This window comes from Suillus plorans (genome assembly GCF_016647745.1).
Source record: "Suillus plorans strain S12 chromosome Unknown HD556scaffold_16, whole genome shotgun sequence".
NCBI lineage: Eukaryota > Fungi > Basidiomycota > Agaricomycetes > Boletales > Suillaceae > Suillus > Suillus plorans.
The window spans coordinates 123564-649779 of NW_024537400.1; the positions used below are offsets into that span (position 1 = coordinate 123564).

General features: G+C 47.6%; 158 protein-coding genes and 3 non-coding genes across 161 annotated transcripts; 93 read left to right on the forward strand and 68 right to left on the reverse strand.

The window, feature by feature from the left end:
- Positions 1-3634: 3634 nt before the first annotated feature.
- On the reverse strand, positions 3635-6178 carry HD556DRAFT_1356181 (uncharacterized protein). Its single transcript, XM_041302482.1, has 5 exons — positions 6079-6178; positions 5957-6020; positions 5894-5904; positions 5792-5820; positions 3635-3813 (listed from the first exon to the last, which is right to left on the reverse strand). Exons 1-5 carry the CDS (start codon positions 6090-6092, stop codon positions 3755-3757), a joined length of 177 nt encoding a protein of 58 aa, XP_041162447.1. The 5' UTR covers positions 6093-6178; the 3' UTR covers positions 3635-3754.
- A 536-nt stretch (positions 6179-6714) lies between these two features.
- HD556DRAFT_1535112 (uncharacterized protein) lies at positions 6715-7430 on the forward strand (the record flags this gene model as incomplete). The annotated part of the gene is made up of 4 exons (XM_041309589.1): positions 6715-6895; positions 6948-7036; positions 7091-7134; positions 7195-7430. The coding sequence occupies exons 1-4, from the start codon at positions 6746-6748 to the stop codon at positions 7428-7430; spliced, it is 519 nt and encodes a 172-aa protein (XP_041162448.1). The 5' UTR covers positions 6715-6745.
- A 4278-nt stretch (positions 7431-11708) lies between these two features.
- On the reverse strand, positions 11709-12269 carry HD556DRAFT_1306507 (uncharacterized protein; the record flags this gene model as incomplete). Its single annotated transcript, XM_041299920.1, has 1 exon — positions 11709-12269. The coding sequence occupies one exon, from the start codon at positions 12267-12269 to the stop codon at positions 11709-11711; it is 561 nt and encodes a 186-aa protein (XP_041162449.1).
- A 4320-nt stretch (positions 12270-16589) lies between these two features.
- On the reverse strand, positions 16590-18906 carry HD556DRAFT_1306508 (uncharacterized protein; the record flags this gene model as incomplete). Its single annotated transcript, XM_041299921.1, has 7 exons — positions 16590-16640; positions 16928-17574; positions 17632-17793; positions 18076-18122; positions 18253-18316; positions 18518-18542; positions 18565-18906. The coding sequence occupies 7 exons, from the start codon at positions 18904-18906 to the stop codon at positions 16590-16592; spliced, it is 1338 nt and encodes a 445-aa protein (XP_041162450.1).
- Positions 18907-19264: 358 nt separating this feature from the next.
- On the forward strand, positions 19265-20850 carry HD556DRAFT_1525954 (uncharacterized protein; the record flags this gene model as incomplete). Its single annotated transcript, XM_041309293.1, has 4 exons — positions 19265-19580; positions 19636-19839; positions 19887-20292; positions 20343-20850. The coding sequence occupies exons 1-4, from the start codon at positions 19454-19456 to the stop codon at positions 20848-20850; spliced, it is 1245 nt and encodes a 414-aa protein (XP_041162451.1). The 5' UTR covers positions 19265-19453.
- A 262-nt stretch (positions 20851-21112) lies between these two features.
- HD556DRAFT_251536 (NAD(P)-binding protein) lies at positions 21113-22815 on the reverse strand. Its single transcript, XM_041310028.1, has 6 exons — positions 22700-22815; positions 22368-22646; positions 21869-22313; positions 21802-21809; positions 21694-21752; positions 21113-21645 (listed from the first exon to the last, which is right to left on the reverse strand). Exons 2-6 carry the CDS (start codon positions 22390-22392, stop codon positions 21331-21333), a joined length of 852 nt encoding a protein of 283 aa, XP_041162452.1. The 5' UTR covers positions 22393-22646; positions 22700-22815; the 3' UTR covers positions 21113-21330.
- Positions 22816-23183: 368 nt separating this feature from the next.
- On the forward strand, positions 23184-25161 carry HD556DRAFT_1431094 (glycosyltransferase family 90 protein; the record flags this gene model as incomplete). Its single annotated transcript, XM_041304973.1, has 7 exons — positions 23184-23423; positions 23473-23610; positions 23664-23766; positions 23821-24358; positions 24408-24764; positions 24813-25021; positions 25085-25161. The coding sequence occupies 7 exons, from the start codon at positions 23184-23186 to the stop codon at positions 25159-25161; spliced, it is 1662 nt and encodes a 553-aa protein (XP_041162453.1).
- A 2938-nt stretch (positions 25162-28099) lies between these two features.
- Positions 28100-29675, forward strand: HD556DRAFT_1431095 (uncharacterized protein; the record flags this gene model as incomplete). The annotated part of the gene is made up of 3 exons (XM_041304974.1): positions 28100-28414; positions 28474-29178; positions 29229-29675. The coding sequence occupies 3 exons, from the start codon at positions 28100-28102 to the stop codon at positions 29673-29675; spliced, it is 1467 nt and encodes a 488-aa protein (XP_041162454.1).
- Positions 29676-29887: 212 nt separating this feature from the next.
- Positions 29888-32945, forward strand: HD556DRAFT_1356209 (Ndufs1, NADH-ubiquinone oxidoreductase 75kD subunit (775)). Its single transcript, XM_041302483.1, has 11 exons — positions 29888-30109; positions 30159-30242; positions 30302-30350; positions 30410-30427; positions 30486-30509; positions 30564-30611; positions 30666-30728; positions 30785-32012; positions 32065-32372; positions 32425-32664; positions 32721-32945. The coding sequence occupies exons 1-11, from the start codon at positions 30037-30039 to the stop codon at positions 32809-32811; spliced, it is 2226 nt and encodes a 741-aa protein (XP_041162455.1). The 5' UTR covers positions 29888-30036; the 3' UTR covers positions 32812-32945.
- Positions 32938-33879, forward strand: HD556DRAFT_251864 (HIT-like protein). Its single transcript, XM_041310029.1, has 4 exons — positions 32938-33171; positions 33221-33355; positions 33413-33474; positions 33534-33879. The coding sequence occupies exons 1-4, from the start codon at positions 33018-33020 to the stop codon at positions 33720-33722; spliced, it is 540 nt and encodes a 179-aa protein (XP_041162456.1). The 5' UTR covers positions 32938-33017; the 3' UTR covers positions 33723-33879.
- A 1392-nt stretch (positions 33880-35271) lies between these two features.
- HD556DRAFT_1465126 (uncharacterized protein) lies at positions 35272-36674 on the forward strand. The gene is made up of 7 exons (XM_041308338.1): positions 35272-35347; positions 35407-35525; positions 35578-35739; positions 35839-35914; positions 35963-36094; positions 36146-36330; positions 36387-36674. Exons 1-7 carry the CDS (start codon positions 35278-35280, stop codon positions 36630-36632), a joined length of 990 nt encoding a protein of 329 aa, XP_041162457.1. The 5' UTR covers positions 35272-35277; the 3' UTR covers positions 36633-36674.
- Positions 36675-38044: 1370 nt separating this feature from the next.
- On the forward strand, positions 38045-40518 carry HD556DRAFT_1465148 (uncharacterized protein; the record flags this gene model as incomplete). The annotated part of the gene is made up of 11 exons (XM_041308339.1): positions 38045-38131; positions 38186-38379; positions 38450-38513; positions 38580-38751; positions 38830-38958; positions 39012-39130; positions 39183-39344; positions 39406-39481; positions 39535-39672; positions 39720-39907; positions 39963-40518. The coding sequence occupies 11 exons, from the start codon at positions 38045-38047 to the stop codon at positions 40203-40205; spliced, it is 1572 nt and encodes a 523-aa protein (XP_041162458.1). The 3' UTR covers positions 40206-40518.
- Positions 40519-41242: 724 nt separating this feature from the next.
- HD556DRAFT_252115 (uncharacterized protein) lies at positions 41243-42920 on the forward strand. Its single transcript, XM_041310030.1, has 7 exons — positions 41243-41606; positions 41666-41784; positions 41838-41999; positions 42067-42142; positions 42195-42326; positions 42375-42559; positions 42616-42920. The coding sequence occupies exons 1-7, from the start codon at positions 41543-41545 to the stop codon at positions 42847-42849; spliced, it is 972 nt and encodes a 323-aa protein (XP_041162459.1). The 5' UTR covers positions 41243-41542; the 3' UTR covers positions 42850-42920.
- Positions 42921-44025: 1105 nt separating this feature from the next.
- Positions 44026-46622, reverse strand: HD556DRAFT_1356236 (uncharacterized protein). Its single transcript, XM_041302484.1, has 6 exons — positions 45444-46622; positions 45020-45310; positions 44778-44869; positions 44347-44536; positions 44100-44191; positions 44026-44047 (listed from the first exon to the last, which is right to left on the reverse strand). Exons 1-6 carry the CDS (start codon positions 46523-46525, stop codon positions 44034-44036), a joined length of 1761 nt encoding a protein of 586 aa, XP_041162460.1. The 5' UTR covers positions 46526-46622; the 3' UTR covers positions 44026-44033.
- A 2207-nt stretch (positions 46623-48829) lies between these two features.
- Positions 48830-50174, forward strand: HD556DRAFT_1233592 (uncharacterized protein; the record flags this gene model as incomplete). Its single annotated transcript, XM_041297608.1, has 7 exons — positions 48830-48899; positions 48966-49084; positions 49141-49302; positions 49370-49445; positions 49504-49632; positions 49681-49868; positions 49923-50174. The coding sequence occupies 7 exons, from the start codon at positions 48830-48832 to the stop codon at positions 50172-50174; spliced, it is 996 nt and encodes a 331-aa protein (XP_041162461.1).
- A 4362-nt stretch (positions 50175-54536) lies between these two features.
- Positions 54537-55257, forward strand: HD556DRAFT_1440910 (uncharacterized protein; the record flags this gene model as incomplete). The annotated part of the gene is made up of 4 exons (XM_041306188.1): positions 54537-54623; positions 54678-54871; positions 54942-55005; positions 55072-55257. 4 exons carry the CDS (start codon positions 54537-54539, stop codon positions 55255-55257), a joined length of 531 nt encoding a protein of 176 aa, XP_041162462.1.
- Positions 55258-57144: 1887 nt separating this feature from the next.
- HD556DRAFT_1233386 (uncharacterized protein) lies at positions 57145-58581 on the reverse strand (the record flags this gene model as incomplete). Its single annotated transcript, XM_041297589.1, has 4 exons — positions 57145-57628; positions 57751-57944; positions 57997-58193; positions 58263-58581. The coding sequence occupies 4 exons, from the start codon at positions 58579-58581 to the stop codon at positions 57145-57147; spliced, it is 1194 nt and encodes a 397-aa protein (XP_041162463.1).
- Positions 58582-59794: 1213 nt separating this feature from the next.
- On the forward strand, positions 59795-60626 carry HD556DRAFT_1440912 (uncharacterized protein; the record flags this gene model as incomplete). Its single annotated transcript, XM_041306189.1, has 4 exons — positions 59795-59886; positions 59938-59982; positions 60036-60047; positions 60098-60626. 4 exons carry the CDS (start codon positions 59795-59797, stop codon positions 60624-60626), a joined length of 678 nt encoding a protein of 225 aa, XP_041162464.1.
- Positions 60627-61483: 857 nt separating this feature from the next.
- On the reverse strand, positions 61484-61974 carry HD556DRAFT_1306520 (uncharacterized protein; the record flags this gene model as incomplete). Its single annotated transcript, XM_041299922.1, has 2 exons — positions 61484-61748; positions 61802-61974. 2 exons carry the CDS (start codon positions 61972-61974, stop codon positions 61484-61486), a joined length of 438 nt encoding a protein of 145 aa, XP_041162465.1.
- A 627-nt stretch (positions 61975-62601) lies between these two features.
- Positions 62602-65841, forward strand: HD556DRAFT_1267601 (uncharacterized protein; the record flags this gene model as incomplete). The annotated part of the gene is made up of 9 exons (XM_041299131.1): positions 62602-62792; positions 62840-63069; positions 63134-63339; positions 63388-63756; positions 63806-63966; positions 64015-64391; positions 64443-64665; positions 64720-65042; positions 65099-65841. 9 exons carry the CDS (start codon positions 62602-62604, stop codon positions 65839-65841), a joined length of 2823 nt encoding a protein of 940 aa, XP_041162466.1.
- Positions 65842-69908: 4067 nt separating this feature from the next.
- On the forward strand, positions 69909-71153 carry HD556DRAFT_1465183 (uncharacterized protein; the record flags this gene model as incomplete). Its single annotated transcript, XM_041308340.1, has 7 exons — positions 69909-70011; positions 70045-70163; positions 70214-70375; positions 70445-70520; positions 70579-70707; positions 70756-70943; positions 71001-71153. The coding sequence occupies 7 exons, from the start codon at positions 69909-69911 to the stop codon at positions 71151-71153; spliced, it is 930 nt and encodes a 309-aa protein (XP_041162467.1).
- A 2198-nt stretch (positions 71154-73351) lies between these two features.
- On the reverse strand, positions 73352-74736 carry HD556DRAFT_1233471 (uncharacterized protein; the record flags this gene model as incomplete). Its single annotated transcript, XM_041297597.1, has 7 exons — positions 73352-73525; positions 73653-73769; positions 73818-73956; positions 74004-74194; positions 74242-74350; positions 74399-74533; positions 74594-74736. The coding sequence occupies 7 exons, from the start codon at positions 74734-74736 to the stop codon at positions 73352-73354; spliced, it is 1008 nt and encodes a 335-aa protein (XP_041162468.1).
- A 1039-nt stretch (positions 74737-75775) lies between these two features.
- On the forward strand, positions 75776-76495 carry HD556DRAFT_1233474 (uncharacterized protein; the record flags this gene model as incomplete). Its single annotated transcript, XM_041297598.1, has 1 exon — positions 75776-76495. A coding segment is annotated over one exon (720 nt), but the record flags the coding sequence as incomplete, so codon positions are not given.
- A 559-nt stretch (positions 76496-77054) lies between these two features.
- Positions 77055-78715, reverse strand: HD556DRAFT_1440919 (uncharacterized protein; the record flags this gene model as incomplete). Its single annotated transcript, XM_041306190.1, has 4 exons — positions 77055-77723; positions 77775-78188; positions 78246-78455; positions 78509-78715. The coding sequence occupies 4 exons, from the start codon at positions 78713-78715 to the stop codon at positions 77055-77057; spliced, it is 1500 nt and encodes a 499-aa protein (XP_041162470.1).
- Positions 78716-78838: 123 nt separating this feature from the next.
- On the forward strand, positions 78839-79021 carry HD556DRAFT_1233624 (uncharacterized protein; the record flags this gene model as incomplete). Its single annotated transcript, XM_041297609.1, has 1 exon — positions 78839-79021. A coding segment is annotated over one exon (183 nt), but the record flags the coding sequence as incomplete, so codon positions are not given.
- A 1069-nt stretch (positions 79022-80090) lies between these two features.
- Positions 80091-80578, reverse strand: HD556DRAFT_1356253 (cytochrome P450; the record flags this gene model as incomplete). The annotated part of the gene is made up of 3 exons (XM_041302485.1): positions 80320-80578; positions 80296-80298; positions 80091-80259 (listed from the first exon to the last, which is right to left on the reverse strand). Coding segments are annotated over exons 1-3 (281 nt in total), but the record flags the coding sequence as incomplete, so codon positions are not given.
- A 126-nt stretch (positions 80579-80704) lies between these two features.
- On the reverse strand, positions 80705-81555 carry HD556DRAFT_1431100 (peptidase M24, structural domain-containing protein; the record flags this gene model as incomplete). The annotated part of the gene is made up of 7 exons (XM_041304975.1): positions 80705-80763; positions 80813-80927; positions 80975-80992; positions 81027-81080; positions 81136-81247; positions 81289-81367; positions 81423-81555. The coding sequence occupies 7 exons, from the start codon at positions 81553-81555 to the stop codon at positions 80705-80707; spliced, it is 570 nt and encodes a 189-aa protein (XP_041162473.1).
- Positions 81556-82083: 528 nt separating this feature from the next.
- Positions 82084-84566, forward strand: HD556DRAFT_1306526 (uncharacterized protein; the record flags this gene model as incomplete). Its single annotated transcript, XM_041299923.1, has 8 exons — positions 82084-82204; positions 82290-82405; positions 82945-83586; positions 83628-83645; positions 83722-83847; positions 83905-84128; positions 84286-84397; positions 84465-84566. The coding sequence occupies 8 exons, from the start codon at positions 82084-82086 to the stop codon at positions 84564-84566; spliced, it is 1461 nt and encodes a 486-aa protein (XP_041162474.1).
- Positions 84567-84876: 310 nt separating this feature from the next.
- Positions 84877-86151, forward strand: HD556DRAFT_1440922 (uncharacterized protein; the record flags this gene model as incomplete). Its single annotated transcript, XM_041306191.1, has 3 exons — positions 84877-85165; positions 85216-85508; positions 85558-86151. The coding sequence occupies 3 exons, from the start codon at positions 84877-84879 to the stop codon at positions 86149-86151; spliced, it is 1176 nt and encodes a 391-aa protein (XP_041162475.1).
- Positions 86152-86736: 585 nt separating this feature from the next.
- HD556DRAFT_1306528 (uncharacterized protein) lies at positions 86737-88181 on the forward strand (the record flags this gene model as incomplete). The annotated part of the gene is made up of 4 exons (XM_041299924.1): positions 86737-86814; positions 86838-87018; positions 87313-87677; positions 87741-88181. 4 exons carry the CDS (start codon positions 86737-86739, stop codon positions 88179-88181), a joined length of 1065 nt encoding a protein of 354 aa, XP_041162476.1.
- An 8236-nt stretch (positions 88182-96417) lies between these two features.
- Positions 96418-97488, forward strand: HD556DRAFT_1465190 (uncharacterized protein; the record flags this gene model as incomplete). Its single annotated transcript, XM_041308341.1, has 5 exons — positions 96418-96504; positions 96559-96752; positions 96823-96886; positions 96953-97134; positions 97203-97488. The coding sequence occupies 5 exons, from the start codon at positions 96418-96420 to the stop codon at positions 97486-97488; spliced, it is 813 nt and encodes a 270-aa protein (XP_041162477.1).
- A 6461-nt stretch (positions 97489-103949) lies between these two features.
- On the forward strand, positions 103950-113949 carry HD556DRAFT_1356257 (uncharacterized protein). The gene is made up of 44 exons (XM_041302486.1): positions 103950-104247; positions 104316-104384; positions 104445-104522; positions 104590-105093; positions 105155-105266; positions 105314-105506; positions 105560-105754; positions 105809-106007; positions 106055-106245; positions 106300-106554; positions 106606-106670; positions 106720-106836; positions 106888-107548; positions 107598-107837; positions 107899-108109; positions 108161-108357; positions 108409-109264; positions 109327-109495; positions 109551-109624; positions 109675-109809; positions 109865-109902; positions 109953-110045; positions 110099-110231; positions 110277-110301; positions 110362-110462; positions 110521-110993; positions 111042-111065; positions 111124-111202; positions 111253-111312; positions 111363-111436; positions 111491-111619; positions 111671-111788; positions 111848-111857; positions 111912-112020; positions 112076-112113; positions 112168-112479; positions 112526-112574; positions 112625-112641; positions 112694-112868; positions 112922-112939; positions 112992-113339; positions 113395-113484; positions 113539-113704; positions 113767-113949. The coding sequence occupies exons 1-44, from the start codon at positions 104137-104139 to the stop codon at positions 113848-113850; spliced, it is 7395 nt and encodes a 2464-aa protein (XP_041162478.1). The 5' UTR covers positions 103950-104136; the 3' UTR covers positions 113851-113949.
- A 1385-nt stretch (positions 113950-115334) lies between these two features.
- On the forward strand, positions 115335-116811 carry HD556DRAFT_252627 (uncharacterized protein). Its single transcript, XM_041310031.1, has 6 exons — positions 115335-115680; positions 115732-115842; positions 115899-116011; positions 116073-116135; positions 116188-116464; positions 116513-116811. The coding sequence occupies exons 1-6, from the start codon at positions 115626-115628 to the stop codon at positions 116524-116526; spliced, it is 633 nt and encodes a 210-aa protein (XP_041162479.1). The 5' UTR covers positions 115335-115625; the 3' UTR covers positions 116527-116811.
- Positions 116812-117730: 919 nt separating this feature from the next.
- Positions 117731-119508, reverse strand: HD556DRAFT_1233453 (major facilitator superfamily domain-containing protein; the record flags this gene model as incomplete). Its single annotated transcript, XM_041297594.1, has 7 exons — positions 117731-117987; positions 118040-118556; positions 118610-118769; positions 118821-118955; positions 119013-119173; positions 119227-119292; positions 119350-119508. The coding sequence occupies 7 exons, from the start codon at positions 119506-119508 to the stop codon at positions 117731-117733; spliced, it is 1455 nt and encodes a 484-aa protein (XP_041162480.1).
- A 585-nt stretch (positions 119509-120093) lies between these two features.
- On the reverse strand, positions 120094-122626 carry HD556DRAFT_1356293 (cytochrome P450). The gene is made up of 11 exons (XM_041302487.1): positions 122126-122626; positions 121748-122072; positions 121551-121699; positions 121383-121498; positions 121208-121330; positions 120967-121156; positions 120833-120911; positions 120656-120781; positions 120589-120599; positions 120398-120527; positions 120094-120344 (listed from the first exon to the last, which is right to left on the reverse strand). Exons 1-11 carry the CDS (start codon positions 122316-122318, stop codon positions 120269-120271), a joined length of 1518 nt encoding a protein of 505 aa, XP_041162481.1. The 5' UTR covers positions 122319-122626; the 3' UTR covers positions 120094-120268.
- A 757-nt stretch (positions 122627-123383) lies between these two features.
- HD556DRAFT_1356298 (surfeit locus protein 6-domain-containing protein) lies at positions 123384-125004 on the forward strand. The gene is made up of 5 exons (XM_041302488.1): positions 123384-123547; positions 123612-123701; positions 123762-124214; positions 124274-124626; positions 124678-125004. Exons 1-5 carry the CDS (start codon positions 123419-123421, stop codon positions 124874-124876), a joined length of 1224 nt encoding a protein of 407 aa, XP_041162482.1. The 5' UTR covers positions 123384-123418; the 3' UTR covers positions 124877-125004.
- Positions 125005-125327: 323 nt separating this feature from the next.
- Positions 125328-125613, forward strand: HD556DRAFT_1440932 (uncharacterized protein; the record flags this gene model as incomplete). Its single annotated transcript, XM_041306192.1, has 3 exons — positions 125328-125358; positions 125408-125504; positions 125556-125613. 3 exons carry the CDS (start codon positions 125328-125330, stop codon positions 125611-125613), a joined length of 186 nt encoding a protein of 61 aa, XP_041162483.1.
- On the forward strand, positions 125565-127010 carry HD556DRAFT_252896 (uncharacterized protein). Its single transcript, XM_041310032.1, has one exon. It carries the CDS (start codon positions 125897-125899, stop codon positions 126935-126937), a length of 1041 nt encoding a protein of 346 aa, XP_041162484.1. The 5' UTR covers positions 125565-125896; the 3' UTR covers positions 126938-127010.
- Positions 127011-136500: 9490 nt separating this feature from the next.
- HD556DRAFT_1306535 (uncharacterized protein) lies at positions 136501-137524 on the forward strand (the record flags this gene model as incomplete). Its single annotated transcript, XM_041299925.1, has 6 exons — positions 136501-136551; positions 136607-136719; positions 136771-136985; positions 137038-137117; positions 137174-137247; positions 137488-137524. 6 exons carry the CDS (start codon positions 136501-136503, stop codon positions 137522-137524), a joined length of 570 nt encoding a protein of 189 aa, XP_041162485.1.
- Positions 137525-137572: 48 nt separating this feature from the next.
- Positions 137573-139117, forward strand: HD556DRAFT_1356304 (uncharacterized protein). Its single transcript, XM_041302489.1, has 9 exons — positions 137573-137787; positions 137847-137943; positions 137995-138058; positions 138119-138211; positions 138267-138379; positions 138437-138645; positions 138700-138782; positions 138838-138920; positions 138983-139117. Exons 1-9 carry the CDS (start codon positions 137763-137765, stop codon positions 138999-139001), a joined length of 786 nt encoding a protein of 261 aa, XP_041162486.1. The 5' UTR covers positions 137573-137762; the 3' UTR covers positions 139002-139117.
- Positions 139118-139406: 289 nt separating this feature from the next.
- HD556DRAFT_1306537 (uncharacterized protein) lies at positions 139407-140219 on the reverse strand (the record flags this gene model as incomplete). The annotated part of the gene is made up of 4 exons (XM_041299926.1): positions 139407-139447; positions 139498-139552; positions 139613-140026; positions 140097-140219. 4 exons carry the CDS (start codon positions 140217-140219, stop codon positions 139407-139409), a joined length of 633 nt encoding a protein of 210 aa, XP_041162487.1.
- On the forward strand, positions 140053-142074 carry HD556DRAFT_252905 (uncharacterized protein). The gene is made up of 3 exons (XM_041310033.1): positions 140053-140521; positions 140595-141197; positions 141251-142074. Exons 1-3 carry the CDS (start codon positions 140419-140421, stop codon positions 141958-141960), a joined length of 1416 nt encoding a protein of 471 aa, XP_041162488.1. The 5' UTR covers positions 140053-140418; the 3' UTR covers positions 141961-142074.
- Positions 141979-143423, forward strand: HD556DRAFT_1356306 (uncharacterized protein). Its single transcript, XM_041302490.1, has 2 exons — positions 141979-142923; positions 142970-143423. The coding sequence occupies exons 1-2, from the start codon at positions 142245-142247 to the stop codon at positions 143080-143082; spliced, it is 792 nt and encodes a 263-aa protein (XP_041162489.1). The 5' UTR covers positions 141979-142244; the 3' UTR covers positions 143083-143423.
- Positions 143424-145102, forward strand: HD556DRAFT_1356311 (uncharacterized protein). Its single transcript, XM_041302491.1, has 10 exons — positions 143424-143519; positions 143578-143722; positions 143777-143873; positions 143931-143994; positions 144054-144146; positions 144206-144318; positions 144375-144580; positions 144636-144718; positions 144767-144849; positions 144911-145102. The coding sequence occupies exons 1-10, from the start codon at positions 143466-143468 to the stop codon at positions 144927-144929; spliced, it is 957 nt and encodes a 318-aa protein (XP_041162490.1). The 5' UTR covers positions 143424-143465; the 3' UTR covers positions 144930-145102.
- A 576-nt stretch (positions 145103-145678) lies between these two features.
- HD556DRAFT_1356320 (uncharacterized protein) lies at positions 145679-147846 on the reverse strand. The gene is made up of 14 exons (XM_041302492.1): positions 147798-147846; positions 147621-147741; positions 147428-147570; positions 147303-147378; positions 147142-147254; positions 146929-147087; positions 146803-146881; positions 146626-146754; positions 146473-146577; positions 146343-146425; positions 146274-146288; positions 146212-146220; positions 145848-146152; positions 145679-145797 (listed from the first exon to the last, which is right to left on the reverse strand). Exons 4-13 carry the CDS (start codon positions 147361-147363, stop codon positions 145868-145870), a joined length of 1038 nt encoding a protein of 345 aa, XP_041162491.1. The 5' UTR covers positions 147364-147378; positions 147428-147570; positions 147621-147741; positions 147798-147846; the 3' UTR covers positions 145679-145797; positions 145848-145867.
- A 1094-nt stretch (positions 147847-148940) lies between these two features.
- HD556DRAFT_1465284 (Phosphotyrosyl phosphatase activator) lies at positions 148941-150655 on the forward strand (the record flags this gene model as incomplete). Its single annotated transcript, XM_041308342.1, has 8 exons — positions 148941-149102; positions 149163-149291; positions 149349-149491; positions 149542-149613; positions 149660-149784; positions 149838-149938; positions 149992-150045; positions 150092-150655. 8 exons carry the CDS (start codon positions 148941-148943, stop codon positions 150377-150379), a joined length of 1074 nt encoding a protein of 357 aa, XP_041162492.1. The 3' UTR covers positions 150380-150655.
- An 8908-nt stretch (positions 150656-159563) lies between these two features.
- Positions 159564-159824, forward strand: HD556DRAFT_1217608 (uncharacterized protein; the record flags this gene model as incomplete). The annotated part of the gene is made up of 1 exon (XM_041296722.1): positions 159564-159824. A coding segment is annotated over one exon (261 nt), but the record flags the coding sequence as incomplete, so codon positions are not given.
- Positions 159825-159985: 161 nt separating this feature from the next.
- On the forward strand, positions 159986-161633 carry HD556DRAFT_1431106 (glycoside hydrolase family 71 protein; the record flags this gene model as incomplete). The annotated part of the gene is made up of 8 exons (XM_041304976.1): positions 159986-160081; positions 160112-160193; positions 160255-160630; positions 160683-160771; positions 160821-160946; positions 160998-161050; positions 161106-161222; positions 161283-161633. 8 exons carry the CDS (start codon positions 159986-159988, stop codon positions 161631-161633), a joined length of 1290 nt encoding a protein of 429 aa, XP_041162494.1.
- A 112-nt stretch (positions 161634-161745) lies between these two features.
- On the reverse strand, positions 161746-168460 carry HD556DRAFT_1356382 (glycosyltransferase family 2 protein). Its single transcript, XM_041302493.1, has 10 exons — positions 167947-168460; positions 165959-167885; positions 165025-165909; positions 163949-164977; positions 163741-163895; positions 163602-163686; positions 163076-163549; positions 162755-163024; positions 162647-162700; positions 161746-162596 (listed from the first exon to the last, which is right to left on the reverse strand). The coding sequence occupies exons 1-10, from the start codon at positions 168285-168287 to the stop codon at positions 162078-162080; spliced, it is 5739 nt and encodes a 1912-aa protein (XP_041162495.1). The 5' UTR covers positions 168288-168460; the 3' UTR covers positions 161746-162077.
- A 41-nt stretch (positions 168461-168501) lies between these two features.
- HD556DRAFT_1356385 (uncharacterized protein) lies at positions 168502-169770 on the reverse strand. The gene is made up of 2 exons (XM_041302494.1): positions 169340-169770; positions 168502-169287 (listed from the first exon to the last, which is right to left on the reverse strand). Exons 1-2 carry the CDS (start codon positions 169737-169739, stop codon positions 168698-168700), a joined length of 990 nt encoding a protein of 329 aa, XP_041162496.1. The 5' UTR covers positions 169740-169770; the 3' UTR covers positions 168502-168697.
- A 52-nt stretch (positions 169771-169822) lies between these two features.
- Positions 169823-169903, forward strand: HD556DRAFT_t47. The gene has a single exon. It is a non-coding gene; the product is annotated as a tRNA-Pro (tRNA).
- Positions 169904-170689: 786 nt separating this feature from the next.
- Positions 170690-172663, forward strand: HD556DRAFT_1233308 (cytochrome P450; the record flags this gene model as incomplete). Its single annotated transcript, XM_041297583.1, has 11 exons — positions 170690-170778; positions 170828-170924; positions 170985-171247; positions 171300-171549; positions 171605-171736; positions 171778-171880; positions 171935-172021; positions 172072-172106; positions 172164-172210; positions 172261-172383; positions 172441-172663. The coding sequence occupies 11 exons, from the start codon at positions 170690-170692 to the stop codon at positions 172661-172663; spliced, it is 1449 nt and encodes a 482-aa protein (XP_041162497.1).
- A 739-nt stretch (positions 172664-173402) lies between these two features.
- Positions 173403-174996, reverse strand: HD556DRAFT_1233529 (carbohydrate esterase family 8 protein; the record flags this gene model as incomplete). Its single annotated transcript, XM_041297603.1, has 10 exons — positions 173403-173536; positions 173588-173634; positions 173686-173779; positions 173840-173888; positions 173943-174057; positions 174109-174130; positions 174182-174338; positions 174391-174591; positions 174643-174733; positions 174782-174996. The coding sequence occupies 10 exons, from the start codon at positions 174994-174996 to the stop codon at positions 173403-173405; spliced, it is 1125 nt and encodes a 374-aa protein (XP_041162498.1).
- A 716-nt stretch (positions 174997-175712) lies between these two features.
- On the reverse strand, positions 175713-176837 carry HD556DRAFT_1431110 (ribosomal protein S5 domain 2-type protein; the record flags this gene model as incomplete). The annotated part of the gene is made up of 6 exons (XM_041304977.1): positions 175713-175896; positions 175949-176069; positions 176120-176262; positions 176328-176433; positions 176499-176618; positions 176672-176837. 6 exons carry the CDS (start codon positions 176835-176837, stop codon positions 175713-175715), a joined length of 840 nt encoding a protein of 279 aa, XP_041162499.1.
- Positions 176838-176888: 51 nt separating this feature from the next.
- HD556DRAFT_1289241 (P-loop containing nucleoside triphosphate hydrolase protein) lies at positions 176889-181933 on the reverse strand. Its single transcript, XM_041299369.1, has 4 exons — positions 181172-181933; positions 179925-181108; positions 178376-179865; positions 176889-178327 (listed from the first exon to the last, which is right to left on the reverse strand). Exons 1-4 carry the CDS (start codon positions 181780-181782, stop codon positions 177185-177187), a joined length of 4428 nt encoding a protein of 1475 aa, XP_041162500.1. The 5' UTR covers positions 181783-181933; the 3' UTR covers positions 176889-177184.
- A 1814-nt stretch (positions 181934-183747) lies between these two features.
- Positions 183748-185274, forward strand: HD556DRAFT_253714 (uncharacterized protein). The gene is made up of 2 exons (XM_041310034.1): positions 183748-183907; positions 183959-185274. The coding sequence occupies exon 2, from the start codon at positions 183998-184000 to the stop codon at positions 185231-185233; it is 1236 nt and encodes a 411-aa protein (XP_041162501.1). The 5' UTR covers positions 183748-183907; positions 183959-183997; the 3' UTR covers positions 185234-185274.
- A 2196-nt stretch (positions 185275-187470) lies between these two features.
- Positions 187471-188025, forward strand: HD556DRAFT_1233467 (uncharacterized protein; the record flags this gene model as incomplete). Its single annotated transcript, XM_041297596.1, has 3 exons — positions 187471-187521; positions 187586-187798; positions 187849-188025. Coding segments are annotated over 3 exons (441 nt in total), but the record flags the coding sequence as incomplete, so codon positions are not given.
- Positions 188026-188610: 585 nt separating this feature from the next.
- HD556DRAFT_1233558 (ribonuclease H-like domain-containing protein) lies at positions 188611-189758 on the forward strand (the record flags this gene model as incomplete). Its single annotated transcript, XM_041297607.1, has 6 exons — positions 188611-188649; positions 188698-188850; positions 188898-189026; positions 189078-189291; positions 189349-189437; positions 189492-189758. Coding segments are annotated over 6 exons (891 nt in total), but the record flags the coding sequence as incomplete, so codon positions are not given.
- A 5465-nt stretch (positions 189759-195223) lies between these two features.
- Positions 195224-195952, forward strand: HD556DRAFT_1440954 (uncharacterized protein; the record flags this gene model as incomplete). Its single annotated transcript, XM_041306193.1, has 1 exon — positions 195224-195952. The coding sequence occupies one exon, from the start codon at positions 195224-195226 to the stop codon at positions 195950-195952; it is 729 nt and encodes a 242-aa protein (XP_041162504.1).
- Positions 195953-197160: 1208 nt separating this feature from the next.
- HD556DRAFT_1440955 (uncharacterized protein) lies at positions 197161-198810 on the reverse strand (the record flags this gene model as incomplete). The annotated part of the gene is made up of 8 exons (XM_041306194.1): positions 197161-197281; positions 197333-197487; positions 197541-197732; positions 197780-197918; positions 197968-198158; positions 198212-198320; positions 198382-198522; positions 198584-198810. The coding sequence occupies 8 exons, from the start codon at positions 198808-198810 to the stop codon at positions 197161-197163; spliced, it is 1275 nt and encodes a 424-aa protein (XP_041162505.1).
- A 1293-nt stretch (positions 198811-200103) lies between these two features.
- On the forward strand, positions 200104-200836 carry HD556DRAFT_1465345 (Aldehyde/histidinol dehydrogenase; the record flags this gene model as incomplete). The annotated part of the gene is made up of 5 exons (XM_041308343.1): positions 200104-200157; positions 200405-200455; positions 200508-200664; positions 200711-200743; positions 200796-200836. 5 exons carry the CDS (start codon positions 200104-200106, stop codon positions 200834-200836), a joined length of 336 nt encoding a protein of 111 aa, XP_041162506.1.
- A 381-nt stretch (positions 200837-201217) lies between these two features.
- Positions 201218-202105, reverse strand: HD556DRAFT_1440957 (uncharacterized protein; the record flags this gene model as incomplete). The annotated part of the gene is made up of 5 exons (XM_041306195.1): positions 201218-201285; positions 201341-201565; positions 201622-201791; positions 201821-201884; positions 201934-202105. 5 exons carry the CDS (start codon positions 202103-202105, stop codon positions 201218-201220), a joined length of 699 nt encoding a protein of 232 aa, XP_041162507.1.
- Positions 202106-202453: 348 nt separating this feature from the next.
- Positions 202454-207219, forward strand: HD556DRAFT_1465350 (uncharacterized protein; the record flags this gene model as incomplete). Its single annotated transcript, XM_041308344.1, has 16 exons — positions 202454-202518; positions 202568-202713; positions 202764-202826; positions 202914-203181; positions 203319-203330; positions 203661-203683; positions 204153-204200; positions 204340-204762; positions 204859-205205; positions 205261-205454; positions 205505-205724; positions 206239-206307; positions 206381-206461; positions 206498-206720; positions 206772-206855; positions 207023-207219. The coding sequence occupies 16 exons, from the start codon at positions 202454-202456 to the stop codon at positions 207217-207219; spliced, it is 2463 nt and encodes an 820-aa protein (XP_041162508.1).
- Positions 207220-216318: 9099 nt separating this feature from the next.
- On the reverse strand, positions 216319-217901 carry HD556DRAFT_1233541 (uncharacterized protein; the record flags this gene model as incomplete). The annotated part of the gene is made up of 8 exons (XM_041297605.1): positions 216319-216439; positions 216493-216647; positions 216769-216897; positions 216943-217081; positions 217134-217324; positions 217375-217509; positions 217552-217672; positions 217726-217901. 8 exons carry the CDS (start codon positions 217899-217901, stop codon positions 216319-216321), a joined length of 1167 nt encoding a protein of 388 aa, XP_041162509.1.
- Positions 217902-219468: 1567 nt separating this feature from the next.
- HD556DRAFT_1233277 (uncharacterized protein) lies at positions 219469-219846 on the reverse strand (the record flags this gene model as incomplete). Its single annotated transcript, XM_041297582.1, has 1 exon — positions 219469-219846. A coding segment is annotated over one exon (378 nt), but the record flags the coding sequence as incomplete, so codon positions are not given.
- A 1446-nt stretch (positions 219847-221292) lies between these two features.
- Positions 221293-221786, forward strand: HD556DRAFT_253773 (uncharacterized protein). Its single transcript, XM_041310035.1, has 5 exons — positions 221293-221313; positions 221363-221395; positions 221445-221541; positions 221591-221619; positions 221675-221786. Exons 2-5 carry the CDS (start codon positions 221381-221383, stop codon positions 221738-221740), a joined length of 207 nt encoding a protein of 68 aa, XP_041162511.1. The 5' UTR covers positions 221293-221313; positions 221363-221380; the 3' UTR covers positions 221741-221786.
- A 139-nt stretch (positions 221787-221925) lies between these two features.
- Positions 221926-225650, reverse strand: HD556DRAFT_1306554 (uncharacterized protein; the record flags this gene model as incomplete). Its single annotated transcript, XM_041299927.1, has 13 exons — positions 221926-222027; positions 222122-222146; positions 222189-222517; positions 222595-222848; positions 222880-223667; positions 223794-223819; positions 223875-223995; positions 224066-224106; positions 224300-224350; positions 224401-224473; positions 224654-225182; positions 225268-225334; positions 225372-225650. The coding sequence occupies 13 exons, from the start codon at positions 225648-225650 to the stop codon at positions 221926-221928; spliced, it is 2685 nt and encodes an 894-aa protein (XP_041162512.1).
- A 6080-nt stretch (positions 225651-231730) lies between these two features.
- On the forward strand, positions 231731-232196 carry HD556DRAFT_1356414 (uncharacterized protein). Its single transcript, XM_041302495.1, has one exon. The coding sequence runs from the start codon at positions 231820-231822 to the stop codon at positions 232075-232077; it is 258 nt and encodes an 85-aa protein (XP_041162513.1). The 5' UTR covers positions 231731-231819; the 3' UTR covers positions 232078-232196.
- Positions 232197-232892: 696 nt separating this feature from the next.
- HD556DRAFT_253785 (uncharacterized protein) lies at positions 232893-234577 on the reverse strand. Its single transcript, XM_041310036.1, has 3 exons — positions 234351-234577; positions 233958-234296; positions 232893-233900 (listed from the first exon to the last, which is right to left on the reverse strand). The coding sequence occupies exons 1-3, from the start codon at positions 234519-234521 to the stop codon at positions 233070-233072; spliced, it is 1341 nt and encodes a 446-aa protein (XP_041162514.1). The 5' UTR covers positions 234522-234577; the 3' UTR covers positions 232893-233069.
- A 2252-nt stretch (positions 234578-236829) lies between these two features.
- Positions 236830-238327, forward strand: HD556DRAFT_1440969 (uncharacterized protein; the record flags this gene model as incomplete). Its single annotated transcript, XM_041306196.1, has 9 exons — positions 236830-236910; positions 236970-237042; positions 237094-237331; positions 237387-237454; positions 237505-237587; positions 237642-237692; positions 237745-237918; positions 237975-238166; positions 238223-238327. 9 exons carry the CDS (start codon positions 236830-236832, stop codon positions 238325-238327), a joined length of 1065 nt encoding a protein of 354 aa, XP_041162515.1.
- A 46-nt stretch (positions 238328-238373) lies between these two features.
- Positions 238374-240292, reverse strand: HD556DRAFT_1356437 (NAP-domain-containing protein). The gene is made up of 5 exons (XM_041302496.1): positions 239833-240292; positions 239278-239767; positions 239054-239229; positions 238875-238997; positions 238374-238822 (listed from the first exon to the last, which is right to left on the reverse strand). Exons 1-5 carry the CDS (start codon positions 240283-240285, stop codon positions 238718-238720), a joined length of 1347 nt encoding a protein of 448 aa, XP_041162516.1. The 5' UTR covers positions 240286-240292; the 3' UTR covers positions 238374-238717.
- Positions 240293-243074: 2782 nt separating this feature from the next.
- On the reverse strand, positions 243075-244505 carry HD556DRAFT_1356444 (Gpr1 family protein). Its single transcript, XM_041302497.1, has 4 exons — positions 244334-244505; positions 244108-244280; positions 243701-243854; positions 243075-243643 (listed from the first exon to the last, which is right to left on the reverse strand). Exons 1-4 carry the CDS (start codon positions 244432-244434, stop codon positions 243403-243405), a joined length of 669 nt encoding a protein of 222 aa, XP_041162517.1. The 5' UTR covers positions 244435-244505; the 3' UTR covers positions 243075-243402.
- Positions 244506-245692: 1187 nt separating this feature from the next.
- HD556DRAFT_253987 (auxin efflux carrier) lies at positions 245693-247935 on the reverse strand. Its single transcript, XM_041310037.1, has 8 exons — positions 247747-247935; positions 247599-247686; positions 247477-247549; positions 247286-247426; positions 247127-247230; positions 246194-247077; positions 246105-246138; positions 245693-246051 (listed from the first exon to the last, which is right to left on the reverse strand). The coding sequence occupies exons 1-8, from the start codon at positions 247803-247805 to the stop codon at positions 245917-245919; spliced, it is 1518 nt and encodes a 505-aa protein (XP_041162518.1). The 5' UTR covers positions 247806-247935; the 3' UTR covers positions 245693-245916.
- Positions 247936-249371: 1436 nt separating this feature from the next.
- On the forward strand, positions 249372-253107 carry HD556DRAFT_1465398 (uncharacterized protein; the record flags this gene model as incomplete). Its single annotated transcript, XM_041308345.1, has 14 exons — positions 249372-249611; positions 249670-249741; positions 249800-249874; positions 249934-250349; positions 250407-250625; positions 250676-250858; positions 250914-251110; positions 251163-251367; positions 251422-251582; positions 251652-251748; positions 251808-251987; positions 252041-252238; positions 252286-252612; positions 252676-253107. The coding sequence occupies exons 1-14, from the start codon at positions 249431-249433 to the stop codon at positions 253105-253107; spliced, it is 2943 nt and encodes a 980-aa protein (XP_041162519.1). The 5' UTR covers positions 249372-249430.
- Positions 253108-255000: 1893 nt separating this feature from the next.
- On the reverse strand, positions 255001-255483 carry HD556DRAFT_1306561 (uncharacterized protein; the record flags this gene model as incomplete). Its single annotated transcript, XM_041299928.1, has 1 exon — positions 255001-255483. One exon carries the CDS (start codon positions 255481-255483, stop codon positions 255001-255003), a length of 483 nt encoding a protein of 160 aa, XP_041162520.1.
- Positions 255484-256944: 1461 nt separating this feature from the next.
- Positions 256945-257686, forward strand: HD556DRAFT_1203583 (uncharacterized protein; the record flags this gene model as incomplete). The annotated part of the gene is made up of 3 exons (XM_041296421.1): positions 256945-257175; positions 257226-257354; positions 257408-257686. Coding segments are annotated over 3 exons (639 nt in total), but the record flags the coding sequence as incomplete, so codon positions are not given.
- Positions 257687-258301: 615 nt separating this feature from the next.
- HD556DRAFT_1440975 (uncharacterized protein) lies at positions 258302-258683 on the reverse strand (the record flags this gene model as incomplete). Its single annotated transcript, XM_041306197.1, has 2 exons — positions 258302-258495; positions 258563-258683. 2 exons carry the CDS (start codon positions 258681-258683, stop codon positions 258302-258304), a joined length of 315 nt encoding a protein of 104 aa, XP_041162522.1.
- A 231-nt stretch (positions 258684-258914) lies between these two features.
- HD556DRAFT_1233320 (uncharacterized protein) lies at positions 258915-259142 on the forward strand (the record flags this gene model as incomplete). The annotated part of the gene is made up of 1 exon (XM_041297585.1): positions 258915-259142. One exon carries the CDS (start codon positions 258915-258917, stop codon positions 259140-259142), a length of 228 nt encoding a protein of 75 aa, XP_041162523.1.
- Positions 259143-261319: 2177 nt separating this feature from the next.
- Positions 261320-263568, reverse strand: HD556DRAFT_1267663 (auxin efflux carrier). Its single transcript, XM_041299132.1, has 8 exons — positions 263354-263568; positions 263204-263291; positions 263081-263153; positions 262891-263031; positions 262732-262835; positions 261799-262682; positions 261710-261743; positions 261320-261656 (listed from the first exon to the last, which is right to left on the reverse strand). The coding sequence occupies exons 1-8, from the start codon at positions 263410-263412 to the stop codon at positions 261522-261524; spliced, it is 1518 nt and encodes a 505-aa protein (XP_041162524.1). The 5' UTR covers positions 263413-263568; the 3' UTR covers positions 261320-261521.
- A 4945-nt stretch (positions 263569-268513) lies between these two features.
- HD556DRAFT_1431118 (uncharacterized protein) lies at positions 268514-270886 on the reverse strand (the record flags this gene model as incomplete). The annotated part of the gene is made up of 10 exons (XM_041304978.1): positions 268514-268668; positions 268729-269068; positions 269120-269188; positions 269246-269345; positions 269395-269647; positions 269699-269798; positions 269856-269970; positions 270030-270176; positions 270252-270309; positions 270874-270886. 10 exons carry the CDS (start codon positions 270884-270886, stop codon positions 268514-268516), a joined length of 1350 nt encoding a protein of 449 aa, XP_041162525.1.
- Positions 270887-272062: 1176 nt separating this feature from the next.
- HD556DRAFT_1440979 (uncharacterized protein) lies at positions 272063-274305 on the forward strand (the record flags this gene model as incomplete). The annotated part of the gene is made up of 6 exons (XM_041306198.1): positions 272063-272410; positions 272478-272807; positions 272872-273157; positions 273210-273986; positions 274050-274096; positions 274168-274305. 6 exons carry the CDS (start codon positions 272063-272065, stop codon positions 274303-274305), a joined length of 1926 nt encoding a protein of 641 aa, XP_041162526.1.
- A 1329-nt stretch (positions 274306-275634) lies between these two features.
- Positions 275635-276445, reverse strand: HD556DRAFT_1356493 (uncharacterized protein). Its single transcript, XM_041302498.1, has 6 exons — positions 276390-276445; positions 276237-276325; positions 276066-276189; positions 275972-276012; positions 275889-275914; positions 275635-275822 (listed from the first exon to the last, which is right to left on the reverse strand). Exons 1-6 carry the CDS (start codon positions 276433-276435, stop codon positions 275681-275683), a joined length of 468 nt encoding a protein of 155 aa, XP_041162527.1. The 5' UTR covers positions 276436-276445; the 3' UTR covers positions 275635-275680.
- Positions 276446-277915: 1470 nt separating this feature from the next.
- HD556DRAFT_254911 (amino acid permease/ SLC12A domain-containing protein) lies at positions 277916-280513 on the reverse strand. Its single transcript, XM_041310038.1, has 13 exons — positions 280379-280513; positions 280206-280331; positions 280006-280152; positions 279832-279952; positions 279658-279780; positions 279592-279604; positions 279429-279542; positions 279348-279378; positions 279072-279291; positions 278807-279022; positions 278686-278761; positions 278304-278632; positions 277916-278243 (listed from the first exon to the last, which is right to left on the reverse strand). The coding sequence occupies exons 3-13, from the start codon at positions 280011-280013 to the stop codon at positions 278058-278060; spliced, it is 1437 nt and encodes a 478-aa protein (XP_041162528.1). The 5' UTR covers positions 280014-280152; positions 280206-280331; positions 280379-280513; the 3' UTR covers positions 277916-278057.
- Positions 280514-280534: 21 nt separating this feature from the next.
- HD556DRAFT_1356539 (Oxysterol-binding protein-domain-containing protein) lies at positions 280535-285088 on the forward strand. Its single transcript, XM_041302499.1, has 13 exons — positions 280535-280755; positions 280806-280856; positions 280908-281027; positions 281081-281305; positions 281359-281670; positions 281722-281859; positions 281912-283293; positions 283346-283373; positions 283426-283544; positions 283594-283716; positions 283767-283994; positions 284054-284740; positions 284801-285088. Exons 1-12 carry the CDS (start codon positions 280716-280718, stop codon positions 284714-284716), a joined length of 3429 nt encoding a protein of 1142 aa, XP_041162529.1. The 5' UTR covers positions 280535-280715; the 3' UTR covers positions 284717-284740; positions 284801-285088.
- Positions 285089-285243: 155 nt separating this feature from the next.
- On the reverse strand, positions 285244-285346 carry HD556DRAFT_t49. Its single transcript has one exon. It is a non-coding gene; the product is annotated as a tRNA-Met (tRNA).
- Positions 285347-285427: 81 nt separating this feature from the next.
- On the forward strand, positions 285428-286172 carry HD556DRAFT_255079 (cytidine deaminase-like protein). The gene is made up of 4 exons (XM_041310039.1): positions 285428-285731; positions 285795-285808; positions 285871-286051; positions 286112-286172. Exons 1-4 carry the CDS (start codon positions 285480-285482, stop codon positions 286142-286144), a joined length of 480 nt encoding a protein of 159 aa, XP_041162530.1. The 5' UTR covers positions 285428-285479; the 3' UTR covers positions 286145-286172.
- On the reverse strand, positions 286020-288245 carry HD556DRAFT_1465426 (Hsp70 protein-domain-containing protein; the record flags this gene model as incomplete). Its single annotated transcript, XM_041308346.1, has 4 exons — positions 286020-287790; positions 287844-287926; positions 287982-288062; positions 288123-288245. The coding sequence occupies 4 exons, from the start codon at positions 288243-288245 to the stop codon at positions 286200-286202; spliced, it is 1878 nt and encodes a 625-aa protein (XP_041162531.1). The 3' UTR covers positions 286020-286199.
- A 329-nt stretch (positions 288246-288574) lies between these two features.
- HD556DRAFT_1356547 (acyl-CoA N-acyltransferase) lies at positions 288575-290188 on the forward strand. The gene is given in 5 exon segments (XM_041302500.1): positions 288575-288632; positions 288652-289668; positions 289716-289815; positions 289870-290006; positions 290058-290188. The coding sequence occupies 4 exon segments, from the start codon at positions 288718-288720 to the stop codon at positions 290133-290135; spliced, it is 1266 nt and encodes a 421-aa protein (XP_041162532.1). The 5' UTR covers positions 288575-288632; positions 288652-288717; the 3' UTR covers positions 290136-290188.
- An 83-nt stretch (positions 290189-290271) lies between these two features.
- HD556DRAFT_1356550 (uncharacterized protein) lies at positions 290272-293689 on the forward strand. The gene is made up of 14 exons (XM_041302501.1): positions 290272-290441; positions 290494-290646; positions 290694-290840; positions 290897-291038; positions 291087-291275; positions 291327-291445; positions 291500-291609; positions 291663-291898; positions 291967-292167; positions 292214-292541; positions 292593-292678; positions 292733-292993; positions 293043-293173; positions 293222-293689. Exons 1-14 carry the CDS (start codon positions 290331-290333, stop codon positions 293567-293569), a joined length of 2562 nt encoding a protein of 853 aa, XP_041162533.1. The 5' UTR covers positions 290272-290330; the 3' UTR covers positions 293570-293689.
- A 563-nt stretch (positions 293690-294252) lies between these two features.
- On the reverse strand, positions 294253-296212 carry HD556DRAFT_1535152 (uncharacterized protein; the record flags this gene model as incomplete). The annotated part of the gene is given in 16 exon segments (XM_041309590.1): positions 294253-294438; positions 294458-294472; positions 294550-294590; positions 294638-294748; positions 294794-294862; positions 294909-294963; positions 295025-295101; positions 295154-295186; positions 295237-295270; positions 295320-295342; positions 295401-295497; positions 295543-295575; positions 295625-295644; positions 295707-295755; positions 295779-296071; positions 296137-296212. 15 exon segments carry the CDS (start codon positions 295821-295823, stop codon positions 294253-294255), a joined length of 888 nt encoding a protein of 295 aa, XP_041162534.1. The 5' UTR covers positions 295824-296071; positions 296137-296212.
- Positions 296213-297100: 888 nt separating this feature from the next.
- Positions 297101-298896, reverse strand: HD556DRAFT_255445 (uncharacterized protein). The gene is made up of 9 exons (XM_041310040.1): positions 298564-298896; positions 298428-298500; positions 298328-298377; positions 298236-298279; positions 298163-298182; positions 298062-298114; positions 297924-298006; positions 297514-297876; positions 297101-297463 (listed from the first exon to the last, which is right to left on the reverse strand). The coding sequence occupies exons 1-8, from the start codon at positions 298647-298649 to the stop codon at positions 297539-297541; spliced, it is 747 nt and encodes a 248-aa protein (XP_041162535.1). The 5' UTR covers positions 298650-298896; the 3' UTR covers positions 297101-297463; positions 297514-297538.
- Positions 298897-300101: 1205 nt separating this feature from the next.
- Positions 300102-303257, reverse strand: HD556DRAFT_255574 (uncharacterized protein). The gene is made up of 8 exons (XM_041310041.1): positions 303055-303257; positions 302834-302947; positions 302678-302785; positions 302480-302623; positions 302265-302427; positions 302062-302207; positions 301866-302010; positions 300102-301812 (listed from the first exon to the last, which is right to left on the reverse strand). The coding sequence occupies exons 1-8, from the start codon at positions 303250-303252 to the stop codon at positions 300182-300184; spliced, it is 2649 nt and encodes an 882-aa protein (XP_041162536.1). The 5' UTR covers positions 303253-303257; the 3' UTR covers positions 300102-300181.
- Positions 303258-304132: 875 nt separating this feature from the next.
- Positions 304133-305355, forward strand: HD556DRAFT_255606 (uncharacterized protein). The gene is made up of 4 exons (XM_041310042.1): positions 304133-304278; positions 304333-304633; positions 304711-305014; positions 305115-305355. The coding sequence occupies exons 2-3, from the start codon at positions 304340-304342 to the stop codon at positions 304951-304953; spliced, it is 537 nt and encodes a 178-aa protein (XP_041162537.1). The 5' UTR covers positions 304133-304278; positions 304333-304339; the 3' UTR covers positions 304954-305014; positions 305115-305355.
- Positions 305356-306147: 792 nt separating this feature from the next.
- HD556DRAFT_1440988 (uncharacterized protein) lies at positions 306148-310224 on the reverse strand (the record flags this gene model as incomplete). Its single annotated transcript, XM_041306199.1, has 9 exons — positions 306148-307799; positions 307853-307997; positions 308050-308227; positions 308299-308465; positions 308517-308660; positions 308715-308822; positions 308871-309026; positions 309085-309281; positions 309312-310224. The coding sequence occupies 9 exons, from the start codon at positions 310222-310224 to the stop codon at positions 306148-306150; spliced, it is 3660 nt and encodes a 1219-aa protein (XP_041162538.1).
- A 409-nt stretch (positions 310225-310633) lies between these two features.
- Positions 310634-313719, reverse strand: HD556DRAFT_1440989 (uncharacterized protein; the record flags this gene model as incomplete). The annotated part of the gene is made up of 5 exons (XM_041306200.1): positions 310634-311013; positions 311067-312816; positions 312862-313152; positions 313213-313585; positions 313658-313719. 5 exons carry the CDS (start codon positions 313717-313719, stop codon positions 310634-310636), a joined length of 2856 nt encoding a protein of 951 aa, XP_041162539.1.
- Positions 313720-313869: 150 nt separating this feature from the next.
- HD556DRAFT_1306576 (uncharacterized protein) lies at positions 313870-316849 on the forward strand (the record flags this gene model as incomplete). Its single annotated transcript, XM_041299929.1, has 8 exons — positions 313870-314076; positions 314260-314749; positions 315077-315117; positions 315168-315878; positions 315928-316216; positions 316264-316475; positions 316526-316670; positions 316695-316849. The coding sequence occupies 8 exons, from the start codon at positions 313870-313872 to the stop codon at positions 316847-316849; spliced, it is 2250 nt and encodes a 749-aa protein (XP_041162540.1).
- A 2228-nt stretch (positions 316850-319077) lies between these two features.
- HD556DRAFT_255668 (uncharacterized protein) lies at positions 319078-319560 on the forward strand. Its single transcript, XM_041310043.1, has 3 exons — positions 319078-319252; positions 319307-319315; positions 319377-319560. The coding sequence occupies exons 1-3, from the start codon at positions 319172-319174 to the stop codon at positions 319509-319511; spliced, it is 225 nt and encodes a 74-aa protein (XP_041162541.1). The 5' UTR covers positions 319078-319171; the 3' UTR covers positions 319512-319560.
- Positions 319561-321647: 2087 nt separating this feature from the next.
- On the forward strand, positions 321648-323497 carry HD556DRAFT_255703 (uncharacterized protein). The gene is made up of 4 exons (XM_041310044.1): positions 321648-321991; positions 322049-322479; positions 322534-322747; positions 322797-323497. The coding sequence occupies exons 1-4, from the start codon at positions 321896-321898 to the stop codon at positions 323475-323477; spliced, it is 1422 nt and encodes a 473-aa protein (XP_041162542.1). The 5' UTR covers positions 321648-321895; the 3' UTR covers positions 323478-323497.
- Positions 323498-326215: 2718 nt separating this feature from the next.
- On the reverse strand, positions 326216-326728 carry HD556DRAFT_1440993 (uncharacterized protein; the record flags this gene model as incomplete). The annotated part of the gene is made up of 4 exons (XM_041306201.1): positions 326216-326236; positions 326294-326350; positions 326424-326498; positions 326561-326728. The coding sequence occupies 4 exons, from the start codon at positions 326726-326728 to the stop codon at positions 326216-326218; spliced, it is 321 nt and encodes a 106-aa protein (XP_041162543.1).
- Positions 326729-327381: 653 nt separating this feature from the next.
- Positions 327382-328533, forward strand: HD556DRAFT_256185 (uncharacterized protein). The gene is made up of 4 exons (XM_041310045.1): positions 327382-327477; positions 327544-327768; positions 327829-328079; positions 328149-328533. Exons 2-4 carry the CDS (start codon positions 327559-327561, stop codon positions 328249-328251), a joined length of 564 nt encoding a protein of 187 aa, XP_041162544.1. The 5' UTR covers positions 327382-327477; positions 327544-327558; the 3' UTR covers positions 328252-328533.
- A 136-nt stretch (positions 328534-328669) lies between these two features.
- HD556DRAFT_1233418 (uncharacterized protein) lies at positions 328670-331263 on the reverse strand (the record flags this gene model as incomplete). Its single annotated transcript, XM_041297590.1, has 10 exons — positions 328670-328811; positions 328891-328918; positions 328980-329102; positions 329160-329253; positions 329315-329424; positions 329484-329569; positions 329626-330357; positions 330410-330555; positions 330605-330996; positions 331056-331263. The coding sequence occupies 10 exons, from the start codon at positions 331261-331263 to the stop codon at positions 328670-328672; spliced, it is 2061 nt and encodes a 686-aa protein (XP_041162545.1).
- A 700-nt stretch (positions 331264-331963) lies between these two features.
- Positions 331964-334139, forward strand: HD556DRAFT_1440995 (Bestrophin, RFP-TM, chloride channel-domain-containing protein; the record flags this gene model as incomplete). Its single annotated transcript, XM_041306202.1, has 12 exons — positions 331964-332184; positions 332241-332380; positions 332434-333077; positions 333131-333185; positions 333239-333320; positions 333368-333416; positions 333471-333527; positions 333616-333661; positions 333716-333724; positions 333795-333814; positions 333887-333917; positions 333967-334139. 12 exons carry the CDS (start codon positions 331964-331966, stop codon positions 334137-334139), a joined length of 1527 nt encoding a protein of 508 aa, XP_041162546.1.
- An 877-nt stretch (positions 334140-335016) lies between these two features.
- HD556DRAFT_t48 lies at positions 335017-335088 on the forward strand. The gene has a single exon. It is a non-coding gene; the product is annotated as a tRNA-Met (tRNA).
- A 459-nt stretch (positions 335089-335547) lies between these two features.
- Positions 335548-337845, forward strand: HD556DRAFT_1356786 (uncharacterized protein). The gene is made up of 6 exons (XM_041302502.1): positions 335548-335748; positions 335814-335919; positions 335976-336075; positions 336175-336481; positions 336535-336645; positions 336698-337845. The coding sequence occupies exons 1-6, from the start codon at positions 335695-335697 to the stop codon at positions 337475-337477; spliced, it is 1458 nt and encodes a 485-aa protein (XP_041162547.1). The 5' UTR covers positions 335548-335694; the 3' UTR covers positions 337478-337845.
- A 547-nt stretch (positions 337846-338392) lies between these two features.
- HD556DRAFT_1233516 (uncharacterized protein) lies at positions 338393-339151 on the reverse strand (the record flags this gene model as incomplete). Its single annotated transcript, XM_041297600.1, has 5 exons — positions 338393-338507; positions 338565-338781; positions 338834-338885; positions 338938-339010; positions 339063-339151. The coding sequence occupies 5 exons, from the start codon at positions 339149-339151 to the stop codon at positions 338393-338395; spliced, it is 546 nt and encodes a 181-aa protein (XP_041162548.1).
- Positions 339152-342354: 3203 nt separating this feature from the next.
- HD556DRAFT_1440998 (Alpha/Beta hydrolase protein) lies at positions 342355-343238 on the reverse strand (the record flags this gene model as incomplete). The annotated part of the gene is made up of 2 exons (XM_041306203.1): positions 342355-342579; positions 342639-343238. The coding sequence occupies 2 exons, from the start codon at positions 343236-343238 to the stop codon at positions 342355-342357; spliced, it is 825 nt and encodes a 274-aa protein (XP_041162549.1).
- A 1085-nt stretch (positions 343239-344323) lies between these two features.
- Positions 344324-344958, forward strand: HD556DRAFT_1356831 (uncharacterized protein). Its single transcript, XM_041302503.1, has 2 exons — positions 344324-344447; positions 344545-344958. The coding sequence occupies exon 2, from the start codon at positions 344655-344657 to the stop codon at positions 344877-344879; it is 225 nt and encodes a 74-aa protein (XP_041162550.1). The 5' UTR covers positions 344324-344447; positions 344545-344654; the 3' UTR covers positions 344880-344958.
- A 1286-nt stretch (positions 344959-346244) lies between these two features.
- HD556DRAFT_1306584 (Alpha/Beta hydrolase protein) lies at positions 346245-347151 on the reverse strand (the record flags this gene model as incomplete). The annotated part of the gene is made up of 3 exons (XM_041299930.1): positions 346245-346493; positions 346559-346965; positions 347025-347151. The coding sequence occupies 3 exons, from the start codon at positions 347149-347151 to the stop codon at positions 346245-346247; spliced, it is 783 nt and encodes a 260-aa protein (XP_041162551.1).
- Positions 347152-350570: 3419 nt separating this feature from the next.
- HD556DRAFT_1356859 (uncharacterized protein) lies at positions 350571-352319 on the reverse strand. The gene is made up of 4 exons (XM_041302504.1): positions 351672-352319; positions 351456-351560; positions 351250-351359; positions 350571-351190 (listed from the first exon to the last, which is right to left on the reverse strand). Exons 1-4 carry the CDS (start codon positions 351856-351858, stop codon positions 350732-350734), a joined length of 861 nt encoding a protein of 286 aa, XP_041162552.1. The 5' UTR covers positions 351859-352319; the 3' UTR covers positions 350571-350731.
- A 3462-nt stretch (positions 352320-355781) lies between these two features.
- HD556DRAFT_1356902 (uncharacterized protein) lies at positions 355782-356826 on the forward strand. Its single transcript, XM_041302505.1, has 3 exons — positions 355782-356409; positions 356466-356616; positions 356669-356826. Exons 1-2 carry the CDS (start codon positions 356199-356201, stop codon positions 356546-356548), a joined length of 294 nt encoding a protein of 97 aa, XP_041162553.1. The 5' UTR covers positions 355782-356198; the 3' UTR covers positions 356549-356616; positions 356669-356826.
- Positions 356827-359243: 2417 nt separating this feature from the next.
- On the reverse strand, positions 359244-362652 carry HD556DRAFT_1465559 (uncharacterized protein). The gene is made up of 10 exons (XM_041308347.1): positions 362437-362652; positions 362004-362375; positions 361768-361955; positions 361543-361708; positions 361344-361492; positions 360885-361293; positions 360668-360827; positions 360469-360607; positions 359766-360424; positions 359244-359714 (listed from the first exon to the last, which is right to left on the reverse strand). Exons 1-10 carry the CDS (start codon positions 362635-362637, stop codon positions 359389-359391), a joined length of 2769 nt encoding a protein of 922 aa, XP_041162554.1. The 5' UTR covers positions 362638-362652; the 3' UTR covers positions 359244-359388.
- Positions 362653-363435: 783 nt separating this feature from the next.
- HD556DRAFT_1441002 (uncharacterized protein) lies at positions 363436-363828 on the reverse strand (the record flags this gene model as incomplete). The annotated part of the gene is made up of 2 exons (XM_041306204.1): positions 363436-363565; positions 363617-363828. The coding sequence occupies 2 exons, from the start codon at positions 363826-363828 to the stop codon at positions 363436-363438; spliced, it is 342 nt and encodes a 113-aa protein (XP_041162555.1).
- A 1917-nt stretch (positions 363829-365745) lies between these two features.
- Positions 365746-366063, reverse strand: HD556DRAFT_1441004 (uncharacterized protein; the record flags this gene model as incomplete). The annotated part of the gene is made up of 2 exons (XM_041306205.1): positions 365746-365963; positions 366039-366063. 2 exons carry the CDS (start codon positions 366061-366063, stop codon positions 365746-365748), a joined length of 243 nt encoding a protein of 80 aa, XP_041162556.1.
- A 1593-nt stretch (positions 366064-367656) lies between these two features.
- HD556DRAFT_1306588 (uncharacterized protein) lies at positions 367657-370288 on the forward strand (the record flags this gene model as incomplete). The annotated part of the gene is made up of 9 exons (XM_041299931.1): positions 367657-367896; positions 367947-368320; positions 368371-368499; positions 368548-368654; positions 368713-368844; positions 368899-369011; positions 369064-369186; positions 369239-370212; positions 370267-370288. 9 exons carry the CDS (start codon positions 367657-367659, stop codon positions 370286-370288), a joined length of 2214 nt encoding a protein of 737 aa, XP_041162557.1.
- Positions 370289-372927: 2639 nt separating this feature from the next.
- On the reverse strand, positions 372928-373149 carry HD556DRAFT_1199391 (uncharacterized protein; the record flags this gene model as incomplete). Its single annotated transcript, XM_041296349.1, has 1 exon — positions 372928-373149. A coding segment is annotated over one exon (222 nt), but the record flags the coding sequence as incomplete, so codon positions are not given.
- A 4677-nt stretch (positions 373150-377826) lies between these two features.
- HD556DRAFT_1289309 (amino acid transporter) lies at positions 377827-380552 on the forward strand. Its single transcript, XM_041299370.1, has 13 exons — positions 377827-378327; positions 378380-378446; positions 378496-378528; positions 378581-378671; positions 378720-378821; positions 378871-378962; positions 379010-379072; positions 379125-379195; positions 379243-379279; positions 379330-379477; positions 379524-379836; positions 379892-380196; positions 380252-380552. Exons 1-12 carry the CDS (start codon positions 378271-378273, stop codon positions 380189-380191), a joined length of 1374 nt encoding a protein of 457 aa, XP_041162559.1. The 5' UTR covers positions 377827-378270; the 3' UTR covers positions 380192-380196; positions 380252-380552.
- Positions 380553-387829: 7277 nt separating this feature from the next.
- HD556DRAFT_1441010 (uncharacterized protein) lies at positions 387830-390476 on the reverse strand (the record flags this gene model as incomplete). The annotated part of the gene is made up of 7 exons (XM_041306206.1): positions 387830-388809; positions 388840-389026; positions 389195-389248; positions 389304-389531; positions 389585-390009; positions 390062-390278; positions 390327-390476. 7 exons carry the CDS (start codon positions 390474-390476, stop codon positions 387830-387832), a joined length of 2241 nt encoding a protein of 746 aa, XP_041162560.1.
- A 237-nt stretch (positions 390477-390713) lies between these two features.
- On the forward strand, positions 390714-391570 carry HD556DRAFT_1441011 (uncharacterized protein; the record flags this gene model as incomplete). The annotated part of the gene is made up of 5 exons (XM_041306207.1): positions 390714-390813; positions 390868-390945; positions 391000-391284; positions 391368-391508; positions 391557-391570. 5 exons carry the CDS (start codon positions 390714-390716, stop codon positions 391568-391570), a joined length of 618 nt encoding a protein of 205 aa, XP_041162561.1.
- Positions 391571-391831: 261 nt separating this feature from the next.
- On the reverse strand, positions 391832-393735 carry HD556DRAFT_1441012 (uncharacterized protein; the record flags this gene model as incomplete). The annotated part of the gene is made up of 3 exons (XM_041306208.1): positions 391832-393054; positions 393110-393465; positions 393518-393735. The coding sequence occupies 3 exons, from the start codon at positions 393733-393735 to the stop codon at positions 391832-391834; spliced, it is 1797 nt and encodes a 598-aa protein (XP_041162562.1).
- A 1994-nt stretch (positions 393736-395729) lies between these two features.
- HD556DRAFT_1220263 (uncharacterized protein) lies at positions 395730-396170 on the forward strand (the record flags this gene model as incomplete). The annotated part of the gene is made up of 1 exon (XM_041296782.1): positions 395730-396170. A coding segment is annotated over one exon (441 nt), but the record flags the coding sequence as incomplete, so codon positions are not given.
- Positions 396171-396786: 616 nt separating this feature from the next.
- HD556DRAFT_1306593 (uncharacterized protein) lies at positions 396787-397113 on the forward strand (the record flags this gene model as incomplete). The annotated part of the gene is made up of 1 exon (XM_041299932.1): positions 396787-397113. One exon carries the CDS (start codon positions 396787-396789, stop codon positions 397111-397113), a length of 327 nt encoding a protein of 108 aa, XP_041162564.1.
- A 158-nt stretch (positions 397114-397271) lies between these two features.
- Positions 397272-399050, reverse strand: HD556DRAFT_1306594 (uncharacterized protein; the record flags this gene model as incomplete). Its single annotated transcript, XM_041299933.1, has 5 exons — positions 397272-397892; positions 397945-398073; positions 398126-398368; positions 398420-398788; positions 398856-399050. The coding sequence occupies 5 exons, from the start codon at positions 399048-399050 to the stop codon at positions 397272-397274; spliced, it is 1557 nt and encodes a 518-aa protein (XP_041162565.1).
- A 2478-nt stretch (positions 399051-401528) lies between these two features.
- HD556DRAFT_1233350 (uncharacterized protein) lies at positions 401529-404665 on the reverse strand (the record flags this gene model as incomplete). Its single annotated transcript, XM_041297587.1, has 11 exons — positions 401529-401981; positions 402033-402362; positions 402431-402616; positions 402700-402879; positions 402937-403033; positions 403088-403245; positions 403303-403504; positions 403554-403750; positions 403806-403985; positions 404060-404278; positions 404336-404665. 11 exons carry the CDS (start codon positions 404663-404665, stop codon positions 401529-401531), a joined length of 2532 nt encoding a protein of 843 aa, XP_041162566.1.
- A 2237-nt stretch (positions 404666-406902) lies between these two features.
- Positions 406903-410201, reverse strand: HD556DRAFT_1441016 (uncharacterized protein; the record flags this gene model as incomplete). Its single annotated transcript, XM_041306209.1, has 8 exons — positions 406903-407336; positions 407386-407708; positions 407759-407964; positions 408115-408383; positions 408439-409374; positions 409434-409728; positions 409780-410087; positions 410138-410201. 8 exons carry the CDS (start codon positions 410199-410201, stop codon positions 406903-406905), a joined length of 2835 nt encoding a protein of 944 aa, XP_041162567.1.
- A 1457-nt stretch (positions 410202-411658) lies between these two features.
- On the reverse strand, positions 411659-412704 carry HD556DRAFT_1233442 (WD40-repeat-containing domain protein; the record flags this gene model as incomplete). The annotated part of the gene is made up of 4 exons (XM_041297592.1): positions 411659-411917; positions 411967-412026; positions 412077-412485; positions 412542-412704. The coding sequence occupies 4 exons, from the start codon at positions 412702-412704 to the stop codon at positions 411659-411661; spliced, it is 891 nt and encodes a 296-aa protein (XP_041162568.1).
- A 170-nt stretch (positions 412705-412874) lies between these two features.
- On the forward strand, positions 412875-413521 carry HD556DRAFT_1441018 (uncharacterized protein; the record flags this gene model as incomplete). The annotated part of the gene is made up of 2 exons (XM_041306210.1): positions 412875-413327; positions 413375-413521. The coding sequence occupies 2 exons, from the start codon at positions 412875-412877 to the stop codon at positions 413519-413521; spliced, it is 600 nt and encodes a 199-aa protein (XP_041162569.1).
- A 332-nt stretch (positions 413522-413853) lies between these two features.
- HD556DRAFT_1441019 (uncharacterized protein) lies at positions 413854-416130 on the forward strand (the record flags this gene model as incomplete). The annotated part of the gene is made up of 10 exons (XM_041306211.1): positions 413854-414039; positions 414091-414126; positions 414182-414292; positions 414340-414480; positions 414528-414716; positions 414762-414872; positions 414925-415167; positions 415217-415648; positions 415697-415798; positions 415858-416130. 10 exons carry the CDS (start codon positions 413854-413856, stop codon positions 416128-416130), a joined length of 1824 nt encoding a protein of 607 aa, XP_041162570.1.
- Positions 416131-416212: 82 nt separating this feature from the next.
- Positions 416213-417093, reverse strand: HD556DRAFT_1306599 (uncharacterized protein; the record flags this gene model as incomplete). The annotated part of the gene is made up of 4 exons (XM_041299934.1): positions 416213-416283; positions 416462-416624; positions 416674-416982; positions 417004-417093. The coding sequence occupies 4 exons, from the start codon at positions 417091-417093 to the stop codon at positions 416213-416215; spliced, it is 633 nt and encodes a 210-aa protein (XP_041162571.1).
- Positions 417094-417331: 238 nt separating this feature from the next.
- HD556DRAFT_1306600 (uncharacterized protein) lies at positions 417332-420056 on the forward strand (the record flags this gene model as incomplete). The annotated part of the gene is made up of 11 exons (XM_041299935.1): positions 417332-417335; positions 417398-417515; positions 417539-417629; positions 417793-417840; positions 417890-418042; positions 418223-418733; positions 418971-418984; positions 419204-419377; positions 419426-419579; positions 419884-419919; positions 419983-420056. The coding sequence occupies 11 exons, from the start codon at positions 417332-417334 to the stop codon at positions 420054-420056; spliced, it is 1377 nt and encodes a 458-aa protein (XP_041162572.1).
- A 2978-nt stretch (positions 420057-423034) lies between these two features.
- Positions 423035-426194, reverse strand: HD556DRAFT_1431134 (uncharacterized protein; the record flags this gene model as incomplete). The annotated part of the gene is made up of 8 exons (XM_041304979.1): positions 423035-423426; positions 423474-423872; positions 423931-424302; positions 424360-424573; positions 424706-425417; positions 425532-425683; positions 425732-425958; positions 426008-426194. 8 exons carry the CDS (start codon positions 426192-426194, stop codon positions 423035-423037), a joined length of 2655 nt encoding a protein of 884 aa, XP_041162573.1.
- A 1620-nt stretch (positions 426195-427814) lies between these two features.
- HD556DRAFT_1306602 (uncharacterized protein) lies at positions 427815-431357 on the reverse strand (the record flags this gene model as incomplete). The annotated part of the gene is made up of 11 exons (XM_041299936.1): positions 427815-428761; positions 428813-429793; positions 429845-429895; positions 430114-430152; positions 430206-430241; positions 430300-430334; positions 430394-430413; positions 430606-430619; positions 430754-430857; positions 431011-431112; positions 431293-431357. The coding sequence occupies 11 exons, from the start codon at positions 431355-431357 to the stop codon at positions 427815-427817; spliced, it is 2394 nt and encodes a 797-aa protein (XP_041162574.1).
- Positions 431358-432511: 1154 nt separating this feature from the next.
- On the forward strand, positions 432512-435919 carry HD556DRAFT_1441026 (uncharacterized protein; the record flags this gene model as incomplete). The annotated part of the gene is made up of 11 exons (XM_041306212.1): positions 432512-432851; positions 432902-433087; positions 433145-433321; positions 433382-433957; positions 434008-434168; positions 434221-434402; positions 434451-434587; positions 434642-434992; positions 435050-435453; positions 435501-435568; positions 435619-435919. The coding sequence occupies 11 exons, from the start codon at positions 432512-432514 to the stop codon at positions 435917-435919; spliced, it is 2883 nt and encodes a 960-aa protein (XP_041162575.1).
- Positions 435920-436949: 1030 nt separating this feature from the next.
- On the forward strand, positions 436950-437383 carry HD556DRAFT_1441027 (uncharacterized protein; the record flags this gene model as incomplete). The annotated part of the gene is made up of 2 exons (XM_041306213.1): positions 436950-437157; positions 437217-437383. 2 exons carry the CDS (start codon positions 436950-436952, stop codon positions 437381-437383), a joined length of 375 nt encoding a protein of 124 aa, XP_041162576.1.
- An 8895-nt stretch (positions 437384-446278) lies between these two features.
- HD556DRAFT_1441028 (uncharacterized protein) lies at positions 446279-447651 on the forward strand (the record flags this gene model as incomplete). Its single annotated transcript, XM_041306214.1, has 3 exons — positions 446279-446553; positions 446607-446920; positions 446969-447651. 3 exons carry the CDS (start codon positions 446279-446281, stop codon positions 447649-447651), a joined length of 1272 nt encoding a protein of 423 aa, XP_041162577.1.
- A 543-nt stretch (positions 447652-448194) lies between these two features.
- Positions 448195-449630, forward strand: HD556DRAFT_1441029 (uncharacterized protein; the record flags this gene model as incomplete). Its single annotated transcript, XM_041306215.1, has 3 exons — positions 448195-448584; positions 448642-449188; positions 449245-449630. 3 exons carry the CDS (start codon positions 448195-448197, stop codon positions 449628-449630), a joined length of 1323 nt encoding a protein of 440 aa, XP_041162578.1.
- Positions 449631-450562: 932 nt separating this feature from the next.
- On the forward strand, positions 450563-453115 carry HD556DRAFT_1441030 (uncharacterized protein; the record flags this gene model as incomplete). The annotated part of the gene is made up of 4 exons (XM_041306216.1): positions 450563-451033; positions 451085-452093; positions 452148-452296; positions 452348-453115. 4 exons carry the CDS (start codon positions 450563-450565, stop codon positions 453113-453115), a joined length of 2397 nt encoding a protein of 798 aa, XP_041162579.1.
- Positions 453116-453571: 456 nt separating this feature from the next.
- HD556DRAFT_1233385 (uncharacterized protein) lies at positions 453572-453733 on the forward strand (the record flags this gene model as incomplete). Its single annotated transcript, XM_041297588.1, has 1 exon — positions 453572-453733. A coding segment is annotated over one exon (162 nt), but the record flags the coding sequence as incomplete, so codon positions are not given.
- A 261-nt stretch (positions 453734-453994) lies between these two features.
- Positions 453995-454554, reverse strand: HD556DRAFT_1306605 (uncharacterized protein; the record flags this gene model as incomplete). The annotated part of the gene is made up of 4 exons (XM_041299937.1): positions 453995-454189; positions 454210-454407; positions 454453-454479; positions 454531-454554. The coding sequence occupies 4 exons, from the start codon at positions 454552-454554 to the stop codon at positions 453995-453997; spliced, it is 444 nt and encodes a 147-aa protein (XP_041162581.1).
- Positions 454555-455104: 550 nt separating this feature from the next.
- On the forward strand, positions 455105-458456 carry HD556DRAFT_1233444 (uncharacterized protein; the record flags this gene model as incomplete). Its single annotated transcript, XM_041297593.1, has 6 exons — positions 455105-455170; positions 455229-455731; positions 455797-455976; positions 457162-457397; positions 457446-458312; positions 458371-458456. Coding segments are annotated over 6 exons (1938 nt in total), but the record flags the coding sequence as incomplete, so codon positions are not given.
- Positions 458457-458757: 301 nt separating this feature from the next.
- On the forward strand, positions 458758-459359 carry HD556DRAFT_1441034 (uncharacterized protein; the record flags this gene model as incomplete). Its single annotated transcript, XM_041306217.1, has 2 exons — positions 458758-458964; positions 459021-459359. The coding sequence occupies 2 exons, from the start codon at positions 458758-458760 to the stop codon at positions 459357-459359; spliced, it is 546 nt and encodes a 181-aa protein (XP_041162583.1).
- Positions 459360-459857: 498 nt separating this feature from the next.
- HD556DRAFT_1441035 (uncharacterized protein) lies at positions 459858-460718 on the forward strand (the record flags this gene model as incomplete). Its single annotated transcript, XM_041306218.1, has 4 exons — positions 459858-460047; positions 460113-460300; positions 460365-460520; positions 460569-460718. The coding sequence occupies 4 exons, from the start codon at positions 459858-459860 to the stop codon at positions 460716-460718; spliced, it is 684 nt and encodes a 227-aa protein (XP_041162584.1).
- Positions 460719-460734: 16 nt separating this feature from the next.
- On the forward strand, positions 460735-461136 carry HD556DRAFT_1233309 (uncharacterized protein; the record flags this gene model as incomplete). The annotated part of the gene is made up of 1 exon (XM_041297584.1): positions 460735-461136. The coding sequence occupies one exon, from the start codon at positions 460735-460737 to the stop codon at positions 461134-461136; it is 402 nt and encodes a 133-aa protein (XP_041162585.1).
- Positions 461137-464033: 2897 nt separating this feature from the next.
- HD556DRAFT_1306608 (uncharacterized protein) lies at positions 464034-464686 on the reverse strand (the record flags this gene model as incomplete). The annotated part of the gene is made up of 4 exons (XM_041299938.1): positions 464034-464204; positions 464270-464497; positions 464531-464583; positions 464674-464686. 4 exons carry the CDS (start codon positions 464684-464686, stop codon positions 464034-464036), a joined length of 465 nt encoding a protein of 154 aa, XP_041162586.1.
- A 594-nt stretch (positions 464687-465280) lies between these two features.
- On the forward strand, positions 465281-466099 carry HD556DRAFT_1212875 (uncharacterized protein; the record flags this gene model as incomplete). The annotated part of the gene is made up of 1 exon (XM_041296602.1): positions 465281-466099. A coding segment is annotated over one exon (819 nt), but the record flags the coding sequence as incomplete, so codon positions are not given.
- Positions 466100-468068: 1969 nt separating this feature from the next.
- On the reverse strand, positions 468069-468831 carry HD556DRAFT_1441037 (uncharacterized protein; the record flags this gene model as incomplete). The annotated part of the gene is made up of 2 exons (XM_041306219.1): positions 468069-468309; positions 468359-468831. The coding sequence occupies 2 exons, from the start codon at positions 468829-468831 to the stop codon at positions 468069-468071; spliced, it is 714 nt and encodes a 237-aa protein (XP_041162588.1).
- Positions 468832-469144: 313 nt separating this feature from the next.
- Positions 469145-469866, reverse strand: HD556DRAFT_1306610 (uncharacterized protein; the record flags this gene model as incomplete). The annotated part of the gene is made up of 5 exons (XM_041299939.1): positions 469145-469197; positions 469261-469328; positions 469426-469483; positions 469533-469607; positions 469707-469866. The coding sequence occupies 5 exons, from the start codon at positions 469864-469866 to the stop codon at positions 469145-469147; spliced, it is 414 nt and encodes a 137-aa protein (XP_041162589.1).
- Positions 469867-476788: 6922 nt separating this feature from the next.
- HD556DRAFT_1356933 (uncharacterized protein) lies at positions 476789-477414 on the forward strand (the record flags this gene model as incomplete). Its single annotated transcript, XM_041302506.1, has 3 exons — positions 476789-476926; positions 476969-477110; positions 477374-477414. The coding sequence occupies exons 1-3, from the start codon at positions 476813-476815 to the stop codon at positions 477412-477414; spliced, it is 297 nt and encodes a 98-aa protein (XP_041162590.1). The 5' UTR covers positions 476789-476812.
- A 3205-nt stretch (positions 477415-480619) lies between these two features.
- HD556DRAFT_1535172 (uncharacterized protein) lies at positions 480620-482918 on the forward strand. The gene is made up of 16 exons (XM_041309591.1): positions 480620-480952; positions 481022-481124; positions 481175-481184; positions 481244-481263; positions 481314-481346; positions 481393-481489; positions 481549-481577; positions 481627-481660; positions 481718-481750; positions 481803-481879; positions 481941-481995; positions 482051-482119; positions 482169-482279; positions 482327-482367; positions 482419-482450; positions 482499-482918. The coding sequence occupies exons 1-16, from the start codon at positions 480948-480950 to the stop codon at positions 482677-482679; spliced, it is 930 nt and encodes a 309-aa protein (XP_041162591.1). The 5' UTR covers positions 480620-480947; the 3' UTR covers positions 482680-482918.
- A 3201-nt stretch (positions 482919-486119) lies between these two features.
- HD556DRAFT_1233525 (glycosyl transferase family 90-domain-containing protein) lies at positions 486120-488393 on the forward strand (the record flags this gene model as incomplete). Its single annotated transcript, XM_041297602.1, has 6 exons — positions 486120-486550; positions 486597-486976; positions 487027-487760; positions 487823-487908; positions 488032-488235; positions 488321-488393. 6 exons carry the CDS (start codon positions 486120-486122, stop codon positions 488391-488393), a joined length of 1908 nt encoding a protein of 635 aa, XP_041162592.1.
- A 2225-nt stretch (positions 488394-490618) lies between these two features.
- Positions 490619-491594, forward strand: HD556DRAFT_1306614 (uncharacterized protein; the record flags this gene model as incomplete). Its single annotated transcript, XM_041299940.1, has 4 exons — positions 490619-490669; positions 490762-490869; positions 491223-491299; positions 491330-491594. 4 exons carry the CDS (start codon positions 490619-490621, stop codon positions 491592-491594), a joined length of 501 nt encoding a protein of 166 aa, XP_041162593.1.
- A 3236-nt stretch (positions 491595-494830) lies between these two features.
- HD556DRAFT_1356996 (uncharacterized protein) lies at positions 494831-495336 on the forward strand (the record flags this gene model as incomplete). Its single annotated transcript, XM_041302507.1, has 2 exons — positions 494831-494945; positions 495004-495336. The coding sequence occupies 2 exons, from the start codon at positions 494834-494836 to the stop codon at positions 495261-495263; spliced, it is 372 nt and encodes a 123-aa protein (XP_041162594.1). The 3' UTR covers positions 495264-495336.
- A 1004-nt stretch (positions 495337-496340) lies between these two features.
- On the forward strand, positions 496341-496633 carry HD556DRAFT_1441042 (uncharacterized protein; the record flags this gene model as incomplete). Its single annotated transcript, XM_041306220.1, has 2 exons — positions 496341-496490; positions 496550-496633. The coding sequence occupies 2 exons, from the start codon at positions 496341-496343 to the stop codon at positions 496631-496633; spliced, it is 234 nt and encodes a 77-aa protein (XP_041162595.1).
- A 3942-nt stretch (positions 496634-500575) lies between these two features.
- Positions 500576-501160, forward strand: HD556DRAFT_1441043 (uncharacterized protein; the record flags this gene model as incomplete). The annotated part of the gene is made up of 1 exon (XM_041306221.1): positions 500576-501160. One exon carries the CDS (start codon positions 500576-500578, stop codon positions 501158-501160), a length of 585 nt encoding a protein of 194 aa, XP_041162596.1.
- Positions 501161-504038: 2878 nt separating this feature from the next.
- Positions 504039-504415, reverse strand: HD556DRAFT_1306615 (uncharacterized protein; the record flags this gene model as incomplete). The annotated part of the gene is made up of 2 exons (XM_041299941.1): positions 504039-504056; positions 504113-504415. 2 exons carry the CDS (start codon positions 504413-504415, stop codon positions 504039-504041), a joined length of 321 nt encoding a protein of 106 aa, XP_041162597.1.
- A 1750-nt stretch (positions 504416-506165) lies between these two features.
- On the reverse strand, positions 506166-507256 carry HD556DRAFT_1306616 (uncharacterized protein; the record flags this gene model as incomplete). The annotated part of the gene is made up of 5 exons (XM_041299942.1): positions 506166-506208; positions 506258-506421; positions 506587-506710; positions 506767-506997; positions 507168-507256. The coding sequence occupies 5 exons, from the start codon at positions 507254-507256 to the stop codon at positions 506166-506168; spliced, it is 651 nt and encodes a 216-aa protein (XP_041162598.1).
- Positions 507257-507972: 716 nt separating this feature from the next.
- HD556DRAFT_1441045 (uncharacterized protein) lies at positions 507973-508974 on the forward strand (the record flags this gene model as incomplete). Its single annotated transcript, XM_041306222.1, has 2 exons — positions 507973-508249; positions 508472-508974. 2 exons carry the CDS (start codon positions 507973-507975, stop codon positions 508972-508974), a joined length of 780 nt encoding a protein of 259 aa, XP_041162599.1.
- A 417-nt stretch (positions 508975-509391) lies between these two features.
- On the forward strand, positions 509392-510045 carry HD556DRAFT_1219269 (cytochrome P450; the record flags this gene model as incomplete). Its single annotated transcript, XM_041296762.1, has 5 exons — positions 509392-509511; positions 509558-509660; positions 509714-509787; positions 509879-509937; positions 509994-510045. Coding segments are annotated over 5 exons (408 nt in total), but the record flags the coding sequence as incomplete, so codon positions are not given.
- Positions 510046-512577: 2532 nt separating this feature from the next.
- Positions 512578-513168, forward strand: HD556DRAFT_1213382 (uncharacterized protein; the record flags this gene model as incomplete). Its single annotated transcript, XM_041296613.1, has 2 exons — positions 512578-512878; positions 512933-513168. Coding segments are annotated over 2 exons (537 nt in total), but the record flags the coding sequence as incomplete, so codon positions are not given.
- A 231-nt stretch (positions 513169-513399) lies between these two features.
- HD556DRAFT_1233538 (uncharacterized protein) lies at positions 513400-513708 on the forward strand (the record flags this gene model as incomplete). The annotated part of the gene is made up of 1 exon (XM_041297604.1): positions 513400-513708. The coding sequence occupies one exon, from the start codon at positions 513400-513402 to the stop codon at positions 513706-513708; it is 309 nt and encodes a 102-aa protein (XP_041162602.1).
- A 491-nt stretch (positions 513709-514199) lies between these two features.
- On the reverse strand, positions 514200-518240 carry HD556DRAFT_1431147 (uncharacterized protein; the record flags this gene model as incomplete). The annotated part of the gene is made up of 12 exons (XM_041304981.1): positions 514200-514244; positions 514409-514668; positions 514728-515084; positions 515148-515413; positions 515468-515606; positions 515896-516133; positions 516272-516293; positions 516346-516494; positions 516814-516973; positions 517023-517210; positions 517258-517740; positions 517890-518240. 12 exons carry the CDS (start codon positions 518238-518240, stop codon positions 514200-514202), a joined length of 2658 nt encoding a protein of 885 aa, XP_041162603.1.
- Positions 518241-520349: 2109 nt separating this feature from the next.
- On the forward strand, positions 520350-521227 carry HD556DRAFT_1465596 (uncharacterized protein; the record flags this gene model as incomplete). Its single annotated transcript, XM_041308348.1, has 3 exons — positions 520350-520429; positions 520479-520604; positions 520655-521227. The coding sequence occupies 3 exons, from the start codon at positions 520350-520352 to the stop codon at positions 521019-521021; spliced, it is 573 nt and encodes a 190-aa protein (XP_041162604.1). The 3' UTR covers positions 521022-521227.
- Positions 521228-526216: the final 4989 nt, after the last annotated feature.

Sequence of the window (526216 nt, forward strand, 5' to 3'; positions counted from 1 at the left end):
CATTCCTCTGAACGACTCATCTCTAGTTAATCGAACAGATGCACCAACACTAGATGGAGAACGAGCAGAGTCATCCGATGTGCATGCATCTACAGGATTTGCACCACCCGATGTGGATATAGATCATATTTTCGATCCGTTTACCAATCCGACGTGTGGGTTGATGATGACCTGGCGCTACACTGGAACTAATGACAAGTCCGATGCTGAAGTTAACCGACTATCTCACTTCCATCAGCACCCAGCCTTCAAATTGCAAGACCTGCTTGGCTTCAACTGCGCTCGTGAGTCCAAACTGATGGACAAATATCTACAAGATAAGACAAATCCACTGCGAGAAGAATTTGGCTGGTGTCAGTCAACAGTCAGAATACGCCTTCTGAAAGAATGACAGACATGGCCATCTGAGAAGGATGCACCAGAACTCGAGGTGCCAGGCATTTATCACCGCTCGATAATGTCAATCATCCGCTCAACGTTCGAGGATGACATTGCCAAGACATTCCACATGACTCCCTATTCCGAGTACTGGAAGGTCTCTGACACCAAAACAGTCCAAGTTTTCTCCGAAGCGTACTCCTCACCTGCCATGCTCGATGCCTATGCCGAGATCAATGCCTTTCCTCGTGAGCCAGATGACGACCTCGAACGTGTGCTGGCCCCTCTCATGATGTGGTCTGATGTGACCCATCTTGCCAGTTTCGGAGACGCCTCGCTATGGCCATTCTACCTGTACTTTGGCAACCAATCTAAGTACACCCGAGGAAAACCAACATCTTTTGCGTGTCACCACCTCGCCTACATTCCCTCGGTATGTTTTATCTTCATTACTGTTTATATGGCAGTTGAGTTATATATATTACAGCTCCCCAACAATCTTCAAGAAATATATGTTGACATATTTGACAAAGCCACAACGGACCAGGTCCACACATTCCTTAAGCGTGAACTCGTCCAAGCGATCTGGAAGCTGTTGCTTGATGGTGACTTTATGCACGCCTACGAGCATGGTGTAGTCATTCATTGTAGTGATGGAATCACACGGCGCGTTTTTCCTCAATTTTTTTCGTATTCTGCAGATTATCCTGAGAAGTGCGTCTAAGTTTTTCTTTAATTGTTGTGCTTAGTAGCTTATTGTACTACTAGGGTTCTTCTTGCAACCATCAAGTTTTTAGGCAACTGTCTATGCCCACGCTGCCTCGTCAAGAAAGCTAATGTCCCTGATATGGGCACCAAGCTTGATATGAAATGCCGAGAGACTAGGCAATGGGTGGATAATGAACGGCGCCGACGTCGTGTAGAAGATGCTCGCAAACTTATTTCTCAAACAGGTGCATCTGTTGATGGTGCTCGTGTCAAAGCGCTTCTCAATGCTGAATCTTATGTTCCTGTTCGTGTGAGTGTTTGTCTTTTCCGTGCATTCTCACATTGATACTCAATGAACCAACATAGAATGCATTTTCAGTTCAGCTCGCACCATTCGACTTCAATGTGTTCATGATGTTTGTGATTGATCTACTGCACAAGTTTGAACTTGGCGTTTGGAAGGCCATCTTTATTCACTTATTGCGCATTCTCCATGCTCAAGGTGGTACAGTGATTCAGGATCTAAATGAACGGTGAGTAATTACATTCATAGCCTTTTGCTAATCTAACATGTGATTGAAGCTACCGAATGATCCCCACTTTCAGCCGTGGCACTATTCAACGATTCCATACAAATGCTTCAGCTATGAAGCGACTAGCAGCTCGAGATTTTGAAGATCTTCTCCAGGTAATTCGATAGAATTGTTTGTGCGTTGTGCTTATGATATTATGTAGTGTGCTCTTCCAGTTTTCAAGGGTCTCCTACCAGGACTTCACAATTCAATGGTCTTGGACCTACTTTTTGATTTAGCAGTGTGGCATGCTTTTGCCAAGCTCCGCTTGCACACTGATGATACACTTTCGCTCTTCGACCATGCTACAGTTATTCTTGGAAAGACAGTCTGGAATTTTCAGAATAGTACATGTATGCACTACCATACTACTGAACTTCCCTAGGAGTACGCAACACGAGGACGACGCGAAGCTGCTCTGAGTGCCAAGGAAGGTCTACTTTCGAAGCAAAAGGGGAAGGGAAAGTCATCTGGCCCAAAGGTCAAGAACCTTAACCTTCAGACATACAAGTACCATGCGCTCGGAGACTATCCCAATACGATCCGACACATGGGAACAACAGATAACTATTCAACACAACCGGTGAGTGCTACAATTAACTTTTGAATTAGTGCTTAGTGGTGTTCTCCTAGGGTGAGCTGCAGCACCGACGTGCTAAACACTGGTATCCTAGGACACCAAAGAACAAGAAGACGCTGCTGAAGAATATGGTGGTTCAAGAGGCACGAATTCGTCTAATTGCAAAGATCAACACTCAAGTGGGTAGGGTCATTGCTGTACACTTGGGGCAGTCAAGACGACAATGACAACGAACATCCCCCTCTGATCACTATCACATCTCGAAATATCCCAGGGCATCACACGACCTTACTGGCTGGTTGAGTGATCTTGAAGACGATGATCCTGCTAAAATGGTCTATTTTTTGCATACATGCTTGTATATGTATTGACAATGCTCCCTTCAGAACTTCATCCCCCGGCTCAAAGATCATCTCCTTGCTCGTCTCCGAGATATTGAATATTCAGGCGATGAACATGACTTTTCCAATTCAGACCGAGACCTCATTATCCTGGCAAACAACAAGATTCATGAGCATAGTATTTTACAGATCAATTACACGACCTACGATCTAAGAAGGGAACAGGATTGTATTAACCCTCGAACTCGAGCTGATTTAATGGTCCTCTCACACGAGAATGATGAGGAAAAGCATCCTTACTGGTATGCTCGACTAATCCGCATATTTCACGTCAATGTTTGGTACTATGGTGGTGATAACACACCTTCGACCTTGAGGCATATGGATGTTCTTTTCGTGCGCTGGTTTGGACGGGATGTGACCTTTCCAGCTGGTTTCTCAAACAAACACCTGCATCGCATCGGTTTTATTACCAATGACACCAGCAATCCAGATGTTGATTCTGGCTGCTTTGGCTTTGTCAATCCTGATCAGGTGATTCGCAGAGTGCATTTGATTCCCGCCTATGCATACAAACGCACAAACCAGTATCTGGGACCTTCCTTTGTTCGACGTGAAGAAGAGGCTGATGATGACTGGCGATATTTCTATGTCAACATGTAAGTCAGGTGTTTTATTCTCAGGACAATATCTCACCTCGATTAAATAGATTTGTAGACCGTGACATGTTCATGCGCTTCCGTGGTGGCGGGATTGGTCATAAAATTACCCGAGAATGGGATGAGTTCCTGCAGTGTGATGGCGCACCTGATCAACAGGACACTGCCGCAAGTGACGATGAAGATCTTGATATAGAGGGTGCCGAGGGAGATCTAGAAGAGGAGCTTGTTGAGTTTGACAAAGATGAGGATGACAGGGAAACAGATGAGGAGGAGGAGGATGACAAGGAAGATCCAGATAGAGTCATTCCAGACTCAGACGAGGAGCTAGATGATGATGTCCTTGCTCAGGCAGGATACGGTGCGCTGTAGTTGAAAATAATGATTTGATGATTTAGCTGTGTCTACTACAAATGTGCATGTCGTAGAAATAATAGAGATGTAAATCGGCGCAGGAAGGCAAGATACAACTAGAAGATCGCATCATTACCGTCCATAGTCATATTCAAATAAGGATCAAAAGCAGGTCCAATAGCAAGCACGATTCAAGCAGAGGGTCTTCTTGCTTGTAGCGTTGTCTTCTTAGATAGATGATCTATAGATGAACACCTATAAAACCAAATATCTCCACGGTCAGCGATTCAGACAAATACCAATGACTGATAACGTGGTCGTTCGTGGGTGGCTTGCCTTGCTCCTAAGATACAGTCAGTAGAATATGGCTCACACAAAAAGTCAGTAGTCAGCGATCAGCAGTCAACAGTCAATCCAACAATATGGATATGAAACACAGCGATGAGAGAAAAACACAGAACTCGGTCAGTCAGCGATCGACAACAACAACAATCACAACAACACAGACAACAACAAAACAAAAATCAGGAAACACAGTCACTCTAACAATATAGAGATGACACAAAACAAACAGACACTCTTCCTAACACTTCACACAGCAACAAGGATTCGTACACAAACTTAGTGCAGCAAGTTGTGTGGAGTTACAATGAGAGTCCCCCTCAATACAAAAACAGGTGAAACTACCGTCAGGCCTAGTCAAGCCTTTGTAGCACTCTTAGCCTAATATTGAACCTGCTGCCAAGGAACTCACAATGAGTATTAAACAGACTCAGGAACGGGCGACCTTGGATTTCAATACCAAGTCCCCTTTTCAATAGCTAAAGTCTAACTCGCAATGACTACCCTCGATCAGTATAACACACAGATGTAAGAGGTCAGGTATCACTGTCAACACCTAAAGTCTCCCCACTAGACTATCAGAGTCTTCCGTGGACAAAAGAGACAACACCAAACTTCTGGGTAAGAGTGAGACTGAAACTTTGGTACTTGAGAGAAAGTTGATAGGTTGAGTCAATCAACAAAACGAGACCGCTACAACAACAAAAACACGAACACGATCACGATCACGGAGACTGTTAGCAACAATGATCACAAAGCAAACAGACAGCGATCAGAGAGATGGTCAGTATAGACAGTCACCAACACACCACACACTTGAGACAGAGAGAGAGAAACAGAAACAGAGAAACAGAGAAACAAAGAAACAGAGAGAGAAACAGAAAACACGAGCTTCAGTCACGAATCTCAGACACGATCTCAGAGAGAGAAAAAAAAAGAAAAACAATCACAGAGAGATTCACAGACAGAGACACAGACAATGACACAAAAAGAAACAGAGAAATTCAGACAGACAATCAAGAGAAAAACAGAAAAAGAAAGACTAGTCTTGCTAGTCGTCAGACACAGCGAGCTCAAGGTATGTGCTAGATGTTCAACACAATGAGCTCAGAAGTATTGTGCTGGTTGTTGAGCACAGTGAGCTCCAACCTTGAACTGCACTTGCTGGTTGCTGATTCACACTTCACTCACAATTTTATTCTGAGAAGTAAAAACAGTGGGGAACTGCTTATTTTATTGGGCAAAAAGCTGGTCCTTATATAGACAAATTTGGTGGCTATACTACTAGTTTCTCGTACTTAAAGTTGTAACTTTAGTTCGATAGCACCAAGTCACATGGTATCTTTGAGTCAAAAGTAAATATTCATAACTCTAGTTGGTATAATGATGAGTCAGCAAGAGCTGCGTATGGCTCATGGGTCAGGTGACCCTTGGTGACTCAGCTAGACAAGAGTGAGAAATGATTACATATTGTGTACGTATGTTTATAAAATCTGTGGCTGATGAATTGACTGGTAACATAATGACATAGGACACGTGTTTAGTGATTTGTAAGCTTTCCCACAGGGTAACCTTACGCAAACATATTTTTCACAGTCACCTGATATGTGTGAGAATCTGTCTGAGTCACCCTCATGGCTGACTAAGCAAAACTCATCGCAGGAATAAATGTACAAAAATATTCAATCCACTCACGTACAAACTCGTAAAAGTGAAAAAAAAGCGAAAAATATTCCCTTAGCCTCAGTCTGACTTCAGGTCACAGGGAAAATGATTTCATAGTAATTCTAGGGCATAGGGGCTCATAGGAGAGTATCGGTCATCCATGCACCGAACCAGTTTGGTGCAGGTCAGCGTACGAGCTTGAGAGTGGCTGGGTATGCCGTTGCGGTTGTTCATTGAGATGTACCGTTATCTTCTCTTCGGACAACCATCTTTGCGACTGCTGCAGGCGCGAGTGGCCTGCGATCCTGATAATAAATGTTATAAGGTTATGAGACAAAGGCGCGACGGCTCGTGCACTTCATCACCAAAACCGCACATACGGGCACGCATAGGGTGTTGTACTACTTCAAGGGAATAATGCCTGATGATCGTTAAAGGTTAAGAAGAATGGCAGACAACTCAGGACATAATTGACTGACTTTCGGCCCACCATTGTCCCCGTTGCTTGATGCCTGCATCAGAATCTTGACAAGGTTGATGATCAATGTTGGAGCGGTTATTTGACTTTTGAATCATGAAAGTTTGCAAGATGTGAGGGCAAGGGTGTGATGCGGTATAGGGGAAGGAGAAAGGCACTTGTATCAAATTGGGTTGTCTGTGGACAATTTAGACTCGAGGTCGCGCTACAGGATATACAGCCAGCAGTTGGGAATCAGATAAGATAGGTTCTCACGTTGCGAGTGTTGCAGGTAGTGTTTGCGCTCAAAACGGCTGTAAGGAGAACTGTAAATGTAGTGAGCGCATTGTGACTAGGGTAGGGTTAGGGATACGCACCTTCAAGGTGTCACCTCCCTCATGAGGGCGCCTAAGACAAGAATATACGCCAGATCATAGGTGCTGGCGCGCTGACCTCCAGCACAGCCAGCACCTCCCAGGCACATAAGTGAAAATTGTGAATGAGGATATGAGTGCATAAGTCAATGGTACAAAACAAGTTCGGACTTCCCGTTTCGAAAGTCACGTGACTTTCAAAGTCAGTCGGCATTTTCCGGAAATAAACAAAGCGTCAATAACGCGTCGATCTTTGCTTAGCGCTTATCTCTTATACCAACACCATTAATTTTAATCGTTTGACACGTCTGTATAATGCTCATCACTAATACTGAAGATCACCTCGACCTGGCCAATAGGACGTCGTTTTTCCACGACAATGTTGTCGTGTTGGAGATCAACAATATGCTGTCTGGATGGCCGACTTATACCCTTGATTTTACACTGGAACACCCGGGCCCATTGGTATGTGTCTTCAATATATTTGAATTTCTTAGTACTGACATTGATACTATAGAAAATTATACTATGGTTGAAGGATGCTGTAGAGTTCAGGATGATCGAAGATAAAGATAGCGATGACGAAGCTGATGAACAAGCCAAGAGGTATTTTTTCGCTTCTTATTAACTTGAATGTACTAACATATTCTGACTTTGTAGTGAATCACAGCCTGTCGCTGAGGATCCAGACACTACGATGGTATGTGAGCCAACACCGGCGTCCAGGTAAGTTTTTTTGATTCATTATTGTGACATTGGCTCAGCTCTTATGGTGCTTGCAGGGACTCAAACATGCATCAGCGCAAAGCCTGTTGTGCTGCATGTCATCCCCACGGATCCTCCCAGCATCGTCCGTATACAGAAGAAATTCCAGGACGAGCATGACTATATGTGGCCTCCCCGCCGTGGGTTCAGGGAAAGCTCTACCACAATGCGAATCACTCAGATTGATGCACTCATGACCTTACCCACAGCTGTAGAAGCCTTAAAGCTCGATTAGTTAGACTAATTTTTTTTCTTCGTGCACTGTATCACTCTTTTGCAGCACAATATTGCAGGTTATCGTGTTTCATCACTGTCGTGTTTACTTTCATGGACTAATAGTAATGTAAATCACTCGAGTTGTAACTGTAGTATTAATTTTGTACTTCTTGTTGCGCATATAATCACTGTTGTGGCAGATTCACATTAACATGTACAAATAATGATTAAATGATCGTTCATTGCTTAATGTTAACATTTAACATTGTAACCCTTAACCATCATGTCTTCACATCGTCGTCCTGGCGTGGCGTCGAGCTCCTCTGACCCCCCTGACTCAGATTCAATCTATGCGCGTGGTTCTTCAGTAACATCATTCGATTCTTCTCCCCAACCTGTCAAAATTGGGAAGCGCAAGTCAACATCAGAGCCATCGAAATCCAGCAAATGGAAACGCAAAGCTCCAGAAAATAGTGGAGAAGAGCTCGAAATACATGATGTCAAGGCTAAGGCATCTAAACGTCCACGATCGCAAGTTTTTTTCACTTATATGCACGCATATATTGACTGATATTGCATATTAGCCATAGAAAGGATAATCGCAAGGAAAAGTAAGTTTCTTTAATACTTGAGACATTGATTCTGATAAGACTCGAACATCTGAAGGGGTGCTTTAACTCCATGGGACCAATGTCTTCACTTTGCTCAGTGGATCCCTCGAGGGATCGACATGTTCTGCATCCTCAAGGACGTCTTTCGCATTGCACCCATCATCGAGGATGCACGTGCTCACTTGGATGATGACTCCGACGCAGATGACATGCACGATACTCTCTTAGCTAACATGTAAGTGATATTTTTTGCGTTTCGTGACTTTATTACTGCTAACAGTGACTAGATCCAAAGATATGCAGGACCAGATGCTCCGGACGTTCAAGAAGATCATTACAGGTGCCCCTTACCTTCAAGAACTCATAAGAGGTGGTCGCAAAAAATCGGATGAACTGCAGGAGATCCTTGACGAGGTATGTGCGCATATATGCACCTTTCAGTTGACTAATGATCAAACAGATGCAATATTTGATTGGACAGGTGCGATCCGAAGATGCGGCTCATCTGAAAAGGAGCATTGCACGTTATTAGGGAACTGCACGGGTACGGGTAACCCGCGGCGGGTCGCAGGTACGGGTACTGCTGGGTATGGGTATGGGTCAGGATTTTGTGACCCACGCAAATACCCGTACCCGTGATGCACCCGTCACAGTCGCAGTGTAGCCATTCTATGCTAGGGTACATTCACAGCGCGCGCACACGGCGCATCTAGAGTCGACTCTAGATGGGGAGTTGGTGATATTAGGGCTGCAAAGGTGCATGTTTTTATGCTACTTCATCATACTAACTGATCATTTTTAGTAACTTATGATTACTCTTGTGCATACCACCACTCGCGCCCTCTCATTCTTCCTCAGTCGTTCGCTGCTTGTTCCAGGTGTGCATGTTTTTTTTTCTCGTTTACTACTATCTTTAACTTTACAGTGTGCTACTACCACCACTCGCGCCCTACTACCACCACTCATCCCACAGACCCGTACCCATACCCGTGGACCCGTACCCGTACCCGTACCTGTACCCGTACCCGGCCACATGGGTATGGTGTGGCACGGGTATGGGTACGGGTACAGGCTGGAATACCCACGGGTTACCCGTGCTATTCCCTACACATTATGCAGTGTTTAATGGAAAAGGTCTGGTGCCGCCCGTCTTCCCTGATACCAAGGAATCACGTGCACAGATGGGTCTCAACCACCCTCAACTTGCTCACATGCTATGCCCCATAAAGTTTCTTTCAGAGTATCAAACGGACCCGTCAGCGTACATACTACATTATACTTTTTTCTATATTTCTATGAACTAACATCACCTAACCAGCACAAAAGCCAAGCTTGAGGCTGGCACTATCAAGATGGATGCATGAGCTTGGCCTGCCCTGATGTATAGGGCTGGAGCCACTGGAGTCGCTGGGGAGGACTTCGACATAACAAACATACAGGACGGCCTTTTCGAAGGATTCCTCATTGAACGTGTGAGTTTCCGTATACTGGTATTCATGACAGGAACTCACTGGCACATTATTCAAGGTAATGAAACATATACTCACCGGCCCCTCATCTGCACTCGCTGGAGACGACTTTCATGTCTCAAACTCTTGCAATGTGGTACTTCACAGAATGATGGCTGTGGAAGCCAAAAACATCGCTTATTCAGCTGTCTAGGTGAGTTATTCCCTTGAAGGCGATATACTGATTCATTCATTTTCTATAGGCACGCTCTGCAATTACCTCTCGTGACAAGTGGTCCATGGACGATGGAAATTTCTCATATCGAAAATTCTATTACAGAATTATCGACGTCATTCGCAATCCACCGGACAAAGCATGGGCTATGGCGACTCTGCAACATTATAACCTGTATGTCAAAATTTTATAGTAGTACATGCACTGATTGTTTTACTTTTTAAGGAAACTATTTAAAGACAAGGCTGGATGTGCTGCTGCCCTCTCGACCTCTGCAACCTCTGATGTCGGAGAGCCGGACGAGGACGAGGACGACATTGCGCTGATGCGCAAACAGTTTGCCCTTCGATCTGCGAATCCCTCGAGTGTAGCGAAACCTGTCTCAACTCCTCCTGTTCCAGCAAGTTCTGAGATGCTTCCCCCACGGCTGCGCTCGACCAAGGTCACAAGCCCGCCTGTTTCGCCTTCTCCAGAGCCACCCTTACCTGCTCCACCCACTCCCAAGCCACGTCCCATTCCTAAGCCACGTCCCATTGCGAAGGCGTGACTGGAAGCTCCAAAGTCACCTGCACCAAGTCCACCCACCCCCAAGGAATGTCCTGCTGTGGAGGCACAAGCTCCGAGCTCACCTTCACCTGCTCCAAGTCCACCCACTCCCAAGGCATGTCCTGTTCCCAAGGCACGTCCTGTTCGTAAAGCCCCATCCGAGGAATCCACACCACTTCCCCGCAAAAAGGGAAAGGTGGCCCCACCAGAAAGCCCACTTACAGAATCCGAACCATCGGATGAGGAGGTTGAGACTCCAGTTCGAAGATTGCCTCGGCAAGCTTGACCAAAGGCCGGCCGCAAGACTGCCGCATCCACTAGCGCACCAAAGAAAAAGAAGGGAAGAAAATGACCTGTAATGATTTTCCATTGTCTCATCATTGACACTGATTTTCTCACCTAGTGTGTGTCTCATACTACCGCATCTGCCTCACTCCACGTCGCTGTTCGTTGTTGCATGTTTTGCTCTTTTTGCATGTCATCCTACCTCTAGAGTCCTTCTGTCATGGGACGCTTTGGCGCATGGGCGCACTTAGATGTACTTTTAGAACCTGCTCTGTCCTTGTAATACATTACTGCAATGAAATGGTCTTATCAGATTTTCTCGAGTGATCAGAACTTATCAGAACTTTCAACATATCAATGCTTCTAAGGTCACAAACTATGCTAAGGTGCGAGTTACCTACTCAACTTCCGTCATCTGGCCTGAAAAAGCTTTTATCAACCAGACCTTATATGTTTCTTTACCCGCCTTCCGTACGCTGATGCACCTGGTCCACCTTTTCTGACCTTCCGCATCCTGGCCAGCCCTTAGCAGCCCAGATCCGATTTGGGGAATTTTGGTGATGAGTCAAGAAAGGTCACAAATGACTTGCGTCTGATCCGACAATTAGACCAACAGTTACAATAATCTGAATTTCAACATCCAACACCTCCTCAGGATCTGCATCAGGAAAACCTTAGCTTACTTAATCTTACTTAATCTTACTTATTTCAACCTTTTTACTCCTTTTCCCACTTATTTCAAATGGACCTCCTTATTTTTTTAAAATCACCACCTTGTCAAAAATTGACCAACAGGGTTTGTTGACAATCATCATATATGTGTGCTATCAAATTTTTGGATTCTTAATTTGCAAGATGGTGCCTCAAGAGAGCATTTAAGGAAGAAAATCATTAGTATTAATGTGCCATTCACACTTCATACTGGTAAACAAGTGTTAGTTTTATGCTATGAAATATATCTCTTAAGTACAATAAACATATTGGAATACTCAAATTTGGAGCAGTTGTTGATTTAAAAGAAATAAGTAGGTCCATTTGAGATAAGTAGGAAAAGGAGTAAAAAGGTCGAAATAAGTAAGATTAAGTAAGCTAACGTTTTCCTGATGTGGTGCATCAGGATCAGTTGGAGTCACGCTGTATGAAGTGAGATACAATCACTTCACTGGCTAACCTCAATCCCAGATCGGGAGACCATCGCTATCCCTGGGGACACGATCTCCGATGATCCCACCACTCCTGGATTGCAGATCCTGTTTCTTGCTCTGCCTGGTAGGGGGTGAAGGGGGAGTGGTCATCCTGGGGAAAGGATACAGGAACTTCTGCATCTGTTGCCACCTAGACAAATGGACTATCTCCAATGGCAACCTGATAGTGTTGGGGTAATAATTCCCAGTGTTCAAGTCTCGGATCCGGAATTCAATCTGTTTCCTTCCCCAGCCTGCAATGCTGTCGATAGCTGCCGAAAAAACTGGCAGTGGCAGGGGGTGCACAAAGGAGTTGAACACCTGACGATATACCAGAATGTGGTCTCCAGTTCCAAGGCGCTCATGATTGCCAGGGGTGATAAAGCTATCAAAGCTCCAGGAGTCAAGGCTGGCAAAGGTGTGTGATGTTCCTAAGACCAGTGAAGCTGCTAGAACTACCACCAGTGCACCGACAGGTGGCAGTGGTGAGGGACTTCCAGAGGTGTTGTCCCCAAAGATAATGGTGTTGTATGCTGCAACAGAGGCCATGATTGGGGTGGAAGGAAAGTAGGGAATACGGTTCAAAGTGTCCCATTTTATAAAGTGGGGGGCCTCATTTAACACGTAAACACCGTTGTGAACCGAGGTGCATGTTCCCTACTGCTAGGACAGATGGGTCCCAATAGATTCCTCTAATCGGTCTCTTTTCACGGGACCGAAGTAGGTTAATCCAAATTCAGGGTCCCAAATTAAATGGCATTGTGTGCACCTTCTCATAGGCACTAGCCTATCAGTTGCCAAGGCATTGTGTATATTGCCCACTGATGTCCAAGCTACCAGCTTACTATGAACCGAAGTCGCAATGTGCTGAAGCTGCCTCCAGGGAGTGGAGGGTGGGTGTTTTGTAAGAGGCAGATCAAGCACAAGACTTTTGAGAGACACAGATGACTAGCACTGAAGGCGCAAGATGTGGTGGAGAGAGAAAGAAAGTGTGGGTTTTTCTTACTCATAATAGGCATAGACTACATTCTAACTGTGTGCTCGTTCCTCGCACTTAGGGAGAATACGATCTATGCTCTGACCTCGAGCGAATTGAATTGTAGTAAGGCTAACGAGCAACAAACAACGAGTAACAAACGAGTGAAGTGTATTAAACTACGCGAGGAATTGAACGAGTGTTTGGGTAAAAACCCGCAGGGGTTTTTCGACCGAAACAAGCCTTGAACCTTCTTAAGAGCTATGGGAGAGAGTGAGCTGAGATACCCTGAATTCTAAGGAGCAAGACAACACATCTAGCGTTAGCTCGGCCCCATAATTTAAGGAGGTGCGCGATTTTTACATAACATCATCATGGAAGCGTGTAGCGCATGAAAGGGTCTAAGATGGGATGATCTTGAAGATAAGGTGCGAGAATCACTCGTGCTTCCGGAGGTACAGCAGGAAAGAGTCGCTGTTCCAGCGTCCCATAGTTTTCACTGTCTCGAAGGGGACCCCGCACAAAAGATATTCTAATGTCCCGCCGATCCGAATCCCATGTCCTTTCAGAGACTCCCCCCCCAAGCGATTGTTCACATCTTGAAGGCATTTCATGAACTGGGTTTTGGTGAGAGGGCGCAGTCCCGAGCGATGCCTCCAACTGAACAGTGGGTCCGTGGTGGAGGGTTTATTCACCATTAAATGGTTGCTCAAGGCGGATTGGGGGTCTGTCACCCCAGATTGAGATGCCCAGAACACATCCTCCCCCTCGAAGGCAACTTTTGTGCAAGGTAGATGAAAGACTGTCACACGAAGCCCAAGACGATCTTCATCACTTCGCATGTCTCCGACTTTAACGTGGCAGTCAGGGTCAAAACCCCATAGGGTTGGTACTGTAAATTCCCCTGTGTGTGCGATTGTGAAGAAGGAGGTTGTCAGACAGGCGTACACCGCCGCGTGTAAGGGTGTGCTAAGATCCAACATTGTGCGAAGCATGCCGATTAATTCCACCGTGAAAGGCACTCGTTTCGGGCGAGTTGAAGACTTTGGCGCGAGGCGTTTTGCACCTTCTAGCGCTCCTGATACCTGGTCTTGATTCACAAGCCAGTCCTGCCCATGTAGCAGATGCCAGGCCTGAATGGAGTAGATGTAGTTCTCCAGCGTCTTGCCGGAGTACATTCCTGCACATGATGCAATGAACGTTAGTACCAGAATTAATGAGGCAGGGCAACGTTGATATTCTGGAATGTTGCGCTCATCGCAGAACACATGAAAAACCAAAAGGCCTGAACCATAAGACTCCCGAGTGCTAGGAGCATGCGAGTGAGCTATTACTGTTAGAATACATTCCAAGTCGCTATCTGATATTGCGACTGATGTTCCCAAGTGGTCTAGTCGGGATCGCACTACTCCAGGTATCCATAAGCGAAGGCGATCTCGTGCAAGACAATGTGGGCGCAATGGGGATGCTCTGGGTGTTAAGGCTGCATGGTAAGAGCGAGGTTGTGCAGCTGTCATCAAGGATATTGTGGGGGGAGCATTTCGAAAACGGGGGGAGTTAGTCTCGCCAGGAGTTATAGCGCTCGAGCAACTCATCTCCCCACTCTCCATTGTCCGCCTCGTCAGCCAACTCAGCAACACCTGCCTCCCGATTGTTGGTGGCCCCCTCGTCAGAGCTGCTGGATGCACCTGCGAAGAGGTCTGCATTGACGAGCAGCCCTGGTAAGTCCCCTGGAAGGTCAATGGGGGGGAGGAGCAGGTGACTGGGAGGGAAGATTCCTCTTGAAGGACCATCTGCGGGGTTGTCCGCGCTGGGGATGTAGCAGAGGTGGAAAGAGGTGTCCTTGGAGATGGACTCGAGACGCTCATGGATTCTGCGAAAGACCAGGTTAGTGGCTCAGTTTCGGCTCCATCCGTTCTTCCAGCCATTGACAATCCCTTGGTTGTTGCAGAAGACTCGAAAGTGGTTGAGTGGTCATCCTTGGCAAGCGTCGAGTAGTGCGAGGGTGAGTAGCTCAAACCCGACACACTCGGCCCAGCCGATGTCACACTTGCCATTGAGAGTCTCCCAACCTGGCCTGAGAGTCCAGGCATGCCAATACCCATTGATAACAATTGCAATGCCGACGGTGGAGCTGGCGTCTGAGAAGGCACGGACATCAATGAGGGTGCAGGGTTGTGATATGCTCTTACCAACGAACGGTTGGGTGAGCTTTGTGCTCCACCAGTCCAGGTCATCATTGAGGTGTCGGGCTGAGTGATGTGGCATGAAAGGACGATTGTTCCCGATGGAGAGCATGGTCTCCAATGAGGTGAGGTAAGCACATCCCGGTCTAACGACCAGGCAGGAGTGCAGAAGTTTGCCATATAATTTCTGCACATCCAGGAGGACATGAGTCGCCTGGGAACGCCAATCCACAATCGCCACCAGGTATTTCCTTTTCTTTGTGAGTGATAGTTCGACCGATAGACAGGGTAGGTTCCATAGTAGGCTGATGTACACACCGCCGTAAGCAAAGGCAGTGTCTTTGGTGGATTCCCAAGGAGTGCCCAGCGGCCGGGATGCTCGGTCAATGTCACCAAATCCATAAGCAAACTTAGCATCAAAATCACTGCGTGGAGAGGACTGAGACAAATCACGAAGTTCGAACCGGCAATCTTCTGCATATGTGTCGAAGGTTTCATCGTCAAATGTCCTGCCTTTGTGCCACAAATGTCCACCCGTCTGTCTTTTCCCTCCCGCTGCCAATACTGTATGGATTCCTCTCCTGACTTTGTTGTAACTTTCCACGTGCTCACGCAGTAGGCGGAAAAAGAGGTGGTCATCCACCCATTTGGCGAGGGGTCCAATACCAGCAGCTCGAAGCAGGTCCGCCCCCGCATCTGCGACAAGGCCATAAACTCCCGCTGAGGGACCCATCCCAAACAAAATGCATGTGTCCACACAGAAGTCACCATCTGGTAAGCGAACGACAGCTGCGGGCCATTGAGATCGATGCAGCGGGACTGTGCGATAGGCTTCAGCAACATCACGCGTGGCTGCTTGTGAACCAGGGGGGAGTGAGCGAATGAGTGTACATATGGTGTCAAAGGTCCCCCAGGTACAAGGAAAATCGTCGGGGTTGGTACGTGAGTTGATTGAAGGGTTGGGGAAGGCTGGGGATGGGACCAGAGGAAAGGAAAAATTCTGAATAACGCGAAATTTGTTTGCTTTCCCAGGCTTGGGTATGATAGAGATGGGAGAGGATTGGTAGTCACCCAGTAAAGACCATAGCTCGGCATCTAAGAAAGGTCCAATGTAACGACCCGTGGAAAGTTCACGAGCCAGAATTTTGGAGAAGGCATCCCGAAAGGTGATGAGCGAAGAGCTATTAGGCGGGGATTGAGTACTACTGATGATTGGAATATTGAGATGAAACCCTGACTGTAAACCGCATAGCAAATTGGGATATTCAAGAATGAGATCATGTGTACGTAGTTCGTGTTCCCAGGCTGCTGCATCATAAGGGGACGCTGGATGAAGCCGCCTGTGCTCGAGAACAATTTTGGGCTCCATGAGATGTGGAAAGGCAACCTGAACATATGTGTCGCTCGTCGTGCGTACGACTGCTGCAGCTCTTGCCACGCTGCCAGTTGACGCACAGATATTTGTCGGACCCTCGTAAGGTGAGCTGTTTGTTGACTCGAGTGCTGACAGATTGCAATTTGTTGTCCCACAAACACTCGGCCGTGCACTCGATGGAGCTGTGGTTGTGGCTCCCCAGACATACTGCACACACTGCTGAGGAGCAGTTGCTGTGTGCGCCGTCTTGAAAACCCTGCCATTGAGAAGATGCTTTAGAGGTGCGTGGTGCACTAGCTTTCTTTTCGGTGCCTGGAGAGCCTGAGCGCCTCCTAGCTGGCGGAGAAGGAGAACGCTTTGATCGCCTCGAGCAACGGTTGGAACTATGTCCACCTCGCGAGTTGGAGCTACTGCTCTGTGGCTACAGAGAGCACACGAGGTAGGTGTGGAGGACGGGGCAGATGAATCCATGCAACGCAAACGCAGACATGGGTGTGAACGCAAACGCAAACGCAATTAAACGCAAATTCGACCGAGATTCAAGCAAGCATGCGAGAAGTCGTCATCAATGATCACAGTGATGTCAAGATAGAGAGTACCGTGAGGTGACGAGGTGCAAAATAGAAGAATCAATTAGTGCAGTTCTCTTGTTAAAAGACTGACGACGTACCGTAGCTTCCGGAGGTATATTCGTTGTGCGGATGAGAGAAGCACGATAAACCCGTTCGAAGGTTCGAACGAGAGTAGGTTCATCTATGATGGAAATGTCCCAGGCGCCATTGGATGAAAGGATGGCGCTGTGCCAAGCCCGACGTTGCTCCTCTTGGTAAAGTAAGATTGCGCGACTGGCTAACAAGTCGTTGGAGTTCCAGTACCGATGCATCATGATGGCGCCCCAGAACTGAGCAAGCATCAGAGTGCGCTGCTTCGTCCAGTCACGTTCTTCGATGGCTGCCATGATGCGTGGAATGGCCTGGGCGAAGTCAACCGGAGAGAGATCTCTATCCGCTATGACTCCTGCGGCTGGCTTTGACGTTGCTGCACTGACCCACACGGTGGAACCATCTTCCCCAATGGAAGGGACCATGCTGTCGTCGTCTCTGGTACGGTAGTTGGTCAACGCATCGTCTAAGCCCTGGTTTGTCCAATAGTAGAGTTCAACGTATTTCCCGCTGTCTATCTTTCGCAAGGCAAATTCTGATACTAGAGCTTCTTCGTCGTTCGCGAAGGGCCGGGGGCGCATGATAATTGCGGAATGCTTAGAACGGTTCTTCTTCTTTTCATCGGCTCTCGCGGTGCTTTCCTCTAGTTGAAAGGCTAGTCATTCACGTTCAGTCTCTTCCTCGGCTAAGCGCTTGCGTTCTGCGCTGAGACGTTCGTCTTCAGCAACTTGTTCCCTCCATTGAAGACACAAATCCTCATTAGTTAACACCCAAGTGGTACGTAGAGTCTCTGCGGCTTGTACTTCTGTGATGGTAGGGGAGACCATGGCTGTCCTTGTGGCTTGATACCTCGCGCCCATGAAGTCAGGGCATACTAGAAGGCTTGGGTCAGAGAAAAGTCTATCCATTCTACCAAGCGAAAATAAACGGATCCGATTGTATTCGTTTTGATGTTTTGTAAGAGGCAGATCAAGCACAAGACTTTTGAGAGACACAGATGACTAGCACTGAAGGCGCAAGACGTGGTGGAGAGAGAAAGAAAGCGTGGGTTTTTCTTACTCGTAATAGGCATAGACTACATTCTAACTGTGTGCTCATTCCTCGCACTTAGGGAGAATACGACATACCGTGATACAACGCCCAATAATGCACTCACTATTTCCCTGATCTTCCTCTACCTCGTTGAGATAATCCAAACTGCACCTACAATAGGGTACGGTTGATGGATTGCAGACACAACGGAAGGTAATACATGCACGCATGTCATCACCCTTCGGATTGGGACAACTGCTTCAAGTCATCGCTGTCGAACGGGATTAGAACAGACGCTCACATATACACATTTATTTTGCCCGGAGTTTCGTTACCATTCTCAGGAAGTACTTTGGCTTCCAAATCTTGGGAAAAGTAAGGCACGTAGAGGGCCTCACGTATGTGTTTTCGCGAACGTCGGAACGCTCGAGAGATAAGATCAGCCTATTTTCAGTCCACCCTTGTTGTACTAACGCTCACCATTAAGATAAAAACAGTGAACAGGATGCATATGATACGCCCATTCAATCAAAATGCGCTTAGTACTTTTCTGCGTCTTCCTCTACCTCGCTGGAGTGGTCCAAGCTGCACCTACAACAAATACAACAAATACCACTACTAGCGACAGTTTTAAAGCACCATCATTCACGACCAGAACCATATGGACTATTATCTCCAGCTCCATTCTCACTCTGTTTGCGTGCACATACAGTGCCATCCACCCCAATATCCCGAGTCCGAAGGACAGCGGCTCCCTTGATATGATATGGCTAGGGTTGAGCACGGGTGAACCCGCGGGTCGCTGAGGCCACACCGCACCCGTACCCGCAAACACCGTACCCGCCACGGTACGGGTGTACACCGACCCGCCAGTTCTGCGGGTATGCACGGTGTTCACGGTATACCGCGGGTTTTTCACAGACCCGCGGGTCATATAGTATTTTGAGGTATACATGGCAAGTAACTTAATTAAGTAGAACTACTACGCTTCCTCTTCTTCGTCTTCATCACCACCCTGAGGAGGTCCTGCGTATCTATGAGATCATGGCGAGACCAGGAAGCAAGACATAAGAAAGCGCGAATTGAATAGTATTCTGTATTTCTTCACAACCCATTGGCCTTTTAACTCGTACAGAACCTGGGTACCACAAACTATTGCTTCTGTCCGAGCACATGGAATATCATTTCACTGGCAAATCAGCATAGCTGGTGCCGTCGATTATCACTCTGATTCGACATTGCTACTCAATGTACCTGCGGTCGAAGTTCACATGGTGACAGCTCAGGAGGTTATTTATGAGTAATTAAATTTTGACCCTTGCACCCTCGGACAAGTCAAGGATCCACACCCGTCCAACACCGTAAACCGCGACGGGTATGCACGGTGTACGTGCGGGTCTCCATAATCCACACCGTACCCGTACCCGCCACACCCGTCAGCGATAAACCGCGGGTTTACCCGTACCCGTGCTCTACCCTAGATATGGCGACAACTTGGCATCATGATAATGGCACTAATCGCCCCCGAGTTGATGGTTACATGGGCTATGCGCCAGCGGCTCAGCGCTCAACAAGTTACAAGACAGTTCGATGAATCGGGGTATCCCAGTGTTCGTCCGGCGTTTGAAGGTGAGTTGTACTTTTGAAAACTCTGCATCTCACAACTCACTATACATGTCCTTAGAAAGGGTGTCTGTTGAAACACCTGGAACTAGAAATCCCTTTCTTCTCCTCTTTCTCCGCTTCCATGAGGGTACCGCTCGCCTCTCTCTCCTGCTTTTTACAGGTGTATTATCTGTGCTCGTGTCTCCTTGGCGTTTCCTTTGTGCTCTCGTAGGGTGGGTTGCAAGACGGATACAGTCAGAGCATTCCGAACCCGACTCTGAAGGTAAGCCCAATTCGTGCTCACCTAAATGTTGACTCATGTGTCCTTAGTTTCTACGTGGACTCAGACGCACAGCTTCTTTGTGCTCATGGGTGGTTTCATGCTTTATGCGAACGGGAAACCCTACCTTACACTACGTCCTGACTACATTCTCAAACTGATACATGACAAGTGTATCGACGCTCCTACCCTGACCGCAAAGCAGATCCACGACAGGAGCAAAGGCAATGCGATATCGAAAGGATTGGTCATGCTCCAGGTGGCCTGGTTCGTCATGCAACTCATCACCCGCGCTGTCTATCACCTCGAAATCACCCAGCTCGAAGTGGGGACACTTGCTTTTGCGGTTCTTAATTTCCTCACTTATGCTGTGTGGTGGGACAAGCCTCTCGATGTGCAATGTCCACATCCAATGTACTGGAAGTCAACTGTGTCAAGGCCAGAGGATCACATCGAGTATGTATGCGCCTCAACGAGTATACCGCTGTTGATTCTATCTACCTTAGTGTCAGCGACAGAGACGAATTCGCTCAGCTTCGGTACTTGCCTCGAGTCTTCAGCCCAATTATAGAGCTGATAGGCTGGCCTGACATTGCCACATCTCGAAAACTTGAAGTTCCAACATTTGATGGCAGCATCACTCTCAAAGGTTCGGACAGTATGGTTCTTCTGCTAGCTGGATATTCTATGGGAACCATATTCGGCGGCATCCATTGTATGGCTTGGTTTTTTGTGTTCCCCACATACGAGGAACAGGTGCTATGGCGCCTAAGTGCCGTCGTTACAACTTGCACACCCTGCCTTTGTTTGAGTGCCTACTTAAACTCGGAAATGATAATAAACCCCTTCACGAGCGTCATGCGGGGTCTATATCTTATGATTTGTTTCGCATTTGCCATGTTGTACATTACAGCTCGTGTTGTCCTCTTGGTACTTATGTTCACCACTTTACGCAATCTTCCTCCTAACGCATACAAGGCGGTGTTGTGGACTAGTTTGGTGCCGCACTTGTAATTCTTGATTACGTTACTCAAGATATGCTTCACGCTTTTCTAATGATTTTCAGATGGCAGCAAATATCCTTGTGGTTGACGCGGACTACTATGGGGCATGACACGCGATCACATGACTCTGACAAACTCATCTACTCTTCCCGTCCATTGCTTATCGATATCTCCCACTCAAGCAGCCTCGCGCTGGTCCTATCTGAATCCATTTAAAATTTGTGTCAGGCTGGATATGATTTGGCACCGGGCTCTGGAAGGTATGCTATGCACTTCACACATCCTTGATTTTCTATTTCTTACAATCCCGCGTGTAGCGAGTCACTTGGACGAACCTAGCTGTTACTGCACGCCAAAGGCTTTCTGAGTGTCATCAGCGCTCAGCGCTGATCCCTCAGACAAGAGTAAATCGCATCAGCATTTTCTAGATCCCGCCACATTCATGCTCAAATCCAATGCCGTCCAAAGTGAGTGCTACGCATCAGCTGTACTATGTGAAGTAGACGTTTTCTGTCCATGATTCGTATCTATCTATGGTTTCAGTGAGACTCTTGGCCTTCTCTCTCCCTGCTCTGACTGCAATCCTGTGCAGTGGAAATCTTAGCGGTGGATCATCTAGGTGAGTGAGCTTCTCAATGACTACCACCGCCTTTTCAGTGTCTCCATCAGCCAGAGTTGAAGTCATAAACTGGCGGAATTGAGAACCAGGTAGCTCTGGGTCTGCATATGCTGGATGTTGAGGAACAAGTTGCATGTTTCCCCTGAACATCCCCGTCCGGAATGGACCTGGTTCGATTATGGTGATCTACCTGGCATTAGCTTGAGTTTCATCTTCAGACTAAATTGACTAAACCTGTATGTTCCAAGCTGGGTCCAGTTCTTGTGCGAGACTCTCACTGAATCCTTCCAATGCTGAAAATCCGGTTTGAGATACTGATGTGACCTTGACAAACACGCTTACCTTGTTTACTATTGTCAGAAGTAGCTGTTGATGAGCATTCATGTCACACATGGCCATGTTCACTCACGATGCGGCATAATAGGACGCTGCAGCTCTTCCACGTAAGCCCAACGAAGAAGAAACCTGCAATAATCTTCCTCCGATAGGTTTGTTCACTTCCCTGAACATCCGAATAGCCTCCCTTGTGACATTTGATGCACCCCAAAAGTTCACTTCGAAGATTTGACGAGCGCCCTCATCGCTCATAGACTCCATCTCTCCGAGAATAGCCATGCCTGCGTTGTTGAAAACAACATCGACACGTCCGAACACCTCTTTGGCTTTTGCGAATGCGGCAACGACCTCTGAGGTCTTTACGACATCCGTCTCGACAATCAACAATTGAGAAGACGGATACTGTTCAGCAAGATCGCACAGGGCTTCTTTGCGCCGTAGAGTTGCGATCACTCTATTTCCGTTCTTTAACAGGAGTTCGGTCATGGAGCGACCGAATCCCGAGGACGATCCAGTAACTTGCATTGATTCGTCAATTCGCGAAGCCCGATGAACAAATACCGAAAACATACCTAGCCAGACCTTTGATTCTGCCATAATTTTGTTATGAGTTGTGAGGAGATGCAATTTGCAAGCGATGATAAGGGGTCAGATCTCAGAGTTGGCTTTATATCTGTCGATCACCGCCCATGCATGGTAAACGATTACTCAGTTCAAAATCGGACGGGGTCTTCAGCTACTGCTCCTCAGTACTCAGTACTCAGTCAGCATGACACACCTTTGCTTTGTGATGATCTCACTAATTGACTTTTGGGGGCGGTGCCGGTGATAGTGGATGACCGGCAAGAACGCTAGAGAATCTGCTCGGCCAATCAGTTTCATGTAATACAAAAATGAACTCAACATTTCATCATATGCATATGTACATGTACATCTCTTAATCCTGCTCGCAAGTCCAAAATGTGGTCATGCGTGCACGTGGTAGCTGGCCGTGACAGACTTAATCGTCAGAACAATGTATAATTTTTAAAAGGGATCAATATTAATTACGTATTTATGGTACACGTAGAACCTTCTCCATGTTCACCTCAGCTATCTTACCTTGAACGTAATCTCCGCGCTCGATAGTGCAGGGTTTCATACTCACCTCAACAATGCGGTCCATCAATCAAGGTGATGCACAGCCAACAAGATGGCGCGGCTGGATATTCCTCGTCTGTGTCTTCCTCTTTTTTATGCAAGCCGGCCTTTTCGCCGGTCACAAGGATCAAACTTCTGGACGAGACTTGAGTTCACGAGGAAACTGGTTCTCGACTTCCTCCAAGTGGCTCCCTTTTGTGAAGGATGGGAAACCATACACCCTCACCGAACATCCCATACCGAAATTGATGGCGGATGCGGAGGAGAAGTTCAAGCATATGCTCTCGAGGCAAAGCAAAACTCTTGCAGGCGCTGTGACTGAATATAGGAAAAGATACGGGCGCGAGCCTCCCAGAGGGTTTGGAGGTTGGTGGAAATTCGCGCAGGAAAACAACGTGAGACTGGTGGACGAGTTCGATGCCATTGATGAAGACCTGGCACCATTCTGGAATATGTCTGGCGTAGAGTTTCGAAGGAGGACAGTCCAAGTGAGTGTGATCTCCCCTCCACTATGGTACCATGACGTTTATTTTGCAGGTTACCGAACTTCCGTCTATTGATTTGGTCCGCATCGTCAATGGCAAGGCCGAAGGCACCTCCATTGACAAGTCGGGTAGCGAGCGCGGACATAGAGCATTGGGGTTTATGACTTTACTCGAGAAATTTCAAGATAAGGTGTGTTTGCCCAGTCCTCTCTATCCATTCCTTCTGTTCATGAAGGCCTATAGCTCCCTGACATGCAATTTGCCATCAACTCGAAGGCGGAGGGCAGGATCTTGGTACCTTGGGAACACCATCAATTTCCTAACATGACGTTACAAGATTCATCAGGTCTGTTACATATGACATTGGTGAATTTAGGGTCATGCATTAACTGCGCCTCAGGTGGAATCACCTCCATGGTCGGATCTGACTTTACTTCTGATTGGAAGGGGCAAGGAAGTGTTTGGGCAGCTTATCGCCGAACATGTCCTCCCGAAGCTGAAGCCCGTCGCCTCTACAGTTCATACCGCAATCCCAATTCTGAAAATTCAAAAGTTTTCTTCGGCTCCGCTCCAGCTCCTGGAGACGAATTCACCTTTGTGCCAAGCGTCGAAGATTCTATCGACTACTGTTCATATCCCTGGGCTCACTCTTCCCAAGGCCACTTTTTCTCGGACTGGCGCACGATACCTGTACTTTACCCTGTTTTATCTCCCGCAAAGGCCTCAGGATTCTTGGATATTAGGATTCCGAGCCACTATTATTTTACACAGCATCCCAGGTACACTTACGGGTTCAATGCTCACGGTGATGAACCCCATGACGTTGATGATTTAGAGGTTCCATGGGAAGAAAAGATAGGCGTCGTTTTCTGGCGGGGCGCAGACACTGGTGGTGGTAGCACACCCCCGGGCTATGCGTCGTATTACCAGAGACACAGGTAATCCGTTCTTGCTACCCTATCACGTGATTCTCATCTTTCATGACAGATTTCTTCACATGACACACGAGAGTGCAGCAGGAAATCGGACCATTATCCATGCTGACCCCTCAAGCGCTAACAACTTCATTACCGCTGAGGTCCCTGCGCGACAGCTAAATGACGACATCATGGATGTTGCATTTGTTTCGACAACTGGCGGGTATCCTGGCGGCGAGGAAGCACTTAGAAAAGGTCACCGCTTTGCATCACCCGTTCCTCTGGGCCAGCACTGGGCGTATAAATATCTCCTTGATCTTGATGGCATGGGTTACTCGGGACGTTTCCTGGCACTTTTATCTAGTGAAAGTGCCGTCATGAAGAGTACTGTATGGCGGGAGTACCTGTCAGATTGGTTACAGCCATGGTGTGTTTTATAACTGGCACTCGGATGCAGGGCTGAATAGCAAGCAAGGCTACACTATATACCTTTATCCTCGTCCTACGCCGAGGTATACAACATCCACGCGTATTTCTCCGGACCTTCGCCGTCCACTTTGACCGCTGCAAATTTGACTACAACGCACCCAATACAGTCACTAGACGGCGACCAGCGTTTACAGCGCATCGCACGTGCGGGCCGACAGTGGAAGAAGACGATAGGGAGGACTGTCGATATGGAAGGTGCGTTCTAGCTTTGCGGGCATGTATTTGCAAATTGGTTGACCTGACTTGGTTTGGCAATAGCGTACGTCTACAGACTATGTTTGGAGTATGCGAGACTCTGGGCCGATGATCGTGACACGATGAATTTTGTGCTGTGATGTAGAGATAGACTGCGTGCTGCGGCAAAGTCTACGGTGTCTTGATCATCTCACTTAATTTGAATCTCATATCAGCTTTCGTGGAGCATTGAGCCATCAGAGTTGTTCATATAACTTATACCTTTGAAGGATGCAAAAGAGATGCGGAATGTATTGGGTTCGCGGTTGTTAAATTGTATGCTTGCGCACGAGAGCCAAACTTGGACTTGTTGATCGCCGTTCACAGAACACGGCACAATCGTTGTAGAAAAAGTCATCGACAACAGATTCCGGGCGCAAACCTATCCACTCGTTCGTTGTCACGTATATCAGAAGAAACCGGAACTTAACTTGGATTGGATTGGGCTTCTGCGGTGCATATCGACTGTAGTGGGGTCTTGGGTATGAGAGAAGCATTGGTACTTATTGATGCCTCTGGAGGGTGTAGTAAGGGAGATACGGTGTGTCGGACTCTTGGTCATTAACTGTGGACACGCGCGCAGCACGGAATATTATTATTGTGGTAGAAAGACTTCGATAACGGATTGCAGGTGTCCATAGTAGAACTACTAGGAAGCAGACGGCCCGCTGTCATTGTAGTGATATCGCACGATGTGAATGATTGATGATTGGAGAAGCACAAGAAACACGAGGACATAGTTGGCAGTGCGAAAGAAAGACTGTGCCCTCTACCAACAGACATGCGCCAGAGGAGGCCTCTGAGAGGTAGAAGAAGGGAAGAAGTCCCCGATCAAGAGTGACGTAAGATTGGATAAGTACTTGCATCGGGAATACCCGACATTGCAGAGCGTTCTTGGTTAGCCCCGTTAATTTGTGTTATCACGTTTCAGCGTGCCGCAATCAGTTTTTTAGACGATCTTTGTCGTGCCTGTTTCTCGCTTGACGGTCACCAAGTGGCGTACGGAACGCTTATTGTTTGGCAAAGGCTTTAGAAATAAACAGAGCCAAAGGATCATTGACGGCCCGGATAATCGCCTTCAACTACGGACGCAGCCAGCATCACGACCACCATCAGTTCGTTCACGCCGGATCTATGATATAGACCTCTTGATATGTATTGATAAGCACGATCAATCATCCCCTGAGGGTCAAGTCACGGTATCAAGAAAGGATAGCTGGCAGGAACCCCGCGGGTTGAAACCGAGTTGAAATACGCTGCAAGATCTTGAAGCTATTCGTGGAACTGCACATGACCGTCAGTGCTTCACGAACGCCTAGTACCACCGCCATTCGAGTCTCAAACCGTATCATTGTCTTGGGGCGCAAAAATAGCGGACCTTCTCCATCCAAATCAGGCTGCCTGGTAATAGGAAGCAGGAAGGTGAGATATATAGATAAGGCGACCCTGACAATCGACATGGCATGGTCAATAAGGCGGAGCAAAGGAATCAAACGGAGTCATCTGGGTTAACACAAAACTCGTGGGTACGATGGCCAGGTATTCTTTAAATTGAGGATCACCGGTTGAATCGCCCATGATGATCTCGGTGATTCCCCATCTACTCCTGCTAATCCAGTCATCGGTCTACGATCAGTTTTCGGTGTCTGACGATGAGTGCGTACATGGTATGATTGGTCACGGGCACCCCCGTTGGTTACATTGAGGACGAGCGAATGTATTCTGGGGACGGTCGGCTGGCTCACATATTGCTCATTTTGGCATATATCTCCATATATTCTTGAATCTGTCGCTGAGTAGGACGAGGAACCCGTCCTTGGTTGTTTCACTTGGTCGATTCAGGTGCAGGCTGGCTACATTGGACCCCTCGATCGTTGATCCATATTCGTCTTCTCTTCCCGATGGCCAGACCAGGCGACTGGAACTTGGTGTCTGTGTTGGGCATGCCAGGGTTCCCTATGGCTGCGTTCACCGCCATATTACTTATCGGGATTTGGCACGTTGCCTTCTGTCCAACACGAGAGGCGTCCGAACCGAGGGTGACTATTTGATGGCGGTGTGCGAAGATGTAGAAGGCGGCCTTGCATAGCTTCACCTAACCACATTCCTTGAAACGATCTGCGGTCGGTGCTTTGATGTGCCGGATGTGCAGTACACACAGGTGCGCTATGGACACCTTGTTGAGGATCAAGTTGATGGGCCTCGTGTTCACATCTTACTAGGTTTGTTCAAGCTGCTGGCTGTGACTGAGCTTATTGCTCGAGTGTAGCTGCAGACATATTAGTGTCTAGTCCTCTGGTATGTAGGTAGCGTGAAGCAATATGTTTTTTGTTGGGCAAACCCAAAGACTGGTGTCCCTTCGGCGTCCCCGCCCGAGTCACGTGCACTTCATAAATAAGAAGCGCTGAAATGAAATGTTTGATTCAAACAATCGCGGATGACCGGGACTGGGTAGTTTGCTGTAGGTCCGTTTTGTACAAAGGATGGTATGTCAAGCATGCACGTGTCAGCTGATTATTGACTTCTATTCTGATCACAGGATTCAGAGTTAATCAACCTAAATGACAGTGTTTTGTGCTTGTTGCTTTTACAGAGACAAAAGACGCTTGTACGTATAAAATCTTGTTACCTTTCACTACAGACATTGCCATGCTGACGCCGCGTTGTACTCAGTCTCGCAGGCGGTTTCAAATCAGATGTGAAGTTTTTGAACTCTATTCCATTGTCAGGACCGCTATCTTCCAAGATGAGATCAGGAACGTCCGTTCGAATACGAAACTCCGGCTTGGAAATACTAGCGGGTTGGCCAAATTTTACCAAAGATGTCTTGCTGTACCTCCAACCCCATCTTGTCTACGACGAATCAAACACGTTGTGGGCGCGTGATTGGCTCGATGTCATCGTTGTCCACTGGATCTCGGCACGCTAGATGTGGCTCTTTTTGGCCACTCACTGTTCCCGGCTGGTAAATAGAGTCCCGTCCAGTTCCACAGATCCTCACTCTTCTCCTTAACCATTAGCGACATCTCTACTATTGCGATGCATCCACGATCAGCACTAGGCTCTCCAACACCATCAGCTGCGAGTCGCCTCTCAGATAGCAGCCGTTCAGATGGCAGTCGTCAATTCGCGCGGAACGGAAGCGTATCAGAATTCGAAATCGAGCGACCACTCAAAATGAATACATCATCTCCAAAACGACCAGGCGTTCGTCGTCGTCAGTCTGAATATGGCGCTGAAACTGCTCTTCGTGCGAGCGTATCACGTTTACTCACCGCCAAAGCGCGTCCGTTCACTGTCACCGGTCACATCCCAATGGACCCGGCGTCCTTGGTGCTATTCTTCCGCTCAAAGGTGAGCTGTTTGTGGGCACTGATTAATAGTCGTTATCTGAATCTGAGTCCGATTTACAGAGTGGCATTACCCACTCGCTTGATTTCCCCATCAACATTGATTACGACACACCCCCGGCTCTCGAAGTGCTACTCGCAGCATGTAAACCCCATCCGACACCTGGATTTGATGTATACCCTGACCGTGAAACCCTTTTCTACCCATCGAATCTTCCTTTGACCGCCACTCTCGAAATCGCCAACCATCCCATCCTCGATGCAGTGCGCAATGCACTGTTCCCGGCATTACCCATGGGACATTACCTCACCGCCCTGAGAGATAAACTGGAGGTGATGGTAACTGGAGCGCGTATGGCGCCCCAACCCCGTACATTACGCAACGATGGTAGAGTTGCTACAATATGTGTCACTCTACCTGTTCACCATCGTGGTGGAAACATGATTGTCCGAGACTCAGAAGGGACAGAAGAGAAGTTCTTCGGAGGTGGAGGCAAACCTTCGGAGGTCCACTGGACTGCATTCCTTGGGGAATGCGAATACGAAGTCGAAACCATCCAGCAAGGATGCAGGATGACCTTTACGTACGCGGTGCATCTGAAGACATACGGCGCAGCAGTCGATCCTCTGATCACACCGAGTGAATACTTCCTTGATCTTCTTTCCCCAGTCCTCAGCCTGTCTCGCGGACGCAAAGTAGCATTCTATTTGACCCATGATTACGGTGTCAATCCTTCGGAGGGCCTAGCCGAATCTTTGGTTCCTCATGTGAGTTTCAGCTGACTGCGGGCAGGACTTTATTGACGTAAGGTGACCAGCTTAAGGGCAGCGATTCACTTTTATACCATGCCCTGAAGGTGTACAAACTTGCGCCGGAGCTGCATTGGGCAGCGGGGGGATATGTCTGGCCCATCGATCGGACCGTAGAATGCGGAAACGATGTTCTGGATTCGCCAACAAGCTTATCATCGATGGGCTTTCCTAGCGCTTTTGGATCACCTGCTCGTTCAGCAAAATCCATCCGTGGTCCGATGAGCTACTACGGTGGTCCGGAAGAAGATGACGTAGAGATAATGAAAATCGAAGCTCACAACCTGAGGATGAGGGTTGAGGAGAGCGGTGCAATCCCTCTTTCTCAAGCGGAAATCTTCATCCTTTCTGATTGGGTTCCCGGGCCGCTTGCGAAGGAGAGGGTATACTTTGTGTCCAATGGAGAATTGGAGAAGCTGATCGTGAATGTTCTCCTCGTTATTTATGTTCCTTGAGACTTGTTGGAGGGTACGAAGGACGTAATTTGCTAATCATCTAATAATTGGCTGCAGGAACGGCTGCGATGGAACTCAGTCCGGACACTTACTAGTATTTGTACTTTTACTATTTACTGCCTGTAAGTAATGACATATCTGATAAACATGGCTACAAATATTTCTACCGCAAGATGTTCGGCACCATGTCATGTTTGAACTCCGCCCGAATCGTGTAATACTCGCGATTTCGTTGGTCGCTGTGTATCACGACGAGCACCGTTAATCCCCGCTTTTTTAACCGGCAGCGCTCGTCCGTGCGAGTGACCTGCAATTGTTCGGTTTTCTCTGCATATTTCTTGGTCCTCCAAATAATATCTTAATGTTACGCTTGGTTTCGCGACCCTCCTCAACGGGGCGACTCGGGAAAGTCGTTTGCTCTGGTGCTTCACATGGTACGCCTGCCTTGACCTCCATATCATCCTAGGTGTTCATATTTTGTAGGCCGCAGGTCCATAGCGTCCACATCTGCACGTCAAGCTGATATCACTCTCACTGTTGACGGGAAGGAGGTAACGGTTCCGCAAGGTACATATCTCTATATTTCTGTTCGTGTTTCGCGCTTCACATAGCTTATTATCGCGTAGGGTCCGCGTTGATTCAAGCTTGTGAGGCTGCTGGTGCTACGATTCCTCGGTATGTCTTTTCTATCTATCTGTATCACTCCAGTAGTTGCTCACTAACTCCCTCTTCAGGTTTTGCTACCATGACAGGTTCGTCAGAATGTAGTTTCTTTCTTGATAGAATGTAGAGGCTGAAACTGCCCTTTAGACTCGCGATTGCTGGTAACTGTCGGTGAGTGGAAAGTGTGACGGCGAAAGGGAGGCGGAATGTTGATGCTTGCTCTAGTATGTGTCTGGTTGAAGTCGAGCGTTCCCCAAAGCCAGTAGCATCATGGTATGATATCGTACTCATTTTTTATGAGTTCATGTGCTTATCAATGATATTCAGTGCTATGCCGGCCATGCCTGGTTCTAAGGTGTTCACAAATACCCCGCTGGTTCATGAAGCTCGGTAAGACAATATTGAAGGTGTCTGCATTTTACCGCATCTGCTCACAAGGTGCGCAGTGAGGGCGTCATGGAATTTCTTCTAGCCAACCACCCACTCGACTGCCCTATTTGTGACCAGGGTGGTGAATGTGACCTTCAGGACCAGTCCATGCGATACGGCTCTGACCGTACGCGTTTCCACGAAATTACGGGCAAACGTGCAGTGGAGAACAAAGATCTTGGACCTCTCGTTAAGACTTCCATGAACCGTTGCATTCAATGCACTCGGTGTGTCCGGTTTGCTAATGAGGTTGCTGGTGTCGAGGAGCTTGGTACGACGGGTCGCGGTAATGACCTTCAAATCGGCATGTATGTTGAGAAGACCATGGACTCCGAACTTTCTGGCAATATCATCGATCTTTGTCCCGTCGGTGCTCTAACAAGTAAACCATACGCCTTCCACGCCAGACCATGGGAACTAAAAAATACCGAATCCATCGATGTCATGGATGCCGTTGGTTCGAATATTCGCGTCGACTCTCGCGGTGTCCAGGTGATGCGAATCCAGCCTCGAACCAACGATGAAGTCAACGAGGAGTGGATCAGTGATAAGACGCGTTATGCTTACGACGGTTTGAAATTCCAGCGCTTGACGACGCCTCTAATCAAGCAGGGCGACCGTTTCGTTGCAGCGTCGTGGGAGGAAGCTCTACAGACAATTGCAGATGGTATAACCTCCTCAGGGGCTACTGGCAATGAGATTCAAGCCATTGCTGGACACCTTGCTGATACCGAATCCCTTGTTGCCCTCAAAGACTTGATCAACCGCCTAGGATCAGACAACCTTGCACTCGACCAGACCAATGGCAGCGCACCACCCCCACATGGTGTTGACGTTCGCTCCAATTATCTCTTCAACTCTACCATCCCCGGTGTTGAGGAAGCCGATGCCATTCTACTTGTTGGCACTAACCCACGTCACGAGGCTGCCGTCCTTAACTCTCGCATTCGCAAGAACTGGCTGCACACAAGTCTTGAAGTCGGCCTCATCGGCGAACGTGCTGATATGGCGTACGGTTACGACTACCTTGGAGCAGATTCTAAGGCTCTTGCTGACTTCATTGCTGGAAAGGGAGCATTCGCAGCCAAATTTAAAGCAGCCAAGCGGCCCTTGATCATCGTCGGGAGCGCTCTTGCGGAGCAACCTGACGGTGCTGCTGCTTACAACGCGTTGGCCAAGTTTGTCGAGAAGAACAAAGATTCGCTCATTACCCCTCAGTGGAATGGCTTCTCCGTCCTACATAGGGTAAGCCTTGACTTTTAACTTCTGATTTTCAGTCGAATGAATTGCCTTTTAGATTGCCTCTAGACCTGCGGCATACGAAATTGGGTTTGTTTCTTCGAAGAAGGCTGCAAGTACCCAACCCAAATTTGTCTACTTGCTCAACGCAGATGAAGTCGACCCCAAGTCCATACCTGCGAATGCTTTCGTCGTTTACCAAGGCCACCACGGAGATCTTGGCGCCTCGCTTGCTGATGTCTGCTTGCCTGCTGCAGCATACACTGAAAAGGCTATGACATGGGTGAACACGGAGGGCCGGTCTCAAGTAGGTCGTGCCGCTGTTCCTCCACCTGGCGCTTCCCGTGAGGATTGGAAGATTATTCGGTAGCTGTTATTTTCGTGCGACTGTTATTTATACTCACCTCCTATCTTCTAGTGCACTTTCGGAAGTTCTCGATTCACCACTGCCTTACGATGATGTCCTGAGTTTGCGTGACCGCATGTGGGATATCTCGCCTACTCTCGTCCGCTACGATGTTACAGAACGAACATCCCCTGAAGTTGCTGTGGCAGGCCTTCAGACTATAGCAGCCAATACGGCATCCGCAAAGGTCTCTGGCAAGCCCTTCCTCAAGCCCATCTCCAACTTCTACCAAACCGATCCTATCTCACGCGCGTTAGTATCTCTCATTTTTATCTATTTTTAAATACAGGCTCACGCGTTACTGGTAGATCCGTCACTATGGCACAATGTACGCGTGCCTTTGTCAAGGGAGAGGACTATGGGATCAGTGAAAAGGGCTCGGAAGCAGCGTATGCGTGACGGATGTATACTAGTAGTAGGAGTAGTTCTTAAATTTATCTTAGATGCGCAAGACTCCTGCTTTGCGACATCCTGTGCAGCTGTTTTTAGCATATTGATGGATCAGATGCATCTGCATTGTATTGTAACACTTAGACCTCGAGTCGGAACGCTATTGACAGCTGCCAAAATGAGGTAAAAGCAGTTAGACCTACCTGTCCTTTCCCATGACATCCTTCATTATTGGCGCACATGCCAACCGCAGTATACCAACAGAATGGAGGGACGATGCAGATCGCAATTGCCCATTCTGCCGTATTATCGCAGGCGAAATGCCCTCGACGCGTCTGTATGAGGATGATAAGGTCATAGCTATTCTAGGTACTTGGCGCTGAAAAGTGGGCGAAAGCTGTTTTGACCTGCTACACAGATATCCTGCCCTTGAGACGTGGGCACACTCTTATTATACCCAAGGCCCATCATTCGCGCGTGTCGGAATTGCCCTTAGAATATGCCAGTGCAGTGGGGCAGGCTGTGACGAAAGTGGCGAATGGACTGACGAAAGGTGAGGATGCTGTTATGATCCTCAGTGGGATATGTTAAGGAGATTTGCGCTCGGAAGTGTTGGGTAATACTGCGCTCAATGTGGTGTGCAATCAGGAGTATGCGCAAGCAGTGCCACACGTATGTGTTCGAATCTTTATCTGCAGCTTTGAAGCTCACTCTATGACGTTGCTGCTTAGGTTCACTACCACATCATTCCCGCCCCGTCACTTAACTCGAGCGCAAGAGTAGAACCATCTGAGAAACCGAAGGAGAATGACATACCTCTAAGCCGGCGGGAGATGCACCAGCGAGAATTTGAGTCGAGGGAGGAGCTCGATGAGGATGAAGGGAAGGCCTTGGCTGTGAGGATACGAGCCAGTCTATAATGGTACGGGAAAACGTCCGTCTCATCTAGCATTTGAAACATACCTTAATCTTATTGTACTGCTGATGTTTATCCCCTCAGACTCTTGCTGCTATCATGTTGGTAACACTCCCGATAGCTTAAGTATGTACCGGCCATCTTTGACGATTGATTTATACTTTATGCATTACACTGATCACAATTGTCTCGCCGTATCAGATGTTGTAATATGATACGTATCCAGACGACTTCTGATTTCGAAAGTCTTCGAATGGCAGTGTCACAGCGCCCATAATACACAACGCTAGAACAACCCTTACTATTTGGTTAGTCTCATGAGACATAGCCGCGCCAGTGACTCGGTCCTGCACAACGTCACTCATCGGATAGGCTCGCTATATCACAAGCGCTGTGGCCCTGCTGCTTTGCAGGGTGGGACTTCGCTGCGCATAGTTGCGCTGTCAGCCCAGCGATGCTATGCCCCTTTGCTGAATTCAGATCACCGTTCTACTTACGAACACGAACACGAAGCTGAAACACTGGCATCAAAAATCCTGGAGACAAAGACCAAGCTCTTGGTGTTTCGGAATCAAGTAAGTACTATTATGCCAGTACATATCACAATACTGTACCTCTGGCAATCGTGCGTCACAAGGCCTTGGTTGCGTTATTGATTTACCCACCATAATGCCCCACAGGTTAAGTGCAGGTATGTTGTAGAGATCAGACAAGAGTGACTAAAACTACTTTTTTGCTGCTGTATCACCTTCCTACTCGCGTTTACTAACCAGTCCATGCGTGTCACCTTGCTGTCCGTCCCGGCTCCTCTCCGTTGTTACTAGTAAGTGAAAATTCCGCTAGCGATAGTTTGAACCCAAGTCAAGCTATGCTAATCTGACATATAGCAGGCATCCGATGATGACACAACTGGGATTGTGACATCCGAACAACAATCAGGCGAGGTCGCTAAATTTGTATCACGCGCAGTTCACAATTGCCTCCATACGCAGAGGTACAGCACTTTGAATCATAGATTGCCATGCCGGCGCATCTGGCCAATCGGGCCCGGGTTGCAACTAGAACGATCTCTTCGAGGCTCTCTGAATCTGAATGCGCACACACGTGTTACAGCGCCCATATACACAAGCTAATGTTAGACCAACATTGAACAGCACATGTTGATGTACTATTAGGGGTTTCGTCAACCCAGCAGCGCTCAGCTAGTATTTGCTGTTTGCCCACCCCAGATTGCTGGCTCAAAAAAACCAGGTTTGTGTCAGTCAAACCCTTACTTATCATTACTGGATACACAGAGTTCATCAAAGTCTACCCTGCGGCTGTGACCTTGAATACCATCAGCTTATCAGTGATGCGATATCGTAAGATGCCGTCACGAGTTCCGAACAATTAATCCCCACTAGACCCTCGAGGCTCGAGGTGAATGGATTCGATTCCCGCCAAGAACACGACCCAAGTTGTTTCTATATATAACGATATACGTGAAAACCGGCGAAGATGCTCTTTCTTTCCTTCGCACATCTCCTAGTCTGTACACAGCTGAACATTTCTATTTCTCCATGGCTGCAAGTGGCATCCCATTAGATGCCGGTACTTTAATGTCAACTGTACTGGAAGGTATTTTATATGGTGAGTTTTGCAATAGGTCTGACCTTCCCGTGCTCACCAAGCTGGGATCATGACTCTAGGCTTTTCAATCCTTCTGTTTATAGGTACGATCTGGTCTTTAACCTACAAACAGCGCATACAAGACATCAATCGCCCAATTGCCACGGTGGTCGTCCTGCTGTGGATGCTGAGCACTGCAGTTAGCGCTTCTTTCTTCTTATATTTGTTGACATCTGCTAACATCTTCCAAGCACATCATCGTGAACATTATTCGTGTTGAAGACGCATTTGTGAAATATCGCCACACGTACCCAGGTGGGCCGTCGGCATTCCTCGCAGACGTTGCCCAGCAAACGTATGTACTCAAGCATGCGTTATATGTCTTACAAACTCTACTTGCTGATGGGGTAGTGGTGGGTTCATATTCTTATCTACCTGTTCAAAACATTGCGATTTTTCTTTTTTTGATGACTGTTTGAACCTCTGGGCTTATTAAAATTATCCTGTTATAGATTTATCGCTGCTATGTTGTTTGGCAATCTATCTGGATTATCATCCTGCCAAGCATGCTGTGGTGCAGCGTCGCAGGTTAGCCCACTATCAGGATCCTGAAGTCGTGTTGACATTGCTTCGAAGTGACTGGTATTATTGGGCTGTATTGTGCGGCCCAATCCGGGAGCAACTCTGGAGACATCTACGCCCAAGTGCTTGCGAAATGGGTCACAGCGTTCTTTTCCATGACAATTGCGACCAACTTGTTAAGTTCAGGTGAGCACCTTTCTGCGTGAGTACGGTTGTCGAGGCCCTGATTGTGTTCAGGATTACTGATATATCGCATCTGGTTGATTGAGAGGAACGCCTCTACAGCTCGCGTCACGAATGTCACTATGATGCCACTCTTGCATGTGCTTATGGATACTGCTGTTTTGTACTCTGTGGTGCTGTTCGCGGCATTGATCTGTTTCGTCTGCTCGAGCAATGGAGAGGTTGTTATGTTGGATATGGTAATTCCGCCCTAAACACCTTTCGTCGAACATAAAACTAAGCTTTGATTAACTAGATCATGCCGATTGTGTCGATCGCCTTCTACATAGTGCTTATTCGCATTGCGATCAGTAGAAAAACCCGCAGTTCCTCCAGCATTAATATACCCAGAAGGACAACTAGCGAGGGGGGGCAGGACAGCTCGCAGCAACATTCTATGCAGCCTTTGCAGGTTCATATACCCCAATTCAATGTCGATACTCCAGGGTTCGGCAAAGGGAATGAAGGCCAAGTATCGCCATACCCGGTAGAGTCTGTGTAAAACGCACCTCGAAATATGTATGTAGTCTACTTGAATTTGACCTCTTGATACTATTTGGCATGTCAGCACAAATAACCGCCGTATCGGTGTCAATTGTATCAACTCCGTCATGCTGCGCTGGGTATTTGCAATCCATTCCCTGCAAGATATTACTCTTCCATTTTGTTTCCACTTTCACAACACTACCAGCCGTACATGGCTGGTACCACCTGCACCTTCCATAGCTGAGAACAAACATTATACATTGCTTTGCCTGACGGTGACTTAGCTGTCGTCGTCGTTACCTTTGGAGCTAATACAGGTTTCGTCGAGGAGTGCAACCTCGCGGTCGAAAAGTGATCGTGAGAAATGCATGACTGGTTCCATGAATGTCTGAACTTATGCCTCCTGGGCTAATTGGGTCTCAATATAATGATTCAACCATTGTATCGAGACCCAATTAGCCCGGGGTAAATACTAGTGCTGTGAAACTATTACTGGAGCGGCAGACACTGAACGAATGCGAAAGCCTAACGTCTTTAAGAGAAGTGAATCAATGAGTATGTCTCTAGAGCAAACGAAAAGCATAGGTTGAAGCTTCCCTGGGAATGATTTCGCATGCATGGAGAGTCCAATGGAAGTTCGAGCTCCGAGACCGGTACACCTTGTTTGCTCATGTGATTCTGTAGAATTATCTCGTTGCCACTGTATTTGAGCTCTTCAGGTCGCCTTGAATTGTATTTCGATCGTCTGTCCAGATGACTATTGTTGGGGCAGTACCTTCCGACCGAATCCAACGACATTGTGGATGAAGTTGATGAAGCGGTATCAGTATCTTCAACTTGCCGGGAAGCCGCAAGGATTCTCAACGTCCGATCAGAGTTTTATTACTTATTTATTCGATTTTATTTCATGTATAATTTAGCCATTATGTAATGTATGTAGATTCCACTAGTAGTAGTCTCTGTGCATACAAGTATTACTACTAACTTGTATTGTAGCTTGTGAGAATGCAGCCCTAACCGAAGCTACTGTCTCCTCGCTATAGCCAGAGGTAGGTAGTATTGCTTTCAAGTCAGCCTACTGTGCATTGATATCACTGCCCAAGTCTTATATATAATGATATATGCACAGGCTGGCAAAGATGCCCACAACTTCGCGCACCTACCGTAAGGCTGTAGACAGTCATTATAGATCTTATTTTTTGCCATGGCTTCAAACATTCCATTGGATAGGGAACTGCACGGGTACGGGTAACCCGCACGGGTCACGGGTACGGGTACCGCTGGGGTACGGGTACGGGTCTGAGATCATGATACCCCTACCCCTACCTGTACCCGCGCTGTGGGTATCAGTCAAGGTTTGCACTCTTTGTTTGATGCTTTGGCGCATATGCTTATGTTATATTGTTTGCTCTTGTTAGATTCTAAAGGATGCCACGACACTCAACCGGTACTATCAGACCATCTTCTTCAACACAACACCTATTGTCAAGTCCCACAGCTGAAGTCTATTGTCATGTGAGTTGTCCTTGATCATTCTTGCTTGTCTTTACTCCCTGCTCGTTTTCTCAGACCTCCACTGCACCCTCTCATACATTGCGCGCACCCTCTCATATCCCGCGCACCCTCTTGTACATCCGGCACACCCTCTCGCACCTCTCAGACCTCCACCCTCTCATACATCGCACGCACCCTCTCGTACATCCTGCGCACCCCTCTCATGGCTCCAATCCACCCTCTCGTACATCCAGTGCACGCTCTCATGAGTCCGTTGATCCTCATTCAAGCAAAAGCCATGCTGATCCGAGTCGTTGCCCACTGTTCACAGTTGGTCAGTCCGTCAATCCTCGTTCAGGCAAGAGCCATGCTGATCCGAGTCGTTGCCCACCGTTTGCAGACTGTGAGTCCGTCGATCCTCATTCGAGCAAGAGCCATGCTGATCCATGTCGTCGCCCACCGTTTGCAGTTTGCGACGTTCCCAATGCGACGGACACCATGCGCGAATGCCCAGCGCGTGCCAGCAAATTTGCCCGTGCCTCCACTCCTCCTTCTTGTGCCATCCACATATGTTCGAGTCACGTCAGCATTCACTGACGTGTGCTGGACATATGTGCTAAGCACTGGCGGTGATACCTATGGTACCCACGGGTAAACCCTGCACAGGTGCGGGTACGGGTCTGAGCTTGTTGTACCCGCCGAAAACCCGTACCCGTCAGAGCGGGTACGGGTTTTTGCCGGGTGCGGGTGCGGGTATGGCCTCCAATACCCGGGGGTTTACCCGTGCAGTTCCCTACCATTGGATGCCGCTTCTTTACTGGCATTGGTGCTGGAAGGCGTGGCATACGGTGACAAGCAGTTCCTTCGTCCTATGCCCACTGAGCTAAAGTCTCCTCTCTAGGTTTTTCAATCCTCATGTTTATCGGTACTATCTGGGCTTTGACCTACAAACAGCGTACGCAGGATGTCAGTCGCCCAATCATTGTGGTGGCCATCCTGCTATTGATACTGAGTACTGTGGTAAGCCATTCTTGCCTCCTACATATATTGTCATCTGTTGACTTTCTCAAAGCACATCGTCGTGAACATTGTTCGTGTCGAAGACGGACTAGTGAAGTATCGTAACACGTTCCTGGGTGGGCCAGTGGTATTCTTTGCCGACCTTTCCCAATACACATTTACGATCAAGAATGTGTTATACATCTTGCAAACTCTAGTGGCCGACGGGGTAGTGGTGAGTTCATACTATATGCAGCTTAAATCCCACTGGGCTCACAGAAGTTGTTCGGTTGAAGATTTATCGATGTTATGTTGTATGGCAATCACTCTTGGTCATTGTCCTACCGGGCATGCTGTGGTGCAGTGTTGCAGGTTAGTTCACGATCATGTTTCATAAAATCATGTTCTCTGACGTCGCATCGAAGTGACTGGTGTCTTTGCAACCTACAGCTTTTCGCAAGTCACAACTGACTCCGAACAATTCTATAACGAGCGTGGGAAACCTGCATATTGGGTTACTGCATTCTTTGCCTCGTCTATTGCAACGAATTTGTTGAGTTCAGGTAAACACGTTTTTGTGGGCGCGGTGCCAAGGCCTGAACTTGTCTAGCATTACTTGCGTATCGTATCTGGATGATTGAACGTGAAATCTTTCCACTTCGCACCAAGAAGAACACCACGATGCCGATTGCCATACGTGTGCTCGTGGATTCTGCTGTTTTGTACTCTGTGGCGCTCTTGACCGCATTAATCTCTTATGCTTGCTCGAACAATGGAGACATTCTCATGGTGGACATGGTAATTCTGTCATTGATATCTGTTATCTGAAAAAAGCTGAACTTGGAACTACTAGCTCATGCCCCTCATATCGATCGCCTTCTACATGGTCCTTATTCGCATCGCAATCAATAGAAAACACATTCATATCTCGACTATAGGGATGATCAGTGCAACAGAACCAAGCAGATTGCAGCAGTATCCTATGCAGCCCTTGCAGGTCACTATATCCAAATTTACGCATCGTGACAGTAACACAGTATATGGAATCGAGAATAAGGATCGGCCATCGACGTCCGACATTCATGGCGGAATCTAGAGGGGGCTCCCCAGAATTGTAAGCAAACTGAGCATCGTTTTTTTTGTATTTCCCCATAGATTTGTTTGTGCTTCAAATTTAACATATCATCATGCTTGCACACAGTTCTTGTTATCCGTTTCGTTGCAATTATATTCCTCTGTCGTCGTCAAATGACTGGATTCTCATCCAGACTGTCATCGTTATCGTATACACCCCATATTTCGATTAAATGTGCATCATGTTGCAGGAACAGTATTTCCGAGTCATTTCCGCATGTCACGAGCTAGGAATTAACATTTAATGACGGCGAAAACGTGTGTACACAGTGTAATACAATTCCCACCTAGCCAACGACTCGTCAACATTGGCGCAGTGACTTTATTTGCCTATAGACATTTCGCATGTTTCTCACTATCGGTTATCAGTCTGGTCAATCGCGTTCGAAGTTTGAAACCACATTCTGTTCTGTTTGGGAGACTAGGGAAAAACAAAACTCGTGCAGACCACTCCCAACTTAAAAGGCCCACCCACCACAAGTCCAAAGCATCGAAAACTACCCAATATCCAAGGCTGAAGCTGGTACACGGAAAGATTGGCAAAGACCTTCCCAAGCAGAACGATGCGGGAGCACGCAAGCACCTCGTGGCATAATCCATATACAGACTAAACCCTCATCGGCAGACGTGCTTTTGATACACGATATGAACGTGTAGAGAAAGAAATTCCATAGTAGATCCAATTTCCTGCGATTCCGAGAGCCTGGGGCGTAGTAGTAGTTCTTTTGACGCGCCTTGAAAGTCGTTCAAAAGGTTAGCCAACACAGTTCCGAGTCCAGTCCCAATCTAAATTTCTACAGGTCTTATCAGTATTGATGTTCAAGGTTACCTTCCGAATGCATAGGGTTGCGTGGGATGTTCCCCCTGGATATTTATGTATGACTAGACGGTGCGTGTACATTCTACGCTTCATATCGGTTGATAAGTAGCCAGAGCGAAGGTCATATATTTGCGGGCTTATCCAATAGGCACCAGAGAAATGACAGTCCAACTTGAAGGGCGAGGTCCCTAATCACCTTTATTCAAACCATATTGAAGACAATCGTCGGAACTCGTTCCTCCTGCGGCTTCAACGGAAAATATCATAGTTCCGGCAGACTAATTGATAGACGAAAGCGACGCATCATGATACAGCGACCGAATGTCTCCACGATGACCATTATCAAAGATTCAAACCCCATCTCACCCGCTGCGGATGAATCTATGCAAATTCTGTCACAATGTCATATTTAATAATGCACAGGAACTGGCACAGATGCCCACACTTTCCACACCTCCCAGTTGGATTGTAGACTCGTTATGACTAGCCTCCCTGCAGACACGAGCGCTTTGATGTCAGCAGCACTGGAGAGCATTTTATATGGTGAGTATCGCAATGGGTTTCTCCGTTTCATACTCACCAAGCTAGGCTCCCCTCTCCAGGCTTTTCAATCCTCATGTTTATCGGTACCGTCTGGGCTTTGACTTACAAGCGTCGAATGCGAGACATCAATCGCCCAGTTGCTGTGGTGGCTGTCCTGTTATTGTTAGTGAGCACCGCAGTTAGTTTCTTGCTTTCAACGTAGTATGATATTATTGGCTGACAATTCCGAAGCACATAATCATGACCATCGTTCATGTCGAAAATGGCCTGGTGAAATATCGCGATACATGGCCAGGCGGGCCAGCGGCGTTCTTCACAGACGTTACGGAAGAGACATACGTGATTAAGCACGCACTATACATTTCCCAAACTGTAATTGCTGATGGTTTGATGGTGCGTCCTTGTGTAAATCTACGTTTGAAACCCTGTGAGCTTACAGGAATGTCTTGTCTGGCAAAAGATTTTTCGCTGCTATGCTCTTTGGCGATCCATCCGCGTAATCATCGTACCGAGTTTGCTGTGGTGTGCTGTCGTAGGTCAGGTTTGAATAATATTCTGGAAGTCACGTACTCTCATATTACTTCGCAGTGACTGGCATTCGTGCTGTCTACGGGACTTCACAAGCCACTTCTGATCCCGGAGACGTCTTCGCCATCGACGTCGAAAAGTGGATCATAGCATTTATTGTATTGACTATTACAACCAATCTGCTATGTTCAGGTAAGCACGTTCCCGCGAGCGCAATATCGAAGCCCTGAAAGTGTCCAGGACTACTGATATATCGTATCTGGAACATCGAACGTCGCGTTTCTAAAATACGTGCTTCGAATAGCACTATGATGCCAATTGTGCGTGTGCTTGTGGATGCCGCTGTTTTGTACACTGTGATGCTACTCGGCCTTCTGATCTGTTTCCTCGCCGAGAACGATGGAGAATCTGTTTTAACGGACATAGTGAATCTGCCGTTTACCTCTTTCATGGAAAACAACACTGAGCTCTGATTGACTAGGCCGTGCCTGTCGTATCGATCACATTCTACATGGTCATTATTCGTATCACGACTAGTTGTCGACATCACCTCTCGACTGCCAGTACTAACCGAACCACCGAGGAGATGGAACAGAGAAATATGCAGCAATATCAGAGGAAGTCCTTAGAGGTCCATATATCCCGATGTACTCGTGATGATCGCGTCTCAACTTACAAGGTAGACCGACCATCGACAGGGATTGAAGAGATTTAAAAGGGTATTTTGTACTTGACATGTAGTCGATATGAACTTATGATTTGACACGAATGCCTTACGCTATGTGCCATAGTGGCGCATTCGACCTAGGGGTTGACAGGGTGTGATTTTTACAACACTCGAAGGGAATTCGTGTCACGCTGGTGAGCGAAGGAACTGGCAAAAGGGAGATAACCAGCAATAACATACATTCCGTGACACGCAGAAATCTCATGTCGAACGATGACTAGGACTATAGCGATGCTCGCTTATCACGTGGTTGTGTGCTACAATGCCAAATATAAAAAATTCATAGCCTGAATTCAAGTTTCAAACTCACAGGGGAGCTTCGAGTCGATGGCATCGGGGCGCATCATAGCCCGCATTGAAATACCATCAGCGCGCTGTGACAGATAAGCAAGTTGTGCAGCAGGAGTACCTGGGAGTGACTTATGAATTGTGAACCTGTAGCACGTAGTTATTACTAGTGGCGGAGGTTTTGACCCTATCTTTAGTGACACATGTGGTAGCTTATATACGATAGCCCCGTAAGCAGGAGCCTGGAAACAGGCCTTGAGCGCTTGACCATTGGTTAACCAGCAGTCCAACTTCCCCGAGCTGAGTCGTTTCGTAAAAGTTACTCCAAATTTTGCTTGCGTGGAAATATGCGGGGCGGCAGAATGAGAAAGAGGTATTCAGCGTAGCTGGAGAAGGTAAACATAAAGAAGGTTTGCTATATTGCGCTGCTGCCTCCTTTTCCCGATGTACCTACCCCCTAAGGATACCCACGCAAACCTCAACCCCCTTCGCTCCGTCACCCACGAATGCCCCCCTGACTCTCTCACACGCCCACCGCGTAAACTTCAATACTTCTTCATCACACAACGAAGACGGAACATGTGGTGAGAGCGTGATTATCAACTGCGGTTCTGGCCCTCTTGGCGAGTCGGAAAAGGGGGATGAATCAGAGCGTGAGAGTGGCGTAGACGGGAACGCCGCTGAGAAAGCAGTCCCTGGCGCAGACTGTAACCCAGAAGACCTCATCTCGCCCTGTCCAAGCGGACACACCTGCCACACATGCGGAGCAGGGAGACTTGTGACGTGTTCGTGTCGCTCAATTTCGCGGACGACGCGCCAGAAGGATTCCATTTGAGATTCTAGGGTGTTTGTGCCTTTTGCGCCTATACCCGTACCTTTCGTGCCTATACCACCCACGCTGCCAGCATTCATTACAAACGACGTTGCAGGTGCAGTCTGCAACAACACACCGCCTAGGACTATACACGCTGCGTATGCGACGTGCGTGGTGACAATGACCTGGAGAGTTGCTAGAGAAAGGTCGAAAGGTGTGTACTGTGCACTGCGTGGGGAGTTAGCGTAGGTATGTCACCGAGCAAAATGATTTGAAGGTAGGCAGTTAGGCAGGAAAGAGTGTTGTGAGGAGAAAGGTCGTGACAAGAATGGATGAAGTTGAACAAAAGCCCTCGTCGAACGAGAACAAGAGCAAGTACTCACACATTCAAAACCATCTCACCCCCCAAAATCGCTACACAAAACAGAATCGGAGGAAGGGCGTACGGGTTCCTCAGTATCCTCTCCCATGGCGCTTGCGCTTGTCCTCTTCCTGGGACCGAGAATGATGGATGGAGTCGGGGGCGCTGGAATAGAGAGAGCGGGGATGGGAGGTGCATGTGTTTGTTCGTTACTTGTGGGAGGTGTTAGTTGGGATTTAAGGAGGAAAAAAAGGAAGAGGGATAGGGGACAAAGGAGGGAAGGGTGTGCATCAGAGTCATGAGTGTGTGATCAATCTTCAGAAACATAACCTATGAACACCCAACCAGAATAAGAAATGAACAGCGAACGAAACGGAGCTACAGATGAAACGAAAACGAAACTTGGACAAAACAAGAACCACGTGAAAAGAAGGGACGGTCGAAAACACACACCTCTAACTAACACATCATGATGCTCAAACGCAATGGAAGTAGCGAGGAGGGAGAGGAGGACCGTGATAATGAGACCGAGGGGGTAACACAGTCTGTGTACGAAGTCGTTGGCGTTGAAAAGTATTGGTATTATGTGAGACGCAATGCAGATCCCCCGCACAAGAAGCAGAAAAATGTAAGACCAAAACAAAACAAGAAATCCATAAGCTTCGCCAAAGCAAACAAGAGAAGAGAAAACGTACCCCAACATCTCAGGCCTCTCATCCCCCCAATGATGATGATGTCCATCATTTCCCATCTCACCTGCGCCGTGCAGACCCAGGCCTCGCGTGATGCCCCCAGCTACGTTCAGTGATGCATTCAAAGCTAACGTTGACGCAGCAGAGGGGAGGGAGGGGGAAGGGCGCCCGTGCCCGTGTCCGTGTCCCGCAGAAAGTAGAATATGTTCGACAGCTTCCTTGGCTACGTACACGCCCGCAAACATGAGGTAGACACATTGGGCGAAGAGGAAAGTGGTTTGTGTGCGTGCTGGGCTAGGTAGGGGATTAGTTTGGGCGGGTTGGATGGGTAGAGAGGATACAGGGTTGCGGGGAACATAAATATCCGCGCGGTTGCGCAGACGACGAAGCGATATGTGCGTGGGGACGACCGGAGAACAAAACTCACCCAAAACCACCCTTGTTTCTACCAAGAAGAGGCCCGCCCGCTGCGATTCCAAACGCATCAAACACGACCCAATAGCCTAGGCCTGTACACGCCAACGACCCGATAGCCTGGCCGCGCACCCAGACCAACCCGCCCAAGCAGAATTGCAGTATACATGCAACTCGTGCCAAAAGACCGTCTTTGCTTAGATTCCAAGAAAATTGGTTATAATAGGGCGAGGGAGGGGATGCAGGGGATGCTGAGCTGGAACGAGAGCTTGTGCCTGTTGTGAAACCGACTTTGCTAGAGCTTACGCCCTCCCCGCCTTGGACGTTGCTCACCGAACTCCATGGGGACATCGGGGCAGGGGTGGGAGCCGTATGCAACTCCTCAGGTTTTGTTACCGGTTGTGATTGACGAACAGGGTCGAGGAAAGAAAAGAAGTTATGAGAAAGGGAATGTTTATGATGATGGCCTCTACGCGCTGTCACGCTAGCTGGGACTGCACCTGCAGAGTTTGACTTAGAGATAGAGCCCGAGGAGCCGAATGAAAAAGAAGCTGTATGATCATGTCCGATCTGAAGGGGCTCGCTTTGAGATGCGGGTATATGAAGGTCGATTTGGGATTGTGAATTGATATTTGAGGCAGATTCGACGTCTGCAGGGAGATCTTCAGAGATAGTTGCGTGTGAGCGGGGAAAGAATATTGATAGGTTGCGCGAATGCATCCGGTTGTGTCTTCGTCCGTGTCCTCTGAGTCCTTCTGGAGGGTCGTCAAGCTGAGCTGGTTCAAACGGATGAAGTGGGACATGGAACGTGTTGGCGAGTGGGGATGGCACGGGTGGCATGAACGGACCCGAAGATATGCTTCGTACTCGACCATGAGATGCACGGAAGGGCGAGCTAGGCGGTGAATTTAAAGAAATGCTAGGCGGACGTCTACCTGTTGGTTGACGTGCTGGTATTCCTGGACCAAGCTGTGGTTGTCGAAGACTAGCAGGCGCTGCTGTCAACGTAGGCGCCGTTGGTGGCTCATTGTCTGGTATGAGCACAGACGTGTCACCATCGTCCACGTCTTCCTTGCTGGACTTTCGGCGGTGCATGGTCGCACTGCTAAAGTAATTATGATTCTAAAGAGAGTGGAATGGAGAAGGAGCGGCTGAATGGTAGTCGTTTAATTTTACGTGCTGAGCGTTTATTTGGACTTGCATATCCTTTAAATCCTTACATCAACCACCATCCAACGTCAATTAACGACAATTAATATGCGACGACGACGGTGACTCCCTCGGCCATGAATCAAAGGCCCTACTCCTGTCATTAATATTTGGTGCATGATGCATCCCTTGTATCTGTTCATGCGAATGCATGACATACACGGTCAAGTTTCAACTGGCACTATGTCGGCGGTCTCTGTCGACTTCACACCGTGTCCTTTTAGCTCTATGACTCGGAAACTAAAGGTCGGGCCGCGTCCTCTTCATCCTGATCACACATAATTACATCACCTTGCAGTATTCCTGCCTTCTACTACTATCCGTTTCTTCTGTCTTGGCATGACACAAGCAGGGTTTAGTAATGTCATATCCAAGCCAAGCTGAATCACGCCCAGTTCTTAAAAGTGCTACACCTTTCTATGCAACGACTCAGCTAGTCTGAGCATTTGAATAGGCGATATTCACCACACCGAATATCAGCGCCAACCACTTTTACGTCTCATATTGACCCGGATGGTTATCCGGTCGCCCACTGTAATTGTCATCGACCGAGAACTTGAATGGTACTAGTGGACTCGCGCAGGATGGTCCTGAATTATTGATCGACCATTTGAGCAAGAGGGCGTGAGATGTAGGTTGGAGGGGTCATTTCGTTCAATAAGCACCCAGGTCCGAGCGCAAGACGGCGAGCAGGCAGACTCTCCCGATATCCAGTTAATCGATAGCAAGAACTCTGTAATCAGTGGTAAGGGACGTTGCAGAGTTTTAAGCCACTCATCCTCGAGGACCTACGACGTTTGGAAGATGCGCTTTACTCGTCATCGCGTTAAACTATGGCATGCTGGTTTTCGTCATACAATACGATCGCCCTGTAGGCAAGTGCTGTACATGTTTGTGTGCCCATTGATCCTTTTCTTCGTCCCCAGGCCTGGGTCTTGAAGCATCTCGCGCCAGTTCCAACTTCAGCACCATAATCATTTTCGAACTCCGTATCCGATACGTCTTCCTTGTGTACATTTGCGCTCTCACGTGAGTCGAGAAAAAAATCATGCACACTTATACTCACTGAAATCGCGTGCATAGCTGATGAATTGGCATATTTCCGGTCATCTTGGAATCTTGCGTTGCCAGCTCCTTGTAACGGCACTTACTCACTCTGTGTTAAGGCCCAAAAACCCAATCATTGACTCAGCGTCGTGCTTGCCAATCGGCATATAATCGGCGACTTTACGAGTATGGCACTGAGTGATGCGACCCTCAATGACTGACTTTGCAAGAAGGTCGTTTGGGGCTATTCAGTTGCCCGTTCATATGACGCGCCGGAAGAGGAGTATAGTCTCTGTGAAGACGTACGCATTCGACGCTAGAGTATTGTCATCTTCAAGTCAGCTCAAGGGTCCAGCAGTGCTTGGAGCTGAGGGTATCCAGATTAGATGATATCCCCTTCGAAACGCCACGGCTGCGCGCAAGCGTAACGACCCGCAGCGTAGTTTTGACGTAAATGCGAGGAACGCGCGCGGTACCAACAGGTGTGGGACTAAATGGTGATGTGCGTTTTGGGCTGTTGCAGCCATAGAGGCAAATGGAACGGCCTGGCGGTGATGATGGCCGTAAGGTTCCGTGTATCTGATCCTGCATTTGAAATTTGAAGCCTAGCATCCTACTCATTCTTATTATCATTCCAGAGATTTCTGCTGTGTTGTATTGCGACAGTCGTGTAGCATAATTGATCATCACAGGGTAGACAGCCTCGCCGTATCAGACTTTCTTTCCAAACCTGATGCACGCAGACCTGAAATATCACCCGAACTTTGTGCAGACTAATCCAGAAGAGGTGCATCTTGCGGCCGCAACCGAGATTGTCTAGTCTCAAGTAAGAAGGAAGTTATACTCTTTCGGTACCAATGCGATACTAAAATCCCTTCAAGATCAGCCTATCTGTGAAATCCATTGAGACGCAACAAGCTATGTTTTGCTACCAGATCCATCATCAAGCTCCGCCTGCATCAGCGGGTTAGATTGTGCTACAGAATGCTACAGAGCGCTCTGTAGCACTCTGTAATGAATTACGTTTCCCTGATGCTGATGGTTCAGTGATCCCATACCCATGATAACGCAATTCGTTTCTATATAACGTGTATACCAAACTGACGAAGATGTACACACCGCTGCACATTCCCAGTTTTCGCCATGACTTCAAATGGTATCCCGTTAGATACCGGCGCTTTAATGTCAGCTGTGCTGGAAGGCATTTTATACGGTGAGCATCGCGCATCAGGTTTATTCGTCAAATCTCCATCAAACTAAAGTCAACTCACCTCCCCAGGCTTTTCAGTGCTCATGTTTATGGGCACCATGTGGTCTTTGACCTACAAACGGCATGTGCGAGACATCAATCGCCCAATCGTCATAGTGGCTATTCTGCTGTTGTTATTGAGTACCGCAGTGAGTCCCTCTCGCTTTTTACGTCTGCGGCATGGCCTTTTCTGAGATTCATCAAGCACATTGCCGTGGGCATTGTTCGTGTGGAAGATGGACTGGTGAAGTATCGCGACACGTACCCAGGCGGGCCAGCAGCATTCTTCGCAGACGTTTCGCAAGAAACGTACGTGATAAAGGATGCATTATACGTCCTGCAAACTCTACTTGCTGATGGAGTTGTGGTAGGTTCATACTTTGATCTGCAAGTCTAGGACCGTGAGCTCATAGAAGTGTTTTGCCTGGTAAAAGATTTATCGCTGCTATATTGTTTGGCAATCCGTTTGGGTGATCATCCTACCAGGCATGCTGTGGTGTAGCGTCGCAGGTAAGGCCGCAACGATGCTCAGCTTGAGGAAGTTGTATGATCTGATGTTGCTTCACAGTCACTGGGGTCAGTGTGGTCTACAGTGTTTCGCAATCCAGCTCCGGTGCTAGCGTCTTTACCCAAGAATTTTCGAGGTGGATCATAGCGTTCTTTATCTCGACTGTTGTAGCCAATGTATTGAGTTCAGGTAAGCTCATTTCTGCGAGCGCGATGCAGAGGCTCTGAATGTGTCCAGGATTAATAGCATATCGAATATGGGGGATTGAACGTCAGATCGCTACAATTCGCACTAGTACGAAGGGCACTATGATGCCAATAATACACGTGCTCATGGATGCCGCTGTTTTGTACTCGGTGACACTTATCACCGCATTTATCTGTTTCATCTGCTCGAGCAATGGAGATTTTGTCATGATGGACTTGGTAATCCCTCCTTTAACGCTTGTTATCGAAACACACTGAACTATGATCAACTAGGTGATGCCGATCATATCGATTGCCTTCTATATGGTGCTTATTCGCATCGCCATCAATAGACATCGTAGTCACCTCTCAACTGTAGGGACGATTACTGAGACGCGGCAATCGGGCGATCTGCAGCAGTATCCTATGCAGCCCCTGCAATCCCATATACCACGATTTACGCGCAGTTACAATACTTCAGCGTACGAAATAGAGAATGAACACCCGTCAGGGAGGAGGTCACCTACTCGGACGTTGGCAAAGTAGAGATCAATATCAGGGCCGAATGTGAGGTAAATGGCTAGAGCCTCCCAAGTGAACCATCATAATCCTATCCCCCTTACTCACGTTTATTGAAGATTCTCCAAATTTTCAGAATGAAGACTCGATGGCAGAAAAGACTTCACGCTTTCAATACCATCCCGCCCCCCAAATTGCCATGCAACGCAGAATCGGAGGAAGGGCATAGGGGTTCCTTCTCCCATGGTCGACTCGGACTAGGGAGGAGAAGCTATCCATGTTTCCGAGGAAAGGGAAGACGTCAGGTCATGTGTCCAATTGTAGCTTCTGGGAGCGGACATCCTGATAGCTATTCTAAAATTTCGAGAAGATATTGTGGGCAAGCGAGACTGAATCGACCGAGAACTTGAATGGTACTAGTGGACTCGCGCAGGATGGTCCTGAATTACTGATCGACCATTTGAGCAAGAGGGCGTGAGATGTAGGTTGGAGGGGTCATTTCGTTCAATAAGCACCCAGGTCCGAGCGCAAGACGGCGAGCAGGCAGACTCTCCTGGTATCCACTTAATCGATAGCAAGAACTCTTTAATCAGTAGTAAGGTACGTTGCGGAGTTTTAAGCCACTCATCCTCGAGGACCTACGACTGGAAGATGCGCTTTACTTGTCATCGCATTAAACTATGGCATGTTGGTTTTCGTCATACAATACGATCGCCCTGTATGCAAGTGCTGTCCATGTTTGTGTACCCATTGATCATTTCTTCGTCCCCAGGCCTGGGTCTTGAAGCATCGAACAACTTCTCGCACCAATTCCAACTTCAGCACCATGATCCCTGAACAATTTCCCTCGAACTCGGTACCCGATGCACCTTCCTTGTGTGCATTTGGTTATTCAGTTGCCCTCAACTCCACTGGTACCTTTATTGGTCAAGAATGTCGACGTCCGAAGCCTCAGAGTCGAACAAGGCCGATGAGACCGAAGCAAAGGGGCAGGATGATGAATAGAATGTCCGAGCGCAAGGAGAGAGAGGCACGACGATGACAGAAGTGACGTCGGGGCCGAAAACTACCAAGTATCAATGTTTTACTTCAATATAACGTTTAGGAACACTTACCGTATAAAACCTATAGCAGAGCCAAACGAGCGCCTGAGTTCTGTTCCCAGATACTGAGACTTCATACCTGTTAGGTACACGCTTCGTCAATGCAGAGTTCTGTTCCCAGATACTGAGACTTCATACCTGTTAGATTCTATCCGCTCCCGTTAACTCCTCTCAAGAGGTTATGAGCCCTGACATGACCACCGATAATACGCTCCCCAGCACTACGTCCTCGTTGTTCAACGTCCCAAAACTTGCCGAAGATGGCACGAATTGGATTACCTACAAGGAGAGAACATTGACAGCGATAAGTGCCCGAGGTTTGATGCGATATGCAGATGGTCGTGCCGTCGAGCCGTTACCCTACCTCATTGGAAAGGTATCGGGGGTGCCGGAAAAGCCGGACAGTTCGATTCCTACTCAGAAGGAGATTGATGAGCGCGATAAGAAAATGGATGAATATGACCACAAGAACTCACTCGTTAAACAGCAAATCTTCAGTACGATTACCGATCGACTGTTGCTGCGCGTCCAGAAGTTCGAGACTGCCTTGGAGGTCTGGGAAGAAATCTGCCAGATCCACGAAGGCAAGACTGAGCTCGTCCAGATCGATTTGCGTCGGCGTTTGCAGGAGACGAGATGCGAGGAGGGAGGAGACGTCAAAGCTCACTTCGCGGAGCTCCTACGTCTGCGCGAGCTACTTGCAGGAATGGGAGCTGGGATCCTCGACACAGATTTCCATGCTATCATCCTCGGTTCCCTACCAGAGTCCTATCACCCGCTACTCTCGTCCATTAACGCGGCAGCCAAAATCACAAAGACGCCATTGTCTTCCTACGAACTAATCAGCATCGTTACAGAAGAATACGAACACCGTCAGCTTACCGAGAAGCGCCCCAATAAAAGGGGGAGCGCAGGTACTGCGCTCAGCGCAAGGGAGCCTAGAGACAAGGGCAAAAGGTCAGCTACGTCGAGCAAAACGAATGCAGACATTACCTGCTATAATTGTGAACGCAAAGGTCACTATAAGACCGACTGTTGGAGGCCTGGAGGGGGAAAAGAGGGCCAAGGCCCGAATCAGCAATGGCGTAAGGGTGAGAAGGGTCCCAAAGAGACGGCAAACTCAGCCGCAGAGTCCGGGTCCCAGGACCAATACGCATTCGTATCGTCCGACTTGGCAAGCATAGCCAGGGACCTCAGGGTGCCCCTCGACCGACGAGGTGCCATCGAAGACTCTGGCGCCACCTCTCACTTCTGCCCAGACTGGGCAAAATTCTCCAACTTCACCCCCATATCCCCCCAGGACATCCACACGGCGGATGGCTCAAGTCTGAGCGCCATAGGTCGAGGAGACGTCGAGCTAGAACTGCCACTTGGTGAGAAGCGCACGAAAGTGACGCTGAAGAACGCGTTGTACGCACCGGCCATGGCGTTCACCCTAATCTCCACGAATCGCATTGCAGCGGCCGGCATGGCCGTCCTTTTTGAAGGGCGCATGTGCAAAGTCTTGTCCCAGGGCCCGAAACGTCGAGTCATCGCGGAAATTCCGCAGGTGGAGGGTCTTTATAGCATAGCAGCGGGAAGGTCAGGTCAGCACCATGCAAACATTGCCAAGGGAAAACTTACTGTGAGTGAGTTGCACCGGGTGCTGGGGCACGTCTCCCAGCCTGCAGTGCTCGAGGCCGTGAAAAAAGGTCTCGTCGTGGGCATCATGCTGGACAGTGACTCCAAGCCGGAGTTCTGCGACACGTGCGTCAAAGCCAAGTCAGCGAGGAAACCCTTCCCGAACGAAAGTCATAGCCGGGCACGCACCTATGGAGAGCTAGTCCATACGGACCTATGGGGCCCCGCACAGACTGCCAGCTTGGGCGGATGCCGATACTATATCACCTTCACAGATGATTTCACGCGTCAGACGAAGATCCAGTTCTTGAAGCTAAAGAGCGAGGCACTCACCGCCTTCAAGGCCTATGAGGCCTGGCTCACACGCCAAACTCCAGGCGTCCAGCTCCGCAGGGTCCGGTCAGATCGTGGGGGAGAGTATCTAAGTGCGGAGTTCGATGAGTATTTGAGTCAGCGTGGCATTGAGCGACAACTGACGACTCACGACTCACCACAGCAAAACGGAGTAGCCGAGAGGCTAAACCGCACTCTCGTCGAGCACGCCAGGGCCATGTTGCTGGCGAAGGACCTCCCCAAGTACCTATGGGCAGAGGCCGTCAATTACGCCACCTGGCTAAAGAATCGCCTACCGTCTAGGGCGACTCCAGGTGTGACTCCATTTGAGCTGGTCACGAAGACCAAGCCCAACCTCTCCCAGGCTAGGGAATTCGGAGCCAGGATCTTTGTGCACCTTGAGGGCGCTGGGAAGTTGGAGGCCAAGGCGGAGGAGGCAGTTTTTGTGGGGATGGACACCCAGAGCAAAGCCTACCGGGTATATTGGCCGGGTAAGAGCCGTGTTTCCGTCGAGCGCAATGTCACCTTTGCGCCTAATGAGGTGACAGTGGCCAGGGATCCCCTGAACGAGGGGGAGTCCATCGTCATGCGGCACGACGAATATGATAGTAGCAACAGTAATAACTCACCTGTCGTTCAGCCTATCCCACCACCTGCTACCCCAGCCAGAATCCAAACTCCACGTCCATCAACCCCACCTCCAGCTCCAAGGTCCACCCACACCAGACCACCTCCAGGATATTATGCGGCCCTCAATGAGGGGGAGACCGCGTCCCTAGCCTTAGATTCCCTAATGGAGGCGTCAGCGTTAGACCTCCTGGATGAACAGGCGCACATTCACCTTGCTTTGGCTGCTGCAGAGCCGGAACCCAGCCTGCAACAAGCTTTAAATGGTCCTGATGGAGTGGAGTGGCAAGAAGCGCTAGATTACGAAATAAGTCAGCTCGAGAAGTTAGGTATGTGGGAAGTTGTTGACCCACCTCGAGGCGCCAACATCATACCTTCCCATTACGTCTTGGCGACCAAATGTGGACCCGACGGAGAAAAGTTGAAGCTCCGGGCATGCCTCGTCGCAAACGGCCAGAGACAGAAGTTTGGGGTCGACTATTTCGACATGTTCGCCCCCACCAGGTAGGGAACTGCACGGGTACGGGTAACCCGCACGGGTCACGGGTACGGGTACCGCTGGGGTACGGGTACGGGTCTGAGATCATGATACCCCTACCCCTACCTGTACCCGCGCTGTGGGTATCAGTCAAGGTTTGCACTCTTTGTTTGATGCTTTGGCGCATATGCTTATGTTATATTGTTTGCTCTTGTTAGATTCTAAAGGATGCCACGACACTCAACCGGTACTATCAGACCATCTTCTTCAACACAACACCTATTGTCAAGTCCCACAGCTGAAGTCTATTGTCATGTGAGTTGTCCTTGATCATTCTTGCTTGTCTTTACTCCCTGCTCGTTTTCTCAGACCTCCACTGCACCCTCTCATACATTGCGCGCACCCTCTCATATCCCGCGCACCCTCTTGTACATCCGGCACACCCTCTCGCACCTCTCAGACCTCCACCCTCTCATACATCGCACGCACCCTCTCGTACATCCTGCGCACCCCTCTCATGGCTCCAATCCACCCTCTCGTACATCCAGTGCACGCTCTCATGAGTCCGTTGATCCTCATTCAAGCAAAAGCCATGCTGATCCGAGTCGTTGCCCACTGTTCACAGTTGGTCAGTCCGTCAATCCTCGTTCAGGCAAGAGCCATGCTGATCCGAGTCGTTGCCCACCGTTTGCAGACTGTGAGTCCGTCGATCCTCATTCGAGCAAGAGCCATGCTGATCCATGTCGTCGCCCACCGTTTGCAGTTTGCGACGTTCCCAATGCGACGGACACCATGCGCGAATGCCCAGCGCGTGCCAGCAAATTTGCCCGTGCCTCCACTCCTCCTTCTTGTGCCATCCACATATGTTCGAGTCACGTCAGCATTCACTGACGTGTGCTGGACATATGTGCTAAGCACTGGCGGTGATACCTATGGTACCCACGGGTAAACCCTGCACGGGTGCGGGTACGGGTCTGAGCTTGTTGTACCCGCCGAAAACCCGTACCCGTCAGAGCGGGTACGGGTTTTTGCCGGGTGCGGGTGCGGGTATGGCCTCCAATACCCGGGGGTTTACCCGTGCAGTTCCCTACCACCAGGCCATACTGTAAGAATGATACATTAAATACCTACAATTGTAGATGAAATGGGATACAATAATTACTGAAGTCCATAGATACCTATCATTGTAGGGCTGATATATCAATGGAGGATCCTGTCAGGACACTCCCATAATAATCTCACACCCCTAATTTTCGCATTTTTGACCACCTACTGTGGGAATTTCCCCACAACACTTAAAAATAGATTGCTTCTCCACATTTTCGCATTTTTAGCCACCCCACTACACCTAAAACATCACCCATTTTGGGAATCTCCACAATATCAATTATTCCCACACCCTCCCCACCTCACTGCAGCTTCACCACCACACCACAATAGGTCCCCTCTTGTATCTAAGTAGTAGTTTGGTATATATATGTACAATATAATGTAATAGACCGCTTTTTTTGCTTATTTGTGTGCCTGCTCCTCCTCTAGAGGCCATTTAACATATGTTAGAGTAAAGAACACTTTCGCACTTTTGCCCCTTTGGTGGGAAAGTGTTCTATTATATTCAAAACATGTTTATGAGCATATATGAGTATATTCCCATCTTTATTTGACCCCCTGAAGCGTCCTACATCAATAGATATAGCACATATGCAAGAAAACACAGAATATGTTCCTATTTAATTATTTCTAGGTGGACAGACTTGGAAAAATTATTCCCAGTATCTATTCAACAATATGAACAATGTATCAGGAGCCCAGGACCATGGGATAATTCCCTGTTGCATGGTGTGCCCCCCCTCTCCTGGTGGTTTACCCCCTGTGAAATTTTTTCCTGCAGGACCGGACCTTAATTGAGGTGAGGGGTCTATTTCTATGTATATTTGGAGTAGATCTATCATATAGCTGGCCAAGAACACACATAGGATCCTGCTACAAGAACAAAAACATAGAAAATCTCACTTTTGACACTTTTGATGTTTTTTAGTATCTTACTCTTGCATAAATAACCATCCCTGCTCACATATTATCAGTAGTACATTCACACATATGTTCTATGCCAAGGATCAGCCCTACATAGGCGCAAATTTGATATCTGATGTACAGGGGGTATTTCTACTGATAGGAAACCTACAGAGTAATCCAGCCTGTGATAAGTGATCAGATACCTGGGATACCTCTTATATATGTCCCTAATGATGGACTTGAAGTTTTAGAAAGATCAGTGAAGGACTGACTGAATGACAAGTAAAATGACATATGTGTGAAAAGTGACAATTGACATCTTTTGACACAAAGTCACATTTATATATGGTACAGGGCAAAGATTTCATTGAAAATATGTAGGATATATGATAGACTACTAAATGAACCTATGCTACATACTGCCCTGAGGTTAAAGGGTGATGGAAGGAATGTGGTGTATATTTGAGTTGACCCAGCATTAAAGCACCTGTGACTCCCACTTAACGACCGTAATTATAGTTGATAATAGATGGGATTCGCACCTGTAAGACAAGGCGGATATAAGCGATCAGAGCCTCCTCTGATATCTCTTGAATAGCGAGGGACTTTATATAGCGCTGTAGGATTAAGAGCTAAGTGCCGCCGGCATATCGGTAAATGCCGCGACGTGTTCCTGACGTCGCTTAAGGTGCCGGACTTTCGAGTTCGCTGTGCGACACGATGAGCTCGAGTATCTCGCGATGACGTGGATGGATTGATGGCGCATTTTGCGCAAGTGAACATTAAAATACGTAAACTAGAGTAAGGCTATGTAATACTACTATTCATCCTCGTTAGACGACTCTACGAATTCAGCACTTTTGGGGGCGTCCCGAAGCTGAGCGGAGGTCACCTTTGTTCTCTTCGATGACCTTGCATTCTCCTTGTTTGTTGTGGGCGGAACCTTGCGCTTCCGAGCTACTCCAGCATCCGAACGCTTCTTTCGCAGCTTGCGAACCACCTCCCCAGCTGACCGGCGCGCATCAAGTTCAGCTGTGTGAGCCTTGACTTCCGCAGGCGATAGAGTGGTCCAGTAGCACATTCGAGCCTTGAGTGCGTCCCGAAGTCTACGAATGTCACCCACGGTGCCGATATTTGAAGGGCTGGTGAAGTTAACACCCTGGGGCCATCCTACAAGGCGTACCCCATAGGTTTCGACGATGGCTGTTTCGTAGTTGCTGTAGTTCATCATGATATCTTTTTTGCCGGTTACTGAGACTGTAAATGATGTTAGATTGAAACAGCGAGTGCAAGCAATGTCATTACTCACCCAGCCCGCGGAGGATCATTTTCCGTACCTGCTTCCGTACGGCCTCCAAAGAGTCACGTTCATTGAGATCTGTAGCACAGTGAACAAAGATACAAAGATAATGTGAATCAGAAGGACTTACTTTGATCCTGCGTGCATGCCCATTGTTCGTATTGCCTGAGAAAGTCAGCCATGGGGTGCTCATACACATCCTCCCAAAAATCTTCAGAATTATCCGTGCCGTGCATCGTGCTTTGAATGGTGTCGTTGATGTGACCGCGGACGACAAATAGCGTTCCATAGACTCCGGTCCGAACTCGCAGATCATCTAGCTGCAAAGAAAAAAGATGAATTCAGTTGATTCCTGTTAAGATTCAAACTTACCTCTTTGACGATCCTATCCGTCGTGGCTACAACATCTCGCGCAGCTGCCTGATTGTTTGCCCGAACACTGACACCTTTTCTTTCACGATGCTCCTCAAGCGCTGCAATGTAAGCTTCCTTCTGTTCCCTCGTCAGGTCTTTTGTTTCGGGGTCAGTGATGACCATCTCGCGGAGTTCGGCCATTGAGTATCGAGAGCCTGTGGGTCGATCTAGTTGAGACAAGATAAGTTTCGTGACTCCATTGAGTTAAGAAATATTCGACTTACCCGCATTCATCTCTTTTGCCTTGGCATGAATAAGTGCGTGGATCAATTGACTCTTGCGTGAGGTGCGATAATGCGTGTGATTGCTGATGATGTCATTGATTTGCTTCGGAGTAATGTGATGAGCGAGTGCGAGTGCTTCAATCTGTGTCTTCTGTGCGTCCAGATATCCAGCAACTGCATCATGTAAGCGTTTCGTTCTCTCAATCTTCTGATCCCTCTTAATCTTTCGAGATGCCTTTTGTGCATCTGTTAGTCGAGGTGGTGGCGTCCGAGGGCGGATAATTGCTCGTGTTGGGTTCCGCGCTGCCCAGGAGGACATGTTTGCCTCACGGAGTGACTTCGGCATCTCTCCACTCGTGTCCGGCACCTCTCTTTCGGTAGGACTCCATGAGCCATCATCATGACTTGAAGTTCCAAAAGGTTGAGGTGACGGTGTGCGAGCAGGGGGGAGCTCTGGAAGGGTTGGGATATCTGTTTGAATGTTCGTGGCTGGTATGTCGTGGGTAAGAGCTTCGATTTCGTCCCTAGTAAGCTGCATCATGTATAGGGATGGGTCGTCCCAGTTGATCCTGTTGATTGAATGAAAATTGCCATTGGCATCGAAATCGTCGACTCCATAGAGGCCACTCATACTGGGGGCTGTAGGTAGAAAATACGTGGGCACAGATACAACTTCAAATTTTGGCGGATGGTACAGATGAAACAATACACACCGCATCGCACGCGTCCTGCCATTTCACGCCATTTTGTCAAAAAAAATTTCGCATAGATCGGTGTAAGATCTTGAACTCGGCAAGTACATATTAGTGAAGGCACGAATGCTGATCGAGACATACCTTCAATATTAACGGTAGTATGAGGGAGGGACGCAACAGATTCATCTATGTTAATACTGGTACAATGAAGGAGGGAGGTAATTGATTTATCGATGTTAATGCCAGTTTGATGAGCGAGGTTGACAATGTAGAAGTTGGTTTGATGAGTGAGGAGCAGTGGGATCGGCACAGAGGTGTGCTTACTAATCTGAGTTGTTGGTCCAAGTTTGAGCCACTGCGTGTGGCCTGCTTCAAGCGGTCTTCCCTCAGCCCTCTAGACATTAAGTTGATTAGTGTGAACAGGATAGCGGTTGGCATTTGGACTCTGCAATGGGGGTCGCAGGGGAGAATAGTGTTTGTCTAGATGAATATATCAAAAGGTATGCGGAACATTCGCATCTCATTGACCTGGCTTGTGACATTTCTACAGATACAAGTCTATCACAGTGAACTCCTGCCGTGCTCTTTGGTCTGTCTCTGGTAGCCTTGGCAAACATATTCAAATGTACGAGTTCTTTGTTTCCTAGCTACATTGACCCGGCTCATTAATCAGATTGGCATGTACCTTGATAAATATTTGCCCATCAATGAATTTTGATGCCAGAACATATCTCGATCATCGCCAGCTGTCGATATCTGATGGTAGGTTGTCTCTTACTCTTTCCCGCTGAACTATGGTAAGCACGATTCTTCTCATTGAATCTTCCTGTCTAACTTATGTATTCAAAGGGACATTCGACTCGGGGGAGATCTCGTAGCTCATCATCCAGGCAGCATGTGGCTACACAACGTTGGCTTTCCAAGCCAGGGTAGGTCAATCTGTTCGAGTCGCTGAAAAATCTGCTCACAACGCTGCGCAGAGTTCGAGAAGCCCAAAACGCCAAAGCTCGTGCTCGAGTAGCTCTGTGAGTTCGTCCCTCATGCAATTCTATTGTGCATGCTCACGTGTTTTTTTTAGCAATAGGGCAAGGTAGGACTCGTTTATGTACCTCGGGTGTCAGTCACTCAATAGATCCACAGGAAGAATAAAAAACTCGCTGAAGAGCAAAAGGCACCTGTCACATCATCGCTACTTGATGATGGCTGCGAAGACCCACAGTCAGCGTGTGAAGAACTGTCCCGCAATGACAGTTGGGACGCCCGCGATGACAGTTGGGACGCCAACGATGATTCAGTGCTCACGATGGAAAACGATCTGCCCTGCACCTGCAACCCTCAAACGCTGGATAACATTGAGATTCAGGTCCGGATGTGGCGAATGGAATGGTTATTATCAGCAGAAGACACGTGGGGTGAAGCATACGAGGAAGCGCTCGCGCATGCTGAGGCGAAGGGGGGACGTGAGGCTAATATTTTCTTGGATCAATGTGCGCAGCATGTTTCAGAGGGGAGGATGATTTTGGATAGTATCCGGGAGGTTGTACACACCAACTGCCCTTATTGCAGGCAGCGCCTCAAGTACGACAGCATTCTATTGTACGATTTGCTCGTCTCCCTGATGTCAGAGATAAAATTCATCGAGGTTAAACTAGATACATCGATACTGTAGACTGATTATAGTATTCAATTCATCACCACTGGCAGGATCAACATGCGCACTTGACTTTGATAAGTTTTAATATCATTATACACCATCCACCATAGCGAACGCATGGCGAACATAGTATGAGCATAGTGAACCTATAACGAACCATAGCGTACATGTAGCGAACATAGGTGTAATGATGCTTGGGCTTGTGAATGCAATGCTGTTGGAAAATATTGAACAAGGCGAAATGTTTATTTGACAGAGGCAAGTATGTACGCTCAACACGAAGCTGAAAAAATGTTGTGGTGCTTTGTGAAACGTTTATGACCACTTACAACTAGCGAACATATATCGAACATTGGTGTGCGGAGGCTCGGGCCCGTGAACACAACACTATCAGAAAATATTGAAAAAAGTGAAATATTTATTAGGCAGAGGCAGACATACATACTTGACCCGAAGCTGAAATAATGTTGTGGTGGTTGTGTGGAACGTTTATGACTACGGCGGGACTGTAAGTAGTTTCGATGCGTGATGCAATTGTGCTAGTGACACTGACCAACATATGCTGATATTCTGTGCATGCTGCACTGCTACACTATTTAGTGAATATATATTCTGACAAATGCTGCATTAATGGCGCTGGTAGTACATCTAACACTTAGTCACCATTGCAGGATCGTAGAATTAATTCCTAGATCATTGTATACTAGGTTGTATGAACTTGAACTCGCTGGTAGTTACCAGTACTAAGCTTGAGGCACATCACATGGCCGCACAACACAAACGCCAGTAAAATACATTGCGCAATTTCATTTTTTCAAACCAATACATGTACGGTATGCAATCAAAACTAAGTAACAACTATGTAGCAATTGTTAGAGTTGGCTCATTGTCTCCGTCAAGTCCTCAAGCTGCGACCACAGATCATGCGAGTCTGAACTCGCAGATGAGTCTACAGGTGAAGGAATGTTGGGCGAGGACTCTGGAGGGGATGGCCAGAAAGGACCACCTGGCAGTGGAACTGCCCGGACTCTGCCTTCGTCATATTTGACCGCGTATGCAGTCAATGCTTGCTGAAATGACGGGTACCCTTTCTGAACATTACCACTGACGAAATTTGTTCGTTCAGCGACGTCAGCCCTAACCACAACATCAACAATTATTCAACACACGCCAACAGGTACTCGGCTTACCAGCGGTAGAACACACCAACTTCCTGCCCGACTGTTATCGCCCAGAATCCCTCAGGTACCTCATCAGCTCGTGGAGGACGGATATCGCTAGGTTTTAGAACTGCTGTGACTTGGCAGGGTGTCTGGGTGACCGTTTGCAAAGCCTGAGGCTGGGGGTGGGGTGGGGTAGACATGCGAGGTGGGGTAGGAGGAATGGGCACTGTTTTTTTGGGGAAAGAACGAGTGCTGGAACATCTGGATTGCGGGAGCGATGATCTTGACAGTGTGATAGACTCTTCAGTTGTCTTGCGGCTCCAAGTGACGGTGTCAAACGACGACTCTGTTATTGAGTGTGAACATGTTAGTTTTGAATGAGGACAACACTCACCTGATAGTGTCATCTCCTGCAGCAAAGTGCGCAAATCCTGGATATGATCACCCTGGGTAGGGTGGCTACTAGATGATGTCGACATCGTAGGAGTGATGTCGTGAATTTGGACTTGGTCGGAGTGCTACAGATAATCAGTCACGTGAAGAATAGATAGGACCTGACCTACAGTACTAGTAGCACAAATGTTTGAATGGCACGGAATGGTAGAGTACACCAGCGAGTCCGCACAAACCTCTCTCTGCGATCCATTCGGCACATTGGGGCATCGAGGGACAAGAATGGATTGCCAGTCAATTGCGTATCCAAGGTGCTCAAACACACACAGCTGGTTCAGCAAGCGGCAAGTTCCAACGAGCGGCGGCAAGCACGTCTACAAGGTATTTAATGTTAATTCAAATACTTAAAAAAAACCCTCACCTCTTGTAAAGCTATGAGTTTGGAAGAGCGTCGCGCTCTCGAAGCGCTAAAAGAGGACACCAATACCATAGAGGACTGCCAGGAAGACTTCGAAGATATGAGCTTTGGCGATATCTGGAATGGGACCGAGTCACTCGCCATCAGTCACGCTGGTGGCGAGTTCACTGACCTTGCAAGAGAGGTTTTAGGAGACTTTTGGAAAATGTGAGTGTTGGTGAGTATTTACCGTAAATGTGACGTACCTTTGTGAGCAGCAACAATCGTGTACAACGCGTGGATAAACGCACCCGTCGTGATCGCGTCCTCCGCAGGAACAATGCGTTTGCTGAGCAGATGGTTGTGATGACCGACGCGTACCTTGTGTGGAGTCTGACCAAATGTGAGGATGCCTTCAGAGGTTTTTTTGAGAGATTGGAGAAGGAAGGGTTGGGGAGTGACTCTAACTGTGGCCAATGGTCAATCAGCGTGATAGACGTGTTCTGTAAGTGATCCGATCTGTTGTTGTTTGCTTACGATTTGATGACGGCATGTCCGGCTCATTGTAGACGCTGAGAAAGTCAGTCTTCGAATCTTGTCAACAGACGCCACCATCAGCTCTGCGCTGGTCCGTCAAGGCGTAATGCCGTGTTCTCCTATATCGCCAACCGTGGGCATCACCACCGAAGCACTCGACTTATATCGTGTAGCACATCTCAGGAGTCCTCAATTGTCAATTCAAGCGTTCGTAAAAACTGTTTGTGACTTACATGGTGTATGTCGTTTTAGTTGTTTTGATATTCTGATATCTTATCATGCGCAGGTTGCATTCCACAGACACTTATCTCGTCAGTTCTCTATTGCATTCGACTTATATCTTCAAGTTCGACGTTCCGTGGCAGCCATGGTAGCTGAGTCATTACAACGTGACTCACCCGATTTTCGCCTGAAACACGCCTGCCCCGCATGCACATACATACTAATGGATGAACCCAAGTTGACTTTTAGCTTGCTTTACGCCATGGACGGCAACGACTCTTTAAAAAGAGTCATTCGAAGATCTCTAGATACTGACGACTCTCTCGGCGCATCTTCAGAGCTTCCAACTGGACAGCAACTCACAAGCAACCGCTATCTATCTCGCACTTATGTAGATCAGTTCGCGCGGGACTCCGCTACTGCGGATGATGAGGTACGAGGCACTTTGATTTGGGTTGGTCACGGCTAATACTAACTATTAGGTTATACATGCCGAGAACTTGTGTGAAGGACGCTGGAAGAATATGGACGATACAAAGACGAAGAAAGCATGGGGTATTTACGATGAGACGGGCATTTTTGTGGCCGTGTGCCGACATGGATTCACTCTGCTCGTTGCAGATATGATACAGAGTGGCGAGCTGTAAGTTTTTTTGGGTATGTTGTTAATAAATTCACAATTGTTTTACAGTGCGAAGTATCCGTTGGCCGTTGTTTCGAAGTTGCTGGAGGTATTTGGAAGCAATTTGGGTGGCGGGTATGACATCGGTTGTCAATTCAGGACCACGCTCGATAATAGTTCTATTGGACCCCTTGCACGGTCTCTGCATCACACTTGCCTTGTCGGCGCCTTCCACGGACATGCGCACAGGCGATTGTGCCAACTTTTCTCGCTTACTACTTACATCAAAGGTTTGGGACTCGAGGACCTGGAGGTATGCGAACGAACGTTCTCGAAGTCCAATTCATTGGCGTCCGCACTACGTTATGCCAGCATATTCCATCGACAACAAGCCATCGACACATATTTCGAACACAACGATGACTTCGAAGTGTATGCCAATCTATGTAAGCTGTCTCATTGTAAAACGTGATCTGTGCTGACATAATCCTTTTCAGCCGATTTTTTATACAACAACTACAGGCAAGCGCTCGACATACTGAATGATGGTAGCACGACCCTACCAAACCTTATGCGGGATCTCAAAGTCGCAGACGAGACTGTGTTCGAGCGCTGGCTGGAGGAAGAGAAGGTATATCTACAAGGTCTGACGCAAGAACCTGCGGACGAAACGTTGCAGATGGAATACTGGAAAACGCTGGCAAATCTTGCTGCGAGCAAGTAAGTTCAGTTCTTGAGGTATATGCCTCGCGCTCACTAACACAAATTGTACAGGGAGGCTCTGGATGCTGCAATGACAGCGTTCCAGGACTCATCTCACCTCGAGGGTGCATCATACGATGGGCAGGTAAAAAATACCCGCAAAGCCGAGAGTGCACGACGGCACGCTCTTGAGGATTACGACAGGCACCTGAAACTCGCTCAAGTACTCGAGTGTAAGCTGGAGGTCGAGAAACGCTGGGTGGCAGAAGACGCGCAGTGGCAGAAGGTTGGAAGACTCGTGGCAAACCGGAAATACCAGCGTGCTCTGGATCGTCTCGAGGGATTGATTGTTGCCCGCATATTTGAGTTGACAAAGATGAACCGAGCGGGTACAGGTGAGTTTTTAATAGCTATATCTTACTTGCGCGTGCTAATTCCAATACCATGTAAGGGTATAAACTACGGAAGCATATCGCTAAAGCACTCCAGGCTCGTTCCATCGCCATTAGATCTGCACTTACCACGTACAACTCTATCGCCAGCTCGATGTACCCTGCCCGCAAAACCCTAAAGTGGGAAGAGGTCGTCGAATATGCATTTCTCGCTGATTTTGACCTCTTGCGCGACACGCGTGCAGACATCTCTCAACGGCCTTGGGCATCGGCTGCTGCTCGCAGAGCGATGGATCTCTATTTCAAGATGTGTCGGGCGCGGGAGGAAATTCAGCACTTGAATGTGGAGGTACGGCGCCTAGTGACGTACATTCAAGACGAAGACAAATATCTGCGGGCGTGCGAGGATCAGTTGAAGTCTGTCAGTCCAACTCTCGCCAACCAAATCGCTATACATCGCAATGTTCGAGGACGGTTTAATTCGCGTCACCTGAAGCGGCTCTATGACATTTCGAACCTTCCTGGCTTCAGCGGGACCATAGCCCCAGGTATGAGCACTAATACAGGTCTTGGAGAAAGCTCCAGTACACCCAACGCGCAGGTCCCATCACAACTACTGGCAGGGCACCCACCTTTTAATGATAGACGATCTGCAGTGGTGCCGGATACTCCAGATGACTTGGATGAGGAGGAACAGGAAGAGGAGGTGGAAGAGGAGGCATCGAGAAGCCTGCAGGATGTCCTCCGTGTCGCCGATGATTTCTCGCGTCTGGAACTTCATGACCACGCTGATGAAGAGTAGTATAGCATAGTTAACACATTGTATGGACAAATATGACTGATTTACGTATTTTAATGTTCACTTGCGCAAAACGCGCCATCAATCCATCCACGTCATCGCGAGATACTCGAGCTCATCGTGTCGCACAGCGAACTCGAAAGTCCGGCACCTTAAGCGACGTCAGGAACATGTCGCGGCATTTACCGATATGCCGGCGGCACTTAGCTCTTAATCCTACAGCGCTATATAAAGTCCCTCGCTATTCAAGAGATATCAGAGGAGGCTCTGATCGCTTATATCCGCCTTGTCTTACAGGTGCGAATCCCATCTATTATCAACTATAATTATGGTCGTTAAGTGGGAGTCACAGGTGCATTAAAGTCCTACTGCTGCCCAACTGACCATTTTCGATGTTTTGAGTCTTTGAACTTTCCCACACTCAATTTCTTATCTATTTCACTTCCTCAGCACTCAATTCTTGTTGGATTGTTTTGTAAATTTAGGTATATAATAGTGAATGTACTTTAAATCTACTCCAAGTGTCTGATTATTAAATTTCGATGTTTTGAAAGTATGGGCTCCTTATCAGTAGAAATAGCAAGTATCTACACTAGCTCAAACCTCCAGCCTATTTTGAGCTGATCCTTGGCATAGAACATATGTGTGAATGTACTACTGATAATATGTGAGCAGGGATGGTTATTTATGCAAGAGTAAGATACTAAAAAACATCAAAAGTGTCAAAAGTGAGATTTTCTATGTTTTTGTTCTTGTAGCAGGATCCTATGTGTGTTCTTGGCCAGCTATATGATAGATCTACTCCAAATATACATAGAAATAGACCCCTCACCTCAATTAAGGTCCGGTCCTGCAGGAAAAAATTTCACAGGGGGTAAACCACCAGGAGAGGGGGGGCACACCATGCAACAGGGAATTATCCCATGGTCCTGGGCTCCTGATACATTGTTCATATTGTTGAATAGATACTGGGAATAATTTTTCCAAGTCTGTCCACCTAGAAATAATTAAATAGGAACATATTCTGTGTTTTCTTGCATATGTGCTATATCTATTGATGTAGGACGCTTCAGGGGGTCAAATAAAGATGGGAATATACTCATATATGCTCATAAACATGTTTTGAATATAATAGAACACTTTCCCACCAAAGGGGCAAAAGTGCGAAAGTGTTCTTTACTCTAACATATGTTAAATGGCCTCTAGAGGAGGAGCAGGCACACAAATAAGCAAAAAAAGCGGTCTATTACATTATATTGTACATATATATACCAAACTACTACTTAGATACAAGAGGGGACCTATTGTGGTGTGGTGGTGAAGCTGCAGTGAGGTGGGGAGGGTGTGGGAATAATTGATATTGTGGAGATTCCCAAAATGGGTGATGTTTTAGGTGTAGTGGGGTGGCTAAAAATGCGAAAATGTGGAGAAGCAATCTATTTTTAAGTGTTGTGGGGAAATTCCCACAGTAGGTGGTCAAAAATGCGAAAATTAGGGGTGTGAGATTATTATGGGAGTGTCCTGACAGGATCCTCCATTGATATATCAGCCCTACAATGATAGGTATCTATGGACTTCAGTAATTATTGTATCCCATTTCATCTACAATTGTAAGAAGTGATACATCAAACCTACAGGTACAGGTGCCCCCACTGCCAATATGAGCACGATCCGGACAGTCCTGACAATGGCGGCTCAGCAAGACTGGGAAATCCACCAAGTCGACATCAAGAGCGCGTACCTGTATGCAAGCATCCAAGAGGAAATCTATATGAGGGCACCACCGGGGTACCTAAGGGAGGATCAGCGTGGAAAGGTGTTGAGGTTAAAGAGGAGCTTACCGGGACTTAAGCAGGCAGGATTCGAGTGGGCGGAAGAGTTGGCGGGAGTGTTTGCGAAGCTAGGATTCAACAGGTCAGGAGTTGATCAAGCGGTCTATTTCAAACGCACCTCCGATGAAAAGATGGTCATAACGGTCTCCGTCGATGACATGGCCGTGACTGCGAACCACCTCTCTCACATCCGCCGGTTCAAAGACCAGCTCCAACAGTACTTCGAGATTTCGGACTTGGGGGAACTAAGTTGGCTCCTGGGATTGAAGGTAACGCGGGACAGAGTATCACGCACCTTGACATTGTCCCAGAAGGCCTATGTGGCCACCATAGTCGAACATTTTCGCCTGGACGAGGCGAAATCAGTCCAAACGCCCATGGAGCCGGCCATCACACTATCCACAGATCAATCCCCATCCACGCACTCAGAAGTCGAGGCCATGAAGGACGTACCGTATCAACGTGCTATCGGATCATTGATGTACGCGGCGACCAGCACCCGCCCGGACATAGCCTTTGCTGTCACGACATTGTCGCAGTTCATGCGCAGTCCCGGCAGGGCGCATTGGGAGGCAGCTAAACGCGCGCTACGTTATCTGAAGGCCACTGATGCATTTGAACTTACCTTAGGTTCCAACGATGCCGGCCTGGAGGCGTTCGTTGATGCAGATTGGGCGTCCCAACCGCATAGGCACTCCATGTCCGGTTACATCGTAATGTTGAATGGAGGTCCAGTCGCCTGGAGTGCCCGAAAACAACCATTAATCGCGCTATCCACAGCCGAAGCGGAGTATATAGCACTTACTAGCGTCGTCCGGGAGCTTCTGTACCTAAAACTCCTCCTCACCGAACTCTACGACCCCCCCACTCTCCCCATTCCGATATTCTGCGATAATCAGGCCGCCATCGCGTTAGCGTCAAACAGGAAGTTCCAGTCACGTACCAAGCATATCGACTTGCGTTACCACTTCGTACGCTCATACGTGAAGGACGGGACCTTCAAGATTCTCTATTGCCCCACTGACGACAACGTGGCCGATGCGTTTACCAAGGCCGTGCCACGCCCCCGTTTGCAAAAGCTAAGGGCCCTGATGGGACTAGCTTGCGCTCGAGGGGGAGTGTCGACGTCCGAAGCCTCAGAGTTGAACAAGGCCGATGAGACCGAAGCAAAGGGGCAGGATGATGAATAGAATGTCCGAGCGCAAGGAGAGAGAGGCACGACGATGACAGAAGTGACGTCGGGGCCGAAAACTACCAAGTATCAATGTTTTACTTCAATATAACGTTTAGGAACACTTACCGTATAAAACCTATAGCAGAGCCAAACGAGCGCCTGAGTTCTGTTCCCAGATACTGAGACTTCATACCTGTTAGATTCTATCCGCTCCTGTTAACTCCTCTCAAGAAAGAATAGATCAAAGTTACTGAAGCCCCTCAGTCGACGAGCATTCTTGCTCATATGACGCGCCGGAAGAGGAGTATAGTATATGTGAAGATGTACGCATTCGATGCCAGAGTATCTTCGTCTCCAAGCCAGCTTAAGGGTCCAGCAGGACTTGGAGCCGAGGGCATCCAGTCCCCCTCGAAACGTCACGGCTGCACGCAAGTGCAGCAGTTTTGACATAGATGCGAGGGACGCGCACGGTACCAACAGGTGCAGGACTGGTGATGGTGCGTTTTGTTTTGGGTTGTGGCTGTGGCAGCCATAGAGGTAAATGTTATGGAATGGCCTGGCTGTGATAATAGCGTGTATCTGATCTTGCATGTGGAATTTGAAGCCTAACATCCTGCTTATCATTGTTATCGTTCCAGAGGTTTCTACTGTGCTTTATTGCGACAGTCGTGTAGCATAAACGATCATCACGGTGTAGACAACCCCGTTGTATCAGACTTACTTCTGAAACCTGATGCGCGCAGACCCGAAATATCACCCTGAACTTTGTGCAGAAGGACACTACTAGGCCAGGAGAGGTGCGCCCTATTACGGCCGCAGCCGACATTGTCTAGTCTCAGATAGTAAGTAAAAGGAAGTTACTTTTCGCTACTAATACATTACTAAATCCCGAGATCAGCCTATCTGTGAGGGCCATAGAAGACACAGCAAGCTCACCGGATCTATGCATCGAACTCCGCCTGATGGATCAGTGATCTCATGTGATAACACAATTCATTTCTATATAATATGCATACGAAACTGATGAAGATGTGCACGTCGCTGCACATCTCCCAGTTGTCGCCATGGCTTCTAATGATATCCCGTTTGATACCGGCGCTTTAATGTCAACAGTGCTAGAAGGCATTTTATACGGCGAGCATCGCGCATCGGGCTTGTTCGCCCTATGTCCATCAAGCTAAAGTCAACTCACCTTTCCAGGCTTTTCAGTGCTCATGTTTATGGGCACCATGTGGTCTTTGACCTACAAACAGCATGTGCGAGACACCAATCGCCCAATCTTCATAGTGGCTATCCTGCTATTGTTATTGAGTGCCGCAGTGAGTCCTTGCTTTTACGCCTGACATGGAACCTGCTGACATCCACCAAGCACATTGTTGTGAACATCATTCGTGTGGAGGATGGACTGGTAAAGTATCGTGACACATACCCAGGCGGGCCAAGGGCATTCTTTGCAGACGTTTCACAGGAAACGTATGTGATCAAGCATGCATTATACGTCCTACAAACTCTACTTGCTGATGGGGTTGTGGTAAGTTCATACTCTGATCTACAAGTCTAGGACCTTGTGAGCTGATATAAGTGTCTTGCCTGGTAAAAGATTTATCGCTGCTATGTTGTTTGGCAATCTGTCTGGGTGATCGTCCTACCAGTCATGCTGTGGTGTAGCGTCGCAGGTAAGGCCGCAATTATGTTCAGCTTGAGGGAGATGTGTGATCTGATGTGGCTTCACAGTCACTGGCGTCACTGCGGTCTACAGTGTTTCGCAATCCAGCTCCAGTGCTAGTGTATTCGCCCAAGATCTTGCGATGTGGATCATGGGTTTTTTTATCTCAACTATTGCAGCTAATGCATCGAGTTCAGGTAAGCTCGTTTCCACGAGCGTGATGCAGAGGCTCTGAATGTGTCCAGGATTAATGGCATATCGAATATGGATGATTGAACGTAATATCGCCAGACTTCGCGCTAGTCCAAAGGGCACTATGATGCCAATAATGCACGTGCTCATGGATGCTGCCGTTTTGTACTCGGTGGCACTTTTCACTGCACTGGTCTGTTACGTCTGCTCGAACAACGGTGATTTTATTATGGTGGACCTGGTAATCCCTTTTGAATTAATGCTTGTTATCGAAACATACTGAGCAACGATCAACTAGGCCGTGCCAATCATATTGATTGCCTTCTACATGGTGCTTATTCGCATCGCTGTCAATAGACAGCACAATTACCTCCCGAATGTAGGGACGAATGCCCAGACGCGACAATCGGGCAATCTGCAGCAGTATCCGCTGCAAGTCCATATATCATGATTTACAAGCAGTGATAATACTTCACCACACGAAATAGGGAATGAACATTCGTCCGAGTCAGGGAGGAGGTCACCTACTTGGACGCTGGTAAAGTAGAGATCAATATCAGGGCCAAATGTGAGGTAAATGGCTAGAGCCTCCCAAGTGAACCATCATAATCCTATCCCCCCATCAGTGAACCGGTGAACAAATGAGAATGGTATTTAAAGTTATATATTGTTAAGCATTGCAACAATCAGCGTAAATTTGACGACCACCTTCACATGGGAATGTTTAGCATTATCTAGGAAAGAATAACTTGCAAGCACACGGGTCTGGTAGCCCTATTTGCCTCAAGGCCTTTTTCACTTGGATGGGTCTAAGAAACAATGCGCGAACACAGGTTCATGCATTGGAATATAAACCTGGTCTGAGAGTGACAAGAAAAGAGGTTGCGGTGTGCAGAAGTAAAAGACACTTGGGTGATGCTCACGCGTGAAGAGGACGGGTGTCATTTGGTCTTTGCACAATATATTTTTGCTCGCTGCGGATAACTACCGAGCGTGCGAATAACTTGCTCGAGGAAAAAGTATGAGTAACAGTAGACATTACTTCTCAACGGATCGTTTGTCTATATTGACTGAATATTGGATGAATGTCGCTTTGAGTAGTATATTGCATAGAGTAGAGACAATATTCTGAGTTATCTTAGAGTAAATATCACTGCTTGATGAACACCGAGTTGCAATGACATAGAAGCACCGGAGTCGCGCATGCGAAATGTTTATTTGTAGACCGTCGCACAGATCAATACATTATACGGAGCGCAAATACTGTTCCAAGGTATGTGAGAGTACACATGAATTCTCGATGGATAGATTTCCTACTCTGTCGCTGAAAAGCAAGAATTATCCAGCGAAACCTTTTCGGAACACGATACTACATCAAATCATCCCTTAGGACAAAATCAAAAGTGTACATTTTTGCTCGAGTGCACAGAATTTGCGGTTGTGACCACGTTTATAGGTAATTCGAACCTTGGTGTAACGCTGGAAGCATGCACAATGGCAGTGCTATATTGTAATCTCACGCCATTATTACCATCTTCACAATTTGAATGCTTCTGGCCTTTCTAACCGAAAGCATGAAAGATCTCGTGTACTACTCAAGCATCTCAAAATTTATAGCGGTGAGTGATGCTTCACCCTGATGCCTCACTTGCTACTCAATAAGTGTCTTAGGTATTTCTTCACTTTTCCACAGGATTGCGTTTGTTCTGCTTTGCGGAACGTTTTATGACGTAGAGCATCCGCTCGAGACTTCATAGCGGTGAGTGATGCTTCACCCTGATGCCTCACCTGCCACTCAATAAGCGTCTTAGGTATTTCTTCACTTTTTCACAGGATTGCATTTGTTCTGCTTTGCAGGACGTTTTATGACGTAGGACATCCGCTCGAGACTTCATAGCGGTGAGTGATGCTTCACCTCGATGTCTCACTTACGACTTAACGAGCATCTTATATATTTTGCCACTGCTCGATTGCTTTGCGTTTGTCCTCCTTTGTGGGACATTTTATGACGTAGGACATCCGCTTGAGACTTGATAGCGGTGAGTGATGCTTCACCTCGATGTCTCACTTACGACTTAACGAGCATCTTATATATTTCACCACTGCTCGATTGCTTTGCGTTTGTCCTCCTTTGCGGGACGCTTTATGATGTAGGACATCCGCTCGAGACTTCATAGCGATGAGTGATGCTTCACCTCGATGTCTCACTTGCCACTCAACACGCGTCTTAGGTATTTCTTCACTTTCCCATAGGATTGCGTTTGTCCTGCTTTGTGGGACGCTTTATGACGTAGGACATCCGCTCAAGAGTTCAGCGAGAGCGTCTTATGTATCATATATTTCGTCACTGTCCAATTACTTTGCATTTTTTGCACCTTGCAGGACGAACTTTGATTCTCTAGAAAATAGGCATATTTTTATTCCATACACATTTAACTATCTTAGTAGCCTGTAACTACAGTGCGAATGGGAACACAGGTAAAAATTGTCAAGCAACTAGTTGGAGTTGAATGCAAGGTCCTCCATCTGTCGTCTCTGGGCAGTGAGAGTGCTCACAGACATCCGGGATACAATGTCCTGTGTCAAGTCCTGTCGATGATTCCTGCCAAAAACTTTCCTGCACAGGGAATTAGGAGTCAGGGTGAGTCACTAATGGTCAATGACTTGCCTGGTCCACCATTCAAGCAAATCATTCGCCCTGGTTCGTGCGGCTGGACCTGGAGCATCCTCAAAGAAATCGACGATGCTAGTCCAGAAGATCTGATAGTCAAAGTCGCCATCCACAGTGCGCCAGGAGTTGATACTAGAAAGCGCGAACCGGATCTGCAGAATTTAATGTTGGCTTCTGAGTCATAATTAGAAGGAAGCTGCTTGCCTGGCAGGCTGCATACGCGATTGCGCGAGGTGTTACTTTCCTCATGCCTATAATGGAGGCAACACATGTTTTAACTCTGGCTTGATCTGACCGTTTACGGGCACATCGGTTATTTTCAATAATATCAGCACCATTACCTTCACCGTCCACTTCATTAGCAGAAGAGGGAGAAGTAAAGATAGCCTTGAATCCCTGTCATGCGTTAAGCCACGAGTCAGTTGAAATGATGGGGCCAGTCACCATGATTAACAACCTCGACTTCATCAGACCGTACTCCAGATTATTAGCATCAGCTTGGTAGTTTTCATACATGAACGATGGCCAAGAATTTTCTGAAACGATGAAATCAATTGTGCGGTCACGAATGCCAGCCCTGACGCTGAACAAAATGTCAGTAAACTGTGAGCGACGAAGATCATCATTTACACCGGGTCCTCCCAAGACCATTCCGCCGGACAGAGGAGTCTGCCGCACGCATCACTCACAAAACCATGATGGTGCTTGTCGTCAGTCCTTATGAGCGCAGTCGGATGGCACTTAATATTGACCCAGGAAGCAACGAGTTCTTTAAGGGTCCCTGTGTCGTCGCCACGAGCAGAGTCTGCACCTCGCTTGAGCTATATCGAGAATCAGCAAAAAGTGTGATAAAGACGTGGAGGAAAACCTTTTTGAGCATATCTTCTGACTCTTCATGATCAAGACATGCTAGCTTATCGTGAAGCCACGGTAATGCCTTGGCGAGTTCGATGTAACCATGTTGAAGACGGTCTTGCCTACTCCATTTTGTAAATAAGCACGACAATATAAACATGGATAGTTACACCGTAGTAGAGCTGCTGCTAGGCCCGCAGTCTTCACACCGCCTGTCGTTTTCTGCGATCAAATCCTCTATAGGGGTGTAAAGGGCAACAATACGACAGATTGCTCGTCCCTGTGAAACATAATAGATTGTTTTCCTGTACCAAAGAATTAGTTAATACTATGGTAAGTCTAAGAGCCGAGAGCGTGCTTCGCACCTTTGCTTTATTGCCTTGTCCTGCTTCAAGATTTCAATTTCATCCATCAGAGCAGCAATCTTTCGCTTCGCCCTAGCATGCGGAGAAGTTTGGACACTCAGCGAGATATCCAGAACAGGAGGGATGATCTCAGATGTCGACATACTGGCATGAAGATGAGGTAGAAGTACGAAAAAGTGGAGGAGAGTACGAGATGTAAGAGCTTGTGAGGTTATCTTATATATAAATGTCTAACCTGAGTATAGCCTTGGTGAATTTTGACGTAAAACATTTTTCGGATCGACCAGTACGCGAAACGAGCAGCTTCCGAACCATTTTAGTGTTTGCGCACCAGGGCTTTAAGTGTTCCGAGTTGTATGTGCTAGTTCGATTAGCAACCGAAATTCAGCCGCGTCGATGGAGTTCAAACTTAGTGCTGCTCACGAGATTGAAAGCCGTTCATGTAATTGGTTGGCCCTAGACCTATGATTATGCAGTACAGACTCGATCGCTGTCGGACTACTACACCGTTAGTACTTGTCTTGACACGCGTTAGAACATACCTATTGGTTAGTTTATTAACAAAGAGGCTTCCCATGACCCGTCCAGCATTATTGGGCACCTGAGGTATCCGACACTTGTGACCATAATGAGATCCAGTTCATACATAAGTATAATATGTCAGTCACCTGTGGCGCCAGTGTTCAAATAGCCTTACTCAAAATCTGCAAGTTCATCCTCATAGAAAACCTCGCACCATGGTGACTCATACCCTGCGGCTAGGTCATATGCGCATGCATACAAAGCTCTGTGTGGGGATGGGCAACGTCCAGCCAAATTGAAACTCCGCCCGTGAATCGTCCATAGTGGATGTAAAGGGAATGACTGTCCAGCAGAATACCTGTATAGTACCAATAGTAAACAAGAGGCAGCACCATCGGCAGTCATGCGATCTTTGAGCACACTGAAATGCGCGCTGACTAATCAAAGTGAAACGCGACGCGTCAAGGCAAGGAGTAGTATGACCTGCAAACTGACCCGCCGGTATCTCGGAAGTGACCGTTACAACCCAAGCAAGAAACGGTCCAGCAAACAGAAGGCTCACCTTGCACGAATCAACTCAAAGAAACCCCTAGACAAGGAGAATATCCCAGATGAGCATTCTATACCATTCAGTGTCTTGCACAAGATCAGGAGACATACCCTCACTTTCGCCCCCTAGCCGTTGCATTTTTGCAAGGAGCTCACAATACCTGGGTTCGATTTTGCGCTGAGTTCATTGCTGGTGGAACAATAGATAGGTCAACTGATGTTCAGTGGCAAACGACTTACATGAAAACCACAAACGATGACAATGAGGGTGCACTCGGTACTGTCCGCACATCTCTTCGCCGTGCGCCACACATGGCACTATCCCATTTCAACTCTCGCTTCATGTACAGGAAAAACAAAACCGGCACTTACATCAAAAATTCCCTTGATGCCTGTTCCCAGCACAAGCTCTGTAGAAAGGCTCGCGAACGTGATAAAAGTAGTGATGAGGGTGTACGGCAGGTTGTGCAGGTGGAATATGATAAGGAGGTGGTGCAGAAACACCGGGAAGAAGACATCAAGAAATACGCTCGTCGAGATGCTGCAGTAGCAAAGCTTGATGCAGTGGTACCTCGACTCACGCTAGAAGAAGTCAGCAAGCTTCGTAGTGCTGAAGTTGACCTTCAGATTCATTGGCATCGCAGATTCAACACAGCAATGCCGGCTGCCAAAAACATGCCCAGCACGAAAGCAAAGAAGGTAGAGGTGTTGATGGAGGCTGTAGGACGTTATCTGCGTGGTGAAGCTACACCGAGTGGTCAAGCAACATACCCGCAGCGGCTTGCATTGTCAGTCCAAGAGATAGTACTACTAGGAGAGGGTGACTCGTGAGGATGAGTTTGACGACGAATGATGGCCGAGTTTCGATATTTTTGCTCTAAAAACTTTATAATTCTCGTTTATAATGCTAACTGTTGCCATTTAACACACCTCGTCACCACCCGCACCCGTCCTTGACATGTGGAAGAAGGTCATTCAAACATTTGGTGATTTTAGGGAGGTAGTACGAGTTGCTCCATTCATTGGCCACCTGAGCAAGTGATATGTTATGAGACAAGGATTAAACCCCAGTTTGCTTGCCTTAGATACATAGTGCCAGTCGAGGCCAGGGCATGAATAATTGACTTTCTGTACGATGCTACCACGGAGCTCTGCCGAACGCGGGTAATGCACGTACAACTGCCGAATGAAGCTCACGGGGTATATGCCTCACCACGAGAATGACAGGGAAAAAACCGATCTTCAAAATAAAGTCCTCCTAGGAGTCGGGGATTATCTATTGACAAACACGACATGAGAAATACATGAATATAGTATGAATATCATGGAATCGTAAGACATCAGCGTACGCACTGGCACAGGCTCGAAGCCATACTAATCTAAGTCGACATCACTCTGCATGCCGCAAAAAGCCAGTCGCAGCATAAACAGGAATCTCCAACCACCCAGCATTTCGGTTTTTTCCTGGAAGTAACTTAGAGCCCTTCGGAGCCTTGCAAGTGTACGTGGACTTTGGGAGAGATCGTCTGCCGTTACCCTTTTTGCCACAATCTTTGAATGAGCACTGAAAGGTCGCAGACATCTGTGAGACATTGGCCTCGATTCGTTTCCACACAGTCGGACACCCACACTGGGCACACTGCATGGGAAGTGTGCACCCCCATGGACGGGCCTTCGTGTGAGCATATGAGTAACGAGTGCACTCTGGGTCCGAGGCGCTGTCCCGAGATGGGACCGTTGACATGGTCATCAGGATGAGTTCGGTATGCATTCCCAGTCCCGATTGGTCAAGGATGCTGGGAAAAGCCTCGCGCAGGGTAAAGCCTTCGATAAGAACGAGTTGAGCAAATGTCGTCATAAAGTGATAGGTCATGGACAAATGGAAGTGCTTGGCGGTGAATGCAACTATGGATGTAAGCTTGTGCTTGCCAGCACACTGACTCAAACCGCCAAAACTTTCGGGATGATTGACGAGGGCTCCACAGCTGAAGAAAAATAGGGTAGTGTTGTTCGCGCGCTGGAACACCTCCCTCCACAGGTCAAGTAGGGTATCCATGAACTGCAAGAAACCATATTAGGATCTAATAGTGAGACGACTAAACACATGTACGTCAGGAACAGTGGTAGCGACATAGCTGCCGTTGGTTTCTTTGTCGTAGCCAAGAAAGGGGTCACCGTTATCGTCGTTTGTATGATCAGTGATCGCAATACACACTCTCTGGTAGTTGCGACCCTCCATTATTTCTTTCACAGGGGCCTCACACTTCCAAGAGTATGTATCTACTTTTCGCGCAGTACCGAGATCAAACACTACTTCAACGAGGCGGAGACCGCCATTCGGAAAGTAAGGTGAAAGATAAGAGTGGACCGCATCGATGGGGGTCGCAGTAGTTTCGAAGCCGACCAATTTGAAGTGAATAATCAGGATGGGGGTCGCAGATATCTCGGAACGTTTAGAAAGTTGCAGCTGGCCAACGATGGGCAGGAATGATGGGAGAATAGGTTTGTTATCCATATAAAATCCCTAAATACCCGTGATTGAGCAAAACACCGAATAAGTACAAATAAATTTGAAACATACATAATATGGTGTGACCTCCCTCGACGTGTTATCGCGAGCCGTATGACAATGGATGCAGCGAAAGACGACACTGGGCTGCATCACATCTTGTAGGTAGATATTGGGGATTGATATGCAGTTCGTACAAACACCACAAGGGCAGCCATTTTCATTGCATTCGTAGATGCAATGGCCTGCGCCGTGTGCACCATCTTGGCAAAGCATGCAAAACTGTGGAAATATATCTGATGAGTCTGTCTCCCATAGAGTTAAATGTAACTCACTTCATTCTGTGACGGTTCTGGATGGACATCCAGATAAGAACGTGCCATTTCTTGAACTTGCGGTGGTACTGCGCCACCGGTAGCAGCTTTTGCAGCTTGAAGGTTGTGAGGCAGTTCCTCCATCCCAGGCTTTACTTTGGCTGAAACAACCTTACGAGGGGCAAGCCCGCCAGTAGCTCTTGGAGCTGTCATTCTGGTGCGCGCCATGGTGTGAACTTGAAGATAGGATTGGTTCAACAGTCGTCAAATCTGAAATATTTGTGTGGCGTAGTACTACAAGCATGGATAAACAAAACATAGCATGGTTGATGTGAGAACAACGCCAACCTCTTTCTGTCTCGCGAACTTCCACGCCCGGGCCCGGTAGTGACGGAGGACGGACAACTTGAAAACTTTATCAAGAAGATTGTGGATAAAAGGAAGGTGGGACGGGGAAAGAGATACCTAGTTTGTTGGGTCAGCTTCGGAGAGGAGGACGATGAATGGTTGCCGCGAAAAGAGGTGGAAGACTGAGATGTTGGATGTCTGGGAGGTCAGAACGATGATAGGGAAGGGTGTAAGCCTACGGCTTACCCCACACGTGACGAAGCTGCTTCTGATTGGACACCGGATGCTTCATGCTTCCGACAACACGTCATATCACGTGATCGTGTTCTTAAAAAGGCCATAGGCCTCAACGTTCAACGCTCAGCTCATTGCGCAGCGCCGCACAAGAAGGCACACCCCAGACACTTAGCGGACATACTACTACCTTCACGGTGGCCCACTTTTTCGTGCGCGGCACTCAAACGGACAGTCAGACAAACCTCAACAGATTAGGATGCTACTACTAGTAAATCCGTCAGTATGTAAGAAGAAATATATAGAGGTAAACGTAAATCATTAAGGAAGGTGAGAATGAGTGAGCAAACGAGAGTATTGTGATAAACAAGCGAGTGGATTGTATGGTGCAGTGAAAAGAATGACAACGCGAAGAAGAAACGGGCTCTGGACGTGTGGTGCTGGTTCCTTCCGCGCGCTTGAAAACTGGCATTATTCACACAGTAGCGCAAATGACCATCTACTTCAAATTCAGCATTGCGCGAAGCTGCCCTTCTCTCGCTGAATTCACGACTTCAAACAAGTACTGGAAAGGCTGCGGGTGACATTGGATGAAATAAAGTTAGCTGTATCTCGCGCATACATCGAGGCCACTTACATCATCATGCCGGTGGTGATTTCCGGCTTTACCTCAATCCTGTTTCCGTTCGAGTCTTTGGCATGATCGATATGAAAGACGGCAAGGATGGTAGCCGTTGCAGACTGCTCTGCACAAACCAACGACCTACCAAGGGTATAAGTACTATGTCATCACTAATATCGATGAATCATTAGTTATCTTACCAGGACAAACACACCTGCTCAAGTCAGTGAACAGCTGAAAGTGATACTAATTGCGGGATATTCATCTGCCATGAACAAAGGCAAAATGGTTGACAAAAAGGTCCTTCAGCTGCCCATCAGCTGTGAGATGGCGAGTGGGATCGAAGCGTGATGCATCGGGAAATATGTCTTCGTCCTGAGACAACCCCCTAAGTCACGTTCAACTCAAGCATTTAGATACGCTGCATCGTACAGACCATTGATTAACCATCACCATCGTGCCTAATTGAACTACAGATAAGTCAATGCAACCCCGAGTCATATAACGAACCTTTGGTATAAAGTACCCGCCGTAAAAGTCATCATTTATTGTCGCATGCGCCATTCCTGTGCAAGGAGTAGGCTACAGAATTGCGTAAACATCAAGGCACATAACTGGACCGACCTAGGGTATGGGAGGACACCATCTTAGAACCTCACGGAGAACGGCATCAAGGTAGGGTAACGATGGCCTATCATCAATGGACGGCATTTTATCATGCATCACAACTTGATTTATTTCTGCATGAACCCTGGCTTGGACATCGGGATAGAGTATCATGGCCAGCAGGAATATCTGCAATACGGATGTAGACTGCCGGACATCAAGGTAAGGAAGAAGTGATAAGGATTTTCTAAACCAATGGCTCACCGTGTCTATGCCTCCTAGGATACCGTATCTGCATCAAAAAATTCACATAAGGCGTTCAAACCCAAGCCACATGTCGCCGTTAAATTCGCCTTTCGTCTGGTGGCCGATGTCGTAAGATGCCATCGCGATGTGGTGAAGCAGAATCAACAAACCTTAACTCTGTGAATAGCCAACACAGATTCAATGCGCATTCCCCACCGGCCTTCACACCATAATGAGTCATGACGGAGAAATTTCGGCTTGCAACTCACAGATACTAGGCTCGTTTGTTATGACGTGTCCAGGAACAAGAGCAACGCTGCTGGAAAACCTGTATGGGCTTTCATGAACGTTTAAGAACGAGCCAAGACCGTGGCCAGTGCCGTGCTAGACCACGTATCAGGTGATGGTCAAGCGTCAAAAAAGCAACGTACCATGTAATTAAGTCCGTCCTTCCATAGTGCACCGTGCACGTCGAGCCAGAACATCGAGTTGGGAGCTGGTGGTTCCCTCCGGGAATACTGCGCTATCGATGGCAATCTGAGATTACAAGGTGAGGAAGTGCGGGAAGCTGATATGACCGTCAGTGACATACATGACCCTGCAAAACACGGGTGTAGGCTTCCGATTGGTCTACTGATGGCCTTCCAAAATGACTTGTGCGTGTTGTGTCACAGGTGCCATCACGATATTGACCTCCAGAATCACTGGGGTAAACGAGGTTGATGATCACGAACTTTAATGAGACTCTCGATGCTCACTTGAGGTAGGCGTATCTCGCTCAATCATCCAGGCGCCATATTTCATAGGCAAATAGTGGGGAAGAGCTGCAAGATGCGAAATATTAGCGATGTAGATTACCATGCAATGGAAACCGCGTACTCGCGTTAGGCCCTGCAGAGATATTCTCGTACGCCAGACTCCAATAGTGCTTATTTTGCCTCCTGTACTCTGTGAGATGCCATGCTGCTTCATACTCCGTAATGTTGTATCCTTGTTCAAACATATAATCCATTGCCATGCAAACCTTCGACTCTGATTGGCGCATCAGTGATGGCTGACAAGGCAAGTAAGTTACTTACCCTTCCATCCGTTCAATAATACACTTATATACATGCATGAAGGTCGATAAGAGATTGGTATGACCTGACAGGTGACTCGACTGGTGATCCGATCGTATTTATTTGTTCAAGTTTGTCTGTGTGTAAGCACAGCCTAAATAATCAACAAACTTCTGAGTTTGAATTTCGCCTTCCACTGCTTCAACATCCTAACTCAGACCTTGAGAAACTTGCATGTTGCATGTCGACTATCGTCGACTACACATCGGGTTCTCTCTATTCAATCATGTGCATTATGATTCGCCCTGGACATGAACTTGACGTTGCATGCTGACTATCGTCGACTGCGCGTCGGGTTCTCTCTATTCAATCGTGTGCATTATCCATTATGACTGGCCTTGGACATGGACTTCACGTTGCATGCCGACTATCGTCGACTGCACGTCAAGTTCGTTCTATTATCATCATGATTCGCCCTGGACATGAACTTGACGTTGCATGCCGACTATTGTCGACTGCATGCCGGGTTCTTTCTATTATATGCATGCGGCATCATGCAAGCCCTAGACACAATCATAGTAGACACCATTGCCGTTGTGACTAGTATGTGACTTTTGTGATGCTCTACAATATATCGTCCTAAACAACTTTCTCGTCTGTCCACTGATTCACTGATTAGGTTATGTAGGGGTCTTTCGGATGGGAGTCGGGGATACGGTCATGTTGGTGGTTGACTCGCCAGTCTGGATGGTCGAGGCTCGGCTGAACTTGAAATTTGAAAAGTTGAGCTTCCAGCACGTTTCTGTAAGTAATGGCACCGGGTCTGACTAAAAGAGTGCCCTTTGACACAGTGACAGTCGCCTCCTGACTAGAAATCTCATTTCTATCGTCAGTTTCACAACTAACCGGTGGATCAGCGAAGACTTGAAAGAATGCGCACTTCGTCTGTGAGACTACCGGCACTTTCTCTCAATCCGGTCCCTCTGAATTCAAGATCTGATATTGGATATGATCATAATTAGATCTGAGTCCGAATCGATTATCGGATTGCAAGTTATCCCAGATAGGCTTCCACGACCAACTTATCAATTCAAAAATTCATCACCGCGCGGCCACCTCACTAATTCTTAGACTCACTTCAAAACTGACTCGTACTACATACACAAATCCATTCTCGACATTTATCCTGAGTAATACAATGTCACGCTTTCCGGATGATCAGACTCCGTTTTCGAACGATTCTGAGCCTTCCAGATTGCATAGAAACGCAGTCACGCACCCAGCGCCGGTGAATCACGATGATCAGTTGTTACTAAAGCAACTCAATGACTCAGTCTTCACAGATTAATCCTGGCTTACCAATTCATGGAATTTTCGCTTCACTCAGACAGCCGAATCGCAATGAGTTGCAGCCTGCTCCGGTGAACTACGAGTCTCCTCTCTACAGCATCAATCCTTGGCCTGGTCTGCATGAAGATGACTCCCGTCCCGGACCTGATCTATATGCCAATTCTTTCTACCCTGAGGCACCACCAACCCTGCAATTTGATCAGACCCGCCCCCCTGCTACATCTTACCACGATCCAGTCCCAAATCCTCTACCAGAGGTACCAGCGGTCAACTGGGTACAGGGATTGTTTGACAATCTTGGCACGTCTGATTCACAAGCCGGCTACCAGGAGGCAGGCCCCTCCGGTAGCTCGCAAAACCCCAACATCTTACCAAAATTCACCTTCAACGACAACATAGCATACACGTCCTTATTGACCTCCCGCATCCCCTCACGTCCCGTTCGACGTATTAAGCCTTACGACAGAAATCGCCCCTCGAGGGGTGCTCGATGTCGCAACCCCAACCAGGGGGAAGATGAAATCGTGGAGGCCATGTATTGCTCCATATTCGATGAGGCCTTCATGCCCGAGCCACATGAAGTCATTGAAATGGCGCGAAAAATTTTCCAACACTGGACTCATACGCTGATAACAGTAAGTCTCTGAATTTTTAAAATATTACCATTTAATAACAGACCTCTGTCAGCCCAATGGTCCGTGACGGCGGAAGGGCAGGCGGGGGTAGCCAAATTTTTGGGAGTTCTTACGGCTCTAAGAGATGATATAAAGGAGCTCACAAGGGCTTGGGTGGTACTGGAGTACCAAATCCCCCTTTACACGCAAACCATGCCAGTGGTTAAATTGTTCGTCGAGGGGCTTATCAGGGACTATGCGTATCTCAAAGGACCCATTAGCGTAAGTTTTGAGGTCTCCTTCCTTTTAGTTCTATGATTGATCACAGTGTTGTATTAGGTACTGGGAATAATAAGTAACCTACCGTTCGGGCACCGAGCAGTCATAGGCTTTGTGAAACACTTGCTGTTTCATGATCGCCAATACTGGCGATACATCAGCCCGACTAAAAACGTTGAGCCCCTCCTCGCGTACTCAAGCACACTACACACTTGGGGGTTAAACGAGCTGTCTACCGGGTGTTTCTCTGCCCTCAAATTCGATACCATCGCTAGACAGCCTACGTACAATGCATTTGTCAAGCTTTTCCGATCGCTGACAGATGATCAACGTGATGCGCTGAGCACACATATTATGGCACGGGCTTAACCCACGTTTCAAAACTAGCTATCTGAGTAAGTCAGTAGTGGAATGTATCGAGTTCACTATATTTCCAATTAGGAACCACGGCTCAGGCTCCGCCGCGGCTGTGTCACCTACTACTAATTCTTTTCATTCAAGAGATGCTATTGATGCCAATGCCGAGTTGGTCAAGTCATGGCAACGGTTGCCAGTGAGTACCGAGTCAGAGCCCTCCCATGATCAGCATCTGTGACTAACTTGACTTTAACTTGACTTAGGTCCGGACTCGCAGTAGCGACACGTCCGTCCGGAGTCCTCGGCAGAAGAGACAATGTTTAGCAATATTCGAGTCATCAGATTCCAGTGTCAGGCACGCTTAGAGTCTAGATCCTGGAGTCTGTCACAAATATGATTAGAGTTACATCGTCTCGTGACTTCACTAGTACTCCCTTGATCACTCAAGTCGGACGCCAATCCGAGTTGGTCCCGATGGTCCGGGGATGCGAACATATAAAGCCCTGGCATATTCGCTTCCAAGACGGTTATGGCGAGTTCTTCGTCTGCTGATTATGATCGGACGAGTCTGTTGACTTTCGAAATATCGTCAACACGCTAGCAGTTATGATGGGTCGCGACTCATGACTTAAAAGTGGGTGAGCAGAGTGCATTGTGATGTTGAATTTTCCCACCATGACGCAGTCTCCTGGTCAACTTGAAGTTCCTGAGACTTTCTCTCCGAGCATATCTTCCAGAACTCGTGCGGCCAAACGGCGCTCTCAGCAGCAGGCTCGGCGTGTGCAAAATGCAGCTTTTCTACTCGGAATACGCCCAGAGCTCCCTGATGTCAATGACCAGGACTTGGAGATGTTGAACTGCACGCACGTGGTTAAGAGTTTCTATGATGGTGTGGCGGACTCGCAGCCAATCGAAGGATTTTCTGTACACCCGCAACAGCCTGAGAGCCAGGAGCTCGAGAAAGGTGATTTGAAAATTTCTAACTGGTTGGTGAGGATACTCATGTTGTGTTAGTCAAGTTTAGGATACCACTACACACCATGGATAGCAACCTAAGTGTGACATGTGTGGACCACCTACACTCTGAGTCGGATTGTCGCCTAGATATCTTCGACCGCATCAAGGCTACAATGGATGTTCCATCCACGTATGAGCACTTGGCCTGGCGCTTATCCGTTTCCCGTCGCAAAGACCCACCCCATCGCCTTCTGACATCATACGATATTGACAGTGCGTTCAAAGCGGTGAGAGCAGAGTTCAGGGAAGGGAAGGGAAGGAAGAGAGTCATGATTGAAATTATCAATACCGTATGTGTTTCGATGTTTGTGAGTGATTTATGCGAATAATTATTTGTAGATGCCTGCACTGAAAGAAAATCCGGTGAAACGCAGCTCCGGGTCTTCTGTGGCAGGCGAGCAGAGCCTGACGAATGAGACACGCGGCCAGGGACGAGCTCTTTCGTCGCTCCAGAGAGTGCCCACTGAGATCATTTCTCCTGTCATCCACAATCACATCCACGTTTCACCCGCCATCAGCGACATGGTGACTTCTGAAGGAAAACAACAAGGAGAATGCCCTATCATGATGCCCCAGCCACTCAAAAGGACATACGCCCTTTACATGGAAAGTGACGAAGAATCTAGCAACGACGAACCACCACAAATCATTGGAAACTTTCTTACCAGTGTTCATTCTCGTTATCCGGCCATGAACTTCTTACAGTATGCTGGTAAACTGAAAGATCGTGGCATCTTGTATTTGCCAACTGCAGCTAGGTTTAATGTTGGATTTTACCAGAACAAGGTCGGTATGCCAGAGGGTACTGCACTTACCTTTCATAGCTGTGTCTCTAAAGCTTATATGAGAGTGGAACGTGCAAAGGGAAGAAGGAAGACTAAAGGGAAAAAGAAAGCACGAGCCCAACTGCATGACGACTCAGAGGATGAGTAGCATATGTTGGACCTAGTAGCGTGTGTTCAACCAATACTACTGTACACTCAAACAACTTATTTTCGAAAGTCGCTTCAGCTCATTTCGCAGTCTGCAGTGATGTACAATAAATTACAACATGTTAAATGAATATCCAGTAACTAGAATCTGAAGTCTCGATATCAGTGCAGGAAATATCACAATCAGTGAGTCCTTAGCGTCCGTCGTCTCATCGGATATATTCCTACATCTACTACCTCCGATCGCCAAATTGGTCGCCTTTGCCACCTATAAACAAAAACCTGCTATCGATGTGGCCAAAAGGCGGCCAAGCACCCTGCACGAAGTCCCATCGATGATGATGCCTGTTCGCGGGCTGTATTCGAATTTAATACGGTCGTTGAGGAGCCTGAGGGCGAAGGGCTCAGAGGAAAACTTGATGTGGGTAATGATAGTGTTGGAAGATAAGAGGAGGTCGCACTATTGCACGTACGAATCATAATGGATCACGGTATTTCTGAGCGTGTTCTCTGATGAAGACAAGAGGGTACTTACCTGCTATTACAGTCCTAGGCGTCATTATGAATCACCTACGCAATCGTTTGCATGCTGCCGAACAAAACCAACTTGAAGTCCTTGACTACTCCCAATGATCAGTCGCAGAACGAGATGCCACTTTATGAAGTAAGTTCGAGGTCTCATGCCAGCAATTGACTGCATCAGAAGAATCACATAACTGGGAACTTGAAGATCGTGTCAACTGCCGTGCAGAGGATATCGACATTCACCAACATGTCATTCGTCTCCTGGAGACCAACCTCAAAATCCAGGAGGAACGGATCTCAGAGACAATGTCTGAGCTGGGGAAGGATCCTGGGAGCAGGATAAGTTGTTCAATCCACGCAGTTACTGAATGAAAGTACCTGTCGCAAGCAAGAGGATGGAAAATAAAAAATGGTACACACTCACGTAAATCTGTGCATTGAGAGCCGCACAAACTTGCGCAATATGCACCACAGGATAGAATGTCACTGTGTTGCTCCGAGGGGCCATCATGCATCAGGGCCCAGGCCATAAACTTATTACATCGGACGAGTCACTCAGTTTTAGACTCCGATGGGTCCATAGTTCATATTCCCAACCACTAAATAATGCAAACACATACTCCTCCAAGCTCTATAGGCCATGCTCGTCAGAGCAGTGATGAATCTTGTCGAAGTCTAGGACAGCTCGAGGATCTACACACCGCACGTCCTGGGCGGAGACACAGGAGAGTCAGACCATCTGACTCGATCGCATCTAAGTCGTCATCTAAACATCGACGATCATCCACCTCCAATGGCTTGTCAGATTTCATCACCGCAATACCCAAACCTCCTGCAATCACCAAGCAATTGTCTCAATATGTCCTTCGTGCGCAACGGAAGTTCAAGCCGTATGACAAGCCGCATGGTCGCTTGCCCACTGCACTAGAGCTCCGTTATGTTGATAGGTTTTGCGGGAAGTGCCCCGGCGAGACTGATATGAGTCTGGCAGATGTCAAAGCGGTGTGTTATCCTAATCTTAGTTAAATGTGCTTTACTTCATACTGACAAGCAATCATGTGTCAGGGCAAAGACGTCTTTGAGCGTGGTGTTGCGCTCCTATCTAAGGAGACTATCACTCAAATTGTTGTCGCCAAGCGAGCTGCTTGTGAATCTATGCGCTTACGCGCTATGACAACGGCTTGGGAAATCCAAGCCTCATCGGAACACTCTAAGCTTCTTGAATTGATTTTTAAGGAGGAAGCTAGAAATTTTGCCGACCGCGCCGCAGCAGTTTCCTTTATGGAAATGCTCGTTCCACAGAACAAGCAAGAGCTTGAAGCTTCTATGGACTTCCACGTTGGCGCATACAGTCATGACCTCACGTCACTCGCTGTTGGTGACTTACAGCTTGAACAAGTTGAGGGCCTTGCACGCAACTTACCCGAGGAAGATGGCTCGGATGTGGAGAGGAATCCTGTGGAGTCCGAGTCCGAATCCGAATCCGAATCCGAATTGGATGGCTGAGGTCAGCCGATTATCAACCTATTTTCTTGTCTATGAAGTGACTGATCGTGATAAGGTAGAAGTCGTTTTGTAAATACTCACACCACCTACATAACTGAGCATGACTGCCGTGCACGATATCCGGAAGAAGAGTATAGCCTTAGCCGAAAGTTGGAAATGCATGTATCTTGTGACTGTAAAAGCAGTATGGTGAATCACAGAGTGACTGAAAATGATCTGATTGGCTGCATCACGATAAGAGTTATTCATACAGGAATTGGTTTCGTGGAATCTATTAGTGACTGATAGTATCATAGTACTCCTAGCTATACTAGTGTAGGCTACCAGTAGTGACGTGCTTAAGTCCGAAAAAAATTGAACTTGGAGCCTAGTGCTTATTAGTAAATAACCTGGCCATGTCGGGCACCGGGACTCGAACTTTGAGTCGAACTTCATGCGCATTCAAGCTGGCACAGCACGAGTTATATGGCTCGTTTTTCTTTTACTCTTTGTTAATTTGATGATATCCTGCAGTGCCCCAGGCTGTCCATGGGAAAAAACAACCGATAGTAGTCGAGGACTCAACAGGCATCGTGCATCATGCAAATTTTACCAGCGGTCCAGCGTTCTAGCTAGCGAGAAAAGAAAAGAGAGGGCTAGAGACGCGGTAGCTGCTAGACTAACTCTGACACAATCTGCGACCGTTCAATCAGGCTCAACTAACTCTTTGGTGAGTCTAGTAGTTGAAGTTCTACATACACTCGAAGTTCGGAAGCACAAACATGTCTGACCAGTCGTGATCTTTAGAAAGTATTGCTGGTTTGCCGGCCCCATGCACTGGCAGAGCATGACTGCTCAAAGCCCATTATTCCCTGCAAATTATCAAGCAGGGACCGCTGGACGAGCCAAGCTAGCTTGTCTGCCGGCATAGCAGGTTTTGAAACTAATCATGAAGGCTTCGACAACAGGGCACCGTTCGAGGCTGATGCTATGGGTGCGTCTTCAGCAAAGAGTCACCTGGCAGTCGACTGATACCTGAGTTACTGTTTTGCGCTTCACTTATCAGAAGAACCTTCACACACTTCGATGGGACGGATACCGAAACATTTTGAGGATCTTCCTCTGTCTGATGAGGATACCAACAACTTTGATATAGCTGGTGTTTTGCCCACTCAAAATCCACGCCCGCCTCAATCTAGAATACGCAGAGTTCTATTAACATTACGAGACACACTTCAGACTACTTTCAACTCTTTTGGACTTTCCCGACAGTACCCTCGTCGCCCATCCTTTGAGCCAGATGAATTTGTGCTCTCCTCATTACTTTCAACCACGTGTCCGACAACCATGCAAGACACCCATTCAGATATCCTCCCGCCTCCATATCCATTTCCTAACATGACGGTCTATAGACTCATGTCTTGGATGAATTCTGGTAGTAGCCGGAAATCCGAGACTGAAGTTGCCCGTCTCGTGAAGGAAGTGATCCTGGCAGACGATTTTGACGTAAAGCATCTGGAGGATTTCTCGGTAAGGAGGAGTTTACGGGAATTGGACAGCGACCCCGGCAGGAAAATAGAGTGTCCGGACGATTGGACCCAGGCCAGTGTCACTATCGAGATTCCGACGAAATCGAAGGAGGAGGATGCGAGACCATTTTCTGTTCCCGGATTCCATTTTCGTCCCCTCGTCGAAGTAATTTGGTCAGCTTTCGTGGATATCCAAGCAAACACATTTCACCTTTCGCCATTCAAGCGTTTGTGGAAGGATCCATTGGACGACCATGAAGAGCGCATCTTCGATGAATTATATACATCTGACTCGTGGCTAGATGCCCAAGATGAGGTGCAGAAGCTCCCAAGGGAGCCCGGATGCACACTGGAACGGGTAGTTGCTTCTCTCATGTTTTTTTCGGATGCCACACATCTTGCGAACTTCGGAACGGCAAAGGCCTGGCCCCTGTACATGTACTTCGGAAACCTCACCAAGTACGCACGTTCTGCACCAAAATCTGGCGCATGTCACCTTGTTGGGTTTTTACCGTCGGTGGGTCGCTATATTTGTACATTTTAAATGCTATTTCATGTTGCGTATCAGCTGCCCGATAAGGTCAAAGACATCTTGAACGACTTGCCTCGAATATCGAAAAGCGGTATGGCTGCCCTTCACACGCACTGTCGACGCGAGTTATTCCACGCATGCTGGGATATCTTGCTAGATAAAGAATTTCTTCACGCATACCGCCATGGCATTATATTAAGATGTGCTGATGGTCTGTTACGCAGGATATACCCTCGTATATTCACATACTCAGCCGATTATCCTGAAAAGTGCGTTTAGTCGTTAAAAACCAAGAGGACTACTCAAAGATTTTCAGGGCTTTAATTGCCACCATTAAGGACATGGGCTCATGCCCATGTCCCCGTTGTCTCATTCCAAAAAGTATGTTTTCTTCTCTAGGCCTTGTTAAGGACATGAAGGACCATATAAATCATCTTCGAGTCTACGTCGAAACCAACATTGTCAGGGCCTGAGGATTCATTTATATGTGGGGAAATACTGTTGACGGTGCGAAAGTTGAAGAGACGCTTGGAGAAGGTTCCTGGGTACCTGTATTAGTAAGTATGAACTGTCTGCCGCTCTGTTGTACTGGCTCAGAAAAGTAACTTGTAGAACAAATTCGTCGGGAGGCTGGGTGCACTGGGCCTTGACGCATTTCAGATGCTCGTTGTAGACTTTATGCACGAATGCGAGCTCGGTACTTGGAAGGCACTATTTACTCACCTCATCAGGATTCTTTATGCACTTCCCGGGGGGAATCAGCTGGTTTCAACTCTAGACTCAAGGTAAGTGGAGTTTACATACTGCTTGTGCCGTATAACAAGGAGCAAATTCTATCCCACCATAGATTTCGTCAAGTTCCGACTTTCGGTAATGGGGTAATCCGAACATTTGCGAATAATACATCTGAGATGAAGAGACTTGCGGCACGAGACTTTGAAGACATATTACAGGTTGTTTCTCCCTTTACTTACTACTCTCTGCCTAGCTGACGGCAGCATGTCTAGTGTGCGATACCTGTGTTTGAGGGGTTGTTTCCACCTTGTCATGATGCGACCGTGCAGTCCCTTCTATATAGATTTGCTCAGTGGCACGCACTTGCCAAGCTAAGACTCCATTCACAGTCAACGCTGAGTCTCTTTGAGAACACATTCAAAATTCTTTCTAAGCAGTTACGGAAGTTCCGTGACCTCACCTGTGCTGCCTTCGTCACTGTGGAATTACCAAAGGAGAAGGCGGCTCGCCAACGACGGTTTGCCCAGCATGCTGGACCTAATAATACTCCTTCAGAACCTACCGGACCAAAGGTGAAAAAGTTCAATTTGAGCACCTACAAATTTCATGCAATGGGTGATTACGTGCGAACCATTAAACTCTTCGGTACGACAGATTCCTATACCACTCAGATTGTAAGCATTTTTTCTCCTCTCTCAACGGCATTTCTGAAATTATCTTATTGGCTAGGGGGAGCTGGCGCATAGAGCCTTGAAAGCATTCTATCCGCTGACCAGCAAGTTAGATACTCCGGCACAGCTAGCGAAACACGAACGCAGGCGCCGTGTACTACGACGAGTCGCGGAAGCAGCAGGTATCTCCTCCTCGAGCAACCAATCACCAGCCGACTCTCCTCGATCATTGTCCAAAGACCATCATTTTATCGCGAGCAGTCGAAATGATCCGGTTTCTTTGTTCCGTTTCCTCGGGGAACACGATGGCGATTCAGCTACCGAGGTGAATATAGGTTTTTAGTCCATTTAACCATCAGTTCGCTTAAGACTGCTAACAGAACTTCATCCCAAAATTGAAAGATCATATTTTGTATAGGCTGAGGAAGCTGGATGTTACTCATTGCGACCACACATTTACAGATGAGGAACGCAACTCGGTTATCATTCCCAACAATACAGTTTACTCGGTACACACAATGCAGGTACACTATACAACTTACGACATGAGGCGTGAATACGATACTATCAACCCCAGGACGCATGCAGATGTTATGGTACTTTCGGGAGAAACCTCACCTAGCCACCCATACTGGTACGCTCGTGTACTGGGCATTTATCACATGGACACGTGGCTCCAAGATGTCGCTGGTCGAACCGAGACACAGCACCTCGAGGTCCTCCATGTCAGGTGGCTTGCACCATTAATATCGTCTGACTATCAGTCAGGCATGCACCACGCTCGCCTTCCCAAAGTAGCATTTGTGGAAGAGTCGGACCGTGACGCGTTCGGATTTCTTGATCCAGGCCAAATCATTCGAGGAGCCCATTTAATTCCTGCATTCGCTTCAGGGCGCGGTGTCAGTTCACTTTGTCACGGAAAATCGCTAGCACGTGCCAAGGAGGAGTTAGATGATTGGGAAGCATATTACGTTGGCATGTGAGTCCAGCATGTCTCGTAGCTCCAATAATGACTCAAGTCATCTGTTGGAGTTAGTTTCGTCGATCGCGATATGTTCCTGCGATATACTCACTTGGGGGTAGGACACCCAGTAACCCTGCGGAGGATGGTCAAACACTGTTTTGGCTTAGATTCAACCCCAGCGGAAGCTATGGACGTTGATGAAGGCGGAATTACTGACGAGGGCCAAAAAGAAAAAGAAGATGACCACGAACAGCAGATGGATGATGATCTTAGTGAGGGGTCAGAAGATGAATATGATGAGGAAGAGGAAGACGACAAAGCATCTGACGATGAGTGTAATGATGACGGGGAGGAGGTCGAGAATGACCTCTCCTTTTGATGTAAATTATGGTTCACGTGTCATTGTCATGACTGACTTGAGGTTGACTTAAGGTTGACTCAACTGGTGCACCATCTGCAAGTCACTCGAAACGATTCAAAATTCAGAAGGCCTATTTATCATGCTAGCCACTAGTCCGATAATGATGAGAGAGAACCTGACGTGCAGTCGACGATAGTCGACATGCAACGTCAAGTTCACGTCCAAGACTAATAATGCATATGTTCAAATAGAGAGAACTCGGACGTGCAGACGACGATAGCCGGCATACAACGTCAAGTTCGTGTCCAGGGCCAATCATTTAATGCACATGTAGAGGAAACCCGACGTGCAGTCGACGATAGTCGACATGCAACGTCAAGTTCACGTCTCCAAGGCTAATAATGCATATGTTCAAATAGAGAGAACTCGGACGTGCAGCCAACGATAGCCGGCATACAACGTCAAGTTCATGTCCAGGGCTAATCATTTAATGCACATGTATAGGAAACCCGACGTGCAGTCGACAATAGTCGACATGCAACGTCAAGTTCATGTCCAAGGCTGATGATGCACATGTTGTTACAATAACATGTAACCAAGAACCCCTCCTACGGAGGTCATCATGACCTTAGCCCCTATCCCACCATATGCACCGTCTTGGAAGACTTACCGACTCAACGGAGACTCGTAGAGACGCTTAGAACGGCCTGGATGCCGTTAGATGACCTAGACCAGCCTAGGCAACATCTGGACGGACCTAGATGGTCCTCGACCCGGATCATGGGGAAGCTCTGCCTCATGGTCAGAAGACAAGCCGCATGCCGCAGCATGCGCAGTTAGACTCAAAGGCATGCTACGCCTTGAGGACAGATAAGAGAGGCATGGTAAGCCTCACGTATAGATAATCGACCACATGGCATCAGATAAGATGCCCTTGTATAGACACACTCATACCTACCTACCGAACGTAGTATTGGTCTGTGCACACGGACGACAGTATATAGAGCAGACAGAATCATGTATATTCCCTACTTGATTCTACTAGGTTTTCATCAGAACTTCCTCTGTGTGATCATCCCAATCACTCAGTCTAAGCCGCACCTTAAGGAAAGCCGACGCTACCTTAAGTGGAACCCCCGAACCTCTCATTCGAGAGAAGATCCCCGTCTCTCCAGTAGCGAGCCCGCTATCAGATTAGGCAATCCGCCTAGGGAGAGCTCGAACTATCCTAGTCCGTAACACATGTTCAAATAGAGAGAACCCAACGTGCAGCCGATGATAGTCGGCATGCAACATCAAGTCCGTGTCCAGGGCCAATTATTTAATGCACATGTAGAGGAAACCCGACGTGCAGTCGACAATAGTCGACATGCAACGTCAAGTCTAAGTCTAGAGTGAATATTACATAATGGCCCATGGTGACGGTCAGGCGAGAAAAGTCCAGTTGTTTGTTGCTGTTGATTATTTTTAGGCTGCGCCAACAAACAAACTTGAACAAATAAAGATCATTGACGCCCATCCCCACTGGATGGACAACGCCTCCAAACAAAGTGTGTCATTATGTAAGCATGGTACTACAGAACACAATGGCAAATATCGACACGAGACCCTCATGGCGTTTCCTTGACTGATAATAACACGCACAAATACAAGCAATGTGATATTTTGTACCTATCTCCCTGCAAGCTTTTTGTGTCCCGCTTTCGTTTTCAAGTGCTGCTATGCGATCTTTCTGCTGGACAGTTGGCATTCCCTTTACTAGTACACCCACTATGGATTCACGGGCGGAGTTTCAATTTGGCTGGACGTTGCCCATCCCCACTTACAGAACATAGTAAGCGCATCGATATCCGCAGTCGAATTGGGGCACCACTGACCAATTAAATTGTTGATCCCTGTTGACAGTTCGTGAGTGTGTTCATCTGCCGTTGAGCACGAGCTTTGCTCACCGACGAGATTACTGATCCGTTGACAGCTCGTGAGTCTCTTGAACCTCATCCTCATTGGAGCTCTAGCTTTGCTCACCAATGGCATTGCTCATCCATTTCCAGAAAGTCAGTGTGCTGATCCTCCATCGAGTTCGAGGTTCGCTTACTATTGAAATCGCGCATCCTTCAATAGAGAGTGAGTCTAGAGCCTTGCTAGTGAACGTCATCACTGATCCACCAGTAGGGCGAGCTTCGTGACGATAATCGTTTAGAGATACGGTCTAGGTTACTCTCTGCGGTATGTCTAATTGGTTACAAATTGTGCACACATTTCTCATGTTGCGACTCTGTCAGGCCTCCGACTAGTGATGGCCAGGTCCGGTTCTGAACCGCGGTTCGAACCTGAACCGTTTCGAACCTGACCGAAGTCCGGTTCAAGGTTCGGGCAATAGGGAGGACCGAACCGTTGGTCCGGTCCGCGGTTCAGGGACTTGCAGAATTGCAGAACCGGTTCTGAACAGGTTCGAACCTGTTTGAACCGATGGCAAGTCAGTATGTAGTTTTATCTTTGCGGTTCTGAGGAGTGGGAATGGCCTTGTGCAGAGGACTGAGAACAAAGAGGTCAAGAAAATGAAATTGAAGTGATAGCGATGACACACGTAAGCTGGTGAGACTCCATTGAAAAAACCATGGGGTACCTGGCGAGCAGGTGGACGTCGTTGGACCGGAGGTCATGTAGCATTAGCCTAGTGTATGTATGTTGAGCCCAACAAGATCTTTGAATGAAGGTGTTACATACAAGGGCCAAGATCTTGAACAAGTTGTATGTTTTGATGAGTACTATACTATTGCCCCCTGCCGCTAGTGACGCCGAGCAGTATTTGGATTTGTTGATTGCAGCACTCTGTGACAACACAGATGATGAGGATGGTGAACTGGTCTAGTAGCATTTAGTATTACATGATGCATCTGTTGTTGGGCATGTTTCAATATAATTTTTCTTGACGAAATTTTTATTAGTTTGGATGGTCTGGTTCTCAGTTTGAACCCTCACTGAACCAGAACCGGACCATTTTCGGACCGAACTGATGGTCTGGTCCACGGTTCTGCTTACTAGGAGAACCGAACCGATGGTCCAGTCCACAGTTCTCCTAATTTCCTGGAGAACCGGACCGAACCGGACTTTTCCATCACTACCTCCGACTCATTACTCTTGGAGAATATCGTTCAGCTCATTTCTGGTGAATTTTGAGGCTAAGTTGCGATGAACCTGTTTATTATCGACCCTTTAGCTGTTGTCATTATCCTCGAACACTCATTCTACATTCTCGACAAGTAGGGAACTGCACGGGTACGGGTAACCCGCACGGGTCACGGGTACGGGTACCGCTGGGGTACGGGTACGGGTCTGAGATCATGATACCCCTACCCCTACCTGTACCCGCGCTGTGGGTATCAGTCAAGGTTTGCACTCTTTGTTTGACGCTTTGGCGCATATGCTTATGTTATATTGTTTGCTCTTGTTAGATTCTAAAGGATGCCACGACACTCAACCGGTACTATCAGACCATCTTCTTCAACACAACACCTATTGTCAAGTCCCACAGCTGAAGTCTATTGTCATGTGAGTTGTCCTTGATCATTCTTGCTTGTCTTTACTCCCTGCTCGTTTTCTCAGACCTCCACTGCACCCTCTCATACATTGCGCGCATCCTCTCATATCCCGCGCACCCTCTTGTACATCCGGCACACCCTCTTGCACCTCTCAGACCTCCACCCTCTCATACATCGCACGCACCCTCTCGTACATCCTGCGCACCCCTCTCATGGCTCCAATCCACCCTCTCGTACATCCAGTGCACGCTCTCATGAGTCCGTCGATCCTCATTCAAGCAAAAGCCATGCTGATCCGAGTCGTTGCCCACTGTTCACAGTTGGTCAGTCCGTCAATCCTCGTTCAGGCAAGAGCCATGCTGATCCGAGTCGTTGCCCACCGTTTGCAGACTGTGAGTCCGTCGATCCTCATTCGAGCAAGAGCCATGCTGATCCATGTCGTCGCCCACCGTTTGCAGTTTGCGATGTTCCCAATGCGACGGACACCATGCGCGAATGCCCAGCGCGCGCCAGCAAATTTGCCCGTGCCTCCACTCCTCCTTCTTGTGCCATCCACATATGTTCGAGTCACGTCAGCATTCACTGACGTGTGCTGGACATATGTGCTAAGCACTGGCGGTGATACCTATGGTACCCACGGGTAAACCCTGCACGGGTGCGGGTACGGGTCTGAGCTTGTTGTACCCGCCGAAAACCCGTACCCGTCAGAGCGGGTACAGGTTTTTGCCGGGTGCGGGTGCGGGTATGGCCTCCAATACCCGGGGGTTTACCCATGCAGTTCCCTATCGACAAGCGGCGCAATGATGATGAGTCCAATCCCTCATTTCGTGTCACTCTCGAGCAGTACATAGCATCTCCGCATGCAGCTACTGTCAGGAATGATGTGAGTGCTGCCGTCCAGGCATATGAGGAAGTTGTGGCTACTACCACCCACGCATGTGAAGAAGCTGTGAGGACTGCTGTCTATCTATATCAAGGAGATCTGCCTGCTTGATTATTTATGCCAAGTGAAGCTTCCAAGTCGCGACATGTTCATTCCGTTATGCAGTTGTGTCTTACTTGTACTATAGCTGTCTACAGTAGTTTGTGCAGTATATCTTAGAATTCATCAATTTGGTTTTCAAAGGAGAGAACTGTCCTTCCTCGCTACCTCTACGTGTGGCTCGTCTCATGTCATTTCTCTCTCGCTCTCGTATATATTGAGATATAACGACTATAATCTAATTCTGTTAGGCCAGCTTGAGGAGACTAGTACACGAGTACTAATGATCCTTTACTAGCTGTGATCGTGCCGTGTCATGAATTTTGTATGAACATCCTCATCGTAGTATACATTTTTTTGCATCCATGGCTGTGTACCAATTTGTTGCAGCCCTAAATAGCTTGGCATTTTAAAGCATTTATTACGCAAAATGGGACTACTCAAAGAAAATGAGACTACTCAACAAGTTAGATATAATTAAGCTGATAGCACAATATCTCAATCTCGCTGCAAACTCTCATACCTATCTAGACTTGATGGCCGTTGCTGATGCCACTTTCTATTGAGTTCTAAGGCGAGCGGACGAGTCACGACGAAGCTAGAACGACAAAGTATATCTCAGTCTCTTGAAAACGGACTCTAACATTGTATGTACCTAGAACGACAAAGTATCTAGGTCTTGTTAGTTTTGTAAACGTTAGGTAGAACTATGTACTCACATCTCAGTCTCTTGAAAACGGACTGAGATGTTCCTACGAAATACGAATCACTTTATGTGCGGACGAAATAGGAATGAAATTTTAGCAATATATTGAAACGTGCGAGCCGACGTCAGGCGTCGCTCATTTTGCTCGTTTGGGATGCGCTCGTACTATGCTCCTTCCTGATCGTCCCGTTCTCGGATTCTTCGGACACATCGGATTGTTCTGCGTCCAATACTCCCCCTCGAGCGCATTCCAGGCTCATCAAGAGTCGAAGCTTCTGAAGGCGTGGGCGCGGGAGGGCTTTGGTAAAGCCATCCGCGACATTGTCATCCGTAGGGCAATACGTGAGCTGGAAGGTGTTGTCGCGGACAAGGGCACGAATGAAGTGATAGCGAATGGAGATGTGTTTCGTACGTGATTGGAACTTGCCGTTCGAGGCAAGCGCGATGGCTGACTGATTGTCGCAGTAAACGGGAGTGGGGAGGGGCGACTCATCGTATAACTCCTCAGTGAGGTACCGAAGGTACAGTAGCTCCCGCGCAACAGTGGCTAACACTATATATTCTGCCTCCGCGGTTGATAGCGCGATTAGGGCCTGTTTTCGTGAGCTCCAGGCAACGGGGCCTCCGTTGAGTAACACAATGTAACCTGACATTGAGTGCCGATGAGGCTGGGAAGCCCAGTCCGCGTCTACAAATGCCTCAAGGCCTCCATCTGTGGAGCCAAGGGTAAGTTCGTAGTCGGCAGTGCCTTTTAGGTAACGCATCACGCGCTTTGCCGCTTCCCAGTGTGGTCTGCCAGGGTTACGCATGAACTGAGAGAGGGTAGCAACAGCAAAAGCTATGTCTGGTCGTGTACTGGTGGCAGCGTACATGAGGGAACCGATCGCACGCTGGTAAGGCACGTCACGCATGGCGTCTAGCTCAGCGTGAGTCGAAGGACATTGTTCTGGGGACAGGAGGCTGCTGGCATCCATAGGCGTTTGCGCAGTCTTTGCGTCGGATAGGTTGAAGCGCTCTAGGACAGTATTAATGTAAGCCTTTTGGGATAGAGTGATGGTCCGTGCGACACGGTCGCGCGTGACCTTTAACCCTAAGAGCCAGTTGAGCTCGCCAAGGTCGGATATTTCGAAGAATTGTTGGAGGTGGATTTTGAATTGTTGGATGTGGGAGACGTGGTTCGAGGTGACTGCCATGTCATCCATGGAAACCGTGATGACGGTATGTTCCTGCGCGTCGTGCTTAAAATAAACGGCCTGGTCAACCTTCGAACGCGTGAACCCAATCTTAGAGAATACACCAGCAAGTTCCTCAGCCCACTCAAAACCCGCTTGCTTCAATCCTGTCAAGCTCCTCTTGAGCTTCAACACCTTTTGCTTCTCTCCCTCTCCCAGGTACCCTGGCGGCGCTCGCATATAGATGTCCTCTTGGACGTTTGCGTAGAGGTAAGCGCTCTTGATGTCCACCTGGTGGATTTCCCAGTCGTGCTGCGCGGCCATCGCTAAGACGGTCCTGATGGTGGCCATGTTGCAGGTGGGCGCAAACGTGTCGAAGTAGTCGAGTCCATATTGCTGCCGTTGACCATTTGCAACGAGGCGCGCCCGGAGTTTAAGCTTTTTGCCGTTCGGTCCGCGCTTGGTGGCCAGAACGTAATGACATGGTATGACGTTTACGTCACGTGGTAAGTCGGTAACTTCCCAAGTCCCAAGTTTCTCCAACTGACTGATTTCATAATCGATCGCTTCTTGCCATTCAGCGCCATCTGGACCGTTGAGCGCCTGCTGCAACGAGGGTTCTGGCTGCACTGCAGCGAGGGCATACTGGTAAGTGACGTACTCTTCATCCGTCGCTGCTAACTCTCCACCTACTTCAGCCGCTAGGGCAGCCTTCTCCCCCTCATTAAGGGCGGAGTAATAGCCAGGTGGAGGGCGTACTCTGGTGACTCGTGGGGCTGCCGGAGGCTCTGGTAGAGGTTTGTGGGTTCTTGGTGGCGTGTTTGGTGGTTGCAGGGGTGTGGTTGTTGGTGTTGCCTGGCCGGATACGTTGGTGGGTTTGCACTCCCCCTCGGCCGGTACGTCACTTGCGACTACCACGCTAGCTGGCATGAAGGTAACATTTCTCTCAACTGATACCTTCCGTTTTGACTGCCAATAGATGCGACAGGCCTTACTCTGGTCATCGACACCCACAAACATTGCCTCCTCGGCTCTCGCCTCCAGCTTACCGGCGTCCAGGACATGGACAAAGACCCTACTGCCAAACTCATGCGCATCCGCAAGGTTCGGTTTCCTCTTCCCCACCAGCTCATATGGTGTAGTGCCCGGTACCGCCCTCGAAGGTGAGCGGTTCTTCAGCCACGTGGCGTAATTGATCGCCTCAGCCCACAGATACTTCGGCAAGTCCTTTGCGAGCAACATGGCGCGGGCATGTTCGACGAGGGTACGATTTAGGCATTCGGCTACGCCATTCTGCTGTGGCGAATCGTGGACGGTGAGTTGACGCTCTATTCCCTGGTCCTTTAAATGCTCATCGAAGGCTGCACTCAGATACTCGCCTCCTCTATCGGATCTCAGCGTGGCTATGCGAGCGCCAGGGTGCTGACGCGTGAGGTTCGCCTCATAGTGCTTGAAAGCGCCAAGTGCTTCGCTCTTGTGCTTGAGAAAGTGGACCTTTGTCTCGCGGGAGAAGTCATCCGTAAAGGTGACGTAGTAGTTGCAGCCCCCCAGACTCGTGGTCTGCGCAGGTCCCCACAAATCAGAGTGTATCAACTCTCCATAGGCAAGTGCTCTCCCCTTCGTTTCTTTGGGAAACGGCTGACACGTTGCCTTGGCCTTCGTGCAGGCCTCGCAGAACTCTACTGCTGATGACGTATCCACCTCTAAACCTTCAACAAGGCCTTCCTCTATCATGTGTTTAACCGCCGATTGTGAGATGTGGCCCAGCACCCGATGTGCTTCGCATAAGGTAAGTCTGGCATTCACCACATTTGCCCGTTCCTGCCGGTGGCTGATGACACTATAAAGGCCGCTTATTTGGGGGATCTCCGCAATAATGTTTCGTTTTGGGCCAGGTGAGAGTATCTTGCACATTTTGCCTTCAAAATGTATGGCTAACCCTGCGGCAGTTATGCGATTCGTGGATATGAGGGTGAAAGCCATCTTTGGCGCATAGAGGGCACTCTTGAGCGTGACAGAGGTGCGTTTGTCTCCCAAAGGTAGGTCGATTTTGACATCTCCACGACCTATGGCACTAATGGCTGACCCATCAGCGGTATGGATATCCTGAGGCGGGATAGAGACGAAGTTGCTGAACTTAGTGCGGTCAGGACAGAAATGCGACGTAGCGCCAGAGTCCATGATGGCCCCACGGCGATTACTAGGTACGTTCAAACCTTCTGCAACGCCTGCCAAGTCTGACGTTACAAATGCGTAGTCATCTTGGCTGCTAGACTGCTTGGCTGCATTCGCGCCTTCTCTTGGAGCGCGTCCACCTCTTCGCTGCGTCTGTTTGGGACCTTGCCCCTCTTTTCCTCCTCCCGCACGCCAACAGTCCTGTTTGTAATGGCCTTTACGGTCACAATTGAAACAGACAATGTCTCCCGTGGTCGCGTTGGAGTTATTCGAGGCCTTCTGTCTGTTATTGGGAGCTCTAGTGGCAGATAGGGCTGAGTTTGCGCCCTTTTTACTCGGACGACGCTCTGTGAGCATTCTATGCTCGTATTCCTCGCTAATCACACTTATTAGTTCGTAGGGGGTGATTGGTTTTTGGGTGACTTTGGAGGCCGCATTTATGGAGGACAAGAGGGGTCGATATGACTCCGGAAGGGAGCCTAATATGATGGCGTAAAAGTCACGGTCCTCGACGTCGGCTCCCATGCCCGCTAGGGACTCGCGTAGGCGCAGGAGTTCACTGAGGTGAGCCTTAGCATCCGTGCTCTCGTCGCATCTAAGATCCTGCAGACGTCGACGAAGGTCGATCTGGACCAGCTCGGTCTTGCCTTCATGAATATCGCGGATCTCCTCCCAGATCTGTGCAGCGCCCTCGAGCTTCTGCACTCGCAGTAACAGCCGATCCGTGATCGTGCTGAAAATCTGCTGCTTCACGAGTGAGTCCTTTTGAAAATACTCATCGATCTTCTCGTCCAGCTCATCCATCTCCTTTTGCGTAGGTATCGAGCCATCAGGCTTCGAGACCACGCGTGTCTTCGCATCGACTTTGAACGGGACAGGTTTTATTGCACGGCCGTCAACGTAACGCATCAAACCTTGGGCACCAATTGCAGTGAGCATCCGCTCCTTATAGGTAATCCAGTTACTGCCGTCTTCGGCTAGTTTGGGGACGTTAAACAATGCGGAATTGGTACTGGGGAGCGTGGAGTCCATGGTCGTGTCAGGGCTCATAACCTATTGAGTTCTAAGGCGAGCGGACGAGTCACGACGAAGCTAGAACGACAAAGTATATCTCAGTCTCTTGAAAACGGACTCTAACATTGTATGTACCTAGAACGACAAAGTATCTAGGTCTTGTTAGTTTTGTAAACGTTAGGTAGAACTATGTACTCACATCTCAGTCTCTTGAAAACGGACTGAGATGTTCCTACGAAATACGAATCACTTTATGTGCGGACGAAATAGGAATGAAATTTTAGCAATATATTGAAACGTGCGAGCCGACGTCAGGCGTCGCTCATTTTGCTCGTTTGGGATGCGCTCGTACTATGCTCCTTCCTGATCGTCCCGTTCTCGGATTCTTCGGACACATCGGATTGTTCTGCGTCCAATACTTTCCACGATAAAGCCTTCAATAGCCTTGTAGGTCAAGACATTAATAACAGAAAACGAGAATACCCAACAAAATTAATGCAAAAGTCTTTCTATCACTTCCTGGGCATGATGGCGCAAAATCGTGATCTCGTCGTGGACTCTTTAATGTAGTCTACATTTGCAGGCATACATGGTCATGTACCAACAACTCGGTTTTTTTGCTGTATAAATTGTTATGTGTAGCACGCACAAAATTAGATTATTCTATAGTTCACACGGCTACAATATCGAGGACTCATGGATTCACTGATGCCATACTCAAGTTTATGTCACATTGAAGATTCTCCAAATCCTCAGAACGAAGACTCGAGGGCAAAAAAGACTTTACACTTTCAATACCATTCCGCCCCTCAAAATTGCCATGCAACACAGAATCGGAGGAAGGGCATAGAGGTTCCTTCTCCCATGGCTCTTGTCGACTTGATGGGAGTGAGTCGTGTCGGACTGGGGAGGAGAAGTTATCCATGGTTTCTCAGGAAAGGAAAGACCGTCAGGTCATGTATCCGATTGTAGCTTCTGGGAGCGGACATCCAGACAACTATATGTTCTAGATCAAAGCGATTTAGTATGCGCGCAACATTGCTTGGCCCTAGCTGAGTACTGAGTAGCTATTGTGCATATCTAGATTCTAGTCTAGCTTTCTAGAATCTAGACACTGCCATGTTACGAAAGAGATCATTCGAAGAGATATTTATAGCTCTGTGGCGTTGACGGTGTGCTGACACAGCCTGAGGTTCTCGGTCGAAGGTTTTGAACTAGTCTCTGCTATTCGAGTTCCAGAAAACACTACTGTAACACTACTAAGCACGTACTGGGACCCTCGGGGCGAAACGGATAGGTACGAAGCGAGGGAGAAACATGGGTAACACGCAAGTCGGCCGAAAGCCTCTGTGAAGGTACTCGTCGTGGTCAGAAATAAGTCATAACGGCGGCTAACAGAAAAGAGTAAGGCACGATTCAGAGGTCACGAGGACCCCGTTATAGATGATCATTCCGTCATGGTCGTGCCAGCACTCAGGCTTGTGATCAATCTGGAAGCCTTAACCTCGCCATTTTTCTCCCACTTAGTAACTCCTAGTACTGGTACTGAATCCTGATAGACGCCTTCAACAAGTTCAACTACCTGAGTTCACGATGAACGAAGATGTATTCAATTCCCGAAGGAGATATTCCACTGGGCCACAACCTCCGATTCTGCTAGTGGAAGCCGCTGTCAGTGATGCAACTGCAGTTGGTGAAAGCTCGGTAAGGAGCTCATTTTTGAAACTGAAACTTAATGCGGGCCTGTTGACTGACGAGGTACTACGTTCCAGCTGACACCCCGTAGTAACACTCGCCGGTTGCTACAGAAGGTCAAGCAAGGTGTAACTAGAAGACTTTCTGTAAGTCGACGAGGAGCCGAATTGTACTAGAATCAATCAGGCGCTGAGATAGTACAAAAGTTCTTCAGACTTTCCCGCAGCTACGACTCTGCCCAAGACGTCAAACCTGAAGGTGCATCATTATCTCCGCATATCGAGGTAGGTGTTTGAACTCGCACTTCAATTTTTGTACTGGCTCTGATTTATCGTGGTTGCTCAACTTCAGGATGCGCATTCTGGTGTGGAAGAAGATGTTGGTTCCCAACCAATAGTCGCGCAGGTTCAACATACCACCTTCGGTGTCGACGAAGGCGCTGGTCTCCAATCGGTAGTCGCGCATATTCACAATATCACCGAAGAAGGATCTGGTCTCCAATCCGTGGGCACGGAACGTCGAGCTGCATATGAGACTACAGATCACACGAATACACTTGAAAGGACTCATACAGAGATTGAATCGCCCGGCTTAGACCGATTTATGAGCCAGCGCCACGATATCTCTACCGCCACATCTTACTCGGCACAGAATACAAAAACTATTTCCTGTGATCCACTTTCCTATCCGCATTGTCTTGACGAGATGGATAAAGATGGTCGTTCAGCATCACAAGCACTCTCATTGAAAGATGATCACATAGTTCGGAGAGACAAGCCCCTCGTACCCAAGGATGCGAATGATGATGATGATGATGTGTATCTATCTGCAAAATCCGGTGATGGAGAAGGCTTTGTAAGTTTACTTTTCTCGTGATCTTCATGATGTGGGCTGAAATCTTCACATTCTTTATCAGACGGACGCAGAAGATTCCCTTCCGGAAAATGATGCTCGTGACCTTGTCCAGTCAATTAAATCGATGTACCGGGTTTTGGACTTGGTCAGTGAACGAGGTAGTGGTGGGCTAGGTGATTCCATTTTCCTTTTCGAGCCTTTCTTCGCTGATTGCTCCTAGTGGACAAAATTATTATTGCGCAGGATTCACTCCGGACATTTATCAATGCCATTTGTCCCGGTGCATATGTGTCTATGACGAATGTCGACTTTAGTGCGCTGGATGGCTTGATCGTGAAGCCCATTGGCATCTATGGGAGCAAAGAGGAAATAGTGCGACTCTTGTCGTCTCTTGGTGCTGTCGATGACCACGTGTGAGTTACTGCTTCCAGCTGCAAATCGACGTCCTCATAAACCTTTCTTGTAGAGCAGCCCAGCTTGTCACGAACCACAGCGAGTCCAGTGTTTCCAAACCAAGCCTTCGGTCTGGACTTTACATTGTTCGAACAAATTATGAAGCTACCTCCGATGAACAAGTGTTCGTCATCTACTGGCCCGAGGATGCCACTTGGGACGACTCAGCTCCTTCATCCGTGAAACGCACCCGTGTCACTTTCATGCGGTGTGTCTAATCCTCTGTGATTTTCAGTTAACATTTTTTGACACAGGATATTAGATACCTTACCACAATATGTGATCAAGTCATGGCACTCATCTCCCCTGAGCATGCACGTTCCGTTGTATGGAGTGGACAGGAAGGCGAAGACACCATGGAAATGGATGAAAACCAAGACGAGTACGACAGAATGTTCACATTCGAAGTTATGAAAACCAACGAGCAAGAAGAAGCCATAAAACCGCGTCCTGGTTTCAAGGTTTGCCCAATCTGTTGTAACTGTTCAGTGCTGACAGCCGCACGTAGGCTACGTCCAGTCACATAACCACGCCCCAGGCTCACCCGGAGATGACAGTGGATGTTGGACTGCATATGCCCTGCTTATTGCACGGCGAGACTACTCAAGGGTTCATGACCAGCAGTTATCTACCTGCCAGGAAGATCGCTGAAAAGTGGACGCGCAAGTCCATTACCCGCCTCCAGTTAAGCAATTGGCTGTGGGTGTCACTCTTCGTAGCCAGTTCCTGTATTTAAAACTAATGCCTCCTCAGGTGCAATGACAGTTTGCGGATAAATGAGAATTTGGATGTCAACGCACTTCATCTTTTACTGGATGCAGGCCTTCGAGATCGCTTTCCGCAACTGTGCAATCAGTGGCAGCAGGAGTCAGCCGATATTTTGTCGAATGTCTGGGCTTCCAACACATTGACAGAGGCCAGAACCAGGAGGAAGTTGGAGGATGACTCGCCCCTTCTTACTCCCATTTTCCATTGGGCATTGGTTGACGCCATTATTCAGAAATTTCCGTGAGCATCCCTCCACATCACTCTCTTGCATCTCTAACTCGATCATTTTAGTACTTTCACCCATGATTCCTTCCCTTACTCTGCTAAAAACGAGCAGGACTGCCCTGCAACTCAAGGTATATCGTCTATGCAATCAATTCGTTTGATAATAAACACTCTGTTCAGAACCCGAACACGCTACCGAGTCGCGCTTGGAACAGCCTCAATCATTTCTGATTCATTCACTTAGTAGCTCTTCCCCTCACTCCATGATGAGCGTACAGCATAGCTCCAAGGTTCAAGGTATTCATCTGTCTACGTGATGAAGTTGCATCATAGTGACGGATTGTCTAGATGAACTTTCAACTATCATTGAGCTATATCCAGAAATAGGGGAAGAGCTTCGTCACACAGTGCAAAAGCTGTGTATCGAGAAAATTGACAGTCGCGATTTCAAGAGCTACAAGCAACGAATTTATGTCGCTCAAAGCCTACTTCGTCAATTTCCAGACATCAAGATGGAAGACGAAGATTTCTTGAATTTCATTCTCGACGAGGATATACGACATGTCAGGGAATCTGTCAGGATGATGGGACGAAGTGCTTCTCCGCATCAGCAGCCAAAGGGATTGATCAACACTGCCTTGAATGGCTTCAATTCCTTCATCTCGTCTGGACAAGACTCCCAGTTCGTCGATAAGACATTCAACGAAGCAGAGGCTGCTGCATCTGCAATCAGTGACACTCAATTCCTCGCTGAGTTGGATGACACCGAGAAGTTACCTGTCCTGAAGAAAGTCGTCGCAGGTACCAGGGCTGCTGCGTTGGCGCACTTCAGATCACTTCTAATGATGCAAACAACAACTTTGACTCATTTGACGCTGCACATACAAATCAATAAGTGTGTTGCCCAGTTTCGTAGGGAAGCGGTCAGCAGTGAAGAAAAACAACAGGCCGATTCACGAAAGAGGTTGATCGTTTCCTTCAATGCCCATTCGCAGATAGATTTTCATTCGTAAGTAATTTTACAGCGTTTCTACTTCACCACATTTATAAATTGGCAGGCACACCTCTCTTATTGATGCCATCGAGAATGGACGAGGCTTATGGTCTCTAGCACCGTCTTCGGTGCAAATAACTGGTTCAAGGGAAAATTTCGAGCAGCCAAAGCTGAAATTTACAGTTCATCTCATGCAATTGACAGCGCAGGATTTGCATTCCTTGCAGTTAGATTCCAGCGTGGTTCCTTCACCCAAGTTCACGAATTCGTTCTCATTCAAGCTACCCTTGGGTCATTCAGTGGTGTATGTGCTCTAGACAATTCGACACCGATATGTAACTGATGCAGAACTCCGTTGATCGCAGGAGAGCGCAACTACTTCCAGGCGAGAAGATCTTGCTTGCAACGACTGATGGGTTTGGAAGCTTGACGATGTACCTGGAACATCTCACTGCTATTGAGGGCGCCTTGGTTCATGGTGGCCGCGGGAAAAAGCTACATAGCAATAAGATTGGCGAATTTGTTCTGGCTTTCGATGAGTCGAAGCATGTGCTCAGCGTTGTTGCCACAGAGAAAGTTCGTTCTACTAGGAATCTGCTGGGATATGCCTAACGAATCTACCATCAGCTCTTGTTACACATCTTCGTTCACGACGATAGCCGTGTCGTTTTCCAGGCCAACGGCAGTGCAATCAATTTGACGCAATGGTATCCTGAAGGGACTTCTATCAAACATGCATGTTTCATACACGGCGGGGAAGAATTGCTGCTCGTTGATACATTGGCACAGGCCAGAGTTTACTCCTTGACGACCATGCAGTTCAGGTGAGACTTTGCGCTTACAAGAGTGAAAGACATCTAATTCGTATATCACAGGCCCGCAACGCTCAATCTCATCCAGATTCCAACGGCAATCTACTCGACTCCGGATGGTTCTTGCTTACTCACGTCTCATGTCCACGGGACTGACTTGATACTAACTGCCTACCACTGGAGCACATTTGGCTCAACGGATGGCATCCCACTTGAGATCCCCAATCTTCCATTGGACCAACCACTACTTCTGACGTCGTTGATTAACCGGAATGTCGTGCATTTGGTCACACTTGACATTAACACACGATCATGTCGATCTATTGCTCTTGACATCACCCGGAAAGTGACAGAGTTCACCTTCAAAGAAAGGAGTACCCGAGGAGAGAATGCAAAATCTGGAAATATCGCTGCCCATAGCTGCCTCATTGATTGTCACGCCGAAGTATGGACACGCTTCCCGGTTCTTACTGCCATCCAGCGGGAAACAATCACTTCTTCAAGTAAGAGGTGTCAGCGAACGTTGGTGTTCGTTACAGAACAAGACTATGATAGATTCATACCGCACTTCCATGATCTTATTTCAACCTTCGAAAGGACGTCAAAGAAGCCTACTGGAAATCTTCTCAAGAGCATTGATGTCTCTTCAACGACACACTCTGCTTTTCGTAATAGTCACCTTGGTGGTGCGGAGTGGAGCGTGTCGAAATTTCGCGCTGGAGAGTGGCTGGCAGAGTTCCTCTGCCTCATTCCTATCCAGATTGCCCTGACAATGGAGAATCGTTTCATCCCGCTAAAGGACGGGGTGTATTCTACTCAGCTGGAGAAATCCCTTCTCGGTGCGGAAGTCAACCGTATTGTCGATCACCTGTCCTTTGGTTGGTATGAATCTTTGTTCCAGTCGTACATGGCCAAAAAGGTGCGGATGTTATGAATGCCCTACGATTTGTTAAACCTATTAACTTCTAATATAACTTCAAGCCTGTCAAAGTCGTGTCATCTATGGGTGAACAATCAGTGGGGAAAAGCTTTTCCTTGAACCATCTTGTGGATACATCTTTTGCTGGATCAGCGATGCGCACAACAGAGGGAGTATGGATGTCAGTGACTCCGACCAAAGATGCTCTTGTGGTTGCTTTGGATTTTGAAGGCATGTCGAGATAGTCATAATTGCGATATAACGTGTTGACATTCTCACCCAATAGGTGTCCATAGTATTGAACGTTCAGCTCAAGAAGATACCTTGCTTGTCCTTTTCAATACTGCAATCTCTAATTTGGTTTGACACCACTTTTATGTTGTAAATGGGAGCTTGACCTCGTTTCATAGGTGCTATTCCGGAATAACTTCGCCTTAAGCCGCGATATCACAGGACTATTTCAGTCATTCCAGTCCAGTGCGACTGTTCTAGACCCAGCAGCCAACCCGAATTTGTTTCAATCAACATTAGTGATCATCATCAAGGTAATTTTCCCCCTCTGACGGTCCCTTTTCGTATCACTGAACTTGGAAACTTTAGGACGTCGTAGATTCAGACACATCCGATATAGCTAAAGAGTTTGTTTATGATCGTGCCCCGATGAGCGCATACTGAAGTTCACACTTAGGTTCGCTCTTAAGTTTCACAAGATTGTCCAGGATGAACAAGAGGCCAACTTCATTTCTCGCCTCCACGCTGGGCAGTTGAATATAATTCCATGGTATGCGCAGTGTTTCTGTGTGTATTTTTACGGACAACTTTATCGTTCTATAGGCCGGTGATTGAGTCGCAAGAATTCTACAAGCTGTTTCCAGCCCTTAAGCGTCAATTGGACAAACAGAAACTTACTCATAATACAGCGGGAGAGTTCCTTCATGTGATGAAGACCTTGATGGCAAAACTGAAGGTACATTTCAGTCATTCGTGAGGGCATTGATTCAAACATTCGCAGGCAAATGATTGGGGCGCTCTCTCACGTGGGTATTCTTAGATTCAGAAATAATCAAACAGTCCAGTTGACGCATGATGCATCACAGAATCGATGGCCTCACATCGAGCACAACTTCTTTCAGTAATGTTACCCAACGCTCTAGCGTTTGGACTGCAAGAGGTTGATCCTTGCCCGGAACCTTTGAAGGTATAAAACACTTCTACTGTCTTTGGTTTGAATAGCGATTAACCTGACACTTATACAGAACCTGGATGATGGTGTTCCAATTGACATGCCTGATACTGCGTCGGAATTCTCATTAGTGGAGGGGCAGCAGTCCTCTCATGAGGCCGCTCTGCACGTCCTGTCTCGTGCTTGGCAAGATTATGATTCTCGCCAGCACATGGCAGACGTTGTTTGGGTTGGAAATTTGACTGCTCATATCGACAATCTGATCGATTTGCGCATCGCTCACGTTCGCGAGTGGATATCATTGAATGTTGCTCGCTTTCCAAGCGGGCAAGCAAGCATTGGCGACCTCATGAGAACGTTTGGCGGTGCAACAATAGACTTGAAGAGCAACTTGCAGTTGTGCAAGCTGAAATGTGCAAGCTGCGAGCTGCTCTGCATTCAAAGTAGATTGCACGATGGACAGCATAATTGCCAGACATCTCATGCTTGCATACATTCTTGCGATTTCTGTGCGTTATTCGGAGAGACCAAGGCTTGTACGATGTCGTAAGTCATTATCTGTACTTTCTTAGTCAATGATTGATAAATTTTCAGAGCGGGACATCCAGGCAATCACATGAAAGTTTTTCTCGTGACTATATCCGTACACGACCTTACATTAGATCACCCTTTCCAGGTGTCTTGTGAATGCGCATCTCTGCGGTCAAACTTGCAAACTTTTTGGGAGACAGGGATGTCTAAATGAATGTACAAAGGCGAGATATATAATCTTCATGGTAAGAAAGCCACTGAACCCGTTATCTAGGTGATCGCGCATGCAGAAGACGATCATCTGTGTGCTGCTACTGTCCATGCTTGCGGTCAGGTATGTTTGATCCTTGAACAGGCCATTTTTAAGTACTAGAATATGTCTAGCCTTGTGAGCTGTCAAAGTTTAGGTTGGCTGACGGATCAACTCCAACTTGCCGCGGTATATGTGGCACTCCAATGTAGGTCACCAGCGATGAACACTTACTCTATATTTAACATGTTTTGTACCGCAGTGACGTGGACCATGACCAACATCAGTGTGATGCTCGACTTTGCTCTTTCCCCTGCCAACTTTGTAAGAGACTCTGTGCGAGTGCAGACCATCTTCACGGCTTGCAAGACGGTGCTATTCATCTCTGCGGGTTTGTCGATGATCATTCATATCATGTGTCTTTGTAATCACATGTCAATAGGGAGGAACACCCATGTCCCAAGCTGTGCACTGCCGACGGCATTTGCGAAATAGAGACTGCGCCACAATCAATCGAGGCGACGTTCACTGGAAAGCACGAGACATTCCAGTACACGAAGGTGGCGTGGTGTGTTTGTCTTGGGTATATTCTCAGCTAACAGAATACCCTGCTTCGCAGTATTCACAAGGTTTGTATGCGAGTTGCTTACCTTCCATGCTGGCATTCACCATTCTCTGAATAGTGGCAAAACGACTGAAATGTTCCAAACCGATACCCCCGGGCCTAGCAGCCCATGAGGGTAAGCATAATCATAGTTTGGACGAAAAAGTGGTGCATTTTTGCAGAGCAAGGTTCGGATCTTCGTTTCACCCCGTGACCATTCCTCACTTTTTCTCGTATTTGAAGGTGTGAGCACTGTGGCTACTATTGTACATTACCGCTCGGTGGGTACTGTTTGATGTATCTCAGCAGTGACATTTAACAAACCATTACGACAGGTCACCCCCAACAAGAACATGAAACCAGACACGGATCCATGTCTTCGTCACAATGGGCAATCGATGGCCCAGATGGTACAAGTCTCGAGGTTGAAGGCCGTCGCTTCTCCTCAAACGATGAGGGTGCACCGATGATGTGCAACATTGTCTGCCAGACATTGGGCAGACACGTACACATTGACTACTGTCGATCGCAGGATGTTACCTCGTGCAGATTGGACCCTGAAGTTCTGCATATATCCAAGAGAGTGTCACCAACCCCGGACCGTCCTAAAGACTTTTTGACACACAATCTCTTCTGGCGACGGAGTGGTGAGTCGGCATGTTATCATCATGTTGGCTGATCTCATGTCCACAGGCTTCAAAGATCCATACTCCCGGGAAGAACAAGCAAACTTTGCAAAGTGGTGAGTTTTACAGTGTCTTGTCCGTGGCACTGACCACATTCCCTATTCAGTGACGCCATGTGCAGTGGTAAGGTTATCTTATTTACTGATCTTAGTTGGTTACTGATCTTGATACCCAGGTCCTGAACACACAACTGCAGAGGGAAATGCCGCTCAGCCCTCTTTTTGTACTTTGCCTCTCTTTCACGTTCCGATGGATCCAAACACCCCCCTAGAGAGCCTCGGATACATCTCCAATGATGGGCATCATTTCTCTTGCAGGAATCCCGTGGTGATGCAGCAAGCGTTTCACGTGTAAGTCATTTTTCTTTTGTTCTATAGCAATGTCGTTAATCTATGCACGCCAGAATCTTTGTGGCAGATAGGTATTGCATGTCATGTGTTGAATATTACAACGCATGTTGATTATAATGATAGATCTCGCTCCATGTGTCGGAGAGATCGGCAACCTCTCAGGAATACACCCACCTCGGACAAAATTATTCGAAGCTCTAACAATAGGTTTGGCGCTGTTCTGTCGTCCTTGTACAGCTTCTGGTCTGCCCGAGCTGCAGCAGTCGCTGGTTCACAAGCAGCTAGACGAGACTCCTACAGTGTCATCCTGTTTGATCAGTCTGTCGTGGACGCCGTGGTCAACGATTTCTCCAGCTCGCCTGACAACTTGCTAGACGCTGTGTTACGTTATCAAACTTCAGCAGGCACAAACTTCACTGCTGCCATTCAACGTGTCCAGTCAGTTATGGAGCAACACTGGAGCACAGAGAGGTAAGTCTCCATTACTGATCGATCTGCGAAGCGTTTACGTGGGATTATACTACAGAACCCCTGTAATAATATTCCTGTCCGATGGCGAGAGCCCTATCGAGGACCAAATCATTCAAGATTTGTGCCGCTCTGCAATCCGTCTTGGGTTTGTGGTTGTCATCGCATTCTTGGTTCATTGATTTTCAGACTTTGAATGTAGAAAACCATTATCCTTCCACTCTGTTTCTTTTGGCCAAGATAAACATTCTTCGTCATTGAGAAGAATGTCCCAGATCGCTCTAGAAGCCCAGAACAACGCCCCGCGAGACCCCTTGGCTCCCGTGGCGGCCACTGTTTTATCCACATACTCAGAAGCTTTAGATACGGTGAGCAATTTCATCTAATGTCAGGTGTAAAGCCTGCTTGACATTTTTTCTTGTGCAATTAGGTTCAACTTGCTGAAACATTCCTCGGAATTGCTCATTCACTCACAAAGCCAAGAGGGTTTCTCATTAGCAACAAGGACACGTAAAATGGGGGAAGGGATACAGAAATGACATGTACACGTTGCGTTCTGATATCTTGGCTAGATGCTTCAGTGCTCAGCAATACTGCTAGCAATTGTAAAGTTGTATTACTACTATAAATATTAGCAGCATTCAATACTGAGTAAGTACGTAAAAACATTCGAGATTCAAGGAGACAATCCGATTTGCCCAACACTGCACACCTCCGCCACGGCTATGCATGCTGAGGCATCAATCAAGCAGCCGCTTGCTGCCTGCCATAACCCCGATAGCCCCACTGTCTCGGGAATATAATCATGTGCTTGGGAGGAAGAGAGGAGACGTTGGACCTTGGCTGATCGTGTCTCTCGGGCATCGATATCCGAGAAAATGTGATAGCAGTCCTGGAATTTCGATGAGTTTTGACGAAGGTATTATGTAGAAGGGGAAATGGCTTACCACGTTTCAAGCTCGACCGTGATTCCGAGTGAGGTCGAAGGAGGTGAACAGTCTTCCAATACATTAACATGTGCTAGTAAAAAAAGCCGATCAGTCATGACGTGTTCTCCATAGTGTACTCATCGAGGTATTTGTTCTGATATTGACTGGTCATCGACTATTGAGCATGATGCCACCTGAGATCCGAGTCAATATGACGCTTAGTAGGCACGAAGAACGAGGCAGGCGACTCTGCCATGAGGTCCAAAAACTTGCAGAATATTGTTCTCGTCCGTCAGTAGAAAAAAGGTGTACACTGTTATGCATGCAACATCCTGGCTCGCATCTCCTTCATCAATAGCTCGCCATGGATTCGTTCATCAGTCCTCAGTACTCGGTCCTCGGCTCACGGAGCAATGTTTAGAGTCTGTCGACCATAAGACCCTGTCATCCATGTAGGTACTCGTTCGACCTCAGAAAGTGTACTTGCAACAAAAATCAAGAACATAAACATACAGTCTTTGCCTGAGATGTGGAAATATCATCGCGCATCCAATCCAAAACAGCTGGCCATGTGAATGGAATAGCCTAGATAGCAAAACTGAATAAGAAAAAGACAACTAGTACCACCGTGGAACTGCTGAGCGGACGTTTAATTTTACGTCATCGTGCAACTCCCCATCCTGGAAAGACGTTCAAATGTGAAATGGAATTCGTTGACTATTCTAATTACCTATCGAGACGGTGCCTGTGCACTGAGTGAACGATGTCCAGCCAAGTCTTTGATCTGTTTCATGTACCCTCCTCGTGATCATAGTGAATTGAAGGACTAGAACATTGCTGCTGCTGCCGGCAAGGTTCGAACATTCCATATTCTACGGTCATCATTCCCGGGTTCATGTACAAAAATTACTATGCTGGACTAGAACAATTTGCAACTGATGATCATGATTGTGTGACGCTCAGGCGGGCACTGCGTGATAAATATATACCAATGCCATGCAAACTATAACCGCGACTCGGATGTGCTGTGCCAATCTGCACTTGATTTGTTCGTGTTTACTCCGTTTCTCTTCTTGGCACCTTCTTGATTGCAGTGATGTGACATAGTACATATAGTCTCTCACTTCAGCATTATTCCAAAGCTTCGCTGAGACTCTAAACTATTCTAGCGAACTAGATTCTGTCCCATCATTAATAAATCCACGGGTCGTACTATGAAAACATAAATTTTCTCTGACCTAGCAGTATATCGGGTCCGGGAGTCGGACATCTCCGCGGCGGCAATGCCATGGCAAGGGCCTGGCCAAGTTTAGCATCATGATTGGCCTGGCAGTGGCCACGGCTGGCAGGTAAACTCGGCATGGCTGGTGCATTCGGGTGGGCACAGTTCGATTCTCAAAAGAGTCTGAGTCTAAGTAAAGACTCATCATGATCTTCAAGTATCATGTAACTAAATTTAAACCCAGGACTTCGGTTCACAGCCGTTCACTTGAATTCGGGCTATGTCCATCACAACCTGCCAAGTTATCTCGCCTCGGGCCGTATCGGCACTGCATCCTTCACATGGTCGCCTCGGTGTAGAGCGGTCTTCCTTCAACGTTCACCTGCGTGCGGTTTTCTGACCCCGCTGCAGCGAACAGAAGGGAGCACATAGTATACCGCCATACTCGTACTACTCGTTCATGCTGGACCGTCATGATCAATCATCCATACGGCGCTGCGTCGAGTTACATGTACGCCAACGTGGTGAGTTTTCAGGTTATTTTAGCACACTCTTGTCAGTCTTACATTTGGGGAATTCTCTTAGGACAATAGTTACAGCCAATCTTATGTGTCGCCTCCCCCAGATCACCTCTACAGCTTCGTACCGGTAGGCTGTCTCACGGTCTTATTTACCCAATGTTGACATTGCAAATCCGAAGAGGTTTTCAGTCGATTCCATGCCATGGTACGGAGCCACTGAGTACTCACCTACTTCAAATATAAACTATAACCGAGATTCTCTACCATTTCGATGGACAGTTCGGGTATGTCTCCAGAGAACTCTGTACTACACCTGTTCAGAATACTGTCTTCCCCAGGAACGTGCTTGTCAGTTGTTTAAAGGAGTGCAGTCGAAAGTGAGGATTAGATGGCGGCCGCTTCATTTACGATCCCTGTTTTTACGCCCTTGTCACTATGATGTCCGTGATGACCCAGGTGAGTTTTATAATGGATGTATCTGGCTCTATATCTCATTGGAGACAGATATCTATTTCTAGTTATTTAACGATGCTCTCGAACTTCTAGGCTGAACTGTCACTGTATCTGCAATATGTAATTTTATGATGACCTTGGAGCGGTGTCCACCTGTGTGCGTCTCATGTGGTCCCCTCGTGCTAGGGCGCAAACGTGAAACCCATTGCACTGCTGCGCCTTCTCGAGGCCGACTACCTTTTGGAACCTCTCTGCTCCGTCTCTTACAACATGCTGCCGAGTTCCCACTCCACAATATAATACGCTATACATCTCAGGTAAAATTGAACTGTGTTATGACCATCGTGGGATATAGATATTGACCACAAGGTTACCGTCATTTCGTATATCTGCAAAGTATACATGCTAGCCTGATCTGAAATTCTGGCACACTCCGGAATCCAGGTTCCATTCTTCTCCCATGCACTTTTCCCGAATCAGTCTGCTTATGCTTGTTCTTTCGATACTCGATGCAACCCGCCCAGCCTCCCATCTGCTCAAGTTTGAACGTGAACGTTCACACCGTTTGGTGCCTGTAAGTTTTCATTTCTCTTACATATGGGACAAGATCTCTCACGCACAACTGAGCTGTACTACTCAATCTCTGTTATAATCATCATTGGTTCGATACACCTGCGTGCGAGTCCCAATTTCTGCTGCACGCAGCCAACGCTTTACACTTGAACTATCTTTTATTTCAATATAGCTCATTCACATACAATATATCATGCATGCAGATGCTGTTTTTTTGCATGATAAGATGATAATCTACAGCATAATGATTGACACTGCAGAACTTCTGAGCGGAAATTAAACAGGAAGCGTCAAAGATCATGCGCACATTATGCTATCCTGCACACCATAGACCCTCGGAAACACTTCACAGATATCATCGACAGGGTTCCAAGAGCTCTGTTCTGTTCCAAGTCCGAACAGGATACACACCACTCAATAAACATCTTCATCGCGTAGCGAAGTCAGACAGCGACATGCTAGCGATACAACGAAGGAAACGAATTGCCATCATTTCCTCTTCACATGCCCGGCCCATGCCAGACAACGAGACACTCTCAGAGTGGAACTGGGAACGAAAACGCACCACATAGAACACATCCTGAACAAGGTCAAATGCTTTAAACCATTGTTCAAACTCATCGCGAACACCAGGAGATTCGAGTTTGCCAGTTCTTCCCCCTACACTGTCATAGCACGCGGTCATTCGCGATAATATCATTGGGAATCTTCCCATACACTAGGATCACGGGGAAGTAATAGAGCAGTACCTACCGCAAGAAGTGCAATTGCCATCAAGAAGTAGTATATCGACCACGCATCATGCCCTTCCTGCAATGAATAAGAGAAGACCGAAGCTGCAGACGCCGGACCGATGATACTTGTTACTGTGACGGCTGCCAGGACAATTCCATTGGTTGCTCCGAACGAGGCTTGATTGGGAGCAGCTGCTCTGACGAATAAGGACATGCAGGCTATGAGTTCTTCTTAGTTTAGCAGAACGCAGGAATTGATGGATTGACATACGGTAGCACATGACCAGGCTAGTAGTCAGCGCAAGCTGGACAGCAACACACAGCCATACCGCCATACCTACTCCATAGGCTCGAGCCAGAGCATTGATGACTGGAAATAAAATGATGATGGGTATGCCAGAGCTAACGCCGGTGATGTGGATAGCTCCTGCACCGAAGCGATCATGTAAACGAGCGTTGAAAAGTAGCTGAAATATGCCATGTGCGACACCTTGTGCCGCAAGCAAAGCGCCTATGCGAGGAGGGTCAAGGGAAAGACCACCAAGTTCAATCGGTGTCGCATAGAAAACAGGTTGGACCGAAGTAAACGCCATGTAAAGCAGGTTTGTGGTAGCATAACTCGCTGTTATCCTCAACACTTTCGAGGTTAACAAGGCATGTAGCGGAAGCGGCTTTGATTGGGCTTCTCCAGGATCAACATTGCTCGATGGCTGGCGAAGCTTTTGGTATGACTCTCGGAAGAATCTTCCTTTAATTAGCTCCCAAAGCGGTGTCCTGGTAGAAGCGCTCTGACAACCATACTTGGTGTGATCCAGATATAAGTTTTCAGCATCACGCTCACCTCTTTAAGACGAAAATACGTGATTAGCCAAGCTATCGACATAAAAAATGCTGAAATAGAGCATGGCAAGAGATATGGATAAGTTTTCAGGAGTTCTGATCGCCCAAAGATGTCAGGAAATCTGTCTGCTGGTCGGGAGAGCGATCCTCCAATGAGTGGTCTAGTAGATGCCGTGAACCTCAGTGCGAGAGAAAATGTACTGTACGCCTACCCAACTGTGTTTCCGATCATCCATGGAATTGGTATATAACCGTATGCCTCGGGCATATTGGTCACGTCAGTGGTGTCCATCACCAAGGTCTCGAGGACGCCATCGCTCGAATTAAATGCTCCGCAGAAAACACGACTGGTCAAGGATATTAGTATTGGTAGTCACGACTACTTTTTGACTGAACACGCTGACCTGGCCAGCAGACCAAGGAAAGTCTTCGACAGCCCAAACGAAAACATCGAAACAATGATTGCTAATAAAGCTGTCAGTATTACAGGCTTCCGCCCGATGTGGTCGGATAGCCAACTCCAATGGAAAATAGTCAGCATATGTGCTGCGAAGTATGATGATTGCTCGAGAGAATATCAGGGACGAATGAAGGAGTAGGAACAATGAAGACACTTACAAGGATGCCGACATAGTAACCAACCTGGGATTCGTCTCCGTGAGTCACTCCAATGTCTCTAATGAGCTTGACAAAGTTCCAGTTGTGGTCAGATCTAAGTCTAGCAAAGGGAAATTTACTCACTTGGGGAATGAACGGGGCAAGGGTCTGAAAAGAAAGAAAACTTGGCACCTCCAAGAGCAGTATAATCCAAAATCGATCCCAGGGCAGAGGTGTCTTAGTTGTTCGCTGCTCTGGTCGTTGCAGGAGAGGTGTCTCCTCGTCATCCTGCGGCGCAATCATGGTGGTACAAGGGAACGACTCGGATGAAAGAGGTAGCCCATTATATTATGTGAATTTGTTCCAATGAGGTGGTTGCTGACAGGCTTGCCATTGGCTAGTTAATCGATAGGGTGTGTAACAGCAGTCCACAAGAACCTGCTTATTTTGATTCGAGGATCACAACTTGCTGGCCACAAAGCGGCGCCTCTTATTTTACCCGCCGCCGGGTATAGCCGCCTGCCACATGTACATTGTACCCCGCACTGTCGACATTGGCTGGCTAACCTCACGGTACCGTGGTCTGCGCCCACGCGAAGTGAGATGGTCAAGCAGAGCACAAAATAACAAAAAGCCCAAATCAATCATCGCAAGCGAAGACAACGGTGTTACTAGCTCAGGTCAGGCACACTGCCTGCGGCGCTGTTGCGAGGACATCCAGCCTGAGGAATCTCTGACAAAGAAATTCACGTAGTACGGGTAGTACCTCATCACTAACGTTCATATGATGGTACAACGAAGAAAGTTTATACACGGAAACAACATAGTAACAGGGACAAAGGCCTGAAAGCCTCGTCTCAAGGTGCTCTGAATGGCAGTGTGTTCTAGCTCACAATCAATTGCAGAGGAAGAGAGCATTCATGCATCATTCACCCCGCGAGTTCCCTCGTGTGATCAAACATAATAAATCGTAGAATACATTGTGATGTAGCCTCGAGCCTTGCAAACATAAAGGTGAGAATGCTACTGTGTGAAACAACCGCCAGTTAGCAATACTTAGTACTTAAGTATCTTGTTGAATTAGTGTAGAGGCTTTTTCAGAGCGAGCCTCGATCGAGCACTTGAAAGGCTTGGGATGGCTGCGAGTGTGTATGTCCAGAGCACCGTAGTGATATTAAGATACGCAACATACCTGATCAACCCGGATGAGGGGTCAATTTCAGGGGTGATTTCAACGCCATTCTCGACAACCTTGGAAACGCCGAACACTGCAAGTGACATTGCGGCAGTTAACCAGATGGATGCATCAGCGAGATGCAGACCTATACAGTCGAAAGCGATCAACGTTAGAAAACTTGTCAGTGTCCTGTCAGTCGTGCATACCTGGGCAGAGCCTATAGAACAGAACCTTAGCGTTTCATTCAAAATGTAACAGCGACTCAACTCTCACCGTCTACCAAAACCGAAGCACAATGTGCGAGGATCGGTCTCAGGCTCTTTTCCATCCTTGGCCAAAAAGCGCTCAGGATTGAATTCCGAGGGGTTGACGTATGTCTGCGGATCATTGAGCATGAACCTGTCACAATTCAAAGCGTTAATATACCATATGCACAAGGAGAGTACCAACCATATGTTAGGGATTATCACGGAGCCTTTTGGAATGTGATACCCATCGTGGATGTCATCCTCAGTTACGCTGTGATCAACTGACATCGGGCACTGTTGGTCAACTAAAGATTACGATAAACGAGGTACGCATACCAGTAGGTATGACAACATTCCAGCGGAGGACCTCCTTAACAAGCGCCTCGATGTAGGGGAGGGAGGTGCGATCGGCGAAGGAGGGAAGACGATCAGGGCCAACAACAGCATCAATTTCAGCCTGAGCCTTCTTCTGCACATCAGGGAAAAGTGTCATAGCCAGGAAAAATGAGTAGATCGCAGAAACAGTCTGAGAAAACAGGCGTTAGCCCCAGCATATGATGGTTTCAAACGGACAAACCGTGTCGGCACCAGCGCTGAATAGTGATAGAGCAGACCACTTCACAATGTGATCCTCTTCCGCAGTCAAAATACGGTCCTTTAGCAGATCTGAAGAAAAAGACTTGGAGGCAATGCCAGCAACCTGTAAAACTCAATCAATAGTGCGTAGCGGAAAAACTTCAAATCTTAGTCACCATCTGATCTTTGACAAACTTGTAGGGTATAGCAGCCATCTCTTCGACGGTCACTCTGCACTCACGGGCTATGCGTTTGAAGCCAGCACCAGGGAACCACTCTGGGACCTTTGCCACTAGAACATAGTCAGGCTATTGAGAGCGAACGCCGAAATGTCATGGCCTTACAGGATGGCAGGAAGTCAACCATAAATTCACCGATGTAAGCGTGCCGCGAGAATTCGTCTAAAGTACGTTCTGCAATGTCAACGAGAGGATCATTATTCTCCTTGACTTCATAACCATAACAGATGCGCAGAATGATAGCGCCAGTGGTGCTAGAAAGTTTCAAGGTTAAGCCAGTAGTAACACTACAGAATACATACTGTCGAATGTGTGCTTGCAGTTGGTCAGGTTTCGCTAGTACACGCTTCAGGAATCTGCGGGTCTCCATCTCCTCTATGGGCTGGTAGACAACCAAAGCAGCGCGACTACCAAGGGCGCGATGGAAATTCTTGCGGAACGAGCGAAAGTGTTCACCGTAACGGAGATAAGGCAAAGTTTGCCCATAGCCCATAAGTTCGCCACTCATAGGAACAACTGGACGGTCAGAGTATATAGAACTCTTCTTGTCCAGCATTTCCACCGCAGTTTTGGCGGAGTTCAGCACGAAGATGTGCATACCTAGAACACTGGCATGCGAAATATCACCTGCGCGCAATGGCATTAAAATGTATGATTCTGAAAAAATGGGAGACTTTTACCATATTTCTTGCCCCATTCAGCGAAGGTGAGCCAGGGCTTGACAAAAGGTATGTCTCGAATGTTCCCAACTAGAGGCAGGCCCCGAGGACCAGGGGGATATTGTGGGTTCTTCTTGGCGAATATGTAGTCGAGAAACACTCCGACACCAGCAAGACAGACGTACATCAAAATAAGAACGGTGAATGTCGACATGGACGACTGTTAGCAGAAGATGAGCAAGAGATGCCAGGTAGAGTGCCCTAGTTGGACCTTCACTCGGATTAGTACCGGTTTGCGACTGCACTTTGGCTGCATGAGCAATTTGTTATTAACGCAATGGGTCAACAAGATCCTGCTGGCATGAGTATGGAAACGAACGATTAACAACACACATTGTGTTTCTTGATACCGTTCATATTACGGTCATGCGCGATTAACGCAATAGGCTCCAGCTGGCACGTCGCTGGACCACAAACCTTGTTAAACTTATTGCCATCAATATGTTGTATCATGGTGTTACATAGCAAGTTCCCGACTTCCGCTTCCGATCATTTTCTCAAACATCACTGGCATGTACTAAGTATCACCTTGTACAATCGATCGATGGGTAATACGCAACACACTTCAAAACTCATGTACACTAGATATTTTATATTTTATCATGTCACTTTTCAACTGCATCGAGTTTACTGAGTATATTGAAGGTGTGAGAACACGGTGTCCATGGTACTTTGCCGCCCAAGCGGCAGCCTGACACCAGTGGCACTTATAATTAGGCTTTTATGATAAGCATCAATACTTTTCTTTGTGCATTGTCCGAAGTTTGCAAGTGCAGCTAGACTGCGCTTAAGCATTTGTGTATTGAGGATGTGCCAGCACTCAGATGGACTGAGCTTGGCTCATAGCATGTGCTTTTCGGACATTGAACACTCGGCGGGACATACAAATCATTCATAGTCATCTTCTAGTACACGACACTTACAAGAATCATAAAATAGAGGCGTTGTCAATGCAATGATGTTCTACAGACTACAATGCCTCCAGACTTCATCTCAGTTTTCCTCTAAATTGTTCAGTCTCCCTAGGTCTTATGATCTTAGAGTAAGTATTATTGTGGTTGACAACGTTCATATCGGATAGCTACATAGTACATGCATACTTCAGATCTTCAAGCTCAAGCTTCAGCTTCAGACGACATGGCCACATAGTACTTATTTACATAGACTTGTAGACCTGTATGACGTAATAATAATCTGAATTCTGCTCCCGTTGCAAACTATCTGATCTCCGTTCTTTCGTGCCTGTTCGTACTAATGCCCACAACACCCGTCGAAGTCCTGCGCGCCTCAGTCGAGGCTCATAATGACACCTTCGAGGCTTTACTAAACTTGATACCTGCCAAGTACTACCTGCCGAAAGATGATCATGATGCAGACGACAATGTGTGTTATTTAAATTTTCAGTCGTTCATTGATGAATCTGAATCGCGTCGTGCGCATCGGACAGGTTCCGTCCAAGTATCAAAAACACAGCAAAAACAAGAAGGCACCCAAACAAGCTGCGAAGGAGGCATCAAAAAAGGCTCGTAGGGATAAGGTCTGCCACTATCATCACTGCCTGATGTTCTCTTTTGAGTCTGAGTTCTTATTTTCCTAGCTGGACCCAGCCAATCAAAAGTCAGTCATCGACCTTCAGAACGAAGCTGCTCTTGAGCTAGAAAAAAACAACTCGAAAGTCAAGGGGAAGCGGAAAGCTGCGGTACTCGGGTCTGATTCTGATGCCGGCGACGAGGACGACGTTATGCAAGTGGATGATGTAGATCTCGGCGATACTGTCGTGACCGCCCCACTCGATTCTATAGTGCCCATGGCTAAACCAGAGAGTATCGCTGCTCTCCGAGATAAATTACATTTGCGCATGGCAGCTCTCCGACGTGGTGGACAAGGTGGTGGAGAGCCGGGAGATAAAGACGAGCTTTTGGAAGAAAGGAGAAAGCAACGCGCCGCGCTTCGTGAAAAAAGACGAAAAGAGACAAAAGAGAGGCGCAAGGCAGAGGCTGAAGGTAAAAAAGGAAGCAAGAAGGAAGTGACGAAGGGTCTTCTTGTCAAGGTATTTTCGCACCTTGCGAGGTTTGAGCTTGAGTTCATCCCTCTGTGCTCGACAAACAGAATCAGCTACTTGTTCCGGACTTGCCAGTCGCTTCGAAAGGAACTGCAGCATCTCGTCATATCGACGGTCCATTGACTAATGTATCTTTTTCTGTGGTGGCCGGGAGTTCGAGCAAAAAGGCTGCATCACTCAAGACGTCTTCTAATCCTAATCAAGCTCTGTCGCAACTCGCTGCGCGGAAGGAAAAATTGGATTCGATGCCGGAGGACAAACGCAAGGCCATAGAAGATAAGAGTCGTTGGGCAAAAGCGGAGGCGCGTGTTGAAGGTGTCAAGGTCAAGGATGACGAAGGGCGCCTGAAGAAGGCAGTAAAACGGAAAGAAAAGGAGAAAGTGAAGAGCATCAAGTCCTGGTAAGCTGTTGATGATCACTTGGTTTTTTATTGATACTTATATTGTTGCAGGGAGGAGAGGAAAGACCAACTCGCAGCTTCCATGGCTGCAAAACAGAAGAAACGATCAGATAACATCGCGATGCGAAATGAGCGACGAAGCGATAAAAGGAAGTCGTCGTCGTCAAAGGGGAAAACTAAAGCTCGACCTGGTTTTGAGGGCAAGGCTTTCCATAAGGGTAAAGGGAAAGCTACGGGCAAGCAAAAGTAGCGCAGGTACTGTAGCCCTGATGTATGGTTAGGGATAACTTCTATCATCTCATTTCAAGTGGGTCATACTTCAGTCAATACATGAGAGGTGCTGGGATTCGGGGTGAATGGAGATATGATAAGGCCAGCTTAATTTCTACAGCAGTGCAGATTCTATTAATCGGCCGCCTCACGCCTTCAGGTGACATATTGTTTGTCACTATTCTGTACAGACTTGAAAATATTTGGGTGACTACACTGAAAGCCTTGGGCCAATTGTCGGCACTTGGCCAATTCAGTACGAGGAAGGACTCATCCATGGCTCCGCGGCCAATACAGTATTGACTATCAAATTCAAAGGGGTTATGACGTCTTCGAATCAAGACAGTTTATATACCGCTTGCATGCCTACTCTCTAGTCTTCTCCGACTTCTCAACGTTCAACACTCGCACTCAACACTACAAAACTCACAATGTCTTCACCTCTTACCTTCGATCTTTCTAGTACGTCGCCCCAGGTCATCAGTCTAATTCTTCCTAATTCTGCGTGCAGGGAAATGCATCATAGTCACTGGGGGTGACTGCGAAATTGGGCTTGCGTATAGCATCGCTCTCGCTAGGGCTGGTGCCCGAGTAGCAACCATCTACAGGTCAAGCTTAGCTACTTTGATGCTGCCAATTCCTAATTAATGTGTGGTTAGGAGTAACGAGGACGCCACTGAAGTCGCTGAAGATCTTAATGTCAACCAACCTCGCTGAAATGCCGTTTTCATGCAGACCCCTATCCTCCTGCACAGGCTTACAAGTGCGACGTCACCAATGCTAAGCAGACACTTATCGCTTCTTGGACCTGAACCAAGTGGCACCCCGGCTAGGACCCCGAAACTCAAAATTTCAACATCGCGCTCAACAGCGTCAAGGCTGCCAAACGGCGCCTTTGCGCAACCAAACTAACCCATATAGACCGCTCTCTATCTAGATATACATCAATAAACTCCAAAAAACAACTAAAACAAGTATATAACTCAAAAACAGTACTAACATGCCCACAGGAAGGCAAGCCCCCGGAAGCGGAACAGGCCCTCCCAAATCCAATTCCCCGATCCCAAGCAACGGTCCCAATACCCGGAGAACCACCAGAACTAACATATCACTCGAAGAGATCATCGCAACACCCAGCAATGTCATGGACACAGACAGCGCCGAGAAGTTCCTCGCCTCCAAACTGTTATGTCACGAAGGCCAACCATACACGTTGACACACCTTGTCTCCATCCTCTTCCACATCACTCAGATGTCAGCTGTTACCCCGGTACCGGTTACTGCAGCAATTAGGGCCGTTGCCTTCATTCTGAAGAAACAAATTGCTTGCGAAATAGCGGACGCGGCTGCTCAACGTCTCGCTGATACCCTCACCAATTCCTTGTCTGAATCAATAACTTATCGCTTAGTTGACCACGCAATAGCAGCCCTCGCGCCTCAAGTAGCGGAGGTACACACCGCCTCACAAGCCCTAGCCAAAACGGCCCAACAAGCGGAAAATACCTTGATCTCGTCACTCGACAAAGCCGAACGCCTACACCGCATTGCAAGAGACGAGAGAACAGAACAAGAGGGTGGAGTTTCCATAGCTGCGGAACGACTGGAGGAGGCGGCAGATGCTTTATACACTTCGGTCGTCGACTGTCAGAACGCCATCAAAGTCCTCACCCCATCGCTAGACGTCACGCAAGACAGAATCAACCATCTCTCCACGCAAATGTTGTCGACCCCACCACCTACGCAAGTCCATACTCCGCCAACATACAGCACAGTGGCAGCAGCGCACCTCCCACCTAAGGTAGACCAAGCAGTAGGCCGGGCGGCTATCAGAGCCCGCCAAATTTTACTCGACCCTAACCCAGGAAAGCCTCCATTCCCTCCCACCGTCACTAACAAAGAGATAGCCACGCGAATGAAGGAAGCATTAGCTAACATCCGCAACGAGGACACCCCGATGGGAGACATAAAGGCGGTAACAGTACTACGTAACGGAGCCATCATCATAGAATTAGATTCAGAACCCTTAGCCTCCTGGCTATGAGACCCCACAGGACGCACCTTATTTGAAGGACAGTTTGATGCCACAGTATCGTTCCGCTTCCGTACATACGCTTTAGTTCTGGAATACTTACCGATTCAGTTACAGCTAGGAGATGAACAATTCCTCCACCGCATTGAAGACGAAAATCAACTACCTACGGACTCCCTAACATCCATCCGTTGGATCAAACCCCCCATTCGCAGGACACAACAACAGCGTAAGGCATTTGCCCTCCTCCAAGTCGCTGACGCACCTACAGCCAACAACATCCTTCGTGACGGTCTATGCATCGACAACGAGCGTGTAACTGTCCGCAAGGACAAAAAGGAACCAATTCGCTGCGCGAAATGCCAACAATATGGCCACATAGCTCGAAATTGCGCAGGAACAGCCGATATTTGTGGCACTTGCGGCGACCAACACCGCACCACCCAATGCAACGCCTTCACCCACTCCCAGCAACGCACCAGGTCCATCACACTCATCAACGCCAAACTGGACACCAACTCGTGGAAGCAAATTCCATTCCCATCTTCCGACATAGTGGCCATCCAGCTGTCCGGACACTACGGTCGCTGCACGATATTTAATATCTACAACGACGGCACTCACCAGAACACACTAACCACTTTTGATTCCTTTTTAGAAGCTAATATCGAGTCACTTAGAACCAATGAGCACGATCACATGCTCTGGCTTGGGGACTTCAACCGACACCATCCCCTGTGGGAAGATATCCGCAATCGCCACTTATTTAACTATACTGCCGCTAATCCCTTAATAGACCTCATAGCCGACCACAGCATGCTTCAATTCCTCCCGCAGGGCACCCCCACCTTACAGTCCACCAGCACCGGTAACTGGACCCGGCCGGATAACGTTTTTGGAACGGAATCCCTAATTGACGCCATCGTCTCATGCGAAACTGCCCCGGAACTATGAGGACCAAGGACTGACCACGTGCCCATTCTACTAACCTTAGACTTAGAAACTCCTCGCGCCCAAACCGATCCACACCGCAACTGGCGGGAGGTAGACTGGCAGAAGTTCAATGAGCGCCTCAAAGGACTCATATCGACTAACCCAGCTCAACCTTTAGCGTCAGAGGTCGAGTTTCAGAACACCGCTCAACACCTCACCCAATCCATCGTATCTACCATGGAAGCATGCGTACCGTACTCGAAACCTTGCCCACACTCCAAAAGATGGTGGACAAAACGTCTCTCAGACCTCAAAACTCGCATCAAGAACCTCAGCAAAGTATCATATCAAATGCGCGGGATCCCACTTCATCCCAGCCACGAGGAACTCAAGGCTGCCAAGGATCTTTACGCGAACGAAATCACGGCAACGAAGAAGCAGCATTGGTTGGACTGGCTAGAGGATATTGAAGGTAATGATCTTTGGACTGCTAATAAGTACATATCTTCAGAACCCCGGGACGGTGGCAAGACCCGGGTACCCTCGCTAATCACTTCAAGACCGGACGGCACCAACTCCGAAGCGTCCACCAACCAGGAGAAAAGCGAGATACTGGCTAAGTCGTTCTTTCCTCCTCCCCCTGTAGCTGACCCCTGTTGGATTATCAAACCCTCGCTACTATGGACACTCGGTACCGTTTCATTTCTACCTACCTACAAATACCATTTGTTCCCGCGCCTCGTAACTACCCTCAGTTGACTTCGTACGTTGCTGAGGTTAGTACCGTCCTTAGTATCTAGTACCTATGTAACTAACATCAACTGTAGCTATCTGCTACAGGTATACCAATATGACCTAGTTGACTTCGTACGTCGCTGAGCTATCTGCTACAGGTTATGAGCCCTGCGCACCATTAGTGAAAATTTCAAATTAAGCGCACGAAGAAAAGACTCACAGAAGGATGTCAACCTCGAACGGAAAACTCGGAGAAGATTTCCTCCGCATCCCGAAGCTCGCTGCCGATGGCGAGAATTGGATGATGTACAAAGAACAACTTCAATGGTCCGTTGATGCTCGGGGGCTGCTCGGCCATTTGGATGGCACCGAGACGAAGCCCGTGGATCCCCAGACGCTGCCTAACAGAGGACCGTCGTGGGTACCAGCTACTCCGGATGAAGTGAAAGAAGTTAGTACATATAAAACAGAATTCAAGGAATGGCGCACCGGGCAAGCCATAACAAAACAGCAAATCGCGGGAACGATTCCCGATTCGTTATTTATCCAAATCAAAGCATTAGCAACGGCGCACGAAATATTCGCGCACCTTTCGAGCCTCTTCGAGCAACGCTCGCGCGTAGTCTCCGTTGAGCTATTGCGCAAGCTGCAGGACCTAAAATGCCCCGAAAAGGGAAATGTACGTGAGCACTTTGACAAGATGCGCACCGCGAAGGAACAGTTATCGTCGTTGGGCCACGCGCCCTCGGACGAAAGTTTTGCGGCCATGATTATGAGCTCGCTCCCAGCATCCTACGACCCCCATTTGTCTGCGTTAACAGCATCAGCCAAAGTATCAAGCGTAAAGCTTACCTCTGATACGTTGATGTCGACTGTCGTCGACGAATACGACCGCCGGGCCTCGAAATCGAAGAAGACCGGCTCCTCGAATGACGACGCTGCCTACAACGCAAATAGCAATCAGCGCACACGAAAGATCAAAGGAAATTGCCACAATTGTGGCAGATACGGCCATATGCAGCGTGACTGCCGAGGAGCCGGTGGGGGAGCATCCGGAGGAAAGGGAAAGGATAGGCCCGACGCAAAAGGCAAGGACAAGCGTGCCGAAACGGCCGCAAGCGCAAAAGACAAAGACAAAGATGACGAACCTGAAGGGGTATGGTTAATGCACGAAACCGACACATCAAATGAACAAACATCATTCACTTACGCGACGTTGGCCGACTCGAGCAAAAACAACCATACTCAAATCGAATTGTTTGACTCGGGTGCTTTGCGCCATATGTCATCATATCGAGAGCTATTCCACGACTTCGTCAGTATCAGCCCAAAGCCTATCACAACCGCGGATAAACACACCTTTGAAGCAATCGGCAAAGGAAATATAACGATCCTGCTGCCAAATGGGGAGTCAAGCACTCGAATACTCCTCAAAGACGTTCTCTACGCACCTAAGATGGGCCTAACCCTCGTGTCTATAAGCCGCCTTGCCGCAGCTGGCTATGCCGCGCTATTTCGTGAAAACTCTTGCAAGATTTTCAACGAAAAGAAAAAGCTAATGGGGGAGATCGCGGTCAGTAGAGGATTGTACTGCATAAAAGGGTCAAAAGGAAGCTTTGCAGGAGTCGCAGGAGTGAAAGAGACTCTAACCATGCGGGAAGCCCACGCGCGCCTAGGCCACATGGCGCCAAGCACAATTGCACAAATGATCCGCGACAGCGTGATCACCGGAATAAATCTTGATGCGACCGACAAGTCGATAGACAGTTGTGAGTCTTGCGAGTATGCGAAGGCTACTCGAAAACCTATCAGCAAGGTTCGCGACCCTCCGCGTCGAGAGAACTTCGGCGACGAAGTGCACACAGACCTCTGGGGACCTTCCCCAGTGCAAACCCCTGGACATAAAGAGTATTTCACGTCATTTACAGATGACCATACTCAATTCACGCACCTGTATCTCCTTCGAACGAAGGATGAAACGTTCGATGCCTACAAAACGTTCGAGTCCTGGGTGAACACACAGTTCGACGCTAAGGTCAAGAAGCTGCGTTCGGATCGCGGAGGGGAGTTCACTGGAGAAGAGTTCTCACGTCATCTTCGAAGCAAAGGTACTGAGAGAAAACTCACCGTCCACGACACTCCAGAGCACAACGGATTAGCCGAACGTCAGAATCGTACGCTCGTAGAGCGTACACGCGCGCTTCTACACGCAAGCGGACTCCCCAAGTTCTTGTGGGGGGAGGCAATAATGCATATAACCTGGCTCAAAAATAGAACTGCCACCCGGGCGCTGAACGGCATGACGCCGTATGAAGCGTTGTACAAGAAGAAGCCTAACATGGAAAACTTACCGGAATGGGGCTGTCGTGTGAAGGTCCATTCGCCGAACGGATCCAAGCTCAACATGCGAGCAGTCGATGGGAGATGGGTAGGATTCGACCATGCCAGCAACGGTCACCGCATCTACTTACCGGAATCCAGGAGAGTCGCCGTCGAGAGGAGCGTCGTATTCGATACGGCGGAGGTGGAAGTCCCTCTAGAAGGAGGTAACGCACCGGCAGACTGCACGGTACGAATCGATGATGTCGGTTCAACACCTAAACAACCAGTTAGCCGCACGGTACGAATCGATGATATCGGTTCAAAACGTACCAGTCCACCACCAGCTCCAAACGCCAATCCACCTCCTTCTGACCACCTAGGCCCTCAATTCGAGAATGTAGCACCGCCGCGTCGATCTGGCCGAGTGAGAATCGAGTCAGCATATATAAAGAGCCTGCGCGACGGCACAGGCACCACAGATGGCAGCAGTACAGACTTACCTCGCGGGATACAGCCTGTGGGTGAGTCCAGTCATCTAGCTGTTGAGCTAGGAATGGCGGGGGAGTATGGTGAGATAGATGAAGACGACGAGGAGGTATTTGCAATGATGGCAGGTGTGGAAGCTGTGGAAGGAACAGATCCCACGACCGTCAAAGAAGCAAGCGTCCGAACCGACTGGCCTAAATGGGAAGGCGCGATCAACAAGGAACTTGACGCGTTGGAAGACGCACGCACCTGGACTGTCGTCGAGCGCCCAGACAACGTGAACGTTGTCGGCTGCAAGTGGGTGTTTCGGATAAAGCGAAACGCTGATGGAGAAATTGAGAAGTACAAGGCAAGATTAGTAGCGAAAGGGTACTCACAAGTCTACGGCCTCGACTACTATGACACCTATGCGCCAGTGGCGCGCCTTGCTTCCCTTCGCACGATCCTCGCTGTAGCAGCACGACAGGATTGGGACATTGACATTTTCGATTTCCATAGCGCATTCCTAAACGGGAAATTAGACGCTGATGAGGTAATCTACATGGAACTCCCACCTGGCCTCAGCATTGACGACAAGTTCAAACATCCCGTCGCTCGTCTCCACGTCGCACTTTACGGATCGAAACAAGGGGCGTTGAAGTGGTACCAAGAGTTGTGTCGGTTGATGAAGAGCTTAGGGATGACGCGCGCAGAGTCTGACTGGGGAGTTTTCTATCAGCATATCGGCGCGGACATTCTAATCCTTGCGTCACATGTGGATGACTGCACAGTGACTGGTAGTAGCGACAAGCTCGTCGCAGAGTTCAAATGAGACGTAGCCTCGCGCTACAAACTAACGGACCTTGGCCCCATAGCATCCCTTCTCGGCATGAAGGTGACGCGCGACCGAGTCGCGCGCACCATATCATTCTCCCACGAAACCTACATCGAGTCCATCCTGGCCAAGTATAACTTCACGGACCTCAAGCCGTGCTCCATCCCCATGGACCCAAATGCGCCGCTCACCCAGTCTCAGTGTCCCAAAAACCCAACCGAATCTACCCTGATGAAGAACATACCGTACCGCGAAGCCGTTGGCTCGCTCATGCATCTGGCCGTTGGCACACGGCCAGACATCGCGTTCGCAGTGTCAACCGTGGCGCAATATGGCGCGAATCCAGGATTAGTGCATTGGGACGCTGTAAAGAGAATTTACAGGTACCTGGTAGGAACAAAGAAGCTCGTGCTCACCTTTGGTGACGGAAAGCGCGGCCTTGAAGGTTTTGCGGACGCAGATGGTGCCTCTCAAGAGCACAGGCACGCTGTTTCTGGGCATGCGTTTATCCTGGATGGCGGGGCCGTCAGCTGGAGTTCGAAAAAGCAAGAACTAGTCACCCTATCCACGACGGAAGCAGAGTACGTCGCAGCTACGCACGCTGCTAAAGAAGCAATTTGGCTTCGTCGTTTCCTCACCGAAATATTCCGCCCGCTCATGCAACCAACCACGCTCTACTCGGACAACCAATCTGCCATCGCGCTCGCTAATTCTGGCGCATTTCACGCGTGCACGAAACATATCGACATCCATTACCATTTTATCCGTTTTTCCGTCGAAAAAGGTTCTATCTCTTTAGTTTACTGTCCTACAGATAGCATGATCGCGGACACTCTCACCAAAGCCCTTCCTAGTCTCAAAGTTAAACATTTTGCCTCCGCCCTCGGACTGCGCTCAGTTTGAGGGGGAGTGTTGGATTATCAAACCCTCGCTACTATGGACACTCGGTACCGTTTCATTTCTACCTACCTACAAATACCATTTGTTCCCGCGCCTCGTAACTACCCTCAGTTGACTTCGTACGTCGCTGAGGTTAGTACCGTCCTTAGTATCTAGTACCTATGTAACTAACATCAACTGTAGCTATCTGCTACAGGTATACCAATATGACCTAGTTGACTTCGTACGTTGCTGAGCTATCTGCTACAACCCCACCTCCATAGATATTATATACCCGACCCCCGTAGAACGACTCCCCCCCATCACCAAGGACCAAATCAAACGAGCCATCAACAACCTCAGCGGCTACAAAGCCCCGGGGCCGGATGGGATATGTAATATAGTGTTTAAGGAATGCTCCGACACCCTCATACCGTACTTACTCTTTCTTTTCAACGCAGCCTTCTCATATCGCACATACTTTCAACCTTGGAGAGAATTCTCCACCATCGTCCTCCGTAAGCCAGGCAAGCCGAATTACACCATCCCCAAAGCCTATCGCCCGATCGCACTACTCAACACCACGGGCAAGCTACTATCTGCAGTAGTGGCCGACCAGCTCACTCATACCCTGGAACGACATCAACTCCTACCAAACACGCATTTCGGAGGCAGACCGGGCAGATGCACCACGGACTCGCTTCATCTACTCGAGGAAACCATCAAAAACGCCTGGCGCACGCACAAAGTGGCCTCAGTACTTTTTCTAGATATCGAAGGCGCCTTCCCCAACGCAGTTACGAAGCGACTGCTTCATAACATGCGCATGAGGCGCATCCCTACTGAACTAGTACAATTTACAGATCGGCTGCTCACACATCGCCAAATGCAACTCAAATTTGACGGATTCACGTCCGAATGGTTCCCAGTAACTAATGGTATTGGGCAGGGTGATCCCCTCTCTATGATACTGTACATTATCTATAGCTCTGGCCTCGTCGACATCGCAAAGCCCCGCATGGGACACGAAGCGGTAAAAGAGATGACCCTTGCATTCGTGGACAACACGGCCCTCATCGCCGTCGCCGAAGACTTCACCGAGACTCACGCTATCCTCACAGATATGCTCGAACGCACAGGAGGAGGATACGACTGGTCAAGAGCTCATAATTCCCGTTTCGAAACTAACAAATTTGCACTAATGGACTTTTCTATGAACAGACGAAAACACCGCCCGGACATGCACCTACAGGGCTCCATCATCCATCCCTCCCCTACTCACCGCTTTCTAGGGGTCATCCTAGACCAGGAATTATGCTGGAAGGCCCAAGTCGACAACGCTATCGCGAAAGGAACCACATATGTACTACAGCTACGTCGTCTTTCCTCCTCTGCCAAAGGATTACCTCTACGTCTGATGAGACAGCTCTACCTAGCAGTAGCCCTGCCGAAAATAACCTATGCTGCGGACCTCTGGTTCTCCCCCGTGTACTGCGAAGGCTCAGACACCCTGCAAAGGGGCTCTATCGGGATCGCGAAACGTCTCTCCGCCGTCCAACGTCTAGCCACATCAGCCATCACAGGAGCTATGAGAACGACGGCAACAGATGTCATGGAAATTCACGCTAACCTCCTTCCTATCGCACTCCACCTCCAAAACGTTTGCCACCGAGCAGCTCTCCGAATGGCCGCCCTACCCAGCACCCATCCGTTACACACCCCAATCCGCAGAGCCGCCAAACGCTACGTCGGTGCTCACCGTACATCCCTACACCGTCTCACCCATCGATTCAACATCACACCGGACATGATCGAGACCCTCACTCCAGCAAGACGCCCACCATCCACCACAAACCCTTGGACCGTCAGTGTCGCTGACAGCAAGGAGGAGGCTATAACGGAGCACGAGCTTCTCACCGACCAAATCCAGGTATATAGCGACGGTTCGGGATACAAAGAGCAAGTGGGTGCAGCGGCGACACTCTTCAGAGCAGGTAAGACACCCAGGACGCTGCGGTATCATCTAGGTACAAAGGAGGAACACACAGTGTTCGAGGCGGAGGAAATTGGACTAACATTAGCAGCACATCTAATAGCCACAGAACGGGACCTCACCTTCCCCCTCTCCATCTCCGTGGACAACCAAGCTTGTATCTATGCCGGTGAGAGTTTCTATGCGCGCCCTGGTACCTATCTAGCAGACCACTTCCGCAGAATCTTGAAGAATGTCGCGAAGAGACACGAGGACTTTAAAGTGACGTTATGCTGGGTGCCGGGACACTCGGGCGTCCATGGCAATGAAGAAGTGGACAAGCACGCGAAGCTTGCAGCAGAAAGCGTCAGAAACAACAGCCCCAACGCCAAATTACCATGCTACCTCAGACACGCTTTACCACTGAGCATATCAGCGCTCCGGGAAACCCAGCACAAGTCCATCGAAGAACGTTGGCGCCATTCATGGCGCCACTCCCCCCGCTTCCACAAACTCAATCGCATTGACCCTCTAGTCCTCAAACGCTCCTTCACTAAGTTAACCGCAGCATTCCCCAAAAAACTTACTGGACTGTACATGTTCCTCCGCACTGGCCATGCCCCACTCAACGTGCACTTACATCGCATTCGCAAATCGACCACCCCCTTCTGCAGTAACTGCCCAAACGTAGAAGAAAATGTACATCACTATCTACTCGCCTGTCCCAAGTATCAACGAGCACACCACTCACTGTCCAACGCGTTGGGCCGTCACGCTGCATCCCTCTCCTACATCCTAACCGACCCCGCAGCTACCCCCCACTTGATCAGATACGTTAACGCTACCGGCCGCATGAGAGCCATCCTTGGTGAAATCCCGCTTCCCCGCCCACCTGCCCGCTGACACCCCATCTGTAGAAATTGCACATAGCACCTTCGTAACCACGCAAGACTCAACTCCCAAAAACCTTAAAATCCAATTTAATACCACCACACTAATCCAACCTAATCCACTCGCCTACACGGAGTCACCCTCGTTCAAAAATGGCCTAAGTCAGAAGGCAGTTGAAGAACCTCACCCGTCAATCATGTACTTCAACTACCAAACCTCCTGCACCCACAAATGACTCCTGTACCAGCCCGCGCAAGCGGCCGAGTACGCGTTCTTGTTTATTCACTTGACAGACACATACCTCGTACCATTAGATAAACAGTCACCTCATCTTCGACAGGTTGCGTGTCTAAAACGGCCAGCGGGAACGGCGGACCGATGGGAGTATGCTTCACATCGGGGCATTCGTGAACCTAGAGATGTGTCGGGGACACTGGGGGTCCCCTAGACTAGATAGTATTGTCCTCCATAGAGTATAACTCTCAATAGGACAGAAATTGGAATAAAAAATAAAAAATAAAAATAAAAAAGCAGACACTTGAGATGTTTAAGTTCATCTGGAATGAGCTTGACCCTGTCACAGGTCTCATTGCAGTGAGTAGATTCATTGCCGCCATATTATTTCTTGAAACAAGCGGTTTGATCATAGCATGCTGGCGTTTCTGTCGTGAAGCCTGCTCTTGCACTCACCACGGAGGACTTCAACTACGTGTATAATGTCAATGTCCTCGGCGTATTCAACAGCGCCGTGGCTATTGCAAAGTAAGCTCTACCATGTATTTTGTGGAAGGCAGGACCTGACGAATATGGCAGGCTTTGGAAAGGGACAAACCTTGAGAACCTTTCCATTGTGATCTCGTCCCCCATCAGCTCGCGGATCATTGACCAAGCTGCGACAAACGAACCCTTGACGCAGGTCTTTTACAACTCCTCTAAGGCCGCTGTCTCCAGCTTTACCAAGGTGTTGGCTGCTGAGTGGGCTCAGGCTGAACATAACATCAGAGTGAACGAAATTGCTCCTGAATATGGTCAGTATTTTTTTCTATGGCTCGAGCACGACGTACTAAACATATATATTAGTGAAGTCGGACCAAACTGATAATTTACCGGACAAAATCAGACAACAAATGGACGACCATCCCTGGAGAAAATTCGCTACGGTATGTACTGTGTTTCATTTAGAATTTACTGATTCACTTATTTTATGAATCGTCAGATCGCAGACCAGGCACTTTTCCTCTTGTCTGAGGACTCCAATTACATTACTGGCAGGGGGCATCGCATTGACGGGTATGTCTCCCAGTTTCACACAGCTGGTAAATTCGCTTGACGTCTCAAAAGAGTTGTGATCAATGGTGTGACTGGAGCTCAAGAGGGAGTAGTTCATTACAACGGAATGTGTACTCAGTCAATGCATGAGAGGTGCCGGGATTCGGGGTGCATGGAGACATGATAAGGCCAGCTTAATTTCTACAGCAGTGCAGATTCTATTAATCGGCCGCCTCTGACACACTGCACTATTCTGTACAGACGAAAATATTTGGGTGACTACATTGAAAGGGGTTAATTGTCGGACTAACTGTCTCCAGCGTGCCAGTCCAGAAAGGCAATTCCAGATTATAGGGACTCATCCATGGCTCGGGCAATACAGTACTGACTATCAAATTCAAAGAGGGGACCGTTATGACGTCTTCGAACCACGACAGTTTATATACCGCTTGCCTCTATTCTCCTCTCTAGTCTTCTCCGACTTCTCAACAGCCATCTACATTTGCACTTAACGCTTATACACTACAAAACTCACAATGTTTTCAAATCTTGCGTTTTCTGGTACGTCGCCCTGGGTTATCAGTGGCAGTCGGTCTAATTCTTCCTAATTCTACGTGCAGGGGAATGCATCATAGTCACTGGGGGTAATCGCGGAATTGGGCTTGGGTTTAGCCGCGCTCTCGCTAAGGCTGGTGCCCGAGTAGCAATCATCTACAAGTCGAGCTTAGCTACTTTGATGCTGTCAATTGCTAATTAATGTGTGGTTAGGAGTAACAAGGACGCCCCTAAAGTCGCTGAAGATCTTGAGAAGGAATTCGGCGTCAAAGTCAGGGTATGTAAACCAACCTCACTGAAATGCCGTTTTCATGCAGACCCCTATCCTCCTGCACAGGCTTACAAGTGCGATGTCACCAATGCGAAGCAGACAGTTGAGATGTTCGAGTTCATCGACAAAGAGCTTGGCCCCGTCACAGGTCTTATTGCAGTGAGTAGATTCGTTTCCGCCAGATTATTTCTTGAAACGGGCGGTGTTATTACAGAATGCTGGCGTTTCTGTCGTGAAGCCTGCTCTTGAACTCACCACGGAGGACTACTACCACGTGTATGATGTCAATGTCCTCGGCGTGTTCAACAGTGCTGTGGCTGCTGCAACGTAAGCTCCACCATGTGTTTTGTGTTTGTGGAAAGCACGGCCTGACGAATACGGCAGACTTTGGAAAGGCAAACACTTGAAAAACCTTTCGATTGTTATCACGTCCTCCATGAGCTCGCAGATCATTAACCAAGCTGCGACAAACAAACCCTTGACGCAAGTCTTTTACAACTCCTCGAAGGCTGCTGTCTCCAACCTTACCAAGGGGTTGGCTGCTGAGTGGGCTGCATATAACATCAGAGTGAACGCAGTCTCTCCCGGATACGGTCAGTATTTTTCTTTCTATGGCCCGTGCACGACATACTTAAATTATGTATTAGTGGAGACGGATCAAACTCATAATTTGCCCGACAGCGTCATCCAATATGAAGCGGACCACATTCCCTTGAGAAAATTCGGCACAGTATGTACCGTGTTTCGTTTAGAATTCACTGATTCACTTATTTCACAAATTGTAGCCCGATCAGATCGCAGGCCAGGCACTTTTGCTCTTGTCTGAGCACGGCAGCTACATGACTGGCGGGGAGTATTTCGTTGACGGGTATGTCTGCCAGTTTCGCACATCATCAAAAATCTGACGGATTCCTTGCCATATTGCTTTAGCGGCCAGCTTATCTACTAAATTCATATGTCGAGCGCTCGATGGTGGTACTCAGTGGAGCCTCAAAGGGGCTCAAGTGGAGCGCGCACATGGCGTCGACGCCATATTGGAAATCGCTTTGTGCTTATACTATGTAGAAATTCGCTTGTCGTCTCAAAAGAGTCGTGATCAATGGTGTGGCTGGAGCTTAAGAGGGAGTAGTTCATTACAACGGAAGAATGTAATGTGTGTACAATAATTTCAGAGAATTCCAGTGCTGCTGTACAAAATAAGGAAGAATTGCGATGAAAACGACTCAATCCTACATGCCCAATACAACGATGTAAATGTTTGCTGAGACTTTGGATATTATCCAAGAAGTGAGGCCAATCAAGCTGTGTGGAACGATGAGATGGTTGTGGTGCAACTAATCCACAATCTTCAGGGTCAGGCGCCCGCGCCCGTCCGTGTCGAGTTCGATACACTTTCTGTGTGACATGTTCACAGCAGATATGAAGATGAAATAAAGATTACAGACCGTTTCCATCATTGCGCGGTAAGCCATGCCACCTGTGGCGTGGCCTTCCCTTATACTAGTGAGGTTAGGAGAGAAAGGGTCAAACAAGTAAAAGTATCAGTAACAGATCACCTACACGGGCTTGAACACGTTGCCCAATGATGCTGGCGATGGCCATGACGGCTGCGCTTGCCATGAAACCGATAGCGACTGGTACAAGCGAGAGTAGCATGAACCGCGGTTTGCCATGAGTATTCTCAATAATGTAATCGACAATGCCAACGGCAAACAGAATAGATGACCAGAGGGCGAATATGACAGGGCTGGCGACCGCAATCGCAAGAAAAGTTGGGTTGATGTAATTGCAACCTTTCACTAGCTCTGCCATGTCCTCGTCCGAAATAGAGAACGCCTGGATAGGAAAGTACTGAACAATGAAAAGACCGCAGACGCTCAACCCAGCTGCTCCCAGCCAAACAGAGAAAGCGAGAGGGGGAGCGGGTGGTGAAATCGCGAGGATAGCCGCACTCATAGTGGCGAGGAACGCGAGCTGTACAAACATGAATTTTGTATGATGTATTAGTGGAGGTCGACGACTCGTTTGAGCATATACAGCTTACCGTGTTCGACACTCTATTCCACTCTGCTTGCTGTTCCACACGCCAGCGATTGACAGCTTGTAGGCCGTCTACTTCAGCGGCATCGGCAAATTCATGAAATCGGGCAAGATAAGTGTGACCCATTTGGAACAAGAGAACATTATCCAAGATTTGGAGACACAACAGATATAATTTGGAGAGGAGACGAAACATCATCTGGAGGCTGCTGATATAAGGTGGTCAGACTTGAGGCGGAATCAGACTGCTCGAGGGCTCATTTCAGCCATGTTTAGTATATGGAACGTGGAGAAAAGCATAAGCGACTTCCACAGCATGCCACACCATGACCAGCGCTATGTCGTTTGATATTGATCCAGAATATCGCATCGATGATTTGTGCAAAATGGTCTTGGGAAAGTCAGAGTATCAGCAGGCGAGTGGTCGTGGTGAGTCTATAACAAAACTCTGAGTCAGTGACAACTTTACAAATCATCACCACCATAAATATTATCAATTTAGATTTAGATGGGCTCACTCCCGGCACTACATCTACTGTCAAAACCGCCGCCTCGAAATATGGCAAGGCACTAATACACAAACTGGAATTGCTCAAGGACACTCGATTCTCCCACTGGCGTCACGAGTTCATCGTCCTTACTCTGACTTATGCAAATGAAACGCATCTGCTTTACTTGGAACATTCTTGGCATGGCACAGGACTAGGAGAACGAATACCTGTGACTCTTAGCAGTCTTGTTGGCAGTCAGAAAGGCAGCGCAGATGAAGCAATGTTCTATAAACCAAATGACCCCCATGAAAACCATCGGAGGAAATGCACCATGACTGTCCTCGAAATCCAGTTTTCTGATCATAGCCCTGGAGTCACTCTTCATTTTATTGCTCGGATTCTAAGGCAAATTGGGACGAAACATAAAGCCTATGCGTTATTCAGCGCCAACTGTTGGGCTTGGTCTCGAGGCATTGTTATGGCCATTGCCATAGATTCTAGTAGTAACGTCGAGATAGTGACCATGTCAGGGAGGGATGTAACATTGGACCAGCTCAAAATTTACCTGTTGACCGAGTATGGTGCGTTTGGCGGTCTGCTCTTGCATTGCATAGGTGTGTCTCGTACATCTCAACGCACTATCCTGGCTGATAGCCTGAATTCTCAGAGAAAGGGAGGCATGACCTACGTTGGCACGAGTATTGTACTCTGCGATGTGTTTGCTTCCTTTGTGGCTTCATTGGTCTCGGACTTTGGTTCAGACATGTCATTTTCGGTCCTCTCAACTGGGCACTACGCATCAAGGAACTTTGCATTTACAAGGACCGGACAGCCAACACGAATGGTCAAGACCACACATACACTATCCTGCCGCCCGACTTTACAGATTTAATCCCCACATTCCCGGGCATTGCCACACACCTTCTGGGATACAATTTCTGCGGGCCAAGTAAATATCTATATATCCTGGTTCCCCCGATTGCAACCTCTGGAGCAAGAGTCACATCAGTCCATATATTTATCTATGGCGCTGTGGAGTTAGAACCAGGCCAGGAACAGTTGGCCTCTATTACCGAGAGCACTCTCAACAGAATGGAATGGTTTCGATGTGCTATTCTTCGCCAAACGCAGGACGGAAGACTCATCGAGGTCTCTGAACCCGCTTGCTTTCCACTCAGTGTACAGTTTCGGAACGAATCGGGGAGGCGATCGTACGGCGCTGTACATGTCATGGAACATCATCACCCATTGACTCTGGGGTTACGTCAAGGGGACTCGATAGCAATATGGGCCCTCGGAAGAGCTGGCTTTATCCACAAACCAGCAGGCGCATGGATTAAGGTAGGTCACTTCATATGCAAATACTTACTGGCGTGAACGAGAGGACACACATTTAGGTCGTGACAAATCACCGGCTCGGATTTTTGGATTGGCTGGTTGTGACCAACGTGGCGAGAACGATTGCGGGACTTATCATATACCCTCGCGGTCATACTTGGCCAGAGATTGTCGCAAGATTTTGCCATGAACTGAAGCACCTGTTTATCGAGATTCCATGGTGCTTGAACAGTTTGTGAGTCAAGCTTCCTCACAATGTTTCCTCCGATGAATTGTTTCCCTATGAATCTAGTTGTAATGACTGGCCTTGGTCAGCAATCAACATGGCAGCATCACACTTACTTTCCACTGTCACACCGCTCCAGTTACCTGAAGATGACGGTGACGAGCACCCAGTCGAAGTGTCATTGTCCAACTTCATAGAACAACTTCTCTCACCCAACGGCGGAAAAGGCTCACCATTTTGCAGCGCTATAATACGCTCCATCTCTCTTGGACAAGCTGAGATTGATCTCTTCAAGATCATCGTTCTGCTAGTCACCCTCGATGACGTGAAGTATCATGTGCATATACGTCATCCCAAAGATGAGGAGTCTCTCTGGCACCATTTTATCACTTCCCTGTGGAGTTATCATGGGTTCGTGCATGATACAGTAGTGATATATCGACCAGGAAAAATGCAGAAAGCCGCTTGGGACGCCTTGGATGTCGATTTCACAGCCGAGCTGTCTGACAGTGACACTGCAGCATCGCAGGATATTCTCTCGGTCGCCTTGCGTTTACGCGACTTCCGGAACAATTACTGGTGGTATTTCTGGCTCAATGAAAATTGGCAATGGCCTATATCTATCGTGAAGGCGATAATGAAATGCGCTAGCCACGTTGTCCGTGTTCAGCTGCAATGTGACGAAGAGCCGCTGCATATTGACAAGTGGGAGCAAACTGACGACTTGCTGGGAGAGAAGGTGGAAGGGTGGAAACATGCGGAGGGGAAAATATATGGTGAGTGTCCCCAATGCCAATGATATTTTGCTGATCGCAGAGATAGGGAATGGAATGAAGGACGATGTGCATTTTTTGTTTGCGCATGCACGAGCGCGCTTCTTGATAGGGTCGATCATACTGATATCTGTATTTCTTCATGTTTATTATCACTTCTAATCTCGTCAGGTTTTTGCGCCAATGACACGGCTGCCAGTATGATTCCAGATGGAGAGATGGGTTCCTCGAGTCTTCCCGGTCCTTTCTGCTGCTTAGTCAGTAAGTAGTTTTGGCGTTAGCCGCAACAACATTGTCTACTCGCCTCGGGGCTTGGGCTTGGGGTTGCCTGACGGATCACTGGGACTGTGCATACAATCACTGCAGTTAGACTGGTCACGAGCCTAGACTGCAGTGGTCACGAGTCTAGGCTGCAGTCGTACAGCTCCACAGAGCTCCACATATCCCGATTAGGTCGGGAGAGCCTATATATAGATGCATCCGCTTCACCTGGTCAACTTCTTCAGCTATTCTATCAGCCTATTATACAAAGTTGATACAAAGACATGTCAGCCTACCGAAAGCTCGCGCTACGTGCACGCTCCTTATCCTTGATTGATGTGAGTACCTAGTACGACTCAGAGAAAGGCAATTTCACCGAGGTGGTTATGACGTCAGTTTCTGAAGCTCAGAATAAAAGATCTGGGACCTCCTCGCACCTCTCTTTCGTCAACACTACATATATCTCGAATCATAGATACCAAACCTCATGGACGTATGCAACATACCATGGCTTCAAAAGGTTTTACGATCGACTTCTCCAGTGCGTGATTATGCATATGTCACCTTTCGCTTGACATTGTTTGCCTCGCCGTAGACAAATGCATTATCATCACTGGGGGCAACCGCGGGATTGGATACGCTTATAGTCGCGCTGTTGCCCATGCTGGTGCACGAGTGGCTATTATTTACAGGTTAGCTACGAGTCGGGCATTCATCCATTTTTTTCTGGAATAAAATGTGTATTTCAGGAGCTCCAAGGACGCGCATGAAGTAGCTGAGAACCTTGGGAAAGAATTTGGCGTGCAAGTCAAGGTTAGTGGAATGTTGGGCGGTTGACCTATTGCATTAACCCTCCCTGTTTGTGTACGCAGGCTTATCAATGTGATGTATCTGATGCACAAAAGACAACGGAAACGTTTGCTCTTATCGACAAAGATCTCGGTCCGGTTACAGGACTCATAGCAGTAAGTGGAATGTTCTTCGGTCATGTCATTTCTTCGAAACGAGGAACTTGACATCACAGAACGCTGGTGTCTCCGTGGTTAAACCTGCACTCGAGCTGACCAGCAGAGACTTCCATAAAGTGTACGGTGTTAACGTCCTTGGTGTATTCAACAGCACCAAGGCCGCGGCAAAGTGAGTTCCATCATGAGGTAGTATTTTGGAAAGCGTGAGCCAAACGGATATGGCAGGCTGTGGATAGACAAGAAGTATGGCGGTTCGATTGTTATTACATCCTCCATGAGCTCTCGAATCATCAACCAAGTTGCGCCAAATAAGCCATTGACTCAAGTCTTCTACAATTCATCCAAGGGTGCTGTGTCCATCCTCATGAAAGGGTTGGCAGCGGAGTGGGCCACTCATGGGATTAGAGTGAATGCGCTGTCCCCTGGTTATGGTCAGTATCTTGCAATAATTCCGTTAGTCCTAACTTGTTAAACGTTTGATATCAGTGAACACAGATCAAACCTCGGGTATGGAAACTTCCGTCCTCGAGCATCAGGCAAATACCATACCGCTCGGACGCTTCGCCGAGGTATGTATCAAATAATCTTGATCTGGCAGGCGCTCACCACCTCAAAAGCCATATGAGATGACAGGTCAGGCGGTCTTACTCTTGTCCGATCATGCCAGTTACATGACGGGCGGAGAATATTTTGTCGACGGGTACGTGTGGTATGATTATCTGATGCACATAATTAGGTTTTGACGCCTTTTTGAACTATAGTGGTCACCTCATTTGGTAAACTCCGATACCCTCGAGGGTTGTGCATTTGAGTGATAGATTGACGTCGAGAGCAGTGCGTTAGGCTCATATGATATCAGCCCGTTAGTTATTAGCCTAGTTACTTATATCATTCCAAGTGGTTCTACCGTTCAGGCCCAGGGCCTGGCTTCAACATATGCATGAAATTGGTCGATATAAGTGTGACCCATCTAAAACAACATCATTCAAGTATGTGGAAATAGAGAGGACGGATTTTAGAGAGGAGATCATAACCCGAAGAACCGCGGCATGAGGACCTCGGACTGGAGGCGGAATTCGAAGGCACACTGCAGCCAGGCCCATATCTATATCAGTGGAAAATGTCAAAGAGGGAGGATTTTGAATTTGTGTTAGCTTCATGGTACTTATGGAACTGGGTGTCGCTCCAAGTCCATGACTTGCACTACTTTACTCATCCTTGTGGACTCTGGGATATCTTTAGCATGTAGATTGCGGTAGTGGGCGAGTTTAAAGGTGGCCTAAAGAACAAACTCTAGTCTGCAAAATTTCCACGAGGGTGATTGATCATTTTGATCAACTTGCACGAAATATTTAGAATCTGCGTGATTCCGGACCGAATTGCATTTCAATTCAATCAAGCCCTCAGAAGCTTCAGGGACCAAATCAAGTAACACTGTCGAGGAATCTTGATGGTCTTACCGTTGTCTTATGGGTATACTGCATTGGTACATTGTATGGGAAGTCCCTGCAAACCCCTCACCGTCGGAGAATCGAAGATGGTAGGACGTTCATCCATGCTATTCAACAGTGTCTCGCCAAGTCTATGACTACATGTGTGGAGTTATCTATAAACCACACCTCAGCTCAACAGACAGCCATTCCTTTCGCTGAATTCTTGGTCAGATTAATAAGTTGCAAATAAATAAATGGCAAATACACGGTTTCTCCGTTGCTATATCACACAGAAAGAGCCGAGAAAGAGCCCTTTGTATGTGAGCTTGAGATGCCATTCTCGATGTCATCCGGTAAGGCGTCGGCATGAGTATGTACAGTTTGCTGCAGCGAGACCTGAACGCCCCCATACGGAAATGGCGCAGCATAAATCGGCGGCTCGCTATTGGGTAGCCTGGAACCCACACGTGTCATCCACTGAACGTTCCGCGAGGAAGATATTGTGCCATTGGCGCGATGGGAATCACCATGAGATACGCCCAGACCGACGCGGACGATAACGGAAGAGAACTGGAGGGACGATGCACGTGAGAAAGGGAGGAAGAAACAGTCGCGGGGAATCGACATACCACGATGCCCTGTGTCAGACGTAGGGTGAGCAAATTGAGAAGATAAAATACACGAAACTCACGATGATCGGTGATATCTTGATCAATATGCTGTTAGTTAAAGTCTTTTTGAAGAGAATAGCTAGACTTACTGAATTCAAAACGATGAACATGGCTGGGGAGCCAGAAGCACATGTTCCAATCATAACCATGAGTAAGATTGAGTACACAGAACCTATCGGTGCATGAACACATATCAGAGAAGGCATTGCTAGAATTTACCAGATTCAACTATGATTGGCACCAAACGAGAGACCTGGTCCCCACCGCTTTTTGCGAAGGATGTAACTGCTTTTTGGATCTTTGAAATCTTGACTGCAATCAGTACTGAAATGCGAATTCAGTCTAGCCCCGGATGTAGAGTAAAAAACAAACATGTGCAGACCACGTTCATGGCCAGAGTAGTCGAGTAGAATATCTTGACGCGAACAGAGAGAGCATCGGCAAAGACGTTTTCACCCGGAACGACACGGCTCAAAGTGTATACCAAGAGAACACCCATAGCTATATTACGTGTCAGCCGTAGCAGATGGATGGCAGAAGGAAACAAACCAATGTCCGCGATGAATAACAAGAAAGGGAAGGCGGAAATGAGGTAATTCCTACCCCATACAATGAATGAGCGATATAACTGCAGAGATGCTCAGATTTTGATAACGGCAAGTTTAGGATGCGTACAATGAATGCGTCGGACACCAGTGTAACAGCAACATACAGAATAGTCTTTAGAATGTTCTGCCAAGTGTCAAATGTGCCATAATATATGGTTGGATAATTTGGCACTGCCTCGTCTGCAGTGAAAGCCTGTATATTGCGCAGGATGTCAACGACAACGTGCTAGAGAATTATCCATAAGATACGTCGACAGTGTTGAGTTGACGAGACACGCACTGCCGTGATGAAGATGAACAATGAAATTGCAGTCCCGACCAAGTAATCACTTGGTCGCGATTGCCTCTTCCTCAATACAAACATGCATTGATTAAACACCATCAGATATACACCTAGGCAAGGATTAGCATGGGACACATATAGAGATGGGATGACAAAACCGTATGCCAATGACTCCATATAAACGCCAATGAGCTCAGCCTTCGGGGTTGACAACGCCATGATACCTCTGGTTGCCTGCAAGTCGACATGTGGTAAGTGATATTTAGGGATACAAAAGGCATACTTTCGTGTTAGCGTATCTGATCAGTGAGTCTGTCGCACACGCCCCGAATTGTTACCACAATGAATGTTAGTAATCCCTTGTGGAGACACAAAGCAGAAAGGTGAATCCACTCTGTATTAAAGCATTTGATTACGATAAACAATCTTGGGTCCAAAGTGTGAAAAGCATATTCACTTCCGGCAATCCCACGTACAAGCTTGCGAGCAGATACTGCGGTCATGAAACACCCCTTGGGAAACATCCGCCAGATCATGACATTGCTGGCATCATGATGACAGGCACTTGAACGACGTTATTGTGATTATCAGTGATTGCTATCAAGCAGACACGATGGCATCAATTCTGGTACTAGCAAGTAACAAACACTTACACTTGTTGTGGTACTACTGGTACAACCCATATCTCCTTACGATGAAAACATTGTAAAGACTTTAGTCAGCATAAATGATTTCCAAAATTATAGTTCCCACGGCTACATCGCTAGTTCTCCATCTCTTCGGCGCTGCACTTTTATGCTTTTGCATCAATACCAGTCACTCAATGCTAGTGAATTTTCTACTGAAAACTTGAACTTGAACGTTCAACGTTCATCTGATGGGTATATCTCCCGCACGGCACCGTGCTAGTAAGTTGTGCCACAGCAACGGCATGCGGTAATTGACCAAGGTTACAGGTACAACTTCAATGGAACTTCGGAAGATTGCGACAAGACTTGTCACTATGGCATTCGCAATGATCTAGTAGGTGAGTCCTGTGCCATTTCTTATCAGATGTATACACAAATGTAGCATCATGCAACCTAAATCTGTGGATTATCACCGCCGGTCGAACGTATAGAAGATCATCTAATTTCATTTAACACCTGCACCATACAATTGCATTTCCTCTTCAACTTAGCACGGCCTTGGTAGTTCCAAAGCCTCGACCCATCATTGTAGTTCAAGACGGCTGAAAAGTTACTGGGTTATCAAGTTCAGCCGTGCTTTTCTCTGCAATCACGAATGGAGTTTCTGTGGTCGGATAAATCTCTGCATCGCCATTATTAGAAGCCTTTTGGTCTTTGCCAACGAGTTTCTTTCCAATAATCCCAATGTCGAGATTCGGGGGTTATCGTCCACTCGGGCCGTATGTCCCATCTTGCTGTGACGTCCACATGTCCGCTTTTTTCTTAAAGAAAAAAGTCATTGTCCATTTGATGTATGCATTTTACTGGTGGATATCTGCTACCCCACGGGGCTATGTTAACACATTTCGATTGGGTGTGGGCCTGTCGTGTGCAATATGCATGTACTCGGATCGCCAAAGCATATGACTGCTTGAACATGCCACGTCTGCACCATTCGTGGCACATAAGTACTTGATAAATTCGAGAATCCCAAAAGGCTTTTGAGTGGCTACTCAGATTATACACTGTGAAAAGACTTGTCGCTGTCCATGTTTGATTTCAAAGGGGTCTTCGAAGTCGCATCGGGTAAATCCGACATTATGGGATCTTCCTTGACTTGGTACTACGATGTCGATTGCCTTCGAGATTCCAGCCAAGCGTGTATTGTCTAGCACCCAGTTAACTGCATTTCAATCGTCTGCTACTTACAATACCATCACATCGTACATCGAGGTTCTGAATGCTTCCGTGGTGGGTGTGAAGCTTACCGACGCGCACCCGGAATCTCTAGTGCGTTTCCTCCTCGAATTTCATCCTTACATCTAATCCATTGTTCTTGCGTAAGCTCAGGGGATAAATGCCATCCTCCGCTTGTTAGATCGAATAGAGCAACTGGCTCATGAGACTCCCCCGGTGGAGAACAAGGCATCAAGATTTGGCAATCCGGCTTTCAGGTCGTTCTACGACAAAGTCCAAACTGTAGGTCTTGCAATTCTTCTCCCTTCGTTTCTCATACTTACTTCTATCGTATTCAAGCTGGCACCGTCGTTGCATGCTGACCTTCCCGGCCTAGATCAAAATGCTACGCCCGAATTAACTACCTATTTTTCGCAGGCTTGGGGGAATCGAGAGCGCATTGACTATGGGAGTGGTATGGAATTGAATTTTCTTTGCTGGCTGTAAGTCTTTTTATAATTTTGATTCGCTTGGTCCTTATCACATCTCACAGGATATGCCTAGATCGTCTGCAGGTCGTTACGGCAAGTGATCACACCGCGCTTGTTACTCTCGTGTTTTGGAGGTGCATTCTCAAAACATTTATTCTGTTCATCGCTCATCGCTTTCAGATATATTCAAATCATGCGCGTACTTCAGTCAACGTATTGGCTAGAACCCGCTGGATCTCATGGCGTCTGGGGTCTGGACGATTATCATTTTTTACCCTTCCTCTTTGGTTCTTCACAGCTACGCGGCACGTCGCAATTAGTTATAGTGTGCAACGAGTCCTGACATTTTCTACTGCAGGACACAAGTTTGTACGACCGAAGGCCATACATGATCCAGAGATCGTAGATGAACTATCAAAGGATTATATGTACTTCTCTTGCATAAAGTTCATCAACTCCGTTCGTATCTTTTGCATTGCGTGCCTATTTGACATCTCAAGATTTGGATATAGATCAAGACGGCCTCACTTAGATGGCACTCACCAATGCTGGATGATATATCAGCAGTGCGTGTTGCGGCCCTCGGTACATTGACCCATCTAACTTGTGTAGGTGAAAACTTGGGAAAAAGTCAACTCCGGAATGATCAAGATGTATCAAGCAGAGGTCTTAGGGAAGCTGCCTGTCATGCAACATTTCCTGTTTGGATCCATTCTTCCATACGAAGGACCGCCGCCTCCATCTTCCGACGAATCGCATCACGGAGATGGACATGCACACGAAGGATGGGGTGATTGTTGCGGTATACCCGTACCAAGTGCATTTGCGGCAGCCCAAATGGAGCGAGAGCCAGGAAAGAGGATCGAGGGTCCAGGCATCCGTCCTGTGCCGTTTGATTGAAGCGGAATTTGTGAGGATGGTTTCCAAGTCATGACAGTGCCTCCATCACGAACATCAGTAGGTTCAATACTATACATTACTCATAAATAACCTGGTCGGCGCTCGCGATCAGAAGTTGTAGCTTTCGATCATTTTCCAAGTTGGGGCCAAAACTATTTCAATGGATGTGACACCACGTCGGCTTGATTTTGTTGTCTCTATTGCCATACGGCGTCTGATCTCATCAGAGTCATCCGACTACCATCCTGCCTATGATTGCTTTTTCTGAACTGGCTGACTCAAAGACTCTCAAAGAGAACAATGCTTACGAATTAGAGCAATGTTATTGAACTACAGTAACACCAGTATGTTGACTTGTCTCATCTTTCGGGAATCGGAAATAACCTCTTGGGTTCGTTCGCAGGTACTGTGCGAGCAATAGCACCAGGGACCAAGTGTAAGGATGGCCTATCCTCTACGCGCCGACCATACTTCACAAAACGGAGACACTCGAACGGATCATACGTTCGAGGTCGTCCACGTGATTCATTTTGATGCGAAGAGTGCAACTCTTCGCATCCGAATTGCGTGGATACATTCCTTTCATTTCTCCTACTCTTTCGTTATCTTACCTTGTGCTCAGACTTCACGATTCCCGTTTCTTCACCGATATCTTTCAACTCGCCATATGCTCCCTGTTCTTGTTCCGGCCTAGTCAACTACTCGAAAACGTATATATATTGCTCATGTATACTCATACCTACAGTGAATTCTATCCTAAGATCCCCGCTCCAAGTACTTCAGAAGCCTCCTATAACGTGTCCGTCTCAAGCATCTCAATTCTCGTTCCTCTCGTCTCTTGTCTAAACTAACTCTGTTCACAATTCCCTATCGAACTCGACGTCAGCCTTACATATTTTGGAGCCCACCGCGAGGGAATTGTTTTGAACAAATCCCGACGCACCGAGTATTGATTCGTGGGTCTATACTGACCTACTAGTCAAACTCTCTTTTCTAGTACCCGGTCTTTTGACCACCTCCTTTCGCCATTACGAAATATTACCATCCCAACGCGCAGCTAAGCCTCGAACAAAAGCCATCTGCGCTGGCATCGTCTAGCAGTGTCACTCCCCAAACGAAGGGCAAGGGCAGAAGCCGTGCTCACACTATCGACGTTCCTCGTACACCACCCTTAGCAGAACTCGCTGATCCACCCTTCCTTCGCACCCCAAGTCATCACTACCGCGCCCAGGTCAGCCTAGAGACATCGGAAGACCCATCAGAATCCTCTCTCTCGGACGACGATACTATAAATCGCACACACCGCTCAAACTCGCCCCCTTTTCCGTCACTCCCTCCTCAAAACGTATTCACTCTCAGACCGGCCAGATTTAATCCAGAAACTCCTATCTTTCCTTCGATACTCCCTGAATCTACCAAGCCAGCCCCTTCAGCACTGACATTACCTCCGATACCCCAGCCAGAATTCCTTAAACCACCTTCACTTCCGCCCAAACAGTCCAAGCAGTCCGCAAGCTCCTCTAGCATCCCATCAGTTCAAATTGTCGCTCCCAATTCCTCGATCCAAACGCCTGCTATCGCTACTGCGCCAACACAGCCTCTGTATGCACCACCATCACACAACACTCAAACGCCCACCTTTTCGACTATCCCCGTCATGTCCAACGCAAATAAGGGAATAGGAGCCATGCCCGGCCCCGGATCCAACAAAGCTCCGTTTTTCAATGGAGAAACGTCGGAGCTTCTAGAATTTTTCGAGTTTTTTGAGGACCTGGCAGCCACATACGCACTCACAGACGCAGACAAGTGCAAAGCTATTGTCCGATACGTCGACTTGCAAACGAAGCGCTTCTGGCTAACCTTGACCGGATACGAGAGCAAGGACTTCACGCTATTCAAAGCCAGCATCCTAGCGCAGTATTCAGGAGCAGCCAAGGGACAACGATACTCTGTTCGTGATCTTGAACGAATTGTCGTTGCGAACGTCGAGAACGATATTACGACGGAAACTGAGCTAATACAGTACTATAAACAGTTTCGTCCAGTTGCTCTCTGGCTTGTGGCTAACAGCAAGATTTCAGCGCGGGAAAGGGACACTTACTTCTGGCAAGGACTTCCTACCTCCACTCGTCGCGCCATAGACCGACGTCTGGAACTCCAAAACCCTAACTATTCCAGAACAGAGCCCACGGACTTTGAGAAAGTCCATCAAGCCGGACGTTTTGTGTTTTCGGACGATGCCTTCGACACTGATCTCAATGAGCCTATCGCAGCCAGGATCCGAACCATTCGCGAATCCAGAAGCCTACCTCACAAAGGTCGAGCGAAAGTTCCCATACCGATAGAGGACTCTGATGACGAAGAAGAAAAACGAGACGTGAGGCAAGAGGTTCAGACCAAACGAGTAGCGTTCGTGACGCCCCCACCTGCCAAGTCCACCATAGATGAAGTCGAGGAGCTCGCACGCAAGATGCACGGCCTTGATATCGGTGATATAGCTTACTCAGGATGTTATTCAAGACTTGCGTACATCGCTCCAACAGTAGCCCAAGTCTGGCCTCCTCCTAAGGCGCTGCACCTCATCAGTACAGCAACTGCTCAGCCCCCGCTATCGTATCTTCCCCTTCCTCCTCTCCCAGTCTCAGCTCCCTTCCCCTCGAACTCGACATGTTTCTTTTGTGGAGGGTCTCATGTAATGCGCGTTTGTCCCACAGCTGGTGAATATTTACGAGCCGGAAGAATCATTCGAAATGGTCAATATTTTGCTTATCCTGATCAGTCACGCATACGACGTACCGGAAACGAAACGTTCAAGCAAGTAATAGATTCCAGATATGCTATGACGACTCTTCCAACACCAGCCACCGGCTCTAATGCGATCCCTGTGGACACCTCCCCTCGTGAAACTACGCCTCAGTCCTCCAAAACCTCTGAAATTCCCTCATCTGCTTTTATATCCGAGTCGTATTTCTTACAGTGCGACCTAGTAGCGGAGAACCACGCTATCATAGCCACGGTTGAGGAGGAGAGCAAGGAAACTCCAACAGACGTCAACGCCATCACACGATCAAAAGCTAAAGGAAGTCCTGTCACCTCCGACTCAAAGGAAGACCCGTCCCCACCACCTCTTATCGAAGTCACCCCCAAACCACCCAATATAGTGGCAAAGAGGCCTCCATCCTTCTCCTACGAGTCGAAGGCAGCTGCGCCGGACGCCATTCACCGCATCTACAAGTCCATCCTAGATATAATGGTACCCCATGTGACTGTGTCTGACCTCCTTGCCATTAGTCCTGAGCTACGAAAGGAAGCAGTGGAACATTGTCGTACGCACCGTGTTCCTGCGCCTACAACGGCTGTCTCAACGAATGCCCTCGCCTCTACCATTCCTCCCCTTCAGATTGAACACGCTACACCTCTTCGAGAGCTCCGCGTCTTACTTAATGGCGTCCATTCAGAACTAGCGCTGCTCGACGAAGGCTCGGAAATTGTCGTTATACGGGAAGACATCTGGAGAAAGACTAATGCACCTAGGAACCAGCAAATTCGCATGAAGATGCAAACTGCGAATGGAGGAGCCCAGGAGATGGGAGGATGCGTTGAGATGTTAGAAATAGAGGTCGAAGGGATCAAAAGTTGGGCACACGCTTATGTCGTGCCAGATGCACCCTACCGCTTGCTCTTAGGACGACCCTGGCAGAAGCTTGTTCGCCTTTCTAAGGTTGAGGACACGGACAAGGTACAGATTACGATTCAAGATCCCATGAACAGTTCCAACACTCGTACTATTGAAACTCTCCCCCGTCCTTGGCCGCACCCATCCCTTGCTCTCACCACCGCAGTCCTATCAATTCCAATCCGTCAGACAGCCCTATCTACGCCGACAAGCTCAACGGACATTTATCACGCTGTTCCGCAATCAAGCCTTCCAGTTTCTCAAACACCCATTCCCATATCCCGTCTCACTTTCTCCTCCTTTGCCGAGTTCCTCCTTCAGGCGCACTTCGAAATCAACCCAGTTAGCCGCACCTTCGCCTATAAGAAAGTCGCCAACAAAGTCAGACCTGTAGCCACGACCATGCCGTCCCATGCTCGAATCGTACGACGCTTCCCAGAGGATCCACTTCTCTCCCTCCCTCCTCTATCACCAAATCCACCCGAATTCCATTCCGGCTCCCGTTTATCTCAAGAACGAATGGATGAGCTAGGAATCTTCAAAAATGAATTTCTATGGCCTGAAGAGCGCAAGTTAGCAGCGCACGTACTCATGAACAATGAGTCAGCTCTTGCTTGGGACGAGACTGAGAAAGGACGATTCCGTGATGATTATTTCCCGCCCGTCATAATACCTACCATTGAACACACTCCCTGGGTCCATCGCCAACCTCCCATACCCCCCGGCATTCGCAACGAGGTCATAACGCTCATCAAATCAAAAATCGCCTCCGGAGTCTACGAAGCATCTAATAGTTCGTATCAATCTAGGTGGTTCTGTGTGGCCAAAAAGAACGGCTCAGTGCGTATCGTACACGATCTCCAACCCCTCAATGCTGTCACAGTCAAAGACGCAGCCTCCATGCCATATGTAGAGTTATTTGCGGAGCAATGCGCAGGACGCGCTATATATTCTATGATGGACTTATTCGTAGGCTTCGACCATCGAGCCCTTGCAGAGGAATCCCGCGACATCACCACCTTCCAAACTCCCCTCGGCACATATCGTCTGACAGTCCTCCCCCAGGGATGGACCGACTCGCCAGCTGTCTTCCAGAACGATGTTGCATTTATCCTACAAGACGAAATCGACGTTGCACCAAATTTCCAGGATGATGTCAATGTTTTGGGACCCTGCACGCGATACGAGCTACCTAATGGCTCATACGAACTCATCTCCGAGAATCCTGGCATTAGAAGGTTCGTTTGGGAGCATTGTGTAGATGTGAATCGGGTCCTGCATCGTCTCAAGCATGCGGGAGCTACTGTTTCAGCAAAGAAGTTGTTTCTATGTGTTCCTGAGGTTCTCGTCGTCGGTCAACTCTGCAATTACGAAGGACGAATCCCGGACAAAACCAAGGTTTCAAAAATTAGAAACTGGCCACCCTGCACAACACGAACTGAAGTTCGTGGCTTTCTCGGAACTGCAGGCACTGTTCGCAACTGGATCAAAGACTATGCTCGCGTTGCACGACCTCTCACTAACCTTACCCGTCTCGATACTCCATTCACATGGGACTCAGCTGCGCAGGGTGCCATGGACTACCTCAAAGACGCAATCATCCACTCTCCTGCAATTCGCCCCATCAACTACTCTTCTTCACTCGAAGTCATATTAGCAGTAGACTCGTCTCATATAGCATGCGGATGGATTCTCTCTCAAATCGATACAGAAGGTCGTCGTCGTCCCTCCAGATTTGGCTCCATTACTTGGAACGAGCGGGAGTCTCGCTATTCCCAAGCCAAAATCGAGTTATATGGCTTATTTCGAGCCCTGCGCGCAGCAAAGGTATGGCTCATAGGACTCAAAGGTTTCACTGTCGAAGTAGATGCGAAGTACCTTCGTGGCATGCTCAATAATCCTGACATTCATCCAAACGCCGCCGTCAATCGTTGGATAGCCGGCATCTCTCTTTTCGACTTTACCCTTAAACACGTCCCTGGAAACAAACATGTAGCACCAGACGGCTTGTCTCGACGACCCATGACGCCTGGAGATGAAGAAAATTTGGACGAAACGACAGAAGATGTTGAAGAGTGGATTGAGGAGATACTGGGATGCGGAGTATGGGTGGCGAAAGAAGTTGATGATGAATGGCTTGCTGAAAGAACACGAAGTGCTCTTACCGTCACACCAGACTCGCCTAAAGATGGAATTCCTTCAAATAGCGTTGCCTCTCGCTACGATGATGATTTACGGACTATCCAAACTTACCTCGACACTCTCTCCTTTCCTTCAACCATCTCGAGCAAGGATCAGCTGCGTCTTGCCAAACGTGCACATCAATTTTTCGTACGAGGAGGTCGTTTGTGGCGAAAAGAAACAACAGGACGCCATCAACTAGTTGTGTTTGGAGAACATCGGCTGCAAATGATGCATGAAACTCACGACAAACTCGGACACAAAGGTTTCTACGCTACTCGACGAACCATAGCGGACCGATTTTGGTGGCCATCCCTAGACCGCGATCTTCAATGGTTCCTCAAAACCTGTCATCAGTGTCAAATCCGCTCCGTTGAAAAGGTAGTCCTTCCTCCCACCATATCAATTCCCGCGACTCTCTTTCGAAAAGCCTATACCGACTCTATGTACATGCCCGCATCTCATGGATTCTCCTACATTGTTCAAGCACGATGCTCGTTAACCGCGTGGCCTGAGTTTAGAATGTTGAGGAAAGAAACTGGGAGGACGTTGGGTGCGTTTTTGTTCGAAGATGTTCTCTGCCGGTGGGGTGCTGTAGAAGAAATCGTAACGGATAATGGGTCTCCTTTTGTCGCTGCGCTTGATTGGCTCGCGCACAAATATCACATCCGGCACATTCGAATATCCGCCTATAATTCAAAGGCAAACGGCCTCGTCGAACGTTCTCACAGAACCATTCGGGACTCTCTCGTTAAAACTTGCAACGGCGACATCACTCAATGGCCGACCCTCACGCACCATGTTTTCTGGGCCGATCGTGTCACGACACGGAAGTCTACCGGCCACACTCCCTTCTTCATGGCACACGGCATAGAACCCGTCTTACCTTTCGACATCACCGAAGCCACATTCCTCCTCCCTGATATTCCTGCTCAACTCTCCACGAGCCATCTCGTCGCAATACGCGCTCGACAATTAGCTAAACGAGAAGAAGATTTGGCTGAAATTCATGCCCGCGTGCTCAAAAGTCGTTTCGCATCTATCAAAGACTTCGAGCGGCGATTTTCTCGAACTATTCATGACTATGATTTCAAACCAGGCACTCTCGTCCTAGTTTTGAACAAGAAAATCGAACCTGCTTCTAACGCAAAGTGCAAGCCAAGATATTTCGGCCCTATGGTCGTGGTCTCGCGTTCTCCAAATGGTCCTTATCGTCTCGCAGAAGTTGATGGAACTCTGTCGAAACTCAAATTCGCCGCCTTTCGACTCATACCTTATCATCCCCGTTCACCCTCGTCCATCGAAGTCACGCAGTACATTGATCCTCAAACGCTCGTAGATGCCGAGCCAGAACAAATTTAGATGCGCCTTTCTTTTTTTTCTGTCTTCATTTTCCTAGTCTCGTTTTATTCTAACTAGTTCCATTTGTTCAAGTACTACGATACATTTTTTTTAGTTTAGTTGGAAGATCGACCGAGGACGGTCGATATTCAAAGTGGGGAGGTAGTGTAAGGATGGCCTATCCTCTACGCGCCGACCATACTTCACAAAACGGAGACACTCGAACGGATCATACGTTCGAGGTCGTCCACGTGATTCATTTTGATGCGAAGAGTGCAACTCTTCGCATCCGAATTGCGTGGATACATTCCTTTCATTTCTCCTACTCTTTCGTTATCTTACCTTGTGCTCAGACTTCACGATTCCCGTTTCTTCACCGATATCTTTCAACTCGCCATATGCTCCCTGTTCTTGTTCCGGCCTAGTCAACTACTCGAAAACGTATATATATTGCTCATGTATACTCATACCTACAGTGAATTCTATCCTAAGATCCCCGCTCCAAGTACTTCAGAAGCCTCCTATAACGTGTCCGTCTCAAGCATCTCAATTCTCGTTCCTCTCGTCTCTTGTCTAAACTAACTCTGTTCACAATTCCCTATCGAACTCGACGTCAGCCTTACACAAGTATAGGCTTAGCCAACTTGGATCTGCCCACCCACTCGGAATTCGGTCACAACTTTGGTGAGGTTTGTACTCTTCAACTTCCTTCCAGAGTTTTTTGTGTTTGTGTGAAGTTGTGTCACCCAGGTTTTGAGGTGACTTCTGACTTGCACTTACGGCAGAAACTGCGGTGTACAGGTCCTCCCACAGCCTGTCTACCCTTTGCTCATTGCGAAGGTTGAAAGCATCGTTCGGAATGGTCCGACAGGGAATGTATTGATTTCGCTGCCTTGCGATAGCTCAGTACACTGGAATACCATTTACTTGGCGAGCCTTGATACCGGGGTAGTTGTAGGTATGTCATTAGTTATGACGATCGAAGCGTAGCCTAGAGCTTAACCGGGGCCTATCCTTGGACTAGTTTCTATGATGGCGTAGACGTGTGTAGATATCAGCGACAGCTGAGCCTCAACCATGGTGTAAGGTCAGAAGGGGCCGGCCGAATAAGTGACGTTAGTTGCTGAGACCAGATGTACGTTCGGAGTAAACCATTCGTTCTTAGCCATTAGGAATGCTGGTCGATCTCGAAAAAGATCAACAATAAATCATCGGCCCTTCTTGGTGTAGCGACCGAGATACGTGTAAGTCCGTTTGTCGTGATTGTGTCATGCATGTCACGCTGGGGGAAGATTAACAATCTCTCTCTAGACTGAGACCAACCTCAGGACGAAAAAAGATTTGAGGGGCATTAGTGGGTAAGAACCATCCGACCAACTTTGTTAAACAGGACACCCCTCCAGATGGATTGCAACGTAGTGGAGAATCCGCTAAGAGCAAGCCGCGTTACGACACGATGGTCAGGAGCCTTGTCACCTCCTTGGATAGCTTCGCCGCATCCGAAGTCTGGTTTCAGCCGCCAGTATAAGATTGTCACGTACGAACAAGGCCCGAGTCCGTTACATGAAGTCTGTGGTTAGTACGGTTGTAAAAAGCCGTGCGAGACGTAGAGGGTTGGGTCCGGATTAATGATCTGGGGCTAACCCAACGGGAAACGATGCTTTGCGCAGTGTCGTGGGCCGTAGCGGTGTTTATACACTGGCTCGAGAGTACTTATCCTACGTCGGTCTGTTGCTAAAACAGGCTTAAGTTGATTCCCCTCGGTTGTTGGAGGTGTCTCTGCGGTGTCCAAAAGCACGGTTGTGGAGCGATTGAACCGGAGTGGTTACCCGGAGAGATTGCAGAAGCAGCTAGAAGACCGGAATCTAGTGTACGTCGGTGTGTACTTCTTGGCTGAAGATAGTACCCCGAGCGGAACGACGACCGGTTGGCTTTGGACCCTGCGGGGATGCATTTCCACAACTGGGGGAATTTACGAGCAGCGGAAACTGGACCAGACCCGACAATGTCTTTTGCACATCACACACGCTAGATTCATTCACTCTCTGCGACACCACACCTGGACGCCGACCACCATGCACTGACAACGTTCCTATATATAGTACCCTAGACCTCGACATATCCCGCTCAACCACCACCACCACCTTCAACTACCGCGACGTTGACTGTGACAAATTCCGCGGCAGGCTACAACTACACCTATCGGTATACCCCGAACCGACAGCTATCACCTCGGAAGAACAATTCCAAACGGGCCAACGGCCGCAGCAAACTTCCTCTGCAACTTCCTTCCAATTCGACAGCTGACATATCCCAGTCCGAACTACCGGATAAAAGAAGGTCATAGATCATGAATGTTCCTCAGGGTGAGTCAACGTTCAGGGCTTCACGTTACTGTGCAAAAGTTCATGTTCCTCTTCCTGATATATGTTGCCTTAGCGCGCGTCACAAATGCGCAACACGTTTTCGCCCATTTTATGGCCAGTCTTTTAGACTCTCCGGCTGTATATCCTGCTGCTAATCTCGTTGTATAGGCACAACACTCGTATTCATATGCCGAAAGTGATTGGACGAATGAAATGACAACAGCTCAGAACATTGGCATCGATGGCTTTGGTACGTCTTTCTTATGTTTCTCTTTCAAGCTTTTAGTCACTCATGTGCGGCTCATGCTTAGCATTGAACATCGGCGCAAATGACTATGAAGTTGACAGGATTGTTGATGCATATGCAGCTGCAGAATCTTTAGGCTTCAAGCTCTTCTATTCCTTTGATATGACAGACACTTGGAAGCAGAGTGACATGGTCAATATCGTCGCCAATCACTCGTCAAGTCCAAGTACATTTCTCTGGAATAACACTATACTTGTATCAACATACTCAGGGGAGAGTTACGGAGAAGACTTCTGGGCTGGCTTCAAGAGCGCACTTCAGAGCCAAGGCATCCACATCACACTTGCACCTGCGTTCACAACTTACCGTGACCCTTCGAGTGCTGCTTCACTCGTATCTACGTTCCCCTCAATTGATGGGTTTTTCAATTGGTGGTCCTGGTAAGCGATGTTGTAAAGAGTACGATGATCCTCTCACAAAATGTATCGCTAGGCCTGCCGATGTTGGTGCAAATTTAACGACAGCCACGGATTTGGCCTACCAAGCAGCCGTCTCATCGCTCAGTGGACCGTATATCATGTGTGAGTAGTTTAGTCCGAGTTTTCGTAGCTTTATTGACATTCAATCGAGCTGTCTCGCCTTGGCAGTTTAAGAACTTCGGTGGCGCTAGCGATTGGGTACAATACAGTGATACTCTCTGGAACTACCGCTGGCAGCAAGCCGTGAATGACGTGAAACCCGACATCGTTGAAATCAGTGCAGTAGCCTTATTATTACCAGTGTTGATCGTAGCTCATCGTGCTCTAGTAAGTTGGAACGATTATGCCGAGTCTCATTATATTGGGGATATCAATCCAAAAGTAACCCCTCATACCGTTGTTGAAGTCACGGCTCGAGTTGACATGCGATTCGTAGGTGTACCTTGGGACACAAGCCCCACTTTACGTCGATGGTTTCATACATGCTGCTTGGCGAGATGTAGCTCAATACTATATCTCATGGTTCAAGACCGGTTCTGCACCGATTATTACAGTGAGCCATTTGCTGAATCGCTCTTCAATTTGATAATCTTGATTTTCTTTCTCCGTATAGAAAGATGAAGTCGTCTTCTGGTATCGTGCATGGCCCAAAGCCATCAAATGCAGTACCGGAACCCTACCACGCAATGCTGCATACCCTGAGGATGCCGTTTTTGCACTCGCGATGCTCAAAGACACCGCAACTATCACACTTGCCATAGGTAGCAACACAGTAAATTTCACCGCCGGTCCGGGTGTGACCATGGGTTCTGTATCGTTCGCTCCAGAGGATTCACAAGTTCCCTATATCGCGATCAGCAGAAATGGCGCAACAGTTGCCGACACCCATGGATCGATGTATGTGAATCACAGTGGATGTACGTACTACAATTTCAATCCTTTCGTTGGGAGCATCGCCGAGTGATGTGCTAGTTATTATAATGTAGTCGCAGACCACTGTATGTCATGCAAACTGCAATTGAGTGAGATCAGGGTGAATACACACGGGACAAGCAAGAAATCAGGACCAGCTTCTGGCTGGTTGCAAGTCTAGAATACAAAGGGAAGTTTACGTGATCACCTCGGTGTGGGTCAATATCAGAATGTCTTTATGCAATTTCGTAACTAAAACACATGCGGGTTGTAATGCAACGTCCAATAAAAAATGGAATATGAACCCAACAGCAGAGCAAGTAAAGAACGTCCTATGGTAATTAAAAGAAAGTCAAAAGAAAGAGTAGGCATTCCCTGTCGCATAAGTGTAGGTTCGTAATTAGATCCACCATTGAAACATAGCGTTCTGATCGCGTTCTGGTACTATCTAGAGAGTCTGTCCGTCCGTCTCGTGTCTAAATACCACCGTCCCATTTCATGCTTGTCTAAGTAGCACCCGGTCAATCGCGGCATTGATCGTCCCCTTTCGTGACGTCAAGTCCATCCCAAATCGTTCTTCGAGCTGACGCCGTATCTCGCGCTTCGTTACAGAGTTGAGATCGGCAGTGCGGAGGATCTCATGGACGGCATAATCAAGCTCAGCATCACTAGGAACACCTGGTGCCAAGTCCATATCCTCATGACTGCGCGTGGTCGGTAGAGGCATTTCAAGATAATTTGTTGGCGGCCGCGACGGCATGGGTTGGTACAACATGCCAGCGTCGCTCATGGGCCGCAGCTGTGACATTGGTGTATTGCGACCTGATTGATATCCAGGAGGTGGGATCATGCCAAATTGAGATGGCGCAGGTGAATGACCGCGTGGCTCGTAGTATGTCTCGCGCCCGTATAACGACGCAGTAGCTGATGCGGCATATCCCTCCTTATGGAACTGATTGGGAGGTGCCCACGAGCCAATACTGTGGTTTGATTCCTTGTCCCAAAGCTCGTTTTCCTGTAAACCAGAAATCAGTAGCGTGTCTACAAAGGACCGAAATTACGCACGTAATCATTCCAAGACTTGAGAGGAATGGCACGCGGGTCGAACTTGCCTTCGTCCTAAAGAAACTTCATCAACATCGTTCCAAACAATAAGGACCAGAAAACACGTACATGAACAATCATCTTCTTGCCAGATTCACCCAACACAACACGGGTAGCACCCCAAGAGAAGTCATCCATACGCCAGAACGAATAGAGCGGAAGCATAAGAGAAAAGATCGGGATAGCCAAAATGTAGAAGACCATCCATCCAACCATGTCCCACTTGCGCCGGAGGATAAACACAAGGGCTTGTAAACCATACACGGCACCGATCATGACAAGCGAGATAACGGGGAGGGTCTCTTGCTTGGTAGAAACTTCCACAATGAGATACACAATCTATAACTTCAAATCAGAATCAAAAAAAAAACCAAAACAAAGTAGACGCACGTAGCCGACAGTGATAGGCTGGATGATAGTGGAAACCAAATCGATCATGACGACAAACCGCATGGAGAAACAACAGAAACCACAAAGCTGCTCCAAGAACATCAGCTCTCCAAGGTTGTGAACCGTCGAGTTGATCCAACGACGACGTTGTGAGAGCAGAATCTTCCAGTCATCAGGCGCTACGGTAAATGCATGGGCATCGCGAACGAATTGGGTCTTGTGCAGCGGGAAGTGTTTCAGGAGGAGCGTGGTGAGGTATCGATCTTCTCCGAGATGCAACAAGTTCTTCATATGCAAGGTATCGACGCGATTCTGCGAGTAGTCCTGGACCATCTGGTTGGAGATCAAAAGTGGTTTGTGGGTATCGGGAGTCCGCAAACGATACAGGGTGAAACAACCAGGTAAACAGGTAACAGATCCGAACAAACTCTCGAAAGCCTTAGCCATGTGATGCGAGATGAAGTACTCGTAGACCTAGACATCCATTAGAATTTCCAACCACTTCATCAATCTAAAACAAACTTGCCTGCATCATGGTGATAATTGACTGCTTCGCGTTCGCTAGCTCAGTCTCGCCGCAAACACCAAGCACCTTCTTGTCATGAATACACCTACAGACAAACAGACATTAACCCAAAATCCCATAGTAGCTAACAACGACTTACGCAGAGATCAACCGGTTGACAGAATAGGGCTCCACCGTCGTATCAGCATCGACCGTAAACAGATACTCAAAGAACGTCGGGTTGACACCAATCACATTCTTGATCTGATGGTACATCTCCAGCTCGAGTGGGTTCATGGGCGTACTAAAGTGAACCTGCGCAGCTCGAGTATAAGCGCTAAATCCACCGTTCTATGACAGACTCTCACCTTGTTCAGGAAGTGCATGATCACCATTTGAGAATCACGCTTGCCACGGTTACCAGGCCGCGAACGCTCAGATGGCTTGCCTATCTTCACCACGACCAAGTAAGGAACGACGTGCCCAGCGCACTCATACAGACCAGAGTAGACCTTGCCCATGTTATGCTGCCTCGCACCCTCACCCAACGAAACGAAACTGAGTGGCTCGGGGTCGAGATTGGGATCAGCTCCTAGGATGTCAAGCACGATGCGCGGCGTGGGACGGTCATTCCCAGAACCAACGATATTCCCATCACAGATAACAAGAATAAGTTTCCGCTTGTCGTCATATTTGAGCTGCGCCAGCGAGTCGATGGTTTTCCGCAATGAACTCTCGCCTTCCGTATAACAAGGAACCTGGCAGATAACGAACTTGTCGTGGTCTTCGGGTGCACGAGGAGACGCAAAGTTGATAGAAGCGATGAACTTGAATCCGATGATGCTGACCATCAAAATTGACAGTGCGAGCAAGATACCCTCTGCGAATTGGCACTGTGGCGAATTACGGTTGTCCACCATACCGATCAAAAACAAGTTGCGGAGACAGGTAAGTTGGCTCTCCAGCAAAGCACTATTAAGATTTAGAGAATCAAGTTGCTTCGTCAGATCCTGCCCTGAGTTGTACTTGAAAAGGTCGACGACAGATGTGTCCATGAATTCAGTGTCGATGCCCGTAGGAAGCTGCTCGCCGTATGGAGCTTCAACGGCAGGTCCGAAGTTGACGTAGGACGTAAGGTCGTAGATCAAATCGTTGTAGATGCCGAGCGAATAACCAGAGTTGGCCATGTCACTGATCTCCTGTGGTGTGTAACCCATGTATCCGACGCGGTTGTTCCATCGCATAATGGTCATACTCTCAAAGTACCAATCTGGACGAGAATCGTTGGTGTAAGCGCGGAAGTCGTGGTAAATAGCATTAGGATCGGTGTCATTGGCAGAGCTGAGGGTAACGTATGGGCTGACAGAGCCAGTCACGCCATTACACAATGCAGAGACCTGAAAATTGGTTAGAAAGAATCAACTCGTGAACGAATCCTTCTGACCTGAACGGGGAAGATCGCGTCTGATGCAGTACCGCCATACGTCTGAAGGATCGTCTTGACAGGCACAACACTGACAACGCGCTGATGCGTGGACGCAACAGTCGTAAGATCGAACACCTCCCCCCGAATCGAGGTATACACGTTATTTGGTGAAGCCGTATATGAATGTGACGCCAATTCGGAAGTGCTGAAAACATGCTCCGTAGGACAAATGATCTCACCCAGGAAGACGATGACGAAAACAGCACATGAGCAGAAGAACCAGATGATGAAATTGATTGCGAGCTTTTCTCTCCATGCTTGTCGGATATCTTCACGCTTCATCCGGCCGATCCACCTAAGGAAGAGAGAGGGCATCCACCATGTCAGAGCCCAGCACACCGCGACCCAGCGACGACGTGCAGAAGATTCCCTAAGCACTTCAGTCGTCTCGCCGTCTCCGATCTCACCAGGCAGTGCTTCTTTCACCATGAGACCCTCCTTGTCCGCGTTCTGGAACATGTTGCGAGAGGGCGCATAGGATTCAGTGCCGTAGTTGGAGTTGGAGTCGTCTCGGTTACTTGTGAGGCGGCTGCGGTTGTCAAAGTCGTCGCTGCGGAAAGACTTGCGCTCGTCGTACTCGTCGTCATACAGATCAGCGCGCTGGAAGGGAGATGCATTGGAGACGAGAGGAAGGGCAGGGTCCGAGAAGGCGTTAGCGAACGGCGAGTCCTCACCATTATTAGCACCAGGTGAATGGTAAGGAGCATAAGGGTCGCCGAAGCCACGGATATCAAGTCCAGCCTCAGCCTCAGCATCACGAACACGGTTACGTTTTTGTTCCTCAACATCCGATGCACGAATACGGTCCTCGAGCGAGTGGAACGCCGTTTGTGATAGGAAGGCCTAGAAAGATATTTAACACGTGCCTGAGCTGCGTATTCAATTCGCTTACCTTGTATTGCCCAAGGACAACATCCCGCTCCTTCAACGATAACGCAGTCCGCGTCTGCTCAACACGCTCCCTCGGAGTTCCCTCCGAAACGCCCAAAGCCAAAATCGGATCCCTATACCTCTGACAAAATTCTTCCGGCGTCATCCCCACCTCAAACACATTCACATTGCGCTTCGCGATCTCCGCTAAGCCCAGACTGCGCACCTGGCCCTTAACAGACCGACCCTCGAGCTGATTGGGTAGCTGCGAGTCATTCGGGTTAATGCAGAAAACGTACCAGTTCTGCGTGTCTTCTAGAGTCTCGAAGAGCGTGTCGAGCGCGGAACGGAACTCGCCTGCGACACCAGGTGTGCCACTCCCAGCGGACGCAGTGATATCGTCGTCTTCCCGATCCTGTTCATCGACGCCATTTTCCCGCAGCGTGGGCATGCGCTTGATTGTCCCCTTGCGGCGAGTGGAGGGAGCACGCATGGGCTTGACGGGCTGCTGGGCAGCAACAATGGTATCTTCGTTTTTAGGGTGGGCTTGTGTTGCAATAGCCTTGCCCGAGAAGAGGCCTTTGACGAAGGGGTTCATTGATCCAGCACCCTCCGCGCCATCGGAAATGCCCGAGGCTGAGCCACGAAGAAGGGAAACGAAATCAGGGTTAAGAGCATCGAGGTTACGGTCCAAGAAGCCTTCAGCGGAGTAGGCGACGGGGCCGTTGAAGTGATTGACGGTGAACGTGGGGAAACCAGAACGATCTATGACACCGACTTTGAACGACGAGTGGTTGCCCCAGCGCTTGCCAAAGGCTTCCACCATCGAGTGATCAGTCTTCTTATGCGAGCGGCGAGCCTGGTCATCCATGATGTGGATAAGACCACCCGGCTTGTTTTGAAGCAGCCGCACGCACTCAGAGTTGTCGAAGTAAGAGACAGTGGGAACAAAACGTGAGATACCCTCATTCTGATATTCGTCCACGTGAGCCTCAAAGATACGTTTCTGGACGAAGTGCTGTAAGCGTTCATTGGCAAAGTTGACGCAGAACTGATCAAGGGAGTTGGGGCGACTGGTCATGTTCTGTGGTCCGGGGAGGTCGAAAAGGCCAATGAATGTGTCGAAGTCTTCACGGCACAGCCGTTGGTTGATATGCTCGTTCAACCATGCGAAGAGAAGAGAATACAGCGTTTTTGCGAGGTCATCTCGGTTATCAGATGCACCATCGGGGTCAAGGAAGACGGTGCAGAGCTCCTTCTTTACAAGCTTAGTCTTGTAGGACATTGCGCCCTCCAAAGCACCCGCTTGGACACCCAAGAATTCGGCAACAATGCCAAGGACATCTGTGTTACGCACGACAGCAGCGTCAACGTCACGACCACGGTCAACGGTGAACTCAAGATTGCCGAGGTGGAGAATGGCAGCGAGAAGTTGGCAAGTCTGAGCGACGTGTCGCTTGGACAAGCCAATTGTCTTGAGAGCGACCTTGAGCTGCTCAAAGCGGTTGGCGTCATCATCCCGAACACCGTTTTGGCGTGCTGGGATAGCACCACGCTGACCGAGATAACGGTATTGGGTTTTATCCAAGAGGTGGAGGTGCTGGCGCTCTTCCTGAGTTGCACCTGCCACGAGGTAGTAGAAGATGTGGAAGTTGCGCTCTCCGGATGGCACGGAAGATACGCGGTTGCGCTCGAGGTAATAGTCGAGGGTCTTAACACCGGATAAGCGCCCACGGTCAGTGAACTGCAACTCTGTGTATTTCCCGAAGCGAGAAGCATTCGGGTTGAACAAAGTGCGGGCGTTACCGAAGGACTCGATGACAAACTCTGCGGCGGGTAATTGGGTAGCGAGTTTGGAGCCTTTCTTTCCTGGATTGGAGACGGAAAGCTCAAGAATGGTCTTTATGGCGAGTCTGCGGTTCTCTGATTTTCCGCTGCCAGTCTCACCGCTATAATGAAAGCGGTTTTATTTTAGATGATGCAATGCATGTGTTGATGGGGGTTACTTACCCGATGAGAATAGACTGGTCCTGGGCAGTTCGTTTCATGTGGTAGTAGGCATTATTTGCGAGCTGAAAAATATGAGGTGCTAATGGAGACTTGTTTTCCGTTGTGTCGCGATAGTCTGAGGCATATTTTTGAAGGACGGAGTCGCCGTTGGAAGAGACATACTTGTGGGGGTTCACGGCGACGAGGGAATTGGTACCGATGTTGGTGTAAATTGATTCAGACATGAAACGCTCACGAAGACATGAGACAATGAGATCCTCTGATATGGAAGACAAGCCAGAGAGGTCGCTGGCGGCCTCAAGCCTCTGGTGAAGTGACATGCCAGCAGACGGGCGGCTCATGGCGAGCGCGTTGTTAAGCAATTACCCTGCTAGGGAAGGAAGTAAGAAGAATTGGGTAGGAAAGAAAGGAAAGAAATGCTCTGGCAGACAGAGAAAGACGAGGTGGATGGAGCAGGGAAAGAAGCGAATGAGACCCGTTGAACGGTTTGTAGCTGAGCAAAGGGAAAGTGTCCTATTTCCAGCTAGCCTATGGTTTCGGGTTTTCTCACGACGGGCACTGCTCAACTCACATGGCGACACGGTATCACACAGACTAGAATAATTGCTTCAAAGTTGTCGTCGTCGTGGGTAGTGAACTAACAATCATTGCAGTGCGCAGGAGCATAAAAATATTTGATTCAAGTCTTTCTCAAATCGAGTTTGTGTAACAGACACCATGTGGACCATCAATATCCGTAGGGGAGCAGTGACTAGCAGATCCTCACCATCCCATCCTCAGTCTCCGCACTGGCCCCCTGCAGCACACTGGGCTTCCTCCCTTCACCAGCTCTCGCAGCTGCAGCACGCATGCGCTTATGTTCCTGCTCAGCGCGTAGTGCATGAGACTTGGTCACATATCGGGCCAGCACAGGAGGAATGCCACCCCTCGGCGGTTGCCCATACCCACAAGACACCCGCGAATTGGCTTTACGCTCTCTGCTCTTGCTCTTCGCTCCTGTGCGTTGACTTGGGGCCAGTACGACTCGTGTTCGTGGAAGCTGTGCAGGGGGATGTGTTGGTTGATTTGATGTAGCTCTCACGTCTGCTGGCCGCGTGGCTGGGTATGGTTTGACATGCACCGGTTCATCAGATGCCCATGGAACGCGGTGCAAGGTTGAATTTGGAACTCTTGAAGAGCACGTCAGATTTTCGTAACCGACCTCGATGTCTTCGTAACCACTGGGAGGTATCCATCCAAGCATCGGAGAGGCATTCCGCTGTATGGGTGAATCTGGCTGAGTGATATCTTCCCCATCTTCATCAAAGTAGTTGAGGTAAACATCCATATCCTCGAAGGGTGCTAGCGGTGGCTTCTTGATAAGTGCATCCTTCACGACCTACAAAGTACTTACCAGCAGGTTCATCCCAGCTTGACACCTCTATCCCAGTGTACTGCGATGATGGCGCAGAAACGTTGCCCTGGCTCTCTTGTTCCGGAATAACTCCAGGATCGGAGCACAAGATGTGCGCAAGAGACATTACGTTCGGCCGACGCAAGGGTATGGGCTGTACGATTGTATGCGCTACAGCTTTCGCCATGACCTTCTCATTGGCCTCATACTCTCTCACAATCTCCGCCAGTTCATCGAAGCTCGAGGAGGAAGTAAGACGCGCTGGCGAAAGTGTAGTACGAAACGATCTCGAAGCTAAAAGAGTGGAAGGGTTTAAGGAGTGCATAATATAGACAGTGCTGATCGTTAAAGAGAAGAATACTAGAGCCAAAGCCCAGTACAAACCGATAGACTTTAACATAACTCGTTAATGTCAGCCCAATGTCAGCCGAGCCATGTCTGTTGCCTGAACAATATGTGTCATTATATCTGGACATACATCAAGGCCTTGTAGTCTAGAGGTACGATACTTGCTTTGGGTGATCACAAGTGCAAGTGGCCTGGGTTCGATTCCCAGCAAGGCCCAGATCTTTTTGACAATCTCAAATTCTCGACGCACTCCCACCCGTGATTTTCGTCTTCTGCAATCAATTTTGTACTAGTTCCTTATAATTAGTTGCTTCATAATTAGCATATTCCACACATTCTATTATTATATTCCAAACAAATCTGTTGGGAGATCTAATCTAGCTCATATATATATATGTTAGATACTTAATTATGTGTTTTCTGCGTCACTTGCCGCCACTGCCGACGTCGGATATTGAATTTGAGCAGCAATGTCAATTCGTGAGCTGAGACGTTCGCGTCTGCCGAGCGGACTGTAAATTCAGTATTCTAGCCTTCTGAACTTTACTAGCGCATGCCGTGGGCCCCAAGCAAGGTAAGTAAGTTTGAAAAAGTTTTTGGCACTGGCCGGAGGTTAGGTTAATGTTATCATGAGAATCTTCAATCCGCTCAGCTGCGGCTGGAAAACAGTTTTAGTCCGTCTATTGACGGGCTGGTCGCGAGTCCGATATTTGAGAACTCGTGTAGTCAATCGGGTGTCGGCCCGGACTAGTGACTTCTAACTGGCTGCGTGCCAGGTCACTAGTATCATCATAAGATGTTCGACACCGAATCAGACAAGCACAGCTCACCAGACTGATTCAGACGCACATTTAATATCATCTAGACATCTAATTCTCATTCCTACTATCTTATTCCATCCCACTTGACATTGTGATGATGGAAACTTTCATCACAAGTGCCAACTATGCTGCCGGTGTCGTCGCAGCCGCATTCGTAGTGTTACTCGTTATGTTTTATAAGATGTCCCCCTTAGCGGGTAGGAAGGGCATCCCGCTTCCTCCCGGGCCTTCCGCCCGTTGGTTCTGGTCCAACGCCTTACCTGCTGTGAAGTGAGTTTCTATCCGAGATATCAGAAGCTGATGCAGGTCATCCACTCAGCATTTGCCATGCACTGACCGACATGGTTCGAGAATATGGACCAATTGTGTCGTTCCGACAAGGTAGTCAAGTGATAATTGTTATTGGCAGCATTGAGGTATATTGCCCATACCTTGAGCTTCCTCCGACAGTGACCAGACATCGGTCCCCTTAATAGGCAGCCATAGACATCATGGAGAAAGAGGGTGCGTTACTGGTAGATCGACCCCGGTCGATTGCCGCGGGTGAGATGCTCTCAAATGGAATGCGTGTAGTCCTGGCTCGTTACGGAGATCGATTACGACGCCTTCGAAAAGCAGTACACACCCATCTACAACCAAAAGCAGCAGAGACATACCAAGATATGCAGCGCGAGCACGCGATGGGTTTTATATTGGACATGCTGAATGACCCGAAGAACCACCAGAAGCACGCACATCGGTACGTTATTATCAAGACCTTCCGTGATCTTTTCATAGATATGGTGCCCAAGGTATGCAGTATCAGTCATTCTTCAGGTGGCTTATGGAAAGTCTGCGCCTACTGCCAACACCGATCCAGAAATTGTCCGTATTCGCAGAATCACTGAACGTTTCCAGGTTGCAATTCGCCCAGGAGCTTATCTCGTCGATCGTGTACCCCTTTTGCGCTACTTGCCCGGTTACGGAAAACAACTTTATGAGTGGCATACTGAGGAGCTAGAGTTCTACAGGCATCAACTAAGCCGCGTCAAGAGTGAAGTGGTGAGGAGCTCTTTGTCTCAATAAACGTATGTCACTTATATCATGTTGTACCCAGGATCAAAACATTGCTGGCTCATCTTTTACCAAGACACTTTTGGAGAACGCAGAAGGACACCAACTCTCTACAGATGAGATGTCGTATCTTGCCGGAACACTCTTTGCGGCGGGATCTGATACAGCAAGTCGGGTAACTTATAATCTCCACGAGCTTACTCATTTTTTGTTGAGACCGCTGTTGGAATAACCGCTATTATCATGGCTGCGGCGTGCCATCCATTGGCTCAGGCAAAAGTACACGAAGAGCTCGATATGGTCATCGGGTCAGACAGAGGTATGCCAAAGGGGTATGAAGAGGTTGATTTTTTTAATCAATTTTGTGTGGTAGCGCCAACGTTTCAAGACTCGAGCTCGCTCCCTCAATTACATGCGTTCTTGTTGGAAGCCTTGAGATGGAGACCTATCGTCCGTATAGGTGAGTTTCAAATTCGGCACATATCTGCACGATGCTGACATGCGCCTCAGGATTTCCCCACCGTGCAACTAAGGATATTTTTTGGGTCAGTGTCTGGAATTCGTTATAATCCACGTTCTCATTCTAGTCTGTGTGTGATCAGCAAGGATACTGCATTCCAGAGGGTGCAACAGTCTATGGGTGCCATTGGTAAGGTGTTGCTTTGCGGTGCACATCGCTTCACTAAGCGCACTTTTCAGGACTCTTTCTCGTGATCCTATCGCCTTCCCAGATCCTGATGATTTCAATCCCCAGCGTTGGCTTGATTCAGAAGGCCGCCTGAAGGATGATATGAAGTTCATCGTATATGGCTTTGGTAGACGGTAAGTCATGCCTACTTTTTTTGACACTGATCAACGAGGTTCATGCGTCATTGAAAGTGTATGTCCCGGCATGCACCTCGCAAATCACTCATTGTACATCAATCTCGCCCTTCTCTTGTGGTCTTTCCGCATTGCTCAGCGACCTGGCGCCCCAATCAACACACACGCTTTCAGTGATGCGGTTATTGCTCATGCAGCGCCATTTGAAATTGATGTTATTCCCCGAATGAAAGTTGCGAAGCTGAAAGAGATGACGACGACAAATGGGCGTATGGATTAAAGATATCATATGTATAGGAATTTGTCTCCGATCCCCTCGCTTTTTCTTCTTCTGAGGACCCCGTCTTCAGGAAAATTACTCCTTCAAAATTGTATAGTCATTGTTCACCAATATGCTCGGATAGGTAAATGCGGTTATGTCCATTTTTTCGCGGAGGCGTCAGAGTAATGTGGAGCTCCAGTCTGTGACAGGGGGCTTCTGAACCTCGAGGGGATGAAAATCGACTGTTGACTTTAGTGCGCAGGGAATGTACAGTACTCACTCGAATGAGTTGGGCCCGTCTTTAAGATCAATTATCAACATCGATGTCAAGCCATCAACTCACCATTGCAAGAGAAATCAGCGACGGCCTGGAATAGCATTAGTCGCCATCTCGATGAACCAATATACTTCAGTTTCTCACTACTCAACACTGCCTTTCTTCCTGGACTCTGGCTGCGACGAAGGACAGTGCGCCTCACGATGGACGGCTGTTTTAACACGGTACGACTCGGTCGGACAATCATCACGACTCGCGAAAGTCTAGCGATACAGAGCAATAAAACGTAGATCCAAGCGTTGGAAGTACGAACAGCATGGAAACATCCATTAATACACTGGAGTGGGCTATGCCTGCTCTCGCACCGGATACTACTCGAGGAAGGATGGGATCCGACGGATTGCTCTTCCCACATAACGCACTCAACTCTCTACCGGCAAACTCCACTCTAAACACCACTAAACACTGCAGCAACCCCGCTTACGCCACATATTCAAAGTCAATCCACGTTGGTTTACCGGCGAACACTGACTCCAGTGAGAATTTTTCATTCACCTGCGCGTCGGTCAAGATATACTCTTGGGGTAAACGTTTCGACGTGTTCCCTCCAGGACCTGCGAGCGACATAAGGATCCGACACCGGCAGCATAAGGCACAAGGCTTACCAGACGAACGATACTCTGCGAAGTATGCAGTTTTTGGAACAGACGTTCTGTCATAAACAAGTTAGAGATCGGTGTCATTATCTTGCGATCGTGCTTACTGGCCGGACCAGTGTACGAAACCATTAGGATGAATGCTCTCATCCATATATGTGCGCAAATATACGGTGATAGCTAGGGGATTCCACGGGCGTCCTACATAGAGAAGAAAGTGACCTTAGTACTACAATTAAAGTGTGTTCATTTCTAGCTTACCGAGGTAGCATCGGCTATCAGTGACGGTGGTGCTGTTTGCATCTGGGGACTGAATAGTGAAAAAAAATCAGATCAAGAGATCACCAGAAAAGAAAAAACTGACCCGAATGATTTTCGAATCGGCAATGAATGCCCCATTCCTGGTGCCTTCTGTACCTACCCATGCTACGATACCACCACCACAAGCTCGATTGGCCAAAATGACGTTTTGGAACCAGCTATTCCAATAATTATTCAGGGAGTTTATACATACATTGATGCATCCTTACGCCATGCCAGATCCGAAAAGATCTTGCCGCAATGTTAGCAACTGCAACACACAATCGAGGCCACATGACTCACAATCAGTTTGACCGTATATTATGGTGTCAAAAGCATACGAGTATGCGTTGACACCAGTGTACCATGTATCCTGCCAGCTGGCAAAAGTGCAGCCATAGAATGAAACATTTGCATACAAAAAGGAGCCAGCGAGAGCTTGAGAAATCGAGTACTTGGCCTGAATCGCTAAGATTGTACAGATGTGAGTCAAGAAAGACGTCAAAGCTTACAGCACGATTTTCGAAGTCGATATTATACGCTTTGAAGTCAGCGTTACCTGACTGCTGTCCAGGGAGAGGTGCAACGGTGAGAGTTGAAGTGTCCTGGTCTGTCATCCCAGGCAGGACGTATAAATTGTACCAAATGTGAACAAGGTTGCGCTGAGAAGCATTTCCCGCCGGGTCCCGAGCAGTGTTAGGATCAAGTTGGCCCTATACAGAAATGTCTTGGTAATTAAACTTCACAGATAAAAAGACAAATACCAGAAGAGTGAGTGGCGCGGACCGCGTAACATTGACCTTTTCAAAGTATTCTCCCGCTCCAATCAGAATTATTGCGTCGCCCGTCTCTGGTCTGTGAATATCAAGACATGAAACAGGACAAATTCTGGCTGGTACCCACAGGGACTCCACAGCAGCTTGGACAGTTTTAAAATGTGCTCTGCTATCTGTGGGTGACACAAACAGCGTTCCATCTGGGCACCCAGTCAAGGGGGAGGTTTCCGCATTCTGTTGTAATTGGCATGCAGAATAGTTCGGGGAGAGGGCATGAATCTCTACACCAAAGCTGGCCAGAAATGCGTAGAGCACTGCAAAGTGTGTCAAATATGGCCGCATTGGTGTGATGTTCAGTGAGGGAGTAATGTTATATGCCCGCCATCGCTCGCCGCACTTATAAACTCTCATCAAGAAAACACTCACATCAATTTCCAAACTATGGGGTGAGTTTAGTGGTCCTTTGTCCGACACTGAATCCCTACGCCAACGCAGCGCGGGAGAGCATTTAAGTCAAGATCTGGGCAGACTCATTACGAATGAATCGTCAAGGGGCCAGTCTCCCAAAGCAAAACCGACTGCCGAATAGTCATGTATTGAGCCAACCCTGATGGCCTGAAGGGCCGCCGTTACTACTCGGGCCACGGAAAAATTGATGATGAGGTCAAACTCGTGGTGGACCGCGTGGATCAACTATCACTATGATCGCCGTTATGATAATGTATACTCACACCAAACCATGCCCGCCAGTCCGCGGCAGATGCTAATAGTAAAAAGCGGGAGAATGTAATAAGATGATAAATCCAGCGTGATTTATTGCGAGAAAATCGTTGACAACTACTATACCACCATATATGGTAGTACTGAGATCGGCGGCAACGAAGTTTGGATGCTCGAAAACACACGAGGACGTCGAGAACGGAACGACTATACATCCGTAACGATTGATGGTGCCCTCCTGTCGTGAAGGTGCTGTCGCCTCATATATCATGGCAGGGCTACGCCAACAAGAGTCAAATTCTTCACTCACAACTGTCTCCACACGGACTCGTGTACCATCAGTCTTTGAGCTGCAAAGCTCTTTCTTTCGCTCTATTAATGCACCGCAACAACGTCTCTTCCGAGATTGCGCCGCCTGACTCAGTAGTACTGATAAGCTCTCCTCGGTCATCTACGATAACTGTCAGCGTGACGTCCATCAGGGGCTCTTCGAATGCAGTGGGATCTGAGAGAACGTGCGATCTAGGAGTAGAGGATTAGTGCATAACTTTGAAAGAGCGAGAAGAGAACGTACGTGTCTAACACTCCAAAAGACGTCGAAGCAAAATTTCGAGTCAATTGTACCGGCGATCGAGTTTTCCGCGAACACGTCGTGCGCCCAGTTTCTTCGTTGTAGGTGGCTTTAGGCAGCGTAGCTAGTTCGTGTCATCAATTATGTGGCATGCCTCTAGCACGTTGAACTCACTACTTCTGAGGGCGCCCAACATGGCTAGCAGTGCCGCGTCAAACGCATTCCCATCATAATTTATACATGTGCAGTCCACATAAAGCGTCCAAACAGCTTTTCCGGGGTGGATGCACAACGAAGATAATGAAAGCACGCCTGAGCTGTGTCAGGAAAGAAGAAAAGACAAGAGTTCAAAGCCAAACAAACACATAGCGCGATGACCTACGCGACGAGAGCTTCGTTTAGTCTATCAGAAAGGACTTGAGCTTCTTCTGTCGGAGGACCTGGTTTGAACTTTGGAGAACAGATTGCAGGCAAATCGATATTGGGTACTACACAAATTTCGAACCAATCAGCTCCTGCTGTTGTGTGTAGAAGGAAGGAGAGGAAGAATCACCTAAAAAACCTTGTTCAGGGTGATCGAGCTCGGGCTCTGCGATTTCCGCCTTGACGCCACAAACAATCGTAGTGTCTCCCATACGCACAAGAGCAGAGCCATCAGCCGTTGATATCGATCCTGCAGCAAGCACATCATGGCGTAAGCACCAAAAAGTTGGATAAATCACGTACCGACATTCACAGAAACGTTGCGCCATTCATCGAACGTTCGTCCATCTGGCCTGATTTTCTCGGCAATAAACCTTTCGAGATAAACGCGAGGGTGTAGTCTCTGGAAAATTTGAGCGCGGAGGGTTTCATCCGCTGCAGAGGGATTTGTGACCGATGAGGAAGACATGAAGGCCGGAGCTACATATATCGATTTGGAAATTTTCGGAACAGGTCAGAATCACTACGGCAGCTTCACTCTATTGCAACGTAGCTAGCCACTGTACTGTACAACATGTAAATCCTTTGATAGTAACTACAGTACAGATGAGTAAATAAATGATGGTGGTAGTACTACAAATGCGTAGTCGTGAAATGTCATTTGTGCCCAGTCAATAAAAGCAGATAAAGAGAGAACAAACAAAAAAATACAGCGAAGGTCGAAGGTATAGCTATCACGGCAGTAAGTTATCATAGCCGTTAGAACACAAGAGAATGCAATGGCAAAAAGAAACAAATACACCAGCTAGCGAGCCTTTACTCGCTAACCCATTCCCCGCCATTCGCAAGTCTAGCGAAGATGCCTTTGCCCGCCACGAGACTCTCATACGTGCCTTGCTCGCGCACCTGGCCATCCTCGACGACAAGAATACGGTCGCACATCTTCATCACGGGAACCTTGTGTGTCACCATGATAGTAGTCCGCCCAACCTTCGCAGCTCGTATTGTCTCCAGGACAGCCGTCTGGTTGGCAGGATCGAGCGCTGAAGTACACTCGTCCAAAATTAGGATCTTGGCAGGTCGTGCGAGTGCACGTGCGACTTGCAAACGTTGCGCTTGTCCACCTGAGATGAGAGACGCGTTCTCGCCGATGAGTGTGTCATAGCCCTGTGGCAATGACATCACGAATTCGTGGACGTTCGCTGCACGAGCAGCGCGCTCGACGTCTGCGTCACTCATTCCATTGTCCTCGCCGACTCGTCCGTAGGCAATGTTTTCTCGAATGCTGGCGTCGAAGAGGTTGGGGGTTTGGCTGACGACGGCAACATGGTCACGAAGATAGTTGATATCCGTTGCACGGAGTTCACTGAAGCCCACCGAAATGGTGCCCGAAGTAGGCTCATAGAGACGTTGGAGGAGCGACGCAATGGTTGACTTGCCACATCCAGAAGCACCTACAATCGCTACGCACTCTCCATCTGCAATGCGCATCGACATCTTATTCAAGACAGAGACATCAGGGTTGGTGGGGTAAGAGAATGATACATTGTTGAAGATAAGATCGCCCTCGATCCTCGGACGGAGGATACCCTGAGACTCGGAGCTCGTTGTGTCTAGCTTGATGAGCTCGTGCAAATCGTGCGTGGCCAGAACGGACTTGGCAATCTTTTGAGTAAATGACATGAGTTGGGAGCCGATGGAGACGGTGAAGACGACAAGGTTGAGGACTTGACACATCTGGAGGTATGTGTACGTGCCTTTGGCGATGAGCACAGCGCCAACGTAGAAAAGAAGGGCCTCTGCTAAGTATATGAGAGCGCTGGCGACACCATAAGAGCACCCCTCGACGAAAGCGCCGCGGACCCCAGTGGAAAGGCACTGTGAGGCAGCCTTGTCGAACTGAGCCTGAAGAACAGGCTCAAGAGACATAGCACGGATGCCACGGACGTTGAGAACAGACTACACAACAAATAAGGACGAGAATCATCGGGAAAAGACAAAACTTACCTCGTAGTACACCCTGGCAACCTCCTCACGAGCCCGCTTGTTGCGTACCTCGCATTTTGCCACAAGGTTAGTCTGAAGACCCATGACTCCAACAAACACAGGCCCAATAGCGAGCCCAACGAATGTCAATTGCCACCCCCAAGCCATCGCCCAGATGAGGCCAACTATCATCATCGCGCCAACAGCAACAATCTGGCCTACCACGACAGCAATCAATGTACGAGCGTCATCGCCATCCTTCACGATGACTTGAGTGAGTTTAGCTGCGCCATTCTCGGGACGGTCAAACCAGCTCTTGTCCTGACTGAGAACACGCGAGAAAGCGATGTCGCGGAGGCGAGTAACCCAACGCATAGCGGAGGTTTCCATAAAGAAGAATTTGGAACCAAGAAGAAGCCCATCAAGGGCTGCAATTCCGAGGACGAGACCGCCGTAGGAGTTGATCAAGCTGGCATCTGAACCACCAGCCGAGACTAGAACAATGAGTTTGGAAAGGAGGAATGAAAATATGGGCGTCATCGCCCCGCTTAGCAAGCAGATGGTGAGCCCGACGAAAACGATTGGCTTGGTGGGAATGGTGGGGTACACAGCGCGCAGAAGGGCGAAAAGGCCGGGAGCTGGTGAAAGGTTAGATTGGTTTTGGGTGTCTTCATTTCCAGATGAAGGCACGACGATACTCTGTAGGACGCCATGGTGCTTGCGTTCTCTGCGCTCTCTCCTGTTCGCAGCTTCCTCGGCGCTGCGCTTCAATGCCTCCTTCTCAGTCTCGAATTCCTCATCATCTTCGACCATGCATACCGGCTCAGGGAAAGAGAAGCTCGGGCGTGAAAATGTCGGGGAGATAGGGGTGAACTGCAAGCTAAAACGATGGCCGCCGTATGTGCGAGGGGGAACCGTGACTTCGGGAATGAATATCGACATACTGCTCGGTCTCCGTTGTCTCCCTGCTGCACCACCCTTGAACTCCGGTATTTCTTCTATGGGTAACGCACTAGGGGGGATAAATCGACTCATCCGCCAGTCCTCGTCTTTCTCTGCTGCTGTAGGAAGAGGTGGCGGTGTTGTACTCGATTTCGTAAGCTCCGCAACAACATCGAACATCCAGTTGCCAAGCGTTGCCGTGACGGGGCGCATGCCACCCAATGTCGGGGCTATGCTCATGTGTCGTTCGTGAACTGGGAGCTCTTCCTCTTCTTCTTCCTCCTCCCCTGCGAGGATCGCTGCGACTGCATCGTACCCAGGAAGCTCGTCTTCAACTGCAAGCCCGCCTGTACGAAGCATGCGAGCAAATTCGTCATCTGCATGCTCGAGGTCTGATCGAAAGCCTTGTTCGACCACGGAACCTTCCCGCATGACGTAGACAAAGTCAGTCTCTTCGATTGCAGCAACATCATGCGTAATGATGATTGTCGTGCGGTCCTGTCGCCATCTCCGAATAGCAGCCAAAATAAGTGCGCGAGTCGGGGGGTCTAATGCGGATGTCGCTTCATCTGAAACAAGAGAACATAACTAAGAGACCAGATAAACGAGAGAGAAATGCAAAACTTACCAAGAATCAATATCTCAGGGTCACGAATCCGCGCACGGGCAATTGCGAGCCTCTGACGCTGTCCGCCACTCAACTGAATGCCTTCCGCACCAGTACCGCTCAATAGCGTATCGTAGCCTTGGTCTAAACCAACCACCCAAGACTCGAGCATCGCAACTCTACACGCTTCTTCTACTTCTGCTCTACTAACGTCCTCCGATCGCTTGCCTTTTCCCACTGCGCCAAGAGCCACGTTCTCGTGAAGGCTTCCTGGGAAGACAGGTGCAGACGATGCGCCCTGCGCTACGCCGGCTATGCAGCCCGACACGTACGCGGCGTCAATATATCGCACATCCTGCTCGTCCAGACAAACGTAGCCAGAGTCCGGATTGTAAACGCCCATCAAGATTGCACCAAGGGTGGACTTTCCGGAACCGCTTGATCCAACAATAAATGTTGTCTCATGTGCGGGGAGGTACATGGTTACATCGCGGAGTACTTGAACGTCCGGTCGTGCGGGATATGCGAAGCACACGCCAGTCAGGCTTAGTTCGCCGTAAAACGACTTTGGTTGTATTTTCCGGAGTTCTTGTAAACGTCGTGTCGAGGATGGTTGATGTGCTTCGGAGATCATGCCTGTGAGTTCTGCAGCCGCGATCTTGCCTTTCATAAAGGTGATAAGAAGGGGTACGGCCATTTGGAGGTTGCTCGTTGCGATAAGGCATGCCCAGAACACGCTCATGACTTGACCAGGTGTGTTCTTGCCTTCGCGAACAAGGTGAGCTCCGAACCAGAATCCTTGTACAAACATTGCCATTGTGACAAACTGGCTCAAGCCACATGTGAGGCCCCAGATTCCTGCAAGTCCATTCGCAGCTGCGCTTACGCGTCCGAGCACACGGGAAAGTACCCGAATCTCGTGTGTAGCTGCGTTGAACGCTTTGATGGTGGCGATTGCAGACACGGCACGCTCGACGACGGTAGCGGCACTTGCAGTAAAGGTGCGCTCACGAGTAAGGAGAGGACCCGCTAGAACTTGAGAGAATGCCTGAATGATGATTAATGCGGGGGCGGCTGAGAGAATGACAAGGGTGAGGAGCGGTGACCAAACGAATGCGAGCACAAGGCTCGTTATGGTGGTGGTTAGATATTGAAGCAGCTGGCCTGCTGCCAGTGACGAGGCTGCGCGTACGTCGTCGGTTTCTCTGTTGGATTTATGGAAAAGACACTCAGAATTAAGGGCTCAGACAGATAAAAGAATTGCTAACCTAGCAAACTTGGCCATGAGGCCGCCAGCGCCTATGGGGGAATCTTCGGACGTGTCTTGCACTTGGCCCGCAGGTGCAGACCCGTCGACCCCCATTCGGAGATCGAACCATGACATCTCCTTGTTGACAACAGACTGATACACGAGCCGTCTAAGCTCCACGACATTGTGCTCCCCAGTAGAAATCCACAAGCTACTCGTGATGCTACTCATGACGAGCGCACTAATACTGAGTGCTACGAGTTCAATTGCTGCAATGCCCACACCGTGGAGTAGCGCATCCTTAGCGGATTGCGGTGGGTTGGGTGTCAATGGGAAAGCGGCAAAGGCGTTGAATGACTGCCCGACGGCATAAGTCATAAGGGGAGCGATGGCGCCGGTAGCGACAGAAGACAAAATGGCCGGTGTTAGAAGAACCAGCTTCCTTCGCGGAGTGAGGAATGAGAACAGCAGCTTCGTTGATGGAACAGGTGCTGCATGACTGTTAGGAATGTCGTGAATTGATGTTGTCTCAGAGACACTGGAGTCATTTTTGATATCAAGTGTCGACGAAGAAGCTGAATGAATTGTTGACCGAATTGAAGGATCTGATGTTGGATCATGGTTCTTCATCGTCGTTCTACGCGATAAAATCGCCTCTGCAATCGTCTGAATGGTATAAGGGAGAGAAACGTCGAAAGCCAGTCTGCCATTCCCGCATTTTTGTTGTTTCAATTGTGGCTTTAGTTCCGCTTCACTATTGTCTTCCCACGTGGGAAGACAATCACACAATGGACGTTGAGACAATAAAAATATTATGTAATCAGGTACAAAGCCTTTGCACAACAATGGAAAACAATGGCCTATTACTTTCCATCACCATACTGCGCACTGCGCTCTCAGCTCCCACTCATTGTGTTCCAAGTATGCGATTATATTGCAGCTGAGGACTTTGATCCAGTTTTATCTATTATTGCGAGTGGCAGATCTCTCAAACAGGAGGCCTTTTCATCTTGCGCCATGAGAGCGGTGAAATATCGATTCTGCCGTGTGCGGACTGATGGTCCATATACAAAGTCGCTGAGTGGGTACGCCTGGCTGGAATGGAATGCACACCACGAGCCAACCCCCTTGCTCAAGGCTTGATGATGTTCAATCAAAACCTCAACCAGGTGGTTTGTTCAAGGAGACTACAACTTGCTCTCAATGCGCAACTTCATCACGTGATGATAGCGACTCAGATGAGCTTTTAACTCATTGCCCTCTTGACTGCGAACCACCCGCGAGGCTTCGTGCTACACGCATCATTATTTCGAACGGTGGGGATGGATCGAGCCCTCGAGTTTGGTTGCGTCTCCGGATCTCTGTAGATTGTATTCGTGACTATCGAAAATTCTTTCGATAGCGAAGCATCGTGCGTCTCTGAAGATCTTCTACTTCCCTTCTCATGTATTTCCTTGATCGTTATTACCTATACTTGCACTAGTTTGTGAAAATTTCACAATGAATATTTACGGAAAACCGTGCGCTAATTCTCATCCTTCGGAGGACAGCGTAGGTGACGATCGAACTTCTCATGAAATAATCAGGTACAACGCCTTTGCACAACAACAGTCAACAATGATTTCCACCAAAAATGTTCACACTTGTATCATGGACTCCAATATGTATTAATCTGCAGGGACCTATCTCATCGCATGCAATACATTGCGGTCACCTACCTCTCACTCGTCGTCATAGTACATTATAACAGTCCTGATTTGCTGAAGGACAGATACACTCCAGTGGTCAATACCAGCGTTGAGCAGGAGGATCGATAACCGATGCAGCAGTGAGCACCTGGCCCAGTGTCAGATAGAGTCCGAGTGAAGGTTGTATTCCATTCTATGGGATCTCACGCACCCATGGCCAATAGCCACAAGGCTGCCGCAACATGCAAGAACGTGCTTCTTTCATGTACTATGTGTGAAAGCTTTGCTTGCAGTAAAAACGTGGGTAGTCGCGCTGAAACTGTCTACTTCCCCATTCATGCCATCCTTCTTCCATCTATGTCCACCACAGCACGAATAACGCACAACACGTCCCCGCAATCTAGTCCCGTACCTGCAGATACCGACCTCCCGAACAACGAGTAAGTGGCAAGTTAGACTCAGCTGACCATAGATTTATAGACACACAGGAACACGATTGACATGAACGCAGTGACTGAGGAACCTGCCGTGTCTATCAAGGTCGACCTTAATAAAAATATATAAGTGTCGAACAATTGGCATGGTATACTCGACATCTGACTCTGTTGTCTCAAAGGTCAAGCACCCTGGAGCAGATCCGGGATCAAATAATGCCAGATAACACCAGCGAGGAACGTGTGGTGTCCAGGAATATGTAAATGTCAACCAACCAGCAAGGCAAACTTGACGTCTAACTACATTGTCTCAAAGGTCAGACACCCCACAGCAGACCCCGGACAATGGGATGGAGTCGCATAACGTGAAGGAAAGTTCTGTGGTGTACATCGAAGGAAATCTTGCTAAGAATATGTGAGTGTCAACTCATCAGCGCCATGCACTTGACGTCTGACTATATTTCCTCAAAGGTTAGATACACTGGGGCACATTCTCGAAGTCCTTCGAAAATCTACTATCGCTGGAGAACATGGCAAAGATGATAGGTCAAAGTTCTGGGCAAAATACAAGAAAATTTCGAATGAGTATTCCTCAACCGAGCGGAAGGCGATATATTCGTGATCCTGACTTTTGTACGTTCGTTTCTATATTAATCAACACAAATTTCACGCTGGATATTAGAGACATCGACAGACCCATCCATTGTCGAGGCTGCGGTTGCGATGATACCTTTCGTGCAGTGGTCGCCGAACCTTGATGCTTCAGCAACCTTTGCACGTTTACGTGATATTTTCGTGTCGTGTCAGGACAGGGAAGAGCTATGTGTGAAGTATGGCAAAGCCATGGCCCATATTTGCATCCAGCCGGTGAAAATAGACGAGGCGCTTCTAAAGCTTTCTTGGAATGATAAATTTCAGGGAAACCGAAGTCATTTCATTCGCAATGCGTTCATGGCTGGACGGGATGCCTACCATCAGCTGAAGAATTCATCCAAAGTAAATGATATACTGAAGCATCGGGCTGATACACGCACTGCTCTCAGAACGATGCTTGTCCATGGACAGTCTGTCGAGCTGTCACGTCCGGACGATGAACAGTTGATTTGGTCTGGTGATATGTGCTGGTATCACGGCGACGGGTGTGAGCCCAACTGTGAAGAATTTGATTGGCTCGTTGATTACCTGGCGAGTGACGCAAATACAAACTATGAGACACAAGGCGACGCTTTACTTGCACTGAGCGCCATGCAGGAACTGGGGAGCCCTACTAAGCGACTGTCCTACATCAGCTCGCTTATTCGCTGTATGGGTTCCACCAGACCTCGCCGAGTCCGTCATACTGTGCTTAGAGCTGTTTTTGAAGCCCGAGAAGAACTAGCTTCCATAACCAGTGTATCGATGCCAGAGGGTGTCGATGTACACATCCTGGATGAGCTTTCTCGCGCTGTTTTAACTGCTGTACATCCAAATGACGATGAAGCAATCCATGACACTGGACCTGACGCCTCTTTCCACGAAGATCGAGACTATTGCTATATCCGCCTCATCTATACCCTGACACAGAACGACGAGTGGAGGCAACGTCTGACCCGTGATGGCCATCTCGACCGATGTATTTCCCTAGTTAATGGAGTGTCTCAAAAGGGCCATTCGGATGTCGGATTCTACCTTCTTGTGATATTTGGGCGCATCAAGTCCTCAGGCAGGGATCTTCCTTTCAGTCCTGCCGAAGAGAGATGCTGGCCACTCCTCAAGAACCCATGGAACTCGGTGAAATATCTCGTAGGAGAAGATGGCTATGTCGATGAAATGCCAGCCTTCGTGACAGCGACGAGGCTGAATTTGACTATCTTGGATGATGGTGTTCCGAGAAAGTGGTTCACAGAACTCGCTGAAGATGTGCATATGACTTTGGTCAATTTGCAACAGAGCCAAGCAATCCTTGTGGAACATCAGTGAACTGGTGAGGAAATTAGAAGATCGTATATAACAATATATAGTACACAATCACAAACATCAGCATAATCCTGCTATGGACCATCACATTGTCGTGTTTGACTTTGTAGAGGAAAGGAGGCTTCCTGATTTTCCTACACATGTTTGTGATCGGGAAAAGACTCGCACATTTCTCAAACTCACACTCGACAGGAAGGTAGTGCAAAAGCTACTGATCGGCACCATCAACTGGAAATGCTTGAAGATTGTCATTTGTATTATAATTGTCCAAGTAAGAATGAAAGACAATATCCTTCCGATGAATGATGATATTTCGGTGAGTGAGTGAGGATAATATGTGTTCACCAAGTGCGTGACAATCAAATTATATCTCGCTTCGCATATCCACGCGACCTCCTGTATTTATCAAATAACCGACAGTTGTAGTTCCCTTTGGACAATGCCTCAAGAGGTCGTGGCCTTGCGCGAATGCTGTATCATTATGATGTAGTTCATTAGCGCAGGACTTGATAGTAGTGGGTCATAGACCACCCCAGTGCATCACGTACCATTTGACGGGCATAGCATGTATTGTGTCATGGTTCAGGAGAATTGCATGTGTTCGCGCGCTACAGGAGGAATTTTGTATGCATTCATTTCGGCCCTGAATGCTTTAAGTTCTTGATCCTGTGACTATGTTATTATTATGCAACAATTCATATATTCAACGAATTCTTCAAACCGCTAAGAAACATTATACAAAACCTAACAAACAAACAAAAGCTCAATGATTTTGAGTGTTGTCGGTGGGGACGTTGAAGTCGAGATGTCATCCAATCATGTTCATTTCGCAGGTCCAAACCGTTCTGTCGTGTGATTAGCACGATGATTAAAACTTACAGAGATGACCATGCTTGCGCTACAATTCCTGGATTCACAAGACTCCACTGTCTACTCTAGAATTCTAATGTTTGTCTGGTAGTTATCAATTGGGAATGCGTGTGAAAAAGCTTTACCTTTGTGCAGTAGTCGAGATATGTTCACTGAGTGGGCAAATGATCGATTTGTACCATGGTTCGGGTCTCTAAGTCATATTTTTTGCTTTACTAAAGACTGGCAGAGGCACATCACTTGCGACTGCATTCAAAGAAGTCATAGCTTTGCCTGGACACCGTGGAGTTATCACTCAGTACCTTGACTCAGAATTCCACAGTCAAGGGTCATACACCACCACGGTACGTTGCCCATAGTGATGTACAGGGCCGGGCCTCAGGCCCTCGAGCCCTGAGGCCAAGCCCTATGTAGGCAGGGCCAAGCCGGGCCCAAATGTCAGGCTTACTAGGGCCTAGGGCCTGGCCTGTAGTTTGACTGGGCCCAAGCCCTGGGCCTGGGCCCCAGCTTTTGACTTTGTAAAAAATCTGCAGCCGTCGGCCGATGTCAGAGATATAAACTATACAGTTTTAAATTTTCTCGAAAAGGCAAGTACGTACCCGTACCGTAAGTTGGTCACGTTCATTAATCATGTCGATCGTCGTATCTGACGATGAGTCCATGTCAGGACATGTTGTGTCTCGGCCACGACGAAATGTGACACTTTCGTCACGACTCACCGATGCCAACAACGATGCAACTCCAGAGCTCTCAGCCCACAGGAACAAGCCTCCTGTGCCTGCCATCAGCGCCCAAAAACCAGTACCAACCGGCAGCAAACGAGGAGCAAAGGATGTGGTACTAGACGAAAGTACATCTGACGAGGAGGGTGCTACTAGTATGGAAAATGGACCGCATACAAGTAAGTTTTTTTGTACATCTCATCTCAGGACCACTCAGTTCGAACGTTGCAGGCAAACGGCTGCGCCGCATTGCAAGCGCTGATGGTGAGGCGTCGTTTACAGATGCTTCCAGCCCATCTCAGGCTGCAATTGATATTCCAGGTACGTATTTACATTATCATGTTCTATAACTACTTGTCAATGCTTCTAATCAACAGAAGATACTCCGAGCACGCGCAATGTAACATCCATGGACTCCGAAGGTTTTTTATCCGACATCGATGTACAAGACCTATCCGCAACCCCGACCATTCGACGTGAGGAAAAGAGCCGCGACGTTAGCGCTTTTTTCGGCAAGCCATACGCACACAAGGCCAAGGATGGGAAGACTCGTACAGTTCGAGACTGCAAGCCATGCAAGTAAGTAAAGTCTTTGATTTGCTACCTCCCAACTAACAGATTCATAGAAAAAAACATTACCCATGCCAGATCGTTAGTGACACTTCAACGTGTCGCCGCCACATTGCCTTTCGGCATCCGGTAAGTTTAGTACTTGAATCTTGACGCTTCATTTGAGTATTAACGTTTATATCAATGTTTATAGGACGCCTATCGACAATGGTGCAAAACTAACAACTTCGAGTCGATGCTACCTCAATATGTCAAGGAACGCAAAACAGCAGCCGCAGTGCTGAACGCGCAGCAAACAAGTCTTGACAGACACCTCCAAGAGATTCCCCCCAACAACGTAGTTATACCTTATACCGATACACACTTCCATGAGGCTGCCATTGAATGGCTCGTATCTACTAGCCAGGTAAGTATTCATTACTTGTATTTAATATGATATTTAACCCGATTTTACAGCCAATCCAAGCTGTAGATCATCCGAGCTTCAAGAACATGATCAACATAGCATCCCGTGCTACGAATGGCGTGGTCCTACCAAATCGAAACGCTACGCGCCGCGACATCATGGACTTGTTCAAGACACAGCTTACAAAGTTAAAGGGCCGGCTCAATGTAAGTTTTCGTTTTGTCTGATTATCATCAACTGACATTGCAAATAGAGCAAGCTTGTATCCGGCACTGTCAACTTAACATGTGACGCGTGGCAGGCAAGTAATGCAGATGGATATTTCGCTACCACTGGCCACTGGATCGAGGAGACATCACCTGGTGTTTGGCAGCTTGAATGTGCCGTCCTGGGATTCACGCAACTCAACAACTCGCACAATGGACAACACCTTGGTCAAGCATTGTTTAAGATCGCGGACCGAGTGGGTATTGCTCATAAGGTAAGGTACATTGGAATACCTTGTTATGTTGTACTCATGTGGGATTAGATTGGCTATATTACGTGCGACAATGCTTCAAATAACGACACGATGCTTGATGAACTGGCACTTCGGATAAAGCAAGGGACAGGTATGACGTGGATCCCAAAAAAGCGACGCATTAGGTATAGTTAACTAACTATTTGTTTCACCCTTGTACTGATGTATACCTTGCAGGTGTTTAGCTCACGTCATTCATCTTGCGACACGAGCTATCATTGCCTCGTATAGCAGTGCCCCGTACTATAACCCTGAGCTTCCAGATTTGTCTATCCCTCAAGTACATGGCCGTCGTGATGAAGTTGGCCTCGTGCGAGCCATCGCAGTCAAGGTATGTCATTTTCGAAACATTTTAATATTGTTTGACTAATGATACAAGGCACGGTCTTCTGCCCAACGAAAACAACTTTGGAAGGATATCCAGACCCGTCAGCCTAACCTGAGCCCTGTTGTCTCACAACTACTACTTGACATGCCCATCCGGTGGTCCTCGACTTATGTTATGCTCGACCGTGCTGAGAAGAAGAGAGCCGTGAGTACCCTAATATAACTAACAAGTCTAAACTAACTGTTCTTTAGTATGTTGATACATTTGTCTACGAGCTCGGCCTTCGTGAGACTAACCTTACAAAACGTGCCAGAATTGATCAGTTGAAGTTGCGTGAAGATGAATGGGCTCGCATTGCATTATTCACGTCTCTTCTTGCTGTGAGTATTAGGTTGTCTTTTTGTCATTTTCGACACTGATTATCACTTCAGCATGCTGACAAAGCTCAGCAAAGCTTTTCGTCGGACAAAGGAGCATCCCTTCACCTTGCTTTGCCAGCTCTCGAGGCCCTACATAAGGCATGGTCGACACGTTCTGAGAATCCCAAGTACGAGCAATTTCAGGAAGCCTTACAACAAGGTGTTGCAAAGATCCACGAGTATTACAACCGAAGTTCGGAGTGTGATGCATACATCATCGCAATGTGTAGGTGACGTGGCTTGTCATATTATTAATACTAACTCCTGGGCCTGTTGTATCTAGTGCTTGACCCATCACAGAAGGACTCCCACATCAAACGCTTTTGGGGCAAGGTCACACATGCCGAGGCTCTCAAGGAAGCCGAACGAATTGTAGGTTGTCTGTTTTCGAGTGAAAGTATAAGCTTACATCTAGACTAGTTTAAGGAAGAGCACATTAAATTGTATGGTGAGCATGGTGTTCCGTCGTCACTGAAGAAGAGATCAGGTAAGGTATATGGACTTCTCCGAGAGCTTTCCAGTGATGATGAGAGTGGTGATGACGAGCCGGAAGAGTCGGAGGTGGATCCACAGTTGCCATGGTTGAGGGAGTTCCACCTCTATCTTAACTCACGCACTTCAGTTCCCGATAACATGTCTATCATCCAATGGTGGGGGGTAAGTATCATTTCATGTGAACTGTATTATTACTGATGTAGCTTAATATTGTAGTACCCTAATAGTTGAAGCAATTCAAGTACTTCGTATGATGTATCAACGTGATTTAATCTTTCGAGAGGCCCCTCCTTCTTCAGCTGTAGAATTAGCATTGGAGGAACTGGATGATAGAGAGGAGGGTGGCTGTGATGACAACATCATACTGTCAGGTGAATCAGATGTCGAGGATTAGGTCTCTAATTGATTAGGGTAGTGAAATAAAATCTTCATCTTACCTTGGAAGCCCTGGCCCAGGCCTGAGCCAAGCCCGAGCCAGGCCCAAGCCCTCTGAAAGGGCCTGGCCTGAGTTTCTTCCAGGCCCAAGTCCTCTAAAGCCAGGCCCAAGCCCTGGCTTTCAGGCCAGGCCAGGCCCGAAGCATCACTAGTTGCCCACCATTCAACAGCCTTCACGCACCACATGCAACTGCGTTATTAGAGATTGTAGCTTTTCCTGGACACCCTGGAGTTGTCACTCAGTACCTTGACTCGGAACTCGACAGTCAAGGGTCATATACTACCACGGTACGTTGCTCACCATTCAACAGCTTTCGTGCACCCGTGCCACTGCGTCCTAATAAATTGTAGCTTTTCCTGGACGCCATAGAGTTGTCACGTAGTATCTTGACCCGGAACTCGACAGTCAAGGGTCATACACCACCACGGTACGTTGCTCACCATTCAACAGCCTTCATGCACCACGTGCAACTGCGTTCAAAGAAGTCGTAGCTTTTCCTGGACACCGTGGAGTTGTCACTCAGTAACTTGACTCAGAACTTGACAGTCAAGGGTCATACACTACCACGGTACGTTGCTCACCATTCAACAGCCTTTGTGCACCCGTGCGACTGCGTTCTAAGAAATTGTAGCTTTGCCTGGACGCCATAGAGTTGTCACTTAGTATCTTGACCCGGAACTTGACAGCCAAGGGTTGTTGTTACAATAACATGTAACCGAGAACCCCTCCTACGGAGGTCACCATGACCTTAGCCCCTATCCCACCATATGCACCGTCCTGGAAGACTTACCGACTCAACGGAGACTCGTAGAGACACCTAGAACGGCCTGGATGCCGTTAGATGACCTAGACCAGCCTAGGCTACATCTGATCGGACCTAGATGGTCCTCGACCCGGATCATGAGGAAGCTCTGCCTCATGGTCAGAAGAGAAGCCGCATGCCTTAGCATGCGCAGTTAGACTCCAAGACATGCTACGCCTTGAGGACAGATAAGAGAGGCATGGTAAGCCTCATGCATAGATAATCGCCCGCATGGCATCAGATAAGATGCCCTTGTATAGACACACTTATACCTACCTACCGAACGTAGTATTGGTCTGTGCACACGGACGACAGTATATAGAGCAGACAGAATCATGTATATTCCCTACTTGATTCTACTAGGTTTTATCCAGAACTTCCTCTGAAAGACAGTCCCAGTCCTTCAGTCTAAGCCGCACCTTAAGGAAAGCCGACGCTACCTTAAGTGGAACCACCGAACCTCTCATTCGAGAGAAGATCCCCGTCTCTCCAGTAGCGAGCCCGCTATCAGATTAGGCAATCCGCCTAGGGAGAGCTCGAACTATCCTAGTCCGTAACAAAAGAATCAAGTCTTACTTTCCCGGCCCTGCTCATCACGCACCGCCGTCGAAACTGAACCGACCGCACCGCTGAGACAAGCGTAGACCTCTACTCTCGTGACCAAACCGCCGAGACCGGCGTAAAGCTATCCACAAATTATCAAGACAGACGTACGAAGCTTTGAATCCTTAAGCCCATCACTGTCCCTTCGCACTACTCCCTCTACCATGAACGCACCGATGCAGATCATGATGATCAGAAGAAATACCGACGCCGCCGCCAACCTTTCAGGAATGGAGACAAGACACCACCTGAAGCAACGACGATGCTTTTCTTGCCATCACGTTGGACACAAAGCCAACGACCACAAGTGCCCGATGAGGAGAAAGATTATCGAAGAAGAAACAGTCCGCAAGACAGCGGCTGGTAAGGAGAAGACTGGACCGCTGATAATTAACAAAAACAGCGTATCCAAGAAGAAAGAACTACGGGTTGCCGCCACCCTAATGTCTATCACTAAGCCGCCCATCACAACCACCATGGTTATAGACTCGGGCGCATGCGACTCATTCATAAGCAGAGACTTCTGCAAGAAATACCGCATTAGAACGCACCTCCTTCAGACACCAAAAAAGGTAATGAACGGAGACGGAACGATAGTCGAAGGAGGCAACGTCAAGAGATTTTGCCGACTCATTATAAAGATCGACGACCGAGTAATGCACGGACGATTCCTCGTAATGCCGCACTTAGACGACATCTTACTCGGATTCACATGGCTGGCCGCTGTGAAGCCTTCCATAGACTGGAAGAAGGGTACGGTAACTATCCCTGCCACTGACAAGTCGAAAGGACTTGAGAGAATGATTGAGAGAGGTAGGAAGAGGAACGGGTTGAAGCCGCTCTTCCATAGAGAAAAGAGGACGCGAAACACGCGCCAAAGAAGGGAGGTGTTAAGACCATGCACAAAGGGTAGGACTGATTCCGAGGGGCTTGGCTTCAGCTCGTGCGCTGCGCCCCTTACCCGAGTATGTGCCCTTAACTTCAGAATGAAGTCCGGAGAAAGTCCAGTGAAGTCCGAAGGACCTCCGGAGAAGCGTGGGAAACTTCGGAAGGACTTTCCGGACGAGTGCGAGAAACTTCCGGATGAGTGCGGGAAAGTTCCGGAGGAACTTCCGGAAATTATGATGGAGTTTCGTCCTGACGGGGATATGTATAATGGCTACTCAGGACGAGTCCTGAGTAGAAGGAAACAGAGGAAAGGCTGCAAGGACAAAGTCCGAAGCAGAATAGGTCCGGAGGACCGCGGGAAAGTTCCGGAGGAACTTCCGGAAACTCGAAGGAATGGAGGATCGGATGAGTGGATGAGTGGATGAGTGGATGAGCGGAGGAGCGGAGGAGCGGAGGAGCGGAGGAGCGGAGGAGCGGAGGAGCGGAGGAGCGGAGGAGCGGAGGAGCGGAGCTCCGGCCTAGGGAATTCCTCCCTAGGCCTGAGATGGATGATTACTAAGTCGGAGGAATAGAACTGTTACGAGGACTCAGTGTGAAGACTAGTGCGAGGACTAATATGTGTATGATATTCAGACTGAGGAAATACAGGAGTATCTACTGGGGTTTATATACTAGAGGCAAGTCTGTGCAGATCAGTAAGCAGAGGGGTAAGGCTATGTACGAGCATGTGGAAATGTATTAGAAAATAAGACGGATCATAGGAAATGAACTCGGAGATGAAATGAGGTACGGAAAATGAGGAAGTCTAACTCAAGAAGGAACATACAAAGGGATAAGGCACGGAAGATAGACGCGGGTCGGATCCGGATGTCCGGAGATGAATGCGTGATAGGTCTGGGTCCGGAACGCAAGGAAGATAGACGTGGGTCGGATCCGGATGTTCGGAAGTCCGGAGACAGGTGATTACCATAAGGGGATGGGCGCTGATTTAAGGTTTGGGTTCGGACATGACAGATAGGTCGGATCCGGAGATCCGGAGATGTGGATATCAGATCTGGCATCCGGATATCAGATGCAGGAGTACAGGGATCCGGACGGATATAGGATTGGGTCTGGAGACATGGACAGGAGGTCCGGGGGTCCGGATGAGGCGTGGGAACATCGTCAGATGTTGGTCCGGAATGCGGGATATGACAGGAGGTAGGCACCCTGACGAAGAAGAAAGAAGAACTCCGAGATGAGTATAAACTAGATCTGACAGAAGCACCTGTCACGCAGAACCTCCGGAATGAGGCTAAACTACCAGAACCGGCTGATTCGCCGATGGAAGATCTCCGAAACGAGTTGAAACTAACTTCGGGAAGACGGAGATTCAATCCGACATTAACCCCGATCGAGGAACTCCACGAAATCCTCGAGTACGCACCGGCTACCAAGCCGTTGGAACCCCACGCCTCGACATCCCAGAACGTCGAGAAGAAGTCCACGAGACAGTCGGACTTAGTTGCCACCTCACCACCCGCAGATAAATATAGATTTTCTGCAGTACCTGCCCAGATCTTAGGAAAAGGCAGAGCCACTTTCGATGAGGAACCCCCTCGTGCAAAGATCCCTAGACCGGCCCCTGAACCGGAGAAAACTCAGAAGTACGTCTTTTCAGCAGAACCTGCTTCGGTTCTTGGAAAAGGTAGATCGGTAGTCACGGCAGAAGCGCCGTCACCGAAGAAACTCCGCCAAGAGTATAAACTAGCAGAAGAAGAACCGGCCGCTGATCAATGGGTCAACCGGGCCGAGCCGATCGTTTCTTTCCCAGAACGATCGAAAACCGCACCAGTCACTCGCCCATTCCTCGTGCCCAGACCAGCTGATAAGGAAATGATGGAAGAAACTGACGATGAAGATAACGACGAGATAGTTGTTAATACCACCTCCGCGGCCCCTGCCATAGCAGAAGAACCCGCGACGACTCCGATGGAAGTAGATCGGATTAAACAGCAGAACTACTTTCAGCGAACGATAAAGCGTATCGCAAGACACTGTCCCCGCCAGGACGACCCTGTGGATGTTAGATTATTCCAGGGAGAGATCGCACCAGTCACGGATCAGTCTGATCCTGACTGCGAAAACCTTGATTTAGACTTTTAGATTTGATCGGTGATCAAACGGCCTACTTGGGGGGTGAAATTCTCATTTAAAACTCATTTCACTCTTAATTCCCCTCACCCCGGCCGCACCCCTATCTATAAATATCGACGATCGCCACGAGTCCGGCATGACTATAAACTGTACCTGAGTCCGGCACGACTATAAACTGCGCAGAAGTCCGAAATGACTCGAAACTATCCTCGGTCCGGAAAGACCTTAAACTATCCCAAGTCCATCACGACTCTAAACTAAGAATAGAAGGACGAACCCGGAGATACAGACCCCTTCACCTTGAAGACAAGACTAACACACCGAGAAACTCCTGCAAGCCCCGGATGCCTTACCTTCGCCTCTGTCCGGAAAGACGCTAAACTATCACGAGACGAACTCCGTGGAAACTCCTGCAAGCCCATGGAACCCTCTAGAACGCCGACCGAGAAATTCAACAAAAAGAACATCTCGAAACGACATACCCCAGATCTTGACAGATTCAACTAAAAGAAGAAGAAATTCAACTTTAACGAAAGATCAAGACACGCACGTCCGCAATGACGCAAAAACTTCCGCTTCTGATAGTCCGGAATGACTCGAAACTATCACAGAACCGCACTGGCATGGTGACTTCCCCCTCTGCCAAGAGAACCATGAGGCACTCCACGCCTTCATGATTGAACTTTGATAAAGAGATTAAAAAGATAAGTTAACTGATCAAGCGGAGCTTAGAGCACTCTTGGAGGTCCATATAAACCCTCTACAACGATATACTCGCCAGAAACTCTCGCAACAATCATGCCTAACAACATCGAAGCCTCTGCCATCGTTCCCCTAAAGAACTCGGGATTTTCCAAAATCCTCGACCACCTCGAGAAAGGCGCCGTCGCCGAAACGGCCATTCTCTCCCCAGACCACTTCCTAGAGATCAGCGACATCCTAGGACAGTCAGATGTCAACATCGCCGCATCAGCATCACTGGTGATAGACATCATCCGCACCACGCGACACCTAGAAATATCGGTGAACCGTGAAGACTTAGACCCAGCAACTAGAGCCCTCCTAGTGCTGGAAGACCAGAAGAAAATCCGCGCAATGGCGCTACACCTCCTCCCCGACAACTTCAGCGACCTCGTAGACGTCGCGAAGAAACGCGTTGGAGAAAGATTAGAAAGACCTCCGCGCCCTACCAAGAAAGCGCGAGTAGACCGCACCTGCATCTGTCGACGATGCGGAGGATATGGACACAACTTTAGAAAGTGTCCAGACGCTGTGTGCTGCATCTGCAGCGAAATCGGACCCGACCACCTGTCGGTCCACTGCCCTCAACTCGGAGAAGTATCATGCCTCCCAGAGTTTCGAGACGACGAGGAATACTACGAACTCCTCGTAGATTGGGAGAAGAACCACGTTGCGCTAGAAGAACTAATCGTGAACAACCCCACGCCGCGCTCGCCCACTCCCATTGATACCCGCAGTACTACTGCCACTCCAGACGAAGAAACCCGGGAGAGAGTTTTGTCGTAGTCGGTGACTTCGACCCAGAAACAGAGGTAATGTTACAATAACATGTAACCGAGAACCCCTCCTACGGAGGTCACCATGACCTTAGCCCCTATCCCACCATATGCACCGTCCTGGAAGACTTACCGACTCAACGGAGACTCGTAGAGACACCTAGAACGGCCTGGATGCCGTTAGATGACCTAGACCAGCCTAGGCTACATCTGATCGGACCTAGATGGTCCTCGACCCGGATCATGAGGAAGCTCTGCCTCATGGTCAGAAGAGAAGCCGCATGCCTTAGCATGCGCAGTTAGACTCCAAGACATGCTACGCCTTGAGGACAGATAAGAGAGGCATGGTAAGCCTCATGCATAGATAATCGCCCGCATGGCATCAGATAAGATGCCCTTGTATAGACACACTTATACCTACCTACCGAACGTAGTATTGGTCTGTGCACACGGACGACAGTATATAGAGCAGACAGAATCATGTATATTCCCTACTTGATTCTACTAGGTTTTATCCAGAACTTCCTCTGAAAGACAGTCCCAGTCCTTCAGTCTAAGCCGCACCTTAAGGAAAGCCGACGCTACCTTAAGTGGAACCACCGAACCTCTCATTCGAGAGAAGATCCCCGTCTCTCCAGTAGCGAGCCCGCTATCAGATTAGGCAATCCGCCTAGGGAGAGCTCGAACTATCCTAGTCCGTAACAGTTGTACCCCACCGCGGTACTTCGCTTACCATTCAATAGTCTTTGTGTATACTTAGCCCATCCATCCTTACAATTGGGTGTCTTTGTGCCCTGCGGGGGTGTTATCTATGTGAGCATTTAGAATCCCGATGACTTAGCTTATCAATTCAACGATACGGTGATCGTCAGGCAAAGTGAAGTATTTATATAAACCCCTTAAGAACTGCAAGGAATTAAGACTTTGAATTTGATGGTCTTTTCATTTGCTTTCATCTTGTAAGTATACTACATTATGCACAATGATTGTCACGAAGACCAGAAGATGCAGAGACTACCGTGAGCATGCTGTACTAGTATTCGCTCGATTTAGCCATGTGAGTTTACGAGATGCTTTCAGCCCAATTTCAACCTTGCAAATGGGTGTTTCATATCAGGCATCACATGATGGCAAGTAACATTATCATCCATGACATTATTAAACTGCGACAAGCAAGAAATTTGAATAAAAACACGATGCTAAGATAATAATAGGTCCCTAGTTTGAATCGAAAGAAGTATCGTCGCGGTGTGCCCTCTGCCTCGTGAGAGCATTCACAGACATGTTGGCCTTTGTCGCATCGCTGAGATCCTCGCGGCGACTCCTACCAAAAACCTTCCTATGAAACAATTCAACTAATCGGGACTTGTTGAAAGGACAGATAGCGCACCTGGTCCACCACTCCAGGAGTCTGTTGACTCTGCGTTGTGCTTCTCGGCCAGGAGGCCTTTCGAAGAAATCCACTATGATTTTCCAGAATTGTATATAGTCGAAGTCACCGTCGACCGACTGCCACGAGGTAATGGATGAAAGTGCGAATCGCACCTGTGCGATCATCATTTACCATTGATCAAAACAAAACCATTATCATTGCTTACCTGACAGGCAATGTATGCAATAGATCGCGGAGTAACTCTATCCATCTTGATAATTTGTGCCACATGTTTCTTGACCTTGACTCCCGAAAGTGCTTTCTTCGCTCGCCTGTTGTTCTCGACGATATCTGCGCCATCGCCGTCACCCTCAATATCCTTTGCTGAAGATGGTGAGGTGAAGACAGCTTTATAGCCCTGAAAATGAGGTAAGATGATTTCTGGGAAACTCGGATATGACAAACCTGCAAAAGAATTTTTCCCTTGAAAAGCCCGTCTTCCAGATCGTCCGAATTTGCACTGTACTTTTCATATAAGAAGGTCGGAAAGGAGAGTTCCGTAACAATATGGCCCTCCAATCGATCTCGAATACCTGCCCTTACGCTTGTGAACCATTAGCATTGTTCAGGATCCAGGGTGCATTAGTACTTACGCTGGGTTGTTCCAGTCAAGCTCGGCCGGGCACAGTAACATACCGCACGCATCATTGACGAATCCACGACAATGCTTATCGTCGGAGTCAACTAGAGGGTCTGGTTTCAGTTCGCGATTAACCCAGTCTGAAATAAGAGTCTTAAGCTTCGAGGTATCATCTCCTCGAGTGCCATCAGCTCCTTCCCTGAGCTAAATAAAAACTTAACGTGATAAAGTCCATCGTTGGTAGAGATAAAACGTACAAATTTTAACATGCGCGTGAAGTCATCGTGCTCCATGTCCGAGGCACTCTTTATGAACCACGAAAAGGTTCTCGTTAGGACGTGATACCCTACATGCAGTCTATCTTGGCTACATAAAGAAGTCAACGGGGACACTGGCTACGAGAAACTAGTCAGGAGAAAAAACTGACTCAACAGTAGCAGCCTCTGCGTCTTCATCGCCATTGACATCATATCTTCTGTCATTTTCTGACACGAGATCCTCGATGCCATCGAATAGAGCGATGATGCGCCTGAAGCCTCTTCCTTGGGCCAGGTAGTAATTCGTTTGCCTGAAGCATGGTGAGCAAACCCGATCCAACGTATGCAACGGCGTTGGAGTCCGAGTCATACCTTTCTTTCACAGCTCGCCCCGACTCAAGAGTCTCTATCTTCTCTTCCAGTTCGGCAATTTTGCGTCTCTGCCGAGCTTGCGCGAACGATGCTTGACTCGGAGATGGTTCTGGTTGCGGAGGTTGCAGAAGACCATGGTCGCTCCGTTGGTCGTCGATGAACGACTCAGACATGCCGCGGCTCAGGTTGCCAGTGATGAGCGCTGTGCTGCCCTCTGTGGATGACATCTATAAGACACTCGGAAGGAAGAAGTTCGATTAGTAGATGAGGAATGAGAGGTGAAGACAAGGGAAAAGAACTCGACCAGCACCCATTTTATATGCTGGTGGGCCGCCCAGATCCGTGACTGCCCTAAAGACTGTTAAGTTAAATATTGAATTCAGCACGGCGCTGATCATACAAAGTATGCTTCTTTGCGACTTACTAAAAATGGACAGGCATAGTTAGTGACTAATCCGGCTCGTGACGTCTGAACAGAATCACAGCGACTCGGATGACTCTGGGACGGGTGCGGGCGACATTGCTTTATAGTTTGACCCATCTGATGACCATGCATTTCAGAAGCTGCGATGGCACTTTCACTAGCTGTGGCAGGTGGGCTATCTGTTTGATGGAAGTCACGGTCACGGTGTGCCGCGGCTGTGAAAGAATCATCGCCCGAGAGGTCTAGCAGTAGTAGTATTAGTAGTACTAGCCACGATTCGGAAGGGTCTGTCGACTCGGACGCACGGGAAGTTCGTTGTACTATTTGTACTGTTCTCTCGATTGTCGAGGTGCCAGTGTCACCGTGCGAATAGAATAAATTTGCACCCTCGGCGATGTGCTTGAAGTGGGGTTTGCCTTCTGTATCCGTCAAAGCAGTAACATTAGAGACATTCACCGTGACAGCTTCAGAACTGAATGGCTCTGATCATCATGTAGTAGTGTTTGGTGCAAGTAGCAACACAAACATACCGTCCACCGCAAGGCTACACACAAGTATGCACTACATAATCTAGTAGTAGTTGTATTGTCTCCAACCCATAGTGCTCATGAGCTTCTCCAGCGCACCTGTAACCATGAACGGAGCACATCGGTACCTGGTGCAGGGATTTGGTGAGTCTCAAGGGCCAGACAGAGATGGCACATACCTAGTAGTACTATAATCATGAACGGAGCGTTTGTGCTGGTCGTCAGTGGTCCAGGTCACGATGGGCAATCGAGCCCAACGAGGAAGGCAGCGCTGTGGCTGAGTCGTCATGTGTCACATTTGCATTAATTTTGCAGATCTTACATGATACCTCTAGGCTCACTAGTGCCGCATTTCACCTGCCCCGTGCCGTCCTGAAAAAAACCAATTCAAAATTTAACCAGTGCCTAAGATAATAATAAGTGTAGTATGTGCATATGAGTATTGTCCTCCAATAAGTCGCATCCAGACTCTCCCATACTAGTAGTAGTGAGAGTCTTACCCGCTCCTCAACAGCATTCAACGTTGTAGTATGGATAGCATCCACCTCTGACCCCAAATCAACATTTACATGACCCGAATACACCGACCTACCAGCGCCAACTCCAAAATACCAGAGGACCCGGTACCACCCCTCGCCCTCCCAACACCTATCTCCTCCCACTAGTGATGTGCACGGCCCGGCTTCAGGCCGTGGGCCGGCCAAAGCCAAGCCTGATTAGGCCGAGCCGAGCCGGGCCCAAGTCAGGGCCTGACCACGGCCCAAGGCCCGGCTTGAGGTGTTGAAAAGCCTGAGCCGGCGGCTCAGGCCACGGCTTTTTGTCCCTTATCGGCCTCGATATTTCTTCGTTCATTAGCTGACAATCCAACAGACCACCGAAGACAAGCTCACCTATACTCATCACGAACCAATTGGTGTCGTCGTAAGTACACGTATATCAGCTCCCAGATCATCCTCTGATGTTCGTCTGATAGGGTCAAATCATCCCATGGAATTTCCCATGTGCATTGGAGGCCGCTGCGAAGAGCAACCTCAAAAACGTCACCCTTGAGCTCGGTGGAAAGAGCCCAAACATCATCTTTGACGATGCAGACCTCAAACAAGCCGTCAACTGGGCTGCATTCGGTATCTGTGAGTATACCGTGTTTTCATGCAAACTACACTCATATTTCACCAGCTGGAACCACGGTCAGACGTGTTGTGAAACTCGGTACGCGTGCACGTTTACGATACGATATATCCGCTAACGACGACGTGTTCAGGTGCAAATAAGAGCCTCGCGCGTCAAGGAAAGCGCTTTTAGCATGGAATGCGAGGTAATTCCATTTCACGCCTAGCCCGCTCGCTCGCTGACAACATCGCCTCTCAACAGCTCTACCAATCGATAGACATCACGCACCCGGTCACAGGTGAACACAACAGCATGCTCATCCTCGCGCACATCAAGTACTTCCATGTGCGCAAAGACATGCTCACGGGCAGATGCACGATACCAGCATCCATGCCTACACAGTTCATGAAGTTCTTTTAGTATCTCACCGTTACACATATGCTTAGATTGAATTTCAGATCATTTTGTTCTTGAAAGCCGTCGTTGAGCCCAAGCCGAGCCGCAGCTTTGGCCTGGCTTGGGCTCACGGCTCAGCCTGAGCTTTTGCAAAGCCCAAGCCCCCCAAAGCCGGGCCTAAGCCGGGGCTTTCAGGCCGAGCTGGGCCCGCACATCACTACCTCCCACAATGCCATAGGCACCGTCTGTCAAACGGTTCATACGCCCATTGAAGCCCACGTCTGTTACGTTTGTGTTCACGCGCTTTACGGGCTTCTGCGTCTGATATGCCCATGGAGCGACTCAGGATATTGAGATCATTGTGTTCGATGACGGGGCTGATAGGCTCGACGCGTGCTACGGCTGTTGGATCAGCGCCTGATGGGATGAATTTGTATTGGTGTTCTTGGATGTACATTCGCATGGCTTTGTCGAGGTCGGAGTGGTATGCATTTTGATCGTCTATTGCTGATTTTTCGATCAGACCTTTGCGCATTGCGAAGCATGAGCATAAGATTTTGTAGGAGGAAAGAATAGCAGACCTTTGATGAAACTTTTTCCAGTGCAATCTACCTGCGTAACGATCACCCGTGTGGAAATAGTGCTTGTCCACATCAAGCATGTCTTTGTCGTCGTCAACATCACGACGTGGTCATCAAAGTCGCAGGTCAAGGTTTCATCGTGGATCTCGCACTTTTTTTTTGCTTCGGGCCTACGCTATTGTTCAGGGACTTGATATACGACATATTCCGTGCCAAGAGCTTCGAGTTGTCGCCTATGGGAGACCAATCTGATATCTGCCCATCTGAATAGGGAGCGTCAGTACTGATTCAGTCGAGCGAGATGCCACCCACCCATGAGCGTCTGATCCACCCGCATAAAATCCTTGATAAACCCACTCGCAAACTTTATCAGGTCATAAATCTTTTCCGGTGTTCCAGGTAACACAATTTCCAGCGCGATCTCATTAAGATGCTGTCCATTTTTCGAGCATGTGCAGTGCGTGACTTGCTGCTTCTTTGCCATCTCGCGGAGTTTGAAATTTGAAGCTGCCGCGGCAGGCTGCGCTCGTTTAAATTAGTCACATTACTGTACCATACCACGCACGGACATCATGTCCTTCATCATACCCAGCATCAAATTAATATGATCACCATGCCATTTGATCTCAGTGTCTTGTTCCATTGGCAGAGCTCGTATGTATTATGTGATATGAACATCAGACTAACACGTCTAAATTTAGACACCCGAATTTGTGTAGGTATTCTCACACACTATTTGGTCTGCCAATTACGGATTACGCTGGTATACTGCAAGTCCACATTCAAACCTCCTCTCACGCTGTATTATAGGTCAACCGCCAGGCCATTCGCCATGAGTAGCTCTTCTGAATCAAAGAGCAGCAATTCCTTGACCAACTCCTCTGGCTCCAATCTTAGGTATGTTTATTTAACAATATGTTCACTTCCACTTAGACATACACCCCAGCAAACCCCAATCGAATGCAGCATCCACACCCCCAACATCTATTGCCACCAGTGGCTCTCCTGCCAAGAGCATGGACTCTCCCATTTTGTCTGCTGACAATCCTGGACTTCGCGTTGAGTGGGCTCGCGCCTTCAACTTGGGAAAATGTCACGCTCGTGATCCCCGTAAACGCCCTGTCCAATACACATTATTTCAGGGCGGCAGACAGGACGAGGATTGCGATTTGCCCACGAAGAGGTCAAAGACCTTGCAAACGACGGTCTGTCCATTTAAACGGTTGCTTTCGGATTTTCAGTTCTCATTTTTTTTTCAAAGTGGAACTTTACATCTACCCCTTCCTCCGCAGCTACAATATACCTCAATGAGCGCATGCTCGAGCTCTCACGAATCACTCGCCGAGCTATTGCTGCGAGGTTGCGATACCAACGCCTTCGCTCCCGTGAACTAGATTTGATAAAGTCAATTCTTGACGACGAAACCGAGCTGTGCCAGACGCAGTTGAGTGGAGTTGATGTGCAAATTGGCTCCATCCGAAATATGCTTCAGGACGCTGGGGTCGCGCAAATAGGGAGCACAGGTTCTAGGTTTGATCCTAATGATGCGGCTGGGCCCTGGTGTGAAAGTTCTTCCGATGAAGGATCAGCTGCAATCGCCGCATCTCGTGGCAGCTCAGCCTGCCCGTCCAATGACTCAAATTGTTAATTTATTTTGTGTCATCCTATCTCCGTGCCCACATGTGCATTATATGTAGTTTGATTCCAATGTACGTAGTGGCTTTATCGTGACTAAGAAGTTTGACATCCTGAATTGTGTTCTCAGACTCTGAAGCGTTGAAAGTCATAGTACTACTAGTACTTCAAGTTGAGTTGAATTCGCATCCAATTCATTACGGACATTCAAAGTTGAGTTCATGGCCTGTTTTAGTTCACTGCGACTGTTGATTCGGACGTAGCCGATTATTAGTATGCAGACTCAACATATGTAATAGAATGCCCAGTTGTCGATATTGTATCATGACTGACTCGGACCTTGTCAGGGTTTTCGAAGCTTTTTTCTTCACAGTTTACTGATTCGAATGTTGATCAATGTGCAGATGTAATAGAACACCCGGTAATTGTATGTATTAAAGTCTGCTGACCTTGTCAGGGTTTTGGAAGCATTGAAACTTAGTTCGCTAGCCAGAAATGCACGTATCATTATGTCCTGCAGCACCAAGGTGACCATATTGAATTACTAACTGGGCATAAAGCACTATCACGAGTCTAGGTCTAGGAGCCGTGCCATTCCTTCCAGAAAATAGAAGGACTCCTATTCCTTCGTTCCTCCTAGCTGATTGTACCGCATGGAGCTGAGTCAAACACTTATCTTGATCATTTTGCGGGCACGATTGAACATAATTCTTTATCAGAACAAATCGGAAATGGCATCCAGAAGGCCGCATATCAATCTTGCACCACACCACATGATGTCCTCAAGGTGAGTCAAAATCTTGATCATTTAGGATGCATGATCTGTATTTGACCGAAAATGACGTTCAGAAGACCATAATCGCTTGTCAACGATGGCTCTGAATCAGCCTGGATAGTACCGCCTGTGCCTGTGATGCTCGCACAAGACCTCGCCTGCAATAACCGTAAGTTTATCCAAATACATTGTGACATGTGAGATAACTGAAGGCTGGTCCGACCGCAGTAGTACAATCAACGTTGCTGATTCCTGACTATTTAACTTCAAACATCGCTGATTTAACTTCCAACTTTCCCCCTTCCAAGCCTACTTGATGGACGCCCCAGAATCATTAACGTTTACACCAATTGAGTTCGACCCCGACGATCCCTCTGAGTCTAGTCTGAGACAGCGGGGGATACCTGCTCAACTCGGTTCATCACATTATAACCCATATGCACGCAGCATGCCTGGCTCAAGGCCTTCTACATCGCTAGCGTCAGCAAGTGTAATAGATGATGCCGATAGTGCTCGTTGCACCACAGACTTGCAAGAAGCCCCACAATCTAAGTGTAGCATCAAGGACTATGATAAAACACAGCAACTAGCCATCGAATGGGTGAAAATGCGCCTCGTTATGGACGGTGCAACTACTGGCTGGATCAGGAACAGTACCAGAGACGAGAAGGTCAAGATGGAGATGCGCGTTAGGGAGATCATTTTTCATGCCGGTATAAAGTTCGGTTGTGGTATGTGCTGACAACTGCCCCGTGCGCACCCCACCCATCATAGACTAATCTGCATTACAGAATTGATAGCTAATAACTATCTCATAAACTCTGTAGTCCGAGCCCTAACGAAGGACCGTAGAGAGCTCGCAAAAACGGGCGAAGAATTTGCGCCCCTGTACAAGCTTGAACTGCCGTCAAAGCGGTCTGAGGAGGAACGCCAGATTTATATGAACAATCGAAGGGTAGCTATCTATGATGCAAATCAGCCTTTCGAATACTATCTACATGGTATAGAGGAGACTGAGACGTCTACCAATGTCCTGGTCTTCTCAGGTCAAGCTGTCGAAAGTACTCATATCAAGCACTGGTATGAGAGCAAGAAATCGCCACTTTATGATGAAGAAATGAGGTCCTCGATTAATACAACACCCCTTGACATGCTCGCAGAGTCAGCGGTGGGAGTGAGTAAAGCATGTTCTGGTGTGCATCCGTTAATTGAATTTTCATGATCTTTAGATAAGGTGTGCCATTGATCGGTACGTCGAGGGTCGACTCTCCGGATCAAAAGAAAATAACACTCTGCACTTCGCTACCGACGTATATGCCAACGAGCAACAGTTGATCAAGAACGCGATGGTATTTGCCCTCCAGCAAAATATACATTGGGAGTCATTCCAGAAGCGTCTATTATATCTTCATCACAGAGGCCTGTAAGTCTCTCGTTACAGCGAATACAGGCTCAATGCTCATATATTTGCAGTCAAAAATTGCACGAGAAGCTGGGCCTTTCGGCTCCTGAATTTCCGATCCACGTCCCTTTAACAGCGGAGGAGTTGAGCAAACCACGCCTAGTGCCGAGTCATAATACCGCGACTGCCCTGCCCAGGCCTTCCACTTTGTTGCCGTTTGGACAAATAGGTGGTCAGGCGCCATTGATGATGTCGGGACCGCAGATGTCGTTTGTACAGATCTCAGGTGATGTGGGTCTGAATATGTGGGGCTTTCCAAGTTTTGGAGACTCGGAGCAGTCCCGTCTTGAACGAGGCTCCAGGTCCATGTCGACCCAAATGCCTTTCAACATATAGTGCATTTGCCTGAACATCAATTCAAAAGGTCAGCACAACTGCCGACTAGGCCTTCACCTGAGCTAATTTCATCATTCAGAATCATTGTCATTTAAATTACTTCTTGCTTCGTAATGTCCATATTCTTTGCAGCCGTACTACTAGTGTCTCTAGCCTCGTTACTAGTTTTTGGTCAGACAGAATTCATTGCTTGTTGATGCGATCAATCCATGGCCACTAATCATACTACATACTTGATTTTGAAGCCTGTCACGAACGTGACATTACGTCAAGTTTGTTTACTTGAGTTGTTTTTGCACAGCGCCTCTTTGATCCCAATATTAATATGACCTGGTCAGTTCAATCAGTATTGCAGTGGAGTTTTGCGTTCATGCTGCAGGTTTCATGAGTGCTGATTCTGGCTTGCCAGCCGATCATCTCTCAGGACAGAAATAATGATGTGAGAGGGTGGACTGCCTTTGTTGACGTTGGACCCTCGGTGAGTATTCCACTTTATCGATCTGCGCCATGACAAATATCTGGTTTTGTCTGGTATCGTGTTTACCCAATAGCTTCTAAATCGACAACATCCACTTCGGAGATGTTGCCCGTGGCGGTATTCCGAGTCGAATTGTCATGTCGTGGAACAAAGAGTACGTGTGCCATTTCTGGACTTCGGAATCCTACAGTTAAGTTCCAAGCACCATGTCATCAAGATGACTGAGCACTTCTACTTCCACAATCACCTCTGCAATGCCATGGAACTACTTAGCATCAATTTGTATGAACTGATCAAAGCAAACAGTTTTGTTGGATTCACAATGGCGTTGATACGACACTTTACAAGCCAGATGATACTATTGTCTCTGTGCTTGATGTGGCATCATCGCATATTGCGATCTCAAGCCAGAGGTTCGTTAGTATTCTCTCATTGCATGCACTTTGTCTTATGACTGTGTTTAGAATGTCTTATTACGATACCCTGTGAAGAGTGCAGTGCTATCAAGGTCATAGACTTCGACAGTAGCTGCTTAGAGCACAAGAAGAGTAAGTTCATTTTCACCACGGTCCCTAAGATTTTACTGAGCCAAGCGTAGTCTATACTTATATTCAGAGTCATTTCTATCGGTCGCCTGGAGTTATCCTGGGCATGAACTATCACATGGCTATCGACATGTGAAGTTTGGGTTACATCCTCGCCGAGCTCTATACAGTATCCCCTATCTTCCCTGGCGAAAACGAGCAGGAGCAATTGTCTTGCATCATGGAGGTCTTGGAGCCCCCAGATAAGGACTTCATCAATCGTAGCTCCCGAAAGCGACTCTTCTTCGGTAAGATGACACATTGGCGACCTTCTACCACTTTCCTGATCCTTTCTAAGACAACAACGGCGCACCCCGACCCATGGTGAACTGTAAAGGTCATCGTAGACGACCAGGCACAAACACTTGCTCAAGTTCTACGGTGTCAAGACGATGCTTTGTATGGGATCCTGAGCGAAGGATGAAACCTCAAGCAGCACTGCAACATAACTTCCTCCATGCAGGACATCGAAGCAAGATCACTACCCCTTCACCATGTCATACTTTTCCTCGTCATCGTCGATCACCAAAGGCGTCACAGACATGGACTTCACCTCACGTTTCTGCTTGCCAGCCACACCACTGGCAGGTGTATCGTAGTCATTGGCAGTCATCTTGTCCTTCCTCCCCTTGCGTCCGACACCCACGTCTGACGCTGGAGTATCACGACCAAGCCCGGCTGTAGTATCGGTCTCTTTGAGAAGCTTGTTGGCAGCCCATCGTTCTTTCTTGCCACGGGCATGGACAAAAAAATACAATTTTTGAATATTAGGATCAGCATATATTAATATGTCCTGTTATCTATCTATCTACAATCCACAACGTATATTTCTGCATCATGCTGTGTTGTGCGTGTCTCAGTGTGTGTGATAGTATGTTTAATTTATGTAAGCAGTAGTCTGACTTCCCGCTACCGGATCATTCTTACTAGTAACATTTTTGAAGCACTTCAACGAACTACACTACAGAGGACTCAAACAACCGCTACCTTACAGCTTATTGCCGACAACTCTAACGTGCAATGCGCACAAGCATTGCGTCATCTCTTTGGATTGTTGCCTTTCTGTCAGTCTCGTTTTTACTGATGATGGTGTTCCAATGCGGTGCCCTAGGCTGCTCTTGGGAGAAGGCAAAGGATGCCCGTGGACTCAATAGGCATCGCGCCTCTTGTCATTTGCACAAGAGATATAGCGTTCTTGCGACACAGAAGAGACGGGAGCGTGCCAAAGAAGCTTCACACCATGACGCAGTGAGTAGTCCTACTAAGCAATCAGCTGTCTTCTTAAACGAGGTGGACTTCAGAGAATCGGTCGTGTCAGACAAACTGCCCCTTTTCGATTACCAGCAGGGTCTGGCATTGGCACTTTAGATTTATCCAGTCTCGACGACTTAGGACTCTCCCTTGACTTAGAGAACGATGACGACGTTGAGATGGGTGCCAGTTGCGAAGACAAAGTTGACGAGTCGGATTATTTTGGTTAGCATCCCTTTGCATGATAGACTACCAGTTTTCTCATTACCTGACACCTCCAGAGCAACCGACGTGCCGTATCAGGCGAATTCCGAGGCCCTTCCATGCCATCGAGCCCTTAGAGGATGAACTTAATTACTCTGATATCGGTCAGAGCTCGTTGAGTCAAAGTTTGCCTGTCGTACCAGCTCGATCCAGAATCCAGCGTGTTATTCTAACCCTCAGAGATACACTTCAAACAACTGCCAATTCCTTTGGTCTCTGCCGACTTTACCCTCGTCGTCCGTCGTTCGAGCCGGACAGATTTATTCCATCTGCATTGCTTGCGAGGACGTGTCCAGCTGCTGCTCAAGGATCCCATTCTCCGCCGAAGGTCTTTGCACCACCATACCTGTTTTCTAATATGACAGTCTATAGACTTATGTCGTGGATGAATTCCAGCACCAGTCGTGTGTCAGAAACTAAAGTCGCTGCCCTAGTCAAAGACGTGATACTAGCAGAGGATTTTGACAGCAAGGACCTACAGGGATTTTCGGTGAGGCGGAGTCTGCGGGAATTGGACCAAGACGAGGGTGGAAAGGGAATTACCTTTCCAGATGACTGGATTGAGACTACGGTCACCATCGACATTCCAACGAAGTTGAAGGAGGATAGCCCTAGGCTCTTCTCAATTCCTGGATTTCATTTTCGCCCGCTTGTTGAAGTTGTACGCGCTGCATTTGCAGATGCTCAAGCGGGCGCATTCCACCTCATGCCTTTTAAACGTCTATGGAATGATCCTCTAGACGGCCATCAAGAACAGATATACGACGAGCTTTACACGTCTGATGCTTGGTTAGGAGCCCAGGATGATTTGCACAAGCTGCCGAAAGAGCCTGGGTGTTCATTGGAGCGCGTCATTGCAGGCCTTATGTTCTTTTCGGACGCTACTCACTTGGCAAATTTTGGAACTGCCAAGGCTTGGCCTCTCTATGCCTACTTTGGAAATCTGACAAAGTACGTACGTTCGTCGCCTACGTTGGGATCGTGTCACCTCGTAGGATTCTTACCTTCGGTGAGTCCTCCTTATTGCATATTTTCAACCATATTTACGCTACCCTCCTCAGCTTCCTGATAGCATCAAAGACATTTTGAGTACCCTGCCTCGAATATCGAAAACAGGCATGGCCTCCCTTCTCACCTACTGCCGCAGGCAGTTGTTCCAGGCTTGCTGGGAAATCCTGATGGATGAAGAATTCCTATATGCTTATCGACACGGTGTTGTTTTGAAATGCGCCGATGGAGTCATGCGGAGAGTATATCTTCGAATTTTCACGTATTCGGCTGATTACCCGGAGAAGTACGTTTTTTTCATTGCGTTCTCTCAAGATATCAGATGACTCATAACTTTTAGGGCTCTAATAGCGACTATCAAGGACATGGGCTCCTGTCCATGCCCTCGCTGCCTTATACCGAAAAGTTTGTTTCATTGTCTCGGTCTGGCGAAGGATATGAAAAATCGCGTAACTAGCTTTCGAGTCTATACTACAGCGAAGATCGTCAAGGCTCGTGAGTTCATCTATCAATGGGGAAGTACCGTAGATAGCGGAAAGGTTGAAGACGCCCTTGGAGAAGGCTCGTGGGTTCCTATTCTGGTAGGTGCAAAGGGCTCGCTACTGGTCATGATAAACTCAAATTGATGTCCACAGAATCAATTTGCAGTGAAGCTTGGGGCGCTAGGCCTCGACCCATTTCACATGCTCGTGGTGGACCTAATGCATGAGTGCGAATTAGGTACCTGGAAGGCGCTATTTACGCACCTGATAAGGCTTCTTTATGTACTTCCTGGAGGCACTCAGCTGGTTGCCGCCCTAGATGAAAGGTATGTGGAATTAATAACGGTCCAAATATCTTTACCTGCTAACGAGTTGTTAATTTCGCAATTTCGCTTCAGATTTCGCCAGCTTCCAACCTTCGGGAATGGTGTGATTCGCAGGTTCGCAAATAATACCTCAGAGATGAAAAAATTGGCAGCTCGCGACTTCGAAGACATTTTACAGGTTCGTTTGCATTGTTTAGTTGCCGGAAAGCTCCCTCACATGCCCTCTAGTGCGCTATGCCTGTTTTTGAAGGGCTATTCCCTCCTGAACATAACGCGGCTGTGCAGTCACTGCTATATCGCTTTGCAGAGTGGCATGCACTTGCAAAGCTCAGGATTCACTCCGATTCTACCTTAGCATTTCTAGAGGAAACCTTCAAAACACTCTCCCGGATGTTGCGGAAGTTTCGGACCCACACCTGTGCTGCTTTCAACGCCGTGGAATTGCCGAAAGAGAAGGCAGCGCGTCAACGAAGGTTCACTCAGCGCTCCGAAGCTCATACTAACGTCGCTCCAGAATCAACTGGAGCAAGGGCGAAGATGTTTAACTTAAATACCTATAAGTTTCATGCTATGGGGGACTATGTGAAAACCATTTGATCCTTTGGGACCACAGATTCGTTTACAATGCAGATCGTATGTATCATCTACATTCTACCGGTATGAACCTGATGACCATGTACAGGGCGAGCTTGCACACCGAGCTTTGAAAGCATTCTACCCACTAACCAGTAAGCTAGACACCCCGGCCCAATTAGCCAAACACGAGCGGAGGCGCCGCGCGCTACGGCGTATAGCAGAGGCAGGGGGTACAACCCCCTCCCTTAGTCAATCACTAGTCGATATTCCCTCTTCTGGAAAGCACTATCGCATCACCACCGATCAGAATCATCCAATCAGTCTATTCGCATTCATTCGAGAACACGACAGCGATACGGCTCTCAAGGTAGAAGTCTCATCGGTTTTGAAAGCACCTTAGTACTCACAGTAGCTATTAGAAATTTATACCAAAGCTAAAGGACCATGTGCTTTATCGGTTGCGCAAGCTAGATGTCAGCTACTGCGACCATACCTTCACAGACGAGGAGCGAAACCTGGTAATCATCCCTAACAACATGATCCACTCTGTCCAGACTATGCAAGTTCATTATACTACATATGACATGAGGCACGACTACGACACGATCAACCCTCGAACGCATGCGGACGTTATGGTGGTTTCGGGTGAGACAACGCCCAACCATCCATATTGGTATGCCCGCGTATTAGGAATATATCATATCGAGACGTGGCTCAATGACGGAGCTCAGCCGGTGAAGCAACACCTTGAAATTCTTTGGGTTAGATGGCTGGCCCCTTTGCAGAACCATAAATCTGGTACGAGATATGCTTGTCTTCCCAAAGTCGCCTTTGTGGAGGAATCCGACACAGACACATTCGGGTTTCTTGACCCAGGGCAAGTGATTCGGGGAGTGCACTTGATTCCAGCCTTTGCTTCGGGACGTGGTGTTAGCTCGCTTTGCCACGGAAAATCATTGGCACGTCAGGAAGGGGAACTAGATGATTGGGAGGCCTATTACATTGGCATGTGAGCGTAAATATCTGTTCTTATGTATATTGATCCTTATCCTCTCATGCAGATTTGCTGACCGAGATATGTTCATGCGCTATGGTTATTTAGGTGTGGGGCATCCGGTAATGATGCGAAGAATGATCAGAGATTGTCTTAGCCCTGGATCAGCTGGCGACATGAACATTGTGGACGACGCTGACGAGGTAGATGTGAGCCATGCAGAGAATAGTGACAGCGAGGGTTGTGACGGATGCGGCGAGGATGATGATGAAGATGATGGGACGAGCGATGAAGAATTTAGCGACGATGACCTAGAGCATGAAGACGAGGGAGTTGAGAAAGACCATGGCTGGGAAGGTGATGAGGACCAGGACGACTCGGAGGATGATGACCTATCTTTTTGAATTTCCTCCATTAACAGATTTTTTGGTACTCAAGTTTTATCGAACGGCAGGCGTCCGAGTCGTCTTTGAATTCTAGACGTTCATCATGCCTATCGCGGCGAGTGCCATGCCTACGTCACTGAGGAGAGTACAAAATATCAGAATTTTGACTCGGAAAGACTTCCTGATCAGAAGTTTATAAGTACTACTCCCTGGCACCTCCGTTTCAAAGCAGATCTTTCGTGCCTTGCAGTGGATGGTATATTTGCGTTATCACCTACACCAAACACTAGCCGACGATCCGAGCCATTCAGTCCTGAAGCTGTGAACGTCTCTAATGTTACTACTTTGACGGATACAGAAGGCAAACCCCACTTCAAGTACATCGTCGATGACATACACATATGGATCTTCCTCCGCTGACGTGGGAGTCGTGGAATGGAATGGCACAATATTCAAGTTGGAAGGTGAAAGTTCTTATGGGCCATCGCCTTGCTCTTCACCGATATTCCTTAGCGCCTCTTCAACGATCACTTCCGGGACTTCGTAATGTATCCAGTGCGAGTCATTTGGAACAATCACTGACCTTCTTAAATTTTTGTGACAGCCTTCAGCTTCGAAGCACCATGAGATTGCGGATCTGCGATTAGAATCGAGGATTCGATGTCATATAATCTTCTAGGTTTGGCTCGGACACCGTTAGTACCTTGGCTCTCCGAACCATTGCCATCTGCTCTGCAGTTAACTCCACGGATGTATCGATGAGAACTACTGAGACAGGCCTGGTTCTCGGCAGGTACTTGAGAAGCGATAATACTACAAGTCTGCCTATTGAGTGGCTGATGACTATATCATAGTACTCAGCAGCCTGAAGATAAGGCAAGAGGTCGTCAGCATACCACGGATAAGAACACACTCTAGATTCTGCAACCGAGATCAGACGAATGGACCAGTGTCGCTCATTGCAAAGGAAGACTCAAACATTTGTTTTTGATCCGGTGTTCCGTGGCAGGCAACTTGCAAGGTGAAGCTACTGATTTCGACTAAACACATTGGATGCTCCTCGAGGGTGAAAATTTGTTCTATTCGGTAACAGCTCCGAGTATGGATTTTGTCTGAGTATCCGAGTCTATTTGTCATGGAATTGTCTGACACGCCATTCCAGTTTAGTTGGTCTACACAAGGTCCTTAATGACATCGATATCACACTCCAGAACATAAAGAAGGAAAACATTAATGCTGAACAGCGTGGATACGATTACCTTACCATCCCTTACTGGCCTTGGTCGCGCCATGTCACATTTTTTGGAGGTGATGGCAGGAGGTGGATGAGGTAGATGATCGGTGGAAGATACTATTGTTTTTCAACACGTCGAACAGAAGTTTGACCGTAAAACATTGTACATCATAGTATGCGCGGCCATCGATTTCTAAATACATTTTTCCAGTCAATCATTGCTAAAGGTATTTTCCATTCAAACGCCTTGTATAGTCATGGCACTGAAACCGTACATATGACCAAGTAAGAAGGAGCTCTCAATTCGAGGGTGTTACACTACTGGGCCTGGTATGCTCGGACGTCGCCGCGCCCCAACCTCGTTTTTATGTCACACGGCCCACCAGATTCGGTGGTCATTGTAAAACGAACTTTCCATTAGAATGCCTTATATATCTATGAAACCGAGACCATACATAAGACATAGGGAGAATGGGCTCTCAATTTGTGGCCGCCACGCTACTGTGACTTGTAGGATATGATGTTACTATACTTCAACTCCGTCATTGATGTGTCTTGCAAGTTTAGATCTGGAAAGTATGTATGACGAACTAAGATTTCTCATGGAATATATGGATATATTTAGGAAAAGCATAATTATATCTGTCTACAGGTCTCATGGCTACAATATCACGGACTCATCAATTCACTGATGAAGATGGTGTAGCTCAGGCTACCGTGGATGCTGCACTATCCTCTAAGCAGGGTTTGTACGACACTGTGCGTCGTATGACTGACCAGAACGCCCTGCAAAGGGACGGTGGAACTTAGGGGTACTGAAGGATAGCATCAGCAGTGAAGTACTTTTTCGGATTTGTCACGCACATCGTGTTCCTATGCTTATATCAGCGCCTGGTTCATGAGGTGGATGAGATTCACTCACAGACTGGCCACAGGTATTTTTTTTACTGTGTTCATTGCAATTTGTAATTCTGTTTTGTTGGCGATTCATGTTTTGGCACCAATAACAGTACTAAGTACTAAGTGCCATGAGTGTCACTGACAGCCGACCGAGAACATCTCCACGGCAAATCAATTTGAACTACACGTTGAGCAGAAGTCAGCCTGGCTTCTGTTCAGGCCACAGTGACTAGCTATCATCAGTGAACTGGTAGAAATTTGAGAAAGACATATATTACCATACATAGTACACAATCACCAACATCTGAATAATCCTGCTATCGACCATCACATTGTGATGCTTGACTTTATACAGGAAAGAGGAGTTTTGAGCTAATGTCGACAGTTTTTCAACCTGCCAAAGACTCACGGATCGTCTAAACTCAGGATCGAGGGATAGGTGGGAGAAAAGCTGACGGTTCATCCCAATGCATTATGGCTGCCACATCCTGAACAAGGTCTACAATAGCTAATATCAGAGCTAAAGCCAGTACCTTGCAGATACTATCGTTTTGTGCACCGATCAAGAAAGATCCATATTAGATGCTGATTCGGTTCTTCGGACTGACTGCTTTAAATGATCCTTAAGAAACTTTGTGAGGGACTAACGGCCACTCCATAAAGCTATTCTAACTTCTCATGAGCAGCAATTTTTGTGTAACGATCATCCCAAAAACCATTTGTATACTACTTCTGATCTTCCGTCCGTCTGCTATGAGTACGCAGCCATGGCAAAATGGATATCATTGGCTAGTTCTTGCAAAATTGCTTGTGTTGTGCGTCGCCGCTACTTTGTCACAACACAGTCACTCAGCCAGAAAGTCGAAAGCAGTGGCTCACGGTTCACATCGGTGCCTGACTTACCGTTTGATATAGGTCCTATCCATTGTGCTATCGTTAGTAAAAACGTGTATCTTAGCCTTACTTGACTGATTGTTGTTTGCGTGGTCGAACAATGAGAATATCTGAACTATCCTGCATGCCATGAGCGAAGCTGTGATTTCGATATATGTCACAGCTACTATCGCTTTGCGGTTCCAGATTTAAAGGTCATCACCCTCCATTCGTCGGTGAGGTTGTTTGTTTTAGCATCTTAAGTTAGTAATTGTTTTCCATGCCATCCGGCAAGCCGGCGATATCACTTGCCAATCCTAACAATTAATATGCTACATTCGGTAATCCCTGGCATTCAAAACAAGATGACCATGGAAACTGGAATTTGCAGAGATCAATGCTATCATGCTATATTTTGTGATATTGCACGTCTATACTTACCCTCCAGGAAGGCTAGAAGGTGCAGATATCATTCCTGCTGAGCTGTATTTTGTGACCTCGCACCTTACTGCTTTTTGCCCTGAGCTGGTCGTGAGAATTAGACAGTGCAGATATTACCACTGTCGAGCTGGATTTTGTTACTCACGCTTCTCTGCTTGTCGCTCTGAGATGGTCTTCGGACCTGAAGGATACAGATATCGCCTTTCTCACACTGGATTTTATTGCCTCGCATGTCTGTACTTTCTGCCTGAGATGGTCGTAGGGATTGGAAGGTACAGATGTTACCGTTGTCGAGCTGAATCTTGTCACCTCTCACTTCTGTGCTTTTTGCCCCAAGATGGTATTGGGAACTTGAGGATACGGATATCGCCTTTCTTGCTCTGTATTTTGTTACTTTGCACATCTGTGCTTTCTGTTCGAGATGCCTATGAGAACCACACATTATAGATATCACCACTGTCGAAGCTGTATTTTGTTACTTTACACTTTTGTACTTTTGCCATGCAATTGGAGTGAATACAAGTCGCGCTGCATTTCCTCATTCTGTCCATGAAGTTCACAATATCTGGGGTATTTGTATGGATACCAATAAAGCTCAATTATCATTCAAATCATCTACCCGAGCTTCACAACATGGTAAACGATCAAAACATCAAGTCACTAATGTAATCTAGTTGAAAACGAGAGTTGAACTAATCAGAATCGAAGAGGGCATCATCCTCTTGCGCCCTCTGCCTTGCAAGAGCGTTTACGGACATGCTGGACTTGGCTGCATCACTGAGTTCCGCGCGACGACTTGTTCCGAAGACCTTCCTGGTAAATGAAGATGTGTCAGCTGGGGAGAATTGAAATTAAAGGTAACGCACCTTGTCCACCACGCAAGGAGGCGGTCAACTTTCCGCTGGGCTGCTTGGCCAGGAGCCTTCTCGAAGAAGTCTACAATGATATGCCAGAACTGTACATAATCAAAGTCACCATCGACTGAATGCCATGAAGTCACCGAAGAAAGTGCGAATCGTAACTGCGAGTGTGACATAGTATTGGTGCTCAGGAATCAAATGAAGAACAATATCACTTACTTGGCAAACCACATATGTGATTGAGCACGGTGAGACCTTGTGCATCTTAATGATCTGCGCTACATGGGTCTTGACCTTCTTGCCAGAAAATTCCCTTTTGGTGCATCTGTTATTTTCAATAATATTGGCACCGTCGCCTTCACCATCAATCTCTTTTGTGGAGGAAGGAGAAGTAAATATGGATTTAAAGGCCTGCCGAAAGTTGGATTTTCGTTGAGCTACTTGGGTACAACGCACCTGGATCAAAAGGGTACTTTTGAAGAGACCCTCCTCGAGATTATCTTGATCGGCGGTGTACTTTTCATACAAGAAAGTTGGCCATGACATTTCGGTTACAATGCAGCCATCAGCACGATCCCTAATTCCCGCTCTGATGCTAGTGAGAAGTCAGTATGGCACAATAAGGTCCCGAGTACCACAAAGCTTACGTTGGATTATCCCAGTCCAATTCAGTTGGGCAGAGTAGTTTACCGCACGCATCATTAACAAATCCACGGCTGTACTTATCCTCGTAATCGACTGGCGGATTGGGTTTGAATTCGCGATTGACCCAATCGGGGACAAGGCTCTTGAGCTTTGAGGTGTCGTCTCCACGAGCACTATCGGCCCCCTGCCTAAGCTAAACAGCGACTCAACACAAAGACAATCATTTATATCGCTGAAGCATACCTTTTTTAACATTTGCACGTATTCCTCGTACTCCATATCTGAACACTTTGGCTGAAACCACGGGAGGATGTTGGTAAGGGTGATGTATCCCGTGTGCAATCGATCCTGACTGTGATGACAGACCCGTAAGTAGCGCTCGTGATGCATGGATGGACTTGGGACTTACTCGATGGTTACCTCATCATCGTCTGCAATGTCGTACCTCCTGTCGTTCTCGGTTATTAAGTCTTCGATACTGTCAAACAATGTGACTATTCGTCTAATAGCTCTTCCCTGCGAAATAAAGTAGTTGGTCTCCCTACCAGTAATAATCATAGTGAGTAAATCGGAAGGACTTGAAGGCGCACAAACCTTTGTTTCACCATGCGCCCAGCCTCGAGCACTTGCAGTTTCTCTTCTAATGCTGCAATTTTCCGCCTCTGTCGAGCATTTTCGGATGTCGCCACCGCTATGGACGTTGTCACTGACACGGACTCGGAAGGTTCGGATGGTGCTGAAGGCTGTGAGCCGCCCTGCGTCTGAGACATGATGAGTAAGGCAGGAATATAAACCAGAGGGAAGGATATGGACAAGACTGACTTCATGTACCGTCCACTTTATATGACGGCCGTCTAGTAAGTACTGGCAGAACGGTTCAGCGTCGGCAAAAGTAACTAGTAGTAGTACATACCTAGGAACACATCAAAAGCTACTAGCACGATAACGTTAGTACTACTAGGCCGACGAAAAAAATTACTCAATGCGGTACTACTGCTGTCTTGCTGCAGTTTCGTCATATAAACTCGGATCCCGTCGCAAACTGCGACTATACTATGATGATAGAGCCCAGAGGAGGCATAAGACAGGTGTGCATGGCCGTGTGCCGGTGGGCAGCCTTGAGTCGGAAGTTGTCAAGGTCACGGACAAACTTTGGGGATGTGAGTCTTCTCACACGGTAAGGCTTCCATATGTGGTAGTAGTAGGAGGCGTAAGGTTGACATTTTCATATTCATACGTTACGCCCACGCAAGGCTTCCATATGTAGTAGTAGGCACAAGACATTTTCATATCCATATATAGTAGGCACGCATAAGGCTTCCATTGTACTAGGCACGCGTAAGACTTCCATATATAGTAGACACGGAACATTTTCATAAACTCATGGAATTTCTTATTTAGGCAGCATTTCGTGCCATCACATCGTAGATCGGCGGCGGCCAAATATAAAACTCAAAAAACCCGGGATTCGGCACACATGGTGAAATCAAACCACGCAATCATTGATTTGACAATAGTTGTAACGTTCGATGGGCCCGGGCCGTCCTCAAAATAACAACTCAGCACAGCACTACTCTGCTACCCGTTCAACCAGCTTCCGTCCAAATTTGAATAGCATAATTAAGCCTTGTAAGGAGAAGTACATCAGCTGGGGACCTTATCAAAACGTCAATGAGCCAGGAACATGAAGCAAAAATAGCGTACCAGGCAGCTTGACCAACAAAGCCAGAAACATACACGCATCTCATCGTTGACCAGCTCAGCAGAGACCTTCAGTAAAGCGCCAAGGCACTAATAGTATATCCATGCCATTGTGGACATTTGACGGCCACAGGGCAGAGAAGCACAGAAGCACGAGCGCAAGAAGCTCTTTCACCCCCATAACTGGCAGATCCCTTAGTGGAGTGAGGATAAAGATGATGATCGATGCGAGCGGTGTGCGATCGAGAAGAGAACCAAGCCAGATCTTGAGGCCACGTGCACCTGCCCCTACATTGTCATCTAAAACCTTGTGACGAAGGGACTAGTACCGCGTACCAATTACCGGGTTGTTGCTGGTTCATCAGTTGTCAGGAGTAATGGCTGCACCCCGCATAAGCCAAGGCACCTAGGTTTTTGACTTGTCTTTGAGCAGTCACGTGCGTATGAATTCGGCAATAACTCGCTGCTTGTGCTTATTTGAAATGTGAATAGTGGCAATATCGCATGCCGCGCAAGCGATTTGTATACAGGTATGATGTGCGTGACTCCATCACCCGAGTCGACGACTACGCCTGTTGTTAAACCTGCACTCGACAGACAGTCAGCACCCAGCCATCATACAGCACAGAACAGATCTCACCTTGCGCATACAACATCGACACAGCCTGGATCGCTACATACAACCCCCTGGAAGCCATACTCCTCAAATATCACCTGCACCATCTTCTGCCGGTTGACTTTAGGGTTCATAGGTGGCTCCGTGAGTAGCACTTTACCGCCACGCGGGCTGACCTTGAGTTTCTCGTCGAAAGTGTAATCCCAGAGGTGCTTCATGTCTTCCCAGTTGTGCACTATACCGTGTTCCATGGGTTGCGTGACTTGGAGATAATTACGGTTCTCGGCGGCTTCATCGCCCACCATGATATCTTTGATCACTGCGGAGCCCACGTGCTCCTCTGCGCGCAAAATGGGGTGGCCTACGACGGAGGGGAATACTGGATGTTTGGATGAATCAGTGTGCTTTGGTGGGGCTTACGCACCACGCTCTGGGAAGTTCGATCCTGCGTAGCCTACTTTGACGAACTGCGGGTGGGATTGAGATAATCCAGCACGTCAAGAAGAGCTTAAATAAAGACTTACGATATACGATGTATCACAATCACTGAGTCCTTGTCGTCCGTGGTCTCATTAGAGATATTCCAACATCTACCTCCGACCGTCAAATTCGTCGCCTTCGCCACCTTCAATAAACACAAAAACTGGCTATCGATATGGCCAAAGAGCCAAGTACCGCGCCCACAGTCGCACCGATGATAATGCCTGTTCGCTGGCTGGTAGTCGAATTTACTGTGCTCGTTGAGGAGGGCAAAAGGCTCGGAGGAGAACTGGATGTGGGTAATATTAGTGTTGGAAGATAAGAAGAGGTCGCACTATTGCACATATGAATGGATCGTGGTATTTGGCATACTCTCTGACAAAGACAAGAGGGTGCTTACCTGCTATTTGTGACGTTGAGCGTGATCGACTCGACGTCAAAACGGGTGGGAGAAAGTCCTTGGAGAAATGTGATGCCTAATGTCGATGTCTGTGACTCAGGCAGGTTATCAGCGATGAGAAGCTGGTTGATGTTGGTATTGACCTGATTTGTAATTGTAACGATCAATAGCATGAGCACAGGCGTCAATGAAATGAAATGCGACACACCTCTAAAGGTCAAAAACAATTGGGGTACCAAGTTCCTGGATTGTGGTATCGGGCCAGTTGTAGTAGTAACAATTACTGGTGTTCCATTAGTGCTAAGACACCGTGACCCAGCCCGTCCGAATCAGCCTGAAGGCCAAGTCAGCTAAAATGTGATGAATTGAGAAGACAAAACTTACTACGTTTTCAGTGCTGCAGTTCAATACACCAAGTGCCGAGTGAGCTTATTATGATACGTCTTTCGATGCATGAGCAGAAGGATACATGAATGACGGTCAACAATAATTTGTAAAGCAAGTTTGGATTGTCGCGGCAATTACCGTAGCAGTGGCGCAGATTCCTCACGTGACCTACGGACAGTGCACGAAGGCCAACCATCACTGAAATTCAATTTTTGCTATCAAGTCTTATACTGCTACATTGGAAATCCATTGCCAGTTTCGTGACACGGATAGGACCTGCTACTGGTTTTGACTCCATCACCATGCACAGTCTAATTTGATCTCGCACGGTGACATGGCGAATGCACAGTTTCGAAATCATGCAAATTCAGATATACTAAGAGCGAGTTCTGGAACCTTATCTAGTACAAGCGTGCAATGGTCGCGTCCCTAGAGAATACAGGTATCCAGACGGCGAAGGTAAGAATTCCTAAATATAGTTGCCAGATGAAGTTTATTGACTGCAACTGCTCTAGTATTGTAATGGTACGCGGACTTCATGCAGGCATTTACACCATTGTCATCCTGAATATGTGCAGTGGCCGGTCTAGGAGTTTTGGTAGGTCTATATACAAATCACGGACAATAACCCTCCTTATGCTTCCTAGATTTTTGACTATTTCTTAATGCTCGAACCTGAAGTGAGCATTTCTTCATAGAGTTCGAACATCTCTTGACGAATGTCACAAGATTCGATGGACATGGAACAGGTGCTGGAGCGTCGCTCGTGTTCTTTCCGTAATCTCACGCTACATGGCCTTTGTAGCAGCTGGCATGACTTCATATGGTGAGCAACTACCTGTATCTCCTGGTACATGACATTGACGAGTGATTAGCTATCCTTGCTACACGAGCGAACGTGAATGTTAGTGTGTCTTGTTTACGTGGTTGTTGTATGAACTGAAGGATGACGAATACAGTGCTCGAACTTCAGCAGGGCTTCGAATGGTGATCGATATCCTGAACATTCAGCGTCTTGTCACTGATTTCACTACAGCAATTCATACCATCAGTATTGTAGCTGCTGAAGGTTCGCTCCATTCCTGTAGTGTCTTCCGGGCCTTATACTATCTATCTCTCATAGGTGTATGGTACATAGTGTGAGTGACTCGGAAATCTGGTTTCTTCAGATCCCGTCAGCATGATTCTTTTGCTACCGCATATATTAGATCTAAACTGGAGCGTCCTTGTCAATATGACCTTGTCTATTTCCTAGCTGGCACCTCTCCTTCGCTTCCAAGTTGGTCTGCACCCACCATTCGACACCAAAATCCTACGCACGGAACACTGACACATGATCTGAGAACTCCAAAAGATGACTATAAAACTGCTTGGAACGGACACAATCAGGTATTACATCAATGTACATATGGAGATCTAGAGCTGGAGGAACTGCGAGGAAACAATGCACTTCTAGTAGTGATCATAACATACTATGTGTGACCCGTTAAGAGATAACATTCGTTATCGAGCAATCCATCAAACATGGACCTTTCTGTGGGATCAAATCGAGAAACGTGATCTGCAATGTATCGAAAGTACTGAGCATTGTCCGGAGTGTCAAGCTGATCCTCTACGAAAATGCCTGTTTTATATCGCTTTATTCCCCACCTACATGTTGTTCCTCCGAGAAAGAAAGTGTTCGAAAGCCGCAGCCTCCATTTATCTGTGCCATCGAAGATGTAGCGACCATATTGTTGCTCCGACAACATGATCTCCAAAATGTTAGTGATCGCGCGATTTGCGAGGGGTACCAGGAACTGCTGAATGACCCGTCCCCCGTGCGCAGCTGATGCGAAAGATTGAATCGAAGAGAGAACTTAAATCAACGTTGACATACCTCCAAGAATCCGTCAAGGAATGAATCGTTTAGTAGTAAGGACTCAACCCTGTCAATGCGAGCTGATTGGGTTGATTGCCTGCGCTGGGCAGTGACCGGCAGGGCTAGTTCATATGCGACGAAGACTACGAGGCGTCCGCACGCCCTAAAGGTGTCGATGATGGTGGTCGGAACGCTCCTGAGCCTGCTGATCTTGCCTTTAGCGTCAATACACTTTCTCCATTTATTGAGCTCCGCTGTTTTACGTCGATGAGCTAGGAGGCGGGAATATAAAAAGGGAATTACTGTTTGAATACTGAGCGACTGCAGTGTCAAGCGCGTGATTCGCCAAATGCGTTAAAGTTTCATCGGCGAGAAAAAAGGAGTTTTCGAATGTGAATTTCACCATGTGAGCGTGAGCGTCTTCCTTCACTTGATCGATAAACTGCGGTGGTAAGATGACTACCTGAATGACTCGCAAAGACCCTGGTTGTACGACACTCGTACATTTTGAGTTGGACCGTCGGCCGGATGCTGCTGTGTGATACTGAGGGCCAACTTTGCGCCCTCGGTTCATCTTCTTATCAACAATATTGAGGGGAATGTCAAACGCATGAGGTGGAGCCTCAATAGCCGGAGGCAGATTAACATGTGACGATGAGCTAACATGTTCGTGGGCGTCCGAATGGTGGATCGGCCACAGGGACAGATTTGGAGGGTTCTGAAAGAAACTGGGAGGGTTTTGGATTACTGGGGCTTGTACTGGCAGGTCAGGCTGCGGCCGCTGGCTTCTGCCGTAGTTGTTGTGGTCATGGTAGGGATCGTTGGTGACATTAACGTTATGGGCACTTGTGGGCCTGTAATCGCGATCATAGGGATCTCCGTGGTGATAGCCAAGGTTATCATCATGATCACCGTGAATATGTAGCCGCGGGACGCTGGTACTTGACTCGTTCACGTTGGACTGGAAGAAATCAGCTGTAAAAGAATCAACGTTGGAATGACTGCTGCTGCCCACAGCCTGAGGCGGTGGCTGAATGGCAGTCAATTGCTTGGGTAGCTCTCCCCAGAGTTCAGGCGCCGATGACCAGGATCTGCCAGTGAAGGAGTCAGACTGATGGTGATCATCCATGTTTAAGTGCCAGCGGCTACTAGTACTAGTGAGCTGATCACGAGTGAATCAGTGTATGAGTCGCGGTAAGCTGCATAAGCAGATGTACCGTTCAGGTTCGAGAGGTGCGACAGCCTGAGAATGTAGAAGTACAGATTAAATATGGGAGATATCACCAGTATCAGTATACTAGTGTACTAGTCACGGTAGTACTAGCGGCGACTCGGTCACAGTGACCATGTTGCAGTAGCCAGACAGTCACGGTTGGGCGCAGCATCTCCATTGGCTGACCGACGCCGTCAGTATCATTCCTATCATGGTTATTTAGTCAAAGATCAGCACACGACTTTTACCTTTACATCGTTATTCAATAGCACTTACTGCCGCGAGGCTCTTGAGGCAGTCTCGATAGAAGGTACTGACTAAAAAAGGAAGCCTTACAGATTTGACCCGATCAACCCTGTTTACCAATCAAAAGACTTTCGCGTTGCTTTCGCGCTTGCACAGGATTAATTATATTAACAACAGACTTCCTTTTTTGGTTTCAATCTTTGCAGTCTAAAACGGGCATTTTTTTACGATCAAAGCGCAGGTTCCGTTATTTCGTTAACTTACCACTATCTGCCGCAACTCGAGAATGTTTTGTCTCCGTGTGAAATGTGAGGCCTAGGGTTTCGTTGGCTCAAGTGCCCGTTTAAGAGTGTATCCTAATACACCTTCGATTCCATGACTTTAGAGCTACAGAAGACAAATGAAGGATCGGACCTAACGCGCCCCGCGAGAACATATCTACAGCAAGAAGTCCTACATATCACAAAAGTTCCATAAATAGAAAAAGTTTATCGTACGTAGGGCGTAGTAGTATAATGACACCCATCTGTTGCGCAGGATCAGTACAAGTTCGGTAATAGAAAATAAATACCATAATCACTTCAGTCATGAGATTTCTCCACGTTTCTACATGCGGACCGAGAACCTGATCTGCTAAAAGGATCTTCATCCGAAACCATGGCACTTAAATCCGAGTTTGCGGGACTTGCAGGCAAGCGGCCTTCTCCTGCGTGCGAATCTTGCTTACGAGCGCCGACCTCGTGGGTGTCTTCATCACTCATGGGCAGATAGTGCTCACGAGCAAGGCATTCGAGGTGATCAAGCTGCGCGTCGGTGGCAATGAAAGAAGTCCTGTCCTGACCGTACGCAGCCATACTGAAGGCTGTGCGATTTTTGAGCTCCGCCATGTTACAATTGGCAAGTGCTTCAAGCGAGACAGCCAGAGATTCTTTGGTGGCATTGGCAAAGCCAGCAGCTTCGTCCTCAAGAAGTATCTGGAGAAGCCTTGTGTGTCGCTGAGAAACTTCAATTTCCCAAGCGGAGGCTAGAGCACGCAAGCGCTTCCATTCAAGATCAGCCTCCTTCGTGAGGACTGCTTGAGCAACAGCCTCGGAAGACATGTTTCTTAAGCCATGCGCAACTAGACTTTTGCCCTGGTACAATGCTCCTGAATAAACGTGTGAACGAACATATGTATAGATAGACATACCCTTTCAACATCTGTTGGTACCATGTCAGATGGTCCAATATACCTTTCAGTGAAGCGGAGCTCCATTGCTCTTGGACGCCTCCAATGGTCGGAGGAATTGCCATGTCTTGCTTTTGCACGATTCACAACAAAAGACAGATAACTGACTATGGGGGGAAGGGATGCAGGTGCATTGATATCGTCATCCTCGGTTTTGGAAGACGATGGTGATAACGACCTATGGCGTTTCATGGGTTTGTTCGGCGACGAATCATGAGTTCTGCGGAGAGTCCGAGTTATACCCCTGCCTTGATGAAGTGTCTTTAGAGAAAGGCCCGAAAAACTTTGGCTAGGCAAAGTACCCCTGGTCTCCGGGTCATCATAACGGTCATAGTCTGGACTAGACCCTCCAGTAGAGCTTGGAGGAGGTGTAAGACAAGGGTGCATTGTCTAGTATGTGCTGGGTAAACAAACTATGGGAGGCGAACTGACCGAAAAATGCTTACTACTAATGGGATATTAATACGGAAGCGGGACGTATGACCCAAACTAGTTTAGGCAACTCTGACGTTCCAGATTCCAGTATAACGGTTGGGTTACACGCACCATGGTGAACTGAACTCGTTTTGGGTCCTAGTATGGATAATCTAGGTTCCGATCACACCCCTATACTAGGAAAGTCGGAGTGCAATCAGAGTTCAAGCACTGGAATATTAATGGTGAGCCACCATGACTCAACTGACTACTTACAAGGTAGAGTGGCACTTGTGGGAGTAAGAAGCAACTTTGCTGAGTTGAACCTGTGCTTTCGAAGCAATGATTTTTTGTGGGAAAGCGTTCAGAATAAGGCAATATTACATCAATATCACATATCAGAAATAGTACTAATTTACGTACTAGGAAGCGCGGCTTGACTTCTCAAGTTGTAAAAAAAATCACAAGTACTCGTCGAGCTACTCCCTATGTGACGGCCTGAGTTGAAGCTAATAATCATTCATGCAGCTCTTACTATTAGAATCCTTCTCTATCCTGCTTCTGTTATTTTCAATGGTGTCTTGCGGTGCCCAAAGTTGCTCTTGGGAGAAAGCAACAGACAATCGAGGTCTTAGTAGACATCGCGCAAGTTGCCATTTTTTTAAAAGGTCTAGCATCCTTGCAACGCAGAAGAGGCAACAACGAGCAAGAGACGCAACATTGGCAACTTTAGTTCCAAAACTTACCCAGTCAGTGAACACCTCGCGAGTGAGTAACCTTTCAAAACCTGCTTTGAATGGGGACTCGAGTGTCGAGACCTCAACAGACTTAGACGCACCATCACTACCATGTAATACTCCATAACTTATATGCTTTCAACAGAGAATCGCACCTGTGAGGTCCAGGTATGTTACGAGGGCTCGTCCAAGACCAATTACCGCTTGCGATCCCTTAGCAAACCCTACTCCGGTGTTATTCAATTCTTCTGGCGAGCTCACTCAGCTTGCTGCTTTGCATCACACTCCTGACTCGAACTCGGAACATGGACAACACCGTGACTATGTTGAAGTTGCGATGGACTTGGAGAATTCCAATGGATCTAACCACGACAACTTGTGTTCGTAACTTCATAGTTGTTGCATCTGATATCTACTAAATACTCGACTTTTTCAGCAGAACCCCTGTTGTTACGAAGGAGACGCATTCCGAGGCCTTTCGATGACATCGCGTGTTCGATCGAGGATCTCAACGTCGTTAACGCCCCATCACTCCCAGCCCAATCTAGAATCAAACATGTACTTTTAACGCTGAGAGACTCTCTCCAGACTGCATTCAATTCGGTTGGAATCTGCCGGCTCTATCCCTGTCGTCCTTCATTCGAGCCCAATGCATACATTCCGTCCTCCTTACTTGCGAGATCATGTCCTACAGTTGTTCAAGCAATAGATTCACCACCGATAGCCGCACCCCCACCCTACCCCTTTCCTAACATGACGGTTTATCGCCTCATGTCCTGGATGAACTCAGGGAGCCACCGAAAATCAGAAATTGAGGTCCAGCGGCTGGTCAGAGATATTCTACAAGCAGACGATTTTGAGGTCAAAGATCTTGAGGGGTTCTCAGTGAGGAGGAGCTTGCGAGAATTGGATGAGGACGTGGGTCCGGAGAAGGTCAATTTTCCAGACGACTGGATTAAGACAGACGTCTCCATCGACATTCCAATGAAGTCGAAGGAAGAAGGACCCAAATCATATACCATCCCTGGATTCCATTATCGTCCTCTTGTCCAAGTAATCCGCGCAGCATTTGCAGATATCCAAGCCGGCGCCTTCCATCTATTGCCTTTCAAACGGCTATGGAAGGATCCTTTGGACGACACCCAGGAGCGATTATTGGATGAGCTCTACACCTCTGATGCTTGGCTGGAAGCCCAGGAGAAGCTGCCGAGGGTGCCTGGTTGTTCATTGGAGCGTGTCATAGCGGGTCTCATGTTTTTTTCTGATGCCACGCACCTAGCAAACTTTGGAACCGCCAAGGCCTGGCCACTTTACCTGTATTTCGGAAATCTTACGAAGTACACGTGATCATTGCCTCAATCAGGAGCATGCCATCTAGTCGGGTTTTTACCTTCAGTGAGTCCTCCTGATTGCTCTACCCCCATCGATGTCTCAACGGCTCTTGTTAGCTCCCTGACAGTATCAAGGATATGTTGAGTAGCCTGTCTCGCATTTCAAAGACTGGCATGATGTCGCTTCACACCCACTGTCGCAGAGAACTGTTTCAAGTGTGCTGGGGCATACTGCTCGATGAAGATTTTCTTGACGCATATTGACACGGTATTATTTTGAAATGTGCTGATGGAGTATTGCGGAGAGTATTTCCCAGACTTTTCACCTATTCAGCTGATTATCCGGAGAAGTACTGTCCTTCGCCTCGGTTAAAACTATAGGATCACTGATATATTTCTAGGGTTTTAATTGCGACTATGAAAGATATGGGCACATGTGCATGCCCTCGCTGCCTCACGCCAAAAGGCTTATTTGGTTCTCTCGGTCTGTTGAAGGATATGAAAAGTCGTCTCAACAATCTCCGAGTGTATGCCATTGCAACGGTCATCAAGGCTCGTGAGTATATCTACAACGAGGGAAATACAGTAGACGGTTCAAAGGTCGAACGCACCCTCGGAGATGGTTCGTGGGTACCTACTATAGTAAGTGGAAATGATTCCTTATGATTTATGATAAGTTCAAACAAACTACTCACAGAATCGATTTGCTGAGAAGCTTGGCCCGCTCGGCCTAGACCCATTCCGCATGCTTGTCGTTGACTTCATGCATGAATGCGAATTGGGTACGTGGAAGGCGCTTTTTACTCACCTTATCAGGCTTCTTTATGCCTTTCCCGGGGGTAGTCAGTTGGCTGCGAAACTCGACACCAGGTACGCTGAATTTTGTTACCTACTTACTAACAGGTAGCTAATTTGCAATGTCACTGTAGATTCCGTCAGGTTCCGACTTTCGGTAATGGCGTAATTCGAAAGTTCGCTAACAATACCTCCGAGATGAAAAGGTTAGCCTGCGCGCGACTTTGAGGATATCTTGCAGGTTTTTGTACTATCTGTTGTTTTGCATCAAGCTCGCTGATATGTTCTCCATCGTCAGTGTGCTATCCCGGTTTTCGAAGGATTGTTCCCCCCCCGACCACAATGCAGCTGTGCAGTCCTTGCTATATCGATTTGCGCAGTGGCATGCACTCGCTAAACTTAGGATTCACTCAGAGTCTACTATGACTTTTCTTGAAGATACATTCAAGAAGCTTTCTCGGAAACTGCGCAAGTTTCAACGCGATACTTGTGCTGCCTTTAATACTATGGAATTGCCCAAAGAGAAGGCAGCTCGCCAACGAAGGTCTGCTCAACGCTCCGAAACTAATGCCATCTCTCTAGAATCAAGTGGGCCAAGGGTCAAGATGTTCAATCTGAGTACTTACAAGTTCCATGCAATGGCGGATTATGTGAGAACCATTAGGCTCTTCGGCACCACAGATTCTTTCACGACTCAAATGGTAAGTACCTGATACATTCCCGCTGTCTACATGACGTTAAGTTTGGTTAGGGGGAGCTTGCCCATAGAGCTCTAAAAGCTTTTTACCCGCTGACAAGCAAGTTAGATACACCAACGCAGTTGGCCAAGCACGAACGTAGGCGTCGCGTACTCCGTCGAGTGGCAGAAGCAGGAGGTATAGCATCCTCTGATATTCAATCGCCCGCCGATGTCCGTCCTCCCGAGTCAGCGTCGACTGGAATCCATCACCAAATCGCAACCAATCAGAGCAATCCAGTCGATCTGTTCGCATTCCTTCGAGAAAACGATGGTGATCTGGCTGTTAAGGTAGATGCATCGTTGCAGTATGGAATCAGCTAACAATGGTTGTCAGAATTTCATACCAAAATTCAAGGACCACATCCTTTACAGGATACGGAAGCTAGATATTACCTATTGCGACCATACATTTACAGATGAAGAACACAACTCGGTGATCATTCCTAACAACACGATCTACACAGTCCAGACAATGCAGGTTCATTACACAACATATGACCTCAGACGTGAATATGACACCATTAACCCTCGGACGCATTCTGACGTTATGGTGCTTTCTGGGGAGATGACACCTAGTCATCCATACTGGTATGCCCGCGTATTGGGCATCTATCACTTGGAGACCTGGATCCATAATAGTGGTTAACCTGTGAAGCAACATCTCGAAGTTCTCTGGGTCAGATGGTTAGCACCGTTGCAGAACAATAAATCTGGCGCGAGGCATGCTCAGTCTTCCCAAGGTTGCATTTGTCGAAGAATCGGACTCTGACGCGTTCGGGTTTCTTGATCCCAGGCAGGTAGTTCGAGGAGCTCATCTAATTCCCGTGTTTGCGTCGGGACGTGGTATAAGCTCCCTTCGCTATGGCAAATCGTTGGCGCGTCCTGGGGGGGGTGTAGACGATTGGGATGAACACTACGTTGGGATGTGAGTGTTTATAATCTACCATGACATATTACAAATTAACCCTCGCCTTTTGTGACAGATTCGTTGATCGTGATATGTTTCTGCGGTATACCCATTTTGGTGTTGGGCATCCGGTGATGCAGCGGAGGATAATCAGAGACTGCGAGTCACTGGCACTGGCTAACGTTATGGATGTTGTAGACGGAGAGGTCAGTGATGGTGAAGATCACATGGAGGGTGATGATGAACAGGAGCAGGACGATGATGAACAGATGGAGGGCGCTGATGAACAGGATGAGAACGATGACGAAGTTAGTGACGAGGAGCCGGAAGATGACGACGAGGGGGATGGAGAGGACGATGAAGGGAGCGATAATGCTGAGGACGAGTCTTACGACCTTTCTTTTTAAACGAATCCCTCCATTCACTCCTTTCTTTTGGTGACTGTCCCAGACGTGCTCCCAGCATTAGTAAACTATCCGTGCCAAGTGGTTCTGCACACGAGACTTGAATTATAGCTGTCTATACAGGTATCAGATACAATTTGGGTTCAAATGCAACATGCGTATTGTACCATTCTCATCATTTCCTGGTAGTCACGGTACTCTACTGTTCAACTGTGCCCGGTGAGTCGAGGAGCAGGCGAGGATGACTTGAACATTCCGAAATGGTAGGAGTTCAAGTTAGTGGAGCCACTGACCGGTCTTGAAAGGGAGCAGGATGGATGCTGGTGCAAAGAGTGTTATGTAACGTCAATCAACCGGCGTGACCACGCATTGAGGACACACCTTTGCCATCATCGCTTGCCTGAGTTTCTGTTCAGGTCACGGTTGCGACAGATCGAATCTGAAAGGGGCCATCATGATTGCAGCGTGCCCCACCACGGTCATCTGCACAATGAAGCTGCCAAAGTAGTACAGTGTGATGCACAGGTGAGGGTCTTTCAAAAGTCGTGCAATGTGACGCACAGGTGAGAGAAAACGAGTACCTTCAACAAAATAAGTTCTGTTCAGGTCACGGTTGCGACAGATCGAATCTGAAAGGGGCCATCATGATTGCAGCGTGCCCCACCACGGTCACCTGCACAATGAAGCTGCCAAAGTAGTACAGTGTGATGCACAGGTGAGGGTCTTTCAAAAGTCGTGCAATGTGACGCACAGGTGAGAGAAAACGAGTACCTTCAACAAAATAAGTACGTCTGGAGTAGTGTTCATTGTCTTGAGTGATTATGACATGTCGCAGTGTTGTGGAGAACTGACATGGTGCTCTAGAATTGTTTATCGGATGCGAAAGCGGCTTTCCATTGTAAAGCCTTAAAAAGTAATACAATTCTGGTAGCCAAATGATGTTGGATTATATAGCCATATCTACAAACCCAAGGACTTGACAAACGGGAACGTACACCAAGGTCGAGAAAAGTGCATATCTATGCATTTGTTCCTGTGATCACGCTTCCCTAGAGTCACGCCACAAACTTCGATCATACTCCTGTATTTTGATATAATTCATATATATTCCATCACGAAACAAATATATTCGGGTATTCATAGTATTACAGTGCGATACCCAGATTATACTTGATTACAATAGCCATGGCTACAATATCAAGGACTCACCGGTTCACTGATGACTGTCAATGATGCTACTTCGATATCTCATGACATTGTTTTCTCATTCATTACTTTGTAGCACCTGCGATTCGCCTAGGCCGGCGACCCTGCAATTGCTGCCAGTGCGCATGCGGCATAATGAAGTGTCTTTCATGACCCGATACTCATACTCATTCTTGACACGCGCTTGGTCAAAGATCCCTGGTACTTGTCGTGGTCCAGCATACTATGGAAAGCCTAACGTCCGTGCTCTGTTACTTGCTCCAAATAGGGCAGTCACATAATTGGGACACCGTGCACCCTTGACAAGTTATTTAAGTAGGTAATTCCTATCCAACTATGCTACGTAGGTTTCATAGGACCACAAGAGTTCGGTGTTGCCGAATTTGACCTTGCTTGCCTGCATGGCCTCTGAATTTTGCGACGGTTCAACTTATGGATTCGTCGATTAGGCACCTGTGCAGGCTCGGATGGGTCGTTTACACCGTCGAAAGCTTTGAGTTCGGGTATCTGCAACTCCACTTCCAGAAACAAAACTGTTCAAGGTCCATACACCTCTTCCTCCAGCTCAAACCACGCTACAGGACGATGGCGAGCCTGAAGTTGTCAAGACTTTTTGCCAACAATGCAGGTGTACGCAAACCAGACCCAAGATGCCATGTTCCAAACACCGTCTAGACCTGCAAATCTGCAAGAAACTGTTTGTCGTCTTCCTTCACTGGCCGTATTCGATATTTTCAAAGTCGTCGAGAACGATATTGAGGTCGATTCCTCGTCAGGCACGATCGTGTATGCCACATCTTATCATGTCCGGCGCTGGTCTAGATAATCACAATTCCGGCCATCCGAAGCCCTTCAAGTGTTCTATCAAGTCTCGCTCTGCGAAAGCTGTCATACTCATCGAGCAGAATGTTAACGATTAAGCTTGCGAAGATGAAACCCACACTAGGGTAATTAGGGTGCCACATCCCATTGTCGTACCGTACATGTCTGTACATATATTACTTCATCTTGTAAGAATAATTTATAGCGCGTGCTCTAGTGTCAATCGCGCTCGCTGTCTTCATGAGAATCAGCCTGTAGTCTGGTACCTCTCTCCCTTCCCTTGATCAAGAGCACATTCAAGTCCGTCCAATGACTGCAGCCAGTAACGTACACCACTCTGGAATATTTAATACTTTTACATATATCCTATCTTTGAAAACAGAAACACGAATGTCGTGAATTGTGGTATACAAAATATCATATCGTAACCAAGCCATCCAGAAACATGCGATTACCGTCTCCCAAGCCCACTCAGGCCCCATGCAACCTTCGACTGCACGAAATCATATCCGCCCAATATCCTCAGCACAAAATCGCGGATGGACGCCCAACTGAACGGCATCCACCAAGCATATGAATCATACGTAAGACTCGCGAGTTTCAAAAGCGTCTTGGTAAAGCCAATGATTTCTAGCGCTCGTGCATGACGCGCCTCCGCAAATTCCTGCAAAATGGTATCATCCACATCGGGATCCTCTGCAGACGCTTGAATGTGCTTCGTGACAGCCTCTGCGAGGAAGATCGCGTCCCTGATGGCCAGGTTCATGCCCTGCCCGCCCGCAGGTGAATGTATATGGGCTGCGTCGCCGACTAGAAAAATGGCGGCTCCGAGACGCGTGAAGGTACGGTCTGCGATGGCGGAATGGGTTCTGAAACGCGTCGAGTAGACCAGCTGGTCGACTTTGACAGGTTTCGGGTTAAGAGACGGATCTGATGTTATACACGCTGGCCCGTATGAGTCGATTAAGTTCTGGATGTACTCTTTCGGTGGTGCATGGGGAGGTTCTCCGTTCTTTGCAGGTATGGCACAACCTATACGAAAGATGGATTTCGTAGTGGGCTTTCCATCTCGTGTCAGTTCGGTGTTGAAGTGGTTGCCAAACGGTGCAAGAAAAAAGATATTGCCTGAAAAAACTGTGGCGTTGAGGTGGCCCTCGAGGGTGAATGGACCGACAGGTTCAGGCTCGAATGTGACATCTGCAGAGACCATCTGAGCCAATAGGTCCTTGGTTAGGTGTGGGCCTTCTGGGTCAGAGAACCCTATACCAGCGACGGTACGGATCTGTAAATGGTCGTCAGACATTCTACTAAGCTAAGTAGGTGGGCATTGAGGTCTCACGATTGAGCGGGCGCCATCTGCGCCGATAATATATCTAGCCCTGATAACTTGACCATCCTCAAAGGACACATCAGTGATGCGAGAATCCTTTTCATTCTGTTTCATTCCTACTACCCTGTGCGGACGCTGCACCTGAACACCAAGGCTCTGCAACTTCTGCCCAAGTACAAACTCGGTGACATTTTGAGGGATACAGAGCGCGTAAGGGTGGGCGGAATGTTTCTTTAGAGGGTCAAATGCGGCGTCAAAGATCTGCGAAGTACGAGATGTGATTCTGATGCCGTTTCCCTTGATGGCTCGAGACAGTAAGCCATCTGCTGCATTAATACTGGCTAAAGCCTAAGATCATAAGAACATCAGTAGGCCTTCTTACGAACGCGCAAGGTAGCTTACCTCGACGGTTGCACAGTGTATGGTGATCGCCCTTGACGCATTCAGTCCTTCGCCTACGGCATCCACGATAACGAAGTCATGGCACCCGTAGTGGACGAGAGAAAGAGCAGCTGTGAGACCTGCGGGGCCTGCACCAACAATAAGCACGGTCGTGTTCTCGGGGAGAGACATTGTCTGTTTGGAGGATTTTGAGAATGATAATGAGTGAGAAGATGGATGAGCTTTAGATGGCTCTTGCACCTGTTATTTAAGGCCACCAATACACACGTTATCTTAACCGGTATTTCGTAAGGATGACTTGCTATCCCGCACGGACTGCAACTGTCGGAGAATGTGTGGGCAATAACCAAACTGGACTCGGAGTGACTGAAGTTGTCCGATCCTGGTGGACTTGGTGACTCAATTTGTGTCCAGTCAGGGTCGTTTACGACGCATGCGCTGGCCCGGAGGTGAAACATTGTGTCGGCATATGACATGGGTCATGCCAATTGCAAAGTTCTCGTCCGTTTTCGCGCGATGAAAAGGCGATGGAGCGGGTGAAGCGAGGACGCTTAAGCCTTAAGCGCTCATATCTTCTGATGCTGACTACAATACCATTAGTAACGCGTCCGACAGGAACAGCCTATGCCTTGTAAAACCACGTCACGAGGCTTGTCTTCTTTCTCGGGTGACTCGCGTAACAAGAATTTCGCAGCGAAATTCCTGTATCGAATCCAAAACAGTACTCTGCTTGATTCATACCACGCTACTACGTACTAGTACTGCATGCGATACGGTACCGAAAGAACCATTAGATGTGAGTCGTCCCAAGCACACGTCTTCTGTAAGCGCTGGGCCCGAGGTGCACAGAGACGTCCTGGGCCGCGTTGGGTAAGTTGCAGCAAACACTACTATTATGATCGTGTTTTGACTATATTATCCATCAGTTGCGTCCACACTCAGCTGAATTGACCCAATTGTAACGCTGTTGAATATTCTCGACCTCGAGCACTGGTCCATGAGTCAACTTCCCTACTTCAATAAATCTTCGATCCGTTCGTTCGACTTCCTTGTATTTCCCGCAGTTCCATGGCGCCCACCCGTGACCCAATGATTAGCGTCTGAAGTCAATACAGTAGTCATGGTCGCAGCCATCACAGCTCCCTTTACAAACACGACGATATCCAGTTATTCCATAGCATACCCCAATGACCCTCTACTTCCTCGGAGACAAGGAACAGTGTCGACGAACTTAGTGACTTTGAACCAACACTGTTACAAGTTCCTCTTCCTCACGATTTCTGCCTTGGCCACATCCTGAGCGGGAGCGCCCCAACTCAACACCGTCTGCTTCCTGTAGGCATTTTCAGTCTCCACGCACGGTGTATTCTGATCCAACCTGTAGGCGTGCTCATCATACCACTTCATTCGGTCGAGGCTCTGTTTGCAGAATTGTACTTATTTGCGTCGAAAAATAAAACAGGATCTAGATGGGCCTGCGTGAGCTTGAGCCAAACACTCGCCTCAAAATCACACACCTTCGATATCCAATGTTGCCACAGCATATCAATATCTTGATCACAGATGCCCCCGGTACATAAGATCGAATGATGCTTCCTCACCAAGTCCTAACTGAGGAGAGGCAATCCAGGCTCCAACCAAGCTCCGACCAGTGATGTGCATGCAAATATTGACCTTTGTACCATATGTTCTCTCAGGTTAAAGTTATGTAAAGGTAGCAACATTTTGATCGTGATAAAATTATCGTCACTCACATTCCGGCTCATCCATTCTCCCAGGCCCAGTGCTCGGTACCGAATTTTGTAGTGTCTAGGTTGAGACAAGCGAAAGACCCCTTGCATAGACTTGAACGAAACCCATGGAGTGTGTCATTCTTGGGATTTGAGGGTCAAGGACAGCAGTGGATAGTGGTCAGGGTCCATTTCCCAAGTGAGTATCGTGACCACTCCACCAACTCTGAGCCAATATGCCACATGATACATGGCGCAACGCCTCTTGTGATTAGGGCATTGATGTGCACACATGATCAGTCCAGTTGACTCGGAATGCATCTATCCGGCCCGTCTTCGACTGGGCGTCCTAAACATATAGAGACAATCAGCTTCCGGCCAGTGGCGCATCATATCCACACATCATGCTGACCGGGACACTAGTGCATTCCTTGCGTGCTTCGATAACTTCATAATCAGCGGGTCGTAGCGTCACTTTGCGTCATTCGCTCCCCATAGCTCGCCTGGACCTGTTATCTCGTCAAGCGGCAACTTCTGACCGACCTCCTATCACATTGCCTGTTATTATTGTCGTGCACCCCATAATATCCATTGCAGCAGTCAATGAGCCATTTGGCTTTGAGATTGCATGCTCATGCAATGTCAACGACAGGTATCAGAGTCCCACACCTCCAGCGCCATACAACATATAAAGGAAGTGTCCCAGTTCTTTGGGTATTGTCCATACTCCATCGACACAATCAGTTGTAATGGCGCCTTCAGTTTCTGATGTCGTACCCTCCATCGCAGACGCCGTTGACGATCTCAAGTTAACGGTCACAAAGCAGGATGTATGTTTCCCATGTATTATAGCCCTCGATTGTGTCCCGACAATATTGTCCGTTTACAGAATGGCCCTTCATACCCATTCTACTACCCCTATTATGACCCGGAAGAGAAGTTCCCTCCAACGCAAGTCTACCGTATGTGAACGTCGTCAGTCGAAGGAGGGCTAGAACTGACATCAAAGATAGAGCACACGGATCCCGGCGCTAAGGCGGACCGTGCAAAGCCACACCTGTTAACGCCCGAGACAAATGTCAGCCATATAAGCCCCTTTATTGGGACCGAGATCTCCGGTGTGCAGATCTCCCAACTGAGCGAGGACGGTCTCAATGAGCTCGCTCTGTACGCCGCGGAGAGGAAGGTCCTTATCTTCCGCAATCAAGACTTCAAGGATATAGGACCTGATAGGCAGATTGAGATTGCCAAGTGCGGTATTTTGTGTTTGAAACGGGTATGTGTACTCATGATATTGGTTTGCTAGGCACTTTGGACGAATTCAGAGGCATCCGACCTCAGGCAATGTCAAGGGATACCCAGAGTTCCACGTCGGTGAGGCTGCTTATCGCCACGGCTCTCTCCTATTCTCACCTTGGCTATAGTTTATCGGGGTACTGAACACGACATGCTGAAGGAGGTCATACCTGACGAACGCATCAACCGCACGCAATGGCACTCTGACGTTGTCAGTACAACCTCCTTTGCTGTAGCTTACCCCTTTTCTAAAGTCCCCATATAGTCTTACGAGAAACAACCCGCCGGAACCACGTTCTTCTTCGTTCTGGACCAGGTATATCTCCCCCCTATCATTGCTATCTGTGCCATACCTAATTTTAGCACAGCCAGAAGTCGGTGGTGACACGTTATTTGGATCTCAGGTAGAGGCATACAACCGTCTTTCCCCCGAGTTCAAGAAACGCCTTGAAGGCTTGCGCGCCGTGCACAGCGCCTTCGAACAAGCAGAGTCCTCCCGCAGGCGTGGTGGGGTCGTCCGTCGGGAACCTATCCTGACTGAGGTAGATTACATCTCTCACCTTTCAATCTCACACATGTTGATCTCCTCGTCGTGAAGCATCCTCTCGTTCGCCGGCACCCTGTGACCGGGGAGAAAGCACTCTACGTGAACCAGGGCTTCACGCGCCGCATTGTCGGCTACAAGACGGAGGAATCTGAGTACCTCCTGAGATTCTTGTTCGACCACATTGCGAAGGGCGCGGACTTCCAGATTCGTGCGAGGTATGAGCCTGGCACTGTTGTTGTCTGGGTGGGTGGATTGCGTTTCTTTCCCGTGACTAGTTGCTAAACTTATCCCGTCTGCAGGACAACCGAGTCACTGTTCACTCTGCAACTGGAGACTTCAATCCTGGGGATAGGAGGCACGCAGTTCGCCTCACCCCCCAGGCGGAGGTTCCAACTGACGTATAACCAAATGAGTATCTACATACGGGCACAATGAACCTGAATTTTTGAGTGTATTTTATGAAAAAAAAATATACAGCGGTCCTAAGTAGTACATCGCAAACAAAGAGGAAGCCCCTAGGACATCCATTCGTCACGTTCCATTATGCTAGGTGCAAACTGAAGCAAACACGTAAGACCTTTATATACAACACCCTGATTAATTAGGGCTAGTAGAAAAGATTCGAGCAACGACTGAAAACTAGTTCTGCGTCAGAAAAAAATGAGAGTTGCACAGCAAGGTGTGTTTACATGTAAGAACAGGCAGGAGGAGATTGTATTAATTCATGTCAACAATGCAACGACAGAAAATTTTAGAGGGTGGTGTCAAATCGTAGAGATGGGATGGATGTTCGCCTACTGCTGCTTGCACTCTTCGGGGTTGACAGCACCAGCACTCGAGCCGCCACGGCCTTTGGGAGGACCGCGACGTCTTGGCAACTCAACCTCAGAATCAGAGTCCTTGAAAGGGATGAGCCACAGTGGGTGACGTCCATAGGTAGCAGAATCATACCTCGTCATCGAACTGGCCGTCCTCGTCTTCATCATCCAGCTCGTCAAAGTCGTCTTCGTCTTCATCCATAACGTCGTATTCAAGGGCTTTGCCAGTGAAATAGTCAATGGCACGTGGGATGATCTAGAGCATTTATCATTAGTCAGCAATATTCCGATATGATTGCGGGGGTATCTAACCTTCTCCTTGAGGTCCTCGCCAATCTGGTAGTCCATCTCCAGTTTCTCCTCCAGTTCAACGAGGTCCTCGTCATCCATATCCTCACCCTCGTTTTCAGGTGGCACAGGTGGCAAGAAAAAGTTGAAAAACGAGTCGGTTGGGCGTGCTTTGCGAACCAGTCGCGTGCGATTTGTGTCTAAAGAAGATGATGAGACGCGTTCAATCAGAACACAAATGATCGTACTCTTGTTCCGTTGTTTTTTGATCTCAAACTCCTTCGTCAAGTCTTTTTCCTCTTTCCACTTAATCTCCGTGCCGATCGCGTGATCGTACACGAAGTCACCAGTATAGCCTACCTCTTCCTGATAGAGGTAAGTCTTATCAAGAACGTCATTCTCGAAGTAATCATTTGGGCTGAAGATAAAGCTGATCTTGAATCCGGGTTTTGGTGAGTCACTTGGAAGGTACGATAACCGAATGTCAGTGAGGTTCTTGAGTGCACTAGCGTCTCGTTCTGTGATGATCTCCGAGAGTCCAACATGATTGCGAAGTGCGGTAAGCCAAAACTCTGGGATAGCTGCTGGTGCGCCTTCATCACTGGGAAGTGGCGTGTATAATGGATCATCCTTCAAAGAAGCTTGACTGCCAGCTTCGATCTCCTCGGCAGTAGCTTGAGCAGCACCCGAGATAATCGCGTTTCTCCGCTCATATAGAGGTTGTTGAAGCTCGAGGTACTGATAGAAAGAAAGAATTTTTTTTAAATCAGACAGCAACACAAGTTAAGAAAATAATGACGGACCTTCTTCTCAAGTTCCAGGCATTCGCGCTTGTACTGATTCTGCAGCTCATTTTGCTTGACCTGAACCCCTTTCAAGGCTTCTACACTCTTCTTCACGTCGATGGGCAGACTCTCAATATACCCAGAGCTCTTTCCGACAAGATCTGCAAGACGACCTTGAACAAGACCCAACATCGCGGCCTGAGCACCAGCTATCTGAGCAGGATCTTCACTTTCATCTTCGGCTGGTTCATTATCTTCCGAGATGTCGGGGACTGTTGGACGCGAAAGACCAGCAGCGATTGGAGCGTGCGTCAAGGGCGTGTTCTGTGGAGTCGGTGCTGTAATATCACCATGAGCAATGGGCACGTTAGAGGACATGATGGACAGATAGAAAAGAGATGGCCCGCAAATTTGTTGTCGAAAATCAGGAAACAAGCGCGCAAATGTAAAGCAAGCGGAGTTTCGGTCCATGCCGGTCGCGTCTCACAAGCATGCCAGCTCCTTCAGGTTACTGCCAACTCAAGGCATGGCATTGACGGCGTTGGCTGGTGAGGTGACATGTCAGGGGCCTTTGAGTTCTCGGGTATGATCTGCGCTATGTATTAGAACACGCTACTTACACCATATGCAGCCGATATAGACCAATCTATGCCTCGTTTCTTGCTTGATCCAGCCATCATGGCTGGTTTTTGAGGGCAGTTTGCCATGGATGGCAATCATAGTCACGGCGATTAGGTCACAAGGTGCCACCGAGCGAATGTCGCGAGGATGTATAGCCTGCACCGTTTGGGTACCCTCCACCCTCCGTGTTCGCATGGTTCGGCTACCAAGACTCCACACACCACCATTAGCATCAACTTCTGCCAACAATCGAGACCATGGCAGATTTGAGTCCTGTGTCCATGGTCTGAAAGACTTTGAATTCAAGAGTATCGGATTGGTCCGATGTTTTGTGAGCCGCCAGAACCAACCAAGAAGCGGTAAAGTGTTAGTTTCTCGGCCACCCGCGATGAAAATTCATGACTCAATCTATCTCGTGGCGTACGTATAACAACTTATTATTCTTCCAATTACCCGCATCCACTGACACTGGTATTTAGTAATCCTTATCCGCCAAGGGATGCCATTACGACCTTGTTTCCATCCTTTGAATGAATACCCCGTTGATTAATTGGTCATGAGTGCTATATTCAGTACATCATCTACCTGAAGGCGTCGCAAGATCTTTGGATATCCTCTCCGTCTTCACGTCACGACGTAACCCCCCAAGATATAGTACCTCGCATATATATGGGTAATGGCCTCCCCTTCGCTGCAGTTGCTCGGATTAGTTTTTGGCTACTGTTGCCAGAAGTGCCATAGTACATCTGCCGCAATCTAGATCAATCCTTTGCGTGGCGTGTGCCTTGGAGAGTATGGTGAGCACTGAGATTAAAGAACCTATTGGCTAGCTGTAGTGGCTTCTCTCACCGCCACCGTGTGCGGCACGCTTTCCCTCCATAAGCTGGCCAGTCGTATTACGTCACTTTTTTTCTATCTCTGATTTCTATCAGAAGTTAGAACGAATCCACCAGGGCTTGCTACATATCGCATTCATTCACATCATCCCTTCTTCTACCAGCCTGCCATGAGGCTCCAGTTGACTCATTCCCGCTCATACGATCGTCCAATCAATCCGCCGAGATCGATGGTAACTTATCGGATCGCCCATACGAGTTATTTTTTTTCAAGTGGCGTATGAATTTTTCCCGAAGACGTCGCAACCAAGAATTGACGATGAAGTATCTTGGCAGTTGTTCAAAGGTCACCGTGGTCGACCTTACACAATGTAACACAATCCATCCTGGCCGGGACCGATGTGACCAGGGTCGTGTCCACCTTTTTCGGAGCTCAAGCCCTTCGTCAAGACAATATTCTTGACTGAGGGCTTAAGCCCCGGGCCCGTTTTGATAATCGATTAAGCTCTCTACAGATTCGCATGGTGAGGCCCCGTCAAAGCACTCCTGCAATTCTAGTGACATGTTCCCTTTACGAACAGCTTTTGGTCGATTCGCTACGTGCAAGCAGATTCAAAATTCTGCTTTCCTCCGCTGTACATCAAGTCAAGACGAGCAACGCCAACGACTTTCTAGGCTTTCTCATGGTGCGCGTCGCGAGCTCCATTCCGATTCTGTCTTGGAGGCACCAACAGTCAGGTCAGATATATCTATTCATGTCATACCATCGCTTGGGTCACTCATAAGGCACTAGTCGCGTAGGCGACATTTTTAGGCCTCAGCGCTGAACCTGTCGTCATCGCAAACTTGACGCCCGAAATAGAACGTTAGCGTTCCTTCGCGCAAGTTTATGCAGTCTGCTTCTATCGTATCGGCAAATTGCTTCTAACACCCCTAAGAACAGGTAACGTACGCATCTCGGAGCCGTACCCTGGGTACGCAGATGAATGTTTTTCTTGGCAGGGGCAACCGTGCAATTTGACTTCTTCAACTCGAACTCACGCACCATCCCCGGGGCTGATGTTGGAAACCGGATATTCTGTCCCACGCGGTCCCGGGTCTTGGATAGCACCCATATTATACCCATAAATTCAAGCAGTCGGCGTTCACACAGTAACATCCCCACCCCCAACGTGTCCTCCACGATTGTGGGGGGGACAACCAATCAACTTTCCTGATCGTCGGATTCACTGTACACGACACATCGCCTCCGTGTACACAGGCAGGACTCACTATCTTCCACCCCTGTCTTGCCGAAGTGAAATGGTGGTGATTGGATGACTTTGACATGATGCCGCTACGCTGGAAATGGTTTCATTCGCGTCGCCCAGCGAATCACGTACGTCGTATACTGCTAGTACTAGTCTGACGCATCGGAATATTTTTTTCTAGTCGTACTGATACATTATCGGACCGATGCACTAGCCAAGATAAGACCGAGTACATGGGGATAAAGAAACTTGCTAACCCCGTCACGTCTTCGATTGCGGACCACGCTTTCGAAAAAAAAATCAGGGAGTAAAGCGATGTTTTTGGCTGTCTTCCCTGAACTGCTTGTATTCCTCACACTGATTGAAAATACTTCTCATCAAGAACCGTGGCTCAAATTCAAACTGGGTGACCCTGGAACCTGGGAGTGCGATATTTATAACCATGATCCCAAAGCATCCGAGAAGCACGTATGAGGAGCTTCTAAATTTACGTACATATGGGCGTTGGTCCTTAATATTTTAATTTCAAGGCTCATCCAGGGTTGGAAAAACTCATCCGATACTTGCAAGTGCGCGATTCCATCGCAATTGTTCAATCGCCGCTGCGAATGATTAAATATGGTAAAAAATGGTTGAAAGGCGGACACAAGGGAATCCAAAGCCAAAGGAGTGATCTATACAGGTTGAGGACCGTAAGGAATAGTATTGCGAAATGGGTTGTCAGATTGGAGGGTGGTATCGCAGGGTATGAAAGGACAATACGTAGGTGGGGTGGAGTGATCGAATGCTAACTATTTTTGAGGGAAAGACGCGAAGATAGGTGTCCACGATGCAAGATGTTCAGTAACTATCTATCCCACGCAGACTGATCAGTCCGGCGCTCAGTCCACGCGTCCTTGCTTGATAATTCCCATAGGAAGGCCAAACCAGCTCTCTCCCTTGACTAGCAACTCGGAAAGACCGCAGTAGTATGCAATCATTGCGGTAAGGATGCCGAATCCGCCACCAGCCTTTGTGATGTTGAGCTTGGCTGTCCAGGCACCCGCCGCGAGGAGTATAAAGGTGATACACAAGAAGAAGAGGAGCGCAATGAAGCTGATGTTACGGCGTAGCGCTCCGATCCTAAAAATTAGAAACGCATTAGAAGTTGTATAGAACCCAAAAGAAAGCGCGACGCACAGGAGTAAGAAGGTGACCATAAACCATGTGATCAGGTAAATGCCGACTGCCTGATTAAGTTCGTCAACATTGTCCCCGTATGCGGCGATAATTCCAGAGTTGGGTAGGTAGATAGTGGCGAATGACATCCAGAACGCGCCATAGGATGTGAAAGCTGAGCAACAAAATAGTCAGCATTATATTCATCACTTGATGGAATCAGTGAAATAAGTAATGTCAATGAAGCGGGAGCGTTGTTGCAGAATGTTTTCCCTGGCACCGCATTGGTACCGAATAACTCGAGTACAAATAGGCAAGTTCCGATCCAGATCACATGACTAGGGCGATCGCGTTGCCGGGGAGGACAACACGTCCTTAATGTGTGACAACCATGGCAGGAAAAGACACCAATGTCAAAAGTGACTAACCTGTTGCACCAAATACATTGCCGCGCGGAAACTCCCACATACCAGCGAGAAGCTGAGCAAGACCACCACAGAAACAGGCCATACCGACGACTACATTGGGGGCTACAACTCCACGCGCGTTGAGGTTGTAGAGAGAGAGAATGAAAGTCGTGGATGCGAAGGAGAAGAGACCGCTGATATAACGAGTTCAGAACGCCGGCGGGCGCGACAAACACGACGAACTTACAGTGCACCTGGGTTGGCGATACGGGTTGGGGGAGGGGCACTGGGCTTTGTCTGCCTGTCATACATCTGGTGGGTGGAGTTAGCCTTCTCGACGTCAGACATGTTGATGAAGAATGAGCGGACTGAGAAAGTGGGCGGTAGAGAGAAGATGACCAACGCGGACGAGGTTGAGATTGAACATTGAACCCTGCTATTTATCCGGCGGGAGTATAGAGCCCGAAAAAGAAAACTGATCTAATTGTGTAATCAAATTCAAATGGGCGGCTATTCTGCAGAGTACTAGATCCGCTTCTAAGCTAATAACGGACTCCATGTACATAACCGCATCACTCCACGCCACTTTTCAAGGTTTTGGTGGGCTTTATATTTTAATCTTTGCACCCATCGATGGCCGCCGAGTGGTCTAAAAGACCTGCCCAAGTCGGAAATACTTGGCTTGACATTATAATTGTGATCACTGATACCCCGGATTCCAGATCACATGATCACGTAATCATATGTCCTATAGCTACTTGGGGCAAGACTCGACAATATTTTGTATTGAAGAGAGACAAAGTACCCTAGAAGCTGCATGGCGTTGAAGCGAATTACACTGGCAGGTGTTCGGTCTAGGCTTATTACCTGTGGTATACCCTTATGTACATGGTTCGGCCCATCAAGATTAGTGAGTCATGGTGCTATGACAACTTACAGAAGGGTTTATCATTTCGTGTTTCAGCTAGAAGCAATGACGACACATTGAATCTTTCTTCGACGAAGGCATTATACCGCAGTCCGCAGTGACCTACAGCGACGTCATGGGGAATAGACTCGCCCGCGGCATATCTGCAACTCACGTCACGCATTATTTTGCACATGTCATACTACAGGCCGGCCGGCATCGAGAAGACCGTCTTTGACACCTGCTTTTTACCGCTGGTCTAAAAGTGCCCTTTAAACGCTTGTGCAACCCGACAAACAAAGGGTCCCCTGTCAAGTTGTGACATTTGGCCGCGCCAAGTACCCCAGAATGGCAGGCTCGTTTGACGCTCATATACATATCGGTCACCGTAGCTGCGTCTGTCATGTCCATGTCATCCCTCGCAGCGCACGACCATTGTTCGACAATATCCTGGTATCATAGTGATGTACCACTGTCTTCATCATTGGCCGTGCTCACAATATTCAATGTTCCTCGTAGCAATACAAGTTCAGCGTTACTCGGCACACTCTACTTGGCAGGGCTAGCAATCCTTACCCTGGTCGTTAGCGTGACGGCTTTCTCATCACTGGCTCAGTGATGTCAGGATAGTCCACTTCCCCACTGACGGACAACGTATATAAAACCTGCAAGTCGAGTCCAGGATCCCCGAGAACCTCATCAGCCATGGTGCCGACTGCATTCGCCGGCGCAAACATATGACGGAGCATGCAATAAGCCACGTACAAGACAGCATATATGCTACATATCGAAAGCACGCTAAAGTCGTCCCATCTTCACCGTGACAGGTGCGCACGTCTAAAACGGCCGGCGAGAACGGCGGATTGGTGAGAGTACGCATCCACCAGGATATTCGTAGCTCCAGACATCCCTGCTTCAGGGCATCATCCAAACAGAATATCAAGCGTCAGAGTAATGAAGGCCGTCATCGATATAAACACGATGATGTACTGGGGTATCAGAAACGCTGCTAGATGCTCAGCATTACCCGTCCCAGAGTACACTTGAGTGAAGAACACCTGGTAAACGTTGCTCAATATCATGGCCAAGACCAAGAATAAACAAACACTACCAGCATGGACGCAGAGGGCAAACCCGACACGAGGCTAATGCCCAAGGTCAGGTCTCATCCAGCCTCAAACGTTCAAAAAGGGGACGTACAGGCAGACGAATCTGAGCACATTGTTGGAGGGATCTATCAGTCCGAAACGTGTGAATTGCTGGCAAATAAGAATGCCCAGCACGGGCATCACGACGAGTCTGCCAATAGCAACACTCCCGATGGCACAGAGAGGGAGAGAACTCCACTGGTTTCGCGGGATGCTAAGTCTGGCGAGAGCAGACCCAAGGAGAATCAAACCCATCGGTACTGATGCGCTACCCAGAAAGGTGGACGTCTTCATGATAAAAGCGAGTGGAGGTTGACCATCAGGCGCTGAAGGTATATGGGTGCCTGGAACGCCTGCAACAAAAAGCGCCTTCAAAGGAGGAATGATGGCGATGGTGAATGAGAAGATGATCGACAAAGATGGAGGAGTCATGGCGGATCGCAAAAATCTCCATGTCAGACCGATAATCTTTTTAAACCAATGAACTTGCGTCACCGCGACGTGCCCAGCGAGCGAGTCAGGAAGATTAGTAGTAGTTGTAGAGACTTTCTGGGCTTCGTCAGTCAAAACCGGACCGGGCTGTATTGATGTAAACGAAGGAGAAGCAGGCAGTTCTTCATTCGTCAATGTCGATACTCCGATTTCTTCTTGTTCCGGTGGTTTATAACACGCGGTGACAGAGTCCTCATGCGTGGATGTCGCATGAGGAGGCTCTTTTTCCCCAGTACTATTCTGACCGACTTCGGTATGAAGTTCCCTGACAGGTGAATGGTTAAACAGAAAGATCCGCCTGAGGCAGACAAATCCAACAGTAAGTCTCGACAATATCTTCGAGTGTTTGGCCCTCAGCTTCTCCTTGACTCGATCATTGTCCAAGTCAGGACCATCGAAATCCATCATAATCAACCGGTATCCGCCAAGAGGAAATATCGTGACCTACGAACGTTGTAGTGAATGGAGGTAACTGCATAACCGATATACTCACGGACCATACCAGCATAAAAACAGCGATATAGCCCACCGCCAGGTTCGCATCATCAGTTCCCTTGAAAGGAGCTGACGCCATTACGCTCATGGTCACAGAGATAGCTATACAAACAAGTATCAGACAGAATGTACGGCAAACGGGGTTCAGCGAGCTTACGTATATCACTGACGTTTGCCCATCCTCCAGCCATTAGAATTCCATGCCGGAATCTGTGAGGAACCCAAAAGAGTTGCTTGATGATCCACGACAGAGTTATACCGATCAGCATATATATCACCGCAATAATGACAAGAGGGCCTAGAAACAACTTCGGTCAAAAAAGACGTAAAAAAAGCACAGAGTCGCACCGAGTTCGGCAATGTTGGATGAGTGGAACGATGGTATGATCGTCGAGAACATCAGGCTTGGAATTGTAATATTCTACTGTCGATCAGTCGTGCATCCTCACCTCAAATCGAAAAAATCTTACCATGATGACTTGCCCCATCCCAAGAGATGCCATGGCGGGTAACAAGCCTACCTTTGTGATTCCGAATCCGCATGCTACGCACAAGAACCTGAAGGAACGACAACGAGCGTGAAAAAAAGCGCAAGGGCAACTTGAAAAGAATCCTTACATGCGTATGAGCGGTTGGACAGAAATCCAAAGCAAGTTACCGAAGGCGATGCTGCCCATGTTCGGATGAGTCGTGAGTCGTGATATAACCTCAACGAGTCGAAGGAGCCTGCTCAGAGACAGCCCGTTTTGGATTCAGATGGGGGAATGAAAAGGAGAATTCGATCTTTCTTTTAACCACGGAAAACACGATGCTTAAATGCAAGTGCGGCAGCAAGTGCTTCCTTGTCTTTGCTGGCAGTAATACTGGGTAAGATGCCATGACCGGACTTTGGGTTCGCAGCCTGAGAAGCGGTCCACCGGTCCGCTCGTATCTTCGTGTCATGTCGACGAGCGAAGTCGATAGCATGGCTTTAATTTAAATCCGTATCCAGTGCCACTGATGAGCTGTACGAATGAAAACCCTGGGCAAGGGCCAATATATCTTGACAAAGTGCTACTGCAATTCAGTCCTGAATCAAATTTCGAACCCGAATTCTTGCGAAATGAAGTGCCGTTCGATTGGAGGTTCGACACGGGACGCAGGGCCAGACCACATCTGGGTTGATCATTCAAGTTGTATCTGATGGCCGTCCGGACCAATCCGAACCATTCTCGCATTGAAAGCTTATCAGTCGATGCTTTTGTTCTGTGAGCACTGAGAATCAGTAATCGCCATAATAAAACTAACAATAGGTCACCTTTTGACATTATCAAATTCGAAATCGAATGCTCGGCGTCGGTGAGACCGCTGCTGCAGTCGAGTCAACTGTGTGGTAGAGCCAGCTCGAGAGTATCATGGTGATGTACCGGTGAGTCACTTGCCAATGAACTCATTTACGTAGGAGCAATGCTGACGCTGTAAAATGGGCGTAGCAGATGAGACAGTGTGAGATAGATGGCGAAAATGGAAGTAGAAGGCAGCTAATTGTAAACTCAGACCATGAGCCAAACTGCGATCGCGACAGCATTGCAACTTATGCAAGCTCAACAGAAAGCTGCCCGGGACGGGTCGAGTATTTGTGCGTTTCAATTTCAGTAAGCAGAAATGATGCCAGGTCACAGAACGAAACGGTTGCTCTTTGCCATCGGCAGCAGCACGCAAATAACATTTCCAAATTGCAAAAGAGTGGAGCGCAAATCGTGGCAAGATACGGAGACGGTTCAACATCAGTGATTCACGTGGGAGAACTCACATATATCATGGTCCGGGGCACGAGTGCGCGTGCCCTTGTGAGCTACACACCCAACACAGTACGAACCCAGCAATAACAATTGATCAGAAGCATACCAATTAGTATACGGAGAATATAAAAACTGGTCGTCTTTCTACTCCATTCTCCGAGTCAGAGATCCCCCTCAGAAAATTCCATACTATCACCTTGCAAAAAATGCGTTTCTCCTTCTTCTCAATTGTTGTTTTGACAGAATCTACGTCTGGTAGTGCAGCGGATGGACTTGCACAAAAGATATAGATTACTGCCCAAACATTGTGCACAGGACGTGAGTATGTCGGAGATTTTTCCCGAGCATTGTAATGCTCCCGCATTTTAATGTGCCTCGTGGTTATTTTAACCATCATTATGACTGGAATTACGTCGAGATTACGACGTATAGACTGAGTTTCAATGACCTTACGTCGTACGATAAGCATGGTATGTGTAACGCTCTCCTTCCTCTACATCCACCACCCGCGATAGACCTCAATGCCCAAGACGCTGCCGACAAAGCGGCAGCGAGCATCTGAGAGTACCCACTGCAATATTTGTGGTTTAGAAATTCGAACTCGAGGATTAGCTTCTCACTTAAAGAAGTGTGAAAAGCAAGATCGGGAACGGTGGGAGGACGAACAACTTGCTGATATAGTTCGGATTGCTGAGCAAAAGGGTAAGCCACCAGATGTTCTAAAGTACTAACAGTTATCTATTTTGATATAATGGTACAGAACATCGCAAGGAGCATCGAAGGCTCCGCAAACAACAGAAAACTCTTCAGAACGCGCACACTGGATCTGCGAGTGAGTACACCACTTCCAGTCTAAGTGATCTTCTTTTTGTTCTGATATAACTACGTAGTAAACCCTGTTGCGATCTGGGCAGCACAAGATGAAGGCGGTGTGGTAGAAAACGAGGGTATAGAGAACGAAATTGGTATCATTTCCTCATTCTTTGAATTCGTCGTATTACTGATTACATTCTATCTACATCAGATATGCAAGGGTCGTCGCCGCATAGACGCGAATCAATTGACTTTGACCCTCCTGCGTTTTCCGATGTCCCTGACCTCAATCATCCCAACGAGCCCCCTTATGAACTCGACGACATTAAAGTCGAGTACCATCCGCACAGCAAACAACCTTCGACTATACATCACTTTTCCGAATTTTCCCGTGGTCGCCCTTCAGAGGCTCAGGTACCTCGTAACAACTCACCTTGGGAGCCCTTCCGGACGCGACTGGACTTCGAAGTCGCAGAGATCGCACTTGAAGCTGCGCTGACCAAAGAGCAGACAAACCGATTGCTTGACCTCGTTCATCGATCTGCCAGCGGCACAGACACATTTACGTTGCAGAGTCATGACGAGGTTCGCTCGCTATGGGAAATGGCTTCGCAGCGTTATACACCGGTGATTGTTTTCATTTTGTGTATTTCTCAGCGCTGATTAATACTTAGTGTACACTAGTTTCAAAAGGATATAGTATCTGTTGAGCACCACGATGAGACACATGAGTTTGAAATGCACTATCGCCCCCTCTGGGACTGGGCGCTTGATCTATTGCGAGACAGACGTCTCGCATACCACTTTGTATTTGATGCACAACGTCTTTCCAAATTTAATGGAGAACAATTTGTCCGCTTCATAGATGAACCATGGACTGCCGATGCCTTCTGGAATGCACAGGTATGTCTTGTAGGATCTTCTTAGTCTATCGTGTTTCATCTCTGTTGTAGTCTCAACTTCCGCCGGACGCAAAGCCACTCGCATTCATTCTATATGCTGACAAAAACAAACTATCTTCTTTTGGGACTGCCAAGGGCTATCCGATTATCGCCCGTATCGCGAACCTTCCCGTTCACATTCGTAACAGCAACACAGCCCTAGGAGGAGGTCGTGTTGTTGGCTGGTTGCCGATTGTTAGTATCTAACAATAAGTGTTGCTACTAGTGTCGTTACTGACTATTTTACTAGGTCGCCGAGGATCAAAAACATACCAGAAAGAAGAGTTTTGTAGACTTCAAAAATGCGGTGTGGCATAAGTCGTTCTACCAACTCCTCCAGTCAATTGAGCTGCATTCAAAAACCGGCTACTGGTTTGAATGTGGGGATCAGATTCGACGCTGTCTCTGGCCCTTGGTACTGATCCTAAGCGGGGATTATGAAGAACAGTAAGTACCAGTTAGTTTACTGCTCTACTACGAGGCTTATCTACTGTAACAGAAGTGTCATGGCATTGATTCGCGGTGTGAAAGGCAAATTTCCTTGCCCAATCTGTCTAGTGCCGCAGGATGAGCAGTCAGCCAATCGTGTCTTTGCTTTGCGCACGACTCACAATTCCCAACATGTCCTTCGCGCAGCAAGAGCAAAGCATACAGAAAGGGAACGGGAAGAGGATCTAAAGGCTTATTCACTCCGAAATGTCGAGGTATGTGTTGCTGTACTGCCGCTAACAGACTGGCTGATTTCGTTACATTAAAAGAATGTATTCTGGAAAATTTTTCTTCCAGATGTTCATCGTGCGCTTTCTGTTGACCGCCTGCATATGAATCATGAAGGGTTATGGGAGGACCACCTGTGGAAGGACATTCTCTTCTGGATTTCCGATCTTGGACGGGAAGCTGCTGTCAAACTCGATGCGAAGTATGTGATCTTATTTAAGTTCAACGTCGTTATGTGATTTCGTTGTGGTACTGACTACTGCCACTCTAGCTTTGATGCTATCCCACGATGGCCTAACCTCACGCACTTTAAAGCCGTCGTATCAGTCGATTTCAACGATGGCTCGTTTCACGAGGATATATCAAAGGTACGAGCGCAAACATTGAACGTGATTTATTTGGTACTAATATGAATTCTTAACTAAAGCTCATTCTCTTTACAGCACAAGATGTCCTATGCTATTCGCAGTCCAAGCTAGGATATCTACTTTTGCGCTGCGTCCGGTACTATATCGAGCTCGACATATATGCTTCGTTGGAAGTTCACACCGAGGAGACGATTGCGGCTGGAAGGGCATCCCTGGATAGGTTCTCAGAATTGATGGACGTGAGTTAATCGGATTGATCATTGAGTATATCCTCTGATTAACGTCTCGATAGGAATATATTACTGAGTCGGAACCTGAGATGAGCAAAAACTGGAACTTTCCAAAGAAGCACATGATCACGCACATATTCGACGACATCTTGGCTAAAGGCGCAACACGCAACTACAACACTAAGCCCAATGAGAAGATGCATGGCGCTTTACGAAAAATTTACCTTCGACGGACAAACTTCGAGGATGTAGCTCCTCAGGTTCGTCACATTACAATGAAGTCTAAATTTTACTGACATAGCTACAGATCCTACGCTATGACCATTGGCTTCTTACTTCAACAGCAATGTGCACTGAGCTCGATGAGCTCGATGAGCATGTTCGAATGGCTACCACTGACCCAGAGACAAACGAGCCTCTGGGTTTGGAACCGGATCCTGTCGCGCATGTGCACTTGGGTTCGAAGCAGGGCCAGCATTCTTTTTCAGACATCACATGCACACACGGCTCTGACAGAGCTTTCACCGACTTCAGAAAAAAGCTAAATGGCTTTCTTAATGTGTTCCTGCCGCAGAACGGTATTCCCTTGCCAGACGGTCCAGGAAGGGTCCTTCATCTCAAAGCCGAGGATCAGGTATGTCCTGCTATTGCTTTATTCGACCCTGCAATTGATCATTCTCAATGATATTTTTGATAGATTACGGAGTTCCGATTTCTGCGAGTGACTTACAAGTCCATGGTTGATTGGCGCATGCGTCAAGACTTACTTCGGTGCAACCCAACATTTTATGGATCGCCGAGGTTTGATTGTGTGATTGTGAAAACTGCCGGCAAACCATTTATTGCTCGCCTTGTGTACTTGTTCGGTTGCTCAATCGGTGATGCTGACCTTCATTTGGCCATTATCCATCCTTACAATGTTGGTATTGGTGTTCGTCAAAGGCGGGATGTTGATCTGGGCTTGTGGCGTGTACGTGCCACACCTCGTTCATCATCTGAGATCATTTCAGTCCAGTCAATTATCCGAGGTGCTGCGCTCGCCAAAGATCCGGAGACAGATGGAGATTACTTGGTTATTCACACTGTGGATACGGACATGTTCCTTCGTGTTAAGTCTCTTCAAGCGTAATTACATTTTTAAAGCATTCACGTTTGCATGATCCCCTTGAATTCAGCCTATTTCTGCCGCGATGTCTTCTTAGATAGATGATCTATAGATAAACACCTATAAAAACAAATATCTCCACGGTCAGTGATTCAGACAAATACCAATGACTGATAACGTGGTCGTTCGTGGGTGGCTAGTTGTATACTACCCAAAGTACGTCCAGCTAAAGATACTTCTGCAAGATTCAGTAATTACAATGGTCAATCCAATCTATGGACTTGACAGAAACAAACAAACAAACAAACAAATAATGGTCAGCCCGACAGTATGGCAGTAACCAAAGAAATAGAAAGTTCTCCCCCAAGCTTCCTTTCAACAACAGGGCCTCTTACCAAACTGTACTCCAAAAGGAATGGTGCGGAATTACAATGATCAACCCCCTCAGCACAAAACAGGTAGAATCAAAGGTCAAGACTAGTCCAATGCTTTATTGTAGAACTCTTAGCTCAATATTGAACCTGCTGTCAAGGAACTCACTTTGAGTATTCAAACAGACTCAGGAACGGATGTCCTTGGATTTACTACCAAGTCCCCTCTTCAACAGCTAAAGCCTAGCAGGCACAGAAAACCTTGGCTCAGTATCACTACTCAGATGAGTGAGGTCAAGCTTCACTATCAATCCCTTAAGTCTCCCCACTAAGCTACTCTGAGTCTTAGGTGGACGTAGAGACACCACAAATATTTTGGAATATGCCTTTTGGAAAGAGAACACCAAAGGCTGGTGAAAGTAAAACAAAAGAGAAAAGAAAAGAAAATAGAAAATAGAAAATTGAATAAAACTGTGGCTGTACCTTGCTTGCTGGTTGTTGCACACAGTGAGCTCGCAGCTAGTCGTTTAGTATGATGAGCTTGCAGTATTACTGTCTCTTGAGAATGTTCCTCTCAGTCTTGAACAGTTCTTGACACTGATGCTGACACTTATCACACCTTACTCACAACTTAATGTTAGATGGGCTGAAAACTCCCACTTGGTTGCTCCTTATTTTTTATTTCAAAACTGGGGTCATTATATACACAATAAATGTGGCTGTGCTACTAGTATATTCAAGAGTCATAAAGAGTCATAATGAGTCATATATTCAGGGTGAGTCATAGTGAGTCAGTTCAAAGTTATTTCTAGTCATAGTGAGTCATATATTCAGAGTGAGTCATAATGAGTCATTGGGTATTTTGCTAAGTCATCCTGGCTTGTTGCTAGTCAGGTGACCTATCCAACTCCTGATGACAAGTCCAGAAAGAGAGTAAGAAATGTCACATGATGTGAATCCTTTGTATGTCTGTCTTTTCTTTGCTTTGTTTGAAAAGTGAAAATGACGCGAGCCTAGTATTTAGGGTTTTACGAATGTTTTTCCAGGACAACATATGTGGGAAATATTTTTCACAGTCACCTGACATGCGTGGGAGTTTTGTCTGGGTCATCACCATGGCTGACTAAGCAAAACTCATTGCCGAATTAAATGTACTAAAATATTCAGTCCGCTTGCATGCAAACTCGTAAAAACGAAAAAAATTCCCTTAGCCTCAGTCTGACTTCAGATCATAGAGAAAATGATTTCATAGGGCATAGGGCTCATAGGAGAGTATCAGTCATCCATGCACCGAACCAGTTTGGTGCAGGTCAGCGATCGTCGACTTCATCTCCTTTAATCTCTTACCCAGCTTCTTTTCTAGTTTACCCTACATCCCCAGGGCATGTCTGCCCTTATTCATTCACAGTGTATTCCGCTTGGATCATACTCCCGGCAAGCAACACATCAAGATCATCCCACCCATTCTGCTCACTATGGCTGCTGTACATGGTCCCATACTACCTGCCCATCCCCTCATTTCGCAATGCTCAGATCCTTCTGCTCACTATGGCTGCTGTATATGACTGGGATCAGGCCTTTTTTCATTTTCGGTGTTCAAGTTCAACCACCCATCAGCATCGTCATCTCCAGGTATACCAAAACACGAGCCTGTACCGGTACCACTGTCCCCAGCCTCTCGTCTCCAGGTATACCAAAACATGAGCCTGTACCGGTACCACTGTCCCCAGCCTCGTCTCCAGGTATACCAAAACACGAGCCTGTACCGGTACCACTGTCCCCAGCCTCTCGTCTCCAGGTATACCAAAACACGAGCCTGTACCAGTACCACTGTCCCCAGCCTCTCGTCTCCAGGTATACCAAAACACGAGCCTGTACCGGTACTACTGTCCCCAGCCTCTGTCGTCTCCAGGTATACCAAAACACGAGCCTGTACCAGTACCACTGTCCCCAGCCTCTCGTCTCCAGGTATACCAAAACACGAGCCTGTACCGGTACCACTGTCCCCATGCCATTCTCTCCGATGCATTTGCCCTAATGCATGGTGACCACTTCTACACGCTGCGCACTCGTTGCACAAGATGACCGTATTCTTGGTGTATGTATGTACCTCCCTCCTCCACACAAGCCTCCAAATTTACATTTGCCTTGGTATGTACCCCGTTTTATCTATCCGCTCAGGTTCTGACAGCCATCAATGTCCTGCAGCTAACGCATCTGCCAGGCACCTAACCTCGAACTTGTCTTCAAACCAGCCTACAAACGCACTCTGTTTCCATCATTACGTCGAATCAATCGTTTGCAATACAAACATAAGTAATTTTAATTCATCGATGTCATCTGATCCGACCAAGACTCACAATGTGTGTTATTATACTCAGTAACGCGTAATACATGCATTGTGCTGCGGTAATTAGTCGTCTTTATCGTGTATCTGTTCAGTCTAACTTACTTCACCAACTTTAGGACACGGCCTCAATGGCCCATAACCCCATCGAATGACTGGACTTGACATCCAGGTAAGCATTAGCATCAAATCACACTGATATATGATTGATTGCATCAAGGCCTCACTTCTATCACATTTTGATATTCGGACGCGACTATGAAACACGCTGTTTCATGCACCCAACACAGTGAAATGTATAAAATATCGGCAAGAGTGTTGACTTGTCCTGTGAGCCCCGCTTTCAAGTCTCTTCTGTTTCGCATACTCTGAATCTGCTGTTCTATCACTGACAGATGTCTGACAAATCTGATTCGAACCTTTCAAGATCATCGGGGCATTCAGGCTTGTACCTAGACTCGGCAGATGAAGATGAAGATGACCAGCGTGTCGCTCCACCAGCCGATGGCGCTTCTGTGGAACATTACCAAAAGGTAGACTCCGTTTATCATGATCATTCCACTGACATTCTGACATATTTCATCTAGTATATCAAGCACCTTCAGCTTCAGCATGGAAAGCTGGAGCAGTGCAATGTAGCTCTGAATGAGAGTAACAATGTACTCAACGCGCACCAGCTGAAACGCTCTTGCAAGCGCCCTCTCAAGGCCCCATCTTCCAATACACTATCTTTGGCATCCCAGCCATCATCCAGTTTGTCTGCTGCATCGCCTACTACACCGTCTGCCACGTCTGCTACTTCGGCTACGTCAGCTTCGCATAAGGCCAGTGACATCGACAAGCTCATTCTTGGCTTGGCGAAGAAGTACGCGATAACTACGGAAATGTTCCTTCCCGACAAAGTCAATTTTCAGAGCGATTGTCCTGATCCTCCAGCTGATATCTCTAGTCCAAATTGCTATGCGAAGAAATCAACAGAGAAGGACGCACTCATAACGGAGCTCTACACGTCCATCGATTTCGTGTTACATCCTCGGATGCGAACAAACGCCTTCTATAATCAGGTTCGTACTAATTTTACCTTGTCGAAATCAATCCAGCTTATGAAGCCTCACGCAGTTTGGAACCGGAATGCAGCAAGCTCGATCGTCATTCATTAATGGGCTACGTTCGGTGGCAGGTAGCATATTCAACATGCCGAACGAGTATTTCATGTTGAAGTATGACCGTAAGTCTGTCCCGCAGGTCACAGACCTCATCGGATGGGAAGCAGGCAAGGGGAAGGTGTTCGATGTTTTCAAGGTGCCAATACTCTACCCCGATAATGTCATCAATGAGAAGAGAGTGTTCAAAAATTGGATGGTGCTCGCAAAGGTGAGGGCTCACCAGAAAGTGGCCATGGTTACTTAAATTTTGTTCTCAAGGTTGTCAAGGTTGCAGTCTGCGGCAAAATGTCGTTGTTTCCAAAGGCATGCGGTGGCCTGCCTCCCTATGCCAAAATTTGGCAGCTCACAAGCTGCACTCCAGGCCTAATTGCCTTCGGCGTCACATCAGTAAGGTTTCGTTACTTTAATATGCTCTGAGTAGGCTCTTATCATGCTAGTAGATCATTTTTATCCTGTCCCCTGATCAAGAATTCTCGGGCGATGGCATTGGAGCCATATCGTTGATCTCGTATCACTCTGTCTTCCGAACTGTCAAGAAATTCTTTGTTGTCAAATGGGGACACGAACACGTCAAGAATATTGTGCAGCAAATCAATGATTATATTTTTGACGGCGCTACCAAGACACAGCCAGATTGTACTTTGGACACCGCAGTAGAGGATATCACTGATTTGCTTGATCGTGTCATGGCCGCACTTGACACTGAAAGTGATTCAGACGGCGCATCATTGTATGACGCTGAACCTAGCGCCGAAACCGAGACGCGCTACAAATCCCCTCCCATTTCACTTCCCCCTACACCTGCAGTATCTCAGACTGTCCACAGTACTCCAGTTCCGATAGTTCACAACGACATTGCAATATCTGGACCTTTTGTGTCTGAATCAATATCTAGCCCAACTCCAAAGAGTCTCCCTGTGACCGCGGTACCGCATGCAGCTGCTGCATCAGTCAACATTCAAAGTGTTGAAGCAACTCCTGAGGGTGTACTTGCAGCAGCCGACACTGATACCAGTGCCAAAACGCGGAAGAAGGCAGTTGGCAGGAAGAGGACCAAGGCCGCTGTCAGTGACGCTGATGTTCGCCGCTCTTCTCGCAATACTGGTACCAATGCAAAATGATAGCTGTCATTATATCATTGGAGCTTCCTTAGTACCTAAAATCTAGCTCCCTACACGATACAAATGTTGTCAATGTAAATAAATACCTGCCTTGTATCACATGTCCGTCAACACGTTTGAAGAAGAGTCCGATGAATGATCGCTATCGTTCTGATGAGCTAGTGCAGGTGCAGAGTTGGGTGTGGACAAGTTCTTACCTTCAAAGAGTCACATTCACTCGCCCAGCTTGCGGATATTCTCAGCTTCAGCGGTCTCGCCCATGCCCTTCTGTTTAAGGCCACCAGTACCCGTGCCCTTGCCAATTCCTGTGTTGGTATGCCGCAGAGGCCAAAGCACAAAGTTGTACAACTTTGTGAGAACGTGTGGTGGTAGTATGTCGATTTCAAGTTCGATCTCCTCGGTATACTCTGCGTGAGTTGTCACTTAATATCAACATGATCCTAGTATTTAATACATATCTTGGGATTGACTCACTGAACACGAATTTTTGGAATGCCCTCATGAATGATTTGGATGACCTTCTCAAGCTTGATGCGATCAAGACTGGTGATGGCCTCACTCGAGTCTGCTCGAGCCTTGCGTCGTCCTTGGCCATTTGTATGATATTATAATTTGATGTGCGCCATCCCAATTGACTTGATCACGTGGTTATCATGCTTACTAATGATATTATAATGACAGTGCCGTCTTTTCTCATTGCCTTCTTACTCTTAGACTTACAATAAGGGCTTTCAGACGCTTCCAAGGCTTCGCCTTTTGTCCTTATACTCTTCATCTCTTTTAGAAACTTCACTTAGACTTGTACCGCCTTGCTTTATCTTTCACAATGACAACACTTCAACAGTCCAACTCCCAAGGCGTTCATGCCGACAAGCTTGTTGCTCTCCCAAGCTTGTCATGCGGTCTCTCTTCATTACCTCAAGCCAAAAGCATGGACAGCGTGTCACTACATCCAAACATGTATGCGCAGCGGGCAGCTGAAAGCGAAGCCAAGGTACTTTCTTCGCTTCTCGCCACCCGCCACTCGACATTGAACGCGTTTAATGACTTGTAGTGAAACCAACACCCCGATTTTAAATGTTGCTGTCGCTCAACATATACATACTTGTGAGTCTAAGTTCGATTGTATTTAGATTCTTTCTGAATTGCTGCTCACAAATTCCGTCTCAGGAGCGACTCTGCTCTATCGCAGTTTTGCGGCAGCACATGGTGGGTATTTTTTTTTCTCTCTTGGTTCCAGACATTGATTAGACCCTTGCAAATGTCAACAGCTCGTTCGTCGCTCAATCTTCAATGGTTGCAGAAAATTTGCGACAGACAGAAGCCCATCATTATCATTTCTGCTACTTGCTTCTTGTCCTGATCTCTGTGCTCTCAGTTGTCTCTAATTGGTGGTGTCCACCCTGATTCCTCTGCAAGTGCACTCCTCGCTTGCCTGGCCTCACTCCTCCACCGCCTTCGACCCGAAAATGCTGATCCAAACGAACTTTCGCAACCCCAACGCTTTCAGGATTGTCTCCACGTGTACTCTTTGCTCATCTGTCGTCACTCATTCACCGCTCTCCACCTGCAAATGATGCACCAAACGAACTTCAACAACCCTCCACGCCTTCGCAGTTACATCTACATGCCCTCCTTGCTCGCCTATCCTCACTTTTCCCCCGCTCTCAACTCAACACTGAAGACATCGAACCTCATACTGTAACGCCTTCGCGCTCACATCCAAATGCCTTCATGGATCTCCTGTCCTCACGTTTCCGCTCTGAACATCACACCAATGAGGAAATTGAGCTCTCACAATGCACAACATGTCTTCATGTCGTCGAACTGACTCCATCGCGGGACAGGGAGGTATGTGTTTCTCTGGATGTCTGTCTCTGGCATCTGATGAGCTCTATGCAGGTATTGTTTGTTGCTCCGTAAATCCATTTTTTACTTGAGACCAATTGTAATTCTATACGATGTTGATCCATAATAATAATAATAATTGATGTTTAACGTTTTAACGCTCATTGGAATCTTCCAATGCAAAATTTGGCATCGAAAAGAACATTAAAATGTGTATCAGGATAATGTAGACATCATGAAGATAAGCATTAAGACAACCATTAAAATGGGTATTACAACTAGGCAGACACCATTAAAATGAGTATTACAACTAGGTAGACACCATTAAAATGCGCATTAAAATGTGCATTACATTGCCCACGAAAATGACGCGACATCATTAAAATGCTGACTATTATATAACAATGGGTTATAATAACCCTGCGTCGTTAGGCCATTTTAATGGATTAAAATGCCGTACAAAAACTTCCGACATTAGTATGAGCAAGTTGTGCAACCAGGATTCAACTACATAACTCACCTCCGCGTTTTAGAATGGATTTTGACATAAGTTGCATGTCTATCACGAGTTGAACATTGGGTTAGCAGCTCGAGCGGCACGAAACTTTGAACAGTTGGACCGCACCGATGCAATGAATGATACAGTTTTGAGTCTGTGATCATCAAGCTGTGAGTGAATCTGGGTTTGAATTTGGATATGATTATGTAATCCACTCCTCCACTGATGTCGAACAATGTAACACGGTGGAGTCCAGGACTCGTCTCCAACAATCTCATCAACCGTAGTGCTGGCTGCATTCGCCGGTGTAAACATATGACGGAGCATGCGATAAGCCACGTATAAGATAGCATACTACATATCGAAAGCACGCCAAAGTCATCCCATCTTCACAGGAGCACGTCTAAAATGTGTCGGAAAAAGTTATTTTTGCTTGGCATGCCTGATAAGGCATTGCAAGCCCTCAATTGACCGAGCCCATTTGAAGCGCCTTGGAAGCGGACCCGAAAATCTTGCAAGCGGGGCTCAATTGACACTTGCAAGCTGATTGCAACCTCATTTAGGGACAGATTAGGACAGATTTTTGCAAAAGTTTCGTTTACGGTCCCTTGTAAGCCGCTTGCGACGCAATTGCAAGTCCTTTCCAATAAATTTCGGGTGTTCTTACATTGATCTTGCAACCCCTCAATTAGCCTCAAGAGGGGCCCCTTGCAAGGCACCTTTAGAAATTTCCGACATGGCCGGCGGGAACGGCGGACCAGTGGTGAGGGTACGCCTCCACCAGGATATTCGTAGCTCCAGAGATGCGACACGGAATACAGGAAGTTCCGTTAGGCTAGCCAGTATCGTCCGTAGTACATAGAGTATCTCTCAATGGACAGAAATGAATACAAAAAAATATATAACGAATGCGTCTTGAGGTCGTAAATACACTTTCACGTGCTCTAGTATATTCTACATCGCATACGTGCAGTACGGACTCATTATGTTCTGTCCGACTGGCCAGGAGAAAAAACGACATCCGTCTATTCGCCGCATTATCTAGATCTGCACATAACGCGATCCATACATCCCTGCTTCAGGGTATCATCCAAACAGAATGTCAAGCGTCAGAGTAGTGATGGCCGTCATCGATATAAACATGATGATGTACTGGGGTATCAGAAACGCTGCTAAATGCTCAGCATTGCCCGTCCCAGAGTACACTTGAGTCAAGAACACCTAGTAGATGTTACTCAATATCATGGTCAACACCAAGGATAAACAAACACTACCTGCGTGGTCGCAGAGGGCAAACCCGACACGAGGCTAATGTCCAAGGTCAGGTCTCATCCAGCCTCAAACGTTGAAAAAGGGGACGTACATGCAGACGAATCTGAGCACATTGTCGGAGGGATCTATCAGTCCGAATCGCGTGAATTGCTGGCAAATAAGGATGCCCAGCACAGGCATCACAACGAGTCTGCCAATAGCAACACTCCCGATGGCACAGAGAGGGAGAGAACTCCACTGGTTTCGCGGGATGCTTAGTCTGGCGAGAGCAGACCCAAGGAGAATCAAACCCATCGGTGATGATGCGCTACCAAGAAAGGTGGACGTCTTCATGATAAGGGCCAATGGAGGTTGACCATCAGGCGCTGAAGGTATATGGGTGCCTGGAACGCCTGCAACAAAAAGCGCCTTCAAAGGAGGAATGATGGCGATGGTGAATGAGAAGATGATCGACAAAGATGGAGGCGTCATGGCGGATCGAAAAAATCTCCAAGTCAGACCGATAAACTTGTTAAACCAATGAACATGCGTCACCGCGACGTGCCCAGCGAGCGAATCAGGAAGACTGGTGGTAGTTGTAGAGACTTTCTGGGCTTCGTCAGTCAAAACCGGACCGGGCTGTATTGATGTAAACGAGGGAGAAGCAGGCAGTTCTTCATTCGTCGATGTCGATACTCCGATTTCCTCCTGCTCCGGTGGTTTATAACACGCGGTGACAGAGTCCTCGTGCGTAGATGTCGCATGAGGAGGCTCTTTTCCCCCAGTACTATTCTGACCGACTTCGGTATGAAGTTCCCTGACCGGTGAATGGCTAAAGAGAAAGATTCGCCTGAGACAGACAAATCCAACAGTAAGTCTTGACAGAATATTCGAGTGCTTGGCGCTCAGCCTCTCCTTGACTCGATCATTGTCCAAGTCGGGACCATCGAAATCCATTATAATCAACCGGTATGCGCCAAGAGGAAACAGTGTGACCTACGGACGTTGTAGTGAATGGAGGTAACTGCATAACCGACATACTTACGTAAAACACCAGCAGAAACACAGCGATGTAGCCCACCGCCAGGTTCTCATCATCAGTTCCCTTGAAAGGAGCTGACGCCGTTACGCTCAGGGCCACAGATATAGCTATACACATAAGTATCAGACAGAATGTACGGCAAACGGGTTTCGGCGAGCTTACGTATATCACCGGCGTTTGCCCATCCTCCAGCCATTAGAATTCCATGCCGGAATCTGTGAGGAACCCAAAAGAGTTGCTTGACGATCCACGACAGCGTTATACCTATCAGCATATATATCACCGCAATGATAAGAAGAGGGCCTGGAAACAACTTCGGTCAAAAAAGACGTAAAACAGCACAGAATCGCACCGAGTTCGGCAATGTTTGATGAGTGGAACGATGGTATGATCGTCGAGAGCATCAGGCATGGAGTCGTAACATTCTGCCGATCGATCAGTCGTGCATCCTCGCCTCAAGTCGAAAAAATCTTACCATGATAACTTGTGCCATCCCGCGAGATGCCACGGCAGGTAACAAGCCTGCCTTTGTGATTCCGAATCCGCATGCTACGCACAAGAACCTCAAGGAATGACAACGAGCGTGAAAAAAAAGCGCAAGGGCAACTGGGAAAAGAATCCCTACATGCGTATGAGCGGTTGGACAGAAATCCAAAGCAAGTTACCGAAGACGATGCTGCCCATGATCGGATGAGTTGCGAGTCGTGATATTATCTCAACGAGTCGAAGAAGCCTGCTCAGAGACAGCCCGTCTTGGATTCAGATGGGGGAATGAAAAGGAGAATTCGATCTTTCTTTTAACCATGGAAAATACTATGCTTAAATGCAAGTACAGTAAGTGCTTCCCTGTCTTTGCTGGCAGTTATAGACGTAAGACTGGGTAAGATGCCATGGCCAGACTTTGGGTTCACAGCCTGATAAGCGGTCCACCGGTCCGCTCGTATGTCGGTGTCATGTCGACGAGCGAAGTCGATAGCTTGTATTGAATGCTTTAATTTAAATCAGTATCCAGTTCCACTGATGAGCTGCACGAATGAAAACCCTGGGCAGGGCCAATATATCTTGGCAAAGTGCTGCTGCAATTCAGTCCTGAATCAAATTTCGAACCCGAACTTTTGCGAAATGAAGTGCCGTTCGGTTGCAGGCTCGACACGGGGCGCAGAGCCAGACCATATCTAAGTTGACCATTCGAGTTGTATCTGATGGCCGTCCGGACCAGTCCGAACCATTCTCGCATGGAAAGCTTGTTAGTCGATGCTTTTGTTCTGCGAGCACTGAGAATCAGTAATCGCCATAATAAAACTAACAATAGGTCACCTTTTGACATTATGAAACTCGAAATCGAATGTTCGGCGTCGGTGAGACCGCTGCTGCAGTCGGTGGCTTCCAACGTTTATTAGCTGCAGAATATACATGCGAAGCTTTTTGTTCTGGTCTTATGCAAACTGTCAGCGGAGGATAAAAGGGTCGTGTTTCAGGCGTTCAATGTCACTTCACAGTACTGCGTATCGCCAGGGCCACCTCTCCGCGATGGTACAGGCTGAGCTCGCCGTTCCTGGTCCGAACCAACCTGAACCTGACCGTTTGTGAACCCGTTCATAGTAGTCCGGCACAAAGTCTACCGAGCTCGGAAGCCCTGAGCTAGGACCACTTGGAGGTAACCTTGCTTGACAGGAAATACTTCCTAAGCGATGAGTAAATTGCACTAACCATTTACACTGATCACCGCCTCATTGCAGCCCCATTCATCGTCAATACATCCCTGAGACAGATTAGTCTTGAGCTTGCGACAGCTTCATTTTCAGGATCATCTGGACAGCCTAAGGCGGTGCAATTTTACGTACTTGCACAAGTCCATGGCAGGTCCCCATTGACATTTAATATTCGCTTGGCCCCGTCAACCCAACTTGTAGGATACTCGATGGACGGAAGACCGCATTCCTGCTTTATCATGGTCAACTGACCGAAACGAACCTGACTGGGTATTCTACAGACAAATGGGTTCATGAGCTCTCGAGTCTTCGCTAATGATATAATCATACCTAATCGTTCGGGCTCCACAGCAGAGCAAGGTCAATCTATCATCGCCAAGGCCAGGTGTTTCCTGTGCAGCACTCATGCACTGGAGATACAAAAGCGGATAATTAGTCAAAGAGGAGTATAAAAGCTGTCAATATGGTCATCGCCCCGGACGCAAGGATCAACCGGGGCAGCAGGAATGCAGCAAGATTTGTGTCAGAGCATGCTTGTGTCAGGGTCACCTGCAATTAATTCCTCAGCACACAAAAGAGGTAGTTTAAAAGGCCAAGATCTCACCTGGGTCAATGCTAGGGGTAAACACGATGCGAAACTGTAACACGACAGCATAGTAAGCTAAAAGCAGATGCAACGCATAACAAATCACATGAACAAATCCGAGTACTTCATCTTCAACGTGCATGAACCCTATGCAAGTGAATGCTTCACCAATGAGGATTCCGATCACTGGCAGGATAAGTTGTTTGCCAACAGCAAGAGCTCCAATGGCCTCAAGGGGTAGCGATATTGAAATAGTTGGTTTAGGGTTGTATCGCTGGCGAAAAGGAAACCTCCGGATGAATTGGCACGCGTGAACCGAAAATGCGACGGAGATGACATGAAAGTATGAGAGGGTTTGGGGGTTGTAACTTGTAAATATTTGGGAGTCGTGCTCTAATGTCGTGAGCGCCGAATGGTGATCATGTATATGCTGTTCGCCGGCTCATTAAGTAATAAGCACCAATCATCTGCAACGTGATACTGTTATCTCCGAGTCCGGAGTGTCAGCTACGATGTTCCTTTACCAAGGATCCTGATTGTACAGTGAAGCAAACGGTAGGAATGTGATCCGCGACTAAGACGTTGATGGACTGGTGTCCAAGTCTCCCGAGAAGCTGGGCCGAATCCTCATGCGCGGAACCGACTCGGAAGCGACCAACCGGAGCTCCACTCTATTAATTCGCGCAACCGGTAGCGCCCGAGTAGCAACATGTGCGACAAACCGAAATTGACAGTATTCATTTACTCTCTGCAAAGTCACGGTGCACCAGACATTTTAGAGCTCGAGTTCCTCAGTCGAGTTAAACGGTTCCCAGTCACAGTATGGCTTACAGGTGTGATTTGAAACGGGTCGCAAATGGAATTGTTGGGCATCGGCGGTCCAGCCAGATAGAGAGGCAACGGAAGGCAATGGACCTGAGCTCCGGTATCTGGTATGTCGACGAATCGCTCGCCACAGAAGTGTGCTCGACGTCAAACAGACGTCTTTTCACCACCTGGGAACTGCATTGCTGATGATGAGCAGCCTCTTCCGCTATTGATCGGTTGCATGTCTGGGTGGGTAAGGTTGCTCGAAATGGGAGAGAAAACCCATCCACCACCAACGTTTCCCTGTCGCCGATCCGTCCCACTGGGCGGTTGTAGTGCTGCCGTGGTTCGGTCCAGAACCACGGTCCGAACCTGACCAATGGTCAGGTTCTTCCTTGGTTCGGTCCATGGTTCAAGAATTGGGGCGGACCGGACCTGAGTGAGGTTCGCGGTCCACCATTGCCCGAACGGTTCTATGTTGGTTCGAACCTTCCCCGAACCGGTCCGAACCCCGAACCGTAAGAAGTTCTGTCACATTGTTGAAGTGTGTTTTGACACTGCCTTCAATGATCCACCTCGGCCTCAGGGAGCCCTGTTCTCACTATGAGCATTAGTCTCTCTCTTCCCTATTCTATTTCACGCCATGGCTTCATTCTATTTCACTCAGGTACAATTTCAAAACTTAGGAATCCTTGCCGTATGACTCAATTACGCCACCCTTTCCAGTCATATGCGATTACTGACCCGACATTCTCCAGGACTCCTCGTTTCAACAATGTCTCACAATGCTTTAGGTATGTTGCGCATGTAGACTCGACTCTGGTTGGGGCAACTTTTTTTTACCATCCTATATAGATACAGCCTCTCCAGGACTCCTCAGACTCGGCAACCTCATTGAGGCAGGCACCACTCCTGCACCATCAACATATCATCCCACCCTCACGAGTCCCCCAATCTACTAGCCATTGACACATCAAGCATCTTAGATACAACTTGTTCCGTCTCATGTATGTACATGCGCAATGACATTGATATATTTCTCTTTGCATGACTCAGCGGAGTGCATCGTCGCCGGGAAAGGTGCTGTTGTTGGTATTGTGGAGGGATACAGAGCTCGTAGTGCTGCTGCGGTCGAAGTACTTTGACTATGTTTTTTTTTGCTACCTGTAGAACAAATTGGGTCCGGTTCGCGTTCGAACCGAAAAAAAACCGAACCTGACCACTGCGAACCGTTCGCAAAGGTTCGGTCCAAGGTTCATCAATAAAGGTAGAACCGGACCAAGGTCCAGTTCTTGGTTCTCATCAAACTGCCTCTGAACCGGACCGAACCGGACCACGGCAGCACTAGGCGGTTGCAACTCACATGGAGGCCACGCAAATTGCTTCCACGGAATCAAATGTGTGGTAGAGCCAACTCAAGAGCATCATGGTGATGTACCGGTGAGTCACTGGCCAATGAACTCATTTACGTAGGAGCAATGCTGACGCTGTAAAATGGGCATATCAGATAAGACAGTGTGAGAGAGGGTGAAAATGGAAGTAGAAGGCAGCTAGTTGTAGACTCAGACCATGAGCCAAACTGCGATTGTAATTTGTGACAGCATTGCAACTTATGCAAGCTCGATGGAAGAACCGCCCAGAATGGGTTGGGTATTTGTACGTTTCAATTTCAGTAAGCAGAAATGATGCCAGGTCATAGAATGAAACGGTTGCTCTTTGCCATCAGCAGTAGCACGCAAATAACATCAATTTGGCTTTCCAAATTCCAATGAGCGGAGCGCAAAGCGTGGCAAGATATGGATTCAGAGACGGTTCAACATCAGTGATTCATGTAGGAGAACTCACATATCATGGTCCGGGGCGCGAGCGCGGGTGCGCGTATGAGCTACACACCCAACACAGTACGATTTCAGCAACGATCCAATAGTTGGCATAATCGATTGAATAAGCTCTTGCAGGTTCTGCCAAAATCTCTTGCATCTGAAAGCAATAACAATTGATCAGAATCATACCCATTATTATATGCAGGATATAAAAGCTGGTCGTCTTCCTACTCCATCCTCCGAGTCAGAGATCCCCCTCAGAAGATTCCAGATCAACAGATGCGTTTCTCCTTTTTCCTTTGACAGAATCTATGTCTGGCAGTGCCGCATGTAGCGGATGGACTTGTACAAAAGATACAGATTGCTGCCCAAACATGATTTGTGCACAGGACGTGAGTATGAGCATTTTGTGCAACCAGGATTCAACCACATGATTCACCTTCGCGCTTTAGAATGATCCTTCAAGTTGCATGTCGATCACGAGTTGAACATTGGATTAGCAGCTCGAGCGGCACGTCGCGACTTGAACGTTTGAACGTTTGAATACAGTTTTGGAACTCAGTCCGATATCAAGCCGTGAGAACTACTTATTATGGAAAGCCAGACCACCGTGCTCTACTTCCGAGCCTTCTACTTCTCAGAACCTTCCTAGTAAGGTAAGTGCTTCTCTTGGCCTCCGGACACTCCGTTTCATGTCACTGTGATCTTCGATACAACTAATTTTCCACCTACATACTTTATAACTTCGTTAGTATTGCATGAAGGTCAAGCTCCGCTGCTGGATCGACGATGATAGACTCGACAACAAACATCTAGTATATAAACTACGACAAGAAAAATAGTCTGTAGGTTATCGGTTACCACTGATCAGCGTTACTAATCTCATCATCTTCGTTGTCTGAGAAATCCCAGACAACAAGACCGTCATGATCAAGGTTAACATCTCCGTCAACAGAAATGTCAGGCTCATCCTCTTCGATAAGACTATCCAGCTGTTGATGGTGCACGGTATCTAACACAAGGACGTCAGTTAACAAAGAGCCTTGAGAGTCGAAAGGACGAGATGTCTTACCCAGCCCCAACCCACCACCAACACCGCTCATGTAATAACCATCCTCGTTGAATGGCAGATCTTGATGGTTACTGAGCAGTGGTAAATCCCCCAGCTCCTCATCTGAATCTTCGTCACCAGAGACATCAAGCAATGCTGAGTTGTCGCTGTGCTGGAGCTTATTGAGCAAATCGTGATACACAGTCCATGCTGAGTTGCAGTCAACGACAGGACAGCCCATTTGTTCGTAGCACATTTGGATATAATTGCCCAGGTTGGGAGGCACGAGGTCAAAGATGGGGTGGCTTGAATTAATGTAGACTCCCCGAACGTGATCAATAGCAGCTCGTTCTACAGTGATCTGATGACAGTGTTGAAAAAAAACCTAGAAGGAGGACACATGATGACATACCTTAAAGTCCAGGGCCCCGAAATCTTCAGGCGAGTCATATATGAGATTGGGGACACCATGAGGGAGTACCTGACAGTGGGACTTGAATATTAGTAGCTCGCACAGTGAGTCATGCTATTTAGTCACCTTGTTGCGATCACGCCTCTTTGCTGTATTGTTCATGCGGTCCCGGTATGCATCGAGTTCGTGTTGTAGCCAAGGAATGAAGACCCAATGGAATACCATTCTGAAGTGACAATAATTAATGTTTGATATATCATGAACAGAAAACTCACACTTGGAGAGTAGTGCTACTGTCGTACCAACCTTCATTGACTCCCCGGTCCAGTATTGATTCAAAGCCAGGAGTGAAACATCTGCGTAATTGCGACCATGTAATCTCGGGCATTACATTCTTCTTCGTCCGCATCCAACGATGCTGGAGTGTACCTTGCAATGCAGGGTCATGCCATTGTCGTAGCATGGTATGGGCGTTCACGATACCATAATTCTCGGTACCAGGATCGCTTTGTGTCACCATAGGTATATCTAAAGTAGAAATAATGTGAATCATTGCAAGTAATATATGGAAACACTTACGACCGAGAGTCTGGATGGTATCTAAGTAGTAACTGAGGATGAGCTGTGGGTTCCTGTTAGAATGCCAGACATGGATCCACATAATGTGCCCCAAGAACGGCTCAATTCCGGTATGCAGCGCAAGACCGAATCTTAATCATTTATCGTGCTGATCTACGGCAAATAAGTCATTGACCCCCGCAGCCCAAAAACGTTTCCTTTTCAAATGTTGTGCCTTCCGCTCCCGCACAAGGTCTGGCTCATAAGTTGCGAAATATGCTCGTATTACAGTCCTGTAGTATACATACCAAATGAGTTACAGATCTGACACAAGTGACAACAACAAACATACCTGGCTACACTCATACCTTTTTCATGGAACAGGAGGCTAATCATCTCCCTCGCTCTGGCATTGGGATAGATTTGACGTAGGTCAAGCATCGCTTCACAAATGGATTTGACGGTGTGCCCTTGCTGACGGGTTCGTCGAAGGCCCATGCTACAAATTTTGTAAGGCTTGAACAAGTGAGCGCCAGTGACTTGGAACATCTAAGATAGTGTGGAAAGTACTCACCCAATTCCATAATGTTCGGTGTCAAAATGTTTCCGCAAACCATCCACAATCTGCTTGTCTGTTTGACGTGTCTTCCATAGTCGAAGGATATGAGGTTTGATATCATCAAGGGGTGCTAGGGTTGATTCTCAACAGCGAATTCTGAAATTGTAAAAAAGACACGTACGAGTTGGTTTGTGTTGATTGGGCATGCCTAGTATGAACCTACTAGGAGAGATGCCGACTACTTAAAGCATTTAGTCCCAGTTAGTCCCAGGGTCACCGAGGATGAAGCACGAACATTTACGTGTCCGCAGCTACTGAGACTCACGTGTCCACAGCTAATGAGATTCCCGTCTTCAGAGTTGGGAAGGTCAGGAGTTAAAGCTGAATATGAATTTTGTGTCGCCGCAGCTAATGAGATTCCCGTCTTCAGAGTTGGGAAGGTCAGTGTTACAATAACATGCCGCCTTCACCCTATGCTCCCTCTTCCCGACTTACCAACACGGCGGAACGCTGCCAGAAGCCTAGAGCGGCCTGGATGCCGCTGGACACCTAGAGCAGTCTAGAGCTGCTATGACGTCACCCCTGGCCTAGAAGGCCTTCCGATCCCATCATGATGGCTGTCCACCTCATGTAGAACTAGACCGACACATGCCGCCTCATGCGCTGATCGACTCAGAGGCCGGAGTGCCTCATGTACTTATCAGACAAGCATGGCTTGCCTCATGGATCTTATCTCTGACTAGGATAGATCCACAGATACAGACTCCTCCCGAACTATGTAGTTAGACACTATATAACAGTAGATACATATCATTGTATTCCTTACTTTAATATACTTGGTTTTCCCTTGAACATCCTTTCAGAGTGACTCCCAGTCCCTCTGTCTAGACCGCACTTCTAAGGCAAGCCGACACTACCTTAGCTGTACATCTGTTAGCCCTACAGCTTGACGAGCCGCCGCGCTTACCAAGCTTGTCGGAGGATACCTCGACCTTCGATCGAGCTCAGAACCCGTCCTTCTGTCTACGCGTGACCGCTAGACGATTAGTCATTCTGACTAGAGAAGGCTCGACCTATCCAAGTCGTAACAGTCAGGGGCTATGTTGAACAAGCTTCTTACTCAAAGACTCGGAGTTAAAGCTGAATATGAATTTTGTGTCATCTCATTTGATTCTTTATCTCTGCTGTGCTGGCTGGGCCGAGTTTCATAGCAGGCTGTGTTGAACAAGTTTCTTACCTCTTCTGTGCTGATCGGGCCAACTCAGTCTCGCAAGTTGGATCCTCTATCTCTGCCACTTACAGACTTATGCCAATCTCTAAGGAGCGTCACGGTCAGGCATCAAAACATGATTTTGTATTTAATGGGCCATTCTCTGGCATCTAAGTTGCATTGTTATCTATCCCTCACCTCTGCTCGACGAACAATGTCTGCGTATGAATTGGTCTCTCAGTACACTGAAGATGCATTTGCTAAGGACGATTGATTATGCGAACGTCCTGCCTGCGGTGTCAAGATTTTCAGGGGTGAACCTTGTTTTTATGTGGGCACTATGGACCCTGGGAGACCAGGCCGTTATGTGTGTGATTCTTGTCATGAACGGTACCGAGGGAAGCTAGCTACGTCAGTGAGACCTACAGCAGTGAGTTGTTCTACCACTCATCTACCACTTAGCGAGTTTGATGCTGATGCTTTGGTGTCTTGCAGGGCAGATGAACCATGAATTGCCAGATCCACATGTTATCCGGCAATCTGTCAATGCTGCGCAATGAAAGTGTAAGTAAACTCATGGCACTTTACATCATCTGAGTCTGACAATCATTCAGCAATGCTTAACCCACCACCTGTGGTGGCTATGGTACGCCCTACTACTACAGGTCCCAATGTCAATGTCCCATCAACATGGCAGCATCCAATCCAACTCTCACAATGTCCAATCCAACTCTCACAATCCTCTGGTTCAAACTATCCAAGTCTGCCGTCCAGTTCTAATCCGCAGGCTGTGGGCACCTGGGCCTCTGGTTACTCTTTGCACCATGCTCATTATGGGTCTGAACGTGAGCGCTGGGTTAAGCTTTCATATGCTGTACCACCGGCACAGACCATTTCTCTGGAAATCTCAGCGGTCCATGAGGGTGGGGTTAGGCGGAAGGGTAGTCATGGCATCACCATTGGGGTATGTGTTTTATCCTTGGGATTTTGGTTTAGTTATTCTAAATGCACGATATACGATCTATCTCTAGAATATTTGCGAGGGCATCAAAGATATTGACGCTCGTATTGATGCACCTGGACTTATGACAATCGCACTCAATACCATCCTGCCAAAGATCCGGACCTTTTGTGCTGATTTTGTTTGGTATGACGACGAGTTTGTTGTGCGGGACGGCAAATGGGTAGACCTCTCGACTCACCAAGCTGGACAACCTTTCTTCCTTGATCAATGTTTACAAGCGAGCCGCAAAGATTCAAAGACAGTAAACTTCAAGACCAAACAATTTGAATTAATGGTAGTTGCACCTCAAACACACTGGCTGGAATATGAAGACTGGGTGGAACGAGTTGCAGAGGAGGTAACTTGTCCTGTTTTGTTTTGCATGCCATCAACTTGTTGCTTAATTGGACATATTATTTCAGGCTGCTACCAGCCATACCACCAGCCATACCACCAGCCATACCACCAGCCGTACCACATGGAATGATGCAATCGAGGACACTACAGATGCTCCGACTCAGACTCATATACAACCAACTGGCATATCTAAGCGGACTCATGTGCGAACTGAGAGCAGTCGTAGTGCTTTGCCTCCATCCCCGCCACGCAAAAAGATTGCCCCGGTAGTTGTGTTCCACTCGCCTGACCGTGATGACTTGAAAGCGGCCCTCAAATCGGGTGGTACAGCAAATCTCAATGTAAAGAAAGGTGCGCGTGCTATGCTTATATCCTTCTGACGAACTAATAGTGTTTGTACTAGTATTCGAAAAACAGAATGAAACCATCCATTTCTACCCCATCCCTAATCACCCTCTAGCGGAGATCTTACGAAACAAGGATTATCGCTCATTTATGCTCGACACTGCCGAGTCTTGGGTTGGCCAGTTGATGGTTGACATATCCCATGACAGCACTATTGGGATGGGTGGGTTCAAGATGGCCCATCCAGGATGGCTCACCCTCACTCCTCCTCCAGTTTCCGGGCTTGGTTCAGTTCCGCGTGACGAAATCGTGGTCAAACGGCCCTTTCACAGAGTTTTGTCACAGGCTGGTGGGTCGACTGAAGCCTTCAAGATCAGCAGGTTTCCCATCGTAGATGAATTGCCAAAGCTTTTTCGAGAAGCCAACGTGCTATACTGGGCAAGCTCCCTTTTACAACTTACATACGACTTCATCGACCATCGCCTTGCTACATCTTGTCCTCCTCCGTTCCCAGTTCCGCGAGTACGATTTGTGCAAGCTGGCCTTGCATTAGCGTTTGTGCAAGGTCAAGCAGTCATAGCGGCTCCCTCTGTCAAACTGGGCTCAAAAAGCATCATGCCAGGGTCGAAGCCCTGCCCTATTCGAGCAGCTTATCTGCTCGAAGAACTCATTGACGGCGGCGACGATGCATTTGTCAAATTTATTCATAACATGGACGCTGATCCTTTGCTCGATGAACTTGACTATGGCTATGATTTAGCGGTATTCTTCGCATTCACTCAACATGTTCAATATGTGAAGACCAGTGGTTTAGCATTTATATCTGACTACCAAGGTACGCACTTTTCTACCCAACGACAATCCTGCCAGTGTGCTGATAAAACTCATTGACCCTCAGGAAGCACTTCACTACTGACTGATCCTCAGATATTGACGGACCCATATGTATATTCTTGATCTCTGGCTCCAGTGGTTGTTGACACCCTATCATAATCAGCTCGGTCAGTGACGGACAGGATATTTTCGGTGAAGGAAACATAGAAGTTGCGGTCACCATGTTCGAGGCACAACATGTCTGCAACGACTATTGCGAATGGGCTGGTTTGGATAAGTTTCACTCAGCTGACTCGGTAGATGAAAGTCGCGATACTTAGTACTATGTTTGTTCATCATCTGTTCTCACAAAATATATTTCTTGCGGCTGAAGCTTCTGCGCACGCATTATAACTGAAGGCCAATAAAATTTAAATTTTCGAACAATCGTGACTCACACAGGATGTTCGGAGGCCAATAGAAGCTACTTACCTTACTAGGAAGGTTCTGAGAAGTGGAAGCCTTGGAAGTAGAGCACGGTGGTCTGGCTTTCCATAACTTATAGATTTTGCTCCTACATACTTCGGGTCAGTTCTGCCGGTTGCAGTAATACTCTAGGCTGTGTCACACGACTATGGACGACATTCCCAACTATGGTGGACGATAGGTTACGGTTCGATTTGCCGATTTGCTGCAACTTATTTGGAAGTCCGATCGATGTTTGTTCTCATGGTGCGACTATTTTTTAGTATACCCCAAGTATACTTGTAAATTTGTCACAAGTGTTATGTACTGCATGGGAGGCTCGTGCTCACTCATAATATCGTCCATTGCATTCTGCTATCCCTTCTGACATGCTCTCGCAAACCCTCGCTCGTGTTCCTACTTTATTGCACGTCCTTTCAGCAGTTTATATCGTTTCTACTATGAAATACACTGAAATCTACTTCTCACCTTACTATGTGCCAAGTGAATGGTACGACTCAGCGATAAAAGTACAGAGTAGCAAGCCTCACAGGATGCTCAATGTTCCCTTCAGACTTGGCGTGCTACTTTCACTGATGACTGACCTTGATATTGCTCACTTCTTTAGCATGTACAGACTCTCCTGCTAAAATTCTCAAGTCAGCCATTGTTCTCAGTGCTTTGTATAATCACACGTCTATCGTGCCAAACATACAAATGCCATGGAAATACAGGTGCGACAAGACCTGGACCACCCACCTCTTCTCCAACCCCCGTCTTTTCATACTCCTGACTCATCACTGCACCTACCACTAGGCACATCCTTGATCCTCGTTTTCTTCATCGCACCAGCATGTCTGATGACTCGAAGGTGAGTCACTGCATATCACCATACCCATTTCGTGATCCTCTCCTGCTTCTCTATATGAGCGATCATCCATGGCTGTGTGACCAAGTCAAATTCTCGTAATATACATGATGATGTGTAGCAGGACTCCGAAGCAGAATTAGATCGTCCTTGATTTTGGCTCTAGCATACTCAAATTCTGGATCCTGAATCTGCCACCGCTTACATTAAAAACTTGGGTGTTAGATAGACCAAGGACATCCAAATGCTCCTCCCATTCCGCAACAGACTCATCCAATAAGTTAAGGACGTAACAAACTCTACCAAACCCACCTCCACCAGTCATCTTGTACGATCCAAGCCTCGCTCCACGAACGACACAGAATAAGTCACAGAATAAGACATCACACCGTGGGATTTGCAAATGAGATGTCGGACATTGGAATATGCACGAGGGCACTAGTAGAGCCGCGTGGATGTCGGTTCACCTGCCAGAGATGGAGGTGCTTGCGTGTGGCAAGAATTGCAAGCATGATGGACTGGACACTATACGTGAAGTTACGTTTCGGGTATTATTAGTAAAAACATGCAGCAGGATGTGGAGGTGGATACCTATTCAAAATGGTCTGGTAGGAGTCCTGGGACGCAGAACATTAACGGTTCGATCATAAAAGGCATTTAGGAGATCAGCGCACCTGGAACAGCAGCGGTGTAATAATGTTCGTTACCGAAAACACTTCAGAAATCAGGATGAGTACGGAAAAATGGCGTGTGTGAATGTAAACTCACGAAAACCGCATGCATAATAGAATATGTTATAGTTCACCAGGACAACGTACAGATGGCTTGAGTTTATCTGCCAGTTCTGCATGGCGCATATGAGTGTGAGTATTATGAGTCCTGAGGAGAACACCTGTCAGCGCGTGTTTGTATATGTACATGCTCCTGGTTACTACCCACCCAATTCGAACACGGAAAGGAGAAGAAATGGTATGAAGTACTGGAACTCTGATAGCACACTGTGATTCCCGGGATCGCGCTAGTCGCATCTGTGAAAATGAACAGAATGTTTTAGTGGTCGTGGAACGCCAGAGGGAAGGTGAAATCGAGTACATGCTGCAGCGACGTCAGTGGGGAAGATAATGCTGAAGGATGCCATAAGAAAAGTCTGTCTGATGGATTCACCACTAGCTTGGGTATTGTGAGTTCGGATCTCACCGGTCACTGGATGTACAGCCTGGGGAGCACTTGATAACAGATGCAGTCCCTTCCCAGAATATTCATCTTTCGCTTCTAACATTCCAACTGTAACATCACGCCGGTTGTGTTCTCGAAGATGAGAAATGATTTCTGGGTTAGTGTAGCCACTTGCAACAAATCATTCCACTGGCGGCCGTACAGCTTCATCTGAAGCTGAAACTTGTGCGTTACATTTGCGAGAGCTGCTAGCGCTGGCATCAATATTAATGTGCTTACGAGCAATGGCATACCTATTTCTTCCTCGAGGGATGGGCATCTAGTGAGGAACGTAACAGGCCTACGAAATTGGGATGCAAGTGAACAAAGTTCGTATCATTGAATGGATACTAACCGCTTATACATAGGCCTGACTCAGTGGACCGCAAACGAAGCAGTGGTGCGCTGTTCACTCATTCAATTGGAGAAGCATATCAAGTTGCACTCTTCAAGTTCTAACTGGCTTACCGATGCTGTATATTTGAACCATGGCTTCGTTCCATCGGAGTCCGTCTGAGTCAGGCTGGGGTCGGTCGGTCGGTACTCAAGTTCTGGAGCGGTCAAACTATGTCCATTGTAAGTACACAACCACTTGTGACCTCCTGTGACGGCAATATTTGAGGTGCACTAACAAATAGTTCAAAAGACTAGAACAAACAGTGATCGGACTTCAAAATAAGTCGCGGCAAATCGGCAAATCGAACCGTAACCTATCGTCCACCATACCCAACGACAACATCGACATTTATGGCTTCGTCCCGTTCATCCGAGTCCTCGTCGTTGTAATTAACAACGAGCTCAAACTCATCTAGAATAGCTAATGGTATTATTCAACGACGCAATCGAACTCGTCAAAATCAAAAGCATTTCCCTTGAGCACTTCCACACCGTTAATATTCTGACATTCAAGCTTCAATCCTCTTTAACTCGTCAAGAGCCGCAAATTCCGCAGCAACGTCTTCAGGCAAGATATTTTCTAAATTATTATGCATCACGAGGCTCGGTCGAGAGAGGTGTCCACGCGAAGGATGCTTCAAGATTCTACGCAGTCTCACCAGCAATGCTAACCTCTTCAAGTTCACGAGTGTACATATCGACTGCGGGTGGATTTCCCATCTTTTACAGCGCTGTGTCAAAGGTTTGCACGTGCGCTCTACTTCACCTACAATTAAGAGGATCGTCACGGCAAAGACCTTGAGTGCCAGTGGTTGATTTTCGAAATTGATTGGAACAGTCATGCGAGGGTGCGTTCCTCAACATACACCATCTTATTTCAGGGATGTCAGTTTTTATATTCTGTTGAATTCAAACTGTTATAAGATCTAAATCACATCTCTGCAGGCTCCCAATACAATATCGGTCGACATGGAATCAATCATCACGTCTTATTCGAAGGATGAGCAAACCAGCCAATGGCCACCATCACCGAAAGAGAACTCACAAGCTTCATCCAAAATGCCTCCACGATATTCCTCGGGAGCACGTCTGCACGCCTGTGACAAGCATCTCAGCCTGGTTTATACTTCACAAGCAAATAAAAGAGTCCTACGTCATTGCCTCGATTTCTGCGATGCCAGAGTGGAAGTCCATTTCGTTCGGCTTGATAATAGGGACTCGCTTCCAGATTTTGGCGCCAACATATAAAACAGGGAAAAGCATCATGGGCAGATAATTTGTCATGAAAGTTGCTGTTGACCAATTATCTCTCAGGAATACCTCCCATGCACTGAACTGGAGACCATAAGCCCAAGAATCGCTTCATTATATCGCACATGCGAAAGTTAAACTCACCAACAACGTCACAAGCGATGCGCCGATGGCCCACCAGGCGGCGAAGGGCTGAAGCCGAGAGGAGTACGGGAGCTCACTCATCTTGTGCCCCTGCGCGAGGAAGCCTTTGCGGAAGCGCAGATAGATGACACCGATGCCGAACCAGGTCGTGAGGCCCGCAGTGGCACACATGCTAGAGAACCACGTGAAGACCATTCCGGAGCTCGTGTTGACCGCCATGTAGGCGAGGAGAGAGAAAGAAGCACACATGGCTACTGCGACGTAGGGAAGCCCAGACCGCGAGGTACGAAGGAATACCTTTGGGGCATTGCCGGAGGCGGCGAGGCCATCTGAAAGTAGATTAAATTGGATGCAGTGCTGTAGACATAATACTGAAGCTCACGCAGGCCTCTGGAGGAAATGTAAAGGTTACTGGAAGCCGCGGACCAGGCTGATGTCAGTAAAGCGGCGTTGATCACCTACAGAGGCATGAGAAATGCATTATTGTATAACGCAACGCTTACTGAGGGTAATCCTTTGATGCCAGCTTGGTTAATTGCAATTACAAATGGAGACGCAGAAGCATTATCAGAGTTTACGTTCAGTAAGGGGTTGTTCGAAGGTACCAGGAGACCGATAACAAATACGCCGCCAATATAAAATAGTAGGATCCGGATATAAACACGACGGATGGCCTTGGGGAGATTCCTGCGCGGGTTCTTGGATTCTGCAGCCGCCATCTGGTCTATTTCAACCTCAAAAGATCCAAGGAAGAGCGTCACGACTCACAGCCACGACTTCTAACCCAGAATATGCGAATGCAGCTTGCGTTACTGCACGAGACCAGCCTAGAAAACGACCTGTCATGCCACTTATGTTATAAAATTGGACAAATGGACCAGGGTCCTTCCAGTAGCGAAATCCGATACGATCATGGTTCGGGCCACCGCCAAGGTCAAGGATGATCCCAAAGATGATGAGACCAACAATCGTAACAACCTTGATAGAGCTGGCTCGCCCCTGGCGTCAGGCAAAGAAAACAACTTAAGGGAAAGATAACCCTACGCGAACATAAACTCGGTTTCACCATACACACCTGCAGTGAAAATTGAACTAGAAGAGCGTCCAAATAGTGTGAACATTTACCAACGCCACTCATGTTAATCCCGACGGCAACAACGAGACACATTGTTATCCATACTGCGTTGTTTACACCAGGATGCCAGAAATTTATGATGGTAGCGGCTGCGGACAACTCGGCTTGGATATAATCAACGGCATTCGTTGGGAGATGATTCGGAGACTGTACCTGGCAATGTTACCTGATGGGAGAGACATTCAGAAACTTGAAACATCAAGCAAAGGGTCACATTACCGTCCAATTGTACCATAGATTCCATCCCAATGCAAATGAGAATGCTGGATCAACAAAGCGCTCGGCAAGCTTGATATGACCACCGGCAATTGGGAGATAAGAGATCATTTCTCCGATGGTGATCTAGTAACAAAACAATGAAGAATAAAATCGGTGAATATATACATGACTGACCATCACACAATAAGATATGGACCCAACGAATATGTAACCTAATAAAAGGCCTAGAGGACCGCCATTCATGAGTGCCGACCCGGTCCCGAGGAATAGTCCTGTGCCAATGACGCCGGCAATGCTGAAAAAGTAGGGACTCAGTCATTGAAGTCAGAAAGGTTGACAGGCAAATACCTTATCATTGCAACATGACGATTTTTAAGCTCTCGGTGGAGTTTGAAGTCCGGTGGTGGTGTATAGATGTCATTACTGCTTGCGCGCTCTCCTGAACCAATATCAACCTCAAAGGCTTTCTCCTTGTCTGGAGAAGAGAAACTATTGCTCATTACTATGGCGTGAATAGATGAACGGAAGGCGACTGGAAAGGGACCCACTTTAAAATTATACTTTATATAGGCCCCTGGTATCTCAGGCAGAGATGTTGCCCATTAGACAGCGATAGCGGTGATAAAGATTGCAAAAATGAACATGGGAATAGCTCAAGTATGAGCATGCGGCTGCTTGAATGGTGCTAAGAATTGACAAGAGTGGAAGAAGGTATCCTTACGTCTTATCGGCGCTTCGCAGCTCTGAAAAAACAAGCGCAAGTGCTACCCTGCAGCGCTACTAGCCTTAGCATATATAGCCAATCGTATCATAGACTCATAGTGGCAGGGCAAGCAGCACAGTGGGGTAGAACATGTGAGTGACACGTGACTCGGACCTCTGCTTCTGAAATTGCATGGGGAGCAAGCTGCAGCAGTACTTGGTCACCGTGGCTTTCTTGAATACATCTAGCTCGCTTTCTTCTTCTTAACTACTTTTCCCCCTCATTTCACGCAAGGACTGCCCACACCAAACTATCCTGGATTTTGAATTTACAGGTGCAGAATTGCTGTGGACATATGATGAGCTCCTCCCTCTCGATTCGTAGTCTCAGGTCCGGTGAGTTCGTCAGTTTCTTGGGCTTGGACTCAGTCATTTATGAGCAGTAGATGTCACAGAACCCCTTCATCAAGTCAAACTACTGTCGGCACTTCGGAGTGGTAAGAAACCACCTCTCTCTTCTCCCACCTCATAGCAAACCCTCTCCACAGGTGATCCTGCTCTCATACATCCATTTCTTGCTGAAATTGGCAAGGAAAGACGAAACTCTGTCGATGGAGACATTAACACTGGAGCTGCTGCCCTCCACCTCGCTATACGCTGCGCTTCCGGTAGGTCATCACTTTTGCTTGCCACTCCCGCCTTCCCTCACCCGTAACCGAAGTCGGTACCGTACAGCTACTCCTATCTCATAGAGCGATATCACCCAATGGCGTGCACCCACCAGGTTCTGGGACCACCCCTCTGCATCTTGCAGCATCCCTCGGTCGTGCAGACATCGTAGGCGTGTTGCTCGACCAAGCTGGCATTGACGACACCCTCCGTGATAACAGCGGAAAAACATGCAAAGATGTGGCAAGGTCAAAAGAAGTTATCCAAACGTTGGAAGGTACGTACTCTCTCTCTGTGTCTCTGTGCCTTCTTCACCAACGCCGCTCCTAGATTCACGTTCTTTTTTGAACGCCTCATACAGGTCGCTTTTACGCTCGTATATTTTATCTCCCATGGATGCACCCCCAAATGCTGCATTAGTGGCTCTATTGGAATCACCACGGGCACATGGACTTGATTTGTCGTACTTGGACGATGCATCTGGCACTTCTCTGCTACACGAGGCAGCCAGGCGGAAAAACCTGCGCCTCATTGAACTAGCCGTGCGGGCAGGAGCGAGCGTTTTTGTGCGAGACCGCAGGGGGAAAATGGCATACGAGGGCGCAGGAAAAGATGATCACGTACGGGTATTCTTGCGACAGTGTACGTTCTCCTTACGCGCTCCCTTACCCACTGTGCTCAAACCAACGACAGTCGCAAACCATGATACCTCTCTTATTGAGGTCCCGTCTTCGGAACCTCCTGTCATGAAGGGTTATCTCAGTAAATACACCAATGTCGCTAAGGGCTATAATACTAGATGGTTTGTCCTAAAAGATGGTGTATTCTCATGTCCGTCATCTCTCACCTCTTTTGTCTATCCATGGCGCTCAACCTCCTGTAGATTACCGGCACCAAGAAGACGAAGGCATAGCTAGCCGCGGTGCCATCACCATGAAAACTGCCATCCTCAAAACCTCGCCTGGCGGTGACAAGACGCGGTTCGAGATCCACTCGACCCCATCTCGAGGACATACCACTGGGCAAAAATGGTACATGCGTGCTAATCATCACGTCGAGGCTGCCGGGTGGACGCAGGCCCTTGGGAAGAGTATACAATGGGCGCGGCGCGATGAGCAAGTGCCGCGAAAGAGCGGGGAAAGCGAGTTGAATGCTTTGAAGCCCAAGAGTCTGCGTACGAGCTTCCAGTCGGTGATATCAGTGCGGCGAATGGATGCGGGTACCCGCGGCGGGGGGTCACAAAGCTCCTTTATGGGTATAACAGATGAGAGCATGGAGGATGGGCTACCTCCTGAGACGAGCAAGGCAGCTAAAAGCCCTTCTACCTCGGAAAATGAAGAGCGCAATTATAATTCTTCAACGTCGGTCCTCACGCAGTCGCCTCCTCACAATGCAACTTTTGACTTGCAAGGGAATTCGGCTGCAGCACAAATGGAACTCACCGCCCAGCTTCTGTCTAACCTCGCACTACCACCAGATGCGGCGCCCAGGACACAAGAACTCCGCACAGCGCTCAGGGAATCGTTCGCGATCGTACAAACGATGATAGATGAGTATATCCAGATGGCCAAGGACCGTGAGGAGTGGTGGAAATCTCAACTACAGCGTGAGCGTGAGAGACAGACTGTGTGGGAAGAGAGCTTACAAACTGTCGTGCGGGAGGGCGAAGTCCTGGAACAAGAACTGCGCATGCGGTCTCGGAAACGAGGTAGCAGATTCTTCGATGCTGGTATAAACGATGCAGGTGGCGGCATATTCCGACCGCGCCCTGCGACCATGGCCCTTGTATCTCCTGTGCTTGAAGAACCCTATTCCTCACCCTTGGTGCGCCCTGCACCAATCACTATTGTCTCCTCGCCTAAGGAAGTGAACGGCCTGTCCACATTGACTGTGTCATCATCACCCACAAGTGCAGGGGTCACGCCGACTGCACAGCGTATACCACGGCAAGATCAGGAGGATGAAGACGCCGTCGACACAGATGAGGAAGATGAATTCTTCGATGCCATCGAGGCCAATGCCCTCCCCAACCTCGTCGTCAGCCAATTGCTATGTAGCCCAATGCACGTGGTACCTGCGTTGTCCTTCATGAACGGGGAACATTTCGCAGGCTATCAAAATTTGAGGACGCGGTTACCTATAGGGTCGGATAACAGGCCAAGCACGAGTCTGTGGTCTGTGCTGAAGCACAGCATTGGAAAGGATTTGACGAGGATTAGTTTTCCCGTCATGTTTAATGAGCCGACGAGTATGTTGCAGCGGATGGTGAGTTGTCTTTGGCTAATGGATATGTACACACTGTCTTATTTGAGTGAAGGCGGAGGATATGGAGTTCTCGGAGTGTCGTAAGTGTCTCATTTATGCGATCGCTGGTCATCGTAACTCATTGGTTGATAGTCCATGTCGCTGCCCGGGAGCAAGACCCTCATCGGCGGTTAGCATTTGTGGCCGCGTTTGCAATGTCAAATTATTCATCGACCATCGGTCGTATAGCTAAACCATTCAATCCTATGCTTGTATGTACCTTCCATGCCTTTCACGTAGTCAAATACTCAACCTATCCAGAGTGAAACATTCGAATACGTCAGACTCGACAAGGAGTATCGCTACGTATCTGAGCAAGTCAGTCATCATCCCCCCATGTCAGCTTGTTGGGCAGAATCGCCGTATTGGCATTATTATGGAGAGGTTTGTTACATTGTTGTTTCGCATGATCCACTGATACTTATCCACACCAGGTCGACGCACAAAATAAATTTATGGGAAAATCTTTCGAGATTCGTCCTACTGGCGTTGCGCATGCTGAACTTCTTCTTCCTGAAGAGTGGGCGCCCGACTACCCTAAGTGTACTACTGCTGGCATCCAGGGCAAAGTCGTCGAGCACTTCTCGTGGAAGAAAGTCACTACCAACGTCTCCGGATTCATCTTAGGCTCTCCCACTATCGATCACTATGGTGACATGATCGTGAGTGATTTGCTCTTTCTTCTTCATCATGCGTCGACACTGAAACTACATTGCTACAGGTCACGAATCATCGCACTGGCGACCAGTGTGTACTGACATTCAAGCCGAGAGGATGGCGGGGCAAAGACGCATACGAAATCACTGGTGTCGTGCGAGACGCAGACGGAGAAGTAACCCACGAGGTAGCTGGACGGTGGAACAGCCAGCTCATATGTCGCGCCGTCGGCACAGGCAGCGGCTTCCTACACCCTGACGCTACTGTAAGTGGACCCTCTTCGCCAAACCACGCCGCAGAGTACATCCTCCTCTGGCGTAACTCCGAAAAGCCCACCGCACCTTTCAACCTCACGCCGTTTGCCATCACGCTGAATGACTGCCCCGATGAAACGCTAAGGCCATACTTGTGCCCGACAGACTGCCGTCTGCGACCTGATCAACGGGCGTTTGAGATGGGGAAGTATGAGTTTGCGAATGGGTTGAAGATGCAGCAAGAGGAGCGGCAGCGAGCGACGCGGCGTGCAAGGGAGGAGGGGCGCGCGCCGCCGCATCGACCTAGATGGTTTAGGGCGGAGACGGATGAGGATACTGGGGAGAGGGTGTGGGCGCCGTCGAGGGTTGGGAATAGGTTGGAATATTGGGTAGAGAGAGAGAAGGTGTGGGCTATGGGAGGCAGGCAGCCTTGGAAGGATGTGGAACCTATCTTTATAGAGGATGATGTTTAATTATTCACGGATGGAGCAGCATCTGTATTTAATTGTGGGGTCTTTTTGTGAACCTGGCAATGAAAAAGAACAATACACGTACAGCCTGATGTCGACTCGGGGACGATGCAGTCCTCAAATGTTACCGTGACCCTCCAAAGATCAAGAACAGCCTGAGTATGTTGGCAGATCGCAACGGTAAGGGTTTTGGCACTGCTTCCTTGTTTAATCAAACTGCAGTCTCGTCAATTTTTCCAAAATCTCGAACTGGAATAGACTGCGGATAACAAGCATATACGTGAAACAGTTTTACCATCCAATGCACTCAGTACATAATTAAGGGCCGACGCGGCTGGTCTTGGAATTTGTTGATTCCCTTGTAGTACAGTTTCAAGTGCAAGAAGGGGATAATATTGGAGTGGTGCTTCCCGAGACCCGCTCAGTCACCAGCTGCGGCGGTCCTGCGCCAGCCTTAAATTACGGTACTTGCAATTGTATGTAGTGCAACTTGACATCAAAAACATTGATCAGATACAAGCCAAAAAACTTGCCCTGAGCAAGGTTCGAACTTGCGACCTCAGGATTACCCGAATACACTCGGTCATATATAACATATGAGACCTGCGCTCTAACCAACTGAGCCATCAGGGCTGTGAAGCATGCCGGTCATTATATTATATCACCCCCTATATCTTCAAAGTCCTCGATCCCATGATCAATATCAATATTAATGTCAGGACGTGGGACACGGAATGCGGACAGCAGCTTGCCCCAAGACCACTCCATGGACGGCATAGATAAGCTCGGACTCTCTACAGCTTTAGCAAAGGCACGCAAGAGTTACCAAGAAGGAGGGATCCCGATTGGCGCTGCCCTTGTGTATCACGGGTCTTCAACAGATCCAAAAGATGCAGTTGTTCTAGGATGTTCGCACAACTCACGCATTCAGAAGTCATCGGCTACGTTGCATGGAGAGATAGCTGCCTTGGAGGATGCAGGGAGACTCAAGGCACAAGTTTATAGAGGATGCACGATGGTGAGACTCCGAGCGATGTGTATGGGGTTGATAGTGCGACTTACTGATATTTGGTGAATAAAGTACACGACCTTAAGGTGGGGGTGATCGTCATGCGTCGCTAGTTCTATCAATTACTCATGACTCACCGCATGAATAGTCCTTGTATCATGTGCACAGGTGCAATCATACTTTACAAGATTCCACGTGTCGTTATCGGAGAGAATGAGAACTGGGTGGGAGGAGAAGAGCTGCTGAAAAGCCAAGGCGTCGAGGTCATAGTGGTTGATAATGCAGAATGCAAGGAGCTCATGAAGAAATTCATTGTCGAAAAACCGGAGGTGCGTCATGATGGTCTATTACGGATGGCATGTTTGCTATAATTGACGATCTATGTGCAGGAATGGAACGAGGATATCGGTGAGATCCAGTAGAAAAGTCTGTCTACACCTGCCTGGTAAAATGCATACGTTCATGTCACAAGATGCATCATGAAGATCCCACTGTCACCGTCACAGCTTCTCCCAGTCCGTTCTTCGTCACCTCCCTTATACTGAGATCTACAGCACTGTTGCTGCTAATGATTGCCTGCACTTGCACCTTCGTCTTGCCCTTGGAGGGGTTGGAACGCGAAAGTGATAATGAAGCCAAGAATGCTTCTTTTGAGATCGTCTTCTCCTTTACCTCCTCCAACTCTTCTTCCTCCTCGTCCTGGGGCTCGTCTTCATCGTCTTCAAATTTTTGTGGCTTGACATGTTCGATCCTGACTCCCTCGCTGACTTCCCAGAACTCGAAGCCAACTCGATCTTCAGACCCACTGATATCCACCTCCACAGTGACAGTGCGCCTGCATGGCAAAGGCGTCTCCTTCAAAATGAGAGGTACCCACACTCCACCCAAGCCGCCCTCTGCAGACACCTGAGGAACCAGAAGGCCGATAGTACGGCTCGTAGCGCTGACGCTGCTAGTTCCATTGCCCTTGATGAATGCCTGGCGAACCTCCTCAGTTTCTCCAGCAAGGCGAACAAGCAGTTGTGCTTGGAGGGCACATCCACGTGCCAGAATAGTGGTTGGGTCGCCGATACCACCGCCAGCGACTGTGCCTGCCTTGAAGGGCGTAATGACGTTTTCGGTAAAGCCTTCAGCTAAGGTCTCATCCAGGCCTGGCAAGCAAGCGCAACCGCCGATATACACAATCTCATCAACGTCATACAAATCCACCCCTGCGCTCGCGACAAGCTCCTTCACCTTTGCGTAAACCTTGTCATATATGGAGCGCACCTCCATGTCAAATCGGAGTCGGTTGATGGAACCGGTGTAGTCGAGACCATCTTTGAGTGACTCTACGGAACACGTAGCAGCACCAGGACTCGCACTAAGCGTGCGTTTTGTGTGCTCAACTGCGAGTCTGAGTTTAGCTTCAGCGCGCTTATCAAGGGGATCAGAAGCAGGCGCTACAGTTAATGGCGTTTTGGTTTTTTTGGTGAATTCTTTTGCAAAGAATTTGATCAACTTGGAGTCGATATCATCGCCACCAACAGAAGAGTCAGAGATGGTTGCGAGTGAGTACGCGAGGCCCTCGCGGACCGAAAGGAGAGACAGTTCGAGGGATGATGCGCCGAGATCGACAATGAGCTGTGTTCGGTCCGAGGAGATCTCCTCTGATCCTGCGGCAGTACAGACGGCAACTGCACCTGCATCATCAAGCAACTGAAGGACGTGAACTCCAGCATCCTCTGCAGCTTTTATCACCGCCTCTCTCTGGGCGTCATCAAACCACGAGGGTAAGCTGATTACGGCACCGAGTACCTTTCTCCCAAGGAAGTCCTCAGCAGATTGCACGAGCGAACCGAGAAATATTGTGGTCACTTCGGAAACAGTTAGGACGCGCTCAACCTCGATGGGCTCTGATCGTGGAGTAGCAACTTGTGATGCCGCAGGTGTATTGCTAGCGGTAGTTTTAAGAGGTAAGGGCGCGGGTTGCAGGACCTTGACCTTGTATGCTGGCGTGTCGGGTAGCGAAGGGTGTTGTATGACAGGCGCAGAGACGGACAAAGCCGCCTGTGGTACTTCTGAGAACCTGCCATATACCTTCAGACCGGATGCAATGATGAAATTCATCAAACAACGCACTTCTTGCCTAGAAGGTTACGGAATCCTGTAATAGTATTTTGAGAGTTTTTGACTAGCTGGTGCCTCGCTTGGTTTCCGATATACTGAGAAGATAAAACTTGGGTAAGTGGTATGAACAGGAAGTAGGCTACCACATACCATCTCCTCCCCTTGAAATGCGATAGCACAAGCGATCTGACGCTCTCCATCTTCGTTTGCTATGCACTCGGCGATGCCTTCCTATCGTCCCAAAAAAAATTCTATGTGAGATTTCGGGATTGACAGCAGGAAGAAACGCACTTTTGTTAAGACTGCGATAGATGCATATGAGTTACCAAAGTTAATACCAACAATGGAAGGTACTGCAGAGATCTCGATAGGAGCCTCTGCAGTTCCATTCGGGATGAGTCCGTTGGGCGCCATAGTCTATGTAGGTTCAAAGGGTATGAGGACGATCTGATCAAAATTGAACAGTGCGGGAAAAAAAATCAGTCACGTGCGAATGCCATTTTAAATTTGGCGTAGCAGATTTGTCCCTCGGGTCTTCCCATGTCCACCTGGCATATATCCTTTTGACCTTATCTTAGGCTGCCCTGTTATCTGACCGGTACCACTGGCATGCCCAGTGATGGTGGAGTCGGACATAAAGGAGTCCGGATCAACAAGGGATAAGATATTTTAGCCATCAGTCAGCATAGGTACATATATTATACGGGGGCCGCAAATTATTTAATGCCACGAATTCGTATTAAAGGATATACGGCGACGAACGAACATCTCGACTGAGATGTGAGTATTTTCTCATATTAGCCATATATTTTACTAACGAGTCCAATAGACTGAGATTACATTTTTTAGCTCTCGGTTTCACCCGCCGAGTTGTCAACCGCAACAGATGACTCGTGCTGCCCAACGTCTCCTAGCCATACAAAATGCACTCACAAACATTTCTGTTAGTGATGACCAGAAGGTGGACAACTTCATTTTGCCAGATGGTGCGGTCATGACCGCCAAGGCAGACTCTGTATCGCCGACGAATTTCATTCACATCGATGGATTGATCGTGTGCGAGTATCATTTACTCGATCGGACCGCACAGCTCGTCGTTTCAGCTGTCGGTACGCAGTTTGAAAACACCGCATCACATGTACCAAGCTTTCAGGTCATTGAGATCCTTCCTTCCTCCCAGGTCAGCTCGCCACAGACATCTAGAAACGACATATTCGTAAAAGATATGTGGGCGACTGTGTACGCACTCTTCACGCTGTACCACGATCAGGAGATCATCCCGGTTGTCCTGTCTCAAAAAATCAATAATAACGAGGAGCTACGCTCGTATTTACTTCGATCCGGCCTCGGTCGTACGGCGCATGCGCCTACAGCTTCAAAGGAGGAAATATACTTGCACAGAGCCACGTTCTGGCAGGGCGCGGGAACACGAGGATACCATAATCGCGGTTGGCTACCTCCATCGTCATTTTCAGTTGCGCCTTTTCCCTTGATCCCGTCATTCACCCGTACACCCATTGTCATTTCCGGGCACCCCCTTCGTCCACCAAAGCCTGAACCAGGAGAAACGCTATTTAGGCGATTTTGTCCATCCATAGGGGAGACTCTAGAGTTCACGTACTTCGATCTCCGCAGCGGATCGACTACTTCAAAGCATCTAGACATCTTTCATCGTTGGCATAATTCAGAGCGAGTGAACAAGGCGTGGGGAGAACGTGGCTCGCTGGAGAAACACAGAGCATATATCACGGAAATAATGAACGACCCTGGTGTTCTGCCTGTAATAATGAGCTGGAACGGCGAGCCCATGGGCTATGCGGAGATCACCTATCTGAAGGTACGCATCTTGGGCTTTCTTGAAAATTGGCTAAAATGGTATGCAAGGAAAATCATGTGGCGCCCTACATTCCAGGTGGTCCCGGAGACTGGGACAGGAGCCTCCACGTCCTTGTCGGAGAGGATAAATTCCGTGGTACTGTGCGAAGTAAGTCGTGTATTCCCGCATGCAAACCTGGTCTTACCGACAATATCCGTGCAGCCAATCTGTGGCATCGTGCTCTGATACACTACTGCTTCTTGGCGGACCCCCGCACCGAAAGTGTGATGGGTGAGCCCAAAGCTGATAATCCCTCCATCATTAAAGTGGATTTTGACTCTGCCATGCATATTAGAACAGTAAGTGGAGCATGAATTCTACTGCGACTGTCTGCTAAAGTCCAGGTTCAGATTTTTGATTTTCCCTATAAACGCTCTGCACTCTTCTGTGTTCCCAGATACCGTTTCTTCAGGATGGACTTGCTGTAACAATGATACGTTTTGTTGGAGAAAAAATACCCTGTAGATAGCGCAAACTGGAGTGAATAGACAGGACTGAGGACACAATGCTGATCGTGGAAATGTCACAGAATTCATTACATGATGACCACGTGACAATGTCGCTCCTCTTGCCTGAACTTCTGAACTTTCAATTCGACCATAACGAATACGGACATTTCCACTATGTCGATGTCTGCAACTTGTCCCCATGTTCACGAAATATCTCGTTTGAGAGAGCCAAAACTAAGCCAGTCAGTTCATAGGGAAGAATGCACGCAATGTTTTGATAATCAGGTAGGTCGATTAAGGAGGCTGATACACAATTCCGGAGTTCACGCCCGTGCAGGATGGCCCTAAGGGCATCGATGTTTGCTTGGTGTGCTTCAATGGATCATGTCTTGACTCAGATCGCCACCATACGCGTAACCATGCCCTCCGATCAGGACACTCGTTCACTCTGAATGTCAAGCGCATCCCAAAGAAGAAGGTTTCGAATCGCGTGAGTGGCGACGCATTTATGTGCAACGTACACTAGAACCATGCTAGGCTGATGGAGAGGAGCCACCGGCTAAAATGAAGAAGCTTGCCATTAATGAGGAACGCGAAGAAGACAAATACGAGCATACGACTGTATTCAAGTGTTGGAAGTGTGATCTGCAAGACGGAAAAGAAGTAGCGATTGATGTTGCAAACGCAAGTGTACTCGTCTGCTACTCGTCTGATCGGCATCGTTGATATTACCGCCACAGACAAAGCGTCTAACTGATGGTATCATGCTATCGCTTTCTTCGGCTCGTCAATCGGAAGTCAAAGCTTGGGAAGAGGAGATTACGGCTTGCGAACACACACTTTGCTTGGAGCAGCTCCAGAGTGGAACGATACCCCAAGAAGGTAATATCCAACCTCCTGATTAAGAATGCATCTTCATTCCAATATTAGGTCTAGCGCATTGCGCCTCTTGCGAGCTTACTTCAAATCTCTGGCTTTGCCTTACTTGTGGTGCTCTTGGATGCGGTCGTGCTCAATTTGGTGGCACTGGCGGTAACGGCCACGCGCTAGCACATTTTAACACGACCCAGCATCCTGTATGCGTCAAACTTGGAACTATTACACCTGAGGGCGGTGCTGGTTAGTCGTTATCTCTCGCCCTTATAATATGTATCTGACCCGATTTCCAAGATGTATATTGCTACGCATGTAATGACGCCCGTGTTGACCCAGAGCTTGTAAACCACCTCAGTACCTTTGGTATTAATGTCGCGGCACAGAAGAAGACCGAGAAGAGCATGACTGAGCTTGTGCGTTATTGGTGAAAAATAATGCCATCGTCTCAAATCTGACCCTCAAACCAGCAAATCGAGCAAAACCTCCTGTTTGACTTTTCCCTCACGGCCGAGGACGGTTCGGCACTTCAACCGATCTTTGGTGCTGGTGCTACAGGTCTTAGCAACCTCGGAAATAGGCATGTTTTCCATCTTTTTTAACAACTATTTTCACGACGATGGCCCCTCATAGTTGCTATATGGCCTCCGTTATTCAGACACTGTTCTCACTCCCTCTTTTCCAAATCCGTTATTATGGTAAAGGACCTTCGGGCACAGAGTCCCCCTATGTCTCTCCGACAGCAGCTGCTCACTGGGAGAATTGCACTCAAGCCCTCCCTGCAGATTGCCTGGAATGTCAGATGTACAAGCTCGCTGATGGATTACTCAGCGGACGATACTCTAAGCCTCACTCAGATCATGAACAAGGTATGTTGGAAGACGAGATCCATCATAATATGATCTATGTGTATGACATCTGACATACGCCCCCGCAGCTCCGACTGACGCTCTCGCACACCCAACACCTGAACATACTCCTTGGCAGGCGGGCCTGAAGCCAGCAGGATTCAAGGCTCTCGTTGGTAAAGGCCACGCTGAGTTCTCCACCATGCGCCAGCAGGATGCGGAAGAATTCTTTAGTCACTTGTTGACGGTACTTAGGCGATTCAATCATTCAAATACTCGTGGCGTATCAGGTACCAGAGGGTTGTCTCGAGTATCACTTGCGCTGATCTTGCATAGGTCAATCTGAACCGACCGAATCGTTTGCCTTTGGCCTCGAGCAACGTCTCCAGTGCCAGTCCTGTCACAGGGTCAGGTATCGCGTGGACACGATGGATGTCCTTAGTCTTGGTGTACCCGCTCACGAACTCGCTGATGGCGAAGCGGATACGGGAGCGGGAGAACAAGAAGCGGGAACTATCGGTGTACCAGACGAGAGTGGTCCTGGAAAGAAGCGGTACCGCTCTGTTTCTTTGGAACAGTGCTTGAACCTATTGCTCGGACAGAGTGGACAAGAGGCTCTGGAGTACCAATGTGAAGGAGGCTGCGGAAAAGTGAATGCCGTCAGGTATGCGTATGCCGTTCGGTCTACCCAAAGGTTGACTAAGACTGGACTTAGGCAGATGCAGTTTGCTACTTTCCCTGACATTTTGGTGCTGCATGCAAAGAAGTTCCAGCTTGTGAACTGGGTCCCGACGAAGCTAGGTAAGCTTTTGCAACCTCGATGTCTGATACAATTTCAACATCCCCGAATCGTAGATATACCTGTGATCCTTCCAGAGAACGATGAACTTAATCTTGATAACTACCTCGGGCACGGACTTCAGTCTGGTGAAGTGGAGTTACCAGATAGTTCTAACACTTCAGCTCCTTCGCAGCCCGAAGTTGACGTCGAAGCCCTGTCTCAGCTTGAGGCTATGGGCTTCCCGACCGTCAGTTGTCAGAACGCCCTGAATGCAACTGGCAATGCTGGGGCTGAAGTTGCAATGGAATGGTTAATCATGCACATGGAGGACCCAGGTATGCCGAAATGAATCCACTCGAAATTTTAGTTGATGAGATTTTCCAGACATCAACGTACCCATCCAGACAGCAGGATCAGGAACTGGTAATGCACCAGAACCACCCGCAGAGCAGGTAGCGATGCTTGCTGACATGGGCTTCACAAACGCGCAAGCAAAGAAAGCGTTGAGGGAGACCGTGAGTTTGTTCTGGTTTGTTTTGACTCTTATTCTGATAGTGTTGTAGGATGGAAATGTAGAACGTGCCGTCGAATGGCTATTTAACCATCCCGATGACAGTGGCAAAGACAACCCACCCGCTACCTCGTCATCAGAAACCAAAAAAGCACCACCTGGTTCATCGCGCTTGCCTGCTCGATACAGGCTGAAAGCCTTCATATCACACAAAGGTCCTAGCGTTCATTCTGGCCATTATGTCGCACACATCCGTATGCCGAGAGGCGATGCGATGGATGTAGATGGTGCTGTCAGCGATTGGGTGCTTTTCAACGACGAGAAGGTTGTGCGAGCGGATGAAACGAGCGTTAGGGATCTGAAGAAATTGGCGTACATGTATATTTTTGAGAGGGAGTGAAAGAAGAAACCGGGGAAGAATGTTAAGTTGTCCAAGAGACCAAGGACTCAGATGTATTTCTAGTTTACACGCCCTGCATTGGAATGTAGAGTCATGATCAACCAATTTCTTCATCTCGCCAGGTTAGATCTCGGAAAATTCTTTGCCTTGTTCGCGATCGTTGACACACTGAGTCGCACTCTTGCCGTCAAGTCATGACGCCACATAACTTGCGCTCGCAGCGTCGACCTTTTCGGTCATGAAAATTCTTAGATCGCCTTCGAGGCGTTCTCGCTGCTCAGCTGGGTCAAGTCGGTACTTGCAGTGCTAGCTGTTTCAGAAAAAAATATTTACAAGGAGACACTTTTGAAAACTGCATTGATTTTTCGTAGCTCAGAGCAATCGAACTATTGATGTAATCTTAGCAGCGACTTCGAGGGCTGGAAACACTGCCACACTGTCGTGTATGTCAGGGGTAAAAAAATACCTCGACACATGTAATGTTAATATACAATCCAGTATGGGTGGTACCGTATAACTATGAATGAATGGATGTACCCTCTAGAAGACCGAGGGAAAGTAATGATGAATGTCAAAGTATCAAGTGAGCGTAATGGTATATATCCACGAATAATGGTACGCAGTACGTAGGCTATATCTAACAAAGGGGAGCTACAACCATAATCAAAACTGAGTCACAAGTACTATGCAGTCTCAATAACCTCTAGCTCTAGATGATCCATTGTAGATGAGATTCCGACTGGTTGAGAAAAAACCATCCCCAAGCTGATTACAACGTCATCCTGCGATTCGCTTGTTTCTCGTAGATTGAACAGTATGCGTGAAGAAATAACGCTATACACGACTGCCTGCGGGCTCCTCTGACTCAGCTTTAAATATAGAGTATACCATGATATTATTTACCTATAGAAAAGAAAAGTGTATGGTTCCTAGACAATCTGATCAGAGGCTCATCTTATTACCAGAAGAAATTTGCTCACAGGAAGCACAGCAATGCCGATGCAATTCACCATCGAGGCCACTGAAAAAATTAAGGTATTGTTCTTGATAAGAATCTACAAGACTCACGAGCAATGCATAGCACATAAATCACACCATCCCGATATACATTAGTAACCAACGGTGTAGTATTCTGTCGGTAAAATTTGAAGCGTTTGTGCAGTATCAAGGACATCAATACTGGCGGAAGTTAGCCACTGGACGAATCATGGAAATGCTACGTACAAAGCTGATAGACCATGCCTAACCCATAAGCGATACTGACGTATTCTTCCCCCTCAAACACATACGCATCTGCAACGGGGTGAGCAGAAGAAATTTGAAGGGGGGAGATACAGACCTCCAGGTTTACTTGTCACGACGTATATAATTGTTAGCGCAACGACTATTATGGCCTAGAGTGAAGTGTAATGTTTGAGCAACAAAAAGGTAGCTAAGAGGAAAGATCAGGGTTACGGTACAGAGCAATATTATGGCAATTAAGGTCCTGACTCCCCATTGACAGAACGCTTGTGCCCTAGCCACGAGCATAGCTAAAAAGGAGTCACTAGGAGGGAAGAGATTTGACTTTAAGTTGACTCTGACCGTCAGCAGCAGCAGCATTACAGGTGCTCAGGGCTAGAGAAATTATTGAGAATCAAAAATAGTGGGATTATTGTATACGCAACTGCCATTTATAGCAATGTACATTCCAGGATTTCGCTAGAATATGTCATCAGGGATATAAACTCAGCCAAGAATTTAGACGCACAATTCCTCCTGAGTCGAGGATATCTATTCGAGGGTCTCATCAGTGAGGAGCGAGAATAGACAAATTGTCCCGAGCACTTACAATATAGGTACATAACAATGGTTGCAATCGGTGTATAGCGAGAGATCACAAAGGCTATCCTTACGATCCCCCATTTTCTCCCCCATGTCCAACGGACCTGGTATAAAGTCAATTTTGCACATAGCCATCAAAACATACTGACCTCCGAGTCGAAAGTAAGACAATAGTCAAAAAGCTGGGGGGAAATGGTCATGACGTTGCTTGTCATATTCGTTCCTCCTTACCAAAGCCGCTATGGATGCAGCTGTCCGAGGAATTCAGTCGTGCAGAACGAGTACGAGTGTAGTCGAATTACCTTGAACATACTGACTTCGAGTGAGCAAATGAAGCACGAAGCCGACAGGTCACTGGCACACTGTGCGAGTGCAGAGGACGTACTGCAAAAGTAGTTTCACGTCCCATGAGAACTACGTAGTCACCCATCCTGAGCTATGAACTTGAAGGAACGACTCTCTACCGCGTGGGGAGACCAGAGTGATCGTGACAGTGGGGATTTAGCAGCGTGCGTTCGGCGATTTTTTTCTTCCGTTCATTTTATTAGTATGTCGATCGATCTGATTCATACGCCGTAAGTTGGAAAGAGGTTAGTCGCATTAACGTTATAGTCATTGCTATTGTTAACGTTGACTTCTTTGTAACGTTGACTTGTCATGTTAATTCTCTCCGTCAAACTTTCAATTCGCGATGATATTATGAATCAGAAAGATCCACATATGAACAAAGTGAACGGGCTTACCGAGTAATCCGGGGGTTCCAACTTTCCAAGGGGTAACAAGACTTTGTCGCCGAAGCAGTAACAACTTGTCACGTGAATAAAGGGCAAACGGAGTTTGAAACAATCGGGATCATGTGTATCTCCTCGACGTACTAGTACTATTATCCGATTCGAGCGATACAGGTCCGCTCGTGATCCGATCGTGATCGGTACGACACAGTATATTATTTTTTCCGGGGAACGGATGATGTGGAGTAGTCTCTTGCCGTCACTTATAGCAGTGCTTCCGTATATTGCAGCATATTTCCTGACCACAACCCCGGCTACTCCCGGCGTTCCTCAAGAGGCTGTTGTGACTACCCCTCGCTCAACTGTCATGCAGGCATCTACAATCATATTTTCTGGTGCTCCCATCACATTTAAAGTTCGTCTACAACAATTATTGACCAGGTGGTACGTTCACAATATCATAGTACTAGTTGCATCAGTAACATACGCAGCGTGTCATCGACAAAACTGCATTCTTTTCGATTCATAGGAATGAGGGAGTGTTCTATAAATGGGACTGGCCTCCGGACTCGAGACCCCTGTCACCTGTGAAGGGTCATTGTTTGCGGTCAGGTGCAAACAACACGGAGGCTGCATGCGTGCTGCATTTTCCAGGCGACTGCCGCGGCTTCAAACGAGACATCATAAAAGGCTAAGTACTCAAAGGGATTCGCTTGAATGTTCAGCCTGCATATTCAAGATCGCGTTCCACGAGATCTAATCATGCATGAAGACCCCATCAAACTTGTGAGCGCTGGCACATCGAAAATTCTGAGTTTTGCATCAGAGACAAGATAGACAAATTTAGCTTACAGCAATATACATCGAAGCCGAAATATAAATCCTTTCACAAAACTACATAGGGACGGAATAGTGATTGGGGTGATTCGAAACAAATACTCTCTTAGACTTCAGCCGTGGACTGGAACCTGAACGCACAGTCAACCGCGGTACACGCATCTCAGACAAAGAATTTTACCCTGAAACGGTGAAGTCACTCGTCAGCGGAGGCACTTTAGTCGACGGGGCACTGTCGCTATTCGCAACGAATAAGACTGGTAACACATACAAATGAAGAAGAAAACAGGAAAAACCTTTCGAAAGTGGTCGAAGGACGGAGGAGCGCAAGGACCACTTGGCTAGATGCAATCGTGCTGCAAATGAAAGTAGGTCATGCATCTAAACGGGAAGTCGCAACGAGAGTCCTGACCAGATGCATGCCGCTTTCCAAAGGTCAGCTACAAAACTCAGTCAAATCATGGGCACATACCAGGCGTTGAGAATATAGAATCCATGATAGCTGACGATACAGAGTGAGTGTGCGTTTGCAGTGCAGCGAAACAGTCTTACGATTCAGGTTCAGAATATTCAGGGTCTACAAAGTTTGGTCTGCGACAAGCCTGTAGGAGAACAAGGAACGCACCAGTAGGATAAGGTTTGCTACCAAATTGAGGACGAAGTATACCACCCCTTGTTTCAGGAGCATTTTCCATAGCGGAGAAGATGATGGCATCCTCAAAAGTCCAATAACTGTGAAGACCAAAAGTGCCAAATCATACAACATGCCTACACCCGAGGTACTGATTATCACGTATCCATTGATCATAAATGCGACATGCGTACCATATATGATCACCGCACTAGTATATGCAGGTTTGACAAAGCTGATCATGCACACCCCGCTTCTGGTGGACGCACGAGTGGTTACAAGGACTAGGAAATGGTTAGACAAGTGACAATAGAGGGCAGCAAATACGCACAAAGAGTGAGCATTGTCCAATGACCTAGTGAGAAGAGGACTAGCAAGAAGCGCAGCAGGTAATTGGTTTTCCAGATAAGCCACCTACATATATATACCATTAGATTGAGCATGATGTGAGCAATGATCAAGGGTTTACGTTCTGATCATCAGATTTGTTGTGGAGCAACCGATGGCGGCGTTTGTCGCAAACTAGGCAATATGGTGGTAAACCAGCAACCTCGCAGCTCCCGTGCTTACTGTGGTGATTAAATTCATGCCTAAAATCGAAGTGAGCCTCCTGGAGGAAGATTAAAATTTATAAAACGCTCACCCTGACAATCAACGATTGTGTGAAAGGGACTAAATTGTGCTGCGCTGACGAAGGCCGTTAGTACGTTTGTCACTTTTTGTATGTCGGCTCACAGCCGAACTGTCGCAATCAAGAAACTAAATCTAGCGACAATGTACGAGAGCTAGGCATGCGTAAGTGGCAAGCGTCCACTGCATCTTCGAGAATGCGCACCAAAGGCCATCGGAATGGAAGCTTCCTCCGAAGTAGTGCTATCTCCACATGTGAAGAGCATATATATTCCCAGCTGCAGACACAGACGCGGACTAATTAGTTCCATATTTAAGGCATTACAACGCGCAGCACTCACCCGTATAAGCCAAGGATAGCATACAACAACTGTGCTGAAAGTGTCCCCAATTTCGCTTCGAGGTCAGGATCGTTCCAGTTCACCATAGCGAGAATTGGGTAGAATGAGGTCGTGGCGGGAATGGTACCCTACTGATTAGAAAATTTTCGGCTTATCAGGACTCAATGTAGAATATGTACATACACACAAGTCTCCCACATCAACGTTTTCAACCCTGTGGAGCCTCCGCGGTAGCCAATAATATGATGCAAGCACTCAAGATACCCATGTCTTCAGATTTGCGACCCTTAACCCTGACCTTGACCTTGGCGCCATTAGACCACAATAGATTCGTGTCAGTTGAAGGTCGAAGATGAATGATACAGTCCCACCTGGAATTGCCTCCGTAAGTGCCAGAGTTCGTGCATTTATAGAAGTAGCGTCTGCAACTAGCAGACCATCTTGGTGGCTTAAACGTCAAAGGCAGGGTCAATGCAGAAAAATGGCCACGAGTTTGTTTAATTGTCAGGCACGTAAGAAAGACCTTTCCTTGCTTAAATCCATTTTCAATCATGTGAGTTGGGATGGGATGGCATTTACACAGCTACGTCATGACGTTGACTTGACATTTTACACAGGGTATTACAAGGCCGGAATTGGCACGCCCCAACGAGTCACTCACTTAAATTGACAACAATTGAGTAATAACACATATAGGTCGAGAATTCTCACTTACCTGATGCCGTGCGCAACCTATTCAAGCTCTTATGCCTTATATTAAGGCCATGGGCCGCCAAAGTTGTGGCTTGAATACGGACTACTTGGTCCTTGCACCGCGCCGGACCGTGACTCCGAGTAACAGCCATTGAACATCTTGTGGCAAAATCAGAGAATGATTATTCCAGATAGTCGGTCACGATTATTGTCCTAGTATGCTTCAGTGCAATATCAGTAGAGCGTTTGTCTTAGTTTTGCGACAGCACGGGATATTACTGCAGAGCTGTTCGCAGAAGAGGATACTGAATATTGTGACCCTGCATGATCAACAAAGAACTTGCTCATTGAAATGTAAATTAATACTTCCCCAGTTGAACTGGAAAATATTCAGGATGAAATACAATCGCACCCACGTGTAAATGATCATGGGAACCTCAAGCAATAAGCTGAAGTGGATGGACACAGGGAGGCAGAGGTGCGCGGGCATCAGTAACATCATCGTGGCCGGCGCAATATTGACTGGCGACCGCGCAATAGCATTTGTAAATTCTAGAACCGAACGTTTTGGAAAAACGCACAAATAAGTCCGGCGGTACCCGGCTGGCCTACGACGGCGAGAATTCATTGTGATCACTGCATGATTTGTGATGCTGTCGAGTCGGCCGTGTACAAAAGTCTCCCGTGGTCAGACTATTAGAAGGAAGACAGCTGTGCCTTCAGACTAGCTGAGGCCCTCAAAGGAACGACACGGAGCGGGTACACGACCATTCAGCTTGTCGGGAATCGGCAGTTTTTCTCAGGGTGCTCTGCCTTCTGATTACTAAGCACGAGCTTGACAGACTGTCAGAAACAGGGAGGTGGCGTGATAATAAACGCTCTCCAGGAATACGTGTGAGGCGGCGGAAAGGATTGATGCATACAGCTACACTATCTCTAGTATTCTGATGTCCATTAAGTAGCTAATAGAAGTCATGTCTTTAACTTGTGCAATGATATCATAATCGGATGCAATCCTCTTGAATTCTCCATCGCGCTGTCGCGCTAGCAAAAATGCACTAAACGGCTGTCCAAGGTTGACAATCAACCGCAATACTCGCGAGTCAGGATCTGGATAAATCGCCCCAATTTGTGCAGCAGGTGAATCGTGCAACGAAAACTCGGACACGGTCCAATTGTCCACGCTCGATGTATTGTCGGCAGTGTCGTGCAGCTCGAGGAGATGTCGACTCCATGGACGAACGAGCAAGATCGTCTGCCAGGCGAGCGGCGGCCTTGCCGGTGAGAACGGGGTAAACTTGTGCTCTGTGGTGATCTGCAGGTTGCGAAGCCCGTCTGACTTGACTTCATACGTATATGTATCCTGGTCACGGCGTGGCCTCCGCCTGACCTCTGTGACCGGGAACACAATGCAGGGCAGATGCAACCGGCGGTGTGCGAAGCGGGGGGCGCTCAGGCAGTCAAGCGTCTGATATAGTTGTGAAGCCGACTGTAAAGCCACAACACCTCGCAGTAAAGAGACCGATGACTGAATCTCATTTTCGGATGGAGATGACAGCTTGGATGAGGGAGCCTCGTATGAAGTGATGTCGGCTGGTAGACAGCTGTTGAACTCTGATGACTTTCCGACCCAGTCCAGGGCAGTAATATCGCCAGACTGAGCTATGATTTCCTGCAGGAGCCGCCCAAGCGCGTTCTGCTTCTTCTCGGTATAATCAACATGCAGGCGGACGCCAAAGACGCCGAATAATGAGTATGCGACGTCTTCTTGCAGCGTGGTAGTACGTGTCGACGCCCACTGAAGTTTCGCTCGGGCGTCTCTCATCCCGGGACAGAAGGCCACGATGGTTTGTTGATCTATGCCCGTCGCATTCTCTAACTCTTGCATGATCGCGACGGAATCCTTGTGATTGGGAGTGCGATCGTCGAGATAAGGAGTCCAATCATTCTGATAGAAGAGAATGGCTTTGGGAGCGAGGAATTCTTGCACCGTCCATCCGCGGGTGTTCCAAGCGCTCGTTGCCAGCGACTTTGACAAAAGCGGAACATCCGAAAGGTATACGACTGTGAGCGCGGAGTGGTGATACCAGGCAAACATGGACTTGAGCGATGCTTGAAGCTCAACATCGATGTTCTTGTCAATACAGCACGTGTCACTCCATGCCCAGCGATACCCCAAATCACGAGCAGTTTTGCAGAAAGACTGCAACTTCTTGATGCCGCCAATTGGATTCAACTTATAGACGACCTTTCCCTGGATATCTTTCAGCAGTGGCTCCTCGCCTTCCCACCTGTGCGATAGCATGGCATATTGGAAGTATGTCATCACCACTTCTTCGATGCGCTTCATTTGTATATCTGGATGCATGATTGTTGATGATACAAGCTCCTTATACTCTATGCTCGTTTTGAAGGTGCGTATCTGTGTCTCTCGATCGCATAAGAGACCGGTGGCGGTGTCGAGTACACGCAGTGGAGCATTGTCAAGTTGAGCATTGATGACCTTTTGAATAGCACAGTCCACTTTGGATGGGTTGAGATACTGCTGGCGCAACTCTGCAGAAACAGTTACATGAAGTATGTTGACGCATGAACTCTCCGAGGCTTACTTCGTGTCTCAGTGTCAGGAGCATTACTTAATTTCGAGAGCATCGCTTTGAAGGCCGCAATAGCTTCGTCATAACGTTGTGCGCCATGAAACGCTGCATGCTCCAACTCGTATCCAATATGAGATGAAGGGTTCAGTTGGATGACCTGTGTATCACCACAATAAGTATGGGTGATGAGACAATAAATGCCATGCACCTTTTGCGCATCAAGAAGTGCTTCCGTCCATAGCGTTTGTCCCAACCTTGCCTTGCAGCGCTTTACAAAGACGGCATCAGATCCAGAATTCAAGCGGGCAGTATCTCTATCGACAAGAAGGAGGGCGCTGCATTCTTGTTTGAAAGCTGAGTGAAATGCGGGGTGAGGATATATAACCTCGGGTGACACCACTGAAGACTTGCCGTTGGACCATTCAACGCAGCTGGCCTTCGTTGTTTCATCGATGTTGTCCATCATGTATCGGTATGATTTGACAGCATCTTGGAGTTTACCTGCCCGGAAGAGTGCATGACAACGTTTCTGGTGTGCAGTGAGCCACAATGATTTGAGATCCCAGCCAAAGAGCTGAACAAGGGACTCAGTTATGAAAAAAAAATTCGGATGCGTATTCACGTACCACCACCAAGTCCTCATAGATAAAATGAATGGGTGAATTCGATGAGAGAGCACTCGAGTTGAGAACGGCGGTAAAATGGTCAGCGGCTTCTTCGTGACGTGCGCCATCCAAGGCTTTGATTCCGAGTCGAACACGCAGATATGCCTGATGTGCGAGTTGTAAAGATGAGTGTAGATAAACAAGTGCGATGATACTTACTTGCACGACACAACACCCGAGAATATCAACATTCAGACAACCGGTAGTAAGTTCATTGAGGAGTAAATCTGCCTCATGATATTGATCTGCATTGAAGAGGGTAATGACCTGAAATCTGCGATGAAGTAGAGAGTACGTGAGGTAAATGTAATATACCTTGATCAAGAGCAGGAAGTGGAGGATTTTTGGATCTTGGTCAGTGTACATTGATGCAACATCAAATGCTGCCCTTGCATCCGGGATACGGCCTTTTCCACAGAGGGCAATGCCCTTGGAGATGTACCCTGTCAATGAGGGCTGAATGCTAATAGACTGTCACTGTCGAGTTAGCCTTTTGTAGTAAGGGCCCATGATCAGCGCGTGAAGCTCACCTTAACTGCATCCTGAAGGGCGTTGTCCCAGTCGTTTTGTCGGGCCAACACAAATGAGCGGTGGGCGTAGGAAGTGTGGCTGTTCACATTGGTGCTGATATCTTGCGTGAGTAGACCTTCGGCAGTAGATAAGTCTCCATCTATACATGCATCGCGGGCCGTTGTGATGGCGATAATCTGCAAGAAACATTCGAATTGTGACATATGAGTCAAGGACGGAAACATGCCTTCGGATGGAAACCCTGAGGTACTGCCCACTCCAGGACCATCTTATCCCCACCTCCGCTGAGGATGTGATTGCCATTCACGGAGAAAGTGGCGCAGAACGACCTATATGAGTGCTTGAATATGGAAACGGTCTGTTGGTCTGAGAGCGACCAGAGGCGGACATCAGTGTCATCAGATGCGGATGCGACAAGTGTGCCAGCGGGATGAACGACAATGACATTAATTTGGCTAGAGTGGCCCATCCAAGGATCGCCGACCTGCTGCCAGGTTGCTGTATCCCATTCGCGTATGGTAGGATCAGAACTACTGCCACCTGTGAGAAGGCGTGTACTATCAGGTGTCCATGTGAGTGACAAGTTGCTTCCACTGTGACCCTTGAAGGACGCGACGTGTTCCTTCGTGCCTGGATTATATATTTGGATATTCTTGCCTGTTGCGATGGCAAGAAGTTCTCCAGAGGGCGAATACCGTACACAACGGACATTTTTATGACACTCAAAGTCAATTGGGTCTCCTTGTTGCTTCCAGGTTTTGGTGTTCCACAATTTCGTCATTCTGTCGTCACTTGAAACAGTGGCCAGCACTGTTCCATCAGGAGAGAAATCCAGTGAGGTGATAAAATTGAAGTGGGCTTCGATTTTGGTGAGGAATTCGCCAGTTTCTCCATGCCAGACGATGACGTCTCCGCTCCAATCACCGCTTACTATCAATTGCCCATCTCGTGATACTGCCAGTCTCCACACTCCATTGCGATGCCCCTTCATCTTCTTTAATACAACACCTGTCTTTAGGTCCCATAGGCGAACCGTCTTGTCCCATGAGCCCGTAACCATCCGTCGTTTATCAGGCAAAACTGCGATTGCCATCACGATTTTTTCATGACCTTTGAACTCTCGCAGGGCTGTGGTGATTGGAATGAGCTCCGACATTTTACTGGAGGTAGATGGTGCTGGGTGCAGTCGAAGCGGATATTTGAGGGGTTGTGGGTGTCTTTCTGCGGAGGTGCGTGTATCGTGCGTTTTATGTGCCAACCTGTCTCATTTTTCTTTTTTTTAGACGAGCGATGTATAATTGCAATTTGCAGCAACTGACGAAAGGTAGCTCTACAAGTATGAGGTTCGGGGGAACTCCGGTCCGAGGGAAAATGCACTTACGCACTCCCATTCCCATGGGGTATGTGGAACTCTTGGACTACCTGGGGGCCTCGTTCACAGAGGGCCTGGGTGGTTTGATACCCACTAAAACCCCGAGGGCGATGGCCAGTTCTTTGGTATTGGTTTGTTGGATGTTATTACTTTCTTCCATGTGGCCGTTACTACCAGTTTTTCGAAGGATTGTGTATGGTTTTTCTGCAGAGGTGCGTGTGTTATTTAATGTGTCAACCTGCCTCATTTCTTTTGGAAGTACTTAGTGTGCACATGATTAACATCGTAGTCTCTCCTCCTTGTCACCTTTTCATATTGTGCACCTTCGACACCACATGTCGCACTACCGGTATCATTCTCTCCGGTGGAACGGGCACGGACTGCAAGGGAACCAAGGCCAGACCTCTATGGCGGGAGGCTACGGCTCTGTCTATCGAGGACAGACTACGACACACGCGAGGACTACCGACTACGAGCCAGGACTCCTGCCACTCCTGTCCTGTGCTGCCAGGGCGCCCCGCTCCACCGGTAGCTTCTCCGCATTCTTGTGTATAACTGATATACGTCAGCTCGTTCCTTTAACTCCCGCTGAGGTATGCGTCTTCATTGTTCGTATCTCCAGTAACTAACATGTACCCTAGACTTGCTCTAGGTAAATAGAATGTTAACTTTGTTTCTTTAACTCCCGCTGAGACTTGCTCTAGCGAATAGGTTATGAGCCCTGCCTGAGTTGTCAAACACAACCCAGGCAATCGATTCGGCCAACTGGGGCTCTCGCACATGACACGCTCACTGAATGATCAAACTATTTTGGTATCTCCAATCACTTCCCATATCCTTCACAACTCGTTCTGTCCGGTGATGAGTGACCTATTACCACTCCGAAATTGTTCGGCTCCTACAGCGAGTACAAGCAAAAACTCAGGTGAAGACCATCTACCGTACGTGATATTGGCGACGGACGAGGCAAACAGTACGTACCGTATGGAGTATTATATGGACGTATGCGGTAATGTATGCTATATACGGAATAAACCAAAGCTCGTCTGGTGCCAATTGAGCTAAATGAAGCCCTGCAAGGCTTAGGCAAAGCAATATTTCTGGCTGATTGCAGATTGTTTCATCGACGACGCTCTCCCACACGGCTCTGTTGATTATAGGAAGTTTGTCCTGAATGATTACTATAGCGTTTCAAATGAGATCTGTGCGGGGCTATGTATTGATCTTGTCGTCGGTTACTGGTTGGTTACTGGGATGCCAAACATATGTTGTGCCGTAGGTCCGCGATGGTATGCAGTCGCACTCAATGCACTAAAACATCCATGTTCCTGCTTAACTGAAAAGGTGCTGCGTGAATCTTTACCTGTTATGATGTCCATCAGAAGGGGCGCCATCGGGAAGGGGCTGTAAGCTGTAAGTCCAATACAGACAGATGAATGAGCAAACATACGAAAGCCAGAGAAGTCAGGTACATCATTGACGAAGAGATATACACAGATTTGCATTCATCGTCAATGATAGGACCGATATATATATCGATAGTTCGCGTATCCAATGGATAGATTCCGTCTTCAGTAGCTTACGCACTAGTGTTGGCGATGAATCTGTCATCGCCAAAAATCATTTTATCATTCTGAAGACAACCGACGCACGCAGTGAAATGAAGCCGATCCGTAGAGAACCCACAGCGGCGTGATGATACCCAATGCCTGTAGATAGCTATTAGCTAGAGTATTTCCACCGTACCGACGTCCATGTTATCAACCGATGCAATGTCTTTCACTTGTGCAATGATGTTATAGTCCGACGCGACCCTCTTGTATTCTCCGATACGCTGCTGCGCAAGCAAAAATGCGTCGAAAGGCTGTCCGAGGCGAACCATCAACCGCAACGTTCGTGAGCCAGGCTCCTCTTTAACAGGTGAATCGCCGGGTAACTCATCGGAGTCGTCTATCGGGGACCCAGGCTCAGTCCAATCTCCTATGCTCTCTGTATCGTCTGCGAAGTCAGACTGCTCTGCAAAGTCAGGCACCCCGAGGAGATGCCGATCCCATGGTCGCACAAGTAAGAACGTCTGCTGAATGGGCCTTGCCCGCGAGAACTGAACTAGGGTCTCTTCAGTGGTGATAAGCAGGTCGTGAAGCCCGTCTGCCTTGATTCTATACGTGATGGGAGTCTCCTGAGCCAGACCGCGCCTCCGTCTGACTTCCGCGACACGGAATGAAATGCAAGGCAGATGAAGTCTGCAGTTTGAAAAGCGAGGAGCTCTCAGCTGTTCAAGCTGGTCATAAAATTTCGATGCTAGACTTGCAGACACGGTTTGTCGCAGCGAAGAGACTTGCGTGTGAATATGCTCTTCAGACAAAGGTGAAAGGGTACGTGGAGGAGTGGTGTAAGAAGTGATATGGGCTGGAAGACAGCTATTGAACTCGGAAGGTTTTCCAATCCAGTCGAGGACGGTGATCTCGCCCGAACGAGCCACGATCTCCTGCAGGAGCCTCCCGAGCGCGTTCTGCTTCTTCTCGCCATAAATGACAGGTAGGGTGATCCCGAAGACGCCAAATAATGCGTACGCAACGTCTTCCTGCACAGTGGTGACGCGCTTCGATGCCCATTGCAGTTTCTCTCGGGCCCCGCTCATACCCGGACGGAAGGTCACCAGGGTCCGCGAATCTATGCCTGTCGCATCCTCCAACTCCTTCATGATTGCAGGGGACTCTTTGTGGTTAGGAGAGCGATCGTCGAGATATAAAGACCAATCCTTCCGATAAAAGATAACAACTTTCGGAGCGACGAATTCTTGAAAGGTCCATCCCCGCTCGTTCCAAACACTCCTCGCCAGTGCACCGAGCTGGGATGAAGGAGGAACGTCGCATAGGTAGACGATTGTGAGTGCTGAATGGCGGTACCAGACGAACATGGAGTTGACCGATTCTTGAAGCTCAGTGTTGCTCCTCTTGTCGATGCAACATGTGTCCATCCACGCCCAACGATACCCAGCATCACGAGCGACTTGGCAGAACGACTGCAGTTTCGCGATGCCACCAATTCCCCTCAACTCGCGCACATCTTTACCTTGGATGTCGTGCAGCAGTGCCTCCTTCTCTTCCCACCTGTGTGATAGCATAACGCGACGGAAGTACATCGCCACCCCTTCCTTAATACGGTTCATCTCGAGGTCTGAATGTTTCGTTGTGAATGACAAAAGTTCCTTGTACTTTGCAGTCATTTTGAAGGCGTTTATTTGTGCCGCTCGATCACACAAAAGACCCGTGGAGGTATTAAGGAGACGTATCGGAGCATATTCGAGTTCAATCCACACAGCTCTTTGAATAGCGTCTTCTGCTTCGGATGGATGCACATACTGCTGACGCAGGTCTGCAGAACGAGATAGGCGTTTCGAGATTATGCGAGAGTGTCCCAAGGCTTACCTTGCATCCGCGCTTCGGGAGAATCGTCCAACTTGGACAACATGATTTTGAAGGCTTCGATGGCTCGATCGTAACGTTGTGCGCCACGCAGCGCTGCATGTGTCAACTGGTATCCAACGTGAGACGAAGGATTGAGTTCGGTCACCTACGCATTGCCGGAGTCAACATGGGCTACAAAAACATAGATGTCATCGCACCTTTTGCGCGTCGCGAAGCGCATCCTCCCATAGCATTTTCCCCAATTTTGCAATACTACGATTTGCAAAGACAGCATCAGACGCAGAATTCAGTTCGATCACTGCCGAGTAAAGGGCAATAGCTTTGTCATAGTCGCTTGCAGCGAGGGCAGCATCTCCGCGGGTAAGAAAGGGAGCGCTGCATTCTCGTTTGAAAACTGAGTGAAATGTGGGTGAGCATCTATAACCTGGAGTGACATCACTGAAGACTTGCCATTGGACCATTCAACGCAGCTGGCCTTCGTTGCTTCATCGATGTTGTCCATCATGTATTGGTATGCTTTGACGGCATCTTGAAGTTTGCCTGCCCGAAGGAGTGCATGACAGCGTTTCTGGTGTGCAATGAGCCACAATGATTTGAGATTCCAGCCGAAGAGCTGGACAAGGGATTCAGTTACGACAAGGATTTCGGATGTGTCTTCACGTACCACCACCAAGTCCTCGTACATAAAATGAATGGGCGAGCTCGATGAGAGAGCGCTTGAGTCGAGAACTGCGGTAAAATGGTCAGCGGCTTCTTCGTAACGTGCGCCATCGAAGGCCTTGATTCCGAGTTGGACACGCAGATATGCCTGATGTGCAAGTTGCAAAATTAGTGTTAATGACCAAGTGCGGATGCCACTTACTTGCACGACACAACACCCGAGAATATCGGCATTCGGACAGCCAGAAAAAAGTTCTTTGAAGAGCAGGTTTGCCTCGTCCTGTTGATCCGCATTGAAAAGGGCGATCACCTGCAATACGCAATGATGCAGAGAGTATGTGAGACAAATGTAACACACCTTGATCAAGAGCAGGAAATGGAGGATTTGTGGATCTTGGTCAGTGTACATTGATGCAACATCAAATGCTGCCCTTGCATCCAGGATGCGGCCTTTTCCGCAGAGGGCAATGCCCTTGGAGATGTACCCTGTCAATGAGGGCTGAATGCTGATGGACTATGTCGCCGTCGAGTTAGCCTATGTGAGGGGGCCATGATCAGTGCGTATCACTCACTTTGATAGCATCCTGAATGGCGTAATCCCAGTCGTTTTGTCGGGCCATCACAAATGAGCGATGGGCGTAGGAAGTGTGATTGTTGTCATCGGTGTTGATATCTTGCGTGAGTAGTTCTTCGGCAGTAGACAGATGCCCATCTATGCATGCACCACGAGCTCTCGTGATGGCTAGGATCTGCACAAAACATGCTCGAACTGTGTGGTATATGAGTCAAAGACGGAAACATGCCTTCGGATGAGGTATTGCCCACTCCGAGATCATATCATCTTCACCTCCGCTGAGGATGTGATTTCCGTCCACGGAGAAAGTAACGCATAACGGCGTAAATGAGCACTCGAATATGGCAATGGTTTGTCGGTCTGAGAGCCGCCAGAGATGGACATGATTGCCATAAGATGTGGATGCGACGAGTGTGCCAGTAGGATGAACGGCAATGGCATTGATATTGTTCCAGTAGCCCGTCCAAGGATCGCCGACCTGCTTCCAGGTTGTTGTATCCCATTCGCATATGGTATAATCAAGAACACTGCCACCTGTGAGAAGGCGAGTGCCATCGGGCGTCCATGCGAGTGACCAAGTGTATATTTGAGCCCTAAAGGATGCGACGCGTTCCCTCGTGCCTGGATTATAAATTTGAATATTCTTGTTTGTCGCGATGGCAAGAAGTTTTCCAGAGGGTGAATATCGTGCGCAAGTGACATGACTACCACAGTCAATTGGGTCTCCTTGTTGCTCACAGTTTTTGGTGTTCCACAAGTTCATCATTCTGTCGTCATATCCACTAGTGGCTAGAACTGTCCCATCGGGAGAAAATTCCAGCGAGTAGATAGATTTGGAGTGGGCTGTGATGATTCGAGCGAATTCGCCAGTTTCTCCGTGCCATAGGATGACCTTTCCGTCCATATCACCGCTTGCTATTAATTGCCCATCTCGTGATACTGCCAATCTTAACACCACATTGCGATGTCTCTCCATCTTCTCCAACACAAAACCTGTATTTAAGTCCCACAGGCGAACCGTCTTGTCCCATGAGCCCGTAACCATCCGTTGTTTATCAGGCAAGACTGCGACTGCCATTATGCCTTCTTTATGACCTTTGAACTCTCGCAGGGGTGTAGTGATTGGAGTGAGCTCCATTATTTTACTGGAGGTCGATGGCGCTGGGTGCAGTCGAAGTGGATTTCTGAAGGATTATCGGCGTCTTTCGGCAAAGGTGCATGTGTATTGTGCGTTTTATGTGTCAATCTGTCTCATTTCTATAGACGCCCAGGGCACAAGGCTGTTCGCTTCCACCCTTTCATCGCCGTTACGGCAAGAATGCATCCTACATCTGATATCTGAAACCGTCGCGAAAGCATCGTTCAACGATCCCTATTTGGCCTAGTCTCGGACGAGTTGCATTAAGTAACTAACTAGGCCAAAATGCGAACGGGGAACTGAATGACAACTGAATGACACAAGCGGTGCAAGATTATCATATCTAAACTTGATCAGGTGTGCAGATAATGAATTGCAGAACTAGTACTACAGGCAATACGCAAAAAATCTACATTAGATCTGTGTGCATCGTATGGAAAACCTCCTTGTCTGAAAATTTATTCAGGTAGTAATCATCACAGACCTCTAACGAGTTTGCAGCAGTTATCGTGCGATTCATCTTCGAACCATACACAGGGACGAGCTCGACGGCACAAGTAACAGCCGTCAGTGGAATGATGCTGCCAGGTCGGAAGATCCGACCTGTCTCATCCTGATGAAAGATTCGTTTCACCCTGTACATCCCAACGCTTGGCTCGTCAGCAGGCGTGGCTTTGATCTGGAAGTATTGAACGTATAAGAGAGGTGCAGCTTCAAGATAGCGAGGCAAAGTACGGCCTTTCTTGGCGGTAGGTTGGAAAACGCAACGCACTTGTGCGATGTAGACGTCTGCAGAGGTTGTAGTAGTAAGCACCTGAATGGCACCGCAGTAAAAATCTTACCATTACTCTCAGTTAATTGTACGAGAACTGCGTCACAATTCCCAAAAGGGAATGCCTCTGAGGGCGGATACGACTGGACGATTTGACTTGGCATGACAACTCGTGACTGGAAGTTGGAGAGGAGTTGTATGCGGAACTTGTTCCACGTCCTAACCGAACCTCCCCGACAGGTCCACGATGTTGTTGGGGCACCCTGGGATGACTTACTAATATACTCAGTGAGCGCCACAGCAAAGTCAGGAAGGGCGTAGGTGTACTGCAGATCGGGGACGGTAAATGATTTTCGATCAGGTGCGACCGTGACATGGAATGCAGCAGTAGCTTCTGCAGAAAGAAGTCCTGTTATGAAGTGGTTGCGGACTGGACGTGGACCATGGAAGCGCTTCTGCTGACTTGGGAGCGTGCGGGCTATCCATGCCAAGGTAGGATCTGTCTCTGCGACGATATCATCTTCAGCAGCAATGGCATTAACGAGCGGTGCGCCATGCGTCTGCAGGAGCGTGTAAAGATTGAAACGCTGCATGGTTTCGTCGCGATTGAGAATTTGAACAACCTGTAAAGTAAAACTCTTGGCTTGCCGGCTGGTCCTTTCGAATGGAAACTTGCAGTGAGTAATCAACAGCCGTTCGCTGACGTCTGCTGAGTACTGTATCAAACCACCGAGAGCTCTGATAGATCCAGCAAAGCTGTGAAACAACTCCAACTTTGGGATGAGAAAGTTGTCGATGGTTCCACGCTTGCCTCTCCGAGCACCGGCATCGAGGATGCCTTGTTTTAAGCGATGAAACTCGTCGAGGGACTGAACCATAGAAGCGATGGATGAGTCGGTGTGCACGGGGCTCTGTGCCTGATAAAAGAACTCGGTGAGGGCACGTATAGCATGAACGAAATCGGGGGTTGCATTTGTCGCGCCAGCGATAGTGGCAATCATGGTGCGTTCAATGTCGCGATGTTCCCGGCAAGTCATCTGGCTGATGTGGGAGACGCCAGAGCCAAAATGACGTGTTCCGACTCGTTTATGGTGAGCCTTGTAACGCGCATCGAGTTCCTCCTCCCCAACAACTTCCTTGCACCATTTTAGAGCATGGTCACCAAAAAACTTATGACAGGTGTGAAGGAGTTCGCCAGGCAACATATAACCAGGATCCGCAAACCTCCAATCTCTCCAAAACGGTTGATGGACGCCACTAAGCATCAACGATTTAGCTTCGACTTGGAAGCGCGGTACACTCCATGGATCAATGCGTTTGGATAGGTCGTAGATGAGCGTGAGCGTGTGTTGGCCTGTTCGAGGGGGATAGATATGAGCACTACCGAAGTCACTTTGAGTGGCCATCGTGACTGGTGATGCGTTCTTCGAGACACAAGCAACAAGCTGTGCTTCAGGAAGGTCGGCTGTGTAGGCGACAAGCGGAGTAAAACAGTGCCGGATATAACCCATGGGATCTGCCATGTATTCACCAATCTTTGTGGCAACTTTGCATCTGGCGAATATCGTGTCCATACATTTGTGGAAGAGACGGGCATGGAGGAGCGTTTGATAGTCTGCGTGAGCATCGAACTTCGGAATTGGGATAAATGCGATACAACGCCATGCATGAGCGGTGGCCTTCATTCGAACTTCGGATTGAATATTGCCAATCGTAAGGAATATTGGGTGCATTTCTAATCCTCCTGTCATCCTGGTTACGGGCGTTTTGTCAGATGCAAGAATGATTGGTACTATAGTGGCGCCTTCTGGAAGGTCATTCTGTTAAAGATTAGCGAGCAATTTCGTTTATTCAAAGATCCATACTTGAATGGTGAAAGCCCTCTCACTAGTGAAGAATTCGCCGTATTCACGCTCTGAGCCAGTCATAACAAGGTGGGGATCGTACATCATGTGATTGGAAAATATCGGGTTTGCAAAGAGATCTTTAACGACTTCAAGACCGTCACGCCAGATGAGTTCCATTGGCCTCGCAGTTGTGTAGTCGATAAACTCGAATGTCGTTGATTGCCACTGAGGGCCACTTGGCAATACATCAATCCAGCCAAATAGTTGATCTGCGCTCTTGAAGGATGGTCGGGATCTACTAGTTTTAAACTTAGGTGAAGTTCAGGCTGTTAGCCACAGTGTGGAACTGCAAAGGCGGATGCTACTCACCCAGTCTAGTTTCAGAAACTTGTTAATGTCGGTTTTGGTCAGCCGCTGCACGATGAATTCTGCTAGCTGCCATTCAGCCTGATCGACGAATGGGTATGAGGGATTTATTGCTCTGCGGCGCTTTTGGTCAGGATCATGATCCTCCATTGTCTGCAAGATATTGTGTCCCCGACCAAAAAGGTACCCTGATTTTGAATGATACTGGCCAGTTACCTCTTCCTGGCCGCTATCGCCTCGTTGGAAAGCTGGAGGAACTGGTAAGCGGTAAGTGGGTTCGTTGCTCCAACAAGAATGCACCGGATCATTGAGATGATCCAAAACAGCGAGATTTGAGACGAATTCTAGTCTGCAATTCGGGCATCTTGCAGAGGAACTACTGATCGTGATGAAGTCAGCGTGATGAAGTCAGTCAGTCACTGCTACTATTTGATGCGGCCTAACTCACCCGTTGTGATCGTGTAGTATTTCTAGTCCAGCTGCAGTGCAGCCCGAGTCAGCCTGTTCCATCGTGCTCCTGCCAGGATTCAACGTTCAACTTTCTTCAAACTCCGACCCACTTGGTTTGTTGCCTCACTGCTTGCTAAGATAGTAGCAGATACACATCCAGCTGTACTTATGGTTCCCCCATCCCTTCATATTTCGTCATCTGTATCTACTATGTCAGGATCTAGCGGATGGACTCGTGTTGAGTCCCTCTGTAATTCCAACCCTTCCAAATCAGCGGAAGAGAAGGTCATTGCTTTGACCACAGACCTCCCACATTCAGACTCTGTCCCCTTCTCGCGCTCAGCGACCTCCTCCTCAAACTCAATTCGCTCTGGTCACGAGTCCCCTATTGGCAGCTCTCGCAGCTCCCGGCGGGGAGTGCGTTCTGCAAACAGAAGCCACCCTTTCACACGTCGTCCCACCCAAGTCGGGCTGCGTTTTGCCATGAAGGCAGTCCGAAGAAATCATCACTCTGACATCACTCTTAATGATGTCATTAAGGCGAGCAAGTATTGAAGCCACTGAATAACTGATTATTTATGGTGTATTTGACTGTTACAGGGGCGAGACCTTTTTTTGAGCGGTCTCTCATCCTTCTCAGATGATACAATCAAATTAGTAGCAAATGCTAAGCACGCTGCACGAGAAAATAGCCGTCAAAAACTCCTGCAACTCGGTTGGGAGATCGAAGAGGCGAAACTCAACAAGCTAGTCCTCATAGCATTTGAGGACGAGGAGAAGCAGCGCTTGAAAATGGCAGACTCGGATTATCACCTCTTCAAGAAGCTCCTGGTGGACCGGGATATTCCGGCCCTAGACCAGGATGTCGAATGCCTTGCGGAGTCACATGATAGCGAACTCGAAGACTTAGCTACAGCCGACGAACAGCTGTTCCAAATGTCGTCCATATCATCGCTTGCTACCAAATACGTCTCCCACAGGTTCCCCCAGAACAGTAGCGATACGGAGTACGAACCTGGTGAGGAGGAACAATATGACAAGTATAATCATAGCGACAACAGTAGCAACTCGGACAATGACGAGGCGGAAGGTAGCCACGTCTCTACCCTAAAATGAAACAACTTACAAACTTACCCTTTCAGGTTGAACGTTGTCCACGAGGACGGAGTGCGGACAGATGGGCCGGCGGCGTCAATTACAATCCTTTTTTGACTCAATTCACTACTTTCCTGGCAGGTTCTGAGTTCCTATCACGAGACCCCTGATCATGATCTTTTTCAATTCTATACGTTGTATTTTAGCGCTCTGAATAACAGAAGCTTTCGTTTGATTGGCGATCGATGAGTACGTTCGCATTGGGTAAGATCAGATAACTAACGTGGATTCACACCACGAGCATCGATGAGCAATCCTCCAGCCAATTCCACTACCAGCAGGCGAAAGCCCAACCCCGCAAGAGTACGTACGATCTAAATTCTGTTCGCTCTTCTTTCCTGACTGCCGTGTAGAAAGGTTTCCGGCCTGGAGTCAATTCAGAACTCAACCCCAGTGGGCAGCCAGTCATCACTCAACTCAACCTACTCGGTGATCGCGTACAAACGCCTGAACAATACCAGGTTCAGATGAATCCCTCCATGCAGCATCCCACGCATTCCCATCAAGCGTCAACGGCACCTCAGCCCCAACAGTATCAACTACCGGTACCACAATATCTGCCGCCCCCACCCCATCAGCACCAACCCCAGCACCAACCTCCCCAGCAGTATGAGCCTCCGCCGCCGCCCCAGTACCAACCTCCCCAGCAGTATGAGCCGCCGCCGCAGCCCCAGTACCAACCTCTCCAGCAGTATGAGCCGCTGCCGCAGCCCCAGTACCAACCTCTCCAGCAGTATGAGCCACCGCCGCAGCCCCAGTACCAACCTCCCCAGCAGTATGAGCCGCCGCCGCAGCCCCAGTACCAACCTCCCCAGCAGTATCAAGCTCACCAGCGGTATGAGCCCCAGCAGCATCAACGCCACGAATGGAACACGGGTACGGCGCAGTCGCAGGCGTATGCAGGCGCATTCGCACTTCTCCAGGGTGAAGGATCAAGGCTGCCGTCACAACCAGATCTCGGGAGCGGGTCTATGGCCCCATGGGGGGTTTCGCGACTCATTGCCCTTGCACCCTACCATGTGGGAGAGAACGTCCGTGGGGAGCAAACCCAAGGCGTTATTCGTGTAAGTGATCATTCCTCCGAGCTTGAATACTAACTTAGTGACTATACAGCGCACAAAACACGTTTCGGACAGCGGGAGACGACGACAAAAGACGAACCTACCTCCCACACCCATGATACCAGTAGCCAATGCGCCCGAGGAGCCTGCAGCACCTATTTCGACGCGCATCGCACTCGATTCAAAAGAGGTGCGACAGTATAAGGAGCTCGCTAAAGAGAAACTTCGGGGCTTGATCGTTACGGTGGCTGCTAATACTGACGGTGCTCCGAATGACGCAATGCGCAACACGATGATCGAAACCGCGCTGCAAAACGCACGAATTGAGCTCTACGGTCAAGGTATGTTTTATTTGTTTCGAAATCATCTACTACTGATAAGTTACTAGTGGATATCGAGAACATCAAAGGTATACATAACTACATGGTGGCTTCATTAGCAGACATGCGACGCGCTCTCAAAGTACATGCGCTCAATACCGTTCCGCTAGGCTACAGCCTCCGCCTACCTTTATTTTCCCTGCTCGACGAGGCGGCGCACAAACGGGACACAATCCAAACGCTGCTAGACGGAGGGAGGTACCTACATTTGTATGAGCAGGTACCCGTTTTTTTATCATCAGCGGGACTGTTTCTCACTCACACCTGCAGACTGTCGACGACGTGGATATCGAACGGCTACTCGAAAACGAGGTCCTCGTCAACATGGTTATCGACGTGTTGATCGGAGGTTGGGACGCCAACTTGGAAGGCCCAATGGACCGAGTGTTCGCATCCTGCGGCGCTGCGATCTATTGTGTGCTATATGCACATCGCACAGGCCGATTCACTGACGTGTCAGTGAATTCGGCCACGTTCGACGATGCATACCAAGATATCATGGCGATCGTTCGAACTATTCGTGCTTCGGATGTCTTGAGTGCGAGGTTTGATGGGGTACAGCAACAGGTTGGCCTCCGAGTGGCCAACCATTAGCTCAGTAGTACGACGCGCTGATAATAATAATCTTTCACATCTAATCACATCGAATTCCGTAAAGTTTACGACGTAAATTCGACGTCCGAGTCCTCCACCAATCGCCTGAGTTCGCTACTGAAGTCGTAAGTGTTCGTAAGTGTTCGTAACGCGCGTAGGTTAAGCGTTCATTTCAGTCGTTTTGCAGATGTATCATCATACCCGCCGACGGTATACCTCCCAGCGTCTCGGTTCATACATGCATCCGACTCTTGTTTCCACAGCTGCCAGAATGTATCTCATTACATCTACTCGAGCAGTCAGTGCTTTCCAGCGCTCGAATCTGACTATCTGATGACCTTGCATGATATGATTGCGTCCGAGCAGCGACTCAAGCACATCACCGTGTCACTGCTTCGAACACATGCATGTGGCTTACTGCGATGTAACCTCTTCATCCTGCATCCTCCAAAGGCCCACTTGCACTTGATTCAGATGCAGCCGAAGTTCTCCCTTTTGGCATCTCAAACTCGTCATCAATTCTGTCACAAAGGAGTGCTTTGCTTCCACCGCTCTGCTCATTATCGATCTCTACTTGAGTTTCTCATACTTCGGGCCCAACTGGTTTCAGTTCTCTCATTCGTCAATCCCCTTCCAAATCCATCATCATTGGAGTCCTGCACGGCACAAGTAACAGTACAACAAGGTCGCCAGTCTCGGCGGGTCCTCACCACCCATGCTACTGAGCACTGCGTTCAAAGTATTATCATCGTGGGGTTCGGGAATGTCATCTACCATGGAATCCATGGTCCCTATATCTGGATCGCCGAGAGACCAAGCGAGGTTCACGCCAGTTCTTTTAACCAAAGCTCTCATCCCGATTATCATGTACCAGGCGCTGCGTGAACGATTTTTGATCGGCTCATGATTATTCTCAAATGACATGCATTATCTCCTTCGTGAATAAGAATTAGTACATGGTGACGAGGATGGAACAAACGGATGATCTGGCTGTAAAGCGACGGAGCCTGCTCCAAAGCTTCTTAACGCCTGCACACACATCTCTGTCCACAGCCCTGTTCTAGCAACATTGTGACGAGTCTACTTGCAGCCCAGCCATTGGCCCTTGAATTCTCCCTGTCACCGCCCGCATCCCAACCACCAGGAACAACATCACTCCAGCCATTGACGTCCGTCGGGCGGCCGCCGCCACTCATCCTGACACTCTCGTGTCCTGTTATTCCAAACTCGAGTTCCTAAACCTCGCCATATCGAGTCACCGGACGAGTGCCTCTACAACGTTCCCGTCCATCCAGGACAAAGGTCACGAAAGCAATCTTAGTACTACGACACCATCCATAGGTCTGTAAGGATTGCCTATCTTAGACTTGCTGGCAGAGTCCGCGACAAAGTCAGAACAAGCTGCCTTCGCAGATAGCAATGGACGTGAGCGTAATGACGTCCGTGTTCTTTATCGAGGTGAGTACTGTCGCACGATGCCAAGTGGAAAGGAAAGTCGATCTGAGGGCCTTTGACTCATGAATCAAACCTTAGGGGGTGGTCGTGGATCTGCAAAGTAATTTGGCGCAGGATGACGGTGCTTATAGGACGGACAAGGTAGTTCCTGCTTTGAATAAGGCTATGGGGCATCTGTGCATATATAAACCTGGTGACAATTCAATATTCAGGTATCATCATCAAAACAAACGAATACCTGTCAGAACATCTACGTCAAGCACGCCCCTTCGGTTGTCAATGATATACTGGACGCTCCCAGTGAAAACGACAATGAACACAGCCCACTCAAAGAGATCTAAGAAATTTGAGACGAACAAAGTTGGGTTTCATGCAAAATGTAAAAAACTTTGCGAAGTTCAAAAAATGCACGCATGTCAGACTTCGATCCCACGCACAATTGTTTGGGTAAGCCGCGTAGTTTATTCCGATTTAGTGCAGTCGAGACTCGAAACCACACGTGCGCGTCTTCTCGTCCGCTGACCATGTCCGAGTCACTCTTCCCCTGCTCAATTCCATTGTTTCAAGTCAGCCTGCAACCATATCTCTCGCGGACTACAACACGACAACTGGTGCCAACAAGTCCAGAGCGGTGGGCAGTTTATTTATTTACTGTACCTGCTATTTCTGCGCCGGATGAACTTATTCCCTACTTGCTCCAGCAAGAGATTCTCTGAGGCTTGACATCACTGCTGTGTGCATACAATCGGGTTATGGCCGTATTTTCCAACACAATGTACAGTTAACTTCTCTGTTGAAAGCGTTGGTAAACTAGTGTAGTGAATATCACTTCACCTCAAGTCCTTCTGTTTCTTTTTCCAATCATCTATGATTGGCTCTCTTCGATTTCTCGCCCAATCTCTCCGGCCCTCTCTTGCTCTTCGCCCTCTGGTGTCCACCCGGTCACAGGTAATTTGGCTATCACTGAAATCGACAATGCATAACATTCCCATATGAGAGTAGTCGGCAGTTGTACGTTGATTATTGTGATGCACAATGTATTACTTTCAATACCGATTTCATCTGTTCACAGGTTCAGACGTTCACTGATCTGGCAGATGGGCTGCCCGCTCTTGCACCTCATCCAACACTCGCTCGATCAAAAGAATCACTCTCGAGCTCTCTACACTACCCGAACTCGAGCTTAGTGGACCACGAGCGAGACTAGGCACGGTCGATCATTTTCAGATCAATTCAAACATCCACATTGCTCGAGCAATACGAAAATTTCACCAAAAGCTGTACTGACTGGTTCCGAACTAGGTATTACACCATCAACCATGATACAAAAGCGAAAGCAGAGACATGACTCACTGTCGCGACGTGCCCCTCGGGCTGCCGTCTCAATTTCCAACCGACTACTAGTCGCACATCAAACCTTGACTCTAAGGCTCGCAGGTCAGTCATGTGGTTGAATCCTGGTCGCACAGCGACCTGCTCATACTCACGGCACAAGAATGACTGCAGCAATCCCAATCTGATCGGCAAGGTTGATCCGGGCCATAACATGCACTGACGAATGAAGCTGCTGTAAAAGCAACGACAACGGCGAGGAGGGAGAAACGCATTTTCTGTGCGAGGTGATATGGAATCTTCTGAGGGGCTTGGATGATATCTCTGGGGATGGGGGAACACTGTAGGACGATGACCAACTTTTATATCCTGCATATACTTATCATTCTGATAGATTTGATAGCATCGTTATTGCCGTCAGATGGCACAAATTTCGGCAGAACTTGTAAGAACGTATTCATTTGATTATTATGATCATAACCAGCTGGGAGGCATTGTCAATTCTCTCCTTCGTAACTACAGAACGCTCGCTCGAATCACTGTTGTCTCATTCTCAATCTCTCACTCGTCGCTTCATCATTTGAACCTGCATTGAACCTGCCAGCGCAACGACAAAGTTGAGAAGTTGATGCTAATGATGTCTTTGAGGATGAGGGAACACTATAGGGTGACGGTCAGCATTCATATCCTGCATATACTTATGGGCACGATTCTGATCGATTTGGCACGATTCTTATTGCTATCAGATGTCACAGATTTCGGTAGAACCTGCCGTTACTGGGATCCTCTTATGATGGTTCATGATATGAGTTCTTCCGCATGAATTACTGATTTGAATTAAGCACTCCACTCTTCGCAATTCGAAAATCCAAATTGCTCCACTTATGCTATTTGCGTGCTACTAGTAAAGAACAACTGTTCCATTCTGTGACCTGGCGTCCGCTACCTCATCTCTGTTGGCCGTGTCTGCCCCAGACGTGACAGGACTGTTGCACTGCAAGGTGCTATATCCATTTGAGGTCGACTCGGCACGCCTGGTGATCAACTGCATCTGGTGACCTACACAGTTTCGGTGTTACAAATTCATGTCTTCAAAATCTTGGATTTGTATTTATCAGTGATGAAACCTTCGAGCAACCCCATATCCTCTATTTTTCCCAGGACATGCAACCAGTCGGCAGCGGAAAAAAGCACTGCCTTCAATTTTTTACTTTCGGTGGTAGAACAACGCCGTGTCTGATGACAGAATCTATTTCATCAACGCTCGTGTCCCGTACCCGTCGACTATTCACTCATTCCTCATACAAAGGAGTCTACTCCCTTGCATGACTTTCTTGTTTTTAACCCTCTCTCTTTGGTTCTCGTAGTGCGACTATTTTTCAAAACTTGTCGATTTGTTATGTACCGCATAGAAGACTCGTGCTCGGCGTTGTGAACAGTATTAATAATGATCTACTCATTCAATGCAGCTCCGGCATCGAGACCACGAAATATTTCCACCCCTTCAAAGCCTTCAACGAGGCCAGGCCCATACTCCTGTAAACTCGAACGAACAAGGTGCAGACTCGGAGACAAGGTCGATCATCACCAACCACCTTCTTGATCATCAGATATACTACAACTGGTATTGTCCATACATCTCTATGATGGACGAGTATAAAAGATGCATACACGAGATAAACGCGCAGCCGAGTGCATACGGCGCGTACAGTACATCGATGACCGGCACCGGGTGCCATTATCACAAGCTTGTGACAACGTAGGGTGTAGTAAGGAGCGTGTGTGCCGGTACATGTTATCGCGGTCACGTGAATATCAGCTTAGTCCATTTGTTCTAGTACATCCGGATAACTTCAAGTTTCAAGTTGTTAACTCACAAGTTTGGGACAATAGCAGCTACCTCAGCAGGTGATTATCGAAACTTCTTTGATGTGTAGAACACAGCATGGTCCTACAATGAGAGTTGTGTCTGCGTTGAAGGCGGACGCCAAATGCGGTGCGGTAAGTTCTGCTTGAATGCCATGCGGGTATTGTGGATATCATTGGGGTAACATCGTCCGATTTTCTTTCGTGTCCGTGCTTTCTTTGTCCTCACTAGAGGAATGTTACTAAATCTCTCTATCATAAATGGTCCGGACCTTGAAGCTTCCAACACAGTACTAGTCTGAATCCTAACTTGCTGTAGCGGGCATGACTCGGTCTCTTCGGTGAGACTCTTGGTCTTGCTTCATCCATCGTACAGCTAACTTTCCACCCGTAATGCATTGCACATCGAGCTTGGATAACTTGGTCGACGATATCGTCATACGAATCTTCCAGACCTTGTCTGTGCGAGAAATATTGACGCTGAGACGGGTAAGTCCATCATACTTGTTTTCACATGCGAACTCACGCACATTCCACCTTTCTCAGACCTCCAAACGATATTATTTCCTGTCTAGATTTCGCAGCGTTTGGTATGCGGCATTCTGTACTGAAGTATTGGCCCGTCACCTTCCGCCCCCTGGCCCTTCGTGCTCTCTCCGTGCTCTGAATTCTGCAGATCTAGAGCATCGCACATTATTGGCTCTTTCCCTCGAGAAACGTTGGTCACGATCCACGCCCAATGTTATTGCCTCGAGCAGACAACGAGAGACCGTAGACCAGATCCTGCTTATCCCTGGTGGAACGCAGATCTTGACCGTCCATGGAAATAAAGTGATATATTGGCTCATCTCTGGGCAGAGAGGGGCCACATACAAGCTCCAAAAGGTTGAAGAGTGGTTGTCACCGAGTGATGATGCTTGTATAGTCGCGAAGGATACCGAGGGCCAGGGAATCATTGCCATCGGTTGCAGAGACCAGTGAGTCTCTCGTCTTTCCGACACAAAAGCGAAAGGGTCGCTGACAGTGGATAGACCAAATAAGCATGCCACTATATTCTCTCTCGCATTGAAGCCTGCCCTCAGCAAGCTATGTGATTACTCCCTCATCCCTGGTACCGTCGCAGGGATATCGCGACACCTCCTTTTTTTAGATACGACGTCAGAGCAGGACGGTGGCGGTCTTGAGCTCTTAGATTGGCATGCCCAAACGGAAGGTACTGCCCTGCTCCCGTGTATACCCAATCTGGTAAGCCAAGTGCGACTGTAAATAACAGACCCGTGTGATTTTGTCGTAGTTTGGTCCATTTCTAGGCTTCGTTCATTTCTCCGACCATATACTTGTATCATGGGAGACATGCATTAGCGTATTTCCGGTGCCTGAAATACCAGCCCAGGGACGGATGGTGGTTGCCCATACCAAGGTGTTCATATTTTCTGAGCCCATCAGCTCACCTGTCGCCTTCACAACTTGTGTCCCTCGAGGTTGGACCGGTATAGATGCGCCGGCGTACCCATCATCCCAGGAGATGCCTTCCCTCACGATCGCTGCGCGTCCCAAGGGCAAGTTGGGCAGGATTGCTATGTCGATGCTTATTCCGCTGAGCAACGATAATGGGGCAAAGCATCCGTCCAGTTTTCCATATCAGCTTCTCCGACTACCTCCATTTGTTCCCGATGTGCCGGGAGATACAGACAGGAGCATAGGGGGGCAGGAATGCACGCAAATATGCATGGGATCGTCTGGGCGCGGGCTGTGCGTCTTTGGTCGGGGGGTCCGACTGTGCGAGCCAAGCCTGTTGTATATTCCCCCTCGTGAGATGCAGTTTGGCCCTGCCTTCGAGACGGGCAAGGCCATATATGAGATTGAACCTGGTGGCGACAGTGTTTGTGGAGACAGGGTAGATTTCGACGAGGGAATGGGACGGTTAGTAGTTGCGAAGGGAAGCGGGGGCTTTGACGTGGTCCAACTACTGTAGCCGATCGTGCGACGTCCCTCGTACGCGTGATTAGTATGAGCTATTCATCGCCACCACAACGAATTTCATACGGAAAACCTAAATTGGGAAGGTCCTCAAGTTTGCGAATAAGGCAAAGGCACTTCAGGGGATGGGGTATCACATTGTTCTACCGAATCTGAGGATGAGAAGAACAGAACTCGCTAAAATTTCTCAGCACAGGAACACACTGCATGCAAAGTTCTCATTTCCAGGAGTGTTCTCACAATGCAGCAAGTTTGTGTTGGTGCTTCTCATATGAGATCTAGATATGTCATGTGCATGTAGTGAAACTGTGCCAAAAATGTGACGAAGAGTATTCGGATCATCATCGAGTGACAACGGTGGTACAAAGAACCCGTGAGCGCAGTACATAGAACCAATAATTCATTTACAGTCTCGATTTAAATCTTGACTACCCGACGGTGGCAAATGCTGTAATATCGAGAGTCGTACTAGCATGCATAGGGCCCTGGATGGCGGCTGGAAATATTATTACTTGAGGGACATATCGGTCTTAATTTGCGTCACATTTGCAGCATATTTTGTACTTGTGAGCCATTTTCACCCTCCATTAGTATTTTGACCGCAATAAGCGATCTTCCTTCCATTTTTAGCCACTAACCGCTAGACCTAATCTCTTTCAGCTGCAAAGAGCTCGCAACCTTCTATCTAACTTCTTGTTCCTGCCACTAGCTTCCCCTACGATTAGGAGTTGACCCTGCATATCAGAAAACCCATATTATGGATATATTGAACCTCATTTGAAACTTGTTGCACAGGCTAACTTCACGGTTCCCATATTGTCGAACATACAGAGTCCAGACCACATGCATGCGCCGCGTTGTTGTTCACAAGACAATGAGTTCATTCCAACTATAATTCTTGAATCAGCCTGCAGTCGAGTAGAACAAAAAACGCACTCGATTTCGCATGGTTTTAAAAGTCCGAAATACTATTTTTGCCTATGGAAAGCCATCGTGACAAGTCTCGATAAAACGTCCGAGGTAATCTCGCATCGCAAAGACTGCACTAGATTCGAATCGTTCAAGAGCCAAGATCCGTGGCGAAAACGACATGTCGGGATTCGCCGACAAGGCCCTCGAAGCCTTCTGAGATCTGTAACGTATTAAGGAAAGTGCGCAGGTATCGAAATATGTCTCAGGGACAGTGGTAAGAAGGAAATCTATGTTACCTCACAGGGCTGGTGCAAAGCATGTGGGAGTCGATACAGTGCCCCATAGCCTTATCGTCGACAGTAACCACATGTTATCTGGGAGTCCACACAAACTGGGGGCGAAGTTACGTGTGCTGTGCCACAAAAACAAGATTAAGTTGTGATAGTCTGTCACACAAACCGAGAAAGGTTGGAACATACCGAAAGAAATGAGCTATTATTTCTCATGGACGGAAGAATAATTTTGAAGTTCTGGACTCGCTCAGGCCTGCCGCAATGGCATTCGGCGCCCTTAACCCCGCGTCGAATCAAGAGAGGAGCATAGATGGTATCTATTGGGCAAGGCAATGACGCTTCTGAGAACGCAAAACGTAAAAGCTAAAGAATACTTACTTTGTCAATCGTCTTCACAGAATGATTCAGAGAACTGAAAGGTAATAAGGGCGTACGGGATACTCCGATGTCTCCCGATCACACGTGAAGATGACATGTCGAGCGAAAGTGACAATGCCAATCTACGACGTGGAGCACCAGGGGGAGAATTGTGGGGCGCGCGACTCCAAGAGTTCGGTGATCACCAAGCCAATGATAATCAAATAACGCAGTACTCTGTCCCTTACTGCCCAAGGACGTCCAAGATCTGGGCAGTAGTCGTACATTGGCTATTACGGCGACCGAGGACTCTTAGCTCATCGCCCAGGAATTTCTGTAGGGAGTGCGTCTGGTGAATACGTCTCAGATGACCCATGTTGCAAATTAGAAGCTACTAGAATATCTGAGGCCAATCGATCCAGTGAGCATCCGATACAATGCACATAAGCTACTCCATGCAACGTTGCAGATCGGCGGAAGCTGATCTAAAAGATGAAACCGTCTGAATCGGGTATCAGAAACCACTATCAAAGTGTTTCAGGAGGCAGGCCTAACAGGACCTACGAGATTGATAAAGACTTATTCTTGCAGTCGGAAGTGATTCGAATAGCCTATGGCGTAATAGACGGCAGGTCATAAGTTACAGTACTAGTGCTAGTTGCCGTGTCCTCAGTCTCTCTCTTAATTAAGTTTGCACGTGCAAATATTACCCAACAGTGGGTCCAAGTTAACTCAGGCCAGGGTCATCCAAGGCTGTCCAGGTCCGTCCCTTGCAACAGCCTGAAGCCTGAGGGTTTGAGGGCCTGTCAGCGATGCTCACACACCAATATCAGTTGCCCAACAAACCCAATATCCATAAAATTATGATGACTAGACCCCGTAGCAGAGTAAAAAACCTCCCAGGCTAAGTATAAGCTCGCCACCCGTATTAAAATTCCAATCTTCACCTGAAGCGCTGGGCCGGTGGGACAAAACAAAAGCAACAAAAAAAAAACCACGGGGAATGAAAGAGATGCCCTGGTATGAATATAGGTATGCGATGTGTCTATATGCGATGCAATAACGTGATGAGGATGGACGATGAGAAGGTGTGCCGCTTTATGGTGGTAATGCAAGATCTACGATAGTTCCCAGCAGAGGAAAATATAAAAGGAAAGTCTAGGCTGGCCAGTCAGGCCGAGAATTTTGGTTTCTGATTGTTTCCAGAATGAGACGAATGGAGTGGGACTAATTGGAGACGGGTACTTACAGATTTCCGCATCATCAAGGGCGAAGACGAATTGGGCGAATTTGCGTTTTGGTGAGGCTAGAATGTCCAAAAGAAAAAATGGCGGCGGTCAGCACAGATCTTCCGAAATGGTTAGTCTAGTATCACGTACCGGGTTCATGTATGTAGGGACGGGTGGAGGATTCTGCGAGTGTGATGCAGCAGTCTTGGACAGGACGTTTTTCAGCTGTAAGAGAGGAAAAACGCGTTCAATGTCGAGTGGCGGGTGGCGAGAAGCGAAGAAAGTACCTTGGCTTCGCTTTCAGCTGCCCGCTGCGCATACATGTTTGGATGTAGTGACACGCTGTCCATGCTTTTTGCTTGAGGTAATGAAGAGAGACCGCATGACAAGCTTGGGAGAGCGACAAGCTTGTCGGCACGAACGCCTTGGGAGTTGGACTGTTGAAGTGTTGTCATTGTGAAAGATAAAGCAAGCCGGTACAAGTCTAAGTGAAGTTTCTAAAGGAGATGAAGAGTATAAGGACAAAAGGCGAAGCCTTGCAAGAGTCTGAAAGCCCTTGAAATCTGGAGGATGAGGAGAAATATATAATGTTTGAGGTTGAACTTATATAAAGTAACGCGTTAAGAGCCGGATTCATTTCCCGCGGGATGCCGCAGTCACACAATTTAGTCACATCAGGGAAGGTCATCGAGGTTACTCTCATAAATTGTTCTCATAGGGATGTGCAGGTACTAGATCTGCTTACGGTGTGGACGACCCTCATTTTCGGTCCTATTTCGTGCGCGGACATGGAAGCAACGCGACTGGTACATAAACATCCGTTTACGAACGATAAGCTAACTCTCACCATAAGATTTACTACCATTTTAGTTGGGCTTCGAATGCCTGCAGGCGCATCTTACCCATGTCTCCCGTCAAAAGCTTCGCGTAAATTTTGGGGGTCCTTTCACAGTTATGTCAAAGGTTATAGCCTGCACTCACAATTATTCACCGTAGTGATATCTCTCTTTTGATAGAGACTCGTCTTAATTCAGTTCTCCGTGCGCGGTCTCCTAGGAAATGCCCAGATCACTTTCATGTTCTTTTTTCCGTTCCTCATGTCTTTCATTTTCACAGTGCCACGAATTTCAATCAAGAGATCTAAGCTCAACAGTGGTCCACAAGTATTAAACCGAAGTACATCGTCTTCCCAACACTCATTGATGTGAGTGCAATAATAACTTTGTAATGTGAAAAAGCCACGAGTCGTTGCATCTTACTTATCGTATAGCAAAGTTTCGCCACTATGCGGCTGGGGCGAACCACACTATTCGCTGTCCCACATTTGCATATGGCCCAATCGGCCAAGTCCGTCTTCATTTTCTTCTTCTGGCCTTGCACAGCGCTCCGTGAATTTCCCACCGCGGTGTGCCCTCATTATCACAACAATGCAACGGAGCCGGCCGTCCGGCACAACTTAGACAGTACGACATCTCATCAATGGCGTCATCATAGGGTCAGGTGGAAGCATTATTGTCCTCGATCGTTCCTCTATACTTAATGAACAAGAGGCTAGGCTACCCGACCTATCATACTCACGATATGGCGAAATTTGAGTCCCCTGATTGCCGCCTATCTGATATCAAAATCACATTGTCACTTGACTCTGTCAGCTGAAACGTCTATCAGACGTTTATCTGACAGTCTCTATCGTGAGTCTCACGATTCCGACGGTATTGCAGGTCCTGCGAGTCCAAAGGAATATACGGATGTCCCCCAGGTGACAAGGTGCGAGATCAACGCGAAAGTTGCGTCACGGCACCGAACGTGGGTGTGAGATCCCGTGTGCTCGACGTCTGCCCTGGTAAAGCAAAGGCTGATCCTTTTGCTCCACAGTCAAGACCACTTCTTTGTCACCTTCAAATATCTATCTCTTCAGGGATGTAAAACTCGTGTTCGACTTTACGGCAACCACCATCATCACATCACATGCACGTGAATGATTTCATCGATGTAACTGGACATCCATCAGATACCGTACTTCCCCCGAGTATGACGAAGCACGCCACGCCGCTCTCACAACGTACATCGTTCATAATGAACAACTTCTTTCCAGCAAATTAAGATCGCGATGTTCATTTCCTTGCCTCCTGAAAAGAACTCTCGCGGTGTGAGATACAAGATACAAAATCCTCGTATCTTAGACCGCGCGTCACATGGAACGCTTCACGGAGTCGGAGCGTCGTATCCTGAGATTCGAGCGTTCACCTCTAACGCATGCACGCGTTATATCAGCTATCAGTAGGGCATCCTCTATATTCACTTCTCCTCGGAGTATTTTCACCCCATCACCACATTCCGTTGATGACGCTCATGAACGTAATACATAGTTACACATCAATTCAAGCCATTCCAATTTAGTCGACGGCCTGTACACCATCGTATGCTGGCAGGCGCTTACACGCAGCTGGCCAGTCAATAGTGCCCTGCACCAGGTCCGTGACAACTGCAATTACGTTGTCGATGGGGCCGATGAGCTGGTCTGTTGTGTCGCGCTCACTACATGGAGAAGGTAAAGTCAGTCAAACGTGTCACAAGAAAGAAGCCGACCGTCGGCCGCGGACCGCCACAGACGTACCGGAGAGTCATCGTCCGGTTCTGGACAGCTGTTTGTGGTCGAATTAGAGTTTGCAGGGTCAGCGGAGCTCATGAAAAAAAAATGCTCACAGGCAAAGTCCAGTGTGACACCAAATGGTGTCCCCAATTCGTCGTTGCGGGCGTAGCGTTTGCCAATCGAGGTATTAGAATCATCTACACGAGAAAAGATACCAGCTTTCCGTAATTTGGTGGCTGGAGCCCGCAGTTAACATTGAGGGTGCTTGTACAAAAACAGATGTTTTGACGCACAAACTTCCTGGACGAGGGGACTGAATTCTTCTTTGGCACTTAAAGGGACGATGAGAACTTTCGTGGGAGCGACCACAGGCGGCAGTGACAGGACCTTCGGGCATCCTGAAGTAAGCCCCGGGCCACCTAATCAAATAATTGACCAATATACTCACCCCACGTTCTATATCCTGCTCTCTGCACCAGAAACTATGTTCAAGCAAAGTATAAAGAATGCGACCGAAGCCAAATGAAGGCTCGATGACATTTGGTGTGAATTCGCGAACTGCAAGAAATAGTAAAAGGTTAAATCGGGCGAACCCATGGCACAAAAGGCAAGCGCACTCGATTGCTTAAACGTCTTGCGTTCGATCGCTAGCAGATCGGGGGTGATGGTGAACTCCTTCCCTTCGGCCGAAATTGTTGCTTGGCTGTACAAAGAGCCCAATTGAATCTATGAAGGTGAGGGATAGAAGTTGATACGGACCCTTGGGCAAGTTGACCCTTAAGCTTGGTAAGCTGGGATTCATCCATTTCACCGACGACCTTTTGCAGGAGGCCAGCATCGCGCCCGTAAGTCTTGCCAACGACCTTTTTGTTGAACTCTGGTACCTCCCTTTCGGTCACTATCGGCTCCTTCAGCGCTTGTCTGACAACAAGCGGCTGGCCAGTCCTTGCCGAGTGCACTGACAGGTCATAGGCAGCTCGATCCGCACAACCAACGCACTCGGTCCACCCTGTCGCGTTCTCTATCTCTGCATCCCAACAATCCGCAGCATAGTGTGCCATCTCGTTCGCCATGTGCTGGCGGAACCGCAGGCGTTTGGGGTTGATACCAATCTTAATAAGGAAAAGATGGATGCGGACAAGGAAGTAGCCAAGTGTCTCATTTGCTACAATGCCCTTGTCTACAGCTTCGCCGATAGTCATCTGGGTCACTTGAGTACTGCCACTGACTTGCACATGTCGATCGAGGAGGCTGAGCACGGTATCGCGCACTTCGCGGAATTTTTCGTGGCTCTTATCCTCGGGATCAACAAAGTGTTCGATTTCACCCATGGTGAACTCTCGAACCCGAAGCAAGCCAGCGCGGGGAGAGATTTCGTTTCTGAAGGAACGACCAATTTGAGCGGATGCGAACGGCACACGACCGTTATTGAATTCGAGAAGGCGAGAGAAGTTGAGGAAGTGGCCTTGAGCGGTTTCTGGCCGGAGGTAACTTGGACAACGTGTTTCAAGATCCCTGATACACGGACGGAGAGTGGACTTACCCAGGATGTTGACCTGTGGGACCGATACTGCTAGCAAACATCAGATTGAATTGCTGAGGTTCGCCAACCTCGTTGTCAGTATCAGGGTTACGAATATCATATCTTCGGCAGAGCTCGCCGATTTCAGGACCAGAATAGTTATCTAGCTGTTGCCAGAGTTATGAAGAAGCATCGCACGAGAGATTAATGACGCACCTGGGCAAGGATACTCTCAAACTCTTTCACAAGCTCATCTGCAAGCTGAACTGCAACAGTCTTCGCTTTTTTCTTCCTCTTTTTGTCCTTCTCATCATCTTTCGGCTGGGCAGCCAACCCACGAGCTTCTCGATCGCCAGCAAGACGCGCTTCTAGGACGCTTTTGACGAGGTGATCTGCACGGAGGACATCGCCGGTCTTGGTGTCCTTGACCATCCAGTCTGCAAACCTAGCGACGTGGCCAGATGTCTCAAAGACGGGAGCAGGGGTCATGATAGTGGTATCGAGTTCTAGCATATGATCCTCAATGATAAAATGCTTTCTCCATTCCGCCATGATGTTGGCTTGTAATGACGAGCCTGGTGGACCATAGTCGTAGAGGCCAGCAACACCTGTGAATGCAGGTTGTCAATATCACGGTTGTAGATCACAATAATAATGTGTCGCATACCGCCATAGATTTCAAAAGCTGGTGCATAGAAAAATCTGCGATTCAGCAGAGCATCCAGACGGGATTTGTCGAACGGATGGACTGATCTATTGACGACCGACATATCAGAATGACTGTAACGCCTCGTTGATACGAACAGATGAAAGTTTCGAGGAGTTCGAGGATATGTGCAGATTGTAGTGGAGAAACCAATTGATCTGACTCGCATGCCGCTGGTCACGTTGATCGCCGAGTCAGATAATCTCCTGCCAGATCAGTCTCTTCTTCTCCGCCAATCACCTGTGTCCTAGCTGTCACTGGTCCAATGAAATATTTAACGCCTTAAGTTGGAAACGTTATGTAACGGGCTGACTCGGACTCTGAGCGCTGCGTGGCGCCAAATCCTTGAGGTTGCTATTGTTCTCTTTGTTGATGCGGAATGGTCATCTTGTTCGACTCAAAAGAACAGGTAAGATTATGCACGCTCTGGACGGTATTGGCTTGCTGATTATAAGGTCCTAGTACTACCTCAAAAAGGTCTTGGTTGCAGGCAGAGATATTTTCCCAGCTGTACGCGCCTAACGACCACCCCATCCCCCGCCGGATCTGTGTAAATTTTGTACTTAGTATTTGCATAAAATCTCGCCGAGTTTCCAACGTAAGTATTTTTGTCCATAGAGATGGCCTCTACTGGTGAGAAAGATATATTGTTTTTATATACCGTTGCATGACAATTACTTGCAGAACATGTCCAAATTTTCGTCGCTAAAAGCAAATATTATGATAAAAAGTGATGCTACAGGCCCCGTAATCACATTTACGTAATCCACCCTGAAGGAACAAACCACCGGGTTACCCGATGCCGATGCCGCTTCTCATTTTTGTTTTACTCCTCCCACTGCGCAGTGCGGGTGTACTGACAGGTTCTCATGTCCTTCAATTACCAGGGCGCTCATATTCACAATCCAAGTTCTTCGGACGCACTAGGACCGTCTAATACCTGGTCTTTGTTTGGGAATGCGTTGTTGGCCATAGCCCTCTTCAGATGCTGGCACATCCTAATCTTCTTTGGTGCTTGGTCGACTGCTATCTGCGTGATCAACTATAAGGGCCATGGCTTACTAGCATTGCAGCCAACTCTTATCACCGTGTATGTCTCACTCCTCATACTCGGAGATGCCAAGGTCATTTACAGCTCTTGTCTAGATTTGGTACTATCCTTGGTTTTGTCATTTCCTACAGGACTACTTCCAGTTTCGAACGTTACAATGAGGGACGAAGGCTTTGGTCACAGATTGTGCTTGGAAGCCGTACCTTCGCTCGCACCGTGTGGTTACACGTACCAGGTACACACTGGCCTCGTGGCTATCTTCGATGATGGTTGATCTCCCGCTTATAGACAACGCGTATCCGAGTGCTCAGGCACTCACAGACCAGCAGAATGAGGAATACAAATCGAAGACTCTGATCGAGAAGAAAACCGTCGTGAACCTGCTCGAAGCATTTGCCGTCGCCGTTAAGCATTATTTGCGTGGCGAAGACGGCATCTACTATGAGGATCTGTATTACTTGGTTAAATTCCTTCCTAAGTATCCGTTTCCGCCGACAATCCCTTCCTCCGTCGATCTCGATCGGACAAGTATCACAAGTGATGGTGTTCCTGCATCACCACATTCGGGGCACTTCCATGGATCACTCACGAGGAGAACACCGGCTCCGGGTCAACTTCCGCTTCCGGCTACCGCTCCTACACCTTCGCTCCGGGATGCGACTTTTGCGACGGAAAAGATACTTCACACCGACGGGCGTCCCCAAAGGGGCGTAAAATTTTCTACGGCCCCCGTTGACCTATTCCCTGCTATGAATCCTCCCAAGTACTCGCTGCTAGATTTCTTCCCATTCTCGTTACTGGTCCGGATGCTGACTAAGGATGGGCTGCGTAAGAACGGGGATGTTGTGAAAGGAAGAAGGGCGGCGAAACGGAGAGCCATGATGGGCAGTCAACATTTGTCCAACATTCCTCTAGAAATCTCGTTGTATTTGGTTGGTGTTTTCCGTAACGTTCTGTGTTTCAAGATCTGAATCTGGTACCTTAGGGTTCTTACGTCTCTGCCCTGCAATCTCGCAAGGTTGTCGATGCACCAACTACCAGTCCGTTCACCGCTGTCCCCAAATGTACAGACTTCTTATTATTGAACCCGCAGCTGTTTTACTCGCTACAATTACCCAGCTTGTAGATGCTCTAACTGGTCTGGAAAGGATCCTCACTACCCCAATACCATTTTCGTAAGCCCTGACATCATGGCTCTCGCGGGGAACTCATTTTAGCATAGATATTCCATTCATTTGTGGCTAGTAACTGTTGTGTATTGTTTGGCTTTGGTACGGAGGATCTGTCCTCTCCCATGCAGCCATTGACGACCTCCACAATTATAGCCATTCCAGGTCTGGTTAACGTTGAAATGGGTCACGATCCCTGCCACTGTTCTCGCGGTAAGTCCTGATAGGATCATTGCCATCACATCACACGCCTGTCCGGAGTCGCATCTCCCTATCGTTCAATGCTTATCTTATAAAATAGAGTTTTATCTTCTTTGGCTTCCTTGTTGCCGGTGAAGAGATCGAAAGTGCGTGATGTAATTTCATTACTTTGCATCATCCGACACAACGTACCTTCCCAGATCCCTTTGGTAAGTTCTGTTCCATGATAACGGGGCCCGTGTCCGGCATACTCAATATCGATGCGCTTAATCCACCCAGGATATGACAAAAATGATCTGGTACGCGCTGTCCGGTCAATCGCTGCCTCGGACATGCTCAGGTAATTTGATATTGACAAACTTTAATTTCAGAACATGGATCACTTCGTACACAACATAATACGTAAGAACGCTTGCACTCGCGCAGGACCGCCACTGACATCCCCATGCAGGCAAGGAACTTCTCGCTATCATGGCGATGCCTGCACCTGACCCTAGTGTGTGGGCGTTCTCCGAGGAGAACGACCTCCTTTTTGCAAGCTTGGATACAGAGGAACGCGTGTCACCCTCGGAGTGGGTGCAACGGGGTGTGCCAAAGATGCGAAATGCGCTTAGAGTGCAATGATTTGGGCATCTCGTGGCTTGTGAAAAGGGGGTACGTATGCGTACGTCCTAGGCTTCCATACATGCGGCTCCTGCATTGCTTGCTTTTGTGCCTCGCCTATGTGCCTTTCTCTTTGCTGTGTTTAATGTCGTCGAACCGTTCATAGATTTTCATTGGACATTAATATTCCAACAGAAATGATTTATTTCAAGACTTGCCGCATCTGCTGTTCCTGCTGCTCCGCATCTGCTGTTGTGCTTGATGCTATTCGCTCTTTGTTCGTCCGATCTAGCACCACTGCCATCACGCTGGATCACTTGGATTGAGGGTTTTGTGCTGTGTCGTGCGAATGAGAAGTTTTGCAAAGGTTTGGAGTGCTGTAACATGGCTCAAGCTGCCCGTATCTCACAATTGCGCTATCTAGTCTAGCCTGATAGAAGTTTCTTGCGGTGACGAACAAGGATAGCTTTTTTAGTAATAGTAGCAATGAGCGCTCCGTCAATGCAGTGTCTTAGTGCTGTTATAATGCAATTGATAGGGGATTCCTCCATTTCAATTGTTCTAGACTTCTAGAGCTCTTTCAGAACATGCGTATCTAACTCGCCGCCGCCGATTACATCGCCTATCTTCGAGATAGCTGTATATCGAGTTCAACTGCAAGTCACAAGATAACGTTTGTCCAGGTCAGGACAAGGTTTGTGAATTGCATATTGGAAGTGCGGGAGAAGAGTGAACTTGTGGTATTACATGCAACAATGATTCAGAAATCTGATGTATGTATATGGGTGTTTCGAAGTTCTACTCGTAGGGAGGTTGCCGCGTTGAACTCGGTGTAAGTAGAACTATAGATATATATGCCCAGACCATCAATTAGGCCATTGCTGGGTATGAAATACACAGCAGCATGACGCAGTGGAAGCGTGCAGGGCTCATAACCCTGAGGTCACTGGATCGAAACCAGTTGCTGCTAAAGATATATTTGTGTTTTTGTTATGTTTTAGTTGGGCGTTGTTGTGGTTTGTTAGCATTCAAAGCTGCCGACAAACAAGGCACAACCACATGATTCCCATTGTAGTCCAGAAAACTTTGTCCAGCTCTTATTTTACATGGTTTCATCGTCTGTCGTGCATATCGTTTGCCGCATGCTAGATTTGGATAGCCTGGAGTCCGGCTGGGCTTTGGATCATGTGTCGTACAAGCCCATTAGGTCCTTATGCAATAAAGTTCCGCGGTCGCTATTTTGGTGTGGGTCGGAAGGAATGCCGATTCGAGCCAGATATGGATGACTACTACTTGTTGGCAGATCAACCCCAGGATATAGCTTATATAGACCTGTAACTCTGCAGAGAGGGATGACCGATTAAGGTACTTCAGCACTTTGTAAGGATTGTCGGCGGCGTCGTAGCCTTTGTTGCGCAGTAGCGAGCGCCCTGTCACTGGACCCTTTGGGAACAAATTTTTGGCGGACGTTGAAATTTCGTGGCACATATGCGAGACTATTGCGCCAATCTGTGAACATCGTGTTCCCTTGTCTCTGTTCTGTCATGAGCTTGTATTAGTTCTTGTAAATTCTATCATGTCTTGTACCTCGGATTCCAGCTCTCCATCACCAGCAAGTTCCCCAAATTCCGTGAGTCAATCGTCATTCCACGTTATGCTGTTTCCACGAGGCAAAACTCACTCATATCCTACCAGAATGATCACTCAAACCTGAGTCTACTTTCCCTCTCTGTTGCTGCCGCGAGTGCTTCGCCAATATCCGTATCAAAGTCTGTGGACATAGTTGTCCAACCATTGCATGGTACGATGATGTGGGATGTTGCGGTGCAAAGTACTTACCAATCTTTGTCACGGTAGTATCTGGGACCAACTTTGGTCCCAAGCACCGCCGCCTGTCGTCAACTGGCAAGACCAGAAGGAGACTGAGCGATGCGCGAGATGCAGCTACACGACCTTTGTAAGTTCTGCATTTAGCTTCCCCATATCCTATTCTTCTCCCCCACCTTATGTGCTGTCGCTGCCTTAATCCGAATTTCATCACAAATTTGGCATCTAGACCAGCGTCCCTGCAGAGCACGGCTTTATCCTCACTTGCCACCCTGTCTCTTTCCTCTTCGCCTCCGAGCAGTAATATCCATCACGGCACTTCCCTGAACGCGGTATCCCGAAGTGTCCTTGAAGCACAAGGACCTGATCACATTGCTGTGGTGCAGGGGTCTGATGCTGCACTACAAGGCGGGAGCTTTGACGACAATGAATTGTCGGCATCGCTTCCTATTCATAGCAGTCTGGGTACGAACGGCGGTGTCGCGAAGAACGGAAAGAAGCGCGGCACAATATTTACGTGCGAGAGCTGCTCGAAGGTAGCTTTTTCGTACCTTGAACTGTTCAAGTAGAAATTGACCACGAGCCTCAGGTCTACCGGCATCCTTCTTGTCTCATTAAACATCGGTGGGAACATACACCCCAGTGGCGCGAAGCCTCCAAGTTTGTACTTAGCAAACATCAGCAAGTCCAATTGTTGGAGGTCATTACCCCTGGCTTGACAGCTGACAAAGGTGCTAATAAAAATTTCCTAGGCTGCCGCCATATTGTCGCATCTTTCACCCTCGTCTACAACCGGGACATCACTTCCCGAAGATCGCTCCCTTTGGCCTACCTTTCTCTCTGGCGGCATAGTCCCGCCTCCCGCTCCCGGGAGCGCACACGAAGGATCTGGCACTTCGTCTCCTTCGAAACCGATATCCAGCTCTGTTCCGGCGACTTCCGCCCTCAGCAGCTCGGGCCGCGCAGGCTCAACCGGACCACGTCTCCACGACTACTCCATTCCCCAAGCCACCGGCCCAGGTGGCATCACACAGCTGCGTCCAGGCCTCCTGGGCGTACCTACCACCCCGAACTCGCGTGCGCCAAGCTCCCCAGTGCCAGTCCCTGCCGCTCCTACAGATGCCGACGCAAGGAACCTATTGGCTCTTGGCTCTGTTAGCGTGCACTCAGAGTCTTGGGGCTCGCCGACCTCATCCTCATTTTACGGCGTTTCGTCATTCCTGTCCGCATCTGCATCCCTTTCACGTTCGGGATGGTCCCACCCACGCTCGTCTGTGCGTTCGATGTCTGCTTCTTCTCATTCAAGCGACGACGGCGAGCTTGCCGAAGTTGATGATATCGCATCTGCGAATATGCACATCCACGGGCGGGTGAGCGGCACACGGTTCAGGTGGAAATCCGAGGAAGAGGATGCTGTGTTGTCATTCAGCGTGCCTGAGGAGGTTGAGGAGGAGGGTATTGGCTCGGGCATGGTGAAGAAGAAGTCTCAAGAACAGTGGGATGGTATGGAAATGGACATGGAGATGGATTGATTCCCTCCTGGTATAGGCTCGCAAGAAGCAAGCCCTCGATCGACCGCGCGCATCAAACAAACACGCAAACGAAGTATTTCATTTTCTTAGCCTCGTTTCTCACAACGACAACAGATGTCCACTCATCGTGTACTTATTAAACACACCGCATACCTCACGCTCACCTTTCTGGCATTGGGCTGTTTCATCTTTCCTGTTGCCTGTTGTGTTGTTGTCATCGTCGCTGTCTCATACTTCTGAGATTGCGCCACTCGATATTTTCGTTTTTGTTTTGTGACATATTAGTGAGGCATCTCTCCGGACTTTTTATTTCTTTGGTGTATGTATAGTTATTGAATGTAACACAATGTGGAATGAAACGTGGAATATTATTATCCTTGTACACGCATGATCCTGTAGGATCCTTTCGTCCTCGGGGAGAAGCCCAAGTAAGCGAAGGATCTTCATGTACACTGGCGATTCCGTGGAATCCATTTGGTCGCATCTCGTCTCGCCACCGAGGATGCGAGAAAAGCTCGCATATATAGGATGAGTACCTTTGAGCTAGAGCGGTGGCTTGACCCGTATGTATTATATCATACTGTATTCGCCTGTCGTTATGTTAATGATGCACGGGTGATCAGGAGCAAAACAACAAGGCCGCGATCGGGTGCTGAAGAGAGGACATTCCCCATCCAAAAGGACAAAGTGCGATCATCATCAGAGACGTGTGAAGGATAAATCCTCGATCGCATGGGAGGGATCACCTGGCGCGACCCACGCGACAAACTCCGGACTGAATTACATCAAAAAACGCAAGCAATAAGCCAAGTCCATTCCAGAACAATAGATACCACAATCAGGCGTACATAAATCGATAGGTTATAACTGTAAATAAACCATCCTCGTCCTGGATCCGATAGTCTGGGGAATCCATCATTTCTGCTTTCCAGAAGCAGCCTTGGTCGCAGCGCGCTCTGCAACGTGGAGTGAGGCAACGAGATCCTTCCCTAGTCTCACGACAATCAAACTAGGGACAACGATCCATAATCTACACCGAAAAGACCCATTATGACCTGTCAAACTAATAAAAAACGAACACACGTACCCGTTGGGTATGATCCAGTATATGATTAGATCGGACACGGTGTTGTGTCCGATGGCACAGAAGCCGCAATAGTACTCCTGTGCCCAGTATAAAACTGTTTTAGACAACGTCATGCTCGCTGTCACAAACCCGATGAGGGGGGCAGGGGACCAGCCCGAGATATGTGCCAAGTACACGTATGCGAGACTCATGAATGTCTCGACGATATTGAGGAAAGCTAAAGGAGGGGAGTTGGTGAGTCGGAGTAATTAAGCACCAAAGGCACGCACATTGTGCGTTTGTGAACCCATTATTCTCCTCTAGAGCTTTAATACCATAAACCTGGTGAAGGCCGTCGATGACAGGACGTAATTTGTTAGGGAAGTGCACTCACATAATCAATATTCTGGTAAATTTCGTACGGTTTCCAGATCCAGTGGAGGTCTCCTCCAAGCATGGATCGTGGACTTGCATGATCCCGTTAACATGAGAGCATGAGACAAAGGTAAGGATACCTACCGCATGAAACAGTATCCCGCGTCCCAGAGGACGACAGGCGCAGTGAGGACAAACCAAAAGGTAATCCAAGCATGCGTTTTTACCGCCATTTTTGCAGAATCTGAGTGTACGTGGTGGTATATGAGAAGGTCTAAACTTGCAAGCTGTGGCCACGTCACCCGTCGGTATGTACTGACCGTGCGAACTTTTTTTTGTAGATGTTTGTGTGGGAGGGAGCTCTCCGTCGGACTGTTGACGATGATTGCCATGCACATGGGCAGGCAAAGGCTTCACTCTACGCGGTGCAGGTGAAGGTTCATAATCAACGTCAACGTCTGTCTCTGTCTGGTCCTCCGATCCATCTGATAGTCGTGTTCGTTTACGACGCGGGCGACGACGGTTGTCGTCGCTTACGTTTTCCCATCGAGAAGAATGTGCTGCAGAAAATACAGGCGTAATCATCAGGAATTTGCGGAATGGTGAGGGAAGCTGTAAGGGATGCTGGAATTTGAAGGTGTATGAAAGGGAAGATGAACTCTTGTCTTTTGGAGTTTCTCGGCAGCGCACCTTCGAAACGTGTTAGTGATCGCCACTCGGTTGCAGGCTGTTTTTGTCCATGAGGCGCTCATCGAGACAAGTGCAACTTTCATTCTCTGCGATCATCTCTGCGAAAATAGATTGTGTAAGTCCCTTTCTTTTGTCTGTTGTCTACGACGACCTTCGATTCTCATTTACCCTGACCATGGTAGCAGTGGAGCGATTTATTTGTGAAAGCCCAAGAAATCCTCACACTACCGGGCAAATATTGAGCACGTTGTTAGCGAGATAGGGGGGCGTCTGCCGCACACATCAGGTATCAGGGTTCATTTCAGTGCTTGCAGTCTTACTACGGGATCCCAGAATCATATCAGTGCAGCTGCTAGCGGGCTTCCCGCCGGAAGTGTGACATTATTTTGGAGGACTCTACAGCATTGCATTCTCGTGACCATTCGCACTCATGGAGCAGATCGGACACATGCCTCTCAGATATTAGTTTTGCCAATTGCCGGTCCACCGTGACATCCTCGAAATTATCGCAACCCCGGCTCACAAGTTCGACTTTCATACCAACTTCATCCTCTCATCGATGGTGTCAATGTATGACTCATTCCATAATGCAATATGCACTAGTCTCTACTATTCCGATGAACGGCCTTCGGCAGTATGTATGCCCAGGGCAACACACTATCGTCGCGTCGCACATGGCTCGTCGTGGCTCAGGCGCGGGGAGCGGCAGGCTGCCCTGTGTTCATGACAGTACCTCCTGAGGTCTCGCTTTTGATGTCTACATCTTATGGAAGTACTAATCAGATATCACACACGATACACGCTCGATACTCCTCGATGCCCAGCTTCGCTAATACTTATTTCGTCCTATTCCACTTCAGCAAGCACTGACGTTATTTTGGTGCTGCACAAGGATTATATTCATGCATAAAGATAGTATGCTGTGCATGGGGATACTTGGGCTGCTGCATATCTCATGATTGTTAACATTATGCTTACCCTGGTTTGAAGTTGATGTTCCGTGGATCTCTGTTCGGGGCGTGGCATCATGATTTTAAAACGCCAGTACGAAGTCACAAGCGTCTCGTTTGCATCCCGCCGTGTAGATAAAACATCTAGAGAGAGAGGATGGATGGATTTGGTGCATAGTTGATGCCTTGGAATATAGAATCATCTTATGTATAATCTACTGGGCGGAGCATCAGCCGCATGCAGATTCTAGGGGTAGCATCAAAATCGTGGGATGAATACCCAAACAAACCAATGAAATCTTGAAAAACGAGCGGTAGTCAAGCAAAGTCGTTGAAAACAGATCGAGATACAGGAACAACAAAAAGCACCTGCCAAGTTGATATCATGAGGCGACAGGCTGTGTGGAGGAAACAATACGAAGAGGCGATGAGGGATGCACCAGAGAGTAAGGCAATAGTTGTCCCAACAACCATAGTCATAGCAATCTTCTTGAGCAGGGCGTTGTATTGCCGCCGGTGTCTGGGGGAGACGTGGCCGTGACATCAAGTGTGGCTACGCTGCAGAATCCAACTGAGCTGTGGTTGATGGCTGACTAGTCTGAGCATCAGCGGTGCTCTCAGGGTGACGTGCAAGCCAGAGCCTCTGTAGGGTTCGGTCATGTATACAGGAGAACGAGGAACACCTAGTAGACTGCTCGCTTGTTTTTTTTCTTCCGGCGGAAACTGTTACGGGCCTCGGTCATGTGTGACACCGAACAGACTGCGCCTGAGGTGTCGTTGCGTAATAAGCTCTCTTGCTATCTAGAAGCGCCGATGAGCGATCAAGATGTTCCAGAAGCGGATAATGGAAAGGGGACACCGGGGACGATAAGAGGAACCAGATGGTGCCAAAAATGATATGGATGATTATCATCAACACTGCACTTGCATGACAAAACACGAGGTTTACCTCGAAAAAGTTATCGTATGGGGACTACCAACCAGTTCCCCTGTCTTCTTGTCCCAAATGCAGATTGTGTTCGAGTTGTCCGACGGTGAATATGCAAGAGTAGACACACCATTCTGCTTAGACACCGCCTCCGCTTCTCCACTTTCTGCTCTTTGTGGTTCCGCTGGGAAACCACTAGAGTAACCATATTTGGTCGTAACCCATCCAAGCATCTTGCGTCATCTTTCAGTCCGTGTTCCGTTTCATCACTTCTCCCGCATGCAATCGTCTTGCCGTCCGGAGAAAGCACTAGTGCACACCTTCCCCCCTTGCTTTTCCGTGATTCCTGACAAGAGGTCATGTGTTGGAGTTCCACTTGCGCATCGTGTCGTCGTCGAAACCATTCACGATGTAGATGTTGTCGTGTAAGAAAACAAAGTCTTGCCACGTCCTTCGAATTGGTGCTTCGAAATCAGATTTTTGGGGTTGAGCTTCTCTAGAACTTAAGACTTCACAATGATCGGGATCGCGAGGATTCAGGATTTTCATAGCTCGTTACTGTAAGGTGTTGTCTGACACGGTTCATGATCAAATACGAGGGACGAAAGTTGACCAGAACTCACCGGTTTGTCTGCTGCCTTTAGATGGTAGCAAGCCCGCAACGGGAGCATGACTTGGATGAAATCCTCGAGGTAGCGTTAATCGGTCATTCAAGTCATATGTTCACATACTGGTACGATGCTCGGACAGCTCGGACTCAATTGTTACATGCAGAAACATTGGGATGGGATGAACATCAAAGCTGAGCGCTACTTGAAATGTGTGCTTTTCTATTATGTAAATATAATGGCATGACATTTGCAACATCTTACCCTTCGACATTTCTCAGCGCCTCTTCCACAATCACTTCCGGGAATTCATACTGTATCCAGTGCGAGGTATTTGGAACAATCACTGCTCTGACATCCTTGAATTTCGCAACAGTCTCCAGCTTCGAAGCACCATTAGATCGCGGATCCGCGATCAAAACCGTCAACGCGGCAGCCGAAGGCCTGTCTGCGAACAAATGCGAGAACGACCATGGTACGTTGCCCTGTAGCCATTCAAACTATTAGTATCGCTGATTCAGGAGTGTTACTCGCAGACACTGACATCCATATGATCATCGTAGTTGGTTGCTCTGGCGATCTGGGTCCCCAACGATCTCCAAATGGCATCCTCTCTCATCCATAGAAGATTCGATGCCATATAATCTTCTACTGTGGGGTTAGGTTTGACTCGGACATCGTTATAAACCTTGGCCCTCCGAACCGTCATCTGGTCTGCAGTCAACTCCACAGATGAATCGACGAGAACTACTGAGGTAGGCCTGGTCCTGGGCAGGTACTTGAGAAGCGATAATACCACGGCCCCACCCATTGAGTGGCCAATGACTATGTCATACTCAGCAGCCTGAAGGTAGGGCAAGAGGTCGTCAGCCAATGTCTGGACTCGAAAGTCGACTCCAGGCATCCTGAGAGCATGTCCAAGAAGGTTAGGAGCAACGACCAAGTATCCTATGATATTATCACACGTCGATAAGCGCTGTAAAAATACAAACGCGGAAGATCCACCTTTGGCTGCAAGCATCGATGCAACATGGTGGAACGTGTGCGAAGACGAATTTAACCCATGTATAAGGAGTGCTCTCTTGCTTGCAATAGGGGATCCCCACTGACTTGCAGACGGGACTGTCGCCGATGCGTAGCCCATGGTGTTATGAATAACTTTAAGGTACTCAGAAGTTCCCATGCTTCAAGCGTCGACTTGTGTTTAATAATCAGCTGCAGTGTACAGGAATGGAATTTGAGCTTATAATGGACGCCGCTCGTTGAAGTGAAATCTTCTTCCGCAATGACTTCACAGCGGCATCGTGCAACGCTTAGGTATTACACCATCAGCCATGATACCAAAGCGAAAGCAAAAATATAACTTACTATCATGACGTGCCGCTTGGGCTGCACAATTTCCAACGGAGTACTACTGACAGGACAAACCTCCACTCTAAGGCGCGCAGGTGAGTCATGTGGCTGAGTTCTGGTTACACAGCGACCTGCTCATACTCACGGAATTAGTTAAGCAAAGCAAGCTACCGCAGCAATCGTCATTTGGTGTATCTATATTGCAAGCATGATTTGCGGCCAAACATGCATTCACAAACATAGGTGCTGTCAAACCAACAACAACGGCGAGGAGGGAGAAACGCATTTTCTGTACGAGGTGATATGGAAGTCTTTTGAAGGGGATATCTCTAAGGATGGGGGAACCCTGTAGGACGATGGCCAGCTTTTATATGCTGCATATACTACGTGCAGGATTCTGATCGATTTGGCAGAATTGTTATTGCTGTTAGGCGGCACAAATTTCGGTAGAACTTGCTGCAGGAGCGTGTTCGATTGATTACGACCATTGTACCAGGTGACCTGCTGGCAAGCATCGACAATTCTCTTCTTTGTAACCCCAGAACGCTCGTTCTTATCCCCGGTCTCCTCTCATTCATCGCTTCATCATTTGAACCTGCAATAACCCTGCCAGTGGCGCGACAAAGTTAAGAAGTTCAAGTTGCTGCTCATTCTTGATGATACTCTCGATACGTACTCTGTCGATATCTCATGCCATTTTTCTCACTTACTCGTTGCTCCCCAAATCGTGTAGTACCTGCAATTCGCCTACTAATATCATCAGTAGGCTGGCGACCCTGCAACTGCCGCATAGTGAGGAAGTTGATACACATTCTTATTCTCGGCATGCGCTTCGACGAAGATACCTGGAATATATAGTAGCTATATATGGTCACAACTCGCTCTACACCCACAACAATTCCATGGCATACCCCGATGACCCTATACTTCCTCGGAGACAAGGAACAGCGTTGACGAAAGTAGTGAGCACCAAGAAGCAAAGACAACAGAAAGAGTACTAGTAAGTAATAGTGAGTCTGCAGGTATGTCAACACAGTACTGAATACTGTCCGTTCTTCTTTGAACCTCATTCAATATTTGACCGTTATTTGAATCAGTTTCACTTAGGGTTATATACATAATCAATACCCTCATCCCATCCAACGCTCGCTCGGTGAGGAGAACCACTTTCAAACTCTCACCGAGTCCCACACCACACTACCTTTTGATGTCAATCACTGCGCAGTGCGCAGTGCGGCACTGGGCAGTAATATTAATCCTCTCTATCTTTATCTTTGTCACCCTCTTTTGTCACTCTCATCATAATACGCGCTCCCGTATGACCTTGGACTTCGACTGCATACCAGAGAACAACATGTTTGTCACGAATCACGTTCGGCAACGAAGTGGTGTCTCGTTGGCTCCATCACACAGAGAGAGATCCACGCGCTAGTCTACAAGGCTAACGTTAGACGAACAGATTCAAGAGTGTCTGTGCAGTGCGTTCAATCTTCGTACGGCCTCCCAATATTAATCATCAAGCAATGATCGCTCGTTCCGACAGTCTCTCAAACTCCAGCTTAGTGGACCACGAGCAAGACTGGGCACGCTCGATCATTTTCAGATAAGTTCAGACATCCACATTAACTGCTCGAGCAGTACGAAAATTTGTCCACAAATTACTATACTGATTGTCTCCGAACTAGGTATTGCACCTTTAAGCATGATACCAAAGCGAAAGCAGAAACATCACTGTTGCGACGGCCTGCTCGGGCTGTCAGCTCGATTTTCAAACTGCACGTGGATCATACGTCCATTCTGAGGCGCCGCACACTGGTAAGTCATATGGTTGAATCCTGGTTGCACGGCGACCTGCTCATACTCACGCAAAATTCACAATTCATGTCAATGCAGAAATCTGCATCATTCGACATTTTGGCAGCTGTCACCTCCATCCTTAGGCGTGCAGATGAGTCATGTGGCTGAATCCTGGTTGTACAACAACCTGCTCATACTCACAGGATCATCGAGACAAACCAAGCCTTTGCAGCAATAGTCAAAGTCTGGTACTTGACAAGGTTGCCACTTGGTGTTACGTGCACTGACAAACACAGATGCTGTCAAAGCAATAACAACAGCAAGGAAGGGTAATCACATTTTTGTGCGAGATAATATGGAACCTTCTGAGGGGTTCCTTGAATGATATCTCTGAGGATGGGGAACACTGTAGGACGATGAGTAACTCTTATATGCTGCATACACTTATGGACACGATTCTGATCAATTGTTATCGCTGTCAGATAGCACAAATTTCGGCAGAACCTGCAGGAGCGTATTCATTTGATTACGACCATTGTAGCATAACCTACCGGGAGACACATCAACAACTCTCTTCTCCATAACCACAGAACGCCAGCTACAAAGTTGACAAGTTGATGCTCATTCTCGTCGATACTTCTGACATGTACTCGGTCGATATCTCATGCCGTTTTTCTCACTTACTCGCTGCTCCCTTGTATGGTGGATTTTTGGTTACACTTCTACTTGCCGCGAAGCCGCACAGATTCTCAATGTCCGACAATCAGTGCAATTATTTTTATATATACCAGGTATTGTTGTTCGTAAGTGCATTTAGGTTTAGTTGCCAAATTCAATCATGCCAGCACCACTTTGCAGCGGCGCAGGAGTCCCCGCCATTACGATAAAATTAAGGTTGCAAGAGCTGGTAGCGAAAATGACATAAACGTACGGATCTTCCTCCGCTGACGTGGGAGCCGAGGAATGGAATGGCACGATAATTCCGGGAAGGTAAACTTTCTTACGGGCCATCGCCTTGCTCTTCGCCGATATTCCTCAGCGCCTCTTCAACGATCACTTCCGGGAATTCATAATGTATCCAGTGCGAGACATTCGGAACGATCACTGCTCTGACCTCCTTGAATTTTGCAACAGCCTCCAGCTTCGAAGCACCATTAGCCTGAGATTGCGGATCTGCGATCAGAATCGTCAATGTGGCAGCAGCAGGCCTGTCTGCGAACAAATGCGAGAACGACCATGGCATGTTACCCTGTAGCAATGCAAAGTATCAGTATCGTTGATTCCGAGTCAGGAGTGTTACTCGCAAACACTGACATCCATGTGATCATCGTAGTTGGTCGCTCTACCGATCTGGATCCCCAACGATCTCCAAATGGCATCCTCTCTTGTCCATAGAGGGTTCGATGCCATGTAATCTTCTACTGTGGGGTTAGGTTTGGCTCGGACATCGTTAGGTACCTTGGCTCTCCGAACTACTGCCATTTGCTCCGCACTTAACTCCACGGATGTATCGATGAGAACTACTGAGACGGGCCTGGTTCTCGGCAGGTACTTGAGAAGCGATAGTACTACGAGTCCGCCTATTGAGTGGCCGATGACTATATCATATTCAGCAGCCTGAAGATAAGGCAAGAGGTCGTCAGCCAATGTCTGGGCTCGAAAGTCAACTCCAGGCATCCTGAGAGCATGTCCAAGGAGGTTAGGAGCAACGACCAAGTATCCTATGATATTATCATGCATTGATAAGCGCTGTAAAAATACTTAAGCGAAGAAGACCCACCTTTGGCCGCAAGCATCGATGCAACACGGTGGAACGTGTGCGAAGACGAGTTTCCACCATGTATGAGGAGTGCTCTCTTGCTTGCAATAGGGGATCCCCACTGACTTGCAGATGGAACAGAGGCCATGGTGATGGTATGAATAACTATAAGGTACTCAAAAGTTCCCATGCTTTAATGGTGTTTAATAATCAGTGCACAGGAATAGAAATTGAGCTTATGCTGCTCCGACAAGGCCATGAAACTACACGGTCGAAATAAAGACATACCACGGATAAGAATACAAACTCTAGATTCCGCAACCGAGATCGGACGGTAAACGGACCGTCTCGCGCATTACAAAGGAAGACTCGAACGTTTGTTTTCGATCCGGTGTTCCGTGGTAGGCAACTTGCAAGGTGGGACTACTGATTTCGACTAAACACATTGGATGCCCCCTGGACTGTCGCGTTGCTGTTGTAAATTGGATGAGACGGGTGCCACCTGCGTGGACTCACTTCTAGAGTCTCGGTTCTTTATCGCTTGGAGATCTATGCCACGTGTCGAGCGGACGGTATCCTTGTCTTTTGATAGACTTGCCATGACCACTGATATTGGGTTCTGTTACAGTAATCACTGGCATTGCACTCCGCTTTTTCTCTTGCTGTCGTCCACGGGGTCCCAGAGCCGAGGCGGTCCCAGGCTCGCTGCGGCCAACGCAGCGCTTAAATGTTGAATTCGTGACTACAAGACAAAGTTAGCACGGAAGATAATTCATTTAAAGAGAGTGGAGGGTTTAATAAAATAGCTCATGGTCCATATTGATGTCGTCATGGTACGCATAGGGGCACCGCGTATTTTTGTCGTGTCCTCGTGTGCTGCATCAATGTTCATTAATATCGTCAATCAGTGCCTCAGGCCAACGATATCAGATGACACAGCTACTGGTTGCGGTCACTGGTTTTGTGGTGGCTGCAGTGCCCGTGTTTGGCGCATGAAATCACCTGACAGGGGCGCAGCTTTTCGTCAAAGTCTGACTAGCTGTACCTTGAACTGCGCCGCAGATCCTTCCTTGGTCCTACAATCTCGGAGTTCTGATGATCCATGAGCTTAATTTGCCCGTGACCGGAGGCAGCGCGTCATCCTAAGTGGTTGATTTTGAATATCGAAAGCTGATCGTTTCTCATGCAAATTTAAGTTGGGACAGAGGTGCCTTAGAATCAGCGGGAGTGATGAGAATCGGCATTGATCAAATTTGATGCAATATCTGGGAAGGTTACAAGCTATCTGTAGACCGCCGTTGTACAATCGCTAGGTTAATACGACTTCTCGTACAACCGCGGTACAAGAGCGTCCGTCCCTGTCGCCTACCGCCTAAGAGTACACAGATTACTCCGTAGTAACCCACACCACAATTAGCCCGCCCTTTTCTATGGATAACGCAAAATGTCCAGATCGATTAATAGTACTGCAAAACGAGACCAAGACTTTAAGATGAGTTTCTGTAAGACTAGATTCATGGGAGAGACAACGATAAGTGAGTGGGAGGCGAACGATACGAATCATATGATGAGCTAACTCACAGATTGAATACGGGAAAAACAAAGGAGAGTGATGAATTGGGTAGATGTATACAAGGTCTTGCCCGTTCATCACTGTGGTATTGAGTGTTTACCAGTCTGGAGGACTCTGTCGGGCAAGATGATGATGATCCACCTCCCGTTTCCAGTCTGCAGTTTGCGCGGGAGCCCGCTTCCAGTCTGGAGGGGTAGGCTTTGGGTGGATGGGGTAAATGAACGCACATAGAAGATGAGGATCACAGATTACATACCAATGGATTTCTTGCTACCAAACCAGTTTCCACCGGCTGTGCGAAGGAGAGATTAGCACGCGAATAATGAATTTCTCATACAACGAGATAGACTAACCATGGGTGTAGCCAACACGGTACAAGCGGAGGCGAGGGCAAACAAGAGTGCTGAGAGCTTCATGAGAGCTTGAATAAAGTTCGGGGGGCGGATATGATCAGTATTCTGTAAAAAGTGATGGTTTATTTATGCAGCTTAAATGGGATTTCGGGTCCAGAGACAATGACTGAAAGTTCACATGCCATGAGTAGCTCCGTGCCTGACAGTGCTATCAAACTTGGTCAATTATTCAATCCCGGGTCCCAGGATCACGCGCCGTGCCACCTAAGCAAATTCATACGCGTGGCAGGCTGTGGCAGAAGTTCACAAGCTCAAGGTAAGTCTATGGTCTTGGAGGTAAACCGAACTTTGCTCAGAGCCCTCTTAGCTAATTCTACCGCGGCAGGAACAATCCTTGTATGTACCTGGTTAACGATATCGCCTATTGCTCCCTTGCCCTTTCCCAACCCACCTTCGAAGCTCTTCCATGCTCACTCCACCTGTTTCCAACAGACTCAAATTTCACATATGAAGTTGCCTGGTTGCTTCTCTCGTTGCCTTTAACTCTCGTGCCTTACAAGCCAAGTACTGGGTACTTCGAGGCGCTTTTTTCACGCCACCATCACGATCACGACGAGGATTCCTCGTGGTGAGGCTGAAAGCCATGAGTTGGACGCAAACCGCCTAAAGTTTCTTGCGCGCGGACCGTGCTGCACAGCGACTGCGTCAATACCAAAAGGCTAGAACTTCACTATGCCGATCTGCACAGCTGGCAGTACAAGCATGCACTGCCACTGCAATACGCGCGCGCCCACGCATGCCCGAATTCACAGCTCTAGCTCTTCGTATTCCCCGTTGCTTCATTTCATGCTGTTCAAGTTGGCATAATCACCGCCGCCCTCTGCAGACCAGGTCCCACACCCCGGGATAGCCGGCGAGTCAAACCTGTGGCGTGATACAATTAAGCCTGCAGGAACCCAGGATCCAGGTACATACCACAATATTAAGTAGAACAGCACTTCAAGGAACTGATATCTCGCTTAGATTTTAGATGGTCCATGCACATTATTACTCGCGCTTGGCGCTCTTTCCCTGGACCGGCTATTGTCACTGCTTACAACGTAGGGGGGAAACTCTCCATATATTAATATTCCAGACACGTATGAAATGTACATATGTCTGCCGGTCTCACTCCACCAAAATTGACCTTGTGTGCCTTGCTTAATGCCTGACGGAGCCGGATCTCAGTGAATCAAGTCCCATATGCATTATTCCCAGATTCGTGGATGGTCTATACAGTGTTCGCGTCGTTTCTCCGGGCACCGGTGTATTTGGAAGTCCGAATAGCATCATGATTGGGTACACGTTCATGAAGCCATTACCTTTGTGCCTGTTCAATGTACAGCGCGTTACTTGACTACATACGTGGATATGGTGCTGGTGCCCATGCATATCTGCTCTTTCTCTCAGGTTCATGGCCGGCGTAGGATAAGAACCTGTTATCGTTGATGATAATGATGCATGTCGTTATCCGGAAGATATATGAAGAAGTCAGTTTGTTTCTTCAGTCATCCCCTTCAATGATATGCATCACGTAACGCTCTGTTACTCTTTTGCAATGTCAGCTGTTTGATTCCATTCGTCTATATTCCACACCGCCATCTATTTGTTTTTATTTTTTTCTTTCCTTCCCTGACGTGATCAAATTGGCTTGGAGTTCTTGACTTTCTGCCTTATGACGAGATGATGAAACAAGTTTGAGAACGCACATAATTACTCTAACTATCTTGAGAACATACTTCATATGTGGAACCATTTCTACGTCACGCCCTCAAAGACACCGGGACACGTGAAGCAGCAAATTTCACATAACCCACCGTCATCATGACCCCCACTCCAAAAGCCATCAACAGTCTCATTGTTTCCCTCGAATTCGACTTGGCGTTGGCGTTGGCACCTCTCTCCGTAGCCTTTGTCTCGGCGGCAGCCCTAATCTGACCAATACTACGATGCGAGGCCTTTTTGTCGAATGTGTTGATGGGCGAGATGTTGCTGTCGTGTGCGGATTGTAGGCCCGGGAGGCCGTCGAAACTCTCGAGATTCTCAGCAGTCCACCACGCTTTGATCCCACGCGGGTCTTTTACGGGGGCCTCAGATTCATACGGGGGAGGGGATTGACGAGCTTCGCCATCACGATCAAAAATTTCCATCGAGTCACACCAACGCTCGAGGACCGTACGCTGGGTCTCGTATTTGTAAAATGGGACGCCGTAACCGCATGACTAGAAGACAGGAAGTTTGGTTTAATTGGCCATTACGTGGAAGAAATACAATAACAAACCGTTCCGACTCTCTGTACATCGATGACGATGATCGCGCGCGAGCCGGCTTTGCGGTCGGACAGGGGAATGAAGTCATTGTATTCTGGCGTGCCGAATTCGTATACGGTGCCTATGATGGGTCAGTGAGACCGGAGTTTGGGATTTGAAAATGAGAAAGGACGTAGGAATGGGTAGGATGCAGGATAGATAGAAAGAATATGCTTACCTTTTCCCCACAACCGGAGGATTCTAGGGGGTCCTTCGAACGCGTTGAAGAGAATCGTAATACGACCGTTTCCGGGCTGGCGCATGTGCGAAATCGTCTCGACACCTGGGAACCATACGGATCAGAATACGAGTCTTGGAGTAAAACCTTGCAGAATGTACGCCGACGCTGAACAACGAAGAAATCTCCTCAAGTAAGATAAGAAAGGTCACATACCACTGCCCGTAAGGTCCTCATACCAAACTCTGGTAGGACTCTCGACGTGAAAACAATTCGCAGTGCCCTTGGGAGAGACATTAACATGCCCATCTCCCTGCAGCGCAGCCGTAGCTACCCAAAACATCTGCTGCTTCAAGATCCATTCGATGAGCTTCAGCGGGATCTCGTCATAATAATTCGCCATGATAATCGAGGACTAGGCAAAGAGTGGAGTGGCCGATGGTTGTATCAGATGATAAACGGAATGATGAGCGGGCAGGGATTTTCCCCAGGTTTTAAACACGTGCCCCGGCCTGTTCGGAAAACGCGCGCCACGCTCACTGGAACTTACACGAGAAGCGCCCGTAATCATGATACCAATCATGATAAGAGTTTGACCTGTGTCAGACTAAAAACTGCCCGCATCATGGACGACGCAGGTAGGTCGCTGCGTGATGAACCTGGCCTTTTTGTTGTTTCAGGGACTCGGAGTGCGTCAGCATCGTCCTGCTCAGCGCCAACGATGTTGGAGAATGTGGAAGTCAATGGAGATACTCAGGATATAGAGATCGAACGAAGATACGACGGCAACCAGTCATACAAGTACGGAATTTGGATCTGATAATTTTGAGCAGTCCAAACTCCGGAGAGGTCCAGAGGTATGGCGCTGTTTGGCGTTTTGGTGTCCGGCATTCTCCATCCTCTTGCACAAACACGTCCACCTTCGAACTGAATCTTATCAACGTCTGAATACTAGCTAGGTTTGCGTAAAGTCGAAATGCGAAGACAGTCAGTGCACAAATCACATCCAAACTCAAAGGTTTAATCAGAATCACTGATCAATACTACGTACAGTGGCGCAAGGTTTTTACTCAGTGCGGGAAGAAGTTAGTGCAGGTTCAGCATTCGACTAGTCAGTCGCTTGTTGTAGTTTCTGCGATCCTAGTATCTTTTACCATATAAGCGCTCGGTGAGTCGAATAGTCGTGCTCGTGCCCGCTTTACTGTATACTTTTACTTGTACGTCGCTTCTCTTTGCTGCGGTTTCATCAGAAATGTTCGCATTTAAGCTCGAATCTACTCAAGGTGGCGTTCCCTCGTGTTTGTATGCAGCACTAACATGCTCTAAGTCAGGTCCTGGCGTGGGCATCCCCCCGCGCGCCACTGCCATATATGCAAAGGTCCGAAGGAACGACTGCTGTCCTTCAATTTGGTCCTGCTGAGGAAAATTCAGTTCAACTGCAATCCAACTCTGGCAGGTAGAGCATGTCACAACAGAAGACAGGCAATCTCCACTCACATTCAACCGCGCTGCTTTTTGTGAGGCGAGGATCATAGCAAAGAAGCACTGCGTTTCATGCACAGTAACGCGTTTCATGATCAAAGGACATCTATCGCGGCTATATCTGTAATATTCTCACACGCGTTTCTTCTGCTCATCAAGAACTGTACCTGAAATCCACTAGAACCTGATGGTATGGGGCACGCAGTAGGCATGAAGTTTTTACACATGTGTTCCGAATAAACTGAAGTCGTACGACAATTCCCAGGTTATATGAATGACCTGAGGAGTCGCACCTGATCGGCAAGATAGATCAGGCTGGCCTCGCCGCATCCAATGATTTTTTGAAATGCGTTTCATATCGTGAAAGTTGAAACACTAAGGTCTGCGTTGGTATGAAGGGAGAACTAAACACGGTCACGTTGTAGGCAAAGTTCCGAGAAAAAGGTGTGCCGTTTCCCACTAGTATTCATTATTGGAGCCAATGTATGAATTTAAGGCCAGCCGAAGAGAAACGGGGATTGGAGGCAGATTCGATATGTCTCCCTAATTGCAGTCGCCGGTAATTTAGCACCTTTTCGGATGTTCGTCGTGTCACCTCGGCAGGAACATGCAGCACGTTGGCATCTTGTCTTGGAAGCAAACCTGACACGGGCTTGGCAAAGGTGTCACGGACGAAGCCATATCTTCGGGTCTCCGCCGGCGATCTCTGATACCAAAAGGCTTTTCGATCAGGACCGAAACGGACCTGCCTGAAATCCGCTGGGACCTAAGGGCATAGAGACGGAAGACACACATCCTCATCCAGAATTTGAAAACTGTGCTCGTTTGAAGATTCTCAGATGGTGTGGATTGCCTCAGGCACCTGATCAGCAAGATAGATCAACTTGTACTGGTACGCGGCACTGATCCCCCGTGTTTTCTGATGAGCATACCTCGTGTCATATTAGCAGGCAGATGGCACATCGACAGGTATGAAATAATCTGACAGACGTAGAAGTTGCGTCTGGTGAGTTGTTACAGGCAGTGGGGGCAACACGGATAAAGCTATGCCGCCGCATTCTCAGGACATTGCCAGCGCTCTCTATTATTGCAAGTTCTTTTTTGCTGCTCCACACTTTTCACACCTGGGATAAGGTACGCAATACATCCGTCGTCTACCGCGATCTAACTAGGGTACAGTATCTGCGCTTCAGTTCCCTAAGGATGAATGGCAGTCTAACGTGTCGATTGATGCTGACGGTCGTGCACAGCCTTCGGTCCTTGGTCTATCATTTGCTGTTAATCCAAATGAATTCACTTACCTTGCCATCCCTGCTAGGTGACGTGGTGCCCTGCGATGCGTGGCTGTAGAACCCCGTCGTGAAAGATGATTTTCACATTCGCCCATCATATGAAGTGGGACACGTTTGTTCGGAAACGACATATGTTGGATTGGTGTGCATTCAACAACTAGCCTAGCAGCGGACAAATTTTCATGCTAATGACCGTCTTTTCTGGACGCCCACCGTGGTCGAAGATGAAGAACAACCATCTAAAATTCTCCATTTATATCGATATTGATACCCGTGTTTGACGACACTAGGGTTTTGTCAATCTTTGCACGAACTTGGTCGCCGAGTGTGGTCCTTCTGCCAAATCCGCTGTGACGTGACGAAGTTATTTTGTTGCGCAAGTTTCCTTGCTTTGCGATGAACTACCTGTCGTTTTTCTGATTCTCGTTCTCTGTATCACAGAGAATGCAAACACGAAACTACCTCATCAGGATACACTGTAGAATCGCAGAGAATGTACTCGAGCTACCTGACATGTTTCACCTTGTGGGAGCCACACATCGCTTGTTTCAGGCAGTACAGTTTCAAAGGGTTGGCTGAAAATTCAGTCAACGATATTACCACTTTCCTTTTCATAAAGCTGGATCTCCTACCCAATTCTGTGCTGTCAGCGAGGCTTCCCATAGGGATTTGCGGCCTGTATGCATACTTTGCGAATGTCCACAAGGGTCCCAGGCAAGTAAGCATGATTGATGTTCTACTTATATTAATAGATATGATATTACGACCCTCGGACCCAGAGAGGTCGATAATTTATATCAGGTCTTCGCCGCCTTGTCGAGTGAACGAGTGAAAGATGGCGAAGAGTGGACTTTTGATCTGATTAAACTGTGCGTCTTTTAGCTAATACGCATTTGGATCTATGGCTGGCCGGTCTGGCCCATGGTGCTTTGTTTACCCCAAACGCAGATACTTCATACGCTCATATCATGTACTCCTTCCATTCAATATCGCTTCTATTCATTTCTCAACTAGCAGTGTTCTACGTATTCTTCGATCAACAACAGCACTAATGCGAAGGCGGAAACACTCACTAGTGTGTCGCTACGTGCAAATCGGTTTGTTCGTGGCCGGGAGGGTCTTGGTCGCGACTCGCGGGGATTGCATATGCTTGCCTCGCAAACGTCGGTTTTATCGCAGCAGTCAGTATCCTTTTCGCAAAAGTCGTCCCGCCCGGCGCTACACGGCGGTTGCTTTGCTGTGACAGACATTATAGATGCTGTCAACACAACAATAAAGGCAAGGGCGAGGAGACACATTGTCCGTTTGAAGTGGTATGATCTGCTGAAGTGCTCGAATGATTTATTTGAGGCGGCAGGGTGGACATTGGTGACAGTAAGAAGATGGCTTGCTTTTATATTACAAAAGTGTTTGGCAACTTGAATGGTTATGCCTCGGCGGACAATACTGCACGACAAGAATTAGGCAGAACCTATCCCATCCACTAGCAGGTGTTTCGTTGATGTAGTCGTTTTGACACACTCGTGACGCGGCTGTGACGAGGCAAAATGCCACGTTGATCAAAGCTGTTGCATGAATCGCACGGTCTTCCAGTGTTCCCGGCGATTCGAACCCACTTCCAGTCTCATAGTGTTACCCAGCCAGCCTACATTGTGTGATTCCTGGCTACACTGGCACCTCCTATTCTTCCCGTCTCCGTGTGGTTCAAAATTACGAGATGTAGGACCACAGCGCTCTGTTACTCACCGCGACAAGACTCATAGCAGGTAGTCAAACGTTCGGGACACCGTGCACTTCCAATTGGTTATGGACCCAGTCGACGGCTGGTTGGAAACTCGAATGTTCAGTAGACAGTAGTTCCACTCCAAGTTGGTGGTGGACCTTCGCTGGCAATCTGCTGGCATTACAGATCAGTGCTATCTGTTTGACTACGCAAGGAGAATTTCAAATAACAACATTCAGCTCATATATGAGAACCAGCCGTCTTCTTCAGATTTACCTGATTTCTTATCACAAGAAGTCACAAATAATGCATTTCTCCTCTGCATTTGTCCTTGCCGTCGTTGCTGCTTTAGCCTCATCATCCGTCTCTGCCATACCCCCTCAGGTTGACGAGGTTGGCGCCACTCAATGTCAAAACTTTTGCCAAACTGATGAAGTATGCATTAAAACTGGCTGTGCTTTTGGGATTTGCGTGAGTATCAATAGTTTTCCTGGCTCCGATAGCATCACTCACTTGCATGGCAGTTCCAAGGTGTTTTCTGCATAGTGAGTTGTGTTTCTGCCCTCACATCCGTGCAGTATGGCCATTGGCACTGACGCGCGAGTGATTAGTGATTTGCAGATTTGATCAACGGACCACGATCGCATTCGGATCCCTCTGGTCGCTACAAAATCTATCTTATTTAACAAGCATATAACATTTGACTTGAGACTGACGTTATGCTGTAACATGCCCTAAAACTTTCCTGGGTCGGCACTACAGTAGGACCAGGGCCGCTTGCTCCATAGTATATCTGGACGGTAAACTTCTTGACGATTTCTTCGGAGCCATGCACGTCCATCCAGTGAATATAGTGCTCGGCTGATCCATCGAACACTTTTTCGAACATGTTACTTCGTTATACTTGATCTGGGGTTCAGTTCCCGAACCGGTTTTGGGGGTAGCCCTGCCAGGATTGATCGATTGATCCACAACGGTCGTATCAGTCACGTCAGAGTCAATGTCGAAGTTCACCCATGGACATGGTCCCAATAGTGCTGCAGGTTGGTATCTTGGAGGGGCATCAATCGATCGGTCAATATAACTTCTTGTAATTACAGAATGCTCACTCGAATTCCAGGTCTCTCATCCCAATCTCTCACTCATCGCTTTTCATTTGAACCTTTTGAGGTGCGCACAAGACCAGATACTTTTTGACGACCTGACATGATGGAAACGCGCAATGCAAAACTTGTCTTGAGTTCAAACAGACGGGACCGCACTCGTGTTTGGTTATCATGATACTTGGATACGTCGATGGTTGTACGACGGTGTATTGTATACCTAGGAAAGTTTTAGGGCATGTTACAGCATAACGTCAGTCTCAAGTCAAATGTTATATGCTTGTTAAATAAGATAGATTTTGTAGCGACCAGGGAGGATCTGAATGCGATCGTGGTCCATTTATCAAATCTGCAAATCACTAATCACTCGCGCGTCAGTGCCAATGGCCATACTGCATGGATGTGAGGGCAGAAACACAACTCACTATGCAGAACCAATTGAAGACCTGCCATGCAAGTGAGCCATGCTATCAGAGCCAGGAAAACTACTGATACTCACGCACTTCCCATAAGCGCAACCAGTTTTTTTGCATACTTCATCAGTGTAGCAAAAGCTTTGACATTGAGCGGTGCCAGCCTGAGGGGATATGACAGAGACGGATGGTGACTCGGAGGGTAGGGCATAGACGGATGATGAGGCTAAAGCAGCAACGACGGCGAGGACAAATGCAGAAGAGAAACGCATTATTTGTGACTCTTGTGATAGGAAACCAGGTAATTCTGAACAAGACGGCTGGTTCTTATACATGAGCTGAATGTTGTTATTTGAAAATGCCAGCGGATTGCCAGCCAAGGTCCATCGCCAACTTGGGGTGGAACTACTATTTACTGAACATTCGAGTTTCCAACCAGCCATCGACTTGGTCCATAAGCACTGGACATCTCGGAGTCATCTCCGCATAGCTTCAAGGGTTCATGTTGACGAACGTGACGGACGTCCTAGTATGGCAACGTTCTTGAAAACATCAGGCTCTTGAATGAGTTTTGGTTGCGGCTCCGTCCCCTTCTCTATACCCAGGATCTTATTGAGTATGTTGATGTAGGATACTGCGCGCAAGTGGATGCGTTGACGTGTGCATGTGAATAGCGGACGGCCGCGCAATAAGTGCTCTCCGACGTTTGACGTGGCGCTCCACATGAGCAGCCGGTAGGCTCAGTTTGCATGAATGAAGTATGGTACTTTGAGCTCTCCGATGAATCTACGTCCTGTGCGGCACTGTGTAAGGCGGCCATAGACTTGTTGACGAATGTGAGTTCTGCATCTATCAAGACATCCCTTTTAGCAAAAACCAGGTAAGGTGTTAGTCAATTGACCACCAAATTCATATTCCAGTAGCAGCCAAATCCACGCCGAACCCATTCTATGACGGATGATCTTCGGCTTGTCACAGGTTCGTGTCATATTGATGCATTAAACAGTACAACTGTAGCGCACCAATGATGCATCATTGGTGCAATTCTACCTTTGCTTTTCTCACGCTGATGCATCAGCCCACTCCAGGTTGATGCATGCCCACCACCATCCCCTCCGTTCGCCGATGCATCCTTTTTGTTTTCTGATGCATCCCCTCCATTCGCTGATGCATCCTTTTCGTTTTCTGTGATGCATCAGTCCTTTCTTCGCTGATGCATCCTTTTCGTTTTCTGATGCATCAGTCCTCACTTTGTCACGCCCTCCCGCCGTCTTGTGCCCACTGTCCTCCCGCACACGACCTCACTTTCTCGCGCCCTCCCGCTGTTTCGCATGTGCTATCACACCCACCTGTCGTTACTCGTGCCCTCCCACTGTTTCGCGTGTGCTATCACACCCACCTGTCGTTACTCACGCCACACCCACCTGTTGTTACTCGCGCCCTCCCACTGTCCTCCCGCACACAACCTCACTTTCTCGCGCCCTCCCGCTGTTTCACGTGTGCTATCACACCCACCTGTCGTTACTCGTGCCCTCCCACTGTTTCGTGTGTGCTATCACACCCACCTGTCGTTACTCGCGCCACACCCACCTGTCGTTACTCGCGCCCTCCCACTGTCCTCCCGCACATGACCTCACTTTCTCGCGCCCTCCCGCTGTTTCACGTGTGCTATCACACCCACCTGTCGTTACTCGCGCCCTCCCGCTGTTTCGTGTGTGCTATCACACCCACCTGCCATTACTCGCGCCCTCCCGCTGTTTCGCGTGTGCTATCACACCCGCCTGTCGTTACACGTGTATTGCGTTTATTATTTATCTACTTGTGCTCACTTTCTCGCGCCCTCCCGCTGTTTCGCATGTGCCTGTCGTTACACATGTATTGCCTTTATTGTTTATCTACTAATATTACAACAAAGGTCTACTATGTGTCCATGTCCATGTCTTGCTGAGCAACGAGCGAGTTGTGATCAAATGTGTCCACCAGTGCCAAGGTGTCGGTCCAGCTGGTCTTGAAGGACTCAGCAAGCATTCGACGTAAGGAAGCTTGACGTTTGGCGTATGCCATACGGCCCTCGCGTTCATCTTCACCTGCATCCTCTAACGTGTTTTCCAGGCCCCGCTCATCCCAGCGCTGCGCGTCCCATTCCAAAAATTGCAGAATCCTTCGCATCTCCTCCTTCAACAATTCCACCTCTTCTGTCCAGCGCATCGCCCGTGCCCTGGCTTTGCACCATTCTATTCGCATGTCTGCTTGTCCGTGAGTCTGACTAGGAAGCCATGAAATGAAGAGCCACCTACCTTCCGAGGCATTGTCCTTGTCGATCTCGTTGGCAGCTGCTCCCCGCATATTCCAAATCCACGACAACTTTCTCGTTCCCTCTGTTTCTCCCCATAATAAGTCCGTCATCGAGCGGACGTCAGCTCGGTCTAGCGGTCGCAGTGATGAGTGCCACCCAGTCTGATTCACTCGCGGTGAAAGAACCACAAGGGCTTTATGCGCATACTCATAAGTCCTGGCAGCAGCCTCAATCCTCGCCTCAACAGCTTTCAATGTATTCCGTGCCCTTGTGTTTGCTCCTTGTCCACGGAGGTTGCGGTCCTTGTACTTGAGGATTGCAGTCTGAGCACGTAAGTTTGAACGCAGAGAGCGAAGTGCATCGTGACCTTGTGCATACCGCAGCTTCCATTCGATGGCCTGGAGGCGGCTGTTGCAAGGTGCGGTCCTGCTGATCTGGGATGGCAGCCAGAGCTTGATTGCTTCTGGTGCAGCAGTCACGCTGCCAGATACTGAACTCTCGCTCACACGTAGTGCAGCAAGTGACGGCATGTATAGTTCCTGCATCTTCATCCAGGTATCAATCCTCCGTCGGAGAGTGTTGCTTTGCTGAACCATCTTCCCTTCTTGATTATCTGTTGCGTGAACTCCGAGGCCAGCTCTGTTTGCTTTCATTCGCCGTCTATTGAAGTAAGAACAATGTCATAAAAGTAACAGTACACTCACTGTTGTTCCTCAAGTTCTAAGCCAGTACTAATTAATATGCTAGGCGTGCAATCCTCATGTAGGGCAAGGCAAGTTCCTGTTTGAAGGTCGATCTCGTCCTCCCTAGCCAGTTCTAGTCGTACCGAAGCCATAGTGACAGCTGCAATGCGTCAAGATCAAAATGAGCACATAAGCATTACCATCACTGTCTCGTGCTTACTTTCTGCCTTTCGTTCGAAAGGATTAGGCTGTGTAGAGTCGTACTCCCAAGCCTCCACTTGTTCTCTCCATTGTTCGAGGGCGGCGCCATATTCGCCTCGCAAACCATCATTGAGGTCCTCAAAGGCTTCACGATGGTTCTCGCGCTCTGGGAATGCATTCTTTATCTTGTGAAGCATAGTATGACCTGAAAAATCTAAGTTGCCATTTTTTTTCACGAAAATCAACGCACCAAGTCTAACAACCTTTTTCCAATTTGAGTCTCCGAAGTAGTCATCAAGGGTGTCTCGCCGTGCGCCAGGCCCCATTTCTTTGGTGCTTGAAGCGACGGGGTTGATGTTGGCCCAGCCACGTTCTGGTGCTTCTCCGTCAGTCCTGCCTACCCCGTTCTTGAAATTGAATGAAAATGATGTTTGGCACTGCTCAATATGAGCGGGAAGGTGGAACTTCGGCACGAAAAATGAGATTGTCTTGACGGCATGCGAGAGATGCATCGAAATCGGAAAGGCACTCATGCGGTGCCATAATTTTTTGTGCCACTGGCATGCGATGTCGTAGGATACATTGAGAGTGTCGAGTACAGTATGACGTAGTGCTGAGAAAAACAAGTAGTCCATGTTAATATATCTACATGCGTGCGTTAGATCGCCAACTGCTGGATGCAAATGACAATTTACCTTTCACCCTTTTGAAGATCCCCAACGGCATTGGGCAGTTTCATGTTATGGCGGGCACAGTCGACAGTACCTAAACCAGTGGTAGCGAGTCCGCGGTTAGATTTCGTATCAGCCATGTTTACAGCATTGTGACTTGAACACGTTGATTTCTGCAAATCTAACCATTAATATATGAAAAAGAATAATTCAAACCACGAACCTCCTGGACGCTGTCCGCACTGCTGTGCAAGAAATCTTTATATGCTTTATCCTCGACAAAATATCCCCAGCCTCGACTCAGGCTTGGGTCAACACTGTCACTTGAAACAGCTTTGCGTTTTAAGCGGAAGTTCGCATCTATAGCGAGGAATAATCCATATAGCCACCTAACAGTACCTATATCAGTAGAAATTCCCCTCCAGACTGGAGCTCGCTTTAAACTTACTGTTGAGGAGCATCTTTCCAACCGGCTGGGAGATTCTTCCCTGGGTGTGGGCATGCCGGGCACAATACAGTACATTCGCCCTCAACCGTCCCATCTACACCACTGGGATCGTGACCTTGCCCTGAGCGCTTAAGCATCTTCAAGTGGCGCCACTCGCGTATCATCCGTGTAAACGAATCATACCGATCCTGGAGGAAGCTGGATTAACTTTGAAGGCACCTAAAAATTAAGTTTACCTTGATGGGAAGTAAGCCAGTGTTATCGGACATCCGGCTGAGCGCATTGTAAAATTCGAAGGCAGATACTTTTGACTCAAATGAGAGTAGGTGATAGTGTTCAAGAACGCGGAATGTCGCAGCAGTTTTTGGATCTGACGTTGTCGAAGGAAACCACGATATTTGAAGTAGCTGTTGTATATGGCTTTGGGCTGTTGCGCAACTGCAGAAGTCGAGAGATACTTCATGTATGCCGTGGGTGTCGACAACAATAAAATCATCATTGAATGCGCGACGAGGGTTAGGACATTTTAGGCCAGTGGTGTGGCCAAGCTGGATGCGAAGGCCCAGGGTTTTCAGAGAGATTCGCTCAAAGTATTGACCGTTCCATTTCTGTATTGATATTAGATATTAGCCTTACATCCTCATCTCCCAATCAGACATGAAAGCATACCTCCAATCGGTGAAGCGGGTGGCGCACATGAGCCAACAGGATGCAAGGTGAACAATAGATCTCTGACCCTAAGCAGTCCCGACACCTATACTCTGGGCTGGGACAATTACACTCCGAGCAAGATTGAGCACCAAGTCTATTACATCTTCCTTCAAGACGGATCATTTCGTGCAGAAATAATTCTCGGTGCTTCAACCACATCAACAAAGGATGATCCTGAATAACGGTGAGCGACATGTCAAAGGACTCAGAACATTATAGTGTACATACGCCTGCTGCTCGTTGTCTCCTTTGCTGCCCTAAAAAGTCCAATGATACATCAAGCGGGAGGTCATCGAATGGCTCAGGGATTGACAATGGTGCCGCATCATGCAGAGTCATTGTCGCGCGAGTTCGATTATTGATAGTTGCTTGAGCATTCTTGGGAGGTTTGAGACGCTTCAGTGTATAGGTGATGGACCCGTCTTGATGAGCTTGGTATTCAGTATGCTGGCGAGAAGGGACTGGGACTGAGTGGTAAACATTGAGCTTGGGTTTCTTTTTCCGTTTCTTTGGTACTCTGGACGTTACTTCACAGTATATTGTCTGGATTGAAGATGTCCCTGCCTCAGAAGAGCCGACGGCACAAGTAGGATCTGTAGACATTCTTTGTTGATTTCTGCACTGATTGTCACGGTGTTGAACGAAGAGTATTCATCCATACTGATCTCACATTTACGGTTCGAGTCGCTACGAGAAAAAAAATCAAGCATTCATTTAGCAGAAAACGAACACGATGGACATGAATAGGTAGTCGAAGACTAACAAATGAGATTGATGCATGGAGATACGATGGGCAGAGCGGTGCAAACCAAACACGATGCCACAGATAGACATGATTAGGGCCGGAATGAATTTTTCACCAGCAATGATGTCCAAACAGCAATGACGCCTTGAAGCTGGCACTGAGATGTCAACCAATGCTACCAAACGAAGTATGGTATCGAACCTACTAGTGTGTCACCTGCTTGCTGCAAGCCTACGTCGGATGGCACGATGAACTTTCTGTTCTCCCAGGACAAGTGACCGAACAGTAAAGTACGTAGCAACACGATTGCCTGGTGTCCGGAGTTCAAATTTCACGCCATCCCTATGGCAAGTGTTACATATAAAAGAGATGAATGAAAATGTGAAAACTCACCAGATGTGTGATGGAAAAACTCCGATGTAGCGGCCCTGAGTAACACAATAAAAAGGGGGTTCTAGATCGCGCTGTGAAGGCATATTATAGAATATTCCTTGATAAGAGTATAAAAAGCACTCTTCTGCCATAGCGTTCACGGCCTCCTCAAACTCTAAACTGCCCTCATGCACAGTCACAAACTCCTCGGGTTCGGCCATGTAGGGCGTCATGGTAATATCGAGCCAAAGGGGATCGGTGGATCTTGCATTGAGAGGTATTGTCATATCCCGCATTCCGGACCAACATCCGACGATGTTCCCACGCCTCATCCGGACCTCCGGACCTCCTGTCCATGTCTCCAGACCCAATCCTCTATCCGTCCGGATCCCTGTACTCCTGCATCTGATATCCACATCTCCGGATCTCCGGATCCGACCTATCTGTCATGTCCGAACCCAAACCTTAAATCAGCGCCCATCCCCTTATGGTAATCACCTGTCTCTGGACTTCCGAACATCCGGATCCGACCCGCGTCTATCTTCCGTGCCTTATCCCTTTGTATGTTCCTTCTTGAGTTAGACTTCCTCATTTTCCGTACCTCGTTTCATTTCCGGCTTTATTTTCCTATGTCTTCATCTCCGTCTTCATTTACTATTTTCCGATAGACTAGTGTTTGACTTTTCTACATCCTCCGTCCACAGCCTCCCATAGCTTCGGACTGCGCTGACTGACTCTCCATTAAGTCCTCTGTAGTATATAAACTCTGTAGAATCTTTGTACTTCCTCAGTCTGAATATCATACACATATTAGTCCTCGCACTAGTCTTCACACTGAGTCCTCGTAACAGTTCTATTCCTCCGACTCAGTAATCATCCATCTCAGGCCTAGGGAGGAATTCCCTAGGCCGGAGCTCCGCTCCTCCGCTCCTCCGCTCCTCCGCTCCTCCGCTCCTCCGCTCATCCACTCATCTGATCCTCCATTCCTCCGAGTTTCCGGAAGTTCCTCCGGAACTTTCCCGCGGTCCTCCGGACCTATTCTGCTTCGGACTTTGTCCTTGCAGCCTTTCCTCTGTTTCCTTCTACTCAGGACGAGTCCTGAGTAGCCATTATACATATTCCCGTCAGGACGAAACTCCATCGTAATTTCCGGAACTTTCCCGCACTCATCCGGAAGTTTCTCGCACTCGTCCGGAAAGTCCTTCCGAAGTTTCCCACGCTTCTCCGGAAGTCCTTCGGACTTCACTGGACTTTCTCTGGACTTCATTCTGAAGTTAAGGGCACATACTCGGGTAAGGGGCGCAGCGCACGAGCTGAAGCCAAGCCCCTTGGAATCAGTCCTACCCTTTGTGCATGGTCTTAACAGGTATCCTGGGAGTGGGTAAACTGAAAGACGCTATGTTTTTTTGGATGAGTCCTCAGAAATGCCCCCATTAATAGTGAAAGACTCACCCTGCATCATGAACATTGACACGGTGGTAGTATTTCTGGTTTAACAGTCGCTCGGTCGATGTAAAGTTCTAGAGAAAATCGCCGGTGGTAGTTACAGTAGTTTTTGGGTCAGTCTTATGAACTGCTACCAATGATATAGCGGTGCACTCACCCCGGACATTAATGTTGATATCAAAATTTGCTTAGACCTAAACGGTGTTGTTGGAAATCAATTTCCAGCGCTTGGAATCACCGGTATGACATTTTCAGACAGTATGAGTCACTGTATATAACACTGATGCATCACTGATGCATCTCTATGATTAATACAAAATATTGATATCAGGAGCAGTATGGTATAGTAGCTCACCGCGTGAAGTATACCCTGTAGGTCAATCATGACATGCATGAGCAGAACGCAAGTGGCGGCCAGGATTCCTAGTACGAGGCGAACATGTACTGGTTGAAATTGGGACTGCTCGGGTTCTTTGCGATGACACTAAAGATGTCGACCTAGTTGAAATTGGGATTGTTCGGGTTCTTTGCGACAACACCGAGAATGTTGACCAGTCACTGGAGGACTTGTCAATAGACAGTGTGAGATTTTGACATACAGTGACGATAATGTGCATCGTACCATTTCAACATCTGCAAGGTCCTGTTTGATGTAACAGTTAGATATAAAGTTGTCAAATTATCAGTAAAGTGTGACTCACCGCTCATGCTGGTTGAATCCTTAGTGGAAAGGTCTCCCAACGGTTGGATGACGTATCAAGAGGTCTCTGAGGTTGCCTTCGGGGCGCAAGCTCTTCCTGTGGTCTGGGTGCTGGGCAAGCAGCAGGTCCCTCGCTCGACGGTTTGCCAAAATCAATCTCGTCCCTGAGGACGACCCAGTCGTCATCAATGGTACTACCAATGTTTTTGTGAAAGTCTTCAACTGATTTTGGGTGGGGGTATAAGCACTGACATTGGTCAGATGGTTTTGTAATGTTCATTATGGATTGAAACATACCAATGGCGCTCTTCAAGTTGATCATATTTTGGTTTGTTCTTCTTGCTGATGATGACGGCGCAGTTACTGTGTCTTTTGGTACACATCAGTAGCTAGAACAGAGAGAGAAGTGCGCACTTTGCATTTGAATATCTCTTGCAGTAAGAACAAGCAGTGTCGAGTTGCCAGTCTTTTGGTGTGTGATGAAATTAAGGCTGAAGCGCTGACTGAGTATGGCTTTGCATTGTTACCGCAATTGGCAAGCAAGACACACAAACTTTCAGCCAAAATGGTCTCATTATACGTCAATCATATAGTACTAATTGCAAACACTGCGAGTCAATAACTACTATCACGCACGCTATGGCACATTGCATTGGACTGGTATCAATGCCCAGGTGATTCTCTCCTTCAAGTTGCTCTCAATGCGATGTTCTGAATGAGAGTATAGTACATGTTTGTTTCTCAACACTCGAACGTTCAATTACCTTTCGGATTTCGATTCCGATGTTCAACCTCCCATATCATTGCCTAGGAAGCTGGAACTCAATGTTGCAAACACTCCAGGTCAATAACTACTATCACGCATGCTATTGCACATTGCATTGGACTGGTTCCTGTATTTACTAACTTCTAATGTCGTCCAGGTGGGTCTCTAGTTGCTCTCGATGCGATGTTCTGAATGAGAGTATAGTACATGTTTGTTTCTCGACACTCGAACATTCAATTACCTTTCGGATTTCGATTTCGATGTTCAACCTTCCATATCAATGCCTAGGAAGTTGGAACTCAATGTTGCAAACACTCCGGGTCAATAACTACTATCACGCACGCTATTGCACATTGCATTGGACTGGTTCCTGTATCCACTAACTTCTAATGTCGTCCAGGTGGGTCTCTCCTTGCTCTCGATGCGATGTTCTGAATATGAGAGTATAGTATATGTTTGTTGCTCAACATTTGAACGTCAATCACCTTTCATATTTCGATTTCCGATGTTCAACCTTCCATATCAATGCCTAGGTGATTCTCTGCTTGCTCTCAATGCGCTGTCCTGAACTTATCTGAATATAAGAGTATAGTATATGTTCGTTGCTAAAGATTCGAACGTTCAACATCCAATGTCCAGGTGATTTAGTGCTTGCTCTCAATTGTGCGGTGTCCTGAACTTATACGTTCAATGTTCAATGTCCAGGTGATTCCCTGCTTGCTTTCAATTGTGCTATGTCCTGAACTCATACATTCAACGTCCACTGTCCAGGTGATTTCACACTTGCTCTCAATTGTGTGATATTCTGAACTTATACGTTCAACGTTCAATGTCCAGGTAATTCCCGCTTGCTCTCAATGCGATGTTGTGAACTTATCTGATTATGAGAGTATAGTATGCCATGCTGTTCATTTAAACCATCATCAGTCACGGAATGAAAAGTTGCCTTGTGATCAGATCATGTAGTAAGTTCGTTAAATTAGCTTCCTTTTTTTCAATGGGCGATGTTGATCTGTTGTTTGGCAATGAGCGATATAAAGACGGACATAGACGTTGTGAAGGGACACACTCGTCTATCATTGTGCAAAGCGAAAAAAAGTATGACGGCTCCACTATTAGTATGGCGTATGACTGAAAATTCTCTGCCAGATGCTGCCAGCTAAGTGGACTACTACGGAACAGTACCTATGGCTCCAAGAACAGTTCCAGGAGTATACTGCAATCCACGACGGGGACAAAGAATACACGCTCTTCTGGCCAAAAATCTATCTTTATTGGTTTAGCAGATGGCCCGAGCGAGCTATCCTCTTCCCTGGTATCGCTAATGAAACAATGTTAGAAAAGGAGCAACAAACCGCAGAAACTGATGCTGTGGATTCACGTAAAGCTGTAAGTCGTCAAATGTGTTGACAATTTATGACCACTAAGGCCTCTGGTAGCAATTACAAACTTGGTTTCGTTGGCGGACGAATGCATCCAAGAAAAACCGCGGCTTGAAGAAGGACACGTCCGTCTTCGAAGCGGCACTGGTACCGAAGTCACGCGTGAAATCCACTGAAGAGATATACATGGACATGGTCTATAGTGAACGCATCAAGCCTCTCGTCAAGGCCGAACAAGAGGCAGGTAACATAAGTACAGCTGGCCAGTGCATGGCATTGAGCCGAAGGTTTTGCAAGGAGCTCCTGGAAGACGAGTCAGACGAGGTTAAGGAGGAAGTGAGAGAGAGGTATAGTAGACAGAAAAAGGTAAAGAGGGTCGTGTTAGACGATGAAGATGACAACGATGAAACTGACGCTGACGCTATCGCAAAGTAAGTACTGGCTTATGTTTGTGATTTTGATATACTCACACGACCTATAGAGCTATCGATGACTTACCAATCATATGCCAGCGCTTCGCACGTCTCATCAAGAAAAAAACTCGATTCATAGTCTCCTTCATGTGCGCTGGACCAGAGCCGAGGCATGATTGGGACATCGTTTCATTATCGTAAGTGCACCAAACTAGAAACATGACTAATGAACTCACACTACTAAGGTGCCATCCATCAGAAACTCCCGCTGGGAGTAATTTTTCTCAATTGTGCCCTGACAAGGACAACACATTCCTTGCGGCATACCAGCAATACGCTGAGTTGATATTCCGTAAGCCGATCTTTACTGTCCAAATCACTGTAGACTCACCCCGATACTCGTCCATCAGCTGCGAACAAGCGCGATCCACTACTGCCAGGTGTTGGAGATGGCAATGAGATTGAAGAACTTGAAGGATGCGACAATGGTGAAGAGGATATGAATGGAGGATGCGATGGTTCCATGGATTGGAATATTCCAGGTCTTTATATTGTTTCGTGCCTGCCTGATGCAACTTCTGATGCATCATTGATAGGCTTCGCTACTTCCTCTGATGCATCAATGATGTCAGGCTTCGGTAATACCGAAGCCGGCATCAGTGATGCATCATCAATCAATGAACTTGATCAATCCGTGTTTAACTCCGAGGTAAGGCCGTTTCATCATCCTGCCTATGTCATCTAATGGTTTTTCGACACAGGCCCAATCTAATGCATCATTCGAACAGGCCGAGCCTGATGCATTGTCAGGCTTTGGTAATACCAAAGCCGGCATCAGTGATGCATTACTCAATGAACTTGATCAATCCACGTCTAACTCCGAGGTAAGGCCGTTTCATCATCCTGCCTATGTCATCTAACAGTTTTCCGACACAGGCCCAATCTAATGTACCATTCGGACAAGCCCAAACTGATGCATCACTTGCGCAGGCTCAACTTCACGCATCATTCGATTGGCACAACATTAGTACACTGCCTCCCGATCCAACTAGTGTGGATGGGATGAACGAGGTGTTCGGGTCATCGTTTTCTCATGCTGATCTTATAGCGATGGGGTTTTTGGGTGGCGGTAGCACCATGCCGAATCCATTCCCCCCGGCATTCAGCTCATTTGCACCCTCACTCACCGATGCTAGGAGTACTGTACCAGGATACTATGACATGCAACACGACACGCGATATGGCACGATGTGGAATTTTAGCAACCTTGATTCACAGGGGTGGGAGATGCCTAGCCTGTCCTCATTCTTGAGCTCCCCAATTTCTGCCGAGCGCACCACCACCACAGCTGAACAGGATGAGGTTCTTCCTCACTTTACTCGTCAGTCGCCCATTCTTCCGGCAGCAAATCATCCTGCAGATGACAGCGCAGAAGACCTTGACAGCATTCATACTGGTGCTGGTCTTCCTAAGTCTAAGCGCAAGCACAAGTTGAAGCTCCCGGCTGCCAAAGTCAATTGCAATCCTGCTATAGAACCCACCCCCACCATCACGCCGCCCATGAACACAGCCAAACCCAAGGCCAAACCCAAAGCAAAACCTCTCACCAAGTCTGGTGCGGTAACGGAGACATCGCACGCTACTGCTGACAAAGGCAATACGCTGGGTCATTTGACTGCCCCCAATACTGCCACGAAACGGAATCCGGCGGTTGATATCGGTGCAGCTCCTCGTGTATCAAAGCGAATTCCAATCAAGTCCAGGCGGAATGATGTCGCTGACACTATCGGGTCAGGTGGTTCGACGTTCGTTGGCATTGGTAGGGAAGATCCACCTGTTCTGGGGGATGTCGGGGCATCAATGATGAAGTGTCCTCCCAACTTGACTATGGGCAGCGTGATTCCTGCAAAGTACGTCCAAGACATCTTAGTATATTCTCACTTTCTCAATGCTAACGGACACAGGAAAAGGCGAACAAAGGCATGAGCCCATGTCTTTATGTCATGATCACAAATTTGCTTCTCGTACCATAGTAATGTTTGATGCTGTTAGTAACACATGTAGTCTCTGTTTTTCTCGTGATGAATACAGTTGTGTCATCAATTTAATCCCCTTAATAAGTGGTATATCGAGTGCGCTTGTACTTGTAAGGTTCGCTGGAGGTAGAATACAGCTAACTGACTGAAATTTATGAGATACGAGGTGTACATACTACAATCAATCTCCGAAGGTCCAGAGTGTAAACTAGTAGTACATTATATGTGTTGGACAGCGAGACTGAGAGATCAGAGTCGAGGGGAAGATCAGAGTCGAGGGGAAGATCAGAGTCAAGGGAGTCTGAAGGATCCGAGCGATAAGGGGAGATAGGTCCAAGCGCGTGCCAAAATGGACGAAGACGAGCGACGTATGATGTTGGCTCGCGTCCTAGAATATTTTCAGTGGGATGTGGACCCATATCGACCATGTACAACTGTATGATGCTTCCCTTTTTTGATGGTTTGATGGATACTGATGGCGGGGCTGCCAGAAGGATCTGTGTGGAGTGTATGGAGGTGACCAGGTGGCGGCGGGATGTGGACCATACTGGGAGGTATTGTTGATCATGTACGAGCATGGGATGCTTCCCTTTTTTGAGAATTGTTGATTTGATGCATTAAGTACTGATGCGTTACTGATGCATTAAGTACTGATGCATTACTGATGCATTACTGATGCCATTCCAGGCATCAATAATGCATCAGTAATGCATCACTATTGCTTTGCTCCCCACTGTAGCGTTGATGCATCACTGCAGCGCTGCAACTGCAGCAAATTGTTGCATCAAAATGACACGGACGCCTGGGCTTGTAGCGGGTCCTCTTCGTCATTGAACAGCTATTCGGCCTCAGAAAGAGGTGTATCGTCTCGTCATCATTAATGGTGGGTGTTAAAGGCGCTAGTGCAACTAGTGGACGAAGACACGCTCAGTACGTTCGAGAACAATACTATATTGAATGTATATACCTAGCGGACGAAGACACGCTATGGTTTACATCAGTAAGAGTAAGACGAGCAAGAGAAGAGAGTCTGCATACCTCAGTACGTTCGAGAACAATACTGAGGTGTTGTACAGAGCGATTGGAACTAAATACGCGAGTCCAAAAGATTAGGTAAGGCTACCGGAGAAAGGACGAGCGGAAGGTCCATGCGGACGAGAAGCCAAGTGCTATGAGGATCTCAAGAAGAGATTGCGATACATGTGGTGTCGAAGATGATAAGATCGAGAAGGTAGTGTCAACTCTAAAGGTAAATGAGAGAAGCAAGGACAAACATCAATAGGTGTGACTCGGAGCGGTGAATGCCGCAGGGGCCTGGGCATTCGAGCGACTCGTCCGGCTTCTTTACTACAGGGAGTTTCACTACGAGCTTCTTGAGTATGTTTTTATGGATACAGTTTAGTACGAGGTCTACGGTTGCCGGTGAGTATCAGGTTACTTTTGCGAAAATTTAAGGTGCGAACTTTGAATATTGAATACCACTAAAAATTTTCATACTATAGATGCCTATACCTAGCACGAGCAAAATTATATCCTTCTGTAAGTCCCACAGGTACAATATCGAGGACTCCTCAATTCACTGATGGCATAGCCATGGGTGAACGTTAACTTCGACATTGACTCTGATGTGACTGATACGACCGTTGTGGATCAATCAATCGATCCTGGGACCTGGCGGGGCCACCCCCAAAACCGGTTCAGGAACTGAACTCCAGATCAAGTACAACGAAGTAACATGTTTGAAAAAGTGTTCGATAAATCAGTCGAGCACTATTCACTGGATGGACGTGCGTGGCTCCGAAGACGTCGTCAAGAGGTTTATCATCTAAGATATAGGAGCAAACGGCCCTGGTCCTACTGTAGTGATGACCCAGGAAAGTTTGAGGGCATGTTACAGAATAACGTCGGTCTTATGTTAAATTTTGTAGCGACCAGGGGGGATCTGAATGCGATCGTGGTCCATTGATCAAATCTGCAAATCACTAATCACTCGCGCGTCAGTGCCAATGGCCATACTGCTTGGATGCGAGGGCAGAAACACGACTCACTACGCAGAACCAATTGAGGATCTGCCATGCAAGTGAGTCAGGCTATCAGAACCACGAAAACTACTGATACTCACGCAAGTCCGATGAGTGCAGCCAGGGTGTTGGCAATCTTCATCAGTGTAGCAAAAGTTTAGACATTGAGTGGCGCCAGCCTCGTCAACCTGAGGGGGTATGGCAGAGACAGATGATGAGGCTAAAGCAGCAACGACGGCGAGGACAAATGCAGAGGAGAAACACATTATTTGTGACTCTTGTGATAAGAAATCAGGTAATTCTGAAGAAGACGGCTGGTTTTTATGAGCTGAATGTTGTTATTTGAAATTCTTCTTGCGTGGTTGTGCCTTCAAACAGATGGCACCGATCTGTAATGCCAGCAGATTGCCAGCCAAGGTCCATCACCAACTTGTGGTCGAACTATTGTCTACTGAACATTCGAGTTTCCAACCAGCCGTCGACTGGGTCCATAAGCACTCAACATTTCGGAGCCATCTCCACATAGCTTCAAGGGTTGTCAACATGACGGATGTCTTAGTATGGCAACCTCCTTGAAAGCGTCAGGCTCATGAATGAGTTTTGCTTGCGCCTCTATCTCCCTCTCCATACCCAGGATCTTGTTGAGTATGCTGATGTGGGATACTGCGCGCAAGTGGATGCGTTGGCATGTGAATAGCGGACAGCCACGTAATAAGTGCTCTCGCGTTTGACGTGGCGTTCCACATGAGCAGCCGGTAGGTTCAGTTTGCACGAATGAAGCATGGTACTTTGAGCTCTCCGATGAATCATGAATCTACGTCCTATGCGGCACTGTGTAAGGCGGCCATAAACGAACGTAAGTTTGACATCTATCAATACATCCATTTTAGCAAAAACCAGGTAAGATGTTAGTCAATATACCACCAAATTCATATTCCAGTAGCAGCTGAATCCACGCCAAACACATTCTATAACCGATGGTCTTCATCTTCTTCAAGGATACCATCTTCAGCTTGTGGTTGGTCCTCTTCGTCACTGAACAGTTATTCGGCCTCAGAAAGAGGCGTACCGTCTCGTCATCATAGTGGGTGGGTGTGACTCGGAACAATGAATGCGGGGCCTGGGCATTTGAGCGACTCGTCCGGCTTCTTTACTACAGGGAGTTTCATTACGAGCTTCTTGACAACGTTTTCATGGATATAGTTTAGTGTGAGGACGTGAAGTGAACACAGTACCATGGTTTTGAAAAGACTCAGTAGTCGTGGTAGTTATGTAGGTATCATCTATAGAATTGAATCAACCTGCACTGGTGATAGGCACTCGTGCGAAGAGTTTAGGGCAAGCGGGGCCCTCCAGCTCAATGCTCGGAGGACCCGCAATCAATTTTAATACTGGGAAGTGACAGCTCGTTTGAAAACAGAGAAGTACGTATAGTAAATAGAAAGAATCAGTAATGTACAAGTCACCAAATGACTGGTGACTGAGCCCCCTCCAAACGACTGGTGACTGAAAAGTCGAGAAAGTCAAGTTTGACTCTCGACCAAGCGCTAGAGGGCTATTTTTCTTTTTATTATTATTATAATTATAAATAATGCTGATGACGTACTTAGAATCCCCAGACTGTTACAAGAAGTTGATGCAAACGAGAATTCAACCAAGCAATTCGAGCGTTAAGCTGTCAAATCCAGTGAGTTACGGATTTTGAGAACCGTGTATAAGCAAGTGAAGCAGATAAGGGTGCTTTCGAATGTATTTCTGAAACTCATCCGAAGACCAGCGTCCCGCTGCCTGAATCAGCGCAGGCGCGACACCAGTCGCAGCTAGGGCAGTGGCACCCCCGGCTCGCATCGAATGTCCAGAAATAGTTGGGGGAAAGAAACGCCGAAGGTAACGCATGAACCATGCGCGCGTCGGGATAGTGCCACTCGTAGTCAGCCAGAGGTGTGGATGGTGTGGAAAGCGACTGTCGCGAGCACGTACATACCGTTGTAGGAGAGCTAGAGGATTCACTCTAGATTCAGGCTCTGCCATCACCAATATCTCACATCCTACTCCCAAAGTGCTCGTCTTATGGTGAGGTAATGTGTAGCTTGCCGATGTTGCAGACAGCATGAGAGAGTGGCATAGCGCCACTTTACGATAGGATTGGTGTCGTTTTGCATTAGGCCAGCAGAGCTCTGCGAGACGTTGCAAACTCTTGAAACCTGTAACCAGCATTGCCACGAATAGCGTATCGTCGTACTCTGTAGATGATGCGAATGTGTTGACCACAAGAGTGAGATCATCCAAAGTGAGTGGTTGTTTGCGTTGAACAGGCTTAGATAAGCGACGTTTGCAACCCTTCAGAGTTCGCGTGACGAGCAAAGATGTCCGTATTTCACGAACGTGCGGGAAGTGTGTCTCCAGACGATTGACAATTCCCGAAAGATATGAGTCCACGGATCGTGGCTCGATATGATGTGATAGCCACACCACGAAGAAGGACAGCGTGTCCGCAGTTGGCTCTACCTCCCGGTGATGAAGTCGACAAAAGTTGAGATAGGAATTTAGATGCGAGTCGTAAGCTGAAGCTGTGGTGGATTCAATAGCGCAGCCAAGGGCAAGTGAACGCTCTAGCTGTAAGCGTTCGAGAGTCCAAGCTTCCCGCACGGGTTGCTTGGACTGTGTGGTACCTCGGATCATTTTTCTGCCACCCCCAGCGCATCCCGAGGGGGTTCAAAGTCAAAAATCTGCGCCGAAGGCACGAGATCTTTCACGAGCTCATTGTGAAACCGTGAGAGTGCGTCAGCGATGACGTTCTGCTGACCTGGAATATGCTCAACCCGCAGGTCAACGCTATAGCTGATTAAGATATCCACGGCCGAAAGTAACAGTGAATTATAGACGGGTCTTGCTCGAAGTGAGTCGAACATTGCCACAGTATTCGAATTGTCTGTGTAGATGAGTAACTTTGCCGGGGTCTCGTCCATGTTTGTGACAGCGTGAATAGCAGAACATACAGCCAACGCTTCAAAGAAGAAGATAGAATCGTGGGGAGCATCTCCAGGTAATGGTGACTGGCACGCGAAGTTATCGTCCGGGAACCAGAGACCCATTCCTGCTGCTGACGTGTCAGTGTAGATAACCACAACATCATCTCTTGATGGCTCAAAGTCTAGACACCGGAATAGGTGTAAGCCATCCAAACGTTCGACGTGGTCTGCAAGCCAACGTAACTCGCGCAGTAGCGCGTTATTGACGTGAATTTGAGCGAATGCATTCTTCTTTCCTCGGATTTTGTCGTAAAGCACCGACAAACCCGGCTTCAACAGAGGAAACACGTTAAAGCTCCATTCACACCAACCAGCCAGACGCTGGAATTCGCGCAGGGACCAACGGTGATTTTTCTGCGCGAAACGACGTAACTCTATAACCAGCTCAGCCTTTTTATGATGGGGTAACGTGACCTGCATAGCATTCGGGTCGACTTCAAATCCAATGATAGTCAATGGCGCGCCAAATACTTGCTTTGGTCGTTCATGCGGCAGGTGAAGGTCATCCCAAAGTTGTAAGAGTCGAGTCTGTTTTGCGGGAAAGTAGCAATCATAAGGAGGATAATAGAGAACACGTCCGGCCACTTCGAAAGAGAAAGAGTCGTCCATGTAGGTTTTAAGCGCATCAATTAAGATTTTGTGAATGGCGATCCACGCGACAAGTGACATAAAGGATATCCAAATCTTCGGAGATCCTCGACCACCGAAGTTGTTGTTACGATCTACGTGTCGTTGACCATGCACAGTCAAGATCTGTTTGACCTGCCATAGAGGGTGCATCGGTAACCGACGGAAAGCTTGTGAAATGTCAGATTTGAACATAATTAGCTCAACGTTCGGATGCTGCTCTCGAAATTTGAGCAGCGAGGCACCTAGTGAGTGTAGACCATCAAGCTTGGTACCCTTGATCGCATCCCGATCAATCATAGAGTTCAATGAGTACTCGCCCGCAGTGTGGTCCACAACCAAGTGAAGTTTGTCCGAATTGGGTTTAGGAACGGTGTGCATTGGCACACTATACATTCCTGGATAAAGCTCTGTTCCAAAACTTTCGGACACTCGACCCAAACGAATTTCTTCCTGCATCTGATTTTCAATGAATTGGAGTTGTACGTCAGTCTTGGAACACGTATGCGAGGAGTTGTCATTGATAGACAGGTACGTGTCATCAGAGGTGTCAGCCCAAGGCCAGAAGCCTTCACGCAAAGCGTGACAAACCGATCTAACAAACGGCTGGTTCGGATGGTCCAAGAGAAGTTCCTCGAAACGGTCAACATTGATAGGTGTAACGATACGAAAAAGGTCTTTTTTTTTTTTTTTTTTTTTTTTAGGAATTCAATATATAGCTTTAAATTGTGGCGCAGGATGTGCGCAAGCAGAACGTGCTCAACGCTGATGACGGTCGAGACGAAAGAACTAAAGACCGAAGTCTGCGTCACCAGCGTTTAGGAGACTCAGTCACGGCAACATGTCACAATCAGTGACAAGTATGTGCGTAGAGCTGAGACTCGGCCAGAGCCGAGTGCGAGCGTTGATTCAATTCGTTTAAACCAATTAAAACCCAATGCATCTGCGTGTGAAAACTAGGTCCGGTTGATTCTCTTTTCGACTAGCTGCCATATACCGGAAAATAATACGTCCGTCATGAATCTCAATCGGCAAAAAAGTGGCCTCTCGTTGGCTCAATTACAATCGAGACAGATTCATGAGCTAGCCTTCGAGACCAACGCTAGACGAACAGATTCAAGTTGCGCAGTGCGTTCCATCTTCTTGCGGCCTCTCAATATTAATCTTCTACAGCAATGATCGCTCGTTTCGACAGCCTCTCGAACTCGAGCTTAGTTGACAACGAGAAAGGCTAGGCACGGTCTGTCATTTTCAGATAAGTTCAAACATACACATTACTCGAGCAGTACGAAAAAAACAATTGTACTAATCGACTCCAAACTAGGTGTTGCACCATCAGCCATGATACCAAAGCGAAAGCAGAAACATAACTCACTGTTGCGACGTGCCGCTCTGGCTGCCAGCTTAATTTTTAGACGCAGGTCAAAACTTTTCCACTCTAAGGCGTGCAGGTCAATCATACGGTTGAATCCTGGTTGCACAGTGACCTGCTCATACTCACGCCATCTACATCTTCACAATTTAATGGACTGCAGCAAGCTTCTAATCCGCAGGTTGCTCCTGCGGGTTGACATGCACTGACAGACATAGATACTGTCAGAGCAACAACAACGGCGAGGAGGGAGAAACGCATTTTTTGTGCGAGGTGATATGGAATCTTCTGAGGGGGATCTCGAATGATATCTCTGAGAACGCGGGACCACTGGGCGATGACGACCAGCTTTTATATCCTGTGTATGCTTATGGGCACAATTCTGATCGATTTGGCAGAATTGTTCTTGCTGTCAGATGGCAGAATTTTCAGCAGAACCTGCAGGAGCGTATCTATTTGATTACGGCCATTGTTGCCAGCAGCCATTGACAATTCTTATAATTACAGAATCCTCACTCGAATCCCAGGTCTCTCATCCCAAACTCTCACCCATCGCTTCATCATTTGAACCCTTTGAGATGCGCACAAGACCAGATGCTTTTTGACGACCTGACATGATGGAAACGCGCAATGCAAAACTTGTCTTGAGTTCAAACCGACGGGATCGCGCTCGTGTTTGGTTATCATGAAACATGTTGTACGACGGTATATTGTATAATTAACCTGGGTTGTATGCGCTGCGACGCATCGGTACTCTGTCAGCTGTTCACTAGTGATCAACTAGGATAGGTTAAAGAGATTATGGCGACTCTCATCATATGTAGGGATCATTGTTTTGTAACGTTTTTCCCTGCAGTGGGCATTTGCTGGTCCTTTTATCATGTGCATAGGGCTGGCAATGGCGGAGCTCGCATCAGCAGCACCTACTTCTGGAGGTGTATGTACTTGATGTTGTCATTATTTCGCATTTGCTCATTATGAAAGTCTAGTTATATTATTGGACTTATTCACTTGCTTCTCCACGATGCCGAAATTTTCTCTCGTGGATAGTTGGCTGTAAGTCTTGCATTTCGCTATGACGTGCATCCCGTCTTGACATCTACAGACTCAAATACCATACAGACTATCACTGGAGTCGGTGAGTCGATTTTCATTCTTTCAACAATTTGCCTCTGATAGCGTGGCGTCAGCTTCCGTGAACTGGGCTTGCGCAATTCAAATCGCTGCCGCGATTAGTATTGCCTCAGACCAGGCATATGTCACTACCAACGAGCAGCTCTAGTCAGTACACCTTCTTCCAATCACTATATCTCATAACGGTTGCCACAGCGGTATATACGCAGCTTTGGTCTTGTCACATGCAGTCCTCGTGAGCCTCGGTACCAAAGTCTTGGCAAGACTGCAGAGACTATACACATTTGTGAATCTGTGGTAGGTGTTGTATATTTGTCCATGTCCAATGCTTCAAGTCCTCCGGCAGCCTTTGCTTCATAGTCATTATTGCGCTTCCAATCGCAACGCCACGCGAATACCGAAACAGTGCAAGTTTTGCGTTAGGGAATTTCACAAACTGTATGTATCCGCTTGCAATTACAATCGCAGCTCACTATCAGTGACAGTGGCTGGCTGGCCATCTGGATTCGCATTCATCTTGAGCTTCATGGCTCCTCTTTATTCAATAGGTTAGACCCTCTTCTCCCGGATTGTCTATTCCTGACCACCTTTGATTACCAGGGGGTTATGATGCCAGCATCCATATGAGTGAGGAGGCGTCAAACGCTGCTACTGCAATACCATGGGCAATCGTGAGTCACATCAGAAAATGACCAATCATTGTGTTCACCCCAGGTAGATCAGTTCTATTGCAGTGTCGGTCGTTCTTGGTTGGGGTATGTGGAATGACATGTCACTCCGATCTTGATGCTATTTTCTTATCTAGGAATAAACGTTTCCCTTGCCTTTTGCATGGGCACCGACCTTGAAAGTATCTTAAATGGTCCTATCGGCCAGCCTATGGCGCAAATCTTATACACTTCGCTTGGGCAGAGGGGGGCCTTAGCTTTGTGGTGTCTCATTATTTCAACGCTGTACGTTTTAGCAGCGCGTGACACACATAACCTAATCACAAAGCAGGTACATAGTGGCATCGAACTCCCTCCTGGTCGGCTCTCGCCAGACATTTGCATTTTCTCGTGATGGAGCCCTTCCCTTTTCACGATATTTGTACCGGATCAATAGCTACACGCAAACACCAGTTAATACGGTTTGGTTTGACGCCATCTTTGTACTGGTGATTGGGCTTCTTGCGTTTGTGAGCACCGAGGCCATCAATGCGGTGTTCACTATTGGTATCACTGCATCGTATGTCTCATTCATAACGCCAATCACAACGCGCTTTGCGTTCAAGAACGATTTCAAACCCGGCCCATTTTATCTCGGGAAATTGGCGAGTTGATCTATAGGGATGCATTTACCATTCCTGCACTAATATGCCCGTGCAGAGCTTTCCAATCGCAGCGATAGCTGTGTCGTCGATGGTCTTCATGATCATTGTTTTCTTCTTTCCTTCGACCCCGCAAACAACTGCACAAGAGATGAACTATACAGTCGTGGTCCTTGGAGGGTACATGGCCCTTGCGATTTCCTGGTATTATTGCCCGGTGTATGGAGGCGTCCATTGGTTCAATGGACCCGTAGCCAACCTCGCACCGTCCATGAAAGGAGGAAGCAGAGACGAAAATTCCGTATCGAAGAAGGAACAACAGGATGCAGAACTCTCTGTTTCAGTGGTGGATGTATGAATAATGTTGGTGCGCTGTCGTGAAATCGTCGGTATTCAGAAATGATATTTATTTCAATAGATCTCATTCCAATAATCTCAAGCCTCTTGTGCACCAGAGCTTCGCGCAATCATCTCCGTCTCTATTCCCTAAGCACTTATATACGTAGTACTCGGTTGATATCCCATGTCGTTTTACTCTCACTTACTCGCTGCTCCTTTATATGTAGTACCTGCAATTCGCCTTTGCCATTAGTAGGCCGTCGGTGACTCTGCAACGGCTGCGCAGAGATAATGAGGTATCTTTAAGAATTGATACTCATCCTTGGCAAGGCAAGGAACAGTGTTGACAAAACTACTATCAACTTAGTATCATCGCTCTTCATCGTCAACCGACCATTGCATCCCATCCAACACTTGCTCCATTAAGAGAACCACTTCTCGAGCTTCCCACGCCACCCTTTGATGTTAAGGACCTTTTTTTTACTTTCATCATAACGCGTGCTCCCGTATGAATGTGAGTGGCTTCGACTATCTGGTAGTACTAGAAAATAATACGTCTATCACGTATTAAAGTGGCATTTCACTGGCTTCATCACAGAGAGACAGGGATCCATGAGCTCCTTCGAGCTCGAGACCACCGAACAGATTCAAGCTGCGCACATTCCACATTCGTACAGTTCCCTAACATTAATCATCAACAGCAATGATCGTTTTCTCGAACTCAAGTTTAGTGGACCACGAGTAAGACTAGGCACGATCGATCTATCATTTTCAGATAAGTTCAAACATCCACATTGCTTGAGCATTGTACCTAGTATTGACTCCAAATTAGATGTTGCACCATCGGTCACAAAGCGAAAGCAGAAATATGGCTTACTGTCGCGACGTGCCAGTCTGCCGGTTCAATTTTCAACCTGCTGGGCTAGTCCCACACGCAGATCATCACTCCATCCTAAGGCGCAGGTGAGTCATGTAGTTGAATCCTGATTGCCCAGCGACCGGCTCATACTCACGCCATTAGCATCTCTACATTCCATGCCTTTACAGCAATCTGAATTTGTTGTGCAAAGCCCTTTGCCACACGCACTGACAGACATAGATGTTGTCAGAGCAACAAGTACGGCGAGGCTGGAGAAACGCATTTTCTCTGCGAAATGATATGGAATCTTCTGAGGGGGATCTCGAATGATCTCTCTGAGGATGGGAAAACACCATGATGACGGACAGCTTTTATATCCTGGATATAATCATGAGCACGATTCCGATCGATTTGGAAGAATGGTTATTACTGTCAAATGGCAGAATCTCGATAGAACATGCAGGAGCGTATTCAGTTGATCACAACTATTGACCCCGTAACATAACCTGCCGTCACGCATCGACAAGTCTCTTCTTTGTTGCCACAGAATGCTCACTCGAATCACCGGTTTCTCATCCCAATCTCTTACTCATCGCTTCATCATTTGAACCTACAGTGACCCTGCCAGCGCAGCAACAAAATTGTGTTCAAACATCTACATTGCTCGAGCAGTACAATTTTTTGTTCTTCTGAAAACAGCTGTACTACTGATTGGCTCCGGACTAGGCATTGCACAATAAATCATGATATCAAAGCAAAAGCAGAAATATGGCCTCACTGCGACGTGCCACTTGGGCTGCTGGCTCAATTTTCAACAGGCTAGGGTGCCACACAGAGCATGTCTCCATCCTAAGGCGCAGGTGAGTCATGTGGTTGAATCCTGGTTGCTCAGCGACCTGCTCATACTCACGTTACTAGCATCTTTACAAACCATGCCATAACAGCAATCTCCACTTGTCACGCATTCCGTTTCGCTACATGCACTGACAGACATAGATACTGTCAATGCAACAACTACGGCGAGGCTAAAGAAACGCATCTTCTGTGCGAGATAATATGGAATCTTCTGAGGGGGTCTCGAATGATATATGTGAGAATGGGGGAATACTGTAGGACGATGGCCAGCTTTTATATCTTGCATACATATACTCATAAGCACGATTCTAATCGATTTGGCAGAATCATTGTTGCTATCAGATGGCGGAAATTTCAGCAGGACCTGCAGCCCGCATGGCGTTCAATTGGTTATATCATAACCTGCCGTTACTGGGACCTTATCGTGTCATTAGGGATGATATGTGAGTTCTACCACATGAATTACTGATTTGAAGTTTGAACTGAATCCGTCGCTTCGCAGGTTTTCAAATTGAATCAAGATGACCAGAGTACCAGGCAGCTCACTCATAACAAACTACCCGGTTCTCGTTTTTGATCATCGGATATACAATTAATATTCACACATCTCAACAGACGAGTATAAAATATGCGTACACAGATTAAACGCGCAGCCCGAGTGCATGCGGCGCGTAGAGTACATTAATGACCAGTACCGCGAGCTTGGTACAACGTGGGGTGGTGCAGTATGTCGTGTCTGCTATTTGAGACGCGCGTGGTATGATGTTCTGTAAGTCCCTGCGACGATCCTCGACCGGGTCATTCCACCTGAAAAGCAAGAGGCACACACACACCGGTTCAAATCTACATCCAAATCTTACGACTACAACAAGCGAATTCTAATCCGAATCCATGACTCTTGCTGCTGCTTGCATACTCGAGAAATGAACTGAAGAGTAAGAATAAGAACAAGAAGTCACAGCAAGGCGACCAAACTGTAGCCCAGCTGGAAATATTTGCGTAAAGGATAGTGATTGTTGCGACAGCAATGATACCTGTGATGGTGGCGTGTGCGAGCTTGCGACGAGCTTCCTCCACCCTGAGAACAGGTGTAACCTGCACTCTACACGGCCAACCCCGCAATTTGAATCAGCAATATTATGCGAAATGCATACTAGAGAGCCGAAACTCGGTTCAAATATAATGTCATTGTGACCCTTATTCAGCCAATTTCAATTTCAGCTTATCCATGTCCTGATCTCGTGGAGGAACACGTACAATTGGATGCCGAGTGTATCGGGGTTTTTCTTTTGGTAAGTGTAGGTCTGCAGATGAGTCACGTGATTGAATTCTGCGACCAAAGTTCAAACAGGCTGTCGCCGACTCGCCGACCTGCTCATACTTATCGGCACAAATCAACTTCTGGCAGCAATATTCAAAGTCTGATGTGCAAATCTCTCTCTCAGTCTTACATGCAGTGACAGACATAGACACTGTCAAAGCAACAACAGCCGCGAGGACGACAAAATGCACTTTCTGTGCCTAGGCACACTGGTCGATCATTTTAGATAAATTCAAACATCCACATTTCTCGAGCAGTACAATTTTTTCCAAAAACAACTGTGCTGATTAACTCCAAACTAGGTATTGCACCCATCAACCATGGCAACAAAGCGAAAGTCGAAACATGACTCACTGTCGCGACGTGCTGCTCAGGCTGCCGGCCTAATGTTCAGTAGGCCAACCTACTCGCAAAGAAATATGGTATTATTCTAAGGGGCGTTGGTGAGTCATGTGGTTGAATTCTTGTTGCACAGCGACCTGCTCACACAAAAAAGGTGCGCGCAGCAGTTGGCTACTTCACATGATGTTCCTATGGCCCCACATGCACTGACAGACATTGATGCTGTCAAAGCAACGACAACGGCGAGTAGGGAGAAACACATTTTCTGTACGAGGTGATATGGGTTCTTCTGAGAGGGATCTCGAATGATATCTCTGAGGATGAGGGAACATTGTAGGACAACAACCAGCTTTTATATCCTGCATATGCTTATGGGCACGATTCTCATCGATTTGGCAGAACTGTTGTCACATGGAACAAATTTCGGCAGAACCTGCAGGAGCGTATTCAATTAACAACATTAAATCATAACCTGCCTGCAGGCATCGACAATTCTCTTTATCGTAACGACAGACCCCTCGCTCAAATCACCGATCTCTCGTCCTAACCCCTCACTCTTCGCTTCGTCATTTGACCCTGCACTGACCCTGCCAGTGCAACGACAAAGTCAAGAAGTTAGTATCATTCTCGCCGATACTTCCAGTTGTAGTTGACACTGCACTGATAAAGGGTGTGCTCACATCCTGGGTGCCCCATGTCTTGACAGCGGCTGGTTAATAATCAGCTTTGCATTGGTGCTCACCGCCGTTCACAATACGAGGACATCAATGCACCAGCAAAAGGTGCATATTGTGAAAGTGTGAAGGTAATGCGAATAATTCCCCACTTCCGTCCCCAGGTCCATTGGACCTACAAGAGAAATTAGTGCCGAGACATGAATAGCTGATCCTACTGACTTCAGAATGTGACGTGATAAAGTAATCATAAATCTAGTGATACATGAGAACCGTTATAACGAGATTGTATCTCCTGCGCAAACTTAGATATAATCAGACCAATTATCAATAATTATGTGTAAATAGTGTTTTTAGCATTCAAACTGGCCAGCGATAAATCAAATGGGTGTTAGCTAAAAGACACACAGTTTGATTGGGTATGTTTCCACCGCTTTTATTTGCCGACAAGATTGAAGACAGGCAGTTGCTCATACTTGTTTCTGTGAGTCTCGTTTAACCGTCTAGTTGGAGCTCACAAGAGAGTCAAGACCTGTGTCAACTTATCTGGCTTCGAGTCGATATAGCCTGACCTTCAGATATAAAATCATATCAGCACAAACCATCAACGTCTGGTATCGCAACAGATAAATTATCAATTGATCTGGCTCGATGTGGCATTCAAACTGTGTCAAAAGATCCAAATTACATCTCTGCAAGTCTTAAATCCCCTGGAGTTCTGCCAAGATCACTGGGATGGAGTCAGGAATTAATGTAGGCCGGCTATCAGCAGTTTTGACGTGGCATTCCTTGCCACGTCATGGCCGCACCACCAGTGCAGCACGACTGAGGCAGAACCCACGGGATGACCAGGAGGGATAGATTCTGCCGCAGTATCATTCGTCAAGCACTGGCCCAAGCATAACCATTTTGCAAAGCCTTTTCGTGATGATATAAAAGCAAGTCATTTTGCTATCATCACCAGCATCCTCTCACCTCAAAGAAATCATTTGAGCACCTCAACCATACCACCTCAAACAAACAATGCACTTCTTCTCCCTCATCTTTATTGTTGCACTGACAGCATCTATATTGTCTATCACAGCAAGGCGACCAGACTGTAGCCTAACTAATGAGCGACTCAACTCCTTCAAAGGTTGGTGGTGTGTCTCACTTTTCTTGTCTTTCCATCTACTCCACGACATGTACTCCTTCATGATTTGAGCCTGGGAAGTGGTCGCGCAATGATGCGAAAGAAATCGTTGATGGGGTAGTGACGAACAGTAAGACGGGAATGGTCACCGGTTCACTTAGAATAGTTGTTCTTTACTATGTAGCAGCATGCAAATAGCAAAAGGAGAGAAATTTGAAAATTACAAAGACTGGGGCATTGCAAAGAGATGGTTGAAGTCAGTAATTCCTCACATTCAGTAAAGTGTCTGTTTCTGTTTCGCGGGATAAATCGGAAGGCGAAATGTATCCCAGGCCTTAGAACTTACAGTTATCAATCGGTATTTGAGATGCGAAATTGAAAAATGAGGTACCATACTTTTACAACACCTTATAAAAACCCTGTTATATTTTTCCTAACAAGTAGTATATATCAAAATTGCATATCTCAAGTTTCAGAAAAAAATATGCAACCGTTCGTGTATGTCATTCAAAACAGTGAGGGGACCTCTTTTTTGCCCATTAGCGCTCCGTGAGACACGTGACTCATTAGCTAATCTTTGCTTATCGAACATTAGCAAAATCATTATCAGTTGCACACTCCGTCTCACCAGCAGTCTCCTTGCATTGATATCGAGTCCATTGATAGTGTTAATGGTCCAGTCTGGACCAAGTTCATCCCCACAATATTATCATGCCAACTGACAAGTTTCAGATGGTAATGTGTCTCAATATTCTGCAATTGATACTAATACTGATACAGTGCATGTACGAAGATTCTCGACTGCCGCTGCCGACCTGCCGGCTGCCTCAACATGTTGGGTCTACGAGGGTGAGTGTCCATTAACTAGTCTTCATCACTGGCATCTGAAATGCCATCAAGATCAAAGCTTTCCCCACCGCTAGATGCTGCATCCTCCTCACATGCTACATTCAGTGCTGGCCTTGGAATAGGGCCACACAACTTTCCCAAGACTGGTTTTGCCTCGCTGAATTTCCGCCCCTCTGCCTTTGCCCTCAATTTATCCTTGTTCCACTTCTCCAAAGCAGTGTGGTACTGTGCTCGTCGGTCCTTGTTCTCCATCTTGTGCTCATCTTCAAGACATTTCCACACTGCCAGTCCTTTGGCCCTCTTCTCGCATTCATCTTTCCTCGTCTTCTTCTCGGCGACGCACTTTTTCTGCTCGCATTCAAATTCAACAACTTTCTCGTAGAACTCATCGCCGGAAAGGAAACACGGCAAACCATCGCCCATCAACTTTCCTTTCTCCTTCCCTTTTCACTTTTTCGCTTCCTGATTTGCGAGCTGTCCACGAAGGACCTTGCAATACCTCTCATTCAGGATATTTGTGGCCTGAAGCTCAAGGATGTGGCACTTTAGCGTGACATTGGTGGCTTCTGTTTCGCGGAGCAGTGCAAGCAGTAAAATCTCGTCTGAGGTCTTTGGTTCGATGGGAAAAGGGGATTTCTGTTTGATGGGGGAGAGAGCCCCTTCAGTGAATTCAACCGTATTAGATGGACAGCTGAGGGTGACGATGTAGCAATAGAGGTGGGCCAGCCCATGTGGGCCCATGACAACAATTGTACCATGGTAGACGAGTGGGCTGCAGGGTTGTGTGTACCTGTTGCAAACAGATGGGCCGGTGGTATATAGTGTAGATGGTAGTATAGTAATGTACTATATAGGATATCTATGTAAATAGTAGTGAATGCAATGAGCGATGGAGACGAGTGGGCCGGCTGAATGGTGTGCAATGTAAATGAGTGGGCCAGGGAGATGGGTATGATGGGGACGAGTGGGTTGGGGGTAGGGGTGCAATGGAGACGAGTGGGCCGAGGGTAGGGGTGCAATGGAGATGAGTGGGCCGGGGGTATGGGGTGCAATGGAGACGGGTGGGCCGGTATGCGAAGTACAATGGAGACGAGTGGGCCGGTATGCGAAGTACAATGGAAGACGAGTGGGCCGGGGGTATGGGTGAAATGGAGACGAGTGGGCCAGTATGTGAAGCACAATAGAAGATGAGTGGGCCGGGGGTACCGGGTGCAATGGAGACAGGTGGGCCTCATGATATTCCATCCGGTGGACAATGGAAATATTTGCCGGTATGGATGATACAGATGAGCTGGAAGAGCATTGCGGGACAGAGGTGAAGGTGAAATGGATTATACAGATGAGCCGGATGTCTGCTGTGTGATAGAGGTGAAGGTGAAATGGATGATACAGATGAGCTGGACGTCCGCTGTGTGATAGAGTGAAATGGATGATACATATGAGCCGGAAGAGCATTGTGTGATAGATGATGGTGGAAATACCATCCAGTACAGCAACATTCTCACTACTGAAATTCAGGTTGTGCGATTATATGATGCATTGTCTTCAACATTGAAAGCACCAGAGGTTGACAACACAATGTAGACGACTAGTACATACAAAAACATAAATGATATAGGCTAGTATTATGTCGGCCCATCACCGGAAGGCTTGCTTGGATACCTAGCACTCACTGACCGACCTTGGTGCGATAGAGGTCCAAATCGCGGGCATGGCAAAGGAGCCGAGATGGACTGCGCCTCAGCCGGCACATTTGATGGCCCGGCGACCGGGAGAATAGGAGATTGCACAGGTGGTGCACCAACCGGAGGAACAGATGAGCCGGATTCCCTCATGGTCAGTGAAGGGATGATGGTGGAATTGGATGGCACCCGGTTGTGCCTTGCAACCGGTGATCCATCTGCAGTATCACCCAACATATCACCACCGGTCTGGGCACCCATCCAAGAGATATCTGGAGTGAACACATTGTTGGTCACAGTGCGAGCAAACGCACTGATAGATGGGTTGTGGGCTGTCATCGGGGGTGGATTAAATGTTGGTGGAGTTGACACTGTTGCTTGACTGGATCTTTGCTCCCTCAGATACCTGACAATGCCTCTTACTTCAGCTGTGCACTCAGCAAGGAGTCCCTTCTGCACACGCATATCCCGCCCTATGTCATCAATCTGCATGGCCATGGCGCTATCAGATGCCTCGGCGATGTCCATGCAACGCTCCAAGCGATCATGCCGGATGTCAATTTCCATTCGATCGTGTGTGCGCAGTTCCTCCATATCAATGCGAATTTGGGCCAACATGGCCTCCATCTCGTCATGAGAGAGAGGGTATTGGGTGGATTGACCGGGTCCGGAAGGAAAGGCAGGGGAGGCCTGGTTGTAATCGACAGGTAACGGCGAGAACCGGATATCGTCCTCTGAGGCCATGGCCGGTGATGAAGGTGGCATCTGATCATTGCCGGGCTCCACCCAATGATCAGCAGGGAAATCGTTTGCCGATGCCAAAGGGGCTGGTTGTTGTACAGAACCGCCGGCACCAACCATCTGGACATCGTTGATGTTGTCCTCTTCCTCTTGGATAGGATTGGGGTGCCAGATATCCTTGCCTACAAGAATACATTAGAATAGAAAGTAACCGGAAACAAAAGACTTGCCTTTCATCTTGGATTTCCCACCCATCTTCTCTCCGGTGGCTTTGGACCGGATGGTCTTGGAGCAAGTGGCGACTGCGGCTGCAGGTGGTGCAGTGACGGTGATGGGGGTAATGGCGGTGGAAGAGGTGGTGTGTGTGCTCTCTGTGTTAGTCCGGATGCATGCCATCTTCTACAGATAGCACAATGAGCAAGTCAAGGCGATCTCACCTTTCTTCGTCAATCAGGGGCAACACTCAACATTCTTTGCCAGACATCTGTCACAAGGCAGATGGGGTTCATCAACACGGGGCTATGGAGAATTAGTTTGGTAAAGCATGGCATTGACTGGAAGACACACCGGTTGTGGCACTTTGCCCTTCTTACTGGTGGCCTTGCCCTTGGGCTGCATGGACTATTCAATAATGTTAGCGTTTTATATCACCTGTGCTATGACAAGCAAATCCTACCAGTTTTTGTCGTTTCCCTGGTCTGACAGTGGCCTGCATCCGGATGAGCGATAGACTGGCAAATGTGAAGAAGAATAATGAACTTGCCTTTGGCCTGCCTTGTGTATCATCATCCTCATCCTCCAATTCATCCTCTTCATCATCCTGAATCACAACCTGCTGACTTGCCTTCGATGCACTGCCCTTCTTTTTTACAATGATTACAGCCCTACGAGTTGATTTTGGGGGCTGCTTGTTGCATTAGTAATGTTGAATATCTCAACAAACAAACTTGCCTCAACGTCTGAAAGATCATCTACATCGATCCCCTCACCATCCTCATCGCTGTCATCTTCCAGTGCTTTTGCCTTCCCCTTCCCCTTCCCCTTCACCTTGTCATTGTCGGTAGTGTCAGTGTCAGACAAAATTTCCTTCAACTTTGGGGCAGGCTTCCGGGCCCAATTGACTCGAGGCAAAGGAGGGCTGCTGAGTCGGCATTTCCGGTTTGTTGATGGCCCTGCTGCTGCTGTCCCACCGGGTGCTACATCTTTGGGTATGCGAATGCTGATATGTGGCGCCGGTACCAGCGAAGGTGCAGAGGCAGGTACCAGTGCAGGCGCAGGTACCGGTGCAGGAGCAGGAGCAGGTACTGGGGCAGGCACAGGTACCGGGGCAGGAGCAGGAGCAGGTACCGGTGCAGGCGCAGGTACCGGCGCAGGTGCAGGAGCTAGTGCAGTCACAGGTGTGAGTACAGGTGGGATGAGGAGGAATGTGCTTACCAGTAGCTGCAGGTGAAACAGGTGGTGCATGACCCAATGTCTTACTGTACAATGGATGCTTCATGCACATATCCTGATTGTTACCAAGACGGTTCCAATCCGGTACTACCACCAATTGTGCAGTGCGCCTCTGAGCACAAAAGATCTCAGCTGCAAGTGACAGCAGGCCAGGGGGAACATATGAAGTGTCACTCCCATATGAACAAATCACGACATTCTGGGACCCTAGTGTCAATACAGGCAACTGACAGGACGACAAACATACCACTTCGCGAGCAATCTCACAGCTCAAGTCCATTTTCTCGTCCTCAGACTGCGACTGGAGAACCTCTTGAACCATCTCATTGAGCCGGGCAACAAGAGCGATGAGAGCCTGGTTGGCAGCAGCAGCAGCAGAAGCAGAGTGAGAAGACATGGTAGTGAGACAATTACAATAGAGAGCTAGTGGACAGGTCACCCAGAAGAGATGTGTAAAACAACCACACTTATAAAATTTTCAATAACCAGCTATCCGGGCCGACTCAGACATATCCGAGTCCATTGTTCACCTTCATTGTTGACACGTCATCAGTTATGAATTTTTGCCAACCAACCTGTGAGTAAATCATCCGGTCGCAGCCTTCTGTAGAACATTGATTCTTCCAGTGCTATCATGAGGACCGTGGATTTGTATGACCCATTCCAGAAAAAAAGAAGGATGCAATCATCGGCGATTGCTCAGCATAATCTACATGTATCTAGTGAGGATGTAGGTAAGAAACCATCACCTCCCACAACATACCAGTTGACATTATCCGGCATTCCAGTATTTAGCATCTTGGAGCCAGGGAGAGAGGAGCGCACTTACCACAACCCTTTCATGGTTTGTTCAAGCATGGGCGAATGTGAGTTCATCTCATGCTAAGCGATGGTAAGGACAATTCATATTGATTTTACAGATCTAGATGTCCTGTCAGCTCATGATGGGTGGAAAGACGGTAAAAGATTGAAGACGGTGAACTTTGAAACGGCAGATGACGGCCGGTCATTGGACTTGGGATTTCCTTCATCTGATTACGACCGGATGACCAACAACCACAACCAACCACAATCAGACATGTTGGATATGCAATTCCCCACCTTGTCTGATGATGACCGGTCAAATGGTGAGATGTTGGACTTGGGATTTCCCCCACAGCCGGACGATGAGGATATGCTCGATTTGGGGTTTGATATTGACGTCAGTGATCCGGCCGGCAACACAGGCATGTAGCTGGAATCTACATCTCATATACTGACATACTCATTTGAAACGATATGTGACTAGAAGATGGGGCTCTTGAAATGGGCTTCAACACACATCTGGCAGATGACTCGCTGGATAAAGGGAATAATATTCCACCAGAAAAAAATCCTTTAGAGATGGGTTTCGAGATGGATGTGGTGCATGTTGATCCGGATCAGTCTTGTAAGCCTTCTTGATGTTCCAGATATTGTTCTAATCATTTAAATTTAGTCGCCATCAGTTGACCAGATCCCATTGGATTTGTAATTCAACGGGCTGTAGGTGATTTGCGTGTGGCAATGCACCGGTTGCATATGGACCGGGCTGGTCATGCAATGTCGCCGGACGAAGCCTTTGCGAGAGAGCAAGTTCTTGACTGCACACAAGAGTTATTGTTGGCATGTCAACTGATATTGATATCTCGACTTTCAACGTGAAGTATATATTTACAGTCAAATGCTATCTACACATATCACTAGAATACTTGCTTGCAAAGATCCAAATTACTACAATTGCATATACTGAGCTTTATAAGAGGCCTTTGTACTTCTATGAGAGCACTTTGGCTCTGCATTGGTAGTCTGGGCTTCAGATCCTGTGGCTTTCTTGCCGGTGGCCCTTCTTGGGGCAGGGGGCATTGGTTTGGGCACCGGTGTTTTGTTAGTTTTATTCTTGGCATGGACACCTGATGTAGGGCCAAATGCACGACTTCTAGAAGGATGTTGCGAAGGCACAGGATCATTGTCATCATTACTGGTTGATTGTGCAGAACTGGTGCTGGTGTTGTCTTCTGCCTGTCCCCTCCCACTTGCAGTCAGCTTGGATTTTTTGACTGGTGGCCGACCATCGGACTCTAAATCAGATTGAATGGGAAGAGCCCTACCCCTCTTTTGGGTTGATTTTGATTTAGGTGGCGATGGGACCGGTATGGATTTCTTGACCGGTAGGCTAGTATCTTCCTGCTCTGAAGCCGGACTAGCCCTGTGGCGTGTATTGGTCTGTTTTGCCTTTGAAGGCGGTGGTGGGACCGGTATGGATTTCTTGACCGGTGGGCGAGTATCTTCCTGCTCTGAAGCTGGACTAGCCCTGCGGAGAGTATTGGTCCATTTTGCCTTTGAAGGTGGTGGTGGGACTGGTATGGATTTCTTGACCGGTGGGCTAGTATCTTCCTGCTCTGAAGCCGGACTAGCCCTGCGGAGAGTATTGGTCCATTTTGCTTTTGAAGGTGGTGGTGGGACAGGTATGGATTTCTTGACCGGTGGGCGATTTTTGATAGATTTCGACTTTGGAGGTGGTGATGGGCGGTCGTCATCGTCATCGTCATCGTCATCGTCATCGTCATCGTCGTCCTTCTCCTCTTCATCTTCATTATCCTTGTCCTCATCCTCACTACTAGACGGCTGTTCCACCCTCCCGGTGCGCTTTCCGGTGGACTTTTTCACTGGAACCCTGGGTCTCATGTCAGAACTATCGCCGGAGATTATCTCTGCCAGTTCTCTCATTGTCTTATCATCACCTTCCCAGCCTTTAAATTCAAAGGTTGGGTGAACCTGGTCCTTCTGTCTTTGACACCACAACTCTAACAGCCGGTCTGCATCAGCCAACCGAATCTTTGACAGATCATCGAGCTTCCAACCAGTAGGTAAAAACTTGGCTGCAATAAAGTCACCCTGAGCCATCCTCACTGAGGCCCAAGGAACAGACACCTTTGGTTGTTGGCTGCACAATCCTGAAAAATAGCCAGTCAGTGCATCAACTCCAGATGCATCATTTGTGAAACTGACTGTAGTGTTTTGTGAGGAACGTTCTTATAAGACACTTTTTACTCTCTAGGTTAAGCTCTTTGACGTCCGGTATGACCGGAAGCCCATAGCTATCCACCTCCAAAGGATAATTGTCCTTCTTTCCGCCTTTCTTCCTGCTCTTCTTCACCTCCCCCTCATTATCATTGTCATCATTATTCAGGTCAACTTCTGGTATCACCCCAGGTCGGATAAGTACTTGACTAAATGGCGCAAGATTTTCAAACAGAAGCTCACCAAACTCTTCCACAGCATAGGCATTCCACTCTGATAACATGGACTTCCAGTCCTTCGTATCGGTAAAACTATTGCCCTCCAACTTTTCATTGAAGTCAATTCTTTCAACCGGATCAGTATATCTTTACCGGTTGAGTGTGAAGTGGAACTCACCCGTTGATCTGCACTTCATCTTCCTCTGTTTTCCATGCTGACAATATGAAAATTCTCATACCGGCCTGCTTCCACAACTTGGTTGCCAGATCCTTCATCATACCAGGTGCTTTCTTCTTCGCAAAGTCCGCCTGGACTGCTGCAGGAGGAGCCTTGGCAGACCACTCAATTGCAGTGTTCTGAGCCTCCTCCAGCTTCTCTTTAGATAGACTGGCCATGACTGCAGTGAGTGTTGTCTGATATCTTTCAATAAATTTCTTCGATCCTGGCATCGCTCCGGTCTTTTCAATGATCTCCTCCTTGCGCAGTTGTTCTATGACCGACCGGGAAGTCTATTTTTGACCAAACTTGCTGGCTTTCTTTTCTCGAGTCTTTTCAGGCCTCCGGTTATATAACTAGTCCCAGTATGTCTTGATACATCATGATAAAAGTTGGTCATCATGTATAAATTTGAAGTTCTACTGCTCACATATTTCCTGTTCTTCAATGACCGGTCATCCATAGCAGGGGCATGTACCTTGGCCTCTTTTATGACGGCCTTCAGAATCTTTTTTCTATCATTGGCAGCGGCTTCCTTCCATTCTTCTAGGTGTGATTTTAAGACCAGCACCTCTTCCTCGGTCAATTTCTTCTGCTTGGTCCTTTTTGGGCTGTCGACTGATGAGTTGGATCAGGGCATGGCAAAGTAGTTGAGGAGCAGTGGACATCTTGGTAGAAGAAAGGATGCATGTGTATCTCACAGTAATAGATTACATAACTGATGTACGTGACTGCAAACCAAACAAGGGATTGTCCAATACTAGTTCATTGGTATGATTCCCTCAACATCCCATGTGTTTCTGATGCATAGAATGTAGAACTGTAAAAACATATGGACTTAGACTTGTATTATATAGTATATGGGCAGCATACAGCTCTCAAATACTGGATACAGGCCCTGTGCAATCATATTCCATGACTTGCTCAAGTAAGTATCATCACAAATGACTTTGGAGGCCAGCATGAATGTGGACACAAACAGCCGGTGTCCTGAAGATCAAACAAGAAGCCTGTTTGTGTCTCTAGAGTTGGTTATTTGGTTTGAACTGTTCTCTCAGAGCATGTTTTGTAATGCCAGTGCCCTTCACTGAAGTTTAATCAATGTATTTACTTTGCCAGACTCGTCAGTCATCTAATCAAAAGAAGTATATATTACTGCCGAACCCTCTTAATTAACTGAATACCCTCTCAATTAACTGAATCACTTTTCTACCACCAACACTCCAGAACACTGGCTAGAAAGAAGTATTTAAACCTTGAAATGTAACCTCCAGTCGATGTACTTTATCCAGTCAATTGTCATGTAACTTGAACATGAAATCCATGTGACTCGGGTCAATGGCAGGATTATGGTGTTTGTTGTGTGATGCAACTATGGCAACCTCAGTCACTCCAACCTTAATATATCCCATACAGGTAACATTGCAAGATCTTCGGTGAGATCACAGGAACAATGTGGTAATTCCAACCGGTCAAACCATTCCGAGTCTGGACAACACCAGATCAATTGGTCCCTTGATGACTGGGCCGTTCAATGACTAAGAAGGGAAAATGTGGTAATCTCAACGGTTCAAATCACCTGGAGTCCGGAATTGATGGAAGCCACAGCAGTGAAGTCATGTGCTAGGCTACCGGTCATCAAGTTTATAGCACACTGATCCTTTCCAGTCAATATGACAAATACCAAACAAAAGGGAATCACATACACCCCTCCTACAAAGAAACGATTGCCTCAGCTGTATAAGCTCAAGGAAAAAACTACAACCAGAGGATCCAGGTCATCTTGGGTCAAAGATTCATGGGCTTGGAAAACAAAGTCGGTAACATCATCACCAACAAAATCTCCCTCGAAGCATAAATCTGGGTCCCCTCACTTGCTCTATGAAGGTGCTGACTTTGACTTTGACCAAGGTGACATCCCCCAGCCTAAATTTCCAAAATCTCAGGCAAGCAACAGTTATCTTCATTTCCCTAGTCTGACCGGACCATACAGAGTCAGAATGCATATCTCCGGCAATGGAAATGCAAGTTCAAGGACTACATAAATTCACTCATGATCAGAGAAGCCCCACCAGCCAACCGACTTTGCTCAGTCTGCAAGAAGGATGGGGTGTATAGATGTCATGGCTGTTTCAATGAGCCACTCTTTTGCACAGACTGTTGCAGAATTCAACATCAAAGACATCCATTCCATCGCATCAGTCAATGGACCGGATCATTTTTTCAAGAAACTTCACTCATTAAAGTTGGCCTGCACATTCACCTTTCTCACGACAGCACTCCATGTCCCAGCAGCACCGATGACTCATCAGACTTCTTTCAGTGGTCAGATACTGATGACAATATAGATGACGATTATCTGGAGGGACCTTTCATTCAACCAGTCAGAGACCCAGATCATCCGGCAATAACTGTAGTAGACAAGTCCGGCATTCACTCCCTTTCCATATGTTATTGCCAATGCCCCGGTGCTCTCAGCCGAGACATGCAGCTCTTTCAAGCAGGCTTGTTCCCGGCGTCTTTCACAAGACCAAAAACTGCATTCACATTTGCTGTCTTGGACGACTTTCTGTTAGACAACCTCGAGTGCAGTGTAGAGACTCGTGCCTCACATTGTGTGATATGGCAGTTTCCACTAGGGAGTACATGTCAGAAATTTCTAATTTTGGTTGGCATGCCTTAAAATGGATTGGAAGGCCTCAATTTACCGGCGGCATTACAATTCGCTTGGAAGGGAACCCGAAAATTTTGGAAGCCGCTTAGAAGCAATATAGAGGGTCTTGCAAGTGGGTCCCAAGACCGTTCCAATGCAAGGGCAAGATTTTGACCAATGCTCTATATACCCTAATTGGAATATCATTGGAAGCGACAAGTATCCTTCCAAGGTCTTGAAATTACGCAGTCTTTTATTTAATATAATAATAGCACTATTAATAATAATATTGTAAAATTGCTCCCAATTGCGTTCCAAGCGTTCCTCAATCACTCCCGTTTCGTTTTGAAATAATAATTCTGGTGGGGACAATTTTTGAGTTGGAGACAATACAAATATGATATCAGTCTTACTAACCTTGGACAAACGGATGGATGAGACCCGGAGAGGCAGTTGATGACCAAATCCCATTCCTAGCAGCGTGTTCAAGGAGACAGGAGTGGTTGGAGGCAGGCACGACGGCAGCACAACAAGTCCAAGGAGACGGGAGTGGTTGGAGGCAGGCATCAACGGCAGCATGACAAGTTCAAGGAGACGGGAGTGGTTGGAGGCAGGCATCAACGGCAGCACGACAAGTTCAAGGAGACGGGAGTGGTTGGAGGCAGGCGTCAACGGCAGCACAGCAAGTTCAAGGAGACGGGAGTGGTTGGAGGCAGGCGTCAACGGCAGCACGACAAGTTCAAGGAGACGGGAGTGGTTGGAGGCAGGCATCAACGGCAGCACGGCAAGTTCAAGGAGACGGGAGTGGTTGGAGGCAGGCGTCAACGGCAGCACGGCAAGTTCAAGGAGACAACGGGAGTGGAGGTTGGCAGGACATGAGACAGTCGACAACGACAAGACTTAATTTTGTTTATAGTTGAAATGATATGACAAGTTGAACGAAAGACTTCCAAGTCTTTCACATCAAATGTTTGTTGTTGTTGATTGTATTACTAATCCAACGACATCAAGAACAATCTAAGTACATCGACGAGTGACATGAGACGAAGAAAATCTATTATATTACTTAGTGGTCTTTGATCGGCCCCTTCGCACACCACTGCCACTGACTACTAATGATGAAACCTCAGGTTCAACATTGGCAGGAGCTTGATCTTCTGAAATGTTACTGTCAGCAGCTGCAGCCTTGCCCTTCCGCCTTGGCTTCGGCTTCGGCTTCGGCTTCTGAGCAGCAACAGGAGCTACAGGCTCTGCTTCAACATCCTCGTCGACTGCTGCAGGTGGTAGGTGCTCGGCCAAAGCTAGACCTTGCATGGCAGCAGAGATTGACTGGGGTCCGGGTGCAGAAGAAGATGCTTCGATGACAGGACCAACCAACGACGTCTGAATCATATTCAGTTCTGGTAGTTCCGCCCCAGTCTCCATTGCATGCTCAAACATTTCTTCCCAGCTGTCATGCGGACCACTCGTCAAGTCGCCTAGTAACATCGAGTCTGAATCAAGGAGAGTTGCGGCAGAAGAAGTGGAAAACAAGGAGTTGTTGAAAAAGGTGAAGACTCCGTCTGCCCAGGCACCTCCAGTCAACAGCGATTGTCGGTAGTAGTTATGGTAGTCTTTGTATGGTATGCGAGATTTGTCGCCAACTTCAACCAACTCTTTGTCACCGGAAAGGACAAATATAGCCTGAAACTCGTATTAAGTGTCAATATTGTGCAGCATAAGAGACAACACGTACGACAATGGCTGCTGCAGCAATGAGACCCGGTGTTACAGCACGTAGCTCCCATATTTTCGCCTTTGTTTTCGGAGTGGGAACTGCATTGGCAGCGAGCGACGACCGGCCAAAGAGTGACACTTTCAGAATCTATAAATGCTATTTAGTTAGTTCTATTTAGAGAGGGGAGGCAAGAACCTACATAAACAAGTTTTGCTGTTTTCAAAAACTGATCTCTGAGGAGATGGTCCGGACGAGGGAAAAGAATCGGCGCAAACTTCGTGTACTGGCCTTGGGGGTTAAGGAGCAGAGATTTGCAAGAAGGCTCTGTGTCCCGTGCATAACCGCATATAAAAAACTTGGCATCTAAGCCAAAAATGGCTGCCGCGCATGACTTGACATCTGAGAGCATTTCGGCACGAACATTATTGACGCCTTTCACAAACTGGACAGACTAAGTTTATCATCGAGCGCAATCAAAGATGGGAGGGCTTACATGGGAGCCAAAGTTTTTATGAGCCATCATATTATGGTCAGCTGGCGGTATGAATTGGAAAAGTTCAGCTTTAATGCCATCCTGGATGGATAGCGGTGAGAGCCATCGCTCCTTGCTTGAGAGGTCGATTCTGGGAGGTGGCTCACGCAAGGGGAAAATAGACGTTTCGACCCATAAGCAGTGGGTGATAGAGAACTTGCGTCCAAAATTTTTGATGCTGTCTTCCTTGGCGGCAAGGGCAAGATCTTTCTTTGTAAGCTTTGTCTTCCGACCTTTCGAAACGGTAGCCTCGAGTAAAGCAATCTTCTTCAATGATTCCTGGTACTTTCCACGCATGTCAAAAAGAAGTTTTTGCGCGATTTCAAGCGCCTGTTAGTAGATACGATTATTAGTTATTACTACAAACATTGTCTGTGTGTAGCAAAACGACAGTTACCTTGCGAAGATCTTGAGTTGACATGTTAGCGGTTGGGGCAGCAATGGTGTCGCGAATCCGCATCAAGTCTGCATCATCGTCCAAATCTGAGTCGCTAAGGCTATCAGTTCCATCTGAGTTGCGGGTGGAGTCACTGTCGACGTCATTGATTGCTTGAGTGAAGTCTTCGCCTTGGTTGCGCTGAATTGGAGGCATAGTATTAGTATTAGTGAAACAGTCAAGCAAACGTCGAGAACAGAAAACTGGAGTGTTAGTCAATCGCACGAGCTTTAAATTGACCCTAGCATGTGCTATTGGGGCGGCGACGACATGTCATGACATTAACTAACAAATTGATACGCACCTTAGACTCGTTGAATATATGTAATGATGCGCATTGATGGTTCTGATAAAGGTTGCAGCGTTGTTCAAACGAATATCAGAATGAGACCCTGTGGATGTAATAAGGCGGCAGCATCACATCAATATCACACGCACAAATTAAACAGAGCATCATCACGACTTACTTAAATACATAATGCATTGACAATAATTGTGTCATGTCCCCATGCAGAAAGCGGAGATGAACGATTGATAGTCTATTAAGTACCCCGAAGATTCCCGAGCATCAACAGGAGGCAATGGGAAGAGATTATTAGTAGGAGGCAGTGTAATAATAATGGAGCGTACATACCCAAAAAGCTGGCTCTCGATTAATGGCTGTAAAGCGGTTCAGTGTGGGCAGATAGGTGAGCCGTCGAACATGAGAAAATAATGAGCCGAAGATCTGGACAAGCAAAAAGATGCATAATGAGCTTAGCGCATATGCGATGAAATGGGGAAGCTTTACTTGGGAGTTAGAAGAAGAAGGAGGGTACTCTGAACAAGTAAAGAGATGCGTGATGAGCTGAGCACATAATGGCGAAATATGTGTGCCTTGAGTCGCTAGAATAGGACGAGAGTAGCGAAAGTCATGTATTGGAGTTTGGTGCAGTAGGTGATGGATACCAATGGCCATATGAAGGCATGGGGGCCAATGCGGCTGGAGGAGGCGGGAAGGGATTTGTGGTAGGTGGAGGGGTTGTCTTGGATGAGGAGGGAAGGATATAAGTGTTAAGACCATGCACAAAGGGTAGGACTGATTCCAAGGGGCTTGGCTTCAGCTCATGCGCTGCGCCCCTTACCCGAGTATGTGCCCTTAACTTCAGAATGAAGTCCGGAGAAAGTCCAGTGAAGTCCGAAGGATTTCCGGAGAAGCGTGGGAAACTTCGGAAGGACTTTCCGGACGAGTGCGAGAAACTTCCGGATGAGTGCGGGAAAGTTCCGGAGGAACTTCCGGAAATTACGATGGAGTTTCGTCCTGACGGGGATATGTGTAATGGCTACTCAGGACTTGTCCTGAGTAGAAGGAAACAGAGGAAAGGCTGCAAGGACAAAGTCCGAAGCAGAATAGGTCCGGAGGACCGCGGGAAAGTTCCGGAGGAACATCCGGAAACTCGGAGGAATGGAGGATCGGATGAGCGGAGGAGCGGAGGAGCGGAGGAGCGGAGGAGCGGAGGAGTGGAGGAGCGGAGGAGCGGAGCTCCGGCCTAGGGAATTCCTCCCTAGGCCTGAGATGGATGATTACTAAGTCGGAGGAATAGAACTGTTACGAGGACTCAGTGTGAAGACTAGTGCGAGGACTAATATGTGTATGATATTCAGACTGAGGAAATACAGGAGTATCTACTGGGGTTTATATACTAGAGGCAAGTCTGTGCAGATCAGTAAGCAGAGGGGTAAGGCTATGTACGAGCATGTGGAAATGTATTAGAAAATAAGACGGATCATAGGAAATGAACTCGGAGATGAAATGAGGTACGGAAAATGAGGAAGTCTAACTCAAGAAGGAACATACAAAGGGATAAGGCACGGAAGATAGACGCGGGTCGGATCCGGATGTCCGGAGATGAATGCGTGATAGGTCTGGGTCCGGAACGCAAGGAAGATAGACGTGGGTCAGATCCGGATGTTCGGAAGTCCGGAGACAGGTGATTACCATAAGGGGATGGGCGCTGATTTAAGGTTTGGGTTCGGACATGACAGATAGGTCGGATCCGGAGATCCGGAGATGTGGATATCAGATCTGGCATCCGGATATCAGATGCAGGAGTACAGGGATCCGGACGGATAGAGGATTGGGTCTGGAGACATGGACAGGAGGTCCGGAGGTCCGGATGAGGCGTGGGAACGTCGTCAGATGTTGGTCCGGAATGCGGGATATGACAATAAGTCAGGTAAGGTCCTTGACCTGCGAAATCTTTCTTGACCATGTCTTCGAACTCCCTAAGCGTTACCGAATCCACATTGAGTTCCCACTCCAGATACTGATACATCTTGCGCTCCATCTGATTGATTTCTCGCAATTGGAACATACCCTGGGCTACAATACTCCAGGATTTGTTGGAGTAAGTGTTGTCACAGATGACCTTGGATGCGAGCATGAAAGCAGATATGAAAAGACGGTGACCCGAAGATTCCCAAGCAGTGGGGAAGTGTGCTTTGAGAAGCTGGAAAGGTCATGGATTAAAGTTTGTCAGTGTGGTGAGACGCATATGCGATGAAATGGGGGAGCCTTACTTGAGAGTTAGAAGAGGAAGGAGGGTACTCTGGACAAGTTTAAAAGAGATAGGTAATGTCAATGAACCGTTATTACTAATGTAACTGTAGTGAATGTACAGTACGAAGAAACATGTCAGTATCCACAGTATCCACAAGAAAATAATCTCCATCATGAGCAAAATCTGGAACGAGAAGAGCACCACAAATGATGGAATGAAGCGTAATAAACTCAGATGAAGAAGCAGGCCGTGCGCGAAGTCGAGTTAGTCGCAGTTCTCGATCCATACACCGACGTGGGCCAATTAAGGCATCCATAGGTAGAACGAGCGCGAGATCTAAGGTACAGCTGCCAACAGTGTGCTTAAACATGCATAATATCTTCACAAATATATTTTTGTCGCGGCCGTCCTTGTCCAGTGTGCGTATTAGAGCGCAGTCACGCCGTTCTTTGCCATGGAAGCTTGGGTTGCATCGCAGGTAGTCAGTAGCTAGCTTCCAGTCAGCGGTAGACTCATAATGCACTTTCAAGTATCGATATTCATGGATCTTTCGACATACAAAGTCAGATTCGAGTAAAAGCGAGGAAAGTCAATTTACCTGGTCTTGTGCTGAAAGTTTCAACCACGTTGTTCCTTCCGGCAGCGGTATGTTGTGAGAGGGAAGGAAATGGTTGAGAAATGTTGCGAGTTTCTTCCGGAACTGGTGAAACGCACGAATGGACTTGTTTTCTTCCTCCACTTGCGAAAGGGTTGTTTGATTCTTGAGGGGTGAACCGATATGAAAATGTTCTTCAAATTTCTCATCATCCAAGTCCGTGTCCTCCAGTTCTTCCTGCGAAAGCATGAGTTTGCGTCGTTCCTCATCAAGGCACTCGATACGACTGCGAATAAATTCAGAGACGACACTCTTATGGTCGAGCTCAAGGATCTATGTTACACGAAATGAGTGGTATGGAGCGACTCATTGAGAGTTAGAATTAAAAAGCATGAACGTACCTGATCAGCAATATCCTTACGATTGGTCTGCCGTAGATACCACCGTTTGATCGGTCCATGTTGCTTCTCATTTGGTCGAGTGCTGAAGTTCCGAGCGGCACCTTTCACCATGATGTCATCGAATATATGCTTTCCAGAGTGAATCTTTGGAAAGTTCCAGTTCTTGATCGTGTCTGGATCAGTCTCCTCGACGATTTTGATGTAGTCCTGAGATATCAATGATAAGTGAATTAATACTAACGACAATTTGCAGAACTGCTATGACGTACCTCTAAGCGCTTCTGAAACTCTAACACCTCTGCCCTTCCCGCAGCAATCGTGCTTTCAGTCTGCACGTCAAGTGAAATATACATGTCGATATGTAGGTAGCTCGCTATACACCGTAGTAGTGCATAGCCAGCTTCATCCGCTGCGCGTGTGAGTATGTTCTGTGCGGCATACAAAACTTGCTATGAGAAGAGTAATTCGTTAACATGAGAACTGGTAGCCACGAAGTCATATCATACCCTGGAGATATCCCGAAGTTTGTTACCGTCGCTGTAAGTAATATTAGTAACCCGATCAAAGTGATTAAGATTGCGCCATCGCGGGAAGGTATCGAACCTGCGAGCAATTAAATAGGGTTGCTAACATGTAGTCTGAACAATTACAACTCACTGATCATCCAGTTTCTTCTCGTTGCTGCGTCCAAGGGCTGCAATGCGTTGTTTGAGCTCGCCGAAGAGATGTTTCCACTGACCCATATGATATACATGCAAATGGTCCTGTGAAATCGTGTCATGAGGATCAGAATTTGGGACTTTCCAGAAGACGTTCTGTAAGACATGATTAATGGGGGACAATAATTGGTACATTTGATTGCAAGTGCTGACCTTAATAGGCCGTAGGCCCTGTTTTTTGAGTGCGCTTTCTCCAGCTACACGGTCCCTAGTCCATAGCTCCACCAAAGCTTTCGTGTCATCAGATGATCGAGTCGGATAAGTGGAAGCGTTATCGTAGAGCTTGTCTGAAGGGACGAGGCAGATAGGACAGGGACAGTGACAATTGGTTCCCCGTATCAGTGCCATCACGCACCTAAGATTAGATTAGAAAACCATCAGAAAAAAGTATGAAACAACGTTACTGCTCCTCATAATCAGCCGATAAGAGCAAGATGAATGCATACAACCATCTCATGACACCGTCATAGCATGTATATGCATACCCTGCCTTGGCATAGATGATGATGGTTTCGAGCAGCTTGAAGAATGCCTTGTGCCATACGACACGTTTGAGATTGACATATGAGAGCTTTCCGTCTTCCTCAGAATCGTCAGGAACCTGCACAAAAGAACTGTTTCGCGCGAAACTCAGAACTAACACTAATTTCACTTACTATTGGTAGCCAGCCAACCATTCGCCCACCGCCAAGTCCATCCGTGTTCCTGATATTGACAGGCAAGTTTCCGCATCGCATGAAGACAGGGTAGGCTTTGACTGTACCGGCAGAAGATAGATGAGTTTTGTCCGCATACAATATAAATGCGAATGGGACGCCATTTTCAGGTAAAGACGACTGTGAATTCAATATATAAAGGGTATCACTTAGTAGAATCACAAATGAACAATAATACAAAAAATATAGCATACTTGAACGTTCCACCAACGGTCTCCAGTCCAAGGTTCATGTACAAAGCGCTCGTAACGCATCCCGTTGTGCTTGTACAATCGCTGTGCATCCCAAACAAAATGGGGTGCCAGTAGCGGGTCCTGTAGCAAGTCCAAGGCCCAGTCCCACAATGGCCGTGTGTATATGTTGTACTTGAGGTCCTCCCGCTTGTGCTCAACAGTAATGGTATGCTTCTCGAACTATCAAAGGAATGTCTAATACGACTGTAAAAAAAGAAAATCGTGTTCTTCTCTCACAGGTGACATTTGACTGGCAGCCCTGTCCCAGGCTTTTGAAACATCACCATGGGACTTGAACGTGAATTTCACTTGGCCGTCAGCAATTCTCCAGATGAGCCGCAACAGCTCATCTGTTTGATTCTTGTTCAAGGCAGCCTGGTGTGCGAGTTCGGCGAACTCAAAGTCCGCACGACAAGCAAAAGGCTGCCAGGGTTCGTTGTCGACAATAGGCGGCAGCTGATGCTCCTTGCGTCCAAAAGTGGAGAACGACTCTACAGAAGTCGCACGGCCGCTGTGTGGGTGGTATTCCGTCTTGAAAGTATCGAGATTAGGAGGAGCTGAAGGCATGATTGGGAGCGATGATAGGGTGGTACACGCGGGGATGCCCATGCTTGTATCTGATTCTGAACCTGTAATTAAGATTTCAGAAAGGGAGTGCATCACGAGTCAAAATAATACATACATTGACGTGCATCTGAATCTCTACTGATGCTCATTGCATCGGCAACATCTGAATTCCCTTCAGACAATGGACCTGCAGTGAAGTCGTCAGGCTGTTGATCTTGCTCAGGCGACGAGTTCTTTGTGCCATCCGGGACCATTCTCAAAGGGACCGACGGCGCTGCAGCAGCAACAACAGCAGAAGCCATTGTTTGCTCCTTACGATGCCGTCTTTTCTCTCGACGTGCTTCTAAAAATGATGCGAAAAGTATTATTAATTAGTACACTGATATCAACAAGACGATATGTCAATGAAGACAGAATTTAATCGACGCTTACCTTTCCTTTGCAGCTCCTCCTCTACTGCACGCGCTGCAAGTGCCGTGAAATCCTTGTCATCATTCTTCTTATCCCGTCTTCTCAGACACCCTTGTTCGTGAGATTTGATCCCGCGGGCCGAGTATGACTTGTTACAGTACTGACAATCCACTTGGTTGTTGGATGATGTTGAAGCAATATATTTACGTCCCCGGTTCGTCGTGTTTCAGTTGGGGGCCATGCCACAAGAGTAGTACAAATTAAAGATATACAGCCTAAGAGACGCAGCTAAAGATTCAAACACGATGATGGGAGGAGTCGGATCAATGAGAAGCAACGACGTCGACGAAAGATTATCATAATAATCTGACATAATGAATTGTGGTTGCAATTATCAATAATCACCCGGCACCATTAGAATCGCTTGTAAGTACTAAGAGCCTGCTTGCAAGTGAGTAAAATAAGTCACGCTCCCTGGGAATTTAGTTCCAATGTGGTCCAAATAGCGTCCCAATATGGAACGCTTGCAAGGCACCCCTGGAAATTTCCGACACATGGCACGAACTTGTAGCATCACTCTGCATGCTATCTGCAGCTATTCCTATATGAGGCGCAGCTTTCCTGCGCAACGCGCAACATGCACACACACTTCCCGCGCTTCACGACATATATGCGCGCGCACTTTCCCGCACTTGAGCGCCCCATAGCACCCGCCATCTGGAAGCATCCATCCACTGTCTACCAAGTTCTCTAGTGCGTGTATTTCCATTTGCCCTTATTTGCATATCATACCACCTTTATTCTTATCATGGACCCTTACTTACATATATCTTTACATACCTCACTCGGTAGCGCTTCGGCTCCGCATGACAGTGCTTAGGCGCCGTATATAAGCGCCAGCAGTACATAATATTACTCACCTAACTCACTTTCCACTTAACCTCCCACTTACCCACTTACTACCTAGCAGAATATAGTTGCAATCTATTCCTTGGCACCTCGCACTCACATCTCTGGTCTTGCATCATATCACCACTTAAGCAAACTCAATCTTACTCTCTCATTTCCGCTCACGCGCGTGCGCACTTCCCGCGCCTTGCGCGCACCTTCGCTTTCCCGCGCTTCACATCAGCCAACCAGCAGCGCCTACTTCTAGATCCTTGCTGCACTCGCTTCCCCTTTAGGGTCGAATGCACTTGTCGTCTCAAGTATAGCAGACTAGGCAACGCGTGACCTCACAACATTTATAGATACAGTCAGGAGCATCATTTGTTCCTCTCACACACCGGCAGTTTGTGAATTTTCCTACAAGCTAGACTGAAATCAAAATGGGATTGATAAATAAAGGATTTTCAGTTTAAATTTCGACATCGACACAACAACACATTTTGATGCATGATGAATTGACAGAGAAAGTAACACATTTTGACAAAACTTTTAAGTCCTGTCCAAATAGACAAGAATATTGGAAGTTTTCCGCTTAGGAAAATGAAAATGCAGATTACGAAATGTTGTAATCCAATTATATCCATTGGTAAATGGAAAATTTGAGCGCAGAAAATATTCTGTAAAGTATTATATAATGGCCAGCATTCTCATTCCGGTTAAAATTTTAAATTTTCCCGATGGTAAAATGTGATACAGAAAATGTGAAGTTTTCTGCATGGTAAAATGACATGGGCACTGGCTGTGCATTCAGCGGGCATTCATCGGGCGTTCATGAGGGATTCGTCGGGCATTTGGTACACGGAAGAGCGCAACAGAGAATCAAGTGTTTATTGGTAAATGATATGGTATGGTATAGTATGGGTATGGTACGATAATGGTCACGTAGTCGTGCATACCTGTTCTACAAGACAGATTTGATTGAAACGCAGATTAATAGAAGTCGAAGGAGCGATTACAATATCCACAGTGTTCTTCTTAAGGTTACACTTAGCTACATTACAAATGGAACCGCGATGACTCCCGTCCAGAACAAGGCACTGTTGGTTTTTTTTGTGGGGAGGGGCTGGGCTCAGATCTGTGACGGGTATATGATAGTGCTGAATCACGGCGCCTGCACTGTTCGATGAGCAAAACACTGCAACACAACCATCGGGAGCAGGTCCATTCAGACCGAGGAAGGGATCAGGACAGGCTGTCGATACAAACCGGTTGTGTAGCCTGCCTCCCATGAAGGAGGGTAAGACTTTTAACATCATGTGATGTGTGTTGAGCTTGGAAGAAAATTCCTTCTTCATCAGCCAAGCTAGCGGGCCTAGGACGAAATCAGGTGAATGTTATAATGCCTTCGTAGAGAGACTCACCCTCTTTGAGTTTCTCTGTTCGAGCATCAATGCTATCTAGTGTATCGTCGGCGTTGACAGTCCAGGGGTTGGATTCGGTAGTCAAAGAGTTGGGATTGACACCGGGCAAAGGATTACCGGTCTGATCATCGGGGCTGGAGGTCCAGGCAGTCCACATGGATGTTGACGTGCTGGTGCCTGTGATGGCAACCGATGAAGGAACCTTTTCGGGTGGGGGTGTGACACTTCGAGGTTGTGCGGCCAAATACGATCTTCTCCGCATTTCGCAGAAAGACAACATGTCTGTTCCTTCGAGTATCGATCCATTTAACCTCATTCTGTACCTAAATACATATAAGCAATTGATCCACCATGAAATGTGCGTGCCGCTTACCTGGTTGCAACGTCCTTGAGTTCGATCTTGATGCGCTGCTGCCCATGCACGGCAACGGTGCAAGTCTCAGAGGTGACACTGTACAGTGTGGCTCGGTAGCCCTTATGGTCGCCTCCAATGATAAATACCTCTTGACCGATTTCCTTTTTGAAAGAATCAAAGTTGGTGTTGCGTACTTTTGCCACAAATGAGATGGGAACGTCAACCTAGAAAAAGTCAGATATGCGTAGGTTGAGGAAAATATTACTAATGAGCGAATGGTCAATGTCAGAGAGTAGGGTCAAGCGAGCTTTTGGAAAGTCGACGCTTCGAACAACCCCTTTCATCAGATACTCTGGCCCACAAACCACTCTTACAACATCTCCAGGTTTCACATCGTAACCCCTGTCTTTTGTGTACTGCAATGTCTGGAGGTGGGGGAGGTGGGTCCGCCGAATGAATGAAATGGGAACTGGAATGTTCAATGTTCCATCCTGGAACCACAGACTGTCTGCTCCTTTGGGCAGCCAACGCACAATGCCACACTTCCCTATGTGCTCCCCAATAAGCACTTCTATGTAATCCCCCATTTGGATGGATTCAACATCGGGAGGAGGCTTAAAAAGTTGCTGCGTTGGTAGTTGTGCTTGCAATGTGTGGCTCAGAGGGCGGCGGTCTAGATAGTACTTTGAAACTTTCACCTACAGGTTGTGTTAGATGATTTTGCAAAATGCTGAAGTGGAAAGAGACACTCGCCTCTTCCTTCAAGACGTCTTGACAAAGACAAAATACATCATTTACCATCTGAATAATGTGGCCTTCCACACCCAAGTATGGGTCTGCTACAACTCGAACCATGTCACCAATCCGAAACACGCGCTCTATGTCCTGCAGTCGAAGCTCTACTTCCTTTCGCTGTCCACTCAAGCTCAATTCCAAGGTGGCAGAACCAGCAGGATGGTTGGTTGAGGTGACCTTCCCGATTTCTGAACTAAGATCTCCTTGAACAATTTTGGCGCAGTCGCCTACATGCAAGAACTGCATCGAAAACGCAACCACAGTTCTCTTGAGGAATGATTGTTCCCACCCGGATTGTAAATGGAGCTGAATGTCGTCAGCATGGGGACATACAACATGTTCTAGGTGATCGCGGTGGAAGCTGTGAAGTAGGAGGCCCATATAATACCTTTCTCCTTTGTATTCGCATCCTACATTTTTCTCGCCATGAGTGATGTTGGAAACTGTGTTCCCGTTCGGAAGACGGGATAGGTCAAGTAGGGATCGAGATCTTGGAGGCATGGAGTATGGGAAATCCCGTGGCGGAACCAAGACCGCAATGAAATCATTCGGTAGATTGGAATCGAAGACTTGGGCTATGTCGCCCTTATACTTGCCATGCTTGATCCTCACCCACGCCGGGCTGGGAAGCTTGCAGTAAGAACGCTCGACCTCTTCACATTCCTCATCCGATATACGAACATATTGCTTGACGGCGAGGTAGAGTGAGGAAGGAAGCGAGTCTGCGATTGTTTTAGGGCTGTCTGCAACCATGTAAAGCTGACCAGGTATCCAAGCTGACACCTTAACGATGAAATGTTTCTTCCGAAGGTGTGTAGCAATATAATCTGTAACACTTCCTGTGATCGATGAGTGAAGAATGAGTGAAGAACGTCATTAAATTGATAGAAAAACTTACGGTGGACATGAAGAAGATACATCCTCCCGCCCTGCAGCTCAGTTGAACTTCTCGAAGGGATCAAGTCAGATATCGAGGAGGGAATATTCTGGTGATCTTGTGATGAGCTACGCTGTGTCGTCTCGAATCTATGCATGATGTTATTGATGGCCGTGGCAAACCTAGCGGCCAATGATAATCCTGGCAAGGATGTAACCTTCCACGGCCCAGAGGGGCCGTTATGGTCGTGGTCATCCTCCTCCTCGTCATCATCCTCCCCCTCCTCTGCGGCCAGATCGAGGTAGGGATTTTTTAACTAGAGATTCATTAGCATAAGAGGGTATCAGAGTCATCCTATTTTGCTTACTTTGGCTGGTCTATGCAAACTTTGGACGCGCGCACTGGACGGTCCGTCGGCCACGGAAGAATCACTGGAAGCAGACACCGAGGGTATGTGCTTTGCCTTCACAGCACAAAGATTTCTCAAAGCGAGGTTGTCATCGCCGTCACCGGAAAATAGTGCATCTCGGGATTCCTTCCAATCGTCCTCAGAATATCGATTGCTGAGGTACAATGAAAGGGCTTCTTCCATCTGAGCATACATCATGTCCGTCATAAGGAACTGCTCCAAAATTGCCCATGCATGCTTATCCGCCAGTGGTGCTGTCAGATTCCCTGTGATTGCTCATGGATAACGATATCAGGAACATCATATTGCTACTTACCGTCATTAATTTTGATGCCCTTTGGAGTGGGTGCATTGTCATTAGATGCGGCACGCTTGGACATGATTTCTATAGTCTAGAGTTCAGCGTTATCACAAGTAAACTTAGAACACTACACACTTTATTCACTTATTTAGTAGTCTACACAAAGTCTGTCATATCGAGGTGATAGTAGTGGAAAGAAAACCATGAAGGCGCGAGATCAGTATCTATAGTGAATGGCTAGAGCAGCAGGTGTGGTTGAGATTGTGGACGGTGAACGGTGGACACCGCAAATTGTCTATTGTGTTGAAGGTATTGCAGACCATAGCGCTGTTTTTTGTCTTTAATTGTCAAGTCCTGGCAGCCCACTACTACTAGTAAATAGCATAATGAGTGGGTGGATGTATACAGTGACTCACACCTCCGCACTACACTTCTACACTACACTACGTATTCACATTACAGGAATCGGAAAAAAGACCATTTTGGAAACACGCAGCCATAAATACAGAATGACTTACATATTAAAACTCAGTTGGCAATGCCGATTCGGCAGAACTTTCCAGATTGTCGAGTGGGCGCAAAGTGGGTGCCTCAGTAATATTTCTGGTGGAGTTTGATTATGTAGTCATTCAGTATATAGGTAGTGCCTGTTCAACAATCTGGTTTCCTTTCGGACTCTCACTACTGCAAGTGTTCATTACATACTGTACCGCATAGATTAGATTACGATGTAAGACTTAAGAATTTGATTTGGAATGCAACTTAGAGTGATTCATTCGATGAAAGCTGCCTGTTCCATGCGGTGTGTGTCCCCAGGCGGGTCACACTTTCGGAACACTCAATTCGGATGTAAGTGTGCACTCTGATCTACATGACATAAAGTAATTCACGCCTTAAGTCCAAATTGTACAAAATAATACATCTCTTCGAATCTCCAGTACCCATGGTGAGTACTTAAATAAATTCAAGATCAATTTCCGAGGAGAATGACGTCATGTAGCATATCTTGCGGCTTTACAAGCTTCGCTTGTCCATGTCTATGTCTCCTATCTGTTCCAGAGCTTTGCGCTCTCTCAAGTTCTTCACCCCTCAGTGACTCAATATATTGTTCTACCAAGGAGCGGATGTTAGTATTCGTTAGGTCAGCCGTTTCAGCCCCCAATTTTGAATACTCTCGCCAGGCATTTCCCAGCAATGTAATCCCCGACGAATGTTCAATCAACTGCATTCTAATGAGTCAGTGCGTGTTTTGCATCACATACATTTATCACGTACCATATTACTAACATATGCTATTATCGCCATTGCGATAGCTAGCTGGATTATTCCCCATACGAAATTCTTGACCTCTGACCCCAGAGGACGGTCGCTTGGTGATGTCGCACATTTGCGACACCAGATGGAGATGGTCGGTTCTGCATCGTTGGTAGATGTTGCTCCAAAAATCAGGCTGTGTTGTGGACTGTCGTACGTCTTATACTTGGTCAAATTCACGTTCATTTGATCAATGAAATAACTTACCGTTACAGTTTGGACTCACCCCCTGTCTGCGTGTTGCAATACTTGCTTAAGGGCACCGTCATTCTTGTCGAAAATCTGAATAGTTCCTGTGTCGCTACCTCCAACAACAAGGGTAGCCCGGTCCCCAAAAACAACCTGTTTTGGGAATGTCTTCACTGGATTGGTATTGTAGGTACAGATGCAGGCTCCATCTTCCAAACGATGTAGGCTGAATCCGTTAACCACGTTGTCGATTAGGAATAGTGTTTGAGGGGCGTCCACAGCAGCATGCCCGCTTTGGTAAATTGGTGAGTAGATTTGACTTGTTCGATGCCAACACTCACATCATAGGTCCAGCCTTGTTTGTACCGACAATAGTACCGTCTGAGCCTCGAAGTGTATGTCTAAAAAACATTATTGAACTCATTGATAATATGTATGCATGTGCACCTACATTTCGCTGTCATACATCCCAAATACTAACAGGTTTCTACTTGCCGTTCGTTTGAATTGGACAGTGCACGGGATCGTGGTGGACAGCTCAACACTGAAGATCGGTATCAATGGTCCTTTGGAGTCAAATGCCCATACTTGAACCCATCTGTTGCGTGTTACGCTTGCAATGCGAGTTTCATCGCCGGTGTGGTTATATGTAAGACACATGATCTCTTTACCTGTCCCAATTCGTCTTGATACTTTTGCGTGGAAGTCCTTCGAGTCTTCCCCTTGCTGTTGCCAAATGCTTATGAAACCCAGCCCTGTGCCATAGCATAGTGTCTCGCGTGTTGCTTCTTGCCGAGTTATCCAGCATGCACAGGTCACCGGATCTGCTGGATTTTGGATGGCTGGGGTTTGACATGGAGCTGGGAGCTGCACTCGTCGTTTGAGTCCCAGCTCCTCATGCCGTCTGAGCCTGTACTCAGGTGAGTATGTAAAATGACATTCTGAATATTCCACTTACCCCCGCTTGCCAACATGTTTCCATTGCGAGAGACTGCTAGGCAATTGATGGCATTCTTGTGTCCGATGAGGCGCCCTTCAAGCCGATATTCTTTGCAGCCGTTGGTGGATAGAAAAAGCATCAGTAGTTATAAACGCCAAGACTGAGTTGAACACTTTTATAAGGTGGTATACAATAAGACGACAACGCCATTACCAGGCAACCCTGGGCGGGCGCTGGGTTCCGATCTAGGCCCGGATTGCCGTCATCCATTAAATATCTTCCTGGCTCTGTTCAGTTCCAAAGTCAGTCATGCCTCAATTTTCTACTCCCGTCACCCCTTTTCATGAATCTGAAGGTCCTCCCCAGGCCCTTCCATTACTGACATATCATATGGAGATGTTTTGTCATACATTATCGCTCGTCTTGTTATCTCCACAAGAAGAGATAGCCTTCTCTACCCTTCCACTGAGGGGACGCAGTCCTACTCCTTCACGCATCTTCACGATCATGTCTCATGGAATCACACCCATCCCTCCTCCCACACCTACTCCCAAAGTCATCAAATTAGTCTCCTTCTCGCCAGAACAGTTCACACAGAACAGCGAGTCTGAGAAGGTGTCAACATATTCCTCCTTGTCCTCCATAGATTCCAAGGACTCCAAGATCCCCAAACCGGAGGGTGAGGCTGGGCGTCCTGGCTGTGGTGGGTACAACTTGGAAAAGGTGCTTAACTGGGATGCTGAGCGCTTCAAGAATCTCAAAGTGGGATTGCGCTTATCATTTTTTTTTTCATCCTCACATAACATTAGGAATACGTTCACCAGTCTATCGAGAAGCATTGTCACGTTGGCAAAAGCAAGAAACTTCAAGCTCCGGCTGCTTTGCTTCAGGTTTATAAAGAGGTATCTCTGCGGTTGCTATGGCTGCTTGATATTAACTTCTTTTCAAGGCTCTAGGCCATTTTCCAGAACTGGCTGATTATCATGGGAGTTGGCCAGTCGGGGATATGATTCAGATGCAACTAAAAAATACTTGTGCCAAGGCGCGACACAAAGGTTCTCGTAAATTTCAATAGACCCCATCATTTCGGAAGCAGTTGGGAAGCAGTAGTCGAACGTATCAGAAGCAGTCATGATAAGAACTTATTGTCTGTTTTGTTCGGTTGGTTTTGCTTGTATGTACTCGGGAATGAATTAAGGTGACAACCAACATTTTCGCACTCAGTTACACAACCAGGTAAGTCGTCCTCAGATAAGTTGTGAATTGCAGAATAATTTCTTGCATCAAGATGTCTCGTCTAATGTCCTTCTTCTCTTCGGACGATCCGGTCCCTGAAGCTATTGAGTCACACCCTCTCAACGAGCTTCCTCCGACCACAGCCCATATGTACCCACCTGCGAGTGGTACATTGGCTAGTGTAGATCACGATGACTGTCGTCCCTCAGCAATAACTCACATGTACCCACCGCAGCCAGTCATTTCCTCCAGCAAGGAGTGTCCGATGTAGTTAGATAATCCTTGGCAGTCTGTCTGTAGGGTGAGAGATGACGACAAGCAGTGGGTGAGGAACATCCAATTCGGCTCCTTGTGTCAACTAACGAATAACGAATATTTAGCCGAATAAAGTCTTTCTCAAGGAAGTCGATCAGTCGTTCAAGCTGTGTGAAGATGTGCGCGAGCTACATTTTAGCAACCATAATCTTCTACTCCGGAAATGCAACACGCAGGTGCATGTAGTCTCACATCCCTCACGTTCACACTTAACTTGCTTCAGGTCACCTCGAATGTTCACGAATCAGATATGCAGTTGGCCATTGCACAGTATCAGCAACAGAACCAATCTCTTCAGCGTGACAATGCTAATGCCCTCGCCTCCTTGGACCAGAACCATCGTAAAGAAGTAGCAGAGCTTCAGGTAGGATTCTTTCACCGCCATATCAGCATTCTGACTTGCATTAACAGAACAATATGGCACTTGGTCTTCATAAAGCCCAAAACGAGGGCCGCGCTGAAATAGAACACTTATTGGTGGAGAAAGAGGTTCAATTTGAACGCGAAATGCATTTAGCAAGAGATAGGTTTTTGGCCGACAATGAAGCTGAATTAACCCGCTTGGATGCCAAGTATAGTTCCAAGATTAATTCGTTGGATGTACGTATTGACACACTGGTATGCAGAGTTCTCATGAATTCACAGAGTCAAATTCGACATGCCAACACTGCATCACCCGCGTCAACACCTGCCTGGTGGCATCTTGTGGGCAAAAAACCTGTGGCTACATGTACCAACATCATTGGATTTTCACCAGTAAGTTGACGGGTCTCACATTCATTCTGTCTCCTGATACCGCACATCATAGATTTCTGATTCCAGTTCAGAATCTGATGCAGATGAGGAACTCCAGATGGATAGTAGTATGCCCCTGACTTCACTCTTAGGAGACATCCCGATCGGGAACGCGACTGTCGGCATGCTTGCTGAGGCACTCGCAAAGGTTCTTCAGAATTCTCAAACAACGTCTCCCCGGGGACCTCGCTCAGGACGCAAACAGCCTAAACCCCCCGTCAAAAGTTTTACTGATACCCAGCACCGGGATAACAAGGTCTGTGATTATTTAAAGCAAATGATTCTGCTCACGGAAACAATGTCAGGCAAATGTCCGAGAATTGTTCAAAATTGCATTCCACGCCACAAAAGACGAAGAGTATATGCTTCATGTGCTGGCGTCGCGCGAAGCCATATTGTCTTTCACACATGGAATAAGCACAGGTCCTGACCCACTTGCAATGCAATGGGATATGGCGACTACATACAGGTCCGAGTGGAACCAAAAAGTCATTGACTTACTCTGCACCCAGTATACAACTTTGCAAGCGATCAACCAATGGTCTAGGCGATCTCCTCAATCAATCAAAGATGATATCATAACGAAATTCAGTCAATGCCGCAGGTGTTGGAGAAAGGCTCAGCCTCTCAGCCTCAGCGACGGTACTCGCGAGACCATGCAACAAGTGGGAGATCGACTCGTGGATCAGACGAATGAGCGACTGTGGCTCGCTAGGGTCATCACTCACAGGGCGACGGTCAGTTACTTTGTTTCTTTCAGAGAAGAGTATTGAACTATGCACTAGAAGTTTGAAACTCGAAAAAAAGTCATGTTGACGCTACTGAGTGATAGGAATGCGACAGGGAAGGATGATAAGGCTGTGTGGGTGTATCTACAATCTATTGTGGTCTTGGCAAAGATGGCATGAGCTCTGACGAGAGTGAGCACAAAGATGGAGATCTTCAGGTCTTTCATCAGAAGAGTATGCCATGGAGGGCAGATTTCAGTCACGAGATGCAGATTATTGACCAACAGCGTTTGACGGGTGCCTCGATCTTCACTCCCCGCGGAAACAAGCCTGCAAAGCGTCTTCGCAACACTCATCGGGAGTCTTCTTGCATAGCAATCGAAGGCCTGCCAAGAACATTCTATAATCCTTCCTGGTTGGCTGACCAACGTCTGTCATTCACAGTATCTAAGAAGAAGTCCCAGAAGATGGAGATTATTGTTGCTCGCTAGTAGATTTTCAATTTGATAAAGTAGCCCAGACATTTTGATGCCATGTATGTACTAGTATTGTTGACAAATTGTCCGGTGACGTCTACTGAACTGCAGATGACTGTGCCAGCAGGACTAGAGGCAAACCAACAATTGTGAATAGGGAGGCTTGATCTACCAGGCGCAGTCAGAGAGTCCGTTGTGTAAGTGGTCATCCATTGATTTTTGGTTCTAACTAACGATTCTGCAGTTGACACTGGTGTATGTAATGTACATTCAAGTTTCGTATGTATACATTCTTATGCAGTTGGGTATCCTCCTGGCATTCTAGCAGGCAGTGCACCTGACTTACATTTTACTTTTAGCGGCTCTGGAACTGCTTTGAATGAAAATAGTCCGTGTGGTTCTGATTGCGCGCCGAGGACTGTTCCAAGTGAGAACGGTCCACGTTTCATGCCGTTAAAAATGCATTGTGCGGCAGGTGGGATGAAATTATCATTGTTTGTTGGAAGCTTCTAATAGAGTTCATCAGTAGAGTTACTGGAAACTGAAAGACCATCTTACGTGTCTGTCGTCGTTTTTGGAGTTCTCGGCTTTCGAGACATGCCTGCGCATAATCTCATCCACCTCTATGTTCAATACTGCTCCCTCAAGTGCTGCATAGATCCTCTCGCGTAAAAGGTCAGTAGTAGGATGGTCCCCTTTGCAATTGCAATCAATACACTTGTTTACCACCTTCTCTAGGTTGCGAACAATTTTTCTTCTATTTGGAGATAGTCGCCCCATATGGTGACTGGCATCAGGGGCTATCAAGTTCGCTACCAGGAACGTGCTTCTAACCTTTGAGGCTGTAAGGTCAGTCCTAGAGCCTAGCTACATAACAATATTGCGAACCTTATCGTCTGCCAGATCAATGTTCAGCATTGAGACGTCTTGCCGACTTCCCATTGTCCCGTCGAGTACAGGGGCTTCGTCGATCAACATAGCGGATCCCATCCACTAAAGCTATGAATGTCCATTTCAGTCACTGCTGGCCACGGCCTTGACATATTTACTTACAGCAGTATTCAATGTCACTTCCTCGTCGATATATAAGGCAAGTGTCCTTGTTAGAGGTGTAGTGATCGGTGCAATACTTTCATTGCTTGAAGTGTAGGGCCGAGCATATGGATTGAAACGCACCTTACGGGGTGCAGTCTTTTTGTTGCGTGATGTGCACGGCATGAGTGAGTTGCGATTTAGTTGAGTTCCGACTTGTAATCTTTAAATCAGTAATTTTTGAATCAAGTCACAAACCCTAGTAGCACCAAGACCACTGTAACTTCACAACAACAGTCGATGTTGCGTCTAGACTTCATCTTAGGCTGCATTCGGTATATTGTCTCCCAGTACCCATACTCGCTTCCGTGAGTGCCGCTGTATCCTCTAGGAATATGAAAAAAACAATGATTTCTCCACATCCAGAACTAAACAATAAGTTCCCTGTCCCCGGCGCAACAACTTTGCGCGACTTAAAGAAAGTAGAAAAACATCGTCAAGGTCATCTTCAATCATACATTTCTCCTGCCTTTGCGGTGGGAAACTCGACAAGTTGCATCTCCAGTCCAAAAAGTGCTTGTCGTGATGTGCGCCCCATATATTATCTCTATTCTTCGTGACTTACATTCTTCAATACAATCGCAGGACTTCGTGTCAAAGACTGACGTCTGTGGCAGTCTAGGACCTTCGAAGGTAAGATTCTCCATATCAAAATTGTGTTTGACTTAACTTCTATATACAGGACATCAACGCTCTAACACTTGAAAGCGATGCACCATCCCTGAAGCGCAAAATCGATTTTGGTGACTCGGTCACCCCTCGAAAGCGACGTATTCTGGAATCCTATTCTACAGGCGACATGTGTCAAGTTGTTGCGGTATATTCTGATATCACGGTATATCTAATTTCAAATATTTTTATCAGCGTTAACAAAGTTATAGCCAAAAATAAGTCGCCACCACACTGACTTAACCAGTCCGATGGCGAAGCGGTTGTTCAGGGAAGCAGTATGGAGTCACTGCTATATATAATTATCTTTACTGATTCCAGATTGTAGTCTGACATTTTTATGAAGTGTCAAGTGGATGTTCAACTAGGTCCCTTTGGGATCAAATGTGTGACACTTTATGAGCCATACAACACCAAGACCTTCATATGGTCTCTACCTGCGGAAATCCTCATCGCTACCGTCGCACTTCTAGGAGCGCAAGATCTGCATTCTGTCACGCAAGTTTCTTCTCTGTTAAGAGAAATCGCTGCTCCGCTGTTCTTCGTCCAAAGAGACTTTCCAACTTCCCCGAAGAATCTATTTCACATTCGTGTGGACTCACCAAATTTTGATGTCTTGTCAACTTGGAGATGGATGGATAATTTTTGTCTGCCCGAGTCCATCCCCCACAAGTCGATAAAATACATCACACTATTTTGGAATTTCGACATTCTCACTTCCCCGGTTCTCTCTCAAATGGTTGCATTACTAGAAAATATCTGTGCTTCTGGTGTCGAAGAACTGACGTGCATGGGTTTCTGTGATGGCGCAGTCTCGCTGTCTATCACTGGCCTTACCCGAATCCAGGCGTGTATAGGTGCGAACAACCTGAAAGCCTTTGAGGCATCTTCGCGGGCGTTTTTTTCCCCAAAGATTCTTCCTTTCACAATCCAGACCATCTGTCTTTCCCCCTGTTTGGAAAAACTTCGACTCAGTTCTTTCAAGCTCAGTGCTGCACACTGGGACAAACTCATGTGCCACTTCACGATCCCAATGCTTGTCGAACTCTGAGTCGATGCTGATTGTGCGCCACCCACGCTCATTCGTTTTCTAGTCCGTCACCCTGCTGTCAGTAACCTCAGCGTCATTCCACGACCTGCTGGTGTTCCCTGGAGGGCTAATTGAGTCACCAAACCTTTGATTCTTTCTCTGTCTACCCTGGACAGACCCTTGTCACATCTCCTTCCAATCCTTTGGAGTCATCGTAAACAACAAAACCTCACCTGCCTTCACATTTCCTTACAAGCTCATGATGCATCACCCGACTACATCACTTCCATTTTACAGTGTGTCGGCCATTGTGACAGCATCGGATATCTCCTCCTTTCCCTACCTAATAGTCATTCTAGTGCAGCGATGATGTGTTGGTCGGGCACCCGTTCAATGGTCTGCATCAAACACTTGGCGATTGACTGCTCAGATGGTTCAGCCAGTGCTACAGGTGCTACAAGTGATTCATTGGTATGTATTATTGTTACAGCACTTTTTCAATCCTAATCGTGGGCATAGGCACTATCTGCGGCTTGGATTCAAGCCCTTCCTCAAGTCAAGTGTGTTACTTTGCAAGGTTACTCGGCTACTGCTGCCGGGGATCTTGTCGACATTATGCGTAGCTTTGCTCTGGGCGATGTCGAACTGGCTGTAGATCTGCAGGTCTCACCAGGTGAGAACTCTTGTAATTTTATCATAATTAATCATTTCCTCACACATGCAATGCAGTGGAACCCTGGCGCTGAAAAAATAGCTTATATATTTGTATACATCACTGTAACATAACACTTGATCTTGTGGTGCTAGAATTTGTAGTACACTGTAACAGTGTTGAGTGGCAAATGCCAGCGGAGTTTGATCACATATTACAGTGACCTATCTCCGTATAATACGAGGGAACAGACATGCATAATATCCCATATGATACGGGCCAGCGGACCATGGGCCCATGATAAAAATATCCTCGACTATGACAGATGGGCCGGGAGGCAAATTATTCCCGATGGAGGCGGGTGGGCCCATGCAGGGAATATATAGAGTAGATGAGTGGGCCGATGTACATGAATATTAGGTAGACAGGTGGGCCGAGGTAGTTGGATATTATGCAGATGGGTGTATTAAGGTAGATGTGTATGAGATAGATGGGTAGGTACCTGTTATCACATTCACGGGTGGGCCCAGACACATATTAAATTAGACGGGTGGGCCGAGGGTATTATAAAATATTGTATTAGACGGGTGGGCCGAGGGTGTTGTATGGGATGTTGTATTAGATGGGTGGGCCGAGGGTGGTATAAAATATAGATGGGTGGGCCCATGTGTCACTTCAGTCAACCACTTGAAATGACCTCTTAGGTCTATGTGTTTGTGGCTAGCAAAGCACCTAGTAGGTGTCTTCTAGGATGGTATTCCCATTATTTTACCCTATGTTCTGGGATGTCCCGGCCCACTCTGAATGCAATATTTGGGCTATCCCTAGTACCCATTTGTGATCTTTCCCAGTCCCATCCGGGATAAATTTGGCATGTCTCTAGGACATCCTGGAGCATTTATCTCATGGGCTTTCCCAACATAAATCAGAGTGATAGGGGTCCTTTTAGAACATTTTGACGGCATTAAAATTCACAATTTGTACATTCATAGAAGGAGTAGTACTAGGTATTTAAGGGTGATCTATGCGCTTGAACCACAATTTTGAGATATACCACAAAACTGACCCTTGCTAGCATATATAATGTTTGTGAGACGCACTTTTGGGAGGGAGTGGTGGGTGGGTGCAAACCAGTGATAGACGACACTGAGTGCAGTACTAGTTGTTGAGTAATCCAATTTTCTTGTGATTGATGATACTAAGCGAGACAGCGGTGACTGAAATATTGTTTTTCACATAGACCTTGTTCTACGTACGCACTCATTCCTCACACTCACACAGAACACAATATACAGATGTCAAATAAAATCAGGCCACTGGCCTCATGTGGCCTATTGTTCCAGTGTGTCTTGAAGATGTCCACCTTATCATCGTTCAGAAGAGAATATATGAAATCATCCATTTATCAAGGATTTATATCTAGTATGTAGTTGTCCTATGGTTGAATATCATTGTATAGATGAAAAAATAAACTTGATGTCCCATTGTTTTTCAAAATTGGATATATTCTATTCTAAATATTTTGCCTATGGGAAGTCATCCATTACTATCTGGGCTGTCCCGCTGACCCTAATTACACGGTTTGGGCCCTGCCGCCTACCTCTCTACTACTATCTGGGCTCACCCGCCGACCCTGATTACACTGGTTGGGCTCTCCCATCCACGTATCTACTACTATCTGGGCCTTCCTGCCGACCCTAATTACACTGGTTGGGCTCTCCCATCCACGTATCTACTACTATCTGGGCCTTCCTGCCGACCCTAATTACACTGGTTGGGCTCTCCTGTCCACCTGTCTACTACTATCTGGGCTTACCCGCCGACCCTGATTACACTGGTTGGGCTCTCCCGTCCACCTGTCTACTACTAGCTGGGCTTACCCGCCGACCCTGATTACACTGGATGGGCTCTCCCGTCCACCTGTCTACTACTATCTGGGCTCACCCGCCGACCCTGATTACACTGGTTGGGCTCTCCCATCCACCTATCTACTACTATCTGGGCCTTCCCGCCAACCCTAATTACACTGGTTGGGCTCTCCCGTCAACCTGTCTACTACTATCTGGGCTCACCCACTGACCCTGATTACACTGGATGGGCTCTCCCATCTACCTCTATACTACTATCTGGGCTTTCCCGCTCACCCTACTTATGCTCTTACATGCTGGTTTTGCGCCCAGTCAGTCATACTGACAGTCCATGTCATTAAATAACATTGCAGTTTGACTCCCCACCCACTTTGACTACAACTTGCACTGCTCAAATTCTTTCAGCAGCTCAACAAAGCTACATCATCAACAGTTCTACCCACACCAACTGAATGCAGATATGAACAGGTGGTGTCCCAAAGATCCCCGAGCGGTGGGGAAGCATGCTTTCAATCGCTGGAGGAGGACGAGAGCAGCGAAGGTAACAGATGAGTGCAACTTTGTGCGGTGGGAGGCATATGCGATGAAATGCAGGAGCTTGACTTGAGAGTTAGAAGACAATGGGGGTTATTCGGGACAAGCAAATAGATGGGTGATGAACCTGGCGCACAACCGCGAAGGCTGCTCATGACCATAGAATGGGTCAGAGTGTCTTGTGGAGGGTTGGGTTGATTGGGGTTTGGATGGCACCTATGTTTCCCGAAGTTGAACATGTGGAATGACGAGCGGGTAAAAGAGGTGACCAGTGGAAGAGGGGGTTGAAATCTAGAAGCAGGCAGCTCGATGTTGATGGTGTCGCGGTCTGCCATCATGATAGCATGAAACGAGGACTTAGAAGAATTTTCAAAAATACTCACCTTCGCCCAAGCTACCTTAAAAAGAGGTCAAAAGCAAGGATTTACGGATCTGGTTAGTGGTGGGATAACAAGTGTTTGAAGAGACTAAACAGTGGTCGGGAAAGATGTGTTCGCGAAGTCTGAAAAGATGCTATTTACATTTGTTACTTCACCAAAATTACCTAAAATCACCGACATGTCTGCTTTGCGTACGGTTAGCGGCTAAGTACATTTTGAGTCCGTTTAGACCTGGTTTCTCCCTCCGTTTAGCGTGCGTCTAAAAACTTGTTTCCGCAGTGATTGCTAGTGTGGTAGACTGATTAGTTGCAAGCCCCTTGCAACACACTTGCAAGTTCTTTCTGTTGGACTTAGTGAAGCATGACGAGTGTGACTCGGAACTAGCCGAGTGGCTGAAACCTTAAAACATCGGTGTACATACAATAGTAGATTTCTCGTGTAGTACTTTACAAGTTTGCAACTGATTCACTGTGTTTCGACCTACCGAAAATCCTATACTTTCCAATTAACTTGGACAGATTTTGGGTGTTCTTGCAACCCCTCAATTAACCTCAAGAGGGGTCCCTTGCAAGGCTCCTTTGGAAATTCTCGACAATGTTCAAATCACGTGATGTATACATTCTCGGCCTCTCTCATATCAAGTCCCAGTTATGTTTTACTTGTAAGATTTAGATTGTTCAGCACAACTAGAGTACTACGAATTAAATCTAACATGTTTTGTTGGGCTATCTATTAATGATTCATGAATTACATAGTCATCCTCGATGTCATGTACCTCTTGCCCTCTATACTGGTCTGCTAATGCAATATCTTCTAAGACGTCCATAAGCTCCTCATCACCACAGCCAATGTCAGATTCCCAGTCATCTCCATCGTCCCATACATCATCTTCGACATCTTCATCATCATGGACATCAGGGTACACCACAGGTGTCCCATTAGCAAGTTCGGTTTGTGACGGCCCCCAACAGTCAGGCATAGGCCACGCACATGGAATGGGACGAACCTTCGTCTGCCACCCCAGTACAAGGACAATGAACTGTCGAGCACGGCAATTCATGTGATAGAGGATTACTTCATCATCGTCTTCGAAAGTCAGCATGGAATATTAGTGAGGTGCGAAAAAAACTTACTTGCATGTGCACGGGCCCTCTGTAGACCATCCCACTCAAGAATCGCCCACTCTTGCAGAGCACAGCGCTCAACCTTGACACGAGACTCTTCTTCATTGCATCGGTCAATCTCAAGCAACAGTTTGATCGCGGCACGTGTGACCTCATCAGCTAACCAATCAGGGGGGTCCAGCACGACATCGTTGAGTCCAACGTCCTCCCAAATGTCAGCATCAATATCAAGATCAAAAATACCGATAGGAGAGATGGGGTTAGGTGGTATAGCATTCGGAGGACTGCGGCGCTGTCTGATAAGAGCGCTAAGATCTGTACATAGGTTATTGTATGAGGACACGAGCTTTCGTATGGTAGAATTGCGTCGCTGGATTGCGGCATCCACATGAGAATTAAGCTTGCGCTCTGTGACAAAAAAGTGCAGTCAGTTGAGGTCCATATGTACAACTTAGAATATAAGTACCGTTCACAGTTTGCCTGTAAGAGCGTTCAAGCTTCTCAATTTCGAACTTGCGCTGTCGAAGTTGTTCGCGGATACGCGTTTTAAGAGCTTGAGCGTCTAAACGGACTTGTAGGTATACATTGCGACGTAGTTGTTCTAGACGGGTGCGCTGACTGATGCCAAGTCGTGTCTTCCAGCGGCTCAAAGTGTCTGCGACTCTTGATCGGTGAGCGCGCTCCTCAATGAGACGAAGGTTGTGTTCAGTGAGATTATCGACGTTTCCCATACAAAGTTGCGTTTCCATGCGTCGCAACGCTCCATCAATCTCAACGAGAGATTTCTCAAGGGAGAGAATTTTGGAAATTTCCTCGTCATTATTTGTCTTCGATCTTCCTGTCGAGATAACGTGCATCAATATTGTAATCGTACATCACGAACAGTAGCACTTACGAGGCAGGGGTTTCGTCTGATATTTAACTTGCGATTTCCATTCCTGTCGTACACAGGTCTCATCGACTGAAAGCTCATGTAGCGCCTGTGCTGCAGTACTCTTCTTCTTGATGCAGTTATTCCACCTCCGGCTCAACCAGTTGCCATATAAACTAAGGTTCTTGTTATCTAGATGCCGGACTTGAGTGTCGAGGACAAAAAGTCGCTGATGAAACTGAAAAGGCGGTCAGTAAGTAGCAAACATGTAGTTTATAGTCAGGGGTGAATGAATAATACGACCATGGTCAATATGGTCATGAGCGGCTATAGCCCGTATGCAACCATTCTCGAAACAGAGAACACTCACCCCAGAAACGCGTAGCGGAGCAATAAGGTGTTTGAGCGCACTCCATAAACGCTCGCAACCTTCTCCATCCGAAAGGCCAAAGCCTTCACACTTGCGAGGATGGTATATAATTTGACATGCCCATTGGTGGCCGTAAGCGTGGAAGACTGATATCGCGAAAGTTATACGGCGAAGAACCGCATCATCGAGGAGTCGGTACTTGAGACAACTTCGATGAAGCTGACAGCCAATGTCATACAAGAGGCCAACGGTCATATCGGTAGGGAGATTGTCGAAAAGCTTCTTGATCAAAGCAAGAGCGTAGTGCTGCTTTTCTCCCGCTGACGTCATGTTGGCGAGCCATAATACACGATCGTGCCGACATAACATGGCCATCACCCCTGTATCTGCAAAAAATTGGGTGCTAGCCTTTTCGCGTTTCTCATCAGCGGCAAGAAAAGATTCACCGCAACCATCTAGCACAGAGGTCGGGACTCGCATGCCATCCTCATAGTCATCCCCCTCCTCTTCTGTGGCTGCAGGTCGCTTTCTCTTGCGACCCCGATCAAGGGGTCTGCCGCGACAACTCCGCACATGGACCTCCATCGATGTCACCTCATCATCCGACAGGAAAACTGATCTGATTGGGTTTGAGGGATCTGGCCCTCCCCCGCGTTGGTCCGCTGAGCGTTTTTGAGTGAAACACGCATCAATACAAGTATGGACATCAGGTCTATTGTATAATTAAGAATTATTTTAGTTCCTAATATTCAAAACAACTTTCTTGAGATTAAGGGTTCTACTTTTTCGCCAATCATCCAAGCCAAAACAAATCGGACAATGAGACCTTAGATAGTCACTTGGACGTGTTAGTCCCTCAGTCGACGGCGGTGAAAGTGGGCGATGAGTTCCAATGAGATTGGACAACTGATCTTCAGCACTCATGCAGAGTACAGAGTACCAATGATAAGCGTTACCAAACCGACGACGAAGATTATCCTATAAAGATATTGATCCTTCAGAACTCAGTATAGGCGCTCGACTCACCTTGGTGGTAAGGTGATACCCGCGGCCAGCCAGAAAGACCTCGAGTGTTTCGCACCAAGCAGTTGTGTTGGGAGTGATATGTACGAACAACGTCTTGACAAGTTCCAGCAACTGAAGGTCGACAGCGAGGGATGGAGCGATGGGAGCGCAGGCAAAGTAACCGCGAGACAGGAGCTGAAGGGGAGCAGGCGCGCAAGCGCAGCAATCAATTCGTAATATCTCGATATCTACGATATTATCAGCCAACCAATAACTCGGGTAATAAGAGAGACATACAATTGAAGAGTATGCAAGTGATCTCGAGAACCCTCCGTCGACAAGAGGATTTGCACTGAAAGGCAGCAACTTCGTCTGGCTGCAATTCAATTCGATCGCGAAGAGAGGTCGATTTGCGCAAGTATGCAAGGTATGGAGCGATCAAGGAAGGAATGACTTCGGTTGTCCAGCATCGCCACTGATTCATCTTCTTTTGGCGGCCATTCGAGCGGGAAGGTAGGATTGAATCAGCATCGGAGATGTAGTGTAGTGAGTTGTAGAAAGACGAGCGTTCTTCACGGTCTAAAATATTCCCAGCGGATGTGTTAAGAACGTGCTCAAAGGTCGGATCCGAAGGGCTTGGCTTCAGCTCGTGCGCTGCGCCCCTTACCCGAGTACGTGCCCCTAACTTCCAAGGGTTGTTGAACGATGTCCGAAGGTTACCGGACGATGTCCGGAGGGTGTCGGGCGATGTCCGGAGTCCGATGTCCGATGCGCGGGAATTCCGGCGGACGTTCGGAAACAAGAGATAAGACTAATCCGGACGAAGTCCGAACTAGAAAGGAAACAGCGGAGGACTACCAGAGGTAGAGGCGGAGGTGTCAAGTCTATAGGAGTCGATCCTAAGACGAGCGGAGGTCGACGAGAGAGAAACTCAAGTCGGATGGAGGAGAGAATGAGCAGAGTCTAATATGATATTCGAACTGAGGAAACTACAGAGATTGTACAGGGGTTTATATACTACTGAGGACATAACGGAGAATAGTAAGTGCAGTGCGAAGCTATGTAAAGCTATGAAGAAAACATATGGTACGACTATCACTAGTCTATCGGAACTTAGTAAAATGAAGACGGAGATGAATGAGGAACGGAAAATAAAGTGTACTAACTGATAAGGGAAATACCAAAGGGATAAGGCGCGGAAGTTAGACGCAGGTCGGATCCGGACGATACATAGAAGTCGGCCGGATCCGGAAATCCGGAAATGATGAGTGTGATAGGTCCGGGTCCGGAACGCGGGATATGACAGGATGGGCTATCATGCTGGTTAGCAGAATCGGCATCGCAGAAAGGCTGTTGCTGCTGTGACCTTCCTGGATTGTTGAGTGATTGTTGTGTAAGGTGTTTTCTTCCGGGAAGTACGAGTAGTGGGGGGGCTATAGGAAGATGAAAGTTGCTGCTTTGCTGTGGTTGCTGCCTCCTCTTCGCCATTGAAGAAGTGACGAGTTTGTGCTGCGTATTGTGAGAGGTTGGAGTGGACGGCCCAGCGATAGGGTTGGATGAGACCATAGCGAGATATTGAAAGCCAAGCACGAAGCCCGCGTCAAGGTTAGTGTCAACACGAAGTCGACTACGAGATAGTCGAAGGCAAGCACGAAGCCCGCATTAAGGTTGGTGTCAACACGAAGTCGACTACGAGATAGTCGAAGGCAAGCACAAAGCCTGCACTAAGGTCAGCGTCGACACAAAGTCAACTACTGAACGCTCAGAGGAACCCAAAGTCCCAAACTTACGTTGAATACAAAAATGAAAAAGTGGGCGAATACGTCGATGAACCTTTGGAGCAAATGAGGGCTAGCAAACGTGAAGGAAGGAACTCTACCTGTTCGTGTACACTCTGTTCTGTGAAACTGAAATGTTAGCGGTATGGGGAAAATAAATGTTGATGTCTAAGATAACCTGTTTGACCATGACAAAGTCCGGTAGGGATGAAACAGCATTAGTGACACATGATGGTATACAAATTATTGACTATTGGGGGTATATGTACATTAAATCCATAAGAGCACAATCATTGCAATGGGAAACGAGCACACAGCATCAACATCTAGGCGACCGAATACAGTAAGTGAGGAACGATAGGTGGACGGCCAGTATTGTCGAAATAAGACTGAACGTAGAACAGACAGCATTCCTTCATCCCCATCCATATGTTGTGCTCACGTCCGGTAGCATCAAAAGGTTGTTTGAGGGACTCGGGAAAGTGCTCCCATGTTGACAACACCTTGCGGAAACTTTCGAAATATGGTAAAGCGGCGGCGAAAGATGGCGCATTGAGTCCGTTGTTCTCTTGTGGCAAATCCCTGTTCCAAACTTTCAACGACTTCGACGGGAAAATGCTACGAAGAAGCTCCATCCTTTCCTTCCTCGCCTCCTTGTCCTTACATGCTTCGCGCCCAAGATGTTCATCCAGGTCGAGAAGTTCATATCGGAAACTTTGCTCACAGATTTCATACACGATTTGGCGTGCGAGATCTGCGGGGGGATTGTCGAGCGTGGAAATGGCTATGTCCTTTCCATGCCAGTGAACATTTGTGGGTGCTGCCCACAAGGCCCGCAGTACCGGAACTTCCTTTTGGAAAAGTAAAGCAGTCGCTGCTTTCGACTTGCTGGTCTTGCCGGAGGTCTGCATGTTCGAAGGCTCCTGAGCGTGCTGAGATATCAAGAAATCGCGCCAGCTCTGGGCGCGAGGAAGGGGTCGAGGCCTTTCATCATAGACACGTTCTATCCAACTTGGGCGGCATGTCGGCCAGTTGGCAAGGTACTTCACCAAGGATTGCGGGGAAAGAACGTTAATGAATAACCCTGGATCGGGAAGCGAGTAACCATCGTCCATTTTGTATCTGGGATGCTTGATACGGAGGAATTCTTTCTTCGCTTCCTCCAACGCTATCTTGAAGAAAGAATTCATTGGCGGCATGAAAGGGTGATCTATATCAGACCACTTGTCACGGCCAGAAACAACTTCATTTTGACGGGGAGCGGTTGCATTGTCTGACGAATTAATTAGACACAACAACCATGGAATAAGAATACTGAACTTACACGGCGCAGGCTTGGCATTCATTTTGGCCTTCCCTTTGTCTACACAAGCCTTTCCTACCAATGACTCCCTCGTTACCAGCTGTTCCACTTGGGGTTTTGGAACCGGCAACTTCTCAAAGTTGGAATATGGCTGACGAGCGGCCTCGTGATGCCGGCGATTATTGGGACCTCTGGTGATGATGTCGAATGGTTGAGCAAAGAGTTTGATGGGATCGTGGTACATGCCGATGACGAGGTCATCGGGTGGTGTGAAGGAAACGACTTTGATGATGTTCATGTTGGAGTTGACAAGTCTGGCATCGCGGATAAGCCAGACAGGAACTCCAGCAGCGTGCACCTTCGTGGCGATAGCGACATCTTCAGTGAAACAACCCATCCATTTAGGGTCAACCTTATGCGTAGTGTCGACGAATCGCATGCGGGGCTCGATAATTTCGTAGTAGTCTAGAACCACCCAGATATCGAGAAACCGGCACTGATATTCAGCAATGATTATGACAATGTCACGCCAGGCCATGGCTTGCTGGAAGCGCTCGTAGACAGCGCGCATCGCATGCACCCACCCAACAACATGATCCTCCTTGTGCATCCTAGCAACCTTGTAATTGCTAACCCGCGTGTTGGCCTTCTCGTACAATCGCTTGAGATGGCCGACAACGTCAGTCTTGAGCTGACCAAAAAGATTGCCGGGGGAAAGGGGAATGAAGTCACTTGAGAAAGTTGGTTTGAACCATGCGTACGTCATGCTTGCGTCGTCCGCATAGGCTTCCCGGCGAGGGATTGCAAAACTTCGAGCGTACAAGTCATCATACATCTGTGGCCACTGGAAGGGATCCAGGGCCCAATATCTACCGTCTGCGCGCGCTTGAATGATATCGGATTCGTTGTCGAAGGGTTGAGGAATGAATTTCATGTTAGGAGTCGTGATCACTCGGTGGGCATATGTAGCCACACAGAAAGCATCAGTGGCAGTCAGGTAACCTGAACGTCGTCAGTCAAGAGCAGTAGATGTATGAAGAATCTAAAACGCACGGTCGCCATCACGCATGAACGGCTTGAAGACAGGAATCAACATGATGGTAGCTCCGGGGATCATGATATCAAGGATGGGGAAACACACAGCGACTCGCAGTCACTGAGGAAGGAAATTTAAATCAAACAACGACTCGAAGTCACTGCTGATTTAAACGCTACCACGAAGGCAGATAGTAAGAGAGTCTTGAAGAAAGACTGAAGAGAAATCTAATGAGGGCGTGATGTCAGTAATGATAGCATGAATTAATGTAGTAAAAAAAACTTACTGTAAACGGCGACAGGAGTCTTGAGCGAGAAGAGTCTGGCTAAAGACCCAATGTCAGTCATGATAGCGTGACCAAATAACGAATGTACTTACCGATAGTAAGAGAGTCTTGAAAGATTGGAGAGAAATCTGATGATGGCGAGATGTCAGTAATGATAGCATGAATCAAAGTAGTAAAGAAACTTACTGTAAAGGGCGACAGGAGTCTTGAGCGAGAAGAGTCTGGTTAAAGACCCAATGTCAGCCATGATAGCGTGACCAAATATAACGAATGTACTTACCTATGGAGGTCTGCAGCAGTCTTGAACAAGATCAGTATATCAGCAACAGCGTGAAGATGAATCAGTCAAGTCGGACAGAAGGTTGTTCTAGCGGCTGAAGACAGATCAGGCGGTTTAAGACAATTCCTAGTTGTGGAACGCAGTTCTGGCTGTGGAAAAACAATGCCGGCGCTTGAAGACAATTGTGGTGGTGGTGGCAAGACAATACTTACATTATAAGAAATTACTGGGGGGAAGAACAACTGTGGCGGTCGAAGACAGTGGTGGTGGTGATCGCAAGATACTGCCTGGTGGAAGACAAGACTGCTGACCGAAGTCTAAGCAATCGACAGGAGCAAGCAACATGAAGTTGCTGCTCACAGTACGCCCACCACGAAGGTAGACTATAGAGGTTGGGGAATGTTGACCGCCGCGATGCAGAGTGTCGAGAATGAGGGAGGAAATGGACTTTGGCGTTGTTCAAACTTCAAAGTGTGAAGTCCACACCTTGAATCAGTGTGGGAAAGCCCAGGCGAAAGCCTGGGAAGGCCCTTCCGATTTCGACAATTTTAGTAATTCATCAACTTTGTGCCCATAATGCCCATCTCCACTCAATGCCGTCTGGCCTCATCGTTTACCCCATTTCCACCTCATCATCTGGCCTCATCGTTTGCCCCCATCTCTCCACCTCATATCTTCTGGCCTCATTGTATGGTCTGCCTTCGAGGCAGACAATTTGCCTGGGTGACTTTGCGTCATCCAGTGCTATCTGGCCGTCTGACTACGAGTCAGATTACGGTCCTACGGTACTGCCTCAACACTTCGCCCATATCGATCCATCCTCCACAAAGGTATGTGTCCATTAATTCTATTCTAATTGATTGTATGCAGGGCTTTTTATCGACCTCCTCATCATTTACCCTAGTCTCCACCTCATCGACATCGTTACCCTTGCCTCCACCTCAACGACAACGACTGGCCTCATCGCGTGGTCTGCCTTCGAGGCAGACAAGCTTTGCCTGGGTGACTTCGCGTCATCCAGCAATGTCTGGCTGTCTGACTACGAGTCGGATGCCTCAAAAATGCGCCAATGTCTATTCATCCTCTGCGAACTTTGCGCATGTCCAGCAATTTTATTCTTTTTGATCGTCTGAACGCCTCAAAACTTCGTATTCTAACTACTGATCAGTATGTCCTCCCCCCATCTTACATTAATGTAATCGATTCATTCTACTTACAACAGATAACGAAAGGCTGGGGTATGCAAAAGTAGCCTTGATTCTTACAATTCGATCAAGAGTTTTGTCCACTGGTCAGCGTCGTGAACTTGGACGAGGATCTCACTCGAAGTTACACTGATATCAGTGGTCTCGAGAACGAGGTCCAAGCAATCGAAGTAATTTTCCTAGCTTTCTATTCGAGTTGTTGCAGTGACACTTTTTACCACTTTACAGATCACAACCAAGCTAGTTTGGAGTTAGCCTGGTGCTATGTATGTACGTTCTTTATTTCTAGCCGATATCTTTATTCTCATGCTTGAGTAGGATCGTGCACTTGCTGTTGTTCGCAGCGAGCAGCCATTACTGTATTAGGAAAGAGGTGCTAGCATTTGCGCCCTCTCACCCAATCAGAATATTTGGTACAGTGCAACTTTATTTAATCTACAGTATGCCTGTGGTTTACCTGCTGGCTTACAGAGATGGAAGTTTCAATGTCATCACATCCACTCACCGGAGGAGCTCGTATTCGCCCCATCACCCATCTGGGCCCTCATTTGCGTAATTTTTGAAGCTTTGTTAATGTGAACCATCCCCAATAAGTTAGTATATGATTCTTTGTGGTGAATATTACATTATTCTGATGATGTTCTTTCAATGCAACTCTGTTCGTTTCGGTGTTGATTGGGCGGGATTATAGCTTTGTAATATTTTTTCTTGATGTGTATTGGGCGCCTTACTATCAGTTAAAATCTGCAACGTTCGTGTTTTTTACAAGAATTTTTCTTCTTTTGACCCATAATCATTAGTCTCCTATACTCTTCTATCGTCCTGTCAAGACTTCGTGTTTCACAAGCTGCCTGCTTCTAACATTCGTGTAAAAAGCACCCATTTTCTCAGTATCAAGCCCGTCTACGTTCCAATGGCACCATCCACCAGAAATGCAGCCCATCGTGGTGCAACCAATACTGGCACTCATGGATCCACAGTGTCTGGCAGCTATGTCATGCGCACACGCAGTGGTATTGCTATCAACCCCCCCGCCGAACAAAAAAATAAGCGCAAAAGAAATGCTGTCCAGGAGTTCTCTCCTGTTCCGGATGACCGTAACCGGCCAAAACCTCGTCCTCTCCCCCGACGTTCCTCGAGCATGAGCTTTGAAGACTATGCTAAAATCCTTGCTCGCCCTCGCAAACAAAACATAAATTCTTCAGCGGGCTCCGTCTCTTCTGGAATTCAGTTGCAAAGCGACCATTCCCCAGGTAATGATTTATGGCATTCGCTACAATCACTATACTAACCCCTTTCATAGATCCATCTGTCATCGACGATGACGTGCTGGTTACGGACTCTCGCATGGATGAAGATGATGATATGAACCGCAGTAGCGACAATGATGCTCATGACGATAACAGTAACGAAGACCGTGAAGACAGCGAGGCTAACGAAGACGAGGATGAGGATAATGATGGCTCCATACATGAAAAGACTTCACCAGGTATTCTATATCTCATTTAATATACGGTTGGGAATGCTGACGGTTGTCATCATGAAGACAGCATAGAAGGCGATAGCGACAACGACGCCAAGGATGTCGACGAAGAGCCTGAGGGTGCCGGTGAGGAGTTTGAGGATGCTGATGAAGAGCCTGAGGACGCTGATGAAGAGCCTGAGGATGCCGATGAAGAGCCTGAGGATGGCGAAAATAACGAGGACCTCGAGACTCCGCTAGGTATGTACTATATTATTTTTCTCTTAGTGGGGAGGGCTGATGGTCATCTGTTGTGCGCAGCCAGGAGACTTCGGCCCCGAAGGGCCAAGACGGGCAACTACAATTTAAGTTTCGACCATGGTCCTCAAACCTCTTCATCGGATACCAGCTACCGTGAAGGCCCCGCAACATCCGATCAAGGTTCCTCCCATGAGTCAGATGCAGGCGAAGACCTCGACCTCGACCACCACAGCCCGTCTTCCCCGCCTACTAAGCGCAGGAAGAAGTCTTCAGCAACTACTCGCTCGACAACCGTTCGCACGAAGCATGTTAATGCATCTATTCCACATGGCAGCAACCCCACTCCAGCCAGTATAGTCTTTGGCCCTACGCCGGACATTGACCCCAGTGAGAATGAAGAAGAACTCTCAGGCCATTTAAAACGTGGCCGGCTATGTCAAGAGGGCATCAGTGAGGCTCAGGCACTTGGAGAGAAAACAGCAGAAGAAGCTCGGGTGATTGGCGCCAAGTATGGCAAGTCCGCGCGCGCTATTCTCATTGAGGCTGGTCTGTCCATCAAGCATTCACGATCAGAATCTGATTGGAATGCCCACCAACGCTGGTTCATGGATAATTACCCTCGCAAGGACAAAGAATGTCAGTCCCCCATTTCTGTGGTATAGATGATGCTAACTCCAGAGTCTCAGCTATCATCGACTGGAAAGAACGTCAACGCAAACACTATCATGCGATGGGCAAGGAGAACGAACAGTGGGACATAATTCGCAACTTTAACGTTACTGGCGACAGTACCAATCAATCACGCGCCAAGACCATCTTGTCAATGAGGGAGGATATTGCAAGAAAGGTACATCTACTTCCTTAGCGCATTCTAAGCTACGACTAATGACTCAATATAGATGTCTGCTTATTCTCGCCTTGAAGGAGTTGAGGCCATCGGCTGTATATTTGATACAACACAAGACGAGGCTGCTCGACAGGCGTCTGGCTTTGTCGCGGGCTCCGACCTCATAGTCAAGTTGATCAATGAGCATCAACTGGATGCTCGCTCAATTTTAGATTGGGTCGTGACCGCAACGAAGTACGTCTGATCCTTCTGGGTTTTTCCTACCTTCTGATATATTCACAGAGCGCAAGGCTACAATATATCCGTGCCGCAGTTTATGGGGAGACTAGGGGCTTATAAGATTCTACTCTCAAAGCCAAACGAGGCTCCCCGCGACCATTACAGGAGGATATGGCCAATTATGGTACTCGAGCACACTTGTGAGTACTCAAGTTTGTCCACATACAACGATTCACTGAAGTCGGCTCAAATAGCGAAGTTTGGGTATCGACCCAAAGCAGTCCAGTGGCGGAAGCTTCTTGACTATGCTTTCCAGTACAAGTTCATGATTAATAACTGGCCTGACGACGTCCTCCCTATTGGTCCCGAATTCAATCCTCACAACCTAAGTTCACAGCACCTCAAGCTACTCGTCGTTCCTTTCATCAAGCGCAAAGCGCATTCCTATTACGAGGCGGAACTCCGCACTGAAGCTGAGAGCTTGTTCGAGATAGAGAAAAAGAAGTCAAAGGGCAAGCACCGAGGTCAGGGCCGCACCGTGGAAGACGTCATAAGTGAATTAGACGTCGATGTACCCGAGATCGAGTTCGCAGCTTGGCCAGATGGTATGTCATCTCCACGTTATCATTGTATCGTTTGTTTTCTCATTTCAGTTGTGCAAGAATGTATCAAGCAGCTCGATGACAAGGTGCCGGAGATGTTTGACATTCCCTTGGTGACCAGTGCCTTGGATGTTGTTCTACGCAAGCTGGTCGACTCTGCAAAATTTAAGGTGTCTGTCCCTGAAGATTTATTAGCAGCTCATGAAGCACATCCGGATACTCACGAAACGCTGCCAAGTGATCATGAATCCCCTGTCACTCCGAGCCCCCCAACCTTGCCATCAAACCAACGTCCCCCTACGAATTTCTCAGCAGTACATCGCCGCGAGGAAAATTATCTTCCTCAAGCGCCAGATTTGTTTGATCGTGAACCTCGCCCTGTTCTGCCTACGAGCAGAGATGAACCCGTCGGCGGTGGAAGACAACAGACTAGCCTGCCGTTTAAGGCGAAGAAAGCTTTACGGGTAAATGCTATGCTATTCCGTCTTCATCCAATGTTGATCCTCTTCAGGTCGACCCTACATTCGTGCGCCACATGGAGGAACGTCCCACTAATTCTCGTAATGACGCAGACATGGAGTATGTCTTACCTTTCATGACTTCCAACATATACTAACTTAATGGCTTAGAATTGAGCCCTACCCTCGTCGCGAGGACAGAAACTTTGTTGCTCCAAACCGCCGCCGTGAATATTCACGTTCACCTCCTGTCTACCCTGAGCGAGATGGACCCTCTCGCACAAGGCACTATCGGCCCACCCACAGACAACGTGAGACATCTCCTGTCGGACATAGCGAGGATGATTCATATCATCGACGTCCTGCTCACTCACGCCGGCACAATCATGCTAATGACTACAATCAGAGGTTCCAAGTAAGGGGAGCTGGTGACTCTCATTATGAAGACGGACCTTCGCGGTTTCGCTACTAACGTTGTTCGGACAAGAATTGTGCTCTCTACTCATTCAACATGACTTTTGCTTGCCTGTTCATAGTAGCGCCTCAAGTTTTTGTACTTCGCGTACCTCTCTAGCTGTTGTACTTCGTGTACCTCTCACTGCTGTACTTCGTGTACCTCATCCCTTCAGTTATCTCTTGCGCGGATGAAGCTTTGACATTTCTTCGTATTATAGTACTCTCGTGTGTCGGAACAATACAGGTCATGTCTGTCTACCTTTTGTTTGAATTTGTATATTGCAATCATATGTGTACACTACTGACCGAGGCCCTGAAACCTGTGAAATATTAATATCATGGTTTTCGCACTATATCTGATTTGTTGTCAGAGGCAGACTGAAGAAAAGAAATTACACGAAAATTTAAAATGCATGGCAGTGGGTTCGAACTCACACTCAGATCGACACGGTGCGCTTGCACGCACGCACGCACGCAAACCATTACACTACAAATCCTAATATTTCTGACACACCGGATTGTATGACTACTGACTGCGGGTCATATCATCAAAATGTTGCTAAGTCTTTGCGCACCGTCCTAATCAGTCTCGATGTTTTAAGGTTTCAGCCACTCGGCTAGTTCCGAGTCACACTCGTCATGCTTCACTAAGTCCAACAGAAAGAACTTGCAAGTGTGTTGCAAGGGGCTTGCAACTAATCAGTCTACCACACTAGCAATCACTGCGGAAACAAGTTTTTAGACGCACGCTAAACGGAGGGAGAAACCAGGTCTAAACGGACTCAAAATGTACTTAGCCGCTAACCGTACGCAAAGCAGACATGTCGGTGATTTTAGGTAATTTTGGTGAAGTAACAAATGTAAATAGCATCTTTTCAGACTTCGCGAACACATCTTTCCCGACCACTGTTTAGTCTCTTCAAACACTTGTTATCCCACCACTAACCAGATCCGTAAATCCTTGCTTTTGACCTCTTTTTAAGGTAGCTTGGGCGAAGGTGAGTATTTTTGAAAATTCTTCTAAGTCCTCGTTTCATGCTATCATGATGGCAGACCGCGACACCATCAACATCGAGCTGCCTGCTTCTAGATTTCAACCCCCTCTTCCACTGGTCACCTCTTTTACCCGCTCGTCATTCCACATGTTCAACTTCGGGAAACATAGGTGCCATCCAAACCCCAATCAACCCAACCCTCCACAAGACACTCTGACCCATTCTATGGTCATGAGCAGCCTTCGCGGTTGTGCGCCAGGTTCATCACCCATCTATTTGCTTGTCCCGAATAACCCCCATTGTCTTCTAACTCTCAAGTCAAGCTCCTGCATTTCATCGCATATGCCTCCCACCGCACAAAGTTGCACTCATCTGTTACCTTCGCTGCTCTCGTCCTCCTCCAGCGATTGAAAGCATGCTTCCCCACCGCTCGGGGATCTTTGGGACACCACCTGTTCATATCTGCATTCAGTTGGTGTGGGTAGAACTGTTGATGATGTAGCTTTGTTGAGCTGCTGAAAGAATTTGAGCAGTGCAAGTTGTAGTCAAAGTGGGTGGGGAGTCAAACTGCAATGTTATTTAATGACATGGACTGTCAGTATGACTGACTGGGCGCAAAACCAGCATGTAAGAGCATAAGTAGGGTGAGCGGGAAAGCCCAGATAGTAGTATAGAGGTAGATGGGAGAGCCCATCCAGTGTAATCAGGGTCAGTGGGTGAGCCCAGATAGTAGTAGACAGGTTGACGGGAGAGCCCAACCAGTGTAATTAGGGTTGGCGGGAAGGCCCAGATAGTAGTAGATAGGTGGATGGGAGAGCCCAACCAGTGTAATCAGGGTCGGCGGGTGAGCCCAGATAGTAGTAGACAGGTGGACGGGAGAGCCCATCCAGTGTAATCAGGGTCGGCGGGTAAGCCCAGCTAGTAGTAGACAGGTGGACGGGAGAGCCCAACCAGTGTAATCAGGGTCGGCGGGTAAGCCCAGATAGTAGTAGACAGGTGGACAGGAGAGCCCAACCAGTGTAATTAGGGTCGGCAGGAAGGCCCAGATAGTAGTAGATACGTGGATGGGAGAGCCCAACCAGTGTAATTAGGGTCGGCAGGAAGGCCCAGATAGTAGTAGATACGTGGATGGGAGAGCCCAACCAGTGTAATCAGGGTCGGCGGGTGAGCCCAGATAGTAGTAGAGAGGTAGGCGGCAGGGCCCAAACCGTGTAATTAGGGTCAGCGGGACAGCCCAGATAGTAATGGATGACTTCCCATAGGCAAAATATTTAGAATAGAATATATCCAATTTTGAAAAACAATGGGACATCAAGTTTATTTTTTCATCTATACAATGATATTCAACCATAGGACAACTACATACTAGATATAAATCCTTGATAAATGGATGATTTCATATATTCTCTTCTGAACGATGATAAGGTGGACATCTTCAAGACACACTGGAACAATAGGCCACATGAGGCCAGTGGCCTGATTTTATTTGACATCTGTATATTGTGTTCTGTGTGAGTGTGAGGAATGAGTGCGTACGTAGAACAAGGTCTATGTGAAAAACAATATTTCAGTCACCGCTGTCTCGCTTAGTATCATCAATCACAAGAAAATTGGATTACTCAACAACTAGTACTGCACTCAGTGTCGTCTATCACTGGTTTGCACCCACCCACCACTCCCTCCCAAAAGTGCGTCTCACAAACATTATATATGCTAGCAAGGGTCAGTTTTGTGGTATATCTCAAAATTGTGGTTCAAGCGCATAGATCACCCTTAAATACCTAGTACTACTCCTTCTATGAATGTACAAATTGTGAATTTTAATGCCGTCAAAATGTTCTAAAAGGACCCCTATCACTCTGATTTATGTTGGGAAAGCCCATGAGATAAATGCTCCAGGATGTCCTAGAGACATGCCAAATTTATCCCGGATGGGACTGGGAAAGATCACAAATGGGTACTAGGGATAGCCCAAATATTGCATTCAGAGTGGGCCGGGACATCCCAGAACATAGGGTAAAATAATGGGAATACCATCCTAGAAGACACCTACTAGGTGCTTTGCTAGCCACAAACACATAGACCTAAGAGGTCATTTCAAGTGGTTGACTGAAGTGCATGTGTATCATAATTGTAGACATGATGGAGCTGAGGTAGTTGTACATCAACCAAATCAGAGGAGGTAATAAATCAAAGTTACCAAGTTCCCGGAGCAGCAGGTGATCTCCTGACATGGCCTTTGATGGTGCACAGGTTGTCTTGCAAAATTTGGAATCCGGGGTGCGAAGCTTGTGTTGCCCTACGAGACGCCAAGTTCCGACCACCCAAATTTGGGTCAACTGTACCGACTTCCGAGTTCCAGGACCCGGGAGTCGACAAATGAATATCTGATAACCAGCACACTTCCAATCAGGTAGTATTTCATTGAGCAATGGATCATCCAAGGGGTCCCTTATCGGCCTCGGTAGTCAATATAGGCAAACGATAATGAAAACATGAAAGTTGTTATTATGCTATTTTTCAAACCCGAGACCCTGAAACCCATTGTTCAACATGTCCATTTTTCACTCACTGCACAAATCATCGAGTTTCGAGTGCTGAAACCCAAAACTCGAAACCCGGTGTGCAACATGTCAATTGTTCATTTACATTACACAGATCATCGAGTTCCGAGTGTTGAGTGCCGAAACCTGAAAATATGTATGGAACATGTCCATTTCCTACTCATTGCACATATCACCGAGTTTTGAGTGCCGAAACCCGAAACTCGAAACCCAGTGTGCATCATGTCCATTGTTCAATTATATTACATCAGTCATCGAGTTCCGAGGGCCGAGGGCCGAAATCCGAACCCCAGACCCCAAAAATATGTGTGCAACATGTCCATTTTTCATTTACATTACACAAATCATCGAGTTCCGAGTGCCGAGGGCTGAGACCCGAAGCCCGAGACCCAAAAATATGTACACAACATGTCCATTTTTCACTCACTGCACAAATCACCGAGTTTCGAGTGCCAAAGCGTGAAACTTGAAACCCAGTGTGCAACATGTCCATTTTTCATGTACATTACACAAATCATCGAGTTCCGAGTGCTGAGGGCCGAGACCCGAAGCCCGAGACTCGAAAATATGTATATAACATTTCCATTTTTCACTTGTTGCACAAATCACCGAGTTTCAAGTGCCGAAACCCAAAACTCGAAACCCGGTGTGCAACATGTTCATTGTTCATTTACATTACACAGATCATTGAGTGCCAAGGGCTGAATCCTAAAACCCAAAGCCCGAAAACATGTATGCTACATGCCCATCTACTCATTGCACAAATCACCAAGTGTCGAGTGTCGAAACCTGAAACCCGGTACTTCAAATGGACATGAATTGTATTTGTATGTATTATCCATTGGTGTAGGGTTGAAATAACTTGGGAATTGTATTTGTCAGCACTCGGTACTCGGTACTCGGTGATCGGTGGTCAGTGGTCGGTACTCGAGACTCAGTAGTCAATATAGGCAAATGATCATGAAAAATGACAGTTGTAGTCCACGTCAAGGTGAGTGTCTTGGTAGTCTTTCCTTGTCATTCGGCAAAACATCAGCAATAATGAAAAAATGAAAGTTGTTATTATGCTTAACTTCCTTACCGAAGGTTGTAGTCCAAGTCCAGGTGAGTGTAGTGATAGTCTTTTCTTGTCAATTGGTTATCTTGTTACTCATTACGCAGTACTCAGTATATGGTAATTGGTACTCAGTATTTGGTTTTGATACTCGGTACCCGGGAATCAGTAGTCAGCTTAATGAAGGTTGTAGTCCGAGTCTAGGTGAGTTTATTTGTAGTCTTTTCTCATCCATTGGTTACCATGTGACCGAGATATAAGCTAAAGAAATCCAAAACATCAATAATGACAAATGAAATACATGTGTGCAGTAAGTGAGTCCAAAGATAAAAGAATGAATATTAATAGCGAGACTTGCACATTATGTCGAGATATCCAACATAACAAGCCTGTGATGTGATCAGAGACCTGGAATAACACCCATATACATCCATTATAATAGCTTAAAAGCTTAGAAAGATTCATGAAGGATTGATGTAATGATAGGCAAAATGACATATGTGTGGAGAGTGACAATAGACATCTTTTATACAAAGTCACATTTATACATGATTCAGGCCAAAAATATCATTACAAATATGTAGGATAGATCGTAAACTACCCAAGGAACCCATACTGCCTACTGCCCTGAGGGTAGGGGGCGGGTAGAAGGGATATAGTGAAAATATGAGTTGACCCAGCATTAAAGTCCTACCACTGCTCAACTAACCATTTTCGATGCTTTGGGTCTTTGAAGTTTCCCACACTCAATTTCTTACCCATTTCACTTCCTCAGTACTCAATTCTTGGTTGATTTGTCTGTAAATGTATGTCTATGATACTTAAGATATTTGAAATGTACCCCAGGTTTCTGATTATGAAGATTCAATGTTTTGAAGGCATGGGCCCCTTATCAGGCGAAATGGCAAGTATACACACTAGCTCACAAACTCCAGCCTATTGTGAGCTGATCTTGGTCATAAGAAGCAAGAATATAAGCTATGCTCATTATATATCAAAAGGTTGGATCATGGATGCAAGGGCAAGATACTGAAAATCGTGAAAAAATGTCACAAGTACAATTGTCTATGCTTTGTTCCTGGAAAAGGATCCTGTGTGTCCTGGGCTGGTTATATGATATATCTACTCCAAATATGCTCAGGAATAGACTCCCTACAGTCCTTGAGGTCCAGTCCTACAGGGAAAAAACCCCAGCAGGTGAACCACCAGAAGAGGGGGAGGTACACTATACAATAAAGGATTACCCTATGGTCCTGAGCTCCTGATACATTGTTTCTATTGTTGAATAGATGATTGAGATATAATTTCAAAGTCTATTCACCTAGAAATGAACACATAGGAACATATTTTGTATTTTTATGTATATATGCAATATCCATTTAAGCACCAAGTCTCAACTACCGATTACCAAGTCCCAACACTTGATAGTTGATAGTCAGTATTTGAGCTCCGAATGCCAATATTGCCTACCAATATCTCAGTCAAATGATAACCAAACCAAGACCCAAGTTCCAAACCTGACTACCGAATACCAAGTATCAGTACTCGGGACTCGGGACTATTGGCTGGAGTACCCAACTATTGATTCACAGGTACCGAGAATTAGAACCAAGTACTGAGTACCTGACTACTGATTCTCGGGTATCGAGTATCAGAACCAAATACCGAGTACTGATTCCCTTGTACCGAGTACTGAGTAACGAGATAACCAATTGACAAGAAAAAACTACCAATACACTCACCTTGGCTCGGACTACAACTTTTGTTCAGGAACTTAAACATAATAATAACTTTCATTTTTCATTATTGCCGATGTTTCAGATTTCTTTAGCTTATATCTCGGTTAAATGATAACTGATGGACAAGAAAAGACTACCAATACACTCCCCTAGACTCGGACTACAACCTTCGGTAAAGAAGTTAAGCGTAATAACAACTTTCATTTTTCATTACCATTTGCCTATATTGACTACTGACCACCAACTACCAACTACCAACTACCAAGTACCGAGCACTGACAAATACAATTCCCAAGTTATTTCAACCCTACACCAATGGATAATACATACAAATACAGAATTCATGTCCATTTGAAGTACCGGGTTTTAGGTTTCGGCACTCGACACTTGGTGATTTGTGCAATGAGTAGATGGGCATGTGGCATACATGTTTTCGGGCTTTGGGTTTTAGGATTCAGCCCTTGGCACTCAATGATCTGTGTAATGTAAATGAACAATGAACATGTTGCACACCGGGTTTCGAGTTTTGGGTTTCGGCACTTGAAACTCGGTGATTTGTGCAACAAGTGAAAAATGGAAATGTTATATACATATTTTCGAGTCTCGGGCTTCGGGTCTCGGCCCTCAGCACTCGGAACTCGATGATTTGTGTAATGTACATGAAAAATGGACATGTTGCACACTGGGTTTCAAGTTTCACGCTTTGGCACTCGAAACTCGGTGATTTGTGCAGTGAGTGAAAAATGGACATGTTGTGTACATATTTTTGGGTCTCGGGCTTCGGGTCTCAGCCCTCGGCACTCGGAACTCGATGATTTGTGTGATATAAATGAAAAATCAACATGTTGCACACTGGGTTTTAAGTTTCACGCTTTGGCAGAACTCGAAGCTGTTGATTTAGATATCACCCGAAACCCGAACACCTGAATGTCAAATTTTCAGTGCCGAACCCCGAGTGCCGGTGCCGGGTGCCGAGTCCTGAAGCCCGGAACTCAGGATTTGACATTTGAGACGAATGAAATTTTTCAGACATGTTTGAATTAACCTACGTATATCTATAAACATTTCACTAACCCCCGAACCCCGAAACCCGGCAGTCCACAATTTCGGGGTTTGGGGGTTGGTAAAATGTGTATGGATATATGAAAGGTTGATTTAAAAACCCCCAAACCCCGAAATTGTGGACTGCCGGGTCTCGGGTTTTGGGGCTCGGGGGTCCCGGAGCTCGGAAGTTGGAAAATTTGGGGAGATCAATAAAATTTGATTTACAATCGAGTTGATTGACAAACACATTGACTTACCCATGTTTGAAATATATTTTTGTTCTCACATACCGAGTTCCAAGTTCCGGGACCCCCGAACCCCGAAACCCGAAACCCAGCAGTCCACAATTTCGGGGTTCGGGGGTTGGTAAAATGTGTATGGATATATAAAAGGTTGATTTAAACATTTTTGAAAGATGTCTCATATCAAATGTTAAGTCCTGAGTTTCAAATTTCGGGTTTTGGGACTCTGGGCTTCGAGCTTCGGGGCTCGGCACTCCCGAAACCCGGAAATCGAAACTCGGGACTTGACATTTGATATGAGACATCTTTCAAAAATGTTTAAATCAACCTTTCATATATTCATACACATTTTACCAACCCCCGAACACCGAAACTGTGGACTGCCGTGTTTCAGGTTTCGGGGTTCGGGGGTCCCGGAACTCGGAACTCGGTATGTGAGAACAAAAATATATTTCAAACATGGGTAAGTCAATGTGTTTGTCAATCAACTCGATTGTAAATCAAATGTTATTGATCTCCCCAAATTTTCCAACTTCCGAGTTCTGAGTTCCGGGACCCCCAAACCCCCAAACCTGAGACCCGGCAGTCCACAATTTCGGGGTTCGGGGGTTGGTAAATCTCGGTTTGGGGTTTGGCACTGAAAATTTGACATTTATATTTTTGTGAGTGTTGTGCTTCTGGTGTCCATGCTTAGAAATAGGATATGTTGCACACCAGGGTTCAGGTGTGGGGTTTTTCCACTTCAGTCCTCGATTATTGGTCAATGCCACACATGGTCGATTCATGTTTTAGTGCTTAGGGGTTTAGATTCAGTGGTCGATGGTAGGTATATGCACTCATAGTGTATGTCATATCCCGCGTTCCGGACCCGGACCTATCACACACATCATTTCCGGAAGTCCGGATCCGGCCGACGTCTATCTATGTCCGGATCCGACCCACATCTAACTTCCGTGCCTTATCCCTTTGTACGTTCCTACTCCAGTTAGACCATATCATTTTCCATACCTCATTTCATTTCCGCCTTTATTTTCATCTGTTCTAATCTCCGGGTTCATTTACTATTTTCCGATAGACTAGTGTTTGACTTTTCTATACGCTCCGTCCACAGCTTCGTATAGCTTTGGACTGCGCATCTCTGTTCTCCGATAAGTCCTCAGTAGTATATAAACCCTGTAGAATCTATGTACATCCTTAGTTCGAATATCATCTTAGACTCTGCTCATTCTCTCCTCCATCCGACTTGAGTTTCTCTCTCGTCGACCTCCGCTCGTCTTAGGATCGACTCCTATAGACTTGTCACCTCCGCCTCTACCTTTGGTAGTCCTCCGCTGTTTCCTTTCTAGTTCGGACTTCGTCCAGATTAGTCTTATCTCTTGTTCCCGAACGTCCGCCGGAATTCCCGCGCATCGAACATCGGACTCCGGACATCGCCTGACGCCCTCCGGACATCGTCCGGTAACCTTTGGACATCGTTCGACAACCCTCAGAAGTTAGGGGCACGTACTCGGGTAAGGGGCGCGGCGCACGAGCTGAAGCCAAGCCCTTCGGATTCGACCCTTGAGCACGTTCTTAACAGTGTACATGTATCCTACATGTTTGATTGCTGGTGGCTACATCAGCTGTATGTCTTGATGAAACGTATCTAGGCTCACCCATATATGTACCCATCTATGTACAATTCCCCCACGTCAGCCCACCCATCTATGTATTATCCCCCACCTCGGCCCACCCGTCTATGTAATACATCCTATGTTGGCCCACCTGTCTATATAATTATACCCCACCTCGGCCCACCTGTCTATGTAATAAATATTTTATCACACCCTCGGCCCACCCATCTATGTAATATTCCCCTATCTCGGCCCACCCATATATGTAATACACCCCCGTCGGTCCGCCTGTCTATATAACAATATTTGCCTTACATCTCTCTTCAGCCCAGCTGTCTATAATATCCTACTCTACATATTACCCAGATGGGCCCACCCATCTCCATGAATGATCATATTCCCCCGGCCCATCCGTCAACATCAAGGATATATATATCATTGGCATACATGGGCCCACCCATCTCCATCGGAAATAATATGTGTCCCGGCCCATCCGTCATCATCGAGGATATACACAACATGGGCCCATGATCCGCTGGCCCGTCTCATACGGGATATTATGTAGGTCGAGTGGCCCGTATAATACAGAATTTGTCACTGAAGGGGCTCGTTTGATATGTAGTCATTCAGTATTTAGGTGTGTCCTCATTTGGCGATCAACTTTTCTTTCTGATTTCGATGTACTGTACTGTCGTAACTTGGTCGTAGTAATTTATATCATGAGCAAAAATTAAAAGTCGTTCTTGTATTGATCATGTACAAAATACAAGTGTTTGCTCGAAGCGAATCTAAGTGCCAAGTAAGCCTGCATCCTCAGAAATTGTAATTTACACTGATTCGGCACCTACGTCTCAAATATGTAGCTCCTTGTAATTTGGCATCGCCCATAACAACCCGAGATCCAGACCTTATACGTTACCCGACGCTTTATGCATGTAACTTTGCACTTTTTTGACCTTTGCTGTTATGTTTCTCCAAGGTCAGATTATCGACAGCAGCTAGTACATCATCTGAAGTTTATTTAGATGCCTAGCCGCACATTTCTTTGTAGGTGTGCGCAATGCTGCAACGTTGGAGAAGATGGTGTGCCTGGGAATCCTGGCAGCAAAGAAGTACCCACCACTATGAAAACCGCACATTTGTTCCAAGCTGCTAACTTGGCTCCATCGTCCGAGCGTGAAGCATCCTTGCTTCGTCTTGCTCGCCAGCAGCTAGAGTCTGATACTTTACAGGTCGACAATCTCGCTGCCGAGTTATTTGCTATCACGTTAACCGACAACGACGTCAATCCAGACAGTCACAGCAAACTCTGGAATTCCTGTGCAGAAGTTCAGCAGGAGAAGGGACAAGCCTATCATTCTCTGGATGGTACAGCTACATTCACGGTAGATGACACGCAGTGAGCATCGTATTTCGTCTTACTTTATATTCCCTAACTTGGTCAATTCCCAGACACATTGCCCAAGCTCTTCAGGCTGCTGAGAAGCGACGCTGCTCAAAGGCTCAAGAAGCTTTGGATATTGTAGAGTCACGGATGGATAGGGCTCACAGCCGAATTTTCTCTGTGACTTCCCGTGACGTTATGCAGACCATCCGAGATGAACTGGCTGTGATCACGACAGCCCTAAGAATCATCAAGCACAAGGTCTCGTGCATCGTTTCTCGTAGAAGTCAGCTAGAGGGGTCGTGTAATGACATGCACAGACTCCTCTGTGACAAGGAAGACGTGCTTTCTGTGTCATCCAAGCCGATTGAATTTGATTCGTGTAAGTTCTGTTCATCCTGCTTGTGCCCTTCGACTAAGATACATGAAGCACACCATTTTGACTTGCCAATCAACCTCTGTGACAAAGTTGCCCAGATATCCCTCTTTCTAGGGGCTGTATCTGTCGTCATTTTTGGCATTAGTCGCAGACATGGGGAGTTCTTCATGGGAGTCCTTGCCCTCATTTTAGGCCTTGCTATGGAGGCTCAGAACCCTCATTCTGAGTCCCGCCGTCAAAACACACACTCTCAAATCCCACGCTCTATGGAAACCGCCCTATCGTGCTTCAAGCTCGACGGCCAGACTACAGCTTACGCGGTCTGTCCGGCATGCAACTGTACTTATAGACCGACCACCAGCTTCAACTCAAGTCACGCCCGATATCCCACGAAGTGCTTCAACTGTCCGATACCAGAGGATGGTCCTTGTGATAAACCGCTGTTGCAGCCCTCTGCTGATGGAAAATTAGAACCAATCAAAATATTCCTTTATCACCACTTCCACGACTACCTCGCTGGATTGCTGTCTCGTCCCGACCTTGAAGTGTTGATGGATAGGCCTTGCAATGATTTGCTGGTGTCTATTGGCAGCCCACCTCATATTATCAAGGATGTTTGGGATGCCAACTTCTTTTGCACTTTCAAAGGTCCTTCCGGGCAATCCCTATTTATCGATAGAGGCACTGAGGGTCGATATGCTTTCACGCTCAACATTGAAGGCAATCTCCAATGAAATGCCTCGACCTCTACTGGCATCATCTCATGTGCATGTTTGAACCTCCCCCTCGATATTAGGTATAAATCTGAGAACATGTACTTAGCTGGCATCATTCCTGGACCTTCAGAACCTTCAGGCAATGAGCTGAATCACTTCCTCAATCCTGTGGTTGACGACATGGTAGAAAGTTGGGAGTGTGGCATACGTTATTCCTGCACAGCTCTACATAGTCCCGGTTGAGTTATGCTCAGCATTATAGCGTGTCTTGTGTGCGACCTCCCGGCGGCAAGAAAGGCCGCACAGCTGGCGGGTCCAACAAGTCACTTTTATTGCACGGCCTGCCATTGCTGGCACAGGTCGACTTGCGGTAGAACAGATATCCAGACTGAAGATTGGGTTCTTAGGGACAAGAACGAAGTTTATTGCTATGCTGAGCTCTGGAAGAACACCGAAACTTCGGTTGAGCGCAACAAATTGTTTTCATTGCACAGTGTGCGATGGTCAACACTCTGGAGGTTATCGTACTGGGACCCCTCTCGTCAAATTGTGGTCGACACTATGCATTGCCTCCTGGAGGGTCTCGCACATGCTCATTTCCGTGAATTTCTAGGCCTCACAGCCGACTCCGCCAATCGCAAGTTTGATGTTGTCCCTGCTTTCGAACATCCTTTCCTCAACGTTAATTCACACAAACCTCCAGAGTTCAATGAGAAAGACGTCAGAACCGTCCAGTCAATCCATGGCCTTCTTACAGAAGCAGTTCCTGACCTCGAGGGAAGTGACCCTGAGCTCATTGAGGATCACGTTGTTGACTTAGAGAGAAGACTGTTGATGAAGAAGGTCGCATGTCTTCAGTTCGTATCTGTAGGTTTGGGCATCGAGCCAGATGTCACACACCCTGGAAAAAAAGTCTACAAAATTCATTGGGTTAGATCGCTCCTTGTTTGGGTAGGCATTTCAACAGTGTTGTTCTTGTACCCTCTTAATTGAGTTATCCCTTTGTAGCGTCGAACACGACCTTTCTCTCCTGGGTTGTCAAAATCGCGCATTGCTACTCCAGAAGTTATGTGGCGTATTTCTGATGTCATCAAGACGACAGATACGCCCTCTTTCTTGAGATCAGTCCCCTATAACTTTGGGGAAACAAAAGCTGGGACTGTGAAGGCCGACGAATGGCGCACGTTAACGACTGTATACTTACCCATAGCGTTAATCAGTTTATGGGGCGAGGGATCAGTACATCGCAACACAGACATCGCGGACAGCCGTCGTGCCACCCTTGATCACACAATGGCCCTCGTATCTGCTATTCATATCGCCTGTCTGCGCTCCATGATGACGGATCGCGCAGACACATACCATACATATATAGTCGAGTGGATAAGGGATTTGCAAGTAATTCATCCCCATGCACACCATCGAACCAATGGTCATATGGTGTTGCACGTCTGGGACTACCTGCAACTCTTCGGACCCGTGCGGTCATGGTGGTGCTTCCCATATGAGCGCCTCATCGGGCAGCTACAGCGGTTGCCCAGCAATCACATTTTTGGTAATATTTGAACTTGTTTGTCGATGATAAACTTCTTACGCTGTGCTGGTATGCAGGACAGCAAGAATCAACACTCCTCTGGTCATACATCAAGGCTGCAAAGCTCAAATACTGGCTGAACCATCTCTCTTGTCCTCCTGTATTTAGAGAGGTCAAGTGGCTATTTGACAAATTTGTGTCTCCCTCGATCAACGCTAATCCAAGCGATGGATTCCAAGGTCACCCGATGGCCTCTACTATAAAAGAAGTTATTCCAGAAGACCTCCGCCAACTCATTCAACTTCGGCGGGCAGTCTTGCATGCTCGCACCCTCCACAAGGGATCTATCTATACTCGCGACTCCACTCATGTTGGTAACAGCCTCATTCTTTATTATCCTGACGGCCTTAGGAATGTGCAACCAATACCAGGGACCATCAAGTATATTTTCGAAACAGAGTGAGGAGTGTGTTTCGCCGTGCAGCATCACCTTCCATCGGATTCTCACTCTGATCCTTTTCGCCATTATCCTCACTTCCCAGCTCATTTATTCTCGTCAGCGCTCACTCAACATCTCACAATTGTCATGCCTGAGTGGGTAGTGTCGCATTTTGCAAGATGGAACTTCTCTGCACAGCATATCATTGTTGTATCTCTGAGTTGGGTGTGTTCTCTCTATCTGACAATTGTGATGTCAACTCATGATTTATAGGATTAAATCACGCCAAAAAACAATATCCACTGTTATATAGCTTGACGCAAGGCGTCTGGCCGCATACTACAGTGATCAAAAGAGCCGTCAAGGCGACATACATGTCAGGAGAAGTGGGCGCTGAACTTTGTGGGCATTCACCTAGGTGTTTCGTTCTTGCTTTCTTTTTCTTGATTCAATACATACATAATACGTAGTTCGCTCTGCATGGTACCTTGCTCTAACTTAAAAAGTTGTTTGTCATGTTTGAAGCGGGCGCTAAGCCTTTCTGATGCATACATTGTAGTTTCCATATCACTGCCTACCTGACTTGCCCTAACTTAATAGATCTACACATTTCAGATTTACGCCTTCGCACTACCGATATCTACCCGGACTGCCACACTGAGTAGCAGCTTGGTGAATAGTAAGTACTGTCAATTAATATGAAAAACCAACGTGCTAATTATACTACTTGCATCATTGTCCAGGAAAATCCGGACTGAGTTTCATTCCCTATATAAACTGTGTCATGTTGTTTCTGTTTCCTTTTCCTCTTTCTCATTACAACACATACCTGTAAGCGCACACAAACGCGGTTCGGTTTTTTGCCATTCCCTATACCCATACCCACATATACATAGGATAGTGTTTTACTAGCATATACACTATACATACCTGTACATATTATTGTATCAAATATCATGAGTCTTGGTGACCTGCGTCACCCTACTACAGGTGATGGGATTGCTGCAGTAGATGCAGAAATAATTCCAGCGCAGTTTGCCGCGCAGGGTTCGCAGCTTACTCCCGCTACTGTCCAACAGGATAGTTCTGCAGCTGAAGGGAACATCACCCCTGTTTTGACACTAATACTAGCACAGCCTGTCGCGCTGGATTCACTAGCTACTCCTATCGTCAATACTCCTATCAAACGAGATAGTTCGACAAGACTACCCTTCACGACCCTTGCCCGATGCCGAGTCGACACCCTTAACTCCATGGGCAAGGAAATGCAAAACTATGTCATTGGCCCAATGCCAGTAGAGAAATTCCTCAATAAGTTCCTACCGAACCCCGAAGATTATGACACTTCAGACTTTGCTTCAGCCTCCAATGCTGAAGTGTTCGATATGCAATCTATTAAGAAAGAGGAAGATTCTTACGATCGATTCGTGAGTCATTCCGCACTTATGATATTCAGATCCTTGACAGTTTTACTGCAGATTAACGGCATACGACCCTTCGCTCCCCAGTTATCATTTGTGAACAGTTCCAAACATGCAGACACCAATAACTGCTCATCATTCACATTCAACGTCAAGCTGGATGTATGTGTATACGCCAACGGAACATCGCACGGCTGCGATATTTCCAAATTCGAAGTCAACATCGAATTCAAGTGGAATGATATCCATGACGCATTCCGTAAACATCCTGGAGTCGATCAGTCGGTTGTGTCACAAACCGATAAGGGCTTCGATACATTGGGCCAAATAACCAGCTATGCTGTCGCTCAGCTTGGCGCTCAATATCGTACCCATGTATTCTCCATCCTCATTATCCACAATTGTGCTTGCATCATCAGATGGGATAGGGAGGGAGCTATCGTCACTAACACCTTCGACTACTACCATGAGTCACACCTGGCCGATTTCTTCTATTGTTTTGCACGAGCATCGCCTGCCCTGTGTGGCGTTGACACTTCCATAACCCCTGCTAGCAACGAAGATGCTGCCCTCGCAAGGACGGCGTTAAAGCTCGCTACTACCACGCACATGTTGAAAGTTGCAGTCCCTCAGGATCCTGCCATTGAGGACTCTGACTGGTTGACATTGATCATCCCCCAACCTGTTGCAAAAGGTTTTCCGCTCGTTGGCCGCTGGACTTGCACGTGTCCTGCGTTTGATATTCTCAACAACAGGGTTGTGATGTTCAAGGATTCTTGGCACGTGTCGTTAAAGGATGTTCTACCAGAAGGCGAGACTTACAAATTATTGAAGTCACACAATGTTCGCAATGTCGCAACATGCATCACATTTCATGATGTGATCCACGCTACCCCTGAGAAAAACACCCAGACTGTCAAGTTTGGGAGCGCCGAATGGGCTTGCCCCAACAAGGCTGTCACTCCCCACATTCTTCACCGCCTGGTTCTCGATCTTGTAGGCGAGCAATTGACTGATTTTGAGAGTTCTCGTGAACTCGTCCAGTCTGTTCGCGACGCATTACTTGGTACATATTTACTTCGCACATATTACCTGATGTCCATACTCATTATCCACGCAGCCCACCAGGATGCATATAAAAATGCAAAAATATTACATCGAGATCTCAGCGTTGGAAATATTGTTATCTACCGAGGGAGGGGCTTTCTCATCGATTGGGACTTAGCAAAGTTACTTACCATTCAGGGTCCTCGACAAACCACCCGCACGGTATGTTCATTTTCCAAACTCATATATTGTATTGATTTTGCCGTCACCAAGGGAACCTGGCAGTTCATGTCTGCTCACCTCGTTAAAAATAGTTTTGCCGTCCACGCTGTCAAGGATGACCTCGAATCCAGTCTGTACGTTGTTCTGTGGACGGCCTTGAAGTACAGGGAGAGCTACATGAGCGTCATTGACCGGACGCAATTCATTTTGCAGATCTTCGACGCTGATCCACTGGTGGGGACCGGAGGATCCGCGAAATCGGATTGGCTTGTCGCTGGAACCTACTTTCCGCGTGATATATTCGTCGGCTGCAAACTACTCAACAATCTCGTTGTTAAACTAGCCCAGTTCTTCTCGCATCGGTACTCCTCGGTTTCCCCTGAGGCACAGGAGTCACTTGTGCGATTGCAGCTCTCATTGCAGGAAGTTCTGGACGAAGCCAGGTCTGTGTGCACGGCTGCACAGCAAAAGATGATAGATGTTGCACAATGCTGCCTGTTGGAGTCTTCTGCTTACCAGAAGGAGATAGGTATGCAGATCCTGCACTCACACGAGGTCATCATCAATATCTACGACAAGCACCTTGGCTCATCCGGATGGCCTGACAAAGATGCGGCCGTACTGCAAAAAATGCATCCGACCAACAAGCAAAGCGGACGTCGTTTATACACCAAGTCACTATGTGCCTCACAAGATGTGACGTCCGCATGGGTGCAAGTCACACCATCTGGCAAGAAACGTAGGCTGGATCCTGAAGATGACATTGAGATCCTCAGTTCGGTGGCTGGCCTAGATGACCTTGTGTCCTTCAATCAATGATCTCTTCTAGTACTTTGCGAGCCTGTATTCATCTTACGCTTACACTTACAATACGTATTACCTTCGTATACAAGCATTGTATAAGTCAACTCGATCTGGTGCCTCCCCAGTGCGCTGGGAATGACAAGCTACTCGGTTGGTACTTAAAACACGAATATTGTGCTCATCACTCATCAACCTCAAAGACGCAAACTAGGAACTATCAAGTATATTTTTGGGACCGAGCATGGAGTGTCTGTCATGTGCATGTCCCTCTCACTATGCATTGGGCTGGAGGTAGGCATTATGTCTAAATTACTCATTCATTAGTGATGCTTCACATAGGTACTCTAACGGTGCTTTTGCGCAGGTCCGCCAGGAACTTGCAGCTTGTCTGGTAGAACACCTATATGCTGACAGGATGGGTAAGTCAAGCAAGTGGTGGATATTCCAGAAAAGAAGGTTTATGAATTGTGAACTGCTGCGCGCCAGGAACTGGCAGCTCATCTGGTAGAACACCTGTATGCTGATGGGATGGGCCAGCCAAGCAAGTGGTGGATGGCACTCCAGAAAAGAAGGTTTGTGAACTGCTGCCCACCAAGAACTGACAATTCATCTGGTAGAACGCCTGTACGCTGATAAGATGGGCCAACCAAGCAAGTGGTGGATGGCATTCCAGAAAAGAAGGTTCGTGAACTGCTGCCTGCCAGGAACTGACAACTCATTTGGTAGAACACCTGTACACTGATGAGATGGGCCAGCCAAGCAAGTGGTGGATGGCATTCCAGAAAAAAAGGTTCGTAAATCGGTTCGTAAATCATAAGGGGTAGGTAATGGGCATCTAATCATTGTATCGCTTCCATTCTCCCTCCTCCTTCTCCGGCTTTTCCTCCTACATCCCTAGATGTGCTCTAAACCCAGAAGATGTTCCATCTTGTCCAACTCCCGCCATAACCTGAGCAACACTTCGTGCCTGTCCTCTACCATCAATGCTAGGAGGCATTTGTCGCGATGCGACATTTGGATGGGGGGGTGGACGGGACGTGGCGCGTGCGGATGGGCTTGCGTGTGTTCCATATCATCTTGTACGATTTCCTGTGCAGCAATGGACTTACTATCGTGGATGGCGTTACTGCGAATGTTTCTTGACTGGGTTGGTCCCATATGTTTCCAGCGTGCTCGATGTTCCCATCGTGATCCTCCAGATCTTGCTCCATGTTCCCAGCATGCTCCTCTATACCTCCAGCATGCTCCTCCATACCTCCTCCCTGATCCTGCATGTCGTTTCCAGCTTGTTCCTCCCCATGAAAAGGCTATTGTAGGATTAGTGTATTTACTCAGGCGGTAGTCTAACTTACATGGTAGTTTTCATTAATATCGACTTCCTGCAGATGATGCATCAGTTCCCACGTGTCATCAGGCTACCAACAACTTACATCATTTGCGTTAAGTTCAGCCATCATTGTTGTTGATTGAAGTAGAATTAGGATTAACGTCTGAAGATGAACACATTCAGTTTCGATGAACAGGTCTCCGAAGTCACGCGTCACATATATTCAAACATAAACTATTTATGAATGCGCGACTAATACCTGATGAATGCCCATTATATTCTCCTGCTGCTTTAACTTTGCATTTTCTCAATCTCATTTAAGCGTAGGGAAAATTCAAAATTTCCCGGAGTGGCAACACACCCATTATTACATAATATGTTACAGAACATTTTTCTGCACCTCGAAATTTTGAATTTATCTTTCCACAAAATAGGATTGTAGAAGTTTATATTTTTCGGAAGGAAAAAATTTTGAGTATAAAATACACTTCAAATTGGTGTCAAAATAGGTTATTTACTTTGTCATTTTTTCCGTCAGTCGAAATTTGCCATTATCCCAGTGATACAATTCAAAGTACGAATGCCTAACTTGACATTCTCATTTCAATTAAAATCTTACCCGAAGCAAAACTCAGAAACTGCCGGTGTGTCAGTATTGTTGTTTCTACAGCAGTAGATCAGCCATGAATTACTACAGCAAAATTCGCAGACTAACCTCAAGCATCTTTCCACTGATGGTTCCAGTGAGCTGGGTTTGATTCTGTACTTCACATTCTGGTCATTAAAGAACAATATCTGTAGGATCACTATAGAGAGCTCATGAGAGCTGCCAGGCAGTGGCGACAATGCAAGCTTTACAAGTGGCATGGATTTGCCCACAAAGATGACCGGCCAAAGGATGGTGATCTCGCCCTATTTTGCCCGGCATGTCCGCAACCGGGTATAAACTTGGACCTGTCTACCGGTACAGTCGCCCAGCCGGACAATACACCTTCCTGGCTCATGACTAGGTATTTGGTCATGGATGGAAATTTCAAAGCTGAGCACATGCATCCGGTGAATCCATCCGATGAAGTATCATTAATGGATGGTCTGGGGTTCATGGTCTCCGATGAAAGATACAAGAGCCATTTGGCCATCGCGCAAGACAATGTCCAAAGGTCAGATTGCAATAATCACCGGGCAGTAAATCAAGCAAACACCTCATGGCAAAGGCTGGAAACCACTGGTATAGGAGGATGTGCATGTGCACGGCATGGATGTTTTGTCCCACATTTCATGGTAGACTTTCAGAAAGGCGAAAGGTTAGTGCATATTGCACCAGGTCACATCAATGGCTGATCTTACAACTCTTATGTGGAATAATCAGGCAGATGAACATGGACTATGCATTAAGTCAAGCGCTCAACTATAAGACCAATGGAATCTCTCGAGCCATCACTTTCTATGACATGAATTGTCAGTATAACAAGTATTTGAAGGACCGGATCGCTTCCAGCATGTATCTTTCCATCCCCATAGGTATGGATATCATTCCCGGTGTGAAGAAGTAAAGGTGACTGGCCAGCAAGAAAGCTAGAGCACCAATAAAATCCAACTGAGTGCGGGTGTGCTGTCTCAACCCAAGAGGATTGCTATGAAGCACTTCCTTCAAGTAATATGCGAAGGGAGCAAACGTGGAACAAAATAGAACTAAGTCGACCTTGGAAAAGCGAGTCCGCTGGTAAGAGCGAAAGCAAGACCACGGGTCCGGTGAGTGCGCGATGAGAAAAGAGCTAAAGCGGGAGGATCCTAGGTAAAGAGCGGCAGGTTTCTAGGTGAAGCGCGGTCCCGCAAGTGACGGCTAGGTATAAATGAGGTTTGAAGCCGAGGTATAACTAGGTATGAAAAATGCTAAGTCGGAAACCGAGAGCGGTTCGGATCCGCGCAGAGCCTAGGTAAGGAAACTTAGAGGCGCGTTCTCGGAGCGGTCAAGAACACACGGATTCAAAGTGAGAAGTGAACAAAGCTTGTCAATTGATCAAATAATACTAGGAACGTCTAAGTGACTCCGCAAAACAAAGGTAGCGTCCGAGGGAAGGGAAGTGCTGTACTGTATGTAGCATGTGAGGCTTTATCCTACTGCGTGAGCATCCGGAACCCATAGGCGAGAACTGTAGCAATGAAACGAGGCAGATAAGTAATATGTAAGGAGAGTGCACGCGGAACAGAATACGCGGTTACATGTAATAACCCTTGATAGCGCTTAGTCAAACCGAGAGAAAATGAACACACACCAATGGAGATAGGCGGACACGGAAAGGACATGGACGGAGGACGGATCCGAGTATGGGTGTATGCCAGTTGGCTATTGGCCGAAGTAACTCCTAGAGTAGGACTGGAATGACACGGACCCAACAAGTTTCTATAGACCTTGATATGAGTATCAAAAGACACTCGTTCCTGCCCAGCGCGGGTCCGAGCGTCACACCGGAATAGGTTTGTGGCATGTACATGGACATCAAGACAGCTGCTTTGTCCGGTATGCATCAAATTTTATTTATGGGACTGGCAGGATAGACGGAGAGATCATGGAGACCCTCTGGGCACCTTTGAATATAATATCTCCATTGGCCAGGGGCATGGGAACTCCCCATCACAAGGAGGTATTGGATTATCAGATGAATGATTGCAACTTCATGAAAATGATTCGTATAAGTAAGTCGCCCACCTCCGGATGTACATATATTGTCAGTACTCATACAATGCATCTCCGGATGGCACGTCTGGTAGCTAAGTTTCTGTCCAGAAAGTTGAAAGAGGCTATCAAGGGTGCTTCGAAGAGCAAACTTGCATTTGATAATCTGAATGAGACAGCCAACCCTGACATGGTCGTTCTTTGGAAGGCAGAGGAGGCACTAGCTCATGCAAACAGAGCAGAGGATCCTACAGCTATGGACATCTATGAGGTCCGGTTGGAAAGGGGCAAGTGTTCACTTTTATTGGTTGTCCGGTAGGTCTGATCACGCAGTAGTGCAGCTCCAACAAAAAAACAGCAGGAATTGCACCTGTTGCAGGCTCAAAATCGCCCTGAACATCCGGTCATCAACCCTCCCGGTCAACGAGGAGCCACCACTTGGCTCGCAACTGGTCTCACCATAGAGGAATCCCAAATATCTCTCTGCAAGGACGTGAAAAGTTTACGAATGCACCCAATGGACATGCAACTGTTGAGAGTGGCTCGATGCCGGGATAAGCTTCACACTCAGATCACGAGCTTTCTCGAGATGGCACCTACTTATCTTGGAGTCGGAGTCAATGTCAATGACCCAGATTTTCCGGTTATTGTTGGTAATTCACTCGATGATTGTGAAGATTACTCCGATCTTGACAAAGATCAAAATCCTGATCCGGACATACACAATACTTCCATATTTCAACCAGAGCTCACTGTCATACCTCTGCCATCCGACATTGGTGCGGTGAGGTGCAGGGAGTTAGGTCTCACCAATTTCATCAAAGAAGAAATTGCCCTCCGAGAAGGCCAGGCCAATGGCGCACTCCATGCCATTAGAGTTCATTTAGGAGATAAAGCTGTTTTATTCCGCAATACTGTCCGGTCAGCCAAGTCACAGGCTTCATCTACTAGGGCATGGACTCGAGTTCGCCCAGTTGAAACAGCAGTCAATCTCAATGCTCGTATATATTCGAAATGCCGGTTGCAACTGGCCAAACTCCCTGACCACGACCTCTTGAAGAAATACCTTCCTTTGAAGAAAGAAGACCTGAAAGCCAGCTCTGCAGTGGCCGATCCAAATGCACGTGGTCAGAGGGATACCACTCTTTCATGGTTCTGGTCCTTGGATGTTCAGGGAGACACATCAGGAAATGACTGGATGACTGAATGTGTGTCTAGCGCTTCTGATTATATCTGGTCGTCCGGTCTCACATGTTCTAATAATAGTTTACTGGGTTAATTGGCTCTGGACGAAAGCACTGCGCAATCGCTGGAATGAGGAGGTTATTCTTGTCAAACACGAAATGCAGTAGTCAATTAATTTCTTCACCCACAGAGCCAAGCAATGGCTCTGTCACATGCACAACACTACTGCTGCAGGGCTCACCGGACATACATGTTATGCTGCCAGACAATCTCACATATATGACCAACTAGCTGCACATGCAGAGGATGCTTTTCGGAAAATGATCGTTCAGATAGAAGTACCGGTGCCAGGTTAGTTACATAATTGTGGTTACCGGTTGATAATACCTGTTAGGTAATATACCCTTGTGTTTGGCATGTAAATATTCCTAGTGTGTCGGTTCACACTATAGCCTCACATTCCTCTCCATGGACAATACTGTAACTCTCATCCCCTCCGACCAAGTCATCATTGCCGCTAAGGGCAATCACATCACAGCTGCAGATATCTCTTGCGCCCTATTCTATGTCAATTCCCAGATGCTGGCCATGCACCTGTATGTTGACAAGAGTTTTGCCACTGCCATACCTGGTTATGCAGAGACGTTCTACACCCTGATGAAATGGGAGATGGAGGTAGGAGCCAGCCATGCCGATACTCCCATGCCCTCATTTGTTTCTCTGACATATAGACCTTTGCCACACCTTTCATCAATATATGTTTTATCACCCAGTTGTCTGCTACTATTTCTCAACTTCTCAAGGATGTGCTCTCAACCATGACTGCACACACATTGGTTGACCGGCAACTGGATGTCAATGCCATTTTGCAGGATATCCAGGCATTGCGCCTTTCTGCGGATTCAAACAAATCCGATGACTATGACATCACTCATATGCCGGACTACTTTAATGACTGGTGGAAGGAATCACTTGGGTGTTGCAGGGTTTCAGATATGTTGCCCAAGTCATCTGTCCAAGATGTTATGGATTTGGTTGAATGGCACTTTTCACACCTTGTCAGTCCATAAGATCTTGTTAACACCGGATGCGCCGGATGCTCACACCATCTATTACAGCCTGATCATGTGAAAACCAGTCTTCTCCCATATATTGTGCAGGGTCCAGATAATGTGCCGGATATAATTGGTTCAAGATCTCCCATGCAGTGCCACCGGACAACAATTGGGAGAGAGTTGCTGGATATGTTGCAGATAAGGATGATGAATCTTAGGCGATCAAGTGATAGGTTGACCGGATTGGTTGGGCCAATTGATGAAATCACACAGGCTGTGTCATCCTCACAGGCACTCATTGACCAGTTACATATAGATGACAGTGCATCCACTTCACAGTAAAGTACAACCCAATGTCCGCCGGTATCCGGCCAATCTTTTATACCATCACGTCATATTTACCTGAATGGAAATGAAGTCCGTCTATGCAATCAGGTCATGTGAATGTGGAGCTATTTTCTCCAATTGATATAACAGTGGTGCTTTCCTGTCACTTGATTGTTTCGGCAAGCCATGGTTACAATTCCACTTGACTGGGCCTTGTACCAGACCTACCTTGCCGGTGAATTGGTGCATGAGATTTTCACATCTAAAATTCTTCACCGACCAGTAAAGGATATGGACCTTGGACTCTTGGATATCGACACTTGTATTGCTTTGGAGCAGCTAGCCAATGTGATGGCCGCTGCTTACTCTAACGCCGGTAGGTATTCCGGCACATTCATCTGTTCTGATCAACTCACCTGCAGAAAGTTCATCTTAAAATAGACATGGTTAGATACAATGATGCCCTGGACAAAGATGAATCCGGTCGCAGTGAGAAACGAGAAGAGATTCTTTTCAACAAATTCCCCCCTGAAGAGGAGCATTTCTTGACAACACCATCTGTTGTCATTGATTCCGGCGGTAGAATCATTGTCTGGTATTTGCCTGGAGCACTGACCGCTATGATGATGGTTGGTCCTTGATCCTTTATCCATTTCCATTTGTTCTTTTATCTTACCCGGATGTATTACTTAGAAAGATATTCACGGCACCACACATTCCATGAGTGGTTTGTTGAAGCATAGTATCACATCAGGCAAGATTTCTCAATGGAGGACCCACCGGTCCAACTTCTATACAAGTCCAGATGGGATGATCATATCTCCTGCATGGTTTCAGCAAGGAAGAGAGGTGCGTCCGGTCCACATGCATTGAAATCTCTGGTTGGAAGTATTGTAGAAACATGGCTTCCCAAATCTTGACCCGGAAGATGGCTTCTCGCCAGAGGTATCAGCGGCACTGAAAGGTGCTGCTGGTCACGATATTACGACATCCCTTCAAAGGTCCGGTATCATTGTCACTGCTGCACTTCAGAGTCATGCACCCTGATCTTTATTGGGCCAGAATGGAAACTCAAGTCAGGCTTGGTAAATGGGCTGCCAGATATGAATTGAACGAGATGCACCATCATCTTCAATGCTGGACATCCATTTTTAATGTGGTATCGATCATATGCAATCGCCGGACACCCCCTCATAGAGATCCTGAATGTCGACCGGCAGCATTTGATATCATGACTACTGCTGGTGTTTATCGCCCGGTCGTCATGGATTTCATGAACCTTGGAATCAAGTTTCTATACGACTCTGGCTCGATATTGGCTTCATCATGTCGACTGGTGAGATATTACATGAATGTGGAAGAGGGCAACAGGATTGTCACTGTGTGGTACATGCGAGACAGCATCCACAATTTTGTTGGGACTCCGAGCACGGAGTATGCAAAATATGACCGTGTAGATATTTAGCAACTCCATGTATTGAGTCACATATATTGCCTGTCAATCTCGTTTGATATCAGATGTACTGTATGGGTATAGACCCGGATGTATATATCAGACGGACCGGATGTGTATTCCCGGTTAATATACTCTGTATGCACCGGATAGGGTATCATGCCACCCACATCATATATTTCACCTGATCCCTTGGCCCACTCGTCTCCGGTTAGTATACTCTGTATGCACCAGATACCCCCTCCGTCCCACAACGCTCTTTCGGCTCATCTGTATCATCCATTTCACCTTCACCTCTATCACACAGCGGACGTCCGGCTCATCTGTATCATCCATTTCACCTTCACCTCTATCACACAACAGACATCCGGCTCATCTGTATAATCCATTTCACCTTCACCTCTGTCCCGCAACGCTCTTCCGGCTCATCTGTATCAACCCCTGGCCCACTCGTCTCCATTGCACTTCGCATACTGGCCCACTCATCTCCATTGCACCCTTACCCCCGGCCCACTCGTCTCCATTGTACTTCACATACCGGCCCACTCGTCTCCATTGCACCCTTACCCCCAGCCCACTCGTCTCCATTGTACTTCGCATACCGGCCCACTCATCTCCATTGCACCCTTACCCCCAGCCCACTCGTCTTCCATTGTACTTTGCATACCGGCCCACTTGTCTCCATTGCACTTCGCATACTGGCCCACTCGTCTCCATTGTACTTCGCATACTGGCCCACCCGTCTCCATTGCACCCCATACCCCCGGCCCACTCGTCTCCATTGCACCCCTACCCTCGGCCCACTCGTCTCTGTTGCACCCCTACCCCTGGCCCACTCGTCCCCATCATACCCATCTCCCTGGCCCACTCATTTACATTGCACACTATTCAGCCGGCCCACTCGTCTCCATCGCTCATTGCATTCACTGCTATTTACATAGATATCCTATATAGTACATTCCTATACTACCATCTACACTATATACCACCAGCCCATCTGTTTGCAACAGGTACACACAACCCTGCAGCCCACTCGTCTACCATGGTACAATTATTGCCATGGGCCCACATGGGCTGGCCCGCCTCTATTGCTACATTGTCACCCTCAGCTGTCCGTCTAATATGGGTATAAGTTACTGTACTATGTGGGGGAGATAAGGTGGGTAGTATTGTGTTCCAGTTGTGTCTCCGAAGTCAAGGGGACTGATGAGACAAGTCCTGACAATGAGGTTTCTTGTAGTTTTTCAATCAAGGACTCGAGCTCAGATTGCATGGTTGTCACAGTGTAGAGACTCATGCCTCTCATTGTGTGATATGGCAGTTTTCACTAGGGAGTACACAGCACGAACTTGCAGCATCACTCTGTATGCTATCCGCAGCTATTCCCTTACGAGGCGCAGCTTTCCCGCGCACGACTTCCCGTGCTTTATGATGTATACGTGCATGTGCTTTCCCGCGCTTGAGCGCCCTATAGCGCCCACCATCCGGAAGCATCCATCCACTGTCCACCAAGTTCTCTAGTGTGTGTATTTCCATTTGCCCTTATTTGCATATCATACCACCTTTATTCTTATCATGGACCCTTACTTACATATATCTTTACATACCTCACTCGGTAGCGCTTCGGCTCCGCATGACAGCACTTAGGCACCATATATAAGCGCCAGCAGTACATAATATTACTCACCTAACTCACTTTCCACTTTACCTCCCACTTTCCCACTTACTACCTAGCAGAATATAGTTGCAATCTATTCTTTGGCACCTCGTCTCTCAGCTTGCATCTCTCACCTCATCTAATATCTAATCATCACTTAAGCAAACTCACTCTTACTCTCTCTCATTTCCGCTCACGCGCACCTTCGCTTTCCCACGCCTCGTCGTGCACACCTGCGCTTTCACGCGCTCCGCATCAGCCAACCAGTAGCGCCTACTACCAGATCCTTGCTGCACTCGCTTCCCCTTTAGGGTTGAACGCACTTGTTGTCTCAAGTATAGCAGACTAGGCAACGCGTGACCTCACAACATTATAGATACAGTCAGGAGCATCATTTGTTCCTCTCTGTATTGTTGTTTCTACAGCGGCAGGCACGGCCGGCCGAAATGAGTGAGGTGGTGGACGCCAGGTCGCAGAATGAACTGGTTGTTCTTTCAAGACTAGCAGCACGCACAAGAGTGCTGCTAGAGACGGTTCAAATGAGTGATTTATGCGAGAGAATTCACTATCATGAACTACTATACTAACTATGGCCCCAGTGATGGCAGGTTGTGATACAAGGGTCATAATTGGACATGCTCCTGCAGGTTCTACCGGAATTTCTGCCGTCTGACCTGAGCAATAACAATTCTGCCAGATTGATCAGAATCGTCCCCATAAGTATATGCAGGATATAAAAGCTGGCCATTGTCCTACAGTGTTCCCCCATCCTCAGAGATACTATTCAAGATCCCCTCAGAAGATTCCATATCACCTCGCACAGAAAATGTGTTTCTCCTTCATCCCCATTGTTGCTGCTTTGACAGCATCTATGCATGTCAGTGCACAGTGTCTCACAGCTTGCAAAACAACTGCAGATTGCTGCGCAGGCATGATTTGTGGACCTAGCGTGAGTATGAGCAGGCTGCTGTGCAACTAGGATTCAACCACATGACTCACCTGCGCGCCTTAGGGTGGAGGTATGAACTGCTTGATTGTTAGTTAGTTTACAAAATTGAGCCGGCAGTACGAAGGGCACATGGGGACAGTAAGTTACACTTCTGCTTTCGCTTTGGCATGGTTGATGGTGCAATGCCTAGTTCGCAGTCAATCAGTACAGTTGTTTTGGGACAAGTTTTCATATTGCTCGAGCAATGTGGATGTTTGAAACTTATCTGAAAAATGATCGATTGTGCCTAGTATTACTCATGGTTCACTGAGCTTCAAGTTGAGTTTGAGGGGCTGTCGAAAGTTCAAGTGTTGCCAGAGCTCCAGCTAAAGCCGGTTCTGACATTATGGTTTGACTGGTCAACGATGTGACTACGCTACTATCTCTTCCATGGACCACTGCAATTGACATCTCCGTTACAACGACAAAGAGAAACTAGGAGACGAGTAATTCATAGTCAGCTAACTAAAATGACAATGCTATCTATCCATGGGACCCACAAAATTATTAGCACATCTAAGCTTGATCTGGTTGGCCAGCACCAGTAAATGTCTCCCTGCCTTCATGCCACGCTTGAAACCCATCTGGAATCGATTCCATTTCCGGTGCATTCGTCGATAGGTGTGTGGAGATGACCGATTGCTCCCTGTTCGCTTGAAGAATAAATAGTATTCGCGAAGCGAGAACGCTGTGCACAACAATCTGGGGTCTAAAATGTCGAATATGAGCTTTTGATGATATATATATATGACCAGGCTAACGTGTTTAACATCTTGCTGTATGAGAGCTAAGGGTGTGCTCAGTTCTTCGAAGCCTACATAATCAGAAAAGAGCTCACAGGGAACACAGAGATGACAATCACATTAAGAGTGGATACTGTAAGCTGGATGCTTACATGACGTACAGATGACACACATCGATGACGCAACTAAACTTAGCTTATGATGCAGCTCATTACTGATTGGACACCGCGCACAGTACCTTGACCCTATATATACAGATACATATCTCGGTAGACATCATCTGTTCTTCACTCTCTCGAATCATATATGCTCAACCACGTAACTGCTGTCTGTTCTCTGAGTGTGGTCATCGACCGTGACGTCCTTACACTTTTTTTTTATGTTCACTGAGTGTAGCTTAAACCGATACAACCGTACCATGCTCCTTGTTGCCGTTATACTACCGATACCATCTGTTGGGTGTGGACCATCGGTCAAACCCATCATCTAAGCACCAAACTGCCTTTCCATTAATCACCCCCAACTGTTCCTTTAGCCGTCACAACACAAGGCCGCAGCAAACAATTGACTGCACAAGCGTGTTCAGCAGCACCGACATCTGTACCGTCCTCATTAACCTCCATTAGTACCGCACCGACCCCAGTACCCCCCACGTTGAATTCTATGAATATCACACATTCTCACACGCATACGTGCACAGAAACCAACTCTGACTCAGATTGCGATATTGAAACATCCGCTATGTCGACTAACTCGAAATTCGCATAAGTAGAACAAACCTCTGCTAGCACACCACTGTTCCTCGCAGCAGGAGAGCTCACACCAGAAGTCTTACACGCCTGGGAAATGGGTTGCACCCAATTCTTCCTACACAAAGAGGTGAAAGACGATGAAATGGTAAAGAAAGTCGCCTGGGGGATGCAGGAACCGGTTATGCAAGATTGGTATAGTAATAATCAAGCACGTCTCGACGGACTCACCTTTAAGGACTACATGGAGGACGTGCACAGTTACTGGTTGCCATCAGGTTGGGCTGATCAGGTCCGGAGGAAGATGCTGGCATCGACACAGGGACAGCGTCCTTTCCACGAGTGGGCAGTCGACGTCCAAGGCCACAACACACTCTTACGTGGGACGCCGTCTCATCTGAAGAACGACAGCATCCTGTACCACCTTGAGGCCCACATGAACACAGAACTGGCGGCGAACTACCAGGCCAAAAATATCACTGAGACCAACTTGCGCAAATGGATTGAGAAGGTGCGACTTCTTGACGAGAGATGCTTATGGTACCTTGTGCGACAGAAGGACACGGTAGAAGCTGCGCTTCGCGCAGAGCGTGCACGCTCCGCTGGAGAGAAGAAACTTATAGCAGGAACACGTTTCAACTCAAAAGCTGGGCAATCGACCAATACAACTGTGACTGGATCAAACAAAACATTCACTCGCCTACCGTCATTGACTGAAGATGAACACCAGTTGCTCTGTGACAACAATGGATGTTTCAAATGTAGGGAACCTTTCGCGGGACATGGGTCTGCTACTTGCAAGAAGGGTTTCCCAGACGGCGCGATGTACAAGACATTGATGGCCGTAGTCATTGTAATTAAATGTGCAAAGAAAGATAAGGGGATCATTGCCCCTGTAGAAGCAGAGGAGAGTGACACCGTTGTGGTGGTTATGCCCTCTGCGGTACTGGATGGTACTGATTCTGACGAAGAGTGTGTGGCTCCATTACAGACCCCCCATCTGTGCTGGGAATGTCTTGTCGACGGACCAGCTGTTTCTCTCCCTATGACTGTTTCTGCACTGATTGATCATGGTTCGTCCTTAGTTCTGATTGGTGAAGACCTCATCAACAAACTCGGACTGCGCCGTCGAAAGCTCCTGAAACCGATCCCTGTCTCACTTGCATTGTCTCAAGATAAATCCTGTATTCTGTCGCATTTCGTGAAGTTGTCATGTAGCTTGCTCGACCAAACTTACAAGTCTCGCACTGTATGTGCGATTATTGCACCAAATCTTTGTATGCCCCTACTGTTAGGAGGCCCTTTTTTGGAACACAATCGGCTCAACCACGTAATTTGAAGGATGCTAACAAAATTGTGCAACAGTGCTCCTACAATTGCCCGAAGAAATATTGGGTGGCGTGGAAAATGTTGCTGGATTCACACATCGAAAGCGGGCGACTTTGACACTCCGAAAGCGAATGGTCATCGCCCTCGTTCATAATCCCAAAGGCTGACCCTTCTGTTTTACCCCATTGGGTAAATGATTTCAGACGATTGAATGTGAATACGGTCCCAGACAATCATCCACTGCCAAGAATCGACAAGATCTTGAAGGATTGCGCGAAAGGGAAGTTTTTTGATCTCCCCCTCTGATTGGCGTCGTCTTTGACTTGTTCCTCATACACTCTGTGCACGAAGGAATGTAAGCATCCACAAGATCCTTACACATATTAGGCCAGTAGTACGAGCTACGTAGCAGTCCATATGACTTGTCGGCACCAAGGTACCCTGCAGAATCGTGTGCCGCATGGAATAAGTCTTCACGCAGGTTGTTCACCCTAGGCACGACCAACCGGTTCCCGATGTAAAAAAAACCATCGTTGTTGTGAGATAAACCAGGGAGTAATCCTAACAACCCAATCAGCTTCTTACACCAGGGGTCCGAATTGTACCCTTCAATGATGGTTTGGGGTCACACGCAGCCTACGCAAGTTGAGAGACATGCTGGGAGATGTCGGCGCATTCATCACATGGCACACCCTCAAGTAGAGTCGATAACCTGCAGCGCTTTGACCAAACACGAGGCTTGCTTGGATGTGTGATGTTGACGAGGAAAGGTAATGAGTCCGGACCTTCGTGGTATCGTTCCCAAGGTAAAAGCATTGCGAATGGGCGAAGGTCATCAGGCCAGACAACAGTAAGACCAGCACAATTAAGACCAGGAGGAGGAGCAAGCAATGCGCTGAAAGTTTTGATTGATGATCGATCGATCATGTGTGTGATAAAATGGAACCAAAATTAAACATACCTCGTGTCATTTGAGGTAACTCCAGAACATGTTGATGGTACATCAAACACGTTGTCATCCTTCTGATGGGCACACAGCTTTTTTTTGGCTGTCTGATCGCATTTCTGACTCCCCCGATGTTACGACTAGGATAGGTCGAGCTCTCCCTAGGCGGATTGCCTAATCTGATAGCGGGCTCGCTACTGGAGAGACGGGGATCTTCTCTCGAATGAGAGGTTCGGGGGTTCCACTAAAGGTAGCGTCGGCTTTCCTTTAGGTGCGGCTTAGACTGAGCGATTGGGACGATCACACAGAGGAAGTTCTGATGAAAACCTAGTAGAATCAAGTAGGGAATATACATGATTCTGTCTGCTCTATATACTGTCGTCCGTGTGCACAGACCAATACTACGTTTGGTATGTAAGTATGAGTGTGTCTATACAAGGGCATCTTATCTGATGCCATGCGGGCGATTATCTATCCATGAGGCTTACCATGCCTCTTCTATCTGTCCTCAAGGCTAAACATGCCTTGTAGTTTAACTGCGCATGCTGCGGCATGCGGCTTCTCTTCTGACCATGAAGCAGAGCTTCTCCATGATCCGGGTCGAGGACCATCTAGGTCCGTCCAGATGTAGCCCAGGCTGGTCTAGGTCATCTAACGGCATCCAGGCCGTTCTAGGCGTCTCTATGAGTCTCCGTTGAGTCGGTAAGTCTTTCCAAGACGGTGCATATGGCGGGATAGGGGCTGAGGTCATGGTGACCTCCATAGGAGGGGTTCTCGGTTACATGTTATTGTAACACCCGATGATTACTGAGTGACACAAACTGTCCGGATATCCATAAGTTGATGCCCGAGTGTATGCCAGTCTGACACCACTCTGCACAGTCCGGACACAAAAGTTCCCACTGCTTTGAGGCACTGATTTGGACTTGTAGCTTGTCCTTGAGAAAAAGCTGATAGAGTGCATCGGGACTATTCAATATGAGTAGTTCTTCGTCGTCATATTCTGTTTTCGAACTTTCTGATTCCGGGTCTGATGAGATGAAGTCCTCAGGGGTCATGGCCAATTCATAGGCATCGGGTAGATCTTCTGGTGCCACTGCCAATTCTAAGAAGGCATCCAACCAATATTGCGCAGGGCCAGAAGAATCAGTAGAATCAATCGAAGGAGATCTATGAAGATGTGATCGAAAGTCCAAATCTGACTGATATGAGTCATTAGTTGTGTCTGAGTCCCAGTCGCTATCATCAAGACTTGAGGAATCAAAGGTATGTGCATGCCACTGTAATGCATCCATGATAATAATTTATGTGTAAAGGAGTGAGAGTATGAGACGCAATGAGACACGTCGACGCGTTTGACGCGCATATATTGACATCACATGCTTTGATCACGTGTTTACAAAATTACATCCAACTTTTTTTTTCTGCGAGTAGCGCACTTATACGCGCATTTTTATCAAGTAAACTACCTAGTTGTATTCTACAGTAAGAAAAACCCCCCCATTGCAAGTAGCAAACAAAAAATATATTCACTTTTGAGACCACTAGGTCAAAACTCAGAATGTCTGTCTCGAAAGTTCAAGTGGCTGTATATTAAGGTTCAAAAGCTTAGGTAAAATTGAGCCACATATCCGGGATTTGCCATTTGCACCCCTCTTGCCCTATATATACAGATACGTATCTCAGTAGACATCGTCTGTTCTTCACTCTCTCGAATCATATACGCTCAACCACGTAACTGCTGTCTGTTCTTTGAGTGTGGTCGTCGACCGTGACGTCCTTACAGATACCACTATAGAGATGTCAGCACGAAAATTATAACAATGATGTTGATACTTGTGATGCAGAACATGTAGGGGAGTCCATCACGGTAGATGGTTCTTATTGACGTATTATGAAAACCAAAATAGTGTCGATATTTCACAAATGCAGTGGTGAGCATGAGAACTAGAAGTGAATTGTCAGAATAAGATATTTGGATTAATCGCCACCTCACCAATCTCGAAGAACATTAAGAGTCCATACACAAAAGCACTACTATGAGCCCCCTCAAACGTGCGAGGCGGGCCAGCTAAAAAAATGAATATTAAGACTAAGAGGCGAACTTTAAGACCTTGCCTTCTGGGTCGCTGAAATGGATGGGGGCGGCACTTAGGATCACAGATGTCACCATGATGGTCTGCTCTATACGAGTCACAATCTTCGTTGACCGTCTCCTTGTACCACCCAAGCCCCCTCAGGCGGTGCCTAAGGTGGAACCATTTCGCTAAACGTTTTCGTGATAATATAAAATTCCTACCATCTTCAGCGTCCATCCACCTCAAAGACATTGTTCGAGCCCTCAGCAGATCGTATCACCTCAAACGAACAATGCGTTTCTTGTGCCTCGCATTTATCGTTGCATTGACGTCATCTACACTGTGTGTCGCAGTAAGGGCACCAATCTGTAGCCAACGTGACCAGCCTTGCGAAGCCGTTAGTGACTGCTGCGATAAATTCGCTCTTTGCGCTGGTGGTATATGCATCACTTGGGATATCCCACCCTTGCAAGCCGATTTGCACGTAGCGAAACATGACTAGTGAGTGTTTCCACTTTGCCTTTGGTGCTGATTGAACAGTTTGTAGGGCGCTGCGGATCGAGAAACAAACAGAGGCGATATTGAGTGGAAGGAGGACATGATATGAGTGTACGAGGTATCCGGTTTGGAGTAAACGGAGCACCATGGGTCGGACCTGCCAGCGATAGATCAAAGGTGTGTTAGCTACAAGACGAGCAGTTTGATCAGATCAAACGTTCACTTTTTCGACCTCTTTTTCGTCCACTCGACGTCCAGAGAGTCGGCGACGGGATCGATAAAGTGACAGTCCTCGTGCTGGCAATTTCAATATCGAAGAGGTGCAACATGTTTGAAAAAGTGTTCGATAAATCAGTCGAGCACTATTCACTGGATGGACGTGCGTGGCTCCGAAGACATCGTCAAGAGGTTTATCATCTATTATATAGGAGCAAACGGCCCTGGTTCTACTGTAGTGATGACCCAGGAAAGTTTTAGGGCATGTTACAGAATAACGTCAGTCTTATGTTAAATTTTGTAGCGACCAGGGAGGATCTGAATGCAACCATGGTTCATTGATCAAATCTGCAAATCACTAATCACTCGCGCGTCAGTGCCAATGGCCATACTGCATGGATGCGAGGGCAGAAACACGACTCACTACGCAGAACCAAGCGAGGAACTGCCATGCAAGTGAGTCAGGCTATCGGAGCCACGAAAACTACTGATACTCACGCAAGTCCGATGAGTGCAGCCAAATTCTTGGCAATCTTCATCAGTGTAGCAAATGATTTGACATTGAGTGGTGCCAGCCTCGTCAACCTGAGGGGGTATGGCAGAGACAGATGATGAGGCTAAAGCAGCAACGACGGCGAGGACAAATGCAGAGGAGAAACACATTATTTGTGACTCTTGTGATAAGAAATCAGGTAATTCTGAAGAAGACGGCTGGCTTTTATGAGCTGAATGTTGTTATTTGAAATTCTTCTTGCGTGGTTGTGCCTTTAAACAGATGGCACCGATCTGTAGTGCCAGCAGATTGCCAGCCAAGGTCCATCACCAACTTGTGGTCGAACTACTGTCTACTGAACATTCGAGTTTCCAACCAGCCGTCGACTGGGTCCATAAGCACTCAACATTTCGGAGCCATCTCCACATAGCTCCAAGGGTTGTCAACATGACGGATGTCATAGTATGGCAACCTCCTTGAAAGTGTCAGGCTCATGAATGAGTTTTGCTTGCGCCTCTATCTCCTTCTCCATACCCAGGGTCTTGTTGAGTATGTTGATGTGGGATACTGCGCGCAAGTGGATGCATTGGCATATGAATAGCGGACAGCCACGTAATAAGTGCTCTCGCGTTTGACGTGGCGTTCCACATGAGCAGCCGGTTTGCACGAATGATGCATGGTACTTTGAGCTCTCCGATGAATCATGAATCTACGTCCTGTGCGGCACTGTAAGGCGGCCATAAACGAACGTGAGTTCGGCATCTATCAAGACATCCATTTTAGCAAAAACCAGGTAAGATGTTAGTCAATATACCACCAAATTCATATTCCAGTAGCAGCCGAATCCACGCTGAACTTCTATGCCTGATAATCTCCATCTTCAGCTTGTAGTTTGTCCTCTTCGTCACTGAACAGTTATTCAGCCTCAGAAAGAGGCATAGTGTTTCGTCATCACTAATAGTGGGTGGGTGTGACTCGGAACAATGAATGCGGGGCCTGGGCATTCGAGCGACTCGTCCGGCTTCTTTACTACAGGAAGTTTCATTATGAGCTTCTTGACAACGTTTTCATGGATATAGTTTGGTGCGAGGACGTGAAATGAACACAGTACCATGGTTTTGAAAAGACTCGGTAGTCGTGATAAACGGTTAGGTATCACTGTCTATAAAATTGCATCTGCGTGTGAAAACTAGGTCCGGTCAACTTTTTCAACATGTCCAGTCGATTAGTACATATGTGGCTATATATAGCCCGATCAGCAAATCTATTCATTAATGGCGCTCAAGGTGATTTCATGAAATCTCGGTAAGCTCGGTAAAGCTCGGTAAAGCTCAGGTAAAATGTCCTGCTGGCAGTTAACATAAGGCTCTGAAGTTAGCTGACTCAACTATACGGCGTACTTCGGCATGACGTCGGAGCTTAAAAGTATATGCCTGCCCTACGACCACGACTACGTCGCTCTGCACGACTGCAGGGGTCGCAGAACCTCTCCCCAATCTACTACCAGGCCAAGTGGAAGGCCATGAATCCTCCTCCAGTCCCACCCCCCAACCGTGGAAGAGGAAAGTCCAGGCGTTCCAAAGGAGATGGAGATACCACCGAGACAAGCATCAGTTGGCAGGCAGACATCCAACGTACCAACAAGCTGGTCGATTACCTCGTCAACAATGTGGCAGATTGTCGCATCCTATTCTCTAGCGAGGGGAAGAAACCTAGTGATCCTAATATCGAGGGTCCTCCATCGGGCAAAGACAAGAACGCAATCTATGCAGTGATAGCAGAAGTGATTTTCAGCGGCGATAGAGTATATTCTGGCCAATATGCTGCCAATCGGACCAGGTTTCGTGACTCTGTGTCCAACCGTATAACAGCGTAAGTGATCCTTTGGTTATCAGATCGTAGATGCTAATCAAGTTATTTGAAGTCTCCGGAATAAATTCCGTGACTACCGCAATGAATTTAAATCAACTGGTGCAGGGATTGTGCCCCTCGATGCATGTACTGCGGAAAATCTACATGGTGAGTCCGTTACTTATGTTTATTTAATTCTACTAATAAAATTCACAGCCAAAGTCCAGAAAGAATTCCCCTGGTACGACGATCTCCGTAAAATATGGGGCTCCAACCCATCATTTGCTGCCAAAACGACTTCATCAAAGCCAGGCACCGACCACGCAGGTGATCTTTTTGCCCTCACCCGTCCTGCGGGCAGCTCTGTTCATCCCCCCCCCACAATGTAACATCCCTTCTACCAGCGCTGCCACTGGTAGTGGAACAGGCGTCCCACAATCTAACTACCCTCCCCCTCCCTATCCGCCACCTTCACAACCTTCACAGTTTGCCCCCCATCAATTTGGCCTCCGTCACCAAAGTGGTCAACCAGGCGGCGTCGCTGGTTCCCACCCGCAGTGGAATTACAATGTCCCTCCCCAAAGCGCCCACCCTGGCAGTGTTCCTGTTCCCCAATTCAGCTTCCCCCTCCCACAAAATGCCCAACCAGGGAACGCTTCTGGCTCTCCGCAGCACTGGAATTTTGGCCTCCCTCCCCAAGGCACCTATACTGGTGGTGTCGCTGGCTCTCTCTCCACTCCCCAATTCAACTTTGCCCCCCCTCAACAGAGTGTTCAAGCAAGCAGCACTTCTGGCTCTCCACAACGCTGGAATTATGACCTCTCTCCCCAAGGTGCTCAGTCACAAAGCCGCAACACATACTCCCCAGGCCCTCAGACACTTTCAGACTTTCCTGGAATGGACGACAACAACAACAACCCCCTTGCTGGTGACATGGAAGACCTGCATATGGATGAGTCAGTCGGTCATCATGACGATGACAATGTCATCATTTTGGACAGCCCACCAAAATCGAAACGGGGTGCCAAGAAACGCCAGCAGCCTCCATCTTCTCCAACTCCGTCCCCCCCTCCCTCATTTGCAGCTCCACAGAAGCCCTGCACCTCCATCCACGATGGTCATGGCTCCTTCAAATCTCATGCTGGTCAGCTCATGGTGCGCGAGGGTGCTACTAATAGCACCCCTTCTGTCACATCCTCGAAGACCTCCCGCAGCTCATTGGGACGTGGACGCGCTGGTAGGCAAGGCTCATCAGTTCAAAAATTGCCAACTTCACAAACATCTGTTTCAGCCAATCCAAAAGGCAAGGACTCAGTGTCGAAACGTGTCCGGTCGGAAATTCAAGAACAAGTCGAGATGTTGAACGATGACTTGGAGAGCATACACTCTGAGAAGGTCTCGTTGTATCAGCTCAAGAATGAGCGACTGATGGTGAAGATGAATTCTAACCGCCAGCAGAAAGAGCACGATTTCCTTCGTGAGGAGCGTGCCAATGAGCGCGCAGATGCTGCTATTGTCCATCAACGCATGAAGGAGGCCAAGGAGACAGAGATTCGCCTGCGTGAAGCAGACGCCAAGGCTCTTGAAATGGAGAGGGACGTGATGCGCCTGCGGATCGAGTGGGCCAAGATCAATGCTGCCAAGAGTGATTGATCTCTCCTGGGGCTTCAATTTGTATGTTTGTATATTTGTTCACTGGATTTTGTTTCTGTTCGCACTTCCGACTTGCTCATTTGTTTTTTTTTCATATCTCACGCTCGCATTTGTCTTGTTCTCGCGCATCTTTGTACGGCTGCCACTGTCTTCCATGAATTACTCACTATATCTATGTACTACAATTGTTCTTGTGATGAATCATCCGTGTTATGTGCTCACCCTTCGCGACGTTGAGCTTCTGAATGAGGGCTGTCGAACAATTGATCCATGAGCCTTGCCCTACATGCTTGACCCGGGGTACCCTCATATGATCTATCGCCTATCACTTCGTCACCATCCGCTTCTTCAAACTCACGGCGCATAGTATTTAGCCCCTCCCCGACAGCCCATCTGATTGTTGAGCGGTTGCGCTGTGCCTCAAAGCAGATGATCATATTGTGGAGTATCAGGCAACACCTGACCCAGTGGAGAGTGATTTGAAGGTCCTTTTGATTCTGCATCGGGTGACGAAGTTCTTTGAGGGATTGGAAGCGTCCTTTCAAAGCAGCGAATGCATGCTCGATGTGAACGCGAATCTAAACCAATTGAAAGTTAGTAAATATTCTAACGAGCAGAAAAATGAGCACATACGCGAGAGAGACTGACATTAAAGCTCTTTTGATTCCTCGTCAAGCGGCCATTCCGTGGCTTCTTGAAGGGAGGAACACACCACCTCTCCAGTGCATAAGCACTATCGGCCCAGATCCAGTGGTCAGCTTGAAGAAGGGTGTCGTGTTCTTGATAAACACGTGTCGATTTGAATGCATATGCGTCGTGTGTGCTTCCAGGATGACCGAGGGAGTAATTGACGATAAGCAAGTTATGAGGCATGATAACTCCCTAAAGGTTTCGTTAGATTTCGTATCATTAGAATAAGAGGAAAAAACGTACCTGACAATTGAGAGAATAATTTGATTTCCTATCATAAAACGCTTCACCATAAAGACCGGGCTTTTCGTACAGATTAATTGCAGAGCCATCAACGGCGAAGATCCCATTTCTCCACTCGGGACATGACCTCGCCTCGACGAATCGGCGAGCCTGCTCTGCATCATCGGAGTCAAGAGCAGGGAAGACAATGAACGTATCGTGGAGATCAAGAATGGCGACCATGACGCGATTGCTACAATTGATTACCGAGCCGATGCTAACACCAGCCCACTGAGCCACGTCTTCCGGAGATATAGCGTTACCGTAGTGCCCAGCACAGTTAAGAAATATTGCAAGTTGGACTGCGACGGGGAGCTGCGGGTTATTTGAGCGATTGGTGAAAATGGCGTGACCTGAAATTTGATCTAAGATGTCGTCAAATATGTCTGGATTGACGCGGAGCTTCTTGCGGAACAGGTGAGGTCGAGAGTCCCCGAAATCATGAAGGAGTTGTATTTGGGGAGCTCGCATGGGAGGTGCATTTGGTTGATGGAGGACACGTGCCCTGATGACCTCATCATAAAGGGAAGTGATAGTGTCATTCAGACGGTCATAACGTGCAGCAAAGTGGTCAGATTCATCGCTGGAGGAGTCGAAGTCAGAACTGTCAGAGAAAAATGGGGTAGGAGGTGACGGAGGTGTGATAATTGTGTCGAGGTCAGAATCGTCCGAATCCAAGTCATCAGAATCAGAATAGGAGAGAGCATAACTTCGGATTGCATGCTGAAGCCTTGCCTTTTTCAAGGCTAGTTGCACCTCGTCCAATTCGTCAAGGAGCTCATTGCGTAGGGAGTGACGGGGCATAGTGAAGGTAGAGATAAGATCTTATTTTAGGCTCCGACGTCATGCCGAAGTACGTCGTATAGTTGAGTAAGCTAACTTCAGAGCCTTATGTTAACTACCAGCAGGACATTTTACCCGACCTTTACCGACCTTTACCGAGCTTACCGAGATTTCAGGAAATCACCTTGAGCGCCATTATTATACTATTGGTCTTAGAGCTAGCTACTATAAAATTTCACAGCTTGCGAAAATTTGTCTAAGAACGTCTAATCTATCTAAGTCTATATGGGAGGGTTTTCCTGATGCATGTCACTAGCAGCACGCAAATAGCATAAGGGGAGAAATTTGAAAAATTACAAAGACTGGAGGAGATGGAATCAGAAACGGTTGAAGTCAATAATTCCCCAAGTGTCTCTGTTTCGCGGGAGAAATCGGAAGGGGAAATGTATCCCAGGCTTTAGAACTTAGCGCTTAGCACCTGGTAATTATGAACTACACCCCGCTAACACAATAGGATTCTAGTAACGGTAGGTTGTGAGTAATCAATTCAATACGCTCATGCAAGTTCTACCGAAATCTCTGCTATCTGTTAGCAATTTCAAATTCTGAAAAATCGTGCCCACAAGTATGTGCACGATATAAAAGCCAGCTGTCATCCTATACTATTACCCTATCCTTAGAGATACCATTCGAGATCCCCCTTAGAAGATTCCAAACCACCTCGCACATAAAATGCGTTTATCTTTCCTGGCTGCTGTTGTTGCTTTGACAGCATCTATGTCTGTCAGTGCATGTAGCATGGTACTTTGCAACACAACTGCAGATTGTTGCCCAACCTGGACTTGTGTAGGAGATCAGGTGAGTCTGAGCAGGTCGCTTTGTAACCAGGATTCAACCACACCACTTACCTGCGACCTTAGATTGACGGTAAGTACTGCCAGTAGGTTGAAAATTGAGCTGGCAGCCGGAGCAGCACGTCGCAACAGTGAGCTGTGTTTCTGCTTTCGCTTTGGCAGCATCATGGTTGATGGTGCAACACCTAGTTCGGATTCAATCAGTACAGTCGTTTTGGAGAAATTTTCATACTACTCGAGCAACGCGGACGTTTGAACTCATCTGACAATGATCGACCGTCCCTAGTCTTGCTCGCGGTCCACTAAGCTTGAGTTCCAGAGGCTGTCGAAATGAGTTATTATTGCTGTTGATGATTGCACTACACAGACAATCTCGAATCTGTTTATCTAACCTTGGCATCAAAGGCTAGCTCGTGAATCTCTCTCTCTGGTGTGATAGAAACAACGAGACGCCAATTCGTTGCCAATCGTGATTCGTAATCCGTGGCAGATGTGTTATTATCTGGTCGGAAATCAAAGCCCAAGGTCATGGAGCGTGCCTTATATTTCTCAACCTCGCCGATGCGCAGGGTCGCCAAGGCAAACTAAGGGTTTGTGATGCGTGACAGATTAGTATGAGAGACCGGGGATTCGAGCGAGCGTTGATGAAGAGAATTGTCAATGCCTGCTCAAATTTCAGATGCGTTGTCTGAACCTAAAGAGACAATCATTTAAAGCTCTTCTTGATCGTTTGCCGAGTCTGTCCCAAGTGGATATAACACCTTGCAGTACGCTTCCTTCTGTACTCGTCTTTGATCGCACTGATGGTGGTTCAGTGAGCGTTAACTATCCGAATGCTGTGACACACATACCACCATTAATTGCGCGTCAAGTCTCGCCTATGTCGTGCGCGTCCCATCCACCCGGTGTCGTGTAAGCCTTACAAAGGCTGCATCAGTGACATGACTCGGGCCGCCTTCAGTCTCAATTCAATCAGCGAAGCTAGCCATAAGTGCAAACTGAGTATAATGATCAATCTTTAGAGAAGGTAGTAGAGTAACAGCCGTGCCACGTCCACGTCCACGGCAAACACGGCCGGTAGAAATGAAGCAGCGGATGCCAGGTCACAGAATAAAACAATTATTCTTAAATGGCGACACACAAATAGCTTAAGTGGAGAAATTGTATTTCCGATTTGCAAAGACTGGAGGCTGTGAAGAGACGGATTCAGAGACACTTCAAATCAGTAATTTATGTGGCAGAACTCACATAGCATGGACTATACCCCTCACACGATATGAATCCCAGCAGCCCAATTTTTTGCAATCTGGAGATTCTGCCAAATCGATCAGAGTCATGCCCATAAGCACATGCAGGATATAAAAGCTGGTCGTCGTCCTATAGTGTTCCCCCATCCTCGGAGATATCGTTCGAGATTCCCCTCAGAAGATTCCATATCACCTCGTGCACAAAATGCGTTTCTCTGTCCTCGCCGTTTTTGTTGCTTTGACAACATCTATTTCTGTCAGTGCATGTAGCATAATAGATTGTACAACAACTGCAGATTGCTGCAAGGACTATCTTTGTCAACCTGATGTGAGTATGAGCAGGTCGCTATGCAACCAGGATCCAACCACATGACTCACCTGCGCGCCTTAGGATTTGGGAGTCCCGACCTGCACGTTTCAATAAAGAGCCTGAGCGGCATGTCGCGACAGTGAGTCATGTTTCTGCTTTCGCTTTGGTATCCTAGTTAACAGTGCAAGACCTAGTTAGGAGCCAATCATACAGTGATTCTCGAACAAACTTTTGTGCTGGTCAAGCAATATATGTTTGAACTTATCTGAAAATGATCAATCGTGCCTGGTTTTCCTCATAGTCCACTAAGCTTAAGTTCGAGGCTGTAGAAACGAGCGATCATTACTGTTGATGATTAATATTGGCAGGTCGAACGAAGACAGAACGCACTGCGCAGAGTCTCAGGCATTTCCTCACAACCTTGAACCTGCTCGCCTAACGTTGGCTCGAAGGTTGCCTAACGGATCTCTCTCGACGCGTATGATGGAGCCAATGAGACGTCGGAAGTTGTTTGCCGATCGTGATTCGTGACTGACATGTTATTTTCTGGTATGTAGTTGAGACCCAAAGTCATATGGGAGCGCGCGTTATGACGAAAGTGAATAGTGGGCGACAAAGGTAAAGATAAAGAGGATTGATGTTACTGCCTATGCCGTACTTTCCATCCGGTGGGGAGCTCGAGAGTGATCCTCTTCAGAATCGAGCAAGTCACGTTGGATGAGGTGCAAGCGACAAAGATACGGCTGACGAGGAAGAGGAACTTGCAAGAGCGATGGTACCTTGATAGTAGTTTCGTCAACACTGTTCATCGGCTCCAAGGAAGTACAGGGTCGTCTGGGAAAAAGTACAGTGGATCATCGGGTGAGCTCAAAGAGTCAAAACGACTGTCGAGACTCGAAAGCACGTGCGAATTTGTGACTTGTCCAGTAAATTTTTGTGCGGAACGACTATATCAACAACTACCGTCACAGTAATCCTCAAGCTTCGTCGATACTTCCGATGCTGATGCTGATAAAGAACAACTGTTGTATTCTACGACCCTCAACCTCCAACTTAAACCCTCGCTTGAAATTCCTGTTTTCTCGGTTTGATCTCTCTCCATCATCCACAGCTCCCTTCGATGTTTTTCCCCCATCCGACAATCACGACGGTATCAAGTTGGACCATGGCATACCCAGACGACTCTGTACTCCCTCGGAAACAAGTAATAGTGTTAACGAAAGGCGACCGCGGCTGACCGGCCACTACTATCAAGGTACAGCGTTCTTCGGAGTTCCTCTTCCTCGTCAACTGTGTCCGTGTCCCTTGCACCTCATCCAACACTCGCTCGATGAAGAGAATCACTCCTGAGCCTGCGACACCCAATGCCCACAGGCCCAAATCTCTCTCCCTCGACATAACCTTCACCAACTACGGCCACATCTACTACAGGATCCCAAACCGCCACGAACCTCTCCCTCCCAAGCACAACAGGTTCTACCATAAGATACACAAAACCCTTTCGTCTCTACAATGCAGACGTCTTCAAGTATCTCTCAGACTCGTCAACTTCTCGATCCCACTCATGCACCCGCATTCTGCAACGTCGACAGTGGCTGTCTTCAATGCCACGCATTGGACACATAGATCGAGTTGGAGATACCATGCTCGTATTGTTTAGATCGTTTGTGCTTTGCATTGCTGATGTCCATTGCTTTTATATTTTGATCGATCGTGCCAGGCTTGTTTCGAAATTCCAACTTACCTGCTGGGCAGTCCGTGGCAAATTTACAGCTGACGAGGTTTTCGAGCGTTTTGTCATTACGTTCTTAAGTCATGAGGCACTCCTCATTCCGACGTAATGATCAACGTAATGAATCCTAAAGAACTGCATCGCTTCTCTGATTGCCCGCATGCCCTGCAGGATCGTTGCTCATCAACGGCACTGACCGCATGAGACAATATTGAGGTGTGTGAAAATTGTGCATGCATGTGATTTTGTATTTACTTTGGACAACCATACTTACCAGGCGCAAGTTATCTAGTCGCTCGTTCCCAATGATTCATTTGTTCCCTCGCCTGTCAGCAGCAACTGCCTTACGCGTAACACACTGATTACGACGAACATTCGAAATTATTTTACCCATTTTTGCCGTTCTTCCATAAGGTTTCAAAATCGTGATCCAAGCCACGTGAGGGACAGGCTTTCAATGAGGCTGTACTGCTCCAACTTTCTCTACTTCCTTGCCGGGCCCGCTGTGCCAATCATCTTACTGATTAGTGTGTGGGCTTATGTGACTCTGTGTTGAACCGATGTGGATCACATGCTCTGAAGTCTCTGGAAAACCGGGGTTCATCAACCCTGACTACCCCCGTTCTCGTTGTCAACCATAGCGGTTCTGAGGTAATGAGCCCAGGGGTACAGATGTCAAGTTAGCGTTTGATGATGATGAAATTAACATATACTCAGGCTGCATATGAGGTAAGTATAGTAAGCCTGACAGTAGTGCATCTGATGGAGTATGTGCCTATATGATACTTGCCCCCATAGCTCTACTATCTTCAGCGGACGACATAAAAGGAAGACGGTCATTGTTTCAAGTTCGTTCAGGATGGGTCAGTGTGCGGATCTCAACGAACGTCAAACTGTCGTAGTGCGTACCCTATTTCATTTGCCATCCTTTATTTTCTTATTCGAATTCAGTATGTCGAAGGTAGTGTAATGCTCGTTGGATTGTTGTTTTGTCCCGCACAACTGAATTTTTTATGACAGTTGTGTCCGCAGCGGTTTTGGTATGGAGCAACGAATAACGTGGTCGAACAATGACCAAATTCTTTTCCAGCTGTTCGACTTCTGCATTACTTTCGACTCGGAGGTTGGTGCCGTTCGATAGCCACATGAAAACACTAACATAATATCAGGTTCGCTGGACATGGGGGAGGAAGTGGGAGATCATGAGGATAGCCTTTGTCATTTCTCGCTATCTGCCGATTGCAAGTGTTGTTATGTACCTATATTGTGAGTACTCAGGATCGTCTGTCTACTTCTCGCTCTTTATTGACAAGTCCCTGCCATAGACAACGTCCAGTCACTTCAAAGGGGAATCGTAAGCTTGAGTTTCTGTGAGATAATTCAAGCACCTGACAATATTTCAGCCTAATCCTGGAGTGTTCATTGCCGTAGATGGCAGTTGCGTATTCAATAACCTCACTTCAAAGCTCTGAACGCTCAATGTTTTTTTGCTAGCCATCACTACCTTAGGTTCTGCTGCTGCTGACGGTCAGTATCAGCCCTAGGTCAAGTCGCTTTACCCTTGTGACTTCTTTTCCAGTGCTGCTTGTCGCAAGGACATATGTGTTTTGTGGGGGCGAAAAGAGGATTTTGATCGCAATATCGTCATTTGGCATGGTGACCTTGGTTCTTCGTCCAGGCCGTTTTCTTGTTGCTCAAAGATCACACATCATTTTAGGCCACAATGGCAGCTATGCTAACAGTTATAATTATTGTCGCGAGTCAATCCGGAAGTTAGACTGTATTTCCTTTCTATATTTGCCTTCTGCTCACCCCGTACTGTTTCAGATCCTCGGTGTGGCGCATGGGAAGGACAACAAAGCATCATTTATGGTTTGCACACAATCTTTCAGCTTGGTACGTAGTGTTTCTATGATTCTGCTTAACGCTCACGATCCTCCGCTAGTGTTAATGTTCCTGACACTCTACAAACGCTTCAAATTTCACCGAACGGAGAATGGTCAATTGGTTACTACTATATATCGGGATGGTGTATTTTACATGTTGTGCATTACTCGTGAGTCTTTTATGGATTCTTGTCAAGATCACAGCATTCATTTGCAGTGTTTTCGATGATGAACTGGGTCCCCATGCTTATGCATCCTGTGAGTAGCTTGCCTTCAGCCTCGAGATAAGTTTTTGACCAGGTTGCCCAGTTATCATTTGTTCGCGGTTTCTATGGGCCAGGGTAAACCCCATCAGAGTTGATTCCATATCTGACGCTGAATCAGAAAAGCCCACAGACAGTCGTGCGCAGTGTTCTCGCCTCGCGCATCCTATTCAATCTACGAGCAGCGAACGAATCGGGGGATGTTATTGAAAACCTGCCGGTTGCCCCGAGGACGGTCTTTGCTCAACGGATCCAAACAGCGTCTTGTGTGGATCATTTAGAACTGTGGGATAATACGGGCCTGTAACTTATTTTTCACTATAGTTCTGTTAGACATAACTGAAAACTCAACACGCTCGTTCTTTGTACGCCTTTCCAATACTTTGCCATTCTAGCGTCTCGAACTTCGGCATTAAAACTCTGGTGGACGACAAGGCTAGATTCACATCATTACTGTTGGTGAAGATCGAGGAAACATAACGAGCCCGCAAAATCGTGAACTGGGCACTGCCATGGAGCGAGGTGGTGAAGGGTGTGAAAATCGACGAGTGCATCATGATTGGCCAGTGACATCGAACCTTCAGAAGCTTCGAGAATCAAAAGCAGATCTAAGCAGTAACATTAATGGTTTTTCATCAACACCAGTGACCACTTCCTCCAGCGTTCACTCCAAATTCCTGGCACGTCTCTCATGACTCCTCTACGGTGCCTGAGCAGCTTGACATACCCAGGGGCCAGGGGCCATGACCATGCGCTTGCTTGTAGTTAAAAAAACCATATTCTTTCTTATCAACATTTACGTGACACAACCTCCTGAAGTCAGGAGTCACCACAGCCGTATTCTTGCCGCTCTCCGTTTTCGTCGCGGGCGTGATTTACCGCATGGAAAAAGCAGCATGTGTTCTGTAAAATCCCATTCGACTCTGTCCGTGTGGGGTAAATACGGGGTTTTAGTCCATGGTATACTATTATCAGAGTTCGAATGGGGTCAGCGCCAAGCCTGCGTTCCCCGGGGCTCCGTGCCCCGCGATAACCTTCTTTGAAGCCTTTGTTTTACCAAAGAACGTTCTTCCCGTTATAGTACTGGTATTGATGTTCCTTGCGTTGGATTCTCTAGTAGTGATGAAGAGAATCGTTTTGACTCTCCACTTGGCGGTGTCTCGTTTGAAGAAAGGATACATCATGATAGAGATTCTCTGTTTCTTTACTCGTTCTATATGCAAGCCTCAGCCAGTAGAATGTTGCATATACAACGGGTAAAGATTCAAGGATATGGGTTCCAGGGTGATGAATAACATAATCGATTATCAAAAACTTCGTGATCATGACGGGGCGGCCTGCTGCGTGTGTCGTATGAAAGACTCGGGTTTATGTATGCGGGATCTTGAGATTGTGGATCATCGAGTAATGGCAGCGATGGCAGGTTCATGGACATGAAATGGCACCCACCATTCAAAGATAACAAACGTTCGGCGGTGGTAGGAGTGCAAAGGCTTGGTCAGCGCGCGAGGTCGAACGAACGTTGACCGGAATGGACCGAGAACTGTACAGTTAATGCAAAACCACGTCGCATTCTCAGGCTCCTTGGCACGATCAAGAAGGGAATTCTATCTCCAGACCAGATCGTTTCTTTGGAATTTGGAAGCGATTGTCTTCACTCAGTCTTTTTCTTTTTTCGAACAGCCCGCTCTGGAATAACTTGAATGAAGGACTCATCAGTCGTTCTATAAGTCCCACGGGTACAATATCGAGGACTCCTCAATTCACTGATGGAACTGCGCAGTGAGGCTCCTTTTCGTATACAACTTCTGATGGGCTCGGTCAAAACCTACTGACGTTTTTTTTAATTTTACCTGCCACCACTCCGCCTTAGACACCACACCATAATCATCACTCTTCCCCAGTTGTCCTGCCGTACCAGGACATGAAGACGAGGACAGTTCATTGGTGGTGTCTACCACAGTCGACGCTCCTCCTCGCCAATGTGCTGTCGCTTGCTTGATGAAGAGGATTACTTCCCGCTTGCTACTGTCTTGCTGAAAGTATCATGCGGACAGTATTTCTCTTCATCTTTGTTGCCGGCTTGTGTCACTTTTATCAGATGTTCATTAATTATACGCGCTCCATGGACTTTTTCTCCTTTTCTTTCTTTCTAGTGCCCGCCAATGACGACATCATTCAAGCCCGCTTTTTGTTCATACTCACGACATTAAACAGGCTGTGAGTCTGGAGAAGAATTACTTGCCGTGAGCTACTTCTTGTTCATTGACTTTATCATTTTCGTGTCTTCCTTGGGACGCACGTGTATGAATGTTTCTATTCTAGTGTTTCTTATGTTCCTAACAAGACTTGAGCATATGAGACGATAACGATGTGTTCAGACTCGTTGCCCGCCTATATATGTCTTACGAGACACGAGAGGAGATCTGATACTCAATGGTGATGAAGATGGCGCTCCACGCTCACGGAGTCCGTTCTTCGTTATCAGCGTGATCGCACCTACGTACATTGCAATTGGATATTGATACCTGGAATCTTGAGTCTGATATGGTCTGCCATCAACAAAAGACCCTTTGCTTCTCAGATAGAAGTTTGGAACTTACGGCGATGGCGATGCGGGGAAATGCCACTGATGTAACAGTCTAAGATTTCTCCGTAAACCGAACATCGTCCAGCTGAGCTATACCAGATATAGCATGATCAGAACAGATTTCGACTTGTGTCGAAACCAGAGTAGGGGGGGTTCGCTTTACTAGTGTGAGTGTCGTGTAAACTGTGCGACTCAGATTCAGGTTGCAGATTAATGATTGAGTAATACCAGTGCCAGCCCTGGTCATAGCGATAGCTGTATCTGCCGGCCAAATATTGAACTATCTGGCCGTGATAGCGATGAGTTGCTAGTTAGAACATGGGGGTGGAAGGGGTAGTTCTAAGTTGAACGTGCGCTCGGAATGGACCGGGAACTATATAGTTGAAAGACCAGAAAAGTTCCATGTATATGATCATGGCATGGACACATCTGTGATAGGAACATATTTATGAATCTGAACACGCCTGCAGCCGCATCTGTCGCGATCGCAGACTCTTATTTGACTGGGTCTCCGGCTGGAGACCCAGTCAAATAAGAGTCTCACTGGTGTCAGACATGTCACCCACGGACAGCTGTTGCACTGAAGACTCGGCAGAGAATTATTCAGGCATGTACAAAGCTAGGACAGGATCACAGCTGGACGTGTACATATGGTGCCAAGATGTGATAAGGATTAGAAAAGGTAAAGAAATTCCGGAGGCTAATCCTGCGGAGTTGGTAGCATGCGTACGCGTATTATATAGTGGGGTATGTTCAACTCATCGGTACAAACTCGGATGCGCTCGTATGGTGGTGAGAGCTTCTTTTGCGACCACGACAATTACGGAGTACGTACTCACTGTACTACCAGGAAGTTTGTCAACTTCTTCGTAAGACTTGTGCCTTGACCCTGCAGTTCAACTGGCTGCGATCGATCATGTCAACAATTTTTTTCCCTTTCCCGTGTCTAGTCGAATTACGACATTGTCGGTGACTGGGCGCGCGTGTGATGGCGGCGTTATAAGAAGCTGCAGTGCCTAGACCACTACTATATCCGAGTTAATTTGAAGTCAAGCCTGCTTATCACCCTGACGGGGATGCTGGGATGAATTGATTAAGTTCCGAATGTTCCGAGTTCTTAAAGGACATGCAACATGAACGCGTTTTAATGGTCCCCAATGTCCCCATTCCGAATAACTCGCAGATCACTCAGAGCTTATATATTTCTGGTCATCTTTGCTTCCAGTTTCGTAGTATTCACACTAACACCAAGTCATTCAGTGGTCAGTACTAACCTGCCCACAAATTTTAGTATATACCTCCCTCGAGTGTATCAAGCACACCGGTCTGCACCTACAGGATCACCATGGGATCTAGACTCTGATACCCTATACCCTGAACCACCACCACAACGCCCCTCTCACATTTTCCGCCCAGACGGTCTCCTCGAAGTGCACCCAGGTGGTAGACACCCCATCCTTGACCTCATCGAACACGCAGAAAAAGAGTGGGATGCAAAACTCGCACGCGCTAGTAAAACGCTTCCCGAAGCAGTTCGTGAGTACCACTTCAGATACTCGAGAGCACCTCCACCCGGCTTCGATAGATGGTACGTTACTCGCATCCCTTCAGACCCTCCTCTAAACCCCAAACAGGTGGGCATACGTCCAAAAGCACAACGTCCAGCTCCCAGACGAGTACGACCAGATCAACATCGACCTCGCTCCGTTCTGGGGTATAAACCCTGCACGGCTCCAAGAAATCCAGCTCGCTCACGAAGGTCACCAGCACAGCTACACCATCGCTAAATCAACACCCTCAGGTCCTGTCCACTTCGGAAACGAGTCACTCCCCGCAGACGAAGACACTCGCAAAAACTTGTTAGTAGCCGCCAATCAGCTCCTAGACTTGATCAAGGTAGTCGAAGACGAGTTGCCGTTGTTTAGAGCTGTGTTCAGCCCCCATGACAACCCAAATGTCTTTCTCACCCATGACATGAGGAGAAAGGTTGTCGAGGCAGGGGAAAAGGGGAAATGTACGTTACTCCCTCCCTACCGTATCCAATTCTCACACGCACGCGAACAGCACTCGACTTCCAAACTCAAGACCCACCCCCGTACATTCGCGGCTGGATGCATGCCTGCCCCTTGAACAGCGTCGCACGCAATCCACCCCCCTCGCCACCTTCACACACTCCAAAACCTAGAACATTCATCCACGATCACCTCCTCGCCATGGACCCCTGCGCCCACCCGTCCCATCTCGCCCAGCACGGCCAGTTCCTGAGCCATGGCCCCGGCCCCGTCGCGTACCCCTTCCCAATCCCACAGTTCAGCTATTGCAGTAGCCCACTACATTCTGATATCAGGGTCCCGATCATGTTGAGTTGGGTGGATGATGTCGAGGGTGTGGAAGAAGGGGACTTGGAAGAAGCGTGGATGCAAAAGGATGAGGAGAGGTTACTTTGGAGGGGGCTGAATACTGGGATTCATCATGGGAAGGACAAGCCTTGGAAGGATTCGCAGAGGGGACGCTTGATGGATCTTGTTTCTTCTTCGCCTCCTTCCTCTGGCCTTGAGAAACGTTCCACCGCCCACCCAAAAACCATAGACGCCCTCGTCACCGATCCTTCGTCCCCCGAGGGTGTCACAACGCAGACCTTTAAAAAATCAATCGTGAACCCTGCGATGATGGATGTAGCGTTCGCTGGCAAACCGGGTCAGTGTGAGGACGAGGTGTGTAAGGAGGTGGAGGAAAGGTGGGAGTGGCGGCGGAGGATGGGCTTTAAGGAGGCTGTGAAGTACAAGTATGTCCTTGATGTGAGTCTTGTCTTGTTTGTTTATTGCACTGCTAGGTATTAGTTTTACTGACGTTTTTGCAGGTGGATGGGAACGGCTGGTCGAGTCGGTTCAAGAGGCTCATGACGAGTAATTCGGTTGTGTTCAAGTCTACGGTATATCCTGAATGGTGCGTTTCATTTCATTTTTCTTCTTCTTGTGTTTTAATTTTTCTCGGCGTTTTCCTTTCCTCCCCCTTCTACCCAACAAAATCCCTCATCTAATCCAAACTCAACGATCCTAACCTAAAAAGGTTCACCCACCGTATCGCCCCATGGGTGCACTACGTCCCCATCCAAGTCGACTACTCTGACCTGTACGACTCCCTCCTCTTCTTCCGTGGGGACCCGAGCGGGCATGGTGCACATGAAGACCTTGCAAAGAAAATTGCGAGCAGAGGGAGGGAGTGGAGTATGAGTTTTTGGAGGAAGGAGGATATGGTGGCTTATTTATATAGGTGAGTGGATTGGTGCGCGCAAAGGGCTGCGTTGCGTTGTCCATCTCGTGCGTGATATTGACGTGTTCTTATTCTTATCCCTCAGATTATTTCTCGAGTACGCAAGAGTCATGGACTCGGATCGGGATTCGCTTAATTTCGAGTTGGAGGAATGGTAGGGTTTAGATTGGAATCGGTGCGTAAACCTCTTACTGTTTTCGACGGAACGACCCAATTAAGTCTCCTCACAGAGACTTCTAGAACAGCATCCTTGCGTGTCTCAGATAGTAGACACAACACACACGCTTATACCTCGCACACCACGCGTGTTTTCATACCTCATCACGTACTTATTCCTACACCGCATACACGCACCACCTTACTGCACTACCCCCACGTTGTACCAACCCGGTGCTGGTCATTGATGTACTTTACGCTACTCTATGCGCCGCGTGCACTCGGGCTGCGCGTTTATTGTGTACGCATATTTTATACCCGTCTAGTGACTCTGAGAAGCGTGGATACCAATTGTATATCTGATGGTTGAGAACAAGAACCAGGTGGTTGGTTGACCCTGGTCTATTAACTTGAAGCTGGATTTCGAGATACTTTTGGAACGAGCATTTGGAGGCGCGCGTTATGATGAAAGTGAAAGAGGGGGGCGAAAAGGTGATGATATTACTGCCTTGACACTTGAAGGGGATTGATTTTCTTCATCGAGCGAGTGTCGGATGGGATACAAGGGACAGTTGGAACGGGCACGGACTGCAAGGGAATCAATGCCAGACCTCTATGGCGGGAGGCTACGGCTCTCTCTATCGAGGACAGTTACGACGCACGCGAGGACTATCGACTACGAGCCAGGACTCCTGCTCCTGCGCCAGGACCCTGCCACTCCCGACCTGACCTGCCAGAGCGCCCCGCTCCACAGTTGACGAGGAAGAGGAACTTGGCAGAGCGTTAGTTGATGGTCACTAATTCCGTCGACGCTGTTCCTTGTGTCTGGGGAAGTATAGGGTCGTCGGAATTTGTCATGGAATAACTTGATATCGTGGTGGTTGTCTAAAACTGTAGAGCGAGCTGTGATGGCTATGACTATACCAGGGATCTTCGACTAAGCGCATGCCAACAATGAGAATTTCCAAATGCGCTGGCAGGTTTAGTGCATGTTCAAATGAAGCAATGAGTGAGGGATCGGGACGAGATGCCGGTGATTCTAGCGAGCATTCTCACGTGGTTAGCCTTACGAAGAAGATAATCGTCGATGTCTGCAGGCAGGTTATGATTTAACGGTCAATATTGTTAATTGAATACGCTCCCGCAGGTTCTGCCGAAACTTGTTCCGTGGGACAACAGTTCTGCCAAATCGATGAGAATCAAGTATATGCAGGATATAAAAGCTGGTCGTCGTCCTACAGTGTTCCCCCATCCTCAGAGGTATCACTCAAGATCCCCCTCAGAAAATCCCATATCACCTCGCACATCAAATGCGTTTCTCCCTACTCGCCGTTGTCGTTGCTTTGACAGCATCTATGTTTGTCAGTGCCGCATGTTCGACCGAGGGAGGACCATGCGGAATGCCGCCCGACTACACCCCTTGCTGCGAAGATTTTCATTGTCATATTAATGGTGTAAGTATGACCAGGTCGCTATGTGGCAGGGATTCAACCACATGACTCATCTGCGCCCCTTAGGCAGGAAGACCGGTCTGCGTTAAGAATTAAAATTCAGCTGGCGACTTGAGTGGTACGTCATGACAGTGAGTCATGTGTCTGTTTTCGCTATGATATCATGATTGATAGTGCAATACCCAGCTGTTCGTAGCCAATCAGTACAGTTATTTTTGAAAAACAAAGTACTACTCGAGCAATATGGATGTTTGAATTTATCTGAAAATGATCATCCGTGCTTAGTCTTGCCCGCGGTCCACTACTAAGAACAAGCTTCTATTGCGGTTTGTAAGCTCGCTGCTTACCTGAGTTCCCATAATCAGCATAAATACTGTCCGCGATAAACAAAGCGTGCCTTTGTTTATCACTGCCTTTTGGCTTAACGGTTAAGGGGTCCCGTAAACAAATGTGACATGAGATATCGACCGAGCACACATCGCAATGACAGAGGGATCGGGACGAGAGGCCGGTGATTCCAGCGAGCGTTTCTGTGGTTACGAAGAAGATAATTGTCGATGCCTGCAGGCAGGTTATGATTTAATGGTCGTTTTTATTTGATTCCACTCCCCCCAGGTTCCGAAATTCTCCCATGTGACGACGATAATTCTGAAAAATCGATGAAAATCAAGCATATGCAGGATATAAAAGCTGGTCGTCGTCCTACACTGCTCTCCCATCCTCAGATATCATTCGAGATCCCCCTCAGAAGATCCCATATCACCTCGCACATAAAAATGCGTGTCTCCCTACTCGTCGTTGTCGTTGCTTTGACAGCATCTATGTCTGTCAGTGCATGTGCGACCGAGGGAGAAACTTGCATAGGTAGCATTTGCTGCCTAGGTTTTTCTTGTATTGTCAATGGTGTGAGTATGACCAGGTCGCTGTGCGGCAGGGATTCAACCACGTGACTCACCTGCGCCCCTTAGCAAGGAAGATTGGTCTGCGGGAAAAATTGAGCCGGAAGCCCGAGTGGCACGTCGCGACAGTGAGTCATGTTCCTGTTTTCACTATGATATCATGGTTGATAGTGCAATATACCTAGTTCGTAGCCAATCAGTACAGTTGTTTTTGGGAAAAATTGTGCTGCTCAAGCAATACGAATGTTTGAATTTATCTGAAAATGATCATCCGTGCCTAGTCTTGCCCGCGGTTCACTAGTACTAAGCCGCTTTGAGTTCAAGAGGCTGTCGAAACAAGCCTCCATCAGTGCTGTTGATGATATGAAGATGGAATGTCCTGCGTAACTTCTTAACATTGGCTTCGAAGGCTAGCTCGTGGATCTGTGATGGGGTCAAGGAGACGCCACTTCGTGATTCGTGACAGACGTGTTATCATCAGATAGTCAAAACCCACTCGAGGGCATACGGAAGCGCGCGTTATGATGAAAGTGAAAGAGGGGGGGGGGGGGGGGAAAGGTGATGATATTACTGCCTTGACACTTAAAGGGGATTGATTTTCTTCATCGAGCGAGTGTCGGATGGGATACAAGGGACAGTTGGAACGGGCACGGACTGCAAGGGAATCAATGCCAGACCTCTATGGCGGGAGGCTACGGCTCTCTCTATCGAGGACAGCTACGACGCACGCGAGGACTATCGACTACGAGCCAGGACTCCTGCTCCTGCGCCAGGACCCTGCCACTCCCGACCTGACCTGCCAGAGCGCCCCGCTCCACAGTTGACGAGGAAGAGGAACTTGGCAGAGCGTTAGTTGATGGTCACTAATTCCGTCGACGCTATTCCTTGTGTCCGGGGAAGTCCGTCGTGGTTGTCTAAAACTGTAAAGCGAGCTGTGATGGCTATGACTATGACCACTATCTTCGACCAAGCGCATGCCAACAATGAGAATTTCCAAAAGATACCTCATTATATCTGCACAGCAGTTGTAGAGTCACTGGCCTACTCGTGACGTGGGCGAATTACAGGTACTAGATAAGGGAACAACGACTGACGAGATGCCGGTGATTCTAGCGAGCATTCTGGGGTTACGAAGAAGTGAATCGTCGATGCCTGCAGGCAAGTTATAATTCAATGGTCGTTCTTAATCGAATACCCCCCGCAGGTTCTGCCGAGATTTGTTCCATGTGACGACAATAATTCTGCCAAATCGATGAGACTCAAGTATATGCAGAGTATAAAAGCTGGTCGTCGCCTTACAGTGTTCCCCCATATCATTCGAGATCCCCTTCAAAAGGTCCCACATCACCTCGCACAGAAAATGCGTTTCTCCCCCCTCGCGGTTGTTGTTGCTTTGACAGCATCTATGTCTGTCAGTGCATGTGCGACCGAGGGACTAACATGCGAAGTAAACGAATGCTGCACTGACTTGCTTTGTCAAAGTAGTGTGAGCAGGTCGCTGTGTAACAATGATTCAACCGCATGACTCACCTGCGCCCCTTAGGGAGGAAATATGGTCTGCCTGACGCCACCCAAGCCTGCTTAAAATTATGCCGGCAGCCACAGCGGCACGTCGCGATAGTGAGTCATGTTTCTGCTTTCGCTTTGTTATCACGGTTGATGGTGTAATACCTAGTTCGGAGCCAATCAGTACAGTACAGTTGTTTTTGGAAAGATTTCGCACTGCTCGAGCAATATTAATATTTGTGAATGTTATTTGAATGGTCGACCGCGTGCCTAGTCTTGCAACAACCACTTTGTTGCTGATCACATTCATGACAGACGTGTTGAAGCCCAAGGAGGAGGATGATTTGTCCGAGTCAGAGTTTTCGCACGCAGATGGGACGGGGTTTGCCATGGAATAACTTGATATCGTCGTGTTGTCTAAAACTATTGAGTGAGCTGTGATGGCTGGGACCATGACCACTATACCAGGAATCTTCGACCACTGAGCGCATGCCAAGAATGAGAATGAGTATCAATTTACGAAAGATACCTCATTATCTGCGCAGCAGTTGCAGGGTCACTGGCCTGCGAATGGTGTAAGCGAATTCCAGGTGTGCTACATATAAGGGAACAACCAGTAGCGAAAAATGACGCAAGATAACGACCGAGTACATATCGGAAGTATCGGCGAGAATGATGCTAACTTCTTGACTTTGTCGTTGCACTGGCAGGGTCAGTGCAGGTTCAAACGATGAAGCGAAGAGCGAGGAATTAGGACTAGACCGGTGATTCGAGTGAGGGTTTTGTGGTTACGAAGAAGAGGATTGTCGATGCCTGCAGGCAGGTTATGATTTAATGGTCGTTCTTAATTGAATACGCTCCCGCAGGTTCTGCCGAAATTTGTTCCATGTGACAACATACCAAATCGATGAGAGTCGCGCCCATGAGCATATGCAGGATATAAAAGCTGGTCGTCGTCCTACAGTGTTCCCTCATCCTCAGAGATATCATTCGAGATCCCCCTCAGAAGAACCCATATCACCTTGCACATAAAATGCGTTTCTCCCTACTCGCCGTTGTCGTTTCTTTGACAGTATCTATGTCTGTCAGTGCATGTGCGACCGATGGAATATTGTGCAAAGTAGACCAATGCTGTAAGGATTTGCTTTGTGTGAGCAGGTCGCTGTGCAACAAGGATTCAACCACATGACTCACCTGTGCCCCTTAGAATGACAAATTCATCTGCGAGCCGACTAGCCTTAAGCGCTAAGCTGGCAGCCCGAAGTGGCACGTCGCGACAGTGAGTCATGTTTATACTTTCGCTATGATATCATGGTTGATAGTACAATACCCAGTTCGTAGCCAATAAGTACAGTTAAAAATTGTACTGCTCGAGCAATGTGAATGTTTGAATTTAATCCGTGCTTAGTCTTGCCCGCGGTCCACTACTAAGCTTGAGTTCAAGAGGCTGTCGAAACGAGCCTCTATGGCTGTTGATGATTAATATTGGGATGTCGTACGAAGCTGGAACGCACTGTACAGCTCAAATCTGTTCGTCTAACGTTGGCCTTGAAGCTTGAAGCTTGAAGGCTAGCTCATGGATCTATCTCTTGATGGAGCCAACAATCGCGAGATGCTACATCGTCACGTGACAAACGGGTTACTGCTACTATCAAATAGTCGAAGCCCACACAAGGTCATACAGGAGCGCACGTTATGACGAAAGTGAATAAAGATAAAGAGTATTTGATTGATATCACTTCCTGCCCAGTACTTTCCATCAAATGGTAGCGCCGGGGAGCTCGAGAGCGGTAGTGTCTCTCTTCACCGAGTGAGTGTTGAATGGAGTACAAGTGACAATTGACAAGAAAGAGGAACTTGGAACAGCGTTGGTTGATGGTTGGTCACTAATTTCATCAACGCTGTTCCTTGTCTCCGAGGAAGTGTAGGGTCATCGGGGTTTGCCATGGAATAACTTGATATCGTCGTGGTTGGCTAAAACTATAGATAGAGCGAGCTGTGATGGCTGTGGCCATGACTACTGTACCAGGGATCTTCGACAAAGTGCATGCCAAGAATGAGAATGAGCATCAATTTCCAAAAGATACCTCATTATCTGCGCAGCAGTTGCAGGGTCACTGGCCTGCGAAGGTGTAGGCGAATTCCAGGTGTGCTACATATAAGGGAACAACCAGTAGCGAAAAATGACGCGAGATAACGACCCAGTACATATCGGAAGTATCGGCGAGAATGATGCTAACTTCTTGACTTTGTCGTTGCACTGGCAGGGTCAGTGCAGGTTCAAATGATGAAGCGAAGAGTGAGGTGTTAGGACGAGAGACCGGTGATTCGAGTGAGGGTTCTGTGGTTACGAAGAAGAGAATTGTCGATGCCTGCAGGCAAGTTATGATTTAATAGTCATTGTTAATCGAATACGCCCCCGCAGGTTCTGCCGAAATTTGTTCCACGGGATAATAGTTCTGCCAAATCGATGAGAGTCGCGCTCATGAACATATGCAGGATATAAAAGCTGCTCGTCGTCTTACAGTGTTCCCCCATATCATTCGAGATCCCCTTCAAAAGATCCCATATCACCTCGCACAGAAAATGCGTTTCTCGCTCCTCGCGCTTGTTGTTGCTTTGACAGCATCTATGTCTGTCAGTGCATGTGCGACCGTAGGACAATTATGCGAAACGAGCAATTGCTGCAATAACTTGACTTGTGGCGCTGATGTGAGCAGGTTGCTGTGTAACAAGGATTCAACCGCATGACTCACCTGTGCCCCTTAGGGAGGAAATTTGGTCTGCCAGACGCGATCCTAGCCTGCTTAAAATTAATCCGGCAGCTCGAGCGGCACGTCGCGATAGTGAGTCGTGTTTCTGCTCTCGCCTTTTTATCATGGTTGATGGTGTAATACCTAGTTCGGAGCCGATCAGTACAGCACAGTACAGTACAGTTGTTTTTGGAAAAATTTCGCACTGTTCGAGGAATATTGATATTTGTGAATACTATCTGAATGGTCGACTGCGTGCCTAGTCTTGCAACAACCACTTTGTTGCTGATCGCATTCATGACAGATGTGTTGAAGCCCAAGGAAGAGGATGATTTATCAAAGTTTTCACACGCAGATGGGAAGTCCGCAATTTGTAATTCTACATGATACCCGAGTCTTTACAACCATAGTACTGTGTTCATTTCACATCCAAACTGTATCTATGAAAAAGTTGTCAAGAAGCCGGACGGGTTGCTCGAATCCCCGCATGCACTGCTCACGCTATTAATGACGACCAGACGATACGTCTTTCTGAAGCCGACTGACTGTTCAACGAAGAAGACTAAGTACTACAAGTGGAAGATGATAAAGAAGAACTCAATATCCTCGAAGAAGATAAAAATAATCAGTCATAGAATTGTTTCGGCGTGGATTCGGCTGCTACTGGTATGCAAATTTGCTAGTATATCAAGTAACCATGGTCCGTGACATCTTACCTGCTTCGCTAAAAGAGATGTCTTGATAGGTGCAGAACTCACATTTGTCAACAATTCTATGGCCGCCTTACACAGTGCCGCACAGGACATAGATTCATCGGAGAGCTCAGAGCACTATGCTTTATTCGTGCAAACTCAGCCTACTGGCTGCTCATGTGGAGAGTCCCGTTAAACGCGAGAGCCGCATATATTGTACGACTGTCGGCTATTCACACACCAACACAACCACTTGCATGCAGTACCCCACGACATCATCCTCAACATGACCCTGGGTATGGAGAAGGGGCTAGCATCGCAAGTAAAATTCATTCAAGAGTCTGACGCTTTCAAGGTCTTCGTGCTAGGACCAGAAAGGGCTGTCGCGTTCGTCAACATGAACCCTTGGAGCTATGTGGAGATGACTCCGAGATGTTAAGTACTTTTGGACCCAGTCGATGACTGGTTGGGAACTGGAATGTCCAGTAGACAGTAGTTCCGCATCAAATTGCTGATGGACCTTGGATGGCACAACCACACAAGAAGGATTTCAAATTACAACATTCAGCACGTAAAAGCCAGCCGTCTGTCTTCTAGCTATTAATTCCTTCAGAATTACCCGATCCCATATCATGAGAGTCGCAAACAATGCGGTTCTCTTCTGCAATTCTCCCCGCTATCGTTGCTGCTTTGGCCTCGTCATCCGTATCTATCATGTCCGCTCAGGCTGACACGGCTGGCGCCGACATACCCAACATTTGCCAAACTGACGAAGTCTGCAGTGGCTGCGCTATTGGGGTTTGCGCGAGTATTGGTAATTTTCCTGAATCTGATAGCATGGCTCACTTGCATGGCAGTACCTCGGTGTTTTCTGCATAGTGGGCCGTGTTTCTGCTTTTAGCATCGGCCCAGTATGGCCAATTGGCATTGACCGCGAGTGATTAATGATTCGTAGAGTTGATCGACGTGCTGATCGATGGAGTTGCGTAATTTTCGTTCGATCAGGAATTGTTGCATAAATAAGACTCATCAGTAGACCACCAGTTTCTCTCAGATACGATGTCTCCAGACCTCCTCGAGGAAAAGAATGGGCCATACCGCGCGCTGCAGCAAAGTAGCCTGGCGTTTGTAGGATCAGTTTTGTCTCTGAAGCATGATGGCGATGTACCAAGTTATTGAAAAGCGTGAACGCAACGGTGGGCATCACGTAGTAAGCAAATATTTACGTCCCGTTGTTGATCTCTTCAATTTGACGTTCATCCCAATGATGGACTAAAGATATACGAAGTCAGAATTTTCTATAAAAGACCTCCTGCAGGTTCAAACGATGAAGCGACGAGAAAGAGTTTGGGGTTTTTTTTTGATATAATGGCAGTGACCAAATGAATAAGTAAGTTCTTGCAGGTTCGTGCCATCTGACGGCAATAATCATTCTGCCAAATCAATCAGAATCATGCTCATAAGTATATGCAGGATATGAAAGCTGGCCGTTGTCTTATAGCGTTTCTCCCTCACCGTTGTCGTTGCTTTGACAGCATCAATGTCTATCAGTGCATGTGCCGAATACAGGGAAGATTGACTAAAAGATGCAGATTACTGCGATGCCATGGTTTGTAGAATTAACCAAGTGAGTATGAGCAGGTCGCTGTGTAACCAAAGTCAACTACATGACTCACCTACGCGCCTTAGGATGGATTTTGGACCTGCAGGTCGCTTTAAAATTGAGCTGGCAGTCCGAACAGCACGTCGTGACACTGAGCTATGAAGCGATGAGTGGGAGATTGGGATGAGAGACTGAGTACTGAGGATTCGAGCGAGAATTCTGTGGTGGCAAAGACAAAGAGGAAGAGAATCGTTGATGCCTGCTGTCAGGTTACTATGATACGATGGCCGCAATCAATCGAATAAGCTCTTACAGGTTCTGCCTAGAATCTGACAGCAATAACCATTCTGCCAAATCGATCAGAATCATGCCCATAAGTACACACAGAATATAAAAGCTGGCCGTCGTCTTAGTGTTTCCCCATCTTAGAGATATCTCCCTCAGAAGATTCCATATCACCTCGCACAGATGATGCGTTTTTTCGTCCTCACGGTTTTTGTTGCCTTGACAGTATCTCTGTCTGTCACTGCATGTCAGAATGCGAACGAGCTTTGCAAAACAGATTATGATTGCTGCAAGAAGTTGCTTTGTGCCCCTAATGATGTGAGTACGAGCCGGTCGCTACATTCAATCACATGACTCATCTGTGCACCTTAGAGTTCAGGTTACACCTGCCAGCCGATGTCTTAAAATTGAGCCAGAAACCCGAGCGGCACATCGCGACAGTGAGTCATGTTTATGCTTGCGCTTTGGTATCGTGGTTTATGGTGCAATACCTAGCGGAGCCAATAAGTACAGTTGGTTTTGGACAAATTTTCGTACTGCTCGAGCAATCAATGTGGATGTTTGAACTTGTCTAAAAATAATGAACTCTTGCCCAATCTTGTCCGTAGTCCACTATGCTCAAGTTCGAGAGGCTCCCAAAACGAGCAATCATCGCTATTGACGATTGATATTGGGAGGCCATGTGAATATGGAACGCACTGCGCAGACGTTTCGGGTTCTGGTGTGGCTAAGTGAACTTGGAGGAATGAACAAATAAAGTTTAGGAAGAAGAGATCAAAGACAGGTTTTCCCTGAGTTGAGCGGGGGCTACAGGTAGCCTTATCGGAAATGCTGGGAGAATGGCCGCTCTCGGATAAGTTTATCCATACCTAAGCTCGTCAGAGACGGATCTGTAGATCAGGTGTGTGCCGATGGGAGGAAGAAGGACCCTCACCCCAAGACACAGGAAGACACGACTTGAAGCTGCGGAGGGAGACGAAGGGAAAAGTTGTTTTTTACAATCAGCAGCAGCACAATTCACGAAAGATACCTGATTGTCTCTGCGCAGTAGTTGCAGGGTCACTGGCCTACGAATGGCGTAGGAATGGCGTAGGCGAATTCCAGGTGTGCTACATATAAGGGAACAACCAGTAGCGAAAAATGACGCGAGATAACGACCCAGTACATATCGGAAGTATCGGCGAGAATGATGCTAACTTCTTGACTTTGTCGTTGCACTGGCAGGGTCAGTGCAGGTTCAAATGATGAAGCGAAGAGTGAGGTGTTAGGACGAGAGACCGGTGATTCGAGTGAGGGTTCTGTGGTTACGAAGAAGAGAATTGTCGATGCCTGCAGGCAGGTTATGATTTAACGGTCGTTCTTAATTGAATACGCCCCCGCAGGTTCTGCCGAAATTTGTTCCATGTGATAACAGTTCTGCCAAATCAATGAGAATCGTGCCCATGAGCATATGCAGGATATAAAAGCTGGTCGTCATCCTCAGAGATGTCATTCGAGATCACCCTCAGAAGAACTCATATCATCTCGCACAGAAAATGCGTTTCCCCCTCCTCACGGTTGTTGTTGCTTTGACAGCATCTATGTCTGTCAGTGCATGTGCGACCAAGGGACGACCATGCGAAATAGACGACTGCTGCGATGAACTTTTTTGTGTGCGCAGGTCGCTGTGTAACAAGGATTCAACTGCATGACTCACCTGCGCCCCTTAGAATTACAAAATTGTCTGCGAGCCGCTTGGCCTGCTGAAAATTAGGCCGGCAGCCTGAGAGGCACGTCACGACAGTGAGTCATGTTTCGATGTTTCGACTTTCGCTTTGTTATCATGGTTGATGAGTGCAATTTACCTAGTTCGGAGTTAATCAGTACGGTTGTTCTTGGAAAAAAAATGCGTACTGCTCGAGAAATATGAATGTTTGAAGTTATCTAAAATGATCGACCGTGCCTAGGCACAGAAAATGCGTTTTGTCGTCCTCGCGGCTGTTGTTGCTTTGACAGTATCTATGTCTGTCACTGCATGTGAGACTGAGACGGAGATTTCCACATCAGACTTTGATTGCTGCTAGATGTTGATTTGTGCCGATAATGATGTAAGTATGAGCACAGAATTCAATCACATGACTGCATCTGTGCACCGGTTACACCACCTCAGGCAGCACACTCCTGACCCACCTTCAGCGCTCATACTCGAAGTATCATACTAGTAGAAACAATATAAACTGCTGAAAAGACGTGCAACAAAGTGGGAACACCAGTGAGGGTTTGCGAGAGCATGGCAGAAGGGATAGCAGAATGCAACGGACAATATTATGAGTGTCACGAGCATAGCGCAGGTGCCGGGTGATGTAGCTTGCCGGAATAACCTGGCACCAAACGTCCAGCTGAGCGGTAGCGTTATTTGCCTGCTGTAGTCGTTCTTTTCCTCATTCACCAACGTCGAGTTCGTCGTACCGTTCGTACATCCTCACTCGCACATATACCAATCCTTCTTCAGATTTTAGCATCATCATGCATGAGCACCTCGGTCTCGAATTAGGAAATAGGACTACAGCCAATCCTATCACACCGCCGCCAACCCAAGGCAGCGGGTCTAACGCTGCCGCCGAGCAATCCACCCAAGCTGGATCATCTCGACAGGTAGGGAACTGCACGGGTAAACCTGTGGGTGTGCGCAGTCGGACCCGTACCCGTACCCGGAGATATACCCATACCCATGGTGCGGGTACGGGTTTGCTTGTGGGTATCAGCCAAACGGACCCGGGGTATTACCCGCGAGGGGTATACCCGCGGGTCACTACGAAGAGCATTGTAATGAATTGTAACAACAAATGTAATACTAATCTACTTGGACTCTGTCCCAACCCTCATTAGGGATCTGCACGGGTACGGGTAACCCACGCGGGTCACGGGTACGGGTACTACTGGGGTACGGGTACGGGTCGGGATTCTAAGACCCGCGCTCTTACCCGTACCCCAGCTATACCCGTGCCTTCCATAAATGGTAGCACCTCCTGCATCAGTAATAGCGGACACCATACTTCCCGCGTGCACGCTACAACCGGCACCACCACCAACACCGGCACCTAACGCACCTTCCCAAGTCCACCAACTCCACGTTCACAGCGCGCGCGCCCGAAACGCGTCAACAAGTGTTGACGCGATGCAAACACACGCGGACGACACGCGAAGACGAAAGGACAAGAGAATCGAGGAAGGGAGAAGGGATGGTATAGAGATGAAGGAGGAAAGAGGAACTCGAGGAGACGAGACTTTGGGCACGCTGAAAGTGAGTACTCACATTGAAGACTCTACCCCCAGCAACAACGACGACGTCATACGCGTCACATCGCCAGCGCCTATCTTTGTGCGCCCAGCACTCGCACCACCACCAGCTTTCACGCCAACGCCACCATCCACGACGCCAACGCCACCATCCACGATGCCGACACCACCATCCTCGACCGTGCCTCCACTCCTCCTTCTTGTGCCATCCACATATGTTCGAGTCACGTCAGCATTCGCTGACGTGTGCTGGACATATGTGCTAAGCACTGGTGGTGATACCTATGGTACCCGCGGGTAAACCCTGCACGGGTGTGGGTACGGGTCTGAGCTTGTTGTACCCGCCGAAAACCCGTACCCGTCAGAGCGGGTACGGGTTTTTGCCGGGTGCGGGTGCGGGTCAGGTCCCCGACACCCCAGGGTATACCCGTGCGGATCCCTAACCCTCATTCATTGCTTCCTCTTCACCAACGACATCTGGGAGCTTAGATGCGTGAATGATATCCTCAGATTTGACCAGGCCTAACTCGTTCCATAAGCCGACACAAAGCAGCGCACGTGTCGACTGCGCCGATAAACGATTTCTGACATGTGACAGGACAAGATGCCCACGACTGAAGAGACGTTCAACGTCTACAGAAGTAGCTATAGGCAATGTAAGCTTACAAGGCATTAAACATAATAATGCCACATACCAGGGATAGTTAGATAATCAATGGCCATGCGCGACAGGTGGGGGAATGATTTGCGACGTTCTTGCCACCAAGCGATAGGGTTGGTGACATGTTCCACGTCCGTACTAAGGTAACGGTCGAGTTCGGAGCCTGAGTTAGTAGGTTTGGGGACTGCAAGTGCGGGGAGGTTGTCAAAAATGTTGTCGCTCTAAGATTGAGTCAGTACAAACGCTAAGTAAAAAGCAAAAAAGAAAAATACCATCAATATATTATCATTTGACTCCAAGACATCCGCCTCACGCCCCAAATCAGAGTCGGCATCAAGGGACAGGTATGAACGTTCGAATTCCTCGCGCACAAGTTGCTCCGCAGTTTGGATCCAGTTGTCTTCCCAGTCTGCTGCCTTGAAGTATAATAGCTTGTGTTGGGGATGTAACACTAGTATAATAATATTAACCGTCAGTAGAAACTAGAAAAAACCTAGATTGAATAGAACTTACCCATGGAGATCCGATATGTGTGAGACCTGTCTGTGAGCTGATAGTACCGGTTGAGTGTCTTTTTTGCGAGCTGGACTGCCGAACGAATTGAAGGCAGATATTTCTTGTTGCGCGAATAGGACGTGAGCATCTTGTCGACGTGATCCATTGCTGGTATCACCGTCGCAAGGTTAGGTGTTGCACGCGAGAAGTAAAGCATGGCGTCCTTTAGAATCTAACAAGAGCAAACAATATAACATAAGCATATGCGCCAAAGCGTCAAACAAAGAGTGCAAACCTTTAGTATATCACACAATTGCTGTAGTATTTCCCACTCATTATCCTCCAACTCATACTTCCGTAAACCGAGGTCTCGCCGTTGCGTAACGGTATCTACGGCCTCACGATGTTTAAGTGCGTAATCCAACATATCAAACGTCGAATTCCACCGTGTGGCCACATCGCGTGGCATGAGGGTTTGGGGTTCCGACAAGTCCTTGAGGATGGCATGCCATGCGGGAAGGATGATAGTAGTCGAATGTATGGTCTTGTATGCAAGCTTGCGCACCTGGAGCAATTGTGTTCAATAGTGAGTCCTCTTTTGTTGCACGCACTTACTTTGACAAGTGCTAATTTGACTGGTCTTATCTCTTTGTTTAGTGTGGCCCGCTCTTTCTTGTCCAACAACTCGACCTTGTCAACAAAGCCGTCATCATTATCTACCTTGTACGTCGTCCCTGTGTCCTCTTCCATATCTGCGCTAAGTTCTTCCAGCTCTATGTCAGTACTATGCGCCAATGCTTGGTCGGCCTCTCCTTTCTTCACATCGAATTCCCGGATCAACGATTTGGCCACCAGGTTCACAGTGTGCAGGAAACACCTAGTGTGAGTGGTTGGTCCGCCGAATTCCAGTACCTTACCGCTCAGTTCACGAATCATGGCATCATTGTTGGACGCATTATCGCAAGTGACGCTCAGGATCTGTGCAATGCGGTTTTAGTTGCATGTAAGTTTGTTCAATTTTTTTTCGGATCAATACCTTTTCTGATATACCGAATTCTTCTAGCACTTTTGCAAACGCCTCCGCGAGCTCCTCGCCGGTATGCGACTATGAAGCTCTCAGCTCGTATATATCTATATAGGTGAGTTTTTTTTACCTTCCCCACTTCAACAACGTCTAATGGGATGCTTAGTGGTTCCCCCTCATGCTCGAAGTGCACTGAAAATGCGACCAACGCACGATGGTTGGGCGATGACCAACCATCAGTAGTAAAGTTTATTTTACCGTCATATTCCTGGTGTGTTTTGAATATTCGTTTTTTTTATTAATGATAAATACTTACCTGTAACATTGTAGCAACACGCTGTCGAGTTCGCACAAATACTTGTCGCACGTCACGCGAAACAGTGGAGGCAGAAGGTATGTAATATTCCGGTCTCCCTGTCTTCATCAGCGACTGAAATGCACGGTCCTTGACGATATCGAATGGACGCAGGCTCTCGGACACCCAGCTCACTATTTCGGCCCTGAAGGCAGATGTTTCAGTCCAAGACTCAGATAAGACTTTGTTCGTACCGTGTTTCTGCACGTGTATGTTGACGGTGCGAGTATGTAACTTTCCCTTTACCCTTACGCTTGAATGACGCAGTGATCGATCCGTTTCGCAGGAAACTACCAACTATATTTTTGCGCACCTCGTTGGCATCCTTGGCCTCATCCGCAGCTTTCAATACTTCATCGCCCCAGCACGAACGCACATGCTTCCGCATGTTACCGGTGGAGCGTGCATCACCTTTGTCAAGGTATCGTCGCACTTTGGTCTTGCAATTCCTAGCTTGGCACTTGAAGTTATGGGCACGGCGCCCATCAAGTTCGGTAATCTGTGGTGTCGGATTGAAGAACGCGTAGACTGGTGAGTTCCAGTCCTTCATTAAGCGTGCTGTTTGGTACTCAATTAATGAAATGTTCACATCAAGGCTTCTGCACATACCAAGCTCATCTTCCGCAGTCTCGTCGGCTTCCACCTCAGCCTGTGATACAGTGCTACCGGTCTCAGTTTTGTCTTCATTCATTGCATTCTCTTCTTCCTCGGTGCGCACCAGGGCACGCCGACTCGAGACTGAGTCTGGACATGGAGACATGGACACTGTCCGTGAAGCTGTGACAGAGCTATTTTTTTCGACCAGCTCATCTTCGTCTGCAGACCCTACACTGCCGGTGGGAGTATTACCAGCCTGCAGGTTATTTTGTGCCTTCTTAAGGTGTGTGTTCGCGCTATCTCCACCACCATCGTTTTTCCGCTTCTTTGATGACATTTTTAAACTCTTTTCTTCTAGAGCGGCTCTCGCCTTTCCGGTCATTTTGATGACGCGTTTCGCTGTGGCTGCAAAGCTGAGCTGCATGATGGGCAGCACTAGTGGGTGACGAAGGTTCGCGGGCGGCGTGGTACAATTTTATATTTGTCTTTAGAGTTTGACAGTTGGCAGCTGTATAGTTTCGTATTTACGTAGTTGAATTTTACTAGCACCTGTTTGGCATCCGTTCGGCGCCCATTGTGACTGATACCCGCAGCGCGGGTATGGGTAGGGGTAGGGGTATCATGACCTCAGACCCATACCCGTACCCCAGCGGTACCCCTACCCGTGACCCGTGCGGGTTACCCGTACCCGCGCAGTTCCCTATCGACAGGCCACAGGCCATCAGAATCAGCCACAACCCGCAGGCGCCCCTCGTACAACGGCCACTAATCCAGCGTCTACAGTCGTGCAACCACCTAGAGAGCAGCCAAGCATCACAAAAATTGCTCAGCCTAGACACTACAATACATAGGTATATCTGCAGTGTCAACACTGTCAACAATGTCAGGGTTAGGGTCTAGTATGTCTGAGCAGACTTGGAACCTGAAATGTCCAATGGACGGAGCGTGTACGACGTGTTCCAGGCAAATAGATTATTATCTCAATTAGATTATTCAGACATTGTAAATCATACAGAGATATTCAGTTCAAGTCAGATATTGATTGTCATCATGAGAGTACAAAGTATTGTAAGGCACTACAATGTAAGGAACCTGCTGTGCTAGCAGGATATCTACAGATGATATAAGTATTTTGATGATTTTTATAGTAGACTTCGTTCAGTTTGGCCAGGCGAACAAGGAAGCCGGAGTGTTGTGGCAGCGGTACAGTGAATGAGTTAAAAATTGAACAACGAGGACACCAACAACGTACATCGATATTTGGAGCATCGAGCAGCACACGCAGGTTTGGCCGTGGAGGCAAGATAATAATCAACGGCCACGTCAGCGCTATGTAAGTGAACAGACATTAGTAATGAAGACAGGCTCCTCAGTTTCTTGAAGGAGCAATTGCTCGTACCTTGAAGTAACGCAATCCCAGGGAGCCGAAAGTTTTCAGATGAGTAACAGGGGATGGTGTTACGGACTAGGATAGTTCGAGCTCTCCCTAGGCGGATTGCCTAATCTGATAGCGGGCTCGCTATTGGAGAGACGGGGATCTTCTCTCGAATGAGAGGTTCGGGGGTTCCACTTAAGGTAGCGTCGGCTTTCCTTAAGGTGCGGCTTAGACTGAAGGACTGGGACTGTCTTTCAGAGGAAGTTCTGGATAAAACCTAGTAGAATCAAGTAGGGAATATACATGATTCTGTCTGCTCTATATACTGTCGTCCGTGTGCACAGACCAATACTACGTTCAGTAGGTAGGTATGAGTGTGTCTATACAAGGGTATCTTATCTGATGCCATGCGGGCGATTATCTATACATGAGGCGTTGCACGCCTCTTCTATCAGTCCTCAAGGCTAAACATGCCTTGTAGTTTAACTGCGCATGCTGCGGCATGCGGCTTCTCTTCTGACCATGAAGCAGAGCTTCTCCATGATCCGGGTCGAGGACCATCTAGGTCCGTTCCTGATATGCCTAGGCTGGTCTAGGTCATCTAACGGCATCCAGGCCGTTCTAGGTGTCTCTACGAGTCTCCGTTGAGTCGGTAAGTCTTCCAGGACGGTGCATATGGTGGGATAGGGGCTAAGGTCATGATGACCTCCGTAGGAGGGGTTCTCGGTTACATGTTATTGTAACAGATGGTAGACTTGATCGCAGGGTGTCCACTTGACCTCGTAAAATTGTGGTCTCTTCATAGTCCGACTTGAGGTAGCGACGCAGGACCGGAGAGTGAACTTTGCCGTGAGGTGATGTCAAGAGGACATGAAAAAATAAATAACATACCCAACATCGCTGAAGTAGAGTGTAGGGTCCGGTGCAATGGGAATCAGCCAGGGTCTTTGGTGAACGTTGAACGGTGAGCTGTCAACAACTTGCAACATATCCGGATTCCGAGTCAGTGTTTGATCCCAGGAACATGGTCTTTCAACTCTCTCGCATTTGAACATCTGAATCGCACCATCAGTGAAACGGTGAACAAATGATAAGGGTATTTAAAGCAAAAACAATGTAACGAGAGCACAACACCGAATGTTCCAGTGCGAGAATATGAATGCAACAAGGCAAAGTCCAATTTGGAAATGGAGTTGCGCACATAACTAGCATATACTCACGTTTCGTGTGATCTGAGTGAGCTCCTTAGACTTTCCGCTATCAGCAATAAGTAATCGGAGTCCCAGAGCTAAATGAAGCAACTGCTGATAGTTGCACTTGTACCGATTGAGGGTATTGAGCGAACTAAAAAACAGCAAATTTGAGTGTAGCATAGAAGAAACTAAAAAGATGGGACTTACAGACTCGCAAGCCTTTTCTTGCAGGACTCATGCTCAGCCTCAGGCTCTTCAAGTTCTCCGTTCTCTGTGGCCCGCTCTTGCTGCAGGAGGAAACCCACCCTTAAGAGTTTCTCTACATTGCAAAACAGATTGACACAACGTGCCATAGCACATGCTGCCGCCAGGAACTCCTCGGCAACTTGACCAGGATCTGAGTCGTCGTAGTAGACGAGAAAGAAAAAACATGTGCACCTGGAAGTGAGAGAGAATGAGCCGTCCACGCAAGAAAATACGGTCCAAAGCCCCACCCGCAAGTGTTTGCGCCATAGTGGAAGTGGTGAATGGTGGTGGTTAGGAGTATGCAAAGATACAGGTGACGTGGTGGGCACTCATTGTGGTGCCGCGGTTGATGCTCTCAATACCAAGCGACATCGAGAAGTAGGAGGGCATGAGAGATGGGGCGCAGCATGAGAGAATGGGCATGAGAGAACAGGTATGAGAGAGCAAGCATGAGAAAACGGGCACAAGAGAGCAAGCACAAGCGAAAGAGTTAGAGAACGGGCGCGGAAGACCAGAAGTATGGATCTGTAGACATCGATCAGTTTACGAGAGAATGAGCAGGCACAAGACATGGTAACTACAGGAGTGCAAGATGCTTTGCAGTAAGAATATAGAAAAATGATAAAAAGTTAAAACATACCTTGAGTCTCGATGTCACCAGCATTGGTCCCTTTCAACTCCCTCACGACCTATGGCGAACCTTTAGGTATTAAATGCGGATACACTGTGGAGAGATAGTAAGTACACTGTATGAGAAGGGGTGGACAGAGCTACTAAGTGTTACCTTGAATGGAAATTCAGGTCATAAACTATGACCAATAGCCTCAAGGGTGGCCATGGCGGTGGGAAGAGCAGTGGGTAAGTACTGGTTGAAGAGCTGCTCGAGTTCAACTTATTGGGGGTGAGCACAACCCCAACACTTTGCGCAAAAGTGGTGAAGGGACAAAGGGTACCAAACAAAGGACTTAGAGAAAATCGAGCGTATGTAGATCTCGTCGACAATGTATTGCATATATCATGTAGATACAAAGGCATCGCAGACACACGTCATTGTGAGGTATCTATATCAGGTTGGAATGTCGGCGACATGACCTGACAGTGACTTGTCAAGCGCTGTGGCACACAACAGTCTAAATCAGGTAACATCTTAGTTAAGCAATTTTTGTGATGAGAGCACCTCAGCCAGCCCCCGCTCAGGCTCAAATAATTCCTAATCAGGCAGACAAAATTGCTGCTCTGAGGGCACGCATCGCCGAGCTTGAACGTGGGGATGCTCACGGCAACCATACACTGGCCAGAGCTCCTCCACCCATTCAAGCCTTGGTGGCTGACCCTGCAGCTATCGACCAAGTTCGAGCAAGCCTGACCAACGCAAAGGATGAGTCTAAACGACCCACTTTGCCTCTGCTACGTGCAGGCCATAAAGTTAGCGCCTTAAGTCTACGTGAGTCTTTCGTTATCGCAGCCATTTTTTTGGGTTTGTCTTCGAGCATATTGCGCACGCCGCGCTTGTTTGCGCCATTCATTATGGTTGGTCACTGGTAGCACCACACCGAACTGTTTATTCCCAAGGCCTGAGTGTGGTCTACTGGAGTTTTTGTGTCGTACTGCTACCATCTTTTCTCAACCGTACCGTGGCAATGGAACTCAAATCGTTCCATTACAGCTATACCCACAAAGGTGGAGGATGCATTCAAGCAATATCGCTATGTACCGTATACGGCCCTGACTCATGCGGCGCGCTCCAAAGCCTTCCTTCGTGGAGATGATTCGTCCTTTGTATTCACGCAGGAGGGGCTTATGGCCAAAGGTCTCGACCGCTCAAATGAGCTTTTAATCTTAACCGTTGACTGGATAGCAGCGGCGAAAGCTGCTGAGGAGAGGACAGCTTTTCACTGGGGTGACGAGCGGGCTTCAGCTCTTACATCGCACCACCTTGTAGTTCTTGATATTGGCTGCACCCATGGCTGGTCAGTAGCCATGCATTACGATGTGCAGCAGCAGGAGTTAGCACACACTAATCACGAGCATAATCTCGCTGGGCTTGATGTGGCAGCGCTTACACTGGCCAACAATAAAATGTCATCTATTTCTTTGCATACTGCTCCGCCTGTTTCACCCAATAAGCGATCCGCCCCGAGTGACTTTCCATCGTTGCCTCGTAAATAGTGATGTGCCAGGCCCGGCTTGAAGCCCTGGGCCGGCCCAAGCCAGGCCCAAATAGGCCGGGCCCAGCCCAGGCCTAAGTCACAGCCTGAGTAGGGCTTAGGCCTGGGCTTGGATTTAGACAAGCCTAAGCCGGCGGCCCAAGCCGCGGCTTTGGTACATAGAGTATATGACACCTTGTCATGTCAGTGGTCACGCCCCTTTGGCATGTTCTCATTACTGACTCTTACTATGACGCGATTCCTCTCAACTTCAACTACATACGCACGAAATGGTGAGTCGTGACCGAAAGCCTAGATCCATTAATCTCAAATGGAACACAAGATCATCGTCCGCCTGGCCCGTTGGACACTGTGCGAAGACAAATGGTTCGTGGTTTTACTGCGATGACACATTTCCTCACTCATCACCGTGAAGCGTGAGGGGACTGCGAGGCCATCATTTGCGAGGTTCATTTTAGAACACCAGAAACAGTACCAGCTCGAAGACAAGCAACTGGGATACATTGCGGGAGGAATGTTTGCCGCCGGTTCTGATACGGTAATTTCTTATATTGCATCGTGTCATAAGTTGATAACTGTTGTAGACTGCATCCGCAATCACAATCATGATGATGGCCGCTACCATTTACACAGATGCACAGGCTCGTGTACAAGAGGAACTTGATGACGTTGTGGGGCATACACAGTGTAGGCAGCGCCTATGCTATGTTAATCTACTTACTGAAAAAGCTCCTGATTAGTACCGACATTTGCTGATCAGGAAATGCTGCCGCAAGTTACCGTGTTCATGCTTGAGAGTTTCAGGTGGAGACCTGTCACTCTTGGAGGTGTGTTTTATTTGAGCTGGATGACGCGATAATGAACAACCACCTTGCAATACAGGCTTTGCGCATCGCGCGACTAAGGACATAATTTGGAATAACTACCTCATTCCTGCAGGTGCGACTGTTATTGGCAACCATTGGTCAGTAGGCATTCGTTTTTGTCCTCTCACATTTGGGTCTGACACTCGTGCTTCAGGGCTATCACAAATGATCCCAAGGTCTTCCCAGAACCACACAAGTTTAATCCTCATTCAAGGTGCCCAACCTACAATTGGATCCAAGGTTGGCGAGTGGTTCGTCGACCATTCGAAATACATCCCTCTTCGACTCACATACGGCAAGCGCAAGTACCTACGCCTTCTCGACGCTGCACTTCAGGTATCTGAGTTATAGTATTCAGCGCTTACTCTTCCGGGCATGCAGAATCAAAGTACTCAAGTGCTACCGATCGTCCATCTCCTCTCTCTCATTCTCGTTCTCCTCCTTGTCTTCTTCCCTTCTCCTACTCTCGTCCATCGTCCATATTCGTCTGAGCCACATCAGCAGTTGCTGATGTGTGCTGGGCATTTGCGCATGGTGTTCATGGTGTTGGGAACAGTATGGTGGAGCTCGGACATCAATTTGGGCCGCGGCTTGCATGGGCCTAAGCCCCGGCTTTGGGCCGGCTTGGGCTCACGGCTCAGGCTTGAAATCTGGTGAGCCTAAGCCCCCCCCCAGGCCGAGCCTAAGCCGGGCCGGAACATCACTACTCGTAAAAAGATGCATGCCTCAGCTTCAAACCACTGTTTTCGGTGTGGAACAAGCAGGCATCTCCCAGCCGACTGTTCTGCAGAAACAACATCCGCGGGAAAGCCAGTGGCCCCCCTCGCAACCGGCGCTCGTAGTAAGCATGCCCTTGCAACAGCAAGTGGGAAAACTTACTGCTTTAACTGGGCCAGCAGCTCCAGCTGCACCTTTGGGTCCGGTTGCAGAAATGCCCACTCTTGCAGCTTGTGTGGTGATTCTTCCCACAGAGCCAACAACTGCAAAACACGCAGTTGATCCTCGTATCGTTGTCACCCCGCTCAACCATCTTCGAGTGGAAGAAACTCTCCGCAAATATAATATATTCGACGACTGGCAGCATATAGTTGACGGAATACATAATGGTTTTAATGTTGGCATACCGGAGCCGCCACCCATCACTCGTTTATTTCAAGAATCATACTTCATCATTGCTCAATCCTTCCATAATCGATCAGTACATACTTTCAGAACAAGAAGCAGGCCGATACTCTACAGGTTTCACCCCCTCAGAACTCGAGGACTTAATTGGACCGTTTCGCACCTCTCCCCTGGGCTTAGTTCCCAAACCGCATTCCAACAAATTTTGCATAGTCCAGGACCTTTCCTTCCCACGCAATTCAGTGGACATCCAGTCTGTAAATGCGGACATCAACACAGACAACTTTCCCACCGTGTGGGGCACGTTCGACGAAACTGCCGCACTCATATGTTCACTCCCTCCAGGTTGTGTTGCAGCAACCTTCGACGTATCATCCATCTACCGCATAGTACCTGTCAGCCCGTGGCAGCAGAATGCTCTATGCATATTTTGGAACGAAATTGTGTATGTAGACCACGCCCTAATGTTTGGCCTCACATCAAGCGCTGGCGTGTTTGGCTCCGTTGCTGACATGCTCGTAGCAATATATGGCAAGGCAGGCTTCGAGCTAATTCGCAAATGGGTCGATGACTTCCTGGTAATCAGACTCCCTCACCAGTCTTGGACCAAAGCAGATTTCATGGCCGTAATGGCCTACTTCGGAGTCCCTTGGAGCCTCGAGAAGCTTCGGTACTTTGCATCAGTCCAGCGTTACATTGGTTTCGACTGGGACTTGGATCGCAAGCATGTCTCGCTACTGGAGGACAAGCTTCGCAAAATTCAAGATTTAATAGTGTGCTGGTTACTCAAAGGAGCCTCATTCACAGCCAAAGAGGCAGCCAGCTTGCACAGAAAACTAGTCCATGTAGCCTGTATCTTCCCTCTAATTCGTCCGTTCTTGTCATCCATCGCTTTCTTCGCTGCAAGTTTTTGATCCGCATGTGCACACCTCAGGCCTTCTGCCGCTGTCATTGCAGACTTACCCTGGATTCAGTCCTTGCTGTTGAGTCTCCCGAACTCCGTTCCCTTATCAGACCCATCCCCACTTGATATCGGTTGGTGGGGCGATGCAAGTTCTTCCTTTGGGATAGGAGTAGTTGTGCAAGGCCACTGGGCCGCATGGCACTGGGCACCAGGTTTCAAAGTTGGCCCAAAGCTGGACTTCGACATAGGGTGGGCAGAGGCTGCAGCCCTCAAGCTAGGGTTTCGCTTAGCATTACAGATGGGTACTTGTTCATAGCTCCTCGTTCGTCAAGCAGCTCTTAACATTAATCCAAGGTTTCATTGGTCACGGTGTGGCAAAGAACTCAGCCTACCTGGTGCGGTCAGACAATGCTGGTATCATAGCAGTCACCAACAAGGGCAGATCTTGCAGCCCACAGACCAACGCCATCCTAAAGCAAGTGTACCAGCTGCAGGCAGAAAATGGAGCTCGACTCCACACAGTTTATGTCCCTACTCGCACCAATATTGCAGATGCACTTTCTTGAGGTGACATCGAGGCCTTCTTAGCAGGTTTCCCTGGTGCAGTCCAGTCACCCCCCATTCCCCTGCCTTTGCACTTAGCTGGCAAGCTCATCCGATTGTCATAAGAGCCATACACCAAATATCATTAGATGCCACACACACTCCCACGTCACCTAGCACATGTCAGGATCCTTCATCTCTCCGTCCACAATGCAAGGCTACAGAGCGGCTCTTCCTTTGGAGAGGCACAAACTCACCTCCCCCATGCACTATTGATCACCCCGTTATTCAGCATCTAGCCAGCTTAGCTAATCGTGCCTCCCTTCGCGACACTGCAAGCTACGGCGCCGGGCTTCGAAAATTCCACAAATTTTGCGACATCTTCTCAATACCGGAGCACGACCGATTACCAGCATCCTTCGAACTTTTGCACTCATTTGCCTTATGGGCTGTCACAGACCCAGACCCTCGTAACCCGTTGTTGAGCGCAGCAGGCACCACCTTCGAACCAATATCAGTGGGAGTCGCGCGAAAATATCTCTCAGCGGTACGAGCTTGGCATATAGTTCAAGGGTGGCCACCACCTCTTTCAGATGCTCATCACGATCATATTAATTGGTCGCTGCGGGGTCTAAAAAACATACAAGGTAGTCGTCGTAAGCCCCTTCGACCACCTATAACAGTCCCAATGTTGTCAGCTCTCAAAGCAACCCTAACACTATCGGACCCATTCGACGCCTGCACTTGGGCCATGGCTTCATGCGCATTCTTCGGCATGATGCATTTCGGCGAAATCTCCATCCACTCTTGTTCTGCTTTCAATGCAGCCAAACACCTTACTCGGGCAAACACATTCTTTGGCCATGACCTTTGAGGGAACCCATATGCACGTCTCGACCTACCTTCGGCGAAAACAGCTCGAGCCAGAGAGACTCAATCTGTCTTCCTCAATGAACAAGGAGACTTGTGTCCCCTTGCAGCCCTACACAACATGGCACTAGTCGTACCTGCCCTTGCTGGTGACCCACTGTTCTCGTGGCGCGATAGCAAAGGGGACATTCGCCCCATGGCAAAGGTCCGTGCAATGGAGCGCATCAATGCAATTTTAGTTGCGTGGGGCTGGGGAACGTCGTTTGGCCATTCTTTCCGCATAGGCGGTGCTTCATTCTATCTAGCAAAGAAAATCGACCCAGAGATCATACAAATTGCCGGTCGTTGGAAGTCCTTAGCATATGAAACTTATATTCGCGCCTTCGAACAGATTTCGTCCCAGCACATGGCTAACGCTGTCGCATGCTGATCGTTGCCTCCACTCGTGGTTGGGCTGAGTGGCTGGAGCCGCGGATCATTCCAGCTTATTGGGTGAGCGGCTCCACCTGCTTGCATCCTACCCCAAGCTAACGCTCGGACCAGCCCAACCTACCAAGTCGTGTCGTTGACTCTCGAGCTGAGACGATGCTGGACGAGCCTCCATGTGGTACATAACACTTGTGACAAATTTACACACAGGATACAGGCAGAAAGATATATCCTTATGGCTTACAATCCTAAAAGTCCGATACATCTTTAAGTCTAGTTATCCACTCTGGAATATATCTGTTCTGTATAGTTATCAATCAGCCAGCCTACCGAACGTCTCAGAATGGTATCTACAACTCTCGGACAGTGGCTGCCCATCCCCGGGGAACATATTGTTTTAGTCTTCGCGATCTCGAAATCTCATTTTGTCATCAGCATCCCCCGGGAACATATTGTTTTTAGTCTTCACAATCTTGAGATCTTATTTTGTTGTCAGCAATCTCGCGATCTCTCTAGGTACCATATCACTATGTAGTTCTGAGATCAAGAAGCACATCAATTTAATTTTCACAATCATGGTACAGGGTACAAAACGCTATTTATTCATCGGGTCCCTCAATGTACTCACAAGGAGGTGCGTCCAAAGAGATCCCCTCGTCGAAATCATCAGTACATGGATCAGCATCCGAGTTCGAGGCCACAAGATGTGGCACTCTCTTCCAATGTTCTGCAAAAGCCGCCACTAAACCTCGTTGGATGTGAGCTTGACAGCGAGCATATGCAATCAAACCTTCCTGATACTCTGGCTGCCCATCGGTTCGTAGGGTTGCATGGGAGTCCCAAGAGTCTCCCTGCCACCGAAGAAATACAAGGATGTGTCGCATTTCTTCCAACAAGAGCTGGATCTCCTCTGACCACCTATTACGACGTGCTCGGGCTTTACACCACTCGACACGAAGCGCTATCGCAGTAGTTCAGCATACGACGACAAAAGAGCGAGAGTGACTCGAACCAACTTACATTCCTGCATTCCCTCGGTATCATCAGAAGATATTCCTTGAGTCAGCCAAATCCATGACATGATAGCTGTGCCTTGCGTCTGTTGGCTGAAGTCCCCAATTGGTCTGAGGTGTGCCTTTTTCAAAGGCTGCAATTTGTGCTCCCATCCTATCCAATCAAGGTGATGAGCCAAGGAGACGAGCGCCTCACGAGCACTTACATATTTGGCATGGCTCAGGGTAAGATGTTCCTCAACCGTATCCAGAGTTTTGCGTGCATGGGTGTTGGGCCCTTGGCCGCGTAAATGCTGAACCTTGAACTGATATAGCTGACGGCGAAGTCGGATTTGTGAATGACAGTCATTCAGAGCATTGTTGGCTTGGGCAAGTCGCAGAGACCATTACGTTTCAAGGAGTGTCTTGTCGCATGGCACAATATCACAGATTTCAGAAGGCAGAAGCAACTGAAAGTCTTCTTCCTTTCCGGAGGTGAGATCTGGGACTGGACAGCCGCTATCGTTACCATTGGCATGGGTTGGGAGGCTTGCAGAGGTTCGGAGGTTTGGAACCGCTGGCATGTAGAGTCTTTGAATATCGGTCCAGGCGTCTAGGCGATGTTGAAGTGCGTTTCTTCGAGTTAAGATCCTAGTCCTCTGAATATCAGTTGAGTGCTGACCGAGCACAGAGGAATCAACACGCAAACAACGTCTAAAAATACAAGTATACTCAGCAACGCTGTGCGAAAGAGTTGAAACGACTGACTGGGCATCTTCCAAGTCAATACCAGTGCTAATGAGAACACTGCAGGTAACTTCGGCATGGAGTGATATTGCTGACCCATCTTCCAATTCTTTTGCATCCCGTTGTTCTAACTCGAGTCGCACAGCTGCCTGGGTCATCGCTGTATATTTGTGAGCAATTTTTTGTAATCGCAAAGAACAACTTACCGTCAACTCTGCTCTGGAATGGGTTACGTTGCGAGTGGTCCTTCTCCTAGATTTCTATCTCTGTCCTCCATGTAGCGAGGGAAGCGGCTCCTGTTTCTGACTCGTTGATAGAGCCCTCAAGCTCCCAGAGAGCCAGGCGGTGCTCCTTCTCAACCACGACTGCTTCTGTGATTTTTCGTAGCATAACTTTACCTAGAGCAAGGAGATATAAGCACTATACATTCACGAAGACTAAACACTTACCAAGGCCTGTAACTTTCTTCCAATTCCAATCACTAAAATGATCGTTAAGCATATCACGTCGGGCTCCAGGGCCCATCTCCTTTGTACTACTGGCTACACGATTGATGTTTGCCCAACCGCGCTCAGGTGCTTCGCCATCAGTCTGTCCCACACCCGGAGTCCAATTGAATGAGAATTGAGTCTGGCAAATTTCGATATGCGCAGCAAGGTGAAATTTCGGCACAAAGTAGTTGATAGTCTTACCATCTCAGTCGAACTGAAGATGAGATGGCAGCATGGGCAAGCGATCCCAGAGTTTCTTGTGCCATTGGCAAGTGATGTCGTAGGAAAAGTTGATTGTTGACAGTGTAGAGAACCTGGTGAGAGCCGAGAACACAAGGTAATCCATATTGAGATATCTAAGACGACATGAGTTAGAGATGGACAGCGCATGTCAAAGAATCAACTTACTTTTCGCCCTTCTGTAAGTCGCCAACACCGTTAGCCAATTTCATATCATGGCGTGCACAATCTACGGTTCCCACACCAGTGGCAGCAAGCCCTTTTTCAGACTTTGTGTCCGCCATGTTCACTGCATTGTGGCTAATGCAGCTGCTTTTCTGGAGATGCAGATGATTGTCAGACACGAATTTAAGAGATCATCAAACACGCACCTCTTGGACGGTGAAGGTACAACAATTCAGAGAGTGAGTCTGAACAATGTTGGGTCTTGCAGAACCTAGCTGCTATTCGACCCTAAAGGGTTTCTGGACCAGGCTCAAGGCTCAGAGGAGAGGAAATATCATGAAAAACTGCTTAGTACTCTGACTCCTACTGGTAACTGGTGAAAAGATAACTTGCTTATGTAAGCTACAAAGGTGCCAACATAAGGTAAGGTAAAAACAGTCTCTACAAGCCCAGCCAGAAATGAATCCCTACAACGGTTTCACCATTTGCATGTAGGTAACACTTATATTCCTTCTCCTCAACAAAATAACCCCATCCTTGGCTGAGGCCGGGGTCTCTGATGTCACTTGACACCATCTGGCGCTTGAGACGGAAGTTGGCATCTATAGCAAGGAAAAGGCCAAATTTCCATCTAGCTCATTGTGTCAGTTGTTTTGTTGTATTCTCAGACAATTACGCACTGCTCAGGTGAATTTTTCCAGTCATCGGGTAAGTTCTTCCCCAGATGAGGACATGCGGGGCATAGAACTGCTAGATCTCCATTTTGAGTAGCATCAACACCAGCAGGATTATGGCCGCAGCCAGAACGTTTGAGTGCCTTGATGTTTTTCCACTGATAGACTATTCGGAGAAACACTGAATAACAATCCTGCACTGGTGTAAGTATGCTGCAAAGAGGTATGAGGATAGACTTACACGAATGGGTGTTATACCAGTATTGTTGGTCCGCCGAGCTAAGCCGTGGAAGAACTCGTATGCAGAGATTTTAGACTCGAACGAAAGTATATGAAAGGACTCCAAAACAGCAAAAGTTGCTGCTGTTCTTGGGTCGGTTACTGTGGAAGGGAATAAGCGTGCACGGAGCAACTGTTTGAAGTGTGAAACTTCATGCTTGCATCCACAAAAATTGAGTCCGACAAGGTGTATGATGTGGATGTTGATGATCACGAAGTCGTCACCAAAGGCAGGTCTTGGATTCCGACAAGTAGTGCCTGGTGGGCGACCCAGCTGTATTTGCAAACCCATGGACTTCAAAGAGACAGGATGGAAAAATCCGTCTCTCCATTCCTTGATTCTATGGAGTGGGGAGTTGAGGTGTGATCCAATGGCACAAGACCGACATGTAAGCTCGACAGAGAAACAATCTTGACAGTGGAAAACTGCATCATGGCTACCACACTTGCATTGGGTGTCTGCACCCTGACTTCTTCCTTCCAGTCGTATAAATTTATTCACGTATGTTTGACGTTCTGGTAGCCAAAGGGACATGGGATTGTCCTATATGTTCTGAGATTAGATACAGCTTCTTCATAACACTGGAGACTTACTCCTGCAGTTCTCCTGCGTCTCTTTTCGGCCGTTGGTACCTCAGGCGCTCCAAAGGCATCATCCACCTCACATGCAGGGTCAAAGTATTCCGTCTCATTCCAAGGATCATCGTCAGTGTGTGCAGTAGGGTCAGCACCAGTGGGCAGAGTGCACGCAGGTATATCTTTGTCTTCCTTTTCAGGCGAGCTAGTAGGAATGTAAGATGTCTGAAGTCCAACTTGACCACTACGCTGCAAGCTGAATATGCGATGCCTGTCGACATGATTCGAGGGCTGATTGGGGTCTAGCAGTGTATGCCTGACAAGTTTGGGACGTTTAGAGGGACGCCCAGTGCATCCAGACTGTGACATGGCTAACGCTGCCTGTCTAGGTGTCAACACATTAAATTTCACTACTACATAAATTGGTGATACATCCAGTGGCGCATAAGCCAACATACATACCATATGTGCTGCGGGAGAATCCTAGAATGTTGTTAAGAACCACGAGCGATATATCACAATGGATAATTGAAACTGACTTAAATACCGAAGCAACAAAACGACACTGTCTAGTACAATATTTTATCTACAAACATATGCCATCATCACCGCATCAATGCTGTCTGTGCTATTGTGAGTGTTATTATTACGATGAATAAATTATGCAACAAACCTCGCCAGCTTCTTGACCTTAAAAAAGTCGTTCAATGTGGACGATACCAGGCGCATCTCTCTGCCAATAGTGTTTGCATAAATAAATGATTTGATCTGCTGTGTCATCATCGAATCAATATATGTTATAACTACATAGGAAATAAATAACGTACTCGTTGACGACATTGAATCGCAAATTTGAGCAACACTTGTTGTAAGTCGGACAGATCCTGCTCCTGCGGTGCCCCAGAGTAGTGTACTGCACGTTCGGGCCAAGCTGTGAACCACTGGGTGAAAATGTTCTCCCAAAACATATCCTGCTCTTCCACAGACCCAGAGCGAACAAGTTTAAACCCAGGTAAAAACTGTTTGAGCATGTTGCACTGCTCGCGTGTCAGCATTTGAGTGTCAGACATGGACGTACTAGCGCGAATAAGCAGGAAGATAACTCGGCTGTGGGCTAGTTTCACTAAAAGCTTGGAGAAAGTGAGCATAGTCCGTACCTTCATGTATAGTGTGGTTCTTAAAAAGATCGCCCCAACCCATAGCAACAAATGTTGAGCCACAAGGTGGACCTAAACAAAACGAATCTTGCAGGAAGCACCACGAAAAAGCTACCGAACAAATAATTTTCAGCCCAGACAAAAAATGTTAGAGTATGTACGCTACTCACATATGAGTATCGACGTTGTTGACATAGATGTTACTAGTACGAGTCAGCAGTGGGAGGGTAACTCGAGGCGTGGAGAGCATTGTCCGTACCTTTGTATGCAGTATTGTTCTGAAGAAGATTAGCCCAGCCCATAGCAACAAATATCGAGCCACAAGGCAAACCTGAATAGTAGGTACCATCGAAGTGGAAGCGCTACCAGCCTTGGAAGCCAAACGTCGAAGCATCCGGGCCGGAAGGTAGTAGTACTTCAACCTATAGTGCCTAAGTGAGTAGTCAGTCCATACCAGCAGTTGATAGTTCGTATGATACTCACCAGTATTTTGCCTGAGCACAAGTGTTGAACGTTTGAACATTGACTCGGGTGATCTGTGAGAGCCCGAAACGTGATGTGCTCATGTGACTGGGAAGAATTAAATTAAGTCTAACAGTCACGGCATTGAACATGTAGCGTCATTTGATACAGTCCTACCATGCTATAAAGTAGTACTACATGTCCCCTACATTGGTCGTCTAACTCACTTAACAAATCAATTGAATTCAGGATGATGTATACCATCTCACGACAACGATTCACAAATAACATAAGGTTCGTTCACTCCAAACACGACTTAGAATTTGAACATTGGATATTGAATTGCGGTTTCACATCAATACTCATTTCCAGGTCGAATCTAATAAGGTCGGACCAAAACTCACTTAACAAATCGATTGAATTCAGGATGATGTATGTACCCCATCTCATGACAACGATTCATGATACTAAGGTTAGTTCACTCCAAATGCGACTTAAAATTTAAACATTGGATATTGAATTGCGGGACCGCATTAATACTCCTTTCCAGTTGAATCTGTTAAGGTCGGACCAACAACACCCAACTACACTACAGCGATGAGTTAGCGGTCACTCACCCACCGTCTGACAACGAGAAAAGTGCCAATTATCATTGATGTCATGCACCGCACTCACATCCGATATCTACAGCATTATGCAGACGGTAGTACGAATCAGCACCATGGGCCCATAAGCCATAATCCTTGCACGGAGGCTCATGATTAATATGGTCCAACAAATCGAAGCTTCCCGAACTCTCTTTGGTTTCATCTTCTTTTTTTCCTCTCTATCGTCTCACCATCTCTCTCATAGTTACCCTATGGCCCCCCCAACAAAATATAAAACTGCGGCTGCTAAGCTCGAGGCAATGAGAGCCAAGCGCACACGGTACTACGCCAGGTGTGCAACATTTAGTTCGGTTAATCCCCAATGTTGATAAAAGATGCAGGTGCCGTGAGATGATCCTCGCGAAGAGGAGGGAGAGATACCATGCTAACAAAAACCGTCAAGGGGACGGTGATAGCAGCAATGACGAGTGCACGGATGACCATTCAGATGATCACCACGAATCACTGTGAGTTCTAAATATTAATGCCTTAGATGTGTATATAATATTGTTCTTAGAGAGACATTGGCTGATTGCATTGCCGTGGTCAAATACGCTAAGGACGACTTCATGCAACATGTTCGATCGCCGCGAACCTTCACCTTGGGCGTCTTCGCCGAATACACCAAATCTATTCCGGACGCTCCTGGAGGCCACGGGGATCGAGAAATCCTCAAACGTGCCATGTTGAGTATTGAGGACTTCCTCAAGAGAGCTACTCGAGGGCAAGATGGCATCCTTCAACTATGCAGGGTTTGTGATGAGTGGCGTGCTGCAGACCAAGTTTGCCGGAGCATGAGGGACACCATTGCCATGGTGGAAGACATTTACTGTCATGCGCTAAGTGACGGAGATGCTGAGTTAGCCGTCGAGCCCCTTCAGTGACAAATTCCGTATTATACGGGCCACCCGACCTACATAATATCCCGTATGAGACGGGCCAGCGGATTATGGGCCCATGTTGTGTATATTCTCGATGATGACAGATGGGCCGGGACACATATTATTTCCGATGGAGACGGGTGGGCCCATGTATGCCAATGATATATATATCCTTGATGTTGACGGATGGGCCGGGGGAATATGATCATTCATGGAGATGGGTGGGCCCATCAGGGTAATATGTAGAGTAGGATATTATAGACAGCTGGGCTGAAAAGAGATGTAAGGCAAATATTGTTATATAGACGGGCGGGCCGACGGGGGTGTATTACATATATGGGTGGGCCGAGGTAGGGGAATATTACATAGATGGGTGGGCTGACGCGGGGTGTATTACATATACAGGTGGGCCGACATAAAAGTATTACATATATGGGTGGGCCGACGAAAGGGATATCAAATAGACGGGTGGGCCGAGGGTGTGATAAAATATTTATTACATAGACAGGTGGGCCGAGGTGGGGTATAATTATATAGACAGGTGGGCCAACATAGGATGTATTACATAGACAGGTGGGCCGACGTGGGGGATAATACATAGATGGGTGGGCTGATGTGGGGGAATTGTACATAGATGGGTACATATATGGGTGAGCCTAGATATGTATAAATGTCAAATTTTCAGTGCAAAACCCCAAACCGAGATTTACCAACCCCCGAACCCCGAAATTGTGGACTGCCGGGTCTCGGGTTTCAGGGTTCGGGGGTCCCGGAACTCGGAACTCAGTATGTGAGACAACAAAAATATATTTCAAACACGGGTAAGTCAATGTGTTTGTCAATCAACTTGATTGTAAATTATATTTTATTGATCTCCCCAAATTTCCCAAGTTCCGAGTTCCGAGCTCCGGGACCCCCGAACCCCGAAACCCGACACCCGGCAGTCCACAATTTCGGGGTTCGGGAGTTGGTACAATGTGTATGGATAGATGAAAGGTTGATTTAAACATTTTTGAAAGATGTCCCATATGAAATGTTAAGTCCCGAGTTTTGAACTCCGGGTTTCGGGACTCCAGGTTTCGGGACTTCGGGCTTCGGGACTTGGCACTCCAGAAACCCGGAAATCGAAACTTGGGACTTGACATTTCATATGGGATATCTTTCAAAAATGTTTAAATTAACCTTTCATCTATCCATACACATTTTACCAACTCCCGAACCCCGAAATTGTGGACTGCCGGGTGTCGGGTTTCGGGGTTCGGGGGTCCCGGAGCTCGGAACTCGGAACTTGGGAAATTTGGGGAGATCAATAAAATATAATTTACAATCAAGTTGATTGACAAACACATTGACTTACCCGTGTTTGAAATATATTTTTGTTGTCTCACATACCGATGTAGGGATTCATTTCTGGCTGGGCTTGTAGAGACTGTTTTTACCTTACCTTATGTTGGCACCTTTGTAGCTTACATAAGCAAGTTATCTTTTCACCAGTTACCAGTAGGAGTCAGAGTACTCAGCAAGTTTTCATGATATTTCCTCTCCTCTGAGCCTTGAGCCTGGTCCAGAAACCCTTTAGGGTTGAATAGCAGCTAGGTTCTGCAAGACCCAACATTGTTCAGACTCACTCTCTGAATTGTTGTACCTTCACCGAGTTCCGAGTTCCGGGACCCCCGAACCCCGAAAGCCGGGACCCGGCAGTCCACAATTTTGGGGTTCGGGGGTTGGTAAAATGTTTATGGATATATGAAAGGTTGATTCAAACATGTTTGAAAGATGTCTTTCATCTCAAAAATTGAGTCCCGAGTTCCGGGTAAGACATCTTTCAAACATGTTTGAATCAACCTTTTGTATATCCATAGACATTTTACCACCCCCAAACCCCGAAATTGTGGACTGCCGGGTCTCGGGTTTCGGGGTTCGGGGGTCCCGGAACTCGGGACTCAATATGTGAGACGACACAGATATCTTTCAAAAGTTTGTAAATCAATTTGTTTGTAAATCAAATTTATTGTAGATCACCCCCGAACCCCGAAATTGTGGACTGCCGGGTCTCAGGGTTCGGGGTTCGGGGGTCCCGGAACTCGGGACTCGATATGTGAGACGACATATCTTTCAAAAGTTTGTAAATCAATTTGTTTGTAAATCAAATTTGTTGTAGATCAAATTTTATTGATCTCCCCAAATTTCCCAAGTCCCGAGCACCGACCCCCAACCCCCGAGACCCGGCAGTCCACAATTTCGGGGTTCGGGAGTTGGTAAAATGTTTATGGATATATGAAAGGTTGATTCAAACATGTTTGAAAAATGTCTTTCATCTCAAAAATCGAGTCCCGAGTTCCAAATTAGTGCCGAAGCTTGAAACTTGAAATCAGTGGAAAATGAAATCTCACAACAATGTACACATGAAGATGTTTTATTTCCTTTGACAATTCACCGAGTGTCTTGTACTAACCTGACAACACAGTCCCGGCTTCAGGCTTCAGGGCTCGGTACACGACACTCGGGGAATTGTGAAATTTCTATTTCCTTGGACATTTCACTGAGTTCCGAGTTCCGGGCGCCAAATTCCGAGTTCCGAGCGCCAAGTTCCGAGTTCCGAGTGCCGAGTGCCGAAGCTCAAAACTTGAAATCAGTGGAAAACGAAATCTTGCAACAATGTACACATGAAAATGTTTTATTTCCTTTGACAATTCACTGAGTGTCTTGTACTAACTCAGGGAATTGTGAAATTTCTATTTCCTTGGACATTTCACTGAGTTCTGAGTTCCGAGCGCCGAGTTCCGAGTTCCGAGTGCCGGATGCTGAGTGCTGAAGCTTGGAACTTGAAATCAGTGGAAAACAAAATCTCAGTGACAATGTACACATGAAAATGTTTCATTTCCTTTGACAATTCACCGAGTGTCTTGTACTAACCTGACAACACAGTCCGGGCTTCAGGCTTTGGGTTTCGGGGCTCGGTACATGACACTCGGGGAATTGTTTATGGAAATGAAACATGTTCATGTGTACATTGTTGCGAGATTTCATTTTCCACCGATTTCAAGTTTCAAGCTTCGGCACTCAGCCACTGGTCGGTAGTCAATATAGGCAAATGGTAATGAAAAATGAAAGTTGTTATTACGCTTAACTTCCTTACCGAAGGTTGTAGTCCGAGTCTAGGGGAGTGTATTGGTAGTCTTTTCTTGTCCATCAGTTATCATTTAACCGAGATATAAGCTAAAGAAATCTGAAACATCGGCAATAATGAAAAATGAAAGTTATTATTATGTTTAAGTTCCTGAACAAAAGTTGTAGTCCGAGCCAAGGTGAGTGTATTGGTAGTTTTTTCTTGTCAATTGGTTATCTCGTTACTCGGTACTCGGTACAAGGGAATCAGTACTTGGTATTTGGTTCTGATACTTGATACCCGAGAATCAGTAGTGGGGTACTCGGTACTCGGTTCTGATACTTGGTACCCGAGAATCAGTAGTCAGGTACTCAGTACTTGGTTCTAATTCTCGGTACCTGTGAATCAATAGTTGGGTACTCCAGCCAATAGTCCCGAGTCCCGAGTACTGATACTTGGTATTCAGTAGTCAGGTTTGGAACTTGGGTCTTGGTTTGGTTATCATTTGACTGAGATATTGGTAGGCAATATTGGCACTCGGAGCTCGAATACTGACTATCAACTATCAAGTGTCGGGACTTGGTGCTTGAATGGATATTGCATATATACATAAAAATACAAAATATGTTCCTATGTGTTCATTTCTAGGTGAATAGTATCTCAATCATCTATTCAACAATAGAAACAATGTATCAGGAGCTCAGGACCATAGGGTAATCCTTTATTGTATAGTGTACCTCCCCCTCTTCTGGTGGTTCACCTGCTGGGGTTTTTTCCCTGTAGGACTGGACCTCAAGGACTGTAGGGAGTCTATTCCTGAGCATATTCGGAGTAGATATATCATATAACCAGCCCAGGACACACAGGATCCTTTTCCAGGAACAAAGCATAGACAATTGCACTTGTGACATTTTTTCACGATTTTCAGTATCTTGCCCTTGCATCCATGATCCAACCTTTTAATATATAATGAGCATAGCTTATATTCTTGCTTCTTATGACCAAGATCAGCTCACAATAGGCTGGAGTTTGTGAACTAGTGTGTATACTTGCCATTTCACCTGATAAGGGGCCCATGCCTTCAAAACATTGAATCTTCATAATCAGAAACCTGGGGTACATTTCAAATATCTTAAGTATCATAGAGATAAATTTACAGACAAATCAACCAAGAATTGAGTACTGAGGAAGTGAAATGGGTAAGAAATTGAGTGTGGGAAACTTCAAAGACCCAAAGCATCGAAAATGGTTAGTTGAGCAGTGGTAGGACTTTAATGCTGGGTCAACTCATATTTTCACTATATCCCTTCTACCCACCCCCTACCCTCAGGGCAGTAGGCAGTATGGGTTCCTTGGGTAGTTTACGATCTATCCTACATATTTGTAATGATATTTTTGGCCTGAATCATATATAAATGTGACTTTGTATAAAAGATGTCTATTGTCACTCTCCACACATATGTCATTTTGCCTATCATTACATCAATCCTTCATGAATCTTTCTAAGCTTTTAAGCTATTATAATGGATGTATATGGGTGTTATTCCAGGTCTCTGATCACATCACAGGCTTGTTATGTTGGATATCTCGACATAATGTGCAAGTCTCGCTATTAATATTCATTCTTTTATCTTTAGACTCACTTACTGCACACATGTATTTCATTTGTCATTATTGATGTTTCGGATTTCTTTAGCTTATATCTCGGTCACATGGTAACCAATGGACGAGAAAAGACTACAAATAAACTCACCTAGACTCGGACTACAACCTTCATTAAGCTGACTACTGATTCCCGGGTACCGAGTATCAAAACCAAATACTGAGTACCAATTACCATGTACCGAGTACTGCATAATGAGTAACAAGATAACCAATTGACAAGAAAAGACTATCACTACACTCACCTGGACTTGGACTACAACCTTCGGTAAGGAAGTTAAGCATAATAACAACTTTCATTTTTTCATTATTGCTGATGTTTTGCCGAATGACAAGGAAAGACTACCAAGACACTCACCTTGACGTGGACTACAACTGTCATTTTTCATTATCATTTGCCTATATTGACTACTGAGTCTCGAGTACC

What these genes read in the sequence shown, in the direction of transcription:
- HD556DRAFT_1356181 (XM_041302482.1), bottom strand. An exon ending in CCAGCCACTCTCAAGCTCGT is followed by an intron (nt 3,814 to 5,791) that starts ACGCTGACCTGC and finishes TCTAAGAAGACA; the next exon opens with ACGCTACAAGCAAGAAGACC.
- HD556DRAFT_251536 (XM_041310028.1), bottom strand. Translation starts at nt 22,392, where the DNA reads ATGGCAGAATCAAAGGTCTGGCTAG. An exon ending in AGAATCAAAGGTCTGGCTAG is followed by an intron (nt 22,314 to 22,367) that starts GTATGTTTTCGG and finishes AATCAATGCAAG; the next exon opens with TTACTGGATCGTCCTCGGGA. An exon ending in ACCCAGCTTGGAACATACAG is followed by an intron (nt 21,646 to 21,693) that starts GTTTAGTCAATT and finishes AATGCCAGGTAG; the next exon opens with ATCACCATAATCGAACCAGG.
- HD556DRAFT_1356209 (XM_041302483.1), top strand. Translation starts at nt 30,037, where the DNA reads ATGTTACGCTTGGTTTCGCGACCCTCCTCAACGGGGCGACTCGGGAAA. An exon ending in GCGATTGCTGGTAACTGTCG is followed by an intron (nt 30,510 to 30,563) that starts GTGAGTGGAAAG and finishes TGCTTGCTCTAG; the next exon opens with TATGTGTCTGGTTGAAGTCG. An exon ending in GCTTCTCCGTCCTACATAGG is followed by an intron (nt 32,013 to 32,064) that starts GTAAGCCTTGAC and finishes ATTGCCTTTTAG; the next exon opens with ATTGCCTCTAGACCTGCGGC.
- HD556DRAFT_251864 (XM_041310029.1), top strand. Translation starts at nt 33,018, where the DNA reads ATGACATCCTTCATTATTGGCGCACATGCCAACCGCAGTATACCAACA. An exon ending in GGCGAATGGACTGACGAAAG is followed by an intron (nt 33,356 to 33,412) that starts GTGAGGATGCTG and finishes TGCGCTCGGAAG; the next exon opens with TGTTGGGTAATACTGCGCTC. An exon ending in ATGCGCAAGCAGTGCCACAC is followed by an intron (nt 33,475 to 33,533) that starts GTATGTGTTCGA and finishes GTTGCTGCTTAG; the next exon opens with GTTCACTACCACATCATTCC.
- HD556DRAFT_1465126 (XM_041308338.1), top strand. Translation starts at nt 35,278, where the DNA reads ATGGCTGCAAGTGGCATCCCATTAGATGCCGGTACTTTAATGTCAACT. An exon ending in GCTGTGGTGCAGCGTCGCAG is followed by an intron (nt 35,915 to 35,962) that starts GTTAGCCCACTA and finishes ATTGCTTCGAAG; the next exon opens with TGACTGGTATTATTGGGCTG. An exon ending in AGGTTGTTATGTTGGATATG is followed by an intron (nt 36,331 to 36,386) that starts GTAATTCCGCCC and finishes TTGATTAACTAG; the next exon opens with ATCATGCCGATTGTGTCGAT.
- HD556DRAFT_252115 (XM_041310030.1), top strand. Translation starts at nt 41,543, where the DNA reads ATGACTAGCCTCCCTGCAGACACGAGCGCTTTGATGTCAGCAGCACTG. An exon ending in TAATTGCTGATGGTTTGATG is followed by an intron (nt 42,000 to 42,066) that starts GTGCGTCCTTGT and finishes GTCTGGCAAAAG; the next exon opens with ATTTTTCGCTGCTATGCTCT. An exon ending in AATCTGTTTTAACGGACATA is followed by an intron (nt 42,560 to 42,615) that starts GTGAATCTGCCG and finishes CTGATTGACTAG; the next exon opens with GCCGTGCCTGTCGTATCGAT.
- HD556DRAFT_1356236 (XM_041302484.1), bottom strand. Translation starts at nt 46,525, where the DNA reads ATGCACCGCCGAAAGTCCAGCAAGGAAGACGTGGACGATGGTGACACG. An exon ending in AGAAACAAGGGTGGTTTTGG is followed by an intron (nt 45,311 to 45,443) that starts GTGAGTTTTGTT and finishes TCCCCTACCTAG; the next exon opens with CCCAGCACGCACACAAACCA. An exon ending in GAGAGGCCTGAGATGTTGGG is followed by an intron (nt 44,870 to 45,019) that starts GTACGTTTTCTC and finishes CTTCGTACACAG; the next exon opens with ACTGTGTTACCCCCTCGGTC.
- HD556DRAFT_1356257 (XM_041302486.1), top strand. Translation starts at nt 104,137, where the DNA reads ATGAACGAAGATGTATTCAATTCCCGAAGGAGATATTCCACTGGGCCA. An exon ending in CTCCAGTTAAGCAATTGGCT is followed by an intron (nt 106,246 to 106,299) that starts GTGGGTGTCACT and finishes ATGCCTCCTCAG; the next exon opens with GTGCAATGACAGTTTGCGGA. An exon ending in ACTCAGAAGCTTTAGATACG is followed by an intron (nt 113,705 to 113,766) that starts GTGAGCAATTTC and finishes TTGTGCAATTAG; the next exon opens with GTTCAACTTGCTGAAACATT.
- HD556DRAFT_252627 (XM_041310031.1), top strand. Translation starts at nt 115,626, where the DNA reads ATGGCTGGTGCATTCGGGTGGGCACAGTTCGATTCTCAAAAGAGTCTG. An exon ending in TCAAAAGAGTCTGAGTCTAA is followed by an intron (nt 115,681 to 115,731) that starts GTAAAGACTCAT and finishes ATTTAAACCCAG; the next exon opens with GACTTCGGTTCACAGCCGTT. An exon ending in CTTCACATGGTCGCCTCGGT is followed by an intron (nt 115,843 to 115,898) that starts GTAGAGCGGTCT and finishes ACCCCGCTGCAG; the next exon opens with CGAACAGAAGGGAGCACATA.
- HD556DRAFT_1356293 (XM_041302487.1), bottom strand. Translation starts at nt 122,318, where the DNA reads ATGTCGACATTCACCGTTCTTATTTTGATGTACGTCTGTCTTGCTGGT. An exon ending in TGAATGGGGCAAGAAATATG is followed by an intron (nt 122,073 to 122,125) that starts GTAAAAGTCTCC and finishes CATTGCGCGCAG; the next exon opens with GTGATATTTCGCATGCCAGT. An exon ending in CCCTCATCCGGGTTGATCAG is followed by an intron (nt 120,345 to 120,397) that starts GTATGTTGCGTA and finishes ACACACTCGCAG; the next exon opens with CCATCCCAAGCCTTTCAAGT.
- HD556DRAFT_1356298 (XM_041302488.1), top strand. Translation starts at nt 123,419, where the DNA reads ATGCCCACAACACCCGTCGAAGTCCTGCGCGCCTCAGTCGAGGCTCAT. An exon ending in AAAAGGCTCGTAGGGATAAG is followed by an intron (nt 123,702 to 123,761) that starts GTCTGCCACTAT and finishes TTATTTTCCTAG; the next exon opens with CTGGACCCAGCCAATCAAAA. An exon ending in CGAAGGGTCTTCTTGTCAAG is followed by an intron (nt 124,215 to 124,273) that starts GTATTTTCGCAC and finishes CTCGACAAACAG; the next exon opens with AATCAGCTACTTGTTCCGGA.
- HD556DRAFT_252896 (XM_041310032.1), top strand. Translation starts at nt 125,897, where the DNA reads ATGCCCACAGGAAGGCAAGCCCCCGGAAGCGGAACAGGCCCTCCCAAA.
- HD556DRAFT_1356304 (XM_041302489.1), top strand. Translation starts at nt 137,763, where the DNA reads ATGTTTTCAAATCTTGCGTTTTCTG. An exon ending in CGCAGTCTCTCCCGGATACG is followed by an intron (nt 138,646 to 138,699) that starts GTCAGTATTTTT and finishes ATTATGTATTAG; the next exon opens with TGGAGACGGATCAAACTCAT. An exon ending in CCTTGAGAAAATTCGGCACA is followed by an intron (nt 138,783 to 138,837) that starts GTATGTACCGTG and finishes CACAAATTGTAG; the next exon opens with CCCGATCAGATCGCAGGCCA.
- HD556DRAFT_252905 (XM_041310033.1), top strand. Translation starts at nt 140,419, where the DNA reads ATGACCAGCGCTATGTCGTTTGATATTGATCCAGAATATCGCATCGAT. An exon ending in TCAGCAGGCGAGTGGTCGTG is followed by an intron (nt 140,522 to 140,594) that starts GTGAGTCTATAA and finishes TTATCAATTTAG; the next exon opens with ATTTAGATGGGCTCACTCCC. An exon ending in TCTGCTCTTGCATTGCATAG is followed by an intron (nt 141,198 to 141,250) that starts GTGTGTCTCGTA and finishes CTGAATTCTCAG; the next exon opens with AGAAAGGGAGGCATGACCTA.
- HD556DRAFT_1356306 (XM_041302490.1), top strand. Translation starts at nt 142,245, where the DNA reads ATGGCAGCATCACACTTACTTTCCACTGTCACACCGCTCCAGTTACCT. An exon ending in TGCGGAGGGGAAAATATATG is followed by an intron (nt 142,924 to 142,969) that starts GTGAGTGTCCCC and finishes TCGCAGAGATAG; the next exon opens with GGAATGGAATGAAGGACGAT.
- HD556DRAFT_1356311 (XM_041302491.1), top strand. Translation starts at nt 143,466, where the DNA reads ATGTCAGCCTACCGAAAGCTCGCGCTACGTGCACGCTCCTTATCCTTG. An exon ending in AATTTGGCGTGCAAGTCAAG is followed by an intron (nt 143,995 to 144,053) that starts GTTAGTGGAATG and finishes TTGTGTACGCAG; the next exon opens with GCTTATCAATGTGATGTATC. An exon ending in TGCGCTGTCCCCTGGTTATG is followed by an intron (nt 144,581 to 144,635) that starts GTCAGTATCTTG and finishes GTTTGATATCAG; the next exon opens with TGAACACAGATCAAACCTCG.
- HD556DRAFT_1356320 (XM_041302492.1), bottom strand. Translation starts at nt 147,363, where the DNA reads ATGGCGTTGTCAACCCCGAAGGCTGAGCTCATTGGCGTTTATATGGAG. An exon ending in TGGTGTCCGACGCATTCATT is followed by an intron (nt 146,882 to 146,928) that starts GTACGCATCCTA and finishes GCATCTCTGCAG; the next exon opens with TTATATCGCTCATTCATTGT. An exon ending in GCCAATCATAGTTGAATCTG is followed by an intron (nt 146,426 to 146,472) that starts GTAAATTCTAGC and finishes ATGCACCGATAG; the next exon opens with GTTCTGTGTACTCAATCTTA.
- HD556DRAFT_1356382 (XM_041302493.1), bottom strand. Translation starts at nt 168,287, where the DNA reads ATGAGCCGCCCGTCTGCTGGCATGTCACTTCACCAGAGGCTTGAGGCC. An exon ending in ACGCGATCTTCCCCGTTCAG is followed by an intron (nt 164,978 to 165,024) that starts GTCAGAAGGATT and finishes ACCAATTTTCAG; the next exon opens with GTCTCTGCATTGTGTAATGG. An exon ending in AGCCTATCACTGTCGGCTAC is followed by an intron (nt 163,025 to 163,075) that starts GTGCGTCTACTT and finishes TTGAAGTTATAG; the next exon opens with ATTGTGTATCTCATTGTGGA.
- HD556DRAFT_1356385 (XM_041302494.1), bottom strand. Translation starts at nt 169,739, where the DNA reads ATGTTAAAGTCTATCGGTTTGTACTGGGCTTTGGCTCTAGTATTCTTC. An exon ending in AAGCTGGGATGAACCTGCTG is followed by an intron (nt 169,288 to 169,339) that starts GTAAGTACTTTG and finishes AGCCACCGCTAG; the next exon opens with CACCCTTCGAGGATATGGAT.
- HD556DRAFT_1289241 (XM_041299369.1), bottom strand. Translation starts at nt 181,782, where the DNA reads ATGAAGAACCATGATCCAACATCAGATCCTTCAATTCGGTCAACAATT. An exon ending in CTCATGGCCAAGTTTGCTAG is followed by an intron (nt 181,109 to 181,171) that starts GTTAGCAATTCT and finishes TAAATCCAACAG; the next exon opens with AGAAACCGACGACGTACGCG. An exon ending in TTGCCAGGGTGTACTACGAG is followed by an intron (nt 178,328 to 178,375) that starts GTAAGTTTTGTC and finishes TTTGTTGTGTAG; the next exon opens with TCTGTTCTCAACGTCCGTGG.
- HD556DRAFT_253714 (XM_041310034.1), top strand. Translation starts at nt 183,998, where the DNA reads ATGATACCTTTCGTGCAGTGGTCGCCGAACCTTGATGCTTCAGCAACC.
- HD556DRAFT_253773 (XM_041310035.1), top strand. An exon ending in AGCTGGCATGACTTCATATG is followed by an intron (nt 221,542 to 221,590) that starts GTGAGCAACTAC and finishes ACGAGTGATTAG; the next exon opens with CTATCCTTGCTACACGAGCG. An exon ending in CTACACGAGCGAACGTGAAT is followed by an intron (nt 221,620 to 221,674) that starts GTTAGTGTGTCT and finishes TGACGAATACAG; the next exon opens with TGCTCGAACTTCAGCAGGGC.
- HD556DRAFT_1356414 (XM_041302495.1), top strand. Translation starts at nt 231,820, where the DNA reads ATGATGCTACTTCGATATCTCATGACATTGTTTTCTCATTCATTACTT.
- HD556DRAFT_253785 (XM_041310036.1), bottom strand. Translation starts at nt 234,521, where the DNA reads ATGTCTCTCCCCGAGAACACGACCGTGCTTATTGTTGGTGCAGGCCCC. An exon ending in TACACTGTGCAACCGTCGAG is followed by an intron (nt 234,297 to 234,350) that starts GTAAGCTACCTT and finishes TTATGATCTTAG; the next exon opens with GCTTTAGCCAGTATTAATGC. An exon ending in CAGATGGCGCCCGCTCAATC is followed by an intron (nt 233,901 to 233,957) that starts GTGAGACCTCAA and finishes GACCATTTACAG; the next exon opens with ATCCGTACCGTCGCTGGTAT.
- HD556DRAFT_1356437 (XM_041302496.1), bottom strand. Translation starts at nt 240,285, where the DNA reads ATGGACCGAAACTCCGCTTGCTTTACATTTGCGCGCTTGTTTCCTGAT. An exon ending in GCCTGGAACTTGAGAAGAAG is followed by an intron (nt 239,768 to 239,832) that starts GTCCGTCATTAT and finishes TCTTTCTATCAG; the next exon opens with TACCTCGAGCTTCAACAACC. An exon ending in GCGAGGACCTCAAGGAGAAG is followed by an intron (nt 238,998 to 239,053) that starts GTTAGATACCCC and finishes TAAATGCTCTAG; the next exon opens with ATCATCCCACGTGCCATTGA.
- HD556DRAFT_1356444 (XM_041302497.1), bottom strand. Translation starts at nt 244,434, where the DNA reads ATGTCTGACGTCGAGAAGGCTAACTCCACCCACCAGATGTATGACAGG. An exon ending in ATCGCCAACCCAGGTGCACT is followed by an intron (nt 244,281 to 244,333) that starts GTAAGTTCGTCG and finishes TCGTTATATCAG; the next exon opens with CGGTCTCTTCTCCTTCGCAT. An exon ending in ATGGTCACCTTCTTACTCCT is followed by an intron (nt 243,644 to 243,700) that starts GTGCGTCGCGCT and finishes TCTAATTTTTAG; the next exon opens with GATCGGAGCGCTACGCCGTA.
- HD556DRAFT_253987 (XM_041310037.1), bottom strand. Translation starts at nt 247,805, where the DNA reads ATGGGCAGCATCGCCTTCGGTAACTTGCTTTGGATTTCTGTCCAACCG. An exon ending in GTGCTCAGATTCGTCTGCCT is followed by an intron (nt 246,139 to 246,193) that starts GTACGTCCCCTT and finishes CTTGGGCATTAG; the next exon opens with CCTCGTGTCGGGTTTGCCCT. An exon ending in TGCCCTCTGCGTCCATGCTG is followed by an intron (nt 246,052 to 246,104) that starts GTAGTGTTTGTT and finishes AACGTTTACCAG; the next exon opens with GTGTTCTTCACTCAAGTGTA.
- HD556DRAFT_1267663 (XM_041299132.1), bottom strand. Translation starts at nt 263,412, where the DNA reads ATGGGCAGCATCGTCTTCGGTAACTTGCTTTGGATTTCTGTCCAACCG. An exon ending in GGCAAACGCCGGTGATATAC is followed by an intron (nt 262,836 to 262,890) that starts GTAAGCTCGCCG and finishes TTATGTGTATAG; the next exon opens with CTATATCTGTGGCCCTGAGC. An exon ending in TGCCCTCTGCGACCACGCAG is followed by an intron (nt 261,657 to 261,709) that starts GTAGTGTTTGTT and finishes AACATCTACTAG; the next exon opens with GTGTTCTTGACTCAAGTGTA.
- HD556DRAFT_1356493 (XM_041302498.1), bottom strand. Translation starts at nt 276,435, where the DNA reads ATGGCATCCTTCAGCATTATCTTCCCCACTGACGTCGCTGCAGCAT. An exon ending in CCTTTCCGTGTTCGAATTGG is followed by an intron (nt 276,190 to 276,236) that starts GTGGGTAGTAAC and finishes ACGCGCTGACAG; the next exon opens with GTGTTCTCCTCAGGACTCAT. An exon ending in CTATTATGCATGCGGTTTTC is followed by an intron (nt 276,013 to 276,065) that starts GTGAGTTTACAT and finishes TGATTTCTGAAG; the next exon opens with TGTTTTCGGTAACGAACATT.
- HD556DRAFT_254911 (XM_041310038.1), bottom strand. An exon ending in GATTAACATGAGTGGCGTTG is followed by an intron (nt 279,379 to 279,428) that starts GTAAATGTTCAC and finishes TTTTCACTGCAG; the next exon opens with GTGTGTATGGTGAAACCGAG. An exon ending in CTGGGTTAGAAGTCGTGGCT is followed by an intron (nt 279,023 to 279,071) that starts GTGAGTCGTGAC and finishes GAAATAGACCAG; the next exon opens with ATGGCGGCTGCAGAATCCAA.
- HD556DRAFT_1356539 (XM_041302499.1), top strand. Translation starts at nt 280,716, where the DNA reads ATGATGAGCTCCTCCCTCTCGATTCGTAGTCTCAGGTCCG. An exon ending in TATGGAGTTCTCGGAGTGTC is followed by an intron (nt 283,374 to 283,425) that starts GTAAGTGTCTCA and finishes ATTGGTTGATAG; the next exon opens with TCCATGTCGCTGCCCGGGAG. An exon ending in ATTGGCATTATTATGGAGAG is followed by an intron (nt 283,717 to 283,766) that starts GTTTGTTACATT and finishes TATCCACACCAG; the next exon opens with GTCGACGCACAAAATAAATT.
- HD556DRAFT_255079 (XM_041310039.1), top strand. Translation starts at nt 285,480, where the DNA reads ATGGACGGCATAGATAAGCTCGGACTCTCTACAGCTTTAGCAAAGGCA. An exon ending in TCATTGTCGAAAAACCGGAG is followed by an intron (nt 286,052 to 286,111) that starts GTGCGTCATGAT and finishes ATCTATGTGCAG; the next exon opens with GAATGGAACGAGGATATCGG.
- HD556DRAFT_1356547 (XM_041302500.1), top strand. Translation starts at nt 288,718, where the DNA reads ATGACTCGTGCTGCCCAACGTCTCCTAGCCATACAAAATGCACTCACA. An exon ending in CGGAGATCACCTATCTGAAG is followed by an intron (nt 289,669 to 289,715) that starts GTACGCATCTTG and finishes ATGGTATGCAAG; the next exon opens with GAAAATCATGTGGCGCCCTA. An exon ending in CTGCCATGCATATTAGAACA is followed by an intron (nt 290,007 to 290,057) that starts GTAAGTGGAGCA and finishes GTCCAGGTTCAG; the next exon opens with ATTTTTGATTTTCCCTATAA.
- HD556DRAFT_1356550 (XM_041302501.1), top strand. Translation starts at nt 290,331, where the DNA reads ATGTCGATGTCTGCAACTTGTCCCCATGTTCACGAAATATCTCGTTTG. An exon ending in CTTAGCAACCTCGGAAATAG is followed by an intron (nt 291,610 to 291,662) that starts GCATGTTTTCCA and finishes GGCCCCTCATAG; the next exon opens with TTGCTATATGGCCTCCGTTA. An exon ending in CATGCACATGGAGGACCCAG is followed by an intron (nt 292,994 to 293,042) that starts GTATGCCGAAAT and finishes GAGATTTTCCAG; the next exon opens with ACATCAACGTACCCATCCAG.
- HD556DRAFT_255445 (XM_041310040.1), bottom strand. Translation starts at nt 298,649, where the DNA reads ATGGTGAACTGGAACGATCCTGACCTCGAAGCGAAATTGGGGACACTT. An exon ending in TTCCATTCCGATGGCCTTTG is followed by an intron (nt 298,378 to 298,427) that starts GTGCGCATTCTC and finishes ACGCATGCCTAG; the next exon opens with CTCTCGTACATTGTCGCTAG. An exon ending in TTGGACAATGCTCACTCTTT is followed by an intron (nt 297,877 to 297,923) that starts GTGCGTATTTGC and finishes ACCATTTCCTAG; the next exon opens with TCCTTGTAACCACTCGTGCG.
- HD556DRAFT_255574 (XM_041310041.1), bottom strand. Translation starts at nt 303,252, where the DNA reads ATGTCACAATTCGAATGTTTCTTGCAGATTATCGCCATCACAACGGCC. An exon ending in CTGCGTTGAATGGTCCAACG is followed by an intron (nt 302,208 to 302,264) that starts GCAAGTCTTCAG and finishes CATTTCACTCAG; the next exon opens with CTTTCAAACAAGAATGCAGC. An exon ending in TCCTGACACTGAGACACGAA is followed by an intron (nt 301,813 to 301,865) that starts GTAAGCCTCGGA and finishes CTGTTTCTGCAG; the next exon opens with AGTTGCGCCAGCAGTATCTC.
- HD556DRAFT_255606 (XM_041310042.1), top strand. Translation starts at nt 304,340, where the DNA reads ATGTATAATTGCAATTTGCAGCAACTGACGAAAGGTAGCTCTACAAGT. An exon ending in TGTATGGTTTTTCTGCAGAG is followed by an intron (nt 304,634 to 304,710) that starts GTGCGTGTGTTA and finishes TTAACATCGTAG; the next exon opens with TCTCTCCTCCTTGTCACCTT.
- HD556DRAFT_255668 (XM_041310043.1), top strand. Translation starts at nt 319,172, where the DNA reads ATGATTGGCTCTCTTCGATTTCTCGCCCAATCTCTCCGGCCCTCTCTT.
- HD556DRAFT_255703 (XM_041310044.1), top strand. Translation starts at nt 321,896, where the DNA reads ATGCATTGCACATCGAGCTTGGATAACTTGGTCGACGATATCGTCATA. An exon ending in AAATATTGACGCTGAGACGG is followed by an intron (nt 321,992 to 322,048) that starts GTAAGTCCATCA and finishes CACCTTTCTCAG; the next exon opens with ACCTCCAAACGATATTATTT. An exon ending in GCCATCGGTTGCAGAGACCA is followed by an intron (nt 322,480 to 322,533) that starts GTGAGTCTCTCG and finishes GACAGTGGATAG; the next exon opens with ACCAAATAAGCATGCCACTA.
- HD556DRAFT_256185 (XM_041310045.1), top strand. Translation starts at nt 327,559, where the DNA reads ATGCGGCTGGGGCGAACCACACTATTCGCTGTCCCACATTTGCATATG. An exon ending in ATCAATGGCGTCATCATAGG is followed by an intron (nt 327,769 to 327,828) that starts GTCAGGTGGAAG and finishes ACAAGAGGCTAG; the next exon opens with GCTACCCGACCTATCATACT. An exon ending in GTTGCGTCACGGCACCGAAC is followed by an intron (nt 328,080 to 328,148) that starts GTGGGTGTGAGA and finishes TTTGCTCCACAG; the next exon opens with TCAAGACCACTTCTTTGTCA.
- HD556DRAFT_1356786 (XM_041302502.1), top strand. Translation starts at nt 335,695, where the DNA reads ATGTCTTGTACCTCGGATTCCAGCTCTCCATCACCAGCAAGTTCCCCA. An exon ending in CAGCAAGTTCCCCAAATTCC is followed by an intron (nt 335,749 to 335,813) that starts GTGAGTCAATCG and finishes ATATCCTACCAG; the next exon opens with AATGATCACTCAAACCTGAG. An exon ending in CGTGCGAGAGCTGCTCGAAG is followed by an intron (nt 336,482 to 336,534) that starts GTAGCTTTTTCG and finishes CACGAGCCTCAG; the next exon opens with GTCTACCGGCATCCTTCTTG.
- HD556DRAFT_1356831 (XM_041302503.1), top strand. Translation starts at nt 344,655, where the DNA reads ATGTCAATCACTGCGCAGTGCGCAGTGCGGCACTGGGCAGTAATATTA.
- HD556DRAFT_1356859 (XM_041302504.1), bottom strand. Translation starts at nt 351,858, where the DNA reads ATGGCGAATTATTATGACGAGATCCCGCTGAAGCTCATCGAATGGATC. An exon ending in TGAGGACCTTACGGGCAGTG is followed by an intron (nt 351,561 to 351,671) that starts GTATGTGACCTT and finishes TATGGTTCCCAG; the next exon opens with GTGTCGAGACGATTTCGCAC. An exon ending in ATGTACAGAGAGTCGGAACG is followed by an intron (nt 351,191 to 351,249) that starts GTTTGTTATTGT and finishes CCTGTCTTCTAG; the next exon opens with TCATGCGGTTACGGCGTCCC.
- HD556DRAFT_1356902 (XM_041302505.1), top strand. Translation starts at nt 356,199, where the DNA reads ATGAGAACCAGCCGTCTTCTTCAGATTTACCTGATTTCTTATCACAAG. An exon ending in ATGCATTAAAACTGGCTGTG is followed by an intron (nt 356,410 to 356,465) that starts CTTTTGGGATTT and finishes AGCATCACTCAC; the next exon opens with TTGCATGGCAGTTCCAAGGT.
- HD556DRAFT_1465559 (XM_041308347.1), bottom strand. Translation starts at nt 362,637, where the DNA reads ATGTGGTTGAAGCACCGAGAATTATTTCTGCACGAAATGATCCGTCTT. An exon ending in TGGAAAGATGCTCCTCAACA is followed by an intron (nt 361,709 to 361,767) that starts GTAAGTTTAAAG and finishes AGGTACTGTTAG; the next exon opens with GTGGCTATATGGATTATTCC. An exon ending in TTAGAACTTGAGGAACAACA is followed by an intron (nt 360,425 to 360,468) that starts GTGAGTGTACTG and finishes TTACTTCAATAG; the next exon opens with ACGGCGAATGAAAGCAAACA.
- HD556DRAFT_1289309 (XM_041299370.1), top strand. Translation starts at nt 378,271, where the DNA reads ATGTGCATAGGGCTGGCAATGGCGGAGCTCGCATCAGCAGCACCTACT. An exon ending in CTGCAATACCATGGGCAATC is followed by an intron (nt 379,196 to 379,242) that starts GTGAGTCACATC and finishes CACCCCAGGTAG; the next exon opens with ATCAGTTCTATTGCAGTGTC. An exon ending in CATTTTATCTCGGGAAATTG is followed by an intron (nt 379,837 to 379,891) that starts GCGAGTTGATCT and finishes ATGCCCGTGCAG; the next exon opens with AGCTTTCCAATCGCAGCGAT.
- HD556DRAFT_1535172 (XM_041309591.1), top strand. An exon ending in TGTTGTTATGTACCTATATT is followed by an intron (nt 481,490 to 481,548) that starts GTGAGTACTCAG and finishes TCCCTGCCATAG; the next exon opens with ACAACGTCCAGTCACTTCAA. An exon ending in GTTCATTGCCGTAGATGGCA is followed by an intron (nt 481,661 to 481,717) that starts GTTGCGTATTCA and finishes TTTTTTTGCTAG; the next exon opens with CCATCACTACCTTAGGTTCT.